Source organism: Zonotrichia leucophrys, chromosome 2 (assembly GCF_028769735.1).
Source record: "Zonotrichia leucophrys gambelii isolate GWCS_2022_RI chromosome 2, RI_Zleu_2.0, whole genome shotgun sequence".
In the NCBI taxonomy this organism is placed as follows: Eukaryota; Metazoa; Chordata; class Aves; order Passeriformes; family Passerellidae; genus Zonotrichia; species Zonotrichia leucophrys.
In genome coordinates, this window is record NC_088171.1 from 56,074,114 (window position 1) to 56,650,829 (window position 576,716).

At 39.9% G+C, this 576,716-nt stretch overlaps 3 protein-coding genes across 5 annotated transcripts; 2 read left to right on the forward strand and 1 right to left on the reverse strand.

Annotated features, from left to right (window-relative positions):
* The first annotated feature begins 100,809 nt into the window (after positions 1-100,809).
* PDE1C (phosphodiesterase 1C) lies at positions 100,810-348,216 on the forward strand. Its single transcript, XM_064703189.1, has 18 exons — positions 100,810-100,894; positions 137,325-137,496; positions 196,109-196,135; positions 271,445-271,558; positions 272,392-272,574; positions 274,814-274,880; positions 278,050-278,166; positions 279,943-280,083; positions 289,354-289,454; positions 291,193-291,321; positions 300,428-300,529; positions 301,899-302,019; positions 311,921-312,002; positions 324,527-324,647; positions 325,771-325,946; positions 329,248-329,544; positions 332,837-332,911; positions 348,116-348,216. The coding sequence occupies exons 1-18, from the start codon at positions 100,810-100,812 to the stop codon at positions 348,127-348,129; spliced, it is 2,124 nt and encodes a 707-aa protein (XP_064559259.1). The 3' UTR covers positions 348,130-348,216.
* Positions 348,217-370,112: 21,896 nt separating this feature from the next.
* On the reverse strand, positions 370,113-389,576 carry PPP1R17 (protein phosphatase 1 regulatory subunit 17). Of its 2 annotated transcripts, XM_064703395.1 has the most exons (6): positions 389,182-389,576; positions 381,945-382,046; positions 378,422-378,574; positions 376,870-377,025; positions 373,671-373,767; positions 371,852-371,882 (listed from the first exon to the last, which is right to left on the reverse strand). In XM_064703395.1, the coding sequence occupies exons 2-5, from the start codon at positions 382,024-382,026 to the stop codon at positions 373,694-373,696; spliced, it is 465 nt and encodes a 154-aa protein (XP_064559465.1). In that variant the 5' UTR covers positions 382,027-382,046; positions 389,182-389,576; the 3' UTR covers positions 371,852-371,882; positions 373,671-373,693. The 2 variants fall into 2 exon arrangements, with proteins under 2 accessions (XP_064559464.1, XP_064559465.1); XM_064703394.1 differs by lacking the exon at positions 373,671-373,767 and having other exon boundaries at positions 370,113-371,882.
* Positions 389,577-443,289: 53,713 nt separating this feature from the next.
* RAMP3 (receptor activity modifying protein 3) lies at positions 443,290-494,408 on the forward strand. 2 transcript variants are annotated; one of them, XM_064705069.1, is made up of 4 exons: positions 443,290-443,386; positions 461,056-461,085; positions 463,980-464,112; positions 485,329-494,408. In XM_064705069.1, the coding sequence occupies exons 2-4, from the start codon at positions 461,067-461,069 to the stop codon at positions 485,582-485,584; spliced, it is 408 nt and encodes a 135-aa protein (XP_064561139.1). In that variant the 5' UTR covers positions 443,290-443,386; positions 461,056-461,066; the 3' UTR covers positions 485,585-494,408. The 2 variants fall into 2 exon arrangements, with proteins under 2 accessions (XP_064561139.1, XP_064561138.1); XM_064705068.1 differs by lacking the exon at positions 443,290-443,386 and adding an exon at positions 443,535-443,818.
* Positions 494,409-576,716: the final 82,308 nt, after the last annotated feature.

Genomic DNA, 576,716 nt, shown 5'->3' on the forward strand with positions numbered 1-576,716 from the left:
TTTGGTTTTTTCCAAGTCTGACCAGAGCTGTTCTGTAGACTTTGGCTGTGTAATTTTCATTAGTTTTCCTGTGCTGAGTTTGTTTTTTGTTAGCCCACCTAATTTTTGAAAAGTCTTATTTTTGTATTGAGATTGATGTTTGAGAGAACTTTGTGCTGTTTCTATGAGTCGTAAAGGCATAAGGATTTGTTCTGATAAACTCTGTGATCACCACCATCCCTGAGCACCTGACTGACAGTTGGATAGGCTGGCTTCTTGCAGACATCTGGTCCTTCATACCTGTAGAAGATGCCATAAACTGACATAGGCAATCCAGTTTTGGATGTCATTAGGACCTCTTCCGAGTCTGTCTCTGCCTTACCCTGCAGGATTGCCCAGAGTGTTTTGCATTCATGTATGTCTGTGTACAGTGAGGATGGCTGCAATCAGCAGGATGGCAACAGTAAAAATAACTGTCAAAGGCCCTAAATTCTGTGTCACATCCACTTCTCACACCATTTTTCAACAAAGCTTTCTGACCTTGTCTGTTCTTGAAAACACTTACATGGTATGGAGTAGACAAAGCATATTTGAAAATCAGGGAGGTTGGGTATCCATGGGTGGGGATTATGAAAATATCAGTCATGTTAGGCAAATGTTTGTCCTCCCTCCTTTAGAAACAGGACAGCTGTGAGAGTTTTCCAGAGTTGTAAAGCTGAGATAGGAGAGCTGCTTTACAGCAGACTCTCACTTGTCCCTCCTCTGGCTTCTGAGGAAGCATTAGGGCATGCTCTGCAGTATCTGTGCTGGCACTGGTAAGATTTGTTTACTTTCCCTTATTCTCTATTGAAGCTGCATGTGCTTTGTAAGCCTGCTCCACAGAAGCATTGTTTGGCAGAAGGGCAATGCCAAAGGAAGTATCTTTGGAGGATGAAACTCCTTTTCTGCTGCCCCACTGGGTTCAAATACATTTAATGTAGAGCGAAGGTGTGTCTTACACAGCAGGACTGTCTCTCATACCATATTATTCCAGGTGCATGGGACAATGCCATTACTAGTAGCTAAAGCTTGAAACTTAAGTCACTGAGTAATGAAACATACACTATCTAAGATAGTAAGCTGTGTAGTTTTATTAGCTTGTATAAAGTCAGATTAAGTTATTGACTTATTAACTATACTCCTCATTTTCTCAGAGGCAGAGATAGAATTCATAGTTGCTTAAATGAAAATCTGGTTGACTAAGGGGCAAAAAATCTGGCCTACAACACAAAAGATTACATGTGCTTACAATGTCCCTCCTGTGACTCCAGTATGCCAAATATGCTCTTATCAACACACAAAAGCAAAATGTTTGCCCTCAGGTTTTCCTGTGCCAGTTTGTAGATGGGCAAAGTTAATGTTCATGAAGGCTAGCAGAGTCTGATGTGAATGAAACCTTAACCAAATTTTCTGTGGGTAACTTTCAATTTACTTTTGTAGCCTCAGAATTAGATCTGAAGCGACTGTCAGTTAATTTTGGGCAGTAATTTTGGGCAAAACCTATGTACTAAAAAAATCAGTTGAAACTTTGTACTGATGAGAGAAAAAATGAGTAATTACCATTAAACACTTGTCAGGCCAGTTCTGGTGTACCTGTAGTACTTCTAATCTGAGATACAAGATCAACCTCATCTGGCCTTTTTCCTTATAAACTGATACACATCAAGCATGCTGACTTCTGACTGAAGTCAGCCAGGCTGCCTGTGAATCAACCAAAAGTTATCTGAATCTGCTCCAAAACTGTGTAGTACTAGCTGCAACCAAGATGAATTAATGTTTCCTTCTCTGTGTTATTGAGATGTTAGTGAAATGCATACTCATCCTATAGTGGCTTTTAGAACCATTATTATCTCCTCATAAGAAATTTGAACTCATATGTAAGGATGAGGTAGGAATAAAAAGTTCGGTGAGAACCAGATTCTACCTATTCCTATAAATAGCAACATGTAAAAATAATTTGCACTGATGCTGTACCGTGAAATGACTCCTTTCAGGACTCATTTTACATTGCGAGGGCCAGTACACTTAACTATTGCTGTAACCTTTATGACTTACAGACACTAATTTTATCAAGAAGAAAAAATGTTCTATATTTCAGTACTGGAAATTTAGCTTTGTCCATAAGAACAAGGACAGTTATTCCTGGTTCTGACAACACTAAAAATAAAAACAACCAGGCCATTTGCCTCTTCTGGAATATCTGTATCTAACTCTTGAAACCAATGGAAATGGAAATAGCAGGATGTTAAGTAAAGTAAATTGAAAGGATATCTGCCTTTTATAGATTCAGCAGTTTTATATAGATTTCACTGTCATGCTGATATGAGGAGACATGGAACGTTGCTTTTACCATTCCCTTTGAAGTTGTGCACATTTATTAAAATTAAAGTAAAAATATGTTTTTAATAAAATAAACAGAAGACTGAACATATAGAGGGGATAAACCTATTGATTGGAGGACAAAGCCCAAACATGTTTTCAGACATTAAAGACAGTATTTTTCATAGGTTATTCCCTGTGAGTCATTTGTCATTCAAGAGACTGACCATCCTGACTACCTCACTCATCTCTATTGGCTGGCACACTGTTGTTTAAAGAAATTCCAAGAAGGCTGTTTCCCAACAAAATTTGTAGCAGAGGAAGAAAAAGATCCCACAGGGCAGGAGGATGAGACTAACAGTAAACAAAATGCCAAGTCAGTTTTCAAGGACACTTACACATAGTAAGAATTTGCAATTGCTTTGGCTTAATGGGATAGGCTGGCACTGGAATTTTCTATGCTTTCCTGTTGCTGGTGTGGAGCGCATATGGAAGAGCATTATGAGTAGCCCATGGGCAACACAGCCCCACTCTGCACTGCTGCAAGGGTAGGCTGAGGACTTGAAGCCCTGGAGAGCTGTTGTAGGCATGCAGGGATTGCTGCTGTTTCAGCTGTTTGCTCCCATTTCAAGTCCCACCTTCACCCCTCTTCTTGACTGTCTTCATGGGCTAGTGCAGAAGAAGAGGAAAGAGTAGATCCAGGGCTTTATTTAATTGCCAGGTGCTCTGAAAGGATAGAGAAAGACTGAAGTATGTGTCCAATTGTGCTTATATAGGCAACATGAGGCTAAGGCAGTATTTCTGTGTTTTATACATGCTCCCTTCTCTTTCTTCTTCACCAGCAGCACAATGGCTGAAAGGCCTGTCCGAGATTTTCAGGCCTGTCCCAATGGCCTGAAAATCTGCCCCATGAGTAGTTAGTATTAGGGCTACTGGAAATGCCTGAAATAATCCTCAGTGTATCTGAAGATCTTGTTCCAGGGATGTTGATATCCACTTCTAAAACTGGCCTCAAGTGTGTATATGACTGCTAAGGGGTCTGAGTTCAAGGAGCATGCTGAGGTGGGACAGAGGAGCAAAGAGGTACCTTAATCTGTTTGTCAAGCTCCCTCTTCTTTGTTTCCACTATTTGCTCAGGGACACAATGGCAGTGGGCTTGAGCTCCCCATGACAACAGTGATATAAAATGCATTCAAGGATAGGCACGGTGCCAGCTGCTTGGTTTGTAAGAAAGTGAAAAGGCAGAGATGATTTGGGCTGATAATTGTCTCACTGGCAGACAGCAACAGGAAAAAAATCCACTGATGCAAGTGGGATTGTATTGGTGCAAATCTATTACTTCGTGTATCCTTATGAGAGCAGCTGAAAAGTTGGTGGTCCTAATTAATCCCTCGTACCCACAGAGAATGATGGTGTTACAACAGAGAGGTCTGATTGCACTCTTCTTGCCAAAAGAAACCTACTGAGATGGTGCTGGTGCCCTGTCTCTAATTGTGGGCCACTCTCCTGAAGTGGGGAGATAAGAGTATCTTGGAATGATACAGTTGCCCTAGCCCCACCAGAGAAGTGCCTAGTCCAGTGCTAAGGGAGGAAAATATTTTTGTGCAACATCTGATCTACTATTCTGCCTAAGATCCTTTGGAAAGAAAACCCTTGATTCACATAGGTGGATGAATCATTTGGTATGCACTTTTCTTTTTGTCAAACCAATGGCACTTGGTCAAGTCTCTCCATAGAAGCAGGGCTGCACCATTTGTATCCCAGGTCAGTTGAAGTAAAAATGATATATGACTTTCTATCTGGCAGAGCTTAAAGCAGAAATAGTAAAAATACTAACAGTCTGGTGATCTAACAGCCAAACATCATCATCCATTATTTCTTTTTGGGAAACAAGACAATTCTCCTCCTCCCTATTAACTGTACTGCACTGGTTCCAACTAGGTCTTCTTAGAAAACTGCTCATTTAACTGGTCCTTTTGTAACAAAAATATTATACAGTACTTCTGCAGAATGAAGAGGAAACTCAGCTAGATAAAAACTGTTGCAAAAAAGCCTAACAGTCCTAAGATCTGGCTGCTTCTTAAACCATTCCTGTACTTGTAGAAATCACTTAGTCCAGGTTATCAACATATTCATTTAGCTTCAGTATCGCACAGGGAAAAGGACAGAAAGCTGAATTGTTGTCATGCCTATCTGTTAGCTATTTTACACTAGGTAGTACAAGAAATACCAGTTGTTCTGCAGATGTGAGTGATTCTGTCTCTTCCTTCTTCATCTGAAATGCAACATCCCTTATATTTTTTTTCTTTTACTTCATAGCAAAATAAACCCAAAGCTGGTGATTGTTTTACTTGTCACAAAGAAGATCCTGGGACAGTCTTTTGCCAGAATACCATATTGTGTGTCCTTCACTCCTCATGGTTGTTTGCAATGCAAATTGTAGGCTTTGACTCCTGTAGTGCCATATCCATGGTAACCAAATGAAGGTAAGTTTGCATTACTTCCTTAGTGAAGTGTAATCGTCTCCCTGGTATATGTGCCAAGAAGGCATACAAAGTTAAAGGAACAGTAGTATATTTCGTGGAAAGGGAAGCAACCAAAGCATCTTTGCTTTTTTTTCCAATTCTTTTCCCCATGTGTCAGTTATCGCTGCACTCACTCCTTCGCCCTCTCTTTCCTATCTTGTCTTTTTCTATAATTCCCATTGTTAAAAGCTAGACTACCTCTGATTTCTGCTTTCCCTTTGTCAAAAGGCTAACAAACAATTATCAAGTCAAACTGCCAACTTAAACACTACTTCTTGGCAAAAGCCTTTCTTTGACCTTCTTGGTATCTTCAAAAAATATAAACAACGGGTGTGGAAAGCGTAGTGAAGAATGCCAGTGCTTGTATTCCAGTTTTTCAGACATCTGGTAGAGCAGAGGCAGAGGTGCACCAGCTTCCTATTATTCCACTATATTAATAACTGAATCAGGCCATATAGGTTAGAATTAGCATTTTCTTTGTAATGGCAAAATATTTTAGAAAGACTTTTTAATCTGTAAGATATGATGTAAAGATATTTTTTTTTCTCCTAATTTCTGGTTTTAATTCTACTTAAAAAAGCTTAATTCCAGATTTAAAAAGGTTTTATTTCTTTCATAGCTTCATGGACTCTCTTTTGACTGGACAGATGCATTTTTGAGCTAAGGGAACAGACTGAAACTGAATGTACTGCAAAATTATTGCTATTGATACTGTTTCCAATGTTGTTTTAATTTTCTGCTTTTGCAACCTCTGCACTGAATTTATGCACTTTCCTTTATGTATCTGGAAGGTTTACAATGCAACTCTTTCCCTCTTCAACACAGTCTCATGCTGTTTGAATACAAGGAAGAACTTCTTTACTATGTAGGTGATAAAGCACTGAAACAGATTGTCCAGAGAGGGTGTAGACTGTCCCTCACTGGAAATACTTAAGAACTATCTCAGCACAAACCTGTGCCAGGTGCTCTAGGGTGAGGTTGCTTGAGCAGGGTTAGACCAGATGACCCACTGTGGTACATTCCAAGCCCACCTATTCTGTGATTCTGTGAAACATCTTTAGCTACTGTTATTTACCTTTATGTGTAGTGTTCTCAATTAGAGTGAGTTCTCTAATAATAATTAAAATGCAGCATGAAGATACCATCAGCTTCCAATCTTGTTATTTAGAGTGAACAACACTGCTTCTCTCAACCAGCTCTATGACTTCTACTTTGAAAAGAGCAGATCAAGTTGATATTATGGCCTCTGGACAGAAATTTTACCAAAAGCTTCACATGGGTAGAACCCTCTCAAAATTTAAATTTACCAGCATATGAGAAAGCTTGAAGTGTTATTACAGCGTTCATTACCTGTTATGCTTTCAGAAAAGCTTCATTTCCTGGAGTCACTCATCCTTGTGAGTTTTCTCATATTCCAGCAGTTCTTTGAATATCAAACTGAGTGTCCTTTTTTTCTGTCAAAGGCAATGGCAGGCATGCTGGAGAGACCAAAAAAAAAAAAAAAAAGATCATCCTACAGCAGCTCTGAGTTCACTGTGCTTAACAATTTGGATGTTCATGGGCAGGGAAAGGGGACCCCAGTTTCATTTAGCTGCCCAAAGTCAGATCCTAAAGCTAAAGAAAAGGTTTCTGTCAACTCCTTTTGCTACTGATTAAGACAGAGAAAAAAACAGTAAGTTTTCAACCAGTGATTTGTCCTAATACATGATAACTGAGAGGAAGAATTATACTAACCAGAAAAAAAACCAATTTTTTTTTCTACCCCAAACAGTTGTAGTGTTTTTGCAACATATTTTGCCTCTGGTGTTAGATCTGAGCTGTTGTGCATGACTGTTGCAGACCTAGACATGGCTTTTTTTTGTGTTTCATGCCAGGAAAGGAATAAAATCACCTCTTTTAGATGCAGTTCACCTCATTGATGGGGTTTCCTCAGGAGGTGGTGGCATTGTCCCAGGTGATGCAGATCAAGTGTCTCAGCAAAGTGAAGGCATTTCTTCTGTGGCAGCTGAACTGTGCCTTGAACCAATTCTCCCAAGGTCAGGCAAGAAGCTTTCCAAAATCACTGAATAATACAGCATTTTATATGTCTTCCCTTTTCAACACCACGTCCCCTGATACTAAGCCATTTACAAGCTGCTTTTGCAGGGCTTAATCCATTTTTCTCTCTGAATGTCTTTAACACAGCCTGGTTTCTATGTCTTCTCCTTACTCCTCTCACCATCTCAGGAACCTTGGTGTAATAAAAAATTGCATTGAAGGAACATTGCTTTTGTAGTTTGCTGGAGCAGTTTGCATGGTCTGAGGGCTAGCAGCTGGACAGCTATGTCAGTGCTGTCACACTAAACTCACATTTGGTTGCAAAGGCATGTGAATATTTGGGAAAGGTTTAATTTCTGAAAGACATAAAGTGATAAAAAACATGGTGCCCCAGCACTTGCTGTTTCAGAGGACTTCAAAATTTCTGAAGTGATATTAAAAAGGAAAAAAAGAGCACATTATTCCACTGATTAGAGTACAATGACAGAAATCTTACCATTTAAAAGGATACTATTAACAAGACAAAATATTATTATATTTGTGTTACACACAGGAAACTGATGTGCAACAGAAAGAGAAGATTTATCCATTTGGAACATGTGTTTCCAGAGTAGCAGCCCAAATATTCATCCTCAAAAAATATTTTCCCACAATATCATCAGCAATAGTGCTCTCAATTGACTGATGGGCTCTAAAACCACTGATGTTTCACAATAAATAAGTGCAGGGAATTTTTTTTTTTTAGTTTCCAGACTTGCTTTTTGAGATGACATCAGACTCAGGCCAATGTATTGTACTGGTGACAAGAGTTTGTGCTTTGCTCTCGGTCACTAAATCCATCTTCATTTTTATTCTCAGTGTTGCTTTCTTGCTCACAGAGGTTCTGGTGGAATCTTTGCATCTGTTTGTATTTCCTGTTTGTCCTGGTTTAACATAGCTTGGTTTAACATAGTGTGGGGCCAGACCCCGCTCCGCCGTGCGGTCCGGCCAGGTCAGGCCACGGTGTGGCGCGGCCTTGCTGAGATTCTGCCGCCATCGAGTTCCAGCCACGGCTGGCGGACCAGGTTGGCTCCGCTTGACTTCGAGTGGAGCTCAGCCGTGCCCCAATCCAGCTGTGAGCTGCCGAGCCATCCTGCTGGCACTGCGGGAGATCATGCAGCTAAGAACAGACCCGACCCTACAGCCCCACACAGAAAGCAGCGCCGCGGCTGGAATTGAACGTGGCAGAGACTGGAAAACAGCCATGCAGCCCGAGCAGCCACCGCCCTGCAGAGGTCACAGCACCATCCGAAGAGGTCCAGGGAGATATGAACTCTTTCAGTGCACAGATGAAGCTAACAGACATTAATCCTCTCCTGTGTCAGAGGAAAGTGAAGGCACATGAAGGGAGCAGCACAGAGACACTGAAGTCAGTGGAGAAGGAAGAGCTGAAATCCAGAGGGAAGAGAAAGAGGAGATGCTTCAAATTTTAGAGCTGAAATTCTTTTGTAAGGCCATTGTGATGGACTATGATACACTAGAATATATGTGTAATTTATTAAAAGCATGGGGGGATGGAGTGTTCAAACCATAGACATGAGCAAAGACACCCGTGCTAAAGCAAGCAGATGTTGAAGTAGCTGTGATCCAGTAAGAAGCTTGAACTGAGAAAGATAAGTGATGAAGAACTTTGGCCCTAGGGAAGATGAGGTCTTTCTCAGACGAGATGAGACCTTCCTTCAAGGTCTTTGCATCTACGTTCCCAGATGACCTTAGAGATAGATGAAGAGAACCTTTGCTTTTGAACAACTCATCCTTAAAAGTGGACCACATTAGTCAAAGATTGAGCTCTCAAAAACAATTGTGGGGAAAGCTGTAAGATGAGGGGAGGGACTTTCACATGGTGAACAGATTTCCGTCTCCAGGGCAGCTGATTTGCTGTGATGTTGAACCCACAAGAAAAATGTTTCTTGTGGAGAAGTTTCCATGGCATGTCAAGAAGACTCTTCTCCCTATGTGAACTGAAGAAAGGCTATTTTAGAGGTGGTAAGCTGACTGAAAGTCCCAGGTTTTGTCTCTTTATGTTGTCAGTGGGAAAGAAAAGAGAAGGTAGGAGGAGGAGAAGTGTTCTGAGGGTTTATTCTGATTCATATAATTTTTCTTTTAGAACTGTTAATAAAGCTCTCTTTATACCCTTTAAAATTTTGAGACTGCTTTTCCCCTTCTTCTAATCCTTATCTCACAGCAGAAAATGAGTAAAAAAATTCAGTGGATGCTCTGGCATTTGGCCAGGGCTCAACCCACTACATTGTTGGAATATTAAAAAAGCACAACTTTCTTTTCTCCCAGGGGAGTTTTTAAGTACCAGATACTTATATTGATACTCAGTGTCATGGTAATGATTTTGGTTTGCCTCCTTTTTCTTCATTGGATGGGGAAAACATTGCCAGTGTAGCAGAATCTAATCTTTCTTTCACCAAACCTTCACAAGTGTTCTACCATTTTCATTTCTGTCTGAGCGAATGCACCTCTTGTCAGGAAATAAAGTCTCAGAGCTCTGTGTTTAGTCCAAGGTCAGGCTGCTTCTTCCATCAACAGAGAAAAAAACCTCTTTGTGTCTTCCTCCTAATATAGCTGAACTCTTTTACTGACCATAAAGGGAACTGAAAAGATTGGTTGAGAGAAAGCGTGCTGGTTTACGGGTATAGTCTAATCTTCAGTGAACCAGTAATGACTTTTCAGAGTTACAGCTGGGCAGACATGGACATTCTTCAAACAATTCTCTTGCTCTGTAGTTTAACAAAAAAATATAAAAGAAAATAGAGTAAGTTTGTAAATTCATATTCCACATGTCAAAATTAGGTCTCTAAAGACTTGAGTGTAAAGACTTGTGACTGTTGCAATTTTTCCATGTCTTTTCACTGTGCTAATGAGAGTTGCAGCATTGAATCCAGGAGGTAATAATGCAATGAAGCCACCTCCCACTTTATCTTATGTCAAATTCAGCCATGTTGTAGATCAGCCCTTCCCTCCCTCCTCTGTAATGTGCCCTTAAACTGATAATCTTATTGGCTTTGGTTGGACCTGCAGGGAAAGAAGCCTGCCTTTGATATTTTTCAGCAACAACTTAAATATCTGTGAGCTGTGTTTGCTTATCTTTGGGTTAAAAAACTGAAAAGAAAGGTGGGAATGCTGGGATACGTTTCTGGCTCTGCTGGAGGATAATCCTCCCTCTACACAAGAGTGGACAGTCTCCACAGTTCAAGCTATGCAGGAACTGTGTATTGGGATGCATTCATGCAGAATAAGAAAATATTGTTTTCAATTTTCATTAGGACTGCTAGATACTTCCAGATTATTTATGGCTGCATATAATAAAGTAATGCTTTGCAATTTTATTTTTCTTTCCAAATTTATTTATAAAAAGCCCTCAGACCACCAAAGGAAATTACTAGACTCTTCTCCCAGTATTTTCTATCCATTCCAAGACTGACCATCAATGAAGTCATATAATGGGCTGGTAATTGGTAAGATAATTTGGTAATGGTCTTCCTGAGAGCTCTACTTTTATTTTTAAGAAGACTATATAGAAGAAAACATCCATCACGAGTTGCATTCTTGTGTTCTGTAAGGTTGTGTTACTTCATTATATAATTATTTATCTTTTTTCTCCAGTAAGAAATATAGTATTTTCAGTATTGAAGATTCTGATGGGAAAATTGTGACCCCTGAAAATTCAGAACAAAATGTTCTATTTTGGCTGATTTGAATGACCAACTGAGCTTTTTATTTTGTTAAACTACATCAAAATGCTTTCTACACAACTATTTGTTCTGAAACGACCTGTCTTGCTTATGACGCAGTCCCTCATGAGAAATGTGTCTTAATGCTCCATTAATTTCCAGGCTATTCTTTGAAAGATAGAATTTCCCATCATGTGTCTCAATCTCTTTCTGATCAAATAGTCTGCTTTGCCGTGGTAATTTCAGAAGGCTGTATGCCCCAGGGTAGATGTAGCAAACTGTACAAGAATGATTCATAGCAAAAACTGTGGTTACACATAGTGTACCTAATTCCATAGGCAAAGTACCACTGTACAGAAATATAGCTTAACCTTAAACTTACTTACAATTAATCATATTTTGATCACCAAAACTGAGATATTTTTAAAATTTTGTCCAACTTTGGTATTAAAAAAAAGCCTGAAAGACTGGTATTTCCCATGAATCCTTCAGTATAACTTCATGTATTCCCTGCTTTTAAAGTGTGAATTAAATAACATATGCAGACTTAGGAATGATATTTGGAAGTGAGATGAGGAGCAAAAAAAATAGCAGTTGCCTTATAATACAGTCATAGCAACATTTTTCAATATTAGGGTAAGACCAAGTCAGCCACATTCATAGAAAGGAGAGCTAGCTATTATTGCAGGTGTCATTACTAATTACCATGTCACTATGCAAACATGGAATGGTTGAGAGCTATCATGCAGCTTCCTCTTAGGTGATACACTGAAAAGGCTTTTACTTCCATTCTACTCACTCCTGGCCCAGATAAGCTGATTTAATTAGGTCTTTAATAACATTTAAGTTCAGAAATGGCAGACTTTATTCATATGCAGAAAGCTAAAATTTCATAGGTTTTGCTTTAAGCATAAACTCAAGATTTGAATCTCAATATTTAACAGAAGTTGATGTATATTGAGGGGAAAGTAGGAGATGCATACAGGAAACATGAGCCTATGGCTCCATTTTTCCACAAGCCATCCCCATCCATGTGCTGAATGACCTGTGTTGGGCCTGCCTATTGCACTGTCCTCCTGATCTTGTCTCTCCTTGGGACAGAGCAGATGTTCTTTTGGGGAGGGTTTTATTTTCAGTCTACCAACAAGGGTGAATAAGTTGCAAGAGCAGGAAGGTAAGGCCAAGAGCAGGAAGGTAAGACAGAACATCAGAACACCATTCATAATTTCTAATAAGGACTGTTTAATGATAAAATATCAAGCACCACAGATCTTGGTCTGGGCTGGAGGGAGTTATTGGGAGAATGTGATACCATGGTTAAAGTGTATATTTTCTTTCTCTTGTAAGGTCTTCAACCAAAAAGTCCCAGGTTCACCTTCTTCACTGGCATGATTTCATTTTTTTCTGCTGAAGGTGTAGAGGTTTCTAGGGTGCGTTTGCAATGTACTCTAGAAGTTATGGTATGAGATTATTAGGTGACCGTAATTCTGCTTGACCTAAATGCAAAACTTCTCACTTGTTCTCACCTAATTTCCTCATCTGTTGAACACAGGGAATTCAGAGATTTTTTTTTTAATAGGAAAGGAACAAGAAGCTCAGATCACCTCACAGCTCTTCACGTCCATGGAAGAATATTTTTGAAGCCCAAAATATTGTTTATTAATCTTTCCATATCTACAATTCCTGTTTATTGAATAGAAGATGCAGTTCAACAGTTTGTGATTTAATCTTGTCTCCTGCTAGTGAGAGATTACTAAGGCTAAAAATGTCCTGTCTTTCCTCAAGTATATGAGGCCACATTCACTGGCAAAGGTATACTTAGATGTTTAGTAAAGAGTCACAGTTGGCACCATAGTTGGTCTAAAAAGCATTTTTTATTTGTTTTTATTCGTTACATTTTCTGACAGATTTCTAAAGGGCATTCTTTCCCCCAGGTATGTTCCAGTTTCATAATCAGATTCAGTATTTCTAGTGTTGGGAACAAAACAAAATACTTACATAGATCAGGAAACATAAATACTATGCCCTCCCCATAGCAATTTCTGTGATGTCTTGAATATAGAGAAAACAAAGTCTAAAAAACGACAACCTCTCTAATGAGAAACTTGTCATGAGAGTCTTCTCATTAGGAAAAAACCTTGAGACTAACCAGGAGGGAAATGAGCTGTGTTGCCCTACCCAGACATGTAAACTTTGTCCAAGTCATGAGGTGGACAAGGGGTCCTGAGCAGTTTATTACCACTTAACAGTTTGGATGTCTTAGTCGTGGTAGCAGTATATTGGTATGCTCTTGCCCCACAGAAATACAGGACAACTTACTTTGGCCTACAATAAAAACTAAGGTGTCACAACCTGTTTTTGCCTCATTTTAGAGTAAGCCACCCCAGCTACTGCCTCTTACTCAACTTGCAATTGCCTATCATGTTCTGCTCATTTGATGTTTTGGTGACTTGCTACTGCCTATATTGCCTATAAACACAGCATCATTAAAATCCTCATTATGTTCTTTACTTAACATCCTAGCCAGTGTTTCACAGTGCTAGGTTCTTATTTTACAGCATTTGTGTTCGCTGAGTCCTGGCAATGTGAGATATTGAGGAAATCACACCAGCAGTCAGTTTGTGGTATAATGTTCTCTTACAGAGAGGAGTACGTATGTGCTGCTAGGGGGAAAATTGTATTAATTCTCACTTTCTAATCTTACTTTTTACATTTTCTAGGATTTTATAGTGAATTTACAGCTTCTGTTGGCACATGAGTAGGAAATAGTATACAACTAGCAGTTGATTCTCATTCAAAACATGCCCAGTTTGCTGCTAGAAAGTCTGTTTTATGTTACTGCACAAATTACAGGATGTCAGTAACCTTTATGTTCTCAGTTTGGATGGATATCCTTTTACTGAATAAGCTAGAAGAAACTCCTGTAAGAATTTATGAGCAGAATAATAATCCTCTGAAAGGATGTTTTCTCCTTCTTTACTGAGACAATTTTTTAAAGTAGAAGAGAAAACTTTGACAGTTTTTCTCTATTTATTTTTATAGATAAAAAAGCCCATAGCATTTATCTTATGTAATTCAGGTATCTTCTGCTGTTTGTAGGCAAATGTTACCCTAGCTTTCTGATCAGCCAAGTGTGTTATTTCAGTGTCAGAAGAGGAAGTTACAACTACAGGCACTGTATATTTTTATCTAATTTATTTCTAGCTCATTCTCATTAAATTATCAAATATATACCTTAAAGCTCACAGGTGTAGCACACTTGGAGTCCACTTAACAGTGTTTTAAGTTGTCGGACTTATATTTCCTGCTCCAGAAACTCTTGCAAGTATTCGGCATGTGTCATTACTCTCAAACATATTTAGTGTATGATGCTAAGCCCAGAGAAGTCAATATTCACAAATATTCACAGAAGTTTGAATATACTTGAAAAACTATTATTACCAAAAAATTTTACCTGTATATGTTGGAATGAGAATATAAAGTAATATATTCCAGTTGTGGGGTTTTTATTAAAAAAACCCCTGGGATTGAAATTTATTTTAATCAAATTTCCTCTATACAGATATCCTCAAGGGTTCTGCAGCACATGGTGGAACCCAATTCACAGTGCCTACTTTTAAATGCAGGGGCTTAGAGTGTACTGATGTGGATTCATGAAATATAAAGGTACTTATTTTCCTTTCCTTATTGACATGTATCGCATTATTCTATGAGTAAAGTACACTTTGAGTGTAGTGATTTTGCTTGTTTGAGCTTTGTCACTCAGGCTAAATTTTTTCCTTATTTTATTAAATCAGTATTTTGGTCTTTTCTCTAGTTTGACAATTTCTGTTTTGAGGGAAAAATGTAAAAAAATAATTTTTTTTAGTTCTTCTTTGCAGTTTTCGTATTTCAAACTTATATCAGCAGTGTTAATTAAAAAATCTGCATATTCCTCTAGGCCTGTTTAATATGTGAGCTGATAGATAATCTGCAATGGTAAAAAAAAAAAATTATCAATGTAATGCTTCCACTCTATGTAAACATTTGCTACTGATCTTAATAGGTGTGCGTAAGGTACAGTTAATTTTGGCCATGATAAAACCTGTTGGCAGGACTGCCATGGTGTGGGATATTCCTTTTACAGTGTGAGGGATCCAAAAAGCAGTTATTTCTCTACAGATTACCAAATACAGACACAATAAAGTAAAGCGCAGAATCATTCTCATCACTCCTGCTGCTGCAGCCCATTATGCCTTGTGTCACCAAAGCTTTGTTATGCAGCAATTATGTATTTTGAAATAGGTGGCTAGAGAAATCATACTCCCTAAAGGTTCCCCAAAGATTCACCATCTGTCAAAAAGTGAGCCACTGTGCCACCTTTATGATTAACTGGTACCTTACACATACATTCTCACACCTACTGTAACATACTGCTCTTGAGAAGTGCATTGCCTCACTCATATCAACTCCTCTTCTAAGACATGGCTGTTATGTTTCATAATAAACTAAGACAAAATGCAAATGTTTACTCTAGGAAGAAATAATAATGATGTCGCAGAGGAATATGTAAGCAAACATATTTCATGGTTGCTTTTTTACCAACTAGGTCCCTGCTAGAGTTTTCAGAAAGTCCAGTTATGTCACGCTGCAAGAATCTCAGCTTTTCACATGTGCTCACGCTCACGGGTCCACCCCAAAGGTTAGTTACATCCATATATTACCAGAGAGGAATACAAGTTATTAGTCTGTCCAGAGATCAACAAATGTGAGTACAATTTTTAATAAGCAGTCCAGGTCTTAATTTGTAAAAGCCATGTACTGGTTTATTTGAACAAGATTAAAATAATCTTCTCAATAATAGTTACCTGATCTCAAGTGAATTTGTAAAAAATCAAAGCCTACCCGAAGCTACAGTGCTCTGGGAGGTAAAAGGCTGTGAGACTTCATGGCAGCTGCAGCATGTCTTGTCTGTGTTGTGTCTAGAGCAAAGGGAGCCTGCAGAGCTGTGAACCTACACCTTTTATTAATGTTCTACTTGCTAAGCTATCTAAATGTAATACCACCAGATTTTTCTGGGGAAAGGAACTTATATTAATCTTTTAGCGACGTGACCCAAAATGCAATGTGACTACTTCCACTTCAGCAATAGTACCCACAAGAGAGGAGAGAAGGGAAGAAAATTATTAAAAACAAGACCATATGATAGCTACTGCAAGAAAAAAGTGGTACCAAGACAGTAAAGTGAATAACCTTGACGTTTTCACTACAGCATCACTGAATGGCTGTTGTTCTGGGAAAAAGATCCAGTGGAGATTCTGCTTAATTTGGGGTTTGGTGCAGAAGAACCTGATGTCCGCACAAAAATCCCTCCTCGCTTCCTCAGTGGTGTTTCTGTGGCAAAAGGATTTGACATCCAAGCCTTTTTGGAAGCTCAGAAGAAGCAGATGGACATTGAGAGGCCAAACTTATATGGTAAGGAGAAACATTTTGGCAAAAGGAGAAGTTTTAGACATAAATAGTGTGGGAACTGAGAGGGTAGAGAGGAAGAGGCTTATGAAAGAAAATGTATGAAAAAGAGATATATTTAGGAGACATTGAAGAGCCCTTTGTGACAATGATACTTCCTTATATGATTGAAATATTGTTTAGCTCTACTCAGCAACGGACCCTGATTTATGTGCTGAAGCTACCAGCTTGTGGCATTCTTAAAAAAAACCTGCGTGTCATCTGTAAGACCTACCCCACAATCAGAGATAGTCCCTGGTGTTGCAGAGGCTGCAGAATTAAATGCATCCATTGACTCAGCCAGCAGTACATTAATATGTACTGGCCATCACTGGTGATGTAAGTCAATAGAGAATATAGGTACAAAACACTCAAGACTCCATTTTGTTAATGCATGAAAAGCCCTTCTTATTCACATCACTTATTTTTATACAGTTTTACAGACCTTGTGTGTGACTCCAATTGGTTAGTAGCTTTCTTGCCAATCACTCTACTGGTTAGTAAAAGGTAACCATGTACTTGTCTGTCAAATCTCTCTGTTCTTAAATTGTTTACATATTTTCTTCGCTGATTCTCATGGGATAGATTTAATGTTTATGCAGGTGCTAGTTGTTTTTCAGCTAGGAATAAATTGTTATGTTGACAAACTATTCATACCAGGACTATTTTCACAAGGGAACTTGCAAAGTACTAGCTTTGTTTAGAAGAAATGACAGGCCAGCCCTCGATCTAACAGAGCAGGCTTGATTTTATGAGGCCTTTCTTTTATCATTTTTCTACCTGACCACAACAGAGAAGATACGGAATTCAACCAGGCCAGATGAAGGCCTATGTTCCCTTTTACCCTTGGTGGATTCCTCTCACAGGACAATATTCAGAGCAGATAACAAGATGTTAACTTCCCATGACTAGAGGTGCCAGAGCTTATGCATTAGATGCTAACTAGAACCTGACAGTTTTGTGTTTCAAATATGCATTTAGGGTAGATGAAGATAATATTTTAAGTACAACAAATTGCTTGTTCAAAATGGCACCATTTAAAGCACACACTCTTGAGTTTTATTAATTTAGATGCGTATAGTTTGTTTTGTGCATTTTGCTATTGAGAAATGAATAGCGTATAGTTTGTTTTGTGTATTTTGCTATTGAGAAATGAATACAAGGTCTTCATCCTGAAGATATTTCTGCATTAAAATGGCTTTGTTAATCTGCTGGTATATCATACATCTGCGAAGTCCCTTTTTGACATTATATTCCCACAAGTTGTGGCACAGGATAGCCAGATGGCTCTTGAAATCTTCTGTTTACTGAAGATGCTCAGTGAAGCAGGATCTCTCACACAGCCCATGTATTGTTCTGTAGAAATGCACCAAGCCAGAAGTAAGGATGGAATAAGAATTGAAAGGGAAATGTCAAAGCATTGTGAAAAATGTGATCCCCCCTGCTCCCGCCCAGTCCCTCTCCTTTTATAGCAAGGCCTGTGCACACATTTCAATATTTACAGCAAACCAATACATAAAACAGGTTTCTCAGCTCTCACTTTATTTCTCTCCTTAGAGAGAGGGATGAGAGGCATCTGAGCTATTGGGTGTGAGTGGATGGAGATGTATTGGATGAGAGGACTCTTAAATGGATAAGAAATTGGTTGTATGGATGTAGCAGTAGTCAGTGACTCAGAGGGTAGTAGTCAATGGCTCAGAGTCCTGATGGACTCTGGGATCCAGTGCACCTTCAGCAGATTTGCAGATGACTCCAAGCTGGGTGGTACAGCTGACACACCTGAAGAAAAGGATGTCATTCAGGGGAACTTGGACAAACTCAAGAAGTGGTCCTGTGGGAATCTCATGGAGTTTAATAAAACCAAGTAAAAGATGCTGCCTCTGGCTGAGGCTGGAGGATGAACAGATTGAGAGCAGTCCTGCCAAGAAAGAATAGGGGGTGTTGATGGATGAGAGTCTGGACAGGACCCAAGAATGTGTGCTTGCAGCCCAGAGAGCCAAATGTGTCTTTGGCTGGATCAAATTAAGTATGGCCAGCAGGCTGAGGGAGGTGATTCTGCCCCTCAGCTTTGCTCTACTGAGATCCCATTTGGAGGGCTGCATCCACCTCTGGGGTCCCCAAGCCAGAAAGGACCTGTTAGAGCGAGTCAAAAGGAAGGTTATCAAGATGATCAGAAGGATGGAACTTTTAGGAAGGAAAGAGAAAATGATGATGCAAAAACCCCTATGATGAAAAGCTAAAAGTGTTGGGATTGTTCAGCCTGAAGAAAAGGCTTCAGAATGACCTAGTTGCTGCCTTCCCTTTGGTACCTGAAAGTAGCAACAAGAAGGGTGATGAGGGACTTTTTTATAAGAGCATGTAGTGATAGGATTTGTGACAATAGCCTCAAACTGAAAGAGAATAGGTTTAGATTAGGTGTTAGGAAGAAATCCTTTACTGTGATGTTGGTGAGGAACTGGAACAAGTTGCCCAGGGAAGATGTGGATACCCCATCTCTGGAAGAGTTCCAGGCCAGATGAGATGGAGCTCTGACCAACCTGCTGTGCTGCCCTGAAAGATGTCCCTGCTCAGGTCCAGGGAGTTGGAATTAGATAGTCTTTAAGGTTTCTTCCAACCCAAGGCATTCAATGATCATTATGGTGAATAGAAACTAGAAAGGTAGAGAAGTAAAATGGGAAGAGAGTAGAGAAAAAGCCTTTGAGGGAAGGAGTTTACATAGTGTAAGTACAGCCAGCAATCAAGGCGGAATTTCATTGCTACTTGTATTTGTTTTGGTTTAGGGAAAATTTGGGAGAAAATATTAAAGGATTTTTTTTTTTTAGAAAATATATTCAAGTGGCTTTTTTCTTAACTGGTTTGGGAAAAGATTTTTTGGAGAAAAGTGAAAAACATTTGTTTATTTAACAAGCAAAATATTTTTTAGTATAAAAAATGAATAATATTGAACAATAAAACTTTTTATTGCTCTAAAGGAGATGATAAATTTGTGGGTTGTTGTTTGGCTTATTCGGTCTTTTATTAGTCTTTTTAGTGTTGGAAATGTTGTGGCTCAGCCTTGATTTGGTGGGCTACAGGTGTGACCTGTTGGTGCTTTTTAGGTGTTTAGTTTAGAGTAGGTTTAAATAGTAGGTTTATGTGTGTTCAATCTACAGCAGGTTTAAACAGTTCTAAGAAAAAGAGAAACTACAGTCTAGGGAATTCCTCTGCCTCAGCTAGTTCCAAGAAAAAGAGAAACTATAGTTTCAGGAATTATCTTTGCTTTAGTTAGCTAAAAATTATTTAAAAGCAATGGACATCTCTGTCTTCTTGTTTGTATTATTGCAGATAACATAGTTTAGGAGTAGGAATGTGGAGGAGTTAGTGTAGATTTTGAAAATAAACTTTGTGCTTTTTTCCCCCTCTCTTTTTTGCTCTTAGAATTAGTTTTAAAGGTGCGAAATTTATTTTTGGGCTAAATAGATACAAGGGGATATAAGTATTATAAAGTTACTTTAGGATATTCTACTCTTTAGTTTCACATTTTTAGCTTATTACTAAAACTAATATTTATTATAACTCTATAAACACATACATTATATATATTTTATAGCTATATATAGATAATGGTAATAAAATTTAGTAAATAGTGATGTTTATACATTGTTTTGACTTAATAATTAGATTTTTTGAGGTATGTATTGTGTTGCTTCATTATTTATGTTTTGTAACTTAGTTTTTGAGTAAAGACTCAAAAAATAAGTTACACAAAATAAATAATACAAAACTAAGTTACAAAACTAATTTTATGAATGAGTTTGTATTTGAAGGAGAAGTAATTAATTTTTTTTAAATAAACTTTCAACATGTATTATTGGGATTTTTCTTGTCAGTTGTATGTTGGGGTTTAGATTGGGTAGAGCTTGTTTAGTTGGTGGAGCTTTGGGTGTTAACTAACTAGGTGGCTTTTGTTAGATGTTGTTTTTAATATTTGAAAGATTTTTTACTTAATCCTTTAAAGGTGTTTTTTTAATAGTCTATTTTATTTTTTTATTTTGTTTGCAACTGTTGATTTTGTTTGGTGCATGGTAGGGGGTATGGTACACTTACTTAATGTTATGTTCTTTAGACTAGGTTATGATAAGGTTGTTTTTGAAATGAGTCCCATTGTTAATTTTTTTAAGGGTATTATGTTTTTAAAGGACTTGCTTTTTAAGGCTTAGGATGGTGTTATGAGCTGTAGTGTAAGGCATAGGGTAGGTCTCTAGCTGTCTAGTGGTGGCTTTTACTGTTGTGAGCACGAAGCGTTTACTTTGGCATGTTTAGGGCAGTGTGATGCAGTTAATTTGCTAGGCTTCTTTAAATTTGGACTATTGCTTACTATGTTATAGGTGTTTTAATTGCTTGGCTTGCTTGATTTTAGCACATGTTTTACCATTACAGATAACTTGAGAAATGTTGTTTATGGTTAAATTTATGTTCTGTTTTGTGTCTATTTATAAGTAGCATTTTTATTTTGATGACTTTAGGTATTATGAGCTTATTTAGCTAGGAACAACGGGTTTTGGTGTTGTTAATTTAAGTCTATTTTTGCACACATCCATCTTTGTAGCTTGATCGATTTTCTTGTTGTTTTGGTGCTTTTCATTAGTTTTATTTTTGGGGATATGGGTATTTATATGGTGGACTTTTATAGGTAGTTTCTTCACTTTGGTAGTGATATCTTTTTCTTCTTTAGAAGCTTAAATTGGGGGGTTTTAAGCTGCTAATTAACTTTTTTTCTACTTTTTAAACTATTCTTGAAGAGCATTGACTACAATTTATGAATTGCTGTAGAAGTCGAGCTTTGGCTACTTTGTTTTTTAGTAATGTTTAGGGCTAATTGAATTGTTTGAGTTTAGTGAGTCGGTTTGATTTACTTTTTCTTTTAGTAGCTTTTGTAACTTGTTATGTGGGGCTTTATATAGCTGGTTTTTACTTTCATTTTATTTTTATAAAGCAACAAAAACTATTAGTAAAAAGAGTGCAATGTGGTTTTTTGTTGGCAGTTGGTTGTATGGTGGAGATTTTTCAGCATGTGTTACTTGCTCTTGTTATTTTTTATGAGACCAAGGTTTTTACTTTTTGGTTAATTTGCAATTATTTTTAAAATCTTAGGGCGATTTAGCGATTTAGTTTTTTAATACTGGTGCGCTGTGTGATGAGGGTGATTTACTTGCTTTATGTGGCATTGGTGGCATGGTGGATAGAAGGAATTTTTGTTTTGAATATTTACTCTAGTATTGATAGTTGGGGTCTAGGAGGAGTTGTGCTTTAGTGTTGATTACTTTTGAGGCAATTTGAACTCTTTTATCGGTTGCTAATTTTTTTTTTTTTGTGGGAGTGTAGTTGGCTTTAGACTTTTTTATAATTTGCTTTTAGGAGAATCCAGATGATTTTTTTTCTTAAACACTTTTGTTGCTGTGTTCTTCTACACAATGATGTTATTGATGCAGATCTTGATTGCAGATCTTTTTGGAGCTTTACCTTTTTCTAGTGAAGTTTGGATTAATTTGTAGATGCTAGGAGTTTGGATTAATGGGTAGATGGTAGGACTGTGCTTTTACCTGAGGGGCAATTGGTTCTAGATGTATTGCATGCCCCTTAACGTGAAGGTAAATTGAGGCTTGCATTTTGCTGCTAAAGGAATGGAGAAAAATGCATTGGCATTGTTAATAGTGTCATACTATATTGTGGCTTTGGATTTTAGCTTGTGTTGGAGCTTTTATATATTTGGTATAGTAGTGCTTAATGGTGGAGTCTATTTAAGGCACAATAGTTCATAGTTAATCTCTGTTCTCTTTTAGATTTGTGCATAGGCTGAATGGGGTTGTTGAAAGGTGAGTGGGTTTTGTTTACTATGTCTTGGCTCTCTAGCTCACTGGAGTCTTTGATAGTTTGGGCAAGGTGTTTAATTGCTTTAACATCTTTTGTCTCTATAGATGTTATCTTAAATGCCCACCTGAGTATTCTTGGGTCTTTGAAATATTTATTTTGAAGAAAGTCTATGCTTAAAATGCATGGGGCTTTTGGGCTAGTTACAATAGGGTGTTTCTTTGACTTTTTTTTAGTCAGGCTCACATTAACTTCTACTAAAGTAAAATCTTGTGATTTTCCTGTCACGCTAGCAATAGAAATAGATTCTGCCCCCACTTGTTTTGATGGGATTAATGTCCATTGCTCACTAGTGTCAACTAAGGCTTTATATTTTTGTGATTTTGATGTGCTAGGCTAATGAATCTATACAGTCTAAAAAACATGTGTTTTCCTAGCCTCTACCTGGCTAGAGGCAGGGCCTCTCTAAGCTTGGCTATCTTTTTTTGGGGGGCCATATGTTTTGGGGGTTCTTCCCAGGGGTTTGGACATGTCATCATCATCATTATACTTGGCAATTTGGTTGGAATTTCTTCTTTTTTGGTGGAACTTCCTTTCTGAATATTGTTGTTTTCTAATTCAAACACCCGTTGTGTTAGAGCAGAAGTAGATTTCTATCTTATTTTTTCATGGTTTTTTATTAATTATGTAGGAAGAACACAGCTCAGCTTGTGGAGTGTACCTTTTTTCTCTATCTGGGGGATGTTTGCATTTGGTACATGAATTTCTGATTTGTATTGCCAAGATTTGGAGAAAGCCTTCTTTCATCTCTTATTTGAGTTTTTTGTGATTTTATTCTATTTTGTCTTCTAATTTTTGCAAACATGTTTTTATAGCTGTGAGTTTTGCATGTGTTGGCCCATGCACAGTATTTGCATATGTTTGGAGCTTCTTTGCCATCTCAAGTACAGTCTCTTCTGTGATATTTTGCTTTAATATTGTTAAAGCAGAAGCATATTCTTGTGGCCCAAGTCGTACAAGTTTTTGCTACATTATGGATGTATATGGTACCAAGTCTGGATTTATAGTGTGTAAGTCATCTGAGAAGACAATCTCCGCCATTGCCATTTCTCTCAAGCATTGAATCCCTTGTTCTATGGTCTTCCACTGGGTTTGTTGCACATAGAGATAGTTTGTACATATACATCTTTGTGCTACACTTTTCAGGATCTGTGCCCAGAGACTGTGAGTGTCAGCCCCCCCTCATCATTCTTTGGTCAATAATCAGAGTATGTGACAGGGATCTCAAATGCCTCGCTTCAGTACTTTTTAGAATTGCAGCTTTTCTTGTAGCATTCTAAAGATGGACAAACTAACTAACTGTAGATTTATTAGGTCATCGAGTGCAATCTTTTCATAGGCTATGAAGGTTTTATAGGGAAAATGACTTAATAGTGACTTTTATAGGGAAAATTACTTCTGATTTTGTGTCAGTTTTTGGCTTTAAGGGTCCTTCTCCCGGATCATCATTACTGTCTATGGGCTGATCAGTTTTGGTTATGTGTTTTCCGCCTCTTGTGGTAGGAGCAACAGCCATTGGTTGAGGCTCACTGTCCGGTTTAGCTATGGGCTTAGGCTTACTAAACCCGTAGCTTTTGGTTTAGCCGTTTGGTTTAGCTACAACTTGAGTAGCTGGGGTATTGGCTGCAGCCTGAGTGATTGGGGTAGCTGTTGATTTATCTCCCTGCCCCCTGCTTCTGTCTGCTACCTGTGATTTTGGTTTGTTAATCACTGCTGGAGTAGCGGTAAGATGTTAGAAATTGCAGCTATGGCCTGGTCTGGCCTGGTTGTACTCCCTCCCCTCCCTGGCAGCTGATGAGGGGCTGGCAGGCACCCCAGGGGAAGGGGCCCTGTTACAGGGCTTGCAAGGGTTGCAGGATGAAGAGAGAGGCAAGAATGTTAACCTCATGTTCAGAAGGCTTGCTTTATTATTTTATGATATATATTACATTATTACTATGCTAAAAAGAATAGAGAGAAAAGTTCTCAGAAGGCTAGCTAAGCTAAGAATAGAAAAGGAATGAATAACAAAGGCCTGTGTCCCAGCAGAAGGCGAGAGCCAGCTCCGCCGTGAGTGGTCAGTAAATCCAAACATCCACACGAGACCAATCACGGATCCACCTGTTGCATTCCACAGCAGCAGATAACCATTGTTTTTACACTTTGTTGCTGAAACTTCTCAGCTTCAGCAGGAAAAATCCTAATGAAAGGATTTTAATGTAAAGATGTCTGTGACAGGGCCCAGCCCTGTAGCTGGGGTTGCCTAGCCTGGCCTGGTCAAGACAGGGGGCTGGGGCATGTTACTTTTTTGTTGGTTGGAAGAGAGAGCTCCCCTGGGATTTTTCATCTTTAACGTGTGTTTTTCACAGAGGTGTGTACAGCTTCTCAGTGATTTTACAGACTGTTAGTTACACAGAAGCTTTTGTATTACTTCTATAGATGTTTCTCATGTAAAACTACCCTACAGTATCCTACACTGCCCTAGAGTATCTAGCAGTGTGTGATAAGTATAGGCCAGGGCCTAGCTTATTGCAATGATTTTTTTTTCTTTAGAGTCATTATGGCACTTTTAGGTATTTCTCCACATCATCTGGGTTCTGTATTTGTTCACATGAAAAGTTTCAGCCTTTATTTTAGAAAAATTGCAGACTATGTAAAGGAAGTTTATGGATTAAATACTAGGGTGGTGGTATCTTCAACATTATAAGGAAATTGAACATTTTCAGCAAGTGACATAACAGATTCAAAGGAGAAGAAGGAAAGGCTGAAAAGAATCATCTCCTGCTCTTCCTTTAACAAATTGGGTGCAATTACTAATAAACTCCTAAAATATGCTATTGGAACTAGAATGTAGGGTAGGATGAAGAAACCATAAACTGTATTTATTTTGAACAGTCTCTTTGGTGCTAGAAAAGCTGCTGCCCATGCCTAACCCAGTAGGCCACAGGTTCTACCTGTTGGTGCTCTTATGAGTGTTCAATCTACAGCAGGTTTAAACAGTTTTAAGAAAAAGAGAAACTACATTCTAGGAAATACCTCTGCCTCAGCTAGCTAAAAACTAACTAAAAACAAAGGAGAGCTCTGTGTCACCGTCTATATATGCTGCAGACAGTACATCTAGGAGCAGGAATGTGGAAGAGTGAGTGCAGCTTCTGAAAACAAACTCCGTGCTTCTTTTCTTTTCCCATTTTGCTCTCAGAACCAGTCTTAAAGGTGCAAAATTTATTTTTGGGCTAAACAGAGAAATGAGGGTGCAAGCATGATAAAGTCGCTCCAGGACACTTGTCCTGTAGTCATCCTCAGGGTACAGAATTGTACAATTGTAAATCTTCTGTACAGTCTTCATGACAGTCCCTGTAATGTCAATGAGAAGAATAGGTGCAATAGATACCATTCTCTGTAAATTAAGTAGGTTGTGCTGGTTTTGCATTAATTGATTTGTGATGAAGAGGGAAAAAGTGACCCACAGAAGTGATTGTCTATGAGGAGCAGCTAGCAGCTTCCTCCATGCCTAGCAAAAACAATTGCTGTCCACCTCTGAGAATTAGCACACTGATAAGCCAATTAGAAGAAGGCTTATAATGCCTCTATTATAACATATGTAAGAATGAAAACCCGCAGGAAGCTCTCTTGCTCTCTGCTCTGAAAAGTGGTGGTGGGGGGGCCTCCTGGGCCCCCTTTCCAGAAGGAGCTGCTGGATTCTGCTGTGAGGTGGGACGGTGGAAACGGAGCCTGCCCATAGCAGTTAGAAATCCATGAAAAAACAGCTGCTCTCCATTTCAAAACTGGGAAGAGCTTTATAAATGCTGGGTAGATAGAAGGCAAAAGACGTCCCTGGCCCCAGATGAACTGGAAAATGGAATTCATGCACTCCCACACGAAAACATCCAAAGCGTATAGGACATCAGTAAAGAATCCAAGAAGCTTTGCCCATCGAAAGAATTCATAGAGATCTGTTGCTGACAGAAAAAAAACATCTTCTCTACAGAGGGCAATAAGTTTCTCCTCTGAAGGGGAGAACTGAACCTCTTCCTGCAAGGCACGTGTCTGCCATATGGGCAGCCACAAACTACGAAGGGCTGGTTCATCAGGAAGGGAAAAGCCAACAGTACCTTTTGAGAGTCCAGCTTGCTCTGGCCAGCTCCATGGGTCTGCTGCTCTCTCCGAACATCTTCCTGAAGGTTTTCCAGAAGAAGGTTCTCTTTGTGGTCAGCCTTGGCTGTGAACTCTGTCCAAATCAGGATCTTCAGTTCTTCAGCTCCTGGCTTGAATCCACTTCTGTGGTCACTTCAAAGCAACAATCACATGCTACACATACAGGATTTTTCCCAGTGCAGCAATTTTGCTCCTCTGGTCTTATCAAATTAATTTTTGCTCTGACATGAGGGGTCACCAAATATTACAGCGACCTGAGGAGGTCGCTGGGGTGAGAGAAGGACGAGAATCTTGTTTCTTGATCAGAAGGCTGGATTTATTGATATATAATATATAATACATTATAACTATACTAAAATGAATAAGGAGAGAAGTTGCAGAGAGCTGCTAAGCTAAGAATAGAATAGAAAGAATGAATAACAAAATTCTGTGTCCAGGGAATCTGTCCCTGAGCTGGCCCTGTGATTGGCCCTTAATTGTAAACACGGAACATGAGCCAATCACAGGATCACCTGCTACATTTCACAGCAGCCCATAACAATTGTTTACATTCTTCTTCTGGGGCTTTTGCTTCCCAGAAGATGCACAAATCCCAAAAAAAGGATTTCTGTGAAAAAATGTCTGTGACACTTAACCATGTTGTCCGTGCCTCTCATCTTTGCTGACCCATGTCAATACCCAACAGACCAAAGCACAGGACACTGGCAGGGGTGACACTAGTCTGCTGGATGCTGCAAAACTCCAATCTGCGATCACACAATTGAAGTGGAAAAGAATAAGTCAGCTCCTGTAAAGGTCTTCTCAGCAACCGATGCTACTGCCTCATTTAAAAGACAGATGTCTGCTAAGAAAGGCAGGAACTTTCCTGGAATGGAAAGATGACCCCCTCCCTCCAAATTATTATTATATCAAAATTATGTGGCTTCCAGGCAAAAAATACAGGAAAAATAATAATAATTCTTTACTAGACTATATATATAAAACAAGACAAAACAAACAACAATGACAACAGCAAGTCAAAGAAAATCCAATAACAGCATTTTCCCGCCCATTTAGCAATTTCCCCTTTGGTGTAGTTACGACAGCAACTGGCAGGGGACCTTGTTGGCTTGCGTGGATGCAGAGAGGCTATAGTCCCTCCCTCATGGCTTCAGGCTATAGTACCTCCCTCACAGCTCCAGTGCAAGAGCGGGACCTCCCTGGTGGTGGTGATAGCTCAGATGAGGGAGAGGGAAGAAGGGTTGACTCCCCCAGGCACCCACACAGACTGAGCTGATGTCTCTCAGCAGCGGCAGCTGGTTTCACCAGCTGTGTCTGTGGAGTAGCTGGGAATTTCTTTTTCTCTTGCAAGCAACAGGCATACAAGCCTGCAGTGGGCAGAGCTCTGCGTTAGAAGTGGCTGCACAGGAGAGGTCCAAAGCAAAGAAAAAAACCCACAAAATTGTCTCTGCTCCCAGCTGGGAAAGACATTGATGATGCTCCAGCTAAGAAACTGCCAAAACCACTCCACTTCTCCCCCTCTCCCAGAATCATTCCAGCAGTGTGCCAAGGCACTCAGCCACATTTTGACCACCACTTTATTGACCACCATTCATTCCCTCCTGAGCATCAACTGTGCCTTCCTCACGATGTCCCCCTTTTCAGGTAACAAATGGGAGAAAATTCACCAGAAAAATAAAACCTACATCAGCTACTGAGACAGGGCTCACTAGTGCTTGGGTAAGCCAACTTGACCATATTCTCCAGGAAAAAGAAATCCTGTTCTTGTGCAGATGTTGCTGGCAGGGGGACACTCCAGATACACATTTGCATGTGTTAATTGGGCTGTCTGACACACCAACAAGTTCCTGGAAACAAATGTGCCTTAGGATATCCTATATCCCAGTGCCCACCAATGCCATCAAAGAGTGGGCTTCATTGCACCTAGCTGCAGAACAGCCCCACCATTCTCCTGCACACAATATATCTGCCATAAACACACCAAGAAAAGAATCTCCATTTCTGGTGGCCCACATGCTCAAAAAAGTGGCTGACCTAAGCTGCACAGTGCCAATTCTTTTGAAATCCAAGAGGAAACCTGGATTTTGTACTTTATCTCCATTCTATTTACAGAGTAAGTTTGGATTTCCTTTTTCAGGATGGAAGATAAAGTATATATTTTCAACAAACACCATACAGCAGAATTATGGGGAAAATTATTAGAACTCACACTATTCATTGGGGGTTTGATAATTTTAAATTGTGTTTGTGTTAGGATATTTTCAAAGAAGTTACCACTGAAGTTACTGAGATATTATTCATTCAAACAGTGTGATAGTGTAAGATGCCAATATTTTTATGCAGCCCTAGGCGTTGGGTTTTTAGTGGAAGTAAGTTGCAGGGACACTGATACATATGGTAAAGAATATTTTTATAGATCTAGTCACTGAACAGGGTTGATCCTTTTTTCCTGTTGTTATAGGCAATAAATTATAAAGCCAAATTAATAATAATAAAATAGAACTTTATTCAGTGACCGAGACATGATCTCTGATAGCCACAATCAAAGGGACAGCGTTGAGCCTGGAATCAGCACTGGGTGAACACTGATGTGAACTCTGCATCTTCGGATCCCCACAGTTCATGAATGCTGTCTCCGTTTGGTTAGTTTTATACAGATTTTTCTGCCTGGGGCAGAGGTTCTTCTATTCTTTTTGTTGCTTCACATATTCATGTAGTCTTCTTTCTCTGTGCTGGGCTGGACAAAGCCGTTTCTGGGAAGCGATGAATGCTGATCCTGGAGTAATCGGAACTTGACATTGGGATGAACGCTCTTGATAACCCGGGTTATCTTGGTTGTAGATACTTATTGAGTATTCGTCACTCTGGGTGTATCCTGGACTGTCCCGGGAAAGGGCCCATCTCTACACAGAGCCACGTCTTTCCCTTGCTAATTAGATCTTTCCCTTCTCTCCCATCTGTGGTTTCGCAATTTTGTGAGGCAATCTTTTCCCTGGCTGTCTGTCATTCCAAACTTTAAAGATTATCCCATACAGAGACAACTTATTCACAACTTATTTCATGTGTATTTTACATAAGCATGTATGATTTCATAATATATATTACACTATCTTTTTTTTCCCCCAAGCTAATTTCCTAGTGTGCTTTCTCAGAAGGTTGCACGGCAAAATTAGCCCTACTTCATAGCAGTGCTTGAAATGATCTTGAAATGATCTATCACTCTGTAAACCAAGCATACTATAACCCAAATAAAATATTGTGAAAGTTTAGGCTGAAGTGGTAGCATTCTTCTCAAGGAAAAGATATTTATCTTTCCAAGTCATTCCAAAAGTGTATTTTTCTGTGATTAGGTTGGTGCAGCTTTTCTCTCAGTAGAGCTTGTTCAAGAGTTGGAGGATGGACCTAATTATCAGCCTTGGTAGGAAATAAGAGTGTCTTTTACATATTTGCAGCACTGCAAATTTATAGCCCTGGAGCAATCTCAATGTCTTTCTAAAGCACTTAGCATGCTGAACTTGCAGCTCCATGACTAGAATTTCACACAACAGTGAGGGCACTGACAGAGCAGTAAACGCAGGTGATTGTAAACTCCCCAGATAGATGTCTAAGATAATTTGGTAAATGCTATATTTTCAAATTAGATAGGGTATATATTGTTTAACTTCTGACTATTCTCTACCACATCAATAAATTAAGACCATGTACTGTTTGAAACCATGTGATCCTTCTTTCTTATTCTAGCCTTTAAAAATGAGAATTAGGGACCCCTTAAGCTACAGACTGCATGGAGAACACACCAACATCAATGTTACTGCATTACTTATATATAATAGATCCTCTCCTCTCTAAATTATTTTTCTGAAGGAGTTTATGCAGCACTATGACTTGATATACTCATTGCTATTATGAAAAAGTCAAATGGGTCTAGAGTAAAAAAAATCTGACCTTACATATATCCTTTAGCAAAAATATTTTCTTGGATTTCTTCTGCCTAGTAATTTCTTTTTCATAGAGACATTTCTCTGAGTTTGTTCAAAAAAGATTATTAGTGTATTATAACCTTTATGAATTTATTACTTTCACCTAGGCTTGGAAAGGTTCTGAGACTATTTTAAAGAGAATGCTACAAAAAGAGAACCATCTGAAACATGTTATATTTTCACCTTGAAACATCCAGAATTTATTTTTGCTTGGTTTTTGCTTTTGCTCCTAACTTACCCAACATTAAAAATCATTACCAATAGAAAGAATTCTTCCTCCTTTCTTTTCAGATTCAGATTCAGATTCTGAGGATCAAACTCTATGTGGAAATGCTCCTGACACTCCTTCAGATAAGTGTTAATAAATAATTTGTCTGGTTTAATTTTTAAAACTAAAAATATTTCCCCATCTAGCTGTTTTTAAAGTTTGGCCAAGCAATACATTTTTTCTCTCTGCTCTCATCATCTCTGGCATTTGAATACATCATTCTAGACATAATAGTCTAGATGATACAACTTGCTCAATCACAGGGCTGTAAAATATACTTAGCTTGCCAAGAAGACTCAAGGAGTGTACACAAAAAGGATATCTCTAACATGGACAGCTTTGAGCGTGTAGGATCCCAGTCTGATGCTTTAAGTAGACCTGTCTACTCTTCTGTTATAATTGAGTAATGTGATAGTTGGCTCTCACAATTAAGAGATAGATTTTATGTGTATGTTAAGTTTTGTAGATGCATAGTGATGCTGTTGTAATATGTCCTCCCACAATCCTCTTTCCCCTCCCCCTTGTAACAGCCTTGGTAGTCAGGGCATTTGGGGAGGGCCAGATTGTTACCAGGAGGGGCAGCATAACTGCACCTGACCTCCAATCAAGATGTAAGAGAGTATCTCTACCAATGGACAGCAGAGAAGGAGTTGACTGAAACAACTTTGGGAGGGACTAAGGGTATAAAAGGCAGAGCATCCATTTTCTAAATGAGTGTGTGGCTGCTGGTCACAGAGACCCCCGGTGCTGTAATTTTTCCTTATTCAGTCTTTTGTTGTATTTTTGTTAAGCTCTTGAAATTTTAAAAGTGAATGCAATTTCTCACAAATGGGAGCTTGGTCCGGGATGAAAACCTCGTCTCCGTGACCCTGGGAGATTTCAAGAGGGAGTCACACCCTGCCAAGTCGGTGACTCAATCGACTTCTCTTCAGGTCACCGGGGATTAGCAGGTTAACACCCTGAAGACAGCAAAAGACTGAATAACGAAAAAGAAGAGGGGGAAGGTGAGTATCATCCTCATGATTGTTTTGGCCGTATTGATAGCCCATAATCTGAGTGTACAAATGTCATCTTCAGGCAGGTAGTACACAGGATCCGTCCTGGTCTGTTGAGCTTCAGTATGTTGGACAGTTGGACATAAAAGGTGGGATGTATAGAGGAGGAAAGCAAGGACCCCGAGGCTGGTGGGACATGTGTGGAGGAGGGACGGAGGAGCTGCAGGCAGGATGCACGGAAGAGGAAAGCAGAGACCCCGTGGCTGGTGGGATGCATGTGATGGAGGGATATTAGATTTAAGGGGACCCAAGGGCACCTGGAAGTGCCAGATGAAAGGTCACCAGGTTTAGAGGGTATTGGGGTAACGGCGAGAATTGCTGATCAGTAGAGACTGCCCTGATGTTGGAGTCACAGCAGCTTTCCCAATCCAGTGGCACAAAGGGAGCTGGGGAGCTGCTTCACGTGGAGTGGCAGCACATGTAGCACTCCATGTGGCAGGCTTCTGGTGTGCGCTTAGCACGATAACTTCCAGAGCTTGCCAACCCAAGCTAAGAAGGGGTACTGCTGCTGGTAGCGGTGACTGGGGGATGCTGAGCACAGAGATGTCTGGCACTGGCCCAGCTGTGCAGGGTGTCCTAGATGGGAGCATGAGTGGACAGGGTTTCCTGGGTGAGGGCCTGCAAACAAAAGGCTGTTCAGGGTCTCCTGGGTGAGGGATGCAGAGAAAAAGGGAGGCGGGACACCCATGGCTAGTGGGATGCAAGGGAAAGAGGGGTAGGAAAAAGTCATTGGCGGGGTCAGCGGTGGTGGGAGAGAGATTTGTGTAAACAGTGCTCAGTGGTGCTAAGCAGAGTGCAGCTCTGACGCCACAGGCTCACCTGCAGCGAATCAGGGACGCTGAGCAGTGGAGCCCAGCAGGGTACCTGGTTCCAAAGAGCCAGCGCCTGCAGCAGGGAAAACCACTGCTTGGAGGGAGCCACATGTATCATGCGTCGTGCAGAGCCAGTGCTGGTGGCAGCAAAATCCCTGCTTGGAAGGTGCTGCATGTTCGGGGTTTTCCCAGTTGCATGGGGTCGGTGCCAGCAGCAGGAAGGCCCCTCGGAGTGAAGCGTGCATGGGGTTTGCGAAGTAGGGACTGCAGACAGAGAGGTTGTAAAGGGTTTCCTGAGCTGGAACCCCAAGCAGGGGCTGGTCTGTGTAACAGCCAGCAGGGACCTTGGTGGGGGCTCCCAGCGCTCATTAGCCCAGTGGAGGTGGCAGCAGCGCTGCGTGCAGTTCACATACAACGCTGCTGAGAGTTGGGGATGGGCTTGATTGTGTGGGGTCTTGGAGGCTTTGGGCGGGAGCCCATGTAGGTGGCGGCTGGAGGGGACCCAGCACAGCAGATCTCAGTGCCCGCTGACCCAGCAGGAGCAGTGACAGCCGGAGTGGAGCTGGGCAGGGTTCGTGTGTGGCACCACCAAGGATCGATGGCTGACTCGGTGGCAGGGATTGCAGGCTGAGGCGCTAGGGTACAGCACTGTGGTCCCTGGCACCGCTGGCTCAGCAGGAGGGGATGGCAACTTGAGGGCATGGGGTTGTGCACTGTGCGACTGGCTATTAGTGCCTCTTGCAGGGGGCACCGTGGGCTCATCCGTGCCAGACTGCCTGTGGCAACTTGAGGGTGCTGGGAGCAGAGGAGCTCAGCAGGGCTGGCCCAGAGTGCCAGGCTGTGGAGACTTCTCTGCAGTGTCCACCAGCACATGCAGCCATGGGGCCGGGGCGCTGGACTGTAGAGGTTTCTCAACAGTCTGCCGGTGTGGAGCTGAGTAAGCTCCTTCCTTCCTTCCTGCCTTCCTTCTTGCCTTCCTCCCGAGGAGGTGAGCTCTGTTGAGAGAGCCTGTGGTTGGTTTGTTGGGGAGGCAGGCTCTGTCTAGAGAGCCTGTGGTTAGGCTGGTTAGGATAGAAATGGGAGCAAGTAGGAAGTCCCCAAGGAGAGAAAGAGGAAGTACAGAGATGTCAACAGATATCCTCCCCGATAACCCACTGAGAAAACAAACCTGATAGAGATGTGACCCCAACACCAAAAGTATGCAATATTATGTACAAGAATAGACTAAGAAAGAGATTGAATATGTGTACTAGCCGTGGTGTGAGTCAAAAGAAGAGTAGGTGTATCATGTTGTAACTACTCTACACCCCACTCCACCCAAACAAAATTCTAGACTTAAGAAAAACACTACCTTAGTGTATGCTCTGTTTTCTCCTCCCTTTTACCACCTTCTGCCTTCTTGTATCTTTCTTTGTGAATACTAATTTTCAATCAAGTGTAACACAAAACAGTTGTTTTTCACTCAAATTTAATACTAACAGGTGCTACTTTCAAGTTAAGAGAAGAGCTTCAGTGTCAAAAGCTTAGATACTTTTTCATGCACAACACAGATACCTTTTCCTCTTTCAGTCTGAGATAAAATCTTGATAAAAAACGTTGTTTCAAAGTCACTGCCACCCCTGCAGATAGGTCTGGAGCTTCCCTTGTATCCCCAGGGGACTCTGAGTGACCCTCCACAGTAATAGAGGTCACAAGTACCTGCCCTCAGTGAAGGCAGTAAAAAGTGAAAAGTAAAAAGTGCCCCTTGACAAAACACAAGCTTCTAGAGCTGTTGTTAGTTCCTACCCTAGTATCCCATGATAATGTAAGAGGTGAAAAATGCCATGTGTTGTATGCACTGGTAGTGATCCTCAATAAATCCTTCTAATCATCTCCTTCATGCTGGTTAGGCTCCTGGGGAAGAGAAGATAGCAAAAAGAGATCAGTTTTGCCCTTGTAGAGTGAGAAGCAGGAAGCAAGAATCCAGCGTGGTCTCTCTTTCAGCTTTCCTTTAGGACATGCCTGTCTGTTCCTACCCCAAAGGCACAGAGGGTGCTCTTTAAACTGTGCCACAATGTTCCACCCATACTTCCCTCTCCTGTCGCCCTTCCCATCCCTACCATGTCATGATCCCATGAGGAGGGACCCACGGGGGCATTGGGGCCAGGAGAGCTCTGGGAAGTTTCTGTGCACGTGTGTACCAGTGTGCACAGCTCTGTGTGCACGTGTTTTCTCGTGTGCCCAGATGTGAGTGCGCGTGTCCTGCTTTGCACTGGGTACATGTGTGGTGGTGTGCACAGCGTGGATCACACACATGGATGTGCTGACGTGTACACGTAATGTGTGCACTGCTGTTTACACATGTATTAAATTGCATGCTCTCAGGTGTGAGTGGCTCTGTGCACAGCTCTGTTCTTGTGAGTTTGCACAAGTTTTGCAGGGGTGAGCATGGCTCTTTGTGGGACATGCGTATATTAATGTGTATGACACCGCATACTTTGGTGTCCACAGGCTCTACGTGCAAGCAGGTCTCGTGCTTGTGAGCCCATGTGCATTGGTAGAGACTGTACATAGGTGAGTGTCTGTGTAGCACATGTGTGTTGGTGTGGCAGGTTGGGTGTACACAAGTGTGTGCTGCTAGCAAGTACTGTGGTGCACAGGGGCTCTGTGCAGGTGAACATGTACCTGTGTGTATGTGTGCTAGCTCTGCACATGTCCTTGTGTGCACACACTGGCTGGGCACACCAAGGGACATGGATCTGGATGCACAGCTCTGTGCATCCAGCTTCTCTCCAACCTGGGAATACAAATGTGTGTATATGTGTGTTTCTGTGTGTGTCGCTACCTAGCTCTTCTGGCTGGAGTGGCCTCTGGCTCTCTGTGTACACTCTGTTTTTGTAGGGAGAGGAATTTGCCTCTGTGTATGTTTGCCAAAAGGTTTATGTAAAGTTGTGTACAGTGATTTTCATCAAATTTAATAGTCTCTAAGTTTCTATTGAACAATGTTCACATTCCCTGTGAACATTGAATCCCTATCTGCAGTTGCTGTGATCCACTGCTGTTTTCACCCACATTCCCTGGAAACTGCTGCCGTCAAAACTGGATGCTAGGCCAAATGCTAAACCTCTCTGTGATTGTAATGCTTCCTAGGCTATGCAGTTCCCTTGTGTCAGCAGTGGTGGGTGGCTACTTTAAGACTCAGTTCCCCTTTCAAATAATGAAACATATAAGGCAGTGCTATATGCATTGCCTTTAGTTTAACCCGTCAGTGGGAAGGTCCCTTTCAGGTACTGCTAACCCCTGAATCAGCTGTGCAAACCGCAGAGTGAATGTGGACTCATGTCAACAGAATTAAAGGCCTGGTGAAAGAGCCCGGAAGATAGACTATAACATCCAGACCTCATTCAGATGAGAGATAACCAAAGAAGCTCAAAGACGTGTGAAAAGTAGAGTCAAGCTTCTACCAGCTAGCTTGAAGACTGTTTTAACTGACACTTTGGGCAGGGAGTTTGAACTGCATCATTGATGTAATTGTCCTGTTTTAATAAATGGGAATTACAAGCATCTGTTGAGGAGAAGTACACAAGGAACCATAAGAGGTATTGGGGCAGTTTCCTTAGAAACCAAGAAGTAGAGTAAGACAAGAAATAGAGGGCAAGACCGGGTTGGCCCTTATGTTCACCACTGAGAAGATTATAGCCCTGCTGCAGGCAGCAACCGCGTAGGCATGGTAAGGTGGGGGCAAGAAAGCTATACCAGGCCTCTATCATTCCTCAAATGTCTTTTAATATAAGAGGGCCTATAGGAGAAGACCAAGTTGGCCTCTGTACTTGCTGCTAAGATAGACCTGCTATGGGTAGCAACCTCATACACACAGTAGATGGGGGTAAAAAAGCCATACCAGACCTCTGTGGTCCCATTTTGTCCATTCCAAATAAATACATCTAGGAAAAGGAAAACCCAATTTTTTTTTCTTCTGCTCCCACTGTCCATGCCCACACCAACAGATGCTAATATAACTCATTAAATTTTTTCTTTTTTCTTTTTTTTTTTTTTTGAGAAGTAGGAGTATATTATCGTAATTGAAAATAAGAGTTAATTGTTCAAGACAAATGACTTATGGAAAAAGGGGATTTTGTTATAATTGAGTAATGTGATGGCTGGCTCTCACAGTTAAGAGATAGATATTATGTGTACATTAAGAGAAGTTTTGTAGATGTATAGTGATGCTGTTGTAATATGTCCTCTTTCCCCTCCCCCTTGTAATGGCCTTGGTAGTCAGGGCATTTGGGGAGGGCCAGCTTGTTACCAGGAGGCGCAGCATAACTGCACCTGACCTCCAATCAAGATGTAAGAAAATATCTCTACCAATGGACAGCAGAGAAGGAGTTGACTGAAACAACTGGGAGGGACTAAGGGTATAAAAGGCAGAGCATCCCTTTTCTAAGCAAAAGTATGTGGCTGCTGGTCATGGAGACTCCCAGTGCTGTAATTTTTCCTTATTCAGTCCTTTGTTGTATTTTTGTAAGGTTTAATAAGCCTTTGAAATTTTAAATGTGAGCGTTGTTTCTCACATCTTCCAAGCAACACTAAAGCTGTGCTTTTGCTTGGTGAATTATTTGTAAGACTCAGATGATGCTCTATACACCAACTCTCAGATCCTCATAAGTATAGGAGACTGAGGACTACAGCTATTCTGTATTCAACTTAAACAGGACCATTCAAACAGAACTCTCTGGTGGCAGCATAGCCTCTACCCCATGAGCTGTTTCTACTATATTACATAAACTATCATCAGATGAGCTGACATAGTAGTGAATCATGTGTTAGAAAAATAAGTTATTTGAGGAGCCTATGAAAGGATCAAAGGCAAACTGTGGGACCAGATGTTACACTATCATTTGGGGTAATCTGGGTTCAGATCCTGAGAAGCGTTTGCTGTCAGGGATGGTGGTATTGGGGAAACGGCTGTTCAGTCTCCAAAGCAGGAAAGTCATTACTTTCTAGAGATCCTTCCTATTCAGTGTTTAGAGAAAGACTGGTAGATCTTAGGGTTTTTTTTAAAATGGGATATAAATGTAATGAAAAAGCTAGTAACTAGCTAGGGACAAAATATATTACTTTTGTGGACTCTGCACAAATAATATAGCAACCCAAGTTCCTACACAGGTATCTGTCCTAGTTTAAAAGACAGGTGTCTCCCAAGGAAGGTGGGAACCTTCTCAGAATGGAAACAATTATCTCGTCCCTCAAGTTATTGTAACTTTGAAATTATGGGGCTTTAAGGCAAAGATATGAGAAAAGTTGTTCTTTACTAAAATATATATACATACACACACATCATATACATATACATAGACATAGACATATACATATATATGTGTGTATGTATGTGTATGCATGTATGAAAAACAGGACAGGCAAACAACAACAGCAACAAAAACCCAAACAGAAACAAAAAATCAAAACAAACAACGAACAAACACACCAGAAAAGCTTGGTAACAAACAGTCTTTTCCTGCCTGTCAGTCAATTTCCTCTCTGGAATTATTAAAATCACAACCATCTCCCCTCCAAGCCAGGCAAAGACTGAATCACTCTCAGCTAAGAAACTGACAAAACCACCCCCCTTCTCCCTTCAGCAAACCAGTTTCCGACCCACACCCTCCCTCCCTGGAAGATTTCCAGTGGAACGAAAGGGTCACTGGATTGTTCTTTTGGATTTTAATTGCCCATCATTCATTCCCCACACCCTTCTCCACTTCAACTTCAACTGCCCTTTCTTTGCAGAGGCCTCTTTTTCAGGTAATAGGTGTGAGAAAATTCACTGGGAACACCAAATCCACAACAGTATCTAAAAATGATTCAGGTATCCACTGGTGCTGGGCATTCACAGATGCCATTGGCTGGAGTGGCAGCTGTGTTTGCAGGGGTGAAATAATGAGCCTGTTAAAGTCAGTGTCCTACAGCGGGGCCACTGTTTTTATCAAAATGCGTGGGGTTTTCTTGATTAGTGCTAGAGCTCAGGAAAGGTGATGGAATAGAATTATTATTTATTCAGTTCTGAAGTGTTTATTTGTGCTTTCAAATTATCTGTAAACATATTTGCCGTATCCTGAGGGGTTGGTGGTAGAGGTGTGATGTTTATCTGTATACAGGATTGCATACCTATGGCATTCAATTGCTCTTGCCACATCTTTTGTCCTTTTGCATGTGTCCAATTTGTCAACATGTGGTTTTATCAACCTTTGGGGCTCAATGTCAAGTCGTTGCTATTCAGATTTGTTACCTGAGTTACACAAGGTTACTTCGGTTTTGTTTTCTGATGAATGTTGTGATGTTCATGAACAAAGATGTGAACCCATACCAATAGTCTTACTCATAGAAGTATCTGCAGAAATAACAGCAATTCCCCAGGACTGGTGAAATGAAAAACACCATTTAGATAAACCTTCAGTGATAAACTAAAAAATGAGAATGTGGATATAGCCCAACTGGTAAAAAAATTTCAAAGTGTAACAATACACACACAAATGCTTCTTTGCATTTTTTATCCATCTCTAAAAAATGACTGTGCTACTTAATTAAAGGATTTAACAGGTAGTATAGATATAGTAATCACAAGATAAGGGGCAAAAAAAGAACAGTATATCCTGAATACTCTTTCAAGGCATATGAATAAGCACATGTTTAGTAGTAATTTCATGAGAGAAAACACAGACTGCAGTTATTGATTTTCAGTTCAGGTAAGACTGCCATCCAGTTCTGTGATCAATCAAAATTATAAAAGCAAATGGAACTTATGTAAGATTTATGCCTTTGTAGAACCCCTATTTAGACTTCTTTTAAACACCATAATTTTTCACTCTTTTCTGTGTTGTTTCAGAGTCTCTGATGTTTTGCCTAAATTTGAAGTAGTGATTTCCAGATTTTTAAAACTGCTTTTTTCATATTCTTTGCCTTTTTCTCACTGCTATTAAATAGCATATCCCTCCATATTCAAAGAAGTCTTTCTGTGATTTGAACTTGCTGTGCATCACAGAAATAGTCTAAAAATTTTCAGTTGTGAATGTAATATTGTTAGTGAATAATACCTAGCTTTTAAAAAGGTTCCCATTAAATTTAGCCGGATGTGGCTCAGACCCATAAGAGGGGTCCTCAAAATAGGAGCAAGTGGGAAATAGAGTCCATAAGGACCCGACACAAAGAAAATCTCAGCTCCTGCAAGCACATGCCTGAATTTATATTTGGCCTCCAATTCCCCTAGGGCACAGGCTGCCTATTTTTCAAGTCTCATGGAGTGCCTGATACCATAAGGGTCCACTCTTATTTTTCTGTGGGATCTTTTGGAACAGGTGTGAGTAATGATGATTTGAGAGCCTGGCATGACCCTGCTGAAATGAGAGTTTCCTTGAGTGTAAGTGCGAAGTAACCAACATGAGAAGAACTAGAGATAGACAGGAACAGACTGCTTTGCCTAGATGAAGTATATTAGAGAAGACTCTTAGAAGTACTTGTCTCAGTGGTATTATTCCTTGGCTTTGTAGCCTGGCCTTAATTTTAGTCCAATTGCTTAATTTTCTACATTCTCCATGAAAGCCAATTCCCTGACTGCAGTGTGTCTTCTTTATATTTCTCAATAATGTAGAGTCTGGCTGTTTAACTGCAGTAGACTTTATGACAAGGCTTTTCTCCCCTCTTTTTTGGCAGAATACCTAGACTTAATTTTAAAAGACACTCAAACATTCAAACACCCCTGAATGACAGGAAAAGCAGAGTGTTTACTAGCTCTGTTTTTAAAAATATGACAATTTTTTTTTTTATTAGGCAATTTTATCATTGTTATAAATAAGTAATTGTACTGGGGAGAAGGGATAATCCTTATTTAATTAAATTCATCTATACTCCCAGGTTGGCAGCAACCACACATATGTGAGACTAATACCCACAGCCTGCCAGTATGCATGTGCAATTAAAAATTCACTCTACAGTAGCACAGGCAGTTTAGTGTTGCTTTTGGCATTTACAAATTCTTTTATTTTGTGACTTTTTTTTACCATACACATATGCTGCAGCAGATGTTGCTTATTTGTTGTTTATTCAAATCTGTAGGCTCTGGCAGCTAACTCCAGTGTTCTGTAATGAAGCTTTATTTGCTGTCCTGTATTAGGACCCAGCAAATGCATGACGGGCAGAGTTAGCTCTCAGCAGGAGCTACAGTTACTGTTCTTACTTATTGGCTGTTTATATGCTAAAGCTCACAGTTAAGAAAGCTGCCTGAGCAGGATATGGGGCTAGATCCTATATGCAGGGAAGAAATACTTGACTCCAGTCGCTGTATCTTTGCCCTGATGAGGTGTGGGCTTGCATGTAAACTCAACTGTTGCAAAGGTTTTGCATTCAGCACCTGAAAAATAGAGCTGTTCTCCCCTTCCACACCCTCTCTCTCCTTTTTCTCCACCTTCCACCCCTGCTGCTCCTTCCTTTTTTCAATTACCTTTTGTAAAGTACTGAGTATAACTAAAACATGTCTCAGTGTTGCTCACCCCATTAACTCAGTGTGTGCCTGAAAATTCATTAACAGCAGCTCCTATCAGGGAGGCATGGAAAGTCTGTGTTATTTGTGTGTGTATGGTAGTCACCCACATCCTCTTGTTCCTTACTTGCTTGCCTCTCAATCTGCAGGGTGGCCCTGCACCGGAAAGGCAGCAATTCCTGTGCAGTGCTGACCCAAGGGGACACATTGCTCCCAGGCACTCCAGTGCCAACAGAAACTCATTAGCTTGCTGGAAGAGCCCTTGGTAGCCCAAGAGGTAATCAATCAGGCAAGTAACTGAATCCATTTGGCTCACTGTGACATGGTATCTTGTGATATATCTTGTCCCAGCTAATGGGGCTGGGGATCACATATGGTTTTTGCAGCAGCTGGGAGTGTCCCAGCTTCCCCAAATGCTGAGCTAGCATGTTAGCTCCTGTGACTTACCAAGCAGCAATTTTTTCAATTATCACACCTTCACTCTTCCTACTTGCCAACTCCTCTGATGGTTTGGCACCATTGTAATACTCACAGAATTCAATTGATATTTCTTTTAATTGACTGAGTACCAAGAATGTGAATTCTATTTATTATCCATAATCCATTGTAAATTCTGCCTGTAGTTGAAGGAACAGTATCTTCAAAAGTACAAGAAGAAATAGTATGTGTTTCCTATGCTTTAAAGAGTAGAGAATTTTCCATGTGCTTTTCTCTGGTTTCAATATTAAGAAGTGAACAGCTGTTTCATATTTGCTGTAGTGCCAACATAACACTGTTTGTCTTCATGTATAACACAGTGACTTTTAGTGTTAAGTATATATTAAAGAAAAGGGAAAGGCAAAGAGACAGACAACAGGAAGACTTGCTAAATTTGCAGTTAAATTTGGGAGCCTTAACTTAAAAATGTTTTACAACTATTATTGTGTTGATACCACCTGATATTTATGTTAAATGTTGTCCTTGGTTAATAAAAACAGTCTCTGAATATAAATTCTCTCTTCATAAAACATGATGAATAATAGATTCATAATACATAAATCCCTCTTTGCAGCACTTTTATCTCCTGCAGGTGACCTGGCACAAAGGAGGTGTACACCTTCTTTAGTTGCTTTGTGTTGCATCCACTTGTTTTATGATGCCACAGTCTGTATTTTTTCCCTCTTATACACATGAAGCATATAAAGGCCTTCTTCTTCTTGCCTGTTTCTTATGTAAGGGATCTGTAAATGGGATTAAGAGGAAGTTGCGGCATTTTAGTACATTTTATGTACTGAATAAGTCTGGAGGGGAAGTCCTGTGATCCCAGAAAGAAGCAGAGAAAAAAGAGGAAAGTTGTGAAATGAAGAGTCTTCAAACTTTCCTGGTTTTTTTCCCCTCCGAGAACGTCTTGAGTTGCCTGTTTGCCCCACAGAAGTCATGCTGGAAAAACAATTTACTTTTGCAGTTCTTGGTAACACCTTGTCTGCTTCAGTTTACTATGTACCTTCTTCGTGTATCTGACACACTTCTATATGCCTAAGTCCAGCAATGGATATAAAATGGAAATTTAGGATGTAGTGATGTCACCTTCACCAGTATAGAAACTAGATGGGCAGCAAAGAAAGGAAGATTACTAGCTTTTTGAAGTAGATTCTGTAAGATTATGCCACCCCGCAGTGGCAAGAGAATACCCTGTCTGCAGTCCTTGTGTCTAGCTGCATCCCAAGGCCTTTAGGAGGGTGTACAATTTTTAATGAGAACGTTCCTTAAAGTCATTGCACATGTATGTAATTTTGTTGCATACATGTGTAATATTTTAAGCTCTACTTCAGCAGGCTGATTCATCCTAGTGGAAAAGGATATGCACACAGTGCATACTTAAGGAAGATGGCCCAGTGAAGCTTATAGAACCTGCTGTTGTTTAAATCATAGGGGGGAAAAATCATAAAATATCTTAGGTATCCAGGAGGACAACCAAATATTTAAAAAAGGAGAGATTGGTTTAGATCAAGTAATGGCCTTTAACTCAAGAAAACTTCTGAAATGAAATCTAGCTGTTTTGAACTTGCACTGATTCCTTGAAAGGCCTTTTCTATTATTTCAATCTCTGCCTTTTTCCCCCATACCCTCAATAGCATAGGAGCATCAGAGATTGGCCTCTAGACCAATAGACCTCTAGGTTGCTAATTGTTCCAGTTGACACCCGATCTTTTGAAACTTGCTGCAAAATTCAAACCCCAATCCCCACATCCAGCTCAGGTTTTGAGACAGCTTTTTGAGAACATACATACTTTTTCTGATGGCACCACATTGCTTTGAGAGAATTGGTTCACCTCACTGTTGGTGACACCTCTGAGAAGAGGACCTTATTATCCTGAATGTATTTTTATCCTCTGGAGAATTCTACGTAATTCCTCTTCTATATGTCTTCTACATACTTGTTGTAGTCTTCAACTACTTGTTAAAACAGCATTTTTCCTTGGGAAAATATCACTGGTAAGAGAGAGCCAATCTTACTAATCTGGGCAATCTTAGACTTTCTGAACAGAGTTTAATGGCTATTATCATTGAAATAGAGCTATTGTAATTGATTTTTGATCTCTAGAAAGTAATACCCAAAAATCAGTGTCTGTTCTAGCTTTTCAATTTCTTTGGGCAGTGCTAACCAGAAGTAGAAGGATCTAGCAGAAATATACAGATTTGTTTTGATTCTGGCTAGGATAGGGTTAATTTTTTCAGCAGCCAGGAGGGACACAGCCTGGACCTTGGAGTTGTTTGGATACCACCTCAAGACATGTGCAGAGGGCATGGAGAGGGTTAGGGTTTTTCCAGTGTTGTTAGGGTGTGCAGGGTGTACAGTTGGATGACAGCAAGATCCACAGTTCTGCATGGTGAGCAGTTGCATATGAACATTTTGCGCATTTTGTACATTCTGTGTGCTGGTTTGAAGGTAAACCAGAGGGAGGATTAACTTCTCACAAATGCCTTGTGAGAGACTTCAAGATGGAGCGACAATTTACTAGGAAAGTCACAATGAAGACAATAGTACAGAAACGCTGGCTTAAACCAAAAAGTCAGTCACCCTGTTGGTCAGGGTGGTGGTAGCAGTCCACCTGAATGGTGGTTGCTGTTCCATTGAAGTCATGGATGTCAAAAATCGTGGTCCTGTGGAAAGGCTTAGTCCTTCTCTGGTGGTCCAGTGATGATGGTGGAGAATTCTTGTCCTCTGGGTGTCTAGTGGTGGTCCTGGTGTCTCAAGCCCCAGATTATACACAGGCAGGAATGTCTGGAACCTCCCACCAGGCAGGGAATTTCACAATGGATTATGTAATTCCCTGAGTCATTCTGGGGAGTCCTTGATGGTCCATTAGCAGTGATGACCCCCTCCCCTCAAGGTGAGTGGTGCTGCTACTTCCCCAGAGAGAGTTAACATAGTTGAGTCATGGTAAAGATAAAGAAACACTACTCCACCTATCTTTACAATTCATCAGAAAGTGTTGTAGATGTTGATACTCCATGTTGTAACCCAGGATACTCTACCATTAGTAGTATAGCTGTTATTACTGATGGTTTTCTTATTTCATTGCTGTTTCTAGTAAATTGTTCTTAATCTCAAACCATAATCTTTACCTTATGGTGCCTCCAATTCTCCTCTCCATCCAGCTGCAAGAGGTCTGGGGGTAAATGAGTGAGCAGCATGTGGTCTGGGATGTTTCAGTGGGAACATGAAATTGGGGAATATTATTGCTAAACCATGAAAGGATCTTTCACTCATTTTTGCCAAAAAAGTAAATGCTGCTGGAAGCGATCCTCCCTTTTTTGAGGTGGTTTCAATTGCAGAGAGACCCCTTCTTTAACTCAGAGAGTTAAAGATAAAAGACTACTATGAGGCTCCCTGTGATTGCTTATTTTTTTATTCATTATCTCTGTGCAGGTGCTACTGGAAGCAGTTGTGATGTAAAGTGATCTGCAGTGTAGGATGATGACATTCAGCTCTACCTCTCATTTTCATCAGACACAGATACAACCATCACACAACTTCCAAATGCAGTGGTACAAATCTGCATTAAAGACTGTTGGCTGCAGCTCAGTGGAAATAAGATAATAAGATGGAAGTGATACTGACTCTCAAGGCAAAGTAGAAGGAGGACCTGGCAAAATTTGAAGCTGTTTCATTAACTGAGGGAAGATGAAAGACTATCCAAATGAGCGCAGTTCAAGATTTTGACTAGATTCCTCACTACTCCCAGCCTCCCAGACTGCAGAAACATGGTTTATCACAGAGAACTGACTAGGATATTCTCTCTTTTCCTGTCAAATTCACAACATAGATTACTCATTGTCTTGGTTTGAAAAATAGGTGTCTGCCAAGGAAGGAGGGAACCTTCCGTGGAATGGAAAATATAACCCCCTACCCTCCAAATCATTATAACTTTGTTATAATGAAATTATGGGGCTTTCAATCAAAGGAATAACAGTTCTTTACTAGAATATATATACATATATATATAGAGAGAGAGAGAGAGAGAATGTGTGTGTGTGTGTGTAGTTATGACCGCAGCCGGCAGGGGCGCTGTTGGCTCTGAGCCAGACAGGGCAGGTGCGATGATTGCCCTGTGGCTGCAGGGGGCGCTGTAGCACAAGCTCAACCCCACTCCACTGGTTACCGGCAGTGCCATGAGGGGAGAGATAGAAAAGGGATTTCATTTACAAATTCGCAGGAAGCAGAAAGTCTCAGTGCACATCTGGGTTGTGAAATGGACCATAGCAGGAATCGTGGAATATCAGCTGCTGTACTACTGTACAGCAGTAGCAAGCACACCCCATGGGGGTGAGGCTGGTGCCAAGAAGAAAAGTGTGGAGGGAACAATGTTGGAGCAGCACCTTGCTGGCCTTGGCAGGCTTTGGTGAAGCCCTGCACAGTAGGGCTTCACCAAAGCCTGCGTAGGGTAACCAAGGCAGTATACACTTTAAACCATTTAACCACACCTGCAAATTTTCAGAATCCTGTCATTTTAAATAATTTTCTGTTTTTACAGTCTTCTAGTGACATTCAGTCACCCAAGCCTGTGGGAACTCAGCACGTCACTCCGGATGTTCAGAGTTACTGAGAGAACCCCTGGGGGGGCTCGGAGGTTCTGGAATGTTGCAAAAAGCATCTGGAGGCTTGACTTTGATCCTTCTAGGGATGTGCCTCTGTGTGGGGACATGGGAATCACTTGGGTTGGAATGGTGCAGGAATGACAGATTTACAGGGTGAAATGTAGATTTTAGGGTTTTGGTACAGGGGGGTAATGGAGACAAGATGGAGGGCCCGCCTCATGGTTCTTCTTTCTTCTTCTTGTCATCCATCTTCTGTGGTGACGTTGGCACTTGTGGATTGGTTCATGGTGAAGGTGCACTTACTAACAAGGGTGAAAGCTATTGGGGATAAAAGGTAAATATGCTGTACGTAGTTTTTACTGTAAAAAGACACAACCGCCCCGTGGGTGGACAGAGTGTCTTTGGCTGCCTTGCTGGCCAGATTCCGGCTGGGCAGAGAGAAAAACTCTGTAGATAGGAAATAATAAACAAGTCCGAAGACCGAATAACTGAAGAGTCCAGTCTTGTCCTTTGAAGCGCGGGCTGCCCCAGAACCATCCTATGTGTGTCTGGCAGAGACAGACAGCCGAGTGGACACCAGCCTAAGATATTGGTAAAAGACCTCCTTACCAATAAATGGGAAGGTCCCTGGGACCTTGTTACTTGGGGGCGCAGGTACGCCTGTATTTCCATGGACCTTGGCATCTGATGGGTGCCTGTTCAGTGTATGCATCCTGCTCTATGGCCTGCTTGGGATCACATCCAACAACTGATCTCCCTGATAGCCCCACAGCAGATGCCATGGAGCAGTAATCAGAACAGCACTTCGCACCACTGTATGAAAATATGGAACCTGTGGAATGGCAGTCTACTCCTACCTGTAACTTTATTTTGTTTCAAGAAGATAGACACTTTGGGAACAGGACTAAGCACGTGGATTTGCCCCTTTCAGTAGAAACAAAACAGCATAACCCATAATAGTTAGTAAGGATTAACAGTTAGTGAATGAGTTAGGTGTTTGTTATAGTTGTGAATAGTTTGCAGCACACCACCCTGCAAAGCTGTTCCTGGTAGTTTCTGGACTATGTCATCATGATTGTTCAAAACATTGTGCTGTGTTCATCTTCATGCCAGGGCCCTGCAGAGGATAACAGACACTGCCTTTGTATTCAAAAACAAAAAGGAGCAACTGTAGTGGCTAACAGCTGGCCTGGAGGCCTTACAGTTATAATTATTCCTAATTATAATTTTATAACTGAAATGCAACTAATTATAAACCTACCTCAGTTATATAATTTGACCTGTTTGGGCTGCTGGGGAGCAGATCTAGGCCATTACGGACACAGGGAGACATTGGCCTGTTAGCTGGATGGTAATAAATTTAGCCAATCAGAATTAACCATGGAGACTTTCAAAGCTATTTAAAGAGAACAGCTCTTAATAAAATTTGGCTACTGCTGCATGGACACAGAGTGTTGTTCAGTTGCTTCAGTCTCAACTGCAACGCCCAAGTGTTTTAGGTGCAAATTAGAGATGGCCCGTGTGAGATCAAGGCCAGACAGCAGTCTGTCGTGGCCACTATTGTGCACCAGCAATTTTTGAATGTATCTGTCACTTTCCTTGCTTTGGCAACCCAACAGTTTCCTTCCCTTGCCCTGCTGATCTTCCATTGCTTTGAATTCCCTTGCATGCCCATGCCTTACCCTTGACCTGCCAACTGGCTTTCCTCCAAGACCTTGCCTTGCCTAGCACTCCCTGTTTCTGCCTGGCCTAACCATTACTGGATTTATCTTCTTATGCCCTGCCTTGCCTTTAACTTCTGGGCCTTCTCTCACCTATCACTCCATTTGCTTTCCCCTCATGGATCCAAAATTGTCAACCTCTCCCTTGACTTGCCTACAATTGCCTGCACTTGCTTTGCATTGCCTTATGGGCAAGGCAAAGAGTGATAGGCAAGGAAAACAAAGCCAGGAAGTTATTTGTCAGGCTAGGCAAGGCAGACATAAGCAAGGCAAACAAAACAAGGGCAGGCTAGGAAAAATAGAGACAGTACTGGGAGGCAAGGAAAGGCCAAGTGACTCAGGGTGCCATTCCTTGGGAAGTAAAAGATATGGTGGCAGTGTTGGTAGGACAGCTGATAAGGTTCTGTGGGGAGGTATAGTCCAGCAAGACATTTCTGTCCTGGCCCCTTCTGTGTAGGAGCCATTGTTGGACAGAGTCAGTACCAGACATGGTATGCAACATTTGCGTGGTAAGTTCCAGAACAAGAATGGCAATGCTTTCTCATAGGAAGGAAAGAATGTAGCCCCAGTGTTGCAAGTGCAGATAAGAACCCGCATCATGCAGCTCAAGGGCAGCAGCAACTTTCTGTCCTGGCATATTTGGTTTGGAAGCAGTGACTCAATTCCTACAACCATGGAGTCAGCACCCATCTTTGGAAAACAATCTCCCTCCTGAAAGAATCAGTTTGGCATGTGTTTTACCCTTCTCAGAGGTAACCTTCTTGAAATTCTGCCAGCACACTTCTTTAGGACAAGGCAAGCAGCTATGCTGAGTCTTGGTATGCAGCTGATCTAGTGCCCCAGGCAGGTAATGTCCTGTAGTAGTATTCTGACACCTTTTTATGAGTTCAGTCTCTGGATGTTTTGTATTTTGGAGGAGGGAATGCCATTTTTTTTTTGAGATGGTCTTCTAGTTGCCCTCTTTTACAAAGAAAGCATCTTTGGAGGGGCACTTTGGGTGGTCTCAGTGAATTTAAAGGCTTTTCCCAACAGGCAGTTCTCTGGGTTAGAGTTGTTGAACTGTCAGTGGGAATACAGAGGCCAAACTGTGAAGTTTTTGTCCCTTGTAGTTTTAGTGTGTGAGCAGTCTCTGGTGCCATTCCATTTGGATCCTGACTCTGTGAGACTGAAGGCTTACGATGCTACCTACAGCTGAGAAGGAAAGTGGCGATAGCAGGGTGTGTGTTTGTAGTTTGATGGCTGCAGTTGAGCAAAGAGCTTTCTCCACTGACACTTTTGCTAGCTTTGTATTTGGCAGATGTTTTCAAGTTTGTTACCAGACTCTGTGAGAATGAACAAGTTTTTTAGGGCAGAGGAGATAGTGTTGATCTTTGAGTGTGGTGCAAAGAATAGTATCCACTTGGAAGGGAAAAATCAGTGAAATCTTTTGGTCCTGGCACAGCTGATTTGTGATCAGGAATGTTTCGACTTGGCTGTGTCCTGGGGGTGGTTTCAAGCTGGATTCGGTGTGTGTCCTTCTTTTGTGAGTCGACATTGCCATCGTGTGGTTATTTTGATGAGCACTGGCAGTGCCCAGGAGAAGGCCAAGTGCTTTTCTGGCCCAGCCCCAATCGTGTGGGAGCAGTGCGGGCAAGAGGACCGCTGTGGATCCTGGCTCTTGGGCACTGTCAGAATGGGATCCTGCATGTAGCAGAGAAGGAAGAGGAATCATTTCATTTGTGGCTGTACAGTTTATAGACTACAAAAGAAAATGCAATTGCAGCATGGCTCTTCATTTTAGAACCTTGATCAACTGCTCAACATGTAACTTGTACCCACTGAACTGCATCCAGCAGAGATATTCACTTTCCTTCAAACTCTGTGTGTCATCTTGCATGCGAACTCTTGCAGATCCCAAACCCTTTCAAAACATCCAGCAGCTGCTCACAAAAAAAAAAGTTCTACAACAAATGGCAGTGCTGGCCATAATAGTCCCTTTGCAGTCTGTAAATTAACAAAACCCACTAGTGATTCGCACATTCCTTCTAAACTATGTATATATGGCATCAGCACATTCTCTCAAAGTGGCAGAGTCTATTGTTGCAGGGAAGAATATCCAGCTGCACTTCTGACAGACAGATGTGCCAGGACAGAAGGCATTTGCCAGCCTACCCTCTTCCCTGTGCAAACTGACATTCGCAGCGCAAATATTTTCATACATGTTCAGTGTCGCTGTGTCCAAGCAGCTAGAGATCACACAGAGGGAAGTGTCAAGACAGAAGATGTTCTTAAAGTACCTCCTCTTCTTAACAGCTTTTAAATTGTGCAAGTAGACCCGCCATCACTTTTTTCACTCTCACGTCTTCATTGCAAACATCCAGCAGCTATTCTCATAGAAAAATGCTCTAGAAATAAAAGTCAGTGCAGGGCTGCACCCTCTGCGTGCCCCACGTAAGCCACCTCAAACTCACTGATGCACTCTGTCCTTCCCCTTTCTGTTTCATCTATCATGGTGTTCTCTGGATCACAGAGCCCAAAGGTAGGCAGAATTGTTTCCACGGAGGGGCTGAAAAAGGATAAAGCAGAAATAGGTCTCAATTAACTTTAATCCTTATGACTAGAGAGTGAATTTGTTTGGCAGGTCAGTGGGAGCTATGCTTATTTACAGCCAGTACGCTGCACCCACCAGCCCGCTGCTGTGCGGCTTTGTTCTTCCCCTCTTGTAAGCTGTCACACTTTTACTGTCCTGGAGGTGAATAGGCATCTGCTTCTTGCTATGAACACTGTGCTGGTAGTGAAATGCCCCAGCAGGCTGCTTTTGCCAAAAGGTGCTTGGGGAATGCACTTACCTTTGCAGCATTACATAGTCCCGTATTCTGCACCTTTTCTCATGTGAATCATACGGAAAAGCTTTTTGGCTACATCTTGCTCAGAGAAAATGTGGCAAGACAAAAAGCTTGTGTGGAGTGTGCCCCTAAATCTTGTCAATACTGATATTTGCACCACATTCAAGAGGCAATCCTCTTTCCTGTACAACATGCAAACAGTTGTCAGACCATGGCACTCTCTGCATGGTCCTTCTCAGCTTGAAGTACCGGCGTGCACATTACAGCCTTGCAAGGACAAAAAGACCAAAAGATGTCACAGTGCGTGCATGCACCAGCCACGTGGAAGAGTGGCAAAGCCATTGCTTGACTTCCATATTGTGCAGATGACAAAAGGTGAAAAATGAAGCAGCAGAGCACTGGGCTGCTCCGTGCAGTGTACGGAATTGCAGACCTCTTGTGACGGTATTCACAGGAGTTCTTGGATGAGGGAAGATACAAGGATCTGGCTCCATGTTTCAGAAGGCTCGATTTAACTTTTTATGATATATAGTACATTACAACTATACTAAAAGAATAGAAGAAAAGGTTTCATCAGAAGGCTAGCTAAGAATAGAATAGCAAAGAATGATAAAAAAGTTTGTGGCTTGGGCTCTCTGTCCGAGCCAGCTGACTGTGATTGGCCATTAATTACAAACATCTAACATGGGCCAATCAAAGATCCACCTGTTGCATTCCACAGCAGCAGATAACCACTGTTTACATTTTGTTCCTGAGGCATCTCAGCTTCTCAGGAGGAAAAATCCTAAGGAATGGATTTTTCATAAAAGATGTCTGCGACAACCTCCAGCAAGAGCTTGTCCACAAACAGGGTCAACAGAGAATATGCTTGCTGCTCAGAAAAATAAAGTGCTGCTATTGGACTTCATCGCAAAACGTGGAGAAAAGCATTTTTTTCCACCTTCACCATTGCAAAGCTTTTGCATCTTTAGATCACAGAGCAGCATGTGTCAAAAGAGAAGGGATTCTTCATATGTCATTTCTCCAAGGAGCCTCAAAACTGCACTAAACACACTGCAGCACTGTACTCTCTTTTGCAAATCTATGTGCCATCCCATTTTTCACTCTCACAACTCCCTTGCCGACTTTCAACAGCTGCTCCCACAGAAAAAGGAAGAATGACTTCAAGGACACCTTTTGTTCCACAGAAGTCTGCAGCTCTGAAGGTGTAATAATGTGATTGTCTCCATGTTTTGGGATAACGTCCCACAGATGCATGTGTATTCTCAGCTGACTCAGATTGTGAATGTGCTGTTGCTGGACTTCTGCAATTCAGTACACTGTTCACACAAGCCCTCTGCTCTGGCACTTCATTCTTTGCCTTCTGTGATCTGCAGAGGACTGAATCTCAGCAAAGGCATTCAGCTTTGCTGCATTTCAGCACCTGGTACTGCACGCCTGCACTGTGACATCTCTCAGGATGTTTTGTCCTTGCGGGGCTGTAATGTGTGCTCTCCTGTTTTGAACTGAGAAGGCCAGGGCAGAGAGCATGATGATCTTACAATGCTTTGCAGATTGTATACGAAAGAGGACTGCCGCTTGAATGTGGTGCAAATACAAGTCACCACAAGACTGAGGGGAAAGGTCTGCGCAAGTGTGTTGTTGTGGTACATTTTCTCTGGGCGAGAGGTAGTCAAAATGCTTTCTGCCTAGATTTTGACACTAAGAGAGGCAGATTGTGGGATATGCAGCACTGAGAATGTTCGTGCATGGTCTAGGAGTCTTTCAGTAGAAGCTGTGTTCTGGAGTGCTTTGCAGCTGACACAGTGTTCTGCGCATGAAGTCGGTGACAAAGTGCCTCCAGGAGAGTGAAATCTCAACAGATTACAAGAGGCAAAGAATGAAGCTGCGAAGCACCTGGCTTGGGTGTGCAGCATTCAGATTGCTAGAGGAGCATGGCTGCCAGCCACCTGCCTGCCAAATTCACTTGAGTGTTTGTTTGGAGGAAATTAATGGACAACTTTCTTGACTTTCTTGTGCTTCTACCAATTCTTATTCCAGTTGTCGGTGGAAAATGCTTGTCTTGCATTTGGAGTTGAATTCTAAGAGCAGCACGTTACTTTTCCAAACAGCAAACATATTCTCTGCTTACTCTGACTGTGGATGAAGTTTTGCTGAAGGTTTTCAGTTTGGTGCTCTGCACATGCAAACCCAGTGCTCTGCTGCTTCATTTTTTGCCTTCTTGTCGGTTTTTTGGCTGTTTGAAGGGCCTGGAAAGGCCCGGAGTGGCCTTGGGGCAGCCCGCGTATCGAAGGACGAGAAGAGGCTTCAGTTCTTCTTTCGGTTTTTATGTTTATTAATTGTTTATCTAAAAGATGTTCTTTCAGCCCGACAGAGGTCTGCTCAGCAGTCAGCCATGAGCACACTGTGCTGCCCTCCGGGCAGCCACCTATCTTTATACCCATTGTTACGTGTACAATATTTATCATTTTTCCCCAATACCATTTATTCTTATTACCCGGTGCACTTTCAGTAATAACCAATCCAAAAGTGCCACCATCACCAAAGAAGATGGAGGAGAAGAAGAAGAAGAAGAAGGACAGGACACGCCCCAATTCCTCCATCTTACTTCTCTAAACCCCCCTGTACATAAATCCTAAACCCTGTGTCTCACCCTCTAATTAACTAATCCCTTCACCATTCACCCCGGTGAAGTCCTCCTATTCTCATCCTGTGTAGGGTCAAAGTCCAGCCACCAGACACTTCTGGCAACATTCCAGGACTCCCGAGCCCCCCAAGGGTGGTTTCGGTGGCCCGGCACCTCAGGACTGAGATCCTGAGATCCGACACCTTCTGTAGTCTACACAGATGTGAAGCCAGGTAATGGCTTTGCAGCTTTTCTGCATGGATGTTGCATGCATTGACTGTAGGATTTTCAGTCCTTGTGAGACTGTAATGTGCATGCTGGTACTTAGAGCTGGGATGGAGCATGGAGAGAGTAACACAGTCTGACAGCTGTTTGCAAATTGTATAGGAAAGAAAACTGCCTCTTGAATGTGATGCAAATACAAGTATCAATATGATTTGCAAGTATGCTTCTGGCAAGGTTGATGTCCTGGCACATTTTTTCTGTGCTAGACGTAGCCAAAAAGCTTTCCAGTATGATTCAGACAACAAGAGATGAAGAATATGGGGCTACATAGCACTGAAAAGGTAAGTGCGTTCCCCAAGCATCTTATGTCGGAAGAAGCATGCTGGAGCGTTATGCTACTAGCACAGTGCTCATAGCAAGAAGCCAGATACCTACTTGCTTCTGGGAGAGTAAAAGTGAAAGAGCTTGCAAGAGGCAGAGAATGAAGCCTCACAGCAGCGGGCTGGTGCGTGCAGCGTACTGGCTGTAAAACAGCATGGCTGCCACTGGCCAGTGAAACAAAGAGATGTTGGCAGTTGTAAGGGTTAAAGTTCAATGAGGGCTACTTCTGCTGCTACTTTATCCTTTTTCAGCCCCTCTGTGGAAATGATTGTGCTTACCTTTGGGCTTTGCTATCCAGAGAACACAATGGTAGATGCAGAGGAGAAGGACAGAGTGCACTGGTGAATTTGGGGCATGTGGAAGGTGCAGCTTTTCTGCACTAGCTTTTTCTTCTTGAGTCTTTTTCTATGAGAATAGCTGCTGATGTTTGCATCACAGATGTGAGACTGAAAAAAGTGATGGCAGTGTATCTTCTTTTTCTCTGGGAAAGAAGCTACAAAGCAGCAATGCATTATGTGCTATTAAGAGAAGGGGGTATTTTTTGAACATCTTCTGTCTTGACAGTTCCCCCCGTGTGATCTCTCAGTGCTTGGACACAGTGACATTGAATGCGTCAAATAATGAAAATTATTGCAAATATCAGACTGCACAGGGAAGAGGGTAAGTAGTTAAATGCCTTCTGTCCTGGCACACCTCTCTGTCAGAACTACAGCTGGAAATTCTTCGCTGTAACAATAGACTCTGCCACCTTGAGAGAATGTGCTGATGCTATATACATAGTTGAGAAATGTGACACATTAGAGTGTTTAATCTAGTTACAGGCTACAAGGGGACTCTTATGGCCAGCAATAGCTTTTTGCTGTAGGACTTTTTCTTTGAGAGCAGCTGCTGGATGTTTTGAAGGGGTTTGGGATTTGCAAGAGTTAGAGTGCAAGATGGTACATAGACCTTGAGGGAAACGGTATCTCTCCAGGGAGCTGGATGCAGTTCAGTGGGTACAAGTTACATGTTGAGCAGCTGATGGTCCAGAAAAGGTTCTAAAAAGACCATGCTGCAATTGCCTTTTCTTTTGCAGTCTATAAACTGCACAGCCAACAATTATATTATTCCTTCTCCTTCCCCTCTCCATACAGGATCACATTATGTCAGTGCCCAAGAGCCAGGATCCACAGCGGTCCTCTTGCCCGCACTGCTCCCGACACTAATGGGGGGCTGGGCCAGAAAAGCACTTGGCTTTCCCCTGGGCACTGCCAGCATTCATCAAAATAACCACACGATGGCAGTGTCGACTCACAAAAGAAGGACACATATCACTGACAGGGTATCAGGGACAGACAAAGGTGATGCAGAGACTCCATCTTCAGGAGGGAAAAAGCACGTTTTTTATTAGAAATGCAGTTCTTATAGAAACATTGGGGGACCTAAGATCCGATTGGCCTTTAGGAATCTTTTCTCACCTATTGGTCAAGAAGGGATACCTCCTTCTTGTAAACGTCTTTGACAAAGAGAGGTTGCCTGCCAGGTGCAGAGATTGAGATAATACTTATTTTAATTCTTTCTCTGAGCTTTCTCACAGCTTCTCACAGCCTTCCCCAGGAAAATCCTGGGAGAGCTGTGTGTCTCTCTGTTCAGAGGATATGTGATTACCACAGACATGCACTGAGCTCAGCTTGAAACCATCACCAGGACACAGCCAAGTCGAAACATTCCTGATCACAAATCAGCTGCGCCAGGACCAAAAGATTTCACTGATTTTCCCTTCCAAGTGGATACTCTTCTTTGCACCACACTCAAAGATCAACACTATCTCCTCTGCCCTAAAAAACTTTTTCATTCTTGCTGAGTCTGGTAACAAACTTGAAAACATCTGCCAAATACAAAGCTAGCAAAAGTGTCAGTGGAGAAAGCTCTTTGCTGCTTACAATTTGCTTACAATTTCAACTGCAGCCATCAAACTACAAACACACACCCTGCTATCGCCACTTTCCTTCTCAGCTGTAGGTAGCATCGTAAGCCTTCAGTCTCACAGAGTCAGGATCCAAATGGAATGGCACCAGAGACTGCTCACACACTAAAACTACAAGGGACAAAAACTTCACAGTTTGGCCTCTGTATTCCCACTGACAGTTCAACAACAGAGAACTGCCTATTGGGAAAAGCCTTTAAATTCACTGAGACCACCTAAAGTGCCCCTCCAAAGATGCTTTCTTTGTAAAAGAGGGCAACTAGAAGACCATCTCAAAAAAAAGAAAAATGGCATTCCCTCCTCCAAAATACAAAACATCCAGAGACTGAACTCATAAAAAGGTGTCAGAATACTACTACAGGACATTACCTGCCTGGGGCACTAGATCAGCTGCATACCAAGACTCAGCATAGATGCTTATCTTGTCCAAAAGAAGTGTGCTGGCAGAATTTCAAGAAGGCTACCTCTGAGAAGGGTAAAACACATGCCAAATTGATTCTTTCAGGAGGGAGATTGTTTTCCAAAGATGGGTGCTGATTCCATGGTTGTAGGAATTGAGTCACTGCTTCCAAACCAAATATGCCAGGACAGAAAGTTGCTGCTGCCCTTGAGCTGCAAGATTGTCCGGGATTGCCAAGCAAAATGTATTTTATTTGCCATCTATGTGGCAGTTGTGTTCTGTTAAGTGGGCAGTCTTCCTTATCTCTTCCACAACCACTCCTCTCTCTGGGGAGAGGTGCTGATAACAGGCTATTGAATGTCACTGCATGACTGATAAGAACTATAGCATTCCATTGTGAGTGCTCAGCCCAGAGGGAAGAGCCAAGGATTCCCACCCAGATATAATCTTGAGATGCTGGAACACCAGCACACCTTCTCTACTGGATTTCCCCGAGGAACAGCTGGCTCTTCCACTGGATCTTCAGAGGAAAGACTACACCTCTCTACAGGATCCCTGCTCCAACAGAACCATACCTGACACTCCAGGAGGACTGCAGCCACAATTCCAATTGGACTGCTACCTGCACCCTGACCCACAGTGTATCAGGTCATATTCTGACCCTGTCAGTGTTGTTTTGGTTTACTGCATTGTTTATTTTATCTTTTTAAAAATTTTCTTCCTTAATAAAGAACTGTTATTCCTGGTCCCATATTTTTGCCCAAGAGTCTCTTAATTTAAAATTTATAGCAATTCAGTGGGAGAGAGTTTACATTTTTCTGTTTCAGGGGAGGCTCCTGCCTTCCTTAGCAGACACCTGTCTTTCCAAACCAAGACAACAATACAGGTTCTTCTCTGCACATGAAATACTGGGGCCAGATGCTTCCCTTTCCATAAGAAAGCATTGCTGTTCTTGTTCTGGAACTTACCAAGCAAAAGTTGCATACCACATGTGATATTGACTATGTCCAAAAATAGTTCCTACACAGAAGGGGCCAGGACAAAAATGTCTTGCTGGACTATACCTCCCCACAGAACCTTATCAGCTGTCCTACCAACACTGCCACCATATCTTTTACTTCCCAAGGAATGGCACGCTGAGTCACTTGGCCTTTCCTTGCCTCCCAGTACTGTCCCTATTTTTCCTAGCCTACCCTTGTTTTGTTTGCCTTGCTTATGTCTGCCTTGCCTAGCCCTACAAATAACTTCCCAATACCTATCACCTATGTTAGACAGTGAGTTTCTGCATTAAACCAACCCAAAAGTGCCAGCATCACCCAGAACATGGAGGCTAGGAAGAACACAGAAGAAAGACAGGGCACACCCAAATTCCTCCATCTTGAGACCCCAAGCTCCCATTCTAAAAACCTCAAAAATCTATATTTCACCCCGTTACAAACTAACTACTATTCTGCTTAAACTCTCTTGACTTGTAATTCTTCATATAAAGGTGGCAATTTGCTCCATGGGTCAAGATCAAAGGCACAGGGGTCTTGGGCTTTGTGCCAAGGTCTCTGAGTCCCCTGGGCAGGGGTTCTAGCCATCCAGGACAGCCAGAGAGATGTCCTGGCTTCCGACAAAACCTTATCAAAATATAAGACTGAATAAAGAAAATAATACAGAGCTGGAAGCAAAGGATTTAACCATCATGTGCTAATCTACATAATGGATGCTCTGCCTTTTATTCTGCTCATAGTCTTGTCAATTGACTTCTTCTTCACTGTCCAGTGGTGGAAATAACTTTCTTACATCTTGATTGGAAGTCAGGTGCTGCCATAGTAACAAGCTGACCCTCCCAAAAGCCCCGACTACTAAGGCTATCCCATGATAACAATTCAAGGGGGAGGGGAAACATTATTATACATCTACAAAACTTCTATTAACATATACATAATATTCGCCCCTTAATTGTGAGAGTCAACCATCACATTACTTATCTATAACTCTAGGAACGTATGGCTAAGGAAGCAATAGAAGAATCTCTTGGTTCTAGAAACTGTTAGTAATCAACAGGCTGTTGCTCAGCCAAGGCTGTGTTAAATTTCTGAGCCAAGAGCAAGAGAACAGAGACTTCATAAAATTAGAGAGAGTTTCTTGTTCTTATTTTTATGTAATGAAAGGGGAATGCGTATTAGAGTGGGGCATAGAGTAGGGGACTTGGGAAGTCTGTACCTTCCGATTACCTCAGCCAATAGGGGAAGGAAGAGGGTGATGCAGTGGGGAACTTAGGATATAAAGGGGGCTGCATCCCCCAACCACTTGAGAGACGCCATGGGAAATGGCCCATGGGTTCTCAGTTTATTCCCATAAAGTTATGGGACTCCTCTGTCTCTTTTTGGAACATAAAACTCTGGTAACAGGGAGCAATTTTCATAACAAAATGCATACTCATGTGGGATCCTTCCACCATCCCATGGCAGTGAGCAGAGCTGAAGGTGCCCCTCCCCCAGGTTTGGTGATCAGTTCCCTTCCGTGGCGGCTGGCACTGGGCAATTGGTTGAATACTCAATAGTGTCCACCCAATAGAGTGGTGGACCAGGGGGTCCATGAAGAGTCCACAGAAAAGGACCACTGAAAATGTCCCCAAACAATGGGATTTTTGGGGAGTAAACCTGAGAGGGAATCCTTAGAGGGTAGTATAGATAAAGCCAGCAATGGGTCAAAAGGGATGATGATCCAGAAAGATCTTCTGAAGAATCCCTTGGCAGAGTGTTGAGGCAGTTTGCATATTCTCTCAGAGGTCATTAAGGACAATTAATGCCCAGGGGCAATAAGGGTAGTTGAGAAGGGAACAGGGGACAGATGGTGTTTGTACCTTAGGAAAGAATTGGTTGAAGTGGAATGTGGAGGAATAAGGTTAAGGCAAGTAGCAGCAGTAGCAGTAGCAGAAGGCATTTATTATCAAAATTTGCCAGCTGATTCTGCTGCAGGTTCTTTGAATCCCCGGCTTCCAGGACAGGAAAAACAAGGAAGTCAGGATGAAGAGGTGTTTCTTTATGGTGGGAAGTGGCAGGACCAGGCACGGAAGTGCGGGGCTGCAAGCATGGTCTTGGGGCTTGTGGGGAGGTGTGGGCCTGGACTGGGGATGTGGGGCAGCCAGGGCTCAGCTCCAGGCATTACCTGACCCCACCACCCCCCAGGCAGGGATGGCAGCCCCACCAGGCTGCTGGATGTCCTAGCCCACATCAAGCTGCTGGACAGGCCAGCTGCCTGTGGTGCTGCCAGCTGTGCCCCCTGGGTGTGCCAGCAGGGGCTGCAGTTGGACACTGTGGCAGGACGGGGACTGGCTCTAGTGTATGTTGTATGGCAAAGAGGGTGAGCCCAAAGAGGAGGAGCAAAGAATATCAAATGCAAATTATATGTGGTAGGATTAGGATTTTCTTTTAAGGATTTTGTCTGGGTCATTGGAGAAACAAATGATTTTGAGCTGTGCGAGAATGAGCACCCACAGGCAGTAGCAGGGATGGGGGCTACAAGAAGGGCAGAATAAAGCTCCTGGAAGAACTGGTTATGAAGATACAGCAAGTGTTTGTAAGAAGGGATGAGGAAAAGGTGAAGACAAAGGTGATGGCAGCGTTCTTACTGCCACGGAGGGATAAACCACGGGGCCTGAGGGGCCCCCTGGGAGAGAAGGAATGGGGTTGGCCACAAGGACATGGCAGAAACATCCCCCCTGGGCATTGGAAAGCCCACTCAAACAGCAGTTGGGAAGGAAACGGGGCACTGTCTGCAGGGACACTTGAAAGCGAGACTATCCGCAGAAACAACTGGATCCTCAGGAAGAGGAAGTCCAGTGATTAATGAAGATGGATTGATAGGGGTGTCAGGGGTTCCCATTATACCAGGGACCCACCAAGAACAAGAGTTATCTTCAAGATAACATTTAGGGTGGGTTCAAACAGGGAGGAGGTGTTTCCTAGTAGATACAGGAAACACTCTCAATCCACTTTGACATTCATCCCGAAAACGAAGAATTGTCAAGAAGTTCTTTAATTAGTCAGGGGGTAAGTGGAAAAATGGAGTGAATATGTTTTATTCAATCACGATTAGTACATGTGGGTATTAGGTTTGAAATGCATGCATTTCTATTTGTTCTTTATTGTAATTATAATTCACTGGGAAGGCATTTGCTGGCTACATTAGGAATGCAATATAACATTGTATTTTTCCAATCACTTTTGTGATACAGCAGCTAACCTGTTGTAACTTTCAGTCAAATGTCAGGGAAAGCATATGCTCCAGTAAACCCACAAGTGTGGGCTGTCCCGGTGAAATTTGGAAAAATAGCTATGGAGTCTCACCAAACTACTTTGAAGCAAGCAGGACAAGTGATGTCCAAAAAACAATACTCTTTCTAAGGCAGGGAAAGAAGGGATAATGGCCTGTTACTGAGTCCCTGTTAAAGGCAGGTCTTTTGGAGCCATGCATGTCTTCCTAGAATACTCCTGTCCTGCTAGCTAAGAAATTGCATGAATAGACACCAGAAGGAATGCAGAATTTTAAAGTGTTAGGGAGAAAAAAGCAGATGAACTGAAGTTCATGCCCTAGTCCTTCCCGACAGGGAAAATGAATTTAAACTATATGTGCGTGTTAAACAGGACCATACTAAAATAATTCTAGTATGCGAACCCAGGGTTACACAGCAGCCTGTTGCCTACTTTTCTAAGATGTTAGACCCAAAGGCCTGGAGGCTGGCCTCATTGTCTGCAGAATTGTGCAGCCATGGCTTTAATGGTAGCCGAAGCCCAAAAACTGATCACAGGAGAATGTTTTATTATGAAAGTCTCACATCAAATTGGCTTTCTCACCTCAAAGTGGCTGTCCAGTGCTTGGTCATTACAGTCTAAAACTTATTGAATGGAAGAGAAAGGTATAGGATTGAGAAGTGGGGACAGCTTTAACCCAGCCTCCTGTTAGAACAGTCCCGTAGAGGGGGCCAGGAAGAAACCCATGACTGCATTCAAGTGATAGATCTACAGATCTGGGCTTGGGGAAAATTGGGAAAATTTAAAAAAATAAACAGTCCCTGGCCTAAGGGAGAAAATGTGTCCATAAATGAGCCTTCACAGGTAGTAGAAGTGAAATGAGTTAAAGACACTACTGGCCACTATTGTTAAGGAAAGGGAATTAGAAGAAGGAAGATTGTTGCTGCCCACATGGTCATGTCAGACAGTGGACCTGTATGTGTTTGTAAGAGCCTGTGAATTAACATTCTTACTGATTCTAAGCACGCATGTGGAGTGGTACACATGTTTAGAAATTTGTGGGAGGAAAGAGGTTTATTAACCTGAAAAGCAATCAATTGCTGCAGCCGTGGCTGGAGGGAGCTCCCTGAAATGGGGAAAAGATGAATGGCCACCAGAAAAAATTTTACTGCAGTATGGACCAGCCACTTGGAATCCTTATGAATTATAATATCAGATGCCAGAGAACTAATTTAGAATTTAAATGGGATAATTAGGTTACAAGCTGTCTTTGAAATAATAAGCAATCAGACAGCTACAGCTCTTGACCTTCTTGCCAACTAATCCACTGAATGAGGAATGCAATATTTCAGCATTGGATGGTATAAGATTATCTATTAACAGAAGAAGCAAGAGTTTGTGGAAAATTAAATCTTTCCAACTGCTGTTTGCAAAGAGATGGCAATGGAAAGGTGGTCAAATGAATAATAAAGGAAATAAAGTTAGCTCGTGTACCAGTCCCAGGGTGGAAAGGATGGGAATGGGACACATCCCGGTTACTTTGCCATCTATGAGTTACACGAATACTATTTCTCCTCTTCTATTCGATAGCAACTCTAACCTTTTAACCATGCATGACACCTTGCTGAGTGCAACTCTTTCAGCAAGTGATTAAGGGGATGCAGGTAGTACCCACACCTGCTGATGCAGAAATGTCTACAACAGGACAGAAAATTATGTCACTGCAAATAATTGCAAAACTTATTAAGATGCAGGAAGAAAAACTCAAATCAATGGTAATTAAGGTCTGTAAAGCCAAATATGGAGAAAACAAAAAGAAGAGAGATTGAAAGGAATAAGATGAATGTGTCTTTACAAAGAGACCACGCGAGTCTGCTTGTAGACAAGGACAGGAATTAGGGAAGTAACAGAAGAAACTCTTAGTTCTAGAAACTAGCACTTATCAACACAAACTGTCGCTCAGCCAAGACTGTGTCAAATTCCTGAGCGTAGAGCAAGAGAACAGAGACTTCATAGAATTAGGAAGAGTTTCTTTTTCTTTCTAGGGAGTGCATATTAGAGTGGAGCATAGAGTAGGTGATTTGGGAATACTGTACCTTCTGATTACCTCATCCAGTGGGGAAAAGTAAGAGGGTGAACCAGACCAGAACTTAAGTGTAGTATATGAAAGAGATAATTCATGCTATTAATGTATAAAATATTGTAAGATCCAAACTATGTCTTTTGACCACCCCAGCCGGGAACAGTGTCTTATTCATCTAGTTCCCGGACATGTTAAGATAACATTGGGTTCCTTAATGTAAAAATGGAACCTTCCCGGGTTATAATCACCGGCTTCCCTGGGTCACCAGGACTACTCAAGAGTGATTGTCACCTCGAAGATTGTATCTACAGCGATGATTACCGGTGCCACCCTGTTACATGTGAATACCGACTTCTCCGAAGTTCTCTGACAACATCTAGACACCTGGATTGGACTTTTGTCTAACTCTGCACATGTATAGCCCCGGTTGTGCCTGTGAAGGGACACAAAGGAATATTAGGTCATCTCTGTCTCAGGTGGAATAAACTGTATAAGAACTCTCTGTGCAAAGCAGCATTTGTGAACAAGCGGAGACTCTGACATTCGGGGGTCAGATCTGTGTGTTCACCCAGCGCCGATCCCAGGTTCAATGCTGCCCTTGGCTGTGGTGGTTTTTGCCAATCGAAATTTAGTTTCACTCACAATTTAATAAATTATTCCTAAATTTTCTTATAAGTTTGGCTCTTGATTTGATAATTTATAACATTAAGGTAAAATGGGGGCTGCATCCCCCAAGCATTTGAGAGACCCTATGGGAAATGTCCCATGGCCTCTCCCTTTATTCAGATGAAGTTGCAGGACTCCTCTGTCTCTTTTCAGGACATAAACCTCTGGCACTGTAGATTAATTTTCCTAACAGCAGAGGTCTGTTGCAGGGTCTTTGTGTGCCCTCCCTCCGGGAGGTGTAAAATGGTTCCCAGAGGCTTCCCCCACGCAGTACATACTGCTACAAGGCCCTGGGGCTGCCGGCAGCAATCTCCAGCCACACCAGGGCTGCCTGTGGGCTGTAGAGACACCTTGCATCCAGCGTGGGCAGGGCTGGGGCCCCTCTCAACAGCAGCCGAGGGGGTGAGGAGCGGGCAGCTGTGGGACAATTAGCCATTTTACACCTCATGGTGCTGCCTCCTCCATCTCCATGCCACCTTCCACTCACCCACCGCCTGCGTGCCCATGAGCGGTCATGCTTGCTGCCCACTCAGCCCTGCCAGAATGCTGCTGCCTTCACAGCTCTCTTGGCGAGACTGTGCAGCATGGAGCACACGCATTGCGTGGCAGGCCACAGGGCAGGTGGGCGGGCCAGCACAGTCATTGTAATGTGAAAAGAGGAGCCCCTGGGCAGGGGTGGTGAGTGGGCACGGTGCTGGGAGCTTCTGCTCCCTGTGGCTCAGTGGCTGCCCCAGTGGGTACTGTGCAACCCCACAGAGCGGCGGGTCCAGCTGGGCAGTGTGCGGCCAGTCATGCGGCCTGCGGCAGCCACAGTGGGGCTCTGCTGGCACTGTCCGTGAGGGTGCTGAGGGAGGGGAACTGAGACCGGCATTCCCAGGGGTTTAGTCTTGGTTGACTTCGGTGCGCTGCCCTCCCTGCTGCCTGTGCCTGATCCCGGCAAACTGGGGGTGGGTCCCTGCTGCTGCATGGCCGTTTGGGCTCGGTGCTGTGCTGCCTGCTCCTGCCCAGTGCCACGTTCCCCTGCCCATCCTGGGAAGGAGATAAAAGGGACACTGAATCTGGAGGTTAACTGTTGGCAGGAGGAACTTGTCTCAATTGGCGATGTCTTTTTTTCCTTGTGATTCAGCTGTCTTGTAGGTGTGGAGCTGCTGAATAGGGGTGGTTTGGCACAGATGCTGGCAAAGGTGGTGCAGAAGTTCAACACAAGGAGATTTCAGTAGCATGTGTGAGGGTAGGAGGGTATGGACCTTTTTGGGGTTTAGTACAATGTTGCTGCATTGGTGTCAGTTTAGTCGATTTTTCATCAGTGGTATTTCTATCTATAAGTATGCTGCCCCAAGCCTTTCTAGCATTTGATGCCATTTCCTTACTGTCATTTTAACACCTTCCTTCACTTTAAAGGATGATACAATCTTTACATTGTGAAAATCCATTAGGAAATGCTATGCCAGAGTAGTCATCACTCCCCTTTTCTTTTGCCTAGTTTGCAATTTTCATAGACTCATCGCAAATTTCTTCCAATGTCAGCAAGAATACTGACGTTTCTTATACTACTTAATAGGGTTGATGCTCTCAGCTGCTTTCCTCTTTCTTACTGCTTCATACTGTGTCTGACCTAATGTCCTCTTTTTGTGATCTGCATTTTGCTGTGGTTTGGTAACAAACTGGCATACACTGCCAACTCACACTTGTATGCTGGGATTTCAAGGGCTTTGATGGGTTCCTTTCTGAGACTGCCACGCACTGGACTTTCACATTTACAAAGGTGTAATATATAATGTAAAGTAATTCATGCTTAATGGGGAAAATGTATAAAATAAAAATTGTAAAGTGAACTTTACATCCAACGAGCTTCTGACCATGAAGACCGGGAGACAGATTATCACATTGGAATTACGAAACTGCTGGTGGCAGCAGGAGAAGAATGACTCGTTAACTAATAAAAGAACGTGGCTGGTGCAGAGATGAGCTTCCCCTGCAACCATCAGGGAACACCCAAGGATGGTCAGCACTTGGTAGAATACCATCAGTCAAGATAACTGAAGTCTTCGAGAAACATACATCTGAATACATGACTTCTCAGCGCCTGCCACTACCCAGGAAACAGCAATTGTCCAGCCCTGCACAGTGAAAGAAAACTTTATACATATGCAGGGTTACAAAAGAAATCAGGGCACCTCTCCCTCAGGCATAAAAAACTGTGTAAAACAGCCCCACAGGAAACAGCATTCATTAATTGGGGGAGATCCGATGCGATAGAGGCCAGATCTAAGTTCATCCAGCATTGATCCCAGGCTCGATGTTGTCTCATTGACTGTGGTTTTTGAGGGCCATATTTTGGTTGCGAATATAAAATCTTTTCTCATTTATCAAATTAGCTTTCTTGTTGATAATTTATAACAAAAGCTTCATCTTCCATAGGTCATTTCAGTATTTAATACACTTTCCTGCAATGTACCAGCAAGTACTAAATTCCCTGCAAGCCCTGTCTACCCAAAGGATAATTTTAAAATTTTGCTTTTCTCCTCTGACTAATCTGCCAGTATTTAGATGGAGAATTTGGCACCTTAAGTGAACCTCTTAGAAGGGATCTCATCACAGGCACTATCTCAGGCTTTCCTGAAATACTTGCTCCTTTGGATCCTTTATTCTATTTAGAGTACATTTAAGATTTTTTCCACAGAAGTCATTCAACAATGCCTCTTTTCCTATAAAATGTAATGCACATGACAAAGATGGATCCCCACAAAAGGTTGTGCACATATAAGGGCTAATTATAAGAATGGTGGCTCCCTCCTGCAGTTACATTAGCAAATGAGTTGATATTCCAAAGCTAAATATTCCAGGCCTTTGAACACAAAAGGAAGTCTTTGTCTCTTGCAAGAATTACCATTAGGATAATTTCTGTTAATTTCGATTTCTGCAGTGTTAACCCTGTTGCAGAAAAAAGAAGATTGCACTCTCTTCTTGTGCTCTCATTCCCCTCTCTCTGCTTTGGGTACACTAGTTAATGTACTGGTGTGACTCATTTCGTATCATGTCATAGTGCAAATTCTGCATAATTTCATGTACTTAAAAATGCTAGTTGCCAAGTAGCATACCCATTCAAGGGGCAAAGAATTGTAGGGCTGGGTAGCTTCAGGTACTGAAACTGAAAGTGGTTGAGGTCATGCCATTTAAAAGTGAGACAGCAAATCAGTTGATATAGGACTTTCAGCTGGATACCTCTGAGAATAGCAGCTTGTCAGCAATGACACAACAATCTTTCTAGCTGTATTCCAGAAAGAGAAAAGGTACACCTTTCTCTTTCTTATCTGTGTCTTTTCTTTTCACAGAAAACATTGGAGGTTTTAATTATTATTTTTCTTTTTTTTTTTGTTTTGTCTGCCTTTCTCTTTCCACCTGCAATTAAAAATTTTGCCTTTCTTTTCTGGCTTCTCTTTCTGTACTTATAGAAAGTTGTATGAGGGCATCAAACCTTGTCATAAACATTCTCATACTGTGAAAATAAGTAAAGCTACATCTAAAGGGATAAAACAAACCCAGAAAAATAGAGTTTTTTACAGTATTCTGTGTGAACATTAAGACCCAAGACATCTTTGACCTGTGTTATGCTCTATTGATTTAACTTTTAGTCCATTAAGTACTATTATATGTGTTTGGTCTTTAGTACATGGCCTTTGAAATCAAGCCCAATATTTTGGCTGATTTTTCTTTTTAATTTCTAGCAAAGGCCTTGTTTCTTAAGGAATATTCCAGAGCAAGAGCATCCACAGTAGAGTTGTGTTGTCATAATCAAAAGTGTCATAAATTCTGGTACAGTTTGTGCTGGTAGTACATCTAGAAATGAAAGAGTTTAGATTTTTTTCCCTACTTTTAAATGTAACCATTATTTGAAATATTTAAGAGTTGGGTGTGTCCCCCCCCCCCTTCAGAATACCTCTCTAGGAAATATTACTCAGTGTTTACACATAAAAGCCCACCCTGTAAAATATGTTGCTGACACTACAGTAACTGCAGCTTAGCAATTAGTGATGACAACATCACAAAAGTTAGGATGGCTTAGCTCCAGTCCTAAAGTTATTGTGCATTTTAATAATTTCCAAGGTGAATTCAAGCTCCTTCATTGCTCTACGCTGGAGTCCAGAGAGAATTTCAGTGTATGTTTTGTCATTTGCAGCTGTCATTGCTTAGTTCCTGAATGTGAGAGTCCCTCATGACTGATGAAAGTTGTCTAGTGGGTCAAAGACATGGTCGTGCTATAGAAGGAGATGAGAAGATTTTTGCAGTCTTAGTCATCTCTACTGCTTGTGATTTCTATATGAAACCAGTGGGAAGTTTTCTGAAGGTAGTCCAGAAGCTGGCAATATGAACAGCTTAGGACTGAACACTTGTTGCAGTGCTACCATGGTGATAATTTAAAGGACTTAAAAAATTTAAAAGGGCAAACAAAGCAGTTGAAAGATGTCTTGGTTTGAAAGACAGGTGTCTGCTTGGGAAGGCAAGAGCCTTCCTTGGAATGGAGAATATAAACCTCCTCCCTACAAATTATTATAATTTTGAAATTAAGGGGCTCTCAGGCAAAGATACGAGGGTAGAAACAACAGTTCTTTACTAGTATATATAATACAGCAAACAAAACAACAATAACTATGATGTTAACAACAAACAGAACGAGGGACCCAATAAAAGCCTTCTCGGCTGCCATCACTTTTCCCTTTGGTGCAGCCACCATCACAGCAAGCAGAAATGAGCAAAAATCCCAGGGTGATGGATGAAAGGTATCAGAAGTTCTGTGGTGGTTGCTGGAAGTCTGGGATGGTGCTGGCTACAGTGTGGGGAACCCAGAGCAGTTCCAATGAAACAGCAGGGGCAGGGCGGCAGCAGCCTGGCTCTGAGCAGGCCAGGGAGAGGCGAAGTGTGATGGTGGTCGCAAGGGTTTGCAGGTGAGGAGAGAGGCAAGGATGTTGATTCCATGATCAGAAGGCTTATTATTTTATGATATATATACACTATATTATAAAAAGAAATAGAAGGAAAGTTCTCAGAAGGCTAGCTAAGCTAAGAATAGAATAAAATGAATAACAAAGATCTGTGTCTCGGCAGAGAGCAAGAGCAGCTCTGCCGTGAGTGGTCAGTAAATCCAAACACCCACAGGAGACCAATCACGGATCCACCTGTTGCATTCCACAGCCGCAGATAACCATTGTTTACACTTTGTTGCTGAAACTTCTCAGCTTCAGCAGGAAAAAATCCTAAGAAAGGATTTTAATGAAAAGATGTCTGCGACAATGAAGTTCAGGATTTCCTGGGGCACAGGAGCAGATGGTAATAGGTCCCTCAGGGCTGAGCTCCAGCGGTGCCGGTGAATTCTCTCCGCAGTAAGGGACAGCCTGGCTGTCCTCCTCTGATGACAAAGAGTGAGAGAGCCAGCTGCCCCCGAGCCCCTCTTTTTTATCTGCCCCCCATTCTCGTGGTATCTCTGTGCCTCATAGAAAAAACTCCCTGAGAAAATAAGAAGTATAGCCAGATGCTCCATTCTTCTCCCAATTCAGAGTCTTACTTAAGTGCCCATAAGTATCCATAAGTACCCACTAGCTAGTTTCCTGGGAACTTATGGGGAAAAAAATTCTATAAGTAAAAGAAAAAAGAAAGAAAGAAACCCAACACCCAATAAAAGGAGAAGAAAATCAACCATCATTCCATTCTTCAAATATATTGTTCTTTAAATCATCATGCAGTTTCATGGCCTGAGTTGGTTTCCCTGAAAAGGAATCTGAGACAGAGTAAGCTTTTTAATGGAGTAGATATGGTACATGCCAGCAAACCATGTTTTTTACATAAAATATAAGTCATGCTTGAGCTACCCTTTGCTTAAGGTACTTAGCCCATGGTTGCGCAGAATTTTACTGCCATGATTGTCACTGAAACTTTTCAAGGTAAGCTCTGAATAGCAACAATTGAGTAAAAATAATAATTGATCCCCTGCATTTGTGGGAAGCGGTTAAGCTTTTTGCCATCAACAGTGTTGCTTAACGTTTTATGTCGTATTCCACATTGTGCTTAAGGGTTATTAACCTACTTCAGAATCAGCACATGGAATAAGAATACTTTTTCTTTTTGAAAGCTCATGCAATTTGGCCTACTTACAGCAAAAAATCCATTAGCTTTAAGTCTACAGCTAGCATATTTTTTGCATATTCTAAGCTTCTAAACAAGTAACAAAAGCACTCTGAAATACTTTACATTTTTAAACACATAAAATGCTTCCCTCCTTTGCAGTTGGCAACTATAAAATGAATAATATCTGCAGTATTTTAACACATGCCATATTTAGCTAAGTAATTTGAAAACAAATAAAAAGTAGTCCCTTCAATTTGAAAATATTTTTAGATTGGTTTTGAATATTCAAAACATACCCTTACCTTACGCATTGCATACAGATTTAATTGTCATGAAAGCAAACCCAGTTTTTATATTCAGATAGCCCCATTTTCCATAGTTCTCCACAATTGTTCTTGGCACAATTTTTGTGAAAAATGAATATTTTAGGATTGGCTTTTTGCAAATATTAAAATTAATATTATATGTGCTATGTTAGAAAATTATGCTGTATTAATTTTCCTAAGTAGTGTGTTAAATATAGTTTTAGGTTATAACATAATGTTACAATAGAAGCTATGCTACATAAGATACTTTCTTTAAAGCGAGGAATGAGGTACTCACACTGAGATAGCAGCCACAGGTCACCTAAATCTTTCAGAGAAAAAGAATTGATTGCTCCCTTATCAGAAAAAACTACCTTCTTCCCACCTCGCTCAGCCCTGAAGATGCCATTAGAATTAAGAGGAAGAAGTTGACACTCACCATACAGAATCCTTTGTTTGAATGGAATTTATGCATCATGTATGAGATGTATGAATATGCAACAGGGCCATTGCTTTTAAAGGTTAATCCTCTGTTAACGTGTATCCTTTTTCAGGCTTATTTTGCCCAGAAAGAGGTACTTGGATTGTCTGTAACTCTTTGCTTTTATTGTCTCATATTGTCATAAACCTATTTGTCCAAATTTTTATTACTCCAAATTTATTACTATTTTTATAGCCATTTTATTATTATTAAACTTTTAAAATTTAAAAAAAAGTGATTGACGTTTTTCACAGTTTGCTACTTACATCACTGTTAAGACACTGTAGGTACTTCTAAGATACTGTAGTAAGCAGAAAAGGAGGAGAGGTTGTGCCTTATTTCTGACTTCCTTTGGTTTTCTTTTTTTTTTTTCTCTTGTTCTTTTTCGTGTCACCTTTCTAGATACTGTGTGATTTACATTTAGATTTGCAGTTTACTAAACTATGGTTTTTTTTGTCTGTAACTCTTGTAAATTAAAAAAACCCCAAACCTAGCACTCTTATATGTAGCTAGCATCTTTTTATAATTTACTAGCTACATATAAAATCTTCCAGCTGGTCCAAAAAGCTTTCATTTGATACACAAGTTTTATCACCATTGAAATGAAAAGATAACATCAGTTCCTATATTCACTGCTTTTGTACTGGATTCTGTTCAGCAATGTGCACTAATGGTGATACAAAAGTCCTGCTGGAAGAAAGGATCGGCGTGCTGTCATAAACAGGAACACACCCCTGGTAGTAAAGTGATTTCAGCTTTTATTATAGGCCTAAGGCATAGGGCGTCCACAGGTAGAGCAGGGATGTTCAACCACAAGCGAGGATGCTGCAGTGCTGGTGCTGGATTTTCTTCCTTTTGAGCAGGGATGTTCCTGATGTTCAGGGTCAAGTGGCACACTCTCACTGACATGGATGTCCCAACTGTTTGCTGTTCCTTTGGATTGGTTTCTGTTGGGATCCTTCATTTGCATAAAGATTAAGGCGCTGATTGGCTCTTACAGTTCCATCCAGGCTGGCTTGTTTTGCTTGGGGGGGTGCGCATTACTTAGGTGTAACACAGTACGACGAGTACCATATTTCTTATAACGACCCTTTAAACCCCTTTTACAATATAATAACCAAACCTTTTAACAGTATATGCTTAACAATTATTAACTACTTTACAACAGTTTCTAACCTCTTTTTGATGCATACAAATTGACCAAGATACATGGTACAAGAGTCTTGTAAATATTTGAAATTTCTCTATCTTTCTGGCAGGAAAAACAGCCTTACATTCTTCTTGTAAAACAAAAGCAAATAAACAACCCGCCTGCAATCCAGGGACCCCCATACCACCAGGCTGGCTCTGCTACTCCTCTCACCACAGCAGCTCTGTGGCCCAGAGTGGCGTACTAGTGCAGGGCAGCTGCTGAGAGCTATCCACATGGTCCCCCCTGGTGCCGCAGATTTATGCTGGAGAATGCTGCAGGGATGCTGACACGGCCTGGTGCTCCAGTGCACCCCCTGGCGCAGTGAGGGGCAGCTGCCAAGAGCCACCTACATGGTCCTGCTGGTGACACAGCTCTGCACTGGCAAACACCACAGGGAAGTGCCGGCACAGCCTGGCACTCCAGTGCCCCCATGGCTCAGCATGGGATATTAAACCTTAACAAAATATAACAAAAGACTGAATAAAGTAAAATTTCAGGGTTGGGAGCATGGGACTAAACTGCCGTATCCTCGTCCACAAAATGGCTGCTCCACCTTTAATACCTTTGGTGTTGCATCAGGTAACCCTAGCCCCATCCAAAGTCTGTCAGTTAACTCTTCATCACTGTCATTGGTGGACACTGCTCCCCTGCAATTTAATTGGAGGTCAGGTGTTGCCATGCTGTGCCTCCTAGTAACAAGCCTGCCCTCCCCACAAATGTCCCAACTACCAGGGCCATCCTGTGACAACAATAAAAGGGGAGGGGAAAGAGAACTATGGGAGAACATATCACAATAGCATAATCAATAAAACTTCTCTTACCGTACACATAATATTCATCGCTTACTTGTAAGAGCCAATCATCAGATTACCCATCTATAACATGAAGATCCCAATAGATATCGCTGTGCATGCATGCAGCACAGCTGCTGAAGCGTGGCAAAACTGAATGCCATTGCTGAGCTTCAGTTCTGTGAAGCTCACAAAAAGTGAAGAATAAAGAAGCAGAGTGCTGGATTTGTTTGCACAGAGTTCAGATTGCAAGAGGAGTGTGGCTGTCAATTGCTAGCCTCCTAAATTCATGTTAGCAGTCATATGGAGGAAGTACTTACTTGTGCTGCTACCTGTTCTTCCTCCAGCCCCCTGTGGAAACTATTGCTCTTCCTATTTATTATTAAGTAAATCACACTATTGCTCACACTATTGCTCTTCCTTTTAGGCTCTGAGATCCAGAGAACACTAGGGTAGATGCAGCAGAGAAGGGTAGCAGAGAGTACAGTGGTGCATTTTTTGATGTGCTTTATGTGTGGCAAGACAAAGGTACAGCCCAGCCTTTGCTATGGGAGCAACTGGTGAAAACTGGCAATGGAGTAATGAGAGTGAAAAATGTAATGGCATGTTGAGCTGAAAAGGAGAGTGCAGCACTGCAGAGTGTTGTGCACAGTTTAAAGGCTGCTTGGAGAAGAAGGATGTCGAGAATGCCTTCTGTATTGATGTGTGCTTCTCAGTGATGTATAGCTGCATGGCCTTTGCAACACTGAAGGTGTAAGTGCTTATCTCCAGATTTTGTGATGAAGTGCCTCAGCTGCGCATTACTTTTCCTCACAGCAAGCATATTCTCAGCTGACTTTGACAGTTTGGTACACTGCACACACAAGCCCTCTGCTCTGCAGCTTTGTTCTTCACCTTCTGTGACATGCACACAACTGAAGCTCAGTGATAGCGTTCAGCTTTGCTGCATTTCAGTGTCTATGCAGCATACATGCACTGTGTGCTCTGCATGGTTTCACTTTCATTCGAGGTACTTTTGCTTTCTTAGAGTCCAAACTGTCCAACTAGTACTTGCTCAGCAAAATGTTCCAGGAGAGGGGCACTTGCTGGATTAGTCTTTCTGTGTCCAGGACTTAAAGACAGCACCAAAATCTGAGTGACAAGGACAGGTAATGAAGAATATGTTTTTGCCCTGTCACATTTTTCTGTGTGAGACTTGTATGAGGAGCTTTAGTCCTTGTGAGGCTGTAATGTGTGTGCAATTGGTGGCACTGTGGCACAGCAATCTGGTGGCACTGTGCAGGTTGTAAAGGAAAAGGGTTGTTGCCCCTTGAATGCAGTGCAAATACAAGTTTCCACAAGTTGTAGGGGAATGCTCAGGGCAAGCTTGCTGTCCTGGCACACTATTTCCATGGAAGATATAGTCAGAAAGCTTTCCAGTAAGATTCTGAGTCCAAGAAAGTCAAAGTACACGTTATGTAGCATTGAAAAGGAATGTGAAGCGTCTAGGACTGTTTCGGCAGAAGCAGAGCACTGCAGGGCTTCACTGCCTGCACAATGTTTTGTGTGGACAGTAGACAATTATTTGCTTCAGGGAGAATGAAAGCCCAGCAGGTTAACAAAAGGCAAAGAACGAAGCCACACAACACCGGGCTTGTGTGTGCAGAGTTCAGACTGCATGAGGAACGTGGCTACCACTCTCCTGCCTCCCAAATTCATGTTATCAGTCAGAAGGAGGAAGTTCAGTGATAGCTTACTTGTCCTGTTACCTGCTACTCTTCCAGCTCTATGTGAAAACTATTGTCCTTATGGGTGGGCCCTGAGATCCAGAGAAGACAATAGTAGATGCAAGGAAGAAACGAGGTTTGGAGTGCACCAGCGAGTTTGATGTGGCTTATATGCAGCAAGAGGAAGGTGCAACCCAGCACTAGCTTTTAATTTTTGAGCATTTTGCTATGGGGAGCAGCTCCTGGATGTTGTCAACCGAGGTGCAAGAGTGTACAAAGTGAAAGCACATCTATCTCAGAAGGAAGATTATCAAGCCACAGCTCATTGAGCGCAATTTAAAAGCTGCAAGAGAAGGAGATAACTTAAAAATGTCTTCTGTCCTGACACTTCCATCTGTGTGAGCTCTAGCTGCTTGGACTTGGCTACACTGAAGGGGTGCAAAAGTTAATATTTTGTGAATATCAGATTACACAAGGAAAAGGGAAGGTCAGTAAATGCTTTCAGTCCTGGCACATCTCTCACTGTGAACTGCAGGTGGAAACGCTTCTCTTTAGTCATGGACTCTGACCAGCTTGAGGGAATGTGATGCTATTTATAGTTGAGAAGAAAAGTGCAAATCACTAGCATGTTTCATCTAGTTCACAGAGTGAAAAAGGACTGTGAAAGCCAGCACTGAGTTTTTGATCTTGGACTTTTTCTTTGGGAGCAGCTACTGGATTCCCATGTGGGACCTGTGAGAGTGAGAAGGTAGGATGGTAGATGGAACTTGAGGGAAAATTAATATCTCCAGGGAGTTTGATGTAGTTCTGTGGGTGCAAGTTAGGTCTTGAGCCGCTGATTGCACAGAAAATGTTCTAAAAGAAATAGGCCATGCTCCAATTGCCATTTCTTTTGCAGCCTATAAACTGCACAGCCAACCAAGAAACGATTCCTCTTCCTTCTCTCATACATACAGGATCACATTTCATCAATCTCCAAGAGCCAGGATGAACGGCAGAGCTCCTCTATGAACTGCTCCCGCACTTATGGGGGGCCGGGCCAGAAAAGTGCTTGGCTTTTTCCTGGGCACTGTCAGCACTCATCAGAATAACCACATGATGGCAATGTCAACTTGCAAAAGAAGGACATGCATGGATTCCAGCTAGAAACCACCCCCAAGACACAGCAAAGTCAGAAATGTCCCTTTTCTCAAATCTACTGTGTCAGGACAAGAAGGTTTCACTGAGCTTCCCCTTCCAAGAGCAAACACACTCAAAAGGAGTCTGTGTTGCCTTTTGAGTGCGTTTCTTTGAACCACACTCAAGAGGCAACACGGACTCCTTTGCCCTAACAAAGCTTTCTCCCTTGCAGAGTCCAGCCACAAACTTGAAAACATCTGCCAAAAACAGAGCTCACAAAAGACCCAGCTGAGAAAGTTCTTGCTGCCTACAACTTCATCTGCACGTATTGGACTCCCAGCACACACTCTGCTATTGGCATTTTCCTTCTCAGCTCTTAAGTACCATCCTAAGCCTTCAGGATCACAGAGTCAGGATCCAGATTGAATGGCACTAGGGACTGCTCCACACTAAAGCTACCATGACAAAAATCTCAAGAGCCTGGCATCTGCATTCCCACTGACAGTTCAACAGCTCTAGTCCAGAGAACTGCCTATTGGGAAAAGAGTTTAATTTCACTTAAACCACCCAAAAGTGCACATCTCAAATTGCTTTTTTTGCCAAAGAGAGGAACTACAAGCCCATCTCAAAAGAAATGTCATCCCCTCCTCCAAAATACAAAACATGCAGGGACCGATCCAGTATTGAATTTGTTGCTACACAGAGAGGGCCAGAACAGAAATGTCTTGCTGGACTATACTTCCTCATGGTACTTTTACATCTGCTCCACCAACACTGGCACTGTGTCCTTTGCTTCCCAAGCAAAGGCATTCCAAGTTACTTGTCCTTACATTGCCTTCAGTACCATGCCTAGTCTTTCCTAGCCTACCCTTGCTTTGCTTTCTTTCTCTACATCTGCCTTGCCTACAACTTCCTTGCTTTTCTTTGCCTTGTCTACCTCTCTCTACCTTGCCTTCCATGCAGGCAAAGCGATGCGGGCAAGTCAAGGGAGAGGCAGGCAAGGCCAGAGCAGTGACGGGAAAAGCAAATGGAGTGGTAAGCAAGAGAGGACCAGAAGTTATTTGCAAATCTGGGCAGAAGAACGTAAGCCCAGTGATGGGTAGGCCAGGCAGAAACAAGAAGGGCAAGGCAAGGCCCTGGAGAAAAGCCAGTAGGCAGGTCCAGGGTGGGACATGGGCATGCAAGGGAATGCAAGGCTAGGGAGGGTTAACAGAGCAAGGCAAGGAAATTGTTGGGTTGCCAAGGAAAGCAAGGCAGGTGAGAGGTACATTCAAGGATTGCTACATGAAAGTGGCCAGGAAAAAAGACAAAGTAACTGCCATTCTGGTCCTGGAGCTTAAGGGTGAAATGGGAATTGCGTGTCTGAAATTCAAAACATGCAAGGATTGATGCCAGATAAAAACTTCCCAGACAGATGAGTGTGGAAGAGGCTGCTGGCACTGTCCATGCCAGTGGTGAGAGTGAGAAGCCAAGGCCAGCGTTGCAAGGGGGATTCACCTTTGCCCTGCTCCTCTCCCTTCTGCCCATGCCCATGTTATACATAGGAATTATAATATTATTATAATATTGGCTTTTTGCAAATGTTAAAATGGATTTTATATGTGTGATGTAAAAGTAATTTTGTTATGAAGATAAAATTTTTATTCCTGCTGTTAATTAAGCTTAGACATGGTAGTGAAATAGCTGTGCTTGTCTTAAAATGCCTACTTGGATGGGATAACATCCAGTGAATATAGGATGAGGACACCTGCTACAGATATGCCAACTATCAGCGTTTACCATCTGAAGAAAGCATAGACCAAGGCCCAAACTGAAAGTGATAAAGAGAAGGAGCCAAAACCACAGCCAAGAAACACGCATGCTCTAAAAAGGCAGACCCAAGGAGGGGCCATGTAAAATAGTTCCTGGAATACGTAAATTAGTTTATGGATATGCATAAGGGTCTATGAATATGCAATAGGCTGAGGTAAGGGAAAAGGTCTTGAAGGGGTCACTTCAAAGGTAACAGTGTGATCTTGGCTGAGTAATAACCAACCATAATAACCTTTGCTCTGTGGTCCTTGTCTCCTATTGTCCTTTATTAAACTTTTAAAATTTTCACAGGAGAGTGAACGTGTTTTTCACACCCGATTCCAGCAAACCGGGGTCCATGTGGTCTCAGTTCGTGCAGCAGCGAGTGGGGAGCGCGCTCGGTGCTCTGCCAGCTGCTCCCTAACAGCACCTTTGTAAACCTGTTGCTGAGTTGTTCCTTTCTTAGGTCATGGGGGTTTGTGTTAACCAGAACCGCATGTGGTCACCATTTGCAGATGATGTTATGTGGACTGTTGATGAAGCAAATCTAGCAGTTTAGATGGTATTCTGCAAAAAATGACAGGTCTTTCTGTGTGTACTAATTCTGTGAAGTTAGAAAAACCCTAAAAATTTGCTTTGGTGAACATCAGATTTTTTATTACTAGTACTAGAGAAGATTACAGTCACCTTGTCTTTGAGAAAGTAAGGGTTACCTATTTTACTCCAAGATCACCAAGTGCTTTTGATCAGCATTTGTGTGCATGCATTAGCCATGTTCTTGTTTTTCCCTGGAGAACTTTGCTAAGACTCAGATGGTATGTGTAGGCTGCTACTGCAGTTGTGGACTTCAAGGCTTCCACCAGAAGGAAGATGCTGTCAGTGTTTTGGATTTTCCTTTGTTTAAACCTGGTCCAAGGTTTCAATTTTAAAGCAGTTTGAAGAGTTCCATATTAAGACATGAACATATGCTTGTTTTTTCATCACCTCAGTTACCACTGATGGCTTAGTCAAGTTATCCTGTGCATTGGATTTAATTGACTAATGAAGCATGTGCTAAAAATACATACAGTATCTCCTTGATTGCCTTCCCACAATGGTTTGATTGGGCAACTAGGAGTTCTGAAGACAAATATCTGGTGTACAAGAAGTAGAATTTAGGAGCTGATTGTAGAGCACAGCATGCACAAACTGTTAAAGAGGATCCATCTTTTTATGTCCCCTTTATGCTTGTTCTCATTTGAAATACTGAACATTCTGTAGGTTGGTTTTGTTAGGGTTATAGATTTTTGGGGCTTTTTTTGGGTGGAGGAATGGTGGTAGGGGAGGATGTGGGTGTTGGTTTTTAATTCCAGGATAATGTACAAAGAACTTGTGTCCAAAAGCAGCACTATGAAAAAATGCAGGTGTAAAAGAGGGTCACAGAAATGTAGGATAATATGAAATTCTGTATTTATTTTCTGAAAATTCAGTATTTACCCAGGTGTTTCACTCCAACAGGGTGCTGGTCCTTCACAGAAATGTAGTGGCAGGCTTATACCATACTAGAAGTAATGACCTTTCTCTGCCCCAAATTGACCAGCAAAATATTTTGGCTTTTGTTTTAAACTCCTGAGCCAGCCATGTTTCAGGCTGCAGAAGCTGCAGCTGGTGTGGCAGAGGTGGGGTATAGCCCTGCCCACTGGTGCCAACTTGGTACCCACAGGGTGCAGCCATCAGCGCCCACGGTCCCCTGTGCCACCCTGCCAGGGTTCGGCCTGCCTGCCTCCCATCCTAGTAGCCAGAGGGAAAGAGCACACTACTCTATCAGCTTTAAAAACAAAGATGCAAACAAAAAGCCCACTGTAAAAAATATGTAAAAGTCTTCAAACTACCAGTGCTTGCTCAGAGTTTGTTGATGGAGCATTCTGTTTTTAGAGAAACTGGTATTGCTGGTACTACTTTTAGATTAGGTTCCTAAACTTCAGAAAGGAGATGATGGTGATCATGTACCCCTGAGGAATGTTGGAAGCAGTAAGACTGCTCAGTCATTTAAAGGGGGTCAGAAAATGGGAGTAGAAATGTGTGCAGCAGTGGAGTGGACACTGTGTGAGTAGGTAGCCTTAAGTCATGTAATGTCACATTGACACTAAGAGGTCATGTCATGACATGTTGCACAAGAGCAAGAAAATGGGGCCAAAGTTCTCTCAAATTTGACCAAGGTGGACAGGCCACCTTCACTTAACACGGAAAAGGGACATAAGTCAATTACATTTGAAAAGCAGCCATAAAAAATAATCCCTTTAGTTTGTTTGACTGTTGCAACAATGCAGTGCTCTGTTGACAGGTCATGGGAAGTAGTTGTTGGATTTTGATTGCAGTTTGACACTTCCTAAATCAGCATCACTAGGAGGGTAATGGTTTAGATTGAGAGGTGGTGCATGTTATTTTCAGTTATGGCCCAATGAAGAGCAGTGTTCACTGCCATGACTGCTGTTGTATCCTTCAAGAGAAACGGGCTAGGCTTAGCTCTGTGAGAATTCTTGGTTCATTCTAACAGAACCTCCTTGGTGTTTGGTGTCTCCGCTGGAGCAAAGGTATGGCATGGGAAGCAATTCACAGGGCAGAAGAGGAACATATCCAAAGCACTGGATTTCATTGTCCTTCAGCAGCACAGTGTAATTGAGTGTGGCCTAACTGGAGGAGTGCTGACCATCAGTACTATCAGATTTTTCAAAAGTTCTTGGAATTAAATACCAATATAGCTGGGTGGAACGTGCCTGGGTTCATCAGGCCCTTGCTGCTTGACCAAGGCAGCAGCTGTAGTGGTTTCACCTCAGAGAAACCTTTGGCTAGCGGGATATTGGAGGTGAGCTTTTGGGACAAGTCCAGGCATGCAGGAGCTCAGGTTTACCTCTGGCGGAGAAGCTTCAAGGCAAGGTGAAGGAAAGGAGTTGAGTTCTGCTAGAGGGTTTTGATCCAGAGCTTTATTCCTGGCACACAGGCCTCTGAATCCTGCAACAGCTCCAACAGAACCCATGAACCGCGTGGTTGCCGTGTCTTTTAACCTCGGGGTGAGGGGGAGGGAAGGGGTAGGGATCCCACCAACCAGCTAAGGGTGGGGAGTCTCAGGAGACAAATGACACCTGGATGGCCCAATGTCCCTCCAGGGGTGTAAGGCATCTTTTGAACTTTGCCAATCACGTGATGCCCTTCTGGAATGCCAAGATTGACAGACAGCACTCATCAGGGGCAAGGGAGGGGGAAAGGAGTGGTGATTGGCACACCTGGGGAAGGAACCAGGATAACTAAGGCAGGCTATGACATCACACTGCAACAGTTCTTAATTTTGTCAAAACAAGGAAGAAGGAAAGTGATGAAGATTAAATACTTTCCTCTTTAATGTGCATACCAAACAACTTCAGGGGTAGTGTACTCACCTACTTTAGCACTGAAAGAATAATGAAGTCACTTAAAGAGAGGTTTTCTATGGAGTATAGAACCCTCTGATTGTAATTGGTATGACTATGAAGAAAATTATTACGAAAGCATGAGCCATGACAACTACATTGTAGACTTGGTCATCTCCTAGGAGAGCTCCAGGTTGGCCTAGTTCTGCTCGGATGAGGAGGCTTAGGGCGGTAACCTACAGTGGGAACTCCTGCAATTTTGCTTCTCTTGAAACATTTCTCCTCTCAAAAGTGATCTCTGTAGCAAACACTGCATATTCTCCTACTCCTGAGAGCTATTAATAAAGAAACATGAGGTGTTTATTATCTGACAGTGCTGTCCCTGCTGTGCACCTTTGCGCTGGCTCACAGATCATTTTCACACAGCTGTGATCCTGAATGTGTGCAGATACAAACACAACAGTTTTCTCTTGTGTACTTGACTTTTAAATTTCCTATTTTGTGACTATTGCATTAATTTTGTCCATCCGAAATAATTTACCATGCAGTTTTGAACACAGCATGAATATATATAATTTATTAGAAGAGAGCAAGGTCAGCAAACTCTCTCTTGCAAAGTCTCTCTCTCCCCCGCCCTCCTGGCACATTTCTCTCTGTGAGCCATGGCTGGAAACTCTTCAGTTCAGATTCAGGCTGCAAGAGATTCCGAAGGCCATAGTGTATAGAGCTGAGAAGGAAAGTGCATAGCACCAGTCTGTTCTATGACTGGCAGCAGTGTTATCTGAGAATGCTCTTCCTTGCTCAGCCCTTACCTCGTGGCCCATGTACTGCATGTCACACAGCCTGGAAGCGTGCACCTTCACGCTCCAGGTGCATGGGTCTCTTACTCTTGCAGATCCCCAAAAGCTTGAAACATCCAACAGCTGCTTCCACGTGACAAGTCCTACAGCCTCTGCAAGGAGTACAGGCGATTCTTCCTTCCCTTCTGCACCACACTGTGCTGTCACACAGCCCACAGCAAAAACACATAGCCTTTTCACTTTGAAAAGCTAGATGCACCAGGACAGAAAGTTTTTGCTAACCTGGCCCCTTGACTTTTCCTTGAAGCTTTTCATCTTTGGAGCATTGGAACTATGCGCTCAGCTAGTTCCAGCCAAGTTTATTGTCATGTTCTCAAGAGACTGATACATGCACCTCCTTCAGACACAGAAAAATGTCAGGATGGACAAACTGCTTCTGTGAAAAACACTGATGCTCTGCACTTTCCTTCTCAGCTTGTCATACCATCCCATTCTCTGTCAAGCTTGCTGGCATGATTGACACCGAAAAGTTTCTGGCTACATCTCACATGGATAAAATAAATGTATCAGGAGAAAAACTTTGTTTGACCTTGCCCCTTACATTCAGAAATGTCCATTTGCTCCATCCCACAAACTTCACTTACACTGCCCACCGCCTTCCCCCAAAACCCCCAACTTCCCTGCAGCCCCCTTCCTCCAGGGCCCGCCCTTCCCCACAGTGCTCCGTGAGAGCTGCTCAGAGACAAACCAAGCTCATTCAGTCTTGAAGAGAGTCTGATGCACTTCTCACACAGAAAAATGCCCTAGTCTTTCTGTCTTTAAGCTTTCCAGAAACCTCTTTTTAAATTGATGGACATTTGGGACTCTGAGAGATTTAAAGTTTGTGATTCTGCTTTCACTTGAGATTTAATTTGCAGTGCAGGATGCTGCTTTTTACATTGTAGAGGGTTTAAGGAAAAATAAATGCTACTTTTTTTCATGGATACAAATTTGGGAATTGAAAGCTAGTAAGGTCTCCACATGCGGGTACAATTTTTTAAAGACCTGGACTTAGGTGCTTTACATTTAGTTGTTTGCCAGTAAGTAGGGTACATTTTGTTTATTAAATCCATCTAGTTGAGAACAATATCAATATGGATTTTGATCTAGTACTGATATCCAACTGTGACGGACAGAAACTCTCTAACAGTTTAAAGTTAGAAAGTGTACGTTTATTGTGATTCTGGGCACCGTGCAGGATAGCTCCCAAATACACACTGCAATTTACAGGTGATTGCAGAGTCCTTTTATTTATATAAGTACTGAATACCCAAAATACAAATACATATTCATAACTTTGGTACATCTCATTCTCCGCTTCGTATGGTAATTAGTTCAAAACCTGTTAAGCATGCATAGTTTTTTCCTTGAAATGGGTCAGTGGTCCCTTTCATGGGGAGGGGGTCCCAAAATGAGGAAGTAAATGAAGTCTTCTTCATTCTGACCTTTCTACCTTTTCAATGCAAATATGACAAATGAACCCTTGGTAGAACTGCCATTCCCCATCTTCAATTGGTTTCAGAACAGAGGAGACCTACAATTGTCCTATGTTCCTAAAAGCTATTTATCAGTTTCTATATTCTTCATTATAAACCCAGCTAACCAAATATTGTGTTGACAAGCAATCAATTATTAGTTAACTACTAACTCTTAACTTCATCAAGGCCTACCCATTTATTTTAATTAACTCCAATAAAGCTTATCTCTAACTAAAATCTTAGCTCCTCTAAAATCTATAAATTCCTTAAAGTTTGTGTCTCAAAATGGCTAGTTATATGTGCTAAAGATGTTTTTTTTTACCTCTGGGAGAGACCAGCAACCAAAATGCAAGTACCTGACTAGAATAGAACTCATGCAAGTGCCAGGTAAGAAAGTTGTTGCTGGCTTCACCCTTAACTGCATCTATTGAATTGCAGCACACAGCCTTTTATCTTCAATTTATTTCTATTATCTATAAGTACATAATCCTCTCAGAGAGTCAGAGTCAGGATGCAGGGTTTCCAATGAAACCACCACTGAAATTTTGATTCCAACTTCAAAATTCTGTGCATCCAAGAATTGCTTCCAGAAAGCTTGAGTTGTTATGTACTTTGAGCAGCCTCTCAATTGTACTATAAATGCTGGATCTACGCTCTTTCCTTCCTATGGAAAAGAACTTAATCTTTTTCTTCCAGGAGTCCACCATCAAAATTTGCATTCCACTTCCAAAATCCAACACATTCAAGTATTTCTCTCAAGAAAAAAGGTGCCAGAATAAAATGATCTTGCCTGTTATTAACCCCTGGCCAACCTTACCTTCTTTTGTCAGTGTTCTTTCACATTTTTTTTCTCATTTCTTCTATATATCACTACAAATATATTTAGAGAATATAAAATTATTCCTAAGGCTTGGGTGGGTAATGGATTGGGTAATAAAACTGGTTTCTAGGTACCATTTATATTGACAAAGCTTCTGCTAGCCTTTCCTCTAAGAGTCATCATGAACAGCATCATGTCCTTTCTGTTGTGTTTCTTTCCAATAAGCCCATGTTTGGCACATATTTTGTTGTTACTCCTCTCTCCCCAGCTACTTTGTCTTGTATAAGTTGGTCATCTTTGTTTTTACAGATGGCTATAACCAAGAAGTTTCAGGTCTCCTTAGCAATATGGTCATTAATGCAAACTGTACAATCATGTGATTCTCATCTAAAGATGGCCAGCATGGAATTGTGAGTGCTTCATGTTGTAGCATCACGACATTCTGCCATATATGACCCATTGCAACTATTTGTATTGCCTTAAACATCTAATTTGCTTAATATAAATAAAAAAAATATAGTCTTATGGATCTTATAAAATTTGAAGCATGTGATCATTCTCTTATATTAACAGAGTTTTACACTATATATACTTAAAGAGGATTATTCTTAAAGGCTTGGCTTATTCACTGCTATGATATGCTGTCTTCAAACACTTTCCTGAGCAGGTGAAACATAATTGCATGATTCTTGTCCACCTCTTTAAGCGGTGGGGAAATTAACTTTGATTTTTGTGCAATTGCTTAGGATTTATAACTACCAAGTAGAGAGAATCAGTACAGGTCACACAGTAGTTACTGAGAACTATTTTTAGGTAATACTTCTCTGTTTAAACACACTGGGCTGAAGTTTTAAACCCTTTGTTTTGGCTTCACTGTCAGGGACAGATGACTATTTACCAAGGGAGGTTGCAGCAGGTGAAAATGATTGAAACCTTCCATGTCTTTTCCACATGTTAACTTGTATATGTAGAAGCTGTGCCTTCTTTTCGTACACAATACCTCTTCTTTGATTTAGGAAATTATTATTTGGGAAGTACATAGCTGCACACAAGCTTTCTGTTTGAAATGCACAGGAATTATAGATATAGACTTTTATTAAACAGAAAGTAGCTTTCTGTTCAAAAATGTCTTCTGTTTTAATACATTATTTTTTATTCTACTGAAACTACATTTTCTTGAGGCTTTCCCTTAAGCAATTTCAGCAACTGTACCGTCTTTATTGACAGTCTTGTGAAACAGTAGGCTTTAATATTTTGAAAAAAATCCAGGTCAATTACAATTCTTTTCTTGTCCCAGTACACTAATCTTCACAGCATGGTTTTTGTTCAGAAGCAGCTTACAGACCAGGTAGATACTGGTAGAGATCTCAGACCGGTTTGTCACTTTGTCTCACAAGCAGCTTAAATAGAAGATATCATAGGAATGATTTAAACTACCATTTTGCTGTTTTTTCCCGTCCCCCAGTCATTCACTGTAGTTAGCTCCTCTCTTTGAAAATAGTGATAATTGAATTCATAAACCAAGTAAATAATGAATTTTTCCCCTAACGCCTGATGTTTGACTGTTTTTATTCCTATTGGTACACATAAACAGGAAAGACTTTCTATGTATTAAATATCCTTTAAATATAATTTTTTCTCAGAAAGCAAAAATATTGTAGCCTGTTACTACTTGAATACACTAATGATTAATGAAGAAATCAGAACTTTCAGAACATCTAGTGCTCTGAATAGTACTATTTGCTAGCAGAGCTGACCTATCCTCATAAAGACCCTATCCTCTGTGAGACTGAGCAAAGCCTTATCTGGCTTCAGACAAAAATTTTGTACACCCCTATAACCTTCCATCTCTAAGTTAATTAGTAAACTCCAATTTGATCTGTCTGAATTCTTTTCTTAGAACTGGCAAACATATTTCAGCGTGTGGCAATTAAACAGCTGAAAAGAGAATGGTAAAACTTGAATACAGCCTTCTGCTAATGGTCCTCCAGAGTGTTAAATAAGATTTGTTTGCTTAAACTATGACTGGTCCCTTGCGAGTAGCTTCAGCCTATTGAGTTTAATTGGTCGGTAGATATTGTTCTCCTGGTTTTATTTAGTTGTAGGAAAGATAGAGAGAGGGGACAAGTTGGACGGGATACTTCCTATTATGTTCTTGATTTTTCCCATATGTCAGGATTTTCTATGCTCTCCAGAGGACACTGAACTTAAAAAAATGCAAGGATAGAGTGAGGGAACTGTGTTTGAAATCTGTTTTGGCAGAAATTAAGAGACAAATGAAAAATTATTTTCTTTGTCTATAAATACCTTTTAAAAAAATTTATATTACCTGCTGGGATCTTGGATTGTATTCCAAAGACACATAGCATCCCTCCCCACTAGGAAATCATTGCTATCTCTGTTGTTTTCGTAAAGGCTAAACGTCAGAATAAACTTTATAAATCTCTGCTGCCCAGGCTTGACATTTTGCTCTCGTAAGGGCCACAGAGCACTTTCACTTGTGCCTCTTCATTTCTAATGCTTTCTAGCAGAACAGTAACTCTTTCAGAAAGTCAATTGCATGGTTCAAGGCAGAGTATAATTGGACTCAAAAAGCTTGTCTGGCCAATTCAGTCATTATTTAAAGGAGTGAGGAAGAAGCTGGGCAGTGGATATTCTTCATTTGGCCATGGGGATGGAGAATGGTAAGGGAATTTGCTATGTTGGTGTGACAAATGTGATGAAATCCTAATTCCTTTTTCCACTGACTCTGCTTTTAGAATGTGTGTCCAGCTCAACTGAGGAGATGTCCCGTCTCGGCTGTTCTAATGGCCTGGAAAGGCTCTGGATGGCCTTGGGGTAGCTCGTGCTCCAAAGGACGAAAGGAGTCTTCAGGTTTTTCAGTTCTTCAGAGTCGTTTATTAATTCTTATCTACAATATTTTCTCTCGGCCCGACAGAGGTCCGCACAGCAAGCCAGCCATGAGCACACTGACTGCCCTCGGGGCGGTCGCTTATCTTTATACCAAAAACTACGTGTAAGATATTTACCTTTTCTCCCCAATACCTTTCACCCTTATTGACAAGTGCACATTCAGTAAGAACCAATCTCAAAGTGCCACCATCACCATCGAAGATGGATGACAAGAAGAAGAAGAAGAAGAAGAAGGACAGGACACGCCCTAATTCCTCCATCTTGTCTCCTAGAAGCCCCCTGTACTGAAATTCCAAAACCTGTGTTTCACACTATAATTAATCTATCCCTTCACCACTTATCCCCGTGTGATCCTCCCATTCTCATACAGGTGTTACGTCCTGTGCAGGATCAAAGTCTAGCCACCAAACACTTCTGGCAACGTTCCAGGACTTCCGAGCCCCCCAAGGGTTGTCTTGGCGACTCTGCACATCAGGACTGATGTGCTGAGTTCCCACAAGGAGAAAACCCAGGGACCTGAATACTACATCTTTATATTCTAATGCTGTACCCTAGGTGAGAAGCAAGGTCTGTTGCCTGTGAAGGGTGGGTTGACTGTTCATAGTGGAAAATTCAGCAGGTCACAGATCTGAGCTTCATTCCCGGTAGTGCCCCAGACTCCTCCAGCTGGTTACTCATTATCTTTTGTACCAGTGAAAGCCCCTGGGCAGAGTGAGGCTATGTCTCCTGGGAAGGGAAGGCAACATCAGCCCTGGGTTCCAAGAAATGGGGAGTGTGAGTAATGTAGAACCCAACCTGGTTGCTCCTCTGCAGAGTGATCCAAGAGCTTCTAGTTATAGTTATCTACTACTGTGAGGTTTTTTGCTTCCCCTGTTGCCATGGTTACACTGTAATTCTGTTTAGGGAAAAAACCCTGTAATTATCTTTGATCTCCTACTTTCATAACAATGGATCAGCTTCAGCTGTAAGGGATAAGGGTCAATCTGGAGGCAAGGGTATCGGAGAAAGGTTTTTCATTAAAATCTGCAGGTAATTTAAAATGAATCTTTTAATTTATAAAATTTGTTGGTAAACTCAGTAGTCCTTTATCATACTGTGAATCTGAAGAAAGCAAATTTACTCTGCAGAACCCAACCAGTCTGTGTTCCCATTAATGCTGTGTGTTTTATATGGATCATGGGACAATAACACATATGGTTAACTTAGTTTATTTACATCATATGATGTCGGACCCCATAAAGCTGACTTTATGCACTAGATGAACTGTCATGTATTAAAGTGTTTAATCAGGTAAAAATATTTTGGAAATTAAGAAGTAAGCATTTTATGCTTCTTTTCTGTTACAAAAACTTAGTAAAAAAAGGATCACATTTATCCTACTTACCTTCATAATAAAAATTCTTGCTTGGAGTCCGTCTTGCAAAGTATTGAATGCTCTGGCTGTAATCCAGCAAAATATAGGCATTAAATTGAACTCCAAAGTCATAAATTGTTTTACTTTATTGAAACCATGTTAGTGCTTAAAGAACGCAGGTGCATTATGTGCTTTGCTGGATTGAAGCCATCATGTGAAGAGTCTTCAAGTTCAAATATCTAATTAATACACTGATTCAAAGCAGTTCTTGTATCCAAAGCAACAATAGCAATGAGATGGTTGAGTAGAGTACTGAACTCCCTCAGGGCATCTAAAGACAACATGCTTTGTAAAATTATGGTTAAATATGGCTAGGTATGGTTTGCTGTAATCTGTTCTTCTCAAACAAGCAAAATCTAGTTTGATGATTGTATGTTGATGAATACAAATGAAATAAATGTATCACTCTATGAATGATAGATATAAACATTTATGGAGGAGTACTGTTTGTTTACTAACTTAAAATAAGTCTTTATCTTACTTCAATGGTTAGATTATTTTTCTATTTGATTAGAAGTTCTTTTTCATTAGAAGGATGTTGCTGAACCTCTATATGATTTGAGAGGCTTTTAAATGTATTTTTCTTTTGTCTCTCCTTCTTGGATTATGTGTAAATGGAGAATACTTTCTTTTTTTTTATTCTCTAAGATTAAATTTATTAGCACTATTATGCTAAACTAATAAGTAATCCAAAACTGTTTAAATATTGGACAAAAAGTGAAAGGCCTTCCTTTTATCTGTGACTTTACACCTGAACAGGTGATCAACCCTGGCAAACAGATGCCTCCTCTGACAGAAAGGTGCCTTGCCAACTGCAGTGAAAACCAGCAGCTTCTCCCTCTGTACTGGGCCTGGCCACAGTGCCTATTGGGCCACAATGCAGCACTCTCAGAAGATTGTATTTGAGGCAGGAACTCAAACTGCATTTGAGGGTACTAAAGCTGAGACGGGGACTCAAACTACAGCTACTACAATAATTACTCTAGTAGCGAAAAAGAAAAAAGGGACAAGATGACCAATGCATCTATATCATCTTTCTTTATGATTAAACTTCTTGATTTTGGAGATTTTCTCATGGTTGTTTTTGGGCTGGGTTTTTTCTTTGTTTTTCATAGAACTAATTTCACAGTTCATCTAAACAGAAAACTGAACCAGTTCTTCAGTAATTTCCCCCAAATCTTCAGCTGCTTTACAATAGCTAAAACATAGTTAATTTCAATGGCCTAGGGTCCAGTAGACTTGACTGATAAATCTCAGATGTGGGTCAATGTAGGCTCTTCCACAGTTATGTATTATGTAACAGAAAACAGCATGCAATGTTTACCTAGTGTTTTCCAAGCTTTCCTAGCTTCCAGCTAGGATTGTTCTGTCTGTAGTTGAATGTCTTGCGCCATAGATCTGTCTGATGTGTTTTTCATGTTGCACAGCATCAAGATAGTCTCATGAGCACTGTGCAGTGGCCATGCTTCTGGTTCCTGCTGCTACCATTTAATATCCCCTTCCCCTAGCCAACAGCTAGAAAACAGTAGCCAAAATAACAAGGCTGGCTTAGAGGCGATTCAAAATTAACAAAGAAAATGCAGTAAATCCAGAACACAAGCCTGGAGGATTATTAACTACTGTTTAAACTACAAAGAAAATTACTTCACCATTAGTCACATAGCTTTGTGACATACAGGTGAGCAGATACAATTGCTACATTTCATGAAGCCAATTCACTGAGCTGTAGTGTCAAGGGTTATTGTGTACTATTGCAAAAAATCAACCAACTAACAAAAAAAAACCTCAAAAAAACCCTCAATTCTGATGTGACAAAGTACAAATCTGTCAAATTTCTTGCATCATGTTCCTTGAAAGGAAGGACTACTCCTCCTGTACCTGCAGCCCAGCGCCTCAGCATTTCTTTGCTCCTTACTCTTTTCTCATGCATCAAAAAGAAGGAGGATCTGTGACCAACTGCAGCTGTTGCCTGGAGCTCTAAAGAAGGAATGACTGCCCCAGGGCCACTTTGCTTAGCAGGGCCCAGAACATAAAATTATGGTTCTGGGAGGCACTCATCCCTGGAAGCTGCATCCCACGGAATCTCTCTCCTCACATCTCCTGATACACCAGGGAGTCCATGAAGCCCAATTTGAGGATGTTGGGAATAAACTTGAAAGAAATTATTTTACTGATTGTTTAAAAGTATTTCAAAGATCCATTGTACTAGAAATAAATTTTTTAGGAGCCTTGACTTGGTAAGCACTAAAAATTGTATTCTATTTTATTTACAACTAGTTGAAGGATATATATTGCTTTTTCTAGGAGATTTCTGTTTTGAGCAGAATTTCACAGAGTAATTACTTAATATAAAAAGAATCAGAGAGATCAGGATGTCTCTTTAATAAGGGTGTTTTTCTTGAAGCACTGCAAAGTTTTGGCAGGCTACATTTAAAGCGCAGATACAGAAATACCAGACTATATTCCCCAAACTTTCAGGATTTTACTCTTGCAGAAAACTGGAGAAGCATTTGCCAGGCTCAAAATAACCAGGTGTGAAGTGATTGGAGAACATGGAAAGCTCTGCCAAGGTGGGTGCACAGCACCCGTACCCCCTTGAGCCTGCCCACAGGAATATTTGAAATGTCAGCTGGTGGTCTGCACTGTAATGGGGAACAGCCAACCACATGGGACTTCTGGGAAACTTCTGACTACAAAGTAATTCTGATCCTTCTCTCTACTCTGAAAAAACCCATCACCAGGTGCACATACAAGAATATATACAGGATTAGGTACCACACCCACCTGAACAGGCCTTATCACCAGTGGCTCTGCACCTAATACACGAATGCTTAGATCAAATTTGTTTCCAACCTGCTCTGGGCAGATCTGTTGTTATCATAATCCTTTGTGCCCCATATTGCACAGCAAATAAGGCTGTCATGGTTTAAGACTTGTATTCTTCAATTCAGTGCTCTAACGAAAACCATGCTAGTACCTGGTTCCCCCCTTCTTCCACTTGGAGGCACACAAAAAAAAAAGATTCCAAGTTCCAAGTTGAGATAAGAACACGTTATTGGAAATAACAATGATAAAAGGAAACAAACAGTAGCAGCAACAATTACAAAAGTGTACAAAGAGAGAGGTTGGTTTACATGAAAAATGCTCACCAAGGCTGGGGCAATGAAAAACAATGTTGGACAGACCCTCCACTTGCCATGCTTTCCCCTGACCTCCCCTGACCTCAAACTACACTCACCTTTTCTTTGGGAGCAAGAGTCCTTTACTTCTCCCCACCGATGATGATGTGAGGCAGTATGGAATAACAACTGAGACATGTCCGCATGGTTCCAGACTCTGCCGCCCTCATGGCTAATGGGAAAAATTAATTCTTAAGTCCTTGCCAAAACCAGGACATCTTGTGAGAAGAAAAGTGGTAAGGCTAAAACACTTTAGTAAATAATTCATTATGTTGGAGTTGCATGAAGAAACCAGACTGTCTTATTATGTCCATGAACAGAATGAAACTAAATCAATTTTTTTTAATCCACCGACTTCCTTGCTCCCCTTCCCCCAACTCTAGCAGTACCTCTGTGTGTTAGTGTGTAGGTACAATAAAAAAAACAGTTCTCCTGACACACTGCTCCCTCTGCAGTCCAAGATGTTTATTTCTTTGCCCATCCATTCTTCTGCATTCTTCTGTATTCCCTTGTCGCTCCCAAAATCATTCAGGTTATCAGGACAAGGTTTAGTTGTACATAGCATATTGTAATAGCAGTCTCATAGATAGGTATTTCTGTTTTACCACGCCTTGGTAGCTGCATGATCCTGTGAAGAGGATGTATTCTGTTTTTCTGCCATTGGTATGACGTAACTCAGAGAAAAATTTGCATGGCTGAAAGTATTTGGTTATTTAGGTGGTTTTCAGACATTGCATCTTCTGCTCCTAGCCCTCCTGAGTAGGCTGAGAATATGATGCCCATCCAAAGTAGGTTTATGGGGATCAGCTCTCCACTTGACATTGCCAGATTTTGGGTAGGCAAGGTGGCATGGAGGAGTCCTTGCTGTATGGGTACAGACAACTCCAAACCCCTACCTGGCCACTGATGGAGCAATTCTGAAGAGCCAGTGGGACAGTGCTTACTATTTCCAATCTGCAAGTGAGAAAAATTACTCTGATCTGTCCTGGTACTTAACAACGAAGGGCAGGATTCAGCTCCTGTATAGCCACAGACTCAATTTTTAGGCAAACAGATAAGTTAGTCAGATAGGCTCTTTTGGCATGGAAAAAAAAAAAAACCAGTGTTGAATTATCCCATCTCTGGAGGTACCTATGCTTCTTCCTTGATCACAGAGGGTATCTTCCTGATTAACTTAGGCTAAAGGTCTGCTTTTCAGATGGCTGCTATTTAAATGAAGTTAATTGCTTTCTAGGCTTCCAACTTTCTGCAAAGTTCTGAGTCCTGGGATAGAGCTGCCAGTTGCAATACAGAGACTTCAACCAGAGTCTGTTAGCAAGAAGTAGATGGCAGCCAAATGGAATTATATTTTGTGCAGGATCTCTTATACTTAAAATAATATATGACATATCTGAACTAGTTTTGCTGCATCAGATGTTTTAGGAAGGTGTAGGGTTTTATAGATATAAAAATAAAAATCTATCTGGCAATTCTTGGTACACTCACTTTTCAAATAATTTTTGAAAACCAGATTAAAAGAATAAGATAAATGGAAATTTCATTACAGGTTTTGACAACAATGGAATTCTCTTTATGAAAAATATGCTTGTTGAATCTCTGACTTTAGTAACAGTAAGATATTAGCTTACACTGTATATAACTCAAGGGAACCTTTTTCATTTCTGTAGCTTAAGTATGCCAATGATTCAACATTCACTATGGGAACCTTGTTTTTAATGATTTGGTCGTTTGATCAGAGAAAGAAAATTAGTTAATATTGAAATGGAAGTAAATCTGCTACATGCATGTTGATGGTAGGTCTGATACCTGTTGCTCATTTCCTGTAGCATGGCCACTATACTGCTAGAGGGAACCCAGAGTGACTGCCTTTAAATTCAGCACTTACTATTATATACCTGAAGCAGATAGTGTGCAAACCTCTTCTTCTCCTCTCTCTCTTTCGGAGAGAGAGATTTGCTGATCTAATTCCTCTGGAACAAGGCAGCTTTGCCTGACCTTCTCTCAAGAGATTGCGTAGAACAATGACCATTGTACTGCACATGCTATAAAAAGTTGTTTGTGTGTGTATGTTGTTGTGGTGTGTGGGTTTGTGCTATGTGTATATTTTAAATCACCCTTCTGAGGCTTAATTTTAATTTCATCAAGTAGATCTGTATCAACACAGAAAACAGATAGTTCTGCAAATAGTATATAGGCTGCATTCATGTAGCATGAAGAGTGCTTTAATCTGGTCAAAATCCTTAGGTCTAGGAACTGGGTAGCCGTAGCAGGCAGTCTAGTTTTTAATACCTTTTGAAAGTTGTAGTAGTATCTCATTTTACTTACTTGTGTTTGTATGATTGAAGAAGGAGCAGTTGCCTTAGGGAGGGAATGGCTTGGAGCACCTGTAGAGAATTAGGTTGTACATGTTACCTAGAAGCTTCTTATTTTTTAGATAACTTGATGAGTGTGGCTTTCATGGCAATTCAAACACATTTATTCAAATTGTGTTTTTGAATGCATCAAATCTAGCCAGAAGTAACGTCTGCTGTTTAGGTATATGAGTATACACTCAGGGTGTATGAAAATAGAAAAAAGTAGTGCTCTCAACTCCTTTGGGAGGAAGGATATGTAATTAACTTACTGTGTGGAACAACAGGATATTAAAAGCTGTACACTGACATGAGTAGGCTGGCATTCAGGACATTGGCTAAGAAGCTGTTTAAGCATGAAAGTTCAGTTTTTCCTCCAGGCTGGAGGCAAAGGAGCAGATCTTGATTCTAAGAGCTGAGGCAACTTTTCTGAATCTGGTGAAGTTGCACTGATTTGCACTATCCAATGATCTGCTTTCTAACTCTGTCTGTTATAGCATGCACTCAAAATTTTTACATCATAGAAAAAACATGTTTGAGAATTCCTTTAGTAAAATGGAATACATTTAAAACTACATTTGTAGAATAGGGAGGACAGAAGAAGAAAAAAATTCAGGGTTAAGTGAGAGGAAACAGAATAGTGGTATAATGTGTGAATTGGAAAGCAAATTATTTTTCTATATTTAACTGCTGTTGTGGTTTAGCCCCAGCATGCAGCTGCTCACTCATTCCTCTACCACTGGCATGAGTGAGAGAATTGGAAGAAAATGAGAAAACTCCTGGGTTGAGTCAAAGTTTAATAGGTAAAGAAAAAGCCATGCACACAAGCAAAGCAAAACAAGGAATTAATTTACCACTTCTGATGGGGAGATAAGTGTTCAGCTATTCCCTCCATCACACGTAATGGTTTGTTGGGAAGACAAATGTCATAAAGCCAGATGTCCCCTGCTTCTTTCTTCTTCCCTGCCACATAAACTGAGCATGATGTCCATGGTATGGACTACCCATTTGGTCAGTTGGAATCAACTGCCCTGGCTGTGTCTTTTGTCAACTCCCCATGCATCCCCAGTCCCTTTGCCAGCATGGCAGCATGTGAAGCAGAAAAGGCTGTGTCAGCACTCCTCAGCAGTGATTAAAACATGGGCATTACCAGCACAAATACGAACACAGCCACATACCAACTACTGTGAAGAAAATTAACTCTGCACCAGTCACAATCAACACAACTGTGTTGGCTACAGCCCAAAACATCAATAAGAATGATACGTACTGGGGAATCAAATGGGTTGCAATGACTAGCTCGTTACTGCTGTTCCACTGTGTGGGGACTTTTCAAGAGGGCTAGCCAGAAGGAATAAAGGCAAAGTAAACAAAGTAAACATGGTGCAAGTACCAGGAGGATCAGAAATCTCTCTGGCAAGATAGAAAGGAAATCTTTCAGTATCACTTTAATTATGGTATATTCCCATGAATACTGTTGGCAGCAGGACCCTGTCTTTACCACGAGTGTATGATAAAACTATGTAGTGGTAATTCTTTTGCAACCTGTTTTTAACACTGCTACCTCAAGTTTTATTTTGCTGAGTAACAGTATAAATTTTATTGGTACTGATTTTGGTTGACTTGCTTCCAACAGCTGCTTGCTGTAATACAAAAATCACATTATGCTGGAGAATCATACTCAACTAGTGTGCTGAACAAGACCAAATAAATAAAACAAAAATATAAAGACAAATGAAATATGATCAAGCAGCACTGTTTAGAAAAGACTGGCATTAGAGGATTAAAAATGTTTTGCTGTTGAAGCTCCATTATTTTTTTTAAATCCTCCCCCTCCCCTCCCCCTGCCCCCAAACAAGGAGAAAATTTTAATTTGGAAAATGAAACGATACTTGGAGGCAGGGCTGCTTTTGGTCTTCATGGTACCAGGGACTGCAAGTTAGTGTGCGAAGAAAATGCACAGGGATAAGTGTATTTGTTAAGAGAATCTCTAGGGCCTTCATGTTCTCTTTTCCTACTAGAGCTTCTTTCCCACTGTTTACCTTTGCAAATATTCAGACCAGGTGCTCCTCCACCACTTTTTTCCTTATTGCAAGTTGCACTTGAAAGCTATATGATTATAGAAGCTGCTAATATTGCATTTTTACTGGACACAATACAAAAGATGGGCATCACTGCTGCTAGCAAATTGCATCTAGTTTGAAGGGGATCAAACTTTTAATATTACTGTTGGCAGGCAATCTGAAGAAAGCATAAGCTATTGCTGATGATCCTGATGCTTAGCTTAAGCCTCTTCACTAAACTACCTCTTCCAGCTCTCAAATGCTTCAGTCTCTCTGGGTATTTAAGAAGGAGCTTCTCTAGAGAGTGATTCAGATTTTAGGAGCTCCAACTCACCTTTGGGACTCCCTGCTCACTGCAGTGGGAGTCACAGGGTTCCTCATTTAGGAAACTCAGCCAAGTGACTGAAACTAGATGGTGTAGATTCCTTCTGTGCTTTTAAAGATAATAATGCACTTTCTATGAGGTGTGGAGCTGCTTGAAATAGTTGAGATGAAGTCCAAGCTCAAAATAATATTACATTTTTTTTTTCCTTTTCTGTGCTTTGTATTTACTGGATGCATTTGGATTTTCACCTATGGTGTAAAGTCACTTCAAATAGCACAAAATGTGTGTTTATTGGGAAATACAAAGTAGCATGAAGCAAGAAAATATTCCAGCAAACTGAAGACTATTCCTTTTTTCAGCTTGTGGCAAGAGAAAAAATGGTGGCAAGCAGAAAACACCGGAACATGTTGATTTAAACAGCTTTCTTTAAAAAGTCATATTGCCTTCTGGCTGCTACACCTAAAAAAACATATATGTGGTGAATAATCCTGACAATGCCAGCCTCTGATAATATCATCACAACATGCAGATGAAATCTAGATGTTGGTAATCTAGAAAATGGTAAAAGATTTCAGGGAAGAAGAGCATCTTTGCATAAACAACCTGCAATACCTAAGTTCATTGCTGATTGTGAGAAATACACCAAACACCTCAGTGACTGCAGCTGAATTTCTTTTGTGAAGTTGGAAATTTTCTTAAAAGATTTATCAATTTTTAGAGCATCATGCTCATTCATATAACTCTTCTTTGGGGTAGTAAATATTTTCAGGTGACACTGAAATTAGTGGTGAGACTGCCCTTTAAAACGTCTCTCAAAAATATATGCTTATAAAAATTAGTCAATTGAAGTTTGTGGAAATTCAGTGGTGGAATCAATATTTTCAAAGGCAGGAGCTTCCTTGTGCTTTTGTGGTCTCTCTCACTGGAATCTGCTATCTGAAGGGTTCCTTACCACTAGAAATCCTGCATGCTGGGGATGCCTCTGCCACTTATGTGATCACACCTCACCTCTGGATTTATAGCCAGAAGACTTCAGAATTGATACTGAGTATTAGGCTAAAGAGAAACCAGGTAGTGAAAAGGAGAAAGGCTCAAAACAAACAATAGCAGGAAGTGTTCATGTGATTTTTAGTTAAGCTGCAGACCTTTCTGATGGAGGATGCTGAGGGTGCTAAAGTTTAAGCTGATTGAACAGAAAATTTTAGACTGAATATACACAGTCCATGAGGTACCCAAGTTGGCGGTGACTGAATAGCAAGTATCACCACAGTCTACCTTGTTCTTGATAATTTTTAACATCTTTATAACTTTTGAAGCATTTACTTTTGAGCACTGATGGAGGTATGATAAAAAGCACTGTGTTTAGTGGACCTTTGGTCTTATCTAGGATGGCTGTATTTTTTTTGTTGTTGTTGTTGTATCAAAAGTCAAGTTGTCCACTGATTTAGGATACCAGAAATATTTCTGATAAGGTAAAAAATGCAGAGATCCTAGTTCTGATAACTTTAGTGTCTGGCACTACAAAAGGCATATGGATACCTGAGACCTAAATTTATCACTTTATCACTGCACCTGTGAAATTTGTGTTAGGAACTAAGTAAAGAGGAGCACAGATATGAAAAGCCAAGAGGATAAAGCTCCAGCCCTGTTGGAGTGAGTGGGAATTTTGCCCTTGAGATTTGTGGAGTTGGGATTTTATTTAATGCTCTAATTTTCAATTTCTCATGCTACATGAGTCAGGGGATACTGAAAGACTGAACGAATAAATTATGCCTTTACTTGATATGAAGAAGTATTTATCCATGCAACTGATTATTTTAGATTATATTTGGAAAGTGCAAACTGCAATTAAAAATCCTTCAGTCTTGCTGAGGCAAATTTACATCAATAGTATACTTTTTCATGCTGAAGGGCAGAAAAAGGACTGGTTAGAAATAGGAAGTGTTTCCTGTGGCTGTTTTTTCACCACTTTTTCTAGTATGCATTTTGGAGATTAAGATATGATAGGAAAGATGTGCGTTAATGTCTTTACAAATAATTTGGTGGGTGAATGTATGGGTGTTAACATCTTTAAAATGAGTCCTAATGTCTCTACTGACTTTGGGCAGCAATTGTGTTACCAGACTCAGACAGTTTGGCTCCTGAAAGAGACAAGGATCTGCACAAGCCTAAACTTCTGAATTTTGGGATAAAATAATAAGTTCAAGGGGAATATGGATTAGGCAGTTCAGGAAGGCTGTACCTTCCTAGTACCTCAGCCTATGGGGGAAAACAGAAGGCAACAAGTGGCTGAGAGTTAGGATAAAAGGGAGGCTGCACCCTCTGAAACCCTGAGTGAGAGAAATCTCCATGGATGTGTGCCCCTGTGAACACTCTCCCTTTATTTGCATGAAGTTGAAGGACTCCTCTGTCTCCTTTTTGGACATAAACCTCTGGTGTTTCTGGATATTCCTGACAGATTGGTATTTTGTTTAATTTGAGATGATAATTAGTTAAAATAGACTTCCTGAGAACATGCAAACTCTTCTACACATAGGAAAGTAAAGGCAAAATGTCAGAGCAACTGCTGTTTAATGGGCTGTCAAATCAAAAGTTATTATGTAGACTGTGGTCTTTTTATAGCAATAATCATAAATATTTTTGATTCACTCTGTGCTTTTTACCTCAAAGGATTCAGGTAGTTTACAAATGACACATCTATTGCTCTACATGACAGTGAACTGCAGCCACAAGAAGTGCCTGGTAATCTATATTGGTGCTTCCTGGCAGTGCAAGGTAAACCACCTATACTGTGAATGAATCTGTAGGAATTGCTTGGGAAAGCAGGATGTAAATGCAGACTTGAAATCTAGCCAAGAGTCGAACAGCAAAATGCAAAGAATCAGATAGGACCAGGTATCAAGTTTCTGATAAAATTTGGTAATTCTTTGAGCAGCTGGATTAAATTTTAACTGGAGGTGGGAAGAAACTGTTTTCTTCTTGGAAAACTTGCAGATCAAAACCTTTCTCTTTTCACCACAATGTGATTACCTCCGCAGATTTGAATGGAGAGAGGATCCCTCTGCAACCACCCATCAAGGGCCCTCTCCAACAATATGGATAATCTGGCTTCTGAACTTATTTGATCACTTTACTCTCCTGAGTGACTGTCTTTATTCTTTGTGGTGCAAATGTTCACTTTGACCTAAATGAGTTTATCAAACTACTACAAATGTTTGACTTAGTATTAAGTGGACCTTGAACAAGTATTGTAAGGTAGCTTCAAAGTACTCAGCCACTTAAGGACCAGATCATTTTCTTCTGGCAATCTTACAATGTGGCTGAAACACCAGTGAAGGAGCTCAGAAATTAGCACCACAGCAGTAGGTGATCTGGATGCTCTCCTCAGAAGAGAAATGCAAATACAATTCTCCTGCTTCCTGTGTGTGAGTACATGGTCCAAAGCCAAGGAGGAAGCAGGAGTGTCTCTGCTGGATGTTTTTTGAGAAGAACATTTCTCCTCCAACTTCAGTTTCATGACTGAAACTTCATCAAATCATCACTGGTATCTTCCCATTATTTTTCATTATGATAAGTGTTTTATGGCTTAAGGAAGAAAATGGTGTCAACAAATAATTAAATTTTAAAAAACCCCAAACCTGATAGTTCCAAAATTTTGAAACTGTTAGGGTTCTTTACCTTTCATTTAGGTAACATTTAACTTTCTGCTTTCTAAATATACTATGAATCATTCTCTGTGCTTTTGCTGTCTTAGGAAGAGCATTGGTGCTTATATGATCTATATGACAGTGACAGACAAAATAATTCCTTAAAAACATTTTATACTTGGATTATTTTCCTACCTTCTTATGGAGGGGCAGCTACATGATGGATTTCAGTAAACTGCATGAGCAGTCTTCATTGCAGGGGCTATAAAGTGTCTATAAAGAGCAGCAACTATTTTAAATTCCAGAACTATTGTTTACACTTTTCATTGCAGTTGCAAGTGTTGGAAATGCTATATGTAAGTAGTTGTTTTTGTTTCAAAACAATGACTTATGAAAAAAGCCCAACAAACCCTCACTGCTAGAAGCTGTTTTCTTTATGAACTTGTCTTATATTATTGAACATCCAAATAAATAATAATAATAATAATAAATTAAAAAAAAAAGCTCTACTTGGCTGAGGCTCTCCACTGTGGTAGAACTAAGTGGAATTTTAATTAGCTGCTGGAGTTCAGTAGTGATTCTCTTCCATCCTTTTAAAAATGCAGCATTCTTATCTGACTTGAGCTTTTGTTGAGAAACCAAGGTAGGGTTGAGGTTTATACTTTAAACATGACCACATTTGCTGATATTTTGTAAACCTTTAGGAGTGCATTGAGCAAGCTTTCAGTAAACTGTGTCCTGGCTATTGTTTTGATGGTAGTCTTATTGCAACTTAGCGTTTCCAAGTGGTTTTGATCCAGACCAATGCAAAATTTGATGCATTTATGTGGAATTTAAGTTTTTTTCTTGGAAAAACTGGAACATTTAAATAGCACATTTATAGTTTTAACATATATTACAAGAAAAAGAAAGAATTGCACAGATTTATGTGTTCTGGAATCATTAAGATGTTGACCGTGTTTCCTTAGATGCTTACTCATAAAACTTTGACTTGCAGCTGGCCTTCTTGTGAAAACTTTGACAGCTTTGACTCTAAATTTTGTCTGTTATTAGGAATTGCCTGCCTTTTTCAGTGGATTGCTAGCATGTACTCTGAGCTAACATTTCTAAACATTGCTAAGTAAAAAAACCTACAAAGATGAGTTTGCAAACCATGATAAACAACAAGGAGAAGGAAGAGCTTGGAAGACTGTGTCGTGTGTGTGCATGCATGAGCATTTTGCTCAGCTTATCAACATTACTGCTATATTACATGTTGTTTCCCTGTGTTCTTCTTTATTGATAATCTCTAGTTCTGTGCTCTCAGTTGACTTTCTAGGGACTTGCTGTTTACATAAGTAGCAGATGACTGATGGTGTAATGTATTTGTGTTGATTAATTATATCTTGAATTATTAACACACACTGCCTCTCTGAAGAGCTGAAATCTGAGCACAATTTGCTGCAAGTCAGAAATCTCTATGAGTAAGAGGAGCCACAGAAACTGGTTCCAGCATAGCAAGGAATACAGGGAGCATCAGTGGGTAGATAACAGCAAAATATAACCCTTTATTGGTTTTTTTTGTGTGCTACCTCCTACAAAGAGATTTGACAGCTACAGCTGGCTTATTGACTTGGTAGTCTCGGACTAATTGACTGCTGGCTTTGATAGGGGATCCTCTAACCAGTTGAACTCTGAGCAGGCATGCAGGTAACTTGCCAATGGGAGTGTTTGGGGGAGGAGAAAATTCTTGGGTACACGCCTCTCAGGTCCCTGTGGGATGTGAGGCGTGGTGTGTGTGTGCTGTCACAGGCACATCCTCAAGGGCAGCCCAGAGTGAGCTCGAGTGCTTTGCTTCCACGAGGGAGAGAGAGGCAGCTACTGAAAGTACAAGCTAGCAGGAATCATGACAGACCCAAGCAGCAGAAAGGAAGCGTTTAAAAAATGCCAAAGTGCTACATTCAGTATTGATGGCTATAACTTCGCAATTGGTAAGCCTGATTTAATCTCCTCTCCTCTCCTCTCCTCTCCTCTCCTCTCCTCTCCTCTCCTCTCCTCTCCTCTCCTCTCCTCTCCTCTCCTCTCCTTCTCTCCTCTCCTCTCCTCTCCTCTCCTCTCCTCTCCTCTCCTCTCCTCTCCTCTCCTCTCCTCTCCTCTCCTCTCCTCTCCTCTCCTCTCCTCTCCTCTCCTCTCCTCCCCCCTCTCCTCTCCTCTCTCCTCTCCTCTCCTCTCCTCTCCTCTCCTCTCCTCTCCTCTCTCCTTTATTTTCCTTTCATTCCTGTCTTTCTTGGTAGTTCCAGTAAGTACAGCTAAAAGACAGCTGTTGTCAACTGCCATTTGTCAATAAGTGCCTCTAAAATGTACAGATGCATGCAATTTTTTGCCTGAATTAGTTTTACATTCCGTCTTCTGTATTTCTTTTGCCCAAGAAACTTGTCTTTGATATGCAGCAACTCTACGTTCTTTTCTTTTTGCCTGGGTTTTGGCCCAAGTTCACCAAGATGTTTGCAGTACTTTTGTTTTGGAACCTTACCTCAGGAAAGCCTGGGCTCCAGGATTGCAGGTTTCCAGCTTGCTAGCTGCATTTCCTTCCTATGAGCCCAGAATGTCATCCTTGGGAGCCTTGGCTTTCTTTGCAATATTTTATTGTTTACTTAGCCAGTATTTCCAAATTCTGTAATCTTTTGTCATTTCTCACTTTGCACAAAGATATATTTGTAACAGTTCGCAAACACAAGAAGTAAAATTGCTGAGGCAATGAGAAATATTGAGGAAAGATTAGGAATTTTAGGATGGATTGCTGTAGTTGTTTGGAGAGTGCTCTTTCATGTTTATGTTTGCTGTCTTAGGGGAAAGTGAGGCTTCTCAAAGTGAAAGGGCTTTTTCCAATAGACTTGGTACACAAAATTTGAGGATTCTCTGAGCAGACTGCTTTGCCACAAATGCTTATCTTACTAGGGTGTGCATACATATATATATATGTACCCCTATACATATCCATACAGATCTTAGAAGAAAAGTGAGCTTACATCTCATTTGAATTTTTAGATTAATCCAAGTTAAAGTATATGGATAACTTACTCATAATAATCAATAGAAATTCCTTTTGAATACTTTTAAGAAGACAGAGATTTCACTTCCTTGCCATTGTGAGATCAGAAAAGTTTTTCCTGGGTGATACTAACATAATTGGGCCAGTATTTCATCTAATAACAATAGATACAAGCTTTTATTGGTGTGGATGGACATACCTGTTTAGCCCTTTTATTCATGAAGAATTTGTTTTTGCAATCATTAACATCATGCAAACATTAAGCTTGTTGAAAAAAAATGGAGATATATGTTTCATTAAAATATCTTTACAGTTAAGATATCCTAACTATCTGTTAATGTTCATACAGCACTTTGAAGGTGAAACTGCCAAGCCAATGCTACTTTTGAAATTTCTTTCTCTAATGGGAAGGTCCTCCACAGGTTGTTGCAATATGCTCCCTTTTGCATCCCCTGTCATAATCTCTTCCACTCTCAGCATCATTATTAGTAGTGGGTTTTTATCAGTTTGTGTCAGTCTGGTAGATGAACATATTCTTTCTCTTCAGATTTGGATTTTTTTAGTTGGTGGTTTGTTGCTTTTTGGTTTTGTTTTTGGAGTTTTGGGGGGGGTTTTTTGCTTGTTTTGTTGTTGGTTTTTTTTTTTTTTTTTAATTCAGGGACAAACCAACAGGATTGCTGGGTTGTTGCTCTGCTGTCTTTATTGTTACTCATGCTCGCAATACAACCAATTTCAGGGTCAATGGACCAATTTCAAGGTCAAATGACTAAGGGTTTAGAACTGAAGGTTGTCTTGGGTAATCAAAAATGTTATAGTATTTCATATCTTTCTGAGCCCAAAAATTGTTACTGTCTCTTTGAGGTTACTGTCTCTTTAGGGTGGCATATCTGGAGGTCTGGAGCCAGACTCATGGGGCAGGCAGGTGTGGTACACTTTAAAAGGTTGGGGCACACAGGCAGAGTTCCCTTTTCACCTGTTGGCTTGCTTTCTCATCCCCTGCACACTTCTTGGCTTTAACCTTAAAGCTGAGGTAGTGTGGGCAGAGGCTTCCTTTTTGTGTACTCATGTGTTGTGGCATTTTGCTTAAGGCAGAGGTTGTTTTGGGGGGAAGGGGAAGGAGTTCTGGGATAGCTACCCAGAAAAAACTGCATTTCTGCAGTCCAAAACTGTTTCAGAGTGAATTCTGCAAACCTCTATTGGCAGTGCCAAGCTTGAGCTGGTAGCTCACTGGGCCACCCCACGTTGATTCTGGGAGACTGTTCTCTCCACTTCAACACACCAGTGGCTCCGAGGACAGCAGCACCAGCACTGGTGGAATACAGTGGGTGGGTGATGGAGCTGGCAATTCCCATACGCCACTAGGACTGCTTTGTAAGCTCATACCTTCCCAGAAAGGTTTACTGCCATCCTTTCCCCTTTGTCTCCCCAACTGTGTGGTTGCCAGCAAATGCTGCCGTCTTGGTCAGATGCCATTTCTGCTTTGTCTCCCCACACGTAGCTGCCTGTGATGGATGCCATCTTGAAAGGGGTACTTTGCCAATTTGGATTTTTCTTTGTTCTCAGGGAGTTTGTGAGATTTATTGATTTTGTATCTAGTGAATAATTACTGTTATTTTCTGCCTGTTGCAGTTTTGTTTGTTAGTAAACTGTTATTTTTTTCACTTATATTTACTCAAATTTAGTTTCTCCTTATTGGTGGAAAGGGATTGATTAAAACAGTGGGAGAGAAATCATGTTAGAGTGATCCCCTCTAAATTGTCTTAAAGTAAGACTCAAGTTTTTTCTGCTTCTTGGGACAGTTGTTGCATTGCAGCTTCTGCGCTACATTTTTTTGTGTGCATCTGTACTTGATGCATACAGTGTATTGATTCTGTGACCTGTGTATTATATAACATTTATTCTTGTATCTGGGCAAGTGTGAATTGTATTGAATCACATAACTGCAAAAACTTTGTAAACATGCTGTGTAGTATTACCATCACAGTGTGGTAGATTGACCTAAATGATTCAAGTATTCGTTAATCACCATACTGAAGAAAATAAATCTATCCAAGAAACCCCACAGTAACATTAGTGTGTTAGGGATGGGCTTAAATGCCTTTTTTTCCATCAGATGAGAATTCTATTTTTTGTGGCCTGATGATTTTTAAGAAGTTCTTGGGAAATGTTGAGCTGCTGCATCTGCTACTGTAGTATTAGCTGAGAGAGAAGGCTGATACCCTTGAGGAACAGAGAAATATTAGTTTGAGAGAAAGTAGCTTCCCTTTGGGTACAAAATAAATCATACTAGTTGTCAGGCAAGATTTGGAAATTGTTGTCCAACTCTGTTGCAGACAGAGTGGGAACAACACTCTGGGAGTTTGGGTAGGTCCATGATGAAATATCTGTACTATTAGAAGGGAAGCATGGTAATAATTGTAACTTCTGTCTTCACCATCGTCGTCTCTAACTGCATGGTTGAGAGCACTGGAAAAGGATGTTTGGTTATTCCATTGCTTCTTTTGGTGTATTTGGCAGTGTACAGTTTGCAATTGGTCTCAATGGTCTTAAATGTCTTTTCCAACCAAAATGACACTATGAAGAGAAAACATTATGCATACTGATTCACATTTATACTGACTTCTAGGAAATCACGGTCTTCACAGTGTTTTGAAAACTTGAGATTCACATTTATACTGACTGATATACTGACCATGAGACCTAATAAAATTTTAAATGAAAATTAGTGAAAGACCAGGCCCTAACATGTAACATGAAATTATGAAGGCAAAGAAGAAACCTGGTGCAATAAGAGCTACTTGCTGAAGGCTTGTAGTTAAATTCCCTTGTGTCTAGAGTTGGACAGCATCTGCTTACAGAGCAGAGCAAACTAGAGCAGGTTCTCAACTGTTCTGATTTTCACTTTAGCTGCTTACCACATTGGTGTTGGGACACAATAGCTGTGGGAACTGCACACTTGCCAAGGACTTCACAGATCCCTGCAGAAGAGAGGGATGTGCCATAGCAGAAAGGCAAACCTTTGACAATACTATGTAGCTTTCTTCTGTATAAAGAAATAAGGTAGTGGCAAATCCTTTTCCTCTAGATGCAGCTGTTTTGACAGAGACTCTGAGGAGGATTGAAGTGCACTGGCCCAGCGAGGATTTTGAATATTCCACTTTTATGGAGTTCTTGCACTGGTAGTTGATGGAAATATTGGAGCCACAGTGTGAGCCATTTCGTGGGACTATTCAAGAACTGGAATCATGCAACTTAATTTGATCTAGAAAGCTCAATCTGTCTCAGATAAAGGCTTCAAGATCTTTATTTGCCATTGTTTATGTTACAAATTTCAGACTACATGGAATTTTATATATACAAGATACTGTATTTGAGCTCTTGTTTGATTTTGGCTAATTTTTCCCCCAATAAAACATAACAGAGAGGAAATTAAGGCCTTTTTTCCCCCTGTGGATTGCCTTATCACTGCTGTGCAAATGAGAGACTATCAGCTTAGAATGCCAGTTAATTGTTACTTGCTGTTGTAATTGACGTTCTAGAAGTTGGTCCACTGTCTTTAAACCTGGGAAAATGATAAACATAAATATTAATAGGAAGATATTTTCCTCAAACTCAAATTTTCTGCTTTTTATATCCTGAAGCATCTGGCAACACTGTTTTATCCATTGTATAAAATAAATTTTTAAAAATAGGTTTATAGAATGAAGTGATGAGGAGTTCTACTGTAACTTAGGCGTTGTTGCAGAGGAAGGATGTGGCACTGAAGCACTTAGTCTAGCTCACAGCAGTTATTTATAAATCTTGTAGGTAATTTTCTTTATGAAAACACTCTATTACACTTCTTGCATGTAAAAGCTTTCCCTCCAGTTACTATGGAAGTGCTGAGTTTTGCTTTGTGGTGATTTTTGATCCAAACTGAAGGTGCAAATAGGGCAGAAGGTGGAGACACCTGGCTGGAGATGAGGACACCTAATCTCCTTATGCCAGATTCTAGACCAAGAGTTTGTCCCCCTATCCATCTTCCATGAAGGAAGGAAAGAAATGCAGTCAGGCTTCTTTTACAGACAACAAATGATGTTACTCCCTACCAGGAGGGCCTCGATCTTAACATGATGAGAAATAACGTTGCTTCTGCTTTTTTTCCTCTCTGGTTTTTGGCCAACTATTCCTGCTCATTCCTTCTGAATTGATACAAAGGTATTATTTTAAAGATTTAGATTTTCTAGAATCCCTAAATTTCAAAAGAAATAAGTAGGAGTGAATTCTTCTGTGCCTTTTGAGCAGTTTTAGGCAGGCCAGCAGGCAGGCCTGTTCCTGAGCAGGCAGGCTCTGTCTGGGAGAACCTTCTCTCAAATCAGTTCCTTCTCCCATGCTGAAAACCAGATCTCCTCCTCCTCTCCTTCCCCACCCCCAGTCTTCTTCCTCCTCCTCCCCTTCCCCCCTGCCCTCACTGCTGCTCAAACTCTAGAAGCTTTCAAACTGTCTTTGAGGATTTCTGTTTGTGCTGCAAATTTGCTTTCAAACCCTTGTGCTCTGCTAATTTGTCTATTGTTTTCATGTAGTGTAAATACAAGTTCATTTTTCCTAGTTCTGCAGCTTTGCATAACTAAGAAAGCAAAAGGCTCCTGGACATATAATTCACTTATTTGTGTACTAGTGCAAATCAAATCAAGGGGCAGAATCTTAACCAGCAGTAAACATTCATCACACCACTGCAGTCAGGAGAAATGCAATGATTTAAATGAGGAAAGGATCTGTCCTGGTCTTTTCCAGTTAAAGGTGCTGTATGTTGGAGAAGGAACTACCCTAAATATAAGGTAGGCAAATAATGCAGCTTTTCCATGGCTTGCTTGCAAGACTTCAGCAAGGTTATGCTGGTATCATTTTGCTCCCTATTTCTCCTTGCCAGGTGACAGAGCTTGTACCTAACAAATCTGCCGAAACTCGATTGCAAATTTCTAACAGCTACAGGCTTGAAATTTTTAGGACTGAGAAATGGACCCTCATGATTACATCCAACAGCTCTGTGCTATGACTGTATTTAGAGTTGTGGTGCAGGGAAGGATGCAGTAATTACTGAATAGAAGCACTTAATGAAGTCTCTACTGGCTTCCCAGCTGGTGAGTAGAATGGTTCACTGGAACAACATGAAACAGTCACTTGGGTAATTTTGTCACATCCTCTCTCTTGTTGTCATAGCAGCTGCAATCAGTCCCCTGAACATTTTTCTTACGTGCAAACATCATCTCTATCCATTAAATGGCAGTGCATGGTTTTTCTCTTGCTGCTACTGCTGCATGATGATACATTTCATGTCTGTCGATTCAGTACCTTTCCAATCACCTCACTCCTTCTCACTGTTGTGCAGAGTGATGAAACTTGCCAAGTGTATTGGGAAAGGGGAGAGGGTACACAACTTGCTCAGTCAGTACCACTTAATTCTGTTTCCACCCCAAGGACTTAAAGTAGATTTATAGCCATTGGAGATAGGGATAAGGATTCTGGATTAATGTTGCATAATCTTTCTCTTTTAGTATTGATAGTCAGTCATTATTACGAGTCAAAGCATTCAAAAATCAAATTTTATTTGTTTCTTCCCCACATACATGAGTAGCTGAGGTCCTTGCAGTTCTGCTATATGGCATGCTGATTGCTTTTTATGGACTAAATTTTTCAGATTCTTCTTTTTCTTTCCATTTTTGGGTCTTACATTCTTGAAGTGTGGTAATAGATCTGGTCCCTAGATTTTGTTCTAGTGTTTTCCGCTTTATATTTTTCTCCCTTTTATTTTGTATTTGTAAATGCCAGTGTGATTTAGTTTAAATCACTTTAGTTTTCAGTCAACTGAAAACTAAACTTTCTTGCTCTGGTCTCCACACACAGCTAATCACATACAGAGAATTTCTAGGGAATTTTTTTATTGCTCAAATGGAGCAAGTCATTTAACGCTCTTGGAAACAGACTTGAAGTAGAGATTATAAATATGTTAACTTTCCCTGAAACTACTTACAGTAATTTTTGCTGTTTAGAAAATAGAGTTTCAATTCTGTTCTTTTAAAAAAATGGACCTTTAGATGAAGACAAATAATTTACACATATGAGGCAGACAGCCTTAAGAAAACCTAAAAGGAGACTTTACTTCAAGACATGATTCTGTTGTTAGACTTGCACATGAAACCTTACTGAAGTAACAGGATTTTCCAAACAAGTAGTCTTCAGTTAGTTACAGGATGAGAAGTTCTGTTGCATAGTGATTAAATGAGATTAATTGCTATTCTTAAATGTCAAGTTGTTGTAATTGTAACTCTCTTGGAAGTGAGCAAATGGAAAGCCCAGGAGAAAAAAGACTCTCTGAAACTCATAGGTGCTATAATAAGTAGGTGCCAATATATATGTGTTCCAAGTGCAAAGTGTGTCTTCCTCTCTTAGTAAAACTGACATTTGGCAGAATAGGATGTTTATGCTTTATCAAGGACTTTGCAAGCACAGTGCAATGAATTATTGGACTCAAGCCTTGGGTCTTTTCTTCTTTTATCACAGATTGGCATCAAATGGATGTGAACCTAGTGAACCTTTTAAAGATATAAATTTTAGATTTATGTTGTATTAAGACAAAACTCTTTCCTTTTAAGTGGGAAGGCAGCTTTAGGGAAAGAGTGTTACATTACACTCATGACTACTTTTGTGGGTGTTGATATTTTATATGAAGTAATATTGTTAACTCTGGCAAGATACTTCCAGTGGCATTTTTCATGTCTGAAGTGCTTAATGGTTTGGTTATACTTGCTTCAATGTAGAGATTTAAAAGAAGGAGTTTAAAAAGAGTATTGATTTTAAAATGCAGAGCATATTTGTGTGACTAAATGCTTTCGCATCACAATTAGACACCAGTTGCTAGAAAGGTGTCTCTGAGAAGAGCTGTCTGCTGGTACTCACCAGCAGATTGCCAGTGGCAGTGAACTGTGAAGCAGCACTTGGTTTCTATATAAACCAGAAGTTTCTATATACACTTTAGTCATCAATCTTAAATTCAATTGCTTGAAACAATTATAGCAGATGGCATCATGTCACCAGCCCACCTCTGTTACAAGCTTTAGAAATCACACAACCTCAAAAGAAAAAGGATCAGTGGTCATATCCTAACATCTGCACCAGCAGCTTATGAAGTGGTGTAGTGTTACTGTATGGTATGGTTGACTTGCTGTATTGAATACTAATGAGAGGTTTATTTACCAGGATTATCTTTTGTAGTTTTTTGCACATATTGTTCTTTGTGAGAAACCCTTCCTATTTGTTCCACCTGGCAGGTGAGCCAAAGCAGCATTAAATTTTGTTAAATCAGATTTGTTTTCATGAGTTGAAGGTGGCAAATCCTGCCCTGTACTTCCTCTCTGAAGTACAGGCAAAAATACAGTCTGTTTGTATCCTGGTTTTAAGGTCATACTGTACTCCAGGGCAGGATTTATTACTCAGATATTTTGACTCCTGAATGGAGTCCTAAAAAACTCTTAAAGTCCATTATATCTGATCCCATGCTGCTTCAAAAGTACATAAAGAGTACATGCACCAAAGTGTTTATATGGAAATCCTCAGCAACATCCATAGAGTGACAGTGAATAAAGGGAGCCAGAAACTTTGGGCATTTCCATTAGGTGAACAACTTTTGCAATATTTCTAGATCCACAAAGCTGTTCACATTCAACCTCCTGTTCCTGAGACAGTGCACAGAAGAGTGAGAAGGGAGAATTCTCTGATGATTAAAAGTGAGTTGCTGAACAGTTAAGGGGAGGAATTATGATGATGGCCCTTCAAAAAAGAAGTTGTAATGCTCCTTTTCTACTGCCCATGCAAACCTGTCCCGTTCTGGCTGGTTTTGATGGCCTAGAAAGGCTTGGGATAGCCTTGGGGGCAGCCCGCACTCCAAAGGATGAAAGGAGTCTTCAGGTTTTTTCGGTCTTCAGTGTTTATTAATTTTTTATCTACAATATCTTCTCTCGGCCCGACAGAGGTCCGAACAGCACATCAGCCATGAGCACACTGCGTGCCCTCGGGGCGGTCAGTTATCTTTATACCCAAAACTATTACCTTTTCTCCCCAATACCTTTCACCCTTATTGACAAGTGCAGTTTTAGTAAGAACCAATCTCAAAGTGCCACCACCACCACAGAAGATGGACGACAAGAAGAAGAAGAAGAAGGACAGGACACGCCCCAATTCCTCCATCTTGTCTCCCTATCACGCCCCTGTACCGAAATTCTAAACCCTGTGTTTCACACCATAACTAATCTATCTCTTCACCATTTATCCCCTGTGATTCTCCCATCCTCATACAGATGATGTTTCCTGTGCTGGGTCAAAGTCCAACTACCAGACACTTCTGGCCACGTTCCAGGACCTCCGAACCCCCCAAGGGTTGTCTTGGTGTCTCAGCACATCGGGACTGCTGTGCTGAGATCCCACACAAACCTACTGGTCTTGGTAGATGAAAAAGCAGTAAACTTCAGGACATTTTCAGTCAGAGCTACCACTAATATACTTGAGCTGTGAATCCACTCTGCTGTGTGGCATGTGCAATAATTGCTATACAAGATTCCTGTGATTAAAGGAGCTAGCAGGTCTGCCACTTCTTGTCCTTCTGTCAGTATACAGATGAAGTGCTGATGTTATTGGCAAAGAAAGGACTTTCTTAGGCCTCATTTTAAATATGCATGTGTGTATCAGAGAGGGATTTAAAGGAGATCCAAACAGAGGAGTCCAAAAGGAATCATTCAAACTTAATTGCCTTCCTTGTTTAACTCTTCTGTCCTGTTGGCTTTTTGAATTTCATGGGGAGACATTAGAAGTGACATGTAGGAAAAGAGGAATGGAGAAAATTACATGTTCAGGAGTAGATATAGGTGCCCTCCAAGAGAAACACAGAACAAGGTGTGGGCTTCCTGGCGCAAGTTTCTTCAAGTATTATCTAGGTGTGCTCCGGGTCACCTCTGGGCTTGGATGATGCCTGAGGCCCCTTCCTGTCCAGGAAGGGAGGGAGAGCAGGCACCAGAGGAACTTCCTGAGAGGTCCCATTCACAGCCTAAATCTGTTTTAGCCCCATAGGGCTAAATCTGGATCACCTGGGATTGCAGAGTGAAATAGAAGGGCAAAGGAAATGGTGTATAATTAGTCCCTATTGAAAACAATTGGATTGTTGCCTTGTAAACACAAGTACTGCATAAATAAAACTTCCAGAGACTGCATGTTTTGAAGTTCCTTTAAAGTGAACTCTCCTTGGAGCTGAGAGACAGAGCCCACAGCATGCTACTGTTTTGCAGAGCCTGTTCATGTGTAGGAAGATATCTGATGAAAACCCAAGTGAGAAAAGTGATGATCCCAGGGGTGCATACAGATTAAATATTAAAATAGGATGCTGGAAAAAAAATGATGTAAATCATATGCAAATATGAAAATAGTGAGTTCATCTCGTGAGAAAGAAAACTCAGAAACGCCTATTGCCTTTCCCAGTCATCTCTTTGTCTGATACAAACAACAGAAATCAGAGGCAGTGGATCTTCTTTTCTTTTTGGCTTTTGGAATAGACCCAGTGAGAGAAAATGTAGACATAGCCTGGTGCTTGAAATGTGGGTTTGACATATAGTTAACTATGTCAGCCATGCTTCCCAGTACCTGAAAGTCTTTTATGTGTGTTCTGAGCTCACATTTTTACAGGAAAATAGGAATAGCTAATAGGAATATTAGCTCAGCATGTATACAATGTGTTCATTGTAGCACAGAATTATATCCAACTAATGGAAAAAAAAAATCAGTCAGATTAGCCATGTTTCTTTTTTTAGTAAATCAATTAGCCTGAAATGTTTGTCTTTATGTACCATTATGGAAATCAGTCCAATCCAGGCTGTTGAGTATTGCAATCTTTGAGTAGAGGGAAGCTGAAAGATGATGTGTGTCCCAAAAGTATGTCCTATTCATCTAATGTACATAGAGGAGACAATATAGAGGAAGATCACAAGAGCAGACAGGTTTTTTTAGAGCCTCTGAACTCTCAAGGAGGTCTGCCTGCTCAGTGCATCTTGTAACTGTGGGAAAAGGTGAAAGGGTGGAAAAGACTTCTGGTGGCCATCCTGTTCAATACCCCTGCTCAGGCATACCCACCTACACCAGAACTGCCTAACAGCATGTCCAGATGGCATTTTAGTATCTTCAATGAGGAGAGACTCCAAAAGCTTCTGAGCAACTTGTGCCAGTACTTGGACAAACTCACAGTAAGAAAAAAAGAGGTGTTTCTTTATGTTCAGAGGGAACCCCCTGTTCTTCAGTGTGCACATATTGCCTTTGGTCTTGTCATTGGGCACCACTGTAAAAAGCCTGCACCCTGGTCCTACAGGTATGGCTACATGCTTATGAGATCCCCCTAAGCTTTCTCTTCTCCAGATTGAAGAGTCTCAGCTCTTTGACTTTGCTTATCCGTGAGGTGCTTCAATTATCTCTATTGGCTTTTGGTGGATTCTGTGTCCATCTCTCTTCATCTCTTGCTCAGGGAAGTGCAGACCTAGACCCAGCACTCCAAACGTGACCTGATTAGTTCTGCATAGTAGGGAAGTATCACCTCCATTGACCTGCTGGCAACACTTAATGAAGCCCAGGACACTGTTAACAGCCTTTGATGCCAAGGCAAGTTGCTGGCTCATGTTTAAGCCCAGATAGCCATCTTACCCATCAGTGAAGCCAGGCTTTGCATCTTTGACATGACATTACTGTGACATCTCTCCTTTCTGAACCTCTGTGCTAGGGAAGAGAGAAACTGTGGCACTGCACAGTGTACTGGCTCCCTTCAGGTGTCCCAGCTGGAAAATGTATTTTCAGGCTGCACTCCTGTAGCTCCTCTACAGCCTTGAAATGCCTCCTCCCATGGCACTGGGTTATGCATTTGAAATAGAGCTGCTGGACAGAAGGTGCACACACCTGTGCTGTAGCTGCTGTGGGGGAATCAATCTAATACTGCATGATCTCCTGTGTTCTGTTTTGTGGCATATATTGGGCAGAATCAGGGCAGTTGAAAACAATCCAGGGCAATCAGGAGTTAAAGGGAAATGCAGAGTACTGTGGTTAGGTTTTTTATTCTTTGAATATTTCTGTCACTGCAAACATAGCCTAAGATACCTTTACTATGGATACAAAGGCTCTATATCTCCTAATTCTTCAGGAAAAACTTGTTTACACCTGGCTGCACTAAGATCATAAAGATGCATGCTGTTGTTGATAGTTATCAGAAGCCTTCTGTCTTCATAGTAAATGACATTTACAAAAGCTCCTAATCAAGTGGCAGCTGGGGCTCTGCTGTCAGGTGTGAATACAAGCACTTATGTCTCTGTGATCCTTAAAAGTAAGACTTGCTCTCCCAAAGCATCACTTAGTATCTTAGTACCAACAGAGAGTAATGCATCTATGAGTCTTGTATGTCCAGGTAACAGAAGTGCTTCTTCAGCTGAGTGAGGATGCAGTTGTATCACTGTCAATTTAAGTATCTATCAATAAAGTGCTCAGGAGTTGCTAGAGCTAGAGAATAATTTGATTTGATGTTGTATTAGAGCTGGCAGGTGCTTGAGGTTAAGAAGGTTTGTTGCTCTCTGGCGGTTCCCGGATCCTTTATTTTGAAAGCCAGTTCCTTTGATGAACAGGAAATCCCAAACATCACACATCAGAGGCTGAACTTCTAGTCTAGCATTCCTTTAGCTGTGCACAGCTCAGTGAGTTTCTTTTTATTTTTTCTTCTTCTTTTTCTTTCTTTGTTAAGGATCACTCTGTTTTATCCCTGCAGCATACATTGTTTAATGTTTTTTGTGCATGTGCAGCAAGGGGAAAAATGTGCCTTTGAGAAATTAGCTGCTATTACAAAATTCAGATCCAAAGAGTCACAGCCACAAGAGCTTATGGTCAAACTGTACTCTATCAATGAATAAAAAAAAGTTTCCATGGTAACTTTCTAATGAATCTACTTGAGAATCTTTCCAAGAAGAACTTTTCCTCATCAGATTAGACATTTGTGAAGCTGAGCTCCTATGCTGTAGTTACAACTGCTACATAGTATTGCTGGTAGTTTCTACATAGCCCAACTATTTTCAAGGAGAGAATCTCAAGCATGATCTGTACAAGCAGCATACATAACCAGGTCAGGGCAGGATTTCACTTAATTTAAGGCATCATCAGCTGAGGTAATTATGTTGGCTTCCTTTAGAATCAATGAAGAGAAATAGATTCTTTTAAGGTGTCGTTCATTTGACTTGTTTTAGACATCAGTCTTAGGCTGAGTTGAATCATGTCCTAGAAGTGACATTTTCTACTTTCTTTAAAAGAAGCTGGATAATTGTATCATACTTGTCAATATCTGGATCTGGAGAAATATCTGTATCTGCCCCTCTCTAGATTTTGTAATCTAGAGGTCTAGAAAATCTAGAAATCCCCATACACTTTTGTAATCTAGAAAATATGCTTTTAGCAAGAAAAGGGTAGAGTGAGTAATTAAATAGTCTGTCAAAGGTAAAAAGAGGGACATGCATGCAACAGTTTTCAAATACATAAGTCTTCTGAGAAGAAGGGAAAAGTGATCAAACTGGACAAAAGTAGTGGGTTGAAGACTTCTAATAAGGATAGAGAGACATTAGTGCTTCCCTGAAATTCACTGAGTATCTCCTTTTTTTTTTTATTTTGAAACATTCCATGGTTTGTTTTATTTTCCAGGACTCTGCAAGTTCCAGCCTTCTACTTTACCAGAAAGTTACTTACTGATATTCTTTTTTCTTGTTGTCTTGACTGCACATGCTTGTATGCCCTCATTTTGTTTCTCAAGAATGTAAAAAGCCCCAAGCAAAGTGTTTTTTCTTTTTCTTTTATCTTCTTTTCTAATTTTTTCTCCTTCATTGTAAAGGAATTTTTTAAGCAAGGGGTTTTATGTTGGGATTTTCTGAGGGAGTGGCTGCCAAAGATTTTTGTCCACCTAGGATATAAGAAGTGTAATAGTGTTTGAATGGGAATAAATTCTGAAAAACATGGTTAAAATATCAGAAAAGCTATTTTAAAAAGTGTATTTAGTATCTACAAATTACAGGGCCTCATTGGACATAGGGGGAATGTCACATGAAAAGGGGATGCTTCCTTGACTTTTAACGGGGAAATGTACTTGACACTTAGTATTTAATTTGGCTGTCAGTTCCCCGGAAATCTGAGAACCTTGTGCCCAACCAGTCTGTCAGCATCCTGTAAGGGTGACCCTTTAGTGAGCGGTCCTGCTGGATTGGTGGGGCGTTTAACTGAGTTAGTCAGAGAAATAAACCAAAACAGCATGTGGGTCCTCCTCAGTGGGTCTTCCTCTTTATCTGAGTATATTATTCACCGCTGGTGAATGCTAGCGCCCATGAAGGCTTCCCACTAACAGTTCAGGGAACTATACTCTTTATTAATATAAAATTGTGACAAGTCAGTGATAGTAGCTGACTGTAAAAACATATTCAAAGTAATACACAGACAAGCTCTAATCCCCAGCAAAAGTATTCAGCATGCATAGAGTATGATTCTTACCCTATAGGGGAGAAGACAGGTTTAGCCCATCAACTAATCCTAGCAATTATGATGGAGTCTTCCTCAACTTTGCCCCATTCTCCACCTGCTTTTATACTGTTTTTTGTATCTTCCCTCATTCTTCACTTTCTTTTATACTATTTCTTCGTGTTTAGGTAGAGCCTGAGTGACTCTAGTCATGCATACCTTTGTTACAGATTGGTGTAAAATTATCTTGCTTTGCTTTTAAAGATACAGTAAAAATATTATAGAGCATGTGCCCTCTTACAGCTGGGGGTTTTCGGGGTCGGTTCAACGCCAACAGCCGTTGGTGTCCCGGATAGAGAAGTGCTGCTAAGTACAACTTGTCCAGGTGCCTCAGGCAGGCTCCCAGCCACAGGCAATCAGCAAGCAGCTCAGCCTTTAGGTGAGACCAGCTCTTTGGTGGATTCAGCTCTTTAGTCATTTCAGCTCTTTGCTTGTGAAGTACCTCAGCAGGCACAGAGTTGAGAGAGGAGAAGCGCTGTATGAAGTTCCACAGATGTGTCTTTATTGGCAGCTTCTGCGAAGGGTGACAGTGACAGCTCTTCTGCCGAACTGGGCAGAGGCAGGGGTTCATATAGGGTGTAGGGGTTTTGGGAAACAGTCCAATGGTAAGGGTCGAGATGAATATGACTATGAGATGAATATGAATATCATCTTACAGAGAGATAACGAGGGTCCAAAGGTGGAAGAGGAGTTTCTTTGGTCCAGTCATCATGACTAGGCATTTCTTATCTTAAGCAACTGACCGCCAGGGAGGCCTTGCAGGCCCTGTAGCCCTGTGGCTGCTACAGTACCCAGTAAGGTGTAGTGGTACCAGTAGGTGGGTAACTTTGCAATTGTTAATATTACAATTAGGCTTTAATGAACCATGCTCATCTGAGGAGAGTGATTTCCCCACAGATGTTGGCTCAGCACCAGGACATCTTTCCCTATATCTCCTGGTTGACAGGTGTTATGTGGTTTATTAGCTGAAGAGTACTGTTGTGTTCCCTGTGGTAATCACATATCCTCTGAACAGAGAGAGATGTAATTCCATAATTCTCTCCTAGGATTTTTCTAGGAAGCTGTGAGAAGCTGTGAGAAAGCTCACAGAAAACAATTCTTATCTCCACTTGCTGTATCTGTTGTTGTGCACATGTGGAATGTGTTATGGAGATTGTTTACCAAAGGGTGGTTTCTTAATTGGACTCTGGCGATAGTGTTTTGATTGACCAATTAGGTCAAAGCTGTACCAGACTGTACCAGACTGTCTGGCAAGGGTGATGTGTTTTTCATATAGCATAGTACAGTGCAGTGTAGTAAGAATAAAGCGATTGATCAGCCCTCTGCAATCGTGGAATCAATGCTCGTTATTCCCCTGTTCAGGGAACCAGTGCCACAATAGTTCCCTTCCCTGCAAGCATTTCAACAGTGACTGGCCTCGGTGTCTCCACTCCACTCCTTCCTCCATTCCTTCCTGCTTAGCAGGAGCTTAGAGTTGCAGATAATATGCACAGGGAATCATCATGGAATAGGTTTTGAGCATGCCAACCATATTCCATCCTGGAGTAGCAATTATATTTTACCCTATAATTTCCATAAATTTAAAACTTCTGTTAGGATGCAAATATAACTTCTAAGTTTCCTCTAATTTTACCCCCAGCCAGCTTTCCACAGGGAAGATTTCACATAGTTCAAAGCAATCAGCAATAGTGCTATTAAAGATAAGTTTAAAGCCTCTTTCTCATTCCTCTGGTTTACTGGTTGTATAAATAGGAATATTAATTATTGAGATAATTAGAAATATGACATTGGATGTTCTTACTCTGTACATTGCTTTTTTTTTTGGTCCCTTTTTACCAGTGGAAGTGAGTCAGTCAGAAAAAAGATTTTTGAACTGTACAAGGTGTTTCAAACCACTGGTACCATTGAAAGAATGGTAACATGAGCAATATTGATTTGAAAAAAAATAATATGAATTCAATATTTGGAAGATAAACTATGTTTTTAAAGTTATATTAACACTGAAAGTACATTTTGACAAATAACATATTTAAGCCCAAAATATAAATGGTTATGTCAGATAACACAAAAGAACTATAACAATATAGATTGAGAAAAAAAAAAAAAGTGTTTCATTGTACATGTTGCTAACATGTACAAAGACAAACTCATATTGACGTATTTTCTATTAATAAATCCTCCTGTGTTGTGGAGAATCGCTGGTCATAGTGTAGTATGTTTGAACTCAGAAGTTGACTCTGTAGAAGCTGCCCAGCTTCACACAGCAAACAGATCCTTGTGATTTAAGTATTTTAAATATTGATCAGAAACATAACTTTCAGCTCTGAAGTCAGTCACTGCCCTCTCCCTCTCCACAAGGTTGATGAGGACAAGCTCATCACTGCCCTCTCATCACCTTCAGCAACTGCAGGTAGTACTGTGTCTGGTAAAGGCACCAGAATTAGGAATTAATCCTGGATAAAGTAGGTGTCTTTGCTTTTCTTCCAGTGTCACCTTGGTGCAGATTAGGAAACAAATGCAAGACGAAAGGACAGGACTGCCTCTTTTGGTCACTAATGTCAAATATTGGTGAAAACAGGAATCCAGTTGAATACTTGTTTATTTTGACTACTTTGTGGTCAGTAGTTGCTGCCTTCATCAATAGTTGACATATTTTATTAACTTTGCCAAGGGTGAAGTTTAAATATTCTTCTAATTGCAAAATACTGGGTGCAAATTGTACTATAACAAGAAAGTACATTTTGATCTTCCTTTGTTTTCATCAAGGCATCATCTGAAAACCAGGGACACCCTCTTAATGGCTTTAGAGTGGTGGTGGCAACCTAGACCTGCTGTTGTGAAATTGCTGAATGAATCTAAATCACACTTGTCTCCTGTCTTGCATGGGCTTACAGGTGAAGCAATATTTAGATTCATTTAAGTGAACTCCTGTTATTTGGAGAGCAAGCCATTTGCTAGTTGTCTCAGAAGAAATTTAGCAATTGAGATGACAAACATGGATGCTACTTCTCTGTTGTGTAGACAGCTACTTCAGACTGTAGTTTTTAGCATTACAAATACAGCTGAATTTCTTCTGGAAATAAAAGCAAAAATACTTACAAAAATGTATGCCAAAAATACTATGATTTTGTTTTGGACAGCCAAGTTCTGACATTGTGTCTATTAAGCTTTATTTTCCAGTCTGCTTTTTCAAAGCAAAGCAGATACATTTGAAAGGGTGAAAATGTAATTTCAAATTTGGTCGTTGTCCTCTATTATTTTTCTGTTTGACCCAGAGATCAGTTCACAATTTGATCATGATGAGGACATGCTCATTTCTGCAATAGTTAAGTTTCCTCAGAGATTAACATTCGATTTCTGGATTGCTAGCCCAAAATTTACTGTGAGTTGGTGTAAGCTTCAGTCAATTTGACATATTTTCTTTTCTTAAAATGTTTAAGCTTTCAAACTCCTTTTTCAGTTCAGAGACCAAGAGCAGGAGGTGAGTGCAAATCCAATAGCATATATTCTGAAATACTTTGAAAGTTATACTATGTAATTTGACTTTCTGACCATTACCTTGAGTACTTTTCTTGCCTCAAGTGTCCAAAATTCACAGCTATTATGCATCAGCATTTAGAACATCAGATGGAGCAAAGGTTTACAATCTGAATCCTCCTTGCAGAAGAAACAAAGTGACAGGCAGGGAAACCACTGAAATTGCTCCCGCTTTTAAAACCTCAGAAAGAAAATGCATGGGAATTTCCAGACCGTTTCTTAAACTGGAGACCACAAACTTCTTGTTCATTACCAGTGAATGAGGAGATGATAGTGAAACTTGGAGAAAAACAGATTTATGTAGGGGACTTGCTTCGGGGACAGTAGTACATCTTCGTGCACTGGAATCAGGCACATTTTATGTGTCAAAGGCTATTAAATATGATATGTGCTGGAATGTTGACTATGGATGCTGCAGATTAGTGGCAGACTGGAAGTTTTGGAGAGAACTAATGGAATTGTACAGGCGCCCTCTAATGAGTGGCTGGTGGACTGTGTTAGTTTTGTGTGGCCTGGTTTTTGGTAGCGGGGGGCCCACAAAGGCGGCTTCTGTGAGAAGGTATGGGAAGTTTCCACCATGTCCAGCAGAGCCAATCCATGATGGCTCTGAAGGTGGACATGCTGCTGGCAAAAGCTGGGCCAATTAGAAATTATGGTAATGCCTCATTGATGGTAATATATTCAAGAAGAAAATCAAAGTGAGGGGCCATTTGAATTCCAGCTAGACAAGAGAAGGAGGTGAAAACATGTGAGGGAAGCAACATAGGAGACACCAAAGTCAGTGAAGAAGGAGGGGCAGGATGTGCTCCAGGCACGTAAGCCAATATTCCTCTGCAGGCCATGGTGATGACCATGGTGAAGCATCTGTGCCCTGCAGCCCATAGGGGTCCATGGGGAATACAGTGATCCACCCATACCCCATGGGGAAGATGTTCACACTGGAGCAGGTGGCTGTGATCCAGTGGAAGATCCAGTGGAGAGAGGGAGCCCCTGCTCCCAAGCTGAAGCAGCCTGCACCCTGTGGAAGAGTGACCCACTCTGTACCTATTTTGTCAGGACTATTCTCTGTGCGTGGGACTCACGTTGCAGCAGTTTTAGGAGGTCTGTTGGTCATAAGATTGGTAGTTAATGGAGAACTGTCTCCTGTGGGAAGGAGCCCCATGGTATAGCAGGGGAAGAACTCCTCTCCCTGACCAGTGGAAGAAAACCTTGGAAGGCAAACTGACCAAAACTCCTACGCCCTGTCTCTCTGTGCTGTCAATGGGAAGGAGGGAGGGGTGAGGGAGAAAAAGGTGTTTTAAGGCCTTATTTTACTTCTCCTTATCAGCTTCTGATTTTGTTAGTCATAAACTCACTTTGTATCTCTAAGATGAGCCTTCTTTATGCCCTTGGAGAATTTTCTCCCTGTCCTTATCTCAACTCACGACCCCTTTGTTAATTTTTTCTCTCCTGTGAGAAATGAAGCTTACTTTTAAAATTTTAAAGTTTTATTATTACTATTAAACTTCTAAAATTTCAAAAACAAGTGATTGGTGTTTTTCATAAGCAGAACCGTCCAATTCTCTAATGGTCCAATTGTCCTTAAGCTCCAATGGACTCCTGGAACAGGTCCCACGTACAACTTGTCTGGAGCTGACGTTTGTACACCCAGATTATAGATGAATAATCTGGCCAAAACAATTATGAGGATCTTCTAAGTTTCATACCCACCCCAAGCACACTCCTGGAACTACCTCACTCACACTCCAAGCATGCTCCCAGCTCTTATACGCACAAATACTCACAATAGTCTAGATCTGCAGTTTTTCAGGGGCTTTTTACCTTCTTCTCCCTCTTCTTTTTTGTTACCCAGTCTCTGTTGTCTTTGGGATGTCAACCTGCAATCACCAACAGCCCCAGGAGAAATTGTTTGAGCCGCCAAATTTGGTGAGAGCGCAACATTTGTCCAAAATCTCCTAGGGCCACAGAGATGAGGTTTTATATCCTGGACAAGACCCCATCTGTGAGAAATGAAATTTTATAATTTCAAAGGTTTTTCCAACGTCTTGTCAGTCAACTCCTTCTTTGCTGTCTGTTGGTGGAGATCACTTTCTTACAACTTGATTGGAGATCGGGTGTTGTCATGACGTGCCTCCTAGTAACAACCCTGTCCTCCCCTCTTATGCCTTGACTAATGACTACAATACAAAGGGGAAGGGAAAAAGGACTATGGGGAGAGCATACCTAAATAATTTAACTATAAAATTTTACCTCTATAAAATTTTCTTTTAATATGCACATAGTATTTATCTCTTAATTGTGAGAGCCAACTATCACATTATCTATTTATAACATCTCCCCTGCTCAGCTGTAGCAGGGGAGGGTGAATGAGCAGCTTTCATGGGTGCCTGGCATTTGGCCAGTGTCAAAACATGACTTACCTCAGTGAATATCTGTAAGGTTGCATATACAACTTAATCAAGCTAGCTGTGAAGTGGAGGGACCCAAGCTGACTTCAGCTCGACAATTATCTTCTCATTATATTATCACCCTGTCATACTCAAAAAATAACACTTCCTGAAAGCTTACTAATTTTACTTAAACTTTTATTAAATTATGCTGTTTTGAAAGGGACAATAGCACTGTAAAGACTATTGGATCTTGAGCTGTTTTCATTGTATGCTAAACCTGTTCAATGTGTACATTAGGGTTCACATGCACAGACCAATCTAAAGCCAGGTTGCAGTATACTTCATTTAGATTCATGATATCTCATGATTTTGCTTTTAAAACTAGCTCATGTGACTCTTTTTATTGAATGAATGTACATATTCAATTTTCTGAGCTTTTCTTATTCAGCTCTTGAAGAAATTCCTGCATCTTAAGGGTGTATTTCAAGAATCTACATATTGCAGCTGAGTACATTAAAGCCTTCTTATTTGACACTGAAAGGATACTGCATGTATTCAGGAAATAATCAGTTATATCTGCAGTTCTACTCTGAGAGACTTAATCTGGCTGTGGCTGATTATATCTGCAGCTGAAACTGATGATATTTCAAGAAATCTTGATATGGATAGTTTGGAATTGTTCTTTGAAGTTTTATAATTGTGTCAAATTCTAAAATTTTAGTTTTCCTTCTGAATATACTGTGCTTACATTCTGGCTTGAATCCCGGGATACTTCTTATTCAACAAACAGCATTCTTTAGACAAGCCTCAAGAGATTAAAAGCATTCTTTTACAGTCTTGAAATATTAATGTCATTGTTATTATTATTGTTATTTTTATTATAATTATTATTACTATCCTCGAACGTGACCTTAGAAAATACAAAGAGTTAGGTGACTGGCTGTCATGGTTTAGGAGTGGTACTGCCCAGTTCAGTGTCCCCACCAAGACTCCCAAAGCAGAGGGGTATCTCTCCCCCTCTTCCCCTCCCCTTGTTGCTCTGGGGATGGAGTTGAGAACTGGTGGCACAAAAGATGACAATCATGGGTTGAGGATTGAGAGTAATTTACTGGAAGCAGCAACAGAACTAATGACAAAAGTGTACAAAGAGAGGCTGATTTACGTGCAAAATGTTCACCAAGCCTGGGACAATGAAACAGCGTTGAGCCATCCCACCATCTGCAATGCTTGTTCCCCTGGAAAGGAATGCCCTCCTTTTTAGAAGTGGGGGGAGAAAGAGAGAAAAAAGTAAGTCCCTTTCTCTCCACCCCCTCCCCCCTGCCCTGCTTCCCACAAATGATGTGAGATTGTCTTGATTAACTTTTAGCAGGCCCCAGGCTCTGCACCTTCACAGCTACTACAAAAAATTAATTTTCTCCTTGGCTGATTTCTGTTGATTTGTGGGTGATGTCAAGCACACTCTTTGAGACAAACCAGGACAGTGGGAAAGGCCTGACATTTCCTTGGCTGCACCGTGGGTATAGTGAGGCTGTTTCTGCAGACATACTGATTTACTTTTTTTTTTTTTTTCAGCCCAGGCTGGAAAATCTCACCCAACATTTTGTGGGAAAAGTGAGGCAGAGTGGAAATTTTCCAGGGTAGAAATCCATTTTGATTTAGCTGGAATGTACATCTTTAAGTATGTAGCTTGCTGTGTAGTCTGGCTGCAGGGATGGATTCTGCTATGACCTGAGAGATGAGTAACAGCATTGGTTGGTCCTTGAGAGCCAAGTGGCAGAGAATGCGTCAGGGCTGCCTGGCAGCTGCGCCCAGTGTGTGGCAACCAAGGGCAGGGACAGCATTCTGGGCCTCCCTGGGGCTCCCCAAAGGCTCTAAAGGACACTGGGTAGAGAAACAGTAGGTAGGGCTTCTGTAGGTAGGGCTGGACATGGGGGGCCCCATCACCCCCATATCTCAGTGACACCACCCTGCAATACAGAACACACTGGCCCTGCCTGGAGCAGGACAGAAAGGAGCATCCTCCCATGTCCCACTGTCAAAGCTGGCTGGGGCGAGCCTGTAGATGTCTGAAAGGAAGTACTTGAGGAGCTTGTGGAATTACTTGGAGAGGGCTGAGGGAGGAAGACTGGAGAAGGCTGGATGAGAATGCTGGAGATGAGAAGAATCACCAGTCTCTGGATGCTATAGATGAGCAATGCAATGGTTGGCTCTTACAATTAAGGGATGAATATTGTGTGTATGTAAAGTTTTATAGATGTATAGTTATGTAACTGTAATACATCCTCCCATTGTCCTCTTTCCCCTCCCCCTTGTATTGTCACTGTGTGGCCTTGGTGGTCACAGCATTTGGGGAGGGTCAGCTTGTTACTATGGCAACACCTGACCTCCAATCAAGGTGTAAGAAAGTGATCTCCACCAATAGACAGCAAAGAAGGAGTTGACTGACAAGACTTCGGAGAGGCTAAGAGTATAAAAGGCAAAGCATCCATTTTGTAGACAAGCCTGTGGCTGCTAGTCAGGAAGGCTCTCAGCACAGCTCTTTCTCCTTATTCAGTCTTTTGTTGTATTTTGTTAAGGTTTAATAAACTTTTGAATTTTTAAAGGTTTCTGACACTGGAGGTGTCCATAGCTTTTTCATCTGGACAGCACTCATGAAACCAAAGGAATGTTTTCTCAAGGAACATTACAGAGCTCTCCATCTTCATTCCCTCTGGAATCTGGTGCAGCAGTCATAAGAAATGGGATGCAGAGATATTGCCAGGGTTCCCAATGCTTTGAAACACCTTGCCTGGAGAGGAAAGGTTTCTTGCTCCCAAAGACGATCAGGCTGAGGGCGTTTGGCCACTCTCAGAAGTCCCTGAGATGGCCCAAGGTTGACACAGAATGGGGCTTGGGCATCTCCAGGGAGGTGTGACAAGCCTGTGGGATGATGAAGTAGGTCTTGCCCACATGCTGAGGGAACAGCTGGCCACTAGTACTGGGATTAGAAAGGAATTTTGCCTCTGGACAGATTGGCACTGCTCCTCAGGGGGTTTTGCCTTCCTTTGCGGCATCGAGCATGACTACTGGTCAGGCCTCCTCCAGTCCCTTTTGGCTAGGTTACCGCTTGCTGCTCATGCACCAAGGAAGGTGGTCTGTCATGACATAGAGCTGTGGGGGGAATGTTTTTTATCCCCTCAAGGTGAGCTAGCAACTATTTCCATTTTTTTTGCCTTCCTCTGTAGCACTGAGCACAGCCACTTGCTAGGGCTCCTTTGTGCCGTTTTGACCAGGTACCAGCAACCCATGCCTCATGGAGGTGGCCCTCATACCCCTGCACAAGGAGGCTAGTTTGGAGTGATATGACTTCATGTCTACATACATATGGCTACATCATAATTGGTGACTATATATAAGAGCTATATGTGATAGACAAGCCAGTATTTCAAAAATAATGAGTTGCTGATCTGAACCAGACCAAGGCAGTTCAGTGGTCTGTTTCAGATGGTGAGTTTATTTTTGGAGCAAGAGAAGGCAAGGCAAGGCAATGGAAGGGAAGGGAAGGCAAGGCTCAAGGAAAGTACTGCAGAAAGTTGCTTCTGCAGATTTTCACTCAGATTTCATCATGTGTTCTCACTACATGTTCTATTGTCATTACATTGCAAGGGTTCCATATTGCTAGAATGTGGTTGCTCCTTGATGTTTCTTGTAAGCAGCTCCTCTAGGCACTGACTCTTCCTTGTCCTCGCAGTAGCCAACTAACTCCAGTTCTACTCTTTTATAACACTCCTATTATTGGCTACAGCTGTGGCCTATTAAAATCAGGCCTGCTCCTATTCTCTAATAATTAGCTCAGCTGCAACTTCTTAATGGAGGAAAATTACTTTCTATACTGCCTTCACTTTCTTATATGGTATCTCCCTACAATCATGCACTTTATCCAAGTCTGTGTTAATCAGACTGGGCTATCTGGCATCTCATGACAGCAATTGCTTATGTATCAATGTAGGAAATAGCACAAACACTTGATTTTTGTTCTGCATCCTTTCTTCTAGATGGGCAAAATAGTCTCTCTGTTGAGAAATATACCGAGTGCAGGTAGCTCAAAGTGCAGCTGCGATGCAAGATTCAGGTTATGCCCTGGCAGCAGGCTGTGAACTGCTGCTAACTCTTTGCCTAACATCCTGTGGTGCTGGCCATGGAGAGGGGTGTCTGGTCACCCACAGACTCTCCAAGAGGCAATGAAGATGAGAAGTCTACAGAATAAGTATCAATATTGGAATGGTCTCATGGACTGTAAAGGGGATGTGTTACATCCCAGTCACTGTGGGGCTGCCCCCTGTGTGAGTGGCAGAGCTGCCCCCAGTCTTAGCCACATGGTGTATAACAGCAGCAGGGTGGTTTCCGGGCAGCAGAAATTCTGGCGGCTGTGCTGTGGCCCAGCCTGGCCCTGCGCGGTTGTGGGGCAGGGATTGGCCTGGCCCACGGGCTGCGGATGTGGCTCTTGGCAGCAGGATTTCAGCAGCTGTGCCATGGGGCTCAAACCAGGCAGCAGGAGGCCCTGTGGCTTCTCCTCCCCCACCCAGCAGCCTGCTGGGAGGGTCCCGCCTGCAGGGAAGGGGAGTGATGGGAGAGAGGGCCTCCACTCTTTTTCAGAAAGCAGGAACTAGAGAGAACCTTTCAGGGTTTCTCCTTCCTTAAATATGGTATTCATAGAGGCGGTTATAGTTCCTCTAATTGGCTAATCAGTCTATCAGTTCTCAAAGCCAGGCGGCAATTGGTTTTGCCAGGCATGGAGGAAGCTGTAATGTTCTTTACAGAGAGAAATATTGGTGATGGAGAGAGGCAAGGAGACTGAGTGGTGGTGGTCAGAATCTGAATTTATTGTGGATTACATATGCTTTTATACTACTCTAGGAAGGTTAATAATTTTTTACTACAATGATTGTGTTAATTATCACATAAACAAACTTACACATTTTGCAACATCTCTTGCTTGCAGAAGTATTGATGTAAACTTCTTTCTTGATTCAATCTTCTTGCAAATTTCAAAGCTCTGTTTGTTCTTGCCAAGGCATCCTGATTATCAAATTTCTTATGCTAATCAGGTCCAAAGTGTATGAATAATTACTTCCATGCCTCTTGGGTTTTTTTTGGTTAACTAAAACCCAAGCTATTTCAACCCACCACAGTAGCCTACATGGGAAGATTCCTATTCTAAAAATCTCATTGTTTATTATTTCCATCTTTGTGAGTAAGATTCACTGCACAGAAATATGACCTGGACCTGGTTTTCAGATGTACATTTATCCTTAGGAGAAATGTGTGAGGGGGTTTACTTTTGTCATTGTTAAGGAATGATAGCCCCCAATTTCATGTCCCCACTGAGATTCTCCGAACCATGTGCCTCCCACTTGCTCCCCTTTTCCTTCCCTCCCTCTCTCCCTTCCCCCAGTGGCTGAAGACGGGAATTGGAGGCCCAAAAGGCAAAGTTCATGGGTTGAGATAAGAACAATTTACTGGAAACAGCAATGTGACAAGCAGAATTCGAGACTCTACAACCAGTGGATTTGTGAAGTAGGTATGTTTATTCAGCACTGGGCACATGGGGGAATCTTTGCACCAAAAACATGTGCCTTGGAACAGAGCAGACACTCTGTTTATATATACTTAAGATCATACATATTCATGAAAGTTTCAACATCGCCTATACATATTCATGACCTATCCCCACCTACTCTTGCTTCATATGTTAATCAGGTTTTTCTCATTCTGCCCTTGCACCCTATCTTCTGCTTTCTTCTGGTGGTCTTGGGCAAGGGTTGCTGCATGAAATAAATAGTCATCGTGACAATGCCCTCTGGATGAAACTAGTCCTTGTGCAGGCTCTCTTGGTGTCCGTTCATCATTCAAGGCTTCTGGCCACAGTCCAAACTAAAGATCCAGCTTTTACTGGTTTTTCGAGGACTAGTTCCTGCTTTATCAATTTTAAACTATAGGGGAAATCCTGTTATTGCATTGCAAAGGATTATCTGTTCTTAACACACTTGATTACATAGCAAATTGCAGTTGCATAAGTTCAGTTATAGGTTCCCTATATCAAATGACATAAGAAAATTAACAGTAACAACAATATTAATAATAAAAGAGTATGAAAGAGAAAGTGATTCACAGGCAAAAATGCTCACCATGGAGCTTGTGACCTGACCACAGCCACACCACATCATCCTGACCACTCCCCTCAGCTCAGGATTGGTACCATCCACACTGGTCCCTCCAGCTAAGAACCAGTGTTATTCCACTGCTCCAGCTGTTACACTTGCTCCATTAGAGGGAACCCCCTTCTTCTCCCCAGAAGAAAGTCCTTTCCCCCAGCCCTGGCAATAATGTGAGATGGTATAGAATAACCTTCATGTCCTAACCATGCCCTCCCGCAATGACTGCAAAAAGTACAAGTGTAGAAAATCAGCCCAGACACTTCAAGGTTAAAAAATATAAAAAAAAGAAGTCATAGTCCAGAAGCCAAAAGAACTTTTCTACTTCTCTTGCTGTGAAGAATGTCTATATATTTATATAGTTATTCTTTTGTCATCTTCTGATTCACAACTTTTCTGCTGGCCATTCTCAGGATTTTAGCAAGCAATTACAGATCAATCACATGCTGCTCACAACTGGGAATTCCAAGAGATTTATGTGTGTGTGTGTGTGTGTCTGTATGTCCAGAGAAGCAAAGAAGTTATCCTGTTCACACTGTAAAGACTACCATGGCAGAGGTTGGAAATGAGAGCTGCCTAAAACTTGTGTGACCAGAGACATTTGTTCTGTGAACTTGGAGAGCTGGGACATATGGAATTTATGGAGTGAAAGATCAGGTAGATAAGGACTTTATATGTGAGAGTCCATTATTTATATGAGGGATGTGTCACAACCATCCACTAATATGTGACCAGACAAGAAGAGGCTATGTTGGATGTTTGCATATGGCCTGTGAAAAAATAAATCGATACTGAAGAGGTTCAATAAGGATGGAAAGGGGATATAAAGATACGTATTCTCTGAGGCAAGACTGAGTGGTCATGGTGAGCTAAGTCCACAAAAAGATGGTGGAAGGAGAAAATTCAGTCTTTCCATGACCAAATCAGAAGAGGATTTATCAACAGAAAAGAAGCTTCCAAAAACCTTCCGTTTAAGGAGATGGCTTGTGAAAGAACACATTTATAAAAAGTGAAACCAATTAAATGATAGGCCATAACTGACACTGCAGTCAGGTTTTGGCAAGATCACATAATGTAAGATGGATAAGCATGAAAAGAAATCTATTTTTATGATTGTGTTTGGGAAGTTTATAAAACATCTAATATCATAGTCTTAGAGAAAAAGCTGCTGGAGTTTTCAGAGATGATATTACTGAAGAGTTTATCCAGATTGTGTATCCAGTGTAAGTTCATCTATGTATCTGTGTTCTTCCCTTATCTAATGTATTTTTCCTCTTGCTAACACTGACCATCTTATTAAAAGTGTGAAATTTATAGTTAAGTTTGTCTGCCCTTTGACAGATTAAAAAAGTAGTCTTCTTGAAAGAATATCTTTACTGGTGTGTGAAAAACCCCTGACATGCTTGTTACAGACTCTTAGCTGATAAATGGCAAGATATAGATGATTTGTTATTGTCTATCAGTGTTGCTGAATCAATGCTATTAAGTGGTATGGGTTTTTTTTGCATTGTACTAGGAGTTAGGCAAAGGGTATTGGAAAGCTAAATTGACTGAGGTGGCATACTGGTGAAATGGATACCTTCTGTAGAAAACGGTGGCAAACTGTAGGGAATAGTTTAATGAGGCAATCACTAAAAAAAGGAACCTGCCTATAAGGTGGGCATATAGTGAACTTGAATATGAGTGATCTGTGTTAATCAAAGAACTCATGAAGATATTTTAATTATTGCAGTTTGAAGCTTTTGAACTTTCCAGGCAGTTACAATACAACATCAACCTTTTGAAATTGAAGAAATTTGTCTAGGCCTAGTATTTTGTTGTCTACTTGGACAAGAAAGTACAGAGAGCATGTGAATATTTTCCCATAGTGGATTGATTACAGGATGATGTCTCCTGCCTGTAAAGGCTGTCTTTCTGAAAGAACAGCTGTTACTTACAAATTACTTGCACTTTGCTATACCATTTACTGAGATTTATTTGCTTCCAGGTTGGAATGGAAAATGTGCATGGTATTAAAAAAAAAAATAGAAAATGTTGCAATGAAAGTCAAAAGGTGTCACCCATTTAGGAGAATAAAGTAAATATCCGTAGTTTTCATGCTGACAGTCTCATCTAATCAGATGAAAATCAGCCTAGACTTCATTCTACAAGAGTCGAGAGTTGTTGCACCTGGAATAGCTGCTAATAAAATCTGGGGTAAGGAAGCAAAAAAAGCCTTTGCATAATATCCACAGATGTTTAATTCAGCTGCACAGTAAGATGTTCAGGGTCCAAGTGCACACTCATGGGGAGAGTCCAGGTTTTTGTGTATCAAGAGGTAGGGGCTCTCGAGTGGTACCGGGGCAATACAAAGATGAGGGCCAATGGGGGAATAGGGAAGGAGTGGCTGAGGGACATAGATTCAAAGAAAGGAGCCAATGGGATCCGGAGAGCTTTTGAGGGAAGCTTCTTGTGTCTCTCTAACCCAGGGAATGCCTCTCAGGGTCTCCACAGAGTGTGGCTGGAGAATAAGCATATCTAAAGGGACAGTGGTATGAGAAATCTATGAAAATACTAGAAATCATCTTTGGTGTGGGTTGTGACTTTTTTGTAAGAAATTAATCTTTTTTCCTGTCCCAGATTGCAAGGCAAGATGTATTCTATTTGCCATCTGTATGGCAGCTGTCTTCTGTTAAGTGGAGAGTTCTCCTTATCTCTTCCACAACCAATCCTCCCTCCGGGGAGACATCTGCTGATAACAGGCTACTGAATGTCACTGTATGACTGATAAGACCTATAGCATCCCATTGTGAGATGCTCTGCCCAGAGGGAGGAGCCAAGCATTCCTACGGGATTTAATCTTGAGATTCTGGAACACCAGCATGGCTTCTCCACTGGATTTCCCAGAGGAACAGCAGCTGCCTCTTCCACTGGATCTTCAGAGGAAGACTACACCCAACACAACCGCACCTGACATGCCAGGAGGACTGCAGCCACAATTCCAACTGGACTGTTACCAACACCTTGACCAACAGGGTGTCAGGTTGTATTCTGACTCTGTCAGTGTTGTTTTGGTTTACTGTATTGTTTATTTTATAATTTTATTTTCTTCCCTATTAAAGAACTGTTATTCCTGCTGCCATATTTTTGCCTGAGAGCCCCTTAATTTCAAATTTATAGCAATTTGGAGGGAGGGGGTTTACATTTTTCCATTCCAGGGGAGGCTCCTGCCTTCCTTAGCAGACACCTGTCTTTCCAAACTAAGACATTTCCCCAGCTTTATTAATTCATACATGGTTTCACCCAAAAACTTATTACTATTAATAAACTTGAATAAACAAGGTGTTGAGAAGATTTCAGACCATATGGACAAAAATTCTTATTTACATATATGTAGGATAAATATGCAGAATTTCCACAGTAAAAACTGCATAAAGTAAAATCTTCTAAGATTTTCACAGTGAGCAAATGCAGAAATGCTCTTTGCTTCTGAATCCTTTCCTTATACCGCATTGGGTCTGGACCATTCCCAGGCAGACGTTATCTCAGTTGTATCAGGAATATTTCTAGTGATGCAGGCTTAGCATCCCCTGTATTTCTGTTCTGATCATTGCTTTGCCGTTCTCATCACACCTTTGCTCTGTCGTGCATCAGGAATATTATGGATAGAACAGAGATTTTTCACATTAGCAAGAAAAGAATATTTAATGGAGAGGAAATATGCAATGTACAGTAAGTCAGTAAAGCTACCTGTAGAAACTGACCAGCCCACGCTAGTGGCATTACAGAAACAGGGAGTCCTGTAGCTGATGCAACTGCAGAGGCTCCTCTGATGCAATGTAACATTGACTCTGATGGCTGACCAGAGTGAATGGCTAAATTTAAGACACCAGAAGACTACTTATGAGAAGGATTGCCCAACAGAAAAACCAATGGGAAAAGTGGAAGGCAACTCAAAATAATGATGGAATTATGGTCAGTTGGAGCAAAACCAATTCTGCCAAAGAAATACTTTCTCAGTGTGGCTAGATGATTTCACGAGAAAGCCCATGGAAGGATGGAAGCAATAGCTAAACCAGTACAGAAAGTATGGGTGGCTAAAAGAATTTTTGCTGCTGCAGAATGAATCATAAATAACTGCCCAACTTACCAGAAATTCTCCAGTATCAGACTGAGCTCTGAGACCACAGGCCTACTTGTAAGTGACAGTTGATCATCTCTCAGGCTGGGCAGAAGCCTTTCCAAAAAGAAGGGTTGACACATGAGTAGTAAAGCCTTGCTAGAGGAAGTTATATCTGAATATGAGATACCAGAGTAAATTGAACTAATGAGACAGAGGTGCTCATTTTACAGCAAATATGATCCACAAGCTTTATAAGTCTTTGTAAATTGAGAGGAAATTACATATGCCGTATCACCCACAGCATTCATGAAATGTAGAGAAAACTAATACAATGTTAAAAGAGAAATTAGTAAGAGTATGTGCATCTACTTACCTGAAATGGCCAGAAGCCTTAAACTTGGTTCTGTGAGATGTACAAAATGCTCTACAGTAACCTGTAGGACTCCCAATGTAAAATCTCTTTGGAGGCACTTAGCTCTGCCAGGAACTTATATCCCAGATAAGACCAACTTATTGGGTAGCGATGATCACTTTATACAGTGTGTTTTATACGTGAAAAAAAAGGTTTGAAGAGCAGAGAAAGTATGCACAATGATATCATAGCATTTCATGGGTTGGAAAGGACCCACTAGGATCATCAAAGTCCAACTCCTGGCCCTGCACAAGACAGTCCCAAGAATCACACTATGTGTCTGAGAACATTCTTGAACTCTGGCAGGCTTGGTGCTCTGACCACTTCCCTGGGGATCTTGTTCCACTGTCCAACCACGCTTTGGGTGAAAAACTTTCTCCTGACAGCTAACCTAAACATCCACCTCATACCATTCCCTCAGGTCATGTCACTGGTAATCAGAGAGAAGAGATCAGTGCTTGCTCCTATGTTTTGTGTTGTGAGGAAGTTATGGACGGCTGTGAGATCTCCCCTTCTTCTAGGCTGAGTAAGCCAAGTTATCTCAGCTACTCCTCATATGGCTTCCCTCCAGACTCTTCACCATCTCAGTAGTGATGTGGTATCAGCCCACATCAGCTGAAACACAGGTACATAAATGTACAGCCCAGAAAGGAAGTTTTAAATGAGGTATTGTCTAGAAAATCCAAAGTAGAACCCAAATAAGAAGGCAAAACGAGTAGTTGTAATAGAAGACTCATTTTTTAAGGGGATCAGAGGGACTGATATACAGACTGGACCCAACTCACATGGATGTCTTCTGTCTCCCAGTAGGCAAGGATAAGGGACATCACTGGAAAACTCTCCAGTCTACCAAGACCCTCTGACTATTATCTGTAATTGATTGTTCAAGCCACCAGCAATAAAATAACAGCAGTCTGAGGGCAATGGAAAGAGACTTCAGGACTTCGGGATAATTAGTTGAGGAAACAAGAGCAGAGGCTGTGATTTCCTTGGTCCTTCTCATAACAAGGAATAATATTGATAAGAATGCATCAGGTCAATGTTTGGTTCCAAGCCCAGTGTAATTGGAAAAATTCTGTGGTTTTTGACCATGGGATGATCTCTTCAACACCTGGTCTACTGCCACCTGCTGGGATGCACCTTTCTCAGAAGGGAAGAAGAGTTCTAGCACAGCAGTTAGTAGATCTTGTTGAAAGAGCTTTAAACGAGCATGGAAGGAGAAAAGAGAAAATACCAGACTGGCCAGTGATAAACATTGGGATGGTGTGCCAAAAACCTGAAGCAACTGTGGACTAATAGGATCTCTCAATCTGTTTAATGAGGTGTTGGCTACACTGTACTATGCCTGAAATGTTTCTACACTAATGCACACAGAATGAGGAACAAACAAGGGGAGGCTTTGGCCCAATCCCAGAGATTTGATATCACTGGCATAACTGCTGAAACCTGCTGGGATGAGTCCTGTAATAGAAGGGTCAGAATGTATGGAGCTCACAGTTGGCACTGGCACAACGGGGGGTATCTGTGTAAGAATCAAGGCATAAACAAATAATATTAATATTATTAACATGATTTAATGTTAATATCATCATGTGAATCTACTAGACCTCCTAGCCAGGATGATGGTACTGATGAATTATTCTTTGATGAACAAAGGGACACTTTCAAGTCAACTGCTCTTGTCCTTATAGTGGATTTCTATTTGGCCTAAACCAACACAGAGCTTCACACAGCTGGTCCAGCCCAGGCCAGAAGATTGCTAAAAGCCTGGATGACAACAGGTCCTAAGGGCTCCAACTCAGAAAAATATCCTCTTTGATCTGATGCTTGTCAACAGAGAGGCTCTAATGAGAAAAGTGATGATTGGCATCCATCTTGGCCACGGTGACTAAGAGATTGAAATCTCCACTGACGGGAGGAAAAGTGCCAGCAAAACTTCAACTTGACATGTGGAGAGCAGACTTTGGATTGTTCAGGGAATTAGTATGTAAAATACCCTGGGAAAATGTTTTTGCAGGTGCTGAGGTCAATCAGTGCTCATTACTTTTATAACATCATCTGCTAAGGGTACAGGAGGTAGGCATTCCCTGTTGGAAGTCGAGCAGGCAAAGGCAGAAGGCTGGCTTGGCTGAACAGGGATCTTGTCCTGGAAATAAGGCAAAGAAAAGAAGGTGTATATCCAGTGGAAGCAAAGTCAGGTGACATGGGAAGAATACAGAGATACTGCTTGCCATTGTAGGAAGAAAATTTGTGTGACCAAAGCTCAATTGGAGCTGAAGCGGGCCAGCAAGCGTGAGACAATAAGAAGAGTTCTAAAATATTTATTAATGGCAAAAGACAGTGTAGAAATAACATTGGCCCGTTGAAGGATGAGGATGATCATCTCACAGTGACATGGAAAAGGCAGAAGTATTTAATGAATTCTTTGCCTCTGTCTTCAACACGGATGGTGGACCAAGGGGTTCTCAGTGCCCTGAGCTGGAGGACCATGGCTGTGAGAATGTTCCCAGCTGAACCTGAATTTGTGTGGGACCTGCTGTTTCATTTTGGTCCCTAAAATTCTGTGGGGCCTTCATCCAAGCATCCTCAAAGGTCTAGCTGATGTCATTGCAAATCTCTTTTGATGATTTTTAAACAGTCTTAGGAATTTGGTGAGGTCCCAAATGACTGGAAGCTACCAAATGTTGTCCTGATTTTCAAGAAGGGCAAGAAGGAGGACCCTGGAAACTACAGGCCTGCCAGTCTCACTTCAGTGCCTAGTAAAGTAATTAAAAAGATTATTCTGCGGAGTATTGAAAATCTGGAGGAAATACAGTCATTGGTCACAGCCAAGCATGGTTTCGTGAGTGTAAAATCCTGCTTGTTGAATATGACTTTCTTCTACGACAGGGTAACCCACTTAGCTCATCTCAGAAAGCCAGGGGATGTAATCTTTCCAGATTCCAGCAAAGCTTTTGATACTGTCTCTCACAGGGTCCTTCACAACAAAATGTCCAGCATACAACTACATAATCATGTTACAAGATGGATAAGAAACTGGCACACAGGTCAGACACAAAGAGTTACAGGGAACAGGGTAACATCAGACTAGTGACCGCTCTAGTGGGGTGTTTCAGGGTTCAATCCTCAGCCCAGTTTTCTTCATTAAGGACTTGGATGCAGAACTTGAGGGAATATTAACTAAGTTTGCTGATGACTCTAAATTGGGAGGAGCTGTTGACTCCCTTGCGGGCAGAGGCCCTGCAGAGGGACCTCAACAAATTAAAGGGCTGAAAAATCCGCAACCATATAAAGTTTAACCAGTCAAATGCCAGATTCTGCACCTGGGACACGGTGTGAGGCTATGATTGTAAATGACATTACTGTTTTAGGGTGTTCCTATTTTGCTGTGAAAATTTTAGGTTAGGAAAATTGGATACACCATTCTTACTTCAAACGAGTAGTGGATAACCAACCAACTGGGCAATAATTAACTTCTGAGAATCCTTTTCTGTATTGGTAATTATTTAAGCACTTGTGCACAAGAATCAGTAATCTTGTACTCTGCCCTATGACAATCGTCTTAGCCTGAATTTTGCTATGTTTGTTACTTGTGATAATTTGGTATATAAGGGTAGTGGTTAAATTTCTTGAAATGGTTACATTTCTTGAAATTTCCCTTTTAATGTATAAGCAGGTATGCTTAATAAAAGAAAGAAAAGACTGTTGAGGACTATACCTAGTGCAGGTAACCTGGCATGCAATTTACAGCTTGTGCCATGGGTGAGAGGAAATAGAGAGCCCCAGGCAACAAGATATGATCTGGTGCAGACCATTTGCATAAATAAGGGCATGGGGACCTGGGCCATAGTCCAGTGAGGTGAGGATGGCCAGTCACCCAGAGACTCTTGCAAGAGCCAGTGAAGGATGAGAAGACCTCAGAATAAATATGAGTATTTTAATGGGTGCATAGAATGTAAGGGTTAGAAACCCAGGGATTTCTTTTTTGGGATACCTCCCTCGAACCACCCAGCTTCAGCTGTCATAATGTTGATCACCATGGGAGCCACGTGTGCTGTGGGAAACCTGGGGACAAGCTGGTGAGGGAAATCTTCTCTGACTGTGTGTTTGTGATGTATGTAGTGAGTCAAGTGGGGTGCTGTCAATTCACCGGAGTTGTCCTCTGCAAAGGGGCTTCAGTCCCAGCAATGAAAGTCTTGGATGATTGGAATGTGTCTCCTGATAGTTAGACAGAAAAGTTTGCTAAAGTGTTGTCCCAAGAACAGCCATAACATTACAGACCCTTGAATAATAATATTGTGTTGATGTTGCATATATTTCTGCTGGTTTTGTGTAGCCATTACTAGGCTTTGGACTACATGGTGTGAGAGGTTATATTTCTAGCTATTGTAGCTAGAAATACAGCTACAGGGCATGGCACAGAATCTCAAGGCTACCTGTAACTCTGGGTAAATACAGTTCTTGCACATTAGGTGGCTGCTCACATTTAAGAGCAAAGAGTATGGAGTTTTTCTGATTACCTGGGAAATTGTCTGAACATTATTATGGAATGGAGAAAATAGATAAGAATTATTGCTGATCTTCTGTCTTTGTAACATCTAGACTGTGTGAAAAAAAGATATTTAAGACAATCAGAAAAAAAGTGCTGCTGGCTCCTGTCCACAGCAGCAGATATTGCTGCTTAGAACAGGATAGTTTTCGTGATTTATTTTCTTGACCCATGGGATAGCAGCTCTTCTGATTGGTTTCATCTTGTGTATTTAGTGTGTATTGCATCAAAAAGTAACCCTTAATCCGTGTATTAGGTCCACTGGATAATTGATTTGAAAGCTGGGAAAATATCAGAAAATTTTACCTAATTAAAATCAATTGCTGACTTCAGAGACACTAGGACAACCCAGGACAGGTGTGAAAGCCTCATGTTATGTAATAAAATATTTTTATGGGAAGCATTACATTTTTGCATTTGGAATGACCCATTGTGCTTATTTCCACTTTGAATTTTTATTTAGGTTTTCCCAAACTGTGGTTATGCAAAGGTAAAGTGATAGCAGATCACCTTTATTTTTCAGAATTCTGACATGCTGGGCAATAAGCCTATGAATTTATTTTCCTTCTCATTGTTTTTTCAGGGTCTAAATCACAAAACTGCTTGTGGAGCGCCATTATTGGTGGGCTGACCAGCAACTTCAAGGAAAGGCCAAAGCGGACCATTATCAATGACCCGAGACCTCCTGAAGAAATTTTAGCAGATGAACTACTACCAGTGGACAACCCCGAGGCGTTGGTGAAAACATCTTTCAGGTCTGATTGATATGAATTTACTTCATTTATCTTTGAGAGGCTATCTGTTTAAGATTAAACCTGTGCTGTGGGTTTGGTGACAGAAATTGATACTGAAAGATTCTGTAATGCTGTATATCTTCATACTGAAAAAGAGTGTAAAAATAAATCCATAAATAATAGTGACTGGATTGGCCTTTAATTTCTTACACTTCATTAGCCTCCCCAAAAGATTATTTACTTAGCAGAAAGTCTGTAGCTAGTCAAAATATCAACAAAGCTCATTATACGATGATGGCTTTGAAGTTTGGTATTGTTTCATTTGCAAGGGATTAAATGATGAAAAATTGCACTTTAGGTCAGATGATGAGCTTCATTGATGCAAGGGTGAGTTACATTTTTTCCTATTGATGTAATGTCTTGAGAATTGCCTAGCATTAATATATGAAGGGGAAGAACTGTGACCAGGGTCTTGCAAAAAAGTGATTTCTGCTGTTGCAGAGTGATATATCGATATATAGATAGATATTTATATATTCTTGTGTTTTCCACTCTTTTATTTAATGCTGTCAATGTACAGTTACCATATGTTTCTTGGAAACGTTTTCTGAAAAATTGTCTCCCACAGTGAGGTAAAATAGAGAATCCATGGGGCATACAATGGATTTTTGACTGAAATTTGAAAATTGGTGTGAAAATAGTATGCTTAGAAAAAGCAAAGTGAGTGGCAAAATTGATTTTTGAAAGTGTTTTTTCAGCTTATTTTTTCCTTGTTGAAAATTTGTGCTCTACTTTTCTTTTGTATTAAACGTATCTGTGTTTAAAATAATGTTCCTTGATTTGGATAAATTTCTCTGATTTTGATTTGATAAATTTACAGTGATTTTGATTATACCTGAGTCTGTGAAACTTATTTCACTTTTCATATGATTATTTTGAAGGTACTTGATTGAGTCTTTAAATTAGTTAGTTATTTCAGGTATTTCTTCAGGCTGATTGATGTTTAAAAGCATAATAACATAAAGTGAGTTTATGCCAGTCTATATTAATAACCCTGTAATTTCATAGTGGATTTTCATTCTTTAATATTCACATTTAAATGATACAGGACAAGGATTTCCGAACCTTACCATCCTTTTATGATGGCTTACGGTATTTAATGACTTAAAAGTTTTGTACCTCTGATATTTAAAATCTATAATTTCAAGAGGTCTAAATATTTGTCAGCTTTTACTTTGGATAACAATATATGGGTAGCAGCATTCCTTACATTGCTATTGTCAAGATAATTTGAACCATTTAGTGCGGCAAAATAGTGTGACAGCATTCTGAATAGTATAGCATAATAAGGATTGATGAGTTGGAAAACGTAATTTAACAAAACAGTTTTGCTAGTACAGTTTAAAAGGCTTTATAAACATCACAGAATCTTTGTGTTGTATCAATATAGGTATTACTGTGTAATGTGGCATTTTGGGGGACTTTAGAGATGGAAATCCAAACAAATTGTTGTTACAAAATAAATAGTAAATGACTAGTTTTCCAAGGAATCAAAGCCCTGTGTGTGCTTAATAGTTTTGTGAAGGAGTGGAAGGTAAGAGAGTTGTCTTGGTTTGTAAAAAAGGTGTCGGTCAAGGAAGGCAGGAACCACCCTTGGAATGGAAAATATCACCCCCTTCCATTCAAATTATTATAACTTTGAAATCAAGGGGCTTTCAGGCAAAGATTTGGGAAAAGGAATAACAGTTCTTTACTAATATGTAATAACAGGGCAAACAAACAACAACAATGGCAGCAAGAACTAACAAAAACAGAAACCCAAATAAAAATCTTCTCTCAGCTGTCAAACATTTTCCCCTTTGTTGTGATCTGGTTTAAACTCAGAAAAGCAAAGAAAACACTGTGTATAAACCAAATAAATAAACCTCTGTGTATAAACCAGAAAGAACTTGGAAGGTTCATAATATACCCAAAAATGAGATTAAAGCCAAATGAGGTTAGATGCTGCTACCAAAAAAAATTTATATATTTTATTTAATAGTTCAAAAGGCAAAGAGAAAGAAGAGATAGAGAAAGAAGTGTGTATTGGGACCAGGGAGATGGGGAAAGCGACAGGGTTTGGGTAGACACATATCACCCATCCAAGGGTCCCTACATTGTTCCTCTCTGTTATAGATATATATTATATTATTAGCTTTTTGCAAATATTAAAATAGATGCTATATGTATAATGTTCAGGTAACTTTGCTATAAAAATATAGTTTTATTTCTGTTAGATATAGTAGTGAAATAGCTGATATAAGTATGCTTGTGTTAAAATGCCTGCTTGGTTGGGATAATATCCAATGAACATATGATGAGGACTCCTGCTTCAACTATCAGCACTCACCGTCTGAAGACAGTATGGACCAAAACCCAAAAACTAGAGGTGATGATAAGAATGGACTAAAACCACAATGAAGAAATGTGCATGCTCTAAAAAGGCAGACCTGAGGAGGGACCATACTAAACAGTGTGTATTTATTCAGCGCTGTGAAAAACGCCATTCACTTGTGTTAAAATTTTAGAAGTTTAATAGTAATAAAGTAGTAATAAAAATTAGAGCAATAAGAATTTGGACAATCAAAGTTAGGACAATAAAAGACAACAAAAAGCAAAGAATTACGTCCAGGTGCTTTTTGCACTCTGCAACAAAAGCAGGCTTTGCTAACAAAGGATTAACCCTTAAAAGCAATAGCCTGTTGCATATTCATATATCTCATACATGTTCCAAACAAAGGGTGTTTTCTGCTTAATTTCTGCTCCCCCACCCCATCTTATAAATCAATTTCTTGGTTCTTCGAAGTCTGGGAGAAGTCTGGATTTTCCCGATAAGGAGGCAATCATTCTTCTCTTAGGATCTTGGTGTCGTGGTGTTGTTATCTCCATGTAAAGAATTTCTTGATTTTCTTATCCATTCCTTGAGCTAGTTACAAAAACTATCTTACATCACAAGTTTGAGCTTACCAATTTAAGGTTAATTTCCCTTTTTCAATAGTTTGTGTGTTTTTCCTATCAACTACTGCATACTATCCTATCAACTACTGTCTTTTCTCCTCTTTTTTTTTCCTGTACCCATCTTACTGGGTTTCTGTCCCATTTTTCAAGATCTTATCTATTTGTCCCCTGCCTCTGTTTGTCACTTGCTCTGAATACCACCTTCTTCCAACTACACACACAAAAGTTCTTTTATCTCACAATATTATTCAATACAATACACCTCCCTCCAAGGAGATAAGTGAAGCTTAAATTAACTATCTACATTACATATGCTTTCATTCATCTACATTTACTCACTTTTATTTCTCATTCACTTTCACACATTCTTTCACACCCTCAGGGCCTGAAGTGGACCCCTGTTGCCAGAGAATCACTGGTCCATGTGGTTCCCCCTCACCTTGGGGTTGGCCTCTGGGCTTCAGTATTCCTCGGCCTCTGGCAAGGGCCCTGAATCTGATTGCCTCTGGTGCCTGCTCACCTGTGGGGTGAGCAGGGGCTAATTTGTGTGTAACTCACACTCTTTCACGACGGCCCCCCACACTCCCCAGGGGAACAATGGACTGTTTGTGGGTCACATACACTTTTTTCCACAGCCCCCCCTCCGCCCCCACCTGCCTGGGAAGCTGGGGCTGATTCTGTGTGTGACTCACTCTCACACACAGCAAGACAACAATAAGGTACCTTTTACTTTCAAATCACCTGTTACAATCTCAGAAGTTACTGGCCAGCCCCAGATGTTTTTGGGTATCCCTCAGTCCAGCTCTGTTGTCCAACCCCAGATGCTCTTGGGCATTTTTATTCCTCAATCCAGCTGTGTTGTCCCACTCCAGATACTCTTGGGCATATCCTCAATCCAGCAGAATTTTGCTCAACCCTGGATGTTCTTCAACATATTAATCCCTCAATCCAGCAGGTTTAATCCTGGATGCTCTCAATCATTCCCATCCCTCAACCCAGCAGAATTTTTAGGGGCCCCTCCTTTTTGTCCTACTTTCCCAGTGGATTGGGCTAGGAAACTCTTCTGCTCCCTTCCTCCAAGGGGTCCAACCCCTGGGACCCAGTCCCAGCTACCCCGGGGGATTCTCTCACTGCTTTTATCTCTCACTTCATCTCTTTACTGGCTGTTTTTCTCTCAAAGAGACGGAAACACAATATGGGAGACTCCTGCTCTCACTTAGCAGGTCTGGAATGAGAGGTCTAGCCACCTCTCATTCACACACATACTCTTCCCCCCGCTCCGTACCTGCCCCCTGAAAAAGAACTTACCAATCCTTTTTTCTTTTCTGGGTTTTCATGCACACTACAAGTCTTACTGCGGTTTTAGGGAGCCTTTTCCCTTTTCTTTGTTTTATTGTCTCTTTTTGTCCACTGGTTGGAACCTGCATCTGCCCAAACACGCCAGAAGAAACAGAGCAAGGCTAACAAGCTTGGCAGGGTATGCCTTCCTCACTTGGAATCCTCTGAGGCCCCGGCAATGAGGTGTTAAATTCTGGGTTTCAGCACAAAATTATGAAAATAAGTTTAATAGTAATAAAATATTATTATTATATAAAAATAGTAATAAAAATATAAAAGTAGTAATACAAATTAATATAAAAATTAAAAAAAAGTAATACAAATTATAAAAATAGTAATACAAATTAGACCAATAAGAATTTGGACAATCAGATTTAGGATAATAAAGGACAATAAAAATACAAAGAATTATGAACGTTCGGATGCTTTCCTCAAAAAAGCATGTCCACTAACAAAGGATTAACCCTTAAAAGCAATAGCCTGTTGCACATTCATATGTCTCATACATGGTACAAACATTCCTTTCAAACTATGGATTTTTCTTTGTATTGTCAACTCCCCTGCCCTTCATCTTGTAAATCATGGTTTGGCTCTGTGGAGTCTGTAAGGAGGTAGAAGGAGCCTGGTTCTTCCTGATAAGGAGGCAATAATTCTTCTCTTTGGTATTTTAGTGCCTTGTTGCTGTTATTTCTATGCAAAGAATTTCTTGATTATCTTATTCATTCCTTGTTCTAGTTAGAAAAAGTATCTTACATCACATAGTTTTTTTTTTTAATATTATGTTGTAGCCTACAACTGTATTTAACACACTACTTAAAAGGATTAATACAGCATAACTTTCTAACACAACACACATAATATTCATTTTAATATTAGCGAAAATCCAATCATATATACGCATTTTTCAAAAGATCTTATGTTTTGCTAAGGTCTATAGTACAAGTTCATCACACCACTATTTCTACAAGTGATACATAGATACCATATTCATTACACTACTATTTCTATTAGCGATTGCATACTTAAACTGATAGATTATGTTATATTAACAAGCAGCTAAAAGGAGTTATAATTTATACTCTATCTAGATACTTATGATCAATAACAACATGCAAAAGCTAATATATAAACGTGAAAGCCAATTTTATATGGTCATTTTTACCTTATTGCATCTGATTCACTGCTGTTAAAGCAGTACATAAATCCTTTCATGCACAGTGTCTTGGGGTGATTTTATGATGATATTTTATTCCCTAATAATCTGCTTTATGCCCAGAAATGTCTGCTGTAGCTTGAAGATGGACCGGGGGGTATGGAGCCCTGGGGGCTGCAGCAGGGCTTTTGTTCAAACCATCCTTTTCCAGGGTGCTCTGGTCAACCAGGATGTTGCATTGTTCCTTTTGTTGCATTAGCTTTTCTTGCTAGCTTGAAGCAAGAAGTTTTCCTTTTTTTCCTTCCCCTAGCCTGGAGGCTGTAGAGGCTGTACCAGGAATCCTCTCTGCTTGCTTTTTTTTTTTTTTTTTTTTTTTTTGGCCAGGGAGCTGGCGAGGCACTGTCATGAATCTGAGACCTTAGGGAAGCTGAAGCAATATAAGAAAGAACACAAAAACCCACCAGCTTCGCTGGCTTTGAGGAGACTAATGCCAAAAAGGTTCCCATCTATTCTGCCTGAGGATCCTGTTCCTCCCCTTCCCTGAGACAAATGGGGCAGCTGCCATCTCTTCCTCCTGAACACGTGGTCTGGTGTGAGAGGGTGGGGTTAAGGTTTTGAAATTTCAATATCCAGCATTTATTCAATCCTTTTCTGTGCTTTGTAGACACCTCTTTTTTTTTTTTTTTTTTTTTTTTTTTTTTTTTTTGTTAATAAACAGCTTGATTTTGTGAGAAATGACTGCTCACTTTCAAAATTTTAAAGGTTTATTAAACCTTAACAAAAAAATTCAACAAAGGACGGAATAAGGAAAAATTACAGTGCTGGAAGCCCTCCCTGTGACTACCAGCCAGGTGGCTCATTCACAAAATGGTTGCTCCTCCTTTTATACCTTTGGTGGTGCATCAGGTAACTCTGGCTCCTCCTAAAGTCTGCCAGTTAACTCTTCATCACTGTCCATTGTGGAGACTGCTCTCTTGCAAACTGATTGGAGATCAGGCATTCCCATGCCATGCTTCTTAACAAGCCTGTCCTCCCCCCAAATGCCCCAACCACTAAAGCCATTACAAGGGGAGGGGAAAGAGGACCCTGGGGCACATCTTACAATAACATCACTACACATCTTAACATGCACGTAATATCTATCTCTTACTTGTGAGAGCTAACTATTACATTACTTATCTATAACACTTTGTTTGTTTTTGGTTTTGTTTTACTTTCACTCACTGGTATTAATTTCTCGCATTGGCAAATGGAATTATCAAAGCCCTTCTCTTTAGAGGAAATGCTCATTCCAGTGTGTTTTCTCCTAAAATTTGTCTCTAAACTGAGACACATAGTTAAGAAAATGTCTCTCCAAAGTCAAAATGAGTCATACTTCCTTCTGGTTTCCTATCTTTTAAATGGCTACATATAAGCAGCATGAAATTCATGTTGCCACATCTTGTATTAGATCTTGTTTTCTATTGTACAATTATCTTCTGTAGCTTGGAAATTTAAGAAGAGATCAATATTTGATTTTGTCAACATCTAGATATGAGCTGGAAATGCGTTTAAACATAAAAGAAGGAATGTGGTTATTTCAGTGCTTTCATGTTTAGCTTTCCTGCACTAATAATCCATTGTAATCCAGATGTAAAGCAAAAAAAAGTCAAACAAAATCAGTCCTCTCTTTACATCCCAAATACATGTGGTGCATGATCTTTTAATAATATAGAAGTGTTCTGATGGTCTTTATTTTTTTTTTGTATAATTATTTTACCATCTCTTTTCTGAAAGAGATTTTCATATATATTTGTTTGCAGTAATGCACTGAGGTAGCAGTGCACAAGTAATTTTGTGTCCTGACTGGTTATACAACTGCAGTGCTTAAAGTGCAGATTTTAAAATCCCTTTTCACTGGCATTTAGTCTGTTTGTCTATTAAAGACATCAGAGGTCCAAGTTTGAATTATATTTGAAAATACAGTGGAATTGTAGTGGTTTATCCCGTTTTTTACAAGGGAAAAATGTAATTGGAGACATGGAAGTGATTAGCTTCTTGATTCACTCTTAATGTAACCAATCTGACACATCATTTCCTTTGCACAAACATACAAGTTCACCACTACAGAAGCCATGATCATTGTATATTTTAGCAGCTGCACAAGGGTGTGAACTGATGCCCGGGAATATTCATATGGACTTCTCAGGGCTGTGTGATCTGGATGTTGGCTAGAGGTGTCAGTACTTACCAACTTTGAAGTCTGTAACTCTCGTCCTAAATCTGCATTTTGATCTGCTAGATCCCTACGATGAGTAACGGTGCAATATCAATAAGAATTTACAATAGTAATTAATGAACTCTTAAGAAGGCTCTATAACAGCTTTATAGGCTGCTTTAACGTCTGCGCGCTAGTGCGGCAAGCACTCTCCAAGCAGGCATTTTGATAATGCTGAGCTGGCATCCACCAGGGAGAGCATAGAAACAAAAAACACTTTGGGGTGCTGTTCTGAAAACATCACATAAAAGTTTGTGCAAGCTCTTTATTTTAGACAACACAAGAAAAAAATGCTGCTTTTGTCGCCAGACTAGTGCCTGGATGATTCAAGTGTTCACAAGTAGGTGGCAGTGCTTCAGCTGAAAATTTCGCGTGCCCAAGATGTAATGATTTCTCCTAGACTTGTTTTAATGTATGGGAGTGATTCAGTGTTATTTTGAGTCTGGAGATCTGGAAATCTGCATTAAGATGCATAAGACTGTGGTGGTGCTTATGGGATATAATGACTGTGCTGAATCTTGTGACAGCCAATAGTCAGCATGAGCTGACTGAGACATCCAGGGCAGAATGAATATGCTGATCTGTAAAAAACCCAGGCAGTTATTAGGGAAGCCTCCCTGTCCTTGGTCCAGGGCCTGCATTGACAGATAAAGTAGGTCTGGAATCTTGGAGCAGTTCAGTTGGCTTTGTCTAGCACTTGGGGCCTTGAAGTAGCAATGTTAATGACAAATCAGGGTAGCAGGCAGCAGGTGAGGCAAAGACCTTCTGTCTCATAACAGACATTGGTATTCCTATACAGCTGTGCTGTACCAGGAAGTGATGCATATTTTCTGTTACCACGGCCATAAGACCAGAGAATCAGAAAGGCATATTCAGTTATTTCAAGGTCAGACTGGTTTTTGGCTCAAGGTTTGCATGTGTTCTTAATTTCTGTTACCTTTCAAAATACTTCCACTTTTTAACTTAAGGTTTGTAACACCCTCGCTTACCTTAATGGTTGCTTTTCTTATGTCAGCTGCAAAGTTCATCTTTCCAAGGACAGTTTGTTTTGCTTTTCTTATCATCTTCAGTTCTGCTTTGTGGTTTTAAATCTCATTGGCAGCTAGTCTTTCTGTTATTTGTTATTTGGTTGTGGGTGATGTAAAGTCTTGCTCCTGCCAGCTTCTGGCCACTTGGTGTACTGTCAGGTGAGGGAAGACGTGGACACTCAATATGAGTCATCAGCAAGTTCCGTTTATTGAAGAGAGCATCAGACACTTATACAGCAAGTAATAAGATCATGAATATTCTGTAATTTACACCATCCATTGGCCGCACCACAACATCACTCTTCCCCATTCCTTAGGGGTTACATCTCTCTTTTCTCATGTCTCTATCACTATTTGTTATCATACTACAGCTAGGCCCAAGGACACGCTGTCTTGCAGGTGCAGGACTTGGAATTAGACACAGCCTTGTACTTTTCCAATTATTAGCTACTCTCCCAACAGTGTACAACGTAGAGGTGATACTGCAGTGGTCCGAAAATAATTCAGTCATAACACCACGCATTTGGAGTCAGCCCATGAGCCTCAGACATGTGGCTATGGCTATACCAATGTATGCAGCATGAGCAAAAACCAGGGGGCTTGTAGCCACCATGCTGCTAAAGTATGACCTCATTGTCATTACTGGAATTTGGTGGGATAAATCCTGTGACTGGAGCATGTCTGCAGGATGTTTAAAAGGGACTGGAGAGGAAGGAGGGGCAAAGCAATTGCCATCTATATCAAGAGATGGATGGAATGTGAAGAGCTCTCTCTGAGGAACAGCCATGAGCTGGTCTAAAGCATATGGGTAAAAATCGGAGACTGAGTCAACAAAGAGAACATTGTGGTTGGTGTCCACTACAGCCCACCTCATCACAGGGATCCTGTTGATGGAGCCTTCTTGCTCCAGCTGCAGGAGTCATCATGCCTGCAGGGTGTCATCCTTCTGGGGGACTTCAACCACTCTGACATCTACCGGAAAAGTACCACAGAAGATTCCTGGAATGCGTGGAGGATAACTTCTTAAGTCAGGTGATAACCAGTCCTACCAGACCAATTGTGATGCTGTACCTGATGGCCATCAATGCAAGTGAGTTATTGGGGGTGTCGAGATTGGAGTCACTAGACGACAGTGATCGTGTACTTGTGGAGTTGCAGTCTTGATATTGCCTTTTTCCCAACCTGGAAAATGAAACTCAAGATAATTTTAGTAAGGAGTGGATCTTAATTTGAAGACCTTCAGGGACAGTTATGGAAAGATGTCCACAAAAGCCCACCCCTGTCAGGGGTGAATACATTTTCATAGGTTTTAGGATATTTGGATAGCTTTTAGGTTAATTAGGTTTTAGGATAAGTTTAGCATAATTGATAAAAAGTAACAATTAGGAGGACAAGAGGTGATGCAATTTCCCCCCAGGTGAAGGCTCCTCTCTGGAGCCCCTCCATCAGCATTAGCTGTGCTCTGCCTATGAAATGTATCTCGAAGAGTTGTTCTCAACCTTGGTTCCCAGGAAAAACCAAGATAGCACTGGGGCCCTCCCAGGGCTTGGAGCTCTGGAATTTGTTTTGTCCTTTTGCTTAAGGAAAGGCCATAGTAAACTACTGGGAAATCTAGCCACTAATAGGCTACAGAGCAACAAATATATGTGTGAAGAAAACAGAGAACATAGAAAAAACAGGCAAAACCCAAACCAAAGAGTTAAGTCAGGCAAAGAGTTAAGTCAGGACCCTGGAATTTAGGAAAGCAAATTTACAGGTCTTCAAGGAGTTAGTCAATATGACCACCTGGGAAACCACCCTCAGGGAAAAGGGAGCAAAACAGAGGCGATGGTTCCATTCCCTACTCCACTTTCATGAGATCCCGCTTGGAATACTGTGTCCAGTTCTAGAGTTCTCAAATACAAGAAATAATGGATCTGTTGGAGCCATTCACGGAAGTAACTTCTTAAGAGAAGCTGCTTGCAGTTTCTTCCATGTCTGACAAAAATCTAATCAGTAATTAGCTTTGAGAATTGACAATCTGTTAAACCACTGAAAAAGCTGGACATGCCTCTATGAATACACACGTTAAAGACCAAAAAACCCTGGTTTTCCTTCTGCCCTTGATAATAAGGGCAGAATAAGTAGCTGGATCAAACTGCAAAGATAGAGGTGTCAAAGATATACTTAAATTGGCCAACACTGAACACACAACATTAATTGGTGTTTTGGCTGGGAAATCTCAAATTAGTGAACTGAAACCACTATAAAGGTGCTTTCTACATCTCTTGTCATCTTCTCATATTTTTGAAAAGGGATTTGAATGTGAGGAAGAGGACTAGAAACAACAAGTATGTGTAAACTGTGTATAGTTAATTTCAATACCATAGTTTTTGAACAGGACAAGATGATATGTCAAAGCCAGGGCAGATAAAATGCTCATACAGCAAACTTCCTAATTTGTTGTTACTTTCTGTACAAACAAACCACTACTTTATAATGCACTAACACTACTCAAATTGATGAATGTTGAAATCCTGTAGTATAGAGGCAGCAGTGTTTTGGAATTACCATATTTGCAAATGGATATTGGCAAGTGCTGCAAAAGAAAAAACAACACAGAGAAAATAGAGGATCTGACTGATGCATGGTTTTCTCAGTATTCTGCAGAATAGGGTAGACTCTGACCTCTGAGACCTGAGGGACTGTTTACTAAGGAGAAAGTGTATGAATTTTTTAAATTATTTTTTCTTGTGTCTCAGGTTACACAGCTAAGTATACACAGTTATACATGCAAAGGCATGCTAAAAGCAGCGTAATTCCTCTGGGAATGTCCACCCAAGGAGACTTGTGGATGTGCAGAGCCCTGAGGTGTCCAGGGATTTGTGGAGCGGTAGGGCTACAAGGCAGCAGGAGCATTTCTTTCCTGCAGCATGATGCAGAGGCTGCATGCTCTAATTCCAGAAACATAGTAACAAATTATAGACTTTTGCAGGTAGCAAATCTGTCCCAAGCAGTATTCTGCTCATTGTCTGTAGGAGAATAGATTATAGGACATTAGGAATGAGGCTGCACTGAGCCTCATCCCTAATGGGGTGCAGCTGTGAAAGACAGGTGAACAGTGTTGGAGAAAAAGATGCATGGAATGCTGGGGTGCATTGACCAAACACAAAAGAGTAAAAGGGTACACAGGTGTTATGCACATGAGAAGCAGGGTTTAAAAGGTTGTACTGGGCAATACTGAAGTGCTGATGCTTGAAGCTATTCTCGGTGTCAGTCGTGTGTCCTCCATCAATTGCACTTTAAGGCAATAAAGGGGCAAAGAAACAGATCTTCACAACCACACATGCTCAGTGGCTTTTCCTTATGGGCAATGAAAGGAGGCATCTTAGTATTTCTAAGGTTTTCTATTTGTGTGGTTTTCTATCCAACTTGTAATTTCAGTCATGCTAAAGCATCTTTTTAACTTCTCTGGGAATGTAAAGGCATTTACCTGGGCACATATTGCACACCTTGGAACATGGTGCTTGGTGCAAGAAAGACCTGTGATATAAATGAGCATCAGACTGGCAGATTTACAGATGAGGGATATTTTGGAGTTGCATTTATGACTGGATTGCTCTAAAATTTAGAGCTCATGTTTAAAACTGGAAATAATGATTACAGTAAAACAATTGCAATTACAAAAATGAAGGCTCTTGCCCAATTGGCTTACCAATGTCAGAGTTCTATGGTGAAGTTTTTAAAGTTATTAGAAATGTCTCTGCCCAAATTAAGGCGCAAATGAAACCATATGCCAAAGTCAATAGTACGGATTTTATTTGAGTAGGTGTTATACTTGTTTTCTCATGTTCAGATATGTTTCCTCAGCTATGAAATAAATAACTGATCATTTAAAAGCAAGACATGCATATGTGTTTTATAATCTGAGATGTGCAGTTACAGGACAGGAAGTTCCATACTGCTGGGTAGCAGTATACGGACAAAATACAGCATATATTTACAGTAATTGTTGGTTCTATGCCTCATGGGGGTCCAGTTTGGCTAGCTCTGGACCCCATTAGTACCAACAAGGACAAAAGCAAAAGACGAGAAGCGCTCTTTCTCCTTGGGAACAAAAGTCCCACAGTTTTATTGTGGAACCCATCCAGGGACGTCCAAGAAAAGAAAGAGAAAGAATGGCTCATGGCAGGAGACTTTAAACCCGGGGAAGGCGGGCGGAGGAGAGGGACCACAGCCAATGGGATACAACTGATGGGAGGGGTGAGGGGAGGAAGTTACCTGGGTGAAGATCACCACCACAAGAATCAGAAGAGAGGGGAGAGAATGGAACAAACCATGTGCTACAAACAAATTTATTCAGTGCAAAATACCAAACCACCCAGTGCAAAATAATAACTGAAGAAACGACTCAGTGCAATACAACAAGTAATAGTTCAGCTAACTTTATGACTAGAAAACATCCTTTCAACAATTACAATTTGGGATTCGGAAAATAAAAAAAGGCTGTCAGTGCAGAGTGAAGTATTTTCAATGTAAAATTATGTGCAAATGGTTTTCCTTTGGTGGCAGGGCTACAAGAATATAAAAGTGTACTTGAAGAGCTCTGTAGGCATTTACTATTTTCCTGATAATTTATTCTGGAAAAACAAACAAAACCCAATTAAGCCAAAACATCATCAAAGAGGATCCTATATAGACTAATAGACTTATCTTTATCAAGTGTGTATAAGTGAAGAAAGGACTGTTTAATCTCAAAGGAAGCTTCAGATGTTTTTAAACACTTAATATAAGTGGCATTTCTTGCCTTTGAAGAGAATGTTCCAATTTCAGAAGTCAAGTCCTCTTCTATTTTCTTCTTTCTCACACAGTAAATTCACTATATCATATAAGTCTTACTCTCATGTTTGTCTATGCTTTGGACAGACAATGCAGCATTCATCTTGGATGCACAAAATAAGGCTCATGTGTCATACCTCGTTAGCACAGGTATTATCTCACAAATTCCATTCTCTATATGTGCTGGTACCATGGGAATCATATGGATAGCTAGGGTTTGACTACTTGATGTTGACAGTGAGACAGTATTAAAAGAAAGCTGTAATGAAAACTTCTCTAATAAGTTACTTCACATGGTAATGCATTTCTGAGCAAGTGAGTATTGGTAAGAAAAACAAGTAAGTAGGACAGTGTATAACAAAAGTCCCTGTATGGGACTTTGTTGCACATATGCCTGTTAGCAGCTACACATCAGGTAATCCCAGCAGAGCACGAACTTACACAGTCGATTTTTATACTTTTTTTAACCCACAAAAACTTGGTTTTGTTATTTCATCAAGATTTTGATACTTTTAGAACTTAGGATCTCTAAATTGTTTTTCGAGCTAACAAGAGCAAGTTTAATCTACAAATATTTACCTTCAACAACCTAGTTATATTATCTACAACACATTTCACGATATTCAATTTAATTATGAAACATCTGTGATGGAGGCTGCATAAAATCTCACCTTAAAGACAGTTTTACAAAAACAGGACCAGTTTAGGAATACTGATGATGATATTTTGAACATGTCAATGATGTTTTGCTAACTGAAGGAGGCATACAAGACCATGTTGTGAAATATCATTCATGAAGATATTTTTAAGTGTCCAAAGGTGAAATCATTCTGTACTCTCTGAGCAACCTCAAGTAGTGTCTGTGGGTGTGGTGTTTCACTCTGGCTGAAGACCAGGTGCCCATCAAAGCCATTTTAACATTCCCCTCCTCAATGGAGCAGGAGAGAGACAATATAACAAAAGATTCATGAGTTGAGATAAAGATAGGGAGGGATCAGTCATTGATAGCTGTGATGAACAAAACAGACCCAACTGAACAAATTAATTTTATTTATTACCATTCGAAATCAGAACATGAGAATAAGAAGAAAAACAAATCTTAAAATCAGCTTTCCGCCAGGCCTCCCTCCTTCCTGGTCTTAACTTTGTGCATAATTCTCTATGTCCTCCTCCACAGCACTGCACATGGGAAAGTTTTGAGCAGCTTCTCAAAGAAGCTACCCCTATAGAACCCCCACTATGACAGCTTTGCCACATGAACTCAATAGAGTGGATCTAGTCAGTTTTTAAATATGTGTTAAAAGCAATCTTACCTCCTGTAAATTATAGGGAAGTTTATTTAGTTTGCCTAAAAGGTGAATACATAATGCAGTTAGTGGTAAAACATGAATGCAATATAATTTCTTGGAAAATGCAGAATGAAAATAGCTTTGCTGCAATTTCATTGCAAGTTCTTTTGACCTATGAATCAATCCCTTCAGACACCTTTAGAGTAAGTAATTGGAATTAAGCTTTTTCACTTTTCCCTTAGTCTTATTTAGAAATAAAGGTATTTTACACACACACACACACATAGAAGTATAGTAAAATTTTTATGAGTATGCTTCAATCTTGAGTCTGTTATAGATGAGTAATGAAATGGCTGGCTCTCACAATTAAGGGGTGAACATTATGTGTATGCTAAGAGAAGTTTTGTAGATGTATGGTTATGTTATTGTAATATGCCTTCCCCTTGCATTGTTATGCCTTGGTAGTTGGGGCATTTGGGGAGGGGTGGCTTGTTACTATATTAATTCCTGACCCGCATTTAAGATGTAAGAAAGTGATCTCCACCCTGGATGGCAAGGAAGGAGTAAACTGATAAGACTTTAGGAGGGAATAGAAGTATAAAAGGCGGAGCATCCATTTGCAGACAAGCAGACAAGCACATGGTGGTATAATCCGTGCTCCCCGTGCTGCAATTTTTCCTTGCTTAGTGCTTTTGTTGTATTTTTAATAAAACTTTTATTAAAATCTTATAGGTTTAATACAGCTTTGAAATTTTACAAGTGAGCAGTCATTTGTCACAAGTTTATTAAAAAATTTGATCTCATTTTGGGAGCAAAGCTTGGGTCAAACAACATCTGTCTGGCCTTATATAATATTAGTTGAAAACAAAATGCTTTATATATTTATCCACTATATGATGTGAGGGCTTAAAATCAGCTGCAGAGTACATGAACCAGAATGAGAGGAATTACAGTAAAGATGTTCTGTGGTAACTCTAGTAATATAGGAGATAGTTGTACCCATTTAGCAGCGCAGCTCTTCTTTCTTAAAAAAGATGCTGTTGCCTTGTAGTGAGAGGAATCCTAGTTATATAATGGTACAACATTTTGAAGCTTGTGGCATATGTCTGCTAGTGCAAATACTTATTTTACAAGCAATACTTGGTGGGAGTGTGTTGGTACATCTGTGTGTAGTGGACAGCATTGGCAGCACCCAGCTTCTTTGACAGAGAATTAGGCTGTTTACACCTGTTTTGTCTGAGACATTTTTAGAGGAAACACATTCCAAAGTGTAGTGCTGTGCTTGCATATGCTAGAGATACACGTTATGGCTTTTCCTTCCTTTGTGAAGAGAAGCAGGTGGCAGTGCAAAGTACAGTGCTGTGCATAGGGTAGGTGTGTAAGCAGGAGGTAATATGGCAATGGGCCTTCTGCTTGCATGCTCCACCCCAAAGTGTATTCCTGTTCCCTTGAGCTTCTGATGCACTGCTGCATCTACATCTTTTGCTGCTCTGTGAGATCTCCTCTGTAAACCTCATGTCTCTCATACATTCTCTTCCAGACTCCTTCACAGAGGGGAAATCTTCTCACCCTTCTCCCCCCAGAAGGCAGAAGGGGTGTGATAATATAGATGATAGTCACTAAATGTAGACTTGCCTGGGGAGTCATCATCTCACCTGCCTCTGCAACTCCATGTCTGGCATCCCCTTCTTCTTCCCCCCTTCCAGTCTCACACTTCTCATCTCAAAAATCTTGTCCTCTTGCAGCTCTAGCTTCTGGCACAGATTTCCAATACTTATCTAGCAGCTGTACTTATTAAAAAAATCATTCAGAGAAGACCCCAGTATCTTAAAAGAGAGGACCAGGAAGAGAAAATGGACCACTGCAGACTTTCTCAGGGCCTTGTTTTTCATTTGAAAAAGACTGTGATGATAGATGTGTCAGACTCTGAAAAGGAACATTGCTGCAATGGAAGAAGGTGCTTCAGAAGTAGGAGGCAACTGAAGCCTGCCTTGGCAGCATCTGGAGGGGGCTAAGGGAAAAGATTATGAGCAAAGGAGTATCTGTTACAAGGTGTATCTGAGTAAGGAGACCTCTGTGGCACTGTGTTTATCATAGGGCTGTGTTTACCACAGGGACACTTATTATTTTGTTTCCAGTCTTTATGCTTTTAGAGGACTAGGAAACCAATGGTACTTTGGCTTTCATTTTACATTTTGATTTCTTGTTTTTTCTTTCATATTGTCTGCCTAAAGAAAGTGAAGTCTAGGTTTAATCGAGGGCTTTTTTTCTCCTGGAGGCTGATGTAACTCTTCTTAAACAGAGATGTTGTTGTTTAACTCCAGTCAACTATCAAGTGATACACAGCTGCTTACTCACACCCCCACTCGCAGGATCACAGAGAGAATTGTAAAGGTAATAGCTAGAAAACATGTGGGTTGAGACAAAGATAGATTAATAGGGAAAACAAAAGCCATGCACACAAGTAAAGAAAAAACCAAAAGGATTAGTTCACTGCTTCCCATTGGCAGGCAGATATTTAGCTCTTTCCAGGAGACCAGGCATAATGGTGTATAACCGTTACTTGGAAAGACAAATGCCATCACTCTAAACATTCCTCCTTCCTTCTTCCCTCCAACTTTATATACTGAGCATGATGTCATATGGTATTCAACATCCCTTTGGTCAGTCTGGGTCACCTGTCCTGGCTGTGTCATCTCCCAAACTGCCATGCACCCACAACTTCCTTGCCATCTCTATATTATCAACACTGTATTCAGCACCACTATGAAAACAATTAATTTTACCCCATCCAAAAACAGCACAAGAGACCAAAAGGATTTTGTTGCAGCTTTTGCATTAGCATTCATGTGTCAAGATTTGAAAATGTGTAACCACACAGTAGACTCTAGGGTTTGAGAGCAGAAAAAAGTTTGTCTGAAAACCAAGTTTCCTTTACAGTGCAGGAATCCATTTTCCTTTTGACTGTCGTCAAAAGCCAGAAACTTGCTGACTAGATTTCTTCACCCTTACACGGAAAACCTTATTTCAGAGAGCCTATTTGTAAAACTAGCACTACTGCTCACATAGGATGCTCAGAGAATGATGTTCTGTTCAGTGGAGGAGACAGGACCATCACCTCTGAGGCTCCTTGAGCTATTGCTTTATTTGTAAAGAAGCACTTTCATTCCCATTTGCTATTTTCTTTGTGGAATTTATCTATTAAACATGAAACAAGGGATGCTTTGTGGGAAACAGATTAACATGGAAAGTATTTATCTTCCTATCATCCTTGAGAATCCATTTCTCTTAGTATTACAATTTGTTGTCTTCTCTGGCTGAAATATGGTATTATTATATTTATGATTAATATTTATGATATTATTATATTAAGTGCTGAAATGATATACCCATTAAATAAAATTTACATTGAATGTCTTAATATCTGCTGGTTTTTACCCAGGAAAACCAGATGTACCTTCTTAAAAAACAGTATGGTTGCAGATGACTTCACTTATTCCTAAATAGAGTTAAGTAAGCTTTCAACCTAAAGTTTTGTCTAAGTTAATAGCACTTCTCTAAAATAAAATATTTTCATGTCAGCAAGAATGAACAGGAGATAAAGACCACTATGCCCAAATGAAATCCTAAGGTTGGTTTTCAGGTAGGCATACTGAATTTGGTAAAATACGAAACATTCCTGCATAACTGGGTTAGTATCTTTCTTATTACTTCTGCATCACTTGCTATGGCAACGCAATGTCAACAGCAGGTATTTTCTGCCTGTGGGATATCAGTGCTGGAAGAATGGCCGGAGGAATTCTAAAACTTCTGGGTCCGTTCCTGAGATCACTGTGCAAAAAGCATTTTCCTAAATTTATCCTATTAAACCCAACAAGTCTGAGTTTTAAAATCGCCTTAAAAAACACCTATCAGATGTGGTACCATCTGATAAATGTAATAGGGATTAAAATGTTAAACTTTACTCTCTTAGACACATTTTAATGACATTTCATTATTTGTAACAAGAGAACACACATCTTAAATTTTACCACTTGTAGTATCACAGGAAACTATACCACAGTCACAGGTACTGCCTTTTTTGTGTCTTTCTGTGAGTTCATGATGATATAATGCTACACAAATCTGTTTTATCTCAGTGGCATCTTCTCTAGCTAAAAGTAAACAACCAACATGTGATCTGAGGCACCACATGTTTGCTTGAGATTCCTCCAGAATTTACTGAAGCTAAGAGGACATTTGAAAGATGAGCTGATGTTTCTAGCTCTGAATTTCTACCCTACCATTATTGGCATTTCAAGATGAGAAAAAGAAACTCTTGATAAGCTGCCATGCGTAAAGAAATGTTTTCACAATTTCAAAATACAGGGACTGATCACAGGGCAGAGCAGAAATTTCAGTTAATGGGTAGGACTTTCTTTCTTACTTTTTAGCTGTCTTGAGCTTTATAAAAGGATTGGAAAAGTAAATGATAGACTGAACCTCTTCCCATATATTTTAAAGCAAAAGGACTACATAAGGAAAGTTGCAGTGCTGGGATCTGCTTGTGTGCATACCACGTGGCTGGTTCCCAGAGTTGCAACTTTTTCCTTATGTAGTCCTTTTCTTGTATTTTTGTTAAGGTTTAATAAACCTTTTTAAATTTTCAAAGTGAGCACTTGTTTCTCACAATGGGGGTTTGTGCCCGGGATATAAAGCCTTTTCACCTGTGGCCCAGGACATTTCAGACAAATGGCGCTGCTGCTGATTTTAGCAGCTGTGCCCAGAGGAGCTAGCCAGAACTTCAAGCTGCAGAAACTCCCCTGCGATATACATCAGTGTAGAGACACAAGAACACAAAAACACCTAGTGAGTGGCTTAGCAGCTGCTTCCACTGGTGTTCTGAAAATATGATTTGCTTTTACTTTCCAAGAAGAATGCAAAGCTTCTTCTTTCTTTTTGTCCCCTTTCTTTCTTTCTTTCTGTCTGTCTGTCTGTCTCCTTTTAACTAATCAAGGAGACAAGTTCTGTGGAGGGAACTAGTAGTTATCTCAAAGTACCCCATTTTAGTTAAAAGGTAAGAGGTACCCCTTGACAAAACACAGCAGTGTAGGTGTGAAAGGGGTAGAGAATACCATGACCTATTTATTTACTCTTTGACCAGTGCATTTGTAGGGATTTCTTGTTTACTGTCACATATTTAGATGTTGTATATCACTGGTCAGTTTTGTGTGCAGATCCAGTTGTGACCGATGTTGTGGGATGGGTTGGGAAGCATCTGTATTGGCATTCTGCTTTCATTGGTGTCTTTGGGATCACTTCATTTGCAAACTTGCAGGGCTTTCCAAGGAAAACAGTTTCCAGGTGCCTTGTAGAGATTTTGCACAGGCGTGCTGTTGGCAGCATGACATCTTAGTAGTATCGGAGCCGAGCTGTTTTCTCTGTGTGGGGGGTTTGATGCACTGCCTGATTATGTTGAATAGTTTGTGCAGTTCAAAGACTAGTTTGATGAGAATTTTTATGTTGCGTTTCCAAGTGCTGTTCATTATATCATAAATTCTCTTTAATTTTACTAGTGAGGGAGGAGGAATAGCTTCTTGTTTGAGTGGCTGAGAGAAGGAGACTTAGGTTTAGTTTTTGTGTTGCCCTCTCCTGAGAGGATGCAGTGAGTCTGTACTTGGCCTTAGTGGATGGAGGTACAAGGTAAGACGTGTTGATGTGTGCCATGGGAACACTGAAAGTTTGAGGGTTTGGCACCTCTCCATTTAGCCTTCAGTCTCTGCTAGGAAGTGCCTCAGTGTTTTCATCGGTCTGTGGGGAGAATGGAACAACAAAAAGCACTCCATTTTGTGCCCTCCCGGCGTTGTAAAGTGAGACATGGGGGATGAGAGTCCAATACAGTCTTTCTTTAACCTTTCCTTTAAAACAGCATTGTCTGATCCCAATGCACAGAGGGTAAAATACTACCTAGAAGTGTCAGGGTGGTAACAAACAGTAGATATCCTACTACTCTCTTCTCAGAAGAGCTCTGGGGAGTGCTTTACATGTATGTGCCAGTGTGTATTTATGGGGACACGTGTACCAAGGTGTGTGAGTCTGCACATGCAGTACCTGTGTGTGCCGATGTGCACAGCTCTGAGTACACACACAAGCACCAAGTCATACATGTATTGTTTGCTTTATTATGTGCATGTGTGTTAAATTTTCCTCTCAAGTATGACTACATTGGAGTACAGCCTGTGTCTGTGAGTGTGCACAAGCTCTGCAACTGTGAGCATAGCTCTATGTAAGATATATGTGTTAATAGTATTACACATAATAGTGTGCACAGATTTATATGCTTGTGTTAATGTACACAAGTTCTACGTACAAGTAAGTCTCATGTTTGTGAACACATGCACATTAGTAGAGACTGTATGTAAGTGAGAGTCTCTGTGGCACACACAGTGTGCTAACGTGTGCAAGTAGAGCGTACACAGTTCCACGGGTGTGTGCAAGTGTATGCTGCTAACAGGTACCTCTGTATGCCAGAGATCTAAAGCATCAAAAAAATACCTGAATGTGTGTGTACTAGTTCTGCACATACCCCTACGTGTATACATGGGCTGAGCATACCCAGAAACACGGCTCTGAATGCACAACTCTGTGCATCTACCTGCTGCCTCACCTGAGAAAACAAACATGTGTGTTTGTGTGTGTCAATGTGTATGTATCACTACTGAGCTCTACTGACCAGAGGAGCCCCTAACTCCCTGTGTATAATATGTAGAGTTCAACTTCGTTTATAACAGTAATACAAACCGACCTATTCAAACTGTTGTCATTTACATTCTTACCTTGTGCTTTAATTTTGTTGTAGACTTGTATATGTATATACTTGTGAAAGACAAGTGAAAACCTCGCGACTACTCTAATTGCTTTAAAAACTGTTTAAGTAACATTTTTGAATGGAAAATTCAAATTGTATTAGTCATTAGTATAATTTTTGTATGAAAATTGCAAGTATATGTTAAGGACAGTAACAATAAAAAACATTAAAATAATTTGCTTTAAACTGAAGTATAGTGAGACCCAGAGGGCAAGACCAGGTTGGCCCCTGTACTTGCCACCAAGAAGATGATAATAACCCTACTGCAGGCAGCAACCCTGTAGGCATGGGAGGTGGGGGTAAAAGCCATACTGGACCTCTGTTCACAAACTCCACCAATCATTTTGCTTAAAACTCTTTTCCACTGTCCTCACCCACATCAACAGATACTATTAAAAATGAGTTAATTACTTGAGCCAAATAACTTATAAAATAGAAAAAGGGGGTTGTTATAGATGGATAATGAGACGATTGGCTCTCACAATTAAAGGATAACTATTGTGTGAATATTAAGAAAAACTTTAGTGATGTATTGTTATGTTATTGTAGTTTAGATGTCCTCTGTTCTCCCCATAGTTCCCTTTTCCCCCCCTGTATTGTTGCCATCAGACAGCTGGGGTTGCCTAGGACAGGTAGAGAGAAGGCTGCACAGGTGTCCCTTACCTGGGGCAGCTGGGAATGGAAAAGCTTGGTGCTTAGGGTGTGTGGCATGGCAACACCTGATCTCCAATCAAGTTACAAGAAAGCAGTCTCCACTGATAAATGGCAAAGAAGAGCTGACTGACAGACTCTGGGAGGGGCCAGGGCTGGCTGAAGCAACCCCCAGGGGTATAAAAGTCTGAGCATCCAGGTTGAAGCTGAACCAGTCACATGGTATGCATGCAGGCAGTTCCCAGCACTGCAGCTTTTTCCTTATGTAGTCCTTTTGTTGTATTTTTCTTAAGGTTTAATAAAGCTTTTTAAATTTTCAAAGTCATGTGACTTCTTCCAATTGAATCCCAGAGTCTGGTCTTCCTGCTGTGGTGGGAATTGATTCCTATTTTAGAAGACAAATGCTTCATGCTTTTAAGAAGACGCCCCACATCTGACAACACTGGGCTCAAATAGGCAACTGTTCAGGTTTAAACACAATCCTATTTACACTAGTTTTACCTAGCCCTGCTGATGCTGAAAATTACTCTAGATCAAGTTCTCACAGGATACTTCAAGTGTATTTGGAGTAAAAAGGTTAGATAGTGTTTAAACAGACTTGTCTTTTTGGGCAGTGTGTAGATCTAAATATGTGCTTAGTTGCCTGAAATCAGGAAGAACCTTTCTATGAACTGTGTCAGCTAATGGTATTTGAAAATGAAATGCACATAGTGGTTAATGGAACCTTACCTAAGTTCATAGTTGAAGGCTAATTCCAGGGTACTTAATGAATAAGTATTTCTAGAAAATGACTATTCAATATAGTTGGTAAGTGCTGCTGTGTGCCTTTGTATGAAACAACTACACTGCACTAGCTCCTGAGCAATAAATAGTTCTGTGTATTTTACTTCAAATAGACCTCAGGGAGCTGGAAACTTGTTTACAGGTATATAGAGATATATTACAGATATATATACTTGCTTTACCTTTGAGTTTTTGGGTGTTCAGATATTTCACTGTATAGTTAGAGACTATCATCCTGTAAAAATAAGGCTTAGGATCATAGTATTTTTTGGATCAAAAGATGATCACGTTCTAACCCCTCTACCCTTCCACTGGACAAGGTGGGTCGATTTATTTGTAGCCCAGAAAGCCAACTATATGCCGGGCTGCATTGTAATAGACATGGCCAACAGGTTGAGGGAGATGATTCTGTCCCTCAACTCTGTTTCCATGAGACCCCACCTGGAGTACTGTGTTGAACCCTGGAGTTCTCAAGCACAGGAAACATGTGGACCTCTTAGGGCAGACCCAAATGATCAGATGAATGAAACACTTCTCCTACGAGGAAAGGCCTGAGAAAGAGCTGGAGTTGTTCAGCCTGGAGAAGAGAAAGCTCTGAGGAGACCTCATTGTGGCCTTTCAGTACTTGAAGGGGACTTATAAGAAAGATAGGGACACACTTTTCAGTTTGTGTTGTAAGCAATATTTTCTGTCATAATATTGATGGAATTGACCCAGCAGAAGAGCAGGAGCTGTGATTTGAGCAAGTAGCTGTGACTTCTCCTGGCCAAATGCTGAAGTTCTTCAGTAGATAAAAGTCAATAGGGCTTTGGAATTAATGTTTAAATGGGATTGTTTAATTGCACTCCAATACAAATAAGAAAAGTGGAGTCCCTCCAAGAGTTCTCTGTATCCTAAGCTGATCAATCTTAGCTGAAAAGCAAGACTAAAACTAATATACAAAAAAAAAAGCAAAGGGCAAACCAAAGACTAGGTTACATAATTTTGTTTCCTTCTTTTGTTAATAACATAATTATGTAATTAAAATCAAGGGGTCTTTACAGCTTGAAAGGCTGGGATCCTTGTTACAATTTTGATTCTTTTGAGGTAATACACAGACAAAACACCTATTTGTTTGACCTAAGAAGAAGTAATCAGTGAAATCCTATCACAAATGCCTGCTTTGATGGCAATTTTGTACTGGCATGTGAAAATGCATTTGTTTAGACATGCAAATTTTATTGTTTAAGACGTAACTGAAATGTAGTACATTAAATTTCTTAAGCTAGTCTCTGAATTATTTGTGAACAAGTAAACAAATTAATTTCATTATCATGTTTCTGCAGAAACTGGGAGGTTATTTTGAGGTGAGGTGGGACATGTCCTACCGTTTATTATATCTCTGTAATTTACTTGGACACTAAACTGAGAATAAATCAGAACAGCAGATAGTATCTATTCTAATAATTATTTGTACATGCAGCAGAAAAAGTCTTTTTCTTCCTTTTAGCACACATGCAAGATGAATTGTTGCAGCAAAATGTTTTTTTCTAGGCTCTGATTAAAACACAAGTCACAATTTGGCAGATCATTTGAGTTAAATTGCTCAGGCTGTTCTGCTGCATCTGTTTCAGTACACTTCATAAAGGACTGTGGAGCTGCTAGAATGAAGGCGGTGCTAGTGAAAAGAGGGAATTTCCTCTTCTGTCAGGCCAAACATATAGACAAGACATTTCTTAGAAGTAGAAGGCTCCTAGAGGAGCCTTTGGATAGTTATAAGTTAGTGCCATGAAAGAGTCTCTGGAGAAAGCACCAATTTGAAATAAGTGACAACTGGTAACCAGCTGCATGTCAGAACCTCTGAATAGGCTTGCTATACATCACTGGTTTTAGAGACAATTAAGACTATTTAATTATGCATTGAATTTATTTAACACATATATGATGAGATTTCATACATCATGAATTTTCACTGAATCCAGTTTCTGCCAAGATTCACAAGGAGTTTTATTAATATTTGTTGATTTTACAGTGGATGCATTACAGACAGGCCAAATCTAAGCACTGTTTTATTGGCACAACAGGCCTCAAATCATGCCTGTTTTGGCATGGTTTGCCAAATATATACTCAGGGATGCCAGTGCATATTTATCACTTATCATTAAAATGCAATATTTTCAGAGTCCATGGATAATATATTTAGCTAAAAAATATCAACACAAGAATTATTTGAGCAAAAGATGGGAGAATAAAACTGCTTCAACTGCTTCTCCATTGGTGCTGGAGATGGAAATGCCTCATGCTAGCAGGAGCAATAATTGAATGGGATGGTGCATGAAAAGGAAATGTCATGTGCAATGTCTTTCCTTCCTAATACCAGTTTCACGTGTGTTTGAATATACATGTGGAAATAAAACCAAGTTATTAATGCCAGATTCTATTTCCAGGCTTTCTACCAGTACGCACCTTATCTTCTCTGGTTGCTAAGCTGACCAGTCTAACCTGAAAAGAGATTAATATTTCTGAGGAGTCCTCATGAAAGACCTTGGTGTGCAATGTGAAAAATGTTTTCGTGATTTGTGTCAATCAGCAATAGAATCAGCAAATGCTTGTATCTGCTGTGTTGAAAATGGATGCATTCCTTGGGATAGCTACAAAGAACGGTTTTGAAATTTTCTGTGGCCAAACAAAGCATTGGAACAGAAGTAAAGAGATGAGGTAGCAAGATGGCTGATGCTTAGAATAAAATAGAGGAAGTTGTGGTAAAACTAAGGGGATTGCAACAAAGTGACTAAATGCTTATGTATAATAAAAAGCTTGATGCACTTAACAAAATCATGTTGCAGGCACCAGTGAAGTGCCTCCCTCTAGATGACCACAAGAAGGACAGGAAGCCATCGACCACCTGGAAAGATTAGGAAACTGCTGATCCCAGCTTATTGATAATTGCTGATTCAGACAAACCAAGCACATTGGAAAACGCTTTGTCGGCTTAAAACCAGTATATATACTTTACTGAACTTCTAAGTGGTGTGTGCCGTGAGTGGAGCAGTGACTCCCTGGCCACCTAGCGCTGCTTGCTTGCTTTCTTTAAAATAAAAGATACAGAAATAAAATTCAGTGTGACTGTCAAAATTTTATATCACAATACAGTCTATATGATACAATATGAAAATATATATGAAAATCACATATCTACAAGTTTTCTCAAATTGTTGGCATGTATCAGAGTTACACAGGGCTGTTTGTGTACTTTTATAGTGTCTCTTTTTAAACTTTTGGTACTAGCCTTTTTTACCTTAACATTCTTGTGTCCAGTCTCATGCTTTTATTCAAAAACACTCATGTATTTGTCATAGACATGTTTTATGAAAAATCCTTTTGTTAGGATTTTTTCTCCTGAGAAGTTGAAAGGCCTCAGGAACAAAATGTAAACAATAATTATCTGCTGCTCTACAATGCAACATGTGCATCTTTGATTGGTCCATGTTGGTTGTTTCTAATTAATGGCCAATCACAGTCAGCTGGCTCGGACTCTCTGAGAGTCACAAGCTTTTGTTATCATTCCATTTTTTTCCTTTCCTTGCTAGCCTTCTGATGAAGTCTTTTTTTCTATTCTTTTAGTATAGTTTTAATAATGTATATATATATATATATCTATTATAAAATAATAAATCAGCCTTCAGAAACATGGAGTCAGATTCTCATCGCTTCCCTCATCCTGGGAAAACCACCTGCAAACCACCACATGTATTTATGTACACAGATACAATTTTACCCTCTGTGCAGATGGTCACAATTGACATGTGGAAAAAGAATAATTTGAGTCTTGATAAACATTTAAAACCATGGGAATCCAAAAGCAATAATAATACTTTTAGGAAATACTTAGGTTTGAGTTATGATGGTAACAAATGCTTCTTGCATATAAATCAAATGTTTACTGACTGGTGAACCAATTGCTGCTAAGCATGTCTTTAATTAGTCAAGGTAGCAGGTAAGAATGAAACACATTAAGTCATGAATGAAACTAGTAGATACTTCTTTGGACTGCGTATAGACTTACGGATTTATGACACTGAATCATATTTATCTGAAGGAAGGACATACAACCCACTTCTCTCTCAAAGATAGATCTGTTCCTTAAGGACAATAATGTAATAGCTTCTTGATTCAGAAGTGATTTAATTGTAATCTTCTTTCTTATTAAAATACCCGTCCAGGCCGACTTTTTTAATGTTATGGCATGTACAAAAAAATACTTAATGTCTTCTTAGGTGTAACCTAGATAAGTAATTTCACAAGCCAGTTGTGCAGAGTTCCAAAATATTTTCATGTCAGAGATGCAGAGATGCAGTGATTGTAGTTGAGAGATCTTCAAAACAGAGTTTTCCATTTTTGCCTCTTTATAAAATTTTCCCCTTCCCCGCTACATTGCAGATAGATTTTTTTTTTTTTTTTGTCTCTATGTGAAAGTACACAGATTTTTGTGTGTTGGACCTACATGGTGAAACTGAGGCATCTGAAGAGGACATTCATAGTTGCTGTTCTGGATATTCTTGCACAGGATTTGGCTGAGACCTTTCTACGTATTTTCTGCTTATTTGGACATGAAGGTGAACAGTCGAGGCCTGTAAGGAAGGAGTCTGGGGAGTACCCTTTGCCAAATCAAAACTTTACCAATAAACTGTGAGAAGGAGATTAGTGATGGTGATTCCCTTATGCTGTATATAGGAAACATAATGGTATTTTTTCCTGACCTCTCCTGCACTGTTCCTGTCTATTGCTTCACTTCTTGAATTCTTAAATCCATTCAGTAGTGGCCAAATTTGCACAAATGGGGCCACTAATGAATGGATTTAAGAATTTAAGTGGAAATGGGGAAAGAGGTTAGATGCGAGTGTAGACAAAATGTTGCTGAAGTCTGATCCTAATGGATCTAATTTCAATGAAAATTTGAATGGAAATGGCAGGAATTAGCTTAAATTAGAGTTTAGGAATATCACTTGTTCTTCCAGTGCAGGATTAATCATGAAGTATTATTTAGCAGATTTCTACTTATTGATAATTTTTGGTGTTGCCAGTGAAATGCCATAAGACAGTGGTGAATATTATGGGTGAAGTGGAAGTTGTAAATAACTTGTGATCTTCTAGCAGTGCTTGAAAAACCAGTTTAAAACCCAGTCCTTATTGATGTAGAATGAAGACTATGACTTTCAGGTAATTTACTGCACAATTTATTTTAAATATTCATTGGAAGTGTAAGGATTTATCATAAGTTGGTGATTTTCCTTTCAGAATGTGGACCAGTAGCACTGAGAGGATGATAAACAAAAGGCAAAAGGGACACTGTAAATGTCTCGCTATTAAGAAAGCTTATATTTCCTGCAGTTGTAATATGCAGTTTCCAGGATTTCATAGGTATTCATGTTCTTTGCAATATGTTAGTTGGTCTGTTTTAGGATATTTTTCTGTCCAACATGATAATGAAAAGGGATAATAGCAGTACAAAGCCCATGTAATTTCTCTGAATTATAAAGCCAATCAAAATCCCTTAGCATGTTATGTCTCAGTGGGTGCATGCCTGGGAAACATTCTGGTCAAAAGAGACACCATCCACTTTTAGAGAAGACAAGGAGGATTTAGCTTCACAGTAGCAGGATGGAGGGTATAAACTGCCTTTGAATCCTATGTCCTGTGCATCCTGAAATGGGGATGCCAGTTATTGCCTACAGAAGAGGACCACTTCAACCCTTCTTCAAAATGTTCTGCAATACTGTTTCCTTGGTGTGAACAACCTCTTTATCTGGAAAGTCTCTGGAGTCAGCTTGGCTACATCCATGTTGTACAAAGCAACACACTCAATTTTCAGAAGGCTTCAAACCTGTTTTTCTTTTAGCATGCATATTTTTATACATTCTTACAAAACTCATAAGTGTATACTTAACTCATTGGTCACGAGAGACAAAGAAAAAGCTTATTAGAATAGGTAGTTCCAGGTTTCTCTCATTCATCCTTTTTTTCTTGTTTTCTATGTCAATGACCTTGGTAGAAAATTCTTTCAGGGGTAAACATGGATCCTTTCATCAAACTCTCTCTGGCTCATAGAAGTTGCTGCAAAACCTCTTCCACACATCCATAAAGTGTTTTCTTGCTATGACATTTTTTCTGTAATTTTTTTATTTATTATAAATGATACTGGCTTTAAGCAATGTAAGAATTAATAATTGCAGTAAGAGTAGTTGCAGCAAAAGAGGATGGGGAACATGCCAGTACAGTAAAGTGCTTATAAGTACCTGCAGGCTCACAAAAGTAATATTTTCATCAAAGGGAAAAAGCTAATTCATGTTTTGAGGATAGGTCTTTCCTTTTTCTATCAGAAGACAACTTATGAGAGGAGAGGAAGTTCAAAAGTGCTTAAGCTGTTCAAGGCAGCTCAGCCACTGGAGCTGAGAAAAGAGTGGTCTCTGAGGAACACCTTTTAAGACTTTAAAGAAGCATCTTCTGTGAAGTAAAGAGTTATTTTTACTGAATAACTATTTGCTAACTTCTTTCCTCTCCTCCCAGAGGAGAAACTCCTGTTACCTTTTTTTTCCCTCTCAGAAGAGTGTGTTGCTCTAAGCTGATTGTCCTCTCTGTCCAAGAACTCTCTGCAGAGGCATCAATATCTTCAGGGCACAAGTCTTGGTGCAGCTGACTGGGTCTAGCCTGCTGTCTATATAATCCCTGTCTAGCATGGGGAGCCTTCATCTTCACCTAAGTGAGGTGGGAATTTCCTTTTGTGCTGTACCCGTCAGGAGACTTTTCCAGAAACTCAGTGCTGTGGTAGAAATCTTCCATCTTTCAAGATGTACTCATGGCCTGTTATTTCATTTTGCTCTTGTGGCAAATTGTTCCTCTAAAGGTAAAGTTTGCTGGTTTTTTTTTTTTTTACACCCTGGTGTTTACCTCTCATAACGAACTGAGTATTGCAATCCTTTTTAGCCTTCCTTTTGCTCTGTTGACGCAGTTGATTCCTTGGGGTTTTCATGAGCAAGCACAAGTAGGGAAGACAGGTCAGTTGTGGCAGTGAAGAGTACTGTGAAAGATATTTTACCCAACATCCTCATTTTACTTTACTACTAGTATTCCAGTTCTCTGCTCCACTGCCTGTTAAAAAAAAAAAAAAAAAAAAAAAATTGAGGCCTTCATGAACTCCAAATGTGCTAAATCTGCCACATTTGTGTGATCACATAAGTGGATTAATCACCGTAAGAGCCTGAATGAGAGATGCAGGACTTCAGGCAGCTCTTCAAAGTGCAGTTTATTATATCCAAGGTGTTACAGCAGTCCAGGATTGTGGATGACAGAGACTGTGCCTACAGCTGTCAGCTCCAGCTGCAGACAAGCCTGAAGACCCGTTAGTTTTGGTTACAATGCATTATATACTTTACTGAGCATCTAAATACAGAAGAATCAATCTATACCTTAACTTTTACCTATAGCCTATCATACCTTCAATAATTACCATATTCATGTTACTATTCTCCAATCACTAAAAGTGATTAGTATGTTACAGTTTAAGCTAGAAGTTGTTTTTCAGTTTTCTTGCAGTGGAAAATTCTGAGACCTTTTTTTCTACTTGCAACATTGGCAGTCTTGTTTGCCTGTGGTATCTTTCTGCTTGGTAAAAGTATCTTCTTGTTTGAGGTGGGTTTTACCTTTGCTCTAAGCCATAAAACCCCCTTCTAACTAACATATCCTTTGCCTTCTTAGTTATCCAGTAAAACTGGCTCAGCTATTCTTTTCTACTATAACAACACTTGCTTTCATTTCTATTCCTTCTTCAGATTCTACATTCAAAAATCTTTCTGCCAAGCATACATATCTGTTAAACTTTCTTGTCAAACTTTCATCCTTCCCAACATCAGTATTAATGGCTGTGTGGCTCTGGTGTGTCAGTTGCCAACAAAACCCTAAAGTCTAACCTTGGGCAGAAAAAGAGATGAAATTTCACTTGGAAATTACTGTTTAAGAAGTACTAGTTATAATTTAATAAAACTAAAAAGTGGAACTGTCTGAATATCTTCCATCACTCTCTTAAATCTCAACATGAAGAATAAATAGGGCCAATGCAATTCAGTTACATAGTTGAACATGTCTCCCTCCTCCTAACTCCCTTCCAAACAAAACAAATAAAAAGTTACTTTTAACTGAAAAGGAGCAAGAAGCTATTTCCTGCTAGGATAAAGACTGGGAAAAATCTGCCTAGTTTATTTTGGCATTAGCAGAATTAGAAGACATGTCAGCGTTTTACAACTGTTTGAATATAGAACTAGCAAAACATTTTGGAATATGTTATTGGCTGACTCATCATACTGACATAACTAAAGTTCAGGAATCCAACTCAGATTTATAATAAATTTAGAAAAGACAACCTCCTTTACTGCAATTTTGGTTGGACGTATTAGTGGTAATAGAATAAAATTTATTCTGGATTATTTTTATATGGACAGACATATGGATATATTATAGTTGTACTAATTATAGAACTTGTTTCAACATTCACACAGGCAATATGGAGCAATCACAATAGTCAATATGTAGGAATAGACACAGGCAATATGTAGGGATAGACAACATGTCAATACACTTCCAGTATCTCATGCTACCCCTTCAGCATGGGATAACTTCTCCATTTTTGTTGCAATCTAGCAAGGACTTTATATAACTTGCTGTCTGAAATTATTGTTTCAGTTTGCTCATGCTCACAAAAGTGCTGTTTCTGTCTTGGAAGCATTTTTTGATGCCTTTCAGTTGGCCTTTTGAATGTTACTGCTATACCTACTTTGCTCTCATGAAAGTAAGGAGGTCTCTGAACTTTCTCACTGTTTTTCTAGTCTTCATTTAAAAATGTGAAGAAAAGGAACTGTAGGCTCCTTTCCTTCCTTAACTGTAGGATAAGGAAGCTTGCTGCTGGTAAGTTTAACATGAGGACAGAGTCTATTTTGCAGCCACATATGTCAGAGGTGTCTCTGATTTCTCCTTGGACTATGCATGAGATACTTGTACCACCATTCTGAGAAAGGCAGACCTACTCTTGCACTCCCTGGTATTTTGACTGTTTAACAGTAATGCCTGCTGTCATGGAGGCACAATGTGGATTCTACTCTTCTCAGCTGCCTTTTACACCTCTCTGCTGTATGTCAGCATCCTCCTACATCTCCAGTCCTTCAGAACTGAAAGAAATACTTGTAATTAAGACCCTTCCTGCCCAATCAAAAGGCTTTTAACACAGATGTCACTATTGTCCTCAACCGAGGAAGAGGAGGAAAAGAGGATAAAGCCCCCAGATTTGCCCAAATCTGTGTGCTGTGGTAAAGGAGACAATCAGTGACTCCTTTATCAGAGTATAACTGGCCTGCCTGGGACCTCCATCTCTCTATCTCATTGCTCTTCATCCCTTGCTGCCACTGACAGTGCTGACCTAGTGACCTAGGAATGGAGTTTCTGAGCTGGCTGAGATGGGTGATCTGGCCCTTTTCCTACAGGCAAGCAGAGGAGGCAAGAGGGCTGCTTCAAGGGCCAAGGAAGGAATCATCCTGTGCTGTACCTCATGCCAGGTAACAGAGCAGCAGAGGGAAATGCAGTGTCTGACTCAAGTTAGACCCGTTTGAAGGCAACAGTGGTGTCCTGGACCCCACTTGAAACTGCTGAGAGATAGGTTGGGGAAGTGCTTGGATACAAAAAATTACTAGGATTAATTCAGTTGGTTATAACATGGACTTCTAATGCCAAGCTTGTGGGTTTGATCACGATATAGGCCATTGACTTCAGATTTTGATTCAAAGATCCTTGTGGGTCCTTCCAATTCAGAATATTCTGTGATTTTTTGATTCCAGGGATAAAGTTTGTGTAGTGTTGCTTCAGCCATAGGTGATTGCAACGGTACATGCACTGTGTTATCTGCCCTACCAGCTTGGTCATCACCTGTGTAAGGCTGAACAACAGATGTTTCTGACAGGCAGGTGGACATTTGCTCATCTGAGCTCCCCTCTGCTGTAAAGACATGGCCAATGCACAGGAGGTGGCTTACTGCTTGTATCCATCAAATGGCAGTCATGATTGTCAAGCTCTCTAAATGAAGTGAAACCAAATGGTGCCATTTGGTTGCCTACAACTTGTTGCCTTAATGCAGCAATTATTGTGAGAACTGAAGGAGGGATGCTTACTTGGCCTGTAAATTTTGTCTTCTTGGAAGTTACTCTCTCACCATGAGGTGAGCCATAATTTTAAGGACAAGGCAAGCAATATGATATGTATTCATGTCGGATAGTTATGGGACAAAATCATAACGTTTTACAGCCACTGCCTTGGTATTTGCTATTTTGATGACATCTATCACAAAATCAGACCACAGGACTGAAACGAAAAAGGGAATCCAAAACTTGAGCTCAAACCTAGTGCTACCAATATTCTGCATTCCCATTTCTCCCGGTTACTTCCTCTGTACCTTAAAATAAAATGTGTGAAAAAAGGATAATATTTTGTAACTACTTTACTCACTAATAAAAGGCAGTGATGTGTGAACATGCTAACAGTTTACTGATGGGCATCAGTGTAATGGAAAGTAGCACAAGCAGTGAAAAATAGCACTGTGTTCTTAAAGCAGGGACGTAAGAAGATAATATGCCCCAAACTTTTGTCAGAAAATGTGCAGTTATTTGTATCACTCAAAAGAGGTTCCTAGAGCAAACAATTCTTTGTATCGTTCAAAAGAGGTTCCTAGAGCAAACATGCTGGCTTGTCTTTTGTAATCCACAAGGGAAAAAAGGACCACCTAGAGAATTATTCATGTTTTTACCTCCCATAACTTGTCTCTTTTCTTTAGTGTGTACCATGTGTACCAACTTCACTCAGCTGCTCTCTGGTTTGAGAATCTTAGTCAGCTGCAGAGAGCTAGAGATGGTTAACAATTGCAGCAGCACTCTAACTGGGTAACTACTTAAGAGCTACTCCTAGGAAGGGATTGAAACTGCTTAGAGTGATGGCTGATACAATTTGGCACCTAGCAATGGGAAAGATGACGTTCATTATACAAAGAGCTTTCTGAAAAGCAACATCAAGCATGTCAGAGACCTGCCTTGGACCTAGCACTACAGACATATTGTTGAATGTTATTGCAAAGAAGAGGGGACTTCTCCAAGTCACAGGCTACACGACTGAGATGCTAATTCTTTCACTGCAGGCTCTACTTCTCAAAAGACAGCTTTTGCAATATGCAGCAAAATGTGTTTTAAGGCTGAGACAATATTTTGACAGTTATTTTCCCTCTGCTCTGATTGCTTTGGCTGAAAGCACCACATCAATAAAATTAACTAAAGAGAAGCATGCAGACATTTTGGCAGAGTTTGAGAGATCGCTGATTGGGCTGGTGCAATTAAAGAAATCCCTGTTCTTCCCTGTGCTCAGAGCACAAACCCTGCAGGTGTGGATAGGCATGTCTCTGGGGGCCAGTATGGGGATGCTTCAGGGGAGCCAGAGGCAGGCATCCTTTTGCAAAACTAAGTTTTAACCTCCACTGTGCAAACCTCTTATTCAAAGACACTGACACAAAGAAATATCTGTGACTTATGTGTTGGACTTGATTTCTCTTCAAGTGACTTATCTTCTGAGCATTTTCAAGCACTGGCACTTTACTGATTTGTTTGCTTTAAAAGTGGATTTTGCCCCTGTTGAAACCTTACAGCCCCTGCTTTGCGTGTCTCTCTCAGGAGAGCAGTCTGACTGCAAGGAAGATAGCTATTTGCTATCTTGATAGCTATTTGCCCGAAATGAGTGGCTCACTTTCTGTTTTTTCCCCTTTTTCATTTTTTATTCAATGATTTTTCTTGATTGGGTTTTTAATCAAATTTCAAATTCAGTCTTTCTCCAATAGCCTGTTCTCCCTCATCTGTCTGTGGATGTGCATGCACATGAGAGAGAGGGAAGCAAAGAGGGAGGCAGAGAGTGAATCTGTTCTTGGGCTGTGTTGACAGATTAATTCTTCCTCAGTTGTCAGGTTTCAAGCCTGTTTGCAGCGCTGCTGGTAAGTGGGAACAAATACAGCTAGGGAGAGAGGGTGAGGCTGACCTAGTGGGGACTAGACTGAAAGGGGCCTGTGTACTGCCACCTGCACAGCAACAGGCAGCGTGGTAAGGCAGAGCTGCAGCCTTGGGGACCCCTGCAGCTGTCAGACTGCCCACAGCAGCCCCTGCACACACAGCTCACTCGTCAGCAAGGGATTTTCCTCCCCTCCTCCCCAGATAAAGATCCTTCAGCTGCTATTATGGGTTGTATCCTTGGCTTATTGTAAAAGCAAAATGAAACAAAAAACAAAGGGAAAAAATCTATGTGGTTTTGCAATCTGGAGATGAGCCTTTGATCCTCTCACTCAGTCTGAGGATGGTGGCATGCTGGCACAACTGCCCCCCGTGTACACCTGAGCTCTCCAGAGCTGCCCACACAGTTCCATTTGCAGGATGGGGGAGAAGTGTGTGCCCGAAATGTTAACTGGTCCCCATCAGCATTAAAGGGGGAGAGTGTGTGTGTGTGGAGGCAGCAGTTGTCATCGCAGAGCTTTAACCAAAGTGGTAATCTGCAGCTATGGAGTCACCGACTAAGGAAATTGAAGAATTTGAGAGCAACTCTCTGAAATACCTGCAGCCAGAGCAAATAGAGAAAATCTGGCTTCGTCTCCGAGGCTTGTAAGTAGTACATTTTTTTTTCATCTCCTCCAATTTCCTCCCACTGTCAATATTATTGTAGCACTTTTTTTTTTTCTTTCTTGCTGTACCTTCAAAATCTCCATCAGTTTCTATACCTGTTCTCCATAAATAAAGTTACATTATCTTAGTAAAAGATCCATTTACTTCCGTAAATGGAACTGCTTCTTACATTGAACACTTTCAAGTGGAAATATAGAAATGCCATTAATTAAGATATAAGTAGTTACTGGAATGCTAATTACTTCAGGTGTTATATTAGTAAAGTTTTGTTATAGCCTGAATGATACTTAATAGAATCCTCTGTTTTCAATAATCTTGCCCTTAGCTGCAGCAGAGACTTTTCCCCCACTGCAATGTACACCATTTCTAGCACTGGCATGATGCATAAGGACAAAAATAGGCAGTGAAGGCACAACTGGAAAACATTTCCAATAGCATTTGTAATGGCAGTAAATTCATCTTCCACTGATTTGATTGTACTTATTAAATTATATGTTAAGCCTGACTTGCCATGAGATGACTGTATACTGCCTCCTGAGTAGAAAAAATGTATGTGCTTAAAGAACTTGGCACTGCAGAAAGAAGATGGTGGGATGACTCACATGACTGGAGTGCTGCACTGGATGGCTACCAGTTCTTCAGGAGAGATAGGAAAGAGAAGAGGTGGAGGGGTGGCCCTTGATCTTAGGGATACCATAGGTATTGAAACCAATGATGACAAAGTTGAATGACTATGGGTAAGAATTAAGGGCAAGGCCAACAAGGCTGACATCCTACTGGGAGTCTGTTATCATCTACCCAGCCAGGAAAAAGTGGTGGACAATTCATTCTATAAGCAGCTGGAGAATGTTTCTGGATCATCAGCCCTTGTTGGCGATTTCAACTTGCTGTACATTTGTTAGGAACTTAGTACAGCTGAAAAAAGACAGTTCAGGAAATTTTTAGAGTTTGTAGAGAACTTTTTGTTCTTTGTAAATAGAGATGGGTTGGTGGGAAATGTAGTGGTTGGAGACCGCTTGGGGCATACTGATCATGAAATTATAAAATTCTCAATATTTGATGAAGTCAAGAGGAACATTAATAAGGCTTTTACACTGGACTTTTGGAGGGCAGACTTTGGCTTATTCAGGAAAATTATTCAGAGAGTTCCCTGGGAAGTAATCCTTAAAAGTAAAGTAGTTCAGGAAGGGTGAGCATGCCTCAAAATGGAGATCTTGAGGGCACAGGAAGAGACTGTCCCTATGTGCCAAAAGACAAGTCGACAAGGCAAATGTCCAGAGTGGATTGGCAAGGAGATTTTGGAGGAACTGAGGAAAAAGTCTGTAGAAGGAGGGTCAGGTTTCTCAGGTAGTATTTAAGAGGGCTGCTAGAGCATGTAGGAAGAAAATTAGGGAGGCTAAACTTTAGTTTGAACTTAAAATGGTGACTTTCATAAAGGATAACAAAAAATGTTTTTATAAATATATGAATGGTAAAAGGAAGGGTAAGACTAACCTTTGTTCTTTATTAAATGCAGAAGGGAACTTTGTTACTTTAGATGAGGAGAAGGAAGAGGTGCTTAACACCTTGTTTGTCTCAGTTTTTAGTGAGAAGACTTGCCCTCAGGATAACTGTCCTCTTGGGTTGCTTGATAATATCAGGGAGCAGAATGGTCCCCCCATTACCCAAGAGGAGGCAGTCAGAGAACTCCTAAGCTGCTTGGCTATTGATAAATCCATGAGACCAAATGGGATCTATCCCAGGGTGATGAGGGAGCTGACAGATGAGCTTGTGAAGCGTCTCTCCATCATTTACCAGTAGTCCTGACTCACTGGTGAGGTTCCAGATGGCTGGAAGCTGGCCAATGTGACGCCCATTCATAAAAAGGGTGGGAAGGAGGATTCTGGCAATTATAGGCCAGTTAGCCTGACCTCTGTACTAGGTAAGGTTATGGAAGAGTTTAGAGTGTCATCACACAGAACTTTCACTCCCTGGCTGCTGATGGGCTGCCAGCTGCCTCTGTACTTTGTTTCATGAAGCTGGACCTGCCTTCAATCAGTTTCCCCTTTTACCTAAGTAGTCCTCACCCTGCAAGAAATGTTTCTCAGGGATGTGTTGATTGTTTGCTTAATGCTCTCAATAGCTGCTGCTGCCAGAAAAATATCTTGAGTCTCTTGCTCTGTTCTATTCTCCTTGCTTCATTGATCCTGTCCAGAAGACAGTCTTTTATTCAGACATGTGTTATTCAGCTCTGGACTTGGACACCATGCAAAGCATAGCCAAAACTTCCATAGGACTCCAAGCAATTACATGTTAGTCTTCCTTCCACTCTCTAGTGGTTGCTAAAAATGCTGCTAAGATCAAAACCTTCTGCTCTGCAAAATATATTAATGAAGATTAGGTGGGAGTCCCTTACAGGTCACTGTTAGCAGTGGAACTTGGAGACCTCATTTCAAAACATATGGTTTCAAAATTGCATGATTGTTTTCAAGCTGATTTTTTCTCTGTGGAGGTATGAGCAGTGGTGGCTGTGTTGGGGAATTCTTGTTTTAGTACTTGGAACCCTAGCTGTGAGACTTAAACATCCATCTGCTACTTACAACTCTTAAAGCTTCATGAAGTGACTTCAGTTTCCTGCTGATTTCTTAAGAACAGAGAAAGCACTGAAGCCCTTTTCAACACTAGGATTAGATGTTGCATCTGAGGACAAAGAAGAATGCAGAGGCACATATCCAAGGAGCTTTATGAGTTTCATTGAAGATGTGCTAGTTTGTGGAAGCTGAAGATGCAGCTTTCAGGTATTTTTAGTTTGATTTTGGTTGCTTTTATGCCGTAAACCCCCAATTTTTTAGCTATTACAGTAGTGGTACATCAACACTGGCATCTGCTGGTTCCCTGCTCTGATTTACACACTGAAGGAGGAAAGGAGGGAAAATGGACTTTAACCTTCTTCCCAATTGCTGGGGTTGACTTGCTAAGTACACAATAAATCTCTTCAGTCTCGGTCTTTCCTCATGCTGTTACTCTCATAGAATCAAGGTTGGAAGAGACCCTTGAGTTCATCAAGTCCACCCATTAACCCAGTATTACCACTGTAGCCCTAAACCACTAAACCATATCAGCCAGTGCCAGATCCAGACACCTCTTAAAGACCTCCTGGGATGGTGATTCCACCACCTTCCTGAGCAACCTTTTCCAATGCCTGACCAGCCTAACAGTGAAAATTAAAAAAAAAATTTAAATCCTAATCTCCAGTGTCTCATCTTAAGGTCCTTTCCTCTGGTTCTCTCTTTGCAGGCACAGTAGGAGAGACCAGCCTCCACCTCCCTAAAACCTCCTTTCATGTAGTTATAGAGAGTAATAAAGTTCCCCCTAACCTTCCTCTTCTAGAGACTAAACAAATCCATATCTCTCAGCTGTTCCTCATAAGACATGTTTTCTAGACCTTTCACGACCTTGCCTTTCACTGGATAGACTCCAGCACCTCAACATCCTTTTTAAAGTGCGGCACCCAGAACTGAATGCAGTACTTAAGAACCAATGCTGAGTACTGGGGGATGATAATTTCCCTAGTCCTGCTGGCTACACTATTCTTGATTCAGGCCATCTATCATTTATCAGTTACATGCCATTTACCTCCTTGGCCACCTGGGCACTCCTGGCTCATATTGAGCCAGGCATCAACCAGCACCCCCACACTCCTTTCTGCTGAACGGTGCTTGAGCTACTTCTCCCCAGGCTTGTAAGTCTGCATGGGATTGCTGTGACCCAAGTGCAGAACCCAGAACTTCACCTCATTGAACCTCATGCTGCTGTCCTCAGCCCCTTGATTTAGTCTGTCCAGGCCTCTCTGCAGAGCCTTCCTATCCTCAAGCAGATCAACACTCCCCTCCCCATGTAGTGTTTTCTGCAAATTTACTGAGGGTGCCTTCAATCCCCAGGTCCAGATCATCAATAAAGATGTTTAGCAGGACCAGCCCAAAACTGAGCCCTGGGGAACACAGGTAGCAACTGGATTTAGCTCCAAGTCTCTGGGTCCTGCCATCTATCCATTTTTTCCCAGCCAATGAGCCTACCCATCCAACCTGTAAACAGACAGTTTTTCTAGGAGAATGCTCCGGGAGATGGTGTCAAATGCGTCACTGAAGTCTAGAGAGGCTGCATACACAGCCTTCTTCCACTAAGTGTATCTCTTTGTTGTAAAAGGAGATCAGATTCATCAGGTAGGACCTGCTCTTCATAAATCTGTTGGCTGGGCCTGATACCCAGGTTGTCCTGCGTGTGCCATGTCATGGCACTCAGGATAATCTCTTCCATAACCTTGCCCAGAACCAAAGTTAGGCTTCATAGGCCTGTAACTCCCCAGACCATCCTTCTGACCCTTCTTGTAGATGGACATTGCATTTACTAATTTCCAGTCAGCTAGGACTTGCCTGGTAAACCAGGTGTTTTGTTTAACCCTGGTCAGCATTCAAACACCACATAGCCACTTGCTTACTCCCCACATCAGCAGGATTAGGGAGAGAATTAGAAGGGCAAAAGATAGAAAACTCATGAGTTGAGATAAAAGTTTATTAGAGAAAAAAAAAAAGCCGTGGCACAGAATCAAAACAAAACAAGAAACTATTTCATTCCTTCCCAAAGGCAGGCAGGTGTTCAGACATCTCTGGGAGATCAGGCCCACATAACATATAATGGTTACTTGGGAAGACAAAAGCCATCACTCCAAATCTCCCCCATTCCTCCTTTCCCTCACTTTATACACTGAGCATGATGTCATATGGTATGGAATATTTCTCTGGTCAAGTTATGTCACCTGTCCCAGCTAGGCTTCTCCCAATTTCTTTTGCTTATCTCCTCACTGGCAGAGCATGAGACAAGAAAAAAAAAATCCTTATGATAAACATGACTTGGGAAAAACTCAAAATGTCAGTATGTTATCAATGCCATTCTCATTCTGAATCCAAAACCGCACTCTAAATAGCCCCTGAAATTAACAGCATCCTAGATGAAGCCAGAATACCAGGACTGCTGGCAGATGACTGAAAGTGGTTTGGCAAGTTCTTTTGCAGTTCCCTCATTATTCTGGGGTGGACTCACAGACTTGTGAGTGTGTAATTTACATAGCAGATCACTAATCATCTTCTCCTGGGTTATGGGGGTTTCACTCATCTCCTGACCACCAACTTCCAGCTCAGGGTGCTGGATATCCTGAGGACACCAGTTTTGATACAGAAGACCTAGGTTAAAAAAAAAGCCATTAAGTACCTCTGCCTTTCCCCTGTCACTACACTACCCTCTGCATTCAGCAAACGGAGACACTCCTTGACCCTCTTTTTGCTGCCGGTGTATTTTTTGTTTTTAACTGTAGTGGCCAAATCAAGTCCTAGTTGGGCTTTGGCCCTTCTAGTCTTCTTCCAACATGACGTGCAACATCCCTGTAGTCCTCCCAAAATACCTCATCCTCATTCCAGAGGTCATATATTCTATTTTTCCCCCCTAAGGTCAAGCATAAGTTCTCTGTTTAACAGGAGTGGTCTTTTTCCCTGACAACTTATCTTTATTTACATGGAGACAGCCTGCTCCTGAATATTTAACAATCCATTTTAAAGCACATACAGTATTCCTGGACTCCTTTGCTCTGCAGGACTCACAAAATCTCTGTCAAGCTATATCCAGGTCTTGTGAGGCCCACCTGGTGCACAGGATCAAGCTCTAGGGCCCACAATATCAGAAGGGCTGCTGGAGCACCAGAGGAAGCCATGAAGATGATCAGAGGGATGGAGCATGTCTCCTATGAAAACAGGCAGAGGGAGTTGGGGTTATTCAGCCTGAGGAAGAGAGGACTCCAGAGGGACCTTGTAGCAGCCTTCCAGTTAGTCTACAGGAAAGCTGGAGAGTGACTTTTTACAAGGGCATGTAATGATGGGACAAGGGGTAATGGCTTTAAACTTTTAGAGAGAATGTTCAGTTACAAGGAAGAAATTGTTCTCTATGAGAATGGTGAGGCAATGGAACAGACAAGTTGTGGACACACTATCCCGGGAAGTGTTCAAGGGCAGGATGGACAGTACTTTGAATACCTGGTCTAGGTATATATCTATATATACCTATATCTACTATGTATCTCCCATGGCAGGGAGGTTGGATTAGATGATCTTTAGAGTCTTTCAACCCAACCCATTCTGTGAAAACAAAGAGCAATCTCTGAACTGTGACATGAACGGGACGCTTGAAATTGTACTCACTAAGAAATTTGATGGGCAGATAAGGTATAGACACATGTAAAGCAGTGCCTTTGAAACCTTCATGCTTTTGCTGAAAATCTGGAACAATAATCAGCATTTATCCTTAGCTTCCTCTGCAAAGCACTCTGCATCCTGTCAACAGTGAAGAGGTCCCAATGATAGATCTTGCATAAGAACAACTTTTTATTGAAGTAAATTATGAAGAAACAACTGATTTCATTGAAAAAAGATGTGCTTTGGCAACTGAAAATGGTCTGGCAAGTGTTAGTGCCACTGCTGAGTTACCTGTTTCACTGTCTTATCTGTATGTGCTTTACAATATTTTTAGAATTTCTTAGTTGCAAAATGTCACATAGCGAACAACTGGTTCTATCTGTGACAGTATACTGATCTGAATAAATTTTATTTATGTGGCCATCATAAACAGGAAAACAGAGAACTCTTCAATTCCAGAAGCGTATTCTACATCATGGCCTTCGTCCCTCAATATTTTAGCTCACAGAAAACATTAGGGTTTAAAAAAGTCCATCAGAAAATACTACTTTGTTAGGAAGTGCGTAAATACATTGGATTTCAAGTGGAAAACAGGAATGCGCTAATTAGTTTCTGGAGGTGAGAGAATCCCAAAGGCTTTCTTTGACCTTGGTTTCAGTCCTCCTGAAGGTCCTGAGTTTCTTGGTTTAAACTGAAGCCCTGTTTGCCCTGAGAGCAGAACAGAGCTACCTTCAATCTTTTTTAAATGCACATGCTACCACCCTTTTTTTCTCATTTTTCCATCATTCTTGATGGACATAGAGAAGAATTATATGTCAATGAACCATGTTAGAAAACCTCTCTGTAGACACCTTAGGTCCGTGTTTCATTTTCATTATGGTTGACAGTTCACAGAAGGATTGGGAAAGTCTCATTTGTCAGCCAATGGATATTGGACATGTGCTGGAGGCAGCAGTGCAGCCTAGAAATTCCTGGTTTGGGTGAGCTGTGGGTATGGATATCTCATTAGTTTTAGAGTTTGCCAGGGTCTGGTTGATCCATAATATTGTTGTTCATGTAGAGTGAAGAAGGGCTAAATTTCACCAGTAGAATAACATGTAAGTTAGTCGTGTTGTATACTACCTGTGGAATAGTCCATGGAGGAGCAATGGGAACAAGAGAATTGTTGCCACCTTCTAGTCTCATGCCTGACAAATGGACAGACGAGAGAATGTATTCCAACAAGTAGAAGAACAGAAACTTCAGTAATAGTAATTAAAATTGATGGTGTTTGTAGCTGTATTTATTTATAAAACTGATACATTTTGCAACAGTCCTGTTACTTTGTTCCACACACTGACTTTCTTTTGAATCTTAAGTCAATATATCATTCCTGTAGATAATGAAAGATGTAAAAGTTTGTGTTTACAATAGTAAAATGTTGCCCAAGCAATAATACACACTTTGTTTTTTTCCATAATTATAAAAGAGCTTTTATTCTTCTGAGGATAGTACAAATGAAATACATTCATTCCAAGCAAATGCATTATTCCCAAAAGTAATAAAAACACCACAATCTGTTATAGACGAAGGAGTCTCCCTTTGTAATACTAATATCAGTGCTTTTTAAGTATCCTTGCTATAAAGCTTGCAGTCCTGCAAGAAATGAAAAAAGTTATGTTTACAAAGATGAATTTAAACCTTAAGTCAAGGTGAAATTAAGAGTCTGTATCTGGAATTCTTTTAAAAAACTTTCTTGGTGGGATAGGAGTCCATACAGAAAGATGCAAAACCTGATGGAAGAAATCACTGAAAAATCCCCTGTGTGTGTTTTAAAAGCTGTGAGGAGAGGTGCTCTCCCAATCTGACAGCTTTTGGTGGATTCAAACACTGTATTAAATCCAACTCAGACCTTAAAAGGATTTTTATTTAATGTGTTTCTGTTTCTTCCTGCAATTCACACAAAATTTTCCAGTTTCAGTCCTTTTGTCTTGTTTCCTCAAAAATCACTTCAGCCCCTTCAAAATCCTAGAAAAGGTCTGACCCTGATCCTGACTGGTAGGTGAGGAAAGCTTAAGGTTCATATTAGGGCTGACCCAGTAAATACTACAGAAACAGTGAAACCTCTACTGTGCAAATTGTTCTCAAAATACTGAGAATTTGGATAAAGCAGAGCTGGTCTAGAAGGGCATGTTTCATAAGGATTCATAAGGCTGTTTCTGATCTCCTGAGCTGGGCTGTACTAGAAAGCATTGATATCAATGAGTTTTCAGTTCCTGGTCTTTGGTGTGGTGGGTTTTTTTTTTTTTTTTATTTTTGTTTGTTTGTTTGGTTGGTTGGTTTTTGTTTGTTTTTGTTTGTTTGTTTTTTGTTGTTTTTGTTTCATTTGTTTATTTTTTAAATTTGTTTTTTCTTTGTTTTCTTTGTATTCTTTGATAAATCTAGGTTTTCTAAGTAATTCGTAGCTTAAGAAAAGTTTAGCCACATGATGGTGCAAAAATTTCCTCTGACAGTTTTCCACCCAGAATTGTGCTTGAATCTGAATTGTGGATAAGCAATAATCCTTTCTGCTGCAGACCTTAACCTTTTCCAAAATTTGTTTGGAACTGCCTTGGATATGTGAAAAGCAGATTAAATTTGAAGTTGATTATAAATAGAAAGAAACCAGAACCAAAATTTGCAATAGATCAAGAATGCAACTCAAACTCTGGTAAAACTCATTGTAATTAACTCAACCAATATACTTCAGTGAGCTCAGGATTCCTCAAAACAATTGATAAGGTGGATATTGGGGACTTTTGAATTTTCCTGGCCAAGAAGGTAGGTGCAGAGTTCTTGGTGAGAAATGGATCTATATGGTTGTCACAGAGAGGTTTGAAGGGCTTTGTCTCTGCCAAGAATTCCAATTCATGTCATAATAGTCTGGCATGCCTTCTTTGGGAGGACTTCTATGCCTGTCACTCCATTATGTGGGATGCAGGACTTCACACAGGCTTAGGTAAGCAGCAGGAAAAGATTGTCATGATCTTTCTTGCCAAGAGAGATGTACAAGACAGTTTAGCTTTTAAGATGCATATAGAAATGTTTGACAACAATGTATGTGCAAACATCCTGAATGGCTATTTGTGTTGTTTGGGTCATATGCTGTGTCATCACTTTAGGAGTGATTTCTTACACTAATAGAGATAGATACTGTTCACGCACAAAACTCCTAGCCAAGACATAAAGTTTCACAACATCCATTTGTAGCATGAATCCTGGCTTGGCACAAAGCTCATTTCAACACCAAGATTGCCACAAGTTGGATGTAAGATCTGTGCAATTTTTAACAACTAAATCTATACAGTGCTCTTGAACTATGGCTCTGGCAGGAAGGGCCAAGGATCAGAAGCAGAGCATCCTTGCAAGGCTGAGCAGTACAAATGGTTGCTGTAAAGGATGCTCAGATCACACTTCCTCCCACGCCTCTTGTGGAGCTGCTGGTTTTCAGGGATTCAGTAGTAATAAGCAGTTACTAGTGTCTGTTAAGTAATGAGTCTGAATACACAATTTAAATATGGTTCTCTACATATATTGATGCAACAGGGACAGCTATAGCCAGATGGAAGAACTCTCCTTTTTCAGACTTGCTTGAAAAGTAAAAAGTGAGGAACCTGTGGGAATTGAGACTGGGAAGGGAGAATTTGGAGGTCATCTACAAAAGAGCATACTGATGCATAAAAAGGTTGGAGAGGACAACCAGATAAAGCATTTTAAAAATAGAAATAAGAAAAAATGATGGTGGGAAAAAAGATAATCCTGTGAGTTCTTTGGATTCCCACATGTAAACACCTGTTAGATTTATATCCTTCCAGATTGAAATAGTTCACAGCACAACATATATGCAAGTCATTTAGGAGTTTGAGTTCTGCCAAAAATCACAGGGACAAGGACTGCTTTCAAAATGTGCTCATTACCCATCTGTAATATTTTTTTGCATCTCTCAGATTTTAGTGCAGACTTTGAAGGAAAGTCTGGTTTCTGTAAGAACCCCACTGGTTGCAACTGCTGCCCAAAATACAGCTTCTGCATTACCTTCTAAGCATGTCCTTGTTCAGAAGAATGAGGATGTCTTCTCTAGGAGGCCATTGCTTTGTTTCGTTTGAGGAAGAAAGAGCTTATTTGATACTTGGCCACATTTTTGTTGTACTATCTGTCATAATTCTTCCTCCCATGTGTTTCCATTAATGCTGTCTGGGCAGTTATTTTTCCTTTCTCTCATTACACTAGTTTGATATGTGCAGAGAGCCTACAGATTTGGATGCAGTTTGACTGGATGGGTAGGGGTAATTCATAATGTAAAGGGGGTGTCTTCAAAGTGCTTTTCTGAGAAAGACTTTTGCATAAATGCTGAGTGATGTCTAAAAGACTTATTTCTAATTAGCTGTACTGCAGTGAATATCTTGCAAATGGAGAAGAATGAAATTCCTGAGTTATGTAAATTTGCTTAATAACTTGAAGTGAATTATTATAATGGTGCACCTAGCCTCACATTCTGTGAAATTTCAAATTTCAGTTTGAATAACATATTTGCCTTATGAAGGCATACCTGCTCCTCTTCTGAGCCAGAGGCAGGGAACTTGACTCTTCCTTACAGGAAGCAAACTTTTAAGAGCTAGATTTGCTGTCTCAAGCATGGTACCTGGTATGCAGAAAGGACAGGACTTACTTATTTAAATACATCTTTATAGCTGAGGCTTCTGAAGACATATCCCACTGCTTCCCCCATAGTTTCTGTGCCATCTAGATACTTGTGAGACAGCTGGTATCAGAATGGAATTAGGGCCTAAAGAAATAAAGATCTTGCACAGCCTCCTTCATTCTCTGTGTACATGCTCAGCACCTGTCCCATCTACTCATCTGCCCATCCCAGTTCTCTCTCCCAAAATTTCCTCCTGTATGGCAAGATGTTCTCATGTTGGGACAGAGGACAGTGTTTTTGAGCTTGCAAATGGCAGTACTGCCACCTCTCTTCACTTTCCTCACTTTCTTCCCTTTACCCTCATGTCTAATTTAGTGGAGCCAGCTCTGTGTCATCACATCTGTGCCATTTATGCATAGGGAAGGGAGGAACAAAAGATGGGCAACATTCTTTACTCTCTGCAGAAAATAATTTTGTAGTGATATGGAAATGGTGTGAAAAGAGCAGCAGGCATCCTGCAAAAGATGATGAACCCTGCTACAACCATCAATTCTGGAGATAGGAGCTTCTGTGAAACCACTTCTCTGCAAACACACTTTTGCAGCTATCCTAGAAACCCATCATCATTCACCTTACTTTCCTCTGTAAAGTCTCTGCTCCTGAAGATGTGCTGAGCTCTAAGAAGCCTAGAAAAAGAGCATTAGCTCTCCATGAGAAGTTTAAAAGTTGCATTTTCCTAAGAGTGACATTTAATATCTGGCCTGCTAGTGAAGAAGCATTATCAGGACAGCAGCAATCCTGAGCTGCTACACAAAGTAGTGTTGCTAAAAGACTTGAAGAATTTCCAAAGTCTACCATGGTGCTGAAGGAGGGGAAAGTTTGGACATGGTGATGGGGAAGTGAACCTTCTTTTTGAAAGGGAGTACTGCCTCTTGGTGTAGAAACTTTTTCTCCTAGTGTTTAGGCTTGTTCAACAGTAATCTAAGTGTTTTAGATTGTAACCCAGAGTCAGGAAAGGATCTGGCACAAATGCATGAGATTTAAAATTCTGCGTCACACCAGCTGTCTGTTAACAGACAGAAGGGGTAGGTTATGTTTGGGGGGAGGAAGATTGGAGGGGGAAGCAGTAACAAGCAACATTTAGATCTAAAAATAGCAACAAATAGATTTACTCAAGCTTAGGGCTAGATGCAAATTTGTTTAGTGACTTTACGCAAACAGCTTGTCTGGCCTGATGTAATTCCAGTCCATGTTTCCTGTCTTCATATTTCACCCAGAGTATGAAGAATGATTCCCCCCTCCCCATTTTCATGCATGCTATAACATCACAGTGCCATCCTGCTCAAGAAAAGCTGGACAGCTGGCAGCTGGCTCCTACAGAATCTGAATATGTTAGATTTACATGGTAGCGATTATTAAAATACATGCTTGTTTCTTTCAGGGTATAACAGCTTTTTGCCACTGGGAGAGTGGAATGCCTGCTACACAATATTATGTACTTCATAATACATCATGGCACATCAATATTACAAAAATATGTGCTCTGCAAAGTTCTGCTTTGTCTTATTCCCAGTACAGTTCTTGTTGATTCATTTTCATTACTTTCTTCTTAGTGAAATGAACAGCTAAATATAGCTAAAGGATGCCCAGTAAAGACTGTGTATTTCCTTTTCCTGAGATATTTTACTAGCAAGGAAGGGGCATCCTGCTCGTTTCCATCCCAATCAATTGTTGCCATGTAAACACACTGTGAAGCACTTTTATGCTCCAAACAGCAGCTGGAGGTATTCTTCCCCGTTGGCTCCTCTGATTTCATTGTGCACTAAGTGCCACATTGTCTTCCAGTGGGAGAGCCTACAGAATAAGCATGTTGAAGTACCAACAAACTTGTACTTTGCAGGCCATCACCTTTACTAATTTCAAATCTAAAAGTTCCTTAAGTAATTTGTAATGGCCAGCTAGATAGTAGAACTCAAGCTAAATATGTGTCTATTTTTCCAATAATAAATATGTGAAGGCCATATACTGTAATGGTTTGACTTTTTTTTTTTCTTTTAAAGGATGAATACTGAGAACTGCTCTACATCCTTTTTATACCATAGGACTTTATTTCCCTGAAATATACTTTCCTGTAACTGGATTTTTATGAGCCTGCACTTCTTTAGAGAATGTGATTTGCAAGAATTACAAGAGAATTTATTAGTTGTGTGCTGTGAAAAAGCAGAATGAGCAGTAGATCACATTTTTTCAAAGGCTTAGATTTCCAGAAGCAGACTAATTTTCTCTTTTACTTCATATTTTTCTTCAACTGAATCCACACCAAATACAATAGCAGGAGCTTTTAGTTGTTGTGGTTGGTTTTCTTTGGTTATGGTTTTGGTTGTTTTGTTTCATCTTTTGCAATGATGGAAAACTGAGTAAATACAGAGAAAGAACCTCAAAATGTCAGTGGTTGTACTGGCCACGTACAAAATCTACATGAATGAATATTTTTAGTTTTTAAGACAAAGTTTGATGGCTTCTTTTGTAGTTGAGAAGCCAAAAGACCAGTCAGGTCTATTTTCCAATACAAGGCCATTTCACTAGTGAATTTGAATTTACCCTTCTGATTTGGTGGTACTGAAAACTATGGTGATATAGCTGAAGCACTAAGTTGTCCCTGCAGTGTTTCATCTGCTCCTTGCAGATCCTTGTACCTCAGACTTGTGAAAAATGCCAATCACTTGTTTTTAAAATTTTAAAAATGTTAAAAATATAAAAATTTAAAATTTTAATAGTAATAAAATGGTTATAAAAATAGTGATATAATTAGATTAATAAAAGTTTGGACAATTAGGATTTAGGACAATACAAGACAATAAAAACACAGAGTTACGGACAGTCTGGGTAGCTCTTTCTGGGCAAAATAAGCCCCAGAAAGGATGCACATTAACAGAGGATTAACCCTTAAAAGAAATGGCCTGTTGCATATTCATACATCTTATACATGATGCATAAATTCCATTCAAACACAGGATTCTGTATGGTCAGTGTCAACTTTTTTCTCTGAATCCTAATGGCATCTTCAGGGCTGAGCGAAGTGGGAAGAAGGTAGTTACTTCTGATAAGAGGGCAATAAATTCTTTTTCTCTGAAAGACTTAGGTGTCCTGTGGCCGCTATCTCAGTGGGAGGCCTCTCTTTAAAAAAAGTATCTTACATAGCATAGCTTCTATTTAACATTATGTTATGACCTTAAGCTATATTTAGCACACTACTTAAGAAAATTAATACAGCATAACTTTCTAACACAACACATATAATATTCATTTTAATATTTGCGTAAAGCCAATAATAAAATATGCATTTTTCACAGACTGTCTTGCTCAAAACCATCCTAAACATACAGTATTCAATACAGATCAATTAAGTAAACCTTTCCTATGTTTCTTTTTCTTCTCTTTCTGTATACACACTGTGCCATGGAAAAATACATTGAAGTTAGCTTTCTTCTTCTGATAGCTGGTGTTATTTATCAAAGTTTGAGCAAGCCATGATTGTCCTTTATTGAAATGAAGCTAAACCAATTATGTCAATCATTTTTATGTCAGTGGAAAATAAGGTACCTTTAACTAATACAGCTGTCACACTACTGCTGCAATAAAAGTATTATAATTGTATATAGTCCTGTCCAAGTTTAGTAGGGTTGATTTTACACTCACCTTGGGAGATAAGATCAAGACATGGGTCAAGTTTGTAGGGCCAAATAGTTCAAGTCAGTTGTATTTTTATTATCTGCAGGAACAGATCTCAAAAGCAACTCCCTTCTTACAAGTCTCCTTCCCCCTTCTGCTTTCCCCTCTCCATTCTTGAATCCTGGTTTGCTAGGGAGCTGGTGCCCAGCACTCAGTGGGAAAAATGAAGTACAATTAAAGATCATCAGATAATAACATCATTAAAGTCAGTCTACTCAGATAGTATCCATAACACCCATTTGTAATACCTCTAGGATCTGTTCACTCTTTACTAAATGGTAGAGAAGAGATTTCAGCTCTCTTGGGCTTGTACTACAGAAGAAATTCCTGACTGACTGTGATCACAGAGGTTATTTTGTAAGAATTTAAACTCATTGTCTTTCCAGCTATGATTAACATCTACTCATTACACATATTAGACATGAAATGAGCGAGTAGGAAACTGGTTTCTAAGAGCCCTACAGTGGCAAAAGGTCACAGCTAAGCAGAGGCAGAACTAGAGACATCAAGTGATCATATGTACTAATGATTGTAATCATTTTTGTAGACGAAGCTATGCGTTTCTTTTTTGTTGTTCTTTAGAAAACTTGGTAATTAGACTGCTAAAATCCAATGGTCAGCCAGATGAACTAACGTTTATTAAAACAGTACTTTCCTTGGACAAAATCAGACTATATTTTCTGGCTTTGAATTACTTACATACATTATTTATTAACTGTGACCTGTTGAGTTGCTTGCCTGTCTTGTTTCCATTTCTATTGAAATAATTCTACCAGTTTCAAGCTGTGAGTGCTTCTTTTCTTTCTGTACCTTCACCATGCATACCCATACTTTGGAGCGCACAGGCTTTTCTAATCTACTTCAAATGAGACAAGTGACTGCCTCATCCTCACATGATTTCAGAATGTCCCCATATAGTTCAGGGCCCAATTTAAAATGATTTCCCTTGTTTTTAAAAAATTCCACATAAACCCTCCACCAAATTGTGAGTATCAGCTGAAATTTTGCCTTCTTTCTTCACCCTTCTTTCTTCTTACTGTTTCTTCTCCTCTGCTGTTAATAGTCTCTGAGATTGTATTGTTTTTAACCTAGCATATTCTAGCATATTCTGATAAACAGCCCATGTGGCAGATTTTTTTTTTTTTTTTTTTTTTTTTTTTTTTTTTTTTGTTATTGACTGGAGTATGAGTAAAGCAAGAAAGGGCATAATTCTGTTTTTCTGTTTAAACTAAAGAATTGAAAACCTGTCAGGAACTGATGGCATTGTACCGTCAGTAAAGTCTGGTCATCTCAACATATTTCTGAACTCTGGTCAGGGCTCCCATGGGATCCTGTGCTTTGCCTGATGCTGCAGTGTGTGTTGTGAGATTGGGGTTTTATGAGCTGATTTATACTTGGTTATTAAAATAGGCTTTGTTAATGTAACATAAATGCATCTCTAATCCTGTGGTGATGATGATTATTTGGTAATGCACTGCATGATTGAGAATATTGAGCTGATGGGAGAGAAGATTTTCAACTTTTTTTAAGTGATCCTGTCAATCAACTTGATCTCAGCCTCCTTTGGAGTGATGTAGAGGGACAATGCCTACCCCGTACTGCTATGCCACTGAGATACACGAGATGGCACCTGAGCTTGCGAGCTGGGAAATGCTCTTAAATCCTTCTGTCTTGACATGGTCACCAAGGGAAAATCGTGGGAATTCTGGACCCATTAGCCAGAAGGGCCTGGGGGCAAGAGCAGTAAACATGAATTGTGGTTGGCTCTTATAGAAAAAGGTAGTGGAAGGAGACCATTCAGAAAAAACATATATTCACCAATGGGTAAAAAAGGACCAGAAAAAAATCTTCCAGATGTGACTTGTAGACAGACATTTTTCTCTTTTGCCAAATTTCATTGTTTATATTACTGTAGGTTTGCTAAACTACAAAGTAGGATTTTAGTAATGTTATCTTAATATCAATTTTAATATCAAGAAACCCACCTCTGGCAGGAAAGAAAGGAAAAGGACCTGAGGGAATGTGTCTGTTATGATATAGATATTTCACTCCAGTAAGGTGTCTTTTTTCTTTCCAAATAAGTTGGTCATAGGAGCCCTGCAGGGAATGATTATTAACCCTAGCTTGTGTGAGCTATGGATGTTGTGGGATTCCACTATTAAAGGACATTATTGTGTGCTTTTGTTAACAGATTATTAAGCTTCCCCCTCATATCTTACAGATGCTAATTATAAAGCTTTTTAAATATAGGAAGAAAAATATCTCTTTCTCCTTGAGACTATGAACAACTAATTTTAGCTTGCCAGAGTTTGTGGCAACTATTTTCCTAAACAATTGAGGTTCCTCTGAAGAAGTAGCTTTTACAAAACGATCCTCTTGAGACAGTAAGGACAATCCCTTTTCTCTTATCATGCTTTACAATGTCAGTCACAACACTAAGGGTATGGCACACAAGCTCTGATGAGGCTTGCTGCATCTGCTGAAGGAGTTAATGTACTGATAGTTTTTCTTCTCTGCAGAGTGGGCCCTAAGGAGTGTATTTCAGATGTGGAAGTACAAAATCTGGCATCTCTGCGAAGGTCACCACTGTTGGCAGTTTAAGGCAAAAGGTTGAACTGAGGCAACTGATGCCCAGAAGTGTCCTCATCTCTGCCAGCTGGGCTGTGGGGTTGCAGACCTGTGGCAGGGCACTGCATACAAGGCAGCTGCTGGCAATAACTTTTTAAACAGTGTAGCAGATTTATTTTTCGCCAATCTATTGTTGCCCTCTTTTTCACTAAGAAACACAGATCCAGCCTGAAAACACATGCTATGCTAGATCTAGGCTTGTGCACTCTCAGCTGGTGGTACAGAGAGCACAGGCCACTGAGTTTTAGGGACTTCAGAAGATCCAACTGCTTTGACCAACTGTGTGTACCCTCTGAACTCATTGCAATGGCCAAGCAATACTGCCATCCTGAGCTGGATTTTGGTGTTTTCCCCCAGCTGCCATGGGTCTGGACAGTGAGGTCCTGTTCAGCACAACCTGTCTGGGCCCTCAGGCAACTCCCAGCTGCAGGCAATCTTAGCAAGCAGTTGAGCTCTTAAGTGATCTCAGCTCTTAGGTGATTTCTAGTTCTTTAGCGATTTCAGCTCTTTGCTTGCTAACTGCTGTAGCAGCAGACACAGCGAGAGAGAGGAGAAGCGCTGTATGAATTTCCACAGAGGTGTCCTTTATTGGCCACTTCTGCAAAGGCGGATCAGTGACAGCTCCTTCTGCTGAGCTGGGCAGAGGAGGGCATATATATAAGGTTTAGGAATTTTGGAAATTGTCCAATGGTAAGGGTCGAGACAAATATGACCTATAGTTTTACAGAGAAATAAGAAGGGGTCTGAGGGCAGAAGAGGGGCTTTTGCTCCAGTCATCATGACTAGGCATTTCCTATCTTAGGCTGCTGACCACCATGGAGGCCTTGCAGGCCCTGTGCCTGCTACGAAGCAAAACAAAACATATTAGATGAAGCCACTGTGAGTGTTGTGAGCTTCAGCCTTAAAATTGAGCCATTCCACTGTCTCAGCAGCCTAAGGAGATGCTTCTGATACTTCCCACCCTGAGCTGGGAAGTATCAACCTATTGAAAAGTGTCATCTGCATTCAAATACGTGTACCTTAGGCCATCAATCATGCATCCACCAGCTGGTGGCCTAAGTCTGATCACTGCAGTGAAGATAGAAGCCTGCAGAGCCTTTTTCCAAGGCCCCTAATCTCTAGCAGAGTGTGAGTAGAGTGTGAGATTAACTTTCAAATTTTAGTATTTATTTTCAAGGATGAAACTAGGCAAAGATCCTTCTATTACTTCTGCAGCACCCACAGGTTTATCCATATTCTGAAAAGGTGCCATTAATACCTAACCCTGTGGAATGAATGTGGAATAGCACCATATTAACCAAACCACTATTTTGAGTAAAAAAAACATTAAATGTTTAGATAATTTTTCAGAGGCTGTGTAGGACTGAAATAGCAATTCATATAGCTAGTTGATATTATGAGTTGTATGGTTATAGTGCAAAACCAGGTCGGCTGACAGTTGCTTAATTCCCCCTACTGCTATGTCCTCACTTCTCTCTATAGGTATTCAGTTGACTCATTCAACTGTCTCAGAAGACTAAGGTCTGTGAACATCACTACTAAATGCAGGCACAGATTTTGTGTATTTATATTATATTCTCTTCATTTCCAAGTTCCTAGATGCAGAGGAAGGGCAGGAGAATTTTTGCAAAAACTTGAATGTAGTGTTACTTCGGCTCAAGTCATGAATTGTTGTGTGAAACCCTATAGACTAAAACCAGAATCCTGATGAGATAATAAATTAATGGAAAAGTTCCTGAAGGGAAAATACAGAGAAAAGCAAATTGGCTGATGCTGCGCTGGAATTAAATAGCAAAGTCAGAAGCATAACCATGAGAACAGACATCCTTGGAAAAATTGATGGGCATCAAAGCACAAAGACAAATTTTTTATATCTATTTATTTCAATGGGAATTGTGTGGCCATACATCATAGCAATCTACATCTTATTGAAGATTAAATACCTTCAAAAATCTGTCCTAATTTTATTTTGGGCCAGTATGCTATTTTTATTTCTCTGGCTACAAGAAGGATTCATCCTCAGAAGAGAAGACACTGAAGTAGTTGACTCAGTATTTTTGTTAACTTTATAGTTTCTGAGTTTAAAAATTTCATTTTTCCTACCACTCCAATTATAAAATATCTATCTTTAAGTGTCTTACTCCTTTTTTTTTTCCCATTAGGCTCTAGCAGCCTTCTGGTTGGACTAGGACTGACTCACTTCATACTATACTCATGCAAGTGTAACTGTATTAAGTTCAGTGAAGTTATTTTTAGTTTACACTGGTTGTATAGGGCCTATTTAGTGTGAGTCACTTGATAATTCTCTTCAGCATGAAAAAAAACCCTACTTTGTTCTAATTATTTTTTTTTAGTGAAAGCTAAATATAAACCTCTGAATAAAACATTTCACAGCCAGTAACAGGAATTGAATGGATGTGGCAGTCAGAGCATGACGGATGCAGTGAGAAAAGAAACTGAACTTACACAGATTTGGTAATATCAATAAGCCTCTTTTAAGGCATGAGCCCAGGATGGCTCACAGATGTGGGAAGCTGTAGCATTACCCTCCTTTAAATCTGTTTAATTATTTCTCTCCTGGGAAAGCGTTTCTTCAAAAAATGAGAAGTCCCTTGCACTTGACTGAAAGTGTGCCTGTTTCCAGGTTTATTCTAGTCAATCTGCTAAAAACAATTTCATGGATAGTTGTCTCTTCATAGATGCACCTTGGGGACATAAATCAAGATATCTTGTCCCAAGATATATTATATTTTTAAATAAACAAACAAACAAAACCCCTCATAACAAAACAACCTCAAAAAACAAAACAAAAAAAAAAAAAACCCTGGAAACCCAACCAAATCTAAATCCTGTCCCCTCCAGTTTCCTCTTGTTAATGCACACATGATTGCTGATTCAAGCCAGTCTCTGATGCTGGCTGTGGTATTAAAGAAGTATTTTCTAATTCCTTTGTTTCCAGTGATCTCATTTAATGGAAGGCATGTCTAAGTGGTGTTTGTAACCATAAGGGAGATAGATGTTGACGCTGTGTTTCCAAAAACAAACTGAAAACTAGATTTACAAAAAGTTACATGTTACCAACACCATTTTTTTCATAAAGTGGTGAGTAGCACTGTTAGACCTTGTTTTTTGAGGTGCTGGAAGTTCAAGCATACAGATTTTTTTTCCCTGGATATCAGAATTTGCTAATGGTGTTCCTTTTAAAGCATGTGCATGCAGTAGTGATATTGAATATATAAACAAGTGTTCCTCTAGTTATATTCTCTTCAAGTGTAAATTGCAAATTCAGTCAGTGATTGGAAAAGCAGTCACTAACTTGGTGCATGTAAATTTTAACTGATTAGACTGCAGGTGTGAAAGCAACAACAACAACAATAAAAAACTGTGTATAAGTTTTTAAAAATTTCTATTACTTAGGCAAATTCTTTTTTTTTTCCTAGTACTGTCATCTGTAATAGTACAGCTTTCTAATGTATTAAAAGTATTCTCGAATGAAAGGAACATTAAAGGTGTAACTGATCAGAAAAGTCATGCTATTAATCAAATGTAAAGAACACCCTAAGACTGGAGTTAATGAATTTTATCTTTGCTCAAATGTCTGAAAGAGAAACACATTATATAACATTATATGAAAGTCACTAACCAATGAAATTTAAATTAGTTCAGACAGTGTTGGAATGAACCATAAGAGCCTCTCAGGGGAAAAAATTAACTTGCAAATAATTTAATTTTAAAGCTTAAACAAATTTATGTTTCTTGAGAATAAAAGTCTTCTGATTAGTGTGCATTAGATTGGCCAATCAGATGGCCTATTTTTCAGCAGGTTTTTTGCCAGAAAACATAATGAAATTCTTTATTTGTCAGAATATAGAGTTCCTAATATAAATTCATCAAAACAAAAGTTCCACTTTTCATCCTTCTGAAACGAAAATGAAGAATTCTCATAGAATAAGATTTGTCCAATTGCATTTCTGCTTTTATGTGTCAACATTCTTAATGTCAGTAAGCTATAAACTTGTTGCTGCTATGAATATTTTCTCTTTTACTCCTTTGCATAATTTCAATTTTAAATAAGTAATTCTTCACACAGTAAATTGTAAATAAAATATTTTTTAAAGTAGCTATTTAGTATTTTTATGATTCCAACATGGTCAGAGTATAGAAGTGGGTATAACCACAAGTAAAATTTGTAAAGACATTTGTTGGATGAAACATTTTACAGTCAGGAGATATTAATCATGGCTCTTGTTAAGTAGAAAATAGCACTAAATTCCATTTTGCCATGTTTCTTATTTGTAAAGAAAGTTACTCTTTGTTTGGGTTTCTTAGGCCCATCCTAGTTACAATTTTCCATCTACAGTAGTATCAGAAATGAAAGTAAACTTGATGCTAATAGCCATACATCTATTTTAAAAATATTTATTTGTTAAACAACATTGAAAATATTGGCAGTGTTTGTTAGTGTATTGTTAAATCACAGTCCACATTGAAAATTGTTTCATTCACTACTTGTGAAGTTTAACTATCATTAATTTTACTTTAGAACATAGAAGCAGAGCTGAGTTCAAGTAAATTAATGCCATATTTTGCCAGCCTCTGTGCAAAGCCTTTGGAAACAGGTGCAGAAACAGCAGCTCACAGACAACATACAGTGCTGATACATCCCTGCAGGTAATTGTATAGCCACATAGACAGCTATACAGAAAGGCATGTATTCCCTTTTTGTGTACTGCCTTACTTGTGTACTGTGCATTGGCAGCCTGTATCATTGCCTGCTGTTGAAGACAAAATCCACCATGCTAAGAGGTGGCTAAGTAGGAGGTGAGAGGTTTACAGCCTTTGCTGCAATTGATGTGGTGTGAGTATTGGGGTGGAGAAGAGGTCCTATATGCTTATCTGCTCTTGCCATTCCTAGTCCTGGGTTAAGGTCTGTAAGTTCTCAAGATAGGTGCAACAAAGTGAAGCTCAGTGGTGTGGTATCTGGAATTTGTTGGAGTACAGAACTTGCTAGGATCTAGACTTTCTTTTTAGAGAGAGACTGCTCTAAAACCACTGGAGTTTTCCACTGAGTGACCACAGACAATATGGTTGGTAATATGGAGTAATTTCTTTACTCCCTGTTAATGGGAACGTCACAGAACTTATCTTACTTATCTGTTGGATGAGAGATGTAAATATTACAGCTAGTAAACACAAGTACATTTCTGGCACTTGGACTTCCTGCTGAGTCATTTAGAATAATAAATATTTTTTCCTAGTTGCAACAACCCTTTCTCACAAGAAAGAGTAGTATGTGCATACAAGCAAACACAATTTTTCTTCTCCTAAATTTAGTGGCAACCACCACTGAAGTTAGTAGAAGGGAATGGCTACATCAGGTTTGGGACAGTCTTATGGCAGAAGTGACTTCACTGAATTGCTCCTGATTTCTAACCCTCTCCTTTTTCCTCCTTTCCTTTCCTCCTTTCCTTTCGCATCTCAGTTGTATTTTGTTTTTTTCCTGCAGGAGAAAATATAAGAAAACATCACAGAGGTAAGAGTAAATCGCAGAGGACTGGAAGGCATTTGTGAGTCATTTCTCTCTTTGGTAGGGGGTTTGAAAAAGGATTTTCCTCTTACCAGGTTGGTGGTTTTTTTCTTTTTTTTTTCCTGGGGAAATGCCATTCTACTTATTGTTTCCCACTTTAAGGACCATCTTGTGCTGCTGCTGCTCCCAATCTCCTTTGCTGCTAATGGTAGTCCTTCCCTCTGATGTTAGTGGTAGTTCTCTGAGTACGGACAGAAATATTTGTCTTTGAAGGTGAAATCCTAACAGTGCACCGTTTCTTCTGCAAGATCTGCTGGCTCTACCTTGTGTTGTTTGCTTATTTTGTAATAACAAAATGAATTGCAGGCTTGTAGAGTTACTAATAATCTGTGCCCTGCACTAGACTGAAGGAAAATGTGAATCCTGTTGATTAAGAGTCCATATTACAGCCTCTATATGTAGTTATCTTACTCCTTCCTTGTAGGAGGCAGGCTCAATGGGTGTCTTTGACAGATAAATTTTCTTGTTTTGGAACCCCTGAGCATGCTGTTAAGCCAATGTGATGCCACAGTTGGCTGAGGCATCATAGGCACCATTCTTGTTTGCTGTAACCCTTTGGTGAAGATTACCACTCTAATGCAGCAATGACAGGACAGGCTGTATGCATGCTTGTGTGTCACAGCCACAAGAAACTGAAGTGAGGTGGCTTGAGTCTTGGACAAGGTGGGTTTAAGCTATGAGAGTTTAGTAAAAAATACTGATTTGGAGACTTCTATGGTGATCTGTGCGAGAGGGCATTAGATAATGTGAGACACAAGAACAGGGAGAAGGTAAATATGCTCCCAGATTATTTTTCTAAAAATGAGTCTGACACTGTAGGTCTGCTTTTGCAGGTCTACTTTTCTCCCCATTTCCCTTGCTGCTGCCATAATTATTAATTAATGATGAACATTTCTCTGGCAACAGGTCTTCAGCTGCTGCAAGAAGATTGTTTTCAGAATGAATGATTGCACTGTGTGTTTGTGTGTATTTGTGAGTGCCTTGGACTGCTAGCATTGTCAAAGCATTGCATTGAGTACTGTGTCTTATTTAGATATCTCTTCTGTGTGCATAACTGTGACAATAGCAAGGTTTCTATTCGCCGTCTCTCTTCTATGGGAGACTTTCTGTAAGCCTCAGAAGAGAGATGTAAGTATGTCCTACAAGTCCAATTGTAGAACATACTTGTACATTCTTGTATTGATGACATACATAGAATACAATATGTCAGGTTTTTTAAACATAGCATTACAGAGCTAAGTTTTGCGCCCTGTGGGACTTTGGACTTTCTGGTTTTTTTCTCTTACTGTTACACATGCCGGCTGCCTTCCTGATGGTATGCATCCTTGCAGCAATTTTGCAAATGGGCTTTCATGACCTTCTGATGTCTAAAATGATGTGAGCTCTGCAGAGGCCAAGAGGCCACTGCAGGGACCAGCATCTGGCAACTGCTGAGCAGCTGCTCCTGATAACCTTGACCAATAGGCGCAGACTGCTGGCCCAGGGGGCTCTGTAGCACAATGGGCTAACTGTTATTTAGGTCTAGGAACCACACATTGGCAGCACCTAGGGAAACCTGGATGGCTAGTAAGATTCTGCCTTGAATTTTCCACCTGCTGAGTGCCTAAGTATGATGCTAAATGGAAAATTGCACATACTGCCACCTGGTGCAAAAGTGTAAAATTCAGCAAAAAGAAGTAGTAGGACAGCAGTTCACCTAAAGTCTGGTTTTGAATAACAGCTGTTGAGTTAGTATTTCCAGCAATGTGCATAAACTGAAGATTTCAGTCATGTTTCCATCTTCATTTCTCACATTCAGGTTTTCTTTTTGCCTTTGAAATATTTTTTCAAAACAATATTTGTGCTTCCTGCATCATTGAGCTCTGAGGGTGTCTGACAGCTGAACTGAAATTATCTATGGCTTACTTTTACATCTTCCTTTTGTTTCTGTTTGGAGAGTGTCATCGCATAAGAATGCCTACATGATAGTAGCAGCAGCTATATAGGAGAAACGGTGTTGTCCTTTGTATGTTGCAGTGAGTGTAAAGAAACAGTTTCTTCTGAATGCAGACCTGGGAAGGAAAATCAAATATATGTAAGAAAATAAATGAGGTACATGAAAAAATGACATAAGAAAGAGCTGAGGTAAAATTCGAGCCATCCTAAAAGTGTAATTAGAAATGACAGACAGTGACTTTTACGTTAATCATTCTGTTAATTGAGATGAGTGCTTTTGTAACAGTAATATATTGGTATGATTTTCCTTATAAACTTGGAAGTTTCACAGCTGTCTAGACAACCCTAACTTCACTAGTCCCAGCCTGAATTGCATCTGAACTACTGAATGTTATGTAGATTAATCACAGCAGTGCTAGAGAAGTGGGATATTTAATCTGAACTCAAGTCATTTTATCATTCTGCTGTCTAGTTCCCCTTGGTAATTGAACAGTAGACAGCTTACTATGCAGTGAGTGAAGAGGTAGTCAGAAAGAGGAAGAACTAGGCAGCAAGCCAGTGGTCTGAGCTTCCAGGTCCTGAGTTGGTTTTGCTTTTTTTTTTTTTTTTTTCCCAGTCATGCTTGATTTGACTGTTCAGACTCCTAGTTGTTCTGAAGACTGCCAGCTATGGGCTGTCATATATTTCTAGGATATACTCTGTCATATATTTCTAGGATATACTCTGTCATATATTTCTTGGAGATACTCAGCACCTTCAGCTTCCTGGAAGATTAGAAGGGAAAGGAGAATTTCAAGTAGCCCTGGGCAATCTCCTCCGAAACTAGGTTTATTCTGTTGGGTGAGTTCAGCTAGTGCAGGCAATTTGGCACTTTTAAAGACTCACTAAAGTCCATTTATTGTGAAAAAAATTGTCAGATAAATAATCTGCGTTAGTTTATGTGGCATACATTTTCCTCCATTTGAGTCCACCATCATGCATTTTTATTCCATCAGTAACACAGAATTGCATGTGTTGCTCTTTTAATTCAGCTGCATGTTGGTTAATTGTACAGTTTAATTTTCTATTAAGATGCAAATGCTTATTTTTACAGTGACCTTACTTTAGCTAAAAGCCAAGAAACAGGAGTCCTCATATTTTATCTGTCCATTGTGGATGAATGAATTTCTTCCCTCCAAGTATCTTTTGATGCTTTACATAAAGTACAAAGTAGAAAAGGAAATGTTAAAGGAGAAGTCACTGCTCAAACATTCTCACTCCCTTCAGGGAGTTACATATACATGGCACCCCAGACTTAAACTGCTAGTGCCTTAAATGCATTTCTCAGTCCAACAGTGGGTTTTGTTTTGGAGTCTTCTACCATCTTATTGAATTATTTCTCAAATGTTCATGCAGGCAGGCCATTAACTCTTCATAACTTGTCAAGTTGCATCTTCTAGTGGCTTTAGTTTTCTTATCTTCCAATTTGTCATCGGGCACATGTGGTTGCTGGTAGAGCCTACGAAACTAAAAAAGCCCTAGACATAGGATAAATAGTACTTAGCAATAACCAAAACATCACATTATTTATATTCTTCTCATACACAGCACCTACTAGCCAAGACACACCACTACAGCTCCTACTAGAAAAATAACACAGAATATTAACTATCCCAGCTGAAAGCATATCTAGATGTAACTTCACAGCTTGTGGCCTAAATCAGGCGAAGCAAGCTACTCAGGCTAAGCAAGTGAAGCTAAGCACTGTATTATAACTGTGTGTAACTCATTCTGCTACAAATGTACTTATGCTAAAAAAGTAGTATGTCTCCGCAGGAAATTTAAACAAGGGGTCTTTGAAATATGACTTTGGCCCTGAATAAAAGCATCCTAATGGGTCCTGCAAAATACTAATGTGGTTTCTTCAAAAAAAGATTGTACTCTGATTAAGAAAGGTTGACACCTGATACAAACCACTTGGCCAGAATATTAAGACCTCCCTAATCTTTAGAAAGATTTTGTTTTTTCTACTTTAGACAATAAGGCAGGAAACTCATAAGCAGAGGTTGTTTCCATCCCTTTCTCCTTTTCTTATTCTTTCTCATCTATGTATGCGCTTCTTAGTTCCAGTTTGCTTCAGCATTTAGTTAATATGTTCTTGGAGAAATGTATTTATGCTAGTGTGGAGCACAAGCAATGAAACCATAAATGTAATGGTGTTATTTACAAAATAAGTGGAAAAGTGTATTTTTCCCCCAAATTTAGTTGGTAATCATCAGAGTTGCTTATGCTGACACCTCTGTAGGTGAAAACAATCCACTGTCACTTTTGAAATATATTGCCTTGCATGTCTCATTGTAAGTAATCTTTAAGTTTTGTCATTTACTTCCTGTGAGAAAAACTCTGTTCTGGGATTAATCTCATCTTTTAGTGCTATTAGGCACACTAAAGAGATCTTTATTGGAATGAAGCATCAGTGCTCTCTCAAAGCTGATAGAGTAAGGACATTATCACAGAATGAGTAAAGTTGCAAGGGACCACAGTGGGTCATCTGGCCCAACCTCCCTGCTCAGACTGGGTCATTTTAGAGTACATGTTAAAGGAGTGTGTCCAGTGGTTCTTCAATGTCTTCAAGGGAGACTCCACCCCCTCTCTGATCAATCTATTGCAGTATGTAGTCACCCATACAGTAAAATTCTTCCTCATACACAAGTAGATAGGTAGTTCATTGATTTTTTTCCATCAAGCATTTATAGGGTATGAACTATAGCAACTTCTTGGCAATTTTCAGTACTGGGTTATAACAGAAATCTGGTCATTTAAATTACCCTAAGATGAAGCATTTCCATGACTAATTCAGAGCTCCTGTGTCTTAGCTGTGTCTCAAATTTGCTTTGGATTGATAAGGAGTTGTTTTAATCCTTCACTTTGATTTAGCAGTCAGACGTTGGGGAGGAGTGGGAGGTAAGGAGGAAAGAGGTTGAAAGAACAAAATTGTTACTGACTGATGTTATCTTGACAGTTAATACATGAACAAGCTTTTAGTTGGGGACATCCTCAGAGGGCAGGTGATGTAACTGAAGTCCTGCATAAGCTTCCAGACATCAAAAGATCTCACTTTTGAAATGTGTGTCTCCCTTGCAAATGATGATGGGTGAATCCTGAAGCATTTTGTTAAAAATCTACCAAATGGAAGGGACAAGGCATCTTTGCTGAGAGAATTTGCCCTAGGAGACAATCAGCTATCTCTCAGAAACAGGACGTTTTCTCAAGTGAAATTTCTCAATTTTAGTGCGAATTACACTTAAACCATGTACTGGTTTTGGCTGGGATAGAATTAATTTTCTTCTTAGTAACTGGTACAGTGCTATGTTATGGATTTAATATGACAGCAACATTGATAACACACTGATGTTTTAATTGTTGCTAAGTGGGGCTAGCTTTAGAACAAGGACTTTTCCATTTCCCATGCTCTGACAATGAGGAAGTCCACAAAAACCTGTGAAGGAGTAGAGCCAGGACAGCTGACACAAACCGGCCAAATGGATATTCCACTCCACAGAACATCCTGGTTTATATACAAACCAGAAGGAGCTAGCCAGAAGCTGCTGATCACTGCTTGGTTATGGGCTTGACATCAGTCCATTGGTGATGAGCAATGGCATTCCTTATTTCTCTTGGGTGTTATTTCTTGCTCTTCTTTTCATTTTATTATTATTACATCTTGCTTCAATTATTGTGTTCTTATCTCAATCCACAACTTTTACCTTTATTATAATTCTCCTCTCTATCCCACTGAAGGGGTCAAGAGTGAGGAGAGTGAGGGAGCATCTGTGTAGTACTTAAGAGATCAGCTGGGGTTAAACCATAACCAGCCACTAATAAGCCTTATCAAATTAGGAAAAGTTATAAATCCTCTTCCCTCATTTCCACTTCAAAAAGTCTATTGGTTTGATTTCTACTGATTTAACTCTGTGTTTTCTTTAAAAAATTGGCAATAGACTATGCAAGTATTTTTTTCCTCCCAACAAATGCATTTTGTTTACTCTGTTGTCTTGCCTATTTTGAGATAATAACTTGGGGATGGATTTTACTTTAATTAGATGACTGGTGATTAAGTTCTTTGTGCAGTTTCTACATAGATACTGTACTCTGAGCTAAAGGATTTATCACTGTTTTCACATTAGGTGAAAACATCTTTGAGAGTCTCTTCTGATAACATTGTCAGATCCATGCTGAGTGCCATACCATCTCCGTAAGCACAGGGTAGCATGGCTAATCGTGTATTTTGATAGGCTGGCTTCCAATTGTTAACACCAGAAATAGAAAATAAGCCTTAATAAGAAACAAGTATTTGGGCTTCCTTTGTGTGTACATTAGTTTAAAAAGTAATCACACATTATTACTTAATACATGTTTCAGTGAACGCCACCACAGAGAAGAGTAAGAAGCAATTTACTGTAGTTTTTGCCTGGTATATCTCCTTTCCTCAATCCCATCCATCTACTGATATATTAGAAGAGATGCAGACCCTATTACAGAATTTCATGTGTACATTTCCAGGGTTTGAATTCCTATTATGCTCCAGTGGATGATGATGCTATATTTTCATCATGCAGAAGAATAATTGTTCTCCTGCTGAGGAGAAGGTTCTCAAGTAGAAACTTCCATTTGTTATATACTTACCTGCACATGTTATACTTCACAAAGGCTTTGTAAAATGTCTCAGGTGGATAGAAATTAATTGTGGATTATACGTTTGACCATACTCCATGATGTGCCTGACAATGTGGGTGTTTAAGTGGATACATGTACAACAGGTACATTATAGATGCATCTAGATTATTAAGACTGATCCTAAGATCTCAGGAGTAAGATTTGTTACATTAATTTCCAAAGACATGGTGTGGATATTTTGAGTTGTAGTTTTATATTTTTTTTTCACTTCAGGAAGATTTTGGGAATAATTATGGTACAGAAGTGCTTTGTTTTCTCACGAGAGCAGGATATTGAGCATCTTGGCCTCCAAGGCCTAGCCAGAAAACCTTTTCTATTGCTAGTATTTTTAAAAATTATTACTACGTATTGCTAATCATTCTGATTCATAGAATACTTAAATCCACATCCCCCCTCACCTAGTTACAATCATATCTTCAGAGAGGATATATAACAATTGTCTGAACATAATAGAAGTGCTGTAGTTAAAATTATTGTGTGTTTATGAGGTTATTGCTCTTAATATATACAAGTAACTTATTTCTGAGCTGCTGTGCAACACATACAGATTTAGTGGTGCATGTAATTAAGGTTCAGACTTTGGAACCTGACTTGATTAATATTTACACAAACAAAGTTTTCCGCTTATTTTATTTCCTGTCTTATTTAATACAAGTTATTTTTTAAAGAAGAAAAAATATTTCTCTTCTCAAGCTTGTTGTCAGAAACAATGCTTCATGCGGTACAGACTGCTCTTTGGACTTGTTGATCAGTGATAAATTCTAGGTTTGTGTATCATTGTCTTGTCAGGCTGGTTTTCAGAGCCTGGCATGTTAGTAGTAACGAGTGGATAGGATGAAAGTGGTTCTTTCCTCAATTCTCACTTGTTCTTTCTGGGAAAATTCACTGCATATACCACTTATTTTGATTTTTAATGAAAACCAAAGTAAAATTTTAAGAAGTGAAAGATGCTGACAATATTTCAGCAATTCCATAAATGGAATTCTATCCTGATTTCTTTGTCTGCCAAGGGTTGGTTTAAAATTCTAGGGTTTTTTCCCCTTGCACTACCAAAACAGACACTACTATAACTGAGTTTCACATGAACTGCTATTTCCCCTGAAGGTTTTTCACCTATCTAATAGCATTTATACAAATTCCAGTGGTACTGACTTAAGAGTTCTTCTTCACTTCTGTCTTTTAATGAAGTAAGGAATGCTTATCTGCTACTGACTGCAAGAATTGTGTGATCCACACCCCAGAACAGAGACAGTCCTGTAATTTACATCTTGTGGTTTTGTGCAAGAAGTCATTGGTATCGGAGCATCTGGTTAAGCCCTGAAAAGTGCAACAGCATGTTGATTTTCCTGGGAGTACTCAAGGAATGTTTAGGTGCGGAGACGAAGCTAGTTTACAACAGCTGCTGAAACAAACTCATTGTAGGTCATGACTAAGCAGAGTGATGGAAAAAAAATTTGGATTACAAATGCTGAGTTATGTATGGACGAAGAAATGAGTTTGATTTCCTGGGAAGCCAGTCCAACACCTTTTGACAGGAGCTGTTATTGTTCTGAAAAGTGATTAACTTCTTGTTGCTTTTTTTTAAGTCTGGCTAAGCCGCACGAATAGTTGTACTTCAGCTTTGAAATTCCAGTTGCAATTCTTTTTTTCTTTCACCTGGCAATACTGTGGATGTTTTCAGATCATGGTGACAAAGTCTCCTTCTGTAACTTTCTGCATTAATAAACAGTCACAGCATCACAGAAATGCAGAATGAAGTTGAAAAGGATCTCAGTGGGTCATCTGGCCCAACCTCCCTGCTCGAACAGGGTCATTGTAGAGTCATAGCAAAGGATTGTGTCCAGATGGTTTTAATATCTTCTGCAAGGGAGACACCACACCTTCCCTGGTCAATCTACTGCAGTGTGTGGTCACCTATATAAAGAAGTTCTTCCTCATATGCTGGTGGAACTTCCTGTGCATCAGTTTCTGACCATTACCTCTAGTCTTGCTGCTTGTCACCACAGAGAAGAGCCTGGTTCTATTCTCTTCCACACCTTCCCTTGCTACTTAGATATTGATAATGTCCCCTCTCAATTGTCTCATCTTGAGGCTTATGTGGCCCGTCTCCCTCAGCCTCTCCTTGTAAGAGATGCTCCAGCCCCTTAATGGTCTTTGTTGGCTTGGACTTGTGGTTATCAAGTTTGCCTTGGTTCTGTAACCTTTGAGGCAGGGAAGATCTTTCTTCCAACATTTGTTACCCTGATTCTCCAGGGTCAGACATCCGTGAGGGCTGGTCTTTTCAGTGAGGTTGATGTGCCATTCCCTGTTACCAGGGTCCCCCCCTCCATTTAGGAAGAGGCTCACGTTAGCCTTTCTTTTCCTTTTGTTATTGATATATTTGAAGAATACTTCCTTGTTGCCCTTGGCATCCTTGGCCAGATTTAATTCCAGATGGGCTTTGGTTATTCTTGTCTTATTTCTACTTATTCTGAAAATCCCTCTATATCCCTTCTAAGTGGTCTGACCATGCCTCTACTTCCTTTTTGTCTCCTGTTTATACTTGAGTAATGACAGGAGTTCTTTATTCATTTATGTAGCTCTCTTGCCCCCTTTATCTGATTTCTTGCTCATTGGGATGCATTGCTATTGAACCCAGAGGAAGGGGTTCTGGAATATCAACCAGCTCTCTTAAACTCCTCTTTTCTGCAGAGTCTGTTCCCATATAATTCTTCCTGGGAGATCCCTGAAGAGACTCAGGTTTGTTGTCCTGAACTCCAAGGTGACAATTACCTGCTGCCCTGCTTCCTCTTTGCCCATTACTGAGCTTCACAGTCTCATGGTCACTACAGCCAAGGCTGCTCCCAACTTTCACATCTCCAGCAACTCCTTCCCTGCTTGTTTGTATAAAAGTCAAACAGCACATCATTCCTTCTTGGATTCTCTATTACCTGTGTCAGAAAGTTGTCATCAATGCTTTCCAGGTACCACTTAGACTGTTTGTGTTTTGCTGTGTTGCTTCTCTAGTGGGTAATTAAGAGAAGTTCACAAGAACCAATGCCTATTTCTTTAAAGCTGCTTCCAGCTGTCTGTAGAAGGCCTTATCATTCTCCTGCTCAAATGACCTGTAGCAAACACCCACAACAATGTCACTATTACTAGTCTATTGGTGATGGAGAGGGACGGGGAGACTGAGTGGTGGTCATCAGAATCTGAACTTGTTGTGGGCTACGTATGCTTATACTATTCTAGGAAGGCTAGTAATTTTTTACTACAATGATTGGGTTAATCATCACATAAACAAACTTACACATTTTGGAACATCTCTTGCTTGTAGAGTTGACTCAATCTTTTTCCCAATCTGATCCAATTTTCTTTTCCCAGCAGTCAGTCTGATTTAATTTTCAAAGTTCTGTTTGTTCTTGCCAAGGTATCCTGATTATCAAATCTCTTATGCTAATCAGGTCCAGAGCACTCTCTGTCCTGTATGCCTCCATACTAGTCTGATGATTTATTCTAGTCTGTAAAGTCCCAACTTGCTCATCATCCACCCCAAAACAGAATTTGATGCAGTATAAACATTGCACATAGAAAGTCTCCCTGGTCTGTATCTCCTAGACAGTGTGTAGCCCCTCATCTCAACATTCCAATGATTTGAGCTATCCCACCACACCTCCATTATCAAAATTATATCAAAGCTCTGTAACTGCACACAGATCTCAAGCTCCTCCTGTTTGTTCCCCATATTGCATGTGTTGGTGTACAGGCACTTTGTAAAAGTATTTGATTGTATCAATATCCCAGCAGGTGTGCAAAGGGATGTCCCATAGTCCCTGTGCCCAATGTTGGTTATGTCCTTGGCCACTTGTGCTTGATTAAGGTAATGATTTTTAAACTTCCTTTTGCTACTAGTATAGTTACTACAGTTCTTCCCTTCCCAAACCTTATGTCTGTTGAGCCTGGCTATGCCTCTACAGCTTGCTGGTCGTGTGTCCCCTATACCCCTATTCTTCAGACTATGCTGTGTTCTGCAATTTGATGACCAGCTACTCTCCCAGGAGGTGCCCCCCAGGAGCTGTGTTTGCATCTATGTGCTCCCTGCCATCCACAGCCTGTGCACTCATTGCTCGGGTCCTGCTCTGCCAGCCAGTTCTTGTCTTGTTTCGTGCTGTCTTGCGGCTGGTCGTAGCTATACTCTTTCGCTATGTGGTGTATTCAGTTTCTGAATTTCATCTCACTGCAGGCTGTGATTCACAGCAGGGTGTTCTTCTGCAATCAGATTTCTTTCACTGCAGACTGCTCACTTGCAGCTTTGTGTATTCTGTTCTCAAGTCCTCTCTTGGCGTGGCCCATGTTGTTTTTTGCGGTAGGCTTGGCCGTTGCCTCCCATGATCACGTCAGGGTCACCAGAGATTGGAATAAATTGGGTGATACTCCATTTTCTTCATATAGGAAAAAGCCCATTCTTTATTCATATAACTCATTTTTATACAGTTCTACAGACTTCATGTGCGGCTCCAGTTGGTTAGTAGTTTTCTTGCCAATTACTCTATTGGATAGTAAAAGGTATTTTACTTGTCCATCAAACCTCTTTATTCTTAAATTGTTTACATATTTTCTTCCCTGATTCTCATGGGCTAGATCTAGTGTTTATGCAGGTGTTAGTTGTTTTTTACCCAGGAATAGACTGTTATCTTAATGAACTATTCATACCAGGTGTGTTTTCACATGGGAACATGCAAAGTGCTTGCTGTACTTACGAGAAGTGGCAGGCTAACTACTGATCTAAACAGAGCAGGCTTGATTATATGTGGCCTTTCTTTAATAATTTTTCTACTTGACTGCAACAGCATAACACTTCAATAGGCCTGTGATTATCCTCTGGATTGACATAGTTTGAGAGTGAATGAGAGACTTGCTTGGTAATACAACTGGTAAAATTCCATTTCCTAAGAAATGGGGCAAATGTTGTAAACAAAATCATGGCTACCTTTTTCAGATGCAGACTTTGTAACCACCCATTCTTAATTTCAAAAATTATTTTGTTATAAGAGCACACCATATAGCATTAACCCATCTCTTCTTCCAGCTGTTTGTTGAAAGGATGTAATTATAACAGCATGTTTCTTCAAACCATCATATGCAACACTTATTCATCAGAGGCTTACAATCTGAATTAGGAGTAGGCTAGCCAGGCATCAGGTTTTATGCATACGACAGGCTTGTCTCTGTGAAAGGATTTCAACTTCAGGAATGAATGTAGGAACACTGATGAAAGCATTAACTCAATAGGAAACAAAAAAACCCTATTATTTCTGCTTTGAACTAAAATTTGATTAGAACTGATATTCTTGATGTTTACAAACAACAAGTATTTTCAGTGGATTAAGAAATGGAACTCATGTTTTGGTCAGGAGTACAAAGAGATGTCTTCCAAAGGCCCTCTTGACAATCCTCCTTCAGACCCTTTCTAATTGCTTTATATTTTTTTTTTATATTGCAGTGCCTAAAACTGAATCGCTTTTTGCTCTGTGTAGCTGAAGTATATTTGCAAATTGGGTTTTACTGAACAAGCAAACTTCTTATAGACACTATAGAGACAATATAGGGTATCAGGACAAATTATTTGAATGTTTTTCTGTAATGGGAAGTAGAAAATATGTCTGTGAATACAGGTTTGTAGTCAAAGAAGCAAAGGAAGGAATGAGTGAGCAGTACTGGGAAAACAAAAAGGGATTATAGGGCTATTCAGCTTTCTTTCATGGTATGAAAAAGTCCAGGTTGCAATTAAGACTGCTGAGTGGTTTATAGAAAATCACCTTGATGACTTAAGCAGTTTCCCACCTTATATCTATATCACATGAGGAGTACCAAGGTATGATGCTTTTCCTAGATGGGGAAATGATCCCCATCTAGGGTTCAGTGCATCTTACATATATTCATACTGTGGTTTTAGAAGTCTTTAAGAGTACTCTGCAATGCAAAGAGAAACAAAGAACTCTTGACTGGCTAATTAATAAAGACTTAATGTACTTTGTCTGCTCCAATTCCTTGCAACTCGTTAGCTAATATCTATATATATTCACTCTGGTATTTGAAAACTATTTTGTTTCAAATTATATCTGTAGCATTACCAGATCTTTTCAGTCGGTGTTGGACATGGATTTCAGCACAGGATGTTAAGGAGACACTGGCACAATTTTTTCTGGGAAAGGCCATAAACTTCTATTTCCTAGAATACCTTTTCTTCAAGTGTAATGACCACCCCCTTTTCACAAAGTGAAAGAATGACAGAGTAAATAAGTGATTTAAAACTATTAGGGTTTAATCAAAAACTGTTGATTAAAAACTGTTAAGGCTAGGAGTGATTAATTTTTTAAAATTGGTGTTTTTGAAATGGAGCTTTTTAGAAGGAGAAATGTGCTATGGATATTTGTTCAGGTCCAAATGCAGTTCTATGACTGTATCAGAGACAGACATGGCAGTTTTCTCTCACAACACATATGCATGGTGAGAAAGCTTCCAGGGAATAATCTTTTCATAAATATTTTCATTATACATTTACAGTTATCAGTGAAACTAATGGTTGTGCATGAAGAATCTATGAAGCTGATTTACTTCTTGCCCTTCAAATAAATTGTGTTTCTTCACACTGATTGTTTCTAAGCCATGCTAGAGCACGCTGTGTCGACAGAACACAGCCAGTTTTGTCATGTATGAATGCAGTTTGGTGGCTACTCAGAATCTCCAATTGCTTAAAATTATCCTCAGTGAACCAATTTAACTTGTGTCACAGAACACATGAAGAGTCTTGGAAGGATTTGGTAGTATTATGCCAGAATCCTGTTGAAATGACAGAGATATAATAAAAAGGGAAAAACAACCCAGGCAACTGAGTAGATTATAAAACACACTGACTGTATAGGTCTTCAAAGAATCAAACAACTCCTCAACTTAAACATAGTGCCCTGAATGTGTTTGTTTATACTTGCAATGGTTCTGTTTTTTCAAACAGAAACATTATGTCTGAATCATTGCAGAGAATAATAAGCTACAGACACCGGTAAAGGAAGTTATGTTTGCCCTTTCTGGAAAAATACATTTGTAAAAAGGTATTGCCGTTTGGGTGGCATGACTCTGACTTAAAAGTCATATTTCTCCTTTGCTTTGTTTGATATGGTTACCATTGTCGTTCTCCTATTTGATAGTTTGAGTATAATCAACACCAGGCTTGAAGATTTGTGCATGTGGAAAATCATGCTGTAAAAAGCCAGTGTCTACAAAGAGGACACAGGAGTCCTGCAACTTAATTTGAGTAAAGGAGAGAGTCCACTAGGCAATAACCCCATGGGGTCTCTCTGGAACTTTTGGAGGATGCAGCCTCTGCTTATCCTAAGCTCCCAGCTGCATGTTGCCATCTTCCTTTACCCATTGGCTGAGGTACTAGGAAGATACAGACTACCTGAACTGCCGACTAAGTGTTCCGCCTTGAACATGTATCACACCCTCATCATGCACTTTATGACCATTAAAATTAGCTTTAAGCCCACCCTGGGCAGAGAAGTTAATATCCATAAATATATTCAGCCTGTGTATTTTTCCCCCAAAGTTCAGAAGTTCAGAGGGTGCTGATGATGATGAAGAGCATCTTAGTGAGCTCTTCTGCCAGCTCCTTCATCACCCTAGGATGGATCCCATCTGGTCCCACAGACTTGTGAGCACTGAAGTGGCTCATCAGGTCACTAACTGCTTCCTCCTGGAATACATGGCATCTGTTCTGTTCCCTGTCTGGGTCTACCAGCTTAGGAGGCCAGTTGTCCTGAGGGTAACCAGTCTTACTGTTAAAGACTGAGGCAAAGAAACTGTTAACTACCTCATCCTTCCTCATCTTTGGTGACTACGTTCCTCTCTGCATAGAGATTTTCCTTACCCCTCCTTTTGCCATTAATGTATTTATAAAAACACTTTTTATTATCATTTACAGAAGTGGCCAGATTCAAATCTAGTTGAGTAATTTTCTTTTTGCATGACCTAACAACATCCTTAAACACTTCCTGAGCTTCCTATCCCTTTTTCAAAAGATGATACACCCTCTTTCTTACCCTGAGTTTTGATAAAAGCTCCCTGCTCAGCCAGGCCAGTCTTATTCCCACCAGACTCACCTTGTAACATCTAGGGAAGGCCTGCTGCTCCTTCTTGAAGATTTCTTTCTTAAAGTGTGTCCAGTCTTCCTGAGCCCTCTTGCTTTTAATGGCTGCTTCCCAGGGGACTTTCCAAATCAGTGTCCTGAACAGGTCACAGTCCGCCCTCTGGAAGTCCAGGTTTTGTTGATGCCCCTCCTTACATCACCAAGTATTGAAAACTCTATCATTTCATGGTCTCTCAGCCCAAGACAACCTTCAAACACATCTCCCACCAGACCCTGTCTGTTTGTAAACAGATGGTCTAGTAGGGTCCCACCTCCAGTAGGTGCACTTAGCTGAGACAGGAAGTTACCTTCCGCACACTGGCAAGTTGTGAAGAGATGATCTAGTTTTGTGAGTACTGTATTTCAAGATAATGCATACAAAGGAAGAGTGCATTGCAGGGTAATTCCGTATTCCATATATGAGACATTGATTCTCTCACTGCACTGAGCAATCAAGTCTCTTATAGCCTTTGGCTTGATGAATTGGGACTTTCATCTCTGGTTCATTATAATTTTTGCTGCTGTTTATCTGCCTTGATGTTATTTAACTGTGATTGCTCCTGTGCTGTTACAAAAGTGAATAGATATTGCAGTGGGCAGCACTTTTCATTGTCTGATTTTAGCAGGATAGAGCGATCTGATGTATTGCATTGTTATAGAACTTCCTCCAAAAGTTAACAAATCAAGGAGAGGATGGACTGGCCATGCTCTTTAGAAATGCCATCCCTGTATTGCTTCTAAATATTTATAGTGCATGGGATTTGTAGCATTTTTTGAGCTTCAAGTGTATACCATTTTAGGATAGCACAGAGCCTTACCTGCTCCCGGACTCTTGCAAATATTGTTATTAATACCTTGGCCTTTGCAGTAGGTCTGTGGCATGGGTGCATGCACATTTGTAATTTTTCAGTACTCTGCCATGATTCAGAACAGTCTCACAGCAGCCGAAACAAGGAGCAATGTTGTTTTCAAACGTTTTCTCCCACTTCAGCTGCAGCCTGTTTCTAGTTTATTACTTCTGACTACATTGGAGTACATTAATAATTCTTTTAATATAATCATATTGGTTTAAAAGGACTTTCTGTCAGGGGGAAAAACAATTGGTTTTGGGGCAGCCCTGTGAAAGGAAAGAGGGAAGGTAAGTTGGAGGATACTGGCTGGGTGCTTAAGTTACTCGACCTATAAGAAAATCAAGTTCAAATATCTTCATTAGGTTGCCATGTTGCCACTAAGCTTTTCCAGTTCTGGTACAAAAATTGTTACATCAAGTGTGTATCAGTCTGAAATACAGACTGAATACTCTTTAGGTATACACAGTTAAATTTATTCTGGAGTGCACTGCCAATAACTGGCATATAATGGAAGCAATAAGCAAAAAATCCACCTAGATACCCATTTGTGCTGGCAGAAATAAAGGAATTGCTTTTGTGAGGACTTTTTCAAATCACTAGCTAGCAAAATCCATTTTGTTGTTGGTTCCAGGCTTTCCCAGACACATAGTCACACACAGAATCACATAATAGAATCATAGAATGGCTTGGGGTTTGAAGGGACTTTAAAGATCATCTACCCCTCTGCCACAGCTGGGGACACCTTCCACTAGAACAGGTTGTTCAAAGCCTCATTCAACCTGGCCTTGAACACTTCCATGGAGGAGAATCCATAGCTTCTTTGGGCAACCTATTCTAGTATCTCACTGCTCTCACAGTAAAGAGTTTCCTCCTAACCTCTAATCTCCTCTCTTTTAGTTTAAAACTGTTCTCCTTTGTCCTATCATTATCAAGGATATTCTGAAGAGTGCCTGGCCAGGCATTTACCACATACTGATACCAATATACAGGAAAAAATAGTCTGCTTTGATTGGCATTAGAGCTGTATATATTTTGCAAAAGGATATGTCTTGCAAGTAGTTCACAGGTCAAAGAACTCTTAATTTGTGCCTTGCCTTTTGTCCCTTTTTGCATGGAAATGTTCATTGCAAAGAGAATTTGTGGAAGGACAAGCTTTTCTTAGTGTGCAAAGATCATCAGAAAGCAAGTGGATAATGGGACTTAATATTTAAAAGACTGAAATAGTGGACATCCTGCCCTGTGAATATAGCATTTTATAGCAACTCTGTAAATATAAAGAGTAAAGCAGCTGGAAGAGGATTCTACTGTCTGGTGGTAAAAAAAACCCAACAAGAACAAACAAACAAAAAAAAAAAAAACAAACCCAAAACAAAAAAGAAAACAAAATTTAAAAACCCAACAAAACAGCCAAACTGAAAAGTGCCCTGTATTTTTCCCAGTTTAGGGTAATTTTGGGAGGAAACCTCCAAAGGTTTTCCTCTACAAAGCAAATTCAAGTGCCCCCTCCCCTAGCTGGTTTGGGAAAATTTTCCTTGGAGAAAAGTGTAAAAAACCTGTTTATTTAACAGAAAAATCATTCACCAGCACAAAAAAATGAGCAATAATAAAGACCAAAACTTCTCACTGCTCTGAAGAGATTACAAACTCAGGCTGTAGCTTGACTTACTCAGTCTGTTATCAATCCCTCCAGTGTCGGGGCACCAGGGTAGCTATAGATCCAATGGTGTCTGGAACCCACGTCTTAAAAGAGGAACCCACTTGCCGCGGCAAAAAGTCCAAATATGGACCACACTGGACAAATTCAGACCAGCCTTTTTATTATTTATTAATACATCAGCCTCAGAACATTGTTAGATTAGACAGATTCATTAGACAGCATGCTGGTCTAATGAAAAATGCCCCCGAAGGTGGGGTAGAACGGAATGACATAAAATCATCTCAGTTTAGATTTCAGCCAATCACACCAAAACAAGACATATTGACAAGCTTTCCATCCAACCTTATAAAACATACGTAATAGTAGTTAAAACAAAGACTGGTTCATAAAAGACAAAGAACAGAGCTCTATTCACAGTAACCTTCTAAAGATATACATTAAATAAACTTGTTGCCATCCTAAAGCCAAATCTACAAAGTCGTACTGTTATGTCACGTCCACTGCTTGGGAAACTTTTCTGCTGTAACAGAATTTCGGGCCACATCTTGAGGCCTAAATACTCTTTTTTAACCATTTCCTAAAAACCCTCTAACTTTATGGATTCCCACATCCAGCACTGGAAATGCCGTGGCCTGGGCCAGGCCTGGTGGGCCTCACAGGTGTGAGCTGCTGGTTCTCTTTTGGGTTTTCAGTCCAGAGGACGTTTAAACAGTTCCAAGAAAAAGAAAAACAAGAGTCCAGGGAACTTCTCTGCCTCAGCTAGTTAAAAACTAACTAAAAAGCAAAGGAGAGCTCTCTCTGGATGTCAGTGCTGCAGACAACACAGTCTAGGGGCAGGATCTGGGGAAGAAAGTGCAGTTTCTGATAAAAAACTCTGAGCTTCTTTTTTCCCCTCTCTTCACCCTCAGAACTAGTTTTAAAAGTGCAAAACTTATTTCTGGGCTGAACAGACAAATGCGGATACAAGCATCATAAAGTTGTCCCACGACTTCCTCCCCTGCAAAAAAATTCAAACAAAAAAACACCAACCCCCCACTCCTTCCAAAAAACAGAGAAAATTTAATTTCAAGATGAGAGAAATCAGAGTAGATATTTCTCTGTCAAAAAGTGCTGTAAGAAAGCCAAATTAGTACAGAAGTGAATGAGAAACAGTAAGATTATATTGAATGGGCATTAATTTTACATTAAGGCATACAGAACCACAGTGTGAGATTGAAACAATACAGTTTTTTAAAACCTTTTAAGGTGATGATGGAGGATACTCTTTTATTAAAAAAAAATCTGTCAGAGTAAGACTAATGTTTGTATTTTATTTCTCTTTTCAGTATACAGGATTATTAGAGAAAATTAGCTCCTCTTCAGCAACTGTGCATTTAATAATTAGTTGTCATTCAGATATGAATTTGATTCAGCTGAGTGATTTTTAAAGAATGTGTGAGTGAATTCCAAAGCGAAATCTATTTCTCCACATTGATCTAAAAAATGTGTTGGTTTTTTTTCAGTTGGAGAAAGGGGGAATAGGTGAGAAAAAGGTTGGCACCCTGTTGAAAATCGCAAATGATCCTACACTATTTCGATTTAATTTTAGAGCCTGCAAACATTTTCATTAAAAACCTCTGAAAGAAAGAAACAGGGTTGAATATCTCATGTATGTCATTATCCAGTGGTGGTTGGAGGATGAAATTAAAAGAGAGCAAACTAAGGCCAAAGGAAGAAGAGGTTTTTAGACAAGATGAAAAGGAAGAGTGATGGTTTTGAACATTTTTTTCTAGTTTTTAGAAAACTAGTTTTTCTCATAGATAGTAGGTTTCTGAATGTTTAGGATGAATTTGCAGTCATTACAACTTGATGGATTGTTTTACAAAGTACGTGAAAATTTCAAAGCTGGTAACTTCGGAAAATGACCATGAAAATAATTTTTTATGTTTCTAATATGCTGTGGCTGTGGGATAGTTGATCTCAGTGCCCTAACAAAATTCTTGGAGGCAGCAAGCTGGGACGTCAGGATGTTTCAGCAGGCAGGCGGTATGAGCCTACAGTGCAGCAAAAAGCTTGGAGCAGTGCTGCAGATGCGGTGGGGACAGGGCAGCAGCAGCTCAGCTCCCAGCAGGGCAGGGAGAGAGGAACTCAGGATCCTGGGCACCCAAGCAGATGGTGATAGGTCTCTTTTTTGGTGGGATAAGTGTTAATAAGGTCCCATTTCAGTGGCTGCTGTCACAAGCAGAGGCTCACCCATGGCAGAAGAAGCAGGCAGCAGCAGCAGCAGCTCTGACTGTCCTCCTCTGAAGCTGCAAGAGAGAGAGAGAGCCAGCAGCTGCTCCAGCCCCTGATCTTTTATCAGCCAAATTCTTCTGGTATCTCTGTCCTTCAGAGGGAGACTCCCAGATAAGACAAGTGCAACCAGATGCCCACCTTCCCTGAGCTTCACCAGTTCTTTTGTTTTTCTTAAGCCATTATTGTTTCCTAGGAACTTATGGGGGGGGGGGGGCGAATTCTATAAGTAAAAAGGAACAAAAGGAAAGAAACCTAACCCACAGCACACGGCATTGCAGAGGGGGCACAGACCAGGAGTGCTCTGCTGAGCAGATGTCATTGGGAAGGTTAGGACCACAGCTCACCATTCTCTCTTTGGCATTAGTCTTTTGTGCCCAGAGTCTTCCCATCATGCCTGACCACAGCTCATTCTTCTGAGACATGGGTATAAACACATGCAGCTTGGAAAGCTAGCTAGTCATCAGTCATGTTTGTTGAAGAGTAGACCTGCTGAACATGTTGGTGAAAAGCTGCACTGTTGTGATGGTCTTTTTTTTGCCTGCTGTTTACCTAAAAGGTTGTTGTCTGTGTCTTCAACCCCTGTCTCCAGTATTTCAGTATTCTACAAGGCACATGTGGTAGCTGGCTGTTGTTTGGGTGACTTTACCAGAGATAAAAAAAGTAGTTACAGTTGGGGAAGTAACAACACCTGGGCTTATAATAAACAGTATCACTGCAAATATATTAGATGCTTTCTAGTGTGGATTCTGCCCTAGAGACCCAAGAAGGAAAAAGGCCTACCTAGGTTCAGAGTAATGGCAGGCTCATGTCACCCTAGGTACACAATTTTCCTTTCTTAATTTGATTCTCTACTTTTCTCAGTTTTGCTTTCAGACAAGAGTACATGTTCATTAGCCATGCTGTGAGCTAACAATACTGATAACAAATAGCTTAATAGATAGTGTTTTCTGGAATTGTGCAAAATTATGCCCCTTGGGAAAAAAGAGAATCATTCTGAACATGGGCTTTGTCCTTCTGTATTCTGAATCATCATGCAAAGCAATATATGCTGTTATAAACTCATTTGTCTATAGTGTATTGACAAAAAAAAGGATATTGAAAAGCTTCTGAATAATCTTAGCATCTACTCCTCATTACACATTAAATGTGTGTTGTAGCAGGATTTAATCCATGCTTTTCCCTCTTTTCTCAACTTTTGGTATGTGATGTAGCAAAAGAGACAGATTTTTTTTCAAACAAATTCTTTGTAAATTGCACATTACAGCATATCCTGAAAATTAACTTGCATTTCCTTTGATGGGGTGTTTGTATTATGTTTTGTCAACATTATGAAGTATTCTTTCATGCTTTATTCAGGCTGAAAGTTTTTACATCTCTTAACTTATTTTGTTACAGTGAATGTTTCTGAAATTTATTTTCTATTATTTTCTGAGCCACAAAGATGCTCTTGGACTATTCACTACAGCTTATAACATCAAAAGATCAAAAATACTTTTGCTGAGTTAAATTTGTTACATTTTATGAATCCTCCTTTCTCACATAGTGTTGTGATTACAGATCTGTTTCTCAACTTTTGCTGTTGCTGACCTCTTTTTAATTGTCCATACCAAAAATTCACAGAGGCTGTGAAAGATTAAAGAATAATAGGAATAAATTTTGTGCAGCTGTGAACATTTAATGCTCAGAAGAGTCTTAAGGCTTGCTATTTATACAAATGGTATTCTGAAAGCAATCACTTCTTTTTGCCAACACTCACTTCTGGGAGGTATGAAATAGCACTCTGATGCTGCTGCTGGGGTCAGCCTTTATGGTGACATGTGCCTGCCAATTATCCCAGCACCATTAGGCGCAGAACCGTGTTTCCCACATGTTCATATCATGCAATTATCTTGCTTATGTGAAACAGAATTGCAGCATAGCAAACAAGAGTCAGAGGCTAGGTGTAGCTTGTCCAGCCAACTTTCATTTTGACAAGAAATAGCAGCTGTGCTGATGGTAGCTGCCACAACTAGAAGTGGAAGCTCCTGTCATTGTGTTGGTCTATGTGTCCCAGATGTCACCATCATATTTTCTTGAAAAATTCCTTCGCTAGGATTTCTCTCCTGGAAAGCTGAGAAGCGTCAGAGAAAAAGGAAAACAATAATTATCTGATTCACTTCTTCTGTGTTTTGCTGCTTTGGAATGTGGTTGGAGATTGTTTATCCAACATGTAAATTGTTTTGACTTAATGACAATCACAGTCAGGCTATGTCGGGACTCTGGAAGGAGTCACGAGTTTTTAATTATTATCTTTTAGCCTTCTGTCTGTATCCTTTCTCTATTCTTTAGTATAGTTTAGTATAGCATTCTTTAATATAATTTAGATAATAAAATAATAAATTAGGCTTCTAAGAACATGGAATCAGATTTATTCATTTCCTCCTCCAAGTGGGGACTCAGAAAATACCACATCCCAGACTCACAAAAAAATTTTGATAGAAAGGGACATTCATAAGACATGCATTCCAAACTCATGGCCAATGGTAATATCATCCACAAATTCAGAAAGGATGGTTGCATCTAATAATCCAAATCAGTGATAATGATCTTGAATAGCGTTGCCACCAACACCATGATCTTGGTGTCTTGGCTTTAGCTATGTCTATGCTGCATTCAGAATGGACTAATTTCTCCTACCTCTTGAGTGAATTTAGAGCCTGTTTTGGGAGAAGTGTATCATTGCAGATGGACTTGCCTGTTTTCCCACTTTAAAGGTAGCTCATGTAGATCTGCTGTAGCGTGAAAACATACACAGAGGGAGTTGGGGTTTGATGCACAGCAACTATAAGAACATATCACTTTCATGAGAAACGCTGGTATTTTTTTTGAGCAATACTCACATTTTTTCTCCTTCTGAGTTGCTTTTTTCTTTGTCTCCCTTTGAATACCACCTAGTTTTATGGGGACGGGAGAGCATCTAAGGGATCCTCTAATACTGCTGTCTGTATTAGATTCCAGTTTGTGGAAGTTGTGGCTGAATGACTCTGAGGTGCAGAAAGAGGAAAATAGAAAGAGTAGAGTGGGATGCATTCTCTGAAATACAATGTCTGTCAGTGGATCTTAAGTCTTGCCTGAGGGAATGTTCTACACTCCTCATGTTTATAGAGTTTTCTGCCTAAAAGGGATTTCTGGCAGAAAAAGTCACTGAACATGTTTTGATCTTTGCTTGTCTCCATGTTCCTAGTGTGGTTGTAAGAAAGTTCTCTGCGATTCACATAAAAGTTGCAGCAAAATTTAGCCTGAGATAAAATAAAAGTCTGAAACCAGTAATAAGTGTTTGGTAAACTATGAAGGAAAGGCAAGCCTTCCAGGTTTCCAACTAAAATCAGCAGTAGAGACAGGAGTTCTTATAGAGAATGCTTTTGTGAAAAACTCCATTCACTTGTGTTAAAATTTTAGAAGTTTAATAGCAATGAAAACAGTAATAAAAACTAGGACAATAAGAATTTGGATAATCAGAGTTAGGACAATAAAAGCCAATAGAAGTAAAGAATTACAGATGTCTGTGTGCTTTTGCATTCTGCCACAAAAGCACACTTTGGATTAACAAAGGATTAACCCTTAAAAGCAATAGCCTATTGCATATTCATATATCTCATACACAATTCAAACATTCCCTTTCAAACTAGAAGTGTTTCTGCTTAATTTCACCTTCTTCCACCCATCTGGTAAATCAATCACCTTGGTCCCTCAAAGTCTGAGTTGTCCCCATAGGGAGGCAATAATTTTTCTCTTGGGGTCTCTGGTGTCTTGTTGCTGTTATCTCTATGCAAAGAATTTCTTGATTATCTTATCCATTCCTTAGGCTAGTTACAAAAAATAGCTTACATCACATAGTTTATATTTTATTATTATGCTATAGCCTAAAAACTATATTTACCACACTGTTTAAGAGACATCAATACAGCACTACTTAAAAGAGATTAATACAGCATAACTTTCCAACATAACATATATAGTATTCAGTTTAATATTTGCAAAGAGCCAATCATATAATATACATTTTTTCACTCTTTGAAGAGCTACAGAATGGGTAAATCTGGAAAGAGCAACAGTAGGTCATCTGGTCCAACCGCCCTGCTTAAGCATGGTTATCCTGGAGCACAGTGAACAGAATTGCATCCAGACAGTTATTGAATATTTCCAGTGAGGAAGACTCACCAACATCTCTGGGCAATCTATTCCAGTGCATAGTCACCAGCACTCCTCATATTCAAGAGGGACATCCTGTGCATTAGTTTCTGCCTGCTGCCTTGTCTCCTATTACTTGGCATCACCAATAAGAGATTTTTTCTGATGCCTTAGGAGGCTGACCTGGAACAGAAGTTAGACAGAGTTTAAGGAGTAAAGTAGGTATTTATTAAAAGGCCTTCAAAGGATATACCTTGGGCAGTATAAGAGCCCGGTCATGGCTCTACCCAAGATGGACACAATATGGATGAATGGTCATTAGTTTTCACACTTTAGTAAGTTTTAGTCCATTAACATATTGGGATCAATTGTCCAATTACAGCTTCAGGTTATGAAGTCCCATCCTCCTGGTTTGCTCTCTTCAATTTGCCATTGTTTACACTTTCTGGGCCTGAAAGTGCAACAGAGTCTTTGATTCTTAGGCTGTAAAAAGATTGTTTTGTTTAACTAAGCTGTGAGGAGAAAACTTAGTAACACTTCATATGAAGTTCAGAGTTGCACTCTAAGACAGTACAGAATCTAAAAAATATGAAAGATAAAACTTAAGGCATCAGTTCCATTCTCTTGACACCCTCCCTTCAGATGCTCATATATAATAATGAGGTCCCCTCTCAGTCATCTCTTTTCAACTCTGAACAGGCCCAGCCCTCTCACCCTATTTTTAGGGTGAGAGATGTTTTAAGAGAGATGCTTCAGTCCCTTAATCATCTTTGTTGCCTGTCACTGGACCCACTTCAGAATCCTTATGTTTCTTGTTCTGAGGAGCCCAGATCTGGACACAGCACTTCAGATGTGGCCTCACCGCGGCTGAGTTGAGGGGCAGGATCACCTCCCTCAGCCTGCTGGTAATGCTCTTCATAATGTATCTCAGGATGCCATTGGCCTTCTTGGCCATAAGGGTACACTGCTATTCCTTGACAGCTTGTTGTCCACTAAGAGCTACATTAAGTTTCTCCTCCTCGCTCCTGTTTGTCTGCAGGAGGAACCCTCTCCTTCCCTCTTGATTATGAATAATTATGCTTATTATGCCAAAGGTAGCTTTTGTTAATCTACCCTTAGCCCTCATGGTATACAGTTACCACAGCTCTGTTATTGGACTGTCTGGGTTGCAGCAAGAGAAGGCATGGGGCTCTTTGTTCCTTCAGTGGATATCCTCTTTGTCAGGCCATGTTGATTTTTGCTTTTCTCTGAACTGTTTGCCTCTACTTTAATGTTTAATAATAGAAAGTAGGTGTGTTAAAAGGAGCAGTTGTATCATTATTATTGTGTAAAGCCCCATTCATTTCCATGTTCCTAAATAACATCTTAAATTCCTGTTACACTTTTGCTTCTGTTGCTCATTATAGTGTTTTCTAGTCAGTTCTTGGAAACATGTACCCTGGCATACCTATCTCTTTTTGCATGGGAAGGGTGAACAAACTAAATCCTCTGTTGAAGAGGAGGGTCGCAGCAAGATGTAGATGATGCCAAACATAGGGACAGTTGGGGGTTTGAAAATGAGTTTGGAACATTTAGATCCATTTTCCATAGCTGTTCTTTTTCCATTCAAAGTTCTGATATTGAGCAGCTGTATATCTAGTGGGGCTGCTTAGAGGATCCCCAAAGCAGGTAGGATATAGTTGTGCACACTGCAAGGGCCTGAAAGTCATGATGAGGTTATTTTAAAAATGGCCAGCTGCAGGTCATATCTTTTTCTTCAAGTATTTCCCTTAAATTTTCAAGTAAAAGACATCTGAAGGCTAGAAGTGGAAGAGAAGATGGGTTCACCTCAATATGTTTAATTTGGTAAAGGTCTGGTGTAAATATTAAAGGAAAAAAGCACTAGTGCCTGTATTTCTGGCAGGGTGTACTGAATTTCTGACACAAAAAACTGGTTGCCACATTATGGAGACAAGAAAGTTATGTCAGCTTTGCTACTCCCTTTGTGATTATCATTTGTAATTTTACACTATTGTATGTCTGATGAAGTATTTATGGAATCTCTTCTTCAGGAAAGATTATGTAGAAGTCTGTTTCCTTAAATATCAAGCTATAAGAAGGAAGAGACATTCTTCAGGAAGGTGAACAATGTAGGACATCTGAGAGAGATATTAATTATGCACGTGATGGAATGGGGACCAGTTCAAGGTGCCTGCTAAAGGCGTGCCATGCTCTGTAGGTCCTCTTGTGTCCTTTAGAGGGATGTGAAAATCCACAAAAGCACATTTGACTCCTCAGACTCTTCTCAGTTTCTTTATTTAGGAGTGTGGTTTTGCTGCTAAACTGCCTACGAGAAATGACAGTACTGACTTGCTGTTCATATTAATTTGTTTCACCAGGAGTTCTCTGGTTTCTAGGAGTTTATTACTGGTGAAATAAACCCTTCCACCCAGAACCATAAGTGGGAACTGCAAATTTGAATTTACATGTTCTTGCAGGGTTTCTGAAAGCTCTGCAGGAGCTGGGGTCAGGCAGGCAAATGAAGAATGATCCTAGGGGATGGCAGAATCTCTGCTTGATTGTTGTCAGAAAGTGTATCTCTACTCAACTTATGTGTTACCCTCCTACTTTTTTTCTTTATAGCACAAATAAGGCTGAGGTAGGTTTAAGGTCATTGTATTTCAGCTTATCCATTATATGTATATATAAAGTGACAAACACATTACTTTTGAATAAGTTTCTGCATAATTCTAAAAGTGTAAAAGTGTTTTTGCATTTCTTCTGGTTATCTTTTTATTCTGGTTAATTTTAAGAATATGTTGAGTCTACACATATTTTTTTATTATACAACTAATGTTTATAACTTATCATTAACTTCTTATATCCTTTGACTAGATTGAAATTTTCAGAATTTTTTAGAACATAAAGGATAATGTCTTGAGCAATAGTTTGCAGACTAACAGAACTGTTTTATTAAAATCAGATAAGGTACTGGGTTTTTTTTAACTCTGTTTTTTAAGTTCAGTGAAAGAAAGAATAAAAGGCTAGAGATAAATAACAGAGAGAACAACAGCATAAAAAAGAGAAACATAAAGAAGAGTAGGTCTGCATGCAGCATTCAGGGTTAACTTACATATTTACTGGCCTTTTTCAGATTGCAAAATAGTTTAGGTTGAAAAAGACTCCTAAGAACAAGATCAACTATTAATCCAGAATTGCCAAGTTCACCACTAAACCACATATTCAAGTGTCACATGTTTTTTGAACACTTCTGGGGTGATCATTCTATCACTTTCCTGGGCAGCTTGTTCTGATACCTGACCACAATTTCAGTGGAGAAGATTTTCCTAATATACAATTCAAACCTCCCCTGGCTCAACTTAAGACCATATCATCTCATCCTGTCACTTGCTACTTGTGAAAAGAGTCTGACCCCCATATGGTTACAGCCTCCTTTGAGGCAGCTGTAGGAAGTGATAAGGTCCCACCAACAGCTCCATTTCTCCAGTCTAAATTAGCTGCTCTTTTTAAGAGTTGTGCTCCACTCCCTTCACCCAGTTTTGTTGCCTTTCTCTGGGAATGCTTGAGCACCTCAATGTCTTGTAGTGAGGGGTCCAAAATGAACATAGTACTCGAGGTACATCCTCAGTAGTCCTCAGAGGGGGACGATCACTTCCCACATTATCCTGCTCTGATTTTGTTAATAGTAAATCTAATTAATATGTCTAATTTGAGCCTGTTATTCCCATGGCAGTATTTGGTGAGTGATGTCTCCTGGTCCTTAATTCATGAAGCCTTTATTATATTTTGTCTCCTCTGTCCAGCTGTGGAGGGGAGTGAGAGAGTACTTAGCTGAGTGCCTGGAATCCAGACAGGCTCAATCCACTACCTAGAAAAAAAGTGATACTGTGATTGCAAAATTTTATTAGGAGTATTGCTGGATATGGGAGTTAACTCATTTTGTTAAATTCTCCATCTTTGTTGAAATGTTTCTGAATTTAAAGTACTCACCAAAATTAAAAAAAATGTAACAAAAGTCTAAAATCATTATTTTGATCAGATAGATGGTTTAACCTTGTGTTTGTCTAATAGGGTAGGATCTCTATTTGTGCAGCTGAAGAGAGTCAGTGTCTTTGTGCTTGCAGGACCCAACATGAAGAAGAAAATCCAGACTCCTGTCCTCCACAGCAACACAGCAGGGCATGTCCACAACTACATGCTTGCTATTTATTATCAACATGACAGAAATCAGCTCTAAAATAGAAACTTCATAACTTAAAATAGTCCCGAGCCTATGGGCAATTACCTAAGAGTGCATGTTCATGATAGACTTTACCATTATTTCTGGCTTGGCTGCATGCTAAACACATAGTTCCAGACTAGTAGGGCTGTTTTGTTCATAATTTCTCCATACGCTGTGTTCAAGTCAGCCTATTACAATCTCTGGAAAGATGTCTTCTGGTTCTTGACGTGTGTTGTTCCTTGGGGTTCTTGCCCCAAAGTTTTCATGTTTCAGCTGCTGTTACTGAGGAGAACTCTGTCAGCCCTTTCTGAATATTGAGAATTCTTTAGGGTACACACACTTCCCTAAAAGGAGCATGCATTTTCTTTAGGAATGTTATTCTATTTTTTTAGAAATAAAAAACATAAAAGGAAAACATACTTTTCTGAAAAGTATCCTGGCAGTTGGTTGCGCTGTTAAATCTACAAGATTATTTTGTGAAAGTATAAAGTATTATAATTATTGGGGTGATTTTTAAAACACCTTTGTTTTCTTTCTGCATCTCTAGAGCAATGTCAGTGAAGCCATCAATAAATTTGTTGTCTGTAACAGAAAATCTTATTCAGCCCCTTTTACCATATGTTGCAAAGCAGCAATCATTAAAAAAAATCATTAATAGCATTGGAAGGACTTATTATGTGAAATGTCTGGCCTTAAAATACACATTACAGTCACCTTGAAGTCCCAGACACCAATATCAATCACGTGGTATTCTGTCATTACTCGACAGTGGAATAATTTTTTATGTTGACTTGTCACTCCTACCACAGTAGGTGCTTGTGAGAACATATTTGAGCTGCATCTACAGCATGAGGCAGGGTTGAAATGATAACTGATCAGATGAAGCAGGGAAGAACCTTTGTCTGTGCCGCAATTAAAACCAAGATTTTTTGGTACTGTATATAAAGGAAGTTAAGTCTTGAGGAGCCTCTAAATACTCAAGGTATTTTTGATTGACAGTGTTTTTACCCCAGTCCTAGGAACATGCAAATAAAATCAAATTAATAAATTATGTTACTTAGAAATATTTTATATAAATCTGAACACTCAAGACTATTTATGGATTTGTAACTGCATCCTGATGCTTTTCTTGTCAACACTAATGAGTGTCAGTGCTACAAACACATAAATGTGACCATAGTTTTGCTCACCTGAAAGACCCATTGTTTGCTTATTAGGAATCCCATTTTAGTGCTCTTTGCTGAAGTAGGAGCATTGCCCTTCTCTTCTGATGCCTCTGCACTGGTGCTGTGCATTCATATATGGCAGCTCTAGTGTCTTATGCCCCCTTTCTTCTAAATTTTTGACTCTTTTGGGAAAAGCTAAAGCCACAGTAAAGTTCTTCAGTTATACTTGTTTTTCCTGGTCTAGCTTGTCATAGTTTTAATTCCAAAAGTTTAAACTGATTCTGTTAATTCAAAGCACCTCATTCAGTGAGGTAAGCTCTCGCGTTGATATGTAACATGAAATTATCATTATGTCAGAGTAAGGATATTTGTACAATGTTATACCATCTGCAGGCTGTAGAGATAGCCTGCATCTTACACACAAAGATGACAAGTAACTTTGTTTTATTGACTTTTGCTCTCCAGCCCTCTGAGGTACCAAATTTAACTCCTTTGTTTAGTTGTGACTGAACAACAAGGAATTAGTGCTCACCCGAATGGAATTTTAGTGCTTTCATCTAAGCAGCAGCACAACCTAGCAGAATTAGGCTCTACTAAGGAATTTAAAACAAATACTAAACTGTTATTTATCTGTATGAATAAAATAGGAGTGAGGCTGCTGAAAGAAAAGAAAGTAGGAAGTGGGAAATTTACACTACCAGAAAGATAACAAAACTAATTTAAATTGCTCAGTTTTAACTTAATATATTTGATTTACAAGAGATTGGATATGTTTCCATACCAAAATATTAAGAGAACTAAAATTCTGACTCTGCAAATAAATTTCAGAAATTTGAAATTTCAAATTCAGTGAAATATTTATAATTAGGCTCCTGTGTTAGGGTAGAATTTTTTGATTGGGTGATTTATATTTATATTTTTTAGAATTACTTTTGAAAGAATGAATATTTGAAGTCACTGAAGTAAATGGCAGAAACAGATGGAATTCAGTATGCATTTGCCAGTCAATATGCCGGTTGTGATCTCGATCAGTCTATGTGATGGCTTTCTTCATTACATAATATATATTCTAAAAAAATGAGGAATGAAAGTTTCAGTCCAGTTAGACTTTGTGAAATTATGGTCCTATGGGTTTTTTAACCTGAAGGAAATGGGGAACAAAATTAGAAAAGGAGGTGGCATAGAGAACTGACTGATGGAGAGGCAACAACAGGTTGTGAGAGAGAGTGAATTACAAGAGAAATCTACAGAAATTCCTCATGACCTTGTGGCTGATAAGATTTAGCAAAGTAGGATGATAGAACAGGGAGAACAAAGAAATACAAACATTCAGGAAGTTCCATCAGTGAAGAGGACTGCAGAATAAAATAGAAAAAACATTAATGACTGAGAGATGAAGTAACTACACAGGGATGAAATTTAGCATTGGAAGTGTAAGGTTGGATGTGTTTATATTTAGTAATGTAACAATGTTTCATAAGTTTATAATGTGGCAGTAAAAGAAAAATATAGTCTCAGGCCTATTGTTTGTTAACACCGTATTAATAGTGTATAAGTGCAATTGCCATCCTAGGAAGCATCAAGCAAGTTATTTTAAAGGCAAGAATTTGAGGAAGCCATCGCTTGAGTCCCCGTGTAGATTACTGCACCATTCATATTCAAGAAATTTTGAAAGAACACAGAGAAGAACAGGTAGGTTGATTAGGGACTAATAAATCCAGGCTCTAAGATAAAAGTGAGTGAATGTAATAACTATATCAGAGAAGTAAATTCAGGAGAGGGAAAGGAGCCATTTGAGCTGATGAATGATGTTACTGGCCAAGAATAATGTCTGCCTAGAAAAAGATGGTCTTAACCATCTTTGCAAGGAGGTTCAGGAAATAATTTCTCAGAAGCTAATGGAGGGCCAGACATAGTAGTTGTCAGATGGACTTGACATGCTTGACAGAGACAATCTCATATCTGTTAAGTATTTGAGAAATAATATGGTTGCTTATGCCAGTGCATGACTGATTTCAGCTCAGTGGTTATTTATCTATTCTGTGTTTGCCCTGATGTATCTGAGTTAGAAAGCAGTTAAGAACTGGAAGAGCACTGTCATATACACAGATGCTACTTCACTGCTGTAAAAATATTTTTTCAACCTAATGATTCGTAATTCCTCAGTGGAGGGATGAAGTAGAGAGAGTGGTTTTGTGTACTCCAATCTCACTTTACTGGGAATACAATAGTAATTAGAACTGAAAAAGAAAATATTTTATATTCTTTATTATGGCCACAACATTTTCAGTCATTGTAGATAAATGAATCATTACATCTGCTGGAATCTGTGTGGGCAGAGATGGTTTTGAAATCATGTCTTACCCATTGATGTGTCATACAGGCTTTTACCCTCTGAAGTCAATCCTATTGTTTCCAGGTTGTGTTCCTGCCTTCTGGAAGAAGTGTAATTTCTGTTTAACATTAATGTTTCTGTACAAGAGCATTATATTATAAGATCCTAACTTAAGATCCTAACTCTTTGCAGTAGCTACTATTATCTTGAACTTTAAAATTTCAGAAGACAATGGAATAGGGCTATTCCAATAATCTTTGAAGCATCGAAGTTTGAAATGATTGACTAATTTCAGAGAACTTCAACAGAATAACGTCATCATTTAAATGTTTAAATGCATTTTGTTTGGTGTTGTGTAGGCAAAATTTCTGTTCCCATGAAAAAAATTAATGTTTTGTTAATAGTTTGCTTCCTCAATAAACACTTTGTTACAATTAGTAATTTCATTCTGAGAAAGCAGAAAGGAAATTTTGTCCCCAGTACCTCCCCCCACCATTGGTATAATTTGACAAAAATCTGTGGTAGATGAAAAACAATGAGTTTAGTTTGGTGATGAAAAAGGTCACTGGGCAAGTGGAAAGGCAGAAGACGATGGCAGAAGTCAACCATCAGCTTTTGTGGTGGGGAAGAAAGATTAAAGAGCTGGTGGGAAGCGAGATGAACAAAAAGAAAGGACAGATAATTTTGAACCTCTTACTTCTGGGGAAACCACTGAAATCTGTGGACATTATACTGGAACAAGAGGGGAAGACTTGCAAAAAAAAGGTAGTGAAAAGGGTACCTCACATTATATGGGTGTGGAATTCTATTACACTGGAGAAACAGAGTTACTTAGTGTAGAAAATGGCAGGTCAGAAGGAGAAAATGTCCAGTGTTTGCTGGAAGAAGTTGGTCCGCTCCAGGATTTCCCTGAGGGACACTGAGTATATCCAAGAACAGAGATAGAGACTATGTATGTCAGGGGAATAAGTAATAACTAGTGACTGGTGGGACAGGCGCTGTAAAACTAAAGAAATATCCTATCTTTAGCAAAGAAGCTTTGCAGAGTGTTGTTATCCAGGATATAATAATTCTACATTGATACAGGCCAGTGATAGTCACACAGTATATCTGCACATATTGTGGGTACACGTGCCAGAGATTTTCATTCATTGTTTACCATAAGTAAATTAAGATTGTTTTCCAAGTTGTTTCTTTAATTGCCAGTTATCACGAGAAAGAAAAGTTGGATTTAACTTTGCATGTTGTTTCATTAAATTATATTTGACATGTCTTCTCTAAGCCTTTAATTGCATGCACACTTCTCTTTCCTTTATCCTTAAATATGAAAGGAAATCATAACTTCCATGATCACTCCTCAGCCAAAAAGATGCAAATGGAACTTTATATGATCTACTCAGTGCATTAATTTGATCTTGTCTGTGGACCCGTTCACACTTGACTTGCCAGAAGGAGATTCTTTTGTTATTTAGCTTTCTCCAAGGAATATTTTGACCTTACTTTCTGCAGTGCCTTTATATGTATATATATATATGTCACTCTTTGCAAAGTGACTTTTATTCTCTAAAGAACATGTGCTGCTGCCAATTTTCACATTTTTTCAATTTGTTTCTTTTTCTGTTTTTAAGAAAGAAACAAAAATTGGACTTTTTCAGCACTTGTAGAAGGACCTGGTTATCTGGGGAACTCAGGAGTAAAAAGGCAATCAAAATCAATTATTAATTTTGTGTTCTGGATTTTTTCTTTAGTTTTCTGAATGTATTTTGGTGATGCACATGCGTATTTTTTTAGTGGGAGGAAAGTTTTGTGATCCTTATTTCAAGTCATTTGTGTAATCAATCCTTGAATCAATTCACAGTCTGTGCAGAGAGAGCAGCTATCCAAGTGCTGTGGTTTAACCCCAGCTTGCAACTCAGCCCCACACAGCTTCTTGCTTACTCCGCTGCCAGTGAGAGAGAATGTGGAGAGAATTGGAAGAGTAAAAGAGAGAAAACTTGTGTCTTGGCATAAGACATAGGCTAAGCAAAAGCCACACGTACACAAGCAAAGCAAAATAAGAAATTCATTGCTTCCCATGGGCAGGCAGATGTTCAGTCATCTCCAGGACAGTTGGGTTCCATCATGCCTAATGGTTACGTGAGAAGACAAATGTCACCACTCCAAACATCCGTATCTTTTTCCTTCTTCCCCAGCTTTATATGCTGAGCATGACAACGTGCAGTATGGAATATCCCCTTATCAGGCAGAGTCAGATCTCCTGGCTATGTCCTCTTCCAGCTTCTTGTGCACCTCTAGCTGCCTTGCTGGTAAGGCAGTGCAAGAACCAAACAAGGCCTCGATACTGAGCAAGCACTAGTCCGCAATACCAAAAAACATCTTTATATTAGCAACACGGTTTTCAGCATAAAAATGCAAAACATGGCTCCATACTACCTAGTATGTAGAACATTACCGTAGCTGAAACCAGCACAGGAATTAAATGTTATCTTCATATATTGTGACACCACAAGTAAAATATTTTAAATGATGCTGCTTACTAATGAAGGATTCTGATAATAAAAGGAAATAACGTGTTTTCTGCAATTGAATCAAGATGACTTATCCACATAATGTTGGTGAAATACTAGCTGATAACTTTGATGTTAGTGATATTACAAGATGAGTTCTGCAGTTTCTGGTATTTTCAATGTTTATTAAAATATTTTACTTTACATTTATCTGCATTGTTACACTGCCAAATTTATTTTTATTAGTGAAATGTTAAATAGAAAACAGTCTTTCGCACATCAGCTTCTGTTTCTCTGGAGATTTCAACGTCACTCAGAAAAAAGCATCAGCATTGATCAAGCTTAATGAAAAGGCATCAACAAATTTAATGAAAATGAGTAAGCCAAAAAATGCTCATCACTTTTATGATATTTAATAACACAGATCCTTTATCATATTTTTGTACAATTATATTGATTACGTAAAATTTCAAGCTTCTGCTCAGATTTATTCATAAGAACAAAAGAATTCAATGCTTTCAGGGCCTAATGTCCATGATGTGACTATACAATAGAGACTACAATTTACCAGAGTTCTAAAAAAAGAGCATTTATGTACTGGAATTAAATGAAGTGAATATTTATCCATATAGCCCATTTATGTGATAAATACCTGAAGACTTGACTTGCCCCATATGTACCTGTTTAGAAAAACTTTTTCTCAAACCAGATCCCTTCAGATCTGAATACTTATATTCTTTTTTAATTTATTTATTTCTTACCATGATGAAAGAGGTAATTAATGGAAATTGTTTCTATTTCAGATTTTCATAGGGATAGTGCCTTGTAATCTCTGTTGGGTATACAGCAAAAGAAATGAGGCTTTACAAGACACTCAATGTTTTGACCTCCTGCTGTACACAATAGAAACAGTAGTATTTTCCATTGTGTATAAGGCCACTTCATTTCGGTGCCATGAAGAGGACTTCTAATTTCCAGAAGTATGTGATAATGAAAGTGTAAAGAAGGAAATTTGAGAAATAAAGAATTTCTGTTCTAGTCCCTTCATGTTTTGCCACCTGTTTATTTACCTTTTTTTTTTCCCCACTGAATCTGTGGGGGTTTATTTCCTTGTATTGTAACTGCCACTGCTTCTTTTCTATACTTTAATAACATTACAGAATATCAAGGGCGGGGGAGTAGGGAGAAGGGAAAGAGGGCATTCCTCTTGTGAAAATTCTCTTCACCTGTTCTGGTTTAATTTAACTATTTTTCTCATAAGATTTTTGATATTTTCCATTCAAGTTTACTGTATAATCTGTTTTATTCATTTTACTTACTATTCTGCCCACCACTTAGTCTCAAAATTGTACTGTAACAGTACAATAATTTGCTTTGCTTATTTCTTTTTATTAATGACTTTCTACAGATGCTTACAATGTGTTCATTTCTATGCAGATTTATAACTGTAGATATCTTATTAAGATACATCTCTGGATCACTGAATGGATAGGGAACTTTCTTTGCTTTTCTTCAGTTGATGCTTTCTTCCTTTCCCTTGGCACTGTGACATAATTTGGGATACAAAGTGGCAAGATTCAGGAGTCCAATAAAATAAAAAACTTGTTTAGCAGAATGAAAAAGAAGGCATGAAATTCCTGGAGACACTTGTGCTTCTTAAAAAAAAATGTGATGCCTCAGACAATGTGTTTGAATGTTTACTCTTTCATAAAGCTCAGAAAAAATATATGTAGGTAAGGCGGGATCTGACAAAGGACTGCATGTCTCTCTTTCTACTTACTTAATTTCCACAGCAGTGATACCCATGCAGCCTGCAGCCTATTTTGATCCCTGTAAGGCCATTCATGTAAGAGTTGTGCGTGATAATCCTTGAGGGTCCCTTCCAGCTTAGAGTATTCTGTGATTCTGAGTGATATGCCAGAGAAACAAGTGTTATTGCTAGGTGGTAGGTGTTTTCATTCCTATTTTATATATAGTTGTTGAGAATAAACAATTTAGGTGGCAGAAGCTGAAAAAATATTTAAATGACCTTAAAATTCTAGCCTACAGTGACACAGAAAATACATAAAACATTTAAATATTTCATATAGTTTACTCGAGCTCTGCTTTGTATCAGTGATATTTTATCTGGTCCTGATCTTATTCCCATAGAAGAAGCTGTCTGCATGCTCCTTGTGTTCCTAACTTGAGTCACCTTCTGGGGCAATAGGAGAAAGGGTCTGCTTGTAAAAATCTGTTGTGCTTCTATTGTGTTTTTTCTTATTTTATTACTGTAATTAACCTTTTATACTTTCATTTACAGTCAATGCAATTACATTTACTCTAGCTTTTGAGAGATTATATATTCAGAGATATTTCCCCTATTTAAAACAAGGAAACTAGAATCAGGCTTGCATTTTTTGAGTGGTTTTATTATACCTTTCAGTAAAATTCAAGACTGGCCTACTGTAGCACTCTCAGAAATGGTATCTTATGCAAGTATCAGCACGTCTGTTGTTGAACCCAGGACATCTGAGAAAAGCACACTATTGAAAGAATGAGCTAGGTTTTCAAAAAAACTGGAAAAATGTAATAAAAAATACAGAAAAAGTAAAGTACTATCACAATTCAAAAATGTGCGCCATAAGAGAATTCTTCTTTTCTTTGATAAATGAAGTTTTATGCTACATTTATGCTGCTTCTTGCTTGTCAATACAAGGTCATGCCAAGATTAAGTGGTGTGTCAATAGACTGAGAATAAGGTCAAAGATGAGTATTCATCCAGTCTCTAGGCTGTGAAAAGACATGCATTTGAAAGAAATTGTGATTCCTAAATAAAATAGGAACGGAACAATATGTACACTATCTTCCACATTATTGAGCTACAGAACTTTGTGAGTGATTTTAGGGGCTAATTTGGGATTGTAAACTAGAAAGATTACTAGGCCAAGCAAGTTGAAAGAAAGAAAACAGAAAGCTTGAAGAAAGGCTATAACAGTGAGAAAAATTGAAGAAACTTGTTAAAAAACATCTTGTGCAATTTTGTTGGCTATTGTGATTAATAGTGGAAAGATAAATTTTGAGAAAGAAGATGGGCTCATCTTAGCAGTGTGAAGAGGGAACTAAAAATACCACTTTTTATTGTGTTCACCAGCATGTCTGGTTTCTCAGATGATGAATATCTGTAGTCAGCCTGTAGGGATTTGAAGTGATGTACAGTTTATTCATCTGAGCATAGTCATCCTCTCGAGTCTTTTTTTTGGAAGGTTTTAGGGGTGTTTCTAGAGATTGGATTAGGTGGGAAAAATTCTCTGTTGGACAAAATGTTTTGGCCTGCCTTAGGCTGCTGTATAACAGGTAGGCTAAGATGTGTGGAATTGGAGGAATCATCTCACTACCCTTTTCTCTTATGTATGTCAGCCAAGGCCTTAAACATGACCGAGGCCACAGAGAGGTGGAAATAAAAAGGAGGAAAGTAGTTCTTATGAGATAATTTATTTGATGACTTTAACCTTTTTTTCTACTGGTTCTTGAATGAGTAGTGAACAGAATATGATTTACGCCCATTTTTTCATTATTTATAATAATTAGTTAAATGATTATAAGGCTGTGGGTATGAGGATATCAGTCTGGATTTGCTTCTCAATGACTCACTGAAATTACTTTTCAAAGAGAAGTTCACTGCTAATTTTCTTTTTCTTCTGGTCCACCAAGGACCTGAAGTAGTTCTTTATTCCTGGACTGAAGGACTTTCACATTTTTTCAGACAGTGTTCTTCTTTCCTCATCACCTTGTCAGGGTTTGACACTGGTGCAATGCCAGTGCCCCCATGAAAATACATTCTCCCTGGTGTCTACTGTGAGATGTGACCAAGAAGAGAGCAAAACAGGCTCCCACTTAGGAACAAAAGGAAAAAAAAGCCTTTATTAACTTACAATATGTAAAAGAAACACACAGAACTCAGGATGAAAACCTTCCCAACATTCCTCCTCCCCCCCACAAAATTCCCAATACATCACAGTAAGACAAAACCTTGGATTCTCAATTCAGTTATCATCCCTCAGATCACCAACTCTCAGTCCATCACCACTCTTCAGATAATCAATTCTCAGTTCGTCAAGGAGAGAGGAGTCCCTCTTGTGCCATAGGCTTCCCCTGGAAACACAGTTGAGACCTCTTGTGTTTCCTGTCACACGTGGCACCGCCCGGAGATCATTTGCCATGGTGACATCTTCCTTCCATGCCCAGTGCTCTCACCACTGCACATGGACCAGAGCTGCTTCTAGGGTTCCCCTTTTAAGGGCGCTTTGCCGAGTTCCAAAAAGAGCACAGTCTCTCACTTTTGGGACACCTGTCCCTCCCAAATTCACCCCCTGGGGCCAAGGGGTCTTGAGAACAGAGATCTTCTTCTTCCCTGAAGACGGAGGGCATCACCACCCTCCTCACCCATTGTCTCTGTCCACGCACTCCTTCACATAACAACACTGAACTCTCTCGGCTCCAAGCCATTGCCTCCCCCTAAATGCAGTCTCTGTGTCACAGGAAAAATGGTTCTGTCCATGGCTATACAAGAAAAGTCCAGCCAAAGGCCACTCCATCACCTCCTGCCACCTAGAATTCTTCTCAAATTCTCTCGGACATCTTTCACTTGCACAGACTTGCATCACACTTGCCCATTTCCTGCTATTCATCCCTATCTCTGTTCTCCATCAGCTCCAGGAGGATCAGCATTTGTAAGTTTCCATGATCCAAGAAAAGGGTTAAAAATCTCAGGCTCTGCCTGTCCAGAACTCCCATGGCTGCCCCGCCGGGCACCTTTTTGCCACATCCCCCCCTTCTCCTTCTTGGCCCGGCCGTGCTATCAAATTTCAGGGTGGCACAAGCACAGGCACCAGCTCCCTCTCTCTCCTTGTGGGGGAGTGGCTGCCCGATGCCTCTCGGTGCTCCTCCACCCTTCCATCCTGCAGGGGCCTTCACCACCCTTCTCTGTCCAAGGCCCGGCCTACCTCACCAGGCCGCATGGCTTCCCCTCTCCCTCCCAGCCCGCAGCCGGGCAGGGGAGCTCTGACCTCCCTCATGGTCTGGACAGAACCCAGGAGAGCTTCCCCCTGGGAGTTCTCTGCTTTTAGCCCCCTGTGTTCTCAGAGGCGTATCCATGTCTTCAGTGGCCACACCAGGTGCCAATATTCAAATCTGAGCACCTATTGATTTGACCACAGCATCCCAAAAAACTCACTTCCTCTCAAACCAGGACACGCCTGATTTGTAAGTGCTCATGTGCACATGCCATTATGCCTTTTAATCCCTTGGGGTTTTTTCCAAATATCCTATTGAGTATGAATTTTTTTCCTCAGAGACCTGCATCAGTACTGAAAAGAGTTCAGGAATGTTACCTTTTCCATCAATGGTTCATGATTTTTTAAAAATTTAACCCAAACTTGGTTTTTCAGTGCTTGCCTTGTGTTAATAAGTTACTACCGCACCATATTTTATGCAATGAGTAAATAACTCTTCTGGGGATGGAGGATAGGAGACTTTTTTTATCTATTAATAAAATGGCTTGTAACTTTCATTTCAAGGCAAAACCAAAGATAAGTCTAAAACAGTTTTATTAATTTCTAAATAATGTCTTGTAAGAAACACTGTACCTTTTCCCTTTAGTTAATTTTCATTTAACATTGGAATAGTGGGTTAACATTGAAAACAGTGCATCAGAAACAAGTTACCAGCTGTGGAAAAGGGACTCCTTTTTGTTCCTCATTTAAATATAATCATGTCCACTTATGCTCCTGTCCACTTCTATTAGGCCCCAACTCACACATTATCAATGCATCACTTCTCACTGTGTTAGGGAATTTTAATGATTGCCCTTTTGTTGAGCATTCCTGAGGATTTCTCTTTAGTCTGTCCTTCATGGTTGTATGCAAAAACAGATCAACTGAAAGAGTATCATGAGGGATGGACCTATGGGATTATAATTAGATTTTACTTGGTGATTTTGTTTCACTGAATATGTAAATAAAAAAGCATAAGCAATTGCTTTGCTGTGAGGCAGAAAACACTGACCAATATTCAATGGTATTGCTGACTACTCATGAGCAGATGTCTGTTTCGTGAAGTGCAAGTCATCATGTTACTGAGCTTTGAAAATGAAGCTGAATTTTGATTTCAAGCTGCAGTTGAACAGGAGATATTTTGAAAATGCCAAAAGCATTTCTTTTGCAGTTTTACTTTTGCACATCCTGCTTCTGTGTCCTCCTCCTTCTCTGGCTCTCAGCAGCCCCATAGGAATGAGGTCTGCTAAGATGTAGAAGTGAGTAATTTTCCCCAGAAATGATATATGCCTCTCATTTCTCCCAGACTATGGGAGAATTTAATTTCTCTTTTGGCAGGCAATAGCTGAACTTTGGTTTCCAAATGATGAGGTATCTAGAAGGATTCAGCAGAGTGTAAGCTCTACTATGTCAGTGATTTAAAAAGTGATTTGGAAGGAGGCTGCTGAAGTGAAAATTATAAAATTTCCTGTATTTTACAAATGGGGCAAACTGCAAATCCAAAACCTAATTTTGGCTGCTGCTTTAATCTAGTAAATGTCACTTAAAACAGTATTTCCTATTTTGCATAAAAGGGAGGCTTAAGTGAAACATTTCTCTTGTCAGCTTTCATGGTACCAGAGGAAGGTTTTTCCTTAGTATCTGGGGTCTCAGCCAGCTGGGGGATCAGGACAAGGAGTAGCTGAGGGAGGCAACACAGGTCTAAACAACTCACTCTTCCCCCCCACCAGTGGTGGGAGTGACAGCCTTGTGTCCTTGGGACCAGAGATTCCAAAGGCATCTCCTGATGCTTTCAGGGAAAAAGGCAAATTTAGGCAGAGACTGAAACTGGAATAAAAACATTATAAGCCCTTCCCTGCTCTATTTCACTCTTTAGTGGTGTGTGAGAGCTTTAAATTCCTATGAGTGAAGGTTTTTTTGTGAAGAGTCAGTTGACTGTAAGGAAGAGAGATTTGGGCAGGGTGGTATTTTAGGCACCAGTAGCCAGTAAGTTGCAGTGGTATGTGTTATGAATGAGTACGATTGCTTAAAAAATCACTGGTAAGGGTATAACTAAAAACTGATTAAATATTAAGTGACAGCACAACAACATTTGTTGGCAAGATTCAGTCTACTACTTACTAGACAGTGGCACATAAGGGAAAAACCCAATGAACAAAATCCAGTCTGTGTGTGTTGTGTGACAAAAGGACAGTGAGGGCAAGGATAAAAAGGAATATGGCCTAAATGTGTAACAGTACTCAAACCTAACAGTACTTAACTTTTACTTATAGCTGAACCTTAACAATTTAACAAAGGAACAACACTTAGCTTTAGTCTAACTTAACTGATAACTTCACTTATAACTTGACTGTAATAATATAACAGAAAAATTACACTTAACAGCATTTAACGTAACTTGTAGGTGAAACTTAGCAACTTAGAAAGAAACAGCACTTAGCAGCATTCTACTTAGCTTTTATACTTACATATCTGAGGTACTTAAAAATCTAAGAAAGCAGCATTTCTCCCAGCTTTGCCATAGCATATGCACATGTGCATGCACACAGAATAACAGATTAGTGCAAGCAAGGTACCTATGAAAAAATTCTCCTTGAAGGTAAGTGAAAAACTCGCCTTGGATACCTTTGCATCTACCCAATGGGTGAAGGGTTGAGTATTGAGGAGTGAAGATATTGGCCTAGGATTCATCATTGTTTGTTGATCCTCCAAGTACAAAAACCTGAGAATTCACTAGCTCTGAGAAAATTCACTAGCCCACTCAGAAAATTTCTGGTCACAGCCTGCTACACTCCAGGAGAGCCCTAAGCCCATTTTGGCTGCTTTGTCAAAGATTTCAGACAGGTCTGTTCCCCTCTGCACAGTCAGGTTGATCAATTAAGTATCATCCTCTAAGGTGTACAGCAGGACAAGCAGCATACATGCCTACTTGTCCATGGACTAGACCATTGATTGACTGAAGCTACAGGTATTGGAGGAGTTTCAATTCTCAATAACTGACCAGCTTTATTCTATACAGCTCAAAAAGTTCAGCTCAAGGAACTCCCAGTTTCCTAATATCAGTGTTTCATATCTTGTTACATTCCTCTTAGTGTAATACATATTCTTCAAAGTAGAGTAACAAATGAAGTCAGTGCTCAGTATCACAGTGGAGGGAATTAATTCTTTTGAGCTAATCAACTTGTCATCAGTGATAATAGCTTTTGTGTTACAACTATCTAGTCACTGGGGTATACAGTTTGACCCACACACATCTTGCTGTTCACTTGACATGAAATTTAAATCCAGTAATTCTCAAGAAAGCATAGGTTACTAGAGTGCATAGTAAGGGTTGGGTATTATTAGTTGCATAAGTAATGGTACTCACTTACAAGTTTCTGCTGCTGTTACAGGTTAGGTTTTGACTCCACTTCTGCTCAGGAACCTTTTAATTAAAAAATGTAGCCACAAAAACTGAACACAAACCTTTAACATGCCAAAAAATCATTAATGTCAAAATGAGACAACGAATTACAAGTAATACTCATAAATTCTGGTATCTCTGCAGCTGAGGGGATGAGGACCTGGATCTCCATTCTGTTTTTCTAAGATAATTAAAAATCATTTTTGTATTGCATTTTTCTGTCATCTTCCGTGCTTAGGGAGATGCAGAGGTTTCTTTTAAACTACAGGAACTTCACCGTTTTTTCAAAAAATAAAGAGGCCTAAAGATTTATTTGGAGATTTTGTTTTTAATCCTGGGACCTGCTCCTTGACCCAGGAAAGTAAATTGCTTACTCTCCTCTCCGTGGAGGATTTACTCACCAGGGCTGTCTCATTGAGATCTGTGCTGCCTTTAGTTTCCATGCCAATGTACCTGGTTCAGGGTCAGCTGGGACCGCATAGTCCTGGACAGTAGAAAGATTTGTCCATCATCTAAGAGAAGCAGGAATAAGTTGGGAGCCAGACAGCAGTAAGGATCTGCTCCACTGCATGATCAGAAGTACTAAGTGATTGTCTTGACATAAAACACAGCTAAGTGTATATAATGAATTTTTTCCACCTGTACTTATTCTTTTCTTGGCTTTTAATTAGTTGTTAATTTTCGTCCAACACTGCAAAGCTGAATGGAAATATGAAAACAGGAATCTCTAAAAGAGATATTCTATGGAATTTAGAGAAAGAAAAATGTTAGGTTAAATCTGTGCTTACACTTGCCTTAATCTGGTGATTTCAGTGGTGCCCTTCTGTTCTCTGATGATTTGTGGAGTACACAGTGTTTCATGTTGTAGATAACTCCTGCTCAAAGCTAGGACATGTTGGTTTTAATAAAATGCAACTAATCCTTAGAGCCATTTAGCATCTGGAAAGCAAGTTGTTAAAAACGTAAAGTACATCTAATCCTATGAGCTGCTCAGAGACTAGAAGAGGAGCTTTTTCTTTATGGAGTGCTTTAAAGATGTGAACTCCTGCAAGTCTGCAAGTCTGGAGTGCTATTCAGGTTGTCTACCAAGTGCTGGATGAAAATGTTTGTAGCATTGTCTATCATGTTCTTCATTTAACATATGTATAACTAATATATATTTAGAAACAGAGAATGACAATGAGTGTCAGAATAAATAAGCATTCTTTTTAAGAGTGCATAAAGAGAAAATGCAAAAATATATGAACAGATGCAATAAAGATTTTTCCCTGCATTTATATTATTTTCCTAGTTAATGAAAAGGACTTTGTTCTTCTCAGCAACATACTGGCAGTTTGTGGATTCAAACCCCTTAGCTGGTGAATATGAATTTTTTTTTTTGCTCTAGCAAAAAACTAAAAAGTGAGAGCCCTTTCATTTGCTTTATTAAACAGCCATATATAATTCTCAAACCCTCTAGACTTACAGAGATTGATCACATCAGAAGTCAAACACATAGGTGAATACAGTATAAAATAGTATTTTTAAATCATTCTTCATGTTGCGAAGATGAGCCCATATTCCTTCTCAAAATTTATCTTTTCACTATTTTATTCATCATGATATTTCACTATTTTATTTATCAAACAAAATTGCACAACCTGTTTTTTGTTATCTTTCTTGAATTGACTTCACTGTTATAGCCTCTACTCAAGCTGTTTGCTTCCTTTCAAATTATAGTTTATAGTAGGATGCAGTGCTATAAAATATTCCTTAAAAATGAGGTTTAGAATTGTGTAATATGTAGTAAATATGCCTTTAGTCCATCTATGCTACAGAATAGAGTATTTAAGAATATATTTTACCAAAAAAAATGTTTTGTTTGGTTGTGTAGGAAGATGGGAAGCAAGAAATATTAAATGTCTTAAAAATGAGAAGAAAAAATTCAACATTTTAAAAAATTTCAGAAATAGTTATATCAAAAAGTCAAAAAATCAACTATTTTGGAAAAGACCTTTGAGATCATCACGTCCAACTTATGACCTAACACCACCTTGCCAACTAGGCCATGGCACTAGGAGCTATATGCAGTCTTAAACACCTCCAGGGATGGTGACTCCACAAACTCCCTTGGCAGCCCATTCTAATGCCCAGTCGTTCCTTCTGTGAAGAACTTCCTAATGCTCAAGCTGAAGTTCCACAGGTGCATCTTTAGGCTGTGTCCTCTTGTCCTGTCACTTATTGCCTCGGAGAAGGACTGACCCCCATCTGCCTACTACCTCCTTTGAGGGAGGCCTTAGAGTCAAAAGGGCTCCCCTGAGCCTCCTTTTCTCCAGGCTAAACAATCCCAGCTCCCTCAATTGCCCCTCATAGGACGTGTGCTCCTGACCCTTCACCAGCCTTGTTACATTTCTCTGGACATGCTCCAGCATCTCAACATCCCTCCTAAATTGAGAGGCCCAGAACTGGACACAGTACTCAAGGTGTGACCTCACCAGTCCTCAGTACAGAGAAAAAATCACTTCCCTCATCCTGCTGGACACACTATTCCTGATCCAGGGCAGGATGCCATTGGCCTTCTTGGCCATGTGGGCACACTGCTGCCTCATGTTCAGGCTGCTGCCAATCAGTACCCCCAAGGTCCCTTTCTGCCTGGCCACTGCCCAGTCACACTGTTCCCAGCCTGTAGTTCTGCAGGAGGTGGTTATGTCCAAAGTGCAGGATCTGGCATTTGGTCTGGTTAAACCAAGTTGTTACTGTTGGATTCATCCCATCAATCCAGCCCGTGCACTTTGCTCTGCAGAGCTCTCTTACTCTCCAGCAGATTGAGATTCACACCCAGCTTGGTGTCATCTGCAAATTTGCTAATGGTAGAGTCGATCCCTTCATCCAGATCATCAGTAAAGATCTTAAACAGGACTGGGCCCAGCACAGATCCCTGGGGGACACCGCTAGTGACAGGCCACCAACTGGATCCAACACCATTCATCACCACTCTCTGGCCCAGCCATTCAGCCAGTTCTTAACCCAGCAAAGAGTGCTCCTGTCCAAGCCATGGGCTGCCAGCTTTTCCAGGATCATTCTGTGGGAGATGGTGTCAAAGACTTTGCTGAAGTCCAGGTAGATAACATCCACAGCCTTTCCCACATCTACTAGGCGGGTCACCTGGTGATAAAAGGAGATCGGGTTGGTTAGTCATGGCTGGCCCCTCCTAAATCCATGCTGGCTGGGTCTGAATCCCAGGCCATCCTGTAAGTGCCATGTGGTCACACTCAAGATGGACTGGTGCATAACATTGCTGGGCACTGAGGTCAGGCTGACAGGCCTGCAGTTCCCTCGATCTTCCTTTTGGCCCTTCTTATGGACGGGCATCACACTGGGCAGCTTCCACTCATCTGGGACCTCCCTGGTTAGCCAGGACTGATGATAAATGATGGAGTGCAGCTTGGTGAGCTCTTCTGCCAGCTCCCGCATCACTCAGGATGGATCCCATTGCATCCCACAGATTGTGACCAGCTGAGCATCAAAATGGCTCAGTTGGTCACTAACAGCTTCCTTGTGGATTACAGGGGATCTATTCTGCTCTCTGTCCTCCTCCACTAGCTCACAAGGCTGGTTGTCCCGAGGAACACATATTATTGTTGAAAATGGACAAAAAGATTTTAAGTACCTTACCTTTTTCCTAGTCTTTGATAACTATATTCCCAACAACGTGAAATAGAGAATCAAAGTTTTCTTTGCCCCTCCTTTTGTATTAAAGTGTTAATAAATCTGTTTTTTATTATCCTTTACAGAAATGGCTATGTTAAGTTCTAATTGAGCTTTTGCCTCTAATTTTCTTTCTGCGTAACTAATGACACACTTAAACACTTCCTGATTTGCCTGCCCCTTTTTCCAGATGTGACATATCCTCTTTTTTCTCCTGGCTTCCTTCACAAGCTCCTTCCCATTCAGGCTGGTCATTTTCTCTGTCAGCTCATCCTTCAGCAGACAGGAAGAGCCTGCTCCTGTGCCTTGAAGATTTCTTTCTTGAAGTATGTCCAATCTTCCTGGATCCCATTGTTTTAAAGGCTGTTTCCCAAGATACTGTCTGAATCTGCATCCTTAGTGGGCTGAAGTCTCTTCTGAACAGCCTGTAGCCATCCATTGCAGCACTTCAGTCATGCAACTCATCCCACCATGTCTCTGTGATGCAACTACATCATAGCTTCCCTGCCCTACAATGGCTTCCAGCTCCTCTTGTTTGTCACCCATATTACATGCATTAGTGTACATGCACTTCAGCTGGGTGCTGATTTCACCCCTGACACTGGCTTACCACTCTTAGGCTCCTCTCTAGAGACTCTGGTTTAATTCTCTTCCCCATTCAGACCTAATTCAAAACCCTTTCAATCAGCCCTGCCAACTCACAGCCTAGAATCCTTTTGCCCTTAATTATAACCTCTGTTCTACTTTACATAGTGGAAAGACAACAATGCACCAACATAGTCAGCAGTGATTAAATTTGGGGCAAGAATAATGTGGGGTTTTTAATGAATTTTAAAGTACTTATTGACCTGTAGAAGTGTGTTCAACAGAGTTGTTAACCAGGAGAGTTTAATGACAAGGAAGCCTGATGTGGCAGGCTAGAAAAATATATTGCTTTATTCTGAATATTTCAGTCTAGAAATATGATAGAGGAAATAAAGGGAAGATTACTTGTTCAGTTTACAGTGAAAAATGCTTTTAAAATTATCTTTTATTTTGCTCCTGTCTTTTCTGTTTAAGGAAACAAGAAATCTTTTTCCCAGTTAGTTATAGTGAGATTCATCTTGAAATAGGGTTTTCTTCAGCCTATACAAAATGGATCTTTTCCAGCTAAGAGACATTAGTTTTTCTATATGCAGTATAAAAGAAAATTTATGTCCTCTGGAAAAAGACAAATTTTAGTACAGTGAAGGTTAATTATTAGCTGTGGATATATTATTTTTTTAACGTGCAGGCTTTCCATCAGGAGGGGAGGCTGGAGACAGATGCATGTAAATCTCTCAAATTAAGGGATGTTGAATGAGTAACTAACTTTGCTTCTCTTTAATGACAGATTAATGACAATTAACAATTACCCTTAGGTTTCAGATGTTAGGAAGGCGTAGCAGCCAAACTAGCTGCTAATAAAGTCCAGGGTAAGGAAGCAGAAAGGGCCTTTGCATAGATCACAGATGTTTAATTCAGCCATGTGGTAAGATGTTCAGGGTCTAAAGGCTCAACTCATGGGAAGAGTCTTGGTTTTTGTGTATGGAGAGGTAGGGGCTGATCAGTGGGATGGAGGCAGTACAAAGATGAGGGCCAATGGGGGAATAGGGAGGGAGTGGTTGAGTGACATAGGAAAAAGGGGAAGGAGCCAACAGGGTCTAACAGAACAGGGTATCTTTTGAGAGAATCTTCTTGTGTCTCCCTAAGCCAGGGAATGCCCCTCAGGTTCTCCATAGGAAGGCATAAAAAGCATGGTAACCACTGCTCTCGACTTTGTTAGTTCCAGCATCTGTTCTATATATTTAGCCCCAAGGATTTAAGAAGAAACAGGGTCTTAAAGAGAACTTCCATAGCTCTTAGGCTCATTTTAATACAAGTGTTTGACATTTGGATTTTTATCTATCAATCAGATTTTTTATTTTGTCTTTTCATGAGTTTATCCTTGTTTCAACCAACTCTATTATTTCTTTCTTTTTATGACTTTCTCAAATCATAATTCATCAGTGTTAAAATAACTGAAGTAAAGGAATCTTCTCATGGGATAAAAGATCAGGTGTAGTGTTAGCAACGACACTAGGAAGATGCAATTTTAAACACCTCATGTTTGGGAGTACAACAACTGAATATGTAGTCTTAGCAGCACTGTACAAAAAGTGTAATTTTTAAAATCTGTGAAGGAAAATGGGTAAAAATATCAATAGAAGGAGTTTATGTAAAAAAAAAAATACATAATACAACCAGATTGGGAAGGTTTTATCCCTTTTTACTAGTTCAATTTACTGCAGTGGGTCACTGCTCTTGACTTTCCAGTAGTAAACAGGTGTGGTGATAAACATTATACCCAAGAATGACTGGTTTCATATGGCTCTGGGGCATTTTATTAGACAGATATAGCATCCAAAAACATTGCAGGCTTTTTTATGTCTTTGGAGCATTCACAGCATCACCCTGAGGTTTAGTAAAAGTTGTGCTAGTACTGATACCTCTCTCAGTATGTTTCTGTATATAGGTACTACTCAAAACTTTGAAAATCTCTAACCATTTATTCAAGAGAGTGATCACATATCACCTGTGTGTAAACACCCAAGTTTTAAAAGGAAAAGGATAGTATCTTTCATAGACGATTTGGAGAAAAAGCAAAGTATTCAAGACCTGAGGGTTTTTTAAAGTTAATAGCATACTTTATTTCCCTTCAGCTCTTCTAGGTTATCCAATAAAATATGCTTCCTCTTACAATTAGCTTTATGGTTTGCAGCCATAAAACCTCATGTCTGCAGCCAGGATGATTGCACTCCGCCTGGTGTAGGAAAATGAATAATTATCACAATATCATTTTCCAGGACTAAAATGAGTAAAATTGTTAATAATCTGTGTTCTTCTTTTTACTTGCAGAGGCCTTATTGTCACATAATTCCTTGGCTAACTTCTATATGAAACACACCCTCTGTGGCTAAGAAATATACCCCCACTCTTTACACATGTAGCTGATTATTTTCGTCTCTTGCATTCATCCCTCTTGATTACTCTAGCAGCAACTTAATGTTTTGTCTGTACTGACTTCTAAAGATTTTGTAAGATTTCTTTTATAATAACTTTTTCAGTATATAGTACCCTAAAGTATCAACAGTATTTAGCAAAGATCCTTACTCTTCCAAGAGGAAAATCAGTGTTGACTTCCATTAGAAATTGACATCACTGAGTGGAAAATGTCAAACTTGAGAGGAGACCAGAGAGTTTTGCTACCACTATCCTTCACAGAAGTAGCCTACCTTTTGCTTGTGTTGGGTTTCATTTGCAGAGTAATTTCTGCTCACTGATGTTAATGTTGTTATGTTCTTGGACCATGTGATAACCCATATTAATAGTGATAGATGCTCGTGCTCGTGGTGCTGGAATGGAGAGCCAATTGGATCAAAGGGATGTTTTTCCCCAAAACTGACCATTTAAAGACTGAGCTCTCAGTCATACAGACTCTCTTTAGCATTTGTTCTACACTGAATCTCAGAAAATTACAGTGGTGTCAGATTTCTCTTCACTTGCATTTCTAATCTGGACTATATATTCATTCCTCTAGGCCGAGAAATGGGCAAATTGTGAGTGCACTATATGCTTATTATTTTCCTCTTCCATTATTATTTGAAGGACTAATTTATGTAGATGCATTTTAAACAGTATGGATAGATTCACTCCTTTTGAAAGCTCACCTTTTCATATAAGCTCAAAAGCTTTGCCTGTATAAATGGATAATCTTACTGACAAATTGAACTGTTGCTAAATGCCCTTGGCAAACATGATAATTTTGTTTCTAAAGCACTTATTTTGCTCAAAGGCTTTCTATTTCTCTGATCCTCTTGCATGCTCATGGACAATGTGAAAGAAAAGGAAGTATTGGCAAACAAGAATCAATCCAGCTCTATCTCTGTCTCAGATTGAACCTGATCCTTTTTGATTTCTTTTACAAAGTCCAACTTGGGTCAAGTAGTTCGTCAAAAGTCAAGAATCTATTCAATTTGAAGGCTGGAATCTGGTCACTGCCCATACTAGGAGGAAGGCTCCTTCTCCTGAAGATTAGATGATGGCAGAAGGATTGGCACTTTTACAACAGGAATAAGGCCCTGGAACTAGAAGGACAGACAACTGATGAGATGGACAAAAGTCCTTCTGGGATAGAGGGGCCACATAGGCAAACAAAATCTACCCCCAAATCGCAATCTCCTCTAAGATGAAATGAAGAGTAATTGTCATAAATGACTCCCTTCTAAGGGGAACAGAAGGTATGCAGCATGCAGACCAGACCGAAACCATGGGGAATTCTGCTGCCTCCAAGAGGTTCAGATAAGAGACATTGCTAGATAACTCTACAGCTTAGTAGGGCCCCCTAATTATTATCTGTATTGGTTCTTCAAATAGCAGTAACAAGATAACAAAGAGAAGCGCAAAGGAAATCAAAAGGCATTTCAGGGCCTTGGGACAATTGCTTGAAGGTTTAGGAGCACAGATCACGTTTTCCTTGATTATTCCACTGGCAAGGAATAATATCAAAAGGAGTAGGCAGATCCATCAGATCAATGCATGGCTTCAAGGCTGGTATCATTGGAAAATTTTTGGGTTTTTTGGCTGTAGGATGATCTATACAACTCTTAGTCTGCTGACATCTTGTGGGATGCGCCTTTCTCAGAAAGGCTCATTGACAGAGCTTCAAACTAATTTAGAAGGAGCGAAGGGACAAAACCTGGTTTGCCAGTGATGAGCAATGGCGTGTATGCCAAAACTTGAGGAAGTGAGCTCTAGTGGTCTCCCTCAGTCTGCTCCATGAGGTGTCAGCTGCAGTGAAGCATATCTGAAATGTTTCTATACAATGCATATAGCATGAGTAATAAAAAAGATGAGCTCAAAGCTTTGGCCCAGTCCCATTTGACATGAATAGCATAAGCAAAACCTGGTGGGATGAGTCCGGTGGCTGGAATGCTATGTTGCCACAGGCTCTTTAGAAAGGATAGGCAGGGCAGGTGAGGGAGGGTGGATGGTGTTGTATATAATCAGGGGACTGGCTTACAGTTGGTGATGGCATGGTTGGGAGCTTCTGTGCCATGGCAGCCAGAAAGGCCAGCCATGTCCTTGGGTGCATCATTCCTGGTCAAGGGAGGGGATTGTCCCACTCTGCTCTGCACTGGGGAGGCCTTGCCTCTAGTCCTTTGTGCAGTTTTGAGTGCCAAAGTACAAGAACTATATGAAGCTACTAGAGAGGTCCAAAGGAGGGCTATGAAGATTGTGAAGGGTCTAGAAGGGGAAGGTATACAAGGAGGGGCTGAGGTAATTTGGCTTGGAGAAGAGGAAACAGAGGGGAGATCTTATAGCGGTTTACAACTTCCTCACAAGTAGCAGAGGGGCAGGCAGTGATCTATTCTCTGTGTATTTCAGTGACAGAACCTAAGGGATTGGTATGAAACTGTGTCAGGTGAGGTTTAGTTTAAATATCAGGAGGAGGTTTTTCACCCACAGGGTGGTTGGGCACTGGAGCAGGCTCCCCAGGGAAGTGGTCAAAGCACAAAGCCTGCCAGAATTCAAAAAGCATTTGGACAAAGTTCTCAGGAACATGGTGTGATACTTGGGACTGTCCAGAACCAGGAGCTGGACTTTGATGGTCTTGATGGGTCCCTTCCAGCTCAAGATGTTTTATGATTATATGCTTCTACCTGTGTCAACACTGAAGCTGAAGTCAGAGAGTAGGGGTCAGGCATATTATGGCTTTTACGCTAAGCTAATTGGGAGGGTCTTTAATATAGTCTGATTTTCTAAATTAAGAAAAATTCTTTGTCTTCCCTGGTGGCAGAATTAGACTAGCTCTGAGCATGGTAAAAACTTTTTCCCTTTTCGGACAAGTCAGAACTAAACCTCATGCTGTCACAGTTGCTGCCACTCAAGTTTGCTAGCCAAGAGCCAGAGGGCAGAGTGCTTTTGCATCTTTAGCTGAATAGAAAAATTTTTGTTCTCCTTCCTGAAACAAATATTACTTTTTACTATACAAGGTGATTAGCTATTTAGCTGAAGTCTCAAATGTTTTAGTGAACTATAACACTGTCTAATGTAAGTGTATGATTGATTGGTTTTTCATATAAATATTCCTATCCTTGCTTATAAAGTGTTGTTAGCATGGTTGAAAAATGTTTACTGAACAAAGCAGAATTTGAGATTTGCTGCAGACACATGAAAGTTTTTTTTTTACAATTTGATGATAAACTGACATGCTGAGGCTGTCAAATCAAAATAGTGAAGTTTCCTTCAGGATGTGCATGCAGCATATTTTAATGCAGAAAGGCCCCTCCAGGTGTGTATTAGGTTTAGACAGGATAATACATGCTCCAGAATCATATTGCTGATCCAGGATAAATGGCCAAATCCCTTGTTTGTAGCTATCAGATGTGTGTTTTAATTGTCATGGTAATAAGTCCATCTTCATGTATGTTTTTAAGAAAGCACACTGATTCTGGGACATAGTAAGACCATATTACATACTGAGGTCAGTGAAAACTAATGAAGCAAAGAAATTTTAAAAACAGTCCTGTAGGAATCTTTATTATTATCCTTTACCTCAGCTTTAAGACCAGTTCAAATCTACCTTTTATTACTTATCAAATACTACTTTAGTGGAGTTCTGGGTCTTAACCATCTAGTGCTTCCTCTAATTACCTTTGCTTTATCATTCCTTGACTGTGTTCATTGGTTCTCCTGTGCTCTCAGTCTGTTTCCAGAGGCTTTCAGTGTCCCACTCTCTGCTAATTAACTCTTACTGACAAAATAGTTATGGTTCCTTCATTTCCTCTTTTGCAACCCTGAGGAAGACAGTGTTGTGGTAACAAGCATAGATATTTCAGAAAAATCTCTTGTCATCTCAGAGATTATAGTGAGAAGGAGCATGAGCTATTGGTGGGATTACTAGTTATTAACTCAAAAGAAGTTTAATGAAATGCAGACAAAATTAAAGTTACAAGGGGTTGTTAATTGTTAGAACTGAATCTGAAACAATGAAAGTTTAACAACACTGCTTATTTGAGATAAAATTTCTCATTGTCTAGGGTGATCCACATGATTTGGGAAAACAGTCCCTCTTATCTGAAGGATCTATAAAACGTGTTTATGTAATGTTAGACAATTTAGCTTAATGAAGCACATTCACACCAAAGCTTTACTGGTTTTGTTGGTGGCTTGTTAGACTGTGTTACTAGTCATTGAGAAGCAGACAGAAAGATTTTTCTATATACAGAGAAATGCTAATATTTTCAACTGTGTATAAATATAGCTGTTGGTTTATAGCTGTTAAGCTGTTAAACAGCTGTATAGCAGTCTCTCCTTATTCTGTTGACTCCAGTGTTACCTGAACAATTTAATTTTTAAAAGAGATCTTCTTTTTCCAAACAATGTAGCTATATAGTATTCACCCATGCCATTAAGATCTGCTGCAACAGATCTTAATTATGTGCATGAATACTATATAGCTACATCAACAAATACAACATTTCTGTTAAAAACCCCATTTCCCTAAAATAATTTTGTTAAATTGTATACTTTTGAGTATGAAATGGGTCAGGAGGCTTTTTCAGTTCTGTTGTATCTTTGACCTATACAAAAGTGGTTTCTCAGGCTGCAGATATGTTTAATTACTTATATTGCAGAAAATTGTAATTGGGGAGCTTAAAAGCCATAAAAGTTGCTCAGTCAACTATTGTCAGTGTGCCATTCACTATTTCATGCAGTTCTAACTCAACAGTGTGGAACCCAAGTTCCTATGTTTCAAGTATGCAAAAGATTTAAAAAGTAACTTCATTGAAATGCATTTTTGTATGGCAATTTAAACACAAAGCAGAGAAAGAAGACACAGTATCCCATAGTGAAACAATGAATACAGATGGATCCACATTTATAAATTTTTGCATAAGCATTGCCTGTGAATCTCTTTTTTAACATTTTCTTCCCCAAAGTTATCAGTCACCAAGAAGAGGAAGAATGAACAGTATCATTCATGGGGAAAAAAAAACCCCAAAAACCCCCCCACCAAACAAAACAAAAACCTAAAACTGCATGCTTCTGTGATTTTTTTTTAATTTTTTTTTTTTACTCACTGGGAAGCAGAGATGGTAATTTTATTGGTTCTTCTGTTAATCACCAACCCTAAAAGGGCTTAAGTTATTGGACTATGATACAGTAATATTTTTAGATGTTGACTAGTTATTTTTAGGAATCTTAATAGCTCCTTCTGCTCTGCAAAATTAATCTCAAGGCATTTTACAGAATGTTTATTAGAAATCATCTTATAATTAGAAATAAATTAGTTCAAAACCCTATAGCTGAGGCAGCTCTTCTGGTTTTTTATATGCAGCAAACAATTTATTAGGGCTGTAGGAACCAGCATGTCAGGCGCCACCATGCCTAGCTGGTGGAAGACTGCCTCCTAGCTGGAGACCAGCACGTGGAGATAATTCATGGCGTGTCATTACTCCTGGGGCTTTTTAGAGGGTAAGGTGCTATAATATCCAAAGAACTCAGTACTCTACTTTAAAAATAATAAATAAAATGCTTGCTATTTATTTTGTGATCTAGTATTTAGACTACAGTCATTGACAATGCCAAGAATTTGGCTCAAGGCCCTACATCTCAAAAGACAATTTACATCAAGTGGCACAGCTGGCAGATCTCTAGCCCAAAGAAGTGTCAGATTTGTGAGGCCATACAGAAAGAAAGCAAGAAGAAATCACAGAATATTCTGAGTTCAAAGGGATCTGCAAGTCCCTTAGGGAATGACCCATACAGGAACTGAACCCACAACTTTGGCATTATTAGGACCATGCTCTAACTGAGCTAATCTCCTAATGGTTAATGTTGAAAGAAGGATTTCTGGATGCTAAGTCCCAGTTTCATACTTGGTTTATACTTTTTGCTCTTCTCCTTTATGAAAATGGTAATCTTTAGCAACAAGGCTGGGCAAAACTGTACTTTTGTAGATGTGTCAATCAAATTATTGTTCTGCTCTATTTAATCTGTATTCTAAAGTTACAAGTCAAAATATCATGTTTAGTTTCATAGACACCTAAAGGCAGGAATTTGAGGATCTAAGTGGGAATTAGATCTTCTTACAGCATGAAGTAGTCCACCACAGATGATGTATTATGTTTCAAGAAGCAGGATGGAAAGCAAGTAGCTAAATCTTGGCTGTGGCATTCCAGTTAAGCCACCTGCTGGCAGGGAGCTGAGTTTAAACCTTTCATCACTGTTCAGAAAATATTAAGCTTCCAGTTTTCGAGTCATGAGATCAAAGGGACTTACTGTTAATAAGACCTTGAATTTAATGTGTGAATTGTGCAATGGTACCTGATGCTGCAAAATATTGCCATTTGTCTTAAATTATTGTGTACTAAAAGTTGTCTTGATTTGGAAGATCAGCATCAAGTCCTGTCTTTTTTCCTACCCCTATTTATCTTAAAGTAAGGTTACAGGATAGAGAGGGAAAGGGAAAAGGCATTTCAACTATAACAGTTTTCGAGTCAAACTCTATGCCTATGAGCACAGCAAGTTCTAGGTGCTCTGTGCCAACTCTGATGATAGACTTGGTGTAGTAAGAGCCCATTCTATTAAGAAAGGTCTTGTGCAAGGAGGATTGATGCAAACTTAGCTGAATTTCACATTATCATTCATCACAGCACTGTAAAGAAGGATAGGAAAAATCCTGGAAGAGACCTATTCTCAAAGAGTCTGTCCAATTTTTCTCAGCTTTTCCCAAGGAAAAAAAAGAAACAGTTTTCAGCACTAAGAGTATTATTGCTTATATTTAGCCTCTGAAAGCAGAGAAAAATGATGCTATTTCTACAATGCAGAAAAAATTTTCATGAAAATAACGACATTTACCTCTGCACTGTCAGAGTCTGGCTGATCAAAGCTGTGGTATACTTCATGATTTTTCCCTCACAAATAACCCTCTGCAATCTAAAGATGTAAAGTGACTGCCCTGAATTGGTCAGGCAGGTAGACTGGATGGTTGTTTTAAGTCCCTTCCAACTATACTAGTCTATTCTAAAAAAACCCTAAGCTGAAAGCTCATGTAAACAGCAGAAATGAGGTAGTCTTATTATGTGGATAAAGTAAAATGGGGTGTACTTATCCTTTTCAATAATATTTATTAAGGAACAAATATTGTCTGTGACCTTCTACTGATGCTAATAGAACCGGTGATCTTAAAGGTGTTTTCCAACTTAAATGATTAGATGTAGCATTGTACTAGTCTCTCTTCAAACATTCAGTTGTGAGGCTTCATCTTTTAATCCCACACACTACAGATGAACCTGTCTGCTTTTTGGACATTTGGACACCTTATTCTGTAAGTTCCAAAACTCTGAGATGAGTTGTCATAGTATGTCACACCGCAAGCTGGCTTGTACTGGGCAATTAATTTGGCTGTAAATAAGAACCCCAGCCAGTTCCATAAACAGCCCCTGGATTGACAGACAGGAACCTCACTAATTACATTACATCCTAAACTGCAGACATATATTCAGGCCAGGAAGGAAAATCCAGGCACCTCCCTGGGGCAGGGGAGTTTGCCATTGTCTCCTACAACAGATTCTGGGTTTCTTACATCACGTGCAGTCCTGTGGTGCAAGGGTTCAGGAATGACTCTGGGGGTGTGAAAAACACCAATCACTTGTTTAAAAATTGTAAAAGTTTAATAGTCGTAAAAGAGTTATAAAAATAGTAATAAAAATTAGAGTAATAAGAATTTGGACAATAAAGGACAATAAAAAAGCAAAGAATTGCAGATGTCTCAGTGCTCTGCTCTGCCACAGAACACACTTTGCTAACAAAGCATTAACTCTTAAAGTAAGAGCCTGTTGCATATTCACATATCTCATACATGATGCAAAAATTCTTTTCAAACAAAGGGTGTTTTCTGGTTATTGTCAAACCCCACAACCCCCTTCAGCCCACCTCTCCCCCCATCTTAAAAATCAATCATCTTGGTCCCTTGACGTCTGGTTCTTCCCAATAAGGAGGCAATGATTCTTCTCTTAGGTTTTTGGTGTCTTGTTACTGTTATCTCTCCTTGAGCTAGTTAGAAAAAGTATCTTACATCACATAGTTTCTGTAGCCTAAAACTATATTCATCACACTACTTAGAAAGATTAGTATAGCACTACAAAAAAAGGATTAATACAACATAACTTTCCAACATAACAAATAAAGTATTCATTTTAATATTTGCAAAAAGCCAATCATATAATATGTATTTTCACAGGGGAGCACTTCCAGGAGCCTTTGATGGATTAAGGCACGCCCTCAGTTGCCCCTCAGCTGAATGTCCCAGGGATTCCATTGCCAGTTTGTGTAAAGGAGGATGGGTTCACTGCCCCTGAGCAGAGGTTACAACACACCAAAACTTCCTCCCCTCACCTCGGCCATGGGGGTAATCTGTGCAAAACTGCTCCCAGAAAATGGGTCTGTGGGCTACAGCCTCTCCCACTCCAAAGCAAGCCAAAGGTGATTCTTAGCACAGCTGCTGGGTTTGGCCCACATTGTTTTCCTTGTTTACTTTTTGTTTCAGTCAACTGACGAATGGGTTTTCCTTTTATCTAATCAAAGTAGTTTGACTTACCGTCCAAAGTTCCAGATAGGCATCTTCAGGGAGTCTTCTTTGGTTGTAGCTTCTTTATACAGTTTTTGTTAAAATGAGCAAAACTTTATATCAATGTTTGAGGCATGAACTATTTCAGTCTCTGACACACCTATACTGCTCTGGCTCACAAGTTCTAAGAATGGCAGAACAGGTCTTTTATAAAATGAATTATTTGTTGAACAGACAGAGAATAGCAGAAAAAAGGTGTTGAACAGATTTACTTACTGTCACCATTAGGCCAGACATGGCATACACACGTGATCAGGGTCCAAGAAGAAAAAAGTTTTTTTTATTCTGCGTGTTCTCCAGCTTTATGTACTCTTAACAAAATGTGATCTTCAGTCATTAACTGCATCACAATAACTTATTATATTCATTGGTGCAAAGCAATTAACGTCAATATAATTGGCAAAAGTTTTACAGAAATTTAATAAGGCATGCATACACATCTACTTACACACGTAGTCTAGCTTACAAAAATTTTCATGTATCTTTTCTTATCTGTTTCCATACTGACTGCCTTGTCTTCATCCTTGATATGGATACACTTGAAAATCATCAACTGTTATTTCTTCTATTAATTTAACTTTGCTTTCAGGCCAGCTGTCAAGCCCCTCCATAACCTACTACACATTATAAAACAAATGAGCTTCTAGTAGATTACATAAAAACAGTGCATGACATTAAGGTACCGATATTAAAGCTAGCAAAGAAATAGTATAGATTAGAAGTCACTTTAATTTACCCCCAAACTGATGATAGTGATGTTTGCTGAACTAATAAATTGGGCTCCAAAATAGCAAATTCAATTTAAGATTCTCTCTTGCTTATTGATAGTGCAATACATTACACTCCTTGTACAAACTCTAAGAAATTATAATTAGGCTACCTTCCCTTTTGGTATCTATGATCTTACAGTTCAAGTTATCACCACCACTCAAACAAATATACATGTGCGGGATTGCCACTCTTACTCCTCCCACCAGCCTGATTTCGGGGGATCTCAGAACTCATACCTAGGGAAAGAGGAAAAGGTCAGTGGGTACCATGGGAAAATTACATTCCATAAATATTCTACTGCATAATAGTTTGGATTCCCTCAAGGGTGGGAGACAAAACATATAACAGCACTCAAGTAATTCCAACCTCTTCAGCCTATAATCAGTCAGGGTCCTGAGATCAGACTGAATAAGTTTTCAGCTGTATCAAACCCTTCAGTGGTTCTCAACCCCAAAATTTTTCTTCTTCTCTTAACCACTTATATCTTCTTCGCCTACAGCTGGAACTTTACAACTGCCACTTCAGCTCATCTGTCAGCCCCTTTTCTCCCTCCTTACAGAGGCCACCAACTGTTTATCCCTTTCTTCTGCAAAATTAAGCTTTACACATCTCTTACTGTTACTACACATGCTTCCCTTGGTACAGTAATTTTAAACTGCTCTGAGGAGATAGGAAGAAGTACAAAAACTTGATTCCATTATCATATTAAATCCTATGCAAGCTGCCAGAACTAAATTGAGAGAGGAATCTTTCCCATCCACTGTAGCAACTAGAGAAAAAATATGAACATCTTAAAATATTGCTGGCAAAAACTTAAAAAACCATATAGGAACATAAATATTGTAAAACTTAACAAGATAAAAATGTGCAAACACTTGATGTTGTGAAGAACAGTGACTCTTCTGTCCCATTACCATGTTAGGCCCTCAAAGAACATTTCTAGATGGAGAAAACTTGATCCTTGGACCTACTTTAAAAGGAGGAACTGTCCACCTGGTATTATTCTGTACTCTTTTTCATAAAAAATGTTGTTAAACCTTTACTCAAACTAACAAGAACAGTCTTTGAAATGAAACTTAGAATGCAAAAATGCAACCATCATTAATAAAACTTATTCAGTAAAACTTACCTAAATTATCTAGTACTTTAACAATACTAATGAGGATTCTTAGCACCATGTAGGCAAACCTGAGTTAGAGTACCCAGCCATCCTTTTGAGATATTTTCCCTTTTAGATAAAATGGTTTTTGATGGATCTACATACTCTGTTACAACCTATTTTTCAAATTTGGACTTAAGTCCTAAGCCAACTATATTTGTTCTATTTTGGTGATATTAGAGTGGTCCTTTAGGAAAAAGAACACCACTTTCTTTTCCTTCTTTCTTTCTCACTTATCACTCTGGTATTTGAAGCCATGCTTGGTATTTCTATCAGTATTAGATACATGGTCCTGCAAGGATGATTGGCCAATTCAGGAGCAAACAACTCTGCTGCCATTCTGGGGACATTTGTGAAAATACAAAAAGATAAACCATTTAATGCATTTCATTTTAGAGTTTTGTGTTTTGTTGAAGCTTTGTCTGCAATGGAGTAATTGTTTAGCATATTGTTCAGTATAGTTCCTCTGTGTCCAGAGCCGAGTTTATGTTTAAAGATCTCACCACCCATTGCTTTCAATGTGGTTTTCAACAATCCATTGTACCATTCAATTTTTACAGAGGCTGGTTTGTGTTAGGGAATATGATATGCCCTCTTCATACCATGCTCTTTGGCCCAGGAGTCTATGAGGTGATTTTTAAAATGAGTCTGGTTATCTAACTCAGTTCTTTCTGGGCTGCCATGTTATTACAGGACTTCTCTTTCAAGGCTCAAGATGGTGGTCTCGGCAGTGATGTGAGGCACAGGGCACACCTCCAGCCATCCAGGTCCAGTGGTTGCTTACACCATTGTAGGAACAATGGCCTTGCAGTGCCCACCTTGTGGGTTTTCAGGAATGTGATGCAATCCATCTGCCAGGACTCCCCATATTTTTATTTCAACCACTGTCCCCCATATCACAGAGGCTTTACCCATTTGGCCTGTGTAGGGCCCCAATCAACTTGGTAGATGGGACTTTTGAAGAGGCTTCATGTACTCTGGATGCACAGGAGGAATACTGACAAGATATTCTCAAGAGATCAACAAAACACAAAAGACTTTACTAGCAAACTTACAAAAATCAGGGAGCTAGCAAACTTAAAATCAGGGAACTGGCATCTGTGGAGAGCTTTAATGTGGAGAGCTTTATTAATAGTTGGTTAGCTGAGAAAGGCCATGCTGACATATTGCCACTGGTCAAGCTGAGAAATCAGCAGTCAGCAAGCTGAAAGGAGATGTCAGCAGCTTGCAATCAGTGGCCTTGCTGTAACATGGAGAAAGGGAGTAGATTTGTCGACGGAAGGAGACCAGGACATCAGTTTGATCATCACAGGCCCAATTTTATTGATCAGCACAGCGGGTTAAATACAGTTCGTAATTAACTTCATGCATATTGCAAAAGTTGAGCTCAGGATTGGTTAGTTACATATCAGCAGTTACACCTACTTTTACATTCCTATGGTCCTACTTTTGATACTTTCTACATATTCTTAGGAGATATTCAGGACTAATCTCTACTCCCTTTCTCCATGTTGCAGCAAGGCCACTGATTGCAAGCTGCTGACATCTCCTTTCAGCTTGCTGACTGCTGATTTCTCAGCTTGACCAGTGGCAATATGTCAGCATGGCCTTTCTCAGCTAACCAACTATTAATAAAGCTCTCCACATTAAAGCTCTCCACATTTCCCCCGTTTTCTTCTTGTGCAAGGAAATTAGCTTGCTAGGTTTTTGCTATTGTACGGCTGACCATGTTTTGAATGCAATTAAAAACACAAGGCAAAATCAGCAAAAACAGTAAAATTACACCCAGCAGTCCTATAGCATAGATCACAAGGTTTCTTAGCCACGGTCCAAGTCCTAAGCTTTTAAGCCATTCGTCAATTTCTAAACCTTCTTCTTCCTTCAGATTGTGAAGTCCCTGTTGTAGTTCTTTTATCTTACTGTGAATGGACACCGAATGGTCAGACAGATTCATGCAACACATTCCCTCAAATTCTTCACATCTATGTCCTTGTGCTAAAAGCAAAAAATCTATGGCAGCTCTATTTTGCAAAACAGCATGGTTAACACTCTGCACATCTGTGGTTAGCATGTCTAGGATCTGTGATGTCTTGTTCAGTTCACTCTTTGCCCAGCACCCTAATTGCTTTGCTAAATTCATAGCCTTATTGGCAGATCCTCCCGGCAAGATAGTTGAAACAACCACTTGTTTGAATGTGCCCCAAAATTGTGGATCTCCTATCGAGCTGCAGTCTAAGTCATGTATGCTACGTCTTTTTCTGTTTGAATTTTGACTCAGCTGCATTAGCAAGGACACATTAGGATGAAACAATGACAGTTTACCCAAATAACAGGGTCCACCTGTGGTCTAGCTGGTATGCCATTCTACGCCCTGTCTCCGCAAATTAAAAATATTCCTGTGGGTAATTTCATTGGGGCAGTGATCTTTGTGCTGTTACATTTACTGTAATGCTGCGGAGAGATTTCACTCACATTCAGGAATGAATCTAGGGTGGCCCATGTTTCTTGTGGTCGGTTTGAAGACTTAAAGCTAAACTATCCACCAGCTGTAGTGTTAGACAAACTGGCGTTTGTACTGCCAAAAAGGTCCAATTCCTCAGGAGGAGAATGCAAAGAGGTGTTGAGTGATTGGATTAGTAAACATTGACGATAGCCATCACTCTGACCTGCAGTATATCCTTGTTGCTCTGGCAATTTAATGTTTGACATGCTAGGCATACATAAGGTCTGATTTTTTATCAAACTGCAAAATTCTCCAGGAGACCATACCGGAAGTCCCACCAGACACGTTCGAAATGGGTTAGTGACTCCTCCAAGACTAAGACAAAGTGATGATTGGTTAATTTGGTTAGCCAGTGTTACCCATAAATTTTTTCTTGGCTGACTAAAACGTGTTATTTCTACTGCTTCACCTATTACAGCATTAAGCAATATAACAAGAACAAACCTCATTTTTTGTGAGATAAGTTTGAAGGCAAGTTAGCTTTTCCCCTTTTTGCCTTCTTTTTCTTATCTATCTTCAAACTTGCTGCTCCTATTGTTACTGGTCCTGTCACTCGCAAACTCAATTTCTGCAATTCTTCAATGCAGTGGTCTAGTGCACTTTCAGGATTCCCCGTGAAGGGTCTAACAATTGAGCGCTGTGTTAAAGGTACTACTTTTCTACACTTTACAGAGATTATGCGCGATTTACTCTGAATCTCAGTTCTCCTCTCAAAACATTGTACTTCCCATCGATAATAAGCAAGAATTTTTTGTTCAGGAGACTCATAAAGACGTAAAGCTTCATACGCATTTATCCCTGTTTGTCTCCTTAATTCAAGTTGCCAATTCTCTCTCCTCCGCTGCTCAAAATAACAAGGGTGACACCACAAATCACACATTAACGATTGTTCTAACCAAAAAATTCTATCACAACCCTCACAAAGCAGGGCTACCCAAGCAGCACAATGTGGACATGACAGGCATAGCAATGTTCCTTTGATGGATTTGTTAAACGAAAAGTTGATAATGATTCAGCAAAATCAACCAGTTCCTGGATTGTCCAACAGTAGGGTGACAGTGCTATGTGCTCCACTCCCGAGTATCCCCTCAGCCGTATCAGTAGCGGTCGAAGGACCAAAAGCAGTTTCTTCTTCAGTCGCTCCTTGTCCTCCTCCGTGAGGTGGTCCACCAAGCGCTGCATCAGAAGCAGGTTTAGTCCACTTAGCAGGCACCCACAGAGGCCCTGTAGGTGAGGAAACACAAAGATATCCCCGACCCCAATATAACACTTTTGCAGGTTTTTCCCATAATCCTGTACTGGGGTTCTTATACCTAACCCAGACCTCTGTTTCCCTAGTACTTTCCTGACCTGACCTTGGATGATGTTTGATTGCAGGAGGGGCATCATCTTCCCCAAAAATACATAAATGATTAATTACATACAACACCTTAGCCAGACATGCTACATAAAACATTTCTCAAAACATTAACTTGACCCATTCAGTTCAGTAAATGCTACACTTATCTGATGTTAAGTTGCAATATTTCAAGAAGGGAGAATTAGAAGACAAAGAAAAAAGAGAAAGAAAGACAAAGACCTAGAAAAGCACATATATATAGCTACCAACTCCTGGGTTCCAATGGTGTTCAGACAGAACTTCTAAGAATAAAGTACGGTCTAGACAATTAGATGGCCTCTTGTTCAGCCTTAAATACCCCTTGGCCTTCCTGGGCCCTTCCCCCAAGTGGGACTTCTGGTCATTTGCCACTCAGAAACTGGGTTAAAGGCTCCAGGGGTGGATGTGGAGCATTGTGCCAGGGATTGGCAGGCTCTGCCAGGCTGGGATACTAGCTCTAAGGAGGTGGTCTATGCAGGGCAGTGTGCTGCTTTGCCAAGGCAAGGCCCAACCTGTTCCTTCCCCTCTGCATGCACCCTAAAATGTCCTGAGACATCAGTCTTTCCAGTCTCTCATAGCCTGCTTGATTGCAGTGTATGTTTTACAGTTGAGGATAACCTGGGAGATGGTGTCTGTGTTTATGTCCACTGCTCAGACATGAGGCCGCCTGTATGTTGCATGTCTTCCTTAATGGCTTAAGGTGTCATGGGCCTACTAAGCCAGAAATAATTCACACTTATGCTGTCAATCCAGATCCACATGAGACACTTTAGTCTTAGCAGCTTGATCTACCTATCCATTGTTGTGGTGTTCTTCAGTAGCCCGACTGTTGGGTATGTGTGCATCTCCATGACGTACTTTTACAGCCAAGTTCTCTACCTCTGCAGTGATGTGCTGCCACATTTCAGCAGCCCAAATTAGTTTCCCTCTGTGGTGCCAATGTGTCTTTCTTTCCATAGGTCTAAATATCACACAGAGCTTTTGCCACTGTCAACAAGTCAGTCTTGGAGTAGAGCACTGGCCATTTATCTCTTTCAGTCATATCAGTAAAATGCAGCCGGACAGCTGTCAGCTCTGCAACCTAACTTGATCCACTTTATTCCTTAATAGCTTCTGTGACTCACTGCATAGGACTCCATACAGCTTTTAATTTTTTATGTATCCCTAAAATACAGCAGCAACTGTCAGTTAAGAGGATGTATCACTTTTCTTTTTCAGGTGCTTGATTATATGGTGTGGCCCCCTTAGCAGATGACATCTTTTCCTTTTCATCCTCTGCAGATAGTTCAAAATTTTTCCTCAGGCCAATTCGTGATGATTTCTGAGATCCCTGGGTGACTAGGTTTTCCTATTCAAGCTTGCTGTGTGATCAATGTGATCTACTTCTTGTAACAAAAGAGGCATGATGTGTGGAAGGGACTTTCCTTTTGAACATCCAGCACAGCAGTGGCTGTCAAGGTGCCAAGAGGAGCTGGTGCCAATCACTTCTTAAGCAGCTTGAACCCCTACATAAGCTGCCAGTAACTCTTTTTTGGCAGGGGTATAATAGGCATTGCTTCTTTTGTATTCCTGACTCCGTGGCTACTGTATGAACAGTCTCCTGTTTATTTGTTTGAAAGGTTGTTGTTGTTAAGGACTTCATTTGAAACCATTCCTCTTCCCAGTCACTTGATAGAGAGGGCTTATGATCTGACTGTAATTTGAAACATGGATTCTCCAAAAACCCGCAGCACTGAGGAAAACTTGTCTTTACTTTTAGCAGGTTGGCGGGGACATAGCTGCAATATTCTTGACCACATCTATTGGAATCTGATGATATGCCATTTTATTCCCAAAAACTGATATTCTTGGGCAGGTCCCTTGACTTTGCTTTATAGCAATACCAGCCTTCAGGAGGATATGAATTATTTTCTTCCCTTTCTCAAAACTTCATCAGCTGTTTTGCCCCTCATGATGTACTGCACTGTTCTGGAGCCTCACCCTTTCCCAGTGCAGTCTGGATCAGTCCATGGCAAATAGTGGAGCTGTATTTCCTCCCTTTGGACAGCTGAATCCATGTGTACTCAACATCCCTTCAGGTGAAAGCAAACTGTTGCCTGCACTGTCTTGCTAAAGGAATGGAGAAAAATGCATTAGCAAAATATCAGTGGTGGCTCCACTTTGCTGCCTTGGACTCCAGTTTGCACTGAAGCTCCAGCATGTCCACAGCAGCACTCAGAGGTGGTGTGACTTTGTTCAGGCCATGATTAGTCTACTCTCAGCCTCTTCTCTCCATTGGACTTATGCACTGTCATATAGGGATATTAAAGGGTTGCTCTCCAGTTTATGAATCATCTCATGGATGGGGGTGACAGAGTCCTGGTTTGTGTGGTACTGTCAGTGCACTGTTGTGATAGCGATCAGTACGTGTTGTTCTTTGATCATCACCCATCCCACAGCAGTAGGTCCTCTGAGAAACCAAGCAAAGCATTCAGCTAATTTTCTCTATCTCGACAACAGCTACCCCAAAATCCCAACAATGCCCTTTTGGATCCTTGAAATACCCTCTCTTGAGTTAATATATGCCAAGGACACTCAGAGCCTCTTGACCAATCAGAATTGGAGTGTTTTCGCCATTCATTCCCAGTCAGGTTTGTTTCAGCTCCTATCCTGTCAGCTGTCACCCCAGAAATAGAGATAGATTCTGCCTCTATAGATGTTGATGGCATCAGGGTACATTGTGTGCCTGTGTCAACTAAAGTCTTATACTCTTGCAGGTCTGATGCACAAAGCCATCAGATCCACACAGTCCAATAGATCAGATTGTCCCTTTCCTCCTGCTGGAAGCACAGCTCCTCTAGTTCTAGTCATAGTAGTCATTGTTCATGTCTTGTAAATATTAACTTTAGGTCCCTTCAGGAGGATCAGAAATAACATTCAGCCCTTCTGTTGTGTCTGACAACTAGCCCACTGGAAACTGGAGCAGCATTTATCCTTGAAGAATTTTCTGTGGTGGTTGTCCTTCCTCTCAACTCACACACCTGTGCTGCTGGGACAGAGATGGGTTTTCCATCCCACTTCCTCATGTCCTCTCTGTGATCATGAAGGTAAAAGCACAGGTTACCTTGTGCTGTGTACTGTCTCGAGAGCAACTGGAATTGTAGTTCCCAAGTGTCTACTGAGACCCTGCAAACCACACTGCTGCTCTTTTTGCTTCCCCATCTTGCCCTCCCTCTGCCCTCTGTGACAGGCTGGACAGGAGAAATGGAGGTAACAAAAAGTAAAGGCTATGTGTTAAGATAAGAACAATTTACTGGAAACAGCATTTAGATAAGAACACAAACATAACAGCAGCTATACTAAAAACAAGTGTACAAAAGAGAGAGATTCACATGCAAAATGCTCAATGCTGAGCCAGGCTCAACTGCAGCCACATAAAAGACCAGAAAAGACCTCTTAACTCTGTAGGAGACTCCCTTTTCCACTGGTAAAGATGTGAGGTGATACATAATACCCTCCAGGTTCTGGCCATGTTCCCTCTTGCTTACTGCAAAAATCTCCCCTGTCCTTCCTGGAACCAGAACAAGTTTCAAGTCCTCTGCCATAAGCATGGACTTCTTCCCCGAGAACAGATTGCTCAGAGCCCCATCCTGCACTCTTAATGTTTTCGAGTATGGAGCATCCACAGCTTCTCTGGACAACCTGTTCCAGTACCTCACCACCCTCACAATAAAGAATTTTTTCTGTATATATAACCCAAATTTCCCCTTTTGAATATGTTACTCCTTGTTCTTTCTCTAGAGTTCCTAGTGGAGAGTCCCTCTCCAGCTTTTCTGTAGGTCTCCTTCAGATAATGGAAGGTTGTTATGAGGTCTCTATGCAGTCTTCTCTTCTTCAGGCTGAACAGCCTTGACTTTCTCAGCCTGCCTTCATATGGGAAGGACTCTGATCCCTTAGTCAACTTTGTGGCCCTCCTCCAGATTTGTTCCAACAGTTCCATACCCTTCTTATGTTGGGGGCACTGGAACTGTAAGCAGTATTCCAGGTGGTGTTTCACAAAAGCAGGGTGCAGGGAGAATCACTTCCCTTGACCTGCTGGCTGTGCTCCTTTTGATGCAGCCCAGGATTCAATTGACTTTCTAGGCTGTGAGCACACACTGCTGGCTCATGTCGAGTTTTTCATGATCTGTCACAGCCAAGTCCTTCTTCACAGAGCTGCTCTCAATCACTTCTCTGCCCAGCCTGTAGATGCTCCTGTGATTGCCCCAACACAGATGAAGGACCTTTCACTTTGCTTTATTGAACTTCATGAGGTTTGCATTGGCCAACCTCTCAAGCCTGTTGAGGTCTTTCTGGATGGCATTATTCCTTCCCTCCATCATAATGACTGCACTGCCACTTGTGGTGTGCAGAGCTTGGTGTCATCAGTGAACTTGCTAAGGGTGTACCAATCTCACTGTCCATGTTGCCAACAAAGATGTTGAACAGCCTCCGCCCCAACACCAGTTCCTGAGGGACACCACTTGTCACTGGTTTCCATGTGGACAATGAGCCATTACCATACCACTGTTTGGGTGCAGCCATCCAGCTAAGTCTTTATGCACTGAGTGGTCCATCCATCAAATGTCTCTCCTGTTTAGAGACAAGCAAGTCATGCAGGACAGTGTTGAGTACTTTGCACAAGTCCAGGTAAACAATGCCAATTGCTTTGCCCCTATCCACCAACTCTATAGCCCTCTCACAGAAAGCCATCAGACTTGTCAGGCATGATTTCCCCTTAATGAAGCCATGTTGATTATCACCAGTCATCTCTTTGTTCACCAACATGGTTTCCAGGAGAATATGCTCCTTGATCTTGCGTGGTACAGATGTGAGACTGAATTGTGTGTAGTTCCTTGGGTCTTCCACTTTCCACTTTTGAAAAATGGAGGTTGTATTTCCTTTTTTTTTCAGTCTGTCATGGTTTGATACTGTCCAGATGCCAGGCACCTACAAAAGTTTTTTGCTCCCTCTCTTCTGCTGCAGTTCAGTAGAGGATAGAGGAAATAAAAATTAACAAAGGGCTCATGAGTTGAGATAAGGATTGGAAGAAAAACACTCTATGGGCAAAACAGGCTCAAATTTAAAGTTATAAGGTAAATTATTATTAACACAGTCAGGGGAGGATATAAGAGATCATTTCCCCCCAGTTCTCTCCCTCTTTCCCACTGACAGTGCAGAGAGACAGACTATGGGGGTTTGGTCAGTTTGTTACTTGAGATCTTTTTCTGTTTGCTCAGAGAGAGGAGTCTTTCCTCTGCTATGCCATGAGGTCCCTCCTACAGGCAAATACTCTTCCAGAAAACTGTTGCAGTGTGGGTCACTCGTCCAAAGGGTGCAGTCTTCTAAGCTACTCTAGTTTGGAAGCAAGGGCCCTCTCTATCTCTGGAAGCAGGGGCCCTGTCTCTCTATTCACATCTCTCACTAGAATACAGCTTTCTCTGATATCCACTCGCTCCAGCATGAGCACTTTTCCCACAGGCTGTATCTCTGCATCTCCCATGGACTTCATGTACTGCAAGGGGACAGTTTGTTTTGCCATAGTCCTCACCACAGCCTGCAGTAGAATTTTGTCTCCAATGCTTGAAGCACCTCCTCCCCTTCCCTTGTTCTCCACAGAACTTGGTGTCACCATGTTATTTTCTCTAATGCGTGCTCACTTCCTCCTCATCTGTGACTGGAAAAAAACCTGTTGCTTGTAGGTAGCATTGGCAATATGTTCCACCAATTCAAAGATCTTGCAAGATCTTGCAGTGCCGAGAGGTCGATCTCATCTAGGTTCTGTGTTGAGGAGTTGCTTGTTATCTTTTTCTGCTGCTGGCTAGGTGACCTCGCCACCATCATGGGGGCAGTGGTGGCTGCTGTGGCACTGGTGCTATTTAATGCCTCTCCTCATGTGGGGCACTGGGAAGGAGAATCTGCCAGTGCTGCCCCTGCCCTTTGGCCTGTGGCATGGCTGGCTAGGGGCAGCCAGGCAGGCAAGGCTCTTGGGGCCACACCAAGATAGCGGTGGCTGCAGCAGCGCATCCCCACTGGCTGTGCCAGGATGGCCCCTGGTGGCCTGGAAACAAAAACTGCTTGTGTACTATTTTTATTTTCTTCTTATGCACTTTCACAGGGGCAGTAACAACCTCTCTAACTGGGCCAGCAGCATGTCCATCTTCAAAGCTGTTAGAGATTTATCCTTGAATAATTTTCTGTGAAACTAAAACCTCTATTTTTAGTTTTGAATATTGCAACATGATCTGGCTTTCTAGGTGTGTGAGACATAGTGGAAGCTTCTAGCAGCTTCTCACAGAAACCACCCCTGTAGCACCCTACCCGCTACCAAAAACCAGGCTGTACCAAATCAACACACAGTCATCAAGAATTTCACCTGACTGCCTTAGTTTCTCAAATAGGGTAGATAATAGCTTAATAACTTTGTCTACTCTTGGATGAATCTCATCAGATCCCATAGAATTGTGCACATTCTGGTTCCTTAGATGGTCTTGAACTTGATTCCCTCCTGCAGTGGGCTTAGGCTCTTCACTCTTGCAGTCTTTGCATTTTCCTTTCATGACTTGGGCAGGGTGTCTGGAGCACTTGCTGTGGAAGACTGAGGCATAAAATTAATTTAGAATCTCAGTCTTCTCCATATTCCAGGCCTATCCAGGTAGCCAGATCTCCCACTTCCTCCTAGAGAGGGCCCACATAATCCCTAGTCATTTTTTTGTTATAACTATACCTATAGAAACTCTTTCTATTGCCTTTGACATCTCTGGCTAGACTCAATTCTAACTGGGCTTTAGCTTGTCTTTGCTTCTACCTTCAGTAAATTTCTTTTTTATCTCTGAGGTGCTCAGCAGCTCCTTATCCATGTATGGATGCCTCTTGGCATTTTTGCCCCATATTCTCTTGTTAAAATGCATTGTTCCTGAGCTTGGAGGAAGAGATCCTTGAATATTAGCCAGTATTCTTGTGCCACTCTGCTCGCCAGGGCTCTACCACAGGGTACCCTATGACACAGGCTCCCAAAGATACCAAAGTATGCTCTCCTAAGTCCAGGGCAGGTGATCTTATTGTGTATAGTTTTATTATATGTATAATATATTATCTATTTATTGTATATTAAATATATTTATTGACAGCTTCTTTCAGGTACCTATTTTTAAAGATGCAAAGTAAAAATTGTTAGATTTGTGTCTGATGTGTTATAATGGATGTTTTTTTATAAAAGGCAACAGTGGTTTGAAAATGCTTAATTCTAGAAGATATAGCTTGTTGTCTTTGGATGTCATTGTCAACAAATTCAATGACTATATTGTGTTTGAACAGTTTCCTTGAAAAACTAATTCACACTAATATCTCAAAAAGAACTAGTCTGCCAACAGGAAGGCATGCTTTGGGAAATACTGATTAGAAGATTGCTGGTTGTGAAAAAAGAATATAGCAGCCTTTCTTTCTCTCCCACATCTGAAATTTATCCTTGTTCAGTTCTCACATTTATTCAATGGAATGACTCATCTCACCTCATCTTTAGCCTTCTGAAGCCACAATGACCACCTAATATAATCTCCTGGCTCATTTCTTTCCCTAGTGGGAGAAGGCAGTGCACACTTTCCTGAGGAAGTATATGACAGACAGGTTTATCAGTGCTATCCACCCCCAGTGACTTCCATTAGCATCTGTATATCTGATTTCTATAGAAGGTTTGTGCTAGGTGAAGCAGTTGACTTGAAGAAAAAAACCCAAAACACGACCAATCCTTTTAACTGCTTATATTTGCTCATTCAGTTCCCAAAGTTCAGAACCTGAGAATGAGGGAGGTGTTTGCATATTGGAGGAGTGCACATCCTTTACAGTTCTCAGTAGCAGGACAGGGAGACAATGATAATTCGCAGGACTTGGCACTGAGGAAGTGCCTAGGCTGTTGTTGTATTGAAAAGTAAGCCAAAGTTTGCTAAAGTTTCCAGTGCAGGACTTCCTTCGATAGGCATGAGGGAATTTATAAATGGGAAGTGAAAACCTAAACTATTTAATTTCACTTATGACTAATGTTGTCAAAAGTTTATCTCAACGTTCTTTCACGTTCCACTCAAGGTGAGTTGAAACAAGCTTTTTACCATCCTGCCAAGGACACTGAACTCATCGCTGTTGTACTTTCATGCTTCTAATAATAATAAAAATAATTTATTATTTAATTTTTAGATGTTTGTATTTTTATTCAAAGGAGGGATAATACTTCAGGAAACATGAAGAAGGCAAAGCAATTACTTGGGAAATTGCATATAATTTTTTTGGATTAAAATGTGCAGCAGTACTGTGTGTTTGCTCTTTGCACATGTTTTTATTTCCTCTGAATCTTGTGACTTGCATTTTTTTGTATACAAAAGCAATGACAGAAGATAGATATCCAGCCTTATAAAAATTCATTTTGTCACAGGCTACCAGTTACTCTATTTTTAGTTTCAAGAATTGCAACATGATCTGGCTTTCTAGATGTGTCTTTTCCACAGTGAAAACGTTATATATGTATGCAGAGTCTTACATTAAGATGCGGAAGAGTGTGGAATGAATAATACCCACTGACTGTTGTAAAAAGAGGTGCTGAACTTCTAGGTTACTTCTTGTGTATGCTGTATTTCTCCCGCCAATTCTCTCTTGGAAAGGGTTTCAGGGATTTGCTATATGGGTTGGGGAAGACGAAACAGGAAAGCCTTACAAATATGATTGTCTGGCAAAAGATTTTGAGAATATAGAAACTGTAGGCAAGATTGAAATGAAAGCAAGCTTTGAAATACCTTAGTTAGTGAACAATTGGAAGACAATGGTATGGCTGGCTGAAGGGAATCCTCTTTTAATGAAAAAATACCCTCTGCTTGCAGACAGGTCCAAGGCTCAAAGCAGACCCTATTAGCTTGGCAGAAGGGGTCCAAAGATTAATTTTTAGGGTTTAAAATGTAACACAGTATGGTAATGTAATGATTCTTATAGGCTGTATGTAAATGCTGTAAGATTTGTATATTGTACTAGATTGGTTAGTGAGAATTAGAATATTCAACACAGAAGAGGATTTATTGTATTGTAACAAGAACTTCGCTCTCTTACCCCTTTTACTCTGTTATGCTTTTGCTCTCTTACCCTTTTATGCTCTTACCCTCTCATCCTCTCTACCCCTCTCTTCTCCTGGGCTTGCTCCGAGCTGTGGCTGGCAGCTCCCAGCAGGGCCCTGCACCCAGGCCCTTTGCAATAAACCCCAAGTTCCACAACCTGGCTTCAGAGATCTCTCATCTCCATCCATCCCAACTGTCCTGCCCCCCAACGCTCCTACACTATGTGTACACTGTGTGTAGCTGTGGAGACATCTGTCCGCCCAGCTGACTGAAACTACTGCACATGTGCATTGCGTGCATAACCACCTGTAGTGTGCGCTGGATACTTTTGGACAGTGTTAAATATCCTGTGTATTTGCTTTACAGTTCTTTTACACCCCAACAGGCAGACAGATACTGTTGCAGGGCATCTGTCACACCGTCTGTGTGCTTAGATAGTCTGCACATGCTCTTTAACTCTGATATGACTCTCAGAATATCCAATTTATCAAGCTTGTCAATTATAATGAGATGGCAGATGCATGCCTATTTCTATGTAGGAATTCTTTGATATGGTTCACTGCTTCTCAACTTAGTAAGAATTTCTTACCAGTAATTATGGTGGTTTTCCAGAGGAGAGCGAGGAATGTGCTGAAGATCAGAAGGAAGGGTTTGTCTTCCAGTTCAGCTGATGCTCATTTTCCAAAGTTTTTTGTGTGTATACTGAAGCCAGCTTTTATGCAGTCAGGTCTATTTCTGATAATTATTTTGTTAATTTATAAAGTTTGTTGTTAGTTTTACTTTTTTTTTTTTTAAAGCTATTTGATCTGGCTCTCAAAGGAATGTTATCACAAATGAGTTGATCTTAGAGTTGACTGCCAAGATCATTGAGTCCAACCATTAAGCCAGCACTGCCAAGCTCCCACTTAACTGTGTTCCTAAGTGCCACAGGTGAATTTGATTGAATTTCAAAATTATTTCAGCGACCTTGAAGCAGAATTTTTCAGGCAATAAATTTACCTGGATTCTCTTCAGTCCATTTAGGATTATTTAAAAAAAAACCAAAACAGATACATTAAAGGCAAACTCTCACCAGGCTCTTATTTAATACAATTAATTGGGAGTAGCTGCTCAATGAATAGAGTAGTGACTCAATGAATCAGCAATAGTTAAAGATAATGGATGGTAAGACAAAGAGGAGTGTAATTTTTTCACATGATGGTGTGAGAAACAACAGTACTTCTGTTTTTCTAAATAGTTGATGGACATAGTACTTTGCATAATCTTCATTGAAGAATGTTGGTTCCAAGAAGCAGTCATTACTCACTGTGCTATTATTGAACATGAGTTTTGAATGAGTTGCAGCATAAAGCTACCAATTACTTACATCAATTAAGCAAAAGTCAGAAAGAACCAAAGGTCATGTTCTTTCTGTAAAATTGACTGCTGTGGCTTGTGTACAGTGTTTCCGGTAGCTAGTTAAATTGTCATAACTGCAGACTCCCCATACACAGAATGAAGAAACAAGGAGGCATATGCTTACTGTTCAAATGTGAAAGTAGTGAGTACTGTTTAATATACACAAGATATGTGGTGGCTGCTTGATCTAATGAAAATCATAGCATTTCCTAACCTTGTATAGTATTTCTACAATAGTGTTTCTAAGTATATTCTAATAGAGATTTGCATGTGTATGTCAATCATTAGGAATAAGAGTAATTTGTTAACAGATACTATTCAAGAAGTTCCTTCTTATGGCTGAATTGAAATTGTCCTCTCTTAGCTCCTGTGTTAAATTTAAAGTAACTTCTATTTTTACTTATTTCAGTTTTGAGTAGGGAACAGACAGCTGATTAATGGAAGTGATTGTTCTGCCCTGCTCTGCACTGGTATGGCCACATCTTGAATACTATGTGCAGTTTTGCGCACTACAATAAAAGATATTATACTATTAGAAAGTGTCCATAGGAAAGCCACAGGTATGGTGAAAGATCTGGAGGGAAAGCCTTACAAAGAGTGACTGAGACCACATGATCTGTTCAGACTGGAGAAGAGGAGACTAAGAGGAAACATTGCAGTCTTCAACAGTCTCTTGAGGGGAAGTGAAGGGGTGGATACTGATCTCTTCCCTCTCATGACTAGTGACAGCAGTCAAGGAGTCTGAGCTCAGAAGCCTTTGGGCAATGCTCTCAGGCATATGTTGTGACTCTTGGGGTGTCCTGTGTAGGGTCAGAGGCTGGACTCAGTGATACTGATGGGTCCCTTCCAACTCATCATATTCTATCATTCTGTGTTGGTATGATTCTGTGATAACCCATTTAATTATGTATATTTACCTGGCATCATTGTAACTGATCTTTAAAAAGTATTTTTTGTTGACTTCATGTATCAACATAAAAAAAAACTTCAAAATCTTGTAGACTTCCAAAAGTTCTCACCTGTCAAGGTATATGCAAGGTCTCATCCTGGGAACTGACACTCACTTTAAACCTGTTTTATTTTATATTAATCAGATTTTTGTTTTGTTTCTTTAGATTACGGTCTTTGGTAAAGCAATTGGAGAGAGGGGAAGCTTCAGTTGTAGATCTAAAGAAGAATTTGGAATATGCAGCGACTGTTCTTGAGTCAGTATACATTGATGAAACTAGGTGAGCTAACTACAGGCATCAGCACTCATATCTAGCACCAGTTGTAATTTACACGCCAGTTGTGAAAGTTGGTTGAACCAAGATTTATTACTTGTAGACAATATGGTTTTAATCATTAGAATATTGTATTTTGCTTAGAAGAGATCTTCAGTCCTTCATTTAAAAAGTTCTTTAGTTTCCTGGAAAAGGGAAGGAGATCAAAACCAAACATAACTGTAATACACTTTTTCTTACAGAAATGCTTTCATAGTTATTGCAACCTGAGTAGACTCAACTATTTCTTCTGAACAATGTTAAACTTTTCACTTGTATGATGTCTTTGAAATTAAAAAAAAAAATTACTCATGAACAGAGGTAGACTGGCAAAACATTGCAGAGGAGTTTCCCCCTCTTGGTTTCATGCCATTTACCCAGTGATTAATGCACTTCTAGAGTCAACACAGATGACCAGAATAGGAGAGGAGAGGACTGTGTGTTACTAACTCAGATGCTAGAAATCCCCAGAAATGACCATAAATTACCTTAGAAAGGCAGAAAGTTCAGAAATATGATGAACTGAAGATGTAAAGATATTAGAGGATCACATAGTTTCGCTTCAGAAGGCTGATACACCTTGTTTCTCGGCCTAGTAGCGAGTTCCACAATCTGAAATGTAAGTACATAAGAGAATAAACAAACAGTTGAAGAGTTGTACTAGTGTGTTTTGTTAGGGCTGATGAATCAAAGACTTTTAACAGCTGCTTTAATTAGAATATAGACGAGTTTCTTTTTAAATAATGTTGTAGTGCTCTCTAAAGAACTCTGTTTACCCTTCTGTTTCCTCATCCTTCCAGGCGTTTACTGGACACAGAAGATGAACTCAGTGATCTCCGGTCTGACTCTGTGCCCTCAGAGGTCCGTGACTGGTTGGCTTCCACCTTCACACGGCAAATGGGGATGATGCTTAAAAGGACTGAGGAAAAACCGCGGTTCAGGAGTATCGTCCATGCAGTGCAAGCTGGAATATTTGTGGAAAGGTGAAGTGTTATGTAATTACTTTATTCTACTATCTACCCAGGTACTGCAGGTTTCACCTATAGTATGTCATGGCACAATGACAGGAGGTACAGAGGAGTACCTCAGGCCAGAAGACCTCAGAGGACTAGTGGAAGACTGCTGAATGAGGAACACTTTAATGCGCATCTGTTAATGCTTCTACATAGATCTGGGTAACACTTAAAAACATGTGATTTAGTAAAAGACTGCAAACTGAAAAAGTACCTAGTCCTCTGTTCTTACTATAGTACGGATGTAATAGCACACAGTATAATTTTGATGGACAATATACACTACTGCATAGCCCTAGATCAGGAGTGACAGCATTTAAAATTTGGACAGATCAAACTCTCCTTTGCTTCCATTTACTTCTGTGGTCTAGTATTTCTTATGGAGAAGTTCTTAGATACAGAACAAAGTCCTTTACCATATTATTACTGGAGCTAACCATAGATAAAACTGATGTGATAATTCTGGAGCTTAGAGAGGATTTCAAAAAAGCCATTGAGTTCTCTAAGCCTTCCCTCTTGTGATGTACATCACAACCTGTTGCTAAAACTGATTTTACTTTTTTAACCCTTTAAAACATTTATTCAATTTGGACTCCTAATCTTACCTTTTCTGGTCAAGTAACCACTCTTCACTGACCTTCTTTGTTTAAGCCAGGAGGAGGGCTGGCATGTGTGAAACTGTCAGCATTCTTTGGACACCCTGAAAGACAGCAGCTCTCATATCTATGGTGTAATTTTGTAACAGCAAAATTCAAGTCAGGAGTGGAAGAGCAGAACACCTTTCACTGTTGATAACAATCGCAGTGACAGCCCAACAGCCCTCTGTGCAGGAGGTTATGCATATCAGACAGTGGACCACAATCCACACAGACTCATAGAATCCTCCTTTGTCATGACTATAGCAAATATTTTTGTCTGTGCACTAAAATTACTGTACATGTGTTAAGAGTAGCAGCAAACTGTAATAAGACTAAACCTCTAATTTCTCCTTGGGACAGATTTCTCCAAGGTTTGACAGGCTACTTGTGAATTAACTCTCATTCTGTGGGGCACTTGCTCAACAAGGAAGTAAATGCAGAAAGCTGGATCAGTGGGCTGTTTTCCAGCTGACCTGGATCACTGTGACCCAAAGAAGGAAGTGTTCGGATATAATATGGTACTGGAAGAGGGTTGTGACTCTCCTGAGCTAAAGGACAGGGGCTCTTCCTCAATTGTCTCTTAAGAGAATGCTGTGGAGCTTCAGACTAGAGAAAGGAAGGGATAAGAGATTCTGTAATTTGGGAATGGGTGAATATAAGTCTCCGAAGGTGAATGACTTTTTTCAGGTCTGAGTGCAGAATATGACAAAGAAAAATGGCAGTGAAGGAAGACTTTGCACAGGGTCATTCAGATGGGAGAAGAGAACTTTCCATCATCTCCTTTTAGTCCTACAGTGCTTTAGGGCAAAAAAAAGGTGACCTGTGGAAAGACCTTCTAGCTATGACAGAGTTTCTACATTTCCCAAATCCTGTTAAACACAGTGTGTCCTGAAAACAATTTTAAATACTTGTACATACTTTATAATCTGTTCAAAATATACTTTATAATCAAGTTTAAAATCTGGTACATTACATACTTTGTTTAATATGGTTACAAATGTTGACTATTGCCTTGTTCTTTTTCTCTCACTCCCTGAAACACAGACACATGGCAAACACTGAAAAGGTTTTATACTAATCTTGAAAACATGCAGACAAAAATAACAGCTGAATCACGCTGAAGTTGATTCATTTCATACAAATGATTTCTGAAGTACACTCAGAATTAGCTTGCATGTGGGCCAGCAAAGACTAAGGGAACTGAAAGGTCAGTACAGTTATGTGCAATGGAAAATGGGGAACATTTTGTTCGAGTGTAGCCTTTCCATCTGATGAAGGCCTGGTACGGGCAAATTCTTTGTCATGTTCAGCACAGTAACCAAGCTGTGAGATACTGGGGAGTGTACAATCTCAAATTAAGCTATACAATAAGAATAATATTGAGAATATTGGGCAAGTTAGGAACAAAATGGAAGGAAAAAAGATCCATATTCCAGTTAGGGTTTTCTATGCTAAACAAGGTTTCCTGTAAACAAAGTCTCCTTGTCAGCTTTTTTATGAGTTTTGTTGATTGCTTGTTTTGTTTTATTTAATTATATTTATGTGTTGCTTTATCTATTTAATCTTGATAGAATGTACAGGCGTACTTCAAATATGGTCGGCTTGAGCTACCCACCAGCTGTAATTGGAGTGCTAAAGGTAATCCCAGTAAAAAGGTGTTGAAGGGGGGTCTGTACAAATCATAAAAATAATACTGTGATATTTGACAGGATATGTGGGGGGATCTTAATACTTGGTCTTTCTTTCTCTCTGACATTCAGTTAGTTCACAAACATTAATCATTTGACTGGACTAAGGGATTATCCTTTCAATAAAAGAAAGAATGAACTTTAAGACTGCAGTCATTTTCAGGTTGTGAAGGTTGCAATTCTGTCCTAGATTACAGTGATTAAAATGAAGATTTAGGAATCACTCATATTTCATAAGGAAGAAAGAAAATGCAGATGGAGAGAGATGGAGAAGGGAAAGGATCTGTTGCTGTGAAAGAAGGGAATTTCTTGCATTGTTCAGCTTCAGTTCTTCAAAGTGACAATCACTTTATAAAAATGAACCCTTCTTTGAGTTTTGAGGTTTCAGAGTGAAAACAGTTAGTCAGAAGTAGTCTGAAAAATAAACAGTGCCTCAATCCATGGGACAATGGCAAGATTCTTGATTTAGGCAGGAATTATCAAGGCTACAAACAAGTTGACAACTAGCTGCCTACACAGCAGTTTTGCAGATTACATGTTGCATGTGGTTCAACCCTGTCATGCAATGGTGAAAAAAGGTGATATAGTGGAGCAATACAGAGGGGTATTAAGTATAAAACTCATTAAGACATCTTGCAGCATTTCTCCACACTGGAAAGATTTGCAGTTAAGCTATTCTTTTCATTTTGAATAGTAGAACTCATCAAAAGATGTGGTGGAATTGCAAGAAGAATGATCAAACGTGCCCTTCCTATATAAAATCAAAGTGTCCACCCGCAACTTTTTCCAACTGCATATTGACTAGTGCTAGCTTCACTTGCTTCACTCCTGAAAGGGGATATAAATTCTTTATTCTTTTGCAACTACAGTCTATAGCATCTTATGAGAGAAGATATCTATAATGTTACCTCTTCTCCTGAGTTTCTCTGCAGTAACAAGACAGTTGAAAACATCACCTACTCTCCACCGACTTAAGCCTTATAGAATTCCTCCCTTTTTTCTATGTTTTCAAATGATTAGGTTGTTAAAAGTGATCATGTTAGAATAAGTTAAAACAAACCAGTAACAGCAAAAGCATTGACTAATTTTCCCCAGAGTGAAATAGCATCTACCTGGTCACTGTGCACTCTAGAATATATATTTTTTTCCAAAACTGTTTTGAGAACATGCCTTTGCTTGGATATTTTTGGAGTTGGTAATGGATTTGGTTGAAATGCGAGTTATTTTGAAGAAACCAAACCAGTGTCCCTAGCAAAGTAGTCACAGCACCAAGCCTGATGGAGGTTCAAGAAGCATTTGGATGATGCTGTCAGGCACAAGGTGTGACTCTTGGGGATATCCTGTGAAGGACTAGGAGGTGGACTTGATGATCCTTGTGGGTCCTTTCCAACTCAGCATATTCTATGATTCTCTGAAGTCTTCTGTCTTAAAAACCATATTTCGTCTGAAATTTCTCAGTCCCATTTCCTCCATTGAAAGTGGTCTATTTTGTTGCTTGCTTCAGTCCAGTAAAGTCAATTAAAAAACCCTTACAGTGACCTGACTGCTCAGTGTGCTCTGTAAAATGACCTGATGATTTAAGCATGCAAAAGGGTGTAGGAGTGTACCACAAACACACACATCTTCAACTGTTCTGGATTGTCATAATCAACATTCCCCTCAGAGTCATGCTAATAAGGACAAGGACTGAGATGAAATGAAGCCAAAACAAGCTTATTTTTTAACTATAAATTCTCATTTTTGCTGCTGTGGTCAAGGGGACATCTGCACTTAATAACTCAAAGCTGCGGAATCACAGCTTTGTGACAGAGGTTGGTTTTAAAAAGAATGAAATACTGCAATTTCTACAAAAAAAAATGAAGGCTGTAGCAGCACAAGTTCTAGATGTATAATCTGTCCCATTTTTTCAGTGGATGAGAAGTTAGGCTTTTTTTTTAATTTAGTGCACAGCATCCCTCTCTTTTTATATATATTTTGTACTAATTTTTCTACTGTAGTAATCTGTTGCCTTTCTGTGTGACATGGGTGTGACGATAAAAGACTGGTTGCCATAAAAGGACAATCAGCCTTATCTTTCATTTGAATGGTGGTTTTACAAACCATTCATAGAGACGTGTTTACAGAGTACACTGTGGTGATCTGCTATTCATCAGTCTAGTGCTGGAGACAGAACTTCACTGTCTAACATTAATTACTGCTGAAGGAGTTACATGGTTTAGAATTGAATTTTTCAGCCTTTTTTGATGCCCATGCCATGACAGGAATATTTTCAAGGCTAGCAAATATACAGGTAATGAACACAGAACCTGTAGTCACTTACAATGTCTGCAGTATAGACTCCTGCTTATCTGTGGCTACAAAAATGTTGTGCCTTCCAGTAAGGTTGAGCAGAATAACATCTATCTCTTAATTTGCTTGTTGACTTATATATCAAGTCCCCAAAGGTTAAGAAGAGACAGCTAGGAAACTGAGCATTTAGAAAGAAGTAGAGTTTCTCTTCATCTCTTGCTAGATAATGAATGCTGTCCCTCCCACAGCCTTCCCTAACATTTGAGATTCACACTCAAACTTCTGCAAGAAGACTAGACCTAAAAGTTTAGATGTAGGTGCTTAGAAGTGAATTTGCCCTCCTTGATCTCTTGACTGACCAGCCTGAAACACTAGTAGGCAATTTACAGCTGACTGTAACTTTTCCAACTGGAATTAGATATTTATTCTTCTGTTATAAGGCTTAGTATTTTATATAATTGTTAGCACTTAGTGTATCACATCAGCCCAAATAGGACCATCTCAATGTCTCAGGTACTAAAACAAATAAGGATTTTTACCTTTTAGGATTCATCTTTTGTCGATTAAATGCCAGTGTAGAGAATTGCTGTGTTTAGAATAAACAAACAGCATATATGTTTTTAATGGAAGCCTAAACATAAATCACACAGCACTAATAGGTATACTGATACATATTCATTGCTTAAATGGATTATGAAGAATTTATTGAAAAATAAATTATACCTTTACATCACTACTGAAATTCTCAAATTGTGAGAGAAAGTGAAGAAATGGAATGATATGGTAAAAACGATAACCATATTATCTGCATTTTCTACCTCCTCTTGCAGAATGTAGACAAATGGTCCTTTGATGTATTTGCGCTAAATGATGCCAGTGGGGATCATGCACTGAAATTCATTTTCTATGAACTTCTCACACGCTATGATCTGATCAATCGTTTCAAGGTCAGTAGTTAGAAGACGGCTATCTTTTTTCAACTTCCCTCTCATCCTGCTTTTTTCAATTAAAAATGCAATTTTAGTGATCTTTGAAGAAATTGTGAACATTGCACTTTCCCTAATAAGCAAAAACAGATGTGATTTAAATAGTACTGTCAATTGCAATGACATGTCATGAACTAGGTGGGGTTCTAAATGAAATCCATCGGAAATACTGCCTTTGGTCCTCTGAGAATGATGGTGTCATTTTCCTGAGCTTCATAGGCACAAAAGAGAACAGGAGAGTATGAAAGAAAATTCAAATTCATTCAAATTGGATTGGCCAGCAGGTCAAAGTAGGTGATTCTACTCCAAGCTCTACTCTCATAAGACCCCATTTGGAGTACGGCATCCAGATCATCCAGGTCTGGAGTTCTCAGCACAGGAAAGACATGGGCTGTTGGACCCATTGTAGAGGAGGGCCACAGAAATTATCAGAGGGCTGGAGCACCTTTCCTGTGAGGAACGGCCAACAGAGTCAATGTTTTTTAAGCCTGGAGAAGAGAAGGTTCTGTGGATTGTTTATTGCAGCCTTCTGGTACTTGTAGGGGACGTATAAGAAAAATGGAAGAAAACTTTACAGCAGGGCCTGTTGCAATAGGACAAGGGCTAATGATTTTAAACTAAAAGTGAATAGATTTAAACTAGATATAAGGGAACATGTCCCCATTCATTGCAGAGCACGTTGACTAGGTGACTTTTCAAAGTCCCTTCCAGCCCAAACTATTCTATAATTTTGTAATTGTTACAGAGGTTTCCTCCAACTTTGAAGAGGAAATATTGCCATCCAGTTCTTGACCGCTGTCCCCATGCAGATACTCTGTCATCCCTTCCACTGTTGACATTTCCATTACCGAGGGGTTCCCAACTCACTTTGACTGGAAGGAGTTTACATATGCCTAGATTTTTCAGGAACTACCTATGCCTGATGAGACATCAAGATGCCTGCTTAGAACTGCATCCTCTGCTTAAATGTACCTAAGAGGAGAAAAGCAGTGATCTTTTATATGGAAACCTTAGCATTTAATATATTTGCTGTCTGAGCAGAGGAAACTGGAGAACCCATGTTGTCAGTAACACATGTTACCACCTGCACAGTCTCCTTTCTAGAAATCCCCTGAATTGCATTTTGTCAGGTAATTGCAGTTACTCTTGAAGGCAGAAAAACATGTCAATCCCATTGGATGGGCAGGCTAGATTTTGCTGTGAAAACCCTGAGGTCTGATAAATTATAGTCCTCCTAGACTATCTAGGACTTGCTATATCATGTGTTTCATTAGAAAATTTTAAATGTGAATAGTAAAGCAGAGATATATTCCAGTTGATTGTGAAGGTAACAGACAGTTGCTTGCAATCTATTTGGAAATATTTTTCCATGGCAATCAATCCAGCGGTTGCTGTTACTTTTCATACTCTGTTCTCTGGACAACATTTCATAGTAGATATATTTTGTGTATTTTTTTGTGAGAAGGAGTCACATGTAATGTAATTATGAATGGCAAAACCAATTTGAAGTAGTAACCAGAATTCACTCTCTCTCTTGAATGACTATTTCAAATGTTCTAGTGTTTTGTTTGTTTGTGAAGTACATATGGCTCTTGGAGAACCTATTATCAAAATACTCCTGTCTGAATGGTAGCCATTAAAGCTGGGAGTTTTTGTGGGGTTTTGTTTGTTCATTTGGTGATGCTTTTTTGTTGTTTTTATTTTCCCCTTCCTTTGCTTCTGTGCTGCTTTACTTAGATTCCCATATCTGCCTTGGTGTCTTTTGTGGAAGCTCTGGAGGCTGGCTACAGTAAACACAAAAATCCTTATCACAACCTAATACATGCTGCAGATGTCTCACAGACAGTCCATTACCTCCTTTTCAAGACAGGCACTGTGGTAAGTAAAAGACTTGGCATCCTGAGTATATAGTGAGTTTACAAGAGTTTCTGGTTATTAATTGAGATAATGCACAGTGGAAGCTGTCTACTCTGTAGACACACTTAATTCAATATGGCTGGACTAATAAAGGTAAAGATTTTGGATTATTTAGGAACAGAGGGTAAATGAAGTTGTTGATAACTCTTTTAACAGTTATGTTAGGATGAATAACAGGATGAATGAGAAACCCAAGCTTGGTTTTTCACTCTGCCACAGATCTTCTGTGTGAATTTGCCAACACACATTTACTGGAATTCATTTCACCTAATATGAAGAATTGTATAGTCTAAGCTTTCTTCTTAACTTAAGGTAGGGACACAGTACATCCAAGTGATAATTCATTCCACTTATCTGAGCATAACAAGTGCTGGGATCTGGAAATGCTGACCTCAATCCACTTCTCTACAGCAAAAGTATCTGGATTGGCTTGCACAGAAACCTACAGACAGCTGAAGTCTGACAACAATGACAGGAATGAACAAGGGCATAAAAAAAACTTAGTTCCCACAGTGGCTCTCAAGACAAACAATAGAAATACATTTGAGGATGGACTAGAGAAAGTGAAGGAAGATAGTTTCCAGAGTGAAGTGATTCCATTGCAGTTTGGATTTAGCTGGAGGCTCAGAAAGTTGCTGGCCCGCACGGCTGGGGGGAGAATAAATAGCAGGTAAAATTCAAAGGATACTTATGTATTCATTCTATTCTTCTTTCTCCTGGCTACTGCTGCAGCCAGAAAAAAGAATGAAATTACCTTTAGTCTGATTATGTGAAGCAGATCTTTTCCCCACATTATTTGCCTCACTTTTTTCCATGCATCCAATTTGCCCTTGCTCTTGCACTGGCAGAAGTGTAGAGGCAAAAGTAATAGTGAAAGGGAGGTTAATCTGTTAAATGTTTACCAGTTATCTGCTGTTATACCAGGGCCATTCAGTGATTGTTCTGTTTGTGGCTGGTACTTGAATACATGTAATTCTGTTCTATCACACTTCATTTCTCTGAGGTCCTTTCACTAAGCAGTGTGCAGTTCCAGGGTCATGAAGTCTTTGTATTGCAGAGCAGACACATGAAACCAGGTCAGCAGATGTTGAGGCTCTTACTGCAGCTCAGGCTTTCTTGAACACTCCCCAGTTGTTACAAACTCTGTACCTGGAACTGTTGAAAAAAGAGTAAGGAAAAACCAAGTGCCTCAGTCTAACCAAATTCTAACACTTTCTCATGCAATGAGCACCTTTGATCAGCTATAAAAAATCACTATAAAAATTGTCTGTCAGCAACGCTTGTGGTGATATTTGTTTGCTGATGATACATATTTTTGTGCAACTCAATAACAAACCCAAAAAACTGCCACGAGTGTCTACTGGGTGATGGAGTATAAGAGAGAGAGGTACAAGCTAACAAGGAATAGTGCAGCACTTACTATGTCTTTTAGGCTAGTTTCAACCACTGTAGAGTTGCTCACACTTGGGAACTGTTTTGTGCATATGATAGGTATTTCTGCAGTTATTTGATTGCCATAAAGATGTTGCTTTCAATTCTGAAGCCAGAACTGGGTGTTCTTCCTTGAGGAGTCACACAATCCATAGCCTCCTGTTAACATCACAAGTTTCCTTTGTTGAATGTAGATTACATTGTGAATTGCAGTCACACAGTAATTAGAGCAGTAAATGCTGCTGTTTATCAGAAGCAGATTTGGAAGGACTTAGGTGCTATCTGTCTCAAGAGGTGATTCAGACGGGCTGATCCTGATGGAAGTTGTGTCACTTGCCTCTGATTGTGCCTGAAGTAGAATGCACTTAGGTCAGAATTGCAGCTAATACAGTTACCTACTCAAAACTCCCTGTGAGATACTAAATTGGTCACTGTTGCTTTTAGGATATTAGTTACTGAAAATGCACTGCAAGCTGTAGTCAGTAGGAACAGGTGCAATGTCGAGTAATGTGATTGTATTCTAGTGGTATTCCTCTAGAATTGTATTCTAGAGGAAATGGATTCACTTTTTCACCCCAAAACAATGGAAGAAGGGCAGTTTTCATGCTCCAAAAGACTACTGGATTACAACAGTTGTCCAAATATAGCTGATCTCTATCCTATGCATGTTCAGAACTACCTTTTTTTCCATCTTGCTGCTTCTTGATCTGTTAGTCATTTAGCAACAACTCAGATGTGAGTGAACGACTACTATTTTGTTCTAGCCTGTGATTCACCAGTGCTGAATGGGATTTCCTAGGCTGCCTCTGAGTGCAATAAAGCAAGGAAAGTGTTAAAAAAGAGACAAACAGAAGGACATGAAAATACATGAATAGGCAATGGAGAAATGTGGACTTTTTTCCTCTGAGAGAGAGAATGCAGCAAACTAAAAAGAAACAAAAAACCAAACCCAAAAGAACCCCCCAAAACCAAACTGAACCAACCTCTGTTTCAGAGGAAAAGATGATCTGAAATCATAGAACAAACCAGATTGGAAAAGACCTTTGAGATCATCAAGTCCAACCTATGACCTAACATTAAATTGTCAACTAGACCATGGCACTAAGTGCTACTTCCAGTCTTTTCTTAACCACCTTCAGGGATCGTGACTCCAACACCTCCTTTGGCATCCCATGGCAATCCCCAATCCCTCTTTCTGTGGAGAACTTTTTCCTAATGTCCAGCCTACACCTCCACTGGTGCAGCTTAAACTGCTCTTGTCCTGCAGATAGTTGCCTCAGAGAAGACATCAACTGCCACCTGCCTGCTACCTTTGAGAGAGTTGTAGAGAGTGATAAGATCTCTCCCCTGAGCCTCCTTTGCTCCAGGCTAAGCAATCCCAGCTCCCTCAATTGCCCCTCATAGGACGTGTGCTCCTGACCCTTCACCAGCCTTGTTACATTTCTCTAGACATGCTCCAGCATCTCAATATCCCTCCTAAATTGAGAGGCCCAGAACTGGACACAGTACTCAAGGTGTGACCTCACCAGTCCTCAGTACTGACAAAGAATCCCTTCCCTCATCCTGCCGGACACACTATTCCTGATCCAGGGCAGGATGCCATTGGCGTCTTGGCCATGTGGGCACACTGCTGCCTCATGTTCAGGCTGCTGCCAATCAGTACCCCCAAGGTCCCTTTCTGCCTGGCCACTGCCCAGTCACACTGTTCCCAGACTGTAGTTCTGCAGGGAGTGGTTGTGACCAAAGTGCAGGATCTGACATTTGGTCTGGTTAAACCAAGTTGTTATTGTTGGATTCATCCCATCAATCCAGCCTGTGCACTTTGCTCTGCAGAGCTCTCCTACCCTCTAGTAGATTGAGATTCACACCCAGCTTGGTGTCATCTGCAAATTTGCTAATGGTAGACTCGATCCCTTCATCCAGATCATCAGTAAAGATCTTAAACAGGACTGGGCCCAGCACAGATCCCTGGGGGACACCGCTAGTGACGGGCCACCAACTGGATCCAACACCATTCATCACCGCTCTCGGGCCCGGCCATTCAGCCAGTTCTTAACACAGCAAAGAGTGCACCTGTCCAAGCCATGGGCTGTCAGCTTTTCTAGGATTATTCCATGGGAGATGGTGTCAAAGACTTTGCTGAAGTCCAGGTAGACTACATCCCCAGCCTTTCCCACATCTACCAGGTGATAAAAGGAGATAAACCTTTTATCACCTGGTGATAAAAGGAGATCAGGTTGGTTAGTCGTGGCTGGCCCCTCCTAAATCCATGCTGGCTGGGTCTGAATCCCAGGCCATCCTGTAAGTGCCATGTGGTCACACTCAAGATGGACTGGTGCATAACATTGCTGGGCACTGAGGTCAGGCTGACAGGCCTGCAGTTCCCTGGATCCTCCTTTTGGCCCTTCTTATGGATGGGCATCACACTGGCCAGCTTCCACTCATCTGGGACCTCCCTGGTTAGCCAGGACTGATGATAAATGATGGAGTGCAGCTTGGTGAGCTCTTCTGCCAGCTCCCTCATCACTCAGGATGGATCCCACCTGGTCACATGGACTTGTTAGCTTGCAGGTGGCTCATCAGGCCACTAACATCTTCCTTGTGGTTTTCAGGGGATCTGTTCTTCTCTGTGTCCCTGTCTACTAGCTCAGGAGGCTGGTTGTCCTGAGGATGACCTGACTTATTGATGAAGACTAAGGCAAAGGAGGTGTTAAGTACCCCAGCTTTCCTCACCTTTGGTAACTGTATTCCCCACCATGTCCAGTAAAAAACAGAAGTTTTCCTTGCCCCCCTCCTTTTGCCATTCATGTATTTATAAAAACATTTTTTATTATCCTTTACAGAAGTGAATCTGTGCAATATGCAGAAATATGTGCAGTGGTAAGAGAATGTACACATCCCAGACTTCCATCTAGAAAACAGGAACTGGAGTGCACTTGCAAGCTAGTGTGTATATGCTTGCACTGCAGCCAGTGCCTGAACTGAGCCCATTACTGCAATTAGCTACATACACAGTAGTCCATGCAAACCAGTATGATGGAGCTGTGGTCCAGAGGAGTGTCTTCTGCTTCCCAGGAATATTCCCAGGAATATTCCTAATCATTCCCACACCCAAATCATGTCTGTAATTTGGTTTAGGATCAAATATAGCACAATAGGAAACCACAAACTCGCAGCACTGTGATATTTCAGCTTTGCTTCTCTTGTTTGAATGCTTTTTTAAACTTAAATTTTAGGGTTTTTTCTTTCTTCTTTGTTTTCACCTCACCTTCCTTAAACTATACAACCAATCTCAAAGTGCATAGATTAACGTAGTTTGAAAATGAGAAGTTATCAGTCCTAAAGTCCTGCTGATAGCAGGGCTAGCCTCTTACATGCATAATGTGCTAACACACAATAAAGAAACATAAGATACATTTTCCTCTTTCCAAGATTTGCTCACATAACTATCTTATCATTACTGTAGCATGTATAGTTCTTTAGTTCATCACTTCTACAGTATTTATGTAAGTAACTTGGACATGTTGGAACACAAGATTTTGGTTTCAGAAGTATGTTAGGGCCATTGGTTTAATTCTTCACCAATGGGATGAAGGTCACGTTTAAAAAGTTATATACAAAAATAGGAAAAAAACCCCTCATTTTTCTTGCTAATTTTTCTAGTTAATTGTAATGTGGAAAATTGCTTTTTCATATTTAAATAGTCCATATAGTTAAAATTTGTGCTAGTCTTAGAAGAAACATGTTTCTGTTTTGTCTTCACATGGTTCATTTGCCTTTGTCATGCTCCCTGTTATTTATGAACTCTCTCAAGAGTTTTGTTTCATCTCTCATTTTTTAAAAAATTTATTTTCAATTAAATCTTCTTTCTCTCTTCTTTCACAAAATTTCATCAGCTTTCCTGTTATTTTTTTCCCTCAGGATGATGCTTTGGAGTTAGTTTGTTATACTTTACTGTATGAACTACAAAGATTTTGGCTCTCTCATAGACAAAATGTTGAAAGAGAATTTGGAATTAATCTGATGTCTATCTGTCCTGCTTTAGGGCAAATTTGGGAGAAAACCTCCAAAGGAGTTTCTTCTAGCAAAGAAGTGGCCCCTTTCCAGCCAGTCTGGGAAAAGATTCCCTTGGAGAAAAGTGGAAAAAAATGTTTCTTTAACAGGCAAAACATTCACCAGCACAAAAAATTGAACAGTATTAAACAATAAAACCTCTCACCACTCCGAAGAGATAATAAACTCACAAAGTCCCCTTCATAGGTTGTAGCTCAGCTCACTCAGTCTCTTGTCAGTCTCTCCTGTGCTGGAAATGCCATGGCCCAGGCCCGGCCCAGGGGCCACAGGTGTGAGCTGCCAGTGCTCCTCTGGGTGTTCAGTCCAGAGCTGGTTTAAACAGGTCCAAGGAAAAAAACCAAACCAAACCAAACCAAACCAAAACAAAACAAACAACAAAAAAAAAAAAAAAAAAAAAAAAAAAACACAAAAAAAACCCCACAGTCCAGGGAACTTCTCTGCCTCAGCCAGCTAAAAACTAACTGAAAACAAAGGAGAGCTCTGTCCTGCTGTCTGTCTGTCCACAGACAACACAGTCCAGGGGCAGGAATGTGGAGGAGTGACCACATTGTTTGAAAACAAACTGTGCACTTCTTCTCTCCCCCCTCCCCTTTGCTCTCAGAACCAGTCTTAAAGGTGCAAAACTTATTTCTGGGCGAGACAGACAAATGGGGATACAATTCAGCATCATAAAGTCACCCCATACTATTATCTCATAGTGGATTGGCATACAAGCATGATTTGCAGGGACAGCTTCCAAGACCTGACACACTTTTTGCTTTCATTCCTTCCTTTATTAAATTCTGTTGTTCAGCTCTGATTATTACTTTCTTTGGTATTGTTCTCTGATTAATCTTTATTACTGTTTGGAAATACCACAATTTCTTTTTTAACCTACACAATGGTGGGAAAATTGTAAAGCTTAAGATTTCTTTCTCTGATACTGACAAGAATTACAGGAGACTATTTCCTGCAGCAGACTTGAAAAATTGTGAGAGCGCAGGACTTCTGTCACATATTATAGTACTAAAGGGAAGTGAGATAATCTTCTCCACTAGCCTGTTTTGATTAATAAGCAGATCATCATAAGTTTTGAAAATAGTACCTGCGTTTGAATAAAAGTTAATAAACTCTTGGGAAGGAAACTAGTTAATTACATACATTGTAGCAATTTATTGGAAATGCATTCTTTTCTTGTGAGATTTGGATACACTACGCTTTTTTCTTCTTTCTTCCTTCTTTCTATATTCATCAATCCTTTTGTTTACATGGAAATGAGCCATCCTAGTAGCTAATGCTTCACATTTATTGTATATTTTTGAAAGTCAATTATGCTTCTTTGCCCTTTGTTTTAATTCTGCAAGCAAATACCTGGTGTTTCATGCCTTTTACCCTTCGCCATTTCTAACCTACTACCATCACAGAAATTTTGATAAGGTTTTATTCTGGATTGGTTTTGTTAGTCCTTTAGAAATCAAAACCATTCACATTTCCTTGCTCTTTTCACCTTTTGTGACAAAGTCCTGCTGGTCTTGATGGCTTTGTTCTTTAAAAATTAGCTTTCTGTTTCCATGATGAAATCTACCACAAAGCAGTGAATTGTAAAGCCAGCACTTTGATGGAGGTGGCATCCTTTCTCTTCAGGCTCTTTGCTGTCTTTTTTGCTTTGTCTTGCAAGGTTGTGGCAGGAGAAAAGGGCTGAGAGTTTCCAGCTACTTCCCTTGTGTTACTCACAAGCCTGTTTTGACTTTGTTCTACTTACACTGCTTTATTTATTACCAAAAATTAACATCTGTAATTCCAGTTTTATTCTGGGTGATCTTCCTGGAATGCTGTTATGATACTTAAAACTGCTAATAAAAGATACTGCTAATAATAAGATTTACTACACCATATTTGAAAACCTTCCTTACCCAAAATTGTTTAACAAGAGATGATTTGGTAAGGTATGCAAGTCAGCACTTTCCCTGTATGTGCCTTAAAAGACGAGGTAGGAAACCTCAAACACTATGACACATTGCATTTAGTGATGCTGTAAGGCTTGGTCATGAGATGTTGTTAGTGTGGGAATCATCAGATGCTGTCCAGGTGGTCTGAAGTGGATGCGTTGGACTAGCTGAATGTGTCTCGAGACACATTCTGAGCACCTGTGCCCTGATTTTTTTCTATCATTTGCAGTCTCTCCTTTTGGGAAATGGCAGAGCCCTGTGGGCAATGAAAGTCCAGATCTAGACATGTAGCCTGAAAAGCTTAGTTCCATTTGCAGTTGCCGGGAGTTGTTGTTTGAAAGTTGAATTAATGTTCTTAATCATTTGGTTATCATTCCTTGTTCACATGTCACATCTAGAAACAAAATTGAACAGACTTCTCCACCATCAGTGCTCTCCAGTCATATCCTGAATCAGTTGTGTGTAGATATGAGAAACAGTGACATTTCTGTTTCTGATAATTTCTTGCACTCCTCACCATGCTCTCTCCCTTGCTATTAAAACAAACAAAAACAAACAAACAAAAAAAACCCCAAAAAAACAAAAAAAACCCCAAAAAACCCAAAAAACAAACCAAAACCCACCAAAACAAAAGAAACAACCCAAACCCAAGAACTATCTTGATTATGGTCAGCAGCATTGTGCAACGTGTCTTTTCAAAAACATCTACATCTTTAATGTAAGAGGATATTTAATACTGAGACTTGCTCCATTCTTCACTGGTTATGCAGAGATGACTGTGAAACACAGATAAAGAGCTAGACAGGTTGCTGTGTGCAACAGTCCCACTGTTACCTATGCTTCCCTGCACATGCTTAACATGCTAGTGTTGGCCCCTGAGCACTAGGAGATATGTAGAATAGATTTTGGATGCCTTAGTGCCTTTGCTGGGCCTTGCATTTAAAGGTAGTTTGTATATGAATGCCTGTCAAAAAACATTTGCAAGTTGACAGTGAGGTGTTACAGAAGTATTTGGCAGTCACTGTGGTAAAGGCTTTACTAAATGCAACACATTTAAGCATTTAATGCAAATATTTACAGCATCTACAGTATCTAAAACCTTTGACTCCTTTTCCACCTTTTCTGTGGAAAACCAGACAATAAAATTATTTGACTCAGATACAAATTATTAAAAGCATCTGAATAATTTATAAATCTAAGGCAAAAGTGACTTAAGCATTGTCTAGGGAATTAGGAAAAATTCCACAAACTTCAGGGCTTTCTCAAGTGTTTTAAAAAATGATAAATAAATAACAAGACGTACATCTTTTGTAGTTATCTTCCTTGTTCTCCTCATGATTCAGTGATTGACAAAGACTTTTGTTTTCTGGAAAATAGTGACATTCTTCTGTATCTGAGTCTCTGCTCCTCAATTAAACTGAATTGAAAATACATACCTTGGTGGTATGCGTTTACCTGCACATATATCATCACGTTCCCCTTTATGAACCTTGACTTTCTTGAGTTTTCCTCATTTCTCTCCTTGAAACATTGCTCTTTTAGAAGGGCACAGTTCCCCTTGCTCTGCCTTAGACTTTATTTGCTGTAGTTCAATTTACTTAGATGAAAGCCCAGGACAAACACTGGTTTGGCTTTTACTTATCAGCCAGAGAAGTTTCCTTTAAAACAGCTGTCAGACTTCAGGGGAAAGGTAATGACACGCAACACTGACTTTCAACAGAGGATAAATAACTTACTTTAGAAGACAAAAGCCTGAGAAGATGACAATTTACCTGATTGTACTGTAATCTCTTTTCAGCACTGGCTGACAGAGCTGGAGATCTTTGCTATGATTTTTGCAGCTGCCATACATGATTATGAACACACTGGAACCACCAACAATTTTCACATCCAGACAAGGTGAGGCCACTGTAAATCATGATGAAAGGTCAGGAATTAGAGGGAGAAATCTTTGGAGAATAACAGCACAGCCACCTTGGAAAAATGCAGCAACTTCTGCTTTCAAGTGTTGCAGGAGGAAAGTTAACTTTTTCAGGTTACATTTGATTTTCTTTTGTTCAAACATTCACAATGGAATGAATGTATTCTTCATTCCAGAGCACTGTTTCATATTAATAACCAGGAAAAAGAAAGTTCCAAAAATATTTCCATGTAAAGTTTTCAAAGACATAAGGCTGTATAGAGTGATGTATTTTGACAAAGTATTGAAGGAGCTATTGTAATTTTACAGTTTTTTCTCCTTGTTGAGTTTGAGGATTCAGACAATATTGGCATAAATCAGGCATTCAATCATGTTTGTTACATTCATCAGTGAATATGAAAACTACACAAACTATTTTCACTTGAGTGGAAAGCCACACCTGCAGCAAGGGTATATGCTTACCACTACTTAATCAGGGAAATACTTTTTTAAAGTATCATAAATTGCTAGAGCATAATTAACTGATCACAACCTAGACGGAGCTATGTATTTTATAAAGCTTTTGGGTTGATGGAAGAGAGGAAAATAAGATGAAGATGGCAGCAAAATTCAAAAGCATGCAAGATTATGAAGTCTCTAGTTTCAGTGATAATTGGATTTCCAATGTCTCTGTATAATTTTGATATTAGGAGTGTGCTGGTAGAAATGTCAAAATGTCTAAATGTCCTCGACTGACACTTCATGCTTGGGCATTTTTAAAATGCATTGTAATTAAATTAGATTACATGTTTGTAATTAAAATAGATGTCTGTAGTGTGTTAGCTGAATCATGCTGTGCATCAATAATAGTTTCCAGGATAAAGCACACATATGCACACTAAAGACTGGGAATGTAGAAAGAAGTCTCTGTCTCTATTTCGGGTGAAGCCACACTACTCTTCTTACAACTTAATGCATACAGGAATTAGGGATCTGCTGTACTTTCCAAATACTTGTAAAAATATTCAAGGAAGGACAGTTGTAATTTAATTTTTCTAACATTAAACATCAGATGGTGTGAAGTGTCAGGGAATAAAAATATACCCTGCTCTCTGTGAAGCAGATATGAGTGACAACTATAACAAAACATATCACCTTCTGTTGCTGTTAACTTCTTTGTCTTCAGACCAGTTTACCCATTCATCAATCACAGATCTCTGCTCTGGGACTTAACATCAGGCACGAGGTACCTTTGATCCTACTCTGTCCCACTGACAATTGCCTTTCCAGGCAGCATAGTCTAGCACACAGATGTCAGAAATCAGTTCAGTTATATCTTGCTTACAGTCAGTTTGCTGTTCTGGAAACTGTATTGGGTCACATCGTGCAATTGCTTACTTGGGTACAGTCATATTTTATTACCATAGAGACATCCATAAGAGCTAGGAAAAAGCCTCATGGTTCTACTATAAATTTATATATCTCTCACAGCATTCAGTACTTGTTTTCAAGTATGTAACAAGGCAGTTAGGTGAGTCTCATCTGGTGAAATAGATTTTTCAGTGTTCTTTAGATTTCTTTTACTGAGTAACAGCAATTAACATAGTAGTACAAGAACTTTTAAAATGCTCGTATCTATTCTATAGACTTAATTGCTGTAGCTGATCAAAGGAAAACTTCTGAATCTCTTTAGACAGGGAAAAAACAACCTTTCCTATGTTTTCTTTTAAATGCTAGGTCAGACTCAGCCATTCTATATAATGACCGGTCTGTGCTTGAAAATCACCATGTTAGTGCGGCGTACCGTCTTTTGCAAGATGATGAAGAGATGAATATTTTATCTAATCTCTCAAAGGATGATTGGAGGTAAAAATGAGCATGGTGGCTGCCTAGGAATATTGGAGCACCATCATAGACTGGTATTACCTTGTTTGAATAGAAATATGCATTATTGTATATTGCATATTAGTCTTTCTATACTACAAGATAAAGAACTTTAAAAGGTGTTTGTTTTGTTTATTCCTGCTTTCAATTTTCACTTTTGATAGTAAGACTAGATTTTGTGACAATGGGTTATAGGATACATGGGTCGACTCCCATATAATTATTAAGTATCACAGAGACACTCTTTGTATACATGTAATTGAGTGTAGACCTAGCCTGCTGTTTCTTTGTCCTAAAGCATAAATATAACCTTTATCTAATTTAACACTTCCTGTCTGGAAATTATAAATGGGACTTAAAGCAAAACATAATCCAGTCCGGGGAGCATAGATCTACTACATATGCTTAGAAGATTTAAGAAGCTGTAATTTAAAATAAGCCTCATGAAATATATGATTTATGTGCCAAAATGAGCCCATGATTAACTTTCTAATAGTCCATGATTAACTTTCTAATAGTTCAAAGTGAGTTTTCTGTTTTTCATGAATTTCAAGGGGTGATAATTTAAAAATAGCCTAGTGTGCTAGACAGGAAGGATCCAGCCCCATGGTCTTTTTCATGGGAGAGGAAGCAGCTTATGAAATCCTATGTGACACACAGTGTCTTCTACATATTCTTAAATGTAACATAGTGCTGCGTAGTTGTTTAATCTAATTTTAATGTAAATGTGGGGAAATAAGCCTGCCTCTGGGGCTGACTTCTACCAAGATGGTCAGTGAAGGCTCTGTTTGCTAAAGTGTTTCGCCTGAGTTTCCTATTTATTTCAACTTGTCGACAGTAATTTGATCCTATAGTCAAACACCAGGAATTTATAGGTATGATTTCAGTCAATGTTGTGGAGGAGTGCCCTGAAAATTCTACCCTCCAATATATAGAATAGTGTCATGATGGGCAGCAAAAAGGAACAAAAAGAAAATATCTCCACTGCGATGTCAAAAATCTATTTTATGTACAAATGGAAATGCCTTGGCAAATATTGGCAGAAAATTACTGCATCATTTAATGTTAGTGACAAAACACAAGGAACTAAGTTACTAGAAACATCAGTTTTAGAGCCACTGTCTAAAAGGAAAAGTCATGTTTTGTAGTGGAGCAATTAATTGATTATGCTTCATTGCATAGATACTGACTTTAGGTAAAGACTTTAGCCTGATTTTGAGCTTTAAACTGTTTAAAGTTTCTGATTGAATCAAAGCCAATTTCAGATATTTCTCATTGATTCTGTAGTGCCAATATGTGTGTTCTGCTGATACAATGTGCTTAGAACCAAAATATTAACCCATCCCTTTAAAAATATTTTGACTGCCTGAGCAAAAATATTCAGTGCTTTGCTTCATATTGCTTATTTGTTCTCTCTCCAGTATGATTTTATAGCTGATGATCAAACAGCAGTGCTGAAAAATAAAGGACATTGTGTGGAAGTGCTGCAATTCCAAAACATTGTGATTTCTACGTGCTTTTTCTTTTGACTGCCACTACAAAATCCCATAGGCAAACATTTGGGAAGCGCTGTAAACATCAACTGACTTCAGCAAAGTCTGTTGAAACATAAAACCCAAGAAGCCCAGAGTTTCCCCATTCTAAGACTTAAAAGTAGGACCCTCAGTATTGAAAGATGATTAGGGCAACTAATATGATATGCCCAAATTAAACTTCACATTTGTAGACTGATAAATATCCCTCTGCAAAAGGCCTAAGTGATGTTTTTGGAATATAATTCTTGAGTACCTTTCTGAGCTGAGCCCTGACTCCTTTTTCACATTACTGGGAAAAGAAAACCTGATGATCTGCAATCCTAAATATCTGTGTGGATTTTATAACTTTTGTGTATTCTGTCATCTAATTAGGGAACATATTTTTCAGGAAAGATACATAGAAAATTGGAGACACATTTCACAGTTGAAAAATAAATGGCCATGGATTTTGTAAGAGAAGCAGATGCGAATGGAAGAGAACTTTTGGGCTACAGTCAAGAAGAAAAGAGTTGAATGCTTACTAGTGCTTAAACAACTTTTTTTTTTTTTCTTCCACAGAGAAATATATATATATTTCTCTGGTGCTTATTAAATATTAGGAAATTAATTGAGTTGCTGCATTTGGTGAATCCCATTCATTCAAGTTATAAAACGAAAAAACTCTAACAAACCAGATCACAGTGAGCTAAGAAAAACTGCAAATTGAACATATGTTTTCCAATATAATGTTGCAGATGTCTTTTTTGACACTGTATTTAATTGTTAGTGAGTTCCACACAGTTTATTAAAATCTTTATTGTCAAGTATAAAATAAAAATAATAGTAAAAATAAATTAATAAAAATAATTTTTAAAATAAAATAAAGAGGTTGAATAAAGGCTGAATAAAAAGATATCTACAAAATGTTTAGTTGTTTAGCTTTGTATAGGAGTACAACTTCAGCAAGTAACTTTGAACTTAATACTAACTTTCTCAGTAAAGCTGCCTGGTGTTTTGTCCCTCAAATAAATCTGAACCCTCCTTGTCAATCACTTTTATTTGTTTTAAGATTGTGGTGAGAAACTATGATTTTTTTCCTACTGATTTTGGTCATATGCTTTTTTTTCATAAGTAATAGTGTGTGAATGGTGGCAGGATCGTGTAACATTTTCTTGTAAAATTTTTTTCCTTTGCACTCAGGATGGGCACATGCATATTCTGAGTTTTATACCTTTAGTGAGAATTAGCCAATGATGATATTTCTTCTAATGTAGTGTTTTCCTAATTATTTCTGTAATAATAAAGTTCTGAGACTTTGACTGAACAAAATTAGCCACATAGATCAGTTCAGGAGACATAATTATTGTAACTGTGCAGTAAGTTTTCCTGTTTTAGACTTCTATAAATTCTTGTCACTGTTAGCAGACTTCATTGCCTGTGGGTTTCTATGAAAACCAGCTTAGCTCGTTTGCTGTGAAGACTGATGGAGATCAGCATCTTTAGACTGTGGCTTTTGTTTTCTTTGAGAAGTGGAATTATCCTTTGAATTATCTCAGCTTAGTGAGAAACCTGAAAAAAAATGATGCCACCAGTGGGTACTGTGTGATGGAGTATAGAAGAGAGAAGTGCAAGCTAGTAATGTGTAGTGCAGCTCTTGGTGTGTCTTTTAGGCCAGTTTCATCAACTGTAGAGTTGCTCACAGTTGGGAACAACATTGTGTGGCTATGATCTGCATTTCTGCAGTTCCTTGATTGCCACACAGGTGTTGCTTTCAATTCTGAAGCCAGAACTGGATGCTGTTCCCTGAGAAGTGTCTTGGTTAGAGACAATTCATGGGGTGGAGCTTGGGAAACAAGCTACCTTCTTTGTTGGTTTAACTACTCCCCTGTCACCAACAAAGAGAGACAAATGCAAGAAGATATAAGTTGAAAAGTAAGTTCGCTAAAATAAACCCAGCCCTAATCAAGATAACAGTAATAACCACGAGATACAAAGTTCTGAATCCTATGGACTTCCACAAGAACAAAGAAAACAAGATGGCAGAGGTGCCCCTCCCCAATATGGAGACTTTTGTAGAAGACAACATCAGCCAGACAACAAAGACAAGATGGTGGAGAAGATCTGTTCTCCCAACCATGTGATAGAGAGACAGAGGAAAGGAAAAAAAAAACCAAAAAACAAACAGCAGTACAACTGAACCTCCCTGATTACAAAACTCCCTCTTGCCCCAAACAACAACGAAGGGGGAACAAGGATAAAAGAAAGGAAACCTGGAGAACTTGGGGAGCTACTCTTGTTCAAAACCAGTCAAATTTTACTGAACCATTTGCTCCATACCACCTGACAGGGTTTCTCCTAGTGGTGGCAGCTCTGTCAACAGTGGCAACTGGATCTGGGGCAGCAGGTGAGTTACAAAGCTGTAACTCATGGAGGAGGAGGGGAGGATCAATTTTCAAGTATGACTATCCTGCATGGCAGTAGCAAAAACAAAGCTCCCAAAAAAAGAAAAAGTCCTATTCCAGCTGCAGGGACAGGGATTCCTTGTGGCAACTGTGACCAAAAAAGTTGTTAGGACATTTCCTCCAAAACAGTCTAGGATTAACAAATGCAGTTTCTCAGAGACCTGCACCAGGCAATTTTCCACAGAGTTCGGAGAGAAACTAAAGAATCCTTCTGCTTCTCTCTGCCCTCTCCCAGAGAGTATGCCCAGGAAACTCTCTTGGCAGCCCACAGAGAAACAAGCAAGAGAGCTCTGCCTGTGTTCCCCCACTTTTAAAGGGACCCTGGCACCTCCAGTCTCCATGGACCCAAAACACTGGTTCTGGAGACACTTCTGATCCCTGGGTCTTAATGAGACAGTAACACAAACTGCATGGACTGACATAGAGGAATAATAGAATACAATTCACATTTTTTGGGTCGCCCACCCAAGACTAGCCACTCTTTATTCCATATAATCTGTATCATGTCCCAATTAATATATTTTAACTATATATATATATGTACATACAAACAACTATATACAAATACAGGTATTGTTTCAGTAGTCACTGATTGTTCCCCCAAGATGTGGATTGAGTTCATTTTGTCCATGACTGATCTAATGGGAGCAGTCCATTCTCACTGTTCATGTTATTTCCAACACGGAGTGGCATTGCCATTCAGCAACAAAAGTTACATATGCAATTCAACATTACAGACTGTTCTCATCCGAAGTCAAATCCCCTCAAGGTACATGACATGTTTCCCTGTCCCTCTGCATTACCCACCATGTGTAACCAGGTCCTCAAGTAAAAACAACCCCATGGCAGCATTTGCCTTTGCTTGAAGTGGGATTAACCCAAACTGTTTTTCCTGACTAGCTTTCATACGCATCATGAGACATTATCTCCATCTATTGTGCACAGAGGTAATGACTGGGCCAGTTCAGTTAATTGAACCTCTGGTGTTAACTAACCAGATAGATAGCCTTTGCTAAATGCAGATGCCACAGCTTGAAGGCCCCACAAATCATTGCCTTCTGTGTTGTTTTTAACAGTCCATTGCTCTGCTTGACTTCCCCAGCAGCTGGTACAGGTATCTGTCTATAAGACTATTTATGGAATGAGTCCCATTGTCTGACTTAACTCTTTCAGGCGTGCCATGTTGCTATAGGGCCTGTTTTTCAAGGCCCAGCACAGTGTACTGGGCAGTGACACAAAGCAATGGGGTAAGTCTCCAGCCATCCAGTGGTAGTTTCTACCGTTGTGGGCACATAGCATTTGCCTTGGTGGGTTTGTAGCAGTGAGATATAATCAATCTGCCAGGACTCCTCATACCTATATTCAGACCAATGGTCCCCATACCACAGAGACTTTACCTGCTTGGCCTGCTTGATTGCAGCCCATGTCTCACAATCATGGATTACCTGGGATATAGTGTCTGTGGTCAAATCCACCCCTTGGTCACAAGTCCATTGGTGTGTTGCATCTCTTCTTCCCTAATGACTTGAGGAATTATGGGCCCACCAAGCTAGAAATAACTTATACTTGTGTTGCCAATCTATATTTGCCTGAGATACTAATTTTGGCAGCTTGCTCTACCTGTTAATTGCTGTGAATCTCACAGTCAGCTTGACTCTTAGGCACATATATATCCACATGACAAACTTTCATGATCATTTTCTCTACCTGGTCAGCAATGTCTTGCCATACTTGAGCAGCCAAGATGGCTTTTCCTCTGTGCTGCCAATTGGCTTTTAACCAACTTTTCAGCCACCTCTATAAAGCATTTGCTACCAACTATGAGTCAGTGTAGAGATAGAGTTTTGGCCACTTCTCTCACTCAGTGATATCCACAGCCAGTTAGATGGCTTTCAGCTCTGCAACGTGACTGAATTCACCTTGTGTATTGGTAGCTTCCACAACTCACTGTTTAGGGCTCCATACAGCTGCTTTCCATTCCCTATTAGACCCTCTGATACATCAAGAACCATCAGTGGAGAGAGTGTATTGCCTCTCACTCTCTGATAGCTGCTTACAGGGTGGGGTCTCCTCAGCATATGTCACCTACTCATCTTCCTCTTTAAATGATAGTCCCAAATTCTCACCTTCAGGCCACTTCAGTATGATTTCCAAGAACCCAGAGTGATTAGGATTTCCTGTCTAAGCTTGCTGTGTGATGAGAGCCATCCGCTTACTTCATGTAGCATCAGTGGCATGACCTGTGGAAGGGACTTTCCATTTTAATATCCAGCCCTGCACTGGTAGTCAGTGTGTGAGAATGACCAGTGCTTCAGTGGTAATCACTTCTAAGGTGGCTCAAACCTCTTCATAATCTGCTAAGATAACTTTTCCTGTTGGGGTGTAGTTGGCCTCATATCCTTTGTATCCCTGAACCCAAAGGTCATCCTCGAGTTTCTCCAGGCACCTTCTGCCAGAGGCTCCAGGACAGACCATTCTTCCTGGCTGCAGTGTAGAGCAAGTTCTTCTCATTCTGTCCCATCCTGACTGACCCAAGGGCTACTGCATGGGCAATCTGTTCAAAGTACTGTGGTTGTTCCACATGAAATAATTTTTCTTCTGTGTCACAAGGTAGAGAGGGCTTACAATCTGGCTGTACCCTGGGATTTGCATCTCCACAAAATCCATGTTGCCTAGGAAAACTTGTTTCCTTCTTGTTGGTCAGAGGGGAAATAGTAGCTATGTTGCTAATCACTTCTTCTGGAATTTGTTGATGTCTGTCTTGGCACTTCACTCCTAGCAACTGAATTTCTTGTGCAGGTCCCTTGACCTTACTTTGATGGCAAAACCGACTTTGAGGACAATGTGGATTATTTTTTCCCCTTTCTCAAAAACTTCCTGTGCCATTTTTCCTCAAAGGATCATGTAATCAATGTACTGTAGATGTTCTGGAGCTTCACCTTTTTCCATGGCAAATGGTGGGACTCTGCTTTCACCCCTGGGGTCATTGTTTCCAGGTGAAGGGAATGCCCCTCCAAGTGAAAGCAAACTTTGGCCTGCACTCTGCTGCTAAAGGAGTGGAGAAAAATGCATTAGCAATGTCAATGGTGGCACCACATTTTTGCCTTGGACCACAGTTCATACTGAAGTTCTGGCATGTCTGACTCAGTGGAGGTGTGACTTCATTCAGGCCATGATTAGTTGCTGACTGCTCCCTGGATCTCCAGTAATGGATCGTCTTACAGATGGGAATCACAGTCTCAGTCAGTGTGGTATTGTCAATGGTGCACTGTTTTGGCAGCAGTTGGTACCTGCTCTTCTTCAGCCCTCAGGTGTCCTACTGAAGAAGGGTCCCTTAAAAGACTAGGTAAGGTGTTTAATTGTTTACTGTCTTCTGTCTCCACAGCAGCTATCCCAAAAGCCCAACAAAGTCCTTTTGGGTCTTTGAAATAACTACTCCTAAGGTAATCTATGCCAAGAATACATGGAGCCTCTGGACCAGTCAAAATATGTTGTTTTTTCCATTCATACAGTACATTGATGACATGATCCTTTGGGGTAAAATGGCACAGAAAGTTTTTGAGAAAGGGGAAAAAATAATCCACATTGCCCTCAAAGTGGGTTTTGCCATCAAACAAGCGCTGTTAACTATGCAACTGATTGTACTTATGGGTTGGGAGGAGGAGGTGGTTATGGGGGGGAAGATCAAAGCAAACTGATACCATCAGTGTTGCAGAACTGTGATGGTGAAGCATCCATTATGTGCCACCCATGGGATTAGGTAAACACAGCAGTCTTGGGCCTGTGCACTGTGGTGGCCTGGGGCTGGAATTTGAGCACAGCTACTATGAGCAAGAGAGGAATCATCAAAATAGGCTTTGTGAGACAGGGACTGTTCATAAAAAGGACAGTAGTGATTTCTTTTAAAATGAGTGCTGACCCATTTCAATCTTCAAAATCTTGAGCTGGTATGCTAAACTTGAGCTGTTCTTCCTCTGGTAATCTGTAGAGACTGAATTGAGAGAAAGAGAAAATAAATTTGTATTGTGTGCTAGATCACAACAATTCTGATATTTAAAACTGTTTAGGAACATCCATATCACCTTCAGAGAAATTTCAACTGGAGCCTAAACTACTGTTGTAATACTACTACTAACGGTGATGATGATAATTATGACAAGAGTATTGAAAATATGAGAGAGAGAAAAATAACATCCAAGAGAAACAAGTGATGAACAATACAATTGCTCACCTCCTGCTCACTGATGCCTAGTCTGTCACCAAGTAATGATCACTGGCTCCAGTTTATATATTGGGCATAACGTTCTATGATACAGAGTATGTCTTTGGCCAGATGGATCAACTGTCCTGGTTATGCTCCCTCCCAGCTTCTTGTGCACCTGCTCACTGTCAGACTATGGGAAACTCCAAAGTCTGTGTTTTGGAGTAAGTACTACTTATCAACAACAAAATCATCAAGCGTGTTATCAACATTATTCACATATTAAGCCCAAAACACAGCATTTTACTAGTTAAGAAGAAAATCAACTCTAGTCCAGAAAAACAAAACAAAACAAACAGGACAGCAAGTTTGCTTTACAAAATCTCATACTGGAATATTTTGAATTAATAATAGCAGGGAAGTAGTGCAGGTTCTCAAAGGTCTTTATTTCATATATGCATCATATATACTAGGCAATTTTTTAATGTGGCGAGTTTCCACCATATAACTCAACTTTAAACATGCATATTGACCAGTTGAATCAAGGTACCTGATTCTGAGGCTTTAAACAGTCTTATCCCTTCCTTCTAAGAATGGCCTAGAGAAGAAAACAATTTAGGAAGTTTGTGCTTAATTGAAAAAGAAATACTAATACCAATGTGCTCTTCAGAAAACATCTAATATTTGTCTTACCAAAGATTAGCCACCTGGCTTCATTTGCATAACTCCCCTTTCTATGTTTGTGCAGAAAATCCTACATCCTCTTTCCCATCCCTGAAAAGAAATGAAGAGTTACATACAAAAGCATTACTGCCAATAATTTGCAGATAACAAAAGAGACTGGAGTGTGTCTTATGGTAGTTTCTGTGCTTCTCTTTCCTTGCTGCCCTCACTGTGATGCTATCCAAAAGGGAATTTAGAGCTCTAGTCATTGAGATGGTGTTGGCTACCGATATGTCCTGTCACTTCCAGCAAATCAAAGCTATGAAGAATGCTTTGCAGCAACCAGAAGGGTGAGTCATTTCACAACATGGCCCAGTGAGGGGGCTGCATTTCAGCTGGTGCTTTGCCAATGTGCTAAACTTCAAAAGCACCTCTCCAGAGTCCCTCTCTTCCTTTGATATCTACAACAATTTTCTTTCTGCTGGTGAATTTTGAATTATTTAACTTATGAAGGGATGGGCGCATGCCTACATGCACATCTATATTCTGTGCTGGTGGCCCAAAGCTTTCAAATGTCACCATTGTTGGGACCAGCCTCATTGGGCATTTCCCTGGTGGGTAACATCAAGGACATGATTCATTAGAGTAACCTCTATAATTGAGTATGACTTAGGTTATAAGACCTGAAGAACATAACTTGCACTTTGCCCTCATGCAGATGGTATCAGCTGTCACCCCCAAAAGGGACCTTCTTCATAAACAGAGAACAGATGAAAACTTGAGATCCACTGAGGGAAGGACTGGAAAATAACAGATGGAGCAGTATGGGGAAAGCCTTTTCTTCTTCCCAGTATGCCACTGGGAGCTGTAATATTTTGTCCACAGCTTTTTCCCAAAAAATCCTTTTACATTGCCTTGAGTGATGGTCATTTATTCACCCTGGACACAGTTATACCAGAATTATACCTGTATCAGAATTATATCAATATCAGTATTATACCTGTATCAGTGCGGGGTGTTGCTGGCCATCTGATCCCCTCAAAAGCTACAACTCCTTCAACCATTTTGAATAGCCAAAAAACAGAATTTAAAAATGAAAGCACCCATACCAAGAAAGCATTATTTACTGGGTTCATGGGCTAGCCTCTTAGGTTATGATAATCAGAAATCATCAGCACTTTTTTTTCTGTGAAATCAGGATTCTCTTCTGTACTCATACTAGTTTTCTATCAGAGAAAAATTTATCAGTTATTGTCTAGATTTGTCAGAACCCCAGACATCCCCACTGTTCATTAGAGTGGGATGATAGGGACCATTTTCTCTTCTAAGCTGAATAAAATACAGCACTGATTAAATGGGGAGCACAGCAGCTCTTCAAGACCATAACCTAAGAGGCTAGACCATGAACTCAGTAAATAATGCTTTTTTGGTATGGGTGCTCTCATTTTAAAAATCTTTACAAGCAAGCCTGTAAAGTTTCTGAGCAAAGCTGAGCAATATTTCTTTTTGCATTTCTTAGTATCTCTTTTAAACCAGGTATCATGTATGTTGGAGAAATAAGACAGTCTTTCAGAGTTGTCTGATTTTATGACCAAAGAAACCACTTCACAAATATCCTGACCGAAGATTATAATTACCTTATTTTCCTGTAGGTAAGATTTTTGTCATTCTTCCCTGCAAGAGCAGACAATTAACTTTTTTGATCCTTTGGGTTTTCAGAATTGACAAGCCGAAAGCCTTATCACTGTTATTACATACAGCAGATATCAGTCATCCAGCCAAGGCCTGGGATCTCCATCATCGCTGGACCATGTCTCTGCTAGAGGAGTTCTTCAGACAGGTAAAGCTAGGGAAGTTCTTTTCTTTTCTGCAGGGAAGAGGGAGTGTGTAGGATTGGGTGAGGAAGTAGGAAAATGTTAACACGAATATGTTTCTTTTTCTCTGATGTTTTTAAGACCCTCCCAAATAGTATGATCTTTCTCCTCTAGCACAATTAGCACTGGCTATTATGCCTTTTAGGCATAGGAAGCTAGTGTCTGAAACATTCCCTATAGATTTAAACATTACCTACATAGAAGAAATTCTAATTTGGGAAGCTAATAAGTCTTTCAAATTAGGAAAAGATGGAATATATGTCACTCAGCTCTAGAACCAAGAAACCATGTTTGTGTAGCTGTACTTTAGAGAACTCTACTTACATTGTTGGAATGGATGTGAAAAAGGCCTAGTTTGGCCTTACTTTAAAAGAAGTGAGCTGATCAAAATTATAGTTCATAGTGGATCACCTGTTGACAGACCCACAAATCTAGACAAATCATTGAGCTCTGTGTGATGATTATAAGGTTCTCAAGTGATTAATAAAAAGTATTTAAAGAATTAAAAAAAAAAAATAAGTAAAAGCAAACAGAGCACTTAAGGAGTGTATAGGATACTTTTCTCCAGTGTGAATTGCTAACCTAAGCAGTGCTAGCACTTAAGTTCTTATTTTCTCTGCAAAGTCCAATAACTTTATGTTCTATAGTAAATCTAAATGCAAAAGGGAAAAATATGACAATTCTTTAAAAGCTCAGACAATATTAAAAAATGGTATTTGTTTTTAAAGACACAGCAGTAATCCCTGTTTTAACAAGGATATTGCAAAAATTTGCTTTGAAATTATTCCTTTGGTTTGTTTTTCAAACCAAGAGTTGTTTTACTGGGTGGAAGCAGATAGCTCATACCTGCAACATATTCTGTCTTGCCGCACAGGAGGCTCATGCATGTAGGATGATGTTAACATGAATTTTAGGGAAATTCTGTGCATATTTATGCTTTTCTAGCTCAAAGTTATACTAGATGTGATAAAATACATGACTGCCAAAGACTTATGAGGAAATTAAGATTACCTCACTTAATTTTGTGAGACCACAAAACCTCCAAGTTTTGATTTATTTTACACATGTAATGAAGACAATCTATTATGTTATATGTTTTAAAGAGTATTTTAATTTCAGCCAACAAATTCTACCCTAATTTAATAGACAGATTTATTTTTTTTAGATAATGCTATATATAAAACTCATATTCTTATTCCAAATTCAGATACCGTAATAATTTCCTCTTCAGGAAAACCATTAAGCTTACCATGAAGCATAGACTTGTGTTCATTGAAGTTATCGAGTACTAGATCAATAACTACACCCCTACTTAATATTAGAAGAAAAACACACATCTCACAAATTGCTGTCCTAGCTCTGGCCATGACAGAGTTACTTTTTGCAGTAGACAGGAATTGGCATGGCTAGGACCTGGAGGTTATTCTATCTCACTTCATTTTCCAGGGATGAAGGAAAGGCTGTTTTATGAGTTGGGGTGGTGTTCAGTGAGCATTTGCATGTGAACCACTTCCTCTCTCTTGAAATTTCTTATCTCATTGCTGTTTCCAGTAGATTATTGTTATTTCAATTGCTAATCTTTACCTTTGTGCCTCCAATTGTCCTTTCCAGCCCACTGCAGGGGGAGAGGAAGGGAAAGGGGAAGAGAGGAGTAAGTGAGCAGTGAGCAGTGAGCAGTCATGGTTTGGAGATTTTTGGTGGGAGTACTAAATTTAAGAATACCATTCTTAAACCAAAACAGCCTAGTTTGGCACCCACTGTGGGACTCAAAAAATGGAGATAACAGCAGATGTGGCCCCAGAGTGTTGGAAACAAATTTGATCTAGGTATTTGGTCTACTATGTATGCAGTGGTCACAGTGTTGCTTGGTCTGTTCACAAGGTTGTGGTACCTAACCCTGGTAGTGAAGCCATGCCACTGGGATCCCTGTCCTGGGTGTGGGCATTGACAAAGGGGTTGGGAAGAGGACAGAAACTCTTAGCTTCTGGAGCAGCTCCCATCAAGTGTGAGAGAAAGGTATTAATTCTTGCAAGTGTGTTCTAGTAGTGTGGTCAGGCAGGGGGAAAGCTGTGGAGAAATGTATCTAGTATCTGAAGGAATTAGCTGCACTGTAGGTACCTATAAGGGTTCAAGCAACAAGCAGTCCCTTGCAGACTCAGATCAGGTCCACCTTACACAATCCATGTGGCAGAAGTTTGTATGCAGCACACCATTGTTGTACACAAACTCATTAGCATTGATATCAATAAAGGAAAGATAATAAAGAGGGCTTCAGGTGACTACACTACTATGGCAATATAAAATAATTTTTTTCCTTCCTGGCTGCGGACAGACTCGAAAAATTCAAGCATGTTAGAGGGGAAATGTCCTATGCCCCTCCAGTATGGGCCACAATCTCTGGAAAAAGCACACACCATGAGATAACCTGCAGTTTTACTTGACCCCAGAGAAGACATGAGGAAGTGGGATGGAAAACCCAACCCTACCCTAGCAGCACAAGTGTGTGAATTGAGAGGAAGGACCACCACCACAGAAAATTCTTCAAGCATAAATGCTGCTCCAGTTTCCAGTGGGCTAGTTGTCAGACACAATGGAATGGAATCCATTCTTCTGATCCTCTTGAAAGGACATCCAGTTCACATTTACAAGACATGAACAATGACTACTATGACTAGAACTAGAGGGGCTCTGCCTCCAGCAGGAGGAAAGGGACAACCTGATCAATTGGACTGTATGGATCTGATGGCTTTGTGCATCAGACCTGCAAGAGTATAAGGCTTTAGTTGACATGGGCACACCTGTACCCTGATGCCATCAAGATCTGTAGGGACATGTTATAAATGATCAACAAGAAAGCCAAATTAATAAATGCAAAAGATTTTATTTTTGTGACTGAAAATACAGTCCTCAGAAGCCACATTCAAAGAGAGAGCGTTGAGCCTGGGATCGACACTGGGTGAACCTAGATCTGACTTCTGTCACATCAGATCTCCCTCTGCTCATGAATGCCATCTCCGGCAGGGCTGTTTTATACAGTTTTTTGTGCCTGAAGCAGAGGTGCCCCGATTTCTTTTGTTACCCTGCATATGTATGAAGTTTCTAAAATTTTAATGTGCAGAGTTGGACAATTGCTGTTTCCTGGGTAGTGGCGGGCGCTGATCATGTCAGGGGAAGTTGTGTATTCAGATGTATGTTTCTCGAAGACTTCAGTTATCTTGATTGATGGTATCTATCAAACACTGATCGTCCTTGGGTGTTCCCTGATGGTTCTGAGGGAAGCCCATCTCCACACCAGCCACGTTCTTTTATTAGTAAACGAGTCATTCTTCTCCTGCTGCCACCAGGAGTTTCGTAACTTCAGTGTGGTAATCTGTCTCCAGGTTGTCCGTGGTCAGAGGCTCACTGGATGTGAAATTTATTTTACATTTTTTATTTTTATACTTTTTCCCCCAAAGCATGAATTACTTTACATTATATATTACAGACAGAATCTATTTCTGTGTCTGTGGTGACAGGGGGATCCCAACAGATGAATGTACTGGAAACAAAAGCAGAAATACCCCATTCTGATTAGCGCAGAGGTCCTGAGTGTCCTTGACATAGATTCACTCAGGAGAGCGTATTTCAAGGACCCAAGAGGGCATTGTTGGGCTTCTGGGATAGCTGCTGTGGAGACAGAGGAAATTAGGCAGCTGAACTCCTTGCCTGGTCTCTCAGAGGACCCTTTTGCTGTGGGACTGCTGAGGGTTAAAGAGCAACAGATACTGATCACTGCCACGGCAGTGCATCATCAGCAATACTGCACCAACCGGGACTCTGTGACCTTCATTCATGGGATGATTCAAGAACTGGAGAGACAGGGAGTGGTCAGCAAGATTCACTCACCCTTTAACAGCCCCATATGGCCAGTGTGTAGATCCAGTGGAGACTGACAGTGGACTATTGTATCCTGAACACAGTCACAACAGCACTGAGAGCTGTTGTGATGGATATATTTGAATTTAAGGATGATCTGGTGTCCAAGACGGCAAGATGGTGCCATCATGTACACTACTAATGTGTTTTTCTCAATTTCTTTGTCAAGAGAATGCAGGCCACAGTTTGCTTGTACCTGGAGGGGTGTCCCCTACACTTGAAACTGATGACCCCAGGAGTGGAAGCCCCACTGTTTGCCATGGACTGATTCAAACTAAACTTCAAAAGAGTGGGGCTCCAGAACACTTGCAACATGTTGATGACATTATTGTACGGTGCAACACAACAGAGAGAGGTTTTTTTGGAAAAAAGGAATATAATCCACATCCTCCTGAAGGTCAATTTTGCCATAAAGCAAAGTCAAGGGACCTACCCAGGAACATCAGGTTTTAGGAGTAAAATAGCAAGATGAATATCATCAGATTCCAGCGGATTTGGTCAAAAACATAGCAGCTATGTCCTCACCAGCCAGCAAGAAGGAAACACAAGCTTTCCTCAGTACTGTGGATTTTAGAAGGATGCATATTCCAGATTACAATCAGATTGTAAACCCTCTCTAACAAATTACCCAGAAGAAGACACATTTTAAGTGGGGTCCTGAACAGCAACAAGATTTGTAACAAATTAAACAGGAGATTCCTTGGGAGCAATAGGCCCAGTTAGGGCAGGACAAAATGTGAAAAGTGTGCTGTACACTGCAGCCAGGGAGCATGATCCTTCCTGAATCTCTGGCTGAAGGTACCCTGGGAGACTTGAAGAAAACCCCTGTGATTCTGGAGTCTGGAATACAAAGGATATGAGGCCTGTTATGCCTCAGCTGAAAAAGAGCTACTGGCAGTTTATGAAGAAGGAGTTCTAACTGCTTCAGAAGTGATTGTCACTGAAGTACAGCTCTTCATGGCACCCTGATAGTCTGTTTTAGGCTGGATATTGAAAAGGAAAGTCCTCTTCACACATTCAGATGGATGCTAAGTGGTCTGTGCTGATCACTCAGAAACCCCTAATTGCCCAGGGATATTGGCCTGAAGGCCCACAAATCACGAATTGGCCTCAAGGCAAAAATTTTAGACTATTATCATCATTGGAGGAAGAAAAGATGACATGTGCTGAGGAGCTCCTACCATAGATATTCAGCTACCAGAAAAAGAAAAGTGATATGCACTCTTTACTGATGGCTGTTTTGTAGGAATCTACTGAAAATCAAAAGCTATTGTGTGGAGTTCTATGTGATGAGTTGCCGCAATTAGACAAAGTGGATCTAGGCTGCAGAGTTGTTAGATGTCCAGCTGGCTTTAGATTTTTCTGAATGAGACAAATGGCCAGTGCTCTACCTCTACACTGATTTGTGGATGGTAACAAGTGCTCTGTGGGGGTGGCCCACAGACCAATGGAAAAAGACCGGTTGGCTGTGTGAAGTAAACCCATCCGGACTGCTGAAATGTGGCAAGACACTGCTGCCTGGCTTGTAAAACTAAGTTGTGTAGATGCAAGTATACCCAAGAATTGGGTTACTGAAGAGCAATGCAACAATGGATGAGTGTATTGAGCTGCCAAGATTAAAGTGTCTCAGGCGGATCTGGATTGGAAAAATAAGGGTAAATTATTTCTGGCTCGATGGGCCCATGATACCTCAGGTCATCAAGGAAGAGATGTAACCGGGAGGAGATGGGCTTGTAACTGAAGGTGGAATTAACCATGGATCCTATCTCTCAGGTTATCCACAACTGTGAAATATGCACTGCAGTCAAGGAGGCCAAGTGCATAAAGCCTCTGTGGTATGGGGGACAATGGCTGAAATATAAATATGGGGAGGCCAGGGAGATTGTTCACAATACACTCACTCAAACCCACCAAGTAGTATGTACTTACAGTAGTGGAAACTACCCCTGGAGATGTGCTCACTGCCTGTAATGCCATCCTGGGCCTTGAAAAACAAGTTCTGTGGCAACATGACACCTCAGAAAGAACTGAGTCAGACAACAGGACTAATTTTAAAAATCACGTCATAGACACCTGGGCCAGAAATCATGGTATGGAGTGGGTGTATCATATTCACTATCATGCACCAGCCTCTGGGAATACTGAATGGTAAAACGGGCTGTTAAAAAACACGTAGAAAGCAATATGTGGTGGGATATTCAAGCATTAGGATCTACATTTTTTGGAGGCCACCTGGTTAAGTCCATACTAGAGGCCCCACTAATTGCGCTCCTCCTGTGCAATTAAAACCTCCATATACCATATAAGAGGGCAAAGTCACTGTGGTGCATATGAAGAATATGTTTGGAAAGAAGTTTGGCTTAGCCCTGCTTCAAGCAAATGTGGGATTGTTTTGCTAAAGGATCTGGGTGCACTTGGTGTGTAATGCAGTGTGATAGGGAAACATTACCTTGAAGGGATTTGATTTCTGGGTGAGAAGAGTCTGTAAGATTGAATTGTATGATACTGGCTGCTGAATGACACTGCCACTGTATGCCATAAGCACCATGAACAGTGGATATGGACTGCTCCAGATACACCAGTTGTGAGCTCCTCATGCATCTTGCACACACCCAACAGAACACCAGCCCTCCTGCCCTTGAAGACATCTAGGATGGATAGAATCCACAGTCATGGACTAAATCAACTCAACAGATGTCTTGGAGGGATGGCCATTGACTACAAAAATTATAATAGTGCTTGTAAGCACATACAGATATATATTTTCTCTAAAACTGTATAAATATATAGTTGGAAAGTGTAAGATCTGGGCATAATGCAAATGGTATAGAATAAGGAGTGGATACTGTTCTGGTTCAAACAGGACAGGGTAATTTTTACAGCAGCCAGAGAAGGCATGGCTAGGATCTGGAGGTTATTCCATACCACTTCACATAATTTTCCTGAGATGGGGGAAGTGTTTTCTTCTGGGTTGGGATAGTGTGGCAGCAGTCAGATTGCATGCTGAGCATCTGCATGTGAATCACTTGCTGTTCTCTTGTACAATTCTGCTATTCATATTGCTGTGATTATGGTTTGTTTTCTTACCTCATTGCTGCTTCCAAGAGATTGTTCTTAAGTCTGTATCTTTTTTTATGCCTTCAATTCTTCTTTCCAACCTTTCACTGCAGAAGGAGTGGAATGGGTAATAGGTAGTGAGCAAGTAGTGAGTTTTGAGGTTTTTAGTGGGAGCACTAAATTGGAGAATACTGTCCCTAAACCATGATATTGAGAACTACTACTAGCCAATGGGACTATGATTGTAAGGAACCTGCTTGACCCAGGATTGGAAATGTATTTCCTTATGGTCACTTATTGCAGACCCTTTCCTTTCCCTTCTGCTAAGTGTTTTTCAGAGACATAAAGCCTGACTTAACCTATATAAGAAAAGATCCCCAGCTCTGTTTATTTCCCAGTATTTTGAGATGTGACATGGCACAGGTCTTGATACATCAAGTGACCATGCTGTAGGTATGAAAGATTCTAAGTACAAAACTGTTTTTTTATACTCAACATGTTTGAGCATTTTTTAAAGCAAACCTTAATTAATTAGTTCTACTAATGCATTTTAGCTAGCCATTAGGAAGCTGCTCAAACAGCTTAGAAATCAAGTGTCTTTCTGAGCAGTCACAAAGGCAGGCAGGTGTTCTTTCCAAGATTATTAGCCACTGTGATTTTTAGAAGGTCTAAGGAGTAAGAGAAGAATTATGAGCTGGCATTGAGAGATGTTTTTTCTGAGTGACACAGCTGACACCGTAAAGGAATGTTACTTAAAAATATTTCTGTGTTTAGTTTGTGTTTTACCCTGATATTTGTATATCAGGCTCCTAACACAAATCAGAATTGTTCTACAGTAGAAGGATACTATTGCTTGTTGTTCCAAACAAAATCCTAACAGAAAATATGCACCCCTTTTATGTATGTTATATTAACAAAAATAGGAATTCAGCTCTTATATCCACAGAAGCCTTTCTCTGCCTATGTTTCCTGAATATTTTAGCTTCTATTTGATGTTGGTCAGAACACTGGCAAGAAATTCAGCACAATTGTAATGACCTGCTAATTTAAGTAAATTGTTTTACAGTATATTTAACAGGCTATTTAAATTTGAATGCTCTGTGGGAGTACTGCAGCTGTGTCATCCTATACATATCTTCTCAACATAAAGCAATGTTATAGAGTGACTGAATTAAAATAACAGGCCTTTTGGACCGTGTGACTTGAAAAACTGGAAAACTGGGAAATACGGGGTTATAACACTTGATCTTCCATCTTGTGATTCTAGAAAAGGACTTTCACTTCTGAGGGCTGGTAGGAATGTTTGGATTTATGTAGTTAAAATGTAAATGTAATCTAAAGGTAATATGAAATGTTGTATTCACAGCATCATAGAATACCAGATTGGAAGGAAGCTGAAGGATCATCAGGTCCAACCTTTCTTAGCAAAAGCACAGTCTAGATGATCCAGCACCTTATATAGTTGAATCTTCAGAGTGTCCAATGCTGGGGAATCCACCACTCCCCTGGGTGGATCATTTTAGTGGCTGATCTCATTGTGAAAATTTTTTGTCCTGTGTCTAATCAGAATCTCTTCTTCAGGAATAACTTGTATCCATTACCCCATATCTTTCCATGTGCCTCCTTGTAAAGTGGGGGTCTCCATCTTCTCTGTAGCCACCCTTTAAATACTGGAACCTGGTGATAAGGTCTCTTTCAAGTTTTCTTTTCTCAAGGCTTAACAATGCAGTTCTCTCAGCCCTTTCTTACATGACAGGCTTCAGAGTTGTTTCACCATCTCTGTAGCCCTTCTCTTGACCTTCTCCAGCCTATCCACTTTTTTTTTTTTTGCATGGGAGGACCAAAACTGAACACTGTATTCCAGCTGTGACCTGGCAGGTGTTGAGTAGAGTGGAATAATGATTTCATTATCTCTGCTGGTGATGTCCTTGTTGATGCAGCCCAAAATTCTGTTGTTTTCTTTACCAGAGCACCACATTTGTATTAGCTTTTAGTCCAAAAGGACTGTCAGGTCCTTTTCCACAGAGCTGCTCCTCAGTTGGGTTGTTCCCAGCCTGTGTTGTGGTCCTGGATTATGTTTTCCCAGGGGTATCACCTTACATTTGTCCCTGTTAAACTTCATAAGGTTCTTGTAAGCCCACTCTTCCAGCCTATCCAGCTCTACCTGCAGGATGGCTCTCCCTTTAGAAGTGTTCCATTTCCCACTTGGTTTGTACCATCAGCAAACTTCACCAGGGTACACTTGATCCCATCATCCAGATCACTTGTAAAGATATTAAACAGCATTGGGTCCAGTATTGAATACTGGAGTATCCCACTTGTGACAGGTTGCTAGTTTGAAAAGACGCTACTTACCACCACTTGCTGACAGGTGGACAATCCACATCCAGGTAGACAATGTCCACAGCTTGTCCCAACATCAACCAAGCCGGTTACTTTCTCATAGAAAACTTAGTGTTTTCTTTGGAAAAATTACTAATCTTCATCCAGCCAGTCTCATCTAAAGGGTGCAAAGAACTGAAAAATCAGTCCTGACAGTGATGTTTGCTCATCAAAGATTTGCTCTGAGAACCGAGATCTCTGGAGAACTGCAGTGAGAAGCATTCTTGTGCTCAAGGGGTTTTTAGTTGGTGCACAGAAGTACCAAACAAGCAGGAAAAGGTCTAATGAAAAGTCACTGGAATCAAGATGCTTAATTCATTAAGTTCTCCTTGGACTATAACTTTTCCATCGAGACTCAAATTCTGCACAATTTGTGTTAAAAACCCCAATCTAAACAAAATTGAAACTTAATTAAAGAAAGTAAAATGAGAGGCTTTTACAGTAATGACATAACATATGAAAAGTGCAATGTGTCTTGTCTTTTTAAAATTTCTTCTCAATTTTTTTCTCCAGGGTGACAAGGAAGCAGAACTAGGGCTGCCCTTCTCTCCTCTATGTGATCGGACATCTACTATGGTTGCTCAGTCTCAAATAGGTATGTCCCTTTTGGTGCATGCAAAGTAGCATCTTAAAAGAAAAACTTCATCTTCTCAATAGTACTAAGATCCTGGTGATATAATTTGAATTATGTTAAAGAGAGGAAATAAGGCACAATGGCATTATTTTGCCCAGATCAACAATTCAAAGAGGAGCCATTAAATTTATGGTGATGGTTCCAATACAGTAATCAAATTACCTCTGATGTGTTTGCAGAAATAACTACAGTACCCAGTTATGACACTTACTCCATGATTTTATGATTTGTGAAGACAGGGCACACATGAGAATATCATGTGAATGAATGTCATTGGTGTACATGAAAATGTAATGTCTGTTCCTCTGATGACCTGGACAAAATATTTTATTCCTTTCACCCTTTCCCTCCCGATGCTTTAAACCAAACATTATTTTTCACCGAATCCAAGCAACTAGCAAATCTTTTTCTGTGCCACTAATTCAGAAAAAGAGATCTTTTTACAGACTCACTAACAGCACTTTCTCTACCTCTTCTTCAGTTACTGAGTGAAAAAGTAGGGGAAGCATGAGGCAACAAACCTCACATTTAGTGAAAGAACAAGAGGGGCTAGTAAAACTATTGAGGGGGCTTGGTACAATGAAGAGAACATGGAAAAGGTGGATTTGTGGGTGGATTTTATACCTTTGAAGTAAGTGAAGAAGATGGATGTACATGTTCCAGTCTCAACTGGAGAATAGGTAGCTAAATGGAATGAAAAAGGAAAGATAACATGGACATTAAAATTGAGAGTACTGAAAAAAACAGAAAGATAGAAAACATATTAAAGAAAGCAAAGAAAAATTTAAAGCAAGAAATTTCTCTCAAATAATGAAACAAAGATTTCCTGAATCTAGGAAACTATAAATTCATATCTTTGGCTAAAAGCTATTTCTGTTTAAAATTATTTTATTGTTCCTGGTAAGCAAGCCATTATCTCAGAGACAGCATCCCAGACTTTTCTGGCTCTGGAAATTTAGACAATTCACCTAAGAATCTGAGTTTGAAGAGCCGTATACAAGCCTGGCCTGGTTACTAGGCTTGTAGCATTTACTCCTCTGGAACAATAACCTACTAGAAACTGTGTGTTCTGCCGGTATCTGGGTGGAGGAAAGCAGCAACAAAACTTGAAGTGCTACAGTCTCAGCTGAAACTCATGTGGAAGACTCCTGGACATAGGCTTATTTCTGTGCTGTGGGAGAAGAAAAACTCTCCCTCTCTGGTTGATGTGAGTGAAGTTACAGGTAGATATTTCTCTTACACATCTGTTTTATCAGCTTTCAGATATGTTCCTCACTCCTTACAGGGAAAAGGAGTTTTGCCTTCCCCAGGGTCCCTCTACATAGGGTTGCGTATGCTTGGGAACCCGTTTTCCTGGTCCTCTCATTTTGGGCTCTTTTGCTTAGAAAGACCAGAAGAGGAAAGAATCTTCTGTTCTGAAGCCCCTTGTGTGAAGCCACTGAAAAGTTATTGTTATATTAAACCATCAGAAATACAATTTACCTTAGAGGCACTTGTCAGTAGGCAAAGGCAGGCTTATTTAGTCATATACTATTTCATTTGGGCAGTTTAGTAATCCATTGATATTAATAGACTACTCTTTATTTTTGCCTTCTACCATTGTAAAATTATTAATTTCTCAGTCTGCTGCACTTTTTGACAGTGTCTTTCTTTATGTCCCTTTTGTTAAATTGCAACCACCTATTTTCTGGCTATATGCTGAGATAAGACTTTCAAAGTTGTAGGGTAGATTCTCAGACAAACAATCTCCTTTCATTTATTTATTTACCCAGTTAATAGTCTCAAAAAAATGTTTCCTGGAATAGTAATTACATTTCTTTGCAGAAGTTCTTACTGAATTCCAAATTGTGCATGCAACCACTGAGTGGTTGGACTTGACAATCTTAAAGGTTCTTTCCAACCTTAGTGATTCTATGACTGTCATCTGCACTAAGGACTAAGCCATCAATTCTCACAAATTAAAAACTTTTGTTCTTAGTGAAATATAACTGTGCTTTTTGTTCTATCAAGGACACGGCCTAGAAATTGTGTTCTAGTGGCTCAATTTGTTTGTAGTTGCTGGTTTGCTGCTGTAAGATCACTGTAGATGCAACAACAGTAGGCACACATTTTCACTAATTAAAGATTCTCACACAGATGGCAGGTTATGGCAGTATAGTTGATAAAATTAAGCAATCCAACAGAAAAAAAACTCCTCAAAGGAAAGAACGTGTTTCTCCTGTTGTGTCCGGTTATGAAAAAATTGTTCCGTTTAAGCTGATAAATAAAAACCCAATGAATATAAATTATTGAACTTTATTTTGAAAACCTATTAATGTTAACAATGATCACCAATTTATCATCCCTTTTCTTATTCAATAGAATGAGTATGGCAAATATTTCTGTACCATTGTGAAGTACAAAAACTGGGAGAGTTATGTTTGGAAGTCAAGCTGCTTGTTCAGAGTGGGGGAGAGAAAAACCTGCAAAGAAAACCACACCAAGATTTTAATATTTTCCAACAAGCATATCAGGAGCTAAAACTTCTCTGGCTCAAACTCTAGGAAACTTGTGTAACTGAAGATCAGCCTTTATTGTCATTGTCCTCTTTTCGCAGCTGATATATGCAAGAGTATGATTTTCTTTTGTCCTTTTACTATCAAGAAATAAAAATGCACTTTCAGAAAACAATGGACGAAGGCTAATGAGTGCATGCTGCTGATTTTTTGTTTTATGGTGAACTTTAGAGAAACTGTCCTCTACCCATTTTTTTCAATGTTGATGTTCATAGGTATAGTGAGTGAACACTAGGCATATGCCTGGAATTCACTCTTAACATGCAATATTAACTGGTGAAATCATCTTAGTCTCTAGCATGCAGAAGTGTTTATCATGTTCATTCTGTTGAAGAAGAAAAAGGATGTTAAACTGGTCATTACCACTAATAGGTTTTAAAACTCAGGCTCATTTGATATTCAGAGTTTTAAATAGCAAACTAAATTACTGTATTTTAATCTCAGTGTCTTCAGGTAAAGAGGAAGAGGAAACAAGGGGAACAAGGCATGTGGGAATATGGCAAAAGTTACATAATGCTTAATAAAGTCCTAATTTCTTTTTCTACAATAGCAGATTATGATTCCAACTTTGTTATAATCCCTATTTTAAAGTAACATAGTTGAATAACTTATTAATGTTACAGGTAATAGAGGAAAAATATGCCACTTACCAAAGAAAAGTTGTCCTATGTATTTGAGTTTGTTTACCTGTGGTCCCTTTTGGGACCTCTGCTCACCTTTGTTGATGAGATGCAAGACCTCTCACAGGGAAAACTTGATTCTTAAACACAACTGTTTAATGTGTTTATGTGTAACTGTTCAGTATCTCAGGAAACAGATCCCACCATCCTGCTGCTGAAGTTAGTGATGCATTCATCTGTCTGGTATCAGAGATTTGCATGTCTCAGGGTTTTTAGTGGTGGAGGAGCAAATGGCAGTGGTATTACTTGCTGAGCAGAATGACAAGGTACTATGACTTGGGTTTCTTCGGTCATCAAGAGGTAAATAAGTTTTTGAGTGAAGGAGAGTGGAAGAGACATATAGACAGCCAGACCCACAAATGCCACAAATGCGTAAATCAAGTTCTCGTTATCCTTATGATTCCTGTGGCACATTTAACACTGTTCTAAGTTGGTTGCTTAAAAAAATTACATTAATTTTGCAGGGACTATCAGCATTGTGGTCTAGCATAAAATTTTCTGTTCAAGTTTTATACTGCATGCATTTCTGATTAACTACCTGGGAATTCTTTTTTTCTAAATTTTACTAGATAAGACTGATACAGTGTTATGCAGGCATGTGATTCACATGTTCAGATAACACTGCATGTGTCCCCAGATTTACAGCCTATAATGTAAAAGTAACATTTTTTATTTGTTTGTCATGAAAATACAAACATGAAAATAATCCATCCTTTTCAAAACTCAGCAAAAAGATGGGGAGGGAAATGGAACTAGCAGGATACTTAACTGCTTTGCACTCAAGATGTGGATTGAAGCATGAATTCAGGTACCTGAACCATATGATCACTTCTTTTGTTGTTCATGTTGTCATCAAGAATCACCAGTAGCATATAAATATATCATGACTTACCCAGAAAAAATAAAATATTGTTAATGAGAAATTAATTGTTAAAAATTTAAAAATACCTAAAATTTGTAATAGTGGGGGTTTGGAACAGTAGTAATTGTAACCTGAATTACAATGTGCCTTAGGAAGGATCAAGGACTTTGTTGTTTTCTTGGCTACCTGCAGCACTAATTTCATAAATGAAGTACTAAAAGAATTAGGGAAATAGGTAAGCTACTCATTTCCACATTTTATTCATGTATCTTGGGTTGGAAATGGAAGATGCGGTTTGGGGTGTGTATTCTATTGCCATCTGTTAGAGGTGAAGCAGTTATCTTCTGTTAATTTGGACACCTGTTAAAACCAGGTGGGACAGTTTTTCTTTATCTCTTCCACAACCAATCCTCCCTCCAGAAAATATCTTCTGTTAATGGACCATTGAGTCTTACTGCATGACTGATAAAATTACATCATCCCATTGTGAAATGCTCCACCCAGAGGGAGGAGCCAGGAATTCCTACCTGGATATAATCTGAGATTTGAAACACTAGAGTCAGCCTTTCCACTGGATTCCCAGGGGAAGACCAGGCCCATCTTCACCACCACTGGATCTTCAGAAGAAAACTACACCCTTCTACAGGATGCCTGCTTTCAAAAGAACCGTATCTGTCACTTCAGGATGACTGCAGCCACCATTTAATCAGACTACTACCACCACCCTGACTGACAGTGAGTCAGGTCATATTCTGACTCTGTCAGTGTTGTTTTGTATTACTGCATTTTTATTTCACCTTTATTTTTTCCCTAATAAAGAACTATTATTCCTACTCCCATATCTTTGCCTAAGAGCCCCCAGTTTCAAAATTATAATAATTCAGAAGGAGGGAGTTTACATTCTTTATTTCAAGGGAGCCTCCTGCTTTCATTAGCTGACACCTGTCTTTTCAAACCAAGACAAATTTTGGCACCCAACGTGAGTCTTGAGGGCACTGAGAGAAAAAGGGTAGAAAAAGGAATAACAGTTCTTAAATATATAATTTTTGTGTGCTGGACATAGAGACATAGAAGGCTCTTTAGGTGTCATTATGTGGTCTAGCTTACCCTGGTAAGGGTACGTGGTCATGACTATATTTCTCCCATTTGCAGGGAGAAATATCAAAACATGGTCCTATAACTAAGGCTACTGTGGCTGTTATCCAGTTTATGGGTTAATAAGGTGAGAAAATCATGGATTTTTAACTTCCTCTGGAAGGCGAGCACATCACACACTAAGTGTATTTTTCAAGAGTTACTACAATAATGGTACTTACTGTGACTAAATTACAGTGGGGCAAATTTTCTCCCAACCCTTCAAACAGCTCTTTGGGTCTGCCCCACCAGTTTTCAATGATATCATGCAGTGCCTGGTGTTTCTGATATGCCCATTCTATTTAGCATTCAGAGATAAGGGAAGATTGACTTGGATAACCACTTTGATATCTACCCCAGAAAATAGGGGTGCTGCCCCAGAGACTAGGGATGCTGCTTTACTGCATGACCCTGCCCCACAGCCTGCCTTAGAAATTAACCACCCAGACTGGGTGGGGGTTCTGGTGAAGGAGATAGCCAGGTGCTGAAGGAGTAAATTTCCCCAGATGGTGAGAAGCCCTCCCCCTGCCTCAAAGAGGGAGAGTCTAATAGTGCAGCAGTGAAACCCACAGATGTTACAACTGTCCAGGTTCCAGACGAACTGCAAGGGCAGTCACAGCCAGCAGCAGTCACCCCTGTGGAAATGAGGAAGTCTAAAATGAAATCAGAGCATCCAGATAAGGACAAGAAAGGAGGGCCTTCACAAGCCACAGGAGAGTCAGAGATTGTGATTATCTCAGAGTCCTTGCCACATGAAAGTCTCTGTAATCTGCACAAAGACGTTGTACAACAGGGATGTGAGGCATATACAACCTGGTTACTTCAGGTCTGGGATCTTAGGGGTACAGGCGTGCAACTGGAAGGTGGTGAGGCCACCATCAGGCCAGGAATTCAGGGTCCTTGACCCAGGACTCAGGTATGAATCAGATATTCTTAGGGGAACCAGGGTCCCTTTCCTTCTGGGAGCAGCTTTTAATGAGTGTAAGAGAGAGGTTTGTCCCCAGAGAGAAAGTGCAGGAGTATCATCATAGAATGCACTGCAAGACCCTTGAGGAAGGGATCCAACAGCTGAGAGAAGAGGCAGTACTGAAAGTACACTTTGGGAAGGATGCACAGCGTGATAAAGACACTGTCAAGGTCAGGAGCACAGGGCAAATGTTTTGAAGTCTGGCAAATCTAGGGTCATCTCAATACATCACTTTCATTGCAATGATTAATGCCAATAACGACTGAGAGACAGTGTGTTCTGTCACCAACAAGCTTAGAAATTAGGAGATTATGATCAGTGGCCCAATGCAGGCTCATGTCTCTGCCATGGTTAAGGAATTCAAAGAGGAGTTTAAAAAGGAGATGAGGGAGGAGGTGAGAAAAATTAATGCAGCACCAGTGCAACTCATAGGCCCCAAAGTCAGAGCCAAACATCCCCCAGCTAGAGAGAGGGTACACTCCGCAAGCTGACCTCTAGTTCTTCCTGCACGACCATAGGGAAGACATGGGAAGGTGGGATGGGAAACCTACTTCTGTCCTGGCAACATGGGTTTTCCTCAACTCAAGGAGGAAAACACTAACCGAGGGAGTTCCACAAAAGTGAAGGTAGCCTCAGCCTCCCATGACTGAGCTACTGGGTATGATCAGTCAGATCCCCGTGAAGGTATGTATGCCCAGGAAAGAAATAATAACTGGGGCTTCAGGTGCCCTACCTCTAGCCAGGAAGAGGCACAGGAAAACTGAGACTTTTGGATGGTATGGATCTGACAGCCTAGCACATCAGGGCCACAAAAATATGAAGCGTTAGTTGATACTGGTGCTCAGTGTACGCTAATGCCATGTGGGGGCAGAACTTCTTTCCATTGCCAGAGTTATGGGGGGATCACAGAAATTGACTCTGTTAGAAGCCAGGGTGAGCCTGACTAGGAAGGAGTGGCAGAAACATCCTATTGTGGCCCCATGTATTCTGGGCATAGACTTCCTCCTCAATAGCTATTACAAAGACCCAAAGGGACTCAGGTGGACTTTTAAAATAACTGCTGTAGAAGCCGAGGACATTAAGCAATTAAACACCTTACTGGGACTATCAGAAAACCCATTTGCAGCAGGACTTGTGGAGGTGGAAGAGCAACAAGTACCAATTCCCACCTTGACTGTGCACTGCTGGCAGTATCTGACGAATCAAGATGCTGCGATCCCCATCCACAAAATGATTCATGAGCTGGAGAGCCAAGGGTTTGTCAGAAAGGCCCAATCACTCCTCAACAGTCCCATTTGGCCTGTGTGCAAGTTTGGAGATTGACTGTAGACTATCATGACTTGAATGAAGTGACTTCACTGCTGAGCGCTGTCATGCCAGACATGCTGGAACTTCATACAAGCTCAAGTCCAAGGCAGCAAAGTGGTATGCCAATATTGATGTTACTAATGCGATTTTCTCCATTTCTCTGGCCACAGAGTGCAGGCTTCAGTTTGCCTTCAACTGAAGGGGTGTGCAGTACACCTGGAACCAACTGGCCCAGGGGTGGAAACACAGCCCCACCATCTGCCATGGACTGATCCCAGCTGCAGTGGAAAAGGGTGAGGCTCCAGAACACCTGCAGTCAATCAATGAAATCATTATGTGGGAGAACACACCAGCAGAAGTGTTTGAGAAAGAAGAGAAAATCATCCAGATTCTGCTGGAAGTCAGCTTCGCCATCAAGAAGAGCAAAAATGAAAGGACCTGCCTGAGAGATCAAGTTCCTGGGAGTAAAGTGGAAAGACAGACACCATCAGATTCTCACTGAAGTCATCAACAAGATCACTGCGATGTCTCCACCAACCAACACCAACAGGCTTTCCTGGGTGCCATAGGTTTTTGAAGAATGCACATTCCTGAATACAGCTCAATTGTGAGCCCTCTCCACCTGGTTACCTGCAAGAAGAATGATTTCCAGTGGGGCCCTGAGCAGCAATAAGCCTTTGCCCAGATCAAGCAGGAGACTGCTCATGCAGTAGCCCTTGGCCCAGTCAGGTCGGGACCAGAGTGAAGAATGTGCTCGACTCCACAGCTGGGAACCATGGCTTGTCCTGGAGCCTTTGGCAGAAGGTGCTTGGGGAGATTTGAGGCTGACCACTGGGATTCTGGAGCTGAAGTTATAGAGGTCTGAAATCAACTACACTCCCACAGAAAAGGAAATGTTGGCTGCCCATGAAGGAGTTCAAGTGGCCTCAGAGGTGATTGGCACAGAAGCACAGCTCCTCCTGGCACCCCAACTACCCATGCTGGTGTAGATGGTTAAAGGAAAGATTTCCTGTACCCACCATGCCACCTACAATCACATGGAGCAAGTGGATTGCCCACATCACATACCACACCCATACTGGAAACCCGAATCACCCTGGGATTTTGGAAATAATTGCAAACTGGCTGGAAGGTGAAAACTTTAGTTTCACTGACAAAAAGGAGCAAGAACAAGTGATATGGGCTGAAGAAGCTCTATCATACAACCATCTACCAGCAGAGGAAACACACTACACTCTTTTCAGTGATAGTTCCTGTGAAGCAAAAGTGGAAAGCAACCGTATGGAGCCCTACACAAGTTGCACAAGCTACCAAAGGAGAAGGTAGATCAAATCAACTTACGGAACTCAAGGCCATTCACTGGTCCTGGACATGAAAGAAGGAAAGAAGGGAAGAAGGAAAGAAGGAAAGAAAGATAGAAGTGGCCAAAGCTATACCTTTATACCAATTTGTGGATGGCAGACAATGCTCTATGAAGCTAGCTGGAAAGGTGGAAAAAGGTCAACTGGCAGCATAGAGGGAAACAAATATGGGCTGCTGATGAATGGAAAGACATTACCATTCTGGTAGAGAAGCTACCTGTAGAAGTCTGTTGTGTGGGCGCCCATGTCCCCAAGAGTCGGGCTAATGAGAAGCACCAAATCAAAGAGCAAATAGATCAGGCTACAAAGATAGAGGTGTCAAAGATAGACTTAGATTGGCAACATAAGGGAGAGTTGTTCCTAGCCCAGTGGGCCCATGATGCCTCAGGTCATCACTACCTATAAGTGAGCATGAGACTGAGGGGTGGATCTAACCATGGACAGTATTTCTCAGGTTATCCATGACTGTGAGATGTGTGCTGAAATCAAGCAGGCCAAGCAAGTGAAGCCCATATGGCGGTGGTCCAAATATAAGTATGGGGAGGCCTGGCAGATTGACTACATCTCACTGCCCCAGACATGCCAGGGCAAGAACTACGTGCTGACCATGGTAGAAGCCAACACTGGATAGACCTACCCTGTGCCTCACACTACTGCCCAGAACACCATCTTAGGCCTAGAAAAGCAAGTGCTGTAGAGACATCTCAGACACCCCTGAGATGATCGAGTCGGACAACGGGACCCATTTCAAGAAAAGTCTTATCAACACCTTAACCAAAGAACATGATGTTGAATGGATATATCATATCCCTTATTTTGCGCCAGCTGCCAGGAAAGTTGAACAGTGCAACAGACTACTTAAGACTATCCTGAAGGCGCTTGATGGGGTGTCAGGATCTGTCCTAGTGGACAGATGACCTGATGGTTCATAGGAATGATCTCAGAGTGCAAAAAACCAACACAGTACAAGGGGGTTTGCCATGATAATCAAATCAAATGCAGTTTTATTGAAATAACCACAGCAAAAAGGCGATAGAGGGATTAAGGGAGAGAAAAAGATAGAGAAAGAGAGAGAAAGAGAGAGAGAGAGGGGATATAGCTACCAACGCAGAGATGAAGTCCTTTGGTCCAGTCCAGCCGAGGGTCCACCTGCTATGCTGGGGAGATCTCAAAGGCTCTAGCTAACTCAGAGGTTTTTATTACTGAAAATTGTGAGGGGGGGGGAACAGATACAATAGGGGACAGATGTAACAGGTAGTCTATGTTCTCAGCAGTAAATGAGCTTGATAGATGTAACAGGTAGTCTATGTTCTCAGCAGTAAATGAGAGACATTGTTTTCTTGCTCCAGTGGTCACAAACTGCAGGCAAACATCTTGCTTTGGTCGGCTTGCCTCCCCCACACACCTCCCCCGGGTTGGGAGTTTCAGTCCCAGTCCTTGGAAGGAGCAGAGTGGCCTTTTAGGAGTTTCATGTCTCAGTCCTTAGTGGAGAAGCTTCTTACATCTCAGTCTGTCTGTCACAGTGGTTGTAAAACAGGTGAGGGTCTTCGGTGGGAGACCACCCGAAACTCAGGAGAAGTCCAGCCAGGCCGAGAGGTGGGGCAGCTTCCAGAGCTGCTATTGTTGCAAACGGGGCATGGTGCCCTCTTCTTAGCATAAAGCAAACACACTTGTGAAAACAACAGCTTAACACTTGAAAGCTTAACACTGAGCTTTCAAGTCTCAGGGCCCGTGGCGTGTGACTTTTCTCCTTCAGAGCCAGCTATAGAGGGGGGGTCTTCTCTTCAGTGGTCTCCCAAGGACAATCATGAGGCAGATGAGGGAAAATTCTGACAGACTCTCACATGGGGGAACTTTTAGAAATTGGGAAATTAACTTAGCAAAAGTCACCTGGATGGTCAACACCCAAGGGTCCATCAATTGAGCCCGTCCTGCCCAGTCTGAACTCTTGCACACAGTACATTGAGACAAAGTTCCTGTGTTACACATGAAAGGTATTTTAGGAAAGATTGGATTACTCCCATCTCAGGCAAAGGCAAATCCCATCCATGGGATTGTTCTTGCTCTAGGACTTGGTTACACTTGGGTAATGCAGAAAGATGGAGAAGCCCATTGTGTACTACAGGGAAACCTAGTCTAAAGTGAGAACTATGTGTAAGGTTCCATGGGTAAAGTTTATTGATTTGGGTATGATGCAGATGGTACTAGAATAAGGGGTGGATAATGGGTTGGATCTTGGGTTGGAAATGGAAGATGAGGTTTGGGGTGTGTATTCTATTGCCATCTGTTAGAGGTGAAGCAGTTATCTTCTGTTAATTTGGACACCTGTTACAACCAGGTGGGACAGTTTTCCTTATCTCTTCCACACCCAATCCTCCCTCCAGAAAATATCTTCTGTTAATGGACCATTGAGTCTTACTGCATGACTGATAAAATTACATCATCCCATTGTGAAATGCTCCACCCAGAGGGAGGAGCCAGGCATTCCTACCTGAATCTGAGATTTGAAACACTAGAGTCAGCCTTTCCACTGGATTCCCAGGGGAGCAGCTTTCTTTTCCACTGGATTCCCAGAGGAAGACCAAGCCCATCTTCACCACCACTGGATCTTCAGAAGAAAACTACACCCTTCTACAGGATCACTGCTTTCAAAAGAACCATATCTGTCACTTCAGGATGACTGCAGCCACCATTTAATCAGACTACTACCACCACCCTGACTGACAGTGAGTCAGGTCATATTCTGACTCTGTCAGTGTTGTTTTGTATTACTGCATTTTTATTTCCCCTTTATTTTTTCCCTAATAAAGAACTGTTATTCCTACTCCCATATCTTTGCCTAAGAGCCCCTAATTTCAAAATTATAATAATTCGGAGGGAGGGAGTTTACATTCTTTATTTCAAGGGAGCCTCCTGCTTTCATTAGCTGACATCTGGCCTTTCAAACCAAGACATCATACAATTTAGATTTTCCTTCATCTCATAACCTTATGTTCACAGACCTCTTCAGTCTGCATTTCCCGACATTCAGATCAGACCCATATTAATTTCTGTCAAACTATATACTGAAGTAGAAAATATTTTAGTCTTTATTTTCTCTCTCTCTTTTTTTTTAATATTAAAAAATGTGGGAAAAGCATCCAGATCTCTTTTATTGTCAGCAAGAAAAAATTGGCCAAGCACTAAGGAGAGGGAATTCACAGCAACACATTGATTTTGTAAGTAAGGGAGGTTCAAGGTTATTGGTATTATTGCTGTTTCTTCTTTGAGAGAGTTCTTCTTTGAAGGTGAACTTTAAGTTTTATTGAAATATACTAGGAATTTGACTTCAATATCACACTACTCCTCTTATAAAACAAGTCTTAATGAATTTATGTTCTGATTTGCCAGAATTTCTTTCCAATGTTTAAATAGGTTCCTTTCATTGCATGCTATATTGAGGGTCTTGGGTCAGGAATTAATGTATAATTCAGTTTTCCCTTTCTAGTATTTGCCCATCCTTCTTTCAAGGTATAATTTTTTACTGTCATTTACAGTGTGGTCATCTATATTCACTGAAGCAGAGATTCCACATAAATCTTCTCTTGCCTGCTTGACTCTGCTTGTGTTTCTGCTCAGGTTTCATTGATTTCATTGTGGAACCCACCTTTACTGTGCTGACTGACATGACAGAGAAAATTGTGACTCCGCTAATTGATGAAGCTTCCCTCTCTGACCTGTCTGGATTTAGGCGTTCCAGGTGAATAACCTTGCACTCTGTCCCTTCCCTCCATGAGTTGCCATTGCAATCAACTGCCATGATTTCCCCCCTCTTCACTGTATGTCTTTCTTGTGGCTTAAGGACCCATATCTGCATTGTCAACACTGCAGCTCACCTCATGAGGTAACGTTGTGCAGGGAAAGTGCAGCCTGGAGGAGGTCCAAGAGGGAGGAGGGTGGCATCAGCCTGAGTCATACCTTCTAAGGCAAGAAGCACAAATGGTTGTAGCCAGGCACTCAGATACACTCTCAGTGCTCTCTTAGTCACTGTCAGAGAGAAGGTAATGAGAGTAATTGGGAGGAACTTGTTTCTCCACGCCTAGAAGTATGAATGGGATTGAAACAGAAATGATAGCTGGAAAGAATAAGCACAATTTTGTGACAGTATTTAGGTTATGCAAATGTGCAAAATTCACCTGGAGTTTAGGTGTAGGAAGTCTTGGACCATTCAACCTGTACTGCTGTTTTAGAGATATTACTCTTTTAGTAGTTTAATCGACAAGGCATATCTTTGAATTCAAATGCCACGTGGCTAGTGATCCCTAGAGCAGGGCTATCAATTCAGGATTTGCTCTCCCAGGTGACTTTCCTCTTGGGCAAACAAAGACCAAACACTAATATCTTTCTATGTCAGTAATCTTGCTGTCTTTGTTAAAATGTTCACAATAAAGCATCAAAAGTCAACTGTAGGATCTGTAACAGAAATGAATGCCTAAGCCTCAGGTGAGATTTACCTGTGCCTAATACCTGCCATTGGTGAAATTTAGGAGACTTCTTCTGTGACATATTTGATTTCTAGAATTGGCTGACTCTCCAGTAATATTTAGGGAGTGGAGATACACAAAAAAAGTAGTTAAAGCACTTAGTGAGAATGAAAAAATAAGATGGGGAAAAGCAGCCCTTTATTTCTAATACTGGCTCAGGTTGTACTCTTTACTTTAACATTGGTTATCCCAGGGTGGGAGAGATGAGAAGGATAAGGGATTCAAGCTTAGATTTTAGGGTAGCTCTGTTATCTGACTTTCAACCATTATTTCTTCTTAGCTGTATTTGAGTGTATGGGATGCTAATTTTGTTCTGTGTTTTGTGATATTGTGTCCTAGTTTGAATAGCATTAGTCACTCTGAAGTAAAAAGATCAAGTGTCAAGAGCACTGGGTCTGAAGGAAGTGCCTCACTCAACTGCTCCATACTCACTGAGGACTTCAAATGTTTTAAAGCCACCTGGACAGAGGTGGTGCAGCAGAACAGGGAGAAATGGAAAGCACAAGCCACCAAAGGTAACAGCCAGGCTTCTTAGTGAAAGAATAAAATTCTGTTGACCTCTTCTTTCTCAAACTCATCTTCAGTCTGACCATTCTCAAACTGCTAGTTTGAAAGAATCCACCTATCTTAGTCAAAGAATAAAATTCTGTTGACCTCTTCTTTCTCAAACTCATCTTCGGTCTGACCATTCTCAAACTGCTAGTTTGAAAGAATCCACCTATTGAGTTCAATAACCTACTCTGAATCCAGAAAGATAGGAACATTGTGATTCATCTGTGCCTTATATTCTTCTTATGCTGTGTAAATGTACATAACAAGGAGAATGTGAACAATGGGAAGAGAAAAAAATTTAAAGGGAATTCCCCTAAAGTCACAGATCAGACTAAGTGGGTGTAAAAATAGTTGGAATGGTATTTGTAAATCTAGATTTATCTATATTTATAGATAAATACAGATATAGATAAATATAAAATATATGTAGATAAAAATTAATAAATATATTTATATATTTATATATTTATTAATTGCTCAGGTTGCAAAGGGATGGTACTTTTAAAGATAGATGGTAGTTGGGGGATAGATCAGAGGAGAAGGACAGAATAATCTCTATTCACAGCTGGTTTCGTATTTCTGGTGATAATTTGAAAAATTAATTAGGAAGCAAGCTGAAACTGTGTGTGATGTCATTGGTCTGGGAAGGACTGCTAATATTTCAGAATATGAGGGCTGTGTTGGTTGAAGGTTGACTAGGGTTCAATACTGTCATGAAACTGAAAAACATCTGACCAACATCCTACCACTACTGAAAAACACCAAACAACAAATCAAAGCAACACTCCCCACATACACACACTAAAAATCCCCCCAAAAGACTTTGCTTCTAGGACCCCTTTGGCATTCTTCTCACCTTTTCAGCAGTGACAATGTCCTCAGTGTTATTCTGTGTCCAGTTTTGGCCACTGCAGTTGAAAAAAACATATAAACCAGTTGTAGACAATGCAGAGTACAGCAATGAAAATTATGATAAGTTGTTTATATCTAAGAAAGTGTAGAGCTGAAAGCAGTTTTTTGAAGACTACTGCAGCTGCAAAATAAGGAAACTATTTTTTATTCAAATATCCTGGACCATTAAGAGGAGAAACAAGTGGCAGGTTATTATAGACATTATTATAATGTCTAATAAGTTAGCAAATCTCTATTATTTGAGATCTTTCGGAAATACTGAGAGCCATCTTTTGAGAATTATTTAGGTATAAATTTCCCTCAGCTCAAGGGTATGAATGATTGTGCAAGGTATCTTAGAGCCCCTAGGTGATTTAGACCAGATTTGGAGCATAAAAAAAAAGAAGGAATAGGTCACTGTTTTTTCTTTTCTCCATGAAACTGTGATAGAATTTATTCTCTGATCTGAATGGTTGTTGCTCAATCCCTTATTTAATGGAGTTGTTTTATTTCATATAAATGGAAGGAGTTTGATTTTAATGTAATATGTGACTGTGATTTAGGGATTTGGCACAGTTCTCCAAAGTGTCAGAGCAGATTTTTTTCTCTCCAATTGAAAGATCTGTCTTAAAATTCAGGAAATCATTTATGATTCAAAACAATTTTTCCTTTGTGATTAAAACATGCCATTAAGGAAAAACTCTTCATGGGCATTTCATGAAGATGAAAACAAAAGCATAATTTAAAATCTATTTCCCAGGGAATTTTTTTTTTTGGTTTTTTAGTTTTGGTGCTTTTTTTGTGTGTGGGGGGTTTTTTTTCCCTGATGTGTGTTTTGGGGTATTTTTTTGCTTGTTTTTGTTTTGTTGTGGGTTTTTTGTTTGGTTGTTTTTGTTTCTTTTTTTTGTTTTATTTAATATCTAGCAGTTCCCTATGGACCAAATTAAAGCTAACCAAAAAAGCAAAGCATGTAACATGTTCAGTGCCTTGCTATATAAAAGTGATAAGTGAATGAAGTTACAATACAGACAACTAGTTTTAAGAATTTAATTTCACTATATATTTTCTTGACTAAGCATAAACAATATAAAAATCATAAGACAGACTTGTGAGGGACTTTTACATAATTTCTGTGTTTCTAGGTACATTTAGCAGTACAAGCACGCATATTTTTTATATCCTGAAAGTTATACAAACATATAGCCCAGAATATCTTTGTATGGGCTAAGGACTAATTAACTGGTTTTGCACTCTACTTGCCCTCAGTATCTTGGCTCAGCTGCTATTTTCTATTGACTTGAAGCAAGTTTTCTGCATCACCTTCCGTGCCTGTCTTGTAGCAAGGCCTACCACACAGCAGGGGCTTAAATTGCTGACCCTTGACAAACTGGTGTCTTGCAGTCAAGATGCATTGCCAACAAAAACAATTACTGTTAAGAGAATACAGAAATATTTACTGTTTGTTGACAGCAAATAGTCATTTGGGATCAGAAAGGAAGGAACCTATTAGTGCTATTTTTGTAGCTAATACTATAATAAATTATTTGTAAAATACTGCATTCCCTTTGGTAATGGCATTGTCCCTAGAAGCCTCAGTGAGCTGTTTTTAACCTATGATATTTATAAAAATTTCTCATACTGTGTGATAAAATTGAGATCATTACTGATTGGGTTTTTTTGCCTAAATGGTCATCATGAAAGAGCAACAAACAAAAGAACTGACAAAACAAACACTCTAATGTACAAAGCACCATTTAGATAAAGTATTTTCTGACATTACTTTTGACAACAGACACTTATCCAATGGTGTTGTAGCAAGCCCAATTCTCTTGAGACAAAGTTCTGTAGTTCAGGTACAGAATAAACCTTTTTTTTTCAGATCTCCAAATGAGAGGAATGCTTCTGTATGCCATGAGACCCTGAGATTAGCTCAGTTGTTTAGAGCAGAGCTTGACCTCTGAATGGCTCATTCACTTAAGAGTTGGATTCTATGGATCCCTTTGAACTCAGAATATTCTGTGAAATCTGTGAGATGTCCCTACAGCCCTCAGTAGCTAGTATCTCTTTTTGCCATTCAAGAATTTTGGGTTCGCCTTTTCAAGGTGAACTTTAAATGGGAAGAAAAGGACATACGCATAAAATACATTTAGGACAACCAGGGCTGTCCCTGAAAACAAGTTGTTTTCAGAATATTTTGTTAAATGTCCTCTTATGTTCTTCTTCCACTGTCAGATCAGCTCCTATATTTATCTAAGTGAATTTTTTGCATGTGAAAAGCTGAAGTAGATTTAGATACGTGAGTTGTTCTTGTCAAATTGACTGATAGCTGTGACTTCTTTCCTTGCTTGGCTGCTCTCTTTGCTGAAGATGCAGAAGAAAAGGCTAAGAGAGAAGCAGAGGAAAATGCTTATCAGGGAACAGATGAAAAGGGAAGAGATGAACATGATGCGAAGCCAGGTGAAGATGTCACAGAAGCAAAGACAGAAAAGAGCAAAGAACCAAATCCTGGGGAAAGCAAAAGGACAGATTCCAGTAAGAATCCTGTAAATGGCACTTGGCAAAGTAGTATGAGCAAACATGAAGCCTATCAAGGGAAAAATGCAGCTAGGACAGATAAGAAAATGGATCCTCATCATACTGTGGGAGAAGAGAAACAGCATGTCCAGAATGGTGAGTTCTCTTCTTCTACTTCTCCTCTTCTACTTCAAAGCATAAATCCAGCCCTAAAACCAGTAACTCACTTTAGTGATAAGGGAACCTGATAACCTGAAAAAGCATTCCTGGACCCAGAGTCTCTTCCTGAACATAGGCATAGTCACCTACATACGGGAATCAGAAACCTAAATTAAATTCCAAGTAGTGTTCTTCTGTAGATGGGGTTCACCATCCTTACCTGGAAAAAGGAAAAATTAGTTTTCTCATGGAACTGAAGTAGCCTCTTATGATACAGAGCATGGAAAGCTAAAACAAATAACCTGCTTCAATGAACATTGTCATTGCTTGAGTAACTGATAGGAGAAGCCAAAGTTGTCTTCTAAACTCATTTTAAAGCCAATTAAATACATCTTTGATTTGAGCCTCAGATCAAAATATGTTTTGGAGCAGAGAATTTTTCTCCACTCTTTTTTTAGGATTTGTTTTATCTATCCTTCCTTTGTTCAGTTTATTTTTTATAAGGACAACCACTTTATTTTTTGAGGGTTGTTTTCACAGAAAATTTATTCCAGTTTTTTTAACTTGCTGTGGAACTGAGTTTAAATAAGAATCCCATTCTGCACCCAAAAAAAGGTGAAAAAATGTTTGAAAATTCCATTAAACATGAAAAAAAACTTATTAAACCCAACAGAAGAGATACCTTGTCTCTCGGCCATTATACTGTCCTCTCCTGCACAGCTCCCGCTCCCTGGAGCCTATATCAAAAAATAGCATTACAGCCACATGTGTCTTGTCACAAACTTGTCTAGTATCATGCAGTCCAAGAGCAGCAGTAAAACCACTCAGAAGCCTCCTTTTAGAAAAAGACTGAATGGGCATTTAGGCTTTGAAAGTCCAGGCTCAAGCAGTGAGTTTAGATGGCAGGAGATGCAGAAATTCTGTTTAAAACATTCCTGATATTATTCTTAGGGTTGCTAGCCCAGTAATTCCTTTGTAATTAGGGTTTTTTTTTAGAATGGAAGGGTTGTGGGATCAAAGCTGTCATTCTCTCTAATGTATGGGATGTTTCTTCAGACAGTGTTACATGTGTGAACATGAATGGGCCCCTCAGGAACACAAAAAAGTCAGGGACATACGAAATGCGAGTTAGACTGCACCAGACTTTACTTCTGCAATCTTTTGTTTTGCATACTTCTAACAATATGGGAACTAAGTGTGCTCTAGTGATTTTGCAAGTACTTTTTTTGACAGTCTGTCTCTGCTGCAGGTGTCAAAAGTGCTCTGAAAGGAATGATAATGATTTCTGAAAATTAGTGTCTTCCTCAGGAAAAGAAATTCTTCTCCTTTATTTATGGATAAGGCCTTTATGAGGAGCAATCACTGCAGAGTCTCTGGGGACTGATGAAATCTTAACATTCATATGTCTAGATTTACCACAGCTTCCTTTATGCCTACATGTTAATATCTCATCTAATATATTTGTCTGATTATTTCTCTGCCTCTGTAATCTCTTTCAAAAAGATCATTATGATCATTATTCTGCTCTGCTGCTGGCAGGGTAGATATTACATTACTTAAAAGTCCCCTTTTCATAATATTCAGTGAAAGTTCAGAAATTGTGTTATGCAGTGAGTTTAAGGTCTCTCTGTCATAAACTGCCTTGTGCTTTCTCTGAGAGATCAAACTCTGAAACAGTGCATGTGTAGATGTTCAGCATTTTTTCCTGCACACACTTAGGGTCAAGCAACTTTTTAATGCAATGGTTAAAAAAGGTTTGTTAGCTCATCATTACCATCACCTGTATGGTGGTGGAAGAAATACAAGAATACTTTTGTGCATATTAGTTTCAGTTGAAGGCTATGCCCTTATTTTTTAAGACCACCTTAATCAAACAGACACCTAAACTTTGTTGGATCTGCTCATAACCTCTTTGTACGAAGACCCCAGGTCAGCAGCAGTCTGATCAGCTGAGGAGAGTGCTGCTTGTCCTGTATCATCTTACATTCATTTTTTTTTCACCCACACAATGAACTTAGGAAGATAAACATGAAAAATTTTGAATAAAAACTGAACAGAACATACTTTAGTTCCATCTTGTTAAATATTTTAGGGTTTGAAAACCATTCCTCTTTTATACTATGATGAAACGTAATTGGAGAGAGAGATTGATCCACTACCATCCAAGAATAATGAATATGCTAATGGTTAAGGCACATTGTGGAAGAGGGAGACCTCATTTCTCTACAATTTTTCTTTTTTTTGAGCTGTTCCAAAAATAAATATCCACTGCCCACGAGTATTTGGAAGGCAGATAATATCCTCTTTAACACTTAATACCTTTAATCTTGATCCAAAGGCTAGGAAGTAGTTATAGTACCAAAAATAGTAATACAAATGAAATAAGCATCACTGTAATACAACCTCACATGTAAAAAATTCTGAAATGAGACTTTTACAGCTTTTTGTGTTGAGGTGTGCATCACAAAAGGAAAAAGACCCTTCTTGCTGTTTGGATACTACAGCTGAAATAGCTCTGTTCTGCTACAGCTTTCCATTTAAGTTTTTATTTGGTCTAGCATTCAACATTCTCATTCAATGAAGGGATGGTCTGGTAAGGTCTGATGTGCTTTGCTGTATGGCTAATAGAGGACCAAAAAAATAGTCACTCTTGGTTGACATTCCTAGCTTAATAAAATACACCCCATCTTAAGTTGCTATTTTCATTCTGCATGAACCATTGCTGTGCCAAAGGCCTTGATTTTTCTGTTTGCTACATAGACTCTAAAGGCAATGATCAATGCTAGGATGATTGTTTCCTGATACCAACACAAACGAATCGATGGATAAAAGGAATCTGGTAAGACAAAATAAGGCAAAATTACATAGGCATGTTAAGGGTATCTAAGATGGTTCTTTAAAACAGAACCCTTATGATGAAGCCTTGCAGGTTCTCATTTCTTTGGAAAGCATGAATGTTTCAGACTTTGAAATGAAGCTTATGATCAAGTTTTTAATGGCCAACATACAGTCAGAGGCATTGTGAGTTTGCATATAACTTTAAAAGGTTTTGATAATTAGAAGAAATTTATAAGTGGATTTTAAATCTTGCTTATTTGTAGGAGTTTGATACATGCTCTCTGGTGCTTTGTTCTATGGAAATGAGTTAATTAAGTTCTTTTTGGACTCAGACCTTTCCTCCTAAAGAGCAACATCTCCTTTGGTGTTGTAATTTCATTGAGTTACAAGCATTAAAATGCACTCTTCATGCATTAAAATGCATTAAATGTTTCTTATTACTTCTTTCTAGATGAATCAAAGGAAGACAACAAATTGGACAGAAAATATAAGTGTAGCGTGGGGGATGAATCAAAGAAAACAGATGGTAAGGACAACATTTTATTGGATTTTTGACATCTATTTTTATATGCAATCTGTTGTTTCCTAAACATCTCCAGTTTATTCTAAAACAAAAAAAAATTGCGTGGTAACCAGAAACAAACTTAAACAAACAAACCAGAAACAATCATTAGATTTGAAAAACTCCATTGAAGCATTATGAGGGAAAATCATTCCTTTCACATAATGCTTAGTACTACTAAGTTCTGCTGGTAAGCCTTATCCTTCAAATTTTGTGCAGAGCCTGAAAGAAAAATCCTGGATTATTAGAGTTGCTTAATAGGAAAAGCAGATTTGTAAGATTCTATCCTTCTGACTTTGTTCTGGCCATATTCTTCTGTCTGTAAGAACAGGATACATTGGACATGAAGAAAGCAGGCTGAAAAAAAAAGCTGCACAAGAGATTCTATTAAGGATGCGATTGTAAAGGGAGACTACTGAAACATTTTTAAATTGTAGCAATCCCAAGCCACAGGATGGTTTCATGGGCATCTGGGAATAATTTCAAGTGAGTCTGAGCCTAGTGTAGAAGTCCACAACCTCAGCAGTTTGGAAAAACATCTCTAAGTTCTGCAGTGTGTTTATACTTTTGCACTTCCTCACCTGTGTACCACAGGCCCATGAAACGGTTTCTGAACCCACATTACTTCAAAGAGTATTGCTGAATTATTAGGTAACACAATAAATGCAAACAATTTTTTTCTAGCATTTTCTTTGTGCATGTATCAGTGAAATTCACTGAAATGTAACTATTCCTAAGTAAGTATAATACAGTGCTTTGTTTTGATAGTCAAACAATCAAAATTATTTAATTTCCTACTGCCCAAGCAAAGTGGTAAGTAGGAAGAAAATATAATAACTCAACTGAACACATAGAAAATTTCATCTCGAATTTCAGACACATAATCATGTACTTTTTCTTAAGAGGCCCCTTAGTAATAACTATTTAAAAACTCAGCTCTTTTAAGAGGTCATGTTACTTATATACTTGAGTTAAATGTCTGTCAGGAAAAAGTCTTGAACAAGTACCAATCACAGCTCTTACTGCAGTCATGCAGAAACTAAGTCTAAATACTGAAATACCATATGACTCTTCAGCTTTCCAGGTGTATGTGCAGTTCCATGTGTAACTATCAAGACTCCAGAAAGATTAAGGGGCAGAATGACTGCTCTCCCTCCTCTGATGGGTGGTGGCTGAGCAGCAGTTGTGCTGGAAGGGTGCGTCCTTGCAGGACCAGGTAAATGCCGAAACACTGGTCCAGAAACATGGGCTTTTTAGGAGGACTCAGGAGCACCAGCTCAGCCAAGAGAGCAGACCCATGACTCTCTAACTTTGAGGAAAAGGTTACATTTGAAGCCCTTCACTCTCAAGGTCTTAGAAAGTTTAGGGCCACGGATTTATTTGGGCTTGAGGACTAAGAAATGAATGTGTCACAGTAACTTAAGATTGAAGATTGAGGATGTGAATTTGGTCTTTGCAAGTTGCTTATCTTTGGTGTTATTTATATTCGTTATCTATTGTCCTGTAGGAGATAGCTAAGTTAATCTCTTTAGGGAAAAGACTGGCACTATGGGACTCATTGATTACAGCAAATAAGCAATTCTAATCATGCAAAAACAATTTGTAGGCAGACTGCTTCTGTCATTTAGACAGTGTAGAGGCAGATTATAGCTAATTATCTAATTAACAAAAACCAGAAAAAATACTGTGAATTATGCACCTTAGAAAGAAAAACACCAGAATGGGACTTCTGCTTTGCCAAATACTGCAAAACCTGTTCTATCCATTACCCACTCCAGAGTGAATCTCCTTACCTGCCATGTGAGGGGTGTGGAGAAAGGAACATTATCCATGGATAATACATAGCTATTGGCAGACTACTAAAATGTTTACTTGAGCATATGCTTTCTCTTGTGCCAGTGCATGGTCTTTCACACATCACATGCTGGAAAAAAGATTAAAGAATTAGAAAGATTGAGATTATGGCTATAATGTGCTCACCACATGTAATTTGCTGCTGGGTGAAACTCAGCCTGGACTTTTTTTCGGGGTCTAGGGTTCTTGGGTTTTAAAACCTTTGTTCTGTTCTTGGGTTTTACAACCTCTGTTCAGTGTGTAGCTGGGGAATATTTGTATTAAAGAGGCCCATTTGTGTATGTTCAAAATAAAAGCTTTAGCTTTTTCACCACTATCCTTTTGCATCAGCTGAGGACCTGAACCCAACTGACAACCCTCTGTCCTGCTGCACAGGCAACCTGCACCCAGAAAAGAAAGCTGCAGGCAGTATTTTGCATAAATCTTTGTAGGATATGTATCCAAGTTGCTTTTTAAATTATATACAAAGGAAGATATTGTAATATCTACTTATAGACATACATACATGCCAAAATAATTCTAATATGCTTGTCCTTCTACTACATGGGGAATCTAGTGACTAGTCTTCTTCTCATGTTAATCTGATCCTCATATTATTGTTGTTGGTTGTTTTTTGGTTTGGTTTTTTTTCCTGCAGGAGATACTGCTTGTTACACACTACTGCCTTTTTTCTCAGTTTCAAGAAAATAAATATGGGGATGCCATTTCACAAAAAAAGATACATACCTGTCAGAAACATCATCAGCACAAGTGTTTCCTGTGGGACAGAACACTGTTAAACCATTTTGGAAAACTGAATTTTCTCATGTGAAATCATTGCTTGGCAAATCTTTGAATGGAAAATTATAAGCAGCCCATGGACATAATTTTTCTTTACATTCCAAACTTTAAAAAAAAAATATTTTCTAACAAAACTAACAACACATGAAAAAAATATATTCTTCCCCATTACAGACTTGATGTAAGCAAGAAATTTTTTACAGTAATCCTGGCAAACTACTGGAACATTATCTCCATTGAGGTGGTAGAAACCTCATTCCTGGAAACATTCAAAGTCAGGTTGAACAGGGCTCTGAGCAACCTGATCTAGTTGTAGATGTCCCTGCTCATCATTGGGGTATTGGGCTATATGGCCTTTAAATGTCCCTTTCAAACCAAACTATTCTGATTTTATGATCCTATGATTAACACTTTCACAGTTAATTTCTACCACATCCTCATTTTTTTTCTTCACTGGGAAAAGATTCTGCAATGTTAATGCAAGGTTTTCAGTATAACTTCTTGTTTTGGGGAAAACAGTCAATTCAATCAAATATTACTGTCTCAGGTACCAACTGTACATAAATATAAAGTTCCCTTTTTGTGTGTTTGTCCTAGGAACTTATTACTCTAGTGGTAATGCACATTTTTAGCATGGAAATATACAGGATGTTTGTATCTTCAACAGCTGGTACATACAGTGAAAGCCTAATGCGCTCTGGCCATGTGATGAGCAGTACTGCCACCTCATGGTCAAATCAAAACGTGTGTTTGACAGATCTGCTTGAGTACTGCATTCTTCTATGCAGTGCAACACACTAGAATAGAATATAGTCACTATAATATTATGCAATATAATACTACATGTAAACTTTTTAATATATGGACTATATTTCAGATATGCAGGTTTTAGCTTTCTTTATTTTGATTTTTTTAAAAGATATAATGTTGCTTATAAGTAGGTAAAAGTTTTTCCTTTGAGTTCTGTACATTGCCCATGCCAATATGTAGAGCTACCTTTCAGTCTTAATTTTTCTTGATAATGATTTCTTGATCAGGAAGTGAAAATTTTCCTGATTATTAAGTTAAAGCCTTCATTTCTTTCTGTCCCAGTGGTCCCAAAAATAAAGTGGCAGAGTAGCTGGCACAGAATGTTATCTGACAATGCCTTTGGTATAGGAACATGGTGGTGAAAAGACACCATGATAAGGTCTCTACAATTATTCAGAGAGAGTTGAATTAACTGGATTCTTCCCAGCTTCATTCGTCAAAACTTCTTGGCCATTGAATATTGACTGTCTTTGCAGCCTTCTGCAAGATACAATTTTTGTATGTGTCAATCTAGCCAAGACCATGCCATAGCAATAAGCACTAAGCAGATGTCTGATGAAATCCTGCTTATGTAATATTCATGATTCTGATGTCGTTTTAAAACAGGTTACACAAACATATAAATAAAGAGCATGTCTATGTCTCCTTGAGAGAGGTAAAAAGGTAAATAACAGGTCATATAAATAATGGCGTCATTTCTAATTCTGCTTTGAAAGATAAACTGATCTCTCCATTATTGTCAGAAGCAAAAAATCAATTTCAGTTTGTAAGGCAAAGACATTATATTTTTCCTTGCTGCTTGATAGTGCTCTGCATATTATGTGTCATAATCCAGCAGCACAGGCAAATTGGAATGACTGCAGTCTAAGCCTACTTACTAAAGACAATTTCCTTCCTTTTCTCACTTCTTTTTTTATGGCCTGTTACCTGAATTACATTAACAGCTATGGCTCCAAGTTACAAATCAGAAAGACTTGTTAGGTTCTGGAAAAACTTGTTTGAAACGTGAAGGAATTCTGCCTTCCCAAAAGACATATTTCACTGTAATCTATCTCTGCTGAGCAATTGTTCCATAGTATTGCAGTATAGGATAACTAAGGGGGGGTGGAACAGTTTCTGTGCTTTTTAAAATCCTCTTTGTGCTTTTTTGAAACAAAGCTTTTGTCTAATTTCGCAAGTGGCACCTGAAGCAATCTGGAATTTGCATAGAACTATGCATTCTGAAGAAGGTTTTATGCTGTTTTAATAGCAGATAAACATGATCTTTGATGCTAAGTGCCAAATACATTGTTAGTATCCAGACAGGGCAAACAGTACATCACCATGGTAAGCCTGCTTGGTGAGAATATATGGAATATGTAGAAAGGTATCTTTTATAATTATGCAGATGATTTTGCAACATTTTAGTTTTGTGTGTTTGTAAGTCTCACGGAAGACACTTGGTTTTCCTTTGAGACTTTCATGTGTCTCTTGTTTAGCCTGCTTTTTATTACTCATAGGAGGCTAGATACATGGTCGTTAAGATGCTGGATTGCTTTTTGAATCTACTTTATGTGCATGGTGGAAAAAAATCGTCACTGGAGGCAACTTAACTGGGGTTTTTTGAGTAGTTACCTGTATGGGGAACATTTTTCCACATTACATCAGGTCCTTTAGATATATCTCTGCTCAGAGATGACACATGGTTGCATTGTTCTTCAGGGATAACATTCATGGTCCTAGAGACATGGAGCAATGTGTAACTTATACAGTGCATTGCAGAAATTGTTCCTTGATTTTGTACCATCAATTAATTTATTGCACCAGTCAGGGAATACAGCTGTGATTTTGCTTCTATTATAGTCCTTATCCCATTTAGAAAAATTTGCCTGTGCAATGATGCACAGAAATTTTCCACTTCAGCAAGAGGAAAGTCCTCCTTGCTGCCAGCTGCAAGAATTATGTTTGGTGGAGTGACAATCAGGCTTCTTTTTCCTGATGCAACACTTAGTCCTGAAAGAGAAACAATATCATGTCTTCTCATGAGAAGCAGGAAGAATATGAAATGGCTTTTCAAAAGACACTGGTGACATTTAGATTGCATCTTCAACAACTCACAAAACAGCTAACTTCCAATTTGAGCATACCAGCTACAGGAACCAGACAGGATGACTCTTATAAGGTGTGGCATCCTATCCCAAAAAAGCAACATGCACGTACCCTGATACTCATGACTGAAAATTCTAATCTTTATTACTTATAATCATTAATTGATCCATCACTAGACTATTCATTATTTTCTCTCCTTCTAAACCACTTCTTTCCTTTTCTTAACTTCAAAACCTGGTACTTGCAGGCAATAACAAATATAGAAGAAATTCAGCAACTGTTATCAGTTGAAAAGTGGTTTTTTTTGAGTCAGGCTGAAGTTTTTGGGAGTTTAAGTGTAATTAAAAACAAGTGATAAACAAAAACTGAAGACATATTGAAAAAATCCAAATGAGAATTTTTGCTTTGAAATGGTGTTTCACATTTTTATTCACCATTATGTAAATGGTAAATAAAAAAAATTTTGGTTTAGTTAGATGAAAAGCTCAGGTTGATCTTTTATTTTCTATCTATCCACCCCACTACCCTACCCAAACCCCAATCTCCAACAGACATTTTGCCATGCTAAAATACACCAATTCCTTATGTTTGACCCCGAGCTAGGCATTATCCTAATTTTTTTTGTTTTGTCACTCAGCCAAAGATGCCCAGTGCTTATTACAAAATTCTAATTCACATATGTGGCTGGAAACCTTGCTGGCTTTGATTCTCCTAATTCCTGTGGAAGGTTCTATGATTTGCATGGTTGGAGGGCTGGCTTTTCTGCTAGCTTCTTTCTGCTAGAAGCTTCCCTCATGTCTGACAGAGCCATTCCCAGCCAGCTCCAAGATGGACCCACCCACCAAGGACAAGCCCTTCGGTAGTTATGAGAGGAAAGAGCAGCAAGAGACAATGTTTGAAGAATTGATTCTAACCCCCATTCTCTGTCCTTCTGTTCCCTGTGGAGGAATAGGTAGAGATTCAGGAATATAGTTAAGCCCAGTAAGGAGGGAGAGATGGGAGACAGATGTTTTAAGATTTGGTTTTACTTCACATTAACCTACTGTGATTTTAATAACAAATAAATACATTTTTCCAAGTCAAGTATGTTTTACCTGTGACAGTAATTGGTTAATGATCTCCCTCTGCCCTTATCTCAAAACATGATCCTTTCCTTATATATTCTCTCCCCATGCCAAGCTTAGGAGAGGAGTGATAGAGTAGTACCTTGGGTCTAGCCAAGGTCAACCCACTGCACAACTCATCCCCCTTGCTCCTTGAAAAGGACTGGGCTTCTTGTTTCCATCCACAATGGAATATGTCTTTATGAAAACAATTATCTAGCTTTTACCCCAAACACATGCAGAAGTTTGAATTATGTTTGATTATCAAATATAGAATGAGATTTTGCACATAATTTTCTAGGTGGCTTTACCTAGTAAGTATCTAATTTCATTCATACATGCTTTATTCAGGAAACTCAGTAATTACTTTGTGTAATCAAATGTTTGCCAGTGTATTCGTTATATTTTTATTTGCTTAGATATATTTCCATAATATGCTGGCAGTCAAATAACATATATTAAACCAAAACTGATCTCTTTCATCACTGATGTTATCCTAGGTCAAGTGGAATGCAAACTGTCAAGCCAACATAAAACTCAACATCAGTGTGAAAAGAACTAGAAATTTTTAGCTTCATGAATGATTTAGGCACAATTATGTGCCAAAGCTCCAAAAGCAGGATGCCTTCTATGCTAATGCTATGTCTCATCATAGAAAAATTGATATTATGCACTTGAGTCATGTGCTAAATTGGAGTGATGTTATTTAAATTCACTTACTAAACAAATATTCAAAACATTTTCCCAAGAGCATTTATTCTTGTTTTTCCTTGCTTTAAAGAGAATGCAAGCACCTTCAAATAGCATTTTGTTTTCTTTGAAAAAATAATCACTCCAAAATTTCTCATTCATTAGACATACCAATAACAGAGATGAATTAACTTAGTGATGCATATTTCTTCTTTATTTCATTGATCTTCTGAACTTTGCTTCTTAGGCCTCATACATCTCTCAGGCAATTGAAGAAAGAAAATACCATACTATACAGAATTTATTTCTTCATGGTCATAATTATCTTTGAAAAGGCTTTCAAATGGCTTTAGTAGGAGACAGCTCTGAGAACTGAGTTCTTAGATTTCAACATCTTTGTTTTATTTTGAGCACTAGAAATAGCTTCAATGGTCCTTTTCAGGTGGAAAAGCTGCAGATTATGACTAAACTCACTTTAGTACTCAGGGAGAAAAGAAATAACAGGTTTGGGGGGGAAAAGCTTACAAAAAAGAAAATTGACTCCTTTGCAAACTATATATAAAAACTATATATATATATATATATATATATATATATATATATATATACTATATATATATAAAGATGCTGAGTGAATCCACAAAGGAATTAAAAAAGAATTAAAAGTGGCAGATTTGGTAATCTCAGCAACTGCAAATACTTCTGTCATTTGTGGTGGGAAAGACTGGATTATAGATTATGTGAGATGCAGTTACTCAGACTACTATTTCACCTCATTGTCCACTGCATCAGTAGTAACTGTTTTATGATATCAAAGGCCATGCAAGAATTTGCAACTTCTTTTGTCATTTTACTCAGTGCTTCGATGGAGCTGGGTTCTGGGGACAGCAGGGCTTGCAATAAATAATCTCATTTTGAAAAACCTATGCTTTTAATTAGTTGGGTTAAAAGCTACTTTCAAACACCATGTCAGCTTTGCTATGAATGCTTGAACAACCTTACTGGCTGTGTAAGCATTCATAGACCAGACGTCCCTTCAGCTCTCCATCACCTACGTGACAACATTTCATAGAAGAGACCTTAATGAACAAAAAACAAAATTAGTGCAATGGGTGTATCCCACTACAATAATGTGTTCCCACTACCCCTTCTGTGTTCCAGAGGGCCAAGGTAGAGGTCAAATCTCTGACTTGGATACACTCTGATGGATCTATCACTCCATTACTTTGTCAAATTATCTTTGGAGCCCTGGTACTTTTGTATACTGGGCACTGAGGCAACACAATTCAAAATTTACACAGGCGTTATGTGATAAATCATCTTTTTATTCTTCTCAAATTTACTGTTTGTAAGTTTGTTTGGTAACTCCCTTCTTGGATTGCGAGAAACAGTGAGTAATTGCTCCCTTTCACATTCCTGGTACCATTAATAATTTCATTTACTTTTTGTTAGACTCTATCTGCAATTCTCTTTCTATGCTAGAGCCACAGCCCATGAACTTTGTGTATTGAACTTTTCTTCAAGTGCAACCCTTTTGCTAACCGCTATGTTGGGACGTAACACTGACAGTCTGTGTTACACGCGTTTATTGCAATGTGACAAGAGAATCTCAGGTTAATTGTTACAGGGCTTGCAAGGGTTGCAGGAGTGAAGAGACAGACAAGAATCTTGACCTCATGATCAGAAGGCTTGATTTATTTGGTTATGCTATATATTACATTAAGACTATACTAATAGGAAGAGGGAGAAAATGTCTCAGAAGCTTGCTACGCTAAGAATAGAAAAGGAATTAATAACAACGGAGCTCTCTCTGATTCTGCCCCAGAGAGAGCTCAGTCTCTGATTGGCCCTTAATTGTAAACATCCAACATGGGCCAATCACAGGTGCACCTGTTGCATTCCACAGCAGCAGATAACCATTGTTTACATTCTTTTTCTGGGGCCTCAGCTTCCCAGAAGAGGGAAAAATCCCAAAGAAAGGATCTTTCACAAAAGATATCTGTGACAGTTAATGAAAATGAGATAACCTCTCTTTTTTTCCTTTTATTTTCAATAGTATAGTCATGGATAATTGTGCTGCCATCCTGTGCTTCCTTCAGAATTAAGTATGGTTATAATGCTTCAGAATTTGAGCAGAGAAAACAAGGACCCTGCAAGAACCTCACACTTTCATTCATGGGGATTCAAGCAGGCTAAATAGATGGTGAAAAAAATGCCGAAAACCCCTGCCCAAAGACTCCTTAATCTACACCATACTGTCCTGCAGTCTGCATTCAGCATTTTTTTTTTTTTTTTAGGAGAGAAAAGTGATTTTTCTTTTAAATGCAATTTGAATACCATAGGGCTTGATAGGGGTCCTGATAGCCTGGCCTGACACTGGATGCCACTGGGAAGTGCCTGTCTTGGTTTAAAATAATTTTTTTAAATTATTGTCCTCCAAGGAAAGCAGGAACCTTCCTGGGATGGAAAATATGACCCTTTCCCTCCAAATTATTGTAACTTTGAAATGATGGTGCTTTAAGTCAAAGATATAGGAAAATAGGAAAATAGGAAAAAGAATAACAGTTCTTTATTAATATATATATTAGTAAAGATATATAAAGATATATATTGTATATATGTGTGTGTGTGTGTGTTTATATAAAACAAGACAAACAAACAACAACAACGGCAGCAACAACACACAGAAAATCAGGAGCCCAGGAGCGGCCTGTCTCGGCTGCAGACCCTTTCCCTTTTGCAGTGTAGTTATAGTGACAGCCGGCAGGGGCGCTGTTGGCTCAGTGCCAGACAGGGCAGGTGTGCTAATTCCGCCGTGGCTGCAGGGGGCGCTGTGGCGCAACTTCAGCCCCTCCCCACGGGGCAATGGGGGCTTGGGTGATGAGAGAGGAGGGAAAGGCGCTCCCCTTGCGAAACTTACGGGGAGCCGCCGGTCTCAGTGCCTCTCGCGTGGTGAGCTGGTCTGTAAGAGGAACCTTGGAGCAGCAGGCTGTAACAGAAGAGACAACCACACCCCAGGTAGCAAACAAAGTGTAGCAAAAACACTGAAGGCGTGGCAGGAGCAGCAGGAATCCAGGTGGATGAGGGGTGTCGAGTTAAACTGTGGCAAAACCCCCCAAATTAGTGGCAGAAAACAGCAGGGGCAGGGCGACCCGCGGACAAGAGAGAAGGCAGAGGGAAGGTGTTGTTTCAGGTTTTCCTTTGGCTCTCACATCTCCTGTGTGGTGTCCTGGGAATATCCGTGGCAGCCGGAGACTCCCTGGGCAGCCTGGAAGTGCTCCCTCCAGAGGGTGGCCAGGGGTCCGAGTTCCGAGCTTCCCCTGAGACACCCAAGCAGATGGTGAGGCTCCCTCCCAGTGAGGTCAGGTGAAAAGGTCTCACTCCAATGATCACTCTTGCTGGCAAAGGATTACCCACGGCAAGGAGAAGTAGTGAAGGACAAAACTCCGCAGTGGCAGAAAATCCTTCAGGCAGCAGCAGTCTGGCACCAAAACCATGTTGGCCCTCTGATCCCAAGAGAAAGAGAGAAAGAAAGAGAAAGAGAAAGAGAAAGAGAAAGAGAAAGAGAAAGAGAAAGAGAAAGAGAGAAAGAGAAAGAGAGAAAGAGAAAGAGAGGGCTGAGCCCAGCCCCTCACCCCCAGCCATGGCTCCTGGCATCTCTGCGCTTCCCAAGAACGCTGAGCTTCCCTGCCACCACACTCAGTCCCCCAGCTGCAGCAAGGCTGAAGCAAGCTGCATATCTTCCCTGCCCTTCCCTATCCAGGTCACATCTTTTGTCTCTCAAGTACCCGTCATTCCCATCTCTTAGACAACATGGTAGAAGTCCCTAGTGTTCAACAGTGTCCTAAGCCCTCTCTGAGCAGTACCATGGTTCTGGCAGCTGGAGAGGAAGGGGAGGAGGTAAAAGGCAGGCATTTATCTCGAGCAGCAGAGCTGGCCACTATCAGAAGCAGTGCTGGGAGAGGTCAGCTCTCCACTTCCAGTTGGTGGAACCAATGTAGTAATTATGTATCCTCTGAACAGAGACAGATATGGTTCTCCCAGGATTTTAGAAGCTGTGGGAAACTTAGACAGAAGAATTCAAACAACTATTATCTCTTTCTTTAACCATTGTTTATAGATATGGTTCTTCAGAGTGTGCTATTCAAAGTTCACCAATAGTGTGAGAGAAGATTCCTAAAGGCCAATCAGGTCTTAGGTCCGCCATTGTTTCTATAAGAACTGTAGATTTCTAATAATAAAGTGTCTTTTCATGCCTTCTGAGAACAGAGTCTCTGTATCACCTTTGGCTGTCCCTGATACCCCTTCGGTGATAGAACCAGTACCACGTCTGTGAATTATACTTGCTGAGGAGAAGTAGTCAAAACAGAAAAGATATTTCTGAGTTAGTTTACACCATAGTCTAAATGTTTCTGTGTGTCCTCCAACTGTGTTGAGAGAGCAGATTTTGAAAGTGTGATCTGGAGCAGATTTTGAAAGTTTGAATTAGACAGGTAGAATAAATGCCAACTGTTAAAATGGAAACCTCTTCTAAGACTTTGGACTCCAAAACATCATTAAGAGAGTATAATTACTGTGCAAATCTGACAGTCAGCTTTCTTGCTCTACGGGTGTGCTCATACACTAATTCTGTGTGAAGAAAAATATGAACTGCGGTGTGTTTTCATTTCAGTATGTCACCCTGTATAGATATATAGCTTCATAGTCCAGCAGGCAAAAGTTAAAAATGCCTCGGTATAAACTAGAAACTGATAGCAGAAATGGACTCACAGTGGGTGCTGGTATCACAACATGGAAAAGTTGTAGAAGTCACTGGCATTCACATTAGCAATCAAAGTGAAGGCCAGTACTCGACCTTGACAATATAACTTCCCCAGAGACACTGAAGGACTGAGATGTGTATTCAGGCAAGGCTATTTCAGATAATGATAATCAATATGTACTAAGTGGACTACTTAAAGTTTTAGATGTACAGAGCACTGCATATTCATTCTTTTTCTTCTTTCCACTACCTCTGTTGACACATGCTAGTATTTACACTAGAGCTGTTGTATTTAATTGAGAAAGAGGCTGAATCTATCCAAGGTAGGGTTGTTGAAGGAAGTTTTATTATATCCAATGGGAAATTTGGCAAGAAAACCAAAACTTCTGCTCCACCAAGCAGTAAAAAAATTCAGAGCAAGATCTATGCTGCTATGTTCTTGCTGGAGCTGATGAGGTAGCTAACAGAAATAAAAAGCTATCACAGAATCATAGGAAATTAAGGGGTTAGAATGAACCTTAAAGATCATCCAGTCCTAACCTCTCCTGCCATGGACAGGGGCATCTACCACTAGACCAGGTTGCTCAAGGCCTTAGCCAGTCTGGTTTTGAACACTGCCACGGTTGGGACATCCACAGCCTTTCTGCATTGATTCAGTTCTCCACAGGCAGGGTGTCGGATCTCAAGATCTCAGTCCTGAGATGCTGAGCCACCGAGACCACCTTGGGGGGCTCGGGAGTCCTGGAATGTTGCCAGAAGTGTCTGGTAGTTGGACTTTGACCCTACACAGGAGACGACAAGGATGAGGGCTTCACCAGGGTGAATGGTGAAGGGATTAGCTAATTAGAGGGTGAGACACAGGGTTTAGGATTTATGTACAGGGGGGTTTAGAGGAGTAAGATGGAGGAATTGGGGTGTGTCCTGTCCTTCTTCTTCTTCCTCTTCTCCTCCATCTTCTTTGGCCACGGTGGCATTTTTGGATTGGTTATTACTGAGAGTGCACCGAGTTATAAGAATAGATGGTATTGGGGAAAAATGATAAATATTGTACACGTAACAATGGGTATAAAGATACGTGGCTGCCCGGGAGGGCAGACAGTGTGCCCATGGCTGACTGCTGAGCAGATCTTTGTTCGGCTGAAAGAACATCTTTTAGATAAACAATTAATAAACATAAAAACCGAAAGAAGAACTGAAGCCTCTTCTCGTCCTTCGATACGCGGGCTGCCCCAAGGCCACCCCGGGCCTTTCCAGGCCCCTCAAACAGCCGAGATAAACCGGACAGCAGGGAACTTCCAGAGAATGGAGAAAACTGCATTTTGCCTTGCTTCATTAACTGGGATGGGAGGGATTAAAATTATTGTAAATGTGGATGGCATAGGAAGAGAAGCATGTGTTAGGTGGTATTTCGAGCTCTGTTTCAGATCCCTGGTGTGATTCAGCAAATCCTTTAAGAAGTTCAGAAATACATACTGCTCAAATATGTCATTTAGTCCACCTGCCCCAAATAATTACCCTTCCTTCTAGGTCAGTCTTTTCTCTTTAAAATGTGGCTAATTATAAGTGTCATGGGATTGTTATGATCCTGTTAATGACAGTAAATCAGGCTGAATGTTTCAGCTGGGAAACATAATGGAAATGTGCGACTGTTGTTATGGCTGTTACTACTGCGTATTGTAGATTATGCTGGAAATGTGACAACTCAGTCTAAATAATTCAAATAAAATGCTGAAACCCTAATTCTTCTGAAACCCTAATTCTAATGTCTTACAATTGCATCAGTGAGCAAGATTTGGTAGTAGCAACTTACGGGGGCCCATCCTGAAAGGAACGGTTCCCCTGCTATCTGTGTGGTAGAAGATACCAACTCACTAGTAGATCTGTGCAGTTGCTGTATACATTCAACACAGACAATGCAGTCCAGCAAGTAAAGATCTTTGTTTTGGCAAAGATCTTTTTTTTCTCCTTTGCCCAAATACCATTAAAAAAAAATTTATTGAGTGCAAAAGAAATTGGTTTTCTGAAAGGAACCAAAAGATATTTTGATACAATAATGTCTTCCAAGGCATGCCCAGCCCTACAGGTAAATTCATCTCTCCTTGGGCTGAATGTCCTTGGTTGAGAGACGCTTTCAAATGTTCTTTAAAACTCCTCTGGTATAAGCATTGTCAGAAATACAGCAGGTGCCAAGTGTACTCAGGGAGCCAGTTAGAGCAGCCAATATAGAGTAAAATAGTCCTGTTCCTGTTTGAAGCTTTTTCAGAGGATTTCTAGTGATGGTTATGAGACAAATTGGATGGACTCTCCTCTTTAATTAGAAACTGACAATTTTCACCAGAAATAACAAAAAATTTTCTTGTCTATACTTCTTTCTCAAGGAGATCTGTTTATTGTGAAGATGCACTTGTAGTATAACTACATAGAAAACAGTTATGTTTGTACATTCAGGATAATATTAGTCAAGCATAACCTAATTATGAGGCCAAGGGATTATAAATATTTGACAGAAGAGTCAAGCAGACTGTAAAATATACATCTTTTGTTATATCTTTGGTGCCTCTCCATACTTTAAGCTGTGTTTTTCACTGAAAGCTCAATGGGAGCAAACAGCTTTTAAAATGTAGCATTCTTTTGTGTTTGGAGCATTTTTTAATTTTAAACCACATGTACAATGTTTTTGCCTTCATAAGCAAAAAGGTGCTGGAAAAGTTGTTGATGAAAGATGATAAGGGAACCCCACAGCAAAGAAACCTAATAAAATCTCTTGATGTATGCATGATGGACTCTGCTATGTGATCTTCTTCATCCCTAAGTTTGAATTCTAGTTGGATTAGTCTGATCATAATAGATTTCAATTTGTTTAGGACAGAATGATATTTCCAGTTGTACCTTGTAAGAGAAATGCATTGGCGTGCCTCACCTTGTATGCTTTAAACTCCAGTGCTTGCAGAAAATGAGGCTGTCTAAACTGGTACCCTTGTTTTACTTTCCCAGATTATCTACCCCTTGGACAAAGCGGAGAAAGGCAGCATTTGACTCTTTTCTATTTATTTTTCTTTTTTTTTTCTTTTCTTTTTCCAGATACGGAAGAGTAAAAATATATTTAAAAAGCCACTGCAAATCTCTTTCATCATTTTATCTGACCTTCACTCCTGTTCTACTCCTGCAAAGACCAGATTCTGGGAAAGGCATTAAACAGCTTTCAAAACACTCCTCCTCTCACTGGCTACTTCACAGCTAATGAGTCTGGTTCAAGGGTGGGGGCCTTGTTTTTTTTGTTAATTTTGTTTGCTTATTCATGTATGTATGTTTTTTATTGTTTGTTTTTCTGGAAGGATTCTTGTTAAAAGGTCAAATTGTGATTTCATTGTAAATCATTCCATTTTACTGGACAGGTCAAGCAAATAGAAAAAAGTATTCTTCAAAAGCTGTTTTTGCCCTTTGCTATGCCTCAGCTGGTCAAGCCAACACTAGGATGATGCAAAAGAATATAAAAGAAAAAAAACTCAAAAAATCCCTGATAATAATTTTTTCTTTTTCTTTTCACTGAAAGCCTTTTCCAATTGCTACGAGACAGAATTTGACATCAGTTTTATGCCCATAGATTTTATTAATAAGAACAGTGAATTTGTAGAGCCATTTGACTATTTCTTGGGATTTGGTATCTTTTGCATGTAATACAATGACAGAAAAATGTTTTTCTTTCTAAACAGCAGGCTCCCTCAACCCTTGATTTTGTTCTTTTTTTGAAGTTAGGAAAAGAATAACCAATGAAAGCAAAATTCTCTTGAGGCAAATTTTGTTTGTCAGACTCTGAGCACATGTATTACTGTATTGTGTGATGTGCCTGTATAACTGGATATTGCAGAAAACTATCTGTTTCCCCCATTTTTTCATGGCCCACTAGTAGTAGCTGTTTGTCTGACCTGAAGATCTAGGAGAAGAGGAGCATCAGGGAATCACATGGGTCAGTTCTTACTTTCATCTCAATATCTCAGTTTAAACTTCCATCACTGACTGAGTGGACAGTCCAATGAAAAGGAAAAGCATTGTTGGATAAGGATGGACAGAAAAAAATCAAAATAAGAATGTATGAGGAACATCAAGCATGTTTGTGTTTCTGGCTTGGTATCTTAATTGGAATCCAGTTAATTGGCAGCAATTTTGCCTGTTTGTGTGGAAGTCAAGACAAGCATATACATACAATATACATCTACAATACATACAATGATTTTTGCTGAACAGCTTGCTGTTCAGGATGAGATCTTGCTCTATATTACTCATATATGTATTTTTTAAGGAATCATACTCCTGTCATGGAGCTTTTCTATGTAGAATGTACATGCAAACTATTAGCTTAGGAAGGTAAATTTTAGTATTTCCTTTTCATGTTCAAAAGCCCAGAACTTAGCAATCAAAATTTGGGTCTCTGTTTCTTCTTAAACTATGCATATATAGGGAGGAGCATCCTGTGATACTAGGAAAAATTACAGCAGTAAGCTTAGACTAAATCCATTTAAAAGTGAACATATTCATACTTAAGAGTGTTTAGTATTTGGGATTTTCATTAGTTGGGCTAGAGATACTTTAAGGGGTTTTTTTCTACTTCAGTTTGAATTTTTTCAAAGCCAGAGATTTACATTATGTTCATGCTGTGAAAAGGTTGCACTTCAATCACGTGTTTTCAGAAAGAAGTACAAAAATAATTCCTGAAGTTTTTGGAACTCTCAATTGGCTTCACTGAACCAGCTTATTTAAATGAAACAGAAGGGGAGATGGTGTTCTCATTTGTGAGTTTGTTGTTCAATAGTAGCTCTGGTGTAAATTCTTGAGGAAAGGGAAGGGCTGGGAGGACAGTGGCTCCACCACCTACACTGAGTCATTCCATGTTGTGGCAGGCTGTCATCTCTTAGCATTTCTTTGACTCCTCTTTTTCCTCCTTCATCAGCATTCAACCCCAATGAGAGTAGTAGAATATTAATTCCAGCCCTGAGCAGGTTCTTTGAAGGCACATTGATCAAATTACAATGATGCTCAACTAAATACCATAGTGCTGACAGTCTGTGCTTAGCTAGACTTCTCTGTGGAGTCAGAGAAAATATACCCTAACAGAGTGTTTGATCAGAGGTGCAAAATGATTTAGTAAGTACTTTTTGTTACTCTTACCTGTTACAGTGGCTAAAGGTGCCTTAGATCAGGCACATTAGAAAAATAACATTTTTTAAAAAAACTATATAGTTTTCTTCATCTCTTTCTGATATATTCTTTCTTTCTTTCTTTCTTTCTTTCTTCCTTTCTTTCTTTCTTTCTTTCTTTTCATAGTTGGTCAGGCCTTGTTTATCATGCACTGGCACAAAGGTGTGAAATCAGACTGGAAAACATTTTTCCTTGATTATTAGGTTTATTCACTATTGGCAGGAGCTATTAAAGGAAGTGGTAGATTTAATATTTCTTAGGGGCTGCAAATCGGACTTGCCATTGAAGAAGAGATATACACCAGCACACAAGTGTACAGCAGAATGCTTTTTATTACACAGACAGGCCTAACAGTCTCCTTCTTTTAACTTATTTGTGTAAGCTACAGTGGATTATTAGCATTTTTTAGATTATTTTTGTTGTTTTAAGAAAGAAGTGAAATCTATTAGCCGGGAAAATATATAAAGTGAAAGTGAAATCTAGAAATCAAAACCCTACAAAGAGACTGGGCCAGGTGAAAGCATCTATTGTGGGGTTGCCTCCTTACTTTTCCCCCTCGCCTTCCTGAAACACTCTGTACCCTTGTGCTGGTGCGTCAGGATCATATATGCATACATAACATATGTCTGGGTATTTTTCGACACCTTCTAGTTAAGCTAGAGATCAGCCACTGTGAAAATGTGTAAAATAATAATAAAAAATAATTAGCAAAGATACATAAATGTTTTTCTCTTATTTTATTCCAAAGGAATCAATCAAAAACTGGAAAAGAATTAGGTGTTCATCAGCTAATGGCCTATGTTTATAGTGTGAGAAATGATTTCTGGTTTTGCATCTTTACCTAACTTTCCTAGGTGTATAGAAATTATGTTTTCAGATGCCTTTCTTTCCCATCCTCAGTAAGACGACAAAGCAATGAATAAGCCGAAAATTCTTCAAATATTGGATCCATACCATTTGCCTCATGCTGAAATTTTACAAAATTATATGGGAGAACCCATCTGTAGGCACAAAGGAGACAGAGTGCTTTTTGCAGAGGGCAGACCAGGCTAGGAGACTGTGATGAAAATGACAATCTTCCACCTCTGCACAGAGACTGCTGGTGCTCTCAGAAAGCTCTGCATGGCTGAAAGAGCACCACATGTCTTCTGCTTCCCAGAAACTGATATATAGTTTGAGAGGGAGAATCCAGGCACTTTCCCTTCCTAAAACAGAGAGGACGCAAATATCAGGGTTTTGCTCTTTATGTGGGGCTTGTATTCGGGGAACTAGCAGACCTTGGACTCGTGGTGACATAGTGCTTGGATTCCTGAACACACTATAGAAAAAGAAGTGTCAGTGTGTTTTCAGAGAATTCTAGTATTAGAGTAATTTTGGTTGAAAGGGACACAGAGGCTATATAAAAACCATCTATTCCAAACCCTCCTGCAATGTGCAGGGACATCTTCCATTAGGTCAAGTGGCTCAGACTCATCCAACCTAATCTTGAATGCTTCCAGGAATGGGGCATCTACTGCCTCTCTAGGCAACCTGCTCTAGTGTCTCACCAGCCTCTTAGTATTTCATTGTATCCTGCTAATTATTTAAATGTCTCAAAGAGCAACACATTAGGGATGTCACTAATGTTTTCCATGTTTGAGAGAAAGTATATGTAAGGGAAACCAACCGTTTTATTTTTCCTTGGTAATAAAATATGAAGTAAATTTTTAAAAAAATTCAATTTTAGATTGATTTAAAACATTTCAGATTAATCAAAGCAGACAGAAGCTAGCTGCAGCCTTTTGTATAGCTCAGGCTAGAGTAAACACATTCCTATTTCCACTCTAGGATGTTTAGCATCAGAATGAATCTGACATTTGGGGACCTGCTTCCTGATGTGTGGATTAAGGAGACTAATACCTTTTTCTAGGTGTTTCTTTTTTCAAGCATAAATTTTGTAGTTGGACAGAAGCTTTCCAAAATGTGGTTGGTTATGCTAGAGAAGAATGGTATACAGTGGTGTTTTTTGCAAATTACCCTTTGAGTATGAAAAAATATTTGCATGTCTACATACAAAGTCTTACAAGCTCAGTCTGGAAGCAAATATATTTCAAATTAGATAGCTGATAGTGCTATGCTGCTTTGTAATCAGAAGGTCCAAAAGTGCACCTAGCTAAAGGTAAATGCTACCTGAATTTTCTGTTAATACTTGCAATTTCTACAAGGGCTCCCAAATCTGTCTTTTAATTGAAAAGTACAATGACCTATTCAAATTAGTAAAGATGGAACCTGACAAGTATAGTAGTAGTAGTAGCCATTTATACTCAGAAAATGAGAGCATTATCAAGCCCTTTTCTTTTACATTTTTAAAATTTATCACTTCATTTAATAATTAAAAACAGTAGGATACTTTGCTTTCATGTATTGAACCAGAGGTGATCTCAGAGCTTTACTGGCATGGTTTCAGAACGCCATCACTCAAAAGCAGAAACATGCTGGCTGAGGAAGAGAAGGATCCCTGTGGCACTGACTACTTGCAAATTACTCCATGGACCTGACATCAGTGCTGGCCAGATAGAAAGGTGGAAAAAATCTTTGTCCTTTCACTTTTCATAATTCATCTTCCTCTGAAGTAAGTACAGAGGATTTTCCCATTTATGTCAGCCACAACATGAGCAGGTCTTTTCAGTCTCAGATTAGTGTCCGTGCTTCCTAATATGACACTTCTCCTGCTCTCACGGGTAGATAAGTTCTGTGATCCCAGATATCCCTTTTCCTGTCTGACTACCATGTAAAAGCAAGGTCAGCACAGAAGCAGCACGAGTGACCACTGCCAAGGTCATTGTTTTCTGTTTAAATTAAATGCTCTCTGTGCATGTCCACTTGATGAGAACTGCTTTCCTGTCACTGAAATGTCTCTTTTGATCCCTAGTAAGCAGAGAGGATTCTGATCTGTACCCAAGCAGGACTGGGATGCAGGCTTGTTTTGAGGCATCATCTCACCCTGCTCTGCAGACTTCACCACCACGTAGAATAAAACTGACAAGCACGCTGGCTGAGGACCTGAAACTCAGTTTTAGCAAATTTATTTACCCTTATACTTAAGCGCAAGACTGCACACACTCACAAGTTTCATAGCACACTCTTGGCATTTTGTATTATTTTGGTTCTGTCTTCCAAGCACATATGTATTATAACATCCTGAGTTTAGATGTTATCCAGTGGCAGGAGGAAAATATACAATTCCATTGTCTTTGCTGCTGGTTGTAGGAGTGCACCTATCAGACCAAATTACTTATGGCCATTGGGGTTTTCTAGTATAAAATCTAGCAGTAGAATGACAGAGTAAGCATTTTGCTTTTCTTCTTGCTTGGGTGATATTTTTATACAATTTTATATGCAATCTTTAAAAATCCTTACTGTTGTTCTTTGTGTTCTTCTTAGGCTTTTACCAAGTCTTCCGGTTTTCTACAGGCCCAGATTCTCACAGTAATATTTCACTGCCCTTTTCTCCTCCCTATTCTTACTTGAGAGACAAAAGTAATTGCATTTTCAAATACGCTTAGTGCAAAATAATACTTAGGTCCTGATGACTCTTTCAGTTGCACTGAAATCAAAGGACATTGCCTGCAAAGTTCTTCTAGTCCCATGGTAGCATCTAGGTACAAAGACTAAACAACAAAAAACATATACACTCACTACATACAGGATATTCTGTGTAAAGGCCATCAGGGTGGGGCCACCTTCTTGTGTTGTGGTAGGAGCTGATTACACCACCATGAGTTTTAAAAACGACAGAACATCTTTCTTCGTTTCAATGATACAGTTCATATTCTTGACCTAGCGCACTGTCTACCTTCAGGTAGGCACTGTGGCTTATTTGTGACAGCAGATTTCACTGCTCCTATGGTTAACCTGACAGTGCCATGTTTTAAATAAAGTTAAGAAACATTAAACCTCTTGGTAGGAATAATAAGGCAAAATTAACCAAATTCAAGGATCTTATAAAATGACCTTTTCTCAGCTGACGTTTTGCAGTGAATTCCATGTATGAGATTGATAACATACTTTAGAGTATGTTTATATAAGCTAAACTGATAATAGAGATGTCTTTCCTGAACTGAATTAAGATGAACAAAAGACTCCTGTTGTCTAACATTTTTCAAGGAAAAAAAAAGGCAGGTTGTAATGCTATATTTTATATTCAGGAAATAGAAAACAAGTTAAAATGCAGGCTGAAAACAAAACTCAGTGCAAGTTTGCTCCTGGGACTGAGTGGGTAGAGTAATGAAAAAACCTATTTGGCTTGTGAAGACTCACAAGGAAAAAAATGGAAAACCAAAATGAATGACACCAAGTAATGGCAAATATTCTCAATTGTTCTGAAAATAATTTTTAACAATATGCATTTATTGTTAGTTCTTGATTTGAATGAAGAGGCTTGTGGTCTCTAAAAGATTTTTCAACATTTCCAGTTTTTCTGTAACTGAGTTTGTGTATGTTCACCCTATTTCCAAATATAAACAATGAGATCTCCCCTGCATTTGAATTCAAGTTGTAGAACGGTTTTTTTTTTTTTTTCACTTTTTACATTTGATGCAGGCGTCGTTCTCGCTGTTTACTTTTCAGCATCTGGTGCCCCAGAGAGTCCTAGTAATAATCAAGCTGCTTTTACGCATAGTGAGAATGTTGCTTGGACAGCTGTTATTTCTTACCACTTGCCCCCTGGCAGAGGTTAGTGTCATTACCAATGTAATTTCTAAAGATAGGGAAACTGATGTAGAGGATTCAACTAGCTTATTTAAGGACCCCAAGGTAATTCTCACCTTTCAACTTTTCTCTTGACTGAAATCACAATCTGAGAGAGCATCTCACGAAGAACAGTGCACAGCAGCTCAGCAGACTTTAGCTCAGCTGCTTTAGACATGCTGTCAGTACTATAACCCGTTAGTTTATCCACTGTTCCTTTATTGGGAACTTTGTCTGTCCTCACTGGTGCCAGTTTCTGTCTGGAAAGAGTTGGAATGTTTAAGCTTGGGATTGTTGAGTCAGGTTAGTCTCAGCATTCTTCAACACCAAAAGCAGCTTGATTCCCTCTATCCACCCACTGCTGATAACTTTTACAAATAGGGTAAAGGTAAAGCTGCCCACTTTGGCATAGCAACCTTCTAGAGTGTCTACTACTTTTGATCACTCAGGATTTTCTTGCAGGTGGCATTTAGAGGTCTTGCTCTTTGGAGAGATCTTGGAGAGGTCTTGCTTTTTGAAGAAAAACATTGTTTTAAGGAATGAATGAAAACATTAATGTCTCTCTACACCTATAAGTCTCATGTAATATAAACAGATCTAATATTAAAACTGACTAATTTTTATACCTGTTGGCATATTTGCATTGGTTTTTTGTTTATTTTTAATAAGAATGCTTACATAGGACTTTTCATTAATTTCTCCAACTCTACCCCACTTTTAACCCATTGATCCATTAATGAGAACCTGTAAACAGCAAATTGCACATCCCTTATATGTGGTACTTCTGAGCCTCCTGACCACCATTATAATAAGCAAGTCGGAGTATAAATAAGCAGGCAGAAGAGAAGGTGTTGGCATAAAGCTGTAAGTCCCCAAACAACTTGCTCCATGAGGTTTTGAACAGGGCTCAGGGCTGTTCATGTACTCTGAGTTAAATGATCAGGAGAAATATGGACAAGATATTCTCAAGAGGTCAAAATAACAAAAAAGACTTTACTGACAGCTTCAGAAAATCAGAGGAATTTGGCAAAAGGTTTAGTACAACATTCAATCAGCATAAAACACTTCTCAATGGATGAACTTGGCCCTTCAGCTTAGGAAATTCTAAGCCCATTCTATTTTAAGTTACTCGAAAAATCCAAGAAAAGAGAATTAGAAGAAGAAAGAGAGAAAATAGAAAACATTTAGAAAAGCACACACATAGCTACCAAATTCTGAATTCCAGTTGTGTTTAGATAGAAATTCCAAGAGGTGGTAGGATGAAGACATGATTTCCTCATGTTCGGCCTTAAATACCGCTTGGTCTTCCTGGGCCCATCCCCTCAGGTGGGACTTCAGGTCATTTGGCCACTCAAGAGTTTGATTAGGGGCTCCAGAGGTGGGTGAGAAGCATTGCCTGTGATAGTGGGGCCTTGGAAAATGTTAAAGATAGATTCTGAAAATGTTAGGCTTTGTGTTTTGCCAGATCATTGCACCTGCGTAAGCAGTATGATAAATGATATAATTGTTAGATGTGATGATTGTTTAGTAATTAAATATAATTATTGCATAATCATAAGAAGAATCATGAGAAACAATGTTAGAAATTTAAAGGGGGAGCCACGAGGAGCCATGCTTGGCTGAAATCTATGTATACAATAGCGCAATAAAGTTTAATAATTACATGAAAGTTATATAACGATAGAATATAAAAACATGTTCATGCTGAATGCATGTCGGAGTCAGATTTGGGTTTGTACCCCTGACACCCAGAGCTCTTCAATAAAAGCACCTACATATAATCGCCCTTGTGATTATGTGTTTCTAAATGCTAACACCTCCAGGGACTGACAGGTTCTGCCAGACTGGAATACAGGCTCCAGGGGGGTAGGGTGTACAGGGGTAGTGCATTGCCTTGCCAGGGCAAGGGTCGACCTGCCCCTTTCCTCACATACATGCACCCCAAAATGTCTCGAGACATCAGTCTTTCCAATCTCTCACCACTACCAAGTACAGTCCCTTCATTATGGCTTGCTAAATGACCTTGCTCAAATTCTTATTGTGTGGCCAGTTTCTTCATTTGTTTGAGAATTTGAGAATGATAACATTTAATCCCCTGTAAACGTATCTCCCTACGTAGGGATCTGTTCACTGTTTTGATTAGAAAAATAGCAGTAGGGAGGATCCACCTTCAAAGGAGGGGAGCAATCAACCTAATAGTGTTCCTTTATTGAAAAAAAACCATTGGATTTTTTGCCAGGCATGCCTTGCTTCCAATAGCAATGCTCACTGTGATCATGTCTCCTTAAATTATAGAAAGGTGCCTTCTGTCTGGCACTTTCACAAATGACTAGCCAGTGTTTTATCTCTCTCTTTGTTAGAGACCTACTATCTCAGTGTGTGTTTTGGCACCAATTGGATTAGGGACAGAGTGGAGGTTTTTCTGACTTAGCTATTTAAACATTGGTAACTTCCTACCCATGCCCTGTTACCGTGGCTGATACAGCAATCAACTTGCTCGGGTGTGGCATGAAAATCTGCCCTTTCTGTGCAGTTATTTACAGTATGTGCAGGGGAGTAGATAATAGTACAATGTTTTCCATGCATATAGTCCAGTGCTGATGACATTTTGTTTACAGCCATTATTGTGTGGTTTTTCTATGTTCTATATAGATCTTGTTTTAGGAAGGTTGGTTTTGCTGGAAGCGACCACTAACATGTAGTTAGGAAACAGTCTTGGTGTTAATACACACACACAATACTCTAATCGAGTAAATGTTATTGTGTTCCTGTTTTTTTGTTTCCTGGTTTTTGTGCAAATTGCACCCAGCATCTTGAATTAAAAGGGGAAGCTTTATCACATTTTGTTTACTATCACTTCTAAAGGAGTGAGGGTGACCAAAAAAGGCATGTGTGTGTATGATCTCATTCATCTCTTTGCCAGCAGGCCAGTCTGCCTCACTGCTGTGTTTTGAATCTGTACCTGTGTCAATTTTAAGTATGAGAGAGGAAGAATCACCCAAGAGGTCACGCAGCTGATCAAGTTTTATGAGGTGAGGTAGCCACATACAGGAGAGAGCCCTGACAGTATTCCTACCTTGACTTGACCACTGGTCAAACCAGAGTCAACTGGCAACTCAACAGCATGTCACAGCACCAGAGGGAGCCCAGAGGCCATGGACACATCTTCTGCTTCTTAGAATGACTCCTTTTTTGAGTACAAAGTGGTTGAACTAAACATTTCTTCAAGGAGCCTGAACTAAGTGTGGTGAGAAAGCACAGCAGGGTTATTGGTGCACCCAGGTTGTTATCATTTGCAATCACTGAGTGACCATATTTTCATTTCTGGGGCTTGGAGATGGAAGTGCACATAGTGTACTTAGTGCACATAGTTCTCAGTGTATCGGACCAGCCTTACCCAATACCCCCACCATCTTCCCCCAAGGATCCAGGGCTGATCCCAGCTCAGATGGGGACTTTCAGTCTGTGTGCTCTGTCCCTGTCTCCTGGGGGGGCCTGGGACCTGCACTGCAGAGAGCGGTTCTCCAGGATGAAGCCCTCAGACCTGGATCTTAGCTTGTCATAGAGAATTCTAGGAGTAACATGCTCTGTTCTATTTCTGAATCTATTTCTATTCCTATTTCTAATTACTATTACAATTTATTTCTATTTCTATTCCCTGCACACCACAACTTAAATGGTGAAAAACAATTTCATTTGCCTGAAATGCCATGGGTTTTTCAGCACCAAAAATACTTTCAAGGACACACAACACAAAGGCTACAACTGGAATCAGGATTTTATTTTTTGGTTAATTTATTATTATTTTTTGAAACCATTTCACAGCCCTTGCTTACAAGTGTTAACACAATGCCCGTTTGCCTGAGAGAAAAATCCACTTCCACTTCATCCCACAGGTTGATCAAACCTCCCAGGAGATGTCCAAACCCTTTTTTCCCTCAGACTGGAGCTATCTCAGGGGCCACAGGCCCTTGTTGGGGAAAGAATTCTTCCCATGCCTGGGAGCAGTGGGTGCTGCAAAGCACTTGGAACACTGGTGACATGTCTGCATCCCAAATCATACAGCTTCTGCTCCTGGTTCCACAGAGGAGACCTCACTAGTGGTCATAGTAACTGACCAAGAACTAGCTATCTTTGAACTTTTTTTGAGGTGTCTCATTGGATGAAAGTGAATTTTGTATAACCACAGATTTTCTTAACACTCCTGGGAGACTGGGTCTCTCTAAGTTTAGACCATTTCTTTAATCACTCTAATGAAACATAGGCTTGGTACTCCTGCTCCTCTGTCCTGTAGATCTTTCTGATAATTACAGCAGACAACCTCCTTTCTTGAAAAAGGCTGCAAAAGGGAGAAAGATGATTTTTATTAGCAGACTAGGTTCATGTTTTATGTGCAGTTGTCTATTAAGCATCAGCTCTGACATTTTTTTCTTTCATCTGGTGTGCAAATCAATGTGTAACGTAGACATAGGCCCAGGTGTTCATATCCACTGGCATCTGTCCAAGAAGAAAAGAAAAAGTTGTATGAAAGAAGGATTAAGAGGAAATACTATGTGCATGCTATCCTAGCCAAATCTGAGGTTTCAACTATAAAATGGTGGGTTGCACATCCCACCGGTCAGAGTAAGCAGAGCAGCTCATGCACTCAGCCTCCTTGCTGAGTTCATGTCTAGCACACCATCTGCATGATGTTACATGTGTAACTATTCTCGTGCACACTGGCACTACAATATAGTGCTACTAAATATGTTTTCTCTGCTTTCATTGCCTTGATGATAGACATGATCTTAAAAAATAATTATTTTCCCTAAATTAAAAGGGAAAAAGAAAAACAAAAGAAAAAATACTTGCATCACTCCATGCACAAAGGTCCTGAGAATCACAACCAACCTATTGAATTTTAATGAATGTGAAATGAATCTAGTTGAGAACAGGAAGGATTGTGACTATGCAGAAATCTGGACACACATTTCTAAAGTTTAGAAAATCCATAACTTTTTGTTCCCCAATACATTTTAGGGTATGATTAATCTCCTGAGGAGTTTAGCAAGATGGAGTGTGACTGTTGTAGCATTTGAATCAGTGATGTTAGCTATCTCTCACAGTGGAATATTTTTTGCTTCTCAGGATTCCTGCTAAGAGCAATGAAAATTTATTTTTAAATCCTTGTCATACTAATTATTCAATTGGTTATTTTGCAGATAATAAATAAGCATAAGATTAAAATATTTTGATCATGGTCATGGTTAATTTTTTAGTCTATCTATGTAAAGAAGTAAGAAAGCAAGATGTAGGTTCAAATAAACAGGGTCAAGAAGTTGAGAATGGTCAGATTATTATGTAGACCACTTCCAACTTTCACAATGGCCTGTAATTTATTGGAAAATCAGACAAAATGCCTCAAATCCACCTATTCGAGAATTCTGAGAAACATTATCTCAAATCAGATTTCTTGCCTTAAAATTACCTTGACCAATAACATTTTGAAAATAGTGAAATGTTTTGCTGTATATATGTAGATATGTATCAAGTTGCTTCTTCATTTAGTTTTGGCAGTTTCATCTACTGTCTAAACTGTTGTTTTCTAACCACAAGAATGTTCTTTCCTGTGCTGATGTAGTCTGCTGAGATGTAAGAATAAGGGCATGATTTCAAGATTTAGTATTCTTAGTGCTTAATTACCCTACTTTCAATTTTGGAGTTGCCTATGTTTCATTTTAGAGTTTTACATCTATATTTAAGATTTATATTTTTAAACTTTTTTTTTCTGTGAACTTTTTCCTAACTGTCTGTCACTGCCCATTAACTCAAAAGAATTCTGGCTCTTAGGGTGAGAAGTCCTCTTTTGCACAGACAGGCTATGGGATGGACACAACTTCTGAGGATTCCATTTCTTCTCCACAAGTGAGTGAAATCTAGGCACAGTAACCATCATTATTCTTCCTTTGTCACCACCAGCCATCAAACCTCAACTGCATTACCTCAGGAGGCCTACTCACAACCCAGGAGAGTATTTCCCTGTTTTACAGAAGAAATTGGAGGAAAATCCAGTGAGAGGTAAGGTGTTTGACAATAAGGGAAGAATGAAGAAAATTCAACATATTCCCCAGAGTTGGAAGAGGAAATAGCAGAAGAGGTAAAAGAGGCCTTCTTCTGGAATGGCAGACAGAGGACATTGTGGAATCATTGCACAGGCTACACTGCATTGACAGCAGCAGCAATTTAACTAAAACCAAGTCTATGATTTAACTATACGATATAATGGACATTTTGTTAGAAATTTCTTCAGTGCCTTATTATTGCAGCATATGCTCGCTTAGTACTAAAATATTGGTCTGCTACCTTAAAAGAATTACATACACAAAGTAATTGTATGTGACTTACCTCCTATCAAATTAAGTCAATGCTTTCCTAGATTGTTGGTTTCCTTATGGTGTTCTCAATGTGACCTTCTGCCTACCACAGTTAAACCTACTCCTATTTCAGACTGGGTGGGAAAATTTTTTCTTTCCTAACAGTACTGAGAATAAATGTCCTCCTCTCAGTGTGATAGGTATTCAGGAGGATGCAGGCAGGAGGCTGCATTACAAAGGGTTCCCTGTCTTCACGCACTAGAAAAGGAACATATAGCACAACATTAAAATTGTTCTTAGCTCAAATTCTGTTGAATGTTATTGTCTTTTATGATACTAATTAAGTTGGATTTGACCCCATGCATTCTTTCAGTACACAGTGTCCCATGGGCCTGAGTTTCACAGTTGAACATGTCCCCTGTGAAAAAGTTCCTCTCACCCCCAGATTTTGCACTTTGAGAAACAGTGGCAAATTATTTCCCAAGAGGGAAACAATTGTTTCCCAAGCCTCTTTCCCCAAGCCCTGGTGATTTAGATACTACTTCAACTGTCCCTTTGCAGTCCTCTTTTTACTTTCCTCACAGGCAAACCTAGTCTACTGTTCATTTTTCTTGCTGCTCTTCTTTATATCCTTCTTGGTTTTAATCTCATTTTGAAAGGAGAGAACAACCAATCCATACACTGCATACTGCTCAAGTTGCAGGTATACCAGAAATGTTTAAAATAATGTAATTACACTTTCTGTTCTACCTTCCATGCTTTTCTGAATAGATTTTAAAGTTGTACTTTCATTTTTGAACCTCCTTCAGAACTGAACAGTAGTTTCTGTAGAATTTTCTGTAAAAAATCCTAATTAATGTTTAGCCCAAGTACACATGTGGACATCTGGAGTTAGTGTTGCCTCTCTCTATATGCATTTTTCTGCACTAACCAACCCTGAATTGGTGGATTTGCCAACTACACTTAAGTAAGCTGCTGCTTCTTCATCTTTTCTACTTCTTCACTTTTTCTTCATTTCTGTTCCCCACTTGCTTTCTTCTTCCACCCACAACTTTTCCACATCGTATCTTCTGGAGAAGCACATTGAATAGCAGAAGCAACAATCCTTCTTTACTATGAATCCTGATCATTTCATCACACTTTTAAATTTATTTATGGATTTTGATTTTTCTCCCCATTGTTATCTAGTTATTTAACCAATTTAAGAACATATGTTGCAATTCTCTTTTAATCCATTACAACTAAGTAGCTTTGACATTGTTTGGATCAGGACCTTGGAAAAATGGAGAAAACCATTGTTGGCTCCTCCAAGGAGTGTCAAAGTTTGTGAAGCAAAATTTGTTGTACAGAAACCTGTCTGAAAACTCCTTGTTTTTAGTGTTCTTGTCAGAAGTATCCCTGACACCTACCAATTCTATTATTTCGATTTCTAAAAATTTGCTCACTGTTAATTAGCATGATTATACACTACAAGTTTGTAATCATGTTCAACATTAAAACTGCACCAGCTGTCACCACTAGGTACCACTAGTTCTTTACAATCATGTTAAAATCAAGGCTGATTGTCACATGAAAAAAGCCAAGGTATTTTCCCAGTGCTACTGTTGCCCTTCACTCTCTTAAGAGAGCACCAGTTCAATTTCAGGTGCACTCCCCTCAAGATTCACACCTTTTTATAATATTTTGCTAGTCATATTCACTTTCCAAGTACTCTGATGTTACCATGTTTCAGTTACCTTCATCCTTTATACTCTGCTTCATGTTTGTGATGTTGATCTTAACCACCACTGGAATTTGAGACTCCAGTGGCAGGGCTGGGTCACTGCCTAAACACAATGCTAAAAGGAATGCACTTTAATGCCTCCTGCTTATGAAATGTGATTTTTCTCTAGGAATTTTCTAAGAACTGTATTTTGCTTGTAGAATACCCTAAAATGTTTTACTCAAATAGGCTGTATACTGCATATATTGTATCCATATATATATATATGTATACGCACAAAATTAGATTGTCTTTCCAAATATATTTTCTGTCTCTGTCATTTCTTCCCCACAGGACTGTGGCAGCAGCTTTCAAATATTCCCCAAAACATAACTAAAGCACAAAAGAATTTACATGTTGATACCAAAAACTTTTTGATATTTTCACTTTATTAACTGTAAAAGAGGCAAAGAGAGAGAAAGGGGGAAGTAGAGAAAAGTTGGAAAAAAGCTAAGATTACTTTACAAGCATAGGAGAGCTTACCAACCACACTTATTCTGAGGGGGCAAAGCAGTTTTTGCCCCTTTTTTTTTTTTTTTTTTTTTTTTTTTTTTTTTTTTTTTTTGTCTCTGCTACTTATCTGCTTTTCCAGTATTGAGAGTTAGCAGCTTAGATGGAATGCAGTCACTTACCTTCTGAAAAGCAGATGCAGTGTGTGGTCCCTGCCGCTGACTTTGGTCCACTCTTATTGCTCACATCAGAGGATGCAGGAGCAGAGGAGGGTTTTCACAAGTTGTGTGTGTCGCTTAGGTCACTGTTTTCCCCAGGCTGGAGGCATCCAATGCTTTATGGCATCTCAGTTTTTGGAGGCTTTAGGTTCTTTTTCCAGCTGTGAAAAACCTTGCATGGCAGCAGTGGAGGCGGGGGCAGGGGGGGGTGAGAAGGCAAAGGCCAGAGTTTCTGTCATTCTCTTCCTCCTCCCCAGTTTTGCACAGATTTTGCCTTCTTTTTTATGGACATCAAGGTGGGCTGCTCATAGTATCCAGGTATTCAAAGAGATAATCATAATGATAATGATAAAGCACTTTTTGAGGCATTATTTTTACTATCAGATCCTTACAACTCCTTGCTACGAACATAAAAAAACCTTCTATTTACTTAACTGATCAAGTGAAAAATTATTTTTAATTGCTCATGTTGATCCTGGATGGAGAAAAAATGAGAAAATGTTGAATTGGCAGGCTATGAATATGCCATTTTTAAAGGAAGCAGCAGCATTCTCCTGTCTGGGCTTCAATTTCATTCATGGGGCCTGGTCTGTGCCTACTGAACCACAGTTCCATACTCTCAGGGGACTGTAGTTGCGGCAGGAACCCAAACTGCATATCAGGACACCAAAACTGAGACAGGAACTCCAACCACAGTAACTAAAGTAATTACCCCAGCAGTGAGAAAAAAAATTGACAGTGTGAGTAACAGGCCCATACCATTGATTAGTAAGGGGAGAAGAAGAAGAGGAAGAAGAAGAAGAAGGGAGAGGAGGGGCCAGATGGAAGAAGCAGGTCCTTCAACAGTATGTCCTTCAACACAGAAATTTAAAGGAGTGAGGCAAATCAAACAGAAAACCCAAATTATTCTGACCTCATCAGAACTTTGAGACTTGTGAAAAGACTACAGTCACGAGCCAGATGAGCGGATTTCTTCGATGCTGGGATGATGGAGCCAACAGTCAGCAGTTAGAAGGACATGAAGTCTAACAGCTGGGATCCCTTGCCAGAGATTGGGAAGTTGAAAGAGGAATTGGAAAACAAAGAGCAATTTGCAGCCTCTGTAGACAGCTCCTTTCAAGTGTGAGGACAAGATATTAATTTAAGGAAGATCTTTAAAGATCATTTATGGAAGCCTCACTATTTGCTATGGAACAGGGTAGAGCTCCAGAACATCTTCAATGTCTTGATGATATAATTGTGTGGGGCAATATAGCAGAAGAAGTTTTTGAAAAGGGAAAGAATAAAAAATCCAAATCCCTCTGAAAGCTGGTCTTGACATAAAACAAAGTGAAGAGAACGGCACAGGAGATCCAGTTCTTGGGAATAAACTCCCCAGGAAAGTGGACCACCGCAGTTGAAGTTATACAGTGTCTGAGAGAATTGGCAGTGCTGGAAAAGCCCTCCATTGTGACTGGCCCAGAAGCGCCTTGTGAAATGCACTCTAGTCTGCAGCTGGGAAGCATTGTCTCCTCTGGAGCCTCTGCCAAAGAACATCAGGAGAAACCCAAGGTCAAGGTTTTAGAGCCGAGGTTAGAGACAATCAGAAGCCGACTATGCTCTGATGGAAAAATAAATATTAGCATCCTCTGAGGAGGTTTGAACCACCTCAGAAGTTTTTGGAACATAAATATGTCTCCTTTTGGCACCGTGATTACCCATGCTATGTTGGATATTCAAAGAAAATACCGCTTTGACATATAATATAACCAGTACTACATGGAGTTGGTATCACTGATTGCACAACGAGCCTGAATGGGAAAAGCCAGTTTTCCTGGAATACTGGAAGAGATTATGGACTGGCCAGAAGGCAGAGATTTCTGAGCATTGTCTGAGTGATGACTAGTGCCCAAGAAACACCACCATAAAACAAGCTATGAGAAAACGAAAGTCTATGCCCTGTTTACTGATGGATCCTGCTGTGTGATAGGAAATCATCAGAGGTGGAAAGTCGCTGTCCAGAGTCCCACACAAGGAGTCATTGATGCTGCTGGAGGGGAAGGTGAGTTGAGCCAATTTGCAGAAGTGAAAGCCATCCTACTAAGCTCTTGAGATTGGTGAACAAGAAAAGTGGCCTGTACTCTATCTCTTTACTCACTTCTGGATGGTGGCTAATGCCCTATATAGGGGTAGCTGCAGCAGTGGAAGAAGACCAATTGATGATGCAGGGGTAAACCCTTCTGGGCTGCTGCATTGTGGCAGGACATTGCTGCATGTGTAGAAAACATCACTCTTAAAGGATGTCATGTAGATGCTTACATGCCCAAAAGTCGTACCACTGAAGAATATCAAAATAATGAATTAATAAATAAGTGTGCTGGTTTTTCATTTGAGCCACCCATGGAAGTGAATTTTTCTGAGGAGAGCTACTGAGAGCTTCCTCTGTATGTAGCAACACCAATTGTTGGCTAGCTTTGAGAACAGGCATGTTTATAAGCCAATTAAAAGCTAGATACACCTCTGTGACATTCACATTTTAAGACAAGCAAACTCCCAGGAAGCTTTCTTTACTTCCTGCTTTCCTGCATTTTCTTCCCCTTCCCAGTTATGCTGGCCTGTGCTGGGCCCGTGCAGCCTGGCCATTGGGATGGGGAGGGAGTAAAGGGACACCCAAGCCAAGCCAAGCCAAGCCATGGCACAGGCCGTCGCTGAGCTCTGCCTGCAGTTGCTGGGTTGGGCCAGCTCTGCTGCTGGGCCATACTGGGTCCGCTAGGCCCTGGGAGCAGCCCAAGCCGGCTCTGCTAAGCCCCAGGCCAGGCTGGCTCAGCCAAGATTCTGCCACCCTTGAGGCTTCTCCCTACCACTGGGCAGGGGGAGAGCAGGCCATCAGCCTACAATTGAAATTTAACAAAGCAGGGGCCAGAGACAGCCGTGTGACCAGAGCAGCTGCTGCCATTCTGGCCGGGCCCCCTGAGATCCTGTCACAGCCCCCCCAGTGCAGCCTGAAGATCCATCATTGCACCTGCTTCAGCTGCCCACCACCTGGCTTGGGTCACGCAACCATCCGCAGGCCCCCAGCAAGACATTAACTCTTTTAGTGCATGGATGAAACCTACAAACATCAATTTTCTCTCTTAAGTGAAAGAAAAGGAAAGAGTGAAGATACAGAGAGAACAACATTAGACATGAAGGTCCGTAAGAAGCCACGTCTCAGATGGGAGGGATTGAGGAGATGCCTCAGTCCTGGGCTGAAATCTTCTTGTCAGGGCATGGAGTTGATATAATTGATACATCAGACTCTTTTTCCCTGCAACTCATTGAAAAGTACAGGGGAGGAAATGTACGAATTGAAGTTATGAGCAAAGGCATCTGTGCTAAAGCAGGCAGATATTGAAGTAGCTGTGGTGCCATGAGAAGTTTTAACAGACAGAGAGAGGAGTGATGAGGACCCTTTACCCCAGGGAAAGAAGAAGAAGACAAAGACCTCTGTTCCCAGAGATGAAGATGATCTCTGGAAACAGATTAGAGATTAATAAAAATAAATTAAATAAATCAATAATTAATTAATTAAAGGTTCTCTTTATTGATCTCTGGAAAGAGATTAACAAAGAGAACCTTTGCTCTTGAACAGTTCATCCTTAGAATAGTACCCTGTAAGCTGACATGGCCCATGAGCACTGCTGTGGGAAGGCTGCAAGAGCTGGGAGGGGCTTCACAATCCCAGATTCCTGGGCAGCTGCTATTCATGAAAATTAAAAGCCATGAGAGAACAGTTTTCTTGTAGGGAAGTCTCCATAGCATGACAAGAGAGACTCCTCTCCCTAAGTGAACTGATGAAAGAATATTCTAGAGGTGATAAATGGACTGAATTGTTTCTGTATATTGTTAGTGGGAAAGAAAAGAGGATGTGAGGGAGGAGGAGTGTTCTAAAGGTTTTATTCTGATTTTTGTTATTCTTTCTTTTAGTTACTGTTAATAAAATTTTCTTTATACCCTTTTAAAGTTTTGAGCCTGCTTTGCCATCCTTCTAATCCTATCTCACAGCAGGAAATGAGTAAATAATTCTAGAGGGTACATGGACATTTGGCCAGCACTGAACCCACCACGGTAAGGCTGCCAAAATTGGAATTGCTCAGTTGGACCTAGACTGGGAAAGAAAGACTGAGCCATTTATAGCCCAATGAGCCCATGAAACATCAGGATATTTAGGAAGGGATGCAATATATAGGTGGCTTGTGATCGAGGGGTGGACCTGACTATGGAAGCTGTCACATAGGGTATTCACAAATGTGAAATATGTACTGCAATCAAGCAAGCTGAGCAGTAAAATCTCCTTGGAATTGAGGGTGGTTTAGCTGGGTTTCCAGTATGGTAAAGCTTGGCAGATTGACTACACTGGACCACTGCCACAAACATGCCAAGGCAAGAGCTATATACTCACCATGGTAGAGGCCACAACTAGCTGGTTGGAAACATAAACTATAAACCATGCCACTGCTCAAAACACTATCTTAGCCTTAAGAAACACGTTTTGTTGTGACATAGTACCTCAGAGAATAAAATCAGACAATTTTCAAAATAGTCTTGGAAACTCTTGAGCAAAGAAACATGGCATTGAGAGGATATATTACATCCTTTATCACTCACAAGCCTCTGGAAAGACTGAGAGAAGGACTGCTGAAGACTATGTTAATGATGTTAAGGTAAAAGGGCATAAATTTGCATTAGGATGCAAATTTACCAGAAGCTTAAGCTGGTTAACAACAGCGGATCCGTTGGCCATCTGCTCCTGCCCAAACAAAACCCTTCCATACTGTGGGAGGAGATAAGGTCCCCTCACTACACATCGAGAGGTGGCTGGGGAAGTTGGTGTGGATTTCTCCTTCCATGGGAAAAAGCAAACCCATTTGTGGGATTGTTTTTGCCCAGGGACTGGGATGTATTTGTTAGGTGGTGTGGAAGAGTTGGGAGACCTGCTTTGTGACTCAAGGAAATTTAGCCTTGTGGGGAAAATAATCTGTGGCATAAATTATGTGTTGCAGGAAGTAAAGTAGCAGAAATTACTTGAACTGATGAAGAATTAATTTTGTGAAGGGCAAGCAGGATGCAATGATGACTCAAGTCAGGCTGGTCTTGGTGACCGATGATAAAATATGCTTCTTCTCCTGTCTTGACTACCCATCCTGATTGAATGGAGCCCAAGTCATGGATCTGGAGAAATGGAGGAAGCCCATGAAAAGGAAAAGTAATATCAATCTGTGAAAGGACAGGGGTAGTAGTTAGTGAAAGTGTATATTGATTGAAGGATGTAGTTTAAGTGTGGGTAAAAAGAGATTCCAGTAATGACAAACATAATGAAGAATTGGATAGACTGTGTGGGATCTGAGTAGGATGCAAATGGTATGGAATAAGGGGTGGAAATTGTATTGAGACTGACAGAAATAGAGTTCATTTCCCCACAGCAGCCCTCACAGTGCTGTGCTTTGCATTGGTAGCCAGAAAGGGACTGGTGACACACCAGTGGTTTTGCTACTGTGAAGCAGCACTGGCACAGCATTGGCACTGTCTCTAACAGTGTCCTGGTAGGTGACACAACTATGCCAAAATAGGTGACCCAAATAAACCAAAGGGATATTCCATACCATATGACATCAGCTCTGATACAAAAGCTATGGGGGAGAGGAGGAATGGGGGATGTTTGTTATGTTACCACTTTTGCCTTCTGGAGCAACCATTCCAGAAGTGTGTGCTGAAATCCTGCTTTCTGGGAAATGGCTGAATATTGCTTGCTGATGGGAAGTAGGTATTAATTGTTTTCCCTTTTGCTTATGCACATGTAAACTTTTGCTTTTCTTTTTTTTTGGTTCTTTGCTTTTGTAAACTGCCTTATCTCAACTTACTGGTTGTTTTGCATCTTATTTTCTCTCCACTGTCCTGCTGTAAAGGGGAGTGATAGAGCAACCTGGTGGACATCTGGCATCTAGTCAAGGTCAACTCACTACACATGCACTGAAAATATTCACCAACTTCACTGGTAGAGGTAAACCTGAGTCATACATATTTCCTGTGATGTACTTGTTGTGACATACTTTACTGTAGAGGCAGTTGGTCGGGGGTCTGATGGCTCGACCTGGATGCCACAACCTTCTCAGAGAGAGGTCCTGCAGGAGACAACTTTCTAGGAGTCTTAGGAAGTCCTTCAGCTGCCGGGTAACCTCAACAAGGGGCAGCTAGCTCAGCTCAGCTCTTGGCAGTGATTTCAGCTCTGCCTTGCGAGGTGTACCCTGGCCAACACAGGGACAAAGAGACAGGAGAGCCATGTGGTTGTTCCACAGAGGTAGCCTTTATTCCAGCACCCTGCAAAGGATGCCAGCAACAGCAGCTCTCTCCTGAACAGGGCAGAAACTCTGGTTTTTTCGGGGAAAAGCAGGGGTGGTACAATGAGGGAAAAACCAATCAGTCCAAACAAATCTACATGGGGTTCCAAAGCCTGCTGGGAACTCACCATGACCAAGGAGGATTTCTCAATCCATGAGACTTTGAGAGGATCTTGTTATAACCCATTCAAGGGATACCTCTCCAAGGGAGAGGGCTGGCATGCACATCTGTTTCCACACTTTATTGTGGATCTTATATTAATGTTGTTACTTGAACTATTGATTGTTTATATTTTAAGTATTATCTCACTGATAGATTAATAGGATAAAAACAAGTACACTTTCTAAGTAAGAGGTATCCCATTAATCATATAGTGGACCTCTTCTGCAATTTAATATGCAATTATTTATTGTAAGCTCATTGATTACATCTTGAGAGTATACACTCACATATATTTGTGAATGGACTGCATTCTCATGAAAGATGTTGGGTCAGTTACAGTGGCAAATGGAGTCCAAACTAGTATGGTCCTCAGCTGTCTGTATAAGCGACTTGAAAAGATAACTAAAATCAGTCTGCCAGGCTAGATAATCTTCAACTTCTCTGCATAGTTTCCTAATGGTTCAGCTACTACATCTATCCCAGAGTTATTAAGGTAAGCACACAGTGTCCAGTTCTATCTTTTTTTTTGGTAAAATATTCTACCAATACCCATCTCTCTACAAATGCTGTAGCTAGCTGTGGAAGCAATTCTTGTTTGAATCATTGAGGTAAACTCTTTAATAGGTCACATGATGCTCTTCTACCTTGCAGTAAACATATGCCATTGAGTAACATTATTCCTTTTACTCAATTTTTACCTTCCTGCTGTGATTTTGAATCTTTAAAACCTCTCCTAACTGATTACCTAGGATTCAATTTAAAAAACAGATGTGAAAAGAAATTATTTGGAGCAAAAGCATCAACTATCCAACAAATTTATCTTTCAGCAATCCAGTGGAGACAATTACCAGCAAGCATTGCACTTCCCTAGTGTTTCTCCTCTGAGATCTCTGCCCTCCATCCTGTTTGATGCCTCTGTCAACACTGAGAGCCCTTAGGTGTAATTTTAATTCTAAAGTAAATTTATCTTTTCCTCTTTACAGACACAAGTCATGATCAGATACAGGCAGAGGAAATTTTTTTCTTTGCATTTCAGAGACTCTAGAATTGAATCCTGGCCCTCTCACCTTCTTCATCTATCCCATCAAGTCTGCACTTGGGAATTTTCACTGTGGTCAGTGTTATTCCAGGAAATGAAAGCTGAACAAATTAGGTCAAGTGTCAGGCAAAAAAAGCAGTTTCAATCACTAGCTGATGTTTTACTACTCTGCATTACCACTTCTAGTGCCGGGTACTGTATGAGTACCGCATTGGACAAAACTTGATCTGACCTGAGGTGGATTCCTTCCTGACAAAAATGCTAGGAAGCCCCTTCTAGTAAACTGACAGAATTCTTCAAACCCTGTGTAACTGAAATTTCTGCCATTCATGTCCAATAATGCCTGCTGGGATTTATGAGATGCAGATAAGCACTTGGTGGTAGTTTAAATGCAAGTGTACAACTGAGAAAATTATTTATAAAGGTGAAAGATCTTTTTTAATGTGCTGCCACTTTGAATGACCCATGATTATTTACATTGTATATTGAAATACCACTGTAATCTAACTGTGGATTGTGTCTCCATCCTTTTCTTCATCTTCCATAATCACTGTTTGTTCTTCTTCTGTAAATAGCTTAGTGCCTTAAAAAGAGAAGAACACAAAAAATAAACAAACAAACAAACAAACAAAAAAAAAATTAAAAAAAGGTGGAAAAGTGAGTTGATTTAATATACTACTTTCTAGAAAATATCAGGCAAAAGAGAATTGTTCAGTTTTCTCTTATTTCATGATTTTAATGTCATCACACAAATGACTCCTCATTTCTTCTTGGCATTTCAGTCCCTTAATACTTACTGAATTAGAGTTGAATCACTGCATTTTTAGCAAAAATTATTAAGCATTCCTAAATCCAGTATATTTTTGGTATCCGTAAAAAGAGACTGAAGTTTCATTTGGGAACCTGTTTGTTAGAAGGGTTTGGGTAGCTAAATAAGGGAAAGAGCTTGCATGATGAAGCAAATACTGTAATTAATCTTTGTAACAGGAACAGTTTTTATGGACGTGTAGATTTTCTCTACGTCTATAGCATATTACTTAGGTCTTGCAAGTGCAGGTGAAACAAGAGATGTTTAAATACCCACATGACAAGTATAATCTCCACTGAAATGATAAAGCATCAATAAATTGCAAAAGCTACTAAATGAAGAACAATGTGAAAATAGACTTGGATTGTAGATCATACTTCCCAAAAATCTGTCACTTCTCCTTTCTCTGTGTCTCTCTCTTTTTCTCTGTTAAACGAGTAAGTGTGTCCTTTGAGGATCCAGAGGCTTTTATATAATACCCAGGTATAACAAATATTGTAACTGCTTTCCTCATTAAAAAATAAGTAAGAGTAATGTGAGAACAATGCATTAGGTACAAAATATTTACCTATACTGCCCTTCATTTAAGTTAACTCCTGCTTCATTTATATTCTTGTGAACTAGCTGGTTTCAGCAGCACTATGAGATAAACTGAAAGGCATAAATTACTAACATTCATTTATGTCTTTCAGTTAATTTCAAACACAAAGGACTTCATTTGTTCAAGCAGCAATTAAGTAGCTCTTTTGTTAACTGCAAAGAATGATCGCATTTTATGGAGATAGATGTAAATATTCCTCACACAGATTTCTATTCCTATAGGCAACCTAGGCAAAGATAGACAAGGGGTTTTTTTTCCTGATGCCTTTGTATTTTGGGTTGTGTGTGCTGCAAAGGAGAGTGGGGGTTATATTTTGTTGGTTTTCAATGGGCCAAGGAGAGGCAGGGAAAACATAAAATGTGCTTAAAATGTACCTTCAACATGTGTGATGAAATTCAATCTATATGCATTTGCTATTGAGAGAATGACAGAAACTAATGCAATTTTCAGTTATTTTCAGTTATACCACCAATGACACTTTGTTGCCTGCTGTTGAAACTGCCTTTGAACACTTGGCATGGAATCAAAGTAGCCTGCTAAGATGCTGCCTCTCTGTACAGAGCTTTTCAGATCCTGTGTTCTGGATCTGTTTTCAAGGGATCAGCTGCCTGTGGCAGACTGGTGCCTGTGTCAGGCAAAATAACCTATGTATTTAAATGCCTGAATTTTATTCCCTTCCTCTTCTAAAGATGTGTATTTAATTTTCAAGGTACATCCAACATACATCATTCTGACAGTTGAAGTTCACCAGTGATGGCTCCGTGATATGCTATGAAAAGCCTTTTGTTGAAGGCTGGTCCAATATTTGCTACTTATTTACTTTCAGATTTATTCCATCTGGTAGCACACACAAAGAAACTAAGCTTTTATGGAACTGCTGTGCAAAACAGAACCTGAATTATAAACTTGGAGACCTGAGAAGACCCAGCAGAGCTATGTGAGCTAAGTAAATATAGACAAACCTTTCTGTCCTGTCTCCTTGTCATTAGTCTTGCTGAAGTAAGCAGCACTCAGTGCTAAATGGTATTGATGCCTTGGAGTGGCTACCTAGAACAGAGGCTTGACAGAGTTAAGAGAATAAAGTGGGTATTTTTTAAAGGCCTTCAATAGCTACACCCAAGTGTAAAAACCTCGTGGAGGCTACACCCAAGATGGACAGCAGTCACAGGTTTTTCAAGCAGATAGAAGTTTTGTCTGTTTGCATATCAGGGGTTAATTCTCCAATTACAGCTTCAGGCAATAAAGCCATATTCCCTCAACTCACTCCTCCCCAATTCACTTTTGGTTATATACTTTTCAGGGCCCGAGGCTGTGATGTGTCCTTGGATCACAGGTCCAGAGGGATTCTTTTGTCTAACTAAAATGTAAAGATAGTTAACTACACTTTATATGCCACCATTTCTAGTATTTCTCCTTCAGCTCCCCTGCAAACCACTTCTAGATACCAATTCAAGAAACTCCACTTAATTCTAGTAAAAGATATTATTTAATAGTCTCTTGAACAGCTGTCCACACAAATACTTTTTGTAAATGCAGTGAAAATGGCAGATGTGTTATACCTCTTTGTTTTGACCAGCACTTCTGACAGTCTGTCTCCCTTTTGGGTGGTCTGAGAGATTTTCTATCACAAATAAAAGCAAGTCAAATGTACCATTTAAAATTAAGAAAATTAATGTGTCTACTAGGTGGCATTTGGTCCAGATGAGGAGCAGAATCAGTTTTACACCTTGGGAGCACCCAATCCAATTGGGAAATGTAGTTAAAGAAAGGGGCCTACTAAATTAGTTATCTGAAATCTGCTCTACAAGGGTCAGGCTTCTAAATGTATTCAGCCTTCAAACTTCTACTGAAGTGGCACAGTTAATGTTATGCCACATCCATACAAATGAGTCATGAGCGGATGTCTCCTTCAGTAGCAAGTTCTCCTCCAGTCAGCCAACACCTTGTCTTTCTGAAGGAATTAGACCAGAAGACAAAATATAGTCAAATTTCTAATGGTCATTTTTTCCATATCACTTGACAGTAAATGGCTTGAATCTGATCCAAGCCCGTAGTCAGCTCTGGAACACTCTGTTGCCATCCCCACTTAGCAATTTATAGTCCATTAACTAAATTAATGGTCTTCAGCCCTGTGGGTTTGAGCTAGAATGTAAATACATATGTAAATATGGGAATACAGTTCCTGAAATGTGACTGAGGTTTCCTAATCAAATGAGAGATAACTTGTAAAATTAGTTTCAAATCCTCATTCTCTCTCATAGCCTAGAAAACCAGTTAAGGCAGCTCCTTTACAAAAATACCACACCTCCATTGAAAACGCCTGGGTAAGAGGAATGGAAGTTTAACTATTCACCTCTTCCCTCTCCCAGCTCAGCTGCAGGCATTGTCCCTAGGCAGTCTGTAGACATGTGCTATCTTGTTGTTTCTCTGATTTGTTGCCCAAGAGGTATGGCTTAAATCTAGGTGGCACCTGACAAATAAATTATTTAAGACAACATTTTCTGTCTAGTTTTTAACACTCATGTTTCTGTGAGCCATTGTGGTTCTAGAGTGTACCTAAAAATTGCAACTACTTGCAAGTTCTGTTGGGAAATTATGGGGACATTGTATATTTACCCTCTGTTTTCTTTAGTCAGATTCCTTGGCAGATATTAACAGAACAATCTAATAATCCTTAAAATAGATCTACAGGATGAGCTGCATTTCATAATACACACAGCTAGGAAAACAGAAGTAGGGAGGCTAAGTGACTTTTTAAAACAGCAAACAGAGAAAGACCAACTTACAAATGTTTAGCAAATCAAACATGCTTCTCACTCTTTGAAACCCGGAACTTCCAAATTGCATTCAGTAAAGCACATTTTCTTCTCAAGTGATCAGAGGCATCATATCAAAGGGAAAAAAAACGTTTTCCCAGTGTTATACAAATCATTACCATTTTGACTTCCTTCTTGTATTCCCTTTCCATTGTTTTGCATTAAAATGCTGATTTGTCCTTGAAATTGCTGGTGGTCCAAGAAAGTTTATAACATGCATCTCTGGACTGCATCCCTCTGAGCTTTGAATCCTGAACTCTACTGGGAACCTCTGTAGTTCATCAGTTAGAAAAGTGATTCATTGGTAATGATCTTGCTATTGATTGTGGTAAGCATCAGACACACTATAATATGGGTTCCTCTTACAGCTGGGCACCTCTGTTTGGGCCATACATTTAAGCTGTCTCTAGAATCTGCTCTAAAAAGGCTGGTTTGTATGCCATAACTAGGCAATCAGAATTACATAAATATACTTTTCCTTCATCACTTCTTAATTTAAATAAGAGAGGGAATTTGTTCATAAAGCATGGTGCAGCTTTATTTAGTGTATGTTCCTGAGCTCTGACTCCTGAGTTTACCCAAAAAGCAGTTTCCCTTCCCTTCCCTTCCCTTCCCTTCCCTTCCCTTCCCTTCCCTTCCCTTCTCCCTTCCCTTCCCTTCCCTTCCCTTCCCTCCCTTCCCTTCCCTTCCTTCCCTTCCCTTCCCTTCCCTTCCCTTCCCTTCCCTTCCCTTCCCTTCCCTTCCCTTCCCTTCCCTTCCCTTCCCTTCCCTTCCCTTCCCTTCCCTTCCCTTCCCTTCCCTTCCCTTCCCTTCCCTTCCCTTCCCAACTTTCCCCATTGGCATGTAACATGGTGTCTACTGTATGTCATTCCTGATGCACAGAATTATCTTTAAGGTGTTCCTCATGAGAAATTCATCATGACTTGGCTACATCAGTGCCTGTCAGGGACTGCCAAATGAAGGAGGGGATTAATCAGTACAGCTTTGCTCCAGGTTGTTGGAGGCATTTTAGTGCTGGCAACCTAAAAATTTCTATGTGCTTAGGTTTGAAAAGCAGGGCAGTAGTTGGGTTTTCAGAAAAGTAGGATTGCAGTTTGCAAGAGATAATCAAGTGACCAAATGCCTATTCTTTCTACCTGTTCTGTCCCTGGAGCTTGAACATGGGATATGTATTAGACTTTTCATTTTCACCCCACTATTATTATATACTTAGACCAAATAGGTCCAGTTCAAGAACTGTTACTTTACTGAGCAGAGGGCAACCTCCTTTCAGCCTTCTAAGTATATCTCTGACACTAGCCACTTTTTGCTGCCTCTTAGGAGGGTCTTTACCTAAGTTTCTTACCTATTATCAAAGGTGGGATGTGTATTGCAGGTGTATCTTTTCTTCTGGGCTTTTTCTGCTCCAGTCCAGTGATTTGAGAGACTGGAGACACTCTCTGTGACTTCTCTGGGATACCATACCTTTTCAGCAGATTTTCAGATGAGTCTGAAACTATGCCTGTAAGCAAGCAATAAAGAAAATGCTACTTTAGCCTGCTTATATTGAAGAAACTTCCACCTGTGTAGCTCTCCCAAAGACTACTCTGAAGTAGAGTGGCACAACTGCATGATCTGCTGCATGATGTACCTACCCTACATTTCTTTCAAATTAATTATTTCCCATAGGCTCTAGAAAATTATGCTATCGGGCCAGCTGGCTTCTGATTATACATAATGCACCAAAAATCGTGGGACAGATGAGTGTAATCTCCTATTCCAGAACTTTAGACGTCTTACCACAGTAACTTAATCACACCGACGTTCAAGAGGTTAGTTGGGAGCAATATGACCACACAGAAGAGGGTAGTGAAAAAATGTTTTCTTTATGATATGGCAATTGCAGGAAGTAAACACAGCTCTCCAGCCTCTGAGCTGCTCTTCCTAAGAGAGAATTGCTGAATGCTCAATGAGAGAAATGTGAAAACAGAACAGAATCAAATATCTGGATTACAAATACTGGAAAATCCCAGTGCTTATTTTTGGCTTGGTGAATTGTTGCAGATATACAGAGAAGCATACAAGTAGTTACTGGCTAACTCCTCCATGTATGTGCAGCCTGGGAAGAAGAATTCAATAATGTAAGAGCACAGCTCTCTTGATGGAAATTATAACACTGCTTGTTAGCTGAGAGTGACAAACATTTATTCCCACTGCTGGTTTTGGATCATTAGGTTTCAGTAGCAGTCTCCTGCTTATTCTTCCCTTCTCCAGGTTGGTGGCATTTGGGTCTCAAATATCTGTATTTGTGCCACAGTAGGGAGCATTCCACAAGAAGCCCCTTCATTGCTGTGATGTTTTCTGCTTCCTGAAACAACTACCCTTTGCCAGAGTCCCCATAAACACATGATCCCTGTGATTTCCGGGAGAACCATCCTGCAGGTGGCTTGTGTACTTGACTGATCTACTCCCAGTGTCAGCGCCAGCCTCCCGCTGTGCACTGGATGCAAGTTTCATGGGAAAGTGCAAGGGCTGGACTGGATCCTTTTTTTGATTTTGGACCATATCCAATTGGGACATCTAGTAGGCTCAGCTGCTGCCAATACATAGACATAGTATCACGCAGTAATGTAACATTATTTATCAGCAAGTCTATGAGATCCACGGAAGCAGGTTTTTCAGAGCATAAACCTATCCACCTTGGTATTCCCAGAAGTGAGACCAAACCCTTCAACTAAAATGGAATATCTTTGAGAAAGACAGACTTTTTTGTTCCCCTGCCTTCCCAGGTGCACATGCAGGAAGCTGTGTTCCTGTATGCATCCAAGGGGACATAACTGAACGTTCCATGGACTCTCATCCTTCTCCAGTCCCCAGACATGAATTGGGATTTCAAAGTCAAGAGATTTACTGCTCACATGTTAGAGGTGGTGGAGTGTGCAAAGCGGGTGTATCTTTTCTCTTCGGCTTCTTTTGCTCCTGTTCAGTCTTCTGAGAGGCTGTGAGAATTTTACCTTTTCTTGGTTTATTTTTGAGGTCACAGCTCTTAATCAGCTGCTCTGAAAGATCTTCTGCAGGGAAAAAATATAATGGAAATTAAAACTTAGGAGAGATAAAAAAGAAAACGTGGAAAGAATCACTTTGATAATAGTGCTTTAATTCAAATGCCCAGGAAGAAAAATCTCTTAAATATTTAGAAAGCAAACAAAAGAGGGCTCTATGCCATACTACATGGGAGTCAAGTGACTTAGGAAGTCCTGTGTTGTTGGCAGTACTCATAAAACAAAGAGAGAGAGTTGTGGGCAGCTTGTGTGTTTACACGTCAGAGGAGAGTCTGCATCATTGTGTGCAGAGGTTCCATAGCCACCCCTGTTTCATCCAGTGGTAACTGTGTGGATTGTATCCTCAAGATTTACAAGGCCAGTTCTATGAAGTAAAGTTTTATACATATATAGGGTCTTTTATACATATATAGGGTTGGTCTATTTGTAATATGAGTCAGTCAGTATATTGTTCCCTTCAAGAGTTACCTTTATTTCCAGAGCTAATGAGCAATTGGTATTTGCTTTTTATTTACATACATTTACTCAGATCACCCAGAAGGTCAATGTGACTTTTTTTGCAAGGGTCTGTATTTCTGGGTGCTTAGGCAAGGTAAAAATACAGAGGATAGCTTGTTGTGGTAGTACATCCCTCTCCCTCAGCTTCTCTTTAGGCCTGGTCTACAATCTCAGCAGCTTCTGATAAGCCTTAGTTGAATCAGCTGAGTGGTGAGGTGCCCCTTAACTGTGCCAGTTGGGCGCTGAAGCATCTATGACCATCCTGGGTGCTCTTGTATGGTAAAGGTAGGAACTGTTCTGATCATACCAGGAACATGAGCAGTCCAACCAAAGTAAGGAACAAAGGATAAGCAGTCATTCTTATTAGCTTTGGTAAGTCATTTACCCAACTGAAATGATATCATTGTTATGAGACTTTTTGAAAAAATTAATCATAGCCTGAGTGTAATAGTCCTATTTTTACTGGAATTTTTTGGAAAAATCATCTTATAATGCTACAAACAGCAGTGTAGCAGCAAGGAGAGCTGTTTGAGCTCTCCTTGAACACAGTGGGCCTCTAAGTAGGATGCCTCTTGGAGCTTGCAAACCCTCAAGTTTGCAGTACTTGAAAGACTGTTGCTGATAACAGGGTCTAGGCAGATACCATCCCCACGCATACATTCTCCTTGAGGGGCAGCCCAGGCTGGTTGAGAAACACTAAGGGATTTGATATGAGTACTGCACTGAGCCTGACAGGAATTTTTGATAGATACCTTTACACTTGTTAATATAGATGTATACATCTTTTTTCATGTGTTCATGCAAGTGAATAGATCATGGTATGAATGTTGTTATTTTGAGTATATAATTAACTCACTGTTATAATTGTAGCAAATCCTATTGAATTATTTTTTCAAATAAGTAATTAGTCAATGATTAAGTGCTTTTGCACCCTTTTCTTACATCCATATCCTCTGCACCCTTACCCTCTTGCATCCCCAGTCTTCATGTAAATCATTCCAAGTTGCTTCTAATCCAATTTACTTATGTATGCTTTGTCTACATAGTAAGTAGTAGAATGAACTTTGCCACTTTGTTAAAGCTGCATTCTCATGAGTTCATATTAAACCCTGCTTTTTGCCAATAACCTTGAAGATGATTCTTTAAGCATTTTAACCACTCATTTGTGAACCTGTCATTAGTATCATTACAGAAACCAATATTTTGAATTCTTAAAAGCAGCTTGTTTGCCTTCAGCTGGGCTCCCCACATCGTTACCCAGTCCCTGGCTGCAGACCTTCATGCAAGCACAACTTCATTGCAGGCTCTTTCACACTATTTAAGGCAGCTGTTATATCTGTGAGCCTGCAGGTAGATGTGGGAAGGACGGCCTCTGGGTTAAGTCCCTGGAGATGTGGGGTTTCTTTCTGACCTTCACAGGCTTTCTTCATAGTTCTAATGAGATCATTTACCCTCCCATTGCCTCTGTTTTCCAACAGTATAATGAAACTCATTCTGTATATATTTAAAAAAGCAATTTTGTGGACCAACTATGGTGTACTAGCAGTTGTAAAAACAGTGTCTGTGGCTAGAAATGCCATGTAGCAGAGACAGAACTAGGATACCTTCCTTGCAGTACTAATAAACAAAATTTGTAAAACCTGTGGTGAGATTTTTTTTTTACAAGGAAGTGAAATTGCATTTCTCTTTCATTATTGTTGTCACAAAGGTAACAACAAGCAAACAGATTTTTCTTTCTGGGTTGCTAAATCTTCAGGACAATTTTGTAAGATAAGAGTGAAATCATAGCACTAGAAGCAGAGGCAAAGACCATGAATAAGCAAAAAGTTTATCTATCAAGCATGAAATCTAGTATTCTGGAGTGTGACAGAGCAAAGACAATCCTAGTATGCTCATTGTGAAAGCTGTAAGAAGTAGTTTCAAGAAAGGAAACTGATGAGGAAGGAGAAAACTGTGGGAAAGAGTGAAGGAAAGATGATTTTCACAAAGCTGGAAAAGCAGGCCTGAGAAGGAGAAAGAGCAGAGAAACTTAGAACTAGCTACAGCTGCAAAGTCTGAAGGTAGAAAACATTATAATAGTACAGCAAGCAAGGACATGAAACAGTAGCTTGAGTTTTAGGCTTGGCTAAGATAGAGCTTAAGACTACAGAAAATTATGCTTACCAAGATAGTAGACAGTTTTAAGCTTAATAATGGTGTATAGTGTATTGTTAATAGAAAGGAGACAAGCAAGCATTGTATGAAGCAGGTGTACGTGTACTTTTAGTAATTGGCTAGAACAATTGTCTGTAAGCTTTAGCAATACACTATTGGCTAGGAAGTATTTTAAATGCTCTGTAACAAAGATGTCTTTGGCTGTTGCTGGCAGTACATTGCTGGCAGTGCTTTTGCCATCTTTCTATTGTCTCAACCATGTAATGAGGCTGCAATAAAAGCTCAAGGAATGTTTCCCAACAGTCCCATTCCATTTGTGAAAAGAAAAAAACTTCCCAACACAGAAAACATTTTTAGAAAGCTGTCTCAGTGATGGCAAATTGAATGCTTGAAATCTTTTACTCAAATTGCATACGGAAGATATATTCAGGGAAAGCTCAGCTATATCCTAACTTTCCATTTACTGAGGTATAAATGAAGAAACTGCTCTACCAGGGAAATGATCAATGACTCTTTTTCCTTTCTCCTCATTAATTAACTTCACTCTAGAGATTCAGCTGACATTTATATGCAGAAAAAATGCTCTTTGTCTTTCCATCTGGCACTAGAAGTGTCAGCAGAAGGTGTAATCTATCTGTTTTCATGGGAGGTTAGTTGTATTGCTGGACTTTATTATGTGAAGACAATAACCCTCATTAGAGCAATGATATCATCAAATAACACTTACCTAAATGGTTACACTGTGAATCTTGCTTGTCCAGTCTGTCATCTGGGATATCAAGTGGCTGAACACATTCTGTTGACATCATTGAAACAGCCTTTTCTCCTCCTATGAAGATATTACACCACATCAATGAAAAAAATTAAAGAAATTCAGCAGCATGACATACAACAAACATATTGGCATTACCTAACAACGGATGAAGAGTTCTTGTCTTCCAGCAGTTGGCTGCCCTGATTTTTCACTCACACATGCTGCGATTCACTGTCTTGGTTACACACACAGTAATCTGTTTCTCCACTTTCCTTGCTGTAAGCAACCCACACTAGCATAGATTACCTCTACAGAAAAACATACTTTTTTTTTGAGCACACTGAAAGTGCTATCTCATACACAAAGTAAATGCTAAGGAAGAGGATCTTTTGTTTTGGTTTTCTTCTCCACTTTTTCTCAACAGTAAACTAAGGATCATATGTGCTATTTATTATACGAACTAACTTTAATAATTAATTCTGTTGACTTGGTCTTTTAAGTCCAGCTTCACTAAGACACCTTACATACCAGAAAAATCAGATGTAAAGTGCCAGTGCTCACAAATCCCAAAGCCATGATGAAGTAAACTTACTCATCACTTTAGTAAGACCATGGGAAGCCATTTCATGTAGCTATTCAAGTGTCCATGCTCTGTAAGTCTCACTGGATTGCTGTTTGGGCTATTTTGTCTCCCTTTACTTATAGCTGCAGTGGGTGTAGAAGTGCATCCTCACCCATCCTCCTACCTGAGCTTCCTCAGCACCTTGCAAGCTGAGACTTGATCCTGAGGCTGCCACACATGCCACCATAGAAAGAAGAAAATTAGACCATTTTTCACTGCTGATCATTTCTATTATTGCTTAGCAGAAACTCCTCAGAATGACAAAGGCAATGTTAAAGGGAATCAACCTTCCACCTGAAGGTGCAGTCCAAGTGATCTAGCAACAATTGTGGTAGTTTTTCATTCATAACCTCCCTTCTCCATTTTCAGGGAATAAAAGCAGAGTATGACTTCCTTGTAAGGAGAAGAAATGCAATGAAGAAAAGAAAAAAACTGGAGACATTATGAATAGAAGATGAAGGAAGTAATTGAGAAAAAAAAAAGAGGAAGGGGAGGTATAGAAGACAAGGTAAATAAAAGAGAAAAGTAAGAAAAGAGGCAGCTGCAGAATAACAGTGAAAAGGAGGATGGGAAAATAGGAGACTAAACTCTGGGAGTTTGGTTTTATCTTGCTGGAGGAAAAGAAATTACTTATTATTCTTATTATTCTCTTGTCGGTTGTTTACTGACAAGAGACAGAACAGTAGGGGAGTTAATCTCATTTCCATGACTAAACTTGCATCTATGTAAAGAACAATTAACCCTTGAACAAAGTATTTGCAAAAGAAGGTAAGAAAGGTTGCACTGATGTAGTTCTTCAGTGGATGGAACACATGTCTTAAATGACAGTTTCTTACAAATAAATAGAGTAACACTGCTGTTATGATTCTATGTCGTGGTTTAGATAAGCCCTTGCCTTTTGCCCAGGCCTCTAACAGCAGGCAGTAGCTTTATTGAGGTAGCCAGCACCCCAAAGCTCACTCTCATTAACAAGTTCTTTAATATAGGCTGATTCAGTCTATTATAGAATGAATTATTTATTTAATAGACAGAAAACTAACAGATGTAAGATTTTAAACAAATTAATACTATAGAGGAATAAAGAAAAAGAAAAAAGACTACTAGTAGACATATACAGAGCAAGGTTAAAGGTACCTATAAATGTTACAGCTAGCAAAGAAATAATATAACTTAGGATTCAATGTATCTTACCATCCATTTGGTGATGGGGCACTCATCATGATCCTTTCCCTCAATCCTCAGGGAAGTAACTACAGATTGGAGTCCATAGTCCAGGGAGAAATCTCCCAAAATTTCAGGGTGTGTGTGTAGAAGTCTTCTACCTCTGTGATAACTCATATGTCTTTTACAGTTAGTAAAACACTGTCTCTCAGCTAAGAATATTTCCTTTATCTCTTCCCACATCTGCTCTCTAGACTAAGATGCTGATTCTTAGCTGAGGTCTGAGAACTTTTGGGACCAGGGATGACCTCTTGCTGGGCCTTTCAGCCCTTAGGTTACCTCTTTATAGACCAAATGTCAGTGGTAGAGAGGAGGGTGGGATGGATGTCCTGTCGCAACTGGCTGGCAGCATCAAATTTGACTCAACTCATGTCAACATCAAAAGTTAACATTGACTGATATTGTACATATGGAATGAATTCCCTTATGTTTCACTATTTAATTTGTAATATTCTACAAATTATTAAGATCTTACTGAATCAGGCCTTGATGAGGGATTTCACCTTCAAATGTTCACTATAGAAATGTCCCAGTCCAGCCTCACATCTGTACTAAAGTGTTATACTGGCTGAAGGCTCATTTGCCTTCACTACAAGAAAAATCCATCACTTAGGAAGACTCTAGAGGAAGAAATCTTTGAAGGCACCTTGAATGGTTGCTTGATTTATTCACTGTATAAGTAAGCTACAGCTGTGGTTCAAAATAAAGCAGACATCATTTTATTTAATACAAAACTTATCTGTCCTTATGAAGGCTTGCACTATATTTTGTGATTTGAGAGTGTTTTATTCTTTTGATGCCATTTGATTTTACTGGATTTGATTAGGGCATGCTGGCTAAATATTATGACTGTAGGTAAAATGTTATTTTCAGAATAATACTCTGTTTACAAGGTTTTCAGTGAAATCAGGGATATTATTTCAGACACTATGGACATTTTTGTTTTTAACATGTCTTGAGGCAGAAAAGACTGGGGATAGATAGCAAAATTTAAATGTAAGATTGGTAGTAAATTATATTTAGTGGAAATAGCTTATAAAATATGGTTAGGTTAGGTTAGATTTCAATAAGTTGTTTCATTGAATTATTACACCCAATAAAAATTAAGTTTTGTAAAGAGACTTAATATAGGATTGCTTCATTATTTTTTCTAATTATGGTAGTTTGGAAAATATTATCTAAAATGCATCTCTTAGGTCTGTGTTTATATTTTCACTGTCACACATGCCAAGCACTTGGCATCTTCAGTGCTTTAAAATTCTGGTTTACAGGCTAATTTATGACACTCTCCTTCCATTTCTTTTGTAAATCTGCCCTGAAGTCAGCATTGCCTTGCTTACTAAGCAAGCACTGCACTTTGTGACAGTCTGTGTGACAAAAGAATAAAAAAATAAAAATTGCCAAAATAAATAATGGATTTTGGTATCTTGGGTGTATATACATTGTGTCTGACGTGTGAACCTGTGAGCGCTGTTACCTCCTGTGATCATGGATTACACACAGAGCTCTCCTTCAAAGGAAAGTTGCTGCATGTGACCATTGTTATGGTGCTTTCCCAAACAACTCAAATCAGTGCCTGCCACTAAGGAAACAGATTTATTTTATGTGGGTAACATTTTATGTGGGAAGGGAGCCTGCTATAGGGGCTGCATGAAGCCATAAATATGGCTTTACAAATTGTAGCATGTTCTCAGACTTTCATGCATTAAGTGCAACACTTTTCTTAGCAGCCTTCACATTAGTGTGGTTTGCACTCCCTGCTGCCATCAGTCACCTTGGTAGCAAATGCCATTCATGTGATGAAGTAAAGTGTTTTTTTCTTGCACCCTGTTATGTCTCTTGACATAATGATCCACATTTATCCTTTGTGCATCTGTAATGGTTACATTGGTGGGCTACTTCACACACAATAGAAGATGCTTCCTGAGAAACTGTAGGTTTTCCTATATGATTTAGGATTCAGTTGTCATTTAGCCAGAGACTTTGGTACAGTGCAGCTAGGCTGTACCACCTTCTTTGGAGATATGTGCCTAAATGAGTCACTTCAAGTCTCTTATTTCTTGGAAAAGAGTGAGCTGATAAGGACAACTGAAATGCTTTGCTTAAAGCTGAGGCAAGTTCTAGTTTTGCCTGCATAGTTTTGCTTGTTAAGACTTTTGGCATGAGATTGGATTGGCTGTACTTACAGACAGGATGATAAGGCAGACTGAAAAGTCCAAGTATTACTAAAAGCTGCTTCAGCCTCATGTCAATGAAATCTCATGCTACATCACTGTCATATAACAGCATGACTCCCTTAGGCATACACCCTTGTAAGATACGGTGATTCAGATGAAAAATATCTGAACTTTTCACTTTCTGGATATCAGACTTTTGGATTTTTAGATAGGTTAAAGCATGTACTAAGTTTTTTTCAAAATTTTCAGTTGTTGAACCCACTAGATTAAAGTGCCCAAATAAAGCTATCTTATCACTCACTAACATAGTTCTAAAGCACACAAATATTTGCAAGTATATGATTGCTTTCTTTGCTTAAATTTTTGGTTTCCATAACAAAATTCATAATGCAACCAGTTCCAGGCTTCAATTGGGTAAAAATATTTTGCCAGATACAGATAAAGATACCTGTTTTAGTTAACTATTTTAAACACAGTTGGTTTAATGTAGATGTGTGTCACAAGTAATCAGCTTAGAGTTTAGGGAATACTCAGCACAGATACTCCCACAAATTTATAAGATTATGTAAGTCTTTCAAGGCCATCTGATAATGTGACATTTAAACTGACTTAAAATGAAATCTCATGAGAAAAAACTCACCTTGTAAGATAGAAAACTAAAGCTTTGAGAACAAAACTGAAGACCTGGGCTTATTTTTCATTTGATCTTGAATTAGTCATGGAAACGGCTTGGGGGGAAAATCTCCATTTCTCTTAGGGTTTGAAGGGTTGTAGGGGCTATGCAACTGTGTGGATATTAGGCACTATAGATAGTTGTATGTAATCTGAACAGACAATAGGGACAATGCAGTTCTCAAATGAGTCACCCATAGGTGATCATTCTTACCTATAAGATGGAGAAATGAAGTTAAGATATGGAATTCTTATAAAAGTTTACAGGGGTTACGTGGGCATCAAAGTCAGTCCTCCTTATCATTGTACATTAAGGCTCATTATTTCTTTGTATATTGAATACTTAGAATTTATGAACTGGCCTTTTATAAAGTATCCACAACCTGTGCCTCTGAAGATTTCAGTAGACCATGTGGTGTATGTGGTATTGTATGTGTTTTGGGGTTGTTTTTTTTTTTCTCTTGTTCAGGAGAGTGTTTTGTTTCTACAAATGACAATATTCTGAAGAAAAATGCGCTAATCTCCAGGGCATGCATAATTATTAAAGAAACCACGGGCACGTTGACAAGGATGCAGGATAAATAAAAGTACTTTTGAGAGCATCCTTGTTGGGTGACAGCAGTCAACCTGAATTTAATAACTTCATTTTGATAGTTGGTAATAACATTGCCACAGAAACCTGTTTGGCCCTATGTATTTATCTTCTGAAGCCAGAGCAATTCCTAAGAAGAACAGAGGGAAGCAGAGGCAGAAACAGAGGCAACTAAGGTCCTAGGGTGGTACAGTGTGCACACTTGTTTGTCCTCATTCTCATAGGCAGAGCCTGACCTTGCTGCTCCTGATGTACTCAATAGCTGGAAATGAAAGTAAATAGGGAGTATCTCATAGGCTGCTGCCCAATGCAGACACGAGGCAGAGGCTGGACTTCATTAGTTACAGTCCAGACTGGACAAAAAGCAGCATTTTGCTGCCCTGCCCAAAGAGCTGCTCTGGCATGGGTGTTTACTTTTTAAGACTGCTGCCTCCTCTCCCACCAAACATGCACTTACAGTTTCCTGGGGGAGTTGATTATTATATAATTTTAAATTGGTTTGCCCCTTTCTGTCTGGTTGCAATGAGCACATAAGCAAGGAGGGAACGGCAGGCTCCCAGCATCCTTACCTGCTCCTTTATCCCTGCAACCTTAAACGTATGTGGGAGGCAAAGAGCAAGACCTGTCATTCCTTCTGTAGCATGTCCCCTGTGGAGGGCCCTATAATGTGAGTAGGCTCCTTATTTGTTTGAAGTCATTTACAAATGCAGAAAGAATGAATAAGATATTGGATGAAGCCATCTTGCACACATCTGCCCTATTCAGAAATAATGTGAAACAGGACATGGGGAATGATACAACATCTGGCTGCATTTGGCTTCTTCCATCTGTACTCAGCAGGCAGCCTTGGTACCTTTATCAAAAAGTATGCACCTTCACCCATACCCCATCCTATCTCAGCCCATTACAACTATTCCCTGGCAAATCATCTGAATAAAGCAAGATTACAAGTCAGAGGAGAAAATAAATGTCCTACAAGTAGAAATTCTCAGTGTTGCTGCTCCAAACCTTTAATTACAGGTTTTACTATATGCTTAACATTATTCTATTGGAGTGATGCCTTCCTTCATGTTAATGCACAAACTTTCTTCTTCAGTCACTTGGGCACTAGGCTGCTCTCCACAGGCACCCTGTCAGATTATTCACTTTTATAAAGCATATTTAAATCTTCTTAGCAAACACTTTGATATTTGAAAGCCTGATCTGAGTGTCTCCCTCTATCCAAAACTTTTGCTACTAACACTAGCATGGATGAAGTACTACAGAATTGTCTTGGAGCAGTTTCTTCTCACAGACAGTGTGCTTCTGGGTGCTATTTCAAAAATTGTGGCTGGGTGGTAGACTAATTCCCATTACTAGCTTGTAAAATAAACTCTTAAAATAAAACCATTTATTTGTTTGATTGAAAAAATGTAAGATACATATGCACAAATTCTGGTTACAAGTCTTTGTCTTTGGAGATCATAAAAAATACAGTCTTCCCCAATTTTTTCCTTGAGGTACAAATTAACCCCTTGCACATGCCAGACTTAGTAGTGAGATAAGAAGTGCTTAATACTAGCTTCCACTTTGCTGACTTTAAAATTTGGTTGTGAACTGTCCCACCAGTTAGTGCTTTAGTTTGCTCTAAAACCCTCTCCTCCCCATTTCCCTATCCACAAATCCCAGACTCAGTAGGTCATACCTCAACTTTCCCCACATAGGACCATCCCCAGCCCATTCCCTTGGGGATCCTGTGCTTTCCTGCTCATCCCCAGAGGTGATAAGGCAACTTGCTGGTGGTGGCTGCTAAAAAAACCCAAACAAAACAAAAACCCAAAACCACAAACAAATCCACACACCCCCTGAAAAAGAAAAAAAAAAAAAAAAAAAAGGAAATCAAGAAGCCAACCAGCTGGGAGGAAAACACGTTGCTGAAGTACTTACTGAGCCGTGTGAGGGGAGGGTGCAGTTTGTCGTTGGGGCTCACTGGAGGATCTTCCTCCAGCCCAGTGTTGGGGCTGCAGCTGATGCTCTTGCCTGTCTTATCTACGAACAAATGGAAGCTATCTCTGTGGCAAGGCCGCACTTGGGCGTCCTCCTGGAGGCTAGGCAGCAGCAGCACCACTCCCTGCCCCACCAGCAGATTTTAATCCTGTTTCCTTCCTCCTCCGCAAGTTGCAGGGGCCAAAGGAAAGGCAACAAGATGCGTGGGAGACCAGCAGTGCCTCAAGGCTGAGGTATCATTCCTGCCAGATGACCAAGAGCCACAGATGATGATGCTCTCAAAGAAGAAAGAGAGGATGTGAAATCTTTGGCACAGAGAGCCAAAAGGTGAGCTGCATCTGCTGGGTCTAGAGCTGCAAGAAAATCACAAGGGCAGGGAGTAAGGCTGATGCCGTCAGGGTCCCAGGGGAAAGTTGAGAAAAAAAGTGGAGCAAGAAGGCAGGGCACACATCCAGAGCAGTACTAAAAGCACAGAAACTGATGGACACTGTCTCCAGCACTGAGATTCAGTGATGACTGCATTTTTTGTTTGTATATATATCTGGCACAACTGTTTATACAAGCATGGTGTTTATGGGGCTAGGCAGGGAGTCTTCTGTGGCTGCCAGTTGTTTGCCAGCAGAGACCAGTCTCTCCTATTTTAGCCCATGCCTTTGGATGGAACTGTTATTTCAGCTAAGAGAAAAACATGCCTGACATTGGAAAAGCTCTGGAAGAAATACTCTAATCTGTGGTGGGACTGTGAACTGCTCCTCTCTTAGTATTATTTGCAACAAAAATGCCTTTGTCCATAAAAACTAGGGTGGCTCACAGTTGTCATTGTCTTATCTTCTTTTCCCCCACTCAGTACTGCAATTCAAAAGTGCCGGTGTGCATGGCATACTTTCTTTCATAAACAGTATATTGTACAGAAAGCCCAAACAGGCAAACTGCTAATTGCCAGCCCAGCAAACTATGCTATGCCTATGGGTCCTTTAAGTATCATATGTGGTTCTACAAAATGCCAAGGATGTTAAATGCTCTAAAGGAACAACCTTAAAGAACTGTAAGCTTTCTTCATCAGTGCCTGGGAGAGACAAGTATGTTCATTTTCTTGCAAAGTGTAAGTCACCTGTGCTGATGTGTCTCAGTGGTCCATAAAGTTCATAAATGTTTAAATTATTCCTGAAAAAAATGGAGCAGAGGCTCCTAAGAATTTTTTTGGGAAGAATAATATTTCTAAATAAAAAAAAAACCAGAAAAACAAACAAACAAACAAACAAAAACAACAAAACAAAAACCAAAAAAACAAACCTCCAAGCTCCTCAAATCACACAAAGCCCAACCTTGCTTTTTATGAGTTGCCCACCTCCACCATTGTCCAGAACTCTCTGTTGCAGTGAATTTTAAATTAAAAACTGCCTAATTTTCACTGAAATGTATTTTACTTAAATACAATCATTTCTTATTTTTCTATGAAGTCAGAAAATCAAAATGAGGTGGATGAAACAAAGTGGTCAAATCAGGAATATATTTTGAAAATCAGCTGAAGATTGCCTTTTTATTGTCCTGATTGAAAAAGTCAGCCACTTATTTATAGCACTAAAGAATTCCCTGAGGACAAGAAAATAATTTCCTGTTCTAGGCACCAGATCCCAAGGTTGCTTTGGGAATGTTACAATATAGGTTTAGTCAAAAGGAAAGCAGCCTATCAGCTATCTCAGCAACATTACACATCCAACCCTGGTGACCTTTTAGGTTTGTTAGCTACCATAATGCCATGAGGCATTTAACTGCACCAGCAGATTTATCCCAGTCTCTACAGAATGTCTGTTGCTTTATCAGTGTGATGGAGGATTTACTGTCAGATGTGGTCTTTTAAATGTCTACAGTTGTTGTCCGACTTGTAGGAGGGTTGGGACTCCTGTCGTATTTCTAATCTTCTCTGTTCAGTTATTTCACAAACACAACCTGGAAAATAGTCTGAGTTTGTAATAAATCTACACTTTAATCCTCTTCACATGTACACAAGTGCTCCCAATCTTGGGAAAAGTAGTTATTGGAGAACTACTAATGTAATTAAAGATAAGAACATGTCTAAAAGTTTCCAGGCTAATGCTTTAGAAGAAAAGCAATGCAAAATGAAAGTAGGAGAAGATCTAACTAAAAATTACACACACACACGCATGCACACACACACACATATATACACACATGCACATATGTACATATATACATGCATGTATGTATATATAACTATAACCTTACTGTGCATTTGTTATTGGTCATGGGTGTGGAACAGAGCATCTGATGCTACCTGAAGATGCTTGAATGAGTCTGCTGGAAAGGAGAGAACCAAGAACACTAGAGATCACCAGGTAAGTCACATCACAGTACCTTCCCATACAAAAATTTGTCTCTAAAGAGTTAAAGGTGAGCATCATTATCAGTACCGGGAAGGCCTGTAGCCTTAAAGATGACATAGTTGTCACCTCTGTATGTTCCATATCTACTGCACATGGCTATGAAAATCTTACAAAATAGTATACTGCTAATCTTGTGTATGATCCAAGATACTGTGGCTCTGTGGGGGTTTGTTACATTAAGTTTACATTAAGGTAAGATTTTACTATCAATCCTGGCACTATTTTCAGATGAAACAAGAGATGATGATAAGGTGAAAGTGAAGTGCTATTTTATTTTAACAGATCTTAGGTGTCCAAAAACTGCTTGTGATTCAGCCTCAAGCTACTTCTCTGTGCAGTAGCATGTGGTTACATCCAATATAATACTTCAGGTAAGAAAACTCAGGGCTCACACTCTCCTGAAGTGCTTAAACCCACCTTCAGCCTGTGCTGTGTGAAGCAGTACATAAAGTTTGTTCCAGATTTATGCTAACTCATAAGCTGCTGCACGCATGTTCCCACCCAAAGTAAATGCATATGTGGAAAATCAGGGAATTGTATCTTGTAAGGAACAATTTATTAATTTAGTCCCTTTATAAATGCTGCCATACATATAAAACAGACTAAAAAAACCAGCTGATTAAATAAAACAGTTGATTAAATAATTTACTTTGTAGCTGCAACAGTTTGATCAATAGGTCAATGGGCTGTGCTGGATTTTTAATCAAACAGATTGCCTCCTGTACAGTGAACACTTGTCTTTGGCAGTTTCCCTTTAAGTGGAGGTTAAAAGTGCAGAAGATCAAAACCTGCACTCAGTGCACCTCACTTTTCAGATTTACTATTATAAACTTCTACATTTCCCCCTATATGTAATTGTATATCCATATGGGGACACAAGTTGCATTATTCACAGACACAAACATAAAGATACGTCATATTTTTGAAAAAGAAGGCTTGATGAAAATCATTGCCACATCCTGAAAAACTGCATATTTGTCCCAGGTCCAAGAGGGAAATAATTTGTGCTTATTTTACTTCTGAGTAAAGCCTTTAAGGCTCTAACACTAAGGCTCAGAGGAGTCTGGGGTTTGTATCTATCCTGATGGATGACTCTCATGGAAATATCTTTCCTGCTGCCCCTAAAAGATTAGGGGCATTACCAAGGAAACCTAAAAGTCTGGAAGACAGTAGCCCCATTTGGAGGGGCAAAGGAAATTTCTACGTCAAGAATGAGGGTCATGCCCAGATTCCCTGTGCAAAGCCAAGGAGAAAAAACCACCACAGAAAGCCAAGGAGAAAAAACTACCACACTAAGGAGAAAAAACTGACATGAAAATTAGTATAGTTTAACCTATGCTTCACATTTAGACTAAAAATTAACATTTTCTGATGTATGTAGTTTACAACAAAGTCTTCCTTCTTGTTTCAGAAGAAGCAACCCAGGAGAAAACATGGAAAGAAAAAGATGTGGCTTTTCATGAGGGAGAAAGATTTTCAAGTTTGGTGCTTGTAAAGACTCCAGTGTATATTTTTCATTAATCTTTATGTCAGAGGGCTTTGGAAGAATTAATTTGAGGGAAAGACAGATGTAAAATCCAGCAAATGGCAGATGGGAGCAAAAAATTATGTTCCAGGGAGACTTAGAACAAAGCAGTACAGATGACCTCTGACCCATGTAATTTGTGCTTCTCCTTATATCCATCAGTCTTATGCAGCATGGAGCAAGGTGAGAGCTGGGATGAAGTTAAAGCTAGCCTTTACCTCCTAGAGAAGTCTTTCTTCCTCCCTTTCCAGGGGCATTAGATCTGTAGAATTGCTCCTTTTCCTGGAGTTGCTGCTTCTCACTCTTAGCTCTTGCTCTGGTTAATTATGTGCTGAACAAGTGTCTTCCCATGTATGGATACAAAGGGATTTGTCTGCTAAAACACTGTGGGCTTGTCAAGATTACATAACTTCCAACTCTACATCCAAGGATCTTTTCAAATACCATCAAAGTCCTGCTGCACTTAGAGCTTAAAATATTAGACAGCTTCTAAAACACCACTGTGTTCACTCTTCTTTTTAACCCCTTCCACATGGTATGCTTTATTTCATTAGACTGAGAACCTGGAAAGAAAACAACTTCTCTGACTGGTAATTGCACATATAAATGTGAGAAACATCAGTGCCTACAACATATGCCTATCTCTCAAATTAGAGACAGAGACTCATTGGTGAACTTAGGCTGTCCCTCAGCCTTTTTGTGCCTTGCAGAAAGATGGCAAGAATTGTGGATGTCTGACACAGTCTCTGAACTTCCCTGGCAATGAATATTTTTGCATGTGTTATCCAATAAACAATTTATTGAAAGAGGAATACACTAGACATGATTGAAACCACACCAAAACTCTATCAGCACAGAACATGAAACAAAGAATCAAGGAGCAGAGCGATCCACATAAAAGGGTCTTCAAAGAAACACAGAGAAGGTGAATACTGCCTTCTCTCAAAGTTCCCTGAGTTTCTAGTTTACTGCAAGCATCTTGAAAAATCCTTACTCACTCTCTGTTCTTAACATTACAGCAGCACCACAAACATTTTTGTAGTCACTGCCCTGTCATGCAATAAGACTGCATTGCTGTGCTGACAAACTTGCAGTTTGGGGGTGACTCAGGTCTTGAGAAGGATATATGGCTGATTTGTTCAGCATTGCTCAGTCAGTGGTAAGATGTAAGCTGCATCTTTGCATTTTTCAGCACTTCCCCTCTGTAGGAAGAGACAAGAGCATACCTTTCTATTCCCTGAGTATTTGGTTTTTCCCTTACAGCTTGAGAAAAAGACAGTCTGAAAAATGTAGTAGATGAAAAACTGTAATAGTTTAACTGTTGCTGGCTCGAGAATATAGAGGATGAGATTTCAATGGAGCAGTCTTCTACATGGCCTTGTTACATCATTCTGGGTATCATCAGGGATTACTCTTAATCCTCACCTGGTCAACTGGCTGGCCAATTGGAGCCATGATAGTCATCATGTAGTCCTGATTTCTGAGGAGCAGAGCATTTCATTCATTCAAGACATACAAGCTCTGCATCATGTGGTATTTGTGAAGACAGAAGATTGTGCTCCTATAGTTTCCATTCCAATTATTATAGAGTGCACAACATACTAAATCTACTGCAGTTTAAGACAAAATTCCTACTGGTTTAATAGGGCCAAGATGTCACAAAGTTAATTCCCTAAGACAGCATAAAACCTGAACACTGTTCCAGAACAGTGATTTCAATGGAGTCTGGACCTCAGGAAATTAAATTCACAGTTGGCTCAGAAAAGCAAATTTTGTGCCTTACCAGAAAGATGTTCCTGATGACACAGTCGTTAGAAGAAACATTGCCATGATACACGTAAAACATGCTTGATTAAACAGCTAATGTGATCCCTTTTTTGTTGTGCACACAGAGTTTGGACATGACCAGGATAAATTGGGTCACTTTTCATTTTCTAAAGGCAGTCACAGATATTTTCAGTTTCAGCAGTACTATTCTCACCCATAAGACATTGAAAAAATGTCTTTCCTGAAGTAGTATCATACTGAAAAGTGACCATTTGGCTTATGTAGGAGAGAACAATGCCAGGGTAATGTCATAGGGAGGCATGTTTGTGAAGCTGATATGCAGCTGTTGGTATCTATTTCTGTTACATTAATAAAGACTTCAATTCAAGCAGTGCCCAGCCATAAAGTACCTCTTTGCCTGGTATTTAATGAAATGCTTGTTCTTTGGTTAGGTTATTTGAATAACTAATCTATGATGAAACAGAAGAACAATATCTGCTGATATCAGGAAATTTTGAAGAGACAGATGAGAGCTGCCTCTTTTTTTAATGGTCCAGTGACATCACAAATGACTTATTTTTCTTTGCCAAGGCCAGAAGATAATTAATATAAAACATGAAAGAAAAGGCAGACAGATCTTTCAACATATTGCTTTTGAAAGCAAGTTTATTATCAAACATTTGGTAAAATAAATAACTCCTTAACACAAATGTAGCATTAAGAAACAGGCATTCTTTATTCGGCCAGATGCATAGGGGGATAGCTCCTCCCAAAAGCCTACCCATACTGGGTACATGAAAGTTTCTGTTTCTACGTTGTATTTTGCATATATATTCATTGATTGTCCTGGACTAAATATATATATGATAATAATTTTTCCAAAATCATTAATATATTTTCCCTCCCCTTTACACATGCATTTTTCTATTCTGGGGGTCTCCCTGGTAGACCCCAATGTTCCAGATCACCTGGCTGAGTTGGCAGGACACTGAGGCTGGTGAACTTCCAGTTCTTCTTCAATGGGCATTGTACAGTGTCCATGAGCCTGTAGTTTTGGAGAACAAGCATTATGTTAGCTCACCAGGTGTAGGCCATTTATCATCTGGTAACAAGTGGAACTAAACCCTCTTTTAACTACATATAGTCTTATCCATCAAAGGTATGATGCCTGTTAAAATCAAGCACTGGAATTTCCAGCCACAAGCAAACCTCAATGAGGATCCTGCAGAAGAGTATTTAATAGAAGAGTGACCTCTTTCTACAGCCATTATCACAAATGCTCTTATATATAGGGAAGGAGGACCAAAGATATTGTGAAAGCAGCAATGTGGGTCCCTGCTGAAGGTGCTCCAGTGAAAGTAAATCCAACCTTTCAGTTAAACATTTGGAACCACTTAAAAACTCTAAATAAATGCTCAGGTGCATTTCTGTAAAGCCAGGAGGGAGGAGAAGCGCTTACTCTCTTCCCTGCTCTCTCTGCTGCCCTCCTCTGGAATAGCATTTTTACAGCTTCCCCATTAGAGCAGCGGGAAGAAGAGATGATGGTGTTAGAAAGATGCAGGTGAGAAGGGTAGACATAAGCCAGTGTGTGTTCCATTTAATACTCAATTTTTTATGTAAAGTGAAACAGCTCCATCCATTTAGACTTCTTGCATTCATCCAGACCCAGTGACACTCCACAATCCTGTCTGTAAAATATATACTGACCTGGTTTGGGATTTGCTGGAGATGGTATGCATAGAATGGAGATGGAACTCCATTTCTGGGGGCCCCTAGGAGCCAAAAAAAAAAGAATGTCTCTCTCAGTTCGACACATCTTTTTTTTTTTTTTTTTTTTTTTTTTTTTTTTTTTTTTTTTTCCCGTTACAATCTACAACGTATCTCAGAGCCAGGCTTTGTGAAATGCTAAGCAGACAGGGCTGACCACCATTTTCTGAACAGCAATACTTGTTCCCCCTCCTGAACCAGGACAGGCATTGCTCCATTTGGCACAGGCAACCCCTTTCCTTAATCAGCATGGGGAGATCAGGGAAATCAACCCCATAAGGTAAGTTGTCTGCGGTGAATTTCAGTCCGCGCATCTGACTTGAGTCATTTGTTGCCTCTTGTGTTATAACAAATGACTAGTTGCTATGACCTGCACATAGCAATGCACAAAACAGACTGGAAAGTAGCTTCTTGTTCTAACTTAGCTAGGTTGACTTCTGCCAGCAATAGTGGAAAAAGCCATCAAAATTATTTTGGTTGTAAAACTGAGCTTGTCTGTACTTCTGCAGGGAGCATACGTATTGATTAAAATAAATGCTAATGAGGATCCTCTAAGACCAGAAATAAATAGTCAGACATTTTTAAAAATTTGCAAATCCATTTCTCTCCTTTCTGTATATTTTTTATTCATTACACACAAAATTCACAGTAGTCTTACATGGTGAATCAGCATTGGAAAGATACTAGCCGTCCCTTACTTTATGTAAAAGGACCTAATTTTAGCCAGAAGGGGAATGGAGGATTATTTTTGCTAATTAGTTCTGAAAATCATTCGCTTAGACAATCACTGACTCTTTTGGGCTTAATGGCAAGTGTGAAAGCAATCCTACATCATTCTTCTTGGATCTCTACAGGATTCATAAGGGCCCAGATATGAAAATTCAGCTGGCTGCATTTATGTCACAGTTGGCCTGGTTATGGGCATCTCTTCTTTATACCTTAGCAAGGTATAAATGACAATGTCATGATTGAGAACATGAGGACTCCTTCCATCTTCTAAAATTAGGAAGAGGGAATAGCTTTGTTAATTATTGAATTCCAGCTTCATAATTAGCATTTATAGTATATCTCCTTGAAAATAGCCATGTGTATTTCATTCCCTATTTGCTTGTTTAATTTAACTAAATCAATTGTTGCAGACCTGATTCCACTTACTTAAAACAAGCACTACTTGCAGCATATCAAATATGAAGTAACATTGAAAGTAGTTAATATTTATCCTTTAAATGTTTCTTTTAGAATTAAATTAAGAGCCCATATAAAATTAATCAGATATCAAGTTTATATCTTCAAACACCAATAGATGCATAACCTTCTTTTGAACAGTACAGGCAGATTTGAACAGGCAGATACAAGTAAGATGCAAGTAAGACATCTAGAACATTTCATAGGAGATTGCAGAAAAACCTTTTCTTTCCCTGAAAACTGATGTTCTGTTGATGAGTGCTGGGAAGAAACAGCTTCAGAGGACCTCAAACAGGTATTTTGTAAGCTATACAAGGAGAGAGAGGCTAATCTTTGATGGATGGACCTCATGCCCAAGAACATATAAACCTGTATGCCACTTATATTCCTAATAAGACACAGAGTGACACTAGTAATTAAGTTCCTAGATTTTCTGCTTGTTAGAGAAACCTAGAACAAGGCTCAAAACCATAAGGCAAAGAAAAGATCACCAGACATACATTTTATACCTCCTCCCCCTCAACACCATTTTGTTTTTTTCATTTAATTGTCTTTGGGATTAACTTTACCTGACCTACATCTGCTGGAGAAGAAACACAGTCTAGGACATTCCTGACAGAACTTCCTGACAGAACTAATAAAAAACCACAGAAGGAATGGTGTGCTGCTAGACCTGATACTAACAAACAGGGAAAGCATTGTTGGAAACTGTAGGCATGTAGGGCTTGGCCTCTTCTCCCAGGCAACCAGCAATAAGACAAGAGAACATAGTTTTGAGCTGTGCAAGGAGAGGCTTGGGTTGAACATTAGGAAGAATTTTTTCCACAGAAAGGATGATGGAATATTGGTATGAGTTGCCTAGCGATGTGGTGTAGCTGTTTAAGGAAAGACAATCTAGTTGACATGGTGGTGTTTGATCTTAGGTTGGACTCGATCTGAGAGAACTTTTCCAACGTAATTGATTCTATCAGATGTGAAGGCTGGGGTCAGCCTTGTCAGTAATAACCACGAGACTGTGGAGTGTAGGCAAGGAAGAAACAGGGCAGCAAGCAAAATTATGAACAAGGACTTCAAGATATGTTCCTACATTAACTTTAAACTCTTCGAGGATCTTCTGGGAAGAATTGCGTAAAACAAGCTCTGAAAGAGAGTAAATGTTATCTCAGTCTTCAAAAAGGGCAAAGAGGACCCAGGGAAATACCAGCCAGTCAGCTTAACTCAATTGCTAGAAAGGTGATGGACTGCCTTATTTTGGAGGCCATTTCTAACCACATGGATGACAAAAGAAGGGGATCAGGAGTAGTCAGCATGGATTCACTAAAGGTATATCAAGCTTGACCAACCTGATGGCCTTCCATGATGAGAGAGCCGCCTGGATGGATGAAGGGAGAGCAGTGTGCATTGTCTACCTCAGCTTTAACAAAGCTTCTCACACTGCCTCTCACAATGTCCTTATATGCAAATTCAGGAACTGTGGACTGGATAGGTGGATAGCAAGGTGGATTGAGAGCTGGCTGAATGGCACATGACAGAGGGACAAAATCAACAGAAGAGGGTCTAGCTGGAGGCTTGTCACTGGTGGTGTCTCCTAGGGGTCAATATTGGGTCCAGTATTGTTTAACTTGTTCATCAGTGACTTGTGGGGAGGAGCAGATACCTCCTCAGCAAGTTCAGAGGCAAAAGTCAAAAACTGCACGAGAAGTTCTACCTCAATATAAGGAAGAACTTTTTTACTGTGCAGATGGCCATTCACTGAAAGATTGCCAAAAGAGGATGTGGAGTCTTCCTCTCTGGAGATGCTCAAGAACTGTCTGGATGCAATTCTGTGCAACGTGCTCTAGGATGACCCAGCTTGAGCAGGGAGGTTGGGCCTGATGACTGCTCTGGTGATCTCTTCCAACGAGTCCCATTCTGTGATTTTGAGCCATTGTTGGTGCCAAGCATATCATTCAGAAGTCAGGCAAAGCCAGGGTTATGGTCCCAACCACCATCTGCCTTCAGCTGCCCTGGTCTGCAGCAGATCTCTCCCACAACTGTCCCAGAATATATGGTGGACTACCCCAGCCCACCCTTACAAAAGAGCTTATAGACTCTTCTTTCCCTTCTGGAAAGCATTATACTAGAAAACATTATGAAAACATTATTACCCAGCATTTCACTTATGTATTATTAGCTGATAAACTATCCAGTAGCATAGCATTAGAAAGCCTGAGAATCCTTGTGTTTTACAGAGCTTCTGACACTCTCCAGCTGTCTTAGACTTTATAGGTTCCTACCTCTCTTCATCTCAGACTTTATCTTCTTTCCACCTACATTCTAAAGAGATTAATTATTTTTTTCCTCTATAGGTCTTTATTGACTGTTTCACATAGTTCCTGAACACCCTGCTGAATTGTCACTTTCCCCCTGTAGATCCAGAGAAGAAAAGTATAAGCTACTAAAAAACCCAAATTAAGGTTAGGATTTTAAAATAAATTATTTTTAATTCTATTTTTCTTCCAGATTTGCTTTGCTTATTTATTTCTTTCCAAGCATGAAAATCCCGAGCATATTGGACATAAATCCTTAACACATTTACTTATTGCATTGCATGACACTTCATGCTGCACTGACAACATTCCATCACCTAGCAGTGCTAACTATGGATGAGTGTTTATCTTTACAGATATTTTAATAGGTATTTTATTGTTTTGACACATTTCCTTCCATCTTGTTTATCTAGGGATTAGCAGTGATATGTCTAATTCATTCTGAGCTTGTTGTATTGAATTTCTTGCTGCCTCATAGTACTAGCTCACTTTTGCCCAGCAGAAGACCAAGACATCCTCTTGCTTAAATAGTGCCACCAAGATTCCCTGATCTTTTGTTGAACGTAAAGATTTACCTGACAAGTTGACTACATTACAGAACAGAAAATTACTGAATCTGAGAGTCTATAATTAAAAAAAAACAACCCAACCAACAAAATATTCCCAAAAGCTCTACCAGAACAACACAGTAGAGTTCCTATAGGGGAAGTAAAGAAGTAAAACTATAAACTAAGGGGAAAATAGTAACAGAAAATTGTCTATACAATCATACAGCACATGGGGAAAATCACTTATCTATCTGCCAGTCCTAAAAGGAATCTACAAACTCTTTCCAACCAGATATTTTTCTGATATCCATCTCTGGATTTTCCCCACTATAGATAGGTGCCTACTGTCCAGGAGATGCATCAGTGGGTAAGTATCATGTGAGACCTTCTCTGTCTTCTTTGTAAATTCCCAAGACAGACAGGATTCCTGCTCCCAATAGCCATTCTGGCACAGAAGTGTGGCTTGAAGCAAAGGGACACAGGCTTCCTGTTTTTCACATTTGCAGACACCTGTGTGTCTGACTCCGAGTTCCTCTTTCTTTTATTTCCTCCCCAATCCTCTCTGTTTCTCACTGTTCTTTTCTCTCTACCTTGTCTTCATTCTAAACCCATATTTTTGTCAACTATATGTTTCCTCCTTCCTCCATGTATTTTTTTTTGTATTTTTATAAGAAGAAACTGTATGTTTTGCATAACATTTCCAGTAACAATAGAGACTCTTCAGTTTGGAGATACTATACTCCTCAGGTTTGCAGAATCTGGAAAGTGATGGAGAAATAAATGCATACCACTTTTTAATGAAATCCTGCTGTTCCAGAGTTAGAGAATATTCATTAGAAGTAGGACATCAGTTTAAAATGGATTTTTAAAAAAGTTCACATACCAGCTAGCAAATTTTGGGACTTACTTTCCATAGGAAGCAGTGGAAGTTTATGGGAAGACAATGCAAAAAGGTACAAACATATTAGGAAAGCTAGTCCCTCTCTTGAGTGAGATGTTGGATTAGCTCAAAATCACAAAATGGGTAAGGTTGGAACGGACCATCTGTACAGTCAGCTGGTCCAATCTCCCTGCTCAAGCAGAGCACATTGCACAGAATTGCATCCAGACAGTTCTTGAGTATCTCCAGAGAGGGAGACTCCACATCCTCTCTTGGCAGTCTGTTCCAGTGCATGGTCATCTGCACAGTAAAGAAGTTCTTCACTACATCCAGGAGAAACCTTCTGTGTGTCAATTTCTGACCTATTGCTTGGCACCATTGAGAAGAAAGAAGCCTTACCCGGATCCTTCTCAGCTTGGAGGGTACTAAACCTGTTTGTTAATGGCAAATCTTCAGGAGAAATAGGAGCATTTCTCCTTGCATGCAGTGAGATTGGAGAATGGCAGCATTCTAGCCAGCCTTCCCTCCTATTGACTTTTTGTGAGACAGTGCAGAACTCACCTACATCTCCAATGTAAAGAAGTCTCTGAAAATATACTGTCTCTCATCTTCATAAAAATTATGCAATATACTAACTTCTTGATCTGGTGATATAGCTCCTCAACACAGACACACTTTCTGCAGAGCACAAGACTCTTGGTCCCAGCTTCCCAGACAAGCAACAAACACTGTTTACAACCAGAGAGCTGCAGAGCTACATCTACCATTTAGGGGTAAACCTCCAACATCACTTGTGCAGCAACTCCAACAGCCACTGGGGAACAAGCTCTATAGCATGTCATAGCCATAACATTCAGAACTCAGACTACTTATTCCCTTCAATATTAATTGTGGCTCTTATACATTGTTCTCTGGTTCTGCAACGATGTTGACCTTCTTTTGGAGAGGAACCATTCCTCACAAACTACCACACCTTCTCACCCTTCTCACTCACACTCCCAGGATGTTTAGATCTGTCATAGTTGCTTCTGACAACCCCTATCCAAGGTTCAAGCCTTGCTCTTGAGCGCTGTGGGTTCCTATGGGTACCTTAGCTTTTGTTCACATTTTCCTGACTCTGGGAGATCTCTACTCAGCCCATTTTAGTGCTCAGCCCCCAGAGTTTACTGTAGTCACTGCTGCTGCTGAAGCTCACTTTACCAACTGACTCAAGATTTCCTACTCAACCTGTCTTCCTGTGATTCTGTAACATCAAGAGATACTAAATGAGACAGATAGAAACATCCACCCAATTTTTCCTTATCCAACCGTTGTATCTGCTGGGAACAACATGAGGACAGCCGCCTGCAAAAAAACTAATCAGGCTCCCTCCCCCGCAAAACCACCACATTTCCTAGTTTCTCTTGTCAGAGACAAACATCTCCTGGTTTCTCGTTGTCTTGTCACAGGTGGGCTGGCCCTGTAACTCCTTTCTTATGGTCTTAATCACTGGATGCTCTATCAAGGTTTAGGATAGCCTTAAAATGACTGTTCTTTTGAGCTTTCACTTAATCTGACTGTGGCCTTAATCCCTTTGCTCATCTGTGATCCTGACATGCTCATAAATGTCCTTGGAAAGATGAACAAGTGAATTTGTTTTATTGGATTTCTGAGCAAGGTCTGTTACACAGGTTACACAGGTTAAGTATTTCATTGAAGGAACTCAATGGTGGATATCTTTAGGGTACCTTTAATCTGATTAATCTACACATAGAAGAAGAACTGTTGTTAAGTTTCAGGCTTCTTATGTCCATTACACCTGCTCAACTGCTGTTCCCTTTCTGCTTTTCTTCCCATGTCTACCCTTTGTTTTCAGATTCCTCTGTCCCATCAACAGATACAACGATTCCACTATGCTGCTCAAAAGTCCTTTTCTTCACTTTCTCTCTGGATGGTAGTCAGCCCAGCTGCTACACGCTTTGGCAGTATTTGCTAACCAGTACCAGGATAGGCACACCAGGCAGCAGCTGGACACCACCACCTCATGACATCAAAAGGCTCCCAGAATGAAATTTCTTTGGCACTAGCTGCTCCAAGTTTCCCCGGATATATCACTCCAGCTACCCTCCACCCTCCGCTACACACACACAGACACACAGACACACAGACACACAGACACACAGACACATAGACACATACACAGACACACAAAAAAAAAAAAAGAAAAAAAAACCCTCTCACTTCTCTGTGGATTAGCTCAGCCCGAAACCCAGTTCTGAGAAGGGTGGTTGTCACATTTGTCTGGCCTGGTTTAGGATAACTCAGTTGCCCTTGCTTCCACTTCTCTGTTTGTTAAATGGGACAAGGATGTGAGGAATCCAGGCTACTGTGCTTCCAACATACTTTTCTCTGGTTAGAGAAACCATAAATCTAGAATAGCTCTCCTGAGGTAATGAGATCATTACTGCTATTCCTTGTAGATGAAAATTAAGGACAGTGAAGCCCTTATGCAGAACATTACCAAGGTGTCACTAATACAATTGACTCAAGCTTTCAAGCAATTAGGATTTTCATTTTTTCCCCCAAGTGATTATAACTATTTACTGCTCTCCCTAATTTCTTTCTCTGCCAGTATCTTAGAGAAAGCTCTGTAAAGTCCAGGCAACATTTAAAAAGCTAATTTACCAGTAAGACAATACTTGACTATAGACTTTCACACCCACCCCCCAACACACAGAGCCCTTGTTTCACCATAGATTTATAGTGGCTTGACTTGTCTGTTGTAAGATAAACTGTCCTTGTTGGGGAAGGTGAACATTACTGTACCTTCACAGACTGGGAACTGACCTAAAGTAATTTCCCAAAAAATGTGTACAGAGTAATGAAAGCGGTAGTGTACCATTAACATTGGGGTGAGCACCACAGCTTTCTTCACCACCTGGGACTATCACTCTGCTTCTTTTCATGATTTCTAGCAGCCTGTTACCCTTGACAGATTCTTGCATTATCTAAAATCCGTCTGATAAATATAGACTGCAGTCATTCCTGGAGGCAGCTGGGTTATCAGAGAATACAGAGGAACTGGAATGTTTTAGCTGTCTGCATTAGCAGAAGCCTTTAGCAGGTGACGATGCCAGAGACTAACTGTGACATTCAAGGAAAATCTGTGGCAAATCTTCAGGTGAGGTACCAGAGAGCCCTCACACTCCCTTAGGATAAGGGCGTGGGGGTGGGGGGATAGAAGGGACAACTTAACTTCCAACTTTTGATCTTGCCTTCTCACTATTTCTGTGACTGCCCTTATAGACTTTTGTATTTTAAGGGGTGGGAGAGAAAGAGATCAGGAAAAGGCTGCCTGTGTTTTGTTACTCGCCCATGCTACACCTGCGTCCCTCTTACTAGCTGTAATCTGGGCTAGTTAAGAGAGTACTTTGTCCACCGACAGACAATGAAAAACAATGAAATGAAGATGGATGAATTCAAATGCACCTCTCTAGAGAGGTGTGATTAGTGGCTGTTTAGCTGTGCTTTAATTCCTGGCAGTCTGAGATGTTGCGATTCTGAATTTTCCCAATTAATAGCAAAATCACCTTCGTTCAGACTTTAGCCTCTTTTACCCATATTTATTTCTACAGGGAAGACTAAAACCTTGTTTCTGTAGCAGAGAGTTAAAACAGTCAACAGCCTTATAACGTGACAGTGCAGCTGTTTCTTAAGTAGCAATGGATCTTAATGGAAGTCTGCTCATGAAATTATTACCATAGCACAAAGTAAAGGTCCCAACTGATATTAGGTCCCTATTGTGCCAGGCACTCTAGGAACATATTAGGAGACAATAACTTCACTGCAATTAATTTAAAAGCTTGTTAGATAGGACAGAAGGAAGCTGTGCCAGGGATAAGGGTCTCCCCAAGGCAAAGAAAAAGACCCTGATCACAGAAAAAACACGTACAGACTGGAATAAGATGAGGGGTTCTTGTCACCAGGTGTTACGAATGGAGATGGGAGCTTAGATAAGCCCCTGTTTTTTGCCCAGGCCTCCAGCAGCAGGCAATAGCTTTATTGAGGTGGCCAGCACCTCAAAACCCACTCTCATTCACAAGTTCTTTAATGATGGCAAATTAGGTCTATTACAAAATGATTTATTTATTTAATAGACACAAGATTAACAGACGTAAGATTTTAAGCAGACTATTTACTACACAGGAATAAAACAAAAAGAACTACAGCTAGTGAAGAAATAGTATAGATTAGGATTCAATATATCTTACCATTCAATTGCTGATGGAGCACACATCAAAATTCTCTGCTCTCAATTTCTAGAAAAGTAACCACAAAGATGCATCCATGCTTTGGGCAGAAGCTGCCCCACACTTTTCCAGAGTGTATATGAGATTTCTAGTTCTGTGTTAACTTATGTGATTTTTATAGTTGTAAAGGACAGTGCCTTTGGTCAATTATATTTCTTTTTCTTTTATCTCTTTCCATATCTGTTGTCCATACCAAGATGTTTATTCTTGGTCGGGGCTGCAGACATTTTGGTGCCAGGAGATGACCCCTTGCTGGACTTTGATCTATTCCATCTGCATCAGCCATCTGTGGTAGAGAGAGGGGAAGGACCAAGATATCCCTAGAGCAGAAAGCAATTCATACCTAGCAGCTCAGAACCAGTTTATTTGTATTGCTTGAGGCCAAGATTTGAGATTTTTTGGTTTTTTTCAAATATAAATTCCAGCATAGGGGAACCCCTGGGCCTGACCTGGGGCAATGCATCACCATGAACTGGGATGAAAGAGGAGGGGCTGTATGTCCAGGTTGAGTAGGGCTGGACTGCACATCTAGCAGGTGGTCAAAGTTATGTTTAAAGCGGCTTGTGCCCACAATTTTTTGGCTGTCACATCCCCTCTCCTGAACCCTGCCTTCTTCTAAACCTGTGTCAAATCATCTTTGGACTTGAAGTTGGAAGGGGTTGAATTCCCAAAATAGTACTTTTCTTGGAATGTCATGACAGCATTGACAAAAAGGCAATTGATGCCAGAGAGGTTTTGATGTTTATTCACATGATGCTCTCAAGGGTTGATTTAATTGATGCCTGATACAACAACTAATGGGACCTTTTGGCAGGGTACCTTAGAATAATTTCTTTATTGTCTGACTAGATTTTATACTCTTTAGCAAAATCAGTACTGAACCTGGTGCACAAAGCAGCCTCTTTTAGCTTCAGGGTTTAAAGATTTATGGGGGCATCAAGGAAAACCTGATGGGGTTTTGGAGGCAAAAAACAATGACAAAAGAAGTGACACAAATAGCTACTGAACAAGGGTAGGTAAAAGCAATCACTGGGTTTTGAATTTTCTATATTCATTAGGGAATATTTTTTTTTTAATTTTTAATCCTGTCTCCTGACTTTCCTCCCTTCTGCTTTGCTGAGGCTGCACGTTGCCCTTGCACTCCTGATACTGCAACCAGAACAAAGAAAATGCTAAACTGTCTCTTTAATAGAGGTAAAGGATTTCAGGTGCTTTCCTCAGGAGCTAGTAGAGGTAAAAGATACTGAAGGAGCACCAGAGAGCAAGGACAAGAACACTGCTGTAACGCTATGTGTCTTATCCTTTTCCATACCTGGTCTGATATATATTGCATGGACCTTTGTGAAGCCTCATCCATTCTGTAGAAAGAGCCAATGGTTCTACCTGCTTTAGTTTTGTAGAGATAAAATGGCTAAGAAAGCATAATTTTATTGAAATGCTTCAATTTCTTTCCCCTTTTTTTTTTTGTTTTATGTTTTTGTCAGAGGTCCTACAGTGTCACAAGGTCAGTTTTCTTCAGATTTCAAATTTGCAAACTGCTAAATGCTAATTAATACTTTTCACAAGTAATGTAGCTTCCCCACTCCTCCAAGATACGAGCTTGCAAGCTAAGTTGTATTTTAGCTAGCTAGAGTAATTGTAATACTCAATCAGATGTATTATTATTTAATCAATTATTTTTAGTTGTCATTAAGATTGTCATCATATTTCCAAATGACTGCCCAAAAGGTAAATAAATTATGGATTTTAGAATGTTGGTAACACTGCAAGTTTAAATAGGTAAACAGCTGGCTGTCACGTTCACAAGCACTACCCTTGCACTTTCCTGATCCCAAAATAACTGTTTGTTTTCTTTTTTCTCCAATCTTCAACAACAGCATTATAAGACACAGTCCAGTCATCCTTGTAACATGCTTGGAGGAGTTATGAAGTGAAATACCACTTGTGCTTTAGAATTATCCAGAAAGAAATACTTTCACATTGCTTAGTATGTTTTCTTATTGCTACAAGACTGTGGCTTAACAATTAGAACAGTATTGAGGGTTTGAAAGGTTTTCTAGCTATACGAGCAAACACATTCACATTAACAATATTTGTATCTAAGTATTGCATTTGGGGGAACCACATCATTCATATCTTGCATGAAATTATTTTATAATGGGATTGAAAGGAGCTGGACTGCACATACCAATCTAAAGATCATTCAAACAGGAAAGTTTTGTTAGCTAGAGTCAGATTCAGTCCTCTTCAATATAAACGGTAGAATTCAAATGACACAAGAGGTCCTGCATGATCTTTTTAATCAAGAACAGCTGCCACCCACCAGTACCATCTTCTCTACATGCAGGCATAAGACAGGCCAACAGTAACTGCAACATCACATCCCTACAGTGATTTCATGCATTGGGCTGCAGTGACTCTAGCAAAAGTCATCTTGTTTCATGGGAGGAATCATGGTATCACTGAGGCAAGAAAGCTTCTTAGCCATCCTTTCTTCCAGGACATCTTCAGCAGTGACGTTGTTTGTTCTTCACCATGCTCTTGCTTTTCTCCAGAAGCTGAGAGACAACATCTGCAAGTGCAGTTTCTAAGCCAGTGGAGAGAAAAAAACACTATACCATATTTACTGCTATTTCACAAAAAAGTTCCATGGAAGATGTTTTGGTCCTGTTTTCATACTGCCTAAAGATAGTTTCACAATCACAAACCTTGACATATAAACTCTTAAAAACCCTGATAGTATGCAAGTGGTGTACAAATCCCATGTGGGGTCTCAAGAAAAGGACAAGTTTCAACCAGTAAAATCCATAGCCCAGAAGGCTGTGGAAGATCTTGTTAGTTCCTATGTTATGTACCTCTCTCTTCTAATCATTTTATTACCCTGAACATCTGTGGAAACATGAAGGTGCAAGGACACACTGCTTTGAAGATGAACCAATTGCATTTCTTTGCTGTGATCTAAACTTGAGAGGCTTTTCTGCATGAATCCAGGCTCTGTGTGTTTCCCAGAAAACAACCAGGATTCTGATTCCAGGCTTATAATGCAGAAAATCCTACGTTTCTTATCTCATTTTGGTTTTAGTTGGATTTATATGAAGCAAACATGAAGAGTACAGCTAGGTGACTTTGCACAGTAAGTTTGACAGTTTAACTTTCTGTGCACTGTCAGCAAGTTCTAATTTGATACTGACAGTATTTTTTAATAGTCAGAGGCAGTTAGTAGCAAGTTAAAATTTAGACTGTGGCTAGGACTATATGAGGTACTTTGCACCTGAAATCAGTATTGGTTGAAGGACTATTAAAATAACTGACTATAAGGAGAATACCTTTAAGTATGGTTCCATCCAGGGTTAAGGTGCCATGAGAGAGAGGTGCTTCTGCCCCAGTAAAGGCACAAATGAGACCATAGGAGAACAAAACCAGATTTTTTTTGGACATGGATTTTATTGAACAAGAAATGGGAGCTAGGGAGATAGAAGTACAAAAGAGTCTTGGAGAGAGAGAGAGCTTCTTATTATTATTATCTCTTCTTTCTCTTCTTCTTTCTCTTCTTTCTTCTTTAAAATATTCTTCTTATTTTCATTCTAATTATTCACTTGTTATGCTTACTTATCATGTCATTCTTATTTTTTTAATATTCTTATATTAATTACTACTTTTTCATCTTCCTCTTCATCTTCTTGTTCCTATTCTCATTCTTCTTATTCTTACTAAATTTACTACTACTATTTCTTCTTCATCTTCTTATTCCTATTCTTATTATTCTTACTAAATCTACTACTACTATTTCTTCTTCTTAATCTTATACCTATTTTTTTAATCTTTTAAAATACTTTTTGTGTAAGTTTGTTTTTTTTTTTTTTTTTACTACTACTACTATTTCTTAAACGGAACTTTAACTTGTTTTGGAAGAATGATACGAGCCAAAGTCCTGCCACTGGGTGAGTGTCAGGGTCTCTTCCGACCTTGCTGACTCTGTGGATTCACTGCTGAGCTCTCAGGCACCAGTTGTGTCCCATGGGTGTTGTTTGGGGCTGGTCACAGCAGTGACTGTGGCTGTTGGGGAGATGATCGAGGGCAGCCGGGGCAGCTGAGGCTGCGGGGCCATGTCCAGGCCGAGGCCGCCCGTGTGGCTCCCTGGGGCCCCGCGCAGGGAGCAGCCGCCATCGGCCGGCGCGGGCTGGGCAGGGCCATGGGCGCCGCTCCTGCAGCTGCCGCGCCAGGCAGGGCCAGCAGAGCAGCGCCCGCAGGACCCGCAGTGCTCACCTCAGGCGGTCGGGCCGTTTGCTCGGGGCAGGCGGCTGCTGCCTGCGGGCCCGCCCTCCCCGCTGCGGAGCTGGGGCGCCGCGACGGCTCTGTGGCCCTGCCTCGGGCCCCTACTGCCCCACGGAGACTTCGCTGTACAGGGAGGGAAACGAGGCATACAGGAACTGCGATGCCTGCCTCTCAACCCAGACCTCCTGAGGGACGGGCAGCTCATCTGCTGCAGGCTCTGGCAGCCTTTGGGTCCTGACTTTTCCTTCATACAGTTTGAGGACGCTGACTTCATCCTAGTCGGCGTCGTCCTCCTCCTCCCACAGCAAGGGAGTGGGCCCGAAGCTGAAGACGCTTAGATGGTCACTGCAGTCCTGTGGGAGGTCTGTGCTGCTGCTGTCTTCCTCCATGGAGTCTTGGAGTTCTCTGAGCTCCGGTTCACTGCAGTCATCCCAGCTGGAGAGGTCTTGGGAGCTGCTGAACTCTCCTTGGGACGGCTCTGGCTCGGCCTCACCTTGGCACTCTTTGGAAAGCTCAGTCTGGCTATAGTATTTCCAGCCTGAGCTCCTCTCCTCATTCTCCTCCTCTGCCAGCAGTGACCCCTGCTCTGCCTCTTCCATCTGCTCACTGGGGGTTTGGGCTCCCAGTGGGCTGCGTGAGGGGCTGGGGGGGGGGGCAGCAGGGGCTGTCTGGAGCAGAGACTGGGCTCCGTGTCCCTGCTGATGGCACCTCTTCACTGTGGCTTCTGCCGGCTGTTCATGCTTCCTTCTCCTTGCTGGGTCAGCTCTGGGTCAGTCACCTGGTAGGGTTGTTGCTGTGCCCCATCTCCCCACAGCACCCTCACAGCCGCTTCCTTTGCTGTCATTGCTGGTACCAACGGGTAGGATTCACAGCTTCTCATGTCTTCCCTCAGACGAAGCTCTCGGGCCCCAACATGTCCCCACTTGTCAGCCATGTTGGGTTTCTTCTCTTCCGTGAAGGGTCTCTCCTCCTCAGTGTCTGGCTGTGGCCAGGCTGAGGCCCCCACCAAGTGCCCGCTGAGGGCCTGGTCTTGCCCCCAGCTGGGCAGGGGGCTGGGTGACTGGAAGGAGTTGAGGTTTGTCTTGTTCTCGTCTTGCTCCACAGGGAGGTCCTGTAGCAGAGACAGATCCGGGAGCTGCTTCCTTCTATGAGAGTAGCTCTCACAGGACAGGGCACCCCAGGGCTCCATGCCCCTCAGTCATGGTGGGGCTCTCTGATGTCACAATGGTCTCTGGGCACCACTATGTCCTGCATCATCCAGGGCCCTGTGTCACAAAGGGCCACACCCAGCAGCCCTTCAGCAGCTGAGCCCTCTGGAAGCTGCAACAGTCTTGTTTTTATTAATGATGACAGGATGCCTTACAAAATAATGAATAAGAGTCCTTGTCTGCTTGATTCTCATTTGATTCATTATCTCAGTTGCAAAATTTAAAATACAGTTGTAGAGCCATTTTGAGTATGCTAGACCTGCTGTTTGCAAACAGAGATGGACTGGTGGGAGATGTTTGGTGGTTGGAGCCCGTCTGGGGCACAGTGATCATGAAATTATTGAGTCTTCAATATTTGGTGAAACAAGGAGGGGCATCAATAAAATTTCCACAATGGACTTCCTGAGGGCAGGCTTTGGCCTATTCAAGAGACTTATCCAGAGAGTTCCTTGTGAAGCAGCCCTTAAAAACAAAGGAGTCCAGGAAGGATGGGCATGCTTCAAAAGAAATCTTTAGGGTCCTGGGTTGACTATATGATGGATTGACTATAATCGTCTCATTCTGTTTATGTTGAATAATGAGTTTTGTACCTTTAAGAGTGTTCCAGAGAGTGAAGGGGGGGGGGGGGGGGAAGAGAAGAAGCGCGCAGTTTGTTTTCAAGCACTGCTCTCACTCCTCCACATTCCTCCTCCTGTACTGTGTTGTCTGTGGACGGACAGACAGCAGGACAGAGCTCTTCTTTTGCTTTTTGGTTAGTGTTAGCTAGCTGAGACAAAGAAGTTCCCTGGACTGTTTTTTTTTCCTTTTTCTTTGGACCTCTTGAAACGGCTCTGGACTGAACACCCAGGAGAGCACCGGCAGCTGCACCTGTGGCCCACAGGGCTGGTCCTGGCCTGCGACATTTCCAGCACCAGAGACTGATCAGAGACTGAGTGAGCTGAGCTACAACCCAAGGACGGGGTTTTCTCCGTCATTTTGTCATCTGTTTTAGAGTGGCAAGGGGTCTCATTGTTTGATATTGTTTTGGTTTTATTGTTTAATAAACAGGTTTTTTCCGCCTTCCTCCAAGGAGGTATTTTTTTCCTCCCGAACCAGTTGCGGGGAGGGGCTGATTGGATCTGCTTTTCCCACCGGAGCTCCTTTGGGGGATTCTTCCCCAAATTTGCTCTAAACCTGGACAAATACCTGAATTGGCACCCAACGCATGGCTGGAAAAGGTGGAAAAAAGCTCTATTAATTGCGTTTGTTGTTGTTAAAGTAGTTAGTAGCCATGCTGCTTGAATCCCTGATGTCTCTGGGGGTGAAAGCCTTCATGTGGCTCTGGGCTCTAGACCTTTTTGAGGTTTCAATACTTTTCTGGTCAATAGGATTATTGTCCATAACAAGTAATTTTTACGGTAGAGGGGTACGGATTGGAATAGCTGTTGTGCTGGCCTTGGTGATAATGATTTATAAAGTGTTTACAAAGATACTGGCGTCTGTTTACAATATGTATGGTTTATGGTTTCTTCATCCTACCCTGCATTCCAATTCCAGTAGTACGTTTTGGGAATTTATTAGTAATTACACTCAGTCTGTTAGAGGAGGAGCCGAGAATAAGACTTTCCAGCCTTCCCTTTCCTTCTTCTCCTTTGGATCAGTTATGTCACTTTTTGAGAATGTTCAGTTTCCCCTGAATGTTAAAGAGACCATCTTTCTGGTATTTAATCTGGTAAGCTTCCTCTATATGGTCTGCAGCTTCTCTAGCATGAGGGCTGAGATATCCAGAGGGGCTGGTGAGATCCCTGACCCAGAAGCAGATGCAGGCGTGAAAAATCCTGAGTGGTGGGGACAATGGGAAAATATAGGCCAAACCCTGAAGGAATTTTCTGATCCTGTAGACTGGGATTTTCCATGGGAACAAATTCAGAACCCAGCTGAAGTGGGAAAATACCTAAAAGAGAAGTGCCATGACGATTCTAAGGAGAAAAGGCTAATTGCAATAATCTGGGCCCTGGCCTATGCTTATCACACTGTGTTAGATAGTGTAGGGCAGCAGACAGAGGCAGGGGGGCAGGGAGATAAATCAGCTATCCCAGTCACTAAAGCTGTAGCCAACAGCCCAGGCTCGAAGCCAGCAGCCAGACCAGACAGTGAGCCTAAGCCAGCATCTAAACCAATGGCTGTTGCTACCAGTACTAGAAGTGGGAAACGCACAGAAAAAACTAATTGACCAGTGGATGATGATGATGATGATGGTGATACAGGAGAAGGAACATAAAATCAGGAGTCAAAGCAGCAGGTGCAAGATCAGATGCAAATATTGAGTCTTATTCCCTGAAGGACCTTCATGGCCCAAGGAAGGATTACACCCGACGACCTGATGAATCCATAATTAGTTGGCTGGTCCGTCTCTGGGATGCTGCAGGCGAGGCTACAGTTCTGGATGGAACCGAAGCAAGGCATTTGGGATCCCTGTCACAGGATCCTGTCATTGACCAAGGAATGATGAGGGGGGCTAACCCTCACAGCCTCTGGGAATGGGTCCTAGGAAGTGTAGCACAAAGGTACCTGTGTGCAGACAATCTCTATATGCAGCAAATCCAGTGGAAAACCATAGAACAAGGCATTCAATGCTTGAGGGAAATGGCAGTGGCTGAGATTGTCTTCTCAGATGATGGAAACACTGTAAATCCAGACTTGGTACCATGCACATCTGTGATGTGGAGAAAACTTGTACGACTTGGGCCACGAGAATACGTTTCTGCTTTAGCAAAATGAAGCAGGATGATGGTGAGGAGACTGTGCTGGATATGGCAAAGAAGCTCCGAGCATATGCAGATGCTGTACATGGCCCAACACATGCCAGAATTGCAGGGGTGGAAACACGTCTGCAAAAATTAGAAGAAAGATGGAGGAGGGTCACAAGAAACTGAGGGAGGAGATTAAAGAGGGCTTTCTCCAAATCTCGGCAGTACAGATCAGAGGTTCTGGTACCCAATGCAGGCGTTCCCCAGATGGCGAGAGAAGGTACACCCCACGAGCTGAGCTGTGATTCTACCTGCGTGATTGTGGAGAAGACGTGGGGAGATGGCATAGAAAACCTACCGTTGCTCTGGCACAACGGGTATGTGAACTGAAGACTCAGAGAGGAAGTTCCAAAAGGGAAGCAGCTCCAGTGGCCAGTAACCGAACTGTCACATATGATGATAATGACAATATTTTTGATCCCCTTGAAGGAACCTCCAAGACATATACGCAGGGAAAGAAGGATAACCAGGCTTAGAGGGGCCCTGGCTCTAGCCAGGTAGAGGCTGGGGAAAACCGTGTTTTTTGGACTGTGTGAATTCGTTGACTTGGCACATCTGAACCACAAGAATACAAAGCTTTGGTTGACACTGGTGCACAATGTACATTAATCCCATCGAGACATGCGGGGACAGAGTCTGTTTCTATTGTTGGTGTGACAGGGGGATCACAGGATTTTACTTTGGTGGAAGCTGAGGTGAGCCTGACTGGAAATGAGTGGAAGAAACACTCTATTGTGACTGGCCCAGAGGCCCCATGCATTTTAGGCATAGACTTCCTCTGAAGTGGGTATTTCAAAGACCCAAAAGGACTTAGATGGGCATTTGGAATAGCTGCTGTAGAGACAGAGGGTGTCAAGCAGTTGAACAGCTTGCCTGGACTGTCAGAAAGCCCATCTGCAGTAGGTCTCCTGAAGGTGGAAGAGCAACGAGTACCAATTGCCACCTCAACAGTGCACCGCCAGCAGTACCAAACGAATCGAGATGCTGTGATCCCCATCCACAAAATGATGCGTGAGCTGGAGAGCCCAGGGGTGGTCAGCAAGACCCACTCACCCTTCAACAGCCCCATTTGGCCTGTGCATAAATCTGAAGGAGAATGGAGATTGACCGTGGACTACCGTGCATTGAATGAAGTGATTCCACCACTGAGCGCTGCTGTGCCGGACATGCTGGAACTCCAGTATGAGCTTCAGTCCAAGGCAGCAAGGTGGTATGCCACTATAGACATTGCCAATGCATTTTTCTCCATTCCTCTGGCAGCAGAATGCAGGCCTCATTTTGCTTTCACATGGAGAGGAGTGCAGTACACCTGGAACCGACTGCCCCAGGGGTGGAAGCACAGCCCCACCATCTGCCATGGACTGATCCAGGCTGCAGTGGAAAAGGGTGAGTCTCCAGAACATCTGCAATATATTGATGACATCATCGTGTGGGGGAAGACAGCAGCAGAGGTGTTCGAGAAAGGGGAGAAAATCATCCAGATTCTCCTAAAAGCTGGCTTCGCCATCAAGAAGAGCAAAGTCAAGGGACCTGCTCAAGAGATCCAGTTTCTGGGAGTGAAGTGGCAAGACGGACAGCATCAGATTTCCACCGATGTCATCAACAAGATCACAGCAATGTCTCCACCATCCAGCAAGAAAGAAACACAAGCTTTCCTAGGCACCATAGGTTTTTGGAGGATGCATATTCCCGAATACAGTCAGATCGTGAGCCCTCTCTACCTGGTCACCCGTAAGAACACTTTCCACTGGGGCCCTGAGCAGCAATAAGCCTTTACACAGATCAAGCAGGAGATTGCTCATGCAGTAGCCCTTGGCCCAGTCAGGACAGGACCAGAGGTGAAGAACATGCTCTACGCTGCAGCCGGGAGCCATGGCTTGTCCTGGAGCCTTTGGCAGAAGGTGCCTGGGGAAACTGGAGGCCAACCACTGGGATTTTGGAGTCGTAGCTACAGAGGGTCTGAAGCCAACTATACTCCAACAGAGAAAGAAATCTTGGCTGTCTATGAAGGAGTCCAGGCTGCCTCGGAGGTAATAGGCACAGAAGCACAACTCCTCCTGGCACCCCGACTACCAGTGCTGGGGTGGATGTTCAAAGTAAAAGTTCCCTCTAGGCACTATGCCACCAGTGCTACATGGAGCAAATGGATTGCTGTTATCACACAGCGTGCCCGTATTGGAAAACTGAATCGCCCTGGGATTCTGGAAATAATTACAAACTGGCTGGAAGGTGAAAACTTTGGTCTCGCTGATGAAGGGGAACAAGAAGTGACACGGGCTGAAGAAGCTCCACCATACAACCAACTGCCAGCAGAAGACAGACGATACACTCTCTTTACTGATGGTTCTTGCCGCATTGTGGGAATGAACCGGCAGTGGAAAGCAGCCATATGGAGCCCCACACGACAGGTGGCAGAGGCCACTGAAGGAGAAGGTGGATCAAGCCAACTTGCTGAACTCAAAGCTGTTCAACTGGCCCTGGACCTTGCTGAGAGAGAGAAGTGGCCAAAGCTCTACCTCTACACTGATTCATGGATGGTAGCCAATGCTCTGTGGGAATGGCTGGAGAGGTGGAAAGAGGCTAACAGGCAGCGTAGAGGAAAACCAATTTGGGCTGCTGAAGAGTGGAAAGACATTGCTACCAGGGTAGGGAAACTGCCTGTGAAGGTCCGCCCTGTGGATGCCCATGTACCCAAGAGTAGAGCTAATGAGGAGCACCAAAACAATGAGCAAGTAGACCAGGCTGCAAAGATAGAGGTGTCAAAGATAGACTTTGATTGGCAACATAAAGGAGAGTTATTCCTAGCTCGATGGGCCCATGATGCCTCAGGCCACCAGGGCAGAGATGCCACCTATAAATGGGCACGAGACCGAGGGGTGGATCTAGCCATGGACAGTATTTCTCAGGTTTTCCATGACTGTGAGACGTGTGCTGCCATCAAGCAGGCCAAGCGAGTGAAGCCCCTCTGGTACGGTGGGCGGGGGTCCAAGTACAAGTATGGGGAGGCCTGGCAGATTGACTACATCACACTGCCCCAGACACGCCAGGGCAAGCGCTACGTGCTGACCATGGTGGAGGCCACCACTGGATGGTTGGAAACCCATCCTGTGTCTCATGCTATGGCCCGGAACACCATCCTGGGCCTTGAAAAGCAAGTTCTGTGAAGACATGGCACCCCTGAGAGGATTGAGTCAGACAATGGGACTCATTTCAAGAACAGCCTTATCAACACCTGGGCTAGGGAACATGGCATTGAGTGGGTGTACCATATCCCCTACCATGCACCAGCTGCAGGACTGTTAAAAACCACATTGAAAGCATTAGGTGGGGGATCTTTCTAGAACTGGGAGCAGCATCTGGCAAAAGTCACCTGGTTAGTTAACACCCGAGGCTCTACTACCGAGTGGGCCCTGCCTGCAGAGCCTTTGCAGAGAGCAGATGGAGACAAAGTCCCAGTGGTACATGTCAGAGGTTTATTAGGGAAGACAGTTTGGATTTATCCTGCCTCGAATACAGACAAACCCAGTTGTGGGGTTGTTTTTGCTCAGGGACCAGGTTGCACCTGGTGGATAATGCAAAAAGATGGAAAAACACAATGTGTACCTCAGGGAGATCTGATTGTTGGATAAAACCTGTGTAAATATCACTGTTTGCTGAATGTTATTACCATTGTCTGTGTATAGCTGTATAATGGATGTGTCATGTATGTACTTGTAGAGTTAGAATTTATATTAGTTTTAGTAGTAAGCAGACGATATGGGGATAAGGGGTGGAATGTCTTGGGTTGACTATATGATGCTTTTATCCCAAATCATCTCATTCTGTTTATGTTGAATAATAAGTTTTGTACCTTTAAGAGTGTTCCAGAGAGTGAAGGGGGGAGAGAAGAAGTGCGCAGCTTGTTTTCAGACACCGTACTCACTCCTCCACATTCCTGGTCCAGACTGTGTTGTCTGCAGACACACAGCGGGACAGAGCTCTTCTTTTGCTTTTTAGTTAGTGTTAGCTAGCTGAGGCAAAGAAGTTCCCTGGACTGTTTTTTCCTTTTCTTTTGACCTGTTTAAATCTGCTCTGGACTGAACATCCAGGAGAGCACCAGCAGCTGCACCTGTGGCCCACCGGGCCAGGCCTGCAACAATTCCAGCACTGGAGGGACTGATCAGAGACTGAGTGAGCTCAGCTGCAACCCAGGGATGGGGTTTTCTCAATTTGTCATCTCTTTTAGAGTGGCAAGGGATCTCATTGTTTGATATTGTTTTGGTTTTATTGTTTAATAAACAGTTTTTTTCTGCCTTTCTCCAAGGAGATATTTTTTTCCTCCCAGACCTGTTGGGGGAGGGGCTGATTGAATCTGCTTTTCCCACCGGAGCTCCTTTGGGGGATTCTTCCTTAGATTTGCTCTAAACCTGGACAAAGGTACAGGAACAAACTGGTTCTATGTACAAAAAGATGAGCTGGTGAGGAAAATGACTGGCCTGGATGGGCAAGGAACTTTTGAAGGAACTAAGAGAAAAACGAGAGTGTGCTTAAGGATTTGCTATGTCATGCAGGAAAAAAATTAGAGAGACAAAAGCCAAGTTAGAACCCAATCTGGCAACTTCTGTGAAGGATAATAAAAAATATTTTTATAAATATATTAATATATTAATAGCAAAAGGAAGGATAAGGACAACCTAAATTCTCTTAGATGCAGGAGAAAATTTAGTAGCTAAAGATGAGGAAAAAGAAGAGGTACCAAACAGTTTCTCTGCCTCAATTTTCAACAGAAAGACAGGTTGCCCTCAGGAGAACGGGCCTCCTGGGCTGATAGGTGGTGTATGGGAGAAGAACAGCCACCCTGTTATCCAGGAGGATGCAGTCAGAGACCTGCTGAGCCACTTACATGCTCATAAGTCTATGGGACCAGATGGCATCCATCCTAGGGTGATTGGGGAGCAGTCAGATGAGCTTCTGAAGCCTCTCTCCATCATTTACCATCAGTCCTCGCTGAGTGGGGAGGTCACAGATGACTGGAAGCTTGCCAGGGTGACACCCATCCACAAAAAGGGCTAGAAGAAGGATCTGGGAAACTACAGGCCAGTCAGCCTGATGTCAGTGCCAGACAAGATCATGGAACAGATCATCCCATGTGCCATCACATAGCACCTACATGATCCTCTGATCAGATCCAGCCAGCAAGGGTTTAGGAGGGGCAGGTCATGCTTGACCAACCTGATCTCCTTTTATGACCAGCTGACCAGCCTGGTGGCTGTGGGAAAGGCTGTAGGTGTTGTCTACCTGAACTTCAGCAAAGCCTTCAACACTGCCTCCCACAGCATACTTCTGGAAAAGATGGAAGCCCTTCGTTTAGACAGGTGCACTCTGCTGGGTTAAGAACTGGCTGGATGGCCAGGCCCAGAGAGTGGTCGTGAATGGTGCCATATATCCTTTTGGCAGCCAGTCACCAGTGGTGTACACCAGGCGTCAGTGCTGGGCCCAGTCCTGTTTAATATCTTCACTGATGATCTGGATGAGGGGATTGAGTCTACCATCAGTAAATTTGCAGATGAGACCAAGCTGGGAGCATGAATCAGTCTGTTGGAGGGTGGAAGGGCACTGGAAAAGGATGTGGACAGGCTGGATAGATGGGCCAAGCCAAACAACATGAAGTTTAACAAGTGTTGAGTCCTGCCCTTTGACCACAACAACCCCCTGCAGTGCTACACGCTGAGGACAGAGAGGCTGGGCAGTGGCCACACAGAAAGGAACCTGGGGATACTGGTTTACAGCTGACTGAACATGAGCCAGTAGTATGCCTATGCAGCCAAGAAGGCCAATGGCATCCTGGCCTGTATCAGGAATAGTGTGGTCAGCAGGACCAGGTAAATAATTGTTCCCCTGTACTCAGCACTGGTGAGGTCACACTTTGAGTGCTGTGTCCAGGTCTGGGCCCTGCAATTTAGGAAGGATGTTGAGATGCTCGAAGGCATCCAGACGAGATCAGCAAGGTTGGTGAAGAGTCTGGAACACAAGCCCTACAAAGAACAGCTGAGGGAGCTGGGGTTTTTTAGCCTGGAAAAAGGGAGGCTCGGGGATGACCTTTTCCCTCTACAGCTTTCTCAAAGCAGAATATAGGCAGGTGGGGGTTGGTCTCTTCTCCCGGACAACCACTGAAAGAACAAGAAGATACAATCATAAGCTGCACCAGAGGAAATCTAGGTTAGACTTCAAGAAAAAATTCTTCCCTGAAAAAGTGATTGGGCTTTGGAATTCCCAAGGAGATGGTGGAGTCACTGTCCTTGGACGTGTTTAAAAAAAAGAATGGGCATGGCACTCAGTGCCATGGTTTAGTTGCTGAGAAAATGTTAGGCACAGGTTGGACTTGATGATTTCAAAGGTCTTTTCCAACATAGTCCATTCTGTGATTCTGTGAGTCTGTGAGTCTGTGATGTTGTGATTCTCAGTAAGGGCAGGTTTATCACTTTTGATTTATCACAAGCACAAAGACTGTATAAATGCCCTACTTTTAGGCAATTCCAGGCTGGAAATCCCTAGTAACTTTTTATAAACTTGAGGCTTCTTGGTAATCACTGTGTACTTGTGCTGAATCCATGAAGAGCTAGTTTAAATTTTCCTGCCTTGTCACTGGATTGATCATGAGCACTAATTACATGGCCTGAACCCACAATTGGCCTGGAACACCAAGCTCCAGCTGACAGATATCTGTTTCTTAATGGTATTAGAACATAGTATTTTTGTTTAAAAATCTAGCCCAAATTTATGTAGCAGTCTTCCCTTTCAAAATGCTCATGTTTAAGTGCCTTGAATGATGTGGAGAGAAGCTGAAATTTTCTCTGAGCAAAAGTCACACCACAAAACATTTCACCTCTGCCTGTGGGACATCCACAGCTGTACCTCACTGACCAGAAGTCATGCAGTAACACAAAGATATCTTTGGATTTAGGTAAGTGTGTTTGGCTGTCATTACCTTTCTTCATCTGACATAGCACCAGAAAACAGTGTCTGCTGTTATCAGGCACTGTTCAATCTCATTCACCTTCTCCTGGAAGTGCTGACAGGAGCACTTCATCACTTCTATTTCATGAAGGATACACTACACAGAAAACCAAGAAGACATCCCACTTTGCCATGTTGATTTGAGCACACCCATGCTGAGTGCATTTTAAGCTGACATTCTGAATGGAATACGTCCTCCTCTTATGTTCACAAGAAGATTTCTCTGAGCAGCTGCTGTGAAAATTTAGATGGCACCTCAAGGGAGTTTGCTCTGGGTACATCACTCACATTCCAGTCACCCTGAATCACGTAGGTTTAAGTTCTGGCACTATTAGGGCCAATGAGAATGTCATTTTTTTTCCCTTGAAGGTGAAAAAGGCTTTGATCAAAGATCTGACACCATGAATTCTGATGTTACTGCACTATGTCAGACAAACTTGAGCAGGATGAGTTACTACAGATTAAAGATAGGTTAAATTTCTGTCCACTGGAAGTTGAAAACTGTTTTTAAAATGAGAAAATGGGAAAGAAGGAAGAGAGGAAAGATAGATAAGAACTATGAAAAAGAAAAGCATTTTTCATTATGGGTTCTGCTAAACATTACGTTGATAATTTCTCATCTATCACCAGTTGGAAGTGTAGAATTGGATTTATCTAGCCAAGGGCATACATTTATCACAACAGAGATACATGCAAGTATTGCAACACAGCAGTTGGTCTGATCAAGAACAGACATCTGTAACAGGTCAGAAGATCTATGCTATAAATATCACAATTACTCTTCATTGTAAGAAGGCATCTAATATAATGTGTCATTTACATTTGCCCCAGGAATTTCTTGAACAAGGGGAGATGAATGAGCAAGAACAGACAGGAAAAGGTATAGACAAACTTTCTATTTACTACTTTGTAGCACAGGACTAATAAAATGGCAGCCCTCTAGTGACATTTAAATAATTCCTTTAACTGGTGTCCAGCAGTGTCTGAGCTCCTAGAAACATTGAAGACTTTTTTTCTAAAGGCTTTTCATACCTTGTTCAGGGTGGTAATGCAAACAGTATCACACAAGTTATTCTGGAGACAGTACCATCTTCTTTCTGAAAGCATGCTTCCCTATCAAGCTGAAACTGCTCTGAGTGCAAGATGGTGTTCGACATGTTCCCATTGTAGCACTTTTTGGCCTCTTGTAAGCCATGGAAAGACATACAGAAAGCTACATTTCACTGCTGGCCATTCTAACTGATAGAAAAAAATGGGCATGTTTGCAAAGCATAGAAATTCCCATTCTCTTTGGATTCCTGCCATCATGTCCTTTGATGATCTGTTCATGTTTGTGTTTTTGAATGTATCCCTCAGACTGAACAAGGCCTGAAAGATGATTAAATCCTCCCTACTAGGAGATCGGTTTCAGCTAGAGGGCAAAAGATGCTACCCAAGCATTTCAAATTCTCATTTTCAATCTCCATTTCAATGCAACTGCTATCCCTGGCACAATCTTGATGTGTATGATCCTGGGATAAACAGTAATGAGTTTATACCACAAAAGGCTAATTAGAGACCAGCAATAATCTGATAGGGTGTTCTACACTGCAGTGGACGTGAGGTCTCCTAAGAGTGCTTTCCATGTGCAGCACAACTGGTGCTCTTAATCATAGAATTGTAGAATTGCTCAGTTTGCAAAAGGCCTTTAAGAACATTAGGTCCGACCATTAACCTAGCACTGACAATTCCCCTGCAAAACAATGTCTCTAAGTGACACATCTACACAACTTTTAAATATCGTCAGGGATGGTGAGCCAACACTCAGACTAACTGCCCATTTGTCACCCACAACAAATTTTTAATCTTGATCCTCAGACAGTTTTCTTGCTCTTAGATGGGAGTATATTGGCTGCAAGTAAGCAGTGCTCACCCAGTAAAATTATTTCTACCTATTGCTAAAACTGAGCATCAAAATAAACCATCAAAAAAATGTGCCCAAATGAACTTGAAGAGCTTCTGTCCTTCAGGTCACTAGAAATAAGTCAATGGGCCACAGACAAGTTTCTATGTAGTTTCTCAAGGCTAACATAAGTCTGGAAAGTACCATGCAAATGGCACTGTGTAGGCAGGTTTGGGAAGTATGGATGGGCTTAGCAGCTGGTCTGCAAGACAAATGACTGAGAAAACAGAAGAAGAAATTGATAAAATATGGGTTATACATAACAAGGAAGAAAGCAAGACTGTTAGCATGGAAACAGCCTTGTTTCCATGCTAACAGGGGATGTATGTACAAATCACGAACAGGACGGGACTGCTAGGAACGTGCCTTGAGCTGTTGCATTTTTCACCATGAGTCTCATTACATGGTTATGACAATGGGAAGATGCCACCAGCTCACATCCCAGGCAGCAGACCAAGAACTTAATGTTACAACTTACTTTAAAAGTTTTTTGACCAATCACACAAAGCAAAAGCATATGGACAGTAGTTCTATCCAACCACTATAAGCACACATACCTTTGGTTAAAACAATGCTTGCCTGTTTCGAATATAATACCTGCTTGTAAGCCTCAAAACACAATGCACAGAGCTCCATTATTAAGCTTAAAACTTCATAATATCTTGCTAGATAAACTTTTTTGTAGCTTAGGGAGTTATTCTAGACAAGTGTTTAATACACAGACCGTTGTTCTATTTGTCCTTGCTTTTCTACATTGTGTTGCTTTGGTGTATGGGTTGGGGTTTAATATAAGGAGATAGTAAGCTCTCTTCACAGAATAGGCAGACACAACAATTCCTTCTCTAGCCAGGGACCCAAGGACAGCCAATCCAGATCTCAGGCCCAAGCGTATAAACAACAGTGGACTAAGACAGAAAAGCAAGAAGGATGGGCTGAGGCTGTAACTGGACAATTAGCTCCAATATGCTAATGAACCAAAACTTATAAAATGTGAGATCTTGTGACCAAGCCCTCTTTTTCTTCCATTTTGGAGCCATCCAGGCAGAGCCAGTACTGCCAGGGTGTGGCCTATGAAGGCTCTTCAATACATACCCTCTTTATTCCCCTTAACTCTATCTAGCCTCTGTTCTAGCTGCTTAAGACATCAGATGTAACCTGAAAAATTTCTCCCAGTAAAAGTTATAGATACTACATCACCTGCAATACAAAGTAGACATGGGTGTAATCTCTGTATAATGACTAATATTCAATAAATTCATTCATTTATTGCACAGTAACTTGGGTGTGAAGCTATATCCCTAAGAACAGATTTAGGATAGTGGTACAGAGCAAATCTGTTCCTCACATGTTTCCTGTCCACAGACTAGAGAAGAAATATCCCATTATCCCCCATTAGAAGGGTGATAAAATAGTATGAATAAATGAGAAAGGGCTTCACAGTCCTGCTTAAGCACTGACTTCGCCATCTTCTAGAAACTGCAAGAAAATCAACAAAGAGCATATTTTCTAATGTACTGTTCAAATAAAAGACATTACAGATTTATGTATTCAATGAGACAGCAGCTTAAAATTCACCAGTTTCACATTCTAGAACTTTATCTAATAATTTTCTTCCCCAATTTCTACAACAGTTTGGTTTCATTTTCTTGTGAAGAGAAAATTGAAGAGGAAAAATGGAAATGCCTGAAAACTAGCAGGTGATGATGCTGCTCCTTCCACTCTTTTCAGGATAAAAAGTCACTCCTGATTCCCTTCCTTGCGTTCTTCCCTATCACACCCTGAGTCTTTCAGAACTTTGGAGAATACTCAGCATTTCTGAACAAAGAAATTAAATATGTGATGAATTTTTACTATTGGCATTTTTATTGGAATAATTCGTCTTACTGGGACTTTATGCAAGCTTCTTATTGTACCATAGTAGAATAGCTTGAAGTTCTGAGAAGTCACAATTCATTTTGATTTACAGCACTTTGTCTTATGATATGTATCTGAATGTTCACAGTCTTGAATAAGCAATAAGTAATATAACCTAAATGAGTTTTATTTTATTTGAAGGATAACGCTAAATCATGTAACCTCACATTTTCTGCAAACCAGTAAGTTACTTATTAAGTCAGCCGATTCACTGAAACTCATTCTCATGTCTCAGCTCTTCATTTGAGTGCATACTTTACCTCCCCGTTGACAGTTAACAATTTTAACATTGAACTGATGTATATAAGTTACTAAATGAACTGATTGAACTCATGTATATAAGATACTAAAAGAAGCAGCCTAACAAAACTGAAGGTACACAGTGTCTTGGTTTGAAAAGACACGTGTCTGCTAAGGAAGGCAGGAGCTTCTCTTGAAATTGAAAATTTCCACAGAAAGCCTCTCCCTCTGATTTATTATAATTTTGAAATTAAGAGTCTCTCAGGCAAAGATATGGGAGTAGGAATAACAATTATTTATTAGGAAAAATAAAAATAAAAGTGAAGTAATACAAAACAATACTGATAGGATCAGAATATGGCCTGACACCCTGTTAGTCAGGGTGTTGGTAGCAATCTAATTAAATGGCGGCTGCAGCCCTCTTGGAGTGACAAATGTGTGTTTGTTGAAGCAGTGATCCTGCAGAAGTGTGCAGTTTTCCTCTGAAGATCCAGTGGTGGTGTAGATGGGTCTGGTCTTCCTCTGGGAATCCAGTGGAAAAGAAAGATGCTTCTCTAGGAATCCAGTAGGAAAAGGCTGCCTGTGGTGTTCTAAATCTCAGATTATATCCATATAGGAATGCTTGGCTCCTTCCCCTGGGCAGAGCATCTCACAATGGGATGATGTAATTTTATCAGTCATGCAGTGAGATTTAATGGTCCATTAATGGAAGATATTTCCCCGAAGGAAGGATGGGTCATGGAAGAGGTAAAGGAAACTGCCCCATCTGGTTTTAACAGGTGGCCCAATTTACAGAAGATAACTGCTCCACATGTAACAGATGGCAACAGAATACACACCCCCAGCTACATCTTGAATTTGCAGCCTAAGACACACAGATATGTTTGCTGGTTTTTTTTTTTCCAGAAGGGAATGTTTCTTTCCCTAGCCATTTTCTTGGTTATTTTCCAAAGATATGTATCACTAAGGAAGCAAGCACTAGGAGGGAGAAAAGGAAAAGGCAGCTCAAAAGTGTGTCAACTGTCCACATATATGAGGAAAATTCATGGGCACAAGATTATGCCAGAGATGGTGGTCTGGGCAGTGGCATGAGGCAGAGAGTATATCTCCAGCCACCCGTTTATTGCTTCCATAATTCAGAGGACATAGCACTTTCTTGGTGAGTTTGCAGGAGTGTCATGCAGTCTGCCAGGCCTCCCCATCGTCCTAGATTGCCAAGCAATGTGTATTCTATTTGCTATCTGTTAGAGGTGTAACAGTTATCTTGTGTTAAGTAGGCAGTTTTCCTTATCTCTTCCACAACCCATCCTCCATCCAGGGAGATATCTTCTGTTAATGGGCCATTGACTGTCACTGAATAACTGATAAAATTACAGCATCCCATTGTGAGATGTTCCACCCAGAGGAGCCAAGGATTCCTACCTGGATATAATCTGAGATTCTGGGACAGCAGAGCAGCCTTTCCACTGGATTCTGAGAGGAGCAGCTGCCTCTTCCACTGGATCTTCAGAAGAAAACTACACCCTTCTACAGGATCACTGCTTCAACAGAACCACACCTGCTACTCCAGGAGGACTGCAGCCACAATTCCAACTAGACTGCTACCAACAACCTGACCCACAGGGCATCAGGTTGTATTCTGACTCTGGCAGTGTTGTTTTGATATACTGCATTGTTTATTTTATTTTTATTTTCTTCCCTAATAAAGAACTGTTATTCCTGCTCTCTTATCTTTGACTGAGAGCCCCCCTTAATTTCAAATTTATAACAATTCTGAGGGAGGGGGCTTACATTTTCCATTTTAGGGAAGCTCTTGCCTTCCTTTGCTGACACTTGTCTTTCCAAACTGAGACACCCATATTTAAATATCAGCCATCATCTACCATACCACCACTTAGCCTGCTTGAATGAAGCACATACTTCACAATTATGGATAACCTGAGAGATAGGATTCATGGTGAAGTCCATCTCTTAATCACAAGTCCATTTGAATATTGCATTTCTTCCCTAATGACCAGAGGTGTCATGAGTTCACCCAGTCAGAAATAATTCACCCTTATGTTTCCAGTCCAGATCTACCTGAGACACTTTAACCTTAGCAGCTTGATCCACCTGTCTGCTGTTGAGGTCTTTGTTAGCCCAGCACTTGCAAACGTGTGCATCTGCATGACATACTTTGGCAGTCAGCATTTCTACCCAGGCAGTGATGTCTTGCCACAATTCAGCAGCCCTGGTGGGTTTACTCTGTGCTGGCAGTTGGTCTTTTTTCCTTTGGTTTAGCCATAACCAAGGAGCATTCACAAGCCAGTGTAGAGGTAGAGCTGGCCATTTCTGTCGTTCAGTGATACCTAAAGGCAGCTGGATGCCTTTCAGATCTGCCATCCTACTTGATCATCTTGTCCTCAATATCTTCTGTGCCTTGTTGTGTAGGACTCCATACTGCATCTTTCTATTTTTGATGTATCTCTACAATATGGCATCAACAAAGAGTGCATGTTGCTTTTCACTTTCTGGTTGCTGATTATATGGTGAGGCCTCAGCGTATGTCACCTGACCCTCCTCCAATGGTTATGATAGTCTGACATTTTCACCTTTGGCCAAGTTCATGATGAATTCCAATATCCCTGGACAACTGGAATTTCCTGTGCAAGGCTGCTGTGTGATCAGCGTGGCTCAGTTAGTTCTATGTAGCATCTGTTGTCATGACGTGTGGAAGGGACTTACCCTTTGAATCTACAGCCCAGCACTGGCAGTTGGGGTGCCAGAAGAAGCTGTGATTCAGTGCTGATCCCTTATGAGGCAGTTCAAACTCCCTCATGAGCCACCAGTATCTCTTTTTCAGTTGGGTTGTTGCAAGCTTTGGAGCCTTTGTATTCCCAACTCTAGAACCCCAGGGCTCATCCTCAAGTCTCCTAGGATACCTTTTTGCCAGAGACTGCAGGAAGAACCATTCTCCCCAGCTACAGTGTAGAGCACATTTTTCACATTTTGCTCTGTCCTGACTGGCCCAAGGGCTATTGCACGAACAATTTCCTGTTTAATTTGTTAAAAATTTTGTTGTTGTTCAGGACTGTGCTTGACATTCCTCTTCCAGGTCACTTAATAGAAATGGTTTACAATCAGACTGCAATTTGGATATGCATCCTTCAAAAATCTACAGAAGGGAAAGTGCCAAGGAAAGTTTATGTTTCCTTCTTAGAAAGTTGGTGGGGGATAAATCTGTTATTTTGCTGACCATGTGCAACATAATCTAACAATGTCCATCTTGCATTTTATTGCTAAAAGCAGAATTTCCTGGACAAGTTCCTTGACCTTACTTTGTTTTATGGCAAAATCAGCCTTCAGAAGGATTTGGATTATCTTCTCCTGTTTCTCAAAAACTTCTTTAGCAAAAAGTGCCCCATGTGATGATGCTATCAATGTGTTGCAAGCGTTCTGGAGCTCCACCCTTTTCCAGTACAGTACAGATCAGTCCACCCCAGATAGTGGGGCTGTATTTCCACCCCTGAGACAGTTCAAGATGCCTTTTCATTGTGAAAGCAAACTGCGGCCTTCATTCTGCTGCTAAAGGAATGGAGAAAAATATATTAGCAATGTTCATGGTGTCACCTCTTTGCTGCCTTGGACTCCAGTTCATACTGAAGGTCCAACATGTCCTTCACAGCAGCACGCAGTGGTGGTGTGACTTCAGCCAGGCCCCGACAGTCCACTGTCAGTCTCCACTGGACTTACACACTGGCCATATGGGGCTGTTAAAGGGTGAGTGGTTATTGCTGACCACTCCCTGGCTCTCCAGTTCATGAATCATCCCATGGATGAGGGTCACAGAGTCCCAGTTAGTGCAGTATTGTTGATGATGCACTGCTGTGGCAGTGATCGGTACCTGTTGTTCTTTAACCTTTATCAGTCCCACAGCAGAAGGGTCCTTTGAGAGACCAGGCAAGGTGTTCAGTTGTCTAATTTCCTCTGCCTCCACAGCGGCTATCCCAAATCTCAATGATACCCACTTCAGTCCATGAAGTACTGTCTCCTGAGGTAATGTATGCCAAGATGCATGGGGTCTCTGGGCTAATCAGAATGGGATGATGTGGGCATTCATTCCCAATCAGCCTCACTGCAGCTTCCAGTACTCTTAGATATTGGGATCCCCCTATCACCCCAGAAACAGATTGTGTCCCTGCAGATCTTGATGGCACCAGGGTACATTGTGTGCCAGTGCCAACTAAAGTCTTATATTCTGGTGGGTCTGATATGCCAGGCCATTGGATGCACACAGTCCAATAGATCTAATTGTCCCTTTCTCCTAGCTGGCTGAAGGCAGGGCCCGTGTAGCTCTTGTCAGAGAACTCATTGCTCATTTTTTTCTAAATATGACCTGGAGATCCCTTCAAGAGGACCAAAAATAACATTCAGTCCTTCCATTCTGTCTAAGGACTTGCCCACTGGAAAATGGAGTGGCATTTATCCTTGAAGAATTTCCTGTGGTGGTTACCCTTTCTCTCAGCTCACATACCTGTGCTGCTAGGGCAGAGGTGAGTGTTCCATCCCACTTCCTTATGGCTTCTCTGTGGCCATGCAGATAAAACTGCAGGTTACCTTGTGGTGTGTACCCCTCTCTCAAGCAAGGGGCTGCATGCTCCCGACAGCAGAAACTCTGGTCTATTCTCACAGGGGCATGGGACATTTTCTCTCTAGCTTGTTTGAGCCTTTCAAATCTGTCTGCATTCTTGTACAGTCTTTTCAATGCCAAGATGCAGGTTGATAGGGAGAAAGAGAGATGATTTTCATATTGTCCAAGTTAGGTAATCACCTGAAGCAATGTTTCTTCTCCTTCTTTCATTGACATCAATGTCAATGGCTTAGTATATGACAATGGTGCACTCTATACAATCTTCAGACACATGGATTGTGTAGGCTGGACCTGATCTGGATCTACAGCTCATTATTTGATTCCCTACAGATTTCCTCCACAACAGTCAATTCTCTCAGGTACTGGATACTTTTCTCCATGGTCTTCCACCTGCTTGGACACACTGTTAGCTCATCCTTAAGAGAATACCTTTCCTTCATGCCTGACAAGGAGTCGCCTCCAAGGACTGAGAGTTTCTGTCCTCTCCCCAAACCTGCTGCCAATGCCCACATCCCAGAACAGAGGAACAGAGACCCCAGTTACTTGGTTCTGCTACCATCTGCTGAGACAAAGGAGAAAGTGGTAGATGGTACTGCAGTCCTGATGGTCATGCAGCATTTCCTGAGACAAAGGAGAAAATCGAGAATGTTACCTGTAGCTCAATGGTCATGCAGATTTTCCCTAGACAAGGGAGAAAATGGTGGACATTGCCACAGCCCAATGGCGATATGCAGCCTTCCGAGATAGAGGAGAAAATGGCAGACACTACTGCAGCCACTCCCTCCTTTCCCCTGAGCCCAAGACAACAAAAAATAATGATGAACAAGCCCTCCAGAGGCTGGACCCTCTGTGCCACACTGACTGCTCTACTTCTCCTGGACTACCCGGACCACACCTGGACTGCACTGACCACACTACTCACTTTTCTCCCTCAGGATAAAAAGGAAGCAAATAAATAGCCATGCTTTTGCTGCATGTTGGCCTTTTCTTCCACATGAAGCCATGCCTCCCAGAGATTATGTGAGTGATGTGGAATAAACAACCTAGACATGCCCACACTGTCTAGGCTTCACCCCTCTCATGGGGTTAATTTTCTCAAATGTGAGGAAATTAACTCTCCCCCAACCAAAATTAAGGCAATACATTAGCAGGCTTTTAAAATGTATTTTGGACTTCAATCGGGGAAAATCACACAATCTATTTGTAGATAGCAACTATAAGTTGATATTGCTGAAAATTGCCTGTCTTCTAGGTGGTCTTAAAACTCACCCTTGCAGTTTCCCATGATGCACAAATAGCATCATGGTTCAGCTTATGGAGATTGCTTGACAGATTCTCTAAACCTTTTTAAAAGGTATTTCAATTATCCTTTGCACTTTCGCCAGATGTTTCTTCCAGTGTGTCAGTCTGGTCTATAGCTTTCCATATATGAAAATGAAGAAGAAAAAGCCTAGGGAAAATTTCAAAAAGCTGAAAGGTTTCTGCTGCTGTAGTTCTCAAATATTCAACTTTATCCTACAATCATAACAACTGACCTTCAGGCTTTAAAGTTTTCAGAGTTAAAAGACCACATTATCTACTTACATAGTGTTCTAAGGTGCCAGTTTTTCTCCTGAGACATGCAGGATACCAAAGCAGCTGTCAACAAATGTTATTAAAAATTAACTATAGGGAAAGCCCCTATAACTTCTAATGCAAGCATAAGTGAAGTTAGAATTAATATGTGGACCTGGAAAAAAAAAAACAGGTGGGTGCAGGCAAATTTCACCTTTGTTAAGGTAAATGTGAAGCATCTGTTCCAACAACAGCCAATTATTTTCCATACAGTTTTACATTCATGCATTAGGTAGAAAACTACAAAAAACATGTAACAGTGTAATCTGGGCTGAACTGTAGGTACAAGCTGAGACATAAAACAGTGGATGAAATGTCTGCAGACCATGTCTGTAGTCATATTTGGCATCAGAAAGACTTCCATGTATCTCTCTGGTTTTGCCCTGGAGGGAGGTGTGATGTGTGCTCTGCTATAATGGCTTTCATTGAGAAAACATACCAAGTAGGTAGGTAAAGGCTGAATGAACTCTGTAAACACATCTGTATATGTATTTTTAAATGATAATACTACAGGACCAAATAACCCTTCTGAGCATAAGTCCAGATTCTATAATTTTTATAGTAAGATAATAGAAACTTATAAAAAAGAAACGTGTAGTAGGAGAACCAGGTTAAACACAGTTTCTGTCTGGTTGTTACTGTGATTTCCTGTGCTCAGATCAAGTAGTCACCTTCATCTGAGTTAGACATCTAATTTGCACCTACGCACTTATTAGATGTGCACTGAAATAATGTGCCAGAGTCCCAGAGTAGAGACTTGAACTTCCCATATGGTCAGTATGAAACCACAGTTCTGAGCTACAGAGATGAAGTAGAAAAATGCACCCACCATTGACTTCAAAAAGAGCAATGGATCCCTTGCCCTCTTACCACAGGTAGAAGGAAGCAACCTTGGAGATGGAGGGGAGTGGAAAAGAGTTTCTGCTTGGGGTGGCAGGTGAATCCCCTCCAGACCTAGCTCACCTCCCTATGTGCCCTTATACAAGGCCCTGGAATCTCAGGATCAGGGAAATGAGACTGTGGATTAAAGGTTTTTTGGGATGGAGATGTTGCCCAGGGCAGAGAAGCCAACCTTCAGCATTATGACCTCCCCAGTTCAGAAAAAAAAAAAAGAGCAGTAGTTATTGGTGATTCCATTTTGAGAGGAACGGAGGGCCTGATATGCCAACCAGACCTAACTCATAGGGAGATAAGTGGCCTCCCTGGGGCCTGGGTAAGGGAAATAATCAAGAAGCTTCCCAGGCTGGTACAACCCACTCTACCCTCTACTGGTTTTTCTGGTAGGCCCCAACAATGTCCCAACAAGAAGGCTGTGGAGAATCAAGGGGGACCTCCAGGGCCTTGGGACAACTGATCAGGAAAAACTGGAACACAAGTTGTGTTCTCTTCTGTCCTGCAAGTCACAGGGAATGTTTGGGCAAGGAACGGGCAAATCATGAAAATGAACACCTGTCTTTGAGATAGGTGTTATGAGTCGAATTTTGGGGTTTTTTGGGTCAATTTATACAACACTGAGCTTGCTGGCAACTAACAGGGACTACCTGTCTCAAAGGGAGTAAAGAGTCTTGGCTCAGGAGTCATCAGGGCTCATTAAGAGAGGTTTAAACTAGATTTGAAGGGGAAAGGGAGACAGAGACAGGCTTGACAGAGATATGGTGTGGTACAGGGAGAACTGTAGTGATGACTCTAGTAGCAAAAAGAAGTCTAAGGGAGAATAGCTCGATCAATAACAAGCAGCCAAAGACATAACCAGAAGACAGAATTGTGTGGCATCCCTGTACACCCCTACTGGCATATTGACACAATTAAATACTACAAAGAGCCTGCACAACAATGCATGCAGTATAGAGAACAAACAGGACAAACCAGAGATCTGTATGCAGACACAGGGCTTTGATCTCATTGTGATTATGGAAAGGTGGTGGGATACCTCAAATGACTGGAAGGGCTGTTGTCAGGAAGAGGTGCATGCTGCTTGAGAAAGACAGAGCAGAGATGCACAGTGGTGGAGTTGCAGACTAGCAAGGGTAACACAGCTGCAGGTATTTCCTACTGGCTGCCTAAGCAGGAGAAAAAAGTGACAGCTTGAATCAGCCTCAAATTAACAAGCATAGGTTCTTATGGGGGACTGTAACTTGTCTGACATTTGCTAGAGAAGAAAGACAGTGATGCACAAACTGTCCAGCAGGTTCCCAGGAAGCACTGATGACAACAAAATCCTTGGAAAGGTCATGGAGTGCCTCATTTTGGAGGCCCTGTCTATCCACGTGGATGACAAAAGAAGGGGATCAGGAGTAGTCAGCATGGATTCACTAAGGACAAATCATGCTTGACCAACCTGATGGCCTTCTATGATGGGACAACCACCTGGATGGATGAAGGGAGAGCAGTGTGCATTGTCTACCTCAGCTTTAACAAAGCTTCTCACACTGCCTCTCACAATGTCCTTATATGCAAATTCAGGAAGTGTGGACTGGATAGGTGGATAGCAAGGTGGATTGAGAGCTGGCTGAATACCACATGACAGAGGGACAAAATCAACAGCAGAGGGTCTAGCTGGAGGCTTGTCACTGGTGGTGTCTCCCAGGGGTCAATATTGGGTCCAGTACTGTTTCACTTGTTCATCAGTGACTTGTGGGGGGGACCAGATACCTCCTCAGCAAGTTCACTCATGACTGGGGAGGAGTGATCAATACCCAAGAGTGTTGTACTGACATTCAGAAGGATCTTAACAGGTTGGAGAGAAGGGCAGAGAAGAACTATCTGAAGTTCAACAAAGACAAATGCAGAGTCCTGCACCAGTACAGGCTGGAGGCCAAACCACTGGAAAGCATCTCTGCAGAGAAGGACCTATGGGTCCTGTTGAACAACAAGCTGTCCATAAGCTAACAGCGAGCCCATACCAGTGGCCAAGAAGGCCAATGGTATCCTTGGGTGCATTAGGAAAAAAATTGCCAGCAGGTGGAGGGAGGTGATCCTGACTCTCTACTCTGCCATTGTGAGACCACATCTCTAGTGCTGTGTCCAGTTCTGGGCTCCTCAGGACAAGAGTGACATGGAGTTCCTGGAGCAGATTCAGTGGAGGGCAACAAAGCAGATAAAAGTTGTTCAAGAACTCCTCCATACGAATGCTGGAGTGAATTGAAGACGCAGGCGAGTGGCAAAACACCGTCCTCTAGCAGTTTGAAAGCTGCGCGCACAATGCCGGTGTTGTGCCACTTCGTTCTTCACCTCTTGGAAGGTGCCACCCTAACATTTTTCCAGGGCCTACCTGGCTCAACTCTTCTTTCCAAACCCCTCGAATATCCCATGATTTTAGAAACATTTTATCCCTATACTGTCCATGATACCACATCTGATCAAAGCTGCAGTGACCTCTGAGGCTGTGGGTTTCTTGGCTCTTACAGTCAGGAAAGCCTTGATTTCCCTCCATGTTGTTTGTCTTGGAATTAAGAGTTTTAATGTAGAAATGTAAGTGTACAAAGGTGTCAGCAAAAGGCAGTGTTGGGGAGGGCTCTGAAGGATCTTTTAAGTGAAGACAAGAAATTTGAAAAAAACATCTGTAGGATTTTTGTAATGTAATGAGATGGTGGGATGCCTAGCACTGATGGCAAAAGCGTTTATTTTGAATTGAGTTAATAGAGGATGTGACAGAATGAGAGCTCTAGCTGCATGGACAGTCACACCTCAGGCAAGGGGAGAGGAATACATGAAAAAGATCGACACTGATTTGTGAGCTTAAAGATGAGCTTAAATTTGTGAATGGCATTTTGGAAACCAAAATTGTCACTTTTACATAATATCTGTCCCGTTGTTACCTGTATTATTAAAAGAGGTGGTTTTATAAGTAATTGTTTAATCCCTGTATATGATTAATTCGGCTGTTTCTTTTCAGGCGACTGCTGGAAGGGCAGTTCAGGCTGCTACCACGGGGTATCTCTTCCTGGTACAGCATGGCATCCTTTCTGCTGTGATCCACATCCTCTCCCCGCTGATAATTACTTTCTCTAATCTGGTGAAGAAAATTCTCTTCAAAGGATTTCTTTGATTAAGGAAATTCATTAATATGATGTCTAGATAATATTAATTCTTTCCTGCTTGGGTCTTCTCAGTGTTTGAACAGCACATTATTCCATAGTTTCTTAAGATCAGCATCTTTGGAGTTTAATGGAAGCTCTACTATCAATTACCTAACATTTTTTACGTTCCAGAAAAAAATATTTGAGAAAAGTAAATCTATGTGTTATTATTTCAGAAAACATCCCTGCCCATCTCTTACACATATGGATTTATTGTAAGTCATTGTGAGTGTTTACCTGAAGAAAAATCTCCCAATTGGGCTTTCTGAGCTCATCTCGCAAACTGTCATATTCATACTCAGCAAAACGGACAAATTAAAGAAATGTTCAGGAAATTAAGGTCCTTTTAACGCTACAAGCAGCAGCTAAAAGATGTGATTGTTGATAATTTCCACCAGATGGCTCCCGAGGTTCAGCGGCGATGCAGCGCCAAGCAGGCAGACAGGATTTGGTTCAAGACCAGTGATTCCATCCATAAGCCACTCCTGCGAAGAGCAACAGAGTTGTAACTTCAGCCCACACCCCATCGACGATCAGCATCACCACAGGGATGTGCATCAAGAAGTGGTCTATAATTTGCCTGTGAGCGAGCGCACATGCAGGAAACAAATGAAACAACATGGTGACCAGCAATGAATAAACAATTCAACGGTTCCTTAATTTGTTTTTAAAAGCTCTGATCAGATTTGTTGTTATCTCAATCCTCCAGGTACTGCTGAAAGTGTCTGTTGCGGTTTAACCCCAGCCATCAAAAGCCACATAGCTGCTGCCTCGCTACCCTCACCCCAGTGGAAAGAGAATTGGAAAGAAGAGGCAAAGCTCCTGGGTTGAGATGAGAACAGTTTAATAGCTCAGACAAAATAAAATATACTACTCCTTCTGCTGATTGTAATTGGAAAGAGAGACAAGGAGCAATAAAACCCAATAGAAACAAGTGATGCACAGCACTATTGCTCACCACCCGCTGACTGATTCCCAGCCCATTTCCCAGCAGTGATCCTCCCCTCCTAGCCAGCTCTCCCAGGTTTATATACTCTCCATAAGCTGAACCATGATGCTATTTTTTGTCCTATGGTCTGGAACATCCATTTGGCCAGTTTGGGTCAGCTGTCCTGGCCATGCTCCCTCCCAGGTCCTTGTGCAGCTCCTCACTGGCAGAGCACAGGAACCTGAAAAGCCCCTGGCTCAGGGTAAGCACTGCTGAGCAACAGCTGAGCCATCGGTGTGTTATCAACATCAGTCTCACACTGAATTCTAAACATCACACTGTACCTGCTAAGAAAAAATTAACTCTATCCCAGCTAAAACCAGGACAGATACTTTATTTATTTCTTCCAGAAAGGAAGAAATATGACAAGGAATCTATTAAAGAAAATTTATTCATTTAAGAAATGAACTTGCTGTCTCAGATTATGAACGCAGCATTCATCACAAGTTCAGTCATAAGCTTTCATTCAGAATTAGAATAGCAGTGTTCTGAAGAGTAGACAAAAAGTTAACAATGATGGTTCTGATAGACAAAGAGCAGGAACATAGATATTGTCTTTTAAAGGTAGTTGCCTAATTTACAGTGTGAACAGGTTTTGATTTTTTGGTTAAATATTTAGGATTCTTTTTCCCCCCCCAACATGCGCTTTAGGCACTTTTGGGGAATTGTAATTATGTATTATTATTGTTGTTGTGGTTATTTTTATTATTATAATTATTATTGTTGTTGTTGTTGTTTGTTGTTGTTGTTGTGGGTTATTCCGTTTGGATCTCACATTTATTTAAAGTTCTAGTGCATGATGAAGGCAAATTATTGCGATAGCAGTGCGAAAAAACCCCTACCTTCGATGTGTTCAACACTGACTTTACTGGGAACTTGAAATCTTGGTCTGACTTTTGGGCAGTGGGAGATTTCATATTTTCTGATAGGTGGCACTTCCTCTAGAGCAGCATTGTAATATGCCTGCTAAGATCAAGCAGCAAATTCCACCTGAAATCATTGAGCTGCAACTCAGTAGCTGACATAGTAGTTGAAAATGTCAATTGTGCATGTGGGCCAGTGGTACACTACCTGGTGTGCCTGTTGTCCACTTACATCTTTCCTCTGATTTAGAAATCTCTGGAAACAATGACAAAGATAGCTCATCTTTGGAATATTTTATATCTCCGTATACCAATAAAATAGCTGCCTATGTCAGTTAATCTAGATTATTTAAAGCACTTTTGCTCATCTATGTTATTTGTTCACTTCCCTTACAGGGAAAAATTTAGTATCTAGTAAATTTGTTATGGGAACTCTTGTTATCTCACTTTTTTTAATCTTTTCTAAATTTAAAGCAAAAAGAAGTGATGATAAGAAGAGATCCTGAGTAAGATTTAACTGATACTTTCATAAGATGCAGATCATTCTACTGTTAGAGTCAAAAATAGTGAGAGATGTTCACAGCAATTCAATTAAATATGAAGAGCTACATATTCTGTAAAGTGAAATTTTTGATGAACAAAGCCTTTCATAAAAAGTAAACATTTGAAAAGATAGTATTTCCTTTCTTCTATCATTTACACTTTCATTTGAGGATTGATATTATTTCCTGTTAACTAATGCATAAATACACACTTTCCTTAATAATACGAATTTCCTTAAAGTTTATGTTGGTTTTCTGTGAATCAGAGATTGAGCAAACCAGTCCCAGCAGCCTACACTGTTGTTTGATATAGGGCAAATATAGTGAGTGGTACCAGGATAAATCTGTAACCCACTGTTCCCACCCGTGTCCTGTTCTTGTTTTTGTGCTGCCCCAGATGTTTGAGAAACATCATTTTTTCAAATGAGAGCTGTGGTCACTTGTCACACTGAGATATTCTCTGTCATTTGAGGCCAGCAGAACCTGAGCAGATGCTCTCATTTCTGCAAATGCAATAAACACAATTAAACCTTTAATTGATGCACTTGTAAATGCAAACAGTAGTTCCATTTCTATGTGAGGGAAATTGGTTTCCTTTACTGAAATCATTTGAAGGGAATCCCAAGACATGAAAGTATGTGGTGAAATAGTGAAAGAACCCTTGTGAATGGATACATTTGCAACCCTGGATAAATTATGAAAGAGATAGAAAACACAACCAATGGTGTCTCTGAAACACCACCTTTCTTTCCTCCCTTCCCCTTTTTAAATGGCACAGACAATCAGTGATGTTCTTCAGGCACACTGCCAACAAACTTTCTCCAATTTTCTCATTAGTAAGTGAAAGTATTTATTGTGCATTTCTTCCAAGTCAGGAGTAAGGGAGGTAGTACTAATAAAGTGAATGCATGAAGGGGGAGCTCTCTGGGTCCTCTCCTCAAGTAATGGAAGTTAGGGCTCTGCACCATGGCACTCTAAGGGAAATTGGTCAAGTAGAACAGCATGAGGTGATATTTGTGTCTGCTTTCACATTTTAAGCAATTTGTAGCAAATTCTGTGAGATGTGTCAGTGAAAGTGGTGTGACTGTTCTGTGCATGAACTGGGGTTGCCTTGGGGCTGTAAAGATGACAAGATTAAAATAGGATGATTTATTATGATAGAAATATGTGTGAATGCAATCGAGGTTGAACTCAGACTTAATGAAAACATGTTATGATTTATTTTTTTATTTTCTGCTTTCATTTAGAAGAACAATTATACTAAGGATTACGACTGGATAATTAGAAATGTTATGTATTGCACTTGTTTTGTGCCACCAAATAACATTCTATTTACTATAGTAATATCTTCCATTTTATATAGTGCTGCATTTTTCCATGGAATAGAGATTTATGGAATTTCTCATTTAAGAAGTATTCTAGGATCTGTCTTGCTCAGCCCTAAAGCAATTCATGCACCTAAGAAGTACAATTAGTATGTTTCCATATAAGGGGATGCTGGTTCGGAACTGCACTGATCAGAGCCCACATGTGGAATCAGAAATCTTGTGCTCAGACTGAACTCGAATAGGGTTTGCTGCTTTCTATTGCAGTAGATTTTTGTTACTGTCTCACCAATCTCTGTGGAGTCAGCTGAGTTCTGATGGTTATAAAATGATCCTTGAATGCTCCTTCAGATGTATCTCAGCTTTCATCTCTATAAGATTTTGTTTGAAAATAAACTCTAACAGTGTTAATATTTCTAAAAGGAAAAGAAAACCCAACTCAACAGTGTTTCTTCAACTTAGCTTCTTGTATCTTTCTCCCTGATTTTCTGAGTTATTTCTCAGACACAACCATGTATGGGATACATACAGTCACCAGTGGTCTTGGGATACTCTTTTTGGTAAAAGAACAACAGATAGGAATGAGCAAGACATCCCAGTTCCTAGATACTTGCACTTGGGTTTTGCACTGCTGGCTGTAAAACAAGGGGTGGGTGCCTCGGTGGAGGATCCTTGACTGTGGAGATTCTCTCCAGAAGAGGGAAGAGGCATTTGCTATCATTCCATAAAACTTGTCTGCTTTCCCTTGACCTGCATCATGACACTTGTGTAATTTTTATTTGGTAGGTGTTGGTGTTGATGGCACCTTGTTTTCAGTGTGTTTTGTTTGTTTGTTTGTTTTGGCTTTTTTTTTACTCAAACAATTTACTGTACTAGAAACTAGTACGGAAACCGAGTAATTGCGTATTCCACTTCCTCCAAACAAAGCCCACATGCTGTGCAGTGGGAAGGCTGTCATGTCAGAGGTAGGTATATAAAATAAGAGGCGCTTAGAGGTCCTAGAGGTGCTAAATACTCACAGCTCAGCACTTTTGAAATAGTCTGAAATATGTGAACACTCCCTAGATGCTCTGAACACAGAAACCCTGCTGAAATCACAGAGCACAACCATACATGGCTTAAAATTTAAGTTTTAGAAGGCTGGCAAAATATTTGTGTACTTCTGTATTCCATGACTGCTCTTATGTTAAAAAGTCTCAGATCTTTACATTAAAAAATTGTTCTTTTTTCTCCTCCTTCACTTCAGGTAATATGGGCGTAAAGAGTTTCAGCTCATCAGATCTGACTGATGTAAACTAAATTTGGGTATTATGTGCAGTCAACATACCACAATGAGGCCTTTGACAGTGAGGCCTTTGACTCACAGAAAGAAGTTGTTTTTTAACTGGGATGTGTGTTTTATCATGTTTATACATTTCTATATTGCTGGTAAAAAGAGAGGAATTATTTTAATAACCTGCAGATCCTTTTTTTTTTTTTTTTTTAATTTCTGGAGCAGGAATGGCTTGCTTCTAGGAGCACTAAATAGGAAGGATGACCTACTTTAGTTGAAAACCACAGGCGAACTGAACCTACTTTTTCAAAGCAATCCAGGAAGCAATCCCATTAAAACGTGGTCTTGAAATCTTAATGTGCTTTTTATACAAAAGTGCTGTGCTAGGAAGAGGTGAAGAAAGCTTTCATCTGACACTGGGCAAAGTCCTTCCACACAGGCAAGCAGCCCCTCTCTCTGGGCCATTTGCGAGGTGACAAGGAAAGGCAATATTGTTTTCTGTAGCATAATGTGTCCAGCTTTTTCCTAAATTTTTTTTTCCAGTTTCTGTTGAATCAGTTAAATTCTGGAGCAAGAAAGTTTATTACCTTATCCTGCACCATTCTGAACCCTGTAGTACTGGCAATAATACCTGTCCTGAGCTGCTTGACTTCTTCCATGTCTTCTCACCATGGACTCCCCTGGAACTTGCCATACTGAAACAACTACCTACATGTCTACTGCTATATTTTCTTTTACTCAGTGTCTTGTCAGCAGATTTAAGTGTTTTAGAAAATACCTGAAGTAATGTGATTGCAGCACTGTCTTCAGGATACCTAAGAAGGTGTCAGTGTGATCTCTGAAGGCTGTATGTCTGGAAATTAAAACAGACTATGGTTCTGAGGTCACTCTTAGTGTCTGTGTCAGGGGTGGGATTCAGAGCTCTGTACAGCAAAGGGCATTTACAGAATTTCTTATTTGAAGGTGAATTGGATTTCTGCTACTGATGTAGGTACATGATGCTACCGAGGCAGATTTGCAGAGCAAAAAAGGTTGTTTGCAGTGATTCTGGAGCGAATCTGTTCACATTACTGCAATATGATGGGGCTGGGGGGAGTAGGCAGTCTTACTGAAAAACTGCAAACTGCCAAAGATTTTTGAACCATCTTGCTGACCGTTCTAACGCTGTCACTGTTTTGTTCAAGTGTGAATCAGACTTAGTAATTTTAAACCACATTGCTGCAGATATCACCTAGCACAGCTGGCTTGTGATCCAATGAAACATGCTGCATTAGTGCATTTACCTATAAATTCTATCTATTTATTCTACCTCAGAGGTACCATTTGCAGCTTTAAACTATGTGCTGCAAGCACAAAATGGGAAGTACGTGCTGAATCTTGAAATGTTGGATGAAATGCTGGAAGAAGCAACACTCACTTTGCCAGTTTTTCATCTGAAACAGGAGAAGAAAACAAATGCAATTGATGTAAAAATACTTGTCAGTATTATCTCCATGTGTGTTACAAAAAATACTGTCTTTATACTGTATAATATACTGTACTTTTTAAACATTTTAAACATATAATATTGCATATAAAGCATGATGCTTAACCTCCTGGAAATCAGTCTAAATTATTGAAAATACTAACTGTATTTTCAGATTTGCAAGAAATGGAATTTGTGATGGAAATCAAGATCTTACAGTTAGAAAGGATGCTATAGATGGTATAACAAGCCTGTGGTGTATGTGCCTTCACGCTTGTCACTTTGCTGCAGCTCCTTCTGGCAGGGGCAGCTTGCAAACACTCCTTGCAAAACAGAAATGGCAGCCCCTCTGCTGAAAGATGATCTCCCTGAGCTATGGTTTATTTATGGTTTATGGTATTTTACAAGATTTGCTTCCAGCCAAGTGGAAGAAGTGGCGCACAAGTGATAGGAGGTTCATTCTAAGTGACACACATAAATATCTGCAGAGTTGTTTCAACATTGGATTCCCAGCCTTCTCTGTGGTTTCCACAGTTTTCAATTTCCTTCAGCATAAATCAGACAAACGTTGTGTACTTCAACAGTGGTTACAAAGGCACATGTTGCATAATTCTGCTCCTGTGTTGGGGTCCCAGTCTCCAAAAGTGTTTGGAGCACTGTGCTAGGCAAACACACAAAGTTAACAACCTGACTAATACATAAAAGTACCCTTTGTTCTTGTGTGTGGCTTGAAAATATCTTTTAAAATTTGAAATTTTATGGTACATTTGACCTTTAATAATGGCAGTGATTTAATGTTCTACTAAAAGGCCATTATTGAGGTGGAGTGTCCATGTACCCAGAGGAACAGTCTGGGTTTTTGTTACTGAGCAATACTACTATTTTTAGGTAAGAAAAAGTTGCCTTTAGCAGCTTCCGAGTCTGGTGTTTCTTGATGGAGATGCTAATTTCCTAGAGAGAGAGCTCCAGGAACACAGCCTTTAAATATTGATGAAAATCAGGAGCTGTACCATCTCTGAAAAGAGACAGGCAAAGATGAAATTCAACATAAAAATACACTTAGCATCTTAGAGCTCCAGGCTGCTCTGGGTCTGTGCGGGGTCAGGCCAGCTCACTGCCACGTTCAGCTGTAAATATTGAGCACACCAACACGTCGGTGCCATGCAAGGGCTGCAGGTGGACTAACACAGGCGGCCCTCCAGCTCTTCACGCCTTCACCCTCACAGCCAGGATGTTGTGATGAGAGAAGCTGCTCTGGCTCCCAGGCAAGAGGTGAAGAGTTCCTGAATCCCTCGGACACTTAGGACCAGAACCTTCCCCGTGCAGGGTAGGTGCCTTTCCCCAGGCAGCCACACAGACCGATGGGTCGGCAGCGGCACCGCTCCTGCCGCGGATGTTGGGGGAGCGGGCGGCACGGCCCCGCTCCCGCGGCCACACACGGCCCACGCTCACCCGTGCCCGGCCCCACTCGGCCCGGCCGCCGGGCCCGCCCCGCCGCCGCTGGGAGCCCCCGGGGGCGGGGGAGCCGCTCCCCTGCGCGCCCGCCCCCGCTGCCGCCGCCGCCCGGGGCTGGACGCCGAGGCATGAGAAGGAACCTCCCCGGCGGGCGGGCTGAGGCGGGTTCGGGCCCTGTGTGGCTGCGGACCGGCCGCCCCATGCGGGCTCCGTCCCCCGCGGTCGCTCGCCGCTGCTGCCGCCCGCGCCGGGATGGAGGCGCAGGGCAGCCGCCGGCGGCACCTCCCCGTCCTGCTGCTGTGGGGTAAGTGGCTGGCGGGGCCGGCCGGGGGCGTTCCGGCAGCGTGCGGTGCGGCTCGCCGCTACCGCCCCGGGACTGCTGCAGCGGGACCGCCTGGGCATCCTCGCGTGTGCGCGGGCCCCGAGGGCAGCGCTTCAAGCCGTGGCGTGGGGCTGAAGTTCGGGGAAGGAGCGCCCCCGCTGTGGCTTGAGCATCGCTTTGGGAGGGGGTCTCCGGGCGTCCCTTGCCGGCGTGTCGGGACGCAGCGGGGATCGCTTTCCCTCCGGGGCTCTCCGTTCCGAGCACCGCGGCGGCTTCGCAGTGGGAGCATTCCGGGCGCGCAGCGGGGCCGGGCGCTGCCTCGGGGCCGCCGGTCCCCTTCAGCATCGCGCCGACGTCGCCGAGGGGAGTCCTCGAACAGGGCGTCCAGGCCCCAGGGAAAACGATCTCAGACTTCTCGCCTTAGTCAGGCTTTCCGTCCTGGATCCCACTCGGGTTTTGGGGAGGTGTGTTTGGCTGTTGGGGAAGGTTTTTTCCTGCAGACTGAAGGACTCGTTCTGTTAGAGTAGTTGAGTTCTGAGCATGTAGTTATCAAGTGCAGGTATCCTTCAGAACTTTCTCTTAGAGTGCCTCGGCTGCTAGAAAAACTATTTTATTGCTCCTTGTCAGGTAGATTGTTTTGGGGCTCCCAGATTTAATGTCTTGTAGTCATCTAAAGTTGCCAGAACTCGGCTCTAATTATCATCACTCAACACTAAACTAAGAGATAGAGTTGATTCCCTGTGAGTCACACTTAAGGGACAAAAATTCAGGCCTGGTACCTTTAGAAGATGTATTTGAGGACTTCAGGTCTTTGTTTGCTATTTTAGACCCCTTTCAAAGTATAAAATTGGTAAACCCTGCATGTATTTCTATGAAAAAACCCACAAACAAATAGACAGTATTTACAGTGTTCAGTAGCATCATCCTTAGCTGGTCTGTTGAAAGAATGACATGTCACATGCACAAGTTTCTGATTCTCTGTGGCTTGAGGACTTATAAAATCTTACCTTAGTTGCTCAGATTTCTGTTACTCCTCAGCTGAAAAGGAATAAAGAGATGGCCAACACTTGTCTTGATATGTAAAAGATGTATGCAGTCTTGAACTTAGGGAACTAGGCAATAATCTTTTTGTATGGGGAGACTTTTTGATGTTATGGTGTTTTTTGCAAAGAAGAATTCCCCACTGGAGATATATTTTCAGAGATTTACTAGAGTGAAGGACAGTGTCCCTGTGGCTCAGGAAGCTACAGATGGACATTTTTCACCAGAGAGGCACAGATAAATCAATTGTGCTAGATATTTTTAACTGTGCTAGTTCCATTCCTAATAGAATAACACACACACAAAAGATTTTAAGAATATCTGTTAACTGATAATACATTGCTTTTGCTTGGAATTGGAAGGGTAGATATAATCAAGGACTAATGAAATTAGATTGATTTACTAGTGGAAAAACCTTAAGAGTTCTAGGATGTGAAATCAAGGATTTTTTATAAGAAAAGCCTAAAGTGTTAGAAAACTAAATTTCTTTCTTGGGAATACAAATGCAGTTTTAAAACTAGTTATTTTGGAAGAGTTTTTACTTTAAATGAATGATCATTCATAATTCACACTTCTTTTGATGAAGGGGAGAGCTGTGACCTCTGCCATTTAGGTGAAACCACCATTTCTCAGTGTTGAGCTCACTGAAGGCAGTGGGAAACCTGTCTGGGTGGGGTGTGGGACTGTTCTGTAACCTCAGGAGACTACTTTCTGTATCTTTCTGCCTAGGATGCTTGACACATTATCTCTATGCATAACTACTTGTGGTGTTGTCCATCCTTAGTGAGGATGGCAAAAATGCAGTGATTGTCGGAGAAGTTGGATTTGCTGAGTGTGGAGGGGAAGCAATGCATCAGCTGAGGTACTTGGTACCCAGGCATGCTATCAGTTCTATGAAGTGCAATGGCATCCAGAATGGGGCAGAGCTGGAAACACCTTCTGTCAGGTGAAATCTCTGATTTGCTCAGCAGAGCTGTAGATACTTAGAAGACACCTACTGACTTAAGAAATAATCTAAGAAATAGTGTTGTATTTACCATCATACCAAATTCTCTGACTATACTTCTATGTATGGAAACTAGGTAAGAAGAAACATAAGGGCTTGACCAGGACTTTTAGCAAAGTGGTTTTTTTACACAAGTCATTGTTTTGGAATCCCTGCCCAAATGTTTCTCCTTCATTCTTTATGTAAAACCTGCATTTCAGTATTACTATTTATATTTTGTTGCTGCAGGCCTCCAGCCGGGTAATAATTAGCATTGACTCCATGATTTGAGAAGGCTGATCAATCACTTTATTCTACTATATCATACTATATCATCTTATACTATACTGTACTTATTAAGAAACTCGTAACCCTTGCAGACAGTCTGATACAGCTCTGACCTACTTGGTCTATCCATCCAAACACCATCACCAGTGGCCGATTAAGAAATCACCCTTTGGTAAACAATCTCCATAACACATTCCACACGTGCACAACAGGTGCAGCACGTGGAGGTATGAATTGTTTCTCATTCTTTTCTCTGGTCTTCTCACAGCCTTCCCCAGGAAAATGCCTGGGGAAGTCTGTTGCTCTCTGAGGCCAGAGAACTGCTGTTGCAGTATTTGAGTTAAAAGATGCTACAAGAGTAAAGCTGGGTATTTTTAAAATTCTAGAGTAATCTTTCTCAATATATTTGTATAAATCTACATCAAGAGAGATGGTGTGACCCTTATCTGGAGCAGTTCTTGTATGTAGATTTCAAAGATAGTAGGTTTTTGCATTTCATAATGCTGTTTGCACAGAGGTTAGCCAAGCTTAGTGCTTTGGTCACAGGTGAGCAGCTGAACAGTTGGAAACAGCCTGGTCCCAGTTACATTTTTACTTTAAGTAAAGTTTTAAAGACTGTACCTCATCTGCAAACAATAATGACAAAACTGTGTATAAAAGTCCAAATTCTCTAAGGTCCTGAGCTCCCCTTGTGTGAAACATGTCATATGTAAGTCCTGAAGAGTTTGGATTCCAATGATAGAAAAAAAATATCCAACAGGAAACAATTTTAGCAGGTTAAAGTTTGAAAACCAAACCAAGGGGGTTTTTTTTCCCATTATTTTCTTATGAATATCATGCTGTTCTGCAGCTGCAAAGGGTGGAACAAAGAAAGGGAATACCGTTGTAGGAGTTCTGAATTTAATAGACCAAGGCAAGTGTGTGGGTAAAACAAATAAACTTTTGCAAAACGGAACGTCTTATTCTGAGACCAACCACAGAGTTCTAACAAAACACTTCTCTACCAAAATGATGCTTCATATTCTAAAGATGTGATTGTCCACACAAGGCAAGCGGGAAGACAGGCAGCAGACCCCACCAACATCCATCCTGAAAGCAAAGCGTCTGGTGTAAATGCAGCCTGTGTTCCGATTTGCTGTTGGATCCAGGCATTCTTCCCACCACCCTTCACTCTGTTTGTGTCTCCTAATTCTTTTATTTGGGGAGGTGTTGATTCTTTCCTAAGATCTAAGTGTGCAACAAGGGACAGGTTCACACCAGTTCCCTTGAGAGGGTGAATGGCAGGACTGTCCCTGTAATGTCAAACGGACTGCAGGTGGTAGCACAGAGCGCTGAATGATCTCTCCAGCTCCAGCTTAGTCCCAGGCCTCAGGAGGAATGGCACTCCATTTTTTTAAGGTAACTCCAGGCTTTTAAACCCTGATTTACTGCAATGAGATCCAATCCTGGAGACCATTTAGCTAATGTAAACTCTTGCTCCTAAATTAGTAAGATCTTGCTATCTACATCCTCATTAGGTTTTAAATACCTTTGGTGTCTCAGGACTCTGTCTGTAGGTTTGTTTTGCCTATGAGGCAAATCTCAAGAGACTAAGCAGTGGAGATTGACTTCTACACGGAGATAGGCAGGTGCTGTTCTAGGTGCAGATACACACAAACTGCATGATTTGAAGGAAAGGGTCTCGAGCTGAGCTCAAGGGGAGCTATGGGAGGTTTTGCCAGTTGAGTTGTGTTTAAACATTGCACCACTGGTAGTTTTTTGTACCATTTGTGTTTCAGTTTCTCCCACCTGTCTACTGGTCACTGAGATGACGCATGGCTTGAGTTGCAGATGAATCAGTTTCCAGTTTGCCTTACCGAGGAAAAAAATGGAATGAGTGGTCTCTTACAAAACACCATTTGCTACCATCTGTGTCTTGGCTATGGAAATTACTACTTGAGAGACGCTTGAAGAAAGCAAACTGTGCTTTCATTTGGGGCTCTGAGAGATTAATTTTCACAAGTATAATGAAGCTTGTTTTAATTCACACCCTTTTAGTTTAGTGAAAGCTGTTACATGAACCATTTTATTTCGGAACAGAAATTTAGTATTTTGTGTTTTATGGAAACAGCCTGTATTTTTTCTAAAATAAGAATCTCTTTGCAGCTAGGCTTTCATTGAAATAAACTGGAAAATATAAATGGAAAAAAAATCATATTATTTTAATGTGAATATATATGTAGAGCAACCTGAAAGCTGCTTGAAGGACTCTTTTGGGAAAATGTGCAAGTAGTAGGAAAGAAAGGAGTAGCAAAGTGGCATAGGAGAAAGGTGCCCTTTCAGAAGTTTATAGTCTAATCTCCCTTCATATGTTGGCTTCCTTGAAACCAGTCTTAAAAGAGGAGACAGCTTTTTTCCTTGCTAAAAATCTCAAAAGAAAATGCAGTGGCACTGTTAGAAATGGTTCAAAGGGTGGAGAGGATTCCTTGTTCTCTTCAAAGCAGCTTAACATGATCTACCATATTGTCTTGCATGAGTGGCATGCCTGCATAACAGCCCTTGGCATCAGTTCGTCTCCAGGAAAACAGAATTTTGCCTGTGTGGAGACAGATTGATGGCCTTCTGCAGATGGGGTGTCACTTGCTCCCCTATGATCTGAGCCAGAGGGACTCTCACCTGAAGAGGAAGATGTGGTAGGTGCTGCTGAGACCATAGCAGAGCACCAGGCTGATGAAAGCACATCTTGTTTGCATCTAACCAGGTTAAGCTGGGTGAGCAAAGGACTGTGCTGAAGCACTGGGCCCTCCATTAAAGCATCTGTCTTAAGATTTTCACACTCTAATAAATGTGACTAATTTGCCTTTATTTTGCAGAGCATTATCTGTGGTCAGTGTCAGAATAAGTAGTGCAATTAACATTGCCCTGTAATGACTGTCACTTACTGTGTGAAATAATTTTGTTTCCAAATGTCAGAAGTGACAGATCCCTTTTGCATCCTTTTGTGTCCAGAGAGATTCATCCTAGAGACTCTAATAGTTATAAAATATTATTTCATTGTTGTTATTGTGTCAAAAGACATAGTTTGAGGTTTGACAGGGTGTGCAGCCTTTTTTTGGGTGGCCCTCCTGCCTTCAGCAGAAAGGGGGCCAATTTCACAGCTGTAAAATGTTGTGAAGAGATCGGGTGATACTGGAACAGGAAATGGAGCCTTATAGAACTCATTCAAGTGGTCATCAATAGGACACAAATTTCAGGTTTCTTCTGCGACTTCAGCACTTGGACTTAAGCTTTGATCTGTCATCTTCCCTCTTGTTCACGCCCTGTGACTGGCTGTTCACCTGATGCGGCCGCTTGCAGTCGGTGTTGTCTGAGGAGCTGTGGCTGTCTCTGGGCTGCCCAGACACACATTCTGCAGCTGTGGGGTGGAGGTGGCCTTTGCTTGAAGGGGATCTCAGCCTTCACGTCAGGGCTTTGCTGTCTGGTAGCCACAGGGGGCTTGGAACAGATTTTCTCTTTATGCTTGTTTTTGGCAAGCGACTGCAAGTGTAATGCTGTCTCTCCACATCTCTTGAGTTCATGAGCTGTTCCAGCTTTACTCCTCAACGATCTCCATGTACCAAGAACATAACTAGTCCAATTTAATATTAGAAGAGGTTTCTTTAAATGTGTTTAGCCATGCGTATTGTAAACTAACACTGATAAAGCATTAAGCTTATGTTTTCAAGAGAAACAGGAAAAATGAATTTTTCTTTTTCAGTGAAGAGATGTTCAAAGATTTTATTTCCATGGGGTTGTCAATTGTCATTCAGTATGTGTGAAATTGCCTCTATTCCTCTTTTATTTTTAGCTAGCACATCAATATTTAGTTTTATTATAAGCTATGTCTGTATTTCACGCAAAGTCAGAACTTACTGTATTGTGTTAAAAATAATGTAAATCTCTTACTTTTGACAGTGGACCTAGGTAAATTTGCATTCAGGAATGGTAACCTTTGCCATTAGTAAATGTGGCTGCTGAACATAATTGCAGGGCTATGTTTTGGGGTGGGAATTTTTTACCATGAAACACTTAGTGATGCACGATGAAGTAGAGAAAATATTGCTGGAATAACCATTGGTACAGTTTTTATTTAACTGGCTCCAGTGTAAACCAGAAACAGCAAAAATGTCTAAGCATTGCAAAGTGGAAAAATGAAAATTAAGCTTCTCAAAATACTTGTTTTCTTTCTGTACTTCAATATTTTTTGGAAAGAAATGTTAGTGCTTTTTTTCTTGGATTTAAATATTTTTAAAAATTGGGAGAGGAATCTCTCTCTGTGAAGTAATGTGACATTTTGGACTTCTTATTTTCAGTGAGTTTTAGTTAAAGTGGGTTCTAACTCCTCTTTGTCTTACCTTCCTGATGGAGCAGTACAAAACAGGTGGAATGTGTAAATGCAAGACCAAAAGGATGCTTGTTGCTATATGTCTCATGCTGTTCCATGCCAAATATGCCTGTGCAATATTTAGGTTTTATTTTCCTCCCAGCTACTTCATACTTTATCATGCAGTGATTCACAAAACAAAAACTTATCAAAGCTCTAAAACGTGTTGGTAGGAACAATGTAAAATAAGCACCTCTTGCAGGGAATGGGGTATTCTTGCAGTCATGAAATGTACACTGGAAATCTTTATGAAGAGTATCTGCCTTGAAGTAGATGTTCTAGGCTTAGTCTATAAATTATTGTAAGACCTTCTTCACCTTCTTCTACAGAAGATCTGGAAGATGTGAGGAATTCCTTCTGGTATCAGTGTACCACTCCACAGCTGTATAAATAAATTAAGCTCTTTGTAACTTCATGAGTGAAAGTCTTGTTGACACATTTGCAAAACTAGAGGGAAGGGAGTATTCTCCTTTTTAGTTATTTCTTGCATGATTTCAAAATCCTTAGGATTTCCCTCAGGCTTTAGGTGAAAGTTTGTCTGTCATATGGGAGCAAAGCCACAGAAAATCTCAACCTTAGAACATCTCTAAGGCTGTGAAGCTAGGCAGATTTAGGTAAACTGTTTCATGGGCTGATAAGGTTGGAGCTAAGCAAGCCCTGATCTATAGGTGAATATAGAGAATAACCAATATTGTTTAGTTGAATCTGCTGTTGGCCAAGGCCGAGCCCATCAGTGGCAGTGGGAACACTTCTGACATTACATAGTTATGATGGGGAAAAAAACTGCTGCAGAACAGCAGATAGAAGCGTGGAGTGAGAACATGTGAGAGAAGCAGCCCTGGAGAGTGCAAAAGGAGGGGGAGGAGATATTGCAGGAGCCAGGGCTGAAGTTCCCCTGCAGCCTGTGCTGAATACCAGGGTCAGGCAGCTGTGCCCCTGCAGCCCCTGGAGAATCACACGGTAGCAGAGATCCACCTACAACCCCTGGAGGGCCCCATTCCCAAAGGAGGCTGTGGCCTTGTGGGAAGTTTGCAGGCTCCTGGCAGGACCTGAGACTCAGAAGAAGGACCCACGCTGGAGCAGTTCATGAAGAACTGCAGCCTGTTGGTGTGACTCATGTTGGAGAAGTTTGTGGAGGATCATCTCCTGTGGAAGGGATACAGCACTGGAGAAGGGAAAGAGTATGAGGAGTCGTCCTGAGGAGGGAGGAGTGACAGAGACAATGCATGATGAACTGTCTGCTGCCCCCATTCCCCATCCTCTGCACTGCTCCAGGAGGAGGAGGAGGTAGAGAAATTAGAAGTGAAATTAAGTTTGGGAAAAAGAGAGAGGTGGGGGGAATGTATTTCAAGAATTGATTTTTATTTCTCATTAACATACTCTGATTTTAATTGGCAATAAATTAAATTTATTTTACCCTGTTGGGTCTTTTGCCCATGATGGTAGCTGTTAAATGATTTTTTCCTGTCCTTGACCCATGAGCGTTTAATTATGTTTTGTCTCCTCCTGTCCAGCTGAGGAGGGCTGTGATAGAGTGGCTTGATAGGCACCCGGTGGAATGATTTACTCCAGTAGATTGGCCTAAGTAATCTCCTATGCCAGAATCCGCTGCTTTGTAGTTTCCTCTATACCTGTATACACCTATGAAAAATTACGATGTAGAGGGATCATGCTGCCATGCAAGGATCTGTTTTCAATGTTTATTCCTTGGAGCGAGGGTTTTGTTGTGAAAAGCCACTCACAACTACTATGAGCAGGTGCATGTACAGCAGTATAAGTAGACATGTGAAGCTCAGAAGTTTTGTTAGTGTTTCATTGTTCTTATGAATTCTTCATGGCGGCATGTAATTTAAAAGGTTCTGTGATCATGTAGGTGAGTATCCAGGGCTCTGGAACCCTGGTAGTCAAACTAGACTGCTGAAGAGAAATATCCCACATTTAGATGGTTAGGCCAACTTAATTTTTCATAGTTGGCATAGAATTGAAAGAAAACATGACTTCACTGGAATCATGTTGGATGTAATGCCTCAACATGGTAACATGTAACAGCATTAGGAATCTGTGAGAGGAGTACATGCAGCATCAAGAGAAGGGGGATGTGCAGGGTGGGAATTTTTGTCATCTGGTCAGAAAAGGAAAAAAAAAAATTCCCAGGCCTTCTATGATTGTAGTATCTTGATTTAAATATTCTGCCTGTCAAGGGAAGAAGGGACTTTAAGTGTCTTCAAGTATCCCATGGTTTTAAACACTTCCTCAGGAGGGAGTGTGCAGTGACCCTTGTCTATGAAATCTTCATGGGTCATTTCCCCTTCCCAAAGTTATTAAAAAAAAAAAAGGGTTGCTTCTTTCTTTAAATAACTTTCTTCCTAAAGTTATAAAAAAAAAAAAAAAGTGGACATCTCTTTCAGGCTACCTCACTGGAGCAAACTGAAGTCTCTATTGGCCTTGAGGGACTGGTGTTTCACACTCTTTCACAGGTGGTTAGGTATGGAATAAAGTCTGTATTGTCCTGACTTTTTTTCCTTATTATAGGGAAACCTTACATCACATCACATTTTCTTCTCTGTTTTCCTGCCTTTTTGACTAATGATAGGCATCTGGATTGCAATAACGAGCAGCCATTAGATATATCAAATATGTGCATCCAGGTGATCATGTGATACAGTGTCAAGCTGTGTTCCTGGATGCAGATGGCCAGCTTCAGGGGCTGTCACAGAGAGATGACGTTCTTCAGTTGCTTTGGTCACATTTTCTGAGAGGAGATAATGGTGAAATGAGTACTGGCACCAGACTGCTGCTGGCTCACACTGTAGTTATGACTGATATTGGTTTCTGCTTGTTACCTTAGACAGACTTCTTACTAGTTCTGTCATTATTTCCACAGTTCATGTAAAATGGAGACCTCAGTACCTCACAAGGCTGTAGTTAACCTGAAGAAGTAGAGATGTTTAGGGGGTGAAAAAAAGATTTTCCACTTCCATTTGTGAGAAGTGTATTTACCTGTAGTCATAAATCGTGAAGAGATGCAGTCTCATTTGTCTAGATGTTACACACTTACATGGCAACTACTGTATGCTGAGACTTAGAAAACCAGGTCTTGCCAGCAGAGGTTAGATAAAACCAGGAGCACAAAGCCTTTGGCATGCCCATAGATACATGGTGAATAACAGTCTTTGCCTTATGTCCTAGCTGATGCACACAGAAGTTAATTCAGTGGATTTGGGTTTGTTAGGAATGTTGTGCTTGCTTCTGCTGGCTGTAGGCACCTCCTGATGTGTGTAATCATGTGGAGCTCTCTTCCTTCCACCCTATATCATAGAATAACCTGAGTTGGAAGGGACTCACAAGAATCACTGAGGCCCAACTCCTGGCCTTGCACAAGACAGCCCCAAGAATCACACCATGTACCTGAAGGTATTGTCCAAATGCTTTTTGAACTCCATTAGGCTTGGTGCTGTGACCACTTCCTGGAGGAGCCTGTTTCAGTGCGCATCCTCTAGGTAACGAACCTTTTCCTAATAATCGACCTAAACCTGCCCTAACACAGCTTCAGGCCATTCCCTCAGGTCCTGTCACTTGGCACCTCAGAAAAGAGATCAGTGCCAGGCCTTCCGCTTCTACTCAGGAGGAAGTTGTAGACCACCATGAGGTCTCTCCTCAGTCTCCTCCACGCTCAACAAGCCAAGTGACCTAAGCAGCTCCTTGTATGGCTTCCCCCTTTCACCATCTGGACTTCAGCGAAGCCTTTGACACTGACTCCTATAGCATGCTCCTGGAGAAGCTGGCAGCCCACAGCTTGGACAGGTGCAGTCTTTGCTGGGTTAAGAACTGGCTGGATGGCTGGGCCATGAGAGGTGTGGTGAATGGTGTTGCAGCCAGTTGGTGTCTGGCTCCAGTGGGACTCCCCAGGGATCAGTGTTGCACCCAGTTTAGTATTTTTACTGATGATCTGGTGAGGGGATTAACTCTACACTTAGTGAATTTAGGGGTGACACCGAGTTGGATGCAAATGTCAATCTGCTGGAGGATAGAGAGGCTCTGCAGAGGGATCTCTACAGGCTGGATCAATGGGTCTGAGGTTCAACAAGGCCAGGTCCTACACTTTGGCCACAACAATCTCATGCAGCGCTGCAGGGTGGAGCAGAGTGGTTGGAAACCTGTCTGATGAAAAAGGACCTGGGGATACTGGTCAGCAGCTGGACATGAGCCAGGATGGCCGAGAAGGCCAATGGAATCCTGGTCTATATTGGAAGTAGTGTGGCCAGCAGGAGTAGGCAATTGATTCTCCCTTGTATTCAGCCATACTTTGAGTGCTGTGTGAGTTTTGGGCCTCTCACTTCAAGAAGGACATTGAAGTGCTAGAATGAGTCCAGGGAATGGCAGTGGAGCTGATGAAGGGTATAGAGGACTCCTGTGAGGAATGGCTGAAGGAGCTGGAGTGTTTAGCCTGGAGAAAGAGAGGCTCAGGGGAGACCTTATCACTCTCTACAACTGCCTGAAAGGAGGGTGTAGCCAGAGGGGGTTGGTCTCTTCTCCCAGGTAACCAGTGACAGGATGAGAGGACACAGTCTTCAGCTGTGCCAGGGAGGCTTAGGTTAGAATTTCTGGATGTTAGGAAGAATTTTTTCACAGAAAGGGTGATTTGATATTGGAATGGGCTGCTCAGGCTGTGTCGCTGTCCCTGAAGGAGTTTATGGAAAGATTGGATGTGGCACTTACTATTCTGGTGTAGTTGATGAGGTCATAGTTTGGACTCAATAATCTCTGAGATCTTTTCCAATCTAGCTGATTCTGTGATCTTTTCAGTCCTCCTTTGGATGCTTTCTAATAGCTTAATGTACTTTTTATGTTGTGGTGCCCAAAGCTTCGCACAGGACTTGAGGTGAGGCCACAGCTGCACAGAGTGGGACAATCACCCCCAGGACTGGCTGATGATGCTTTTCTTGTTGCTAGATGTCATCTTTAAACTGTTTCTAATTCCACAGATTTCTTTTTAGTCTAAAAACAAATGTACTCCTCTTACCCTTTCTCAATTTTGCTTTCGGGAACAATGGATCTCGAGTCAAGGATCACATTTGCGTATTCCGCTTTTGTAAAAGTGTGAAAGAAGTTTACTTCAAGCAATTGCTTCTGCTCTTGTTGTATTTAGTGTATTCACTGTCTGAAAGTCAGTGGCTATAAAAAAAGTACTTTACATTTCAGTTACATACTGTTTCATTAAAAACATAATGGGACAGAAAAGGCTTGAAGAAAACATGGTTACATTTCAGGTTGAGTCATGCAATTTCCAGCACAATACAGATCTTAGTGTACAGCTGAGAAATCCCTTCACAAGTTAGTTGTTGAACTGGTATGTTTAATTTAATATTCATTTGATAAATTATTAGTTATTAATAAAGAAAAAATATTTTATTAAAATACTGGTTATATATTTATTTAAATAGATCATACCAGTTTCGAAGTAGTAGAAAACCCATCCAGCACTTCTAGAAGTAGACAGACTGTTCAGAAATTGTTCCTCATTCTTAATATACTGCCAGAAGTGATTTAAGTACTTCAAAAAACAATGTAAAGGACATTAATTTGTATTGCTACTCTGAAAGATTTTCAGTTGAAGCATGAGTTCAGAATAATGGTCATATTGCTTTGCAGTCACAGGAAACCTGGGGAACTCTGTACCAGCATGTCGAAACAGTTGATACCCTCTGATGCATTCCCTGTTGATTTCTAGTGATGAAAAGGCTTCATTTGCTTCCTCTCATGCTTTTCTTGCTCTGCAGGATGAAGACTGTAATGTTCAAAATAGTCAACAGTCTGAAATTACCTCCGCAATTTAAAAACAATAATGTAGTGCCTCAAACTGTGATAAAGTAAGGATTGAGCTGCCCTTTTAGTTTTGTATATTATATTTCTATGGCTATATATGCATCTTCCGTACTATTGACACAAGGGATAAAATGAGCATTAAAAAGAGCTTCAGCATCAAAACTGGGCATAATGCAAAGCTGAATTCCATGTTATGCTAGCTCTCAAGAAAACTACTTGAACACAGAGACAGATCAGTGCATCCTGCCAACTGATTTACCTTGCTCCTGCCTCCCCATACGCTGAGACACATTTTCTTCTGGGCCAATTTTGAATGCAAGTGTGACACTTCTTTCAAGTACTATATTTATTGCAGGCTTCTGTTTATTCCTGGCATCCTTCCTTTGTGTTGAGTTCCTGTCATTGCCTGTCTCTGTGAACTTCAGTTGCCTCACTTCCTTGGTTGCTTTCACACTGTGTGATGTTGTTCTTGTGTCCTGTTCCCCTCTCCCCATCCCATTCCTCTTATGAAGTGTCAGAAGGACAGTTGGTAGCTGAGAACAAAAGATGACCTTCTGAGCCTTGTATATTGTGCAGAGAGTTATTTAAAGAGTGACAGGTGTTTAGTTTTTGTACCAATACCATTATTTTTCCTTTCCTTCCACTTTTATAGTGGCCTCTGGGCTTTCCCATCAAGTTGTAGGATTTCTTAGCCTTTGCAGAGTGTGTCATGTTTTGGACATGTATATTTGGCTTGACTGTAGTAGATGAGTTTTAGAAAAGTCTTTGGAAAGCAACCATGTGATGCTTGTGTTAGCTCATCTTATCCTTCTTCATTTGGACATACCCTAGTGAAATGAATCTCTTAAAATTATGAATATCCAGGAAACAGATAATAAAGAAAACCTATGCCAATTGTAACCAATTTTTTTAATGTAGCAGAATGCCTCTTGACATTGTGTGAGAGCACAGGAGAAGTAATTTCCATGGGTAATTTCTTTTGCATTAGTTACCCTGAAGTGTCTGCATTCTTGCTAGAGCACCTGTAATGATATGGCTTGGGATTTGCATAAAAGTTTGTTGAATTTAACATGATCTTTGGTCATACCTGTGCAACAGGCTACATTAAAACACCTGGAGAAACATTAGGCTGCTGTGAGATTGGCTTATTCAGTATTTCAATTCAGGTTTATAAGAAAATGTGAGTATTGAGATTTTATCAGTATGACAAGTTGAGATTTTATCAGTATGACAAATATATATAATATTAATAATAGAGTAATCATCTCTCGCTTATGTTTCCAACAGGTCATATGTGCATGATTGCAGAGCAGCAATTCCCATCTCAAACTCTGATTTTACTTGCTTTTGGGAACTGTATGTCAGGACAGTTCTTGCACAGTTATGTGCCTGCTATCAGTGAAACTTCAAGTTCTGCAGGGAGGCAGCTGTTTGGTTAGTACATAACTTCCAATGGAGATCTGTCCTAATGTAGATAAATATTAGATGATGGTAATTGGCAGGATTTTCTTTAGACATACAGAGGTAAGCTCTTGACATGAGGTATAATGTATAATAATAATAAGGTAAAAATAATGATAATGTATAATAAGGACTTGAAGTCCTTATACATTTTTTGCTTATAAAAATTATGATTGAGAAAAATGAGATTTTGAATAAACATCACAAATTTTTAAAAATATGCACAATATTGCACTGTTGTAATTGCTGGTTAAAAGGCACATAGAGTAGTTTTATCTGTTAAAATAAGAATTATTCTGAGAAAGCATGGGAGCCACTCAAAATGCCTTACTATATGCTGTCAGTAACAGCATCTTGAAGAAACATTCAGACAAGGGAAAATGGTAACATTTCACTTATATATGTACACAAGATTTTCAGAATTGTTCTTAAAACATGTTTGGAGAAAGGTGGAGTAGGGAGAACACATAGCAATTCATATGCTGCTTCCGATTTATTGAAGTAGTTGCAAGACAGACATTCAATGCTTCTTTCAAGCCTCTGGGAAAAACACCAATGAATAGTAACAGTATAAAAGAAAAATAAACATTGAGCAATATTTTTCCATTTCACAGAAAAAAGCTTATATACTTGACAAAATTACAGGACAGTTACCCTCTCATATATCCCAGTTGTGAATTTATGTATGGCTATGAATCACATTTGAACTCCTTTTTTAGTGTCAGAATGACAAAAAAGGAGAAAAATCTCATCCTAGGTCTTCACTACAACCTCTTATTATCTGCTCTCTACTCTCCTTTTACAAAAAGGAGAGCTGTAAAAAGAGAGTAGAGTAGATAATAAGAGGTTCTAGTGAAGGTCTAGGATGAGATTTTTATATACATACAATATCTTGAAGAAGGTTGTGTTTAAAAAAATGGGGTTTTTTTCCTCAGTTTTCTTATTTTCCATTACTCTTTCCTACTTTGTTTATCTTCTCATGTTCTTTCCAAAGGCCTTTCAAACCTACTTTTCCTCATCCTTCATTTGATTATACTTGCTTCACCTTTTGCTCTGGCTCTAACCTGGTTGTTCCCTTCCCATCTGATTCAGCTGATGCTAGGGATGATCACACGTGCTGCTACCGCATATGGAGAAAAAAGTAAGCACTTCTTCAGGCAGCTACTACAGTTAAACTGAACCTCCTTTTATCTTCCTAAGTGTTAGTTTTGGTGGGAGTGTATGCCAACTGTTCCATTTTGGGGTCTTGGTAACACCTTTCAACACTGACCCATTTTGCTCCTTCTATGAATCTTCTAATGAGAGATGTCATGACATCAGCCTTCCAAGAAAAAAACTGAGCTTGCCCCATCTTAAAAGAGCTACTGGAAAGTTTCTGTGCAAACTATCAAGGCCAGCATGCCATAGTCTCCTGATTAAATCTTTGTTGAGTATCTCAGAGCAAAGAAAATAGAGGAGTAGTGTGTGGTAATCTGAATGGCTGTTTTACCCTTCTCTAAAGGTATCTGGAATCTTTTGGTTGAGAATAGGTGAAAAACATCCTGTGTTACTTTGTTATGACCAGATCAAAAAATGCAAAAAGCACATTTTCTTGGGGGCAGGAGGATTTGTGAGCACTGACCTATAAGTCTTTATTCAGTATTTGGTTTTTCACAGCTTTCCTCACTGCTGCTTGGGGCAGTCTGATTCTTTCTAGTTGTAAACCCTCTCTTGTGTTGCTGTGGTCTTGTGAGGATTGCTGCAGCCATAACCATAAAAGATCTAGAGCACAGTGATACGAATTGATAGAATAAGAATTGGGGGTGCAGTCTGTGATCTGCCAGGGGAGTACCTGGGGTATCTTTGTGTGCCCTACACTGTTTACCTAGAATGGGTGGGTTCAGATTCATTGTAAAGCACCTACTTTTAATGTGGTCTTCACTCTTCTGCGGTCAATAAGGCACATTTTCAAATCAAGATTCAAGAAAAACAGGGAATCAGTCTATTTATTAGTCTGTCTGCTAATAGTCTGGAAAGAAAGTGTTCTATTTGTGAAAGAGATACAGTCATCAGGGTGTATTATGGAGTTTCATCCCTGTGTGTTTGGATGCATGACAATTTTCCGATGCGTGGATTCCTGCTCTTCACAGTACATTCTGGCTCATTAGTAACTAAGACAGAGATTAATGATTTTTTGGAAGAAAAATATGTTCCTTAGAAGGATCTGAATTCTTCTCTTATGCATGTACAAAATAATTTTCAGTTAACTCAGTTGACAGCTTGGCACATCCAAGTGACCATGGTCCAGATTAATGATTGGTACTGATACTCTGCTTATGTACATCTTGATTTGTTTTACTGGAGTGCCATGTATTGCATAAACTGGGAGGCACCCATCTGTGTAAAATTATTAATTTAATTTGTGATGTGAGGTTAACACTATAAAGATTTGTCAGCAATTTTATTTTTCAGTGAGACATCAAAAATAATTGAAGCCATGTCCCTCTTAGCTATTCCAAAATCCTGGGTGTGGCCGGAGCTGTGCAAACACAGTGGGCTTCTGTTAATTTAATCCATCTGGATATATTGAAAATCACGAATCAGAATGCTTATTCTGTTGGTATAGTCTGTTTCCATTTGTTTTCTCTTCCAATATACCTGTTTTAGTCTAACTTCTGCATAAGAAGCTTATAGGTTTTGATTGTAATGTTTTTCAAAATGTGTGATTTCACTGTGCAAAAGCTGGAGACTTAAACACATCAACATGCTTTTAAGGAGAAGAGTACACAATTAATTATGGTTGTGTTTGCTTAACAATGAAAGAATTTGTTTTTCTCTACCTGTTAGAATGTGCAGTACATTTATGTTTTGAGTGTGTGTGTTATCTTCTTCAACTTTTTGACCCAAACTTCTTAAGAAGATTTAAATAAAAACTGCCCTGCCCCTAATCCTTAATATTAGAAACTAGAGGAAGGAGTGGTATATAGAGACCCATAACAAGTCTGACTCAGCCATTTCAAGAATAGATAAAAGGAATTTAAAAACATAATGTTCTCTAAATGTTCATTATTTCTTTCAGACATATTCTTTAAGAAAACAAACTAACGTTTGAATAGGCATTTTGAATATTCTGTTATTATAATGTAGTTACCCTCTACTTGGCTTTAATTACACTAATGCTTTTATAGAAGAGTGTGGAGGTATCTAACTCATCTCTTTTTTTTTTTCCCTTCCTAGTTAATGGTCTAATGACGCTGGGATTCGCAGGTGAGTCTTAACTCAAAAATTCAAGCTTTTGTTTCTGTTTTGCTAATGGTTGACCTTTGAGAAACACTTCCGTCCTATCTCATCTTACAGTGATGATTAATTTGCAGAATTATCCATGATTTTGACCTCTTTTGGTCATGGATTTAGACAGAAACTCTTGTGTCATCAGATTGGGCTCAAATGACTCTGATGAAGGTTTTTTTTTTTTTATTTTATGACCCTGCAAAATATTGAAATTTTAAATACAGACAAGCAGAAATACCAATGGCATGGAAAATCCATTTAAACATGGAAGGGGCTGGAGTAAATTGTCAGCACCCGTGACATAGTGGAAGAAAAAATTGTGCTGTGTTGGATTTGGTTATAAATCATATGATAGCTGGTTGTTTAGAATACCCTGCCAGAAAAAGCAGCTTTGCGTAACGTTTGTCAAAGCATCAGTGCAGGATTTAAGTTGTGAGCTGTGCAATTTTTGGATGTGGTTTTGAATTGTGCACAGCTTTAGCATTCATCTGCAAGTCTGTCTGTGGAAAGTGTAACAGGTAACTGCTGCAGCTGCCCAATGAATCAACATGAACACTTAAGTAGGCAGGATCCATGTTATCATGTTAACTTCTCATGGATAAAATTATGCTGCCCTCGTGTGATAATTTTTACCATTTTTATCAATGGTGGGTAATTATAGTTCTGACTTTTTGCCAACATGGATAAAGGCTTCATGGCAGCTTTAAGAGCCCTGACAGATATGATGGAGGATTAGGTCCCAATGAGGGAGCCATACACCTGTAGAGGTGTGTGGTCTGTAGGAAGTTGGAGACTTATGGTTTCAGGTGGAGCACAGGCTGTCCTGTTGTGGGCCAGCTGCTCTTGGCAAGTATGTGAAAGCAATGTGTTTATTTGGGCAGATGAGATTTGTCATACAGCATCATGGAGAGAGTGACCACCACCTAAGGAGTCTACTGTGATACCTTCAGTGAAATTAGGAGGTGCTCCTGCCCAGGCTCCAAAGGAGCCAGCTCCTTCCTGAGTGAAATGATGTTCGCTCAAGCCTGTTTCACAATCACATGCCTCATTTCTAATAGAGATACTCAAGCTTCTGAGTATCTGATGGCTGGGTTGTGATGTGAAGCTTGAGACTACTCATCTTGCCTTAGAGTTTGCAGTTTTCTTTACTAGATGGTAACGAATGGGGCCATGAGGACTTCTCTTCTTACCAAGCAAAGTCCTGCCTGATTGTGGCTTCAGGCGATGTGTTTGGCTGTTACCACACAAAATTAGAACCACCAGCTCTTTTCAGCAGTGATAGGATCCTGCTTTCAAAGTAACTTATAGAAGCAAAAGAAATACCTCTTCTCCCTGGTGTAAACATGTTCTCAGTAAAATTTTTTTTTAGGAGTAAATGGTCTGTTCTCCTTAAAAAAAGCTGTTCCTGCAGAATTCTTGGGGGGATTCCCTGATATACCAGGTTTTTTTAGGGTTGCAGTTTTGTTCAGGTAAACACATTTCTTGAATTTGAGCTACTGTGAAGGGAAAAAAAAAATGACTAATTTAATTCAGGCATATGTATTGAATATGTGAATATACATATATTTACAGATAATTTTCAATGTTAATGCTTTTTTTTATACATGGTCAAAATGGTGGCATCTGTAGAGGTAAAGCAAGATGTTTAATGGCTTGATCAAAACAAAATGTTTCAGCCTTATCAAAATCAAACACATTAGTCTGAAGAGAATTTTTTCAAAATTTCAATTTTATAACAAATATTAAAATATTATCTTTGTACTCCAGTGTAGGCATGTGCTGAGTGAGAAAAACATTTGGCTGGTTAAATATACTGGAGTTGCCATTATAGGTTGAAAAAGTTACAGGCTTGCTTAAGTCAAGGATAACTCTTTCTTTGCAAGTAGCTATATGCTGCAATTTTAGCATTTGATAATTACAGATTATTCTTAAAATTATAGAATTGTTTATGTTGGAAAAGACCTCTATGGTCATTAAGTCCAGCTGTTACTCCAACACTGCCAACTCCACCACTAAAATTTGTCCCTAAATTCTGCATCTACACATCCTTTAAATACCTCCACGGGTGGTGGCTCAGCCACCTCCCTGGGTAGCCTGTTCCACCTCTTTTGGTGAAGAAATTTTTCCTAATATCTAATTTAAACCTCCATTGTGCCACTCAAAGTGCCACTCCATTGGCACTTTGAGTTGATCTAGTGCTTGTTACTTGGGAGAAGAGACCAAACCCTGCCTGGCTACAGCCTCCTTTCAGGAAGTTGTAGAGAGCAATCACGTCTCCCCTGAGCCTCCTTTTCTCCACACTTAACAATCCCAGGGTCCCCCAGCTGCTCCTCACAGGACTTGATCTCTGGATAATTCCTTTAGTGGCTATACTAAAGAAAAAGCTTTGATTGTGGAAATTCACACCCTTTAGCTGGTAAGACATACAAGTATTTCCAATGTTAAAGTAATTTCACCGTAATATAGGTAGTTGAATGTGATGCATGTGTGTAAGCTTGAAAAGTGCTTTTTACACTGAAATGGGGGATTGGGAGATCCAGTTAGCTTTTAACTAAAAATGCAAATGGATGGTAATGAGTTAATATGAGTAGTAGCTAAGTAAGATTAGAAAAGTGATTAGGTAGGTTCCTCTATGCTAGATTTAAAAGGCAGTACTATATATGATAACCTTTAATTTTTTATACAAAGTTATGTTTTTAACATATTTATGTAAATACATGTTTTGTTTATTTTCTAAAAGTGCTTAGAAAATTAAATGTTAAGCCTATGAGAATGTAAGTGGCATATTGGACTGTGTGAACAAATTTGAGTGATGTGCTTGTGCTTCTATTTCAGTGTTTGTGATTAAAGGTGCATCTGATGTTTCCTAGGTGCACGTCAACAGAGTGAGCTCTGCAATGAATCTCTCATGTTGGAAAAGTTGCCTGCCTGTGGAAAATCCTTTGAAGAGATGATGAAGAGAGTGGACTCAAAAAAGTGGTGCAACCTTACAGAATTTATCATGTAAGAGTTAGTTTTGGTTTTAATATTTCTCCCCTAATGCATATAAAATATTTATGTTCCAGAATATAGAAAACCTTCTGTATTTTGTTGCCCCTTGCAGAGGGCTAAGCTGCCACTCTTAAGCCCTGCAGTGAGGCCATGTGCATACAGAGACACCTGGCTCTTAACTCAAACAGTGTGCAAAATAGTCTACTTTAATGAAAACTAACCAATGGGCTATTTAATACTAGCTGCTATTGCATTACTTCAGACAGTTGTGTTTACATTTAATCTATATTTCTGTGCCTTTTAAGCAAATGTTCTGTAACTAATCTCTTCTGTGAAACCACTAAAGCAATAATGTTTTTAGAATCATGCTGTTCTCTTGACAGGAATGCAGTTCCCTCTTCTCATTTCCTTTTCTTCAGTAAGATGACATTCTTTCAGTAATTCACCTCATGTGCAATTACCCAAATTTAAAGTGATTTGTCCTATTGAACCTGCTGTCATATACTTCTTTGCCTGCCAGCTAGCATGGAGAAAGCGAACACCACCCATTCCTTTTGGATGTCTAAAATACTGCAAGACTGACAGTCGTGAGGGTGGCATTATTATTCTCTAATCTCTTTTTCCTGTTCCAAAGTTATGGGAAGTATTTAAACATCTCTCTATAAAGCTGCACACTTCAAATTTGGATCTGGATAAAGCTCACAGGGTTTGTGAAATTGGTGGCATTTTTGGCTTTGTGGAACATCTGCTTCTTAAGACCATGTCCGCTCATGCATAATGCCTGGTTATCGGAAGTGCTGAGTACCCTCCACACCAACTGAAATTAGAAGAAGCTGCAGGTGTTCAGCACTTCAGAAAACAAGCCTCAAGTGAACTAGACCTGGTATGGTATGAGCCAGCCTGAAGCAGAACACTTCCTGCATTTAAAGCTGTGCTGGTGTTGTTTCTGGAGTCTGCTGTGGAGGCAGAGTAGCCTCAAGCCAGCTGTCACCACACCTGTTACAGTGTCATTGAGCCCCAGATGTGTCCTGGTAGGATCATTGGTCTTGTGTCCTGTTTAGTGTCGTGTCATGTGATGCAGACTTTAACTCGCTGATCACCAACAGACTGGACAGATAATGAAGTGTTGGACTGCAGTGCTGTGTTGCATCAGTTCCCCATGACTCCCTTAGCACCATCACCTGTGTTGAAATGCCCCACCTGTTAATAATGTTTCATAATCTGACATATTATCAATTTAGATGCTATTCCTTCTTAGAACATTTATTCACACACCTTGATGACTTTAAAATCTTGCAATCTGTTGAAAGGTAGATTCTTAAATCTTAAGGTACTGGAGTGAAAGATGCGCTTATGCAGCTCTCTCCAGCTGTGGGGAAGAGTAAAAGAAGGTTAGCTGTTTTAAACCAGCTTGCAGAAATTGCAGTCAAATCTGACAGAGAAGTGTGTGTATACTAGATGTTTTATTTATTTATATATACTAGATGTTTTATTTATTTATATTTTTTTTTATTTATAATTTTGCTCCATTTTATCTTCATTATAATTGTTTTAGAAAAACAAGATTTCTTCTATGAAATATTACTTGAATCAATAAGTGACCTCAGCTAATGGGATTACTTGCAGCAGTGAAAAGTACCTATAGGATCCAAAATACTAGACTGTATTATTATCCAATATACTAGACTGTATATTACCTCTATTAATGCAGGTGAAAAAAACAGGCAGCTTTTGGAGAGACTTCTGCTAAAATTAATTCAAGATTTTACATATTATGTGCAAGAATTTTTCAAGGTTTGGAGGTGATTGAAGTCTCTGAGTTTTCCTGACTTTTAATTAGAGTTAAGAATCCACCTTGATTTTATCCTTTCCACTTGTGCTCACTGTTTGGTGTCGTTTTCATTCCCTGTTCAAGACAATTTTTCTGAAGAAGTTGGTCAGTCTGAGGCTTTGCTCATTTTTCCTCAAAAGCAGTACCAGAAGAATTCAAGGCTCGTAAAGAAGAAAAATATTTTACATTTTTAACATAATATATATTGTCTGAAAAACCTTTTTTTAGATGTTTCAAGTTCTTCTTTAGAAGAGAGTAGCAGGAGGAATTTGTTGTCAAATTTATCTCTTGAATCAAGCGTTAATCAAGCATTAGAAGTCTGATTACTAATTTATCATAAGGGTTCATTGCACTGAAGAGGCAGGAAATGCGCATCTACCTTTAAGATATTTACTCTTTTGAGAATAGACATTGTTATTTGGTGTCATACATTCTATAAGAAGCATATATAATCACAGAATGGCCTGGGTTTGAAGTGACTGTAAAGATCCTCTTGTTCCAACACCTCTGCTGTGAGCAGGGACACATAGAGGTTAATTTATTCCAGCTCACTGAAAGAACCCTGAGAGATGGGACAGAAGGACTTCTTTCTTTGGAGTAATCTGACAAATTAATAAAAAACTTATCTGAATTTTAAGTGCTCATGGATAGATATATATTTAAACGTGATAATATTAGTTTGTGCTGATTTTACATCTAGCCTCCAGCAGTAACAATCAATCTGGATCAGATAGTGGGTTAAAAAAGTGAGTTTTATGTAAAAGAAACTGTTTCTTCATGCAGTAATTTCTACATGGCACTTTTCACTTTGAAATAAATCTTTGTAACTTATATTAAAATGTAACAGTTAATGGAAATCTGCTAATTTTCTAAATTCCTTGTTTTGTGGAGGAGTTTTAGCTCTTCAGTGTCACTGGCTGTCCTTTGGTTATGGGATTGTAAATAGCAATTATCTGTAGTGCTTCACCATTTGGCTAAACATTTGTGAGAGAATTTGCAGTGACCCCAATTTACTGTAACCTAATTAACCTGTAAGTTTTTCTGACATCTCTGACATTCTTAACAGACCTGTGTTCTTTAAAAAGCAGCCTTTTCACTGATTTTGAACAGACGAGGCTTCTGTGGCAGCTGATACTGCAAACCAATATGAGAGTTTTAGCCTCCACAGCTGATATTGATCTTGCTGGAAATGTGAGATGATCACATATAGGCAGTAAATTCTCAGGTAAAGTTTTACAGAAGCACTGTTAGATGAAAGTTTCCCTTTTAATTTTTGCATAATTCTGTGAGAATTCACAGTTAGTTAGGATACAAGTACTCTGGGTAAAATTGTCCAAAAGTACTTGAAAGCTTAAATATGATGAGGGATTACAGTGAGATTTTAACATATTTTAAGTAATTTAGATGTGGTGGATTTTAGTGGTTCTAGCTTGGACATCAGAATATGAAGGCTAACCACAAACAGCTTACAAAAAAGGTAAAACCTTCAATACATAGCCAGTGTTCATTGACAGAAGAGAAGGAGTTTGCCTAGTTGCAATTTTGCTGAGGCCTTTAGATTATTGAGAGAGAGCTCTGAAGATGAAAATACAACAAGGTTGTTTAAAAGACTCAAAATTATGGTACATGGAAGGTGAATAAGCAGAGACTAAAGTGTGGGTGAAAGCTGTATGAGGAATTAACAAAAGCAAATATACTTTTCATTTGCCAGAAGACTGGAAATTGCAGGAAGGTTTTTATTTTTCATGTGTAGTATTTCTATTATGCCTACTTATAGTAACACCTATGTTAATAGTGCTGCATTATATATAATAAGTATGTGTTGTATTTCCTCATTGTCTTCTTAATATTTAGCAATTACAGCTGAATATGTAAAATCAACTACTGTCCACATGCCAAAATTCATTATTAACAGTCATACTTTTTTTTATGTGCTGTGATAAATCCTGGTGTAGGACTACAGTTGAGAGGCCAGGTATGACTAATTCCTGAAGCAAGTGGCCAGATGAAGATAGAAGTGCCCAGAGCTGTTTTACATGAACCTGAAAAAATGTTCCTTATTGTAATTGCCTAGATTACTTTCTATTCTTAACTTATGAAACAGTTTTTCAAATGCTTCTGACTGGATCCTGGAAACAATTTACCTAGAACAAACAGTCTCTAAACAAATCTGTATGTGTCTCCTAGGCCTAATCCCTATGGAAATGTGAGACCAAAATGTACTAAAGAAGATTTTCAGTGGCTTGTTAAGCTTTTGGCCTGCTCCCACGTACCAGTTTTCTCTCTTCTGCATCACCATTTTCCAAATACTTCTGAGTGTAGTTACCAGCATCTCAGTAATTTTGAGGCCAGAGAGATGGCTGTGGCCATGTCTGCACTGTTGCATAATACAGGCCACACAATCTGCCCAATAATCAGTATTCTAAGCCCTGTGAGAGTGACTATACTATGGAAAGGCATCAACTCTTCATTTAAAAGATTACTATTGATCCATTACATCTATAAACAGATTGCGTTATCTGTTACAAGTGAGGCATTCTCTTATTTCAAGCCAATACTGTTACTGCAGCACTCATCCCACAGGTTTCTAGGGTTGCATGCCTGCTGCTTTGGGAGCTCCCAGTCAGTCATTCTGTGTTTACCAGCCATTGGGTTTAGAGTCCAAGGGTGAAATAGCAACTTGTGTTTTGGAGGAGAGTTCTATCAAAGTAGTGCACGTAACACAGGTCAGATCTGGATGTTATGTTTGAGAAAAAGAATGGATTGTAACAAACTTCTTCCTCCAATCTCTGCATTTCTTTTCACAGCTCTAGAAGTCCCTGATTTGCTGTGAGACAGTGGTTTTGTGACATTGCTTTGGAAGCTGTTAAAAGTCTCATTTTTCTGATGTTTTAAATTTCAGTTCATAGCAGAATAGAAGAGGGCAATTTTTTTCTTTAACTGTACATCTGAAGCAGATTTGTTGCAGGTATGTGTGTACATGATGAAATTCTCTGTTTTACTGCATGGTCCAAGGTCTGTGCCTACTGTAAATAACTATTCTTTTTTCTGTATAGCCTTAGTATAGTTTTCCCACAACACTTCACATGAAATGTTAATTCTATAAACAGTTTCAGTCCCATTGAAGATGATGAGGGAGTCCACCCATGTTCTATACAGACGCCAAGGATTTGTAAAAAGAATTAAGGAAAAAAAATCTGTATTACTACATTTGATGTAATTTGGAAAACTAATTCTGTTGCCCAATTTTTAAGTCAGGGAGAGTTTGGCCTGTTAAAATTTGGCCCAACTAAGCTAGCTGTAAAAGTGCCTAGTTTTCAAAGAAACTTAGTAAAATATTACTTGAAAGAAAGCCAGATCACATTAAGATCAATGGGAAGGCAAACTCTGTGAGAAACATGTGCAGCCCAAAATGAAATGACAGGCCCACACTTCCTAAAGCTCAGAGCTAAGAACCTCTGCTGTGTATGTAAGAACCCTCCAAACTCAGTAATTTTCTTGGTTGGTTATCTAAGTTTTTTCATCTTCCCTACTGACTGCTGCACGAAGCCTAATCTAGACACCAATCAGCAATTGCCTCCAGCTGCTAATGACAAAACTTCTACAGAAGAGGAATGTACTGTGAAAACCACAGAATTGCTGAACGGTTTGGGTTGGAAGGGACCTTAAAGATCATTTGGTTCCAAGCTGTGGACAGGGACATCTTCCACTACACCAGATTGCTCAATGCCTCATCCAGCCTGTCCCTGAACACTTCTAGAGATGGGGTATTGTCCTGGTTCAGGGCAAATTTTGGAGAGAACCCCCAGAGAGGCTCCTCTAGGAAAGCAGATTCAATTTGCCCCTCACCCCTAACCAGTCCAGGAGAAAACACCTCCTTAGAGAAAAGTGGGAAAAACCTGTTTATTAAACAATAAAACCTAAACAGTATTAAACAATAAAACCCCTTGCTACTTCAAAAGAGATGACAAACTCAGAAAGTCCCCTCCCTGGGTTGCAGCTCAGCTCACTCAGTCTCTGATCAGTGCTGGAAATGCCACATGCCAGACCCGGCCCAGTGGGCCACAGGTGTGAGTTGCTGGTGCTCCTCTGGGTGTTCAGTCCATGTTGTAATCACAGAGCAGGTTTAAACAGGTCCAAAGAAAAGGGAATAAACAGAAAAAACCCTCACAGTCCATGGAACTTCTTTGCCTCAGATAGCTAAACTAAGTAAAAGCAAAGGAGAGCTCTGTCCCACTGTCTGTCCATCCACAGACAACACAGTCCAGGAGCAGGAATGTGGAGGAGTGAGAGCAGTGTCTGAAAACAAACTGCATGCTTCTTCTCTCCCCCCTTCACTCTCAGAACCAGTCTTAAAGGTGCAAAACTTATTATTCAGCATAAACAGAACAAGACGATTGGGGACAAGCATCCACAGCTTTTCTGGGCAAGCTGTTTTAGACAATAACAAATCTCTTTCTAATATCTAATCCAAACTTACTCTCTTTCTGTTTAAAGCTTTTGCCCTTGTTCTGTCACTACTGTCTCTCTTGCCTCTCTTTAGTCCCCTTCAGGTACTGCAAGGTGCTGTAAGGGCTTCACAAAGCCTCTTCTACAGGCTTAACAGCCCTAAATATCTTAGCCTGTCTTCAGGGAAGAGGTGCTCCTTTTAATTTTCCTTTTTAAAAATGAGGTTTGTTTCCTCTTTTCCAATTGGAACTTCACCGAACTGCAGTGATTCTCTAATGTGATGGATAATGACTTAGCTGCTTCCTCTGCCAGTTCATTCAGGACCTTCAAATGCCTCTCGTCAAGTACTGTGGACCTTTTGGTTCCTTACATATTTTTGAACCTGATCTTCTCCTACTGTGGGTAGTTCTTCATTCTCCAAATTCCTGCCTTGCCTTCTGCAAGTGACTGGAGCTTTTGCCAGGGAAGACCAAGGCAAAAGGGTCATTAGAGTACCTCAGCCTTCTCATTTCCTGGGTATATACCTCTTCTGTTTCCTTCCAGGTAGGCTTGGCATATTCCTTTATATCAATCTCAGTACAAATCCCTAGTGAAAATCTCAGACAAACCACTGGGTTTGTTTTGCAGCTGAAGTGAGCCAGTGATTCGTGTGAACTAGTATGTTCCCATGGTATTGGTCTCACAATTAGAAAGCCAGCACCTTTGGTTCATTCTTTTAAATATTATCAGAAAAGTCTTGAATCTGGATTTTTGCATGTGATTTTCTCACATGAAAGGCAACCTGGGGCTGCTGGAAACTGGATGTTTGAGTGACCAGCACATATAATTTTAGATCCAGAACAGTACTGATTAAAGGAAGTCCCACTTCCTCATTTGTGTCATGTTAGGAGGGGGTACTCTGTATTTGTGTTGGGATTTATATGCCTGTAGACAGACAAGTACATTGGTTATGGTATACCTTGAGCAAAGTCATGATGAAAATGCTGCAAATAACAAATGTGCTTGCACAACAAAAGGGCATTGTATTGCCTGGTGTCTGGATAATTTTCTGCAGTTTTGTTGCCTCAAGTTCTGTATGTATCTGAAGAGTAATGTCTTCTTTTCCCTTGAATATCTAACTGAGAAGGGGGACCAAAATCCATTATTTAGCCAGCTGCAAATCTTCCCAGATTTTTTAGTCCAAATTTTGTAGAAGAAAATACTATTTGTCATCTCAATGCCTCTGTGATGGAAGGTTGAGTAAACCTGCACTTTGTGTGGCCTCATGTCAGTGTAGCTGATTTAGCATTTAGTGTTCAGTTGGGTGTAGGAAAAGGACTGGTGTGGTAGATGCCAGCATTTGGTCTTCTTTGGTAGGATTGTCTTCCTTTGAGATTCTCATATAGATACAGTTGCTGCTTTTTTTAAGCTCTCGGTGAAATGAAGATGATACTGATATTTAATATTTTTTACCTCTGTTTCTTTCACCTCTTTACCTATCAAAACTTACAGTAGTTTTGTACTAAAAAAGCCATCTAAAACTCATGGCAGCAATGGCTAAACCAGGCTGGTAATTGTTATACCAAGAACATATTATTTTTCTTCTGTGACTCATGCCTTTCTTTTCAAAACAAAAGCAAAGCAGCTAATAAATCAGTTAGGTGTGAGGAAGTAAAACAATGGAGAAGAACATCGTGTTTGAGCACTTGTGTTGCCATCCTGCTGGTAGCTGACAATAGCAATTTTTCATTGCAGAAATAATAATGCTTGCCATCTATTGTTTAAAACGTTGGGAATGAAAGAAACCTAAACTTTATAAAATCTCAGGTCCAGGGCTGTGCTGAGAATGTGTACAAACATGTGCTGTTTTGGGATCAGCCATCCTAGTTGCTGTGAGGTTAATGCAAAGGCACGGTGGGTCCCTTAATGGGGGTATAAAAGAGTATCTTCCATAGGACCTCAATTTCAGATCATACTTTCATGTGAAATGTATTTGCTTTATTTTATATTGTATAGATAAGAATATGTCCTGATGAATAGAAATAAAGTGGTTAGTTTTGAATTCAGACATCAGGGCTCGACATGAGACAGGAATACATCATTCCCATATAACTGCTTTTATCCTGATAGATGCAGAGACTGAAATATGGTTCTTTAGTGCATTGTAGTTTTCACCTTTGCTATAAAGGAGAGGCACAGTCATTTTATGTAATACATGGCTTTGAAAATAAAGTCTGTATTTGATAATTCCAGGTAAGGTATTGGAAGGGCTTTGAATACTCATTTCTAATACTTTTTCTCTCTTTAGTGGAGAATTACAGCAATGCTTTTCTAACACTGTGTTTTCTGTGGCTGTCTTACATGATGCAGAAGGGTGGTGAAAAACATTAATGAATGTTGAATGTTTTAGTGAATTACTCTGACTTCCGAATTTTAATGCTATATTAGGAAGAGTGACATTTCTAAATTCTGTGATGACCTGCAGACCACTTTGCTTACAAATTCCAAGCCATGATTTTGTTCTGCAGCACGTTATAGACCTAGCTATGCTACAAACTAGCAAAGCCTTACCAGCTTTTACCTGATTAGATTTCTGTGGGATCTCAGCACCTCAGGACTGAGGTGCCGAGCCACCGAGACCACCCTTGGGGGGCTCGGGAGTCCTGGAATGTTGCCAAAAGTGTCTGGTGGCTGGACTTCGATCCTACACAGGAGACGACACCTGTATGAGGATAGGAGGATTTCACCGGGGTGAATGGTGAAGGGATTAGTTAATTAGAGGGTGAGATACAGGGTTTAGGATTTCTGTACAGGGGGGTTTAGAGAAGTAAGATGGAGGAATTGGGGTGTGTCCTGTCCTTCTTCTTCTTCTTCTTCTCCTCCATCTTCTGTGGTGATGGTGGCACTTTGGGATTGGTCATTACTAAAAGTGCACTGGTCAATAAGGGTGAAAGGTATTGGGGAAAAATGATAAATATTGTACACGCAACTTTGGGTATAAAGATAGGTGACTGTCCGGAGGGCAGGACAGTGTGCTCATGGCTGGCTGCTGAGCAGACCTCTGTCGGGCCGAAAGAAAATCTTTTAGATAAACATTTAATAAACATAAAGACCGAAAGAAGAACTGAAGCCTCTTCTCGTCCTTTGATACGCGGGCTGCCCCAAGGCCACTCCGGGCCTTTCCAGGCCCTCCAAACAGCCGAAAACCGGACAGATTTCTTGGGTTTTCATTTTAGACACTGAAAAATCTTGCTTTTTGCAAACAAAACCTTGCTTTGCAGAGCTCACTTGAAACCAGTAAAGGGGTTTATTGTAGAGGATAAAGAGAAATTTGCCAATATTTTGGGAGGCTGCTGAATTAAATACACTCACTACCAAGAACTCAGATTTGGTGAAGTAAAACTATATAACTGTTATTTATACCACAATACATGTTGTAATCATAGTCTACAAAAGCCACCATTCAAGGATACCAGTGGAGTGGAATGGGGAGGGGAGGAAACAACTGGCATTTCTTATTCATCAGGGATAACTGTTCTTTCTTTATTAAATCATGGGATACAATGGGTCTTCCATTAAAAAACATATAATGACTGTATCATGCCAGAATAACGTGCTTTTTCAGCCCATTATCCATATTTTCAAGGTTTTTAAGGGCTCAAATATTTCTGTTCTTCAATTTATCAATAATTTTGCAAATCTTTGTGAAAGTTCTGTTGGTATGAAAAAAGAGAAGGATCTTCTGAGCCTGCTGCTAAGTAGGAAGCATTATCAAGAGCTGAAAACTTTTCAATTTTTAATGTCAGATTTCAGTTTTTCAAGAGCTTTTTTTCAGCAAGTTTTAACACCTGTTACATTTATTTGTCCTGAGTATTTTCTTTTCAACAAGGGAGTGAAAGCTAGCATTTTCTAAGAGGTCAGTGATATAAATATCAATATTTTCTTGAAGTTCTGAAAGAATTTTCAACATTGAAGTCAATGTCACCTGAAGACCCCAGTAACAATATTTTAGCAAGGATGCTGTGGGTCAAATTGATGCGTACTTCAGCAGATGCATTGGACTAATGGTGGTAGCTTACACTCACAAGTTGGCATCAGTATGTCAGTGCTGATATTTCCGAGTCAACTGAGAAATAGTTCAAGATATAAGAATATTATAATTCTAAGTCACTTGGAAAAAATAATGTAAGTAACTTAGAGGTGATGTTAGAAAGCAGTTCTGCTGTTAAATCTCCGGACTGTCAGCTGATATGCCTTTCAATACCTTTCATGACCTTTTGAATTTTATTGTGATCAGTAATTTTATTGTGAATTTTATTTTGATCAGTAATCAAAACCAGTCTTCATGGAGCTTATTATTAAGGGCTGTATTTAATAAAATCCATTACATAAGATTTCTGTGTAAAATTGCTTGGTGGTAGAATAGTATGGTATAACTTAATAGACTAAGTATTTTGTATTATGCAATGCATAATACAAAATACTGCACAGCATATTTTTAGGGAAAATATACTGGACAGTATATTTTTAGAGGCAGTTAAAATGAATATATAAATATATTATGAAAAGGAAAAGTTAATGCAAACTTTTCTGCTACTTCTGGTTTGCAAAACAATTTCTGCATTCTTGTTTTCTAAATGCATCAACCATGAAAATACAATAATGGAGATTAACTCAGCAGAGACAAAGAGACAGAAAAATAGATTTTCTTGTTCCAGGCTACATGTGGTATTAGTCATGTGGTTAACTGTTGACAACACAATAGGTATGAATTAATACTACTGTGTTTTGTATTCAGAGTCTTGTTTCAATTACAGAAGTTTTTTATGTAACAATATTTTAAAAAATATATTTTACATGGTTAATTGCCAGCGCTCTGGCATTTCTATTTATCTTTACAGAATAGTAGTAATTATGTATTGGAAAGTAGTTTCAAGACATGAAGTGCAGTCTTCTGCACTCTTAAGAAGATAAGTCACTTTCTTCAGCCTGTAGTGTAATTTGCAAAAGGCAGACATATGTTGCTGGCTGCATTGACAAACTTGAAGACAATGTATGAGATGCCTGTAGTGCTTATAAAAATAATAGAGACATGGCAGCTTTGTAAAATTAAAAATTTTCTCTAAGATAAGTGCTGAATATAGAAGGAGTGGAAATCAAAGGCTGTCAAGGCAATAGTGCATTGATGAACAACTATGAGCACAGCTCTCAAAAAATTGATGTTTTGCATTTCTCTCAGAGATAAGATATCTTTCATACATTTCACTGCTACATTTCATATTAAGGTGTCATTATAAAATAAACATATAAATATTCAAATGAGAGTTCTGGCATCTAGAAGTGGGTTCTATGTCTGCCTGTGGGACTGGGAGTTATCAGTGAGGTCCTGAGTCCAATTTTTATCTGCAGGAAGGGGGCTTAAGAAGCATAATGATCTTAAGTTGGTTCTGTATTATGTATAACTTACCATGTTGCCCTGTAATCTATAATGGATTTTTGCTTCCTGTTACTGGGGAGTATATCTGATACATGTCTAGGCTGATTCATAGTATGCAGGGATAAGGTATTAGTATTACTACTTACAAAAAGTAGGTGCAAAAATGTACAGTTCTTTCTGGTGTTGGCTGTTTCTGTGCAGGGAAACAGATTGGTTTTTAACCATCACTATGAAAATAAGTCATTGTTTTCATCAGCCAAAGAAGAATTGGATAAAGCCTCAGAAAGTACCCTACTACTTGGTTACTCACAGTGCTTAAATATTTTCCGACCCTATAAGAGCCTTCTTACCTCAAGGGTTTGTCACATTTCCCTGGTGATGTGTGCCATGTTACATTGTTCTTCCTCAAACTGAGGTAGAGTTTAGCTGGGCCCAAGATGAAGTTAAATAGACTTAGCAGATCCAGGAGCTACGAAACTGCTGCCTTTCCCAGGTGACAGTCTCAAGATGCTGGGTCCCTCTGCTTCTAATCTACCAACAGTCAGGGTGAACATTATCCAGAATCCTCTGACATAATGTATTTTGCAGCTGCTTAGGAGGCTGCTGGCTTTCCCTTAAGCAACTCCAGGGCGTGTTGCAACACTCAAATCTTTCATACCCAGTTGTGGATAAGAAGTAAGGCCCTTTGGGTCCACCATTTGCTTCTGTTGTGTGTGTGAGATGTTGGAACAGTCTTGGGAAGCCGCAAGGCGCAAGAAGTAGTTACATGAGGAGAGGAATGTCTTTTCCACCACAAGTAAGATGGGAGGACATAAGAAAGGAAAAAACCCACATTCAATGGTGAACATGCTGTGCTGTCAAAGTCATGCTAAATCATAATGATGTATTTGAATAGTAGATAAGCAGAACTTTCTATATTAGGCTTCTTCCCTAACAGTCTTTATACTTAATTTTAAATAAATTTCTAATGTTCTTACCATTCCTCTGATTTTATGGTTACTTTTACATCAGTTTTGGTCTCGTTTGTGAGCTGTCCATGCCTAGATTGTGATTTCACATAATTCATTTATTATGCAAGACTGCAGAAAAGATTTATTCTTTAACTAGTCCAGTAGCTGACATAATCTGAAGCTTAAGATCTGTAATTAGTGGACCGATTTTTAACTCCCATTATTTGTGCTCTGCTTGGAGCGGAACACAACAGCCACTCTCCCCCCAAAGCAAGTGGCTTTTTTAATTACAGGAATTTTTAAAAGTTTATATAAAACCTATCTTCCATAAATAATCAGAAGAAGTGTACATTCTTTACATGCTCATAAAAATTATGTGAGGCGGGCTATGGAAATGATGATGAAAAGTTCAACTTAGTAACAGATTATGTGTTGATTTTTTTTTTTAATTAAAAAGAAAATTTTCATCTGTGGAGATCCTATAGTGGGTGTTCCTCAAAATCTAAGCCTGATTGACTGACAATTTCTGTTTCACAGCTGCATATTAGCAGATACTTCTCTCCCCTCTTTCCACTTGAAAAAATAGTGCTGTGGTATTATAAAAGGCTTGTGCTACTTTGGACTAAGTGGAATCTAATAACAGCTTCCACTCAGCAGGTGACACTTTAATACTTTTTAATATCCTCATAAAAATGGAATATGAAGCAGTTGTTTGTAGATGTAAGCTGGAATGAAAAAGAAAGGCCCTTCTGTTATTTCTTTCTTTGTGAGTTTTTGTCTGTTGGTCAGAAAAATTTTTATCTTCATGGTGGCTTGTTTTGAGTGGCTGTCTGGATGCTCACCTGGGGAGCACAAGTCTGAATTCAAGCCACATTGCTCACCTGTCAGCTTGGTTCATCTAGATGGAAAGAAAAGCCTTGAGCTCCTGAAATGTGGCATGAGCTCAGAGTGGTTCTGGGCTAGCAACTTCCCTCCTGACTCTGGCTCCTCCCCAGGTGTTGGATGATGCGATTGAAGCTGGATGAGCATTTAATTTTGGAAGCAGTGCTGGAATGATGGTTTTATCATGCAGTTGGAACATTCTGAGAAGAGTGGAGACAAATAAGCTGTTAATTGCAGCAAACTTTCCAAGGTGAATGAACAAAGTGACTGATGTATTTGGGAGAAAGCAGAAGCACCTCAGGAGGTGGCTGTGTCAGTGGCTGACCCAAACACCTGCTTGCACCGGGAGCACTCGCATTCACGCTGAGTGGAGTGAGGATTGTGCCAATCTGTGGTGACTCAGGTGGAAATGCTTTTGGGAAGGAGTTGAGCAAGATAGATACAAGGATAGCATGTCTCTCCATCACTACAGTGGCAGATTTGAGTGTAATTCTCTAGTAGCTTGCTTTTTGTTAATGAGGCTTTTTTTTTTTGCTAGGCACAACAGGTATGGGACTCCTCTCTCCAAAGCACTGGTTGTCCTGGGCTCCCTTCCTTGGCAGGGGAAGCATCAAAGAAGCTGTATTGTGCATCATGCCCTACAATTATACCAGTCTTTGACCGACTGTAAAGGCAACATAGTTTTGAAGTATGCAGAAGTTTGATTTGAAATTGTACATGACATTCCTACTATTGTACCTGTACAATATGGAATGTGCCTTCAAATTGTGTTACTGGCTTTTCAGGGCTCTCAACTCTGTCATGCTTGGCCTTTGAAAGAGGATATGTGCCAGAAAATGGCAATGGTTTTCCTAATGACACTTGAGGGGAGATGCATAGCTGATAGGAAAGAAAAAAATCCCGAGCTTAGTCAGGTATTGCCTTTGCCCTGTCATTTTGAAGTAATTTGAATTAAATAGAGAAAAAAATTACTATAATAGAGAGAAAGCAGATGAGGCAGCAGAGACTGTGCATCTGCCATTTTCAGCACTGAGAAGTGTTTACTGGGGATCAGAAGATGGTCTGATAATTTGGATCTAAATTTTGGAATGCTTCCTGCTTCCATTCACATGTTCTAGTACAAGGTTTAAAATTTTAACTGTAAAATTTCAAATATTAATGTACACAAAAACAGTGCTTGCCCCCAGAAACATGCTGTCTCCTTTGGTGAGAAGCCCAAAAAAATAATGAAGGCGTTTACTAGTTGACCAACTTAACGAAAACTTTGAAACTTGATCCATAAATAAGAGGTTTTAAAATTTGCGTTTCCCCGACAGAATCACAAGCCTGATGTGTTTGACTGTAAGGAGTAGATATGTAATGATTATATTCATGCTATTAAGGACATCTTCCACATATCATCAGTGATGGCTACTTAGGAGACACTGTGCTTATAAGAAGTTGGATATGTATGCTTCAGTGATTGTGGGACTAGGATTTGCCTTCACGTACTCTTTTGATTTTTGTCTAACTCAAGGGAGTTATGGGATTGGCTTCTAAAGACATGATAAAGTAATGACTTCAGAGACTACTTCTCCTCTTACTGGGTGTTCTCCAAAAATGGGCTGAGTGTACAATTAAGTAATCACTAAAATCTAGTCAGGAGTGGTGGAAAGTAAAGCCTGCTTTCCAGTTGAGGTTTTTGGCTTGGTAAAATTCTGGTGCTACTAAATATTTGACCTGAATAATGCAGTACAGTATGTCAGGCCTAATTTACCTCCTTGTTCTACATTTGCTTAATATAGTTTCTGCTTGTCCTACGTTGACTATATGATGCTTTCATCCTCAATCGTCTTGTTCTGTTTATAACGAATAATAAGTTTTGCACCTTTAAGACTTGTTCCAGAGGGTGCAGGGGGAAGAGAAGAAGTGCGCAATTTGTTTTCAGACACTGCTCTCACTCCTCCACATTCCTGCTCCTGGACTGTGTTGTCTGTGGATGGACAGACAGCGGGACAGAGCTCTCCTTTGCTTTACTTAATTTAGCTATCTGAGGCAAAGAAGTTCCCTGGACTGTGGTTTTTCTTTTTCTTTGGACCTGTTTAAACCTGCTCTGTGATTACAACATGGACTGAACACCCAGAGGAGCACCAGCAACTCACACCTGTGGCCCACTGGGCCGGGTCTGGCATGTGGCATTTCCAGCACTGATCAGAGACTGAGTGAGCTGAGCTGCAACCCAGGGAGGGGACTTTCTGAGTTTGTCATCTCTTTTGGAGCAGCAAGAGGTTTTATTCTTTAATACTGTTTAGGTTTTATTGTTTAATAAACAGATTTTTTCCACTTTTCTCCAAGGAGGTGTTTTCTCCTGTACTGGTCAGGGGGAGGGGCTGATTGAATCTGCTTTCCTAGAGGAGCCTCTTTGGGGGTTCTCTCCCAAATTTGCCCTGAACCAGGACACTGCTGCTCATTAGAAATGGCTTTTAGGTGTATAAAGTAACTGCTTACATCTGTAGTTGCTCTTTATATTTACATTTTCTGGCTTTATCTTTAGGGAGTTTGCAACAATTCAGTAATAGTTGTGCATTTCTGGGGTTTTAGTTCGGTTTATTTTGAATTTTCCAGACAGCTGTTGATGTGAAACTAAGGGTGGAGATCTGTAATTACTTCAAAGAATACCAGAATCTGTTTATTATTTTCAACCCAAGTGAGTAAATCTGTTACAATGTCCATTATTTAGTGGCGTGAGAGTAAACAGTACTTTATAATTTTTTCATTAAACCCGTTTTTCCCCACCCCCATTAATTTCCTTCCTTGTGTTTTTGTAGCACATCATTTTCTTGAGGCTGAATTCTGTATTGGAACTGCACAACAGTAGATCTGATCTGGTTAGGGAGGTAGAAATGTGACTGTGAAGATACTCATCTTGGCAGAAGATATATGATTAAAGGAATGGTGAGACAGACACAAATTGTTTGGAGAGATGTTGACTGAGAAAATCTTGGAAATATTTCACCATATTTACAGGCTCCTAACTGTCTATAAAATTAAATATGTCCTTCTAGCATGGTGGTGAAACCTCAGGAAATGATCATCTTAAGGTTTGGACCCTTATTTGAAGTTCATCCAGGCTGCTATGCCCTGAAGTTCTGTACAGTCTGGCTGCATCTCACATAAGAATAGACTTTTTATTTTTGTGAGGTTTTTTGCTACTTCCTGCCTCCCGTTCATCTGGAAATGCTGCAAGAAAAGCCTTTCTCGTCATATGATATTTCTTGTTAATATTTTTACATTTCAGAGTTTTGTATTCCAGTCTGGGTGGAGGTTACAAGGATGATAATTCAATTTAATATGTGACTGTGTATAAAGAAATTTTTGGCTGAATAATCTAGGAGAGTGCAAATAGTTTTAAAGCATCTTTATTAAAATACACCACATGACTTGTAGTGTCCTAGAACAGTGCCTCTACATTGCTGTCTGGGATTGTAGAGTACCAGGAGTGAGTGTCCCTGGTGTGTCTGTTACCTCGTTTCCATCAAGACTCAGTTATGGCTGAGAGATTTTTCACTGTATTCTGAGTACTTAGTGGACTCAAAATAACAAAAAATTATTCATCATATATATCTTGTACTACCCTTCTATAATCATATCAGAAAGCATGAAATGAAGTTATTTGAAATGGGGTAGTGGAAGTGTGGTGTTCTCCTTTTTAATCCTTGGCCCTCCTCATTAAGCAACTGCAAAACATTCCTGACTGCTTATGTGCTCAGTGTCTCTGTGGTGGTCTGTCCATAAATGCTGGAGAGGTGGAAAGATTCTTCTATTGGAACTGACAGTGGGTCTAGTGGCTGCAGCCAGAAAATGCCCTCAAATGTTTGTCTTATGTAATATATATATTGTATTCAGCTTTTTGATAATTGTTTGTGATTCTTTGAAATAACAGTTTTGCATTGGAAAATGCTTATTTATTAAAAGTCTTAGTTAAACAATCTATTTGTTTTCTTAGTCTCACAAAAATGTGGGGGAGGGGACTGTGGGGCTTGTGTTTTTGTAAACCATTCATCTCTGCAGTTTTCCTGTGCAGGGATATTAAGGAAGAAAGAGCAAGAATTTACCTCGTTCCTCCCTGGAAATGAGGGAAACTACAGATGAGAGTCAAGCCCCACTTAGACTAAGTGCCTTGAGTGAGAGGCAACTGTGTACCCTAAGATAGATTACATGGAATAAACCTAGCTCTCTATTTAAGTAGTTTCAGTGGACACTCCATGAAACACTGTCCCATTAAGGCAAATGCGTCCACTACCATTCCTCATAATAACTTCCTCCTGTCCAGGTTCTTAGTTACAGGTAACATGTAAAAATATATTTTCTCATGGATAAAGTACAAAATAAAGTACTGCACAGTTTAAACAAAAAAACCTCAGTGACACAGTTGTTATTATCTGGTTTAGTGAAAACCTAAGAACAGGAGAAAAAGTTTTTGTGCTCTGAAAATGAGGTATTGTTCTAGAATATTGAAAATTATCTTTCATGACAAATGTGTTATAGTCCAGAGATTGCTCTGAAAGGAATTATTTCTCTGAAAGTATTTTCAATTATGTGCAATTTGGCGAAGGAGTTGGTTCCTCAACAGAACCTACAGTTTTCCTGAGCATATCAGGGCAAAGCACATCTTCATGTGAGACTGTGCTTAGATTTTGGGGGTTTTGTATTGGACTACTTAGCTGAGTTGAAACTCATATAATTTTTTGGCTCATTTGTCACAAAGCTTGTGATCTGGCTCCCTGTGAATATCCCTTTCCTGAGTACTACCTAGGTCCCTTGTAGCTAGCCTGAAAGAGATGAAAACGTGTCTCAGCACAAAGAATGTTCCCACACCCTCTTATAATCTGAAAAGTGGAGGAGCTTGAGCTCCAGTGTGCTCTCCAGTTATTTCTTTGGGGAATAAGTAGAAACTATAATTTCTTGTTCCTTCCTTTCACAAGTTGTGGAACTTTAATGCACTTCTCCTTGAAGTATCTCCAGAGGCCAGGACATCTTTTGTCATAGCCATTTTATTGTACAGAATGGAAAGGTTTCCTATTCCAGCCTTTACAATGTGAATGCAGAGAATTACGTAAGACGTGAAAGGATTAGGCATAGGAGAGTTGAACTGAAATTAAATATCTATTAACCTCCATCTCCCTCTTAAAAAATCTCTACTTGCAAACCCATTGATCAACTACAAAAACACCCATGCTGTAGTAATGAGGATGCAGGTGCTTCCTTCTGCGGCAGCTGTTCTACAGTGCTATGCAGAGAGGATCTTTTTTTTTTTTTTTTGTATGAACTTTCTGTTGCAGTGCATAAACTCTAAATTACAAAATTACATAAATATTAAAGTGATTTCAGCTTTACTGGCAGACATGCAATTTCCCAGTAGCTGAGATTTTCCTTTATCTACACTCTCACAGTTGTGTGAACTAAGAGTTATAGTGCAGGTAGGTTTTTTCCACCCCTTTTTTATTCATGAGAGAAGGTTTTAAGGATATATTGTAAGGTATTCCAACTATTACAATAACATTTTATTCTACTTTGGCCCTTAGGGATTCAGTATTTCAAATACAATTTATCTCCCAAGTTATTTTTATCTGGCCTTTTGGCAACACTTAACCAACTTTTTCTAGCTATGTTGTATTTACAATCAAAAATCAATGGAAGTATTTTTGTTTACACCATCTAACATTTAAGAAAAAAATCTACAGAATTCTTTGTAGAACACTGAATTTTCTATAGGATTTTTAACACAGAGGAAAAAAAATTGCATCAACACATCTTTGAGCTTAGGGTACTTCTGTGCTGAAATCACCTGGATTTATTGTTGATTTTCTTATTGAGGCGGCTGTAACAGCAGGCATTGATGGCACAAAGGTGCCCATGAGAGCATGGCCCAGAGCAGGCTGGAGCAGAGTCCAGCATTCTGGAGTGTCTGTGCCAGCTGGAGCACTGACCTGTCTGGGCAGATGGATGCTCCTCCATCTCTGCATTGTAGCCTGCTGAACCTTGTAGCCTTGCCTTCTGACCTGTTGCTGTTCAGGTCCTCTGGGACTGCATCTCCCACATTCAGCTAGACATCTCCAGCTCCTAATTTAGTCCAAGGATGTAAAGAATGGATGCCACCAGGTCATTAAAATGACACTATTAAAATAGCAAGCAGCTGATATTTGTATTTTATTTTTAGCTTATTTCCTGTTGTTTTCCTGTGGTTGCTGATGTCACAAAAGCTTCCTTTCTAGTCACTTTGCTTAAAATACATGTACATTGTGTGTATATGCATCTTCACGCCGGTGCTTAGCGTTAGATTGTCCAGTGTGTTTGCTTATGATTGGAGCAATATTGGCTCAAACTCCATGAGAATGAGAACTGCAAGGAACTTGCAGAAGGCTCTTTCTGAGATGCTTTTTCTTCTTCTGTGAACACAGCCCTGAGATGTTCAGCAGGCTGTGTTCCCAACCTGTGTGGTTGCAGCATGGCAGGCAGACATTTCCTCTGACAGACATACAGTAGACAGTAGACTTCAGTCTTGGCCCAAACGCTGAATGTCTCTTCTCCTTTAGTCTACAGCAAAACATTGAGTCAACATTAGTCTCCTATAAAACTTAATGTCAGAACAAATCAATTATCAGGAGTCCATATTTATATGGACTGTAAGGGAGAGGAGGGTCTTCAGATGCTGCAAAAGGATGCTGTCCCTGGAGGTGTCATGTGGGTTTTTGCTCTCTCCTTTCTATTTTTACTTCCCCTTTGAAATGAGTTTATTGAGTCACGCAGGACTAAAATAAATGCAGCAGACAATAATTCAGCTTCCTTATTTCTTGCCCTATTCATGCACCGACCAGACACTGTTCATAATTTCCGATCTCCTTCCCCATGTCCATTCACTTCCTGAATTTCTTTGGCCTATAATAACACCACAAAACTCATTTAGGCTTATTTTTGCCCTTTTTTTCCCAAGGGGTAGCCAATTCTCATAAATATAAGTTATTCCTGGACAGGTAAATTTTAGCACATGCAGCATCAAAGTCACATCTTGGTATTACAAAGAATTCCCAGCCTTTCATAAGCAAACATGTAATTAAAATTTATGTCTTTATTTATTCCCTGCTGGGCATTTGCTGGAGTTGGAAAGAAGAGAAATTTTTAGTCAAAAGCTAACTTTCTGTGTGTTTATTTTCCTATTATTTTCTTACATCAGAGTGCAACAGAACCGAAATTTTTACAACACTGCATGTTGTGGTTCAGTCCTAGTGCTACATCGTAATTTTCACGACAACATCATGTCTAGTGGCAGTTGAGGCATGAAATATCTGTACTTTGTTCAACATGTCCTATTCTTGGCACATTTGTGTGCATGTTTTTTAAAGAATCTGTAGATATCTCTAGTGAGGGAGTTATCTTTGTACTTAAGTGGCATTAGGACGTCCTGGCTGCAGTCAGGGTTTGATTATTGTCCCTCTGGGATCTCAGAACTCCACATGAAATCTCTCAGTTGCATTAGTACATGTGAGTCAGTTCTCCTTCTGCCTCGCTGTGCCACAGCTTCCATTGGAGGTCCTTCAGCAGAAAATCTGCATGATAGACACACTCTTAGAGATTTCTTATGGTGCCCTCTGTAGCTTTCTCAAAGTGTAATATGCATATACATTCTATTTCAACTTCTCTTATTTTTCTTCTACTCCCAGGTATTATGACAACTTTACCCAGTGCACAGAACGTGAAGCCAACAATGCAAGTTGCTTTTGGCCAAACCCCCTTGCAGAAGGCTTTATCACTGGAATTCATAAACAATTCTTTTCAAACTGTACTTCAGAAAAGGTTCACTGGGAAGATCCACCGGATGAAATTCTCATAACGCTGATCTTGATCCCGGTCTTGTTGACATGTGCCATGATAACACTGGTAGTATGGTGCAGCAAAAGAAGTGATATCTTAGTGTAAGTTCTTCCTCTGGGCTTTCTTTTTCTTCATTTCTTTCTTCCCTAAACACTAAGAAAGGAGAATGAAGAGAGGAACATGGCATAAAGATTTCAGATCTGCTGAAACAGAACCAGTGAGATACTCAGATGCTCCTGTGAATGAAGAGCTGCCTGCTGCTGCTGCGACACTGCTTCTGTCTTGACCATGAGTATTTGCTGGTGGAAAGCTCTACTTCCATCAAGCCTCATCAGCATGGAATTCACAGGCAGTTCCCAGAAACAGGAGGGTTTCCAAGCAAATGGACCCCTTGTCTGCAAAAGGAGTAAGATTACTTTCCTGTGGGCAAAGGTGGCTGGTAAAATTTTGCAAAGCTGTATGTGCGTAATACTTACTGCGGGGGAAGTGATATCTCTTGAAGTTTTGTGCAGGACACTCAAGGTTTTCATCCGTGAACCCTGTGACTTGGAGAGATCCCTGGCACAGGAACTGATTATGGATATAACCAGGTGGCAGCTTTTCTTAGAAGCTGGTCAAAATCATCATTATCAAAGCTAGGAAGTATTGTTCTGGCAAAGAAATAATTTCTGTGTCCAGTGGCTGTCTGCACAGGGAAATTATCCTGCCACATTATAAAATAGTTCAGAAAATTCCTTTAAGCATGGCTGCTTGGAATCGTATGTCTTACAAACAAACTTTGGGGGGATATGTGAGTCCTACTTTACAGATGTGAAAGGAAATTGGTTGATTATAAATGCACTAAGGAGTAATGAAGAAACACCAGACTTTTCATACACCAGACTCTTTATTTTTCCTCTTTTATAATTATTATTCTTGATGACTTGTGTTCGCTGTATACTCCCCACTCTCACTCCAATTTGTGCAAGTGATATTCTACAAATAAATATAAAGGTGGCATGGTGATTGAGGTGCCTTTCAGAGTATTGTACATAAATAATTCTCTGTCCAGTGAAGAGTGTGGGAACTAAAGTATGAACATTAAAACTTGGAATAGTAGTAGGAGGAAAGAGAAAAATTCAACTCAGAAATCTTATTCTCTAAAGTTATGTAATAGTTGAAATAAAGATCATATGCTCAAAACAAAAGAACTTCTCTGTTGCAAACCTTCTTTTCACAACATGCCTTTTGGTTCAATGCTCTTCTATGACTGTGCAATGTCTGTTACAAGTGACTTTTCATTTTTCCATACCTTATCCACACAAATAAAATACAATTGAATGGCCGAGTAATTGTGCTTTATATATTTTATAGTTAGATTTTCTCCTGTGAGGTTCTGGCTCCATTTTTGAGACTTAGGTCTATGATTATGAAAAGCATTTCCATGCTTGAATCAATTTACTAGATTATTTATCTACATACATTGTGTACAGATAAATAAATAACCCTTATAAGCTGTACTGGTTTGTTTTCACATCTTTTCACAAGGGTTGAAGGCACCAACGTGTTTATTCATTACTCTGATATTGGAATGATTCAATTTTGAAAGTGTTTCCTGTGTGTTTTTCCAAAGATTCTTCATCATTCTCTAGATGCTAGCAGGAGTTGCACTTTGTAAAATAGAAGAATGAAATAATGTATTAAGCAATTCTGTTTCATTTTCTATTGAACTTTTATTTTCTGTATTAAAATGCATTGGACCACCAAAACTAGTGGTCAGTTAAGTCACCCAACCCATTCATTTTATCCAAAATATTGTTTGGTTAAGCATTTTGTGTGGCCAAACCAAGCAATTTTATATTCTGCGCGGAGTTTCATTTTAATTCTCATTTACTTAAACTTCAGCAAGCTTCAAGGCAAGTTTCAAAACTTTGGTTTGGAAACCACATAGCAAAAATTTTTACTTTTAAAAAGCCACATTCATTTCAACCTAACTGTCATGTTTGGGGCAAATTATGGACAGTTTCTGGCTCATTTGAAATCATGTTCAACTAATGAACAGGTCGGCTGAGAGATATCAGTCAGCTTAACTCATAAGCCTAATTTATAAAATGGATTGGCCTGGGTACTAAGTGAGAAGAAAGCATGATGAATTCATACCACCAGATGTGTACTGTGGTCTTTAAAAGAATGCCATGTTTAAAGTCTCTGGTTCAAAGAGTCTTAAAATATAAGATTCAAAGGAACAGAAATAGTAGATTTTAATTCATGTGCTGTAGAGTAGGGGTAGAGGATGCTGACACTAGTCTGTGCTTTGGAGGTGAAAATTTAATCATTGTTGTGTGTCTTCCTCATCCAAGTGTGATCTTCTGTTATTTTTTATATGGCTGCAGAAGGGCAGGGAAGTTGAAAGAGTGCATGGGAAACAACACAGATTATTCAGTGTAGTCTCAGTGTTTTAAATCCGAGAAATGTTTTTAGTGTTTTTAAGAAAAATGCAGCTGCAGTAGTTAGTTCTTAACAGTTGTGTACATTAACAGAGACCCAGAATGATAATTGTTGAATCTTTTGACATAGGTTGTATTATGTGTTGATGAGAGTTAGTGCATTTTAGAACGTTTTTATGTCTCCCCCAAGCCTATTTCCATTGGCAGGAAGATCACATCTGGTACCAAGAATCTGGCTCATTTATTAATTGCAAATTAATTTGATATCACAACAGAGTCTTAGGAATAATGATATTTAAAAAGAAATAACTTGTTCAGAATTCTTCCTAGAACTGCAACTGTGGTTGATCCACAGCCATATTAGGCCAAAAGAGAAGTGCCAGCTAGCTGACATTGCTAATTGCTGTGCGTTATGGGATTTTTTGCATTTAGTAGCAACTGTGGAAGTGTGTATTTCCATGGGGTATAAGAGCTTCAGCAAAGAGTTAACAGAAGATGATGACTAGCAGGACCAAGGCAAAGGCAGAGAGGGTTGTCATCTCTTTCAAGAAAAATAGCAGAGGCCAAAGGAGGAACAGAGTTCCTTCAGGGCAAGGACAAAAATGGTCAAGTACACAAAAAAATGTGGTACTTTCTTCCAGGATATGACCTCACCATAAGCAGGTTAGTAGCAAATGTCTCTTGGGGCATTGGTAGGGAATGGTGAGGAAATCCTGCATGCTGTCTGCTTCTGTCCAGCGTTAATGCGGAGGGAACCAACAGCCTCTCATTTCTGGCATCCCTACAATTAAATGAATGTATATGGTGTAAATTCCCTTCTACAGGGACTGGACTTCCAGATGAATTTACAGGAATGTTCAGCAGGTGTACCCCTTTTTTGACTGGTGTAGGTGGTGTCTCTTCCTGCCTAAATGTCCTTTGTGCATCTTGGCAGCAGATGTCCACCTGTTCCAATACATTGGCACTTTTGGAAGCTGAAGCAAAGTATGAATTTTGCAAGGCAGCAAGATGTAATGCAGCAGTGCTGGACATTATTTTGCTTAAGCCTTGATCGTCAAAAGTATGAGGGTATTTCAGAAAATGAAAGGTCCTGAGCTGTATTTCCAAAGTCTGAGAAAAAGAAAACTTTCTATTTTTTAACTCATGGGTGGTTTGGAAGGATAAGGACAATTAGTGACTGTCGTTGCTTCTGAATACAAGAATTATGGAGCTCTATATGTGCTTTGATGGAAATGCAATGGTGTCTTAATACTCAGAAGTGGACGTAGAAAAAGCTATTGAATTTTAGTTAAAAGAGTCTGTGTTTCTGCTATTCTAACAGAATTTTGAAATAAGAAACTGAGATCCTCAAATAGCTCTGTGGATTTGATAAGAAAAGGAAATTTTCTGCACAGTAGGAAATCTGGGGAGTGTTGAGGCTAGTACCTTGTCTTTGAACTCTCAGCAGAACATTTTGAAAGGATACAAATAGTAATGGTGAATAAGAGGCACAGTCTGTCAGCACCAACTGTGCCAAAGCACTCGGGCAGTGGAGGCAGAGCCAGGTGGTCACAGGCAGTACGGAGGTGCTGCCCTGCTTAGAGCTGGCTGGGAGAGCCGACTCTGCTCGGAATTGTCGGGAGACACATCAACACGGCGCCGTACTTGGCTTTGAGGGATGTGCCCTCTTTGCCTTATGCAGAAACCATCCCTAACGTGATGGCCTGGCTGCTGGAGTGGAGACAGCTTCAAATGAGTTTGCAGAAGATGCGCCTTTGTAGAGTTTCCCAGGAGTGTGCATATACAGACAAGACTTCCAGGGTACTTGGGGTTTTTTTGGAACGTGCAGGGATGGCAGCAGCATAGTTGGATTTACTCCCTAAGGTTTGACATTCTGATATTAGTTCAGTCCTGTCTAAATCCTTCATGGTGGGGTATTTTTTTCTTTACTAGTTTTTATATCTAGGGTGTAGATGTCTGCATGAGAACAGGGTCTCATACTTTGTTTTCATCACGCTCTAAGGGAGACTCTTGGTTTTCATGAGATTAATGGTCAGAAATGCTCTTAAAGAACCATTAAATGGATCCTAGCGACAGTTTCCCTGTAGCTTCAGCTACAATGTGGTAGACATCTAAATTATAGAGGATGTTAATCATGCTCCCAGGTACCTTAGACCTCTGTTCTTCAGTGCCCCATCTGAGTAGGGAATAATTTGAGAAGGATGTTATGAGCATAAGAAGGTGAATGATCACAAGTTGCTCAAAGATTATTGAGTTGTGGAACCTACTTACAACAATCTAATGATTCAAAATGACAGCAATTAGAAAACCAATAGGAAATACAGGCAGGGAGAATTTTTGTGATTCAGTCAATTTGGCTAATTGTTTTTCTTGGTTATAATTTTTTATTTTCAGTTTTTCTTTTTTAAAATTAATGGGCTAGGAGGGGGAAATAAGGAGCCTGTGCCTGTTAAAGCAGAGCTCTAAGTTCCTGAAAAATGCCATTGTATTTCTCATCTATGATTAACGTTAACATGGCTCTTCTGTCATCTTCATTCTCCTGCTGCTCAGAAAAGCAGGAGAATGCAATTTTTGCCTGACAGTTTCAATACCATTAAAGATTCAGAGTGACAACAGTGGAAGCTTTTTAGCACATAGCTCTTAAAAGTGAAATATGTTGAGTGACTTGGAAACTAACTGAACTATTCTTGGAGAGCACACCAGGGAGCTGCATAGGTGCAGAAAGAGTGAGTGGGAGCACAGATAATTCCACTAACAAAAATCTCTTTAAATCCTAGGAAATTATGGTACATTTAATTGCTCACCTCATAAAAACAATCTTAGTTTGTAATTCAAAAACAACTGGGGAAAACCTAATTATGTATGTAAATATGTACCTTATTTCTCCATACTCTTCAACAGGACTGTAACATTACTGCAGGGAAAATGTGCTCCTATTTTCCAGCTATATTTATACACAGCATGCAGATGGAGAGGATCCAGTGATCAATCACCATATTGTTGACATTATGGAGAGTGTGAGTGGTGTATCTGCTCAACATTTGATGCATAAAGATGTTCCCTATAAACCAGAAAATGTTGTGTGGGTGCCTGTCACTGTAAAGAGGACATCCCACTGGTTTATATTAGTGAGAAACCATTGGAGGCACATATAAGCACAGTGCCAAGCTTCATTTGAACCAAGACACTTGGGGAGACCAACTGATGTCAGCCTTGGAGCACACCTGTGTCTGATCAGACTCCTGTAACACCAAAATATTCAGATTTTGATAGACAATAGTGGCCAAATGTTGTAAACCCAAAGATGCATATTTTATGAGAATTGAACAAACAGGTTGTTTTGTTAGGAACTTGGATAGGAACTAAATTTGAAAGCAATTGCACATTCAGTCATTCTTATTTCAAATTACTGTAATGAGGCTTGGATTTGAGTGAGTCTTAATGTTTAGATAATTAAACTATATATCCACTTATAGATAAAATAATGCATGTAAAGTTGCATTTTGATTTTTAAGTTGGTCTCTGTCCTTTGCATTAATTTTAACCTGAATGAAGAGAGAAAAATAAGGAAAAAAAACAACAACAATTTTTTTTCTGAGGTATAAAGAATTTTGATAATTTATTTAAATAAATTATTTGTTTTTATTGCTCTGGTTTAGTTTGCAATTTTGACTTTGTATAAAAGTGCATTACTCCCTTTAAGGTCAGCATGGATACTTTTTCAAAGACATGAAGGTATAAATACAGACAACTGTTGCCTTGCTTTCTGTTTTACTTTGATGAAAATACTGTCAGGGTCACATCTTAGCCATCAGACCTGAAGGAATAGCCAAGTCAGATTATAAAGGAAACCTTCTCAACCCTAGTGGGGCACTGTAGTAGAGTGCTCCTTGGGGCTACCTGGAGACACTCTACAGACTGAAAAGCCTCACTTGGAAAGACTTGAGTTTGCTGTCTTTTGATAAAGGGAATAATTTTTAAGGACAACTATTAGTAATTGAGGTTACAGTTTATAGAAACTTTATAGGATCAGCATCTTAGAGACCTGTGCACTGGGATCCCCATGCTGGGATTTTGAATAAGTGCATTCCCATGAGTTTCAGTCTCTAAGGGGAGATATTTGCTTAGAGTATAACATTTTTGAGGTGGTTGCAATGAATTTTCCTGTCAGCAGGGAGTGAATCCCAGTTCTCTTGGATGCCTAATTTGTCCCAGGTTATTTTAAAGTGAAGAGCTCTGGCAGTGAATTTTACCCTTTTTAGGAATTAATCTAGGCATTAAAACTAATTTTTCAAACATTTGGAGAAACACCAGTATTTGACAATCACACTGGCAGAATGTTTGCAGGCTACCTGATCGTTTTTCTGTCTTTCAATGATTTGGCTTTGCTAGCAAAAATAACATGATTTAGGAGTACTTTCTTTAACAGAGTAGCAGAACTAGTAGTCCTTTCTAGTAACTAAAGTCTTAGTACTCAACACAAAATACTCTCATAAATCTACTACATACACTTTGATTTTCTTATGCTCTTTTCAAGAAAAGAAACCATTAAGCATAATTTCAGGACTTAAGATGTGGTAATTGAGCACTGGATCCTCTCCATCTGCATGCTGGATATAATCTGAAATAATTATGAAATGATTTTATTTAAACGTGAAGGAAAATGCTTCTGACTCCGTCTGCATACTTTGGTAGATTATAAGACTGAAAAAAGTGCTGTTTTGTGTAATATGCAGTATTGTCAATGCATACTGTAGGTTAGCAGTTTAGAATACAAATCAAGGGCAGAAATAGGTCACAAATATTTCTAATTCTGCAAAAGTGTACTAATTAAGCAGGAGGATTTTGCTGAGGAAAAATCAACATTATAGTATTTTCTCACATGAAGGGTCCAATACGATAGTTTATGATGTTAGTTGAAGCTTTCATGAAAAAATGAAACCCTAACCCTAGTAGTGAGCAGGAACACAGTTAGATGAACGCCTGGAAGAGCAAAGACCTAGATCTGCATCAGCTACTGAAGTTTCCAATATGTAAACAGTGTTTGATTTGAGTCTGTCAAATGTTTTTGCCCTGCTATGGATTGCTATGCCTAGTTGTTCTGGGTTCCAGAAGTTTTAAGAACATTAAGTTTAAGAGAAGAAACAAAGTTAATCAAGTAAAATTTAAAAAACAGTGCAACTTAAGTAATGTGGGTATTCCAGAGACCACAATGCATTCAGTTCTACATTGAAAAACCCACATTGCTCATCAATTTTTATTTTTTCATCACTTTAGGCTCGCAAATATGAAAGTTTTGATTTCACTTGCTTAGAGATGGGTTAATTTTATGGGTCCAAACTCTATTTTACATTCTCTAATTGTATGGTATTTATAGAGTGTTATGAACATGCTAATTTTCTGCCAATGTACTTTATGGTAAATCAGAGTTGGATTCCCTTGCTCTCAGAGGACTAACAAAAAGAGTCAACTCTCTGTTTGGAGACACTAGACGTCCTTTGCAATTAGTATCACTCCAATTGCCATGATGAGAAGTTTCAAGGAGAAGTGTGATAAGAAGTACAGCAGTTCATCCTTTCTATTAGGCTCAAATTCCTTTGAAGAGAAGCGAATTCAAAGAACAAGAACTTTCCTTTTGGACCACAGCATGTGCCTGTCTTAACAGTCTCCTTTAATAAGGTTAACCTTCATTTTAGCTCAATGGCCTTAAACAAATGTCAGTCAAGCATTATCTCCACCACTGCATGTCTTAATTCTCTTTCATTCATAGTGCAGTCTCCAGAGTCGTAAAATTTTTTGCCCTTCAGAAATACACCAAGAGGCATTCAAGATTCCTTTAAAATCTTGCTGATATTTATAAATGTTATCAAATGGAAAATATTACCTTTTCCCCTTTATCTTGGCTTCTAGATAGGTTAGAAAGATGTATAGAAGGAGAAGTAAAAGACAACAGACATATTGTCTTGAGTGAAAAATGACGAAGTTTCCAGGTGATGTAAAACTTGACATATATTTTACAGTTCCTGTAACAAGTATGGTGTCAAAAATCATATAATCAATGTAAGTATTCATTTAAATTTTTATTGTATTTGTAAAATTAATTTATGCTGAAGTTACTGACAGTTTTCCCTTTTTTCTAATTTTCCCTAGTATATTAAAGTACATTGTATATTGTACAGAGGTTTTGTAACAAGTCAGGACACGTAGGATGAATTTGTCATACTCATATTCTGTTGTGCCCAAAGCTATTATTAAAATCAAAGTGTTCATAGAAGAAACGCTAATGCACTAACAAATTGGACCACCCAGCTCATAGACAAAAATAGAGAATCATTCTCTGTTTTGAATATATACTATTCTTGCTCATGGGAATACACAGTTGAAAGGAAAAATGTGGCTGTTGTTCTTGCTAATGTTTGTTATAAATGGAATGCACCATTTATTACCCTTGTGTAAAGTACTATGCAAAGTAAAAGTCTTGGAATAAAGAAAAGAAAAATACAGTTCATGGTGTCTCTTTTGAAGCATTATTTCAGTGTTCAAGGATATAGGCACGGGAATTGATGCCTGTCTGGTGGAATTTGAAAATAGCCAGACAATACCTGTGGTGAGCAACCAACAAAAGTTGGCTCTGTTTTACTCTTGTGCAGTGCACTTTATAGAGAATGAATCTGCTTCTTAGGGCAGATGGTTATCATGTGTAACTCATGCACTAGGTTTTCCAAGTCGTTTTATAAAGTATGACTTCTGGGAAGTATCACATTTCACTGTGATAACCAGGCAAGAGAATATATATCCTTGATGAAAGCCAAGTATGACATTAAGAGCAAAGTTTTCTCTAGAAGATTTTTCCTGACACCATGGCTTGCCAGCCAGGTCACATTCCAGGCATATCCCTGCAGCCTGGTGAGTCTCTGCAATCACATCCCATTATGTGCCACAGGGATGAGGGTGCACTGCCTTGCCCTTGCTCCCTGACATCTGGACACCAGGGAAACACTGATTAACTTACTGTACACACGTTGCTGCCCCAAAAGGGCATGACATCTTTCTCACAAGCTTGTGATTACCAACAACAGTGAGATGCTTCTGTCCCCTTCCATTCCATGAAATAAACCCCTACAAATCTGAGTGAAAGAATGCATTAGCAGCATGTAACATAAGAGCGGTCTCCAGTGCAAATGTCACAATGTTTATAAGTTAATGGTAATAAGAGCAGTAGACCTAAATTGCCTTGTTAACCTGGGAGTATTTTAATTGAACAGAAGCCAGAAGGCAAACTTGCATGAAAGAGCAATCTATTACATGCAATCCACCAGTCAGTACTCCTAGGGTGGACTATAATTCCTGTTCTGGGAAGCTGTTTATTTTTGCTCAAAATTTAGTGTCTTTGATGGATTCAGTTGCTTGTAAGCTTGTACATTTCCATGGTATTTTCCTGACTTGTTCTTAAATGACTTCAGAATCTACTTATGCACCAGTGAAGTCAGTTGAGTTGGTCTGCTGACCTGCCTTTGGCTGGATCATGCCAGGACTATGACATGTATAGAGAAAAATTTGGATCCAGCTCTGAAACTGATGGAAGAAAAAGAGTAATGCCAAAATAGGGTCTGACTTTGACTGATGATGAATTTTTGATTCAAAATAACCCCAACTTGATCTTTTGAGTGCCATCACAAATTCAGCCCCACATATTGTGAGGAAATTTTGCCCTTTTTGGTGACTGAAGGAATTAAAAGGCAAGGGAACATTTCCAGCTACAGAAGAACTTTCAAGCAGATATCTTCTTCTTTCATTGGTCATCAGTTGCTGTGGAAATTATTGGTCTGTGTGTTGGTAGTCATTATGTAGATACTAGTCTGTTAAGTTTTGGTTTTTAAGGAAAAAAACCCATAAGATTTAAAAAATAGTAAAAAAAGGTCTGAAAAAATTAACTGAAACTTTACTGTCCCTTACTATATCTTGTCTTACAGCTTAACAGAATGTTACAGAAAATGCACCTGAAATCACAGAAATCTGTGTCAAATGTTTCTCATTATTTTGAAAACTCAATACAAGTTCTTGTTAAATTCTCCCTCTAAAAATGATGTTTCTGAGACAACAACAGGCCTGCCAAAATTAAAGACTGCTTGTCATGGTAAACCATATATTAGACCAGCAGCAGTAAATATGAGGCATGCTGCAAGCCACAGATTTCCTGGGACCGATGATCAAGTTAATGACTGCTGACCATGTCACCAGTGCATACTGTTCCTTAGGATCCTACCAAAGGCTGTTCATGTCAGAGCAATCATTTCAGTTCTCCCAGGGTCATATGATCAGCTTCCTCAACTTTATTTCCACTCTCTGGGGTGAAAAGAGTGCCTGAGAAAAAAAGAAAATAGAAATATTTATAGCTTTGTGTTGTGTGTTTCCCTCTTAAGAAACTGCAGGGTTCCTGGCTGCTGCAGTGAATTGGAAGTGTGCAATAACTGCTCTCTATTTATAGTCCTTCTTTGAGACTGGGGTTAGATTGACAAGTCAAGCATTTAACAAGGACAATGCAGTTCATAAGAAGCCTACATGATGGCAGAGGGTCACTTTTACTGCAGCTGGCTTATAATGTAATTCAGAAGAAAATTTAAAATTTTATTTCAATTGGCTTGTATTTTGGGGGAGGTTCCAAAGAAGAAAAAGAATCCCAGGCAAGTTCACTCTGACCATATCATGCATAAGAGACTCCACTAATACTTAATGTGTGGATTCTTTGCAATGATGTTTGAGTGCAAACCAGGCACTCTCCAGATTTCCCGTGCATCAGTTTGTCCATGTGAACCCCGACAGAAGATTAGCTCGGTGGATATGCTTGACCCTTTATTCACTGTGGTGCCTGAAAACCATTTTCCTTTAAGGTGTGTAATACTGCTTTTGAATTCAGGGGAGTGATTTGATCCTTTCTCTGTAAGGTACCATGCTTTGGATCTCTGTCAATGCAGTCAGTATCAAGGACATGAGGGGTGGCACACAGGTTACAAACCCATTGCAAATGATTAGAGGAGCCTGCCTCTTTCTATTGGCTTTATAGGTCTGGGCAGTGGGAGTCCTGCATCTGTACATATCTCATTAGAGCCACACAAATTTCTCTTGGATGCTCTGAGAAGATATCTGGTTATATACTGTATATATAACCAGTTATATATATATATGTATGTATATATATATATATATGTATGTATATATATATATACTGTATATATCCCTGGTTATATACCCTTCCAAAATTATTACTTACATAAGGGAAAGAAAAGTGGCCACAGAACATTGGTCATGCTTACCTGCTTTCACATCATGTGTAAAAACTGGCATGGCTACTGCAAAGCATATACTGCTGTTATTTAGCTGAATACCATGGCTGAAAATTAGAGTAGTAGAGTCCTGCTGGGCTATATGTGTGTGTGTATGTGTGTGTGTGTGCAACAATCTCATAGTTATGAATTCTGGAGAATTTTGAGATGAACTAAGAAAATCCATGAATGAAACACAGCTCTAAGGGGATGAAAATTTGCATCAAAACCTTCTAAAATAATAAATTAATTATTTGTGTGCCAATGACAATTATTTTAAAATAAAAGTCTGCAGAAGTAACTTGCCACTTATCAAATACATAAGCAATATTACCAGACATGGTACAGTAAAATGACACAGAAAGTTTTTTTCTTTTATTTTTGGCTTTGTTTTTGGGGGTTTTTTTGGTTTTTTTTGGTTTTTTTTTTTTTTTTTTTTCTGGGGAATGTTAATTGGTGATCAAAAGATGAGAATTACACAGTCATAGTCTTTGGGAATTAGCCTTTATGAATTATGAGGATGTCACAGATCAGTAAGCTTAGCTGAATGGATCAAAAGCACACAGTAGATTTGGCAGTAATTAGCCATAATTTGTCTGATTTTGTTCAAAACGAAGTTATTTTCAGTTAGAAGGAAGTATATTCATATTGTTGGTAGAAAAAAAAAAATCTCCATTCATGTACCTGGCCAAGTTTTTTAAAGCACTGATGACAGAGTGGTGCCAAAGAATCCAGATTTTGAATGAAATCCAGTAGATGCTGCAAAGAGTCTTCGGTTTTCCAATTAGCCTTTTCTATTAACCACGTTTTCCCTGGTGTGTAGCATAGACTTTGGAAATATTAAATAGGTTTAATAGGTACAAAATTCAAATCTAGTGGGCTTCTTCACACAAAATATGATTAAACTGTGGAACTTATTGGCCCAGGAATTTGTTGAGATAGATAGTAGCAGTAAAAACCAAATTGACTATATGGAAATCAGGAATATTAATGTTACCAAAGCATACAGGAGTCATTGGCAATTCTGGAGTCCAAGCAGGTTTCTCCCTCAAAATAGAAATAAAAAAATATATATATAATGCAGAGAGTGACTTTGAAGTCAATGCAAATGTGTGAATGCTTCTTGTAATTCATGTATAAATTTCAACTTTCATTTGGTCTCTTTAATACACAATATATTTGGGCTCTTTTACCTAGTCAAATAAATATATTGACTGTTCAAGACTGATAAAGTATTTAAGGAGAAGCACTAGCTTTCCTGAGTGTGACTTTGGAGAAGAGAGTAATAAACTGTCATTAAGTCTAGAGAAAAGTATCTGAAACTGATGTGAAATTTTCCCTAAAGGAGCTCTTTTAGCTCATTGGCCATAGCAGAATTCTGTGAGGGTGAAAGGAAGGATTAGAAAAGGGGAAAAGAGTTCTTAACAAATACATCCTAAAACATTCCCCTGCTTTTCCAAAAGAAAAGCTACTCACAGTAAAAGAAAAAATAAAATAAAAATCTGGACACTCCAAGCCTTGTCCAGCTTGTGACTGTGAAGTAGCTTGCTGAGGTATTTTAGTGTAACTCTGCTTTGCCAGACATTTAAAGCTTATTTTTACAGAACAAGCAGGCTACAAGTGAGCTAATTTCAAGAAACATTTTACATGTTTGCAGTGGATGTGATGTGCCAGCAATCTTAGAATGGGAATGGGATGGTTCTGGTGACCAGTAGCTACTGCTCACTTAGATCTGTAAATCTGAAGTACTTTCTGCATTAAGGAATATCCTTCATTCTCTGCAAACAAAATGTGTTTTGGTCTTTGAGAGGACTTGAAATTATATGTAAGGCAAGTTGGTTTAGATTGAATATAAGGAAGAGATTTTTGTGGTGAGGGTGGTGGAATCCTGGAACAGGTTGCCCAGAGGAATTGTGCATGCCCCATCATTGTAAGTTTTTAATGCCAAGTTGGATGGGGCTTATAGCAACTGGATTTAGTATGAGATAGTTCTTCACCTGGCAGGGGAATGAGACTCGATGATCTTTGATGGCCCCTTCCAACCCAAACCATCCTGTGATTCTGTGTTTCTATGTCTTTTCTGGCTTAATTTTTTTTTTTTTTTTTTTTTTTTTTTTTTTTTTTTGTGAATCAAGTAGTTTGATGATTTTGTATTTATGTTCTTGGACTGCAATGGTTTAAACAGACTCCCAAATTCCCCAAGATATTTATGCTGATATTCTGTTATGTGAAACAATATTTACAAAAGTAACATACTTAGGACTTCAGAAGTGGGCAAACCCTGTAGGACTGTGGATCAGGTATTGACTGTCCTTTTAAGCTTTTTATTTACCATTTTCAAAACTTTTCAGTAAGGCAACTGATTTTTTTGTTTTTTGGTCATGAATTGTGAGGATTGTTTCTTTGCTGCCTGGTCACAGTCTTGCTTACATAACCTAATCTACATGATCCTCATTTCCCATTCGATTAATACCTGCCTAAATTTCCTTGTGATTTTTCTTCTAAATCATGATGCAAATTATAGGGAAAACCAAGGTAAAAAATTGATTGCTACAGTGATTTTATAAGCAGTTGCCATTTCACTGGCTACAAATAACCTGAAATTATCAAAGGCTAAGAGTTTGATTGATCATCACAATTATGCCGGTTTTATTCTTCAGTAAATCCACTGGTTGGACTGAGCAACTCCAAAATAAAGATTAGTGGTAATGAATTATGTTTGGATTTTTAAAAAATTTACTGAATATAAAAATTATATGGTAAATAAAGTCTGCTCTTCACAAAGTTGTTGTGTGGAGAAACATGCTTTCTGTGAATATAAAAGGTGCAAACCTGGCAGCAGTTAAAAGCATTAGAGTGTAGAGGGTTGGATTGAATGGCTCAGTTCATGATTTGCTTTGCAGTACTGCTGTTGATATTCCTGCATCTTTCAGGATTCCTTGGGAAAGAGGTGCATGGATCAGAGCTAGGGAAGACATTATACTTTAATAAATTCAAAACTATATCTTTGGTATACTTTGTTCTCATAAGCAAAGAGGGAACTTCCAGAATCAACTGATGTGGTTTGTGATTTCCTATTACCTTAAACTGGCCAATCTCTCAGAGTCTGGACACTCAGTACCTCCTAAAACCAGCCTCCTTTAAGGCTAATGGTAGAATAAAGCTCTCTGAACTTAGTTCTAGTGCCCCATCCCCTGGAACATCTCCCCTTGCCTGTTCATTGTGTATGCTAATTAATTTTTCAACTCTGCAAATTTTTACCCTGTTGTACTACTTCCAATGCTTTCATTCCCTCTTGGATGCAGACGTTCTTTATGTTCTAATTCAGCTTCCTCTTGTGAATTAGTTTTCAATTGGAAAACTAATTTTATTTTGCAAATAAACTTAGGACAATTGACTCTTGCTGACTTCATGTGTCTAATAACTGAAACACTCTTTTGGCTTCTGCTTTGCTTACCCAAAGAGCACACTGTCATTTTGTAGGCCTCTCTACTGAGGTGGTCCCCCAAATGAAGACAGCTGTACTTTACTAGTCGGCTGTATGGATTCAGTTATGCAAGGAACATAAAAATTCCCTTGGACTGTTAACAAACAGTGCTACATTATTAAAGAAAAAAAGTAATATGTTCATGGTTTTAACAAAACATTGTCTTCTTTGCCATAGGCATATATGAGGAAGAACCCTGTGATATGTCTTACCTCACCAATGTAGTCTTCTGACTTAAGCTAATGGTGCCAGATAATTAATGACAAGTGGTGTGTACAGGCAACAACAGTTATGATGACTTGGATGGACAATTCAATGGATATTTTCCATTGCTATACATAGAGCTGCTAACATCCACATTCATGTTGCAAAATGTACAAGGAAAAATATTAGTGTCTTGTGTCAAAAAATAAAAATGTAAGTCTTACAGGGCATACATCCTGTTCTTGTATTAATCTTTAGGCCACAATATGCCCCCTTCTGTTGCATGCTGAAGATTTTTATAGGTTTTTTCATGTTCCAGTTCTTTCCAGTATTTCATTTACCTGTTGAGAAACCCATACTTTGGCATTTTATACTTGTGTGTAGTGCATAATCCTGATATTCATAGTTTGCAATCTGCAACAGAACTGAATTTTGTCTTCCCTGGGAGGAGAAGTTAGGGTTGCAGGCCATTTCCTGACAAGGACACAGACATCTTCTTCTACATCACTAAAGACATATAATCCAAAATTTATTTGGACTTGTGGAAAAATCTATTTGGCTTGATGAAAACTGTGACTTTTTCTTGCCTCAGATAAACCCTGGTATGGGACTGAGACTATAGTATTCTGTGTACTGATGGGTTACTCCTTGTCACAGAATTGCTTGTTCTTACCTCCTCTTGCACCAAAGCAAGGCAGTAGGCTTTCTATAATAAGGAAATGTCATATTTAACACTTTCTGAGATTAATTCTTTATCTGTATCTGCCTGATCTATTTTTTTCCCTTGGAATGCTCATGAATGTATCTTTGTTACATACCTAGGATGGTGCTTGAATTATAACCATGAGTAATTGCATGGAAAAACATGCCCTTGCTCTATGCCCCCCAAAGTAAATAAACCAGTAACTCTCCTGTGCATAGTTAGTCTGCAAGGAATTGCTTCAATAATCAAGAAAAGCTAAGTGATAAACAAAGACAGGGCAGTGATATATACATTTCTTGAAATGTTGATTTAGCAGAGAAGACCCCTTGTTTCGAAACTTTGGAGATATATTACAACAATTTCTTATTGAAGGTGAGCTTATGGTTTGAGAAATTATGAAGTTGAAGAGAGTAGAGAAGAAAAGTGAAGCTGTTATTGCCAATGTTATCACTGGTGGTACCAAACTGAAGTAAGTTTGGATATTCATGAGCAAAAGCATTTAAAGGACTTTGAATAAAGCAGATCTTTGCAGGGATCTGAGGTCTTCCACTTACAATAATCCTGATATATTTTTGATGTAAGTGCTTGATGACGTAATTGGGATTTTAGCACATGATCTGGCTGACTACTCTAACTGGTGCAATGAATTCTCCAACAACAAAATATGATTTTTCTGAATCTGTGAAGTCAACAGTAGAGCAATCTTTGAAAAAGATTCATCCCATATCTGGATTTTGGTTTATTGAATGAAACATATTATTCGGTATGTCTGAAGGATATCACATTAATAAAAAAATACTGTATTTCTTTTGTAAAATAGTAATTAAAACATCCCTGGAAAGTAATGATTGCTTTGTGAATTAGAGTAAGATTTTGAATGAGTTTGAGAGAGAAATAGGGATGAAGAGAAAGTCAATAATAACTTTGTTGTTTTTTTAGTTGTTCTTTTCATAAAAAAAAACCCTCTCTGGACCACTTAGATCACATCTCATTGAAACATTTAGTTTCCATCTGCAAACTATAGTTTCCTATGGGATTTGTAATGGAAAAGCTGGATCCAAATGTAATTTGACTATGTCACACTGTTCTCAGGGAGTTTACAGTATCTTTGCTTTGGAAACCATTCTCTTTTAGAAAATGCTACAGAACAGCTGTTTTATTTTTTCAGTTCATAGCTGGGCACAAGTAGCTGTAAAATAAGCTTTAAATCCTGTACTTAAACTGCTGCATGGGGATAGCAAAACTGCTGTATAGATCAACTTTAATTTTGTCATAGAGTCTGCAAGGAACAACATTATATTCTGGAAAGGTTTTCAGTGGCTTGCTGAGTATATGGACCCAAGCATGATGTTTGGCTTTGGGTTCTGTTCATTTTATGTGAAACTGGAGAGCCCAAGTGCAGTTCTTAGCCATCACATGGGGAGTGGAAATGTTGCACTTTTGTTGTTTATGAATAACATCCTGGTTTTCCAGAAACAGGAAAATATTTAATTTTTTAAAATTCACAGTAAAAGGCTGAATGTAGGAATCGTAAGTTTAGGGTAAGATCTGGCTTAAAGATTAGTTCTGTGAACTAATGAGTTATCTCAACTTCATCTGACTTTAGAAAAATATTCTACTACCTGGCATCTACTAAAGCACAGCATTTTACAGGGTAAAGTTGGGGAAAGATCTAAAGCACTAGCATCAAGCAGTTGCAGGATTCAAATGTGTCTGACTGGATCAGTGAATAAAAATCATTGAGTTTTTTTAGTTGAGTGATACTTAGGTGTTCTAGAATAATGTCTTTTTGCTTTCTCATTGTATTACTACATGAATATTAATCTTTCAGCAGGTCAGTCTAGAACTGATTACCTCTGTGGTTCCCTGAGGAGTAGATATTAAGTCAGAACAGATGAAGAGGGCACAGACATATGTACCTATATGTACATATCATGAATTCCTGTTTCTTTGCTTTAGAATAAATTTTTCTAATCAAAATCAAACGATTCAGCAACATAAAAGGAATGGGTGATGTTTGATTACATTGCAAATGTATAGGTATGAGTGATGAAATTATCATAGTTAATAAACATTCAAAGAATACTGCCATATTTGAAGAGCAGTGGAAACAGCCCAAGTTAAAAACAGCTACAGAAACCAAAATAAAACCCATTAGATTATAGAGGTAGTGAAGAACACAGTACATGCCATCACATTGTGAAGTATAAGACCATGTGGCAACAATGTAAAAGCAATGGAACAATAGAGTAAAGAAGAAAGGTGAAGTATTGCAATTTACAGTAGCTTACAATAACAATAAAATTAGAATTGGCTCAGTAGGTTGCAGGAAGATTATACAAAAGTCTCACAATGATCCCAAATAGGACAGTTTCTACTTTAGATTTCCCTCATCTAAGGGACAAAAGTGTTTTTAAATAACTGAAGAACTTGATTGTATGAAAATACTTTATATTTACTGTATGAGAAGATGTTAATCCGGTTATGTAAATACAGAGTGGTGATCTCTGATCCCTCTGAACCTGAGTCTACTTGAGTTGTTTAGTTTTGTTCCCAAAAGGAGACATGCTCATACATTTGCCCTTGTCAACCTTCCAGACTTTCTGAATGCACTGCACTCTAGCACACGAACAGACAGTATCCTATAGTTATTTAGCCAATTTAGGGACTCTGGGGGTTGAACAACAAATGTTTATTACTGACCTATTAATCCCAGAGGTGCAGAACACTAGCACAGGAAAATTCTTATGTTTAGTGGTACGACAGCATTGCCGCAATACATTTCCAATGGGTTTTATTAAAATGGAAAGGACAGCTTTATGGTTGCAAGGAAACTTTTCAAAAAAAGAAGAAAATATTTCTTAGGTGAGTAACAAACTTGGGTGTTTTCTTTTAGCACTAAGTTAGAAAAGAAATAAGGTCCCTATCTCAGTATGAAACTAATTCCAAAGGGATTAAGCCTTCAGCAAAATTGAATCGTTTCAGCATCTTTAGTTCTACAGATAAGGATAGCAACACCCCGTTTGATTGAATCCCTGTTTGAAATACTCAGTTCTTCTGTATGTCTGATAACCTGGTATCTTCAAAAAGCCAGACTTGCTGTTGGCACTGGAGCCTACGCTAGTTTATTACTAGGGAAGGTTTACATTCTAATTGAATTAGCAGGGAAGTAAGGAAACAAAAGAAACACTATATCAATGTATTATCTCCTTCATCAGCCTCAAACAACTACTTTCTTTTTTAGTGCTCCCTCCAGTATAACCAAGTTAGATAGAGCGTGCAGTACCTCCAAGACCATTGTTCTTTTGAACAAATGTTGCAAAGATAAACAATTGCCATGCTGTTGTTCTGTTTAAACAAGCATGCAAACAAGAACAAATTCTTCTGAACTAAATCAATATTTAAATCATAGACTGTATAAAATCATTCTTTATCAGACACCACTGGATGTGGAATAATGTAATGATGTAATGACTACACTCCTGTTGTAATGTGTTACAGAGAATTATGGTTATTGCTTTTACTGCTGGAAGCAAAGCAATGCCACACACATATGTATTCTGTATCTCTCTTATTCTTTAAATACACAATCTCCTTGCAAAACAGGAGGTGATATGTGAATGGGAGAACTAGTGAAAGAAAATACTTGTAGGCAAGAGGGTGCTCCCTTTTTACTGAAGGAAAAGTGCTGATAACTTTATTTACAGGAGGTGATCAGCAAAGAACAGTATACAAAAGACCAAATTTCATTTTGATAATTTGGCCCAGACCCTCAGAACAAGCTGACTTATTCTGAGTTAGGTGAAGAGCAGGCTGTATAAGAAGATTCAATTCACTTTCTTACAGTACAAACCCCTACACATCCAGCTACATCTCTAGAGGTTTCCATCCTGTTTCCTCCTAAGTAGCATGATTTAATATGGCTGCAGTTGCCGTCCTTTTTGACTTTTTTCCTTTTTCCGATAGAACTGCGACAGCGTAAAATTATTTTGCTGTAGGTGAAAACAGATTTTACAGGAAATGTGGAGGTTCCAGAATATCATTAGAATCTGTAGTGGCTCCAACCTGATAGAACTTTTGTGCTGTGCTGGAAATCAGATTAGCCTTCTTTTAGCAGTATGTGGTGTCAGCTCCTTGTACCAAAACGTATAGCACATTCAAAACAAGGCTATTTTGAGGCCTTATTATTTAGAATCTATGTACATTGTGCACTGTAGAGAGTGGAAGATTGTATATCCTGGTCTTAGATGGCTGTTATTACTTAAGATTAGTACAGAAATAAATTGGAATAGGATGACTCCTCTTTTCCTGAGTAGCAACTGATCCAAGTGTATGTTCTGTCTAAATTACATAGTCTCTCCTAATCAAGGAGTTGGCTAGATTTGTTGCATTTATTGTTTATAGCTCCAAATTTCATCTTTAAAATTAGAACCAGTCTTCCTGCTCCTCCATGGCTGTGTTGAACCGCTGCTGTAAGTAATGCTTACTCTTTCAGAAGTGCCTGAAGAGTGCTTTTGGCAGTTCTGTGCACAAGTACAGCACTCCTGCTATTGCCATAGCCTGGGTATATGTGCTACAAAACATAATAAAGTGTGTTGTTTTTCTTTTTGACACAGAAAATGTGTATAAATGACACATTTTTTTGACATTTCTTTTGACATAGAAAATGTGTATAAATGTGATCCAATTAAAGAAGAGCAACATGTTGTGGATTAATAGATTGATTTAGACTATGGATGCCTTAATTTAGCCTTAATTCTCTGTGGTGAGAATTACCTGTTACTATGATTGTCAGCAAATATACGGGCATGAGTATAATCAGGCAATGAAAATAAATACAGATTCTCTCCTGCTTGCAGCTTGAAGCTTGGCTCATGTGTTTGGAAAAACAAAATCATAGCCACATTAAAAGCCGTTTTTAATATGGAAATGTAATTTTTAAATGCAAGGAATCTTGACTATTTACTTTGTGCTTTCCAGTTAGTACTTCTTGAACATTCATATATTCCATTTTAGAACTGTGGTGACTATTAAAACAAATTCCTATTTTCAGTATCCATGTTTTAATTTCAGGATTTTACTTTTTAAAAAAGCTCAGCTTTATAGCTGTAAATTCTGTTCTGTTGTTAATCAGACTTTCAAGTAACTACAACTAAACAGTTATGAAACAATCGTATTATGTACTTGGTCCTCAGTAATGTGCTGATCAAGTTTTGAACCAAAAGTTTGGACCAGAGAGTATCCAGAGGTACCTTCCAACCATGGTGATGCACTGATTCTTTGCTTCTACTCATTTTAACTGTAAACTTTCACTTAAATTCAGATATATGAAAATGGTGTAGCTGTCTCCTAATTAGATTTTTTGAGGAAAAATCTGGAATTAAATTAATTGGGTAATTTTATCTTTCTTCAGGCTTTGTTTATAGTGCTATAAAAAAGAAAAATCATCAACAATGTAGGAAGGAAGGATTATTTAGGAAAAGAAAACTTAAACTTCTTAAATATAATTGAAGAAATTTGTGTTGGTATAGAATACCTATGAAACTAGTTCATGTGTAGTGCGGTCACATTATACCTTTAGCTGCCTCTAAAATAGGTATGTTTTACATCTGAGAATTTTTTCAGGTGCTTGACTCTTCTGTTACTTTGTAGAAATTACCTCCTTTCCTCTAGTAAGAAGACCTTTCACTAATATCTTCCTTCTCAGTCACATCTATGTATGTTATTCAAGGAACAATTTAATAAAGACCAGAATTTCTGTGATTTTCTCTTATCTAGGAAGTGTTAGAACTGAGTGAAATATGCCTTGCAATTGCTCACAAACCCAGAATCAGTCTTGTTAGAAGAATGCAGTTGAATCATTAACATAATTACACAGTCTGTCTAAGAATTAGAGCACCATTTGCATCTGTACTGCATATTTCATGTTTGAAGTTCAGCTTTAACTCCCTCTTTATGGTCTTAGTCCAGTAAAATGTTTTCTCTCATAAAATCCAGATCCAAAGGTAATGTGGTTATTTCCCTTTGAGAATATTTAACATCTGGCTTGGTTCAAATACTTAAACTGCCTAAAGCTAAAACTTCAAAACATAAAAGGGAAAGATTATTTCAATTGTAATGCTTTCAGGAGGTATTCACAGTTAGAGTCCTCATAAAATCATGCTCACTCATGGTCAACAAGTCCTCAAGGATGGGGAGACCTATTTCAAAGGCACCTGTCGGTCCCTGCAGGTGTGCTGGTGTAAGTCATTGCACCTATGGGTGTTGAGATATGACTGCAAATGTGGAAGAAAACTAAGGAGGTGCAAGGCTGGCTAAAATTTGTCTGCAGTGCTAGCAAAGACAAATATTTCAGAGCGAAGACTGTTGGACTACTATGAGACTGGGGCCTGTGTGCTGTGATACACGTAAGGGAAAGGCCAGAGCCGAAATGGAAACCTGTCCAAACGTCCTGAAGAGCTAAATGCAGTGTTCTCACTACTGTGGGGAGAAAAATTTGGTGTGGAGAAGTAACCACTGGTCTTGGAGTAGGAAGCACTTAAGTCCAAAGTACCTGTTCTCTTAAATATGCACATTCTTTTGGAGCTTTGTAAATGGCAAAATGAGCAGAAGAGCCACACTGCGATTTTTCCCACCATATACAGAAGCTACCTGTCTCTCTAGCTGTATTTAATAGCAATTTACCTGAATATGAGCCCTGAGACCAATGTAAGTTATACTCATCAGATAAAATTTCCTTTACAATTACAGATTAATGCAAAATATTTTGTTTCTGTATCCGTGATTGAGACCAGCATGTATTTTAGATTAGCTGAAAAATAATCCTTGCATCTGTTTTAAACAGAAACTACTTGGAGAATAATCTTGACATCATAGAATATCTGTAACCTTTGAGATTCTAGGTAGCTGTTAGGACCGCAGAGTATTAAGCTATGACGCTGCAGAAAAGTACTGATTCCTGTCTTGAAGATGTCACTTAAGTAAGCAAATCTTAAGTAGGCAAAACCAGTGAGAGACAAAGACACTTAAACGACACAAAGAGCCTCAGAAGGAAAGTTTATAGTAATGATGAAAATAGAAAGAGCTTTTAATTTTTTACAAAATATTGCAGTCTTGTCACCTCAAATTGTTCTACAGACATTAAGCAACTTATGAAGAGGATCTTTTTTCAGAAAGTGCAATTTATTTTTAAGTCTACAACTATGTCCAAATGAAACTTTCAGCATGCGTCTTGTTTTGAGATTCTCAGCTTTCTGCCCACAGACTGTGTCCCTTTCATTCCTAGTAGTCCTGAGCATTGGAATTGTGACTGACAAATGAGAGGATATGTTTTATGTGAACACATCCTGAGCTTTATTTCTCGATGAAAAAAAATGGGACCCATTGATATCAGTAGCTGATAATGTAAAGAACAGGTACTTTGCTGATCATAATTTTGCTTTGCTGCTTAGTTTGTGCTTTGCTTCATAACCCAAAGACAGAGGGAAAGGTTTTAAACATGAACTGAACAATGTTTCCAATGCAGATCTTAGCTGATTCAAATTATTTACAAGGATTTACAGCTGCTGATGACCTGTCCCAAATTGTGATGCTGAGTTTTTAACACCCCTTGTTTGAGCTAGTGTTTTGTCTGAGTGTGCTGAATTGCCTACAGTAGATTATAGTGGCTTTTCCATCTAACACTGAAAATCTTAAATTTTTTTACCTTGATAGATTAAAAAGCTAAAAAATATTCTTATGAAATTTTTGTTAATTAGGTGTATAAGAGATTGCAGTGATAACAAGAGAGACCAAACTGGAGAACAACTTTGTAATCTTCAGGGTATACTAGAATTGTGTATTTACATATTTGGTTTTATGTAACTCAAAGCACTTGCAATCCATGCTTCCTTCCAAGCAATTCAGAGACATTAATAAAAATAAAAGCTCAAAAATATGAAGCCTAGCAAATCTCAAAGCAAAGCATGATGTTTTACCTCATATCTACTGCTCCTTATTGAGATGTCCTTTTCAGAATTGTTTTGGAACACACTGAGGAGGAAACATTATACATCTGTTAGTTAAGAAGCGAGACTTTCCCTCATCAATGTCGGATGCCCTTTCCAAAAAAGTTTTCAGTGTTCATTATTCTTATTATAAAAAGAATAGCAGTTTAACATGGGACCTTATATACTTCCAAAGTGAATAATGGATGTATTGAAAAATATGCTAAGGAAATAGCACTGCATTACAGTATCAGTGCTGAACTGATTAACAAATTAATAACCTGGGGGTTTTGTGCTGTCTGTTGCTTACATATATGGGAACTCTTCTTTCTTCTCTGTAATGCAGTCTCAGGAAGGTTTGCAATGTTCATAAGGAGTAATTTGCTAATGATTAGGGATTGAGGGTGTTGGTGGGTCTCAAGTGTCTTGTACCTTTCCAATGTTACACCTTTCCTGTTTCATCCGTTTCCATTTTGTTGCCTGCTTGGAATTTGAAGGATTCTATTTGTTCAGCTGACTGTGTTTACATGATGTTAACTCAAAGTTATGCATGTAGTAAACTGACTTTGAAATAGCAAAAGAGGGAAATTATCTCTCTCTGTCCGTTTTCCACTGAACAGAATTAGAAAAACTAGATCCTCCGATCCAGACTTGCTCTGTGATGGGACTTTCTTTATCTGATAAAATCAAGTTGCTAAGAGGCTTACAGAAAGGAACAACTTCCACAGCTGGTGACTTAGCTAGTGTATTTGCATGTACCTCTTTATTGCCTATGCAAAGTACATCAGTTCATCCCTTTACCAGGAGTTATAATTTCTCATAGTTTTTTTCTTATCTGCAGTACATAATATTTTAATCACTGAAGTGAATACACGGAGACCAAATATATCCATTATGTAACTCTTCAGAACAGTTTGTACTCTGTGCTGCTCTCTGATTCACTGAGCTACTAGGTAACCTCTGACATTTAGTACTTTTAGAAAAGAAAGGACAGAAGTGATAAACAATCTGTGAGTTTCCAGTACCTAAAGGCAGCCAACAAGAAAGATGTTGAAAAACTACAAGACTATGTAGTAGACAGGACAAAAAGGTATAGCTTGAAGCTAAAAGAGAATAGGTTTAGATCAGATACTAGGAAAAAACTGTAAGTGGGAGGATGGTGAGGCACAGGTTGCCCAGAGAAGTTGCAGGTGACCCATCCCAGGCCGGGTTGGATGGGACTCTGAGCAGCCTTGTCCAGTGCATGGTATCCCTGCCCATGGCAGGGAGGTTGGAATGAGATGATCTTTAAGTCCCTTCCAACCCAAATCATTCTGTGATTCTATGGCTCCTCTATCTGGGCTTCAGATTTTTCCAAGACACAATCCATATGTCATCTTGTCTGTGGAAGAATGTGCCCCATGTTTTTGAAATTACTTTCATGTGGCACTCATGTAAGTGGCCCCTTAAAATGTGCCAGAACTCTTATAAGTAAATTAAATTGTGCATGTTGCAGTTTTGTAACAATTTTCTTGAAACATAATCTTCTACCCCTTTGGTCATTTCTTTTAAGTTTCATTTTCTTCAAGCATGTACAGTAACTGACAAAACCAGCATACATACATTGTACCCTTTCTTTGTTACCATTAGCATTTTCTCATCAGCATTTTCTCATAGCGTTCTCTATTTACATGCACAAAATATTTATTGGTGATACACTGGTCTGGACAATCTGTGTTTCAGGACTTCAATATTTGGTACAATTCTTCTGCTTCTTTGACATTTTGTAACCTTCAGATATGTAGTTTTCCTAATATTTGTGTTACTTTTTTAGTGGATGGAGAGGGTTGGCATTTGGCATAAACAAGTTATTAATACACTTGCATTTGTATTTAATTTATATTTAATATTTTTATTTATGTAACTAGGTAAAGAATTCTGCAGTTTAGACTTGCTGATAACCATGGTTATTGATTGCCAGCGTAGTGTGGGATTAGCTTATTTTTTAATTCTGTAGTATAAAAATCTGACTACTTTTTTTTTCATAAGTACTAACAGTAAAGTTATTAAATGGTTAATGACTAAATTAAGACATTATATATCCTGAAAAATTATAGCTATGCCACATAGAAAAGTAGCTGATGATTACAAAAGAGTTTTCCCATGTTTTTCTTGTGGGGAAGAATAAAACCTTACTGATGATGTATTCCTCAATCCCAAGAGATAATTAATTTTTTTCATACAGTTGAGCAGTTTTGTGTCAGTTATTCTGCTCCACAACTTCTCCTTTTATAAAAAAAAATCTACTATATATGATGGTTTAGTTCATTGTTTGCTGTTGCATGTAGGTAAAACCTTACAAAAGGAAGGCCTTGTAAAACCACGTCTGAGGCCCGTTACTTTGGCTAAGTAGAAGGGGACTAAGGGAAGGTGAGGCAACTGAATTAGAGGTAGATCAACAAGTTCTAGAACCATCGTGTGTTCACAGCGTAGTGTATGGTGGTTGGTTGAATTATGTTTGTTATGATTTAAAGCTATGTAGCTGATAAAGGCCTGAGTGCTTCCAAAGCCTGGTTTTTGCAATAAAGCAGCTCTCCTTTGCACATGCCTGGGGACTCTGTGTCACTACGGATCCTCACTCCCAGTTTGCCTTATCTCCTACCTGCCTCCTACACTAGTGGATTCTGTGTAGCCCTTCATATGAATTTCAGCAAGAACTCGTTTTCCTCCATCTTTTTCATCTGCATGTGTTTTGAATCAGAAGAGGATTAGAGTGGAAGAATCAACAGTTCAATGTGGGCTAATGTTGTCTTAGTGTGACAGTCCCAATTTATGGCATATTATATATGCTATGCTGTTGTGGTGTGTTGCAATATCCTGTTTTACCTTCTCCCTTCCCCCTCGCCCCTCGCTGAGTGTGCCCTGTCAATCAGGCTAACATACCAGCAAGGCGTCGTGTGATAGGTGTCCCTAGTACCTTGAGACCCTGCCCCTTCACCTGGTTGGTGACTCACCTGTCCCCTCCCCTTCCCCTGTCCTGAGCTTAAAATGTGAATGAGACCATGCGGCCTCCATTCTGTTACCAGCAGTGGCCCAGTGCAGATGTATCTGTACTCATGGAATAAACATCTGGCTACCTTCTAGCAGAATCCATTCCCTTTCTCTCCACCATCGCCAGAAGCTCTCTCCTGAGGAGAACGGAGTCCTGTCTTGTGCCCCGCTGCACTCTGCCGCCAGCCAAGGTATCTCTGGGGTTAAACGCCACAGTGCTGCCTCTGGCCAAGCAGCGAAGGTCAGAACTGGCCTAGGCACCATCTAACTGGTTATATTGGGATACCTATTCCAATACTATGCTATAAACATATGGTATGTTTATAACTTTAAACATAGCTTCATCAGGTACATTCATTAATCATGGTGTTTTCCCTGCTTTGGATACCAGATGCTTAGTTTACAGAATTACTTGTTCTCAGATGGAAATATTGGCTATTAATTTCTGAATTTTTGGTTTCTATTCCATATTGTCAACTGAGAATAAGTTAATGATAACCACAGTTTGTAATAATCTTGATGTTCCATCCATAGACCTTGCGTGGATTTGAAGCGTGAATGCTGAAAATTGTCCTTCCATCCCCCAGCAAATAAACATGTGGCATTCAAAAATAAGACTCTGTTGTTATGAAAAAAGCATATTCAAAGCTGACATTGGAACAAACTGAAATCACCACATCAACACTGCTTCAATTAACACCTAGGATTTTCAGAAGTAGGTGGTATCACTGAGTATTGCATTTGTTTGGTGGATCCTGTGTAAGAACTTTAAAAAAATATTTCATCTTCTGTGCCTCAGTGCTAGCCAAATTAAAAGAAACTTGCACTTAGAAATCCCAGTTTCACAAGTAGCCTGAGTAGCACTACTAATTGTATAATTTTCTTTCTTCAATAACTTTATTCTTTTGCATCTATATTCTTTAGATGTATTCCATTTATATGACTCAGATTGATAAAAATATCTGCCAAATTTCCTTTTGCATTTCTAGTAAAATGTTGGTCAAAACTAGATGAAATATGAGGAAAAGGAGGATAAAAATAGTTTCCAGCTTCTGGCATGAAGATTCAGACATTGTAAAATCCATCACATATCCAGGATGAAAGCACATCTTGGAGGTGAGGTATGACACATCCTGTATGAGAAACTTTTTAAATATCAAAGACTAGTAATTAATTGCTTTGGGAATCTTTGAACAAGCTGTGCTAAAACCAGGCAGAAACCTGTTTTCAACTGTTTGAAACTACTTATGTACAAGACAGCTGGAAAGAAACCCTAGGACTCTGTTCATGATTGATCAAAGGCAGACACTTAGAACAAGGAAACAAATCTAAATTTGATGTTAGGTAAGTTTTGGGTATTAACAATTCAATTTAGTTAGAACTTAGCATATCTCTCTGAATAACCACAGAAAGCCATATGAAACTGGGCTGTAAAACAAGACTTCCTAAATGTCTAAGGTTTGTGATTGTACAGTTACAGAATTTTACTTGAAAATGGATTAGAACAAGAACTGATTGCACCTTCAAATAAATATTTTTTTAAAATAGTTTGACCAGTTTGAATTCTGGGAACATGGAAGTGCTTTCCTGTGCATAGAGATCAGAGGTAAATTATCTTAACACATCACATTAGCTGTAGGGAAATATGCAGTGTTAGGGAATAACTAGCACAGAAGAAGTTAGCTTAATTTATGACTTTGAAAAGAAAGATTTATTGTCTTTTTAATAACACATATCTAAATACATAAATACATAAATCTAACTACAAATGCTGACATCATTTACCTAAATAAGACTTACCCAAATGTTAATCTTTTCTTATAAGCTTTCCCAAAATGTAGATACAGTGATATCTTGAGGTAATAAACTTCACTTAATTGACATGTAGAGTGCAGTACCTTCTCCTTACATGTTGGCTTCTACTGTAAGTGTCTTGGCTCTGAACTGCATACCAGGGAATGGTCCTCAATGAATACTTTACCATCCCAATACTAGCTATTATATCTGCTCTGTCTGTTCTTATTTAAGTCATCCTAAAACTGTAGTCTCTATTAGAGCTTTTAGTCTCTCCTCATATGAAGATATTTTATCCCTCTTACCATTTTTCTTATACATATCTGACTTTTCTCTTTCTACTATAAAAAATGAATATATTTGCAAAGCTGTTCTAGCCAGATTTTTCTGAAGCTGACACAGGTAGGTGCTATCTAGGCTATTACACTGCAAGCAATCAATAATGGTCCCTTTGTTGGGTAGAAGGAAGCAGTTATGTGACACTTCCTCTGAGAGAGAGAATTCCAAAGTAGCGTCAGGAAAGTCACATTTCATCCTTATTGGTGTAGCTGGAGATCTATATGTGAGCTGAAGATCTGCATAAAGTGTAGGTCCCCCCGTGAGAGCCTTTTTGGGAGAGAAGCATCTCATTGCCCTAGGTGAGTGAATTGTACGTGATTCCTATCCCTCTTTGACTGATGCCATGTGTGCAGGAAGCATATGGACGAATCTAAATATCAATGAAGTTCCTCATGAAGGACCTAAATTGTACCTTTCCCACTGACGACTTGATATGTTGGGGAATTTTCAGAGAACTAGAATTAGCTTTATCTCAGCATCTACAGAGAAGTACCTAGAAATAAAAGACCAGCAAATCTTTTGTGGTTTCCAAATGAAGTAATGGAATGTCCCAAACAGGTTTTATTGAAAAGACTTAGAAGATGAGTGGTGCAAATAAATTCTTTCTTTTCTTTTAACTTAAGAAGACGAAGAGTTTTGCTAGATGTGTTAAAGCTGATAGAAAACATCCAACGCTCTCTACACACAGGTGGCCCAGCACTACAAGTGTAGCTAAAGTTACCATTGAGGTGGTGTCAGTCAGTCACTCAGGGAGTGAGGTTCTCAGTAGCCTCCCCTCTGACCAACACTGTACCTATCCAAAGAAAAGGTTGCAGGAGCAGGGTAACGATTGGGAGAAATCCACATCAATTTTTAGAACGCAGCTAAGGTCTGAGTGCTTTGAATTGCATTAGTTTTATGTTGCTACCACTCTGCTAGCTTGAATAGAACTATTTCAAATGCATAAATATAATCTCAGTGTGTGTGTTTATTGGGAAGAGTAAACTTGCTGTGTTTTTACACCGAAGTTGTTTGGCTAATCATGTTAGTGTTCTGGTTTAGAAAATTCTCATTCCCAGGCTGAAAAATAGTTTTCTAAACCAATGAATGTTTAGTTCAATTACCTGAAAATCAAAAATTTAGCATAAGCCTTAAGAATGAGATTTTTTGGGTCTTTTTAAATGTAGAATTTGGGGAAGAGAACTTAATTGAAATTAAGTGGTTTATTGATGTTGCCCGTTGATGATATTATTTGATTGCTGTTTCTACAGATTCAGTATTATGACCTTTTTAGATTCTTAAAAATGAAACTGTCTTCTTGAAACTCAGTGTCACCCAAAAGTAAAGCCAAGTCACTTGCAAACTTTTTGATATGCAAGTGAGCAAATTACAGCCAAGTGATCCCTACCTGTGTCCCTAAAATTGCATGCAGGTTTCACCAAAAAATGGACATCATCCGAGTCATCAAGAAAAGTTACAGCAAAGACTATGAACAGAAAAGCCAGGTCCTTAAACTAAGAAAGCCTCTCCTCAGATTTAACAACTCAAGTTGAATGTTACCATCTTGTATGGACCAGTCACAATGGGAAACAAATTCCCTGCAATATTTGTTGCTTTGAAGCCAGCCTCATGAGCTGCTTGTTTTATTTCTGTGGATACAGGGATAAGAATACAAAGCTACAGCTTTGAGAACACTGATTTTCCTTTTGAGGTTGTAAACAATGGTGTCTTATCATCCCCTCATCATAAGGGAGGGTACTTAATACTGACAAAAGGGGCTTTACCGTTTTTACTACAACATCAAAGTAGGGACAGACTTGTGAAAGAAGTGAGAAAAAAGCTGAAATTTCTGCTGCTCTTCCAGGTTCCCCTGCAATAGGGGAATTCACTCCCTTGGGATTTACACTCCAGGAAGAATACTAACACACAACAAAGGCAATGCCGTGCCTACACTGTGTTTTGGGAACTGGAAGCTGTGGGGTTTCCCATGAAATTAAGGAAACAAAGCCTCTTTTTCCTTCAATAGTTTTTGGTTATTTTGCGGGGGACTTGTGGGTGTGTGTGTGTGACAAACCCAACTGAAGTATGTAAAATTAAACACTGGAACATATGGACCTGAAAAAAGAGATCTGAAACTGTTGTAAGGCTGTTATAAACAGATTTATGGTTCCTGAGTTCCCTAGGAAACTTGGTTCCCTGCCTAATAGTAGGGCAGGTTTTGTCAATCAGCTACAGAGCCTCAGTAGTGATGCAGTGTGAATGGAAACAGCAAAGGCCTAGAACATTTGAGTCATCTTGGCCATGACCTCCCAGATGAGGTGCATGCACCATCACACCTGGGTGGCAATGACTTAGCAGCACTATCTAGTGGGACAAATGGGAGAACTATCTGGCCTTTTTTCCTCTAAAAAGATAGAAAAGTGAGTATATCTGAATGGAAAATTGATTGCTTAACTCTCCTTCCCAGCCTATTTTAGAAGGATTTTGGCAGAAAAGCAAAAGCAGATGGAAGAATGTACTGAATATCCAGCAAAAATATATTTTCTAGCTAGCTCTATCAGGAATATCAGTAGCTGCTTCACCTAACATACATGTTGTAGATTTAAGGGGTTACTTTGTCAAAGAATTTTGGCCTTTCAGACTTTACCATTAAGCCTGTTATTTCTCATAGTCTGGAAAAAATGATAACTTCTTCTCTGAAGAAGTTAGTAAAGGGAATTTAGGTGGAGTAGACAGAACACCAGAACTAACACTGAGTCAGATAAAATGGAAAGTTTCCTTGAGGTGTGGATATTGCAAGCAAATAATGATTTCTGTTGAACAACACTCTCACTCAGTTGCAGAAATCAAGCCCCTATCCCTCTAATGCTGTTCTGCCTGGCAGCTTAGACCCAGGCAGACAGAAGACTTAATAAAACCACTTGATGTGGCAAAGTTCTGGCTGGCAGGTTGGCCCCTGTAGGAATTCCCTTTTGGACACACTCTTTCAAATGTTGTCAGGTGTGTTTCTCCTCTTCTTCCCATCCCTCCCCATGGGTTTTCTATTCCCACTGTTTATTACTTTCTATACTGTACTGTTAACACAAGCTGCAAATTGCCTCCCTAACTACACAGTCCCAGGACAATTTCTTTGATTTTCTCCATATACAAAATCAATGACAAATGTCACTTGAGATCTCTATCAAGTTCTGTTCTCCCACTTAAAGTGCATCAGGAAATAGCTTTATAGCTGTAGCTGACTGAAAAGTTCATGCATTTCTTCAATTTTCTGGCTGCTTCTAGATTCTTCCCAGTTAGAACTGGGAAAATGCAATTGAAGTGTCATTTACCTAAGCAGTTCTTTAAGACTGGCTTCAACTTAGGACAGAAATTAATTAAATAAATATTTCTATATTACTCCTCATCTCTGGTATGTGAAGCTAAAAGCTTGATTAAGCAAACACCTTTTTCCCACATAACTCCAAACAACAGCGCAGATGTTCTATTAGTGTCCTCAAGTGCTGGCTGAGTACCCTTGGCAGACCTGGCTGTTGGCACACAGGAGTTGCTACCTCCTGGTAGCCTCTCTATTTATCTTCCAGATGCTGTGTGTTGTATTAAACTTTTCACAAGCAAAGTTTGAAGGTATTAAAGTGTTCAATGTTATTGTAATAAAATAATTTAAAATGGTGTGGTTGCCAGATGGGATGCTCTGTAAAATTAATTTTGTTTTATCACAACAGTGAAGTGACAGAGGGGAAATTCCAGTGGGGGGTCATTAATGAAAATGTTTTTCTGTCAGAGCTAAATATTTATTCAAATAGATGTATGCTGTTGCAGGTAGCTGGACATAGCTTGTTCAAGGTTTCAGCTGAGACCTATTATGTCCTCTGGAACTACAGCAAAAACTCATTGCAGGAGACACCAGAGGCTGTGGCCAGGAAAGTTACCATAATGAAACCAATTAAGGATTACTCTGATGTGATGGGGGGTTTTTGGGTTTTTGTGGTTTTTTTGGTATGTCGGGTTTCTTGTTGTTTGTGGTGGAGGTTTTTTGTTATTGGAGATGGTTTCTTTGGTTTGGTTTGGTTTTGCAAAATTTTAGAGAAAAGCCACATAGTACATATTTGGCAAACTGTAGAATCAGATTAGGAAGTCCTCTGATTTTTGTAATTGTTTGTATCAAGAAAATGTTTTAAATGGCATGGATACATACATAGAGGGAATACTCTCATGCATATGGAGGAAGTGCATTTAGGTGTGATGGCAGATGACAAACACAGATGAAGGGACCAAATACATGATGCTTTTGGAGAGAGTATGGGATCAAATCAGGCATCACTTCTGAGTCGTTCCAAACCTCCCCTTTCGCATTTCCTGGTTCTGTTCCCAAGTGAAAAGCTCTCACGGGAAGACTGATTCTTCCATTATTTCTGGAGACAGAGTTTAACTTTCTGATTTTGAGGTTTCAACAAAGTATGGGAACCCCTCAGCCTCTCACACTTCCTACTTAGAACTCATGTTCAAAAAGAACTTGAGTTTTAATTTAAGTATATATTTAGGATGAACTTTTAAAAAGATAACAAAGCCATAAATAGGGTTTGAGCTAACAAATCCCTTGGGTTGACAAAAAATCACAAACTTGGGCTGTAGTCCTCTAAGCAATTAAATGAGTGGTTAAATCAATTTAATTGGATTATATCCTGGAAAATCTGCATTTCCATGTAAAATTAGGAACACACTTATCTGAAAGCTTGGGGATGGAATTCACTAAGGACTTTTGCAGTCCAAGTGGACATGTTTTTGCAAATAACAAGTATTTGCACATTCGTTTTTTCTTTGAGTAATTTCTTTTCTGTAGGCTTCCATCCTTGACATACTTCCATGTACTGGGCACCTTTATTGTATTCAATTATTTGCTTCCTGCTTTTTTTAATTTGAAAAATTACCTCAGTTCTGTGCAGTTTCTCTAAGGAGAAACACTGTGCTTTTCTGCTCATTAGCAGTTTTTTATTGTTAGTTAAAGTATGGGTGTTTCCATCCTGTGTTCCAAATGAGACAATGCAGTACCTAACTCACCATTCCCAGAGACTCTGGCAAGGGTGCACTTGTTTGGTGGAGCTTTGCAGCAGTCAAAATATTTCTCACAGACAGTTTTCCTACAAATTATTCTACTGTTCCTTTAAAATAAATTTTCCATACCAACATGACAACATTATATCTAGGGAAAAAGCCCACCTTTCAGCTATATCAAATTAATTTCTTTTTCTTTTTGTACTGAAATTACTTTCACACTTTTACAGATTACAGCATCATGTAAAATAAGGAAAAATGCGAATAGACTGATTCAAGTATTTCTAGCCATATGAAGGATTTTTTTTTTTAAACTATTCCTGACATGTTTTCTTGCTCCAAAACAAAAATTAATTCCTTAGCAGAAGGTTTTTTTGAGATTAGCTCATATGTGTGATGAATAGCTCGTATGTGTGATGACATTGCTGTTGATTCTTTTGTCATATGAGAATTTCAAAATGGTACCCCATAGTTAAGGGCTTTAAGAATTATAGTATTATTTAAGGACTTCTGGTTTCTAAAAGTTCATATTAGCACATTTGAGGTGCTATTTTTAAATAACTGTGTAAAAAGAGTTGGCTGAAAACAAGAAGTTCTGGTCTTCCTTTGTGAAGTGCAGGGGAGACAGGGATAAAAGGAAGAAAGGAGTAGAAAGGTATCGGGAATCAGCTTAAAAAGAAATAAATTTTAAGAAGGGTCTGGGATTGCTTTGATGAGAAATAGAGGAAGGAGTGACAAAGTAAGACTGTGGTCTTCAAGGTGGGAGGGATTCCTTGTGCATTCAAGCTGATTAAAAATACCCAAAAGAATGTCTTCCCTAGTATGGTGGAAGTCACCTCTTGGTTTATTGGATTCCTCACATAAAAGAGGAAAGAGGAAAAACATGCCCAGCAAGAGTAAAGGATAGAATTTCCATTTTTTGTTATTTTAAATACATCTAACTTAAAGATCTGCTAATCTTATACGAATGTAAGAGAACCTAATAGTCCCTAGAAATTAAAAAACTGACTGTTTCCAACTGGTGCTGCTATTCCACAGAAAAAGCTTTTCTGGTCTTACTCTAGCCGATGAGTACAAATTCAGGCAGATGAGAATGTGACTACAAAATGCCAGCTAAACTCTGTTTTAAAATCACATCTTCTAAGGTTTTTCTGAAAGCATTTGCAGGGTTGCAGACCCCCTAAAACGTGGGGTCTGCAACCCTGCAAATGCTTTCATAAGACACAGAATGGGCTGTGGTCACATAAAAATCTTTCTTTTAAAAATGGCTCTTTTAAAGCTCGTGAAATCCCTTTAGGTAAGATGCTTTCAAAGGAAAGACTTTTTAATTTAGAAAGGAGACAGTACCTCCTGTTTGTAGTGGACAAACAATCACGCAGTCAGACTTTGAAGGCAATGCACATGTTTTATGGAGGTGACAGAAAGCTCCCTGCAGGGTCAGTATAGTGGGACCAGCCTCACTGAGGTTTGTGTGTAACAAGACCTAAGCAGCATGTGTGCCTGTAAATCCAGATTTTCAGCTGCAGGTGCAATAAGGAAACACTTGCAGTACAAATACATCCAGGATTAAAGATCTTAACATACTTTTTTGAAGTAAATTTGACAAAAAACTCTTTGAAAGGAGTAAGAAAGGAACTGGAGAACTGGGGAAATAGAAACCATGAGTTAAGAAATGTTCATAAGTGAACCTGTGGGAATGACTTGGGAAAGCCAGGGCAGAAAAGCATATGGTTCACTGCGTAAGGCTCAGTCATTCTTTTGCTCCAGCTGACAATTATGTACCATGCAGAAGCATGCTCACTCCCTGCCCTGGCAGGGAACAAAATTGAAGGGAAAAAGGCTATACCTCATGGACTGAGCTAAGAACAGTTAAATAATTCAAACAAAATGAAACATAGTAATAGCACTAATAATAGTAATGGTAATAACAATAATAATGAAAAGGAGAGAAAAAGAGAAATAAAACCCTAGAGAAATAAGTAATGTACAATCAAGCTGCTCACCACACACTGGCCGATACTCAGCTTGTCCTGAAGTAGTAATCAGCCCCACCCAGCCAACTCGCCCAGTTTCATTACTGTATATAATGTTCTGCGATCTGGAATATCCCTTTGACCAGTTTGGGTCAGCTGTCCTGGCCATGCTCCCTTCCCAGGTTCTTGTGCAGCTCCGCACTGGCAAGCACAGGAACCTGAAATGTCCTTGGTTCAGGGTAAACACTGCTGAGCAAGAACTGAGCCATCAGTGTGTTATCAACATCAGTCTCACATGGATTCCAAAGCACAGCCCTGTAGCAGCTACTAAGAACAAAGTTAACACTACCTCAATCAAAACGAGGACAGACACATGGAAGGTTACTCTTGTTTGCAGTCTGCTCCAGAGGGTGTGAGGCCACCCAAATCCAGGTCAATTAACAGTCCTCCAGTTCTGCAGGGTCATTGGTAAATCTGAAAGGATGAATATTTGTGGGAAGCAAATGAAAAGGGGTGAAGTAGGTAAGAAATGTAAAAGAGCGCTAGAATGAAAAGATATATGGGAAGCACTGGGGGTAAAACTGCAAGGAGTGGATAGAAAGAGAGGGAAAAAGAAAGCTAGAAATGCAAAATTATGTGGTTTGGAAAGGCAAGATATGAGGGAGGGTGGGAGCATTGCTGTTAGGTTTTCACTTTTCGTCTTTCCCAAGCTGTCAGATCACTTTCTCTGTGTCCCTTCTTAAAGTTCCTCACTTTGTGTGATTCCCACACGTCCTCAGGTCTTCCTTTTTTTAGTCTCCAGTTGACAGGCTCCTTTGGTACCTCTCTTCTAGCCTGTGTAAGATGCAACAACATTCCCCACTTTCTTCTATGTGACAGGAATACGTTCAGCTCTATGTTTACTGAACACATTTCTGTACATGGAGCCTGATACTCTTTACACACACACACAGACACACACACAGAGGTATGCTACTTAGAAAGGCATGTTACCCATGGGCAAGACAAAGTCCCAGCATAGTTATCAGTCCTTGTTCTGAAAAGGTGGCAAGATACCACTGACTTTGTGAAGACATCTCAGCTGACACTACCAATTTACTTTGTAAAGAAGAGTGTAAAATCCCTGTGTTACATGCCATCAATGACTAAAATTTTATTTCTTTCCTCAAGAAGTGAGGATGAGCCATTAGTAGTAGTCACAGGCTTTGGGAGGAAGTGGCTCTGTATCACACTCTGGAGAATTTAAATACTGGATGATGTTTGTAGCTGCCAAGTTCTTGTGGTTGAACTAATTTTTGTACAGTATTTCATAGAATGCCAGATTGGAAGAGGATGTCAAGGATCATCAAGTCAAACCTTTGTTCACAAAAGCGTGGTCTAGACAAAATGGCCCAGTGTCCTGTCCAATGAAAGTTACTGTAAAAGGTATTTGCAGTAGACTGATTGCAGGCACCTTGGGGAGGCGTGTAACATTCCTGAGATAAGTGTATGACATACCAGAGTTCTCCAATATCTTTCCAAATGAGAAACTGAGAACTGCTTCTGTGGGTAACTGAGTAGAATAGCATTAACTTTTTAATTATTAGAATGTAGATCAAAAAATGTTATTAATCCTGTATAAAGAGTGTTATTCATATATACATGGACAAAAAAAAACCCAAAGCAACAGGCAAAACAAGGTGAACTGGAAATCATATTAGGTTGTTTTGTTTCTTCTTGAGATGTGCCTGACAAAGCAAGAGTTAAACAGCAAACAAAAAGCTTTATTGTGTGTATTTTCCTTTTCATTTGCCTGGCTCCCTAGAAACTTCTGGGAATAAAGCATTGCACTTGCAACTCCCTTCATTAAATCACAATGAGGAAAGACTGAAGACAGGGTGAACACTGCTGGTTTCAGTTTGATAACATTTCCTGAACTAACTGGCCAGTTTTCTTAGACATTTCCAGTAGGATTGTGTGAACCTAGTCATATTAAAAGGTTGTCTTGAGCAGAGGAAACTTTTGTTTCCCAAAAGGGATCCCTTAAAAGGGTGTGGTGTTTTTTCTTTCTGTTTGTATATGTATCCACAAAGGCTGACTTATTAGGTGGGTTAGAAATGAAACAATGATTTGTATGAATTATCGGTATGTTAGTTCCACTGCAGACCAGCAGGCATGTGATCAGACCTGCTACATGTCCAAAAAAGTATAACTCTGCATAGTACCTTATAATTTCACAAACCCTACAGGCTTGAGGGTGGATCAGGTTTCATCAGGAGAGTACAGCATGGCCAGAGTGGTCATAAAGCAAAAAAAATTTAAGTAAGAGAGATCATAAGGAAGAAGTACTTGAAGTTATAGAAAGGATCTTTAAATTCTGCTTTCATGTAACAAACTTTCCTTAAAATTATCATGTAGAAAGAGCAGATGATAGGCTTGTTTGTATTGTGTATGAAAAGATGTTGGAAAAGAAATTTATCCAAGAGCTGCTTCCTTTCTAGACAATTTCTAAAAACAATTTGTGGAGGGGAGGAGAGTAGAAAAATTTACATCTGCTTGTAATGCCTCTGGAATATGACTACTGGTTTTTTCTGTTTCTCTTTTAGTTGTGAGCAACTGGTCTTTTTATTGTAAGTGAAAAGAAGCATTTTAGCTATTACTAGGTGTATTTGGGTGCCATTTCCATAATTCGGAAAGGCCCAGCAGTATTCTATCGTGCACGTTTCCTCTGAGCAGGTATCAAAATGAAAGGTTGATGATTGGAGAACTGATCTGAGTAGCAATAATGGAACATGCAACTACAGAAAAGAAGGAAAACATTAGTAGTTGTTACAGTAACCTGGAATGTTAGAAACATGTCTGCTGCAGCACAAATACCTGGAAAATTTAAAATAAATCTTTTAGACCTCAGTTAGTTGTGAGTATATTCAATACATTGGAAAACTATTGTCTTGATGGAGACTTTGGAACCCTGGTGATAGCAGTAATATAATGTTGATAGACATTTCTTACATTCCTTCTGTTCTGGAAGAGCAAGCCAACATACACATCAGTCGTGTATTCTAATTAACTCTAATTAAACTAAACAAAACCTAATTTTGCTGCCTACTTGAGTATATCAAATCACACCCAATAGTCCACATCTCTCCATGGTTCTTGAAACCTTCAGTTCCAAATGGAAGCACAGCATCTGGAAGCTCCTACAACACATACAACTGCAGCAATTTATGTCTTGCATTCACTGGTTTTACTCATGACTAAAGCTGATGTTTTTCAGAAATGTTTTCTTCTGAGGTAATGTCAAAACAGAGAAAAGATGCAAACTTATTTAGCAAAACTGTGATATTTCTAATTAATGTTTTTATGTAGAATAACAGAATTTTTTTTTCATTGCATTACTCATAGAGATTATTCAACTCTTACCAATAAAAGCAGTTTCTCTACAGTGACAGTGAAAAAAAAAATGTACACTTTGTGTCTCCTGTCCTGCCACTTTTGTGTGAGCCTTTTCTTTTTTCTCTACTGAATTCTATGCTGTACTGTACCAGCTTGCTTTGAATGCTTTGTCTTGATTTTCTTTTTGACTTGCTTTAGGAGATAGCTTCCAGCCTTCTCTAACAACAGTTATGGTATCAGGCATAAGGGCACCTTCAATAGCTTTTTTATAGCTTGTTCCAAAAAGTTTTTTTTCAATCAGTGGATTAGGAGAACAAAAGAATACAAATGATACAGTGAATAATGTGGTCAGAGACATGAGGCTTCAATCAGTTATAGATTTGATTCAAGGTTCTCACTGGTAAATCTTCAGCTGGCAAAGCTGAGTGTTGTCACCATTAAGGCCAGGATGGCTCAAGTTACTGAAGGAGCAAAATTAGGTTTTGCAGTGAATGAAAACGTTAGTTTTTCAGAGATTGCTGTCCCTGGGTAGCTCTGATTATTGGAATCAATCGTCCAGTCTTAGAGAAAAGGGGTTTGATACAGATGCCTGAGAGCCAGCATCTACTCTGCAGCTTTCCCCAGTCTTGCCAAGAGGTGTCATTACCTCTGAGATACCCAGTTTATAGCTCTCTTGGGAAGCAGAGAATAGCTCAGCTCTTCCTTCCTGCTGTCCAGAGACTCCCGTGCCTGCATGGGGGCAATGCAGACTATTTAGAAAGACAGCCTGAGAAAGCAAGGGAGGCAAATTTGCCTTCATGTGAGAGAGAAACTGGAGCACACAGAGCTCTGCCTGGCAATAGATGATGACCCACCTGAAAGCATATGAGAAAGGGAGAAAGAGCAGACCAGTGGAGGTGATGTAGTGGATGTCTGCTATGAGCTTCCTGACCAAGTGTTCTGGTTTGAAAGCAAAACCAGTGAGGGACTCCAAGTCAGAAATACAATATATTAGGAAAAGGAAAAAAAACCCAAATACATGCAATGATACTAAAGGAAAACCACTGATAGAGTCAGAATACAACCTGACACCCTGCTAGTTAGGGTGGTGGTAGCAATCCAGATGAAATGTTCTTGTTGAAGTGGTGATCCTGTAGAAATGATCTGGTAGCTCTTGTCCTCTGGAAACCAGTGGGTAAGGGCTGCTTGTGGTGTCCCAAAACCCAGATTATATCCAGGTGGGGATGCTTAGCTCCTCCCCCCTGGCGGAGCATCTCACAATGCGCTGATATCGTTCTGAGTCATGCTGTGGGTCCTTGATGTCCCCTTAAACAGAAATGGCTCCCAGAGGAAGTTATCTCTGAGTCAGGAGTCAAGACATTGATGGGCTCATTAACAGGAGATAAGGAAAAAACCATCTCCCTCCTGATTTCTTCAGAAGCTCTTGAGGATGGGAATAGAACACATTTTTATATTATAACCTAGGACACCAGAAAGAAGTCTTCAACAGAGAACCAGATGCAGCTTTCCATTCTCTTCTTAGAGGGGATTTCAAACGCACCAATATCTGTTGAGGGGACAGCACAGAAGGCCATAAGTGACTGGTTTTGGAAAGGACTGATGAGAGGTGGCTCATGTGAAAGAGGAGCCAATGAGGAGAGGGTGTCGCTGGACCTTATACTCAATTACAAGGAGGATTTTGTTCAGGATGATAAGAAACTTGAAACTATGAAATTGTGAAGTTCAGGATTCTCTAGGCAGGGAATAGGACAGAAAGCAAATCACAATGCTAGACTTCAGAAGAGTAGATTTTGACCTCTTCAAATGTCTGCTTAGAAGAGTCTCATGGGATGATGCCTTGGAGAGAAAAATGGCCCAAGATAGCTGGTTAATATTCAGGGATCACCTTCTCCAAACTTAAAGAGAAGTCCATCCTAGTGAGTAGAAGGTCAGGTGCAAATGGTGGGAAGTCTATGTGGATGAACAAGAAGATCCTGGCCAAACTTAAACACAAAAATGGAAGCATACAAAGGGTAAAACTGGGACAGGTAACCTAGAAGGAATACAAAGACACTATACAAGCATGCAGAGATATGATTAGCAAAGCTAAATCCCGACTGGGACTTAATCTGGTGAGATACATCAAAGACAACAAAAAGAGCTTCTCGAAGTACATAGGTGATGAAAGTAAGCCAGGGATCTTGCTGCTGCCACATGACTTGGAGGGGTGGCTGATACACCAGAGGGTCATGCTGCCATTTGGAATGACCTCAGTGTGCTACAGAAATGGGCTAACAAAAACCTCATGAAATTCAACAAGGGGAAGTATAAAGTAGTGCTGTATGAAAGCAACTACCCCAAGCACTAGGACCCATCCACCTGGAAAGGAGTGTGGCAGAACAGGGCCCGGGAGGCCTTGCAAAGACCAAGTTGACCATATACAAGAAATGTGCCCTTGCCACAATGAAGACTGCTGGTACCCTGGGCTGCATTAAGCAAAGTATTTCCAGCAGGTTTAGGGAAGTAATCCTTCCCCTCTACTTGGGTGAGGCCACACCAGGAGTGTTATGACCTGTTCTGAGGTACAGGAGTACAAGAGAGTCAAGAGAGTACAAGAAGTACAAGAGCGACGTGGACATGCTGGAGAGTATAGTGAAGTGTCATGAAGGTGATAAAGGGACAGGAGCATCTTTTGGATGAGGAAAAGCTGAGAGAACTGGGACTGTTCAGCCTGGAGAAGAGAAGGCTCTGGGGGATCTCATCAATGACTATAGATACATGAATGGAGGGTGCAAAGAAGAGAGAGCTGGGCCCTTTCCAGTGGTTGCCTAGAGGCAATGAATGAACTGAAACAGGGGAGGTTCCATCTGAACATCAAGAAACACTTTTCCATTCTGAGGGTAACCAAAAACTGTCACAAGTTGCTGAGAGAGGTGTTTGAGTGTCCCTCCCTTGAGACATTAAAAGCCATCAAGGCATGGTCCTCTGCAATTGGGTCTCGGTGACCCTGGTTGATCAGGGGACTAGGTGACCTCTGAGGTCCCTTCCAACCTCAGTCATTCTGTGATTCTTCAACATGATCAAAGGCATTGTTCTCCAGTATGCAAACAAAAAAGCATGAAATGGTGCTTCTGTAGAATTCTAGCTCTCAATAATTGTACTGCAGGATGCCACTTTTGTTTAAATGGGTAAAATAAAATGGGAAAATATTACCAGGAATACTACCAGGAATAAACAATGCCTGAATGCCCCTATAGTCCAATTAATACTGTGAATGTTCATTTGATTGCTTTTGAGGTAAATGAGTTGATAATTAAAAAAACAAAAAAAACCAAAAAACCAAAAAAAAGAGAAAACCAAGCAACTTCAGGAAAAAAAGGCACAAACACTTCAGAACTAATGACAGCTAGTCCTCCAGCTGAAAAGGAAGCTAAAATGAATCTCTCTGACAAGCTATTGCAATTCAGAAGAGGAAAATGGGAAAGAGTGTTTAATCAGAAAGGGTCATGCTATAGAAACTATTCAGTTTTGAATCAAGCTGAGAGAATGGCACAAAAGTTTTAAAATGCAGACAGCAAAACATTTCAGAGGCAAAATCTTCATGTTCACTAAACTCTTGAAATATGCCGTCCATGGTTCTGCCATAATCTATCTACATTTGCTGAGTGATCCTATAATCTAGTAGGAAGATATTTCTTCCTACAAGAAGAAATCAACAAGTACTTTGATGTCAGCGATGGAAACGACAGGTGTTAATCATATAGGTTCAGAAATCTACCTTCATTCACCAAGGTGGATGAATCCTACAACTATCTTGCAGCATAGTTCTGTTCAGTAAAGTGAGTGGCACTACAGACCCTTCCTGACACAAGACCAGTTTCCCGTCATTAGCCTAAACCTTGGCTTTGTTCCGAGCATTTGGCGTCATTTGGAACAAAGCGTTGTTAAGATGCAGAAATATGTTATGTGAAGATCCTTGTATATGTCCCTCTGCCTGCAGTGGATACATTTTCTGTAGAAATATTCAGGTGACAATGATAAAAATGTTGCACTTAGCCCAGAAATACATTCTTACTGCAAAATAACAGGATACATTGGATTAGATAGCTTGATGCAAATGATTGCATCATTACAGCTTTAATTTATTTTTTAGCCCTGGCATATATTTTAGAAAATAAGCCTAATATTTATTTTAAATGTTGAGTGATGAGTGACACAGAACCGACCACAGTAGGTTGCTATCCTCAGTCATTAGATGTCTGGAAAAAAATGAAATTAAAATCTGAACTTGACAAGCATCCACCCACAAGGCTTTTGTCAGTGCTGGGCTGCAGTGTCGCAGTGTCAAATGTGTTCCATTTACTGAGATTTAGGCTTCCATATGTTTTTCTTCTTCACTTAGTGTGTTTTTGTGTCTTTCTCTACAAGGCATTTTTCCTCAACCTATAAACATTCTTCTCTTTCCTCAGAGACATTTTCTGTTTCAAAAACAATTTTGCGCTACTAATTATTGTTCAGAAGTAATAAAGGCAGAAGAAGTTCTCTGTCTCTACCCATTATTTTCCCTGTGTGTATCAAATATCCCTTTTTCAGCAACAATTTCATGCTGATGATTTGTATTTAAATAATCAGTAAACATTACTCAAAATATATAATGTTGCCAATGTAGAGGCCTCCTTTTAACTAAAAATTTCCTTATTCTTCTTATACATGCATAAAATTTCACATATTCTTTTCAGAAAAAGGAATCTTTTCTTGACTGCATTCAATTTCCCAACTGGCTAGAGTCCTCTGGGTGTACAGCTGTCTCATCTGCTCTCTCCATATGTGTAATTAGTCTTCTTCAGTTTTTGTCTCATACAACCTGTATATCATTAGTTATGTAATTATTTTCTATATTCTTCTTAGTTATGAAATTTAATATAAAATTGCAGAAAGTCAATACACACAATACAAAATTCACCAGGTCACATCACTTACTCAAGTAACAAGAGCAACATTTGTAGGTTTATATCTCCCTTATATATCAGCATAATTTTTCCTGCCAGGCTCTTGAGCTCCTCTGATGATCAAAACCTGAAAATCAGCAACAATAATTCAGAGAATATGTCAGCATTTTTAAGCTCTTAGATGAGAGGTACTTGGACTTGCTGTCTGAAGAAAGCCTCCTTAAAGTAATCATGTAAAATTTGGAACAGTTGGAATATAAGTGACATTGTATGCTATGACTGGATTTCAGAACACTCATTTCATGTGCACCTCCACCCTTTGTTTAATGTAATTCTCAATTCTAACACTTCCATCTAGTAATGTACCAAAAATGCCTCAATTTTTCTGAATACTCTTAGGCAAAACTAAGTTTCTTGAGTGGGATGGTCTATTTCTCATTGGCAGGCTATTTGTGTCGCTAGAGAAATGATTTTGAATGGTGCTCTAGGATTATTTCCATTTTAATATTTGAATTCTCTCTGCTGAGTCTCCCAGATCTTTCCTGCTTTCTGCAACTGGCCCTTTAAAGCCTGAAATACACTTAAATACATTTCATATGTCGAGTTTATGTATACCTCTTTGGTATTTATTCTGTTTAAAATCACTAAATCAGATGAAGTTGTTAAAATATAAGAATTTATGATTTGTGGAACCAGATTAAACCAGTATGTCATATTAGTCAATCCCATTGATTTGATGTTATTTCAAAGTAAAGCAAGCCACCAACTAGCTCCCTGAACATCCTCCATGAATCCCTTAAACATAAACACATCTGAGTACTGACACAGCTTTAAAATTTCAAACAAGTGAAGCTCATTACACAACTGACATTTACAAACATACTTTAAACATCTCACTGAACAAGGGCTTAGACCAGCTGTACAGTGGTATGCAAGGAAGCTTGATTCCTGACCATCACTGAAACACAGCTTGCCAAAAGCAAAGGAAATAAACAGAGAAGATGGGAATATGTCGTGTCTGACAGGAGTAATAGGGGTTACTCAGGCACACCAAATAAAGGGGTGATCACAGGAGCAAATTTACTGTAACATATAGAGTGTCACTGATAGAGATGGTGTGTAATGCTCTATCAGCACAATGAGGTGATATTAAGAATTTTGTTTTCAATATCTTTCACCACAAGGAACAATTCTACAGGAAGGTGAAGAGAGAAAATAAACTTTGTCTTGGTTGGCAAAACTCCTTATTGCATTTCTAGGACACAGAAGCTAGTCTTCTGACCTTTTAATATATTTCAGCAGCTTGATTTGACTTCTATGATTACTCTCTGAAGCCTTCATATTGAGAATGACAAGGATTTTTGTTTGGGTTTTTTTGTTTGTTTTTGTTTGTTTTTGTTTTTATTTGTTTGTTTTTTGTTTGTTTTTGTGTTTCGGGTTTTTTTGTTAGCTGTCTAGCTAGAAATTCTGCTGGAAGTCTTTGAGGAAGTTTCCATTGTTTATATTGTGACCAATTCTATTTCAATTATTTCTGAATGAGTTTCTGCCAAAATTATCTGCTCAGACCTCAAAGTTTGCTCCACTCTATTGGGATCTACCGACACTGACTCTTGGTATCATTTCATGCTCATGTCTCTACAGCAGCATGGCTCCAAGGAAGGAGGTTTCAGTTAGAGTACAAATGTTGACCCAAGACAGGTTTGGACAAAGCTTTTATTCATATGATACTACTGAGCTGCTGAAGTCAATTTCCTGTAGGAAAAGGCTAGTTTCAACAACTGTTTGTTTACTGTTGAAATACAGGAAAAGACCATGCAGATAACTTTTATCTGAAGTTTTGGTTTAGCTTAACTGTTTATTTTTGTGAAATAGAAACACAGCATAACACTTAAGAGCTATTACACTATTAGTATTTCTACTGAGATTTTGGGTTCCCATTCCAAATTACGGCTAGAAGATTTTCATATTCCTGTGGGACAAAAAAGCAGTTTTCCTCTCCCTCATCCAGTCTTGTGCAATCACTGAAGGTTGGAGCAATTATTTGATGAAGCATATTAAAAGGAATGAATTTATATTATTGACTTCTTAATAATTAAGTGGAGATATAAAAACTATTTGTAAGAATGATAGAGCCACAAATAAATGACTGAAGAGAGATGGAGGACTTGCCATTAATAAAAATGCAATGGCATCAGGAAGATAAAACCAGCTTGATAATCAAGCTAAAATTTCTTGGTGAGATGTTGTAACTCACTAGTAATTTTTTTAACAGTTTCACATGAAATCTCTTGCCTGTCAGAGACAGTAAACAGTCAAAGAGAATAGAATCTTCACATTTTTGAATCTCTTGATTGCATTTTCCTAACCCTTGTTCAGCTGCTTTCATCTTTCAGGGTACTCTTGAAATGCAGCTGCCCTTTCATGGCTGTTATGACATTTTTTCAAATTTAACGTTTCATTTCATACTGATGGATTCGTGTATTATCCACTGACTTGCTGACACTGCTGAAACCCAATGTGCTTGGGAAGTCTTTCCAAAGACTTTATAAGTTGCTGATTCTATTGCGTCTGCTGAAAAGTTAAAACATTCTAGAAGTTAAATGAACAGAGATAATGGATAATTGGTACTTTCAGCTGAAAGTGCTTTCTTTTGGAAAACTCCCTTAATTCGCCTGGAATTGTTAGTAGAATTGTGCAGACTAGTTCACTTGAAAAGACCTGTCCAGCTAAGTCACAACTGAGGATTCACAACTGCTAAGCAAGCATGTGGAGAACAGAAGACCTCCACACTCTGAATTGTGTAGGGGGAGAGTGTGATGAAGTTTTTTTACAGTTCCAGGGAGTCTCTGGCCACCTGACTGGTGCTGATTTATTTCAGGCTTTTGAAAAAGATGGATATACAAATAAACAGTCAAATTTTAAAAATATGGATCACCATATTTCTGTCTTTTTAAGCAAAAATGGAGGTCAGAGCTCAGATTTTTGTGCAGTGTCAGCTGAAATCATCACCTTCAGCAGGTGCTGCCTGACACTACCAAGGCATCAGATCTTCTGAAAACGCAGCACAGAAAAGTGAAAAAAAGTGTGAAAAACAAGCTGTCTTCTGAGGGGAAGAACTCTTTTCTAAGAACTCTATTCTAAGATCGAAACCTTGCAAAAATGACCAAGATCAAAAGCAATAAAACCTGGAAGGAACAACTGAAGTTATTAGTCTTGAGTCTTTATAACATAAAACTTCCTATTGTAGCTTGGCAGCTTAAGCGAAGATTTTTGGTCTGGTCTCAAACTCAAGTGATTGTCTTTGCATTCATTTCAGTTTTGGATTAGGCATCTGTTCATACAGATTTTAGCAGAAAAAAGTGCAAGATTTTATATAGCAGTTTCATTTCTTAGATTGTTCAGATGCAGATAGAAAAGTAACAACAGCAACATCTGATTTGCAGTAACTTCATGGCATGTGACTTTAACAACTGGTCTTTTCAAGCTTCTTTAGGAAGTACAGGTATGGGAGAAAATCTAGAATAATGTCATGACATGACAAGAACCGAAGATGATCTGTGATTGTCCAGGAATCCATTTTAAAGGGAAAATATATAACAAATGGTATATTTTGGATTCTTAGACAAAATCTGAACTGGAATAACCAAAAGTCCTGTGAGTATTTATGCTGGGGATTAACTTGGAGCAGTCTCCAAATTGTAACACACCACTCCACACACCTCCACCCTTCTGAAAAAGACAACAGGGAATGTCCTTCACATGGAGCTGCTTATAACTTAGGCCATCTTATGAGGAAAAATGCAGTGGCAAATGGTGAAAACAATTTCACTTCATGACTTAGTTGAAATACTGGGAGAAAAACTTTTGCAGTTTGTTCTCAGGAGTGGTGATGTTTTGCTGGAAGCTTCTCTCTGACCCCTAAGAGAAATTATGCAAGCAACCATTTCCAAAAATTGTATTTCCAAGATTGTCTTCTTATACTTAGTGTTGAAGTTATAGTTCCTTATTAAAAAATTTGTATAAGCTTCAGAACATCCATGTGCTAAATGCTATCCTGTTGTATGGTTGGACGCTGGCACAATCCCAGTGCCCCCATGGAAATTCATTCTCCCTGGTGTCTGCTGTGAGATGTGACCAGGAATAGAGCAAAGCAGGCTCCCACTTAGAAATAAAGAAGAGAAAACTTTATCAACCTGCAACAATATGTAAAAAGAAACACAGAGAAAGAATGAAAACCTACCAAAAGCATTCCTCCTCCTCCCACCAAATTTCCAATACATCCATCCCTCAGATCACCAACTCTCAGTCCATCACCACTCTTCAGATAATCAATTCTCAGTTCATTAAGAGGAGAGGAGTCCTTCTTGTGCCATAGGCTTCCCCTGGAAACACAGTTGAGACCTCTTGTGTTTCCTGTCACATGTGGCATTGCCCGGAAATCATTTGCCATGGTGACATCTTCCTTCCATGTCCAGTGCTCTCACCACTGCACATGGACCAGAGCTGCTTCTAGGGTTTTCCTTTTAAGGATGCTTTGTCCAGTTCCAAAAAAAAGCACAGTCTCTCACTTTCGGGACACCTGTCCCCCCAAAATTCACCCCCTGGGGCCGAGGGGTCTCGAGAACAGAGATCTTCTTCTTCCCTGAAGACGGAGGGCACCACCACCCTCCTCACCCATTGTCTCTGTTCACGCACTCCTTCACATAACATCACTGCACTCTCTTGGCTCCAAGCCATTGACTCCCCCTAAATGCAGTCTCTGTGTCACAGGAAAAAGGATTCTATCCATGGCCATACAAGAAAAGTCCAGCCAAAGGCCACTCCATCATCTCCTCCTACCAAGATTCTTCTCAACTTCTCTCGTGGCCCATTTCCTCTTATCTCTATCTCTCTTGTCATTGAACTCCAGGAGGATCAGCATTTGTAAGGTTTCCATCATCCAAGAAAAGGGTTCAAAATCTCAGGCTCTGCCTGTCCAGAACTCCCATGGCTGCCCTGCTGGGACCTTCTCGCCACATCTCCCCTTCTCCTTCTCGGCCAGCCTGCTATCAAATTTCAGGGTGGCACAGGCATAGACACCAGCTCCCTCTCTCCCTCTCCCTCTCTCCCTCTCTCCCCTGCTGGGACCTTCTCGCCACATCTCCCCTTCTCCTTCTCGGCCAGCCTGCTATCAAATTTCAGGGTGGCACAAGCATAGACACCAGCTCCCTCTCTCCCTCTCTCCCTCTCTCCCTCTCTCCCTCTCTCTCTCTCTCTCTCTCTCTCCTGGGGGATGGGAGGGGGGTGGCTGCCCGATCCTGCAAGGCCCCGGCCTACCTCACGGGGGCCGCATGGCTTCCCCTCTCCCGCCCAGCCCGCAGCCGGGCAGGGGAGCTCTGAACCTTTCACCCACCCGGAACCCAAGGGACAGTTTTCCTGGGAGTTCTCTGCTTTTAGCCCCCTGTGTTCTCAGAGGCATATACACCTCCTCAGTGGCCATACCAGGTGCCAATATTCAAATCTGACCACCTATTGGTTTGACCACAGCATCCCAAAAACCTCACTTCCTCTCAAACCATGGCACCTCTACATTCCCAGACTGATATATTTTATTTCGGTCTTACTGAGGTGTCCCAGACTTTCATCCTAACCTGCATTACTATTTCGGAGAAGAGGAGAAGAATCACTTACAGAAGGGTTTTGCAGAGATCAGGTCAGCCTTGCTATGGTTATTGTTATCAGACAAATCACAAAAAGTGGTTATTTATTCCTATTCTGTACCTTAAAAATACACATAAATTGGAAATGTAAAGTGGATAAGGACGAAATAAACACAATTTTAAAATGTATCTTAGTTAATTTTATTTTACTTACTATAAGTACAAGGAATGTTTACTTCCCAGACCTCAATGACTTGTCTGGCACTCTAGGGTATGTGTACACCCCACTTCAGAGATCACTGTTATAATCCCTAGTTTACAGGACTGTTGTTTTTTCCCTTTTTCTCATCCCAAAAGAAGTTGAGGAGAATTTTCTCTTTTATTTTTAAATTTTCCTAAACTCTGAATTAATGATTCTTTTACTAGTGCTGAAAGTCTACATAATTTCTTGATTATAGCAGTAAATAATAATAACCATATATATTAAAAGTGGAAGGAAACATTAATATTAACTTGAAATGAAAATACCATAAGTTAGAAAATACCAAAATTGAGAAAACTATCAGGACTCAGACATGTCTTAAGGCCCTGGCCAGCCTTGCTGCAATCCCCATCCACATCCTTTCCTAGTGGCCCAGGAACTTCACTTCAGCTCACACACTGACCTTTGGGCCCTGTGCAAAAATGAAAGTACTTTCCATTTTAATTAATGATTTATGTCATCTGTTGCAACCTACCCCCAATCAGAGTAGTCCCTTTTCTGGAAAGAATCTATTGGAGGATTACAATGTGAGACAGCAGACATTTTTAATGTATTCTGTCACAAACTGAGGTCTGTTCAACAATTCAAGCAGGATCTCCATAATTTTTCTGTTTTCAGGCTTGAGCATTCAGTAGACCTAACAGTGAAACAGGATCTATGTAGCATCAAGTAAAATGTGTTATGGAACACTATATAAAAATGTTATGCACTTTCCTAAATTCTTCCTTTCCTAAAGATTTCTCATATGAGTAGAAAAAAAGACAAATACTTATATTCCTTCAGTTGTCCTGCTTTGATTTTCTCAAGCATCCAATAGGGAAATTTCTGTTCTTCCTATCTCCTGCTGATAGGGAAACTGAAAGATTTGGATTGTAGTTCAAGCCCTGACCATGAACTATATGAATGTTATGTGATAGATTGGAAGACTAGAAACTTCTCTAGAAAATAATTTAGGAAACTCCAATACTTCTGCTGCTTGGACCTACACAGCTCAGTTATCAGAGAGCAATTATCACCCCTGCAAAATAATTTATAAAACAGTAATATGGTCTTTCCTTAGGAGAAGCTTCTGCCTTCCCAAAAGAGCTTTGAGTCTCATTTGAGCCTCTGCAAGCTGCATCTTTAGCTGTCACATTAACAGAAAACAATGGAAAACAGATGAATAGGCTCCCAAATAACTTTGCACCATGTTGGTGGCAAGAGACTGCATTGCGAGCTTCACATCAGTCTGAGGAACTATTTTTTCAGAGTGCAGCTGAGGACAGCAGTGCCAGCAGCTGTTAATGGCTTGCTGCTTGGGATCTGAGTCCCACGAAGAAAAGAGCACTTTCCCCACCTCTGACCTTCCTAATGCTGTTAATTTAATGTAATCTGTCCTTGCTGTGCTTTGCTTTGTTGAGGGGAGACACAAACAGGTCTCCCTGCACTTCTCCTGTCGCCTTTTCTTTTTTTATCTCTTAATTCCTTATTTCTGGCCAGTACAGTGAAATAATAATGACAACAAAAATAATAAAACTCATGAGGATAGAGCCTGCTCGACACAGAAAAATGTTCATCATGGTTATTGCGCTTGATGGAGCACTTTAGAGATTCTTCTTGGTCCATTAAAAAAGTTTCCTGCAGAGCTTCTACAGACTCTCTTTTCTGCCTGCATATTAATCCAGGACCTGCTGAATAAAACTAGTAATGGTTTTGCATAGTGCCTCCCATCCAACAGTGCTGACAGCCACAGTGCTTCAGCAGTTGGCAGAAATACCCTGCCTTGCTCAGGGGGGAGTTTCTGCCAACTTTCAGGCAGAAATGTCTTTATATCTTTTAAAAAAACAAACCCTTGAGGGCTGAATTTTGAAAGCATGTTGAGTGCATGTTCCACTTAAATGTGTCTCAGTCTCATTAGGTGCTTTATGGGCGTTCCTAATGATTTCAAAGGCTTTTGAAAACCTGACCATGCATAGTATAGAAGCTTCTACGAGCTTTGAGAACAGAAACAATGCAGTAGTTCAAATATGTTGTGGAATTTAGGTGATTGCCAATATTTTCAAAGGCATATGTATGCCTGAGTAGGCTCTAAAAACGCAGATCTAGGTTGTTAAATTACAGAAATACTTGAGAAGATTTACAGCAACTTTCTCTTTGATAATATTTCCTTCACTAAATGGTTGATAGATTAGTAACTAGTGAATTAATTACTGAATAAAGCTAGATGCAATTCCATGAAAAAACTACAGAAATTGGACGAATGCAAATAAAATATGCATACAAATATTTTGGCACATGAAACTTTGATTAAATTGGTCACAAGATCAAATTAACCTTATCTTGACATGAACAGATGCCATTATGCTTGGAATTGTTATTGAAGGTATGAAAGACCTTGTCTCTGCTTGATTTTCATGTTTTCAGTTTTGAGCCTTCTAGGATATTTACATGACTGGCTCATCTAGATGGTATTTTGAAATCTGTGATTACAAAATAAACAAAGTACAAACAGGTTGTTATTGTATCTGCAAAAGGATGAGACTGCATACATAGGAAAAGCACAATCAGGTCAGCTGTGCTAATGCAAGTTCTGGCTCTAAATGCCTAATGAATGCCTTTTGTCCAAGATATCTCCCTAGGAGCTGCCAGTGGTGCTATTACTGCAAACATTAGCCTTTTTTTCCACATAGCTAATAATTTATTGGTAACAGGGCACTGATGACAGTTTCCAGAAGTTCCAGTTTTGCAGCTGAATATTCCGAATGAATATTTCAAATTAGGTAAGGATTTGGATATTTGCATGAAGATTTGAATGTTTCCAGCATCCCTTTTTTCCCTGCCTGTCATGGTTTGATGCATGGTGCAATGCCAGTGCCCTCATGAAAACATATTCTCCCTGGTGTCTGACCTCTTTCATGGACAGAACCCAGGAGAGCTTCCCACTGGGAGTTCTCTACTTTTAACCCCCTGTGTTCTCAGAGGTGTATCCATGTCCTCAGTGGCCACACCAGGTGCCAATATTAAAACCTGAGCACCTATTGATTTGACCGCAGCATCCCAAAAAACTCACTTCCTTTTCAAAGCAGGAGACTGCCATACACTGGGTTCTAAATCAGAACTGGTTACATGTCTTTATCTTCCTAGGAAATGTGCAGATTTCCTGCACAATGACAGTGATTGACTCCCCTGTTCCTTGGTGGTGTGGATGTGTTTAACTTGGTTCTGAACCTGGACAGTGTTCAGTGCTGACAAATCCTGCAGAGCATGCTGCAGCTCTGCTGCCATCTCATCACTCTGAGCAGTGGTGTTTTGTCTTTGTTTCTTGAGTTTCAGTCCATGATTGTTAGAGGTGTACAGGAAAATTTTGACACTGTACATTTCTGTATCTTAAACAGTGGGCTGGACTATAGAGCTCAGCCCTGGGCAGGCTGCTCTCCTTTGCTTCTCCTGCTTCTTCTGTTACCAGTGTCTTCCACCTCAGCATGAGGACAGGCCAGAGAGCGGACTGACAAGAACATTTTGAAAGTCAGCAGTGACAGATGGCAAGTCCTATCCCTGGTATGAATGAGCACCTTTCAGTCTTACAGACTGAATACTGCCTGTTTAGGGAGCAACTCTGTGGAAAGGACCCTGGTCTCCAGGCTGAAAGGAGCAGAGGAAATTTGCTGTCATGTGAGGCTGAGGGACCTGGGCTTGTACAGCCTGGAGAAGGCATAGCTTCATGGAATATGACAGCAGCCCCCTGGGGCTATGGGGATGTCAGGGAGTAGATACAGCCAGGCTGATCACAGTGCTGCAGGGCAGGAGAATGTGAAATAACAGGCATAAGTTGAAAGAAGAGAGCTTCACAGCTAAGGAAATTATTTTTCCCACAAGGAGAAACAGGCAGTGGAACAGGTTGCTCAGAGATGCTGCATAATCTTTGTTCTTGGAGGTTTTCCAGATGCGAAAGGACAGAGCCTGGAGCAATCCAATCTGATCTCAGATGTGAGACTGCTGTGAGTAAAGGGATGGACATGAGACCTTTCCAAACTAAAATTCCCTGTGATCATATGATTGCCTATTGTCGTCTTGTTTTGGGCAGTGGATTCCTGTAATCAGTGTTAAAAAAAGAGAGGTGTTAAAATATCATAAGTTTAGGAATTATGGCAAGTTCAGGAAAGAGCAATTAAAGATTAAATACTGGGGTGTTGATAGAGGCTGATAATGGGAAATGAAGAAAAAAATGAAGAAGGATAGGGACACATGATCAAAGAGAAAGTAAATGGAGATGGTAAGAGCTGTGATGAAGAAATGAGTGATGCATAGTGAGATGGGAAGCAGAGTGGTTCAGGAAGACATTGAAGGGAATAGGAAAATGCTAGACATTGTGAAACACTCCATATTCATAGTCCAGATATGAGTGCTTAATTTTCAGTTTTTCTTGGAGCTTTTATCTTCCTAAATATGTATAGTAAAAGTGCCCTATTAGTGCAACCAACAAAATTCAGTGCCTGTGTTAATTGACAATTTTGTCTATCCTTATGGAAAAAATATCATTAGTGCTTTCACATTTTTCTCTCAGGGCTATGGGCCCAGCTATTAGTAATGGGTGGCAATATCTCTGGCTCAGAAAGCCTGGATTAGTTCCCAGCTTTGTTGTTATCATGGCATTGTATTGTTTGGCAAAAGGATAAGGCTTTGTACAATACTTTATCTCTTAAAGCAGAAAGTCTGGGAATGTGAAAAAACAGACACTTTTAGTTTATTAGAAAAAGAAAAAAAACTATATATTTTAAATATCACTGTTTGTATTAGTATATTTACATTAAAACTATGGTACTGGATATTGCTTTGAGAAGCACCTAATATTAGCCTTAGCTTTGGGTTATTTGGGTTCTGGATAAGTAAACCTGTCAGAAAAACTTTGTGGGAAGTTGCTTTTTCAAGGACCAGGTTTGGTTTCTGTCACTCTTTCCTACTGATGCTTATTCACATTATCAGTGAGGTTTAGTGGTGGTGTAAAGTACCACTCTGTAATTGTGAAAAAAATCTGTCCTTTACTCAAATTGCATTGACTTCTACTTCAAATATCGCTGCCAATTTGAAAGTCTTTTAGGCTAAAATGAAAAATATCTATATTTTAAACTCTCCAGCTACTTTGTTTCTCTTTCTCAGGAATCTTACCATATCACTATTTTCAGACCATTTTCAGTGGTCTTGACATCTGTCATTCATATTATTTCCTCATGATACATCACTGTCATTAAGGAAAAGGAGCACTCGAAATGAAGAACAGATAAGACCTTGTGTAACAGCTGTTACCAATGGTCCCTTAAGCAGACAAAAGAACCCATTTGAGGGTGATACAATATTTCTTTGACAATTTCAAAAGCATACCAAATTTTTCTATGGCTGATAGTGAAGATATCTTTCAGATATTTAGAAACAGAGATTTTTTGTGATAAATTGTTTGGTTTCTGATTTGTGTGGAGGGGAGTTCTCTAGTTTGTTCCTCATATGATTTCTACTAAGTTTAAAAAGTCACAAACAAATGCATTATTCTTTTTTATTTCTGTTTAGCCTAATTTAACTCTTCAACACTTTCTCAAATGCTGAAATTTCTATTTGTAGGTGAGAAAATATCTTCCATCTTGAGAAAGACATCACCTACATATGGTATTGAACACATACAATCTCATTTTTCTCCATTACTTTGATAATCTGAAGGGAAAGTTAAAACATTCCTTTAAATCTTTGTTTAAGATAATGCTCTATGGGACACTGCCTGGCAGGGATGCGGCCTTGGGAGACTCTGCTTGGATGGCAGCCAGGGATTGGCTTTGGTGAGGGTGCTTTGGGTAGGGTGGGCTGTGTGTTGTCTCCAGTCGAGGACTGCATCCCCTTCAAGCCTGTAGAGCCCAATGCCCAAAGGCTTCTGTGAAATGGCCCACATCTTCCATCCCTGCAGTGTTCGCAAGCACTGCCCTTGCTCCCTCACACCTCCCTCACCTCCTCACCTGCCCGTCCCTAGCTCCAGGCCGCATCTGCTTCATGTTACCTCCCACCCAGCCCTGCTGAGCAAACATTTCTCCTACTTCTCCCAGGTCATCCATGGCTGTCAATTGCACTCTTCCTGGCTGTGCTGGCCATCCTGCCTGGGCCGAAGCACCTTACCTGATACATATGGCCCAGTAAATGCAGCAGCGCAAGCAGTCTCTGCACCAGGAGACAAGGCTGCTGCCGGATACTGAGCAGAGCTACACTCCTCTCTCTGTGGTGGCAGTGGTTATTTTGAACCATAAAAATGAAACTTGCCTCAAACAGCTGCTGTGATCAGGACAGCCCCAGCAGCAGGAAGATGAACAACAAAGAGGAGGAAAACTTCAACAGAGCACACGGTGTCAGGTCCTTGGTTTTGCCCATCCTGTTGCCAATACAGGTACTACCTGTCACTGGAAGTATCGAAGAACGTGGTGTGTGACCTTGGTGTCTGCTGAGTGCTTTGCAAAAGCAGTTTCATGCCAGAGATGCACCCAGCCACTGGGATGGATGGCACCTGTGAATCCTGTACTGTCCGTGAGAACTGAATCTTCTACCAGCTGTTCCTGCAGCCATCCCACAGCCATTTTTTCAGGCTGGAGCTGTACACCCTGGGGCAGGTGGTAGAGGAGTGCTCTAGCATCCTTTTGGTGCTGGAATGCGGGTGCTTAATGAAGTAGCTGATGGGGCATTCCCTGTTTTTTCCCCCCCATCCTCCAACACACAAGCTGGTGTGGGATCAGAGCTCATCCCTCCTACACACCACACACCCTCTGCACTTCTTCCTGTGAAAGGAGGAAATTTCCGGCTGGGTGCAGATTGCTGAGATCTGCCTGCCTCTGTTAGCCTTTAGTGGCACTGCTGGCATCTAAGGATGTTGCCCTCCTCCCAGTCTGCCCTCCAGGATGCAGATCTGCACTGAACTGGTTTCTGCCGTGCATCATGGCAGCCCAGGCACATTGCTGATCCTTCAGTAGGCAGCCAGCAGCTTTCCCAGTGTGCCGGTTTGGTCTGGAGTAGCTAATTTTTCTTCTTCACAGCAACCAAGATGAGCGTTTCTGTTGTTTAAGGATCAAAATTTATAAGTTTGAAGTCCCTGCAGCTACAAAGTAATTTAGATGGGTATGATATTTTGAGCATTTGAATTTGCATGTTGGTTTTGTTGGGCCGCACAATTTGATTGTGGGCAAGCAAATAACAGAAGCTTGATCAAGCTGAACAAAGCTGAACAAATTAACATCCATGGAAGGGGCTTTGACCAAATCAACAGGCACCTGGTGCAGTTGACACGCTGGAGGGAAGGGATGGCATCCAGAGGCACCTTGGCAGGCTTGAGGAGTGGGCCTGTGAAACCTCATGAAGGTCAACAAAACAAAATGCAAGGTCCTGCACCTGGGCTGGGGCAATCCCAAGCACAAATACAGGCTGGTAGATAATTAATTGAGAGCAGTCCTGAGGAGGACTTGTGGAAGTTTGTAGATGAAAAATTAAAAATTCAAAATCAAACATGATCTGGCAATTTCCCAGCCCAGAAAGGCAACCACACTTTGGGCTTCATCCAAATCAGCTTGGCCAGCATGATGAGGGAGGGGATTCTCCCTCTACTCTGCTCTGGAGAGAGCCCATCCACAGTGCTGCAACCCACTCTGGGGTCCCCAACACAAGAAAGACATTGACCTGTTGCAACGAGTCTGGAGGAGAGCCACTAAGCTGATCAAAAGGCTTCAGCATCATTTTATGATTCTATGATAAAATGAAGTCCCATTAAATTTTCCTGTGAGTGTTTCTATTTTAGTTCTGGCCAAAGTAAAAATGAGATTGAGAGATCTGTAAAATGAGAGCCAACTTATAGTCAGAGTTCTGTGTATTTATCTTTGTCATTAGCTCAGTAACTTAAGAAGGAAGCTTAAAAGTTTTTTTATTAAAATCTTTATTTAGGAAACAAAATATGAGAATCACATTATAAATTCTTCTGAAAATTAGGATATGAATTCAGGATAAATGGGCCTAAGGCATCTCAGTTGAAAAAGCTTGAAAGAAGGCTAAATATTAATTATTCTAAACAGCATTATTATTTTTATGAGATTCAATATATTGTAATATCAGATTAATTTTGATTGATGTGCAATTTTAAGTATTGTTGATAATTTAGAGATATGTCTTTGAGGTTTTTTTTTTTAAATATTGACTACAGACAGTTGCATATATGGAAGATGAAAATTTCAAGTGTATTATGTCTAACTAGAGCCAGCAAACACTGAATTTCTGACTTCTCAGACAGCTTGGCAAATATATTTCCTTTTGATATTATTCTTTAATTAAGCAATGCCATGCTGAACACAAAGATGGAAAACTCTTCTTCAGGCTAATCATAAGCAATTTTCTCATAGCCCATAATTGTTGTTCCCACAAGTTCTGTTACATAAACAACTAAATGTGGACTATGTGGGAGCATTTCAAATTATGGCATAGTACTTTTGCTAGGATCTGGCAAAGTACAAAGGATCGTTGAAGTCTCCACATTTCATTGGCCATTTCTTCTATAGTGTCTCTACATTATTATGAACAAGCTCTGTGCTTTCATGATGGCACAAGCTCATCCTCAACACTAAATATAGGATTTAAAGCAATTTACAATCATTGGTCATGTGTAATTGTCCCTGAAATCTTCAGTATTTGTGCCAGTTATGGCCTTTGGGGCTTGTTCAAAACTGTTCAAAAATAATGTTTAAGGGTAGAGAGGAGCCAGGACTTGTGTCCTGAGCATGAAAATCTCTTAGTCATTCTTGATTTATGTAAGGTCAGTGGGAAAAATAGCTGCTGACATTGTTTTTTATAGGCACTGACTTAAACTTTTTCGAAGTGGCCCCTCCTCTCCCTCAGTCAGCTTTCCTGTCCACCAAGTACAGGCATTCCTGGGCTCAGAATTCACACCAACAGTGTATGCCTATAAGTAGCATTCTTTCTTCATCCACTGTGTGCTACTGTCCATTCCCCTTTTACCTCTCTGCAGGTATGGAAGTCCTGGCAAAAATCACCAACTATATGCAACTGAATCCTCATTTTGCAGGAGCTCTAAAAGATCTACAGTTTACTCCACAGGCTGGATATATTTAAATATATGTATATAGCCTAAATGATGGAGTCATTATCTTCCTGTTTCTGATCTGAGTTGTGTGCATGGTCTGCAAGTCTCCATTTGCAGATCTTTTCCACCACCACTGTTTGGTTTAATAAATCTCCAGATCAGGTGTGTTCTGTCCAGACAAGTGATGTCTGATGGCTTCTTACAAGCTGTAATAACAGGACCGCTTAATCCCAACAGCTATATCTGAACACATCAGGTGTTATTCCAGTGCATTGAACTCATCTGGCGCCAATAAATAAAACCCACAAGAATTTTTTTTTTCTTTTTTTTGAGAACTGTGCTTATAAGAAACAGTTTTTCAGAAGCAACAGCAGCATTTTCCAAGATCTAAGTTTCCCATTTGGGCTAGAAATTGTCTTTGGGAAATATCATGTGTTATACGTAGTGGACAATGAAAGCTGCAGTCTACTGTATTTTTGACTTTGTGATATTTGATACACTTCTCACAAGTATTATTCCTTGAAAAGAAGTATTCAGTTAAGCTATATAATTGAACCATGAGTAGACATTTGATCACTGCTGTCCATTTCTGGGTTCTCTGTTTGCATTTCACCTGTCCCCTTTAGTAAGCTGGACAAGCACTTGTATGGACATAGAGAAAATATAAGTAAAATGGAGGAAAAACAACAGAAATTTATTTTTCTGTTAGATCAGCACCCTGTACAGTTGACCAGCCAATGATAACAGAACAATGAAGGCACAACGGAAGAGCAAACAGATTCTGACAGGGAAGGCGTCACCTATCCAGGAACTCCTGTGAAAGAAATGCTCATCTGTCTTTTACATGCTCACCCCCTCATTCATTTAACATATCTGGCATATGCAAGAAACTGTAGCTCAGTTCAGAATTACAGTGGAACAAGCATACAGGTTTTTACGAAGATCTGATGAGAAGAGTTGTTTGAATTGCAAGAGTGCTTTGTAAACTGTGATTACCACCCAGATTTTGGCTTGGCTGGACTGGACTATATTATTATGCCATTCATTCCTGCTAACACAACAGTCAGTATTCTCTTAGCAATAATAACTCTTTAACAGAAAAACCCAAAACCAACAAAACAAAAAACAAGCAAACACTCCCCCCCGCCAAAACCAAAAAAACCCAAAAACTCCAAAAAACCCAAAACCCAAAAAACAAAACAAAACCAAAAACAAAATCAAAACCCCTCCCAAAACACAAAACCAAACCAAACAACCCCCCCAAAACCTAAACTAAAACAAATCAAAAAAGCCAAAAAAACCCAAAAAAAAACCAACAAAAAAAGAAAGATATTTTATTTGCCCATAGAACAGCTCTGTAATGTATACTGTCCCTACATTTGTTTATCAATAGCTAAGAATTGAAGTTATATTTTGTTTTTCGGTGGTTTTGTGCGTGAATGATGACCAGACAAATTGTGAGCTGAGTGATGATGGCTCAAACATTTAGTAGAATGGTTTATGGGAACCTATTTGGTAAAACCAGGGAAAATCTGCATATTTAGATTTTTTAAAAATCAAAGATATACACATATACACCTATATATATATATTTAGGGAGACCATTCAGGTTGCAGATCGTCAAAACATGATACCTATTGAGACATTAATTTCATAGGAAGTATGCAGATTGTTTTTATAAGGCAAAGGCAGTGAGATTTTTGTGAATCAAAAAGTAATATTAACAAATCTAGGTAAAAAGACTGTAGATTTTCTCAACAAATTTGCTCAATAACATTGGTAAGTGAAACAATAAATCTGTGTTTTGATGATCAAAAGCAAGCCATATCCGGAGACTGCTCATTCCCTGCCTATGTGACTGCAGGAGTTTGTTAGGCTACTTGATTTTTCCTTTTCATCTTGCAGAAAATACTTCAGGGCATTGCTTCTCTTCTCAAGGCATGAAAGTCTACCATCTTCAAGAATTCAAGAGCGCTTTCTTGAATGAAGAAGAATTATCTAAAGAATCTACTGAAGAAATATTTGAAGAATTATAGAGACTGGGGAAGGGAGGTACAGAAAGGGAGGTAGAAAATATTTTTAAAATATGACTGATTTGAAGTGACTTTTTGGCAAGTGCTAGACTAGCTGGGAAAGAGATGATGCTACACTGCAAAGGGATGTTGGCTAAGAAGAAAGAAAAAATAGGAGCAATAGGGAAACACAGCAAATACTTTACCATACGTAATTAATTGCTCCAGGGGCACTGTTTTAACTCTTTGACCTCTACAAAACCTAGATATACTATTAGCCCATAGCAGAGGTTTTCCATGAGGCTCTCCCATGTTTCTACTCTTTCAAATGTAAAAGGTTTGATTTTAAGTGGAATCCTCATGTTTGCATATTTTTCAGCAGTGGCTTGTTAACATTTCTTCAGTTTAAATGTCTATAAAGTATTACTAGCCCTTTTGCTCAGGATGTGTTTTGTTTTTACCTGAAGTTTTGCCAAGTTTTAGGAATGTAAATTTGTGCTAATGTGTTACAATAATTGAACTCAAACAAACTCTAGTCAAAATTCAACATCTAATTAGAAAAGATTTGAGGACAGCAAGAAAACCCTTCAGGGCTCTCTTCAGAATCTCATTTGTACACATAGTGCAATAGGCTCTGCAGCAAGACCCAACGATCAGGATAGATGGAGGGATGCTAACCAAAGGTACAGTCTAGCTATCCCAAAGGGGATGAGTATGGGATTGGCTGATCTCTTTTTAACATGCACTAATATTTTAAATGAGGCATTTAAAATGAGACATTGTCACTGTTGCTAAAAATTATTCCACTTAACTCCAGGGACCTAAATGGGACAACTTAATTTGAGTGCATTTTTTCCCGATTTAGATGCTTCATTTGGGCCTTGGGGAGAAAGACTTCATGCAAAATATCAAGGAAATGACTTGGTTTCAGTTTGCTGAAGTTCTCACTGTGTGGTATGAGCCACTCTTCCATTGTGGGGGTGCTGAAGATTCTGAGTGGTTTTAAGATCTCAGATGTATCATGAGCCCAGACACAAATACATGTAATAGATAAAGAATGGGAAAGTTTCAGTTTGAAATTATAACATGAAAACTAATTCATAACATTATTATCTTGGTAATTTGAGGCCATATATATTACTGTTTAGAATAATATAAGCAATTATCTCTCTTCTCTCATCTCTTGTTTTCTGTAAAAAGGCATATTCCTTCCCCCCATCTGTCTGGGCACTCTTCCCATCTGCAATCACCCCTAACTGTAGAAGCATTGCTGAGAAGAAGCAAACAATGTCTAAGGGACAGATTTAGTACATTTTTATTTCAAGGGGGACATGTTTCTCCCTCATCTCACAGAATATTAATTTCCAACTTTATCCTTTATCCTTTAGAGAATAGTATTATTCTCTATGTAACCTAAATAATAAAGGAACAGCATCAACATGCTTCTTGCTTGGTCAGAGGAAATGGGCGCTTCAATGTCATCCTTCAGCCTCTATTTTGTGTCTTTGACCTACATCCAGCTTAATGAAATTCTTCATGAAGTTTTCTCTTAGACCTACTATCTGTCTATCAAATTGTCTGAAAATGGCATACAGTTTCAGATGTTTTCAGTGAAGCTGATGATTAATCAAAAGACTTGAAAACAATGTATTATAATATTGGCATAATAAAAGCATTTATGCATTTCAGACATAAAGCACTGTATTATTTTTTTTACTACCTTATAGAGACATAAATGCAACATTGAATCACTGGAGAATAATAATCCTTCAAATAGAATTGAAGTATTTCTTGAAAGAACCATTTGAACCCTGGAAAGACACTATGCTTTTAAATTAAAAAAAAAAAATTACTCAAAAGTCAGAAATCTCACTATGTTCAACAACAAAAGTGAAGAAATCCTCACAATTAACTCTAAGGAACTAATATTGATAGAAAGTCTGTCTTTTCAAAATGAAAATCTGTCTTTCTTATGGCCTAAATTATAGCTCATACTTCGTTTTTAATCATACAGATGATGAGAAAACCTCAAGATCTGGTACAGAAATCATGTTAAGAAATTAACTTTTAAAATTATTCTTGCCAGTATTTCTATATGAAACACCTACTTATGTATATCTTGCAGATGCAAATGGGATATTTGATAGCACAATAGATACCTGTATAGATATTTTGTAAACCTGTGTATATTTTGATCAATTGGATTGAGTGGTAACTTTTAAGCCCCCAGCTTGCAATCATCCCTAAAATGTGACTGGGAATTATTCCCAGATTCAAAAACAAGAAGAAATATGGGAAAACAAATTAATGAAGACAAATGTGCATGAACTTCCAGCTGTCTAATCAGTTTCAATAAAGATGCTTCTCTATGTGATTTAAAAATTGAAATTTTTTCTCTTGTCTAGAAATCTCAAAATATAAGACTTGTGAGGTTTTCAAGAATTTTATTGTGATGAGACTAAGAAAATAAAAGGAAGATGAGATTAGAGAACAAAGAAAGATCAGAACTTAAATTTTGCAATCGATTTTGTAAAAGTGGGAAAACGGAGCAATAGAGGAGTGCTACAAGACTATTTTGAAACTCTGATGTTTTATGCCTTTGTCACGGCTGCTATGTGCGTTGTGACGTTGTATTTGAGATTCAACCAAACTTCTGCTAAAAATCATGTGAAACTTGCCTCTTTAAGGTTTCTGAACTGTGTTTGTTAAAAGGGTTGTTAGGGTTCACAAATGTTTTATGTTAACTTGGGTACACTTGGCTAAAAATCACATGAAATTCATTACTTTAAAAGTTTTGTTTGCAAAACAAAAAGAACAAAAAAAACCCCTTTGGTTTTCTTAGCTGACTTTGTTCTTACTTTTTATTCACTGACCATCAATCTCCAGTGGGGAAGTGATATAGATTCAAACCCCAGATATTATTCTGGAATATCTGTGGAGTGAAAGAGTTTTGGTACAAGTTTCTCTGTTTTTCTGTTGCTGATCCTGTATAGAACACATCTGGGTCTCTGCATGTAGGCCCATCTGTGAAGAACTGGACAGGATTATTACCTACCTGCCCGCTTTTAGCGTTCAGGAATCCAGGAGGTGGGGATATTGCAAATAAAAGCTTAAGACAGATGAGTTTTTATTTGTTAATTAAGCCCAGCTGGTTTATATACAAAAAAGGAAAAGAAGGGCTCAGAATTATTTAAAGGATGATAAGGAGACTGAGCAGCATGCAACTTGAATTTGAAGATTTGTCCAGAGCCATAACTCATTACAATGAGAAAAAAATCCCTTGGTTTCAGAATTCTTTGCTTTCTAGAGTTACTCAAGAAACTCAGTATGTTGTCCCAGCGATATCAGCAAACCCTGATTGTGAGGATTATAACACTGAATGCTAATGCTACATCTTATTCTCTTTCCATCTTCTATAATTTCCCTAAGTTCAGAAGGTCTCCCAACTTCTTCCACAAAGCAATTAGCAGCTGTTGCCAAGCTCAGTTCCTCCTCTTCCATGTCTTCATCTCTTGTCAAAAGACAAAGTAATATTAATACAATACCTTTTAGCTGAATTCTTGGGAGCATTCTTTGAGGGAAAGCTGACCTTTACCACTCTATACTACCTTCACTTTTCCTTCTTTAAATCCTCTTTAAATCCACAAGTATCTTGTGGCTTTTTCTCAGTACCTTACTGAAGTAATTTCCATTCTTTCTGCCTACTGCAACCAAAGCATTTAAGCTCATACTTTCTGATTTCTCCCCCTTTCCCCAGTAGCTTTATTTATATGTATTTCTTTCACCAAGCAAGCAAAATTTTTCCACTAGTTCTCAAACAGGCTTTGTTTTCTCCTCCTTCCAAGTGTCATATTTGCTGTTCTCAAGGTACCCTGTTTCTCAAGGTTTGTAACAGGAAGATGTGGAAAACAGAACAAAACCTTTCATAATTTGGAGCTGCACATACTTCAGGAAATTATTCTTTCTTCATGGAAAATTAATTTTCTCTGAATTTTCAGTGGAAGCTTTAGCTGTCAATCATTTCAAGTCTCCCAGATTCTACTGAACATCTTTGCCACTATACTCCATTTAACAGTTGAACTGATCTACTTATTCTAGAGTTGGACTGTTTATCACAGATGATAAGATGATTGAACCAAACACAAAATCACTCTATTCATGGCAGTCCATATTACTTACTGATTAGTATCTTTGCTTGCAATTTGCCCTCCATGGTTTTCTTTTTGCAGTCCTCATTTATCTTCTTTATCTAAAGTTGAATTTATCCATCAAATCTTCTGGGAATTACATTTGCTTATATCATGAAGAAATTCACTTTGCTGAATGGAGAAATTGTGCCCTGATGTTTGTATTATGAAGAATGGTGTAATAAGTTTGGGTGAACTCTGAGTATTTTCAGAATCCACCTAGTAGGGGAAATGAGTGAAGAAAAACACAACAATCATTTTACCTTATGGAAGAACTGAAAGCAAAGTGATACTAGGACCCTGAAAAAGGTCCCAGTGACTGCATGCTCAGAATATTCTCTTAAAAATAAAGTTAGTTTCTTAGATGGTATCCCATGAAATTTTAATTAGTTGCATTGAATTAGAGTCTAAGGTGGATTATTCGGTGCTCTGGCAGACATTTTATGTTATAAATATGTTTAATCTAGAACTGAGTCTTTTCACTGGGTGTGCTGCTTATTTTTCATCTGAAATCTTTCATGGCAACTCCCTGCCTCAAATAACCTCCTTCTGACAGAGGAACAAGTAGAATTAACTCAATTGTTTCTTAAATTGAGATTAGACTAAAGTAAGCCTTGCTTTGTCATGTGTAAAGGAATAATAAATATAAGAATTTTTAGCACCTAAGTTCACTAGAGTAGGAGTAGGAACTTGGACTTGGGCAAAAAAATCGTATCATCCTGGCGTAGCTGTTAAAAATTTGACTAGTTTGTTAAAAATCGGACGGAAATAAAAGTGCAGTGTTATGCCTGTGTGCAGCACGTGTTTTCCATCCTCCCATGGTGCTTCTGCAGCAATCATAAAGCAAATCTTTTCTTCAACACAACAACTTAATCTGCAACTGCCTTGGGGCCTGGGTAGTACTTCCCTTGTGAATCCTTTTTCCACTTGTTGGAGACCTCCTGACATAGCGGAACTGCTTCTCTATGCTGTCAGGGTTACTCATGGACAGAGATATGGACTATAAGAGGAGGTTAGAGGATCTCAGGAAGACATGGGAGAGTTTAAAATTGGAGGAAAAAAAAGAACACAGAGAAGGAACAATAGAGATGAAAGGGTTGAGGATAGAGAAGCTAATAAGATGACAAGACAGCAGGGGCCTCTGGGATAAGAACAAGAGACAAAGTAGCTGGAAAATAAGGAGTAATTAGCAATAATCTGAGAGAGGGTGGAGATTTTTGGAGTCATCACAATGTTAGTATGTGGAAATGAAGCCAAGAACTGCACATCCTAATAATTTCTTTGCTGTTTTTTGCTGTGAGATCTCACAGCAAATTAAATGCTTAGTCCAACACGTGGGTCATCCACAACATTTTGCACATAGATTGCAGAGAAAAAGCTGAAATTTTAAGACAACTCAGGCCACTCTGAATGCCTCACAGTACTCATATTTTAGAAGAGAGCTTTTACAGAACTGTAGGGTGTGAGAGCTTAGAACTCATGAAGATGAGAAATGACAAATAGGGAATCTAGAGGATAAAGAGTTATCACCCAATGATCAAGCTTGGAAGGGCATTGTGAAAGGGCATTGTGGTTAGCTTGGTGTTTGCTGTGAACTGGGGACAGTATTTCTGAACTGCTTTTAAAATGAGACTATTCTTACCCCTATCACTCATCTTCCTGGTTTTAGCAGTCCTATATATCAAACAGATCACCAATTATTAGAAACAGGTTTGTTCGCTCTTAGGGCAAGGAACAGTCTGTCTTGTAGGAAACTCTAAATATGGCAGCTTTTCACTTGAATTGAAAATATCTTGTAACTCAGTTGTCATTGAATGTAACACTGAGTATTTTTCTAATTGCAATGATGTGGTTTTTGTGTGTTCATACACAATAATATTAATGAAGTCTGACTCTTCAACAGGTGTCTGTATCATATCCTCCTTGCCGTTTTAGAGTTTGGGTACTACATATCCACCTAAGAAATTTTGGTCATAGCATTCAGTATTTAGTGTTATTTCTTTTGTGTGTCATTAAAGTGGAATAGGAAGATGTGCATGTAACTAGGCTTTTGTATTTCTGGAATTAATGGTGTTGGAGAGGAAAATAGATGTTTTACAAGCATGGAACTGTTCCAGAGAGAATATATTCTGCTGTGTGCTAACAAACTGCTATTCATTACACATTGCATGGATGAAAGGATGAAGAGTAAAGTGCTTTTGGAGAACAGAAATAGCTTCCTCTCATAGAGGAGACTTACTCTCATGGCAGTGTTTGGAACAAAACAGTATGCTGTGTCAGCACTATAGCTATAGGTATTTTATAACCTACAAACACACATCTGCAAAGGTAGATATTTATTGATTTGCTCTCTCAGTTTGCAAAATCTCCTGTGTAAAGCTCTGTTTGAAGTATAGCAGCTTCTTCTTGGATATGTAATATCAAAAAAAAGTTTGAAGATGTCATTTCACTTTCATATTTATTTTCTTTAGCTCAAACACTGTCAAGAAATTTAATAATTAGTATTTGTATGTACTGGTAGTCCTCTACCCTTAACAATTTGCATGATTTTAGTCTGAGAAGAAGCTGCATGAAGGATGGGAATGTTAATCTACAAGTGTCTGATCACTATTAGGTTCATCATCCTTCGACAAGATAAGGAAATTCCTGATTGATGAATAAATCATATCATACAAACCTTTGTTTTAAAAAAATATTTGAATACTGTTAACATTTCTCAAGCTCATTGAGGAATATAAATTATGTAGTAGTGGTTTTGAGATAATATAATAAATCTCATTCTGTCTACCAAGCTCCTAAGTGGGCAACAATCTATTCACTGGTGAATATTTTCTTTTAAAAATGGCTTAATTACAAAAGGAATTATGCATTTGTTTTTAACATTGAAGATACCCTTATGAAATTGTACATGATTTTTTGAAATAATGATATCACTAAACCAAGAAAAATTTTTATTAGTAACCAGTTAAGGATTTATAAGATTTTCCCCTTTAAGTCATTGGCTGAGTTTTCTCCATTTTGCCCATCACTGTAGCAAATACAAAACATATTCATGGATATTCTCATGAAATATATTTCCAGTCCTTTACCTAAAATCCCTTGTAGGGACAACCCAGACTTTTAGCTGTTCAAAGAAAACTTTTAGTCTCACACTTGTCTCTGTCCTGCATATTGAGACCAACCAAAATAAACTGACAATACAACATGGCCCTAAGGAGGTGCTATAAGTGAAGAGATTTTCTTGTATTTTTTATTTTGAAAATAAGATTTTTAAAAACATTTACAGGAACTGAATGGGATGTGGGACAGTAACATGAAAAGCTGTGAAGCAGATTGGGGTTACTCTGTGTTTAGAAAGAACACAACAGACTGTAGATACTACAAAAATCACCAAAACCAATTGGTTTTGCTAAGTATGTTTGTGATGTTCCTTTGTAAGGATATACACATCTACCTCTCCTCTCTTTCTCTCTCTTTTTTTTAGCTTTGCATCCACCTAATGAGTAAAACTGCTACCTTTTTAAGTAATAGTTCCTGGGGGCAGGTGTGGATCTGCCACTTTATTGAGGTCAGCGTTAGAGGGTGCTGATCTTTGAAAAAGGACAATTAATAGAGACACTATTAACTATCAAATCAGGTTTCTTTCAGTTTCAGAGCTTTTCTAGGCTCTCATCTTCAGAAGAACTATCACTTTATTCTCTGTTTCCTTTCTTAAGAAGAAAATATCTGTTATACATTTTGTAAGGATACTTTATTTCCTTAGGGCTGCAAGTATGCATTACATGTTCTTCCCCTTTTTCCTTTGGGAAGGACTTTTCTTTCTTGTGGAAGGTTTTGAATCCCAAACTAAGGTTTGAATGCCAGACTCCTCAGTCTGGACTTTGAAAGCTGTGACAGACACTTCCTCTGTCCTTGGTTATGTGTTAGAAAGACCATGACAGATTTGTGAGTTACTTGGTCCTTTTGCACAGCGACTCCTTGCCTTTGGAATGGGATTACCAAAAAGACAGTGGATTAATAGCCACAGATCAAGATCACAGCTCAAGAGAAGACCCATTTGTCTGCCGCTGGTGAGCGCTGGCTTCATGGAGAAGTTGCTGAAACAAATTCTTGTCCTTGTTATGCCAACAGTTATCAAATGGAGCAGTTGCCTGCTTTGTTGAGGAAAATGCAAAAACACGGACATTATTCAAATATACATTTACAAAAAATGTGCATACTGTTTCAAACTGTTTCAGTGCAGTGATTGTGTAATGGTTAAACAGATCTGCCCCAGAAAGCCTAAATTCAGAACAGTCCTGTGTCTGAGAACACTAGGTTGCCTCTTGGTCACCATAGAAGTGAAAATACAAATGTGTCATTGGATTTAAAGCCTGTGTTATTCTGGGTTACATTTGAGAGAACTTTACTATTTAAGAATATTCATATAATACTCCCTCAGAAACAGAAAAAAATCAGTGTTCTTGCCATGACACATTTCAACCATAAATTCTAACTACATTTTTACAATGCAGTGTTTGGAGAGCTGTCTTAAACAATAAAGCTGGTATATATATCAGGAAGAGATGCTGACCTGGGATATACTGCAAAATGAATAAACAGTTTTATCATTCTCCTAAGGCTCTGAATGACCTCCCTGAGCAGAAAGACCAAACACAAATCTTGTCAGGTTGAATGCATTTTAACTGACTCATAATGCTGGCTTAACTCTCTTATCTAAGCCGATTTATGCCCATAAAAAAGTGCAGAATAAAAGAGTATCAATGCAGACAAAAATAAGCATAAATGAAATAATTGAAAGAGAAGATAGAGTAAAATTAAAAAATGAAGATGTACAAAAAGAGGATTGCATTTCATCAAGTCAGCACTAAATTGGAATGGAACCCAGTTAATCCCATCTACAAGAGGTGGTGTATCATAAAGACAGTTTGGAATTTACTGTGAAAACAGTCCTAGAAGCAAATTTTGCTTCTTTTGGAAGTTCATTCTTTCAGTTCAACAAAATTCACATTTGGCACATAACAAAATGCCTCTAGACTTCTTTAACAGCTCACTGTGCTCACTAAGTCTTTCAATCAATGAAAAGACAAACTTATTTTTATGGCTGTTTTTGGATGTTGCTATGAATTATAGTCAGGTTTAAATATATTTTCCTTTCCTTATGTAGGTTTATGCTGAAAGTCTTTCTTTTTTCTTATTGAGGATGATTTTTATTCTCATGACTCTCATGACTGTCATGACTAGCCTACCAAATAGTCAGCAGCAGAGTACATGGAAATTACACTAGGAGTGTTACTAGTAATGGATTTCTTTAAAATTATTTCCTCTCACCGATTCCCAAACCTTGAATGCTGGAGAGTGAAGCATACACTTGTACTGCCAGGAATAAGAGCCCAAGACTTTAGAATAGTTTATCTGTACCTCTCTGGCAAGCAGTAACAGATTAAAACTACTTAGCTGTCTCACAGCTTTTACTCTTTTGCTGTCTTTTTTCAATGAGCTTAAAAGTACACAGACAAACTCATACTTCTTCACAATTCTCAACATCTGTGCCTGCAGAACTGCTTCAAAGAATGCTTAGTGGTTGGATGGGCAAGAACAAGATGAAACTATACCTGAGCAAGATAATTTTGTAAATGGAACTCTGGCTAGGAATCTGAGTTGTTACTTAGTGCAATGTTTTGGCTGAGAGGACATCTTGAAATTATTTGACTCAGGAGTTCTCAGGAGCACTCAGGAATTTGTATTGCACATCCATTTGCCCAAAGAGGAACTCCTGTTGTCTATCATAGAGACGCACCATCACCACCAGGTGAATGACAGTCTTGACTTAAATCAAATTACATTTACTGAAAAACATTTTAAATAATCCTCTGTCATGACATAAAATCATCTCCTCAACCTGATGGTGACTTCAGCTTCTGCCTTCTCGGTATAAATGCTTTGCTGTCAGTGCAGTGAGAGGGTGTGCTGCAGCATGCTTTGCTATGGGATGTAGCAGAGCAGTGTAAAAGAAAGGCCTTTTGTTGGCCTTGCTGTGGCTACTGTGTGTCTGAACCACTAGGAACCACTGAAGGAAGAGGGGGACCCCAGGAACTTAACAGGCAAGGGTGGTATTGATTCCTAACACTGTATTTTACTGTGCTTTGCCCAGAAGATCAGAGTACTCTCTCTTTTGAAGGGTTTTGAAATTGGTATTTCTAGTCTGAGAAACTGGAATTCCCTGTTCCTCTTGGTGGCGTTGATTATGGGAAGAGGCAAGCAACTGAAAATAAAGCCTTTGATTGTCCTGCAGTTTCTTCACTCTTGGCTAAATGCTTTTAAATTTGCAAGAGATAAGATATAAATAATTTATGTTTTATTCTTCTAGTAGAATTCAGGAGCAATGTATAGGATAGTATAAATGACACCTTTTTTCTTGTGGTTAAGTCTTCTTAAGCTCTCTTTTTTCAACATATATGGAAGAGATGACATTGATGTAATCCATAAATGCTGGGTAGGGATGCCAGGGAAGGAAGAGTTATGCACTGTAATGAGAAAGGGCTTTTCCAAATGTGAGCCTGCATGTCCTGAGGAGTAGTAGCCAAATTATTACCCTTGTTTGTTTGGGTCAGTGTTCCCGTTTAACTGAAAACGTCTTCCAAAATGATGCTGCTTCTCACTGCCTGAAGGGTTGAATGTGAGTAAGAATGATCACTGAGAACACCTGGGTAAATAAAGAGGTTGAAGAGCACGTTAGCTGCACCTTGTTATATTCATTTGGTACTCCTTTTGGGAAAGCACTGCCACTTGTCTTGATGTTATTGAAATCTGGGTTTATAAATCCAGTGCAAATATCTTAACCAGGTGTGGTGATGGAAGAAGCTTTATTTGTTATGACTTTTCTTTTTGTTTGCCTTGTGAATTAACATTCTCAAACATCTGAGATGTCAGAGTGCAGAATAATAAAGTATTAGGAAATGTAAAAAATATGAGAACTCCATAAAATATTGCAAAGATTATTCTTCCAGCACAAGCTGTTAAAAGGCTGAAGTAATGCAAACTTTTAAATTTATTTAAAATTTTAATTAAATATGAAGAGATTGGGGAGAATGGGAAAGCATGATGTAGGAAGAGCTAAAGAACACATGAGTGTTAGGAAAGGCAGGAGGAATGTCCCTTGTGATCACTGTATAGTGGGGGTACGCTTTGGATCACCAACCAGGTGGGCAAGAGAGGCAATACAGATGGCAATGTTTGCAGTATGTCCTGAGGCCTTTCTCTGCTAAAATACCCTGTGAAGCCTAGATTTGAAGCCTGGGATCAAGGAGCACTGATATTTTTGGAAACCACATGAACCTTCAATGCATCTGGCCTGTATCAGGAACAATGGGTAAATTGAAGGGACCATCATAAGTCTACGTGACAAATGCAATATTGGAGCTCTGTGGGGAAATTAAGCTGTTCTGATATTAGATTTGTGACAAAACACATGACATTAGATATAGTGTATACGTAGAAATAATATAAATAATTGGCTACAGGGAAAATATTTCCCCTTAATTGCTGAGATGGTTATATCAGAGGCATGCATTCTTTAACACTTACAGAGATATTTATAAGCCTGCAAGCAGAGAGCATAGACTTGTCTTGCTATGGTACGTCATCAGACTGAAAGAAATTTTATTTCTCTAAAGGTCTGCTGCAGGGGGAAGGACTGGGGGGAGGAGCGTTGAGCAAAAGTTCTTCCTATGGAATGGCTTAAAAAAAATAAATTAAAAGGGTGTGGTTCATGAAGCTTGAGATTACTGTGATTAAGAAGGAGTCCAGATGACCCCTGATGTAGGGTCTCACACAAGTTTCAGAGCAGTTTAGTGGTAACTAACAGAACAGTGAGATTTCAAAGTAGTTACTGGGCAGTAGACTTCAATATATCCATGAAGAGAGACACCAGGAGAGACTGACTTAGACAAAAGGACTAAAAAACTTAACTCTCATTTCTAAGAAGATGTGACTGATTTTGCTTCTGGCAGCTGAATATGAAAATTGACAATAAATTCTGTCATATTGCTCTCCTTCACAGACCATACTAGTACTAACCAGTGGAAATAGCAAAATAATTGATTTATTGTTAAAAGTAAAAACCAGATAAAATCATTTAACCAGGTAAAAACATTTTACTAACTATATGGGCTGTGTAGTAGTAAACAAGGCTTTAAAAAGGACTATTATTGCATGTTGGGTTTCAGTTTGTTTAATAATTAATTATGTGATTTTTTTCTAAAATATTAAAATCAGATTGAGGTCAGAACTTACCCAAGAGTAATGTATTGAAATGCAATGCCACCAATAAAACATTCTTTAACTACTATTCAGCTTATGTTTTCCAGCTTGTATACATACCTTATTTCATAGAGCCACAGAAAACCAGGTTGGAAGGAAATATTAAGGACCACCTAGTCCAACTTAATTTGTAAAATGCATGGTCTAGATAAGAGGGACTTTGTCCAGCTCAATCTTTAAAGATTCCAATGTTGAAGAATCCATCACTTCCAGGGGACAATTACTCCAATGGCTGATTTTCTCATAATGAAAAATCATAGCCTTTATAATTGCTGCTGCTTTGAAGTTTCTATGAAGAGTGTGTTTTTTCCTATTATTATTTTAGTTTGATTTTCATAACCTTTTTGGAAGAAGAATGTGATAAGTTTTTCTAACAGATTTGCCAAATGTGTGCAAGGAACTTCCTCTGAAGTGCAGACAGCACTATACACTTCTCAGTTCAGAGTACGACTGATAATTTATTCTCATCACTCTGTTCCTTCACGTGTTAGCTCTGATGAATGTTAACTAGAAGCAACAGTTGCGAAATACTCTAGCAATATTTATTCCTTTGTGTAAATGAACTTACATTCCTCATTTGTATAATTTTTACATCCTCTGTTTATTTAAGCGCTTAGGTTTTGTTGACATGTCTGTTCTTGGAAATGAATTCCTAAGCACCAGCCTACCCTAGCTCAACAGGCTCAACTGTGCACCAGCAATTTCCCTTGTCAGGAATGCTTATTCTTTCTGTTATGGTAATGTCTGAAAACTACCCACATTACACTGAAAAGTTAAATAGATGGAGGTCAGAAATAAGTTCAGCACTTCCAACAAATCAGTGAATGGACAGCTCAGGTATTGGTAGGCTTCACTATTTATCTTATACAGTTAAATATAGTTACAACAGAGGGCAGTGGCAACGAACAGTGCAGTAAAACATTATTTTTCTAGTATGTTCTCATAATATGTGATAATGACTAGTAACACCAATGAAGATGAGGTAATAAAAACTTTTTTGTTTGTTTCACAAGCTTTGTCCTTTATTTGATATTCGTTGTGACTCCAAAGCACCTCAGAAATGACTGTACAATCTGTGATAGCAAGAAAGTAACATCATAAAAAAACCCCTCTGAGTGAGTGAACTTATTTTCTTTCTTTGTCTTGCTTTCTCCTTGGAAGGGAAGAGGGACAAACAAATATGGCTTGCTATTCAGATTAAACAAAAAAAAAAAAATTTGCAGTATTCAGAGATAGACTTTGGAAAAGACATTCCAAATGCTTAACAGCAGAGGCAAAGAGGCAGCTTTCTGCTTCTGAGAAGCACGTAAGTATTTCTGGAGAGGGACAAGAGCAAGAAGAAGGCATCTGACACTGATTTTTTTACAAGAAGGAGTAGCTGAAGAATAGTAAGCATAAAAAATTACCTACATATTAGGATTCTCAATTTGTTTGATAAGGACCCTTCCTATGTGCAAGTTGATCTACAGACATCAACTACTTTAGAGATACCTAAAGAAAAGCCAAGGTCTCCCTGATGTTCACCTTACTGAATGCAGCAGCCTGGGATCTGAAATCAAGGAGCAGACCCTTTTCACACTGACTACTTTAATGGACTTTTTGTCCTTTTGACTATGGATGTGGGAGGTTAGACCTGAGAAACCATGCTGTCTTGTTTCTTTGTGACTGTGCTAGCTGGGAGATAGGGCTGGTATGAGACTTTGTGGTCCCCAAGAAGGCAGTCTTCCCACCAGGCTTTCTGAGAGCAAGAATTGTGGTGCTGTCAGAGCTAGGAATGATGCATGTCCAACTTGGATTTGAAGGATCCTGGTAGCTACTGCACACTACAGCACAAAAAAAGGTGTTTGTGTTACAGCTAAAGAGATGAAGACACTGTCTAAAGTGAAAAAGTCAGCCTTTCAGCTCCTGTTGAGTAACACATTTTTCTCCTCTGGAAAGTGTTTGAAGGGAAAAAGAGCTGAAAATCCAACATATGTATTTTGTTGCTATATAAAAAGAAGGTAATTATAAAGGATTATTCATAGTAAATAAAGAAATTTTCACTCTTAAATGCTGTGCTTCAGAAAAAACAAAACATTGATATCATTGAAGAGGAAATCAGGGAAAAGTATTTACTGATGAATGAATGAGCATAAGATTCTGCAATTTTCTCTGCACAATACTTGGAAATGCATTTAAAATTGAAAAACACTTTAGCAAATTAGGTTGATCATTGGAGCATCATCTGAGTGACTTTTAGTCTTGAACCAATTTAGTGAAACCCTTTAGACTGCTATGAAATGAAATTATAAGAGGAAGTATCCAACAGTATCAAAGACTTGCTTTCTTGATTAATTTGCAGAGCTTTATGAGATGAACAATTTTTCCAGTGTTAAGTAAAATATGGGAACAGTACTTGATTCCTAGTTTCTGAAAATACACAGGAGTTAAAAATATACATTTACCATGAGAAAATCTTATATATATATATATATATATATATATATGTACACTGTAGTCAAGAAAGCACAATCAGGAATACAAGAAGAGATTTCTCTCCTTTTGTTGGTAGTAAGCAGAGCTGATTGAAAATTTCTGTTTCAATCAGAATATCTGTTTCACTTGTTTGCCAGAAAGACAAATTGGCTGTGCATAAAAGGAATTTGCTTAGCACTCAATGGTGAATAGATTGAACTCTACATATATTCTGATTCCTAACCTCTTTTAAATGAGTAGCATCAGGGGAGAACATTTGGCTGAAACATTCCAGTAATCTTCACTAATCCAGTGGGATGCGAGTTAGAGCCCTTTCAAGACTGCCTGCCAGCCTTGATGTGAGAGAGTGTCTTTTTCTGAACAAGTCCTATCTTGTGCAGCTCAGCTGGATCTGGAATGGATGTCCAGCTACAGTTTTGCTTAATGGCCAGTTAACTACTTCTAAACGGCTGCATTTGTTTGCAGTTTTCCATCAATAGTCAAGACAAACACTTTCCAGGCACACTTAAGTCTCTCCAGCTGTTCCACATTATGTTGATTGCTCATGTAACTCACAGCACTGCTTCTGCTCTTTGATAGTATGACAAAAACATTTAAATCAGAAAAAAACCTGCATACATTTTAGTATGTAACTAAAAAATGACAATTTATTTATTCACAAAATCATTGTTTTGCCAATCATTTAGTGTTTAATCACATTTGTGTAACAAAAAACCCCATAAAATTCCTGATCTTCCATTTCTTTTGTAAGGATGTAAATTTAACACAGTTTCTTTGCTTCTAAAGGAAATCAGTATAATAATGAATTTGGCTTTGGTTCTGTTGGGATTGAAAGATGTGTTTTATTTTCACTGGAAACATGAAAAAATTAGGCATGAGATCGTTAAACTTTTTAATTTTTTAAAAAGTAGAGCAATGAAATAACTAATAAAAATTTAAAGATAAGCCTAAAGTGGACTCTCTTTTACCTTAGGTTGCTGTAAGTTAAGAACAAAACAACTAGCTATGGTATCTGTGTTCTCCTACATAATTTACTTGGAACTGATGCTAGAAATATCCATTTATTCATGGTCAATGGAAGTGGCATTCAAAGTAAGACTTAAAAACCTTTTTCCTTAAGTGAGATAGTGAATTGACATCCAATATAATCGAAGTCATCATTTGTGATATTTTAATTAGGTCACTATGAATTCAGAAAACAAATTGACCCTACCACTATTTACAGATTAGGAGTTTAATGAATGAAAGGGAGCAACAGTTTGATTTTTATGCTACCTGAGTTTTGACTTATTTTGATTTTAACAGTGACTGGTGAGGAAGAGACCTTATTTTACTTTGTTCTTCATGGAATTAATGTACGTGCACTTTCAATGACAACTCATTTCTAAGGAAATAGGAAACATGGAGACAAAAGCTAGTAGAAAAAAACCATGAAATTACTCCTAGGGCAAAAGAAGCTAACATTTTAGTTGCAAAGACTAATAGCTCCTTCTTCTGGAAATGTTTGCCTGCAGAGGACAAACGTTCATTTAATAAAAATGTCTCTTCCTAATATTGAGCTATGGCAATCCTTAAGCTCAAGTAGCAGGGTCTGTACAGATCTGTGGTTTCTAGCAAGGCTAGACAGCTGTTTATTTCTACAGTTGATATTAATGAAATGTCATGATAAAGTGACTGGGAGCAGATTGTTCCCTATCTCTAGACAAGATGAAGCAGGATTAAAATCCCATTATTAGAGGTAAACATGGCTGGATTTTGCATGGTGTGCTGAGTTGACCTAAGGTGCAATGACCAGTCTTCCACCCAGTTTCAGGTGTGCAGAGGAGATAAGAACTGAAAATAGCAACAGCTGGGCAAGTGGGAAGATGTGGGCAAGATGCAGATATGATAAGGGACATGAAGCAGCAGTACCATCTCTATGAATTACCTTTTTACAGATATTAAATTCATAACTTGGATCACCTCCTAACATTTCTAAACTCACCTAAGATCATCCATTGAAACTGTCTATGTAACATTATAGTTTAATTACAATGTAGAAGAAACTCAAACTTAGTGGCCTTCTATGATGGAATGACTACATCAATGGGCAAAGGAAGAGCTGTGGATGATATTTATCTGGACTTCTGCAAAGCTTTCAACAGAGTTTTCTGTAATACCTCCCTCTCTAAATGGGAGAGAGATAGATTTGATTAGCGGACTGTGAGATGGCTAAGAAAGTTGTATGGTCACATCCAAAGGGTAGTGGTCAATGCCTCAGACTCCCAATGGGCATCAGTACCAGTGGAGTCCCTCTGGGATCCAAATTAGCGCCAGTGTTATTTAGCATCTTCATTAATGGTATGGATGATGGAATTGAGTGTACCCTCAGCAAGTCTGAAGATGACACCAAGTTGAGTGGTGTGGTTGCCACACCTGAGGGATGTGATGCCATCCTGAGGGACCTGGACATGTTTGGGAAGTGAGCCCATAGGAATTCCATGAGGCTCTGTAAGACCAAGTGTAAGGTGTTGTGCCTGGGGCAAGCCCTGCTGTAAGTACAGGCTGGGTGATGAGCAGAAAGCTGCAAGAGAAGCCCTGCCAAGAAGCTTTTAGGGTTGCTGGCAGATGAAAAATGGAATATGAGCCAGTAATACATGCTCACAGCCCAGAAAGCCAATCACATCCTGGGCTGCACCAAAAGCAGTGCGGGCAGCAGAGCAAGGGAGGTGATTCACCCACTCTGCTCTGGTGAGATCCCACCTGCAGTGTGCATTCAGCTCTGCATCCCCAACACCAGCTATCCAGTATCTGAAGGGAATCTACAAGAAAGATATAGAGGCACTTTTCAGAAGAGCATATAGCGGCTGGACAAGATGGAATGGCTCTAAACATACAGAGAATAGCTTTGGATTAGATATTAGGTAGAAATTCTTTGCTAAGAGGGTGGTGAGGCACTGGAACAGATTGCCTAGAGAAACTGTGGATGTGCCCCTGGTGGTCAAGGCTGGGCTGGATGGAGCTCTGAGCAACCTGGTTTAGTTAAAGTTGTCCCTGCAACTGGCAGGGGGATTGGAACTAGATGATCTTTTAGATAACTTCCAACCCAGGCCATTCTATGATCCTATGATTTTATGTATAACTAGATAAAGAAAACAGTGAAATGTTCAATTTTTTCTAAAAGTCTAGAATATTTTTGTTATATTACCGTAAAACAATATTTGTTTTTAAGAGGCATCTGAGGTGATGATAATTTTTATGATACCTTTACCTTTATGATTCTTTTTGATGATCCTTAAATTCAAACAAAACAACCAGTCTGGAATTTTTTTACAGTAAACTTGAAGATCCTGAGGCAGATTTCTCAGCTTCTTTAATTATTACAGGATACAACAATATTGATTTCATGCTCAAAGTAGGATAAGTGAAGATGTGCAATGTGAGACATTGGCCATGACAGAGATCTTAAAGAAAGAGGTCCTTTACATGGACATAAAGGATTTTCATGGACAAAAACCCCCTGTTTTTCCACTGTGAGGGAAGATTTTCATTACTGTTTGACAGCACTGGTGAGCAAACCGGACGCTAGCAACTTTTAAACTCAATTTTGAACATCTGATCTCTGTCAGAACACAGAACACATAGTTCCTGAAGTACATTGGCAGCAGTGGGGTCGCAGTCAGGGCCTGCCAGAGGAACTTTAGCAGTTCAGTGTTAACGTCCTTGCTAAATCTTTTTATTTTCCAAGTCCCATCTGCAAAGGAAGTAATTTTTGTATTTTCCTTCCTGAAAATTGTGACAGTGTCTGCTTCTCTTCAGCCTACCACTTCCAGCTTACATTGCCAGATAATGAGTGACTATCAGATCTGTCACTGAGACATGATCTATCTCTGGGAAATCTCATGGTACTTTCTAGTGGTCAAATAGTACAGCAGGGATGTCAACAGAAACAGTGCTACTATCCAGGAACCTTTACTGTTTTGTTTTGTTTGAACTCTGACTGTGGGAAGCCATTTACTTTGTGTGGCTTTGGTCACAAGGGACTTGCTTTTAGGCCTGGCTTGGTACAGTTCTGACAGTGGTCTGACTTCTCAGTCACTTCTCATGCCACATAGGCCAGATGTGCAATGCCTGAAATTTTCATCTGTACTTAATGATATTTAGCATCTTCTAAATTAAGAAATGAAAAAAAATACAGTAATGTGAGTGGAAATAATTTTCATGGGGTATAGCAAGGAGACAGTTAATTCAGGGTTACCATTAATTTTGGAGGGAAAATAAGGGTCATTTTGGAGAACTCCTGATTTTGCAGTGTCTTTGGAAGAAGTCTTTCACTGGTTTTTGCTTTTTGATTACACACTACTCTTAAAATACACATAAATATATACGTATATTACGCAGACCATATTAGACTCAGACCTGGAGGACAAAATATTAACCTAAGCATTCTTTATTCAAAGCTCCAGTAATACAGAAAACAAAATAATGAATTGAAAAAATAAATAATTGAAAATACAAAAAAAAAAAAACAAACTTGGATACAATGACAATGAATTTATATTGGCTTAGCACCACTGTTTTTGGACACTTGACATTTTGTGAATACAGTTGGTAACATTTATTCTGAGTTATCTGCTCCCATTAAACCTCACCTATCTTGCAGGAGAGAAAATGTGTCATCTACTGAAGTTCTTGCTGCTCACAGTCATTACAATAACACTGTGCCACTGATGTTTCACTGGAGTGAAACTAGAGTGAAGGCTGATATTGGGTGAATTCACCTATCAGGGAAGGTAAAATAGTAATCCCCACCAGGAAGGCAAGAGTGTAACTAATCTTTACCACCTGCCACTCTTTGCTCAAGAAATCCAGAATATTAAGAATTTAGCTAATAGACGCTGTCAAGAACTGGTATTTCACTGAGAAATAGGCTATCAAAAACTGTGGCAACTACTTGGTGTCTAAATGCCTGAAAATCTCCAACTCTGGTTTGTATAGGTGCCAGATGATTGAAAATCTGAATTTTCAGTGGTATGAGAAAATGTAATTGAAGCCATTAGGGATTTTCCTTGTCTTGGGGAAGTGGGTAGGAAAATAGAATGACAGATTTTGTGGTTTAGAATCAAAATTTCATGGGTAGGAAAAGAGAATGACAGATTTTGTGGTTTAGAATCAAAATTTAGCTCCTATGCAGTCTCAAGCATTGCAGCCACAAGTGCTTTTTCACTGAAATGTAAAGCATTGATTTCCACATCAGCATTTCTGGATGATTTGTCATTGTAAAAGGTCACTTCCCTTCCTGCAGTTTCTTTCCTCTCTATAGATTTTTACAGGGATGAAGAGAGGGACAGGGGTTTAGCATTTGCCTCCTTATGGTTAAAGCAGCTTCTGGTGTACAGCACTGGACTAAAGGATAAAGTCCTCAGGTTATGTGTTTTGCTTTTTGAAGACTGTGACCACAGAGAAAAGGATGCAGGTTCAAAAACAAAGCAGCTTTGTTTAGATATTTCTTGTTTTCTTTTTTCTGTCTTACTCTGTTTGTACCAGTGTGGCTGTTGAGCATGTAAGTATGTTAAACAAACACAGGAATTTACATGGACACTCTTTTGTTCTCAAAATCAAAGCATATAAACAGGACACTTTAAATGTATTTTCTGTCAAGACAGATACAGAGTGTGTTTATTTTGGGTCAGTAATGATAGCCTGTAGAGGGCAAACACTTTGAGAACAATCTATTGGGCTGTGCTCTGATATTTTGTATTTAGTATAACCTTTAGTAGCTGGGATGTCAAGAGTCATTAAGAAAGAACTAAGCACTCAGAGTTTGGCCAAACAATTTAAATCATGTATTCCTTATGGCATTAGGAATTCTTGCATTTAAGATGCTAAATAAAAGGAATTACAAAAAGCAGAAATATGAAAAAAGTATTTTGGTAAATAGCTTCCTTATATGAAAGTGCTTTAATAAGTGTAATTTGCTTGATTTATGAACACATTTGGATACAAAAATAATTAGTTCTATTAATGGATGTTAGGAAATAGATGTTAGGAAACACAAGAGCTAATTTTACAGCTGTTTCCTGATATCAGTTACCTTGACATTGACATGTATTGCAACAATTTCACGGAGGTTTTTTGTTGCCATTAACATGAGGAAAATTTTCAAAAGTCATGGAGAAGGGAGGAGGGACAGAGAAAGGAAATTTCCATCTAGATAAATATTTTACCTTTTATTTGTGTACTGTCAGGTGTTTACTCTCCTGTCATGATGGAGCAGGATCAATAATTGTGTAAGAATAGGATAAACATCAATGAAGTTTGAAAATGAAACAAAATCAAAGTAACTAGGAAAGCAGAAGATCCAGGGTGAAGGTCTGGGTGAGAACCTGAAGATAAATGAGGAAACAATGACGGCAAAAGAGAGAGGGTTGTGAAGCACAGGAGAGAGAGATAAAGAGAAAGGAGCAATGCATAGAAAACTCTCAGAAATCCTTTGATCACACTATGGATATAAATGCACAGAATGAGACCATCAGCTACATTAGGCTCAACCCAAAGAATGCATGGATATCAGTTTTATTGGAACACAGACTTTATTGAGAGAGAATCAAAGACACTGCAATTCAGAAGTGCTAAGGAAATATCCAGGAGAGATGGACGGAGCACAAGCGGGATCCCACATATTTGGTTGTTAGGGAGTGCCCCAATGATGTGAACATCATAAGTGTTTGAAATGTTGTATGGTATAGCCATGTAAACACTGGGGGTGTGTGGGAGGCTAGTGGGTTTTGCAACATGAAAGAAAACACATCAAACAGAGTTGATAAGCATTTGGAGTTCTTACAGCTTGGTCTGCAACCAGGACCCCTCCTTGTCCTTGAAAACGTGTAATGAGAAAAACTTGACCTCTGTGAATTGTGTGCAAGGAACATGTGTTCTAAGGAGGTGCTGTTGAGTAGACAGCCTGCTTATGCTACGAATTGTTAGAGCTGTCTGCAATACTCCTCTCCCCATTTGTGAATCTTGATCTTAGCATATCAGATTGCCTCTATAAAATTATTCTTGCCTTGGCTTTGTCACGGCAGTCCTGAATGAAAACTTATAGAGTTCTAAGGAACACTTATTTGGTAATTGCATTAAGTAAATTGAGAGTGTAGTAATACCTCTGTATTGTTCTTGTAGCATATGGAAAGTAAGAACGAAGAAGACAGTGACATTTAAGCATTTAAATCTCTCAAATGTGGTTCAGAAACAAGGAAACCTCATGAACAGAGCTTGCAATTGGAATTAAATCAAGTTTCAGTATTTTCCATAAACCTTGATTAGAGAGACTTGGTCAGTGTTTGTTTCTTTGAGAGCAAAGGGAGTTGCTCTTTTCACCCAAGGACAGATTTCCTTAATCAGCCTCAGAAATGAGAGAACAAGTGGAGGATGAGAACCCTCTCTTCAGCAAAACTCTAGCCAACTCAAACATACTATTTTTTCCTCTTTTCATTGGCTTTGTGTCCTGCTTGTGTACTATCCTCCTGCAGTTACAGGATCAGTTGGAGCAGTGGTTTATATTCCCAGCTGCTGCCTGCTGAGAACATTTTTCCCATGCATACTCTTTATTTTATTTGTCCCAATGGCGCAGCATGATCCTTCTGTCTTGCAAGGTAACTTGAAGAGCAAGTTCAAGAGGTATAGAAGAGCATAAAAATGAGTCCATCTTTCCTTCCAAGTCCCACCTAGTAGCTGCATGACTTGTGAGAGAAATACAGAGTTCATCACCAGGGCTGGGGAGACACATGCAATCTCACCACTACACAGTTAATGGCATGGTTTTTTGAACAATTCCTCATGCAACATATAATTTTTGAGGAAGAAACCTCTGAAATTTTGATCCTCTTGATAGAGGAGGTAGGCTTCCATTACTATGTGCTCTGCTTAGCAACACATGATACTCTGCATTCATGCTTGTTTTGACAGCACACAAAAAGATGAGCAAGTGCATATTTAAGGACCAAAGCTGAAAAAGCTTATGGTCATTTAATTCAATTTTATTGTTTTGTAACAAATTCAATGCTGTAAAGAAACAGCACTGAAAAACTTGGCAGATTTGTTAGGAAAAAAAGAAATAGCAAAAAGTCAGTTTAGGGAGGGAGGATTCAAGTTCCCATTATTTTCAAATTTGAAAACAATTAAACTTTCCTTTATAGTTCTCCAAGTCACCCACTCTCATAAACTCAGAAATGTGATCTAAATGCAGCTGTGAAGCAGGAAGATATTTTTTGCTGATTTATTCAGGAATGCCACCATCCATTTCGGCACAGGAACATTAATTAAGGAGGCAAATTATAATAATGATAATAAGCAAAATAAAAGGAACAATCTATTTTAGTGATTTCAAGTTTACACAAGGAAGAATGGCAGGTGAAGAAGCTTCACAAAGGAAGCATGAGGGAACGACATCCTCATCTTCATCACTGGAAGGCTTTCGCCCGTGAGATGTCAATAGCAACACATGGTGATTGCTCCAGGGGATAATTTCCTGCCTCATAAGGTTTGGCCCAAGCTGGGGTGGCATGAAGCTTTGGATTCAATTCAGTTTCACAAAACCATGTTGACTTCTTTGGGGTCTCAGTACTTCTCCATTATAGGTCCTGCTGCTCTCCCTCTCCTCAGTCCCTTCTTCATCTCTTGTCTTTCTCTGCCCAGGCCCATGCGATTTCTGCAGCATCTCCCTGCTGTTTCAGCAGCAGTACAGACACAAGATTCAAAGGTGATGAGCAGAACAGATGTGGCTGCACTCCCCAGCCCTTGAGAGTTGTTAAGAATTTGGGTAGTGGTCTCCCAAATTCTTCTTTTGTCTCAGACTGAGCATGTACATGTTGCTAGATGGAGGCAATGAAAAGAGTTTCTGTTCTCCTCTGGATGTTCTTCTGGCAGCTTCAGCTAATAGAATAAATTGTATTTTCTTTTAGTGCATAAGATTTTAAATGAATATGTAAATAGCTTTCAACAGTTGTCTGAGTTCCTGAGAAAGGAACTATTCAGTCTAAATACTGTCAGAAAGAGAAGTGCTTAGATTCAGAACCTTCCCTGTGTTTAATTTGCAGTACATTCTCATGTCTCTTAAACTTCACGTGATGTAGAAAAGATGATCAAAGACATTTAGTAGTTTCAGCACAGATACTCTGAGATGGAGGATTTAGTTAAATCAGCCATTTAACACCTGCTCTAGGCTTCAGTCTTGCTCTTGGCAGAGTATATGTTGTGTTGTTTAAGGGTAATTGTGCTGGGAGGACTGTCTGCCAGCTGGTTGAATTGCTTGTGCTATGGATGTTTTGGATGATGCTATTTCCACCTCTGGGGCACTGGTTAACTCAGGAATAGAATCTTTGAAGACATGTACATGCTGCTCTGCTGCTTGTATCTATATCCAAAGATTTCCTTTTGGCTGCCTTGCTTGTGCAAGGCATGTGAAATGAACCAAGGATGTCTACGTGCATCCAGCCTATAGAAGGTGTAAGAATTTTAAAAGTAACTTTCTAACTTGTGGGTGTGATAGTTTCAAAACACAGATATCTCTCTTATCCGATGAAGCCATGTGCCAGATGCATTTTTTAGGATAAACTAAACTCTCGACAAGGACCACAGCTTGTTTTATTAAGTTCTATATAAATTTCCAGAATGAGATCTTAATCTATAAACAACTGTTGAGCCAGATGATTTTTAGCCTAAATAAAAGGGAAAATGTTGTGGTAAATAAAAGTCAAATCACAAAAATATAATTGGCCTCGCCAGGCCTAAAGTAAACTGTTTTATTGCTAAATAAAAAAAGTAACATTATGCATAAGTCCCTTCCAGGGCACCGGCAAAGAGAGCCTGCTCTCTCAAAGACTCTGAGACAGACAGCTATGTTGTCACACAGCATGACTTTGTGCAGGGACTAAGGTCCTACACATTTTCTTTTCCACTATTGTTGTCTTCACTGCTGGCGGTACTAAACACGAATAAAGCTTTCATGCCAAAAATTTTCTATTGTACTAGTAGTGAGTGTTACTTGATGTTAACCATGAGACTATGTTATGCAATCAAACTATTTAATATATTAACTCTTGTCATGTATCTTTTTGCAAAACAGTAGAGGTTCTTAGTAACAAACCTGCTACTTGATTAAAGGAAAATGTTGTACAAAATGGTTGATAGAGTGGCTGTCAGACCAAAAATGCTTAAATCCTCTGACTTTCAAGAAGTCAGCAGTAACTATTTGAACTTTATCATTGGAACCAATCTTTATCAGAAACACTTTGCTATTTTTATTTTAGCTTTAGTACCTAAAAACTCATGATTCAAATCCACCAAAGATAAATTCAATTATTTTTCATTTTCATAGAATCATAGAATATTCTGAGTTGGAAGGGACCCATGAGGCTCATTGAGTCTAACTCCTGGCCCTGCACATGACACCCCAAGAATCACATCATGTGTTTAGAGAGGGTTGTCCAAACACTTCTTGAACTCTGTCAGGCTTGGTGCTGTGACCACTTCTCTGGAAAGCCTGTTCCAATGTCCAGCCAGCCTCTGGGTGAAAGCTTTCTCCTGACATCCCACCTAAATCTCCTCTGGCACAGCTTCACACCATTTCCTTGATTCCTGTCACTGGTCACCACAGAGAAGAGATCAGCACCTGCTTTCCCCTCACAAGGAAGTTGCAGGCTCTGATGGGGTCTCCCCTCAGTCTCCTCTTCTCCAGGTTGAACAGACCAAGTGCCTTCAGCTGCTCCTCACACAGCTTCCCCTCAATGTCCTTCACCATCTTCACAGCTCTCCTTTGGACGCTCTCTAACAGCTTTATGACTTTCTTACCTTGTGGTGCCTGAAACTGTCCCCAGGACTTGAGGCGAGGTAGCCCAAATGCAGAGCAGAGCAGGATGATCCCCTCTCTTGTCCAGGGGGTGATGCTGTGCCTGATGCACCACCAGACACGCCTGGCTCTCCTGGCTGGCAGGGCACTGCTGACTCACACTCAGCTTTCTGTCAGCCAGGACCCCCAGATCTCCTCCTGCTGGGCTGCTCTCCAGCCTCTTGTTCCCCAGTCCATGCACACCTCCGGGGCTGCTCCATCCCAGGTGGGAATCCAGCACTTCCCCTTGTTGAACTTCATAGAGCTGGTGATTGCCCATCTCTTTAATTTATTGAGGTCTCCCTGCAGGGCTTCCTTGCCCTTGAGGGAGCTGATAACTCCTCCCTAGTCTAGTGTCATTGACAAACTTACTTAGTAATTTTGATTACTTTCAATTACTTTAGTAGTTTAATTTTATTTAATTACAAATTTAGTAGTCAAGTATGATATACAGGCACTCAGAACTTAAAATAAAGCAATCCTAACAATATATTCAATGGCTAAGCTTTTTTTCCTGTAGCTGTGGAATGCTGCAATAGTGTCTTTACCTATTCAATCCAGTATAATAATGATTAAATTAATATTAAATAAGTACCTCCACCATTGTACCAAAAGGTATGTCCTGTGTGCAAAGGTCTCCAGAAGGTCTCAAATCTCTGGTTATGTCTATTGCAAGTTTTCTGTTTGCTGAGGAAATTGGTGGCCAGAAAGTCTGAATCAATTAAATACCACTGAATAAAATGATAAAGTTATTTCTTCCAGCTTGTAACTGAACTCAGGAGAGCCTTAGTTGTTGACTTCAGGACTAGAGTGGGGTGGGGCGTGTGTCAGATGACATTCCTGTGGGATGTGGGACATGGAAGAGGTTACCTGCTGCTCTTTGTACATGGGAATATGTCCTCCCATTTGTAATCTCCAAAAAAAAGAGAAGTGAATTCTACTCTTTTTAATGTTTCACAACTTTATAACTCTCTTACAGGTCTGAATAAAAGGGAACAAGTATGTTTCACCAACTGCTGCAGGCCAGCAGACCTTGAATTGTATCACTTTAGAAGAAAACTAATTCAGAACACTTCCTCATAATGCTTCTGCAACATTAACAAAAAGGTCTATGTACTTCAGTCTAGAGTAAAATTGAATTATTCAACTTTCTAAACAATATTTTCATGTCTCTGTCAAAGCTGACAACATTTAACTTCCAGTAAACATAGTATGTGTGTTGTTCACATATTTAAGTGACTCTTTTCCTCCTCTTAGAGTAATTAAAAACATAGAATAGAATATTAAAATGGATTGGGTTGGAAGGGATCTTAAAGACCCTCTAGTTTCAATGGTCACCTACTTCTAGTGATGTGGGCAGACATACTTTGCACTAGACCAGGTTGTTCAGCACACAATTTAACCTAGTCTTGAACACTAACAGGGATGGGACTAGCCACTAAAAATCCACTAACAGGGATTTTTCTCTGGAAAATGCATGCAGTGCCTTACCACCTTCACTTCCTAATATCCAATCTAAATCTACCTTCTCTGATTTAAAACCATTCCTCCTTGTCCTGTCACTACACTTTCTGATAGAAAGTCCTTTCCCATATTTCTTGTAGGTCCCCTTTAGGTACTGGAAAGTTTTATAAGGTCTCCCTGAAGTCACCTCTTCTCCAGGCTGAACAGCCCAAATTTCTCAGCCTATTTTCATAGGAGAGATGCTCAGCCTTTCTCTGGATTTGCCCACACAGGTCCATGTCTTTCCTGTGCTGAGGACCTCAGAGCTGGATGCAGCATTCTGGGTGGGGTCTCATCAAAGCAGATGGAGGAGCAGAATCACCTCCCCAGACATGCTGGCCACACTGCTTGTAATGCTGCCCAGAATGCAGTTGGATTTTTGGGCTGTAAGTGCACATTTCTGGCTAATGTTCAATTTCTCATTCACCTGCTCTTCCAAGTCTGTCTGCACAGGGCCACTCAATTCCCTCATTGCCCAACCTGGGATTGCCCTGACACAGATGCAGGAGCTTGCACTTGACCTTGCTGAACTTCATGAGGTTTCACAGGCCCACCTCTCAAGCCTGTAAAGGTCCTTTTAGATTATATTCCTTCCTTCTGTAGGAAAAAACCTTGCTGATGGTGCACTCAATCCCACTGTCCATATCCCTGACAAAGACCTTAATACTGCTCTCAGTATGGACACTCAGGGACAGCACTCATTACTGCTTACCACCCAGATGTTGGGTCATTGGCAGGAATTCTCTGAGTGTGAGGATCTAGACAACTCCTTTTCCACTGAGTGCTCTACCTGTCAGATCCTTGTTTCTCCATTCTAGAGCCAAGGATGTTGTGTGCGACAGTATTGAATGCTCTGCACAAGTCCAGGTACATTATATCAGTCACACTCTCTTATCCATCAATACTGTAATCCCACCATAGAAGGTCACAGAATTTGCCATCCACGGCTTGTCCTTAGTGAAGACATGTTGGCTGTCACCAATCTCTATTTTCCATGTGCCTTAGGGTAATTTCCAGGGGGATCTGCTCTGTGATCTTGCCTTACACTGACTGAGCAGCCTATAGTTCTCTGGGTAGGTTTGTGTGTTACGTTTTTTCTTTTCCAGTCAGTAGAAAGTTTAGCAGCCTGCCACGACTGTCATCTGATGCATGCATTGTGTATATGACGTGATAGATATCTGTCTTTCTGAAAAAGCACAGAAAAATTCTTAGTGGAGATATTGGCAGTTGTAGTGATTATTATTATTTAATATAGTGCTTGGGTCAAAATACTGTCAGCACAAAGCCTTCAGGTCAGCATCCCTATTAGCTCTATTATGTAAGTAATCAGCATTATCCCTGTTTTACAGAGAACAGTTCAGGAAGAATGGGGAGAAAGTTGGCTGACTCTGAAAAGATCAGATTGGCCAGCTGTAAGCCAAAGTTAATGTTAGGAAAGCTAGGACTCTGTATTGTATTTAGTTTAGTCCCACCATCCTGAAAAAAACCAGTGTGTGCTTTTGGAATTAACTTCTCTTTGTCAGACCTCTCTTTTATACTAAAACTATATTTAAGGATGATGATAATCATCTTTTTATCCAGGTAGATTTTTCTTTTGTTCCACTATTTTGTTTTTTCTCCTGGCAATGTAGGAAAAATACAGTTTCAATCCACGTAGCAATGAAAATTTTAGACACAAAAGATTATGTGGGAATCTCAGAAAATGTTGTTTCTTCCTTGAAAACATTATGCAAAACAACATGTACTGTGTGTTCCACAATCACACAAATTTGAGTTTTGATTCTGAGCTTCTGCCAATGAAAATTGTATCTAGATAGATTAAACCTGGTAATCAACACTCAGAGTCATTAGCTCTGTTGGCTATTAGTGTACTATTAATTGTACATGTATTCATGTGAATAATGTATATAACAAATGTATTAAATTACTTCTAAGTGTAATTGATATTTCTGCATGTTATAAATAACAACAGATAATCTGTGGCAATTTAATCTTGTTTTAAGAATTAGTTAAATTATGAATACTTTATTAAAAAATAAACAGCAAAGAATTTGGGCAATTATTTTCAGCATTTGCTAAATAAAAGATCCTGATGAAACTTCTGCTGTTTCTCTGAGCTAGTTTTTGCCCTTGGGAAATGATTTCAAATGGCCTGGGAATAATTAATCGTTACGAACAGACTGAGAACAAATGTGAAAAAGGTAAACAGGAAGGCAAACATACTATACTGAAAAAATTACACAGATGTTTTGGACTATGGTTAAAAAAAGAACAAGGCAAAGCT

What these genes read in the sequence shown, in the direction of transcription:
- RAMP3 (XM_064705068.1), top strand. Translation starts at nt 443,767, where the DNA reads ATGGAGGCGCAGGGCAGCCGCCGGCGGCACCTCCCCGTCCTGCTGCTG. An exon ending in AATGACGCTGGGATTCGCAG is followed by an intron (nt 461,086 to 463,979) that starts GTGAGTCTTAAC and finishes GATGTTTCCTAG; the next exon opens with GTGCACGTCAACAGAGTGAG. An exon ending in AACCTTACAGAATTTATCAT is followed by an intron (nt 464,113 to 485,328) that starts GTAAGAGTTAGT and finishes TTCTACTCCCAG; the next exon opens with GTATTATGACAACTTTACCC.
- PDE1C (XM_064703189.1), top strand. Translation starts at nt 100,810, where the DNA reads ATGACAGACCCAAGCAGCAGAAAGGAAGCGTTTAAAAAATGCCAAAGT. An exon ending in GGTTGCTCAGTCTCAAATAG is followed by an intron (nt 312,003 to 324,526) that starts GTATGTCCCTTT and finishes GTTTCTGCTCAG; the next exon opens with GTTTCATTGATTTCATTGTG. An exon ending in GAAACAGCATGTCCAGAATG is followed by an intron (nt 329,545 to 332,836) that starts GTGAGTTCTCTT and finishes ACTTCTTTCTAG; the next exon opens with ATGAATCAAAGGAAGACAAC.
- PPP1R17 (XM_064703394.1), bottom strand. Translation starts at nt 382,026, where the DNA reads ATGATGTCAACAGAATGTGTTCAGCCACTTGATATCCCAGATGACAGA. An exon ending in TTCACAGTGTAACCATTTAG is followed by an intron (nt 378,575 to 381,944) that starts GTAAGTGTTATT and finishes TTTTCCCTGCAG; the next exon opens with AAGATCTTTCAGAGCAGCTG. An exon ending in CATCCCACCTTTGATAATAG is followed by an intron (nt 371,883 to 376,869) that starts GTAAGAAACTTA and finishes TCTCTTTTTAAG; the next exon opens with GCACTAAGCTATTTACAGAA.